The sequence below is a fragment of the Macaca nemestrina genome, chromosome 20, assembly GCF_043159975.1.
Source record: "Macaca nemestrina isolate mMacNem1 chromosome 20, mMacNem.hap1, whole genome shotgun sequence".
Classification (NCBI taxonomy): domain Eukaryota; kingdom Metazoa; phylum Chordata; class Mammalia; order Primates; family Cercopithecidae; genus Macaca; species Macaca nemestrina.
Genome location: NC_092144.1, coordinates 7,342,444 through 7,813,266, shown reverse-complemented (window position 1 = coordinate 7,813,266; position 470,823 = coordinate 7,342,444). Strand labels below are relative to the sequence as shown.

Sequence of the window (470,823 nt, the reverse complement as noted above, 5' to 3'; positions counted from 1 at the left end):
TATTTTTAGTAGAGACGTGATTTCACTGCATTATCCAGGATGGTCTTGATCTCCTGACTGCGTGATCCACCTGCCTTGGCCTCCAGAAGTGCTAGGATTACAGGCGTGAGCCAGCACGCCTGGCCTATAAGGAGTGGGTTTAAGGGTGACTTCTTAAAAATATATTTTTTTTCAGATGGAGTTTTGCTCTTATTGCCCAGGCTAGAGTGCAATGGTGGGATCTCAGCTCATTACAACCTCCGCCTCCTGAGTTCAAGCAATTCTCCTGCCTCAGTCTGCTGAGTAGCTGGGATTACAGGCACCCACCACCATGCCCAGCTAATTTTTTGTATTTTTAGCAGAGATGGGGTTTCGCCATGCTGGCCAGGCTGGTCTCGAACTACTGGCCTCAGGTGATCCACCCGCCTAGGCCTCCCAAAGTGCTGGGATTACTGGTGTGATCCACCGTGACTGGCTGACTTATTAAAATTTTTTAAAAATTGTGGTAAAATACTCATAACGTTTACCATTAATTGTGCTTAATTATACAGTTCAGTGGCATTAAATATTTCACATGGTTGTGTAACCATAACCACCATCCATCTCCAGAATTCTTTCAGGTTGCAAAACTGAAACTGGCCGGGCACGGCGGCTCACACCTGTAATCCCAGCACTTTGGGAGGCCAAGGTGGATGGATCATGAGGTCAAGAGATCAAGACCATCCTGGCCAACATGGTGAAACCCCGTCTCTACTAAAAATACAAAAATTGGCTGGGCGTGGTGGCACGCACCTGTAATCCCAGCTACTCTGGAGGCTGAGGCAGGAGAATCGCTTGAACCCGGGAGGCAGAGATTACAGTAAGCTGAGATCATGACACTACACTCCAGCCCAGTAACAGTGAGACTCCATCTCAAAACAACAACAACAAAAAACCCTGAAACTCCATGCCCAATAATCAATAATTCGCTGTTCTCTCTCCTCTGGCATCCACCATTCTACTTTCTCTCTCTCTATGAATCTGGTGACGCTAGGGGCCTCATATAAGTGGAATCACACAGTATTTGCCCTTTTGTGACTGGCTTATTTCACTTACCATAATGTCCTCAAGGGTCATCCATATGATATGTTTCACTCTTCCCTTTTAAGGCTGAATCAGGCTGGGTGCAGTGGCTTGCGCCTGTAATCCCAGCACTTTGGGAGGCTGAGGCTGGTGGATCATTTGAAGTCAGGAGTTCGAGACCAGCCTGGGCAACATGGTGAAACCCAGTCTCCACTAAAAATGCAAAACTTAGCTGGGTGGGGTGGCTCACGCCTGTAAGTCCCAGATGCTTGGAAGGCTGAGGCATGAGAATTGCTTGAGCCAAGATCAAGGCGGAGGTTGCAGTGAGCTGAGATCGTGCCACTGCACTCCAGCCTGAATGACAGAGTGAGACTCTGTCTCAAGAAAAAAGAAAAAAAGGCCGAATCATATTCCAGTGTATGTATATATTAAGAGTGACTTTTTAAATAGAAAATTATAGTACAAGGAAATGAAAACGTTTCCATTGAAGGTATGGTTGATACAGGAGACGGGCTCAGAGGGGCATTTTTTAGTAGGGAATGAGCCGCTTACCCCCACCTCACTACTTAAGAAACCAATTCTCTCTCTTTTTTTTTTGTTTTGAGACAGAGTTTCGCTCTTGTTGCCCAGGTTGGAGTGCAATGGCGCAATCTTGGCTCACTGCAACCTCAGCCTCGAGGGTTTAAGTGATTCTCCTGCCTCAGCCTCCTGAGTCGCTGGGATTACAGGCGCCTGCCACCACGCCCAGTTAATTTTGTATTTTTAGTAGAGACGGGGTTTCACCATGTTGGCCAGGCTGGTCTCAAACTCTTGATCTCAGGCAATCCGCCTGCCTCGGCCTCCCAAAGTGCTAGGATTACAGGCTCGAGCCACTGCACCCGGTCTGGTTTTGAACTCTGTAGCTCAAACAATCTGCCCACCTCGGCCTTCCAAAGTGCTGGGATTACAGGCATGAGCCACCACACCGGGCCAAGAAACCAATTCTCCATCAAGATCAGCCCCTTTGGTGATGTCCCTGCCCATCTTCCAGGGTGGAGATAATTGTGAAATCTGGGTTGATGGCATCCTTCCTTCCCTCAACCTGCTTTAACATCTGCCCCTCCTTCTCCCACCAGCTGTTGCCCCTGGGCCCCTGTGCTGCTCCCTGGTGACAGCATACATGGAGGCAGATTCACATAGGGCCAAGCAGGTGCAAAGCCAGACTGTTCTGTGGGAGAGCAGGCTTTTGCCCACACCCACACCTGGATTATCCTAAGGCACCAGCGGCCAATAGCGCTGGTACCATCCCAGGCATTATCCATCAGATGCTTACCCAGGAACAAGCCCTTACCTCCCTGCATTGGAAATATCAGCCACACCCTGAGGAAGATACTGTTACCTTTTTTTTTTTTTTTTTTTTTAAGACAGTCTTGCTCTGTCACCCAGGCTGGAGTGGAGTGCAGTGGTGTGATTTCGGCGCACTGCAACCTCCACCTCCCGGGTTCAAGCGATTCTCCCGCCTTGGCCTCCCAAGTTGCTGGGATTATAAGCATGTGCCACCACACCTGGCTAATTTTTGCATTTTTTCATAGAGACGGGGTTTCACCATGTTGGCCAGGCTGGTCTGGAACTCCTGAACTTAAGTGATCCACCCACCTCGGCCTCCCAAAGTGCTGGGATTATGGGCGTGAGTCACCGTGCCCGGTCACCATTCTCATTTCACAGATAAACAAACTGAGTCTTGGAGAGATGCCGGATCACCTACACAGGGTCACATAGCTGACAAATGGCCAGGTAATACTTTGACCCCAGTTCTGTGGCACCGGGCATTCCAGACGGACATGGGCCCAGAGACACTCAGCTCATCAGCTGTAGCCTCAGAATTATTTAAACACGGCTGGGTGCGGTGACTCATGCCTGTAATCCCAGCACTTTGGGAGGCCGAGGTGGGCGGATCACCTGAGGTTAGGAGTTCGAGACCAGCCTGGTCAACATGGTGAAACCCTGTCTTTACTAAAAATACAAGAATTAGCTGGGCATGGTGGCGGGTGCCTGTAATCCCAGCTACTTGAGAAGCCGAGGCAGGAGAATCGCTTGAACCCAGGAGGCGGAGGTTGCAGTCAGCCGAGATCGCTCCATTGCACTCCAGACTGGGGACAAGAGTGAGACTTGTCTCAAAAAAAAAAAAAAAAAAAAAAAAAAGATTACTGGAAAACAGGACTTGCCTTCATGCTTCTATTCATTGTCCACTGCCACCTCTCTGTCCCCACCCAACTACTCCAGTCTTTGGCTTTTGGCCATCAGTCACAGCCTCCCATGGCCAATCCCAAGTGGTCAATTCCTCTAAGCATGAAACTGGGACCCTTGTAGCATCTCCTCCCCTTGTCCGTCCCTCCTTTGCAGAATCATGACCTCCTGCTTCCCCTTCTCTCGGCCATTTTCTCTAATTTGTGCCGGTTTTTCTCCCTGAACTATGCCAGTCCTGGATCCCCTCACACCATCCACTCCCCCCGGGAAATTCACCTGCCTGGAAGCTGCGGTCAGCACGTCCATGCTGTCAGTTTCCAGATTTCTGCTGCTCCCAGGTCGCCATCCCGCCAAAGTCAAACCCGCTTCCCCCAACACCTCCCATCTGCGTGCTGCCCAGACACGTCAGGACTGAAGTCATCTCCCACAGAGCCTGCTTTCCTCCTCCCCTGGCTTCTTGGCCAAGATGTCACCCTCCACCCAGTCTTCAGGGACAAAATTCTGAGAGTCATCTCTGACTCCATCTCACACCCTCTTGGCACTCAACTCCTCACTAAGCCCTGGGATTGCATCCGTCTTTCCCATGATGGTCCCTCCTCTGACCAATTTCCACGGCCCCCATTTCTTGATTGAATCATGGTAGCCGCCTCCCCACTCAGCACCCAGAGGTCTTTCTTCTTGCCTGCAAATCAGACCTGCCGTTTCAAATCCTGTAAGCGCTCCCACTGGCCTGGCACTGTGCTCCCCAGCAAATGGACCTTGGCAAATGCCATTTCCCTACCAGTAATGCCCCCCCTTCAGCCTGTCAAATTCTTCCCAGCTCTTCACGACCCTGTTCAACAGACAGTTCCTCTAGGAGGGCCTACCAATCGCCCCTGAGCTGGATCAGGGGACACTCCCCTCCTGGGTTCTCCTACCTCATCTTTCTCAGGGGCAACAGTGTGGAGTCTCGCTGTGTCGCCCAGGCTGGAGTGCAGTGACACAATCTCTGCTCACTGCAATCTCCACCTCCCAGGTCAAGCGATTCTCCTGAGTAACTGGGATTACAGGCGCGTGCCACCACGCCCGGCTAATTAGGCTGGTCTCGAACCCTTGACCTTGTGATCTGCCCGCCTCGGCCTCCCAAAGTGCTGGGATTACAGGAGTGAGCCATCATGCCTGGCCTTTTTTTTTGTTTGTTTTGTTTTTTTTAAAGACAGAGTCTTGCTCTGTCGCCTAGGCTGGAGGTGCAGTGGTGTGATGTTAGCTCACTGCACCCTCCACCTCCCAGGTTCAAGCGATTCTCCTGCCTCAGCCTCCCAAGTATCTGGGACTACAGGCATGCACCATGATGCCTAATTTTTTTTGTATTTTTAGTAGAGACAGGGCTTCACCATCTTGGTCAGGCTGATCTCGAATTCCTGATTTCAAATGATCCACCTGCCTCAACCTTCCAAAATGCTGGGATTACAGGAATAAGCCACTGTGCCCAGCCATGGACAACTGTTTTTTGTGTTTTTGTTTTTGAGACAGGGTCTTGCTTTGTTGCCCAGGCTGAAGTGCAGTGGCATGATCAAAGTTCACTGCAGTTTTGACTTCCCAGGCTCAAGTGATCCTCCCACCTCAACTTTCTGAGTAGCTGGGATTACCACGCCCAGCTAATTTTTTTTTTTTTTTTTTTTTTTTTTTTTTTTAAGACAGCCTGTTGCCCAGGCTGGAGCACAATGGTGAGATCTTGGTTCACTGCAACCTCCGCCTCCCAGGTTCAAGTGATTCTCCTGCCTCAGCCTCCCGAGTAGATTGGATTACAGGCGTGTGCCACCATGCCCGGCTAATTGTGTATATTTTTAGTAGAGACAGGGTTTCACCATGTTGGTCAGGTTGGTCTCGAACTCCTGAGCTCAAGAGATCCACCCACCTCAGCCTCCCAAAGTGCCAGGATTACAGGCATGAGCCACTGTGCCTGGCCCGGCCAATTTAAAATAATAATTAAAAAAAAAAAATTATAGAGACGAGGTCTCACTATGTTTCCCAGGCTGGTCTCAAACTCCTGGGTTCAAGTGATCCTGCTGCCTCAGCCTCCCAAAGTGCTAGGATTCCAGGTACATGCCGCCATGCCCAGCTAATTTTTTTTTTTTTTTGGTACAGACAGGGTTTCCCTATGTTTCCCAGGCTGGTCTCAAACACCTGGCCTCAAGTGATCCTCCCACTCCCGGCCTCCCAAAGTGCTAGGACTATAGATGTGAGCCACTGCACCCAGCCAGGGACAACTATCTTTCCCCACATCCTGGTGATGAGGACCTCTCCATTTTCCCAGCACCTGACACACGACGGGTGGCAGGGAACTGTCTACTGACTGCACAAATGAATAAAAGGCTCAACTGAGACCGGGGCACCCAGGATCCCAGAGAACAACCGAGCTCCAGTTTCAGGTTTTTCCACCACCCTCTTGGCCACTTTTCCCCCATCCCTCTTCCACCTGTGCTATGAGGCACTCACTGCTCTCCTTCCAAAGACTCATGCTGGCCAGCCACAGTGGCTCACGCGTGTAATCTCAGCACTTTGGGAGGCTGAGGCAGGTGGATCACCTAAGGTCAGGAGTTTGAGACCTGCCTGGCCAACATGGCGAAACCCCGTCTCTACTAAAAATACAAAATTAGCTGGGTGTGGTGGTGCATGCCTGTAATCCCAGCTACTCAGGAGGCTGAAGCAGGAGAATCGTTGAAACTGGGAGGCAGAAGTTGCGGTGAGCCGAGATCGCACCAATGCACTCCAGCATGGGCAATGAGAGCGAAACTCCATCTCCAAAAAAAAAAAAAAAAAAAAGTTCATGCTGGCTAGGCACAGTGAGTCACACCTGTAATCCCAGTACTTCTTGGAGGGTGAGGCAAGAGGATCACTTGAGCCCAGCAGTTCCAGACCAGCCTGGGCAAGATAGTGAGACCCCGTCCCTAAAAAACAAACAAACAAGTTAAAAATTAGCTGGGCATGGTACTACACGCCTGCAGTCCCAGCTCCTCAGGAGGACCTCTTTCAGCCCAGGAGGTCAAGGCTGCAGTGAGCTACGATTGCACCGCTGCACTCCAGCCTGAGTGACAGAACAAGACCCTATGTATAAAAATAAAATTTTAGGCCAGGCACAGTGGCTCATGCCTGTAATCCCAGCACTTTGGGAAGCCGAGGCAGGCTGATTACCTGAGGTCAGGAGTTCAAGACCAGCCTGGCCAACATGGTGAAACCCCACCTCTACAAAAAAATACAAAAACTAGCTGGGCATGATGGCAGGTGCCTGTAATCCCAGCTACTCAGGAGGATGAGGCAGGAGAATCGCTTGAACCCGGGAGGCCGAGGTTGCAGTGAGCTGAGATTACACCACTGCACTCCAGCCTGGGGGACAGAGCGAGACTCCATCTCAAAAAAAAAAAAAAAAAAAAAAAGAAAAAGAAAAAATGTAAATATAAAATAAAATGTTAGGCTGGGTGTGGTGGCTTATACCTGTAATCCCAGCACTTTGGTAGGTTGAGGAGGGCGGATCACTTGAGGTCATGAGTTTGACCTCAACGTGGTGAAGCCCTGTCTCTACTAATACAAAAAAATTAGTTAGGCATGGTAATCCCAGCTACTCGGGAGGCCAAGGCAGGAGAATCGCTTGAACCTGGGAAGTGGAGGCTGCAGTGAGCCAAGATCGTGCCGCTGCACTCCAGCGTGGGTGACAGAGCAAGATTCCGTCTCAAAAAAATAAATAAGAAAAAAAATGTGAAAAGGCTCACATTGTTTGTTTACCGAAATACATTTATTTTCAGAAGACGCTTTCTCTCCCTCCGTCTCCCCCGAAAGAGCAAGCCAGCATTGGCATCATGTACAGAGGCTAGCCATGAAAACAAATACAACAAAACAAAGCAAAGTGCAGTGTTGGCCAGTTCCTGATGCTGGCAAGGCTGCCAGCCCCGGCCTTGGGCACTCCAGATTCTAGGGGATGTTAGCAAGTATCTGTTACCATGCCTTGAAGGACACAGCAGCAGAACCAGGTGCAGTGGCTCACACCTGTAATTGCAATACTTTGGGAGGCTGGGACGGGAGGATTGCTTGAGCCTAGCAGTTCAAGACCAACCTGAGCAACACGGCGAGACCCTGTCTGTTTAAAAAAAAACAAACAAACACAGGCCAAGTGCGGTGGTTCATGCCTGTAATCCCAGCACTTTGGGAGGCTGAGGCGGGCGGATCACGAGGTCAGGAGATCGAGACCATCCTAACAGGGTGAAACTCCATCTCTACTAAAAAAAAAAAAAATACACAAAAATTAGCCGGGAGTGGTGGCGGGCGCCTGTAGTCCCAGCTACTCGGGAGGCTGAGGCAGGAGAATGGCGTGAACCTGGGAGGCGGAGCTTGCAGTGAGCTGAGGTTGCACCACTGCTCTCCAGCCCAGGCGACAGAGTGAGACTCTGTCTCAAAAAAAAACAAAAACAAAAACAGCAGCAGCAGTAACGGAAGCCCTCAGCCTTGATGCCATGGGAAGGTGGCAGAGATTTCAGGAGGGAGCGATTCTAGGAGCTCTCCTGGCAATGTGGGTTGCCCTTGGAGGCTGTCCCGTCCCTGGAGGTCACTCAGAGGCTGGTTGGCCTCTTGCAGGTGACAGTGGCCAGAGTGGGGAACCTGGGTCAGAATAGGTAGAGAGGCTCAGCCGGATGTGGCGGCTCATGCCTATAATCCCAGCACTTTGGGAGGCTGAGGCAGGCAGATCACCTGAGGCCAGGAGTTCCAGATCAGCCTGGCCAACATGGTGAAACCCCAGATCTACTAAAAATACAAAAATTAGCGGGGCATGGTGGTGCATGCCTGTAATCCCAGCTGCTCAGGAGGCTGAGGCAAGAGAATCACTTGAACCCGGGAGGCGGAGGTTGTAGTGAGCCGAGATCACACCACTGCATTCCAGCCTGGGTAACGGAGCACGACTCTGTCTCCAAAAAAGGAGAGAGAGAGAGATACGGAGGCTGATGGTGGAGGAGGTGGCAGAGAGAGGAGCCTGGGGGAGGGGTGCTGAGGTCTGGGGAGGGTGTCTTCAAGGGGTGGGGGTGGCAGGTTGGGATGAGCATCTGGGGTAGATCTGGAAACTGCCTGCTTGGGCAGGAATACGGGGACACACAGCCTAGGGGTGGGAGCGGGTGAGGAGATCCAGGTGGGCAAATTCCAGGCGTGGAATTCTAAGACAGTACCATCTGAGAGGGGGTAAAACAACAGAGTGAGGGCAGGAGCTGTGGAGCTCCAGGGTCCCCAGGCATCCACTGAACAAACGTTTTTTTTTCCCCCCCCCCAGAGACAGGATTCCACTCTGCTGCCCAGGCTGGAGTGCAGTGGCGGGATCATCACTCACTGCAGCCTCGAACCCTTGGGTTCAAATGATCCCCCTGCCTCAGCCTCCCAAGTAGCTGAGAATACAGGCACCCAGGCCACTACACCCAGCTAATTTTTTTTTTTGAGACGGAATTTTGCTCTTGTTGCCCAGGCTGGAGCGCAATGGCAGATCTCGGTTCATTGCAACCTCCGCCTCCCGGGTTCAAGCGATTTTTCTGCCTTAGCCTCCTGAGTAGCTGCAGTTACAGGCATGTGCCACCATATCTGGCTAATTTTTTTGTATTTTTAGTACAGATGGGATTTCGCCATGTTGGTCAGGCTGGTCTCAAACTCCTGACCTCAGGTGATCCACCCACCTTGGCCTCCCAAAGTGCTGGGATTGCAGGCATAAGCCACTGTGCCCAGCCGTCACCCAGCTAATTAAAAAAAAAAATTTTTTTTTATAGAGATAGGGTCTCACTATGTTGCCCAGCTTGGTCTCGAACTCCTGGACTCAAGCCTTCCTTGAGCCTCAGCCTCTCAAAGTGTTGGGATGACAGGTGCAAGCCACTGTGTCTGGCCTCCAGGCATCCATCTGAACCTACATGGGCCTGCAGTCCTGCCCGGGTCTCAGAGGAGCTGGGGGCAGTGGGTTGAGACATTAGCAATCTGTGGACCTCAGAGCCTGCTCCTATCCTGCAAGGGTGGCTCAGGCAGCTGGAGTCCTCTGTGAAATCAATTCGCCACCTTTTTTTGCGGGAGATGAAGTCTTGCTCTGTCACCCAGGCTAGAGTGTAATGGCACGATCTAGGCTCACTGCAACCTCCACCTCCTGGATTCAAGTGATTCTCCTGCCTCAGCCTCCCAAGTCGCTGGGACCACAGGCACCTGCCACCACGCCCAGCTAATTTTTGTATTTTTAGTAGAGATGAGGTTTTACCATGTTGGCCAGGCTGGTCTCGAACTCCTGGCCTTGAGTGATCCTCCTGCCTCAGTCTCCCAAAGTTCTGGGATTACAGGCATGAGCCATCACGCCTGGCCTCAAGTCACCATCTTGATACCCGTCCATCTAGTGAAGAAAGAAGCCACAGAGAGCCCCCACAGAGCACACGTCTTCCGTCAGCCCTCTGGGTTGGATGCGTTAGCACAGAGAAAGGCCTCCAGTGGTGAGGCAGAGGCTACCTACGGTCATTTTAAGGGCCAGAGGTGTTTGTGTAACTGGAGGCAAAGAGCTTCCTCTTCAGATGACGGTCCAAGACCGCCCCTCCACTGGGATACACACAGATGGAGTCCATCCCTCTCTCAGCAGTGGCTCTGAGTACAAGCCTATCCCTTCTCCATCTCAAGATCTCCTGGGAGGCTCCCTGTGGCTCCTGACCTGGCATTTGAGGCCTTTGTGACCTGGTCAAGCCCACCGCCCTGTCCTGGCCTCGCTGTTTGCCCTCCCACAGCCACCTTGACTCTGCGGTTCTCAGCCTAGGGTCTCCACGGGCGGATTCCCAGAGTCTGCTTCAGTTTTAGGAATGTCGCTCCGATGCCATTCCCAGATGCCAGGTCTTTGCCTGGGCCGCTCCCTCTAAGTCACTGTTCAGCATTCCGTTATCTGATGCCTGGCATGGTTAAACCTTCAAGGGGGCAGCTTACCTGTGGCTGCCTCCAGGAAGTCTCGAAGACTCCCAGCCTGGGTCAAGAGCCTCTCCTTGGTCATGCGCAGTGGCTCATGCCTGTAATCCCAGTGCTTTGGGAGGCCAAAGCGGGTAGATCACCTGAGGTCAGGAGTTTAAGACCAGCGTGGCCAACATGGCGAAACCTCATCTTTAGTAATAATACAAGAATTAGGTGGGTGTGGTGGCACGTGCCTGTAATCCAGTTACTTGGAAGGCTGAGGGAGTAGAATCACTTGAACCTGGAAGGCAAAGGTTGCGATGAGCCAAGATAGTACAACTGCACACTCCAACCTGGGTGACAGAGTGAGATTCTGTCTCAAAATAAAAATAAAAACAAAAAAGAAAGGCCAAATGCAGATCCCAGCACTTTGGGAGGATGAGGCGGGCAGATGACTTGAGACCAAGAGTTCAAGACCAGTCTGGCCAGCATGGCAAAACCCCATCTCTACAAAAGAATACAAAAATTAGCCAGTCGCGGTGGCTCACACCTGTAATCCCAGCACTTTGGGAGGCCGAGACGGGCGGATCACAAGGTCAGGAGATCGAGACCATCCTGGCTAACACGGTGAAACGCAGTCTCTGCTAAAAATAGAAAAAAACTAGCCAGGCATGGTGGCGGGCCCCTGTAGTCCCAGCTACTCGGGAGGCTGAGGCAGGAGAATGGCATGAACCTGGGAGGCAGAGCTTGCAGTGAGCTGAGATCATGCCACTGCACTCCAGCCTAGGCGACAGAGCAAGAGTCTGTCTCAAAAAAGAAAAAAAAAAAAAAAAAAAAAAAAAAAAAGAATACAAAAATTAGCCAGGCGTGGTAGCGGACACCTGTAATCCCAGCTGCTCATGAAGCTGACACAGGAGAATCGCTTGAACCTGGGAGGCACAGGTTGCAGTGAACTGAGATTGCGCCACTGCACTCCAGCCTGAGCAACAGAGCGAGACTCTGTCTTGGGGGGGAAAAAAAAAAAAAGGCCAGGCCGAGGCGGGCAGATCACCATGTCAAGAGATCAAGACCATCCTGGTTAACATGCTGAAACCCCATTTCTATTAAAAATACATTAAAAAAAAAAAAAAAAAAAAGGCCAAGCGTGGTGGCTCACGCCTGTAATCCCAGCACTCTGGGAAACCGAGGCAGGTGGATCACGAGGTTAGGAGATCAAGACCATCCTGGCTAACACAGTGAAACCCCGTCTCTACTAAAAAATACAAAAAATTAGCCGGCATGGTGGTGGGCACCTGTAGTTCCAGCTAATCAGGAGGCTGAGGCAGGAGAATGGCGTGAACCCGGGAGGCGGAGCTTGCAGTGAGCCGAGATTGCACCACTGCACTCCAGCCTGGGCGACAGACAGAGCGAGACTCTGTCTCAAAAAAAAAAAAAAAAGCCTCTCCTTGCCTTCAGTGTCTCTGATTGCTTTCCTTGCACCCTGGTTAATCTGCCTCGTAACTGACAGGGACACGTCTGTCTTCCCGCTGAATGAGGGGTTTCCAGGAGGGCAGTAAACAAGTCCAATTGCTGTCTCAGCCCATCACTCACTCCCACTCAGGCCCCAGCCCTAATGTCACCTTTTCAGAGGGGCCCTGACTACCCAAAATAAAGTAACGTCTCCTTGCTCTTCATCACGTTTCTGTTGCATAGGCTGGATTGTAGTGGTGTGATCTTGGCTCACTCACTACAACCTCTGCCTCCCTGGTTCAAGCAATTCTCCTACCTCAGCCTCCTGAGTAGCTGGGACTACAGGTGTGCACTGCTGCACCTGGCTAATTTTTGTATTTTTAGCAGACAGGGTTTCGCCATGTTGGCCACGCTGGTCTCGAACTCTTGACCTCAGGCGATCCACCCACCTCGGCCTCCCAAAGTGCTGGGATTACAGGTGTGAGCCACTGCGCCTGGCCCTGTTGCTTGGCTTTTGCTGTTTGTCTTCTAGGCCCCTGATGAGGCTGCCATCCCTGCATCCCTAGGGCTCCCGTCACCTATCTGAGAACGTCCTGGCTCCTCCATCCAGCTCTGGCTGCTTGCCCACTGGCTGCTGCCACTGCTGCCGTTTCCGCTTCCTCCTCCTCCCTCTTCTCTCTCTCCTCCCCACTGCCCTTCATCGCCTCTGCTTCCATACGCTCATCAGTATACTTCCCTGGCTACTTCTCTCTCCCCGTTCAGCTGAGCCCCATTGCGTGGAGGCGAAAGGGAGAAGCATTGGCCACTGAGTGGGCCTCCTCTCCTTCCTCCTGCCAGCTTCCTCAGCCTTCAAGGTTCGAGCACCCTAGCACAGGTGACCACTGCACACACAGGATGACAAAGTAACCATGCAAAAGCAGTAGGGTCCCATAACCTTTCACCCCTTGAGCAAGGACTCTCCAGGGTCTGCTGTGGTTAGACTGGGGATCCCCAAGGACCTTCAGCCTCTTCATCTGCTCCTCTCTCTACTCTGTGACTCCTTGCTCAGTTTGCTCCAGCCACCCCGGCCTCATTGCCGTTCCTCCAACACACCAGGCATGTTCCAGCCTCAGGGCCTTTGCACCTGCTGGGCCTTCCGCCTGGAGCACTCTTCCTCCAGATGTCGAGCTGCTCCTTCAAGCCTCATCCTTGTCCCCGTCACCTTCTCCCTGCAGGGACATCAGCTCTGTAAGGCTTCCTGTGACTGACTGTCCCCCGTGCCTCCCATTGCAGACACTTCCTAAGTCTGTGCTGAATGAACAAATGAGAGACAGACAGACGGACAGACGGACGGACAGGGGTGGGAGGAAGGCGGGGCCAGGCACAGGGCAGAAGTGGTCCCCCGGGCATGGCTGGTAGGAAATGATCACTCTTCAGACACAGTGTTGTGGGACCCTGGACTAAAATCCGCCTCTAGGAGTCCAGGAGGAGGTAGGAAAGGAAAGCTGAACTGAGTTCCAGGCAGTTCAGTGTGTGTATGTGTGTGCGACAGCATCCTATTAACAAAGGTATAGAGTCCAGACTTAGGGAGGGGAAAGTCTCTTTTATACTACTCTGTTTTTTGTTTGTTTGTTTGTTTTTGAAACAGTGTCTTGCTCTGTCACCCAGGCCGGAGTGCAGTAGTGCGATCTTGGCTCACTGTAACCTCAGGCTCCTGGGTTCAAGCAATTCTCCTGTCTCAACCTCCCAAGTAGCTGGGATTACAGGAACATGCCACCACACAGGGCTAATTTTTATATTTTTAGTAGAGATGGGATTTCACTATGTTGACCAGGCTGGTCTCGAACTCCTAACCTCAGGTGATCTGCCCGCCTTGGCCTCTCAAAGTCCTGGGATTACAGGCGTGAGCCACTGCGCCGGGCCTCTCTATGCTACTCTGGTCAGAGCCATGATGGGTCTGAGGGGCCTACTCAAGGATGGCAAAGAAAAGCCTGTGCCTGGCCAGGTGCGGTGGCTCATGCCTATGATCCTAGTGCTGTGGGAGGTTGAGGCTGGAGGCTTGCTTGAGGCCAGGAGTTCAAGACCAGCCCAGGCAACATAGTGAGACCCCCGTTCGTCTGTACAAAAAAATTTTTAACGATTAGCTAGGCATGGTGGTGCATGCCTGTGGTCCCAGCTCTCAGGAGGCTGAGGTAGGAGGATGACTTGAGCTCAGGAGGTCGAGGCTGCAGTGAGTTATGATCATACCACTGCACTCCAGCCTGAGGGACAGAGCAAGACTCTGCCTTTGAAAGAAAGAGGCCAAGTGCAGTGGCTCATGCCTGTAATCCCAGCACTTTGGGAGGCTGAGGCATTTGAGCTCAATAGTGTGAGACCAGCCTGGGGAACTGGCGAAACTCTACAAAATCACTACAAAAATTGCAAAAATTAACCAGGTGTGGTGGCTCATGCCTGTGGTCCTAGGCTGATTGCTTAAACTTGAGAGGTGGAGGTTGCAGTGGGCCAAGATCACACTCCAGCCTGGGCGATAGAGCCAGAACCTGTCTCAAAAACAAAACAAAACAAAAAACAACAAAGAAAAGAAAAGAGCTCGTACTGAAAGGCGTGGGGAAGAAAACAGGGTTGGTAAAGAGCAGTCACAAAAGAGAGTGAGACGGGCTGGGTGCGGTGGCTCACGGCTATAATCCCAGCACTTTGGGAGCCCAAGACAGGTGGATCACCTGAGGTCAGGAGTTCGAGACCAGCCTGGCCAACATGGTGAAACTCTGTCTCTACTAATAATACAAACATTAGCCGGGTATGGTGGCATGCGCCTGTAATCCCAGCGACTCAGGAGGCTGAGGCAGGAGAATTGCTTGAACCTGGGAGGTAGAGGTTGAAGTGGGCCAAGATCACACCACTGCACTCCAGCCTGAGTGACAAGAACGAAACTCCATTCCAAAAAAAAAAAGTAAGATGTCTGCTACTGAATTATCAAACAGGGGTTTCAAGATCCTTTCCTCCTATGAAAGCTCCAGCTTCCTTGGCTCCCAGCTTGCCACCCACTCCTGGTTTTCCTTCTGCCCTCTTTCTGCTGTCTCCCAAGCTCCCAGCTTGCTTCAAAGCCCATCCTACGCCGTACCACCTGGGTGTCTAGTGGCATTGCAATTTCCAGATGCTGAGAACAAATTGCTGATTTGTACCTAAAGCTGCTCTGCCATGAGCAGCTGCTCCCTTCCCCGGGCCTCTCCATACCTCTCCAAGATCTAGCCAAGTCTCACCCGTCCATGCCTTTACTTGGTCTGACCCCATCATTTCTCCCCTATCCTGGTGCAGTCCCTTCCATCCTGGTCTCCAGGCTCCTGACTTCGACCCCTGCAGTCTGTTCCCTGAGCTCTAAATAATGCCAAATACTTGTTCAAGGTTGGCAAGCTAGCTCTGCCCTTCCTCCTCTCCCCTCTTCTGGATCTTACAGCCCTGGCTTTGTGGTTCTTTCATCCAAGCACTCTGGCAATTTCTCTCCTCTGCAGTTTGCTCACTGGACTCTTGGCCTGGTTAACTCCTCCTCACCCTTAGTGACCCAGCCAACTATCACCTCCTCCAGGAGGCCTTCCCTGACTCCTCCTTAGGCTGAGTCAGGTGACTTCTCTGGACTCCCCCTGGCCCCAGGCATGACTTTTTTTTTTTTTTGGGAGATAGTCTCACTTTGTCACTCAGGCTGGAGTGCAATGGCGCGATCTCAGCTCACTGCAAACTCCGCCTCCCAGGTTCAACAGATTCTCCTGCCTTGGCCTCCCATGTAGCTGAGATTACAGGTCTATGCCACCATGCCCGGCTAATTTTTGTATTTTAGTAGAGATGGAGTTTCACTATGTTTTTCAGGCTTGTCTGGAACTCCTGACCTTGTGATCCACCCAAGTCGAACTCCTGACCTTAGGTGATCTGCCCGCCTCGGCTTCCCAAATTGCTGGGATTACAGGCGTGAGCCACTGCACCTGGCCTCTCTGTGATATTTTAATAGCCTCCAGCTCTGTGATATTCTCGTGATATTTTAATAGCCTGTTTAGCAAGTATTCACCACCAGCCAGGCACTGTGTTCAGCTCTTTACCTATAGGTCATGACCGCTATTATCCCATTTTACAGGTGGAGAAACTGAAGCACGAGGTGGTGAACTCAGTAGCCCAGAGGCCCTCAACTCAAAGTGGCAGGATAGGGCTTGTGGGGGGGTGGGGGTGGGGGTGGGGGTGGGGTGGGGGTGGGGGGGGGGGGTGGGGGTGGGGGTCAGGCTTAAGCCCAGCGGATGGGAAAGGGAGAAGCTTGTGGTGCTCAGAGAAAGGGGCAGGGCAGCGAGCTCCCAAGGCACCTGCCTTTCTATGCCATCCTATGGGTGGGAGGGGGGGACCTGGGCCCACTTCTCCTGCCAACTACAGGCATCCCAGTGGCTCCTGAGCCAAGACATTCTGTGCCAGGCACTGGTCCAACCGCTTTATTCAACCTGCAGACAGCCCTGGGTCGGTAGGTGGACACTGTTGTGAATTTCTCAGAGAAGAAAATGGAAGTCCACCCATCCCGAAACTCTCACCGGGCATTAGAGCCCTCCACGGTTCCTGAGGGGTGTGGCTGCCACCAAGATCTGCCTAACCTCGGCTTTCATTGATCCATGAACACTCCCAGGCTCACATACTACTGACCCATTTTACAGATGGGTAAACTGAAGCTCAGCAACCTTTCCCTGGGGGCCCTACAGCCAGTTCAATGACCAAGGCCGCCCCCCACGCCCCACCCACCGCCCAGGCTCAAAGTACCTCTGCTGGCAGTGGGTCAGCTGGAAAAGCAGGTAAGGGAGGTCCTTCACTGCCTCTTCCTCCACGCCTGGCTGGGCCTGCTGGGGCCCAGGTGCACTGAATGAGGCTTCTAGTCAGCCCTGCAGCTCCACTTCTGTGTTTATTCACAGCAGCTGCTCCTGGAAGGCAGCCCCCCCCCCCCCCCCCATTTGAGGCTGGGGAGGCCGAGGGCTTCAAAGGCAGTTCCACAGTCCAGGAACCCTATCCCCATGGAACAGACCCAGGTCGCCCCAGTGGGGTCACTCTGGCCTCTGCGCTCAGATGCCCAAGATCTTGTCTGAGCTCAGACTGGAGTCGACGGGTGATTCCCCCATCTCATAGGTTTTACAAACCACAACAGCCTCTCCCTGCCCGCCTCCCTGTGTCCCCCAGAGCGGCTTCTCCCCAAGTCTCCCATCCCAGCAATGAAAGCCTCTTCTATATACTCCTAAGTACCCAGGAGAAACATCGGTTCCCCACGCCTCACTTGCAAACAGACAGAATTAGACGATGCTCCTCTGCCAAAGCGAATTTTCATTTCACCCACTTCCTATCACACCTTCCAGCCGGGTCAGGCCAGCAGCCCCCTTCCAATTATCCCCATCACAGCGGCCACGGGATATTCTTAACACACAATCCGATCACGCCATGCACCTGCTGTTTCAAGCCTCCCTGGTCCCCACCGCCCTGAGAACGGGTTCCACACTCTCCTCGCCGCGTCCCAGACCCGGGCAAACCTCTCTCCACCTCCGACCCTCCCTTCTCCGCGTTTCAGCCACGCTGGCCTCTTTTCTGCTCGGCACACACTCCCGGCTGGGCCCTGCCCCACAATCTTGCTGTTTCCTGGGCCTAAAAAGCCCTCGCTGGCTGGTCCAACCAGGCCAAATGACATTATCCCCACCTGGGCACCTCCACCTCACCCCGGCCGCCTGATGCGTTAGCTCGGGATTGGAATGACGTGTTTAAGCCGTTCTCAGAAGCCGTCTACGCGGCCGGGCTGCGGGTTCCAAGGCCAGGGTCCCAGCCGCGTCCCCAGCCCTGGCACGTCGGGGGCACGGGGCGCTCCCCCGGCTCACACATCCGAATTCCCCCGCGTCACGAGGCCAGGATCGCCCCTACTCGCTCCCGCCCGTTTCGCAGCCGCGTCCTCGGACACCCGCGGCGCCCTGGCCCTCGTGGGGGAACGCGGACCGCTCGGGGAGACGGCCCAGATGGGGAGCCCCGAGGGGGACAGTCCCCGGCGGGGTGATGGGGGCTGGAGCCCAGTTGCGAGTGGGGGCCGCCTGTGACCGCCATGGCTGCGGAGGCGGGGCCGGGGCCAGCCGTGAAGGTGGCGTTCGGGGCGGTGTTCGCAGCGCGGGGCGCTCGCTTACCTGGGGGCGCAGGCAGCAGGACGCACCGAGAGCCTGCGGCGGGGCTGGGGACGGCGCGCCTGGCGGGGTACCCGGAGCAACTGCAGGCACGCGAAGCCCGCTCCAGGCAACCGGACTCTGCTCCCGGCCGGGCCTCGGCCCCCAGCAGGGGAAAAAAGGCTTGAGTGGGGGGAGGCCGGGGCGGGGCCGCGGGGGCGGGGCCTGGGCGGGGCGCGCGCCCCAGAACGGTGGGGCCTGGCGCTGGGCTGGGGCCCTGGAGAGGCGGGGCCTGGCGCGGGGCGGGGAACTTGGAGGGGCAGGGCCTTGAGCGGGCGCTGGGTCCCCCAGGCGCTTGTCCCCTTCGGCGCAACTAGGCCCCTCCCTAGCCCCCGCCCCCGTTCCCGCTCCGCCCATCTCTGCCCCGCGGCGCGCCTGGCCCGGGTCCAGCCTCGCGTCTCAAGCCTGCGCCTTATCTCTCCCCTTTGAACCCAGCATTGTCCGCTGCGCGCTCCGTCCGCCCTGGCTTCACCCTTGTTCGCTGTCTCCCCGGTCCCCTCCCGGGTCCCCTCTTCTGCCGGAGATGCTCTGGCTCCGCTCATCTGTCCACACCCCCACACTGCCGGGGCGCCCTGAGCCTCTGGGGCGCGCAGTTGGGTGGTGCACGGGGGCGGCCCAGACTTCTCCAGGCCTCATCGGCTACCCTGGGTACCCCGACTCTGGGGCCCTGTTGGAGGGCCAGTCCAGGGGTTCGCCCGAGGCGCGCGCGGGGGCCAACCGAGGCAGTGAGGGCATCTGGGCAAAGGCTGCGGTTTGGTGGGTGCAGGGGTCAGGCGGCAGAGCTGGGGAGATAAGATGGGAGACAGGCCGGGTGGGTGGTGGCACAGCCCTGGTTTTGGCTGAGGGCAGCAGCAGTGGGGGCTGGGTCCCCCGCTTGCCTGATAGAACCGAAAATGACCGGATCTCAGCAGCGCGGGGATCCTGGGCGATCCCTGAATAGAGGACAGTCCCAGGGGGTTTCAGAGTCGCTGGCCCACCGCGTGTCCTCTGGGCAAGTGGCTTCGCCTTACAGAGACAATAAGCCTCTGTAAAATGGGGATAATAAATCTTTCTCTGACTCAGCTCAGCAGACCCGAGACCCATCGGGGTGAAGTTGAGGCCTCCCTGGCCATAGGGCCCCAGGCAAGCTGAGATTTTATTTCCTCACAGAAAAGGGGCGCGGGGAGCGGGCGCGGCGGGGGCGGTCAGGGAGGCAAGAGACCTCTGTTGCAAGTGTGGAAGAACCTGTCCCTCCAAGTTCAGACTCCTGGCCTTTGCACTTAGCCTTCCCTCTGCTACACTGTTTCTCTTTTCTTTTCTTTCTTTTTTCTATCTTTTTTTTTTTTTTTTGGCAGGGGGACGAAGTCTCGCATTGTGGCCCAGGCTGGAGTGCAATGGCGCGATCTCGGCTCACTGCAACCTCCGCCTCCCAGGTTCACTTGATTCTCCTGCCTCAACCTCCCGAGTAGCTGGGATTACAGGCGCATACCACCATACAGGGCTAATTTTTTGGGTTTTTTTTGTTGTTTTTTTTTTGTTTTTTGTTTTTTTAGTAGAGACGGGGTTTCACTATGTTGGCCAGACTGGTCTCAAACTCCTGACCTCGTGATCTGCCGGCCTTGCCTCCCAAAGTGCTGGGATTACAGGCGTAAGCCAGCACGCCCGGCCTTCTCTTTTCTTTATTTTTTATTTTTATTTTTTTTTAAAAATCTGTTAGAGGCTGGGCGCGGTGGCTCACATCTGTAATCCCAGCACTTTGGGAGGTTGAGGCGGGTGGATCACCTGAGGTCAGGAGTTCGAGACCAGCCTGGCCAACATGGCGAAATCCCGTCTCTACTAAAAACACAAAAATCAGCTGGAAGTAGAATTGCGTGAACCCGGGAGACACAGTGAAACCCCGTCTCTACTAAAAATACAAAAAATTAGCCGGGCGTGGTGGTGCACACCTGTAGTCCCAGCTACTTGAGAGTCTGAGGCAGGAGAATCGCTTGAACCCAGGAGGCAGAGGTTGCAGTGAGCCAAAATTACACTGCTGCACTCCAACCTGGGTAACAGAGGGAGACTGTTTCAATAAAAAAAAAAAAATTATTTGGTAGAGGTGGGGTCTACGTTGCTCAGTGTGGTCTGGAACTCTTAGGCTCAAGTGATCCTCCTGCCTCCGCTTTCCAAGGTGCTGGGATTACAAGCGAGAGCTGCCATGCCCCAGCCTCTTTCCCTTTTCAAAAGCGTAACATCCTTCTCCCTCAGCCCTCGGTCCCCTTCTTCCTCCATTGCCTGCTCTACCCCACCCCCACCGTATTCACCTGTTTTTCTCCTCTCCTTCTCTCCAAGAGCTTGTTTGCACGCCTGGAAAAGAAAGATAATAAAGCAACTATTCTCAGTTGTTGTGATTAGGGAGCTATTGAATATCATGCGTTGCACCCTCCAGGGTGCTCAGAGCATGACTTTTGTTTGTATTAATAATAATATATGACCGGGCTTGGTGGCTCACACCTGTAATCCCAGCACTTTGGGAGGCTGAAGTGAGTGGATTGCTTGAGCTCAGGAGTTTGAGACGAGCCTCAGTAACATGGCAAGAGCCCCATCTCTACCAAAACTACAAAAATTAGCCAAGTGTGGTGGTGTGCTCTGGTAGTCCCAGCTACTCAGGAGGCTGAAGTGGGAGGATCACTTGAGCCCAGAAGTCAAGCCTGAAGTGAGCTATGATCATGCTACTGAACTCCAGCCTGGGCAACAGAGTGAGATCCTGTCTCAATTAAAAAAATAAATAAAGGAGGCCGGGCATGCTGGCTCACACCTGTAACCCCAGCACTTTGGGAGGCTGAGGCGGGCAGATCATGAGTCAGGAGTTCGAGACCAGCCTGGCCAACATGGTGAAACCCCGTGTCTACTAAAAATACAAAAAATTAGCCTGGCATGGTGGTGGTGCCTGTAATCCCAGCTACTCGGGAGGCTGAGGCAGGAGAATGGCTTGAACCCGGGAGGCAGAGGTTGCAGTGAGCCGAGATCACGCCATTATACTCCAGCCTGGGCGACAGAGTTGAGACTCTGTCTCAAAAAAAAAAAAAAAAAAAAAAAAAAAAAAAAAAAAAAAAAAGACCAGTCTGGGCAACATAGTGAGACTCCCGTATCTATAAATAATAATGATAATATAATACAGGATGCATGGTGGAATGGTGGAGTCCAAGCCCCAGGGGAGAAGCCCCAGGACTCTGGAGAAGCGGAATAGGGGAGCTCAAAAGAGGACCCAGGCAGGCCAGGGCTGGGAAGAGTTCAGTTGGAAGGTAAAAGGTTGGGAAGCTGGAGGAAAACACCTGGAGTCAGCCAAGCAGGAAGGGACTCAGGCTGCACCTTCTGCAGCTGAGCAGCTTCTTGCCTGTGCCCACCTTCCACCCAATCCCTGAGCATGGCGCTCAGGCCGGACCTCAAGCTTGAGAGTGAGTGGGTGTTCAGGGCAGGCTTCCTGGAAGAGGTGACATCTGAGCCCTGAGAAATGAGCGGGTGGGGGAACTATACTGAGAGGGAGTTTCCTGGGAGGACAGCAGGGCTGGCCTAGCCACAATAAGCCCTCCTGGGTTCTCTCCAGGGAGAGGCACCAATGGACTTATTTATTTTGAGATGGAGTCTCACTCTGTCATCCAGGCTGGAGTGCAGTGGTTCGATCTCAGCTCATTGCAACCTCTGCCTCCCAGGTTCAAGTGATTCTCCTCCCTCGGCCTCTCGAGTAGCTGGGATTACAGGCACGCACCACCACGCCTGGCTAATTTTTGTATTTTTAGTGGAGACGGGGTTTCACCATGTTGGCCAGGCTGCTCTTGAACTCGACCTCAAGTGATCTCTCAAGGGATTATGGGCATGAGCCAACGCACCTGGCCAACAATTGGACTTAAAATTAGGAAAGAACATTGTGGGAGGCTGGGGAAGGTGTCACTCCACCATGGGCAGCTGGATGGGAGGACCTGGGGCCTGGTTCGGGGGTGATGGACAGGACAAGAGGGAGGGATTCCAGGGAGATTTAGAGGTAACATTATCAGAGCTCAGGGGATGAGGGAAGGCTAGAGCCTGGCTGGTGGCAGTGAGGGTCACCTCCTCTGCTCACCTTTCTCCAAGGCTCCCCCCTGCTCCATGCCTAAATATCCTCATCTGCCCAGAGTAGGTACTTGGCACCTGATCTCCCCCACCTGCCACCTGGCTCCCTGCCCAGCTCCCCAGGGCACTTGGCAACCCAGCATAAGTCCAGCAGGCTAACCGGTTCTCATTGACGATGGCTCCTGCCAAGCCAGGCCCTGCACCCACCTGAGGTCCCCAGTGGCTGAGCTGAAGGCCCTAGAACCCTGGGTGAGGAAAGGGCAGTGACAAATCTTATCCTGGAGCAGTGACAAGCTGGTCATTGCTGGGGTTGTGCAAAGTGATGTAAAGAGATGGATACAGCCGGCCTTCTCTGTGAAGCAGGTGCACTTCAACTTCCCATTTTAGGCCAGCTGTGACGGCTCAAGCCTGTAAACCCAGCACTTTGGGAGGCGGAGGTGGGAAGATCACTTGAGCCCAGGAGGTTTTTTGTTTTTTGTTTTTTGTTTTTTTTTTGAGAGCGAGTCTTGCTCTATAGCCCAGGCTGGAGTGCAGTGGCACGATCTCGGCTCACTGCAAGCTCTGCCTCCTGGGTTCACGCCATTCTCCTGCCTCAGCCTCCCCAGTAGGTGGGATCACAGGCGCCTGCCACCATGCCTGGCTAATTTTGTGGTTTTAGTAGAGACAGGGTTTTCCCATGTTGGTCAGGCTGGTCTCGAACTCCTGACCTCAGGTGATCCACCCGCCTTGGCCTCCCAAAGTGCTGGGATTACAGGCGTGAGCCACCGCACCCAGTCTAGGCGGTTGTTTTTGATCCAAGCAACGATGAAACGAATAACCTGCTGCAGAGGTCATATGTCAACCCAGCATGAACAGATCTCATCAGTAAATTCCTAGAAGTAGAATTACTTGTCAAAGGGTGTGAGCAGGTGTATCTTGGATAACTATTGCCAAAGGTTTCCCCACAAAAGACTCAGCCTCCACGTGTTATCAAACATTCTAATCTTTGCTAACTCAGAGGTTTAAAAGTATGTAGTTCTCATTTGCATTTGCATTTTTTATTTTATTTATTTATTATTTTTTTGAGACGAAGTCTCGCTCTTGTCCCCCAGGCTGGGGTGCAACGGCGTGATCTCAGCTCACTGCAACCTCCGCCTCCCAGGTTCAAGCAATTCTCCTGCCTCAGCCTCTGAAGTAGCTGGGACTACAGGTGCCTGCCACCACGCCCGGCTAAGTCTTGTATTTTTAGTAGAGCCGGGGTTTCATCATGCTGGCCAGGATGGTCTTGAACTCCTGACCTCAGGAGATCCACCTGCCTTGGCCTTCCAAAGTGCTGGGATTACAAGCGTGAGCCACTGTGCCCAGCCTGCATTTTTATTATTTCGAGTGAGGTTGAACATCTCTGTACTTAAAAACTGGATCTCAGGGCCAGGCAGGGTGGCTCATGCTTGTAATCCCAGCACTTTGGGAGGTCAAGGCCAGAGGATGGCTTGAGATCAGGAGTTTGAGATGAGCCTGGGAAATAGTGAGATTCTGTCTTTCTTTTTTTTTTTTTTTTTTTGAGACGGAGTCTCACTCTGTCACCCAGGCTGGAGTGCAGTGGCCGGATCTCAGTTCACTGCAAGCTCCGCCTCCTGGGTTTACGCCATTCTCCTGCCTCAGCCTCCCAAGTAGCTGGGACTACAGGTGTCCGCCACCTCGCCTGGCTAGTTTTTTGTATTTTTAGTACAGATGGGGTTTCACCATGTTAGCCAGGATGGTCTCGATCTCCTGACCTCATGATCCGCCCGTCTCGGCCTCCCAAAGTGCTGGGATTACAGGCTTGAGCCACCACACCCGGCGAGATTCTGTCTTTCTATATATATATTTTAAGTGGATCTTGTCCACTTGTGGTGGCTCATGCCTGTAGTCTCAGCTACTCAGGAGGCTCAGGGAGGAGGATCACTTGAGTCAGAAGTTTGCAGCTGCAGTGAGTTATGATTGCACCAGTGCCCTCTAGACTGGGCAACAGAGCAAGACCCTGTCTCTAAAATAAAACTTTTTTTTTTTTTTTTGAGATGGAGTCTTGCTCTGTCGCCCAGGCTGGAGTGCAGTGGCGTGATCTTGGTTCACTGCAACCTCCATCTCCCAGGTTCAAGCAATTCTCCTGCCTCAGCCTCCCAAGTAGCTGGGATTATGGGCGCCCACCACCACACTTGCCTAATTTTTTGTATTTTTAGTAGAGATGGGGTTTCACCATGTTGACCAGGCTAGTCTCTAACTCCTGACCTCAGGTGATCCACTCGCCTCAGCCTCCCAGAGTGCTGGGATTACAGGCATGAGCCACCACGCCGGGCCTTTAAAATAAAACATTTTTAAACGTGGACCTCTAGTCTTTCCCTGGAAACGTTTTCTTTGTTTTGTTTTTTTGTAGGTGACAGCCTTTTTGTTATTGGTTTATAGAGCCTCTTTACTTTTATTGTGGTAAAATATGTATAGAAGTTCTTTTTAGTATTAAGGAAATTACTTCTTATTCTATGAGCTGCAATCTTCTTCCTCCATTTTTTTTTTTTTGAGATGGAGCCTCGCTCTGTCACCCAGGCTGGAGTGCAGTGGCGTGATCTTGGCTCATTGCGGCCTCTGCCTCCCAGATTCAAGAGATTCTCCTGCTTCAGCCTCCCGCTGGGATTACAGGTGCGCACCACCACGCCCAGCTAATTTTTGCATTTTTAGTAGAGACAGAGTTCACCATGTTGGTCAGGCTGGTTTCGAACTCCTGACCTCAGGTGATCCACCTGCCTCAGTCTCCCAAAGTGCTGGGATGACAGGACTGGGCCACCACGCCCAGTCCTTTGGTAACTTTTATGTTTATTTTATTCTTAGAAAGGCCTTTCCTGTGCATTCAGTTGTACACCAGCCCTGACCTACTCCCCAAAAAAACCTTTCTTGGCTAAGCCCCATGGCTCATACCTGTAATCTCAGCACTTTGGGAGGCTGAGGTGGGAGTATTAGTTGAGACCAGGAGTTCAATGCTGGAGTGAGCTGTGAGCTGTGATTGCACCACTGCACTCCAGCCTGGACAACAGAGTGAGACTCTTGTCTCAAGAAAAATAAATATTAAAAATAAGAGTGTAGGAAAGACCTTTTTTTTTTTTTGACGGAGTCTTGCTCTGTCACCCAGGCTGGAGTGCAATGGCACGATCTCGGCTCACTGCAAGCTACACCTGCTGGGTTCAAGGGATTCTCCTGCCTCAGCCTTCCGAGTAGCTAAGATTACAGGCATGTGCCACCATACCCGGCTAATTTTTTTTTTTTTTTTTTTTGTATTTTTAGTAGAGACAGGGTTTCACCATGTTGGCCAGGCTGTTCTCCAACTCCTGATCTTGTGATCCACCCACCTTGGCCTCCCAAAGTGCTGGGATTACAGGTGTGAGCCACTGTGCCTGGCTGGCTTTTTCTTTTCTTTTCTTTCTGTTGTTTTGTTTTTCAGAGATAGTGTCTTGCTCTGTGGCCCAGGCTGGCGTGCAGTCGTGAGATCATAGCTCACTGCAGCCAGGACCTCCTGGGCTCAAATGATCCTCCCACTTCAGCCTCCTGAGTAGATGGGATGCAGGTATGAGCCACCAGGCCATGCATGACCTTCTTAGAAGGGCAGCAATCATTGGATCATATCACACTTTAATCCAGGATAACCTCATCTTAACTTGGTCACAACTGCAAAGACCCTGTTTCTAAATAAGGTTAAATTCACAAGGGCCCGGCTTTAACAAATCTCTCTGGAGGACGCAATTCAAACCATACTACCCTACAAGCATTTTTTTAAATGTGTTCATTTTTCCCAAAATTGACTCTCTAGAATCATACTGGAAAGTTCAACGTAAACTATTGCACACCAATTTGTAGAGGAAAAAAAATGCCTTCCCCTCAAAAAAACAAAACAAAACAAAAAACTTTCAATGAATTAATTTCTTTTTTGGTTTTGAGAGTTAGCTTGTCATTTCCATTATAGCCCGCATCTTGTTAACTACAGCATCGAATGGATTCATTGTCATCATTTGTACTTTCCAGAAGATACAGTTCTTTCCCATCAACGCTTTTCGCCTCTGTTCTGGGGTTTTCGTGCGTGTTTAATTAGAGGGGGTTTCTTTTCTGGGATCACTGAGCTGAAGCTAATGAGTAGGCTTCTTGGTCAATCCAGGTCAGCGTTGGGGGCGTTTGATGGGGAGATGTGGGTGAGAACAGGATGTTCAAGGCATGAGTAAGATCCCAAAGAGGAAGTGTCCCTCAGCTGAGGGGGTGGGTGGGTGCAAAGAGGAGCTGTGGAGGAGAGAAGGGGCTCTATTGAAACAAACGTTGGGCCGGTGTAGTGGTATAGTGGCTCACGCCTGTAATTCCCATGCTTTGGGAAGCCGAAGTGGGAGGACTACTTAAGGGCAGGAGTTTGAGACCAGCCTGGGCCACATAGAGAGACCCCATCACTACAAAAAACAAACAAACAAACAACAACAAAACAAAACAACAACAACAACATAAAAAACCTGACCTGGTGGCACGTGCTTTCGGTCCCAGCTACTTGGGAGGTGCACATAGATGAAGCTCAGAGTGTGCGTCTGGGCTGGAGATGGGATGTCCTCGGAGTCTGCTCAGATGGGAGGTGCACGATAGTTGAAGGCCCCCTGGGTAAAGACAGGACGAAGTGTGGGGAGAAGCTAGTCCCAGCTGCAAGGCAGACACCTGGCTGGGGTGTGTTTCATCTCTTATGCCATGGCACTCCAGCCTGGGTGACAGAGCAAGACTCCGTCACACACACACACACACACACACACACACAAGACAGGGTCTTGCTCTGTCGTCCAGGCTGGAGTACAGTGGCATGATCATAGCTTACTGCAGCCTCCAGCTCTCGGGCTCAAGCCATCTTCAGCCTCCCAAGTAGCTGGGACTACAGGTGCATGCCACATTTTAAATTGTGTTAGAGTTGGGGTGCCACTAGGTTGCTCAGGCTGCAGACACTTTTAAATGAACTCATCTGATCCTGCAACAGCCTTGTGAAGTGGGTCCTGTTAATTCCTCTTTGACAGGTGAGGAAACTGAAGCCCAGAGAGGTTAGGACACTGGCCCAAAGTCACACAACCTGCGAGCCACTGGAACCAGAACCTAGGAGCTGTGTTTCTGTTTTCGTGCAGACAGATGCATTTTCCTTTAATACTACACTTTTCAGATGCAGAAGGGCAGGATCAGGGAGGTGGAGCGACTTGTCCAAGGTCTGGCAGTGAGTTAGTGGCCCTCCAAGCCTATGTGTCTGTGCGAGGCTACAGGCTTTAGTTGAGAAGGGGCAAAAACAGCGGCCTTGAAGGAAGCCTGCCTGGTGTCTGTGTCAGTGAAGATGTGGGCTGGTGGGCTGCGTGGTGGAGGCCTGTGGCTAGAGATAGACTGGGGTGAGTCAAGTATGAACATTTAGAGTATGAACTAGAAATAAGACAGCGCTGGCCAGGCACGGTGGCTCACGCCTGTAATCTTAGCACTTTGGGAGGCCGAGGTGGGCAGATTGCCTGAGTTCAGGAGTTCGATACCAGCCTGGGCAGCATGGTGAAACCCCGTCTCTACTAAAATACAAAAAATTAGCCGGGCGTGGCAGCATGCGCCTGTAATCCCAGCTACTCCGGAGGCTGAGGCAGAAGAATCGCTTGAACCCGGGAGGCAGAGGTTGCAGTGAGCTGAGATTGTGCCACTGCACTCCAGCCTGGACAACCGAGCGAGACTCCATCTCAGAAAAAATCAAAATAAATAATAAAAGAAATAGCTGTAACCCTGCCCCCTTGTGGCATCCCCAGCCAGGTTGGACTTCCCCCATGTCTGCAACAGGCTGGGGCATCCTCCGGAAGTGAGTGGCGGGAGGGAGGGCAGGGCTGGACCAGCAGAGTTGGGGGAGGGGATGGGGGTGCAGGGCTGGGGACACAGGAAGTGGCTGCAGGAAAAGAGGGGCAGTCTCCAGACTCAGGGTCTCAGGACCTTTGGGTTTCCTGCCTTGTCCCCCTGCAACTCTGGAGGAGCAAGAGGCCTGGCTGGGGTTTCTCAGTTCTTGCCAGCCCACGAGTCCCCTGGGGTGGCTCAGGGACTGGGGACTTCCCTGGAGGAAAGGACCATGGGGTGAGCATCTCAACTTTTGCATTTGACTCAGATCTTTGTCTCTTATTTTGTAAAACCGCAGTGTATGTGTGATATGTGTGCACTGACTACAAAAAAAAAAAAAAAAAGAAAAAAGAAAAATAAGAAACCTAGGCCAGGCACGGTGGCTCACGCCTGTAATCCCAGCACTTTGGGAGGCCGAGGCAGGCGGATCACCTGAGGTCAGGAGTTCGAGACTAGCCTGGCCAACATGACAAAACCCCATCTCTACTAAAAATACAAAAATTAGCTGGGCATGGTGGCGGGTGCCTGGAATTCCAGCTACTCAGGAGGCCGAGGCAGGAGAATTGCTTGAACCCGGGAGGCGGAGCTTGCAGTGAGCTGAGATCGCACCACTGCACTCCAGCCCGGGCAACAGAGCGAGATTCAGTATTAAAAAAAAAAAAGAAAGAAACCCAAAAACCTACCATCCCCATATATAACTAATTTGTGCTGTGCACCAAGAACCTGCTTTAAAAAAAACTGAGGCTGGGCATGGTGGCTCACGCCTGTAATCCCAGCACTTTGGGAGGCCGAGATGGGTGAATCACAAGGTGAGGAGTTTGAGACCAGCCTGGCCAACAGAGTGAAACCCCGTCTCTACTAAAAATACAAAAATTAGCCAGGCGTAGTGGCATGCACCTGTAGTCCCAGCTACTCCAGAGGCTGAGGCAGGAGAATCGCTTGAACCCTGGAGGTGGAGGTTGCAGCGAGCCCAGATCGCGCCACTGCACACCAGCCTGGGCAACAGCGCGAGACCCAGTCTCAAAAAAAAAAAAAGAAAAGAAAAAAGGCCGGGTGCAGTGGCTCACGCCTGTAATCCCAGCACTTTGGGAGGATGAGGCGGGCAGATCACGAGGTCAGGAGATTGAGACCATCCTGGCTAATATGGTGAAACCCCATCTCTACTAAAAATACAAAAAATTAGTATTTTCCATTGCAATTTACAACCACCATATTATACCAGGCAAGGTTAGTGGCTGTTGAAAATACCACCAGGAGGCTGGGCGCAGTGGCTCATGCCTGTAATCCCAGCACTTTGGGAGGCCAAGGCAGGTGGATCACCTGAGGTCAGGAGTTCGAAACCAGCCTGGCCCATATGGTGAAATCCCATCTCTACTAAAATACAAAACAGCCGGGTGTGGTGGCATGCGCTTGTAATCCCAGCAACTTGGGAGGCTAAGGCAGGAGAACTGCTTGAACCTGGGAGGTGGAGGTTGCAGTGAGCCGAGATCACACCACCGCACTCCATCCAGACTGACACAGCAATACTCTGTCTCAAAAAAAAAAAAAAAAAAAGAAAATACCATCAGAACAGGGCTATCTAAAGACACATTCAGTAATATGTTAACTATACAAAAAAAAGAAAAGACACTGTGTAGTTTAAAAACAAATCTTACACAGCCTTACATTTCAATTCTTTCCTTTTCTTTTTTTCTTTTTTTTTGGGGGGGGGATGGAGTCTCGCTCTGTCACCCAGGCTGGAGTGCAGTAGCGCGATCTCGGTTCACTGCAACCACCACCTTCCAGGTTCAAGTGATTCTCTCACCTCAGCCTCCCAAGTAGCTGGGATTATAGGTGCTTGCCACCACGCCCGGCTGATTTTTGTATTTTTAGTAGAGACGGGGTTTTGCCATGTTGGCCAGGCTGGTCTCAAACTCTTGACCTCAGGTGATCCGCCTGCCTCGGCCTCCCAAAGTACTAGGATTACAGGCGTGAGCCACCGCGCCCGGCATCTTTTTTTTTTTTTTTGAGATGGAGTCTCGCTCTGTTGCCCAGGTTGGAGTGCAGTGGCAAGATCTTGGCTCACTGCAAGCTCTGCCTCCCGGGTTCATGCCATTCTCCTGCCTCAGCCTCCCGAGTAGCTGGGGCTACAGGCGCCTGCCACCACACCCGGCTAATTTTTTGTATTTTTAGTAGAGACGGGGTTTCACTCTGTTGGCCAGGCTGGTCTTGAACTCCTCACCTTGTGATTCACCCACCTTGGCCTCCCAAAGTGCTGGGATTACAGGCGTGAGCCACCATGCCCAGCCTCAGTTTTTTTCTTTAAAAAGAGTGAATTGTGTACAAGGGGGTTAAATCCTTAATGGAAAGAAAGAAAAGAAAGAAAAGAAAAGAAAGAGAAAGAGAGAAGGAAGGAAGGAAAGAAGGAAGGAAAGAAGGAAGGAAGGAAGGGAGAAAGAAAGAATAAAAGAAAGAAAGAAAAGAAAGAGAGAGAGAAGGAAAGAAGGAAGGAAGAAAGAAAGAAAAGAAAAAGAGAGAAGGAAGGAAGGAAAGAAGGAAGGAAGGAAGGAAGGAAGGAAGGAAGGAAGGAAGGAACTGCTAGAACCAACTTATTCATCATCTTCTTCTTAATCTTCCCAGCCCAAAGCCTCCTGGGCCCCTAGATCTGGGTAGGGGTGGGAGGGAGGGTCTGAAGGAGAGGGATACTTCCCAGAGCAGGGACATTCGAGCTGAACCTCAAAGAACAAGAATATGCCAGGGGCAGTAAGGGCAATTATGCAAAGCTGACTGCAGGTGCAAAGGCCCAGAAGTTGGAAGCTGCACGTTCTGGGCCCAAGGTTAATGGTGCGAGCAGAGAGAGCAGGGAGAGATCAGGCTGCAAGAGAACCAGAGGTGAAGTCAAGAAAGTCTGGGAATCTCAATAAAGACTTTGATCTAATCTTGGGGGTAATAGGGAGCCATGGGAGAGTTTAGAGCAGGAAGGAATGTAGTCTTAGTTATGTGCCCCAGGAATTCCCCTGGTTGCTTTCTTTTCTTTTCTCTTTTTTTCTTTTTTTTTTTTTTAATTTGAGACTGAGTCTCGCCCTGTTGCCCAGGCTGGAGTGCTGTGGCACAATCGTGGCTCAGGGCAAACTCCACCTCCTGGGTTCAAGCAATTCTCTTGCCTCAGCCTCCCCAGTAGCTGGGACTGAAGGCGTGCACAACCATGCCAGGCTAATTTTTGTATTGTTAGTAGAGAGGGGGTTTCACCATGTTGATCAGGCTGGTCTCAAACTCCTGACCTCAGGTGATCCTCCCACCTTGGCCTCCCAAACTGCTGGGATTACTGGGATGAACTACTGCGTGTGTCCTTCCTTCCTTCCTTCCTCCCTCCCTCCCTTTCTTCCTTCCTTCCTTCCTTCCTTCGTTCTTTTCTTCCTTCCCTCCCTCCCCTCCTCCTCCTCCTCCTTCTTCTCTATGTCTCTCTCTCTCTCTCTCTCTTTCCTTCTTTTTCTTGAGACAGGGTGTCTTTGTGTTTGTCCAGTCTGGAGTGCAGTGTTACCACTGTAGCTCACTGCAGCCTCCAGCTCCTGGGCTCAAGTGATCCTTCTGCCTCAGCCTCCCGAGTAGCTGGGATTACAGGTGCATGCCACCTCATCTAATTTTTAAGTTATCCTCCCACCTGGGCCTCCCAAAGTGCTGAGATTATAGGCAAGAGCCACCACGCCTGGCCATCCCTGGTTGTCTTCTATCGGAGGGGCTGCAGGAGAGGGGGCAGGTAGGAGAAGTGAAGTCACCCAGTGCAGAGTGGGTAAGGTCTAAACAGGACAAAGGGGTGGAAGGAAGATAGGATATATATATATATTTTTTTTTTATTTTATTTTTTTTAATTTTTAGAACTTTTGTTTAAGTAAAGGACACTTAAGGCCCAGCATGCTGGTTCACGCCTGTAATCCCAGCACTTTGGGAGGCTGAGGTGGGCATATCACTTAAGTCCAGGAGTTTGAGACCAGCCTGGGTAACATGGCAAAACCCCATCTCTATCATAATACAAAAATTAGCCAGGCATGGTGGCGCACACCTGTAACCCCAGCTACTCCAGTGGGGGCTGAAGGGGGAGGATCACTTGTGCCTGGGATTTGCAGTCAGTGGAGATTGTGCCACTGCATTCCAGCCTGAGTGATAGAGTGAGACCCTGTCTCAAAAAAAAAAAAAAAAAAAGAAGAAAGAAGAAAGAAAGAAAAGTATAGCACACTTTTAGTAAAGAAAACAATGCATAAATTCATAAATGTGGCCAGGTGCAGTGGCTTACGCTTGTAATCCTAGCATTTTGGGAGGCCGAGGCAGGCAGATCACCTGAGGTCAGCAGTTCAAGACCAGCCTGATCAACATGGTGAAACCCTGTCTCTACTAAAAATAACAAAAATTATCTGGGTATCCTGTAATCCCAGCTACTTGGGAGGCTGAGGCAGGAGAATCACTGGAACCCAGGAGGTGGAGGCTGCAGTGAGCCGAGATCACACCCCTGCACTGCAACCTGGGCGACAGAGCAAGACTCCATCTCAAAACAAAACAAAAACAAAACAAAAACAAACAACAACAAATAATCATAAATATATGCCTTAAGGAGTTTTTATTATGTGAATGTATGTGTATAGCCAGGACCTAGATTCGATCAAGAACAGAACATCAGCCGGGCGCGGTGGCTCACACCTGTGGCAGGTGGATCACAAGGTCAAGAGGTTGAGACTATCCTGGCCAACATGGTGAAACCCCATCTCTACTAAAAACACAAAAAAATTAGCCAGGCATGGTGGCAAGTGCCTGTAGTCTCAGTGACTCGGGAGGCTGAGGCAGGAGAATCACTTGAACCTGGGAGGCAGAGGTCGCAGTGAGCGGAGATCAAGCCACTGCACTCCAGCCTGGGCGACAGAGCAAGACTCCATCTCAAAAAAAAAAAAAAAAAGAACATCACCAGCCCCTAGAAGTCCCCCATTGTACCCTGCCCTGCTCTGCTACTCTCCACAAAGGGTAACCTCATTTTTTTTTTTTTTTTTTTTTTAGAGATAGGGTCTTGCTCTGTCACCCAGGCTGGAGTGCAGTGGTGCAATCATGGCTCACTTCAGCCTCAACCTCCCGGGCTCAAGCGATCCTCCCACCTCAGCCCCCTAAGTAGCTGGGACTACAGGCACAAACGCCATCATGCCCAGCAAATTTTTGCATTTTTTTGTAGGGACGGGTTTCACTATGTTGCCCAGGCTGGGTTGGAACTCCTGGCCTCAAGTAATCCTCATGCCTTAGCCTCCTAAAATGCTGGGATTATAAGTGCGAACCACTATGCCCAGCCCTTATCTTGATTTTAAACAGTCTAGAATCACTTTGTCTGCTATTTGAACATTATATAAATGAAAGCAAGCAGGATGTTTCCTTTATGTCTGGCTTCTTTCGTGTAACACCAGGTTTGTGTGGTGCATCCACATTTTTGTAGGTTACACTTACTGTTCCTTGCCAATTTTTTGTTTGTTTTCAGACAGAGTCTCGCTCTGTCACCCAAGCTGGAGTACCATCTCAGCTCACTGCAACCTCCACCTCCCACGTTCAAGTGATTCTCCTACATCAGCCTCCCAAATAGCTGGGACCACAGGACCGCGCCACCATGCCTGGCTAATTTTTGTGTTTTTTGTAGAAACGGGGTTTCACTACGTTGGCCAGGCTGGTCTCGAACTCCTGACCTCAAGTGATCCTCCTGCCTTGGCCTCCCAAAGTGCTGGGATTACAGGCATGAGCCACAGCGTCCAGCCTGTTGCCATTTGGTGTAGCAAGGTTTCTCAACTGCTGTTGACATTTGGAGCTGAGTAATTTTTGTTCCTACACATTGTAGGTATTTAGCGGCATCCCAAGCCTATACTCACAGCATGACAGTAATACTCCGCCCTCGGGTTCTGACAACTCAAAACATCGTTAGACGTTGCCAAATGTCCCCTAAGAAGCGATTAAGATCACCACCCGGTGGAGAATCAGTTGTCTTCCCTTTTGTGACTTACCAGTTTATTTACCTAAACATTTTTTAGGCATCTGCGTTGTTTCCAATTTCTGACTGTGGTAAGCAGAGGTGCTGCGAACATTCTGGCCGGTTTCTGGATGAATATGACAATATATATTCTTTAAGTTTATACCTAGGAGTAGAAATGCTGATTCATATTGTGTGGGTGTTTGTTCAGCTTCCTGGATATTGCCACAGTTTTCCAAAGCGGTTGTACCATTTCACACTCTCTCCAGGAGCGTGGGAGTATAACTCGGTATTAACTTCTCACATGAGCTATTTGGATAGACGAAGAGTGCTATGGCATTTTGGGTTTCCTTTTTTTTTTTTTTTGAGATGGAGTCTCGCTCTGTTGCCCAGGCTGGAGTGCAGTGGTACGATCTTGGCTCACTGCAACCTCCGCCTCCTGGGTTCAAGCAACTCTCTGCCTCAGCCTCCCCAGTAGCTGGGATCACAAGCGCCCATCACCACGCCCAGCTAATTTTTGTATTTTTAGTGGAGATAGGGTTTCACCATCTTGGCCAGGCTGGTCTTGAACTCCTGACCTCGTGATCCATCCACCTCGGCCTCCCAAAGTGCTGGGATTACAGGTGTGAGCCACCACGCCTGGCCAGCATTTTCGGTTTCATATGCATTTCTCTGATGACTCATGAGGTCAGCCCTCTTTCATTTATCAGCCATTTGGAGATCATCTTTTGTGAAAGGCTCATTTGTCCTTTGGAGTTTTTGTCCTTTTCATTTGCTTTCTTTCCTTCCTTCCCTCCCTACCCTCCCTTTCTTTCTCTTTTCCCCTCCCTTCCTCCCTTCCTCCCTTCCTCCCTTCCTCCCTTCCTCCCCTCCCTCCCTCCCTCCCTCCTTCCCTCCTTCCCTCCTTCCTTCCTTCCTTCCTTCCCTCCCTCCCTCCTTCCTTCCTTCCTTCCTTCCCTCCCTTTCTCTTTTTTCTTTTTGTTTGTTTTCTGACAGAGTTTTGCTCTTGTTGCCCAGGCTGGAGTGCAGTGGCACAATCTCAGCTCACTGCAACCTCTGACTCCTGGGTTCAATTGATGCTCCTGCCTCAGCCTCCCAAGTAGCTGGGATTACAGGCACCTGCCACCAAGAGCAGCTAGTTTTTGTATTTTTAGTAGAGACAGGGTTTCACCATGTTGGCCAGGCTGGTTGTGAACTCCTGACCTCAGGGGATCCACCCGCCTTGGCTTGAGCCAAGGATTACAGGCATGAGCCACTGTGCCCGGCCTCCTTTTCATTTATCTTTTTTTTTCCTTCCTTCCCTTCCTCCCCTTCCTCCCCTCCCTCCCCTCCCCTCCCCTCCCCTCCCCTCCCTCCCCTCCTCCTCTTCTCCTTCTCCTTCTCCCTCTCCTTCTCCTTCTCCCTCTCCCTCTCCCTCTCCCTGTCTCTGTCTCTGTCTCTGTCTCTGTCTCTCTGTCACCCAGGCTGGAGTGCAGTGGTGCAGTCATATCTCACTGCAGCCTTGACCTCCTGGACTCAAGTGATCTTCTTGCCTCAGTCTCTTGAGTTGATGGGACTACAGGCACCTGCCACCATGTCCAGCTAATTTTTTTTGTAGAGACAGGGGTCTTGGTATGTTTTCCAGGCTGGTCTTGAACTGCTGGACTCAAGTGATTCTCCCACCTTGGCCTCCCACAGTGCTGGGATGACAGTCATGAGTCACCCCACCTGGACCCACATATGACCTTTTTTCTTTTTCTTTTTTTTTTTTTGAGACAGAGTCTCACTCTGTCATCCAGGCTAGAGTGCAATGGCACAATCCTGGCTCACTGCAATCTCTGCCTCCTGAGTTCAAGGGATTCTCATGCCTCAGCCTCCAGAATAGCTGGACCACAGATGCGTGCCACCACACCTGGCTAATTTTTGTATTTTTAGTAGAGACAGTCATGTTGGCCAGGCTGTTTTCTAACTCCTGACCTCAAGTGATCTGCCTGCCTCAGCCTCCCAAAGTGCTGGGATGACAGGCATGAGCCACCATGCCCAGTCCCCCACGTATAACTTTTGACTCCCTCAAAACTTAACTACTAGACTGGGCTCGGTGGTTCACTCCTGTCATCCCAGCACTTTGGGAGGCTGAGACAGGAGGATTGCTTGAGTCCAGGAGTTCAATACCAGCCTGGACAACATAGCAAGACCCCATCTCTGAAAAAACTAAAAATTAGCTGGCCGTGGTAGTGCATACCTGTGGTTCCAGTTACTCAAAGGCCTGAGGTGGGAAGATCACCTGAGCACAGGAAGTTGAGGCTGCAGTCAGCCATGTTTACACCACTGCACTCCAGCCTAGGTGACAGGATAAGACCCCATCTCTAACGGAAAAAAAAAAAAAAAAAAAAGAGGCTGGGCGCAGTGGCTCACACCTGTAATCCCCAGCACTTTGGGAAGCCAAGACGGGCAGATCACCTGAAGCCAGGAGTTTGAGACCAGCCTGACCAACATGGAGAAACCCCATCTCTACTAAAAATACAAAATTAGCCGGGCGTGGTGGTGCATGCGTGTAATACCAGCTACTTGGTAGACTGAGGCAAGAGAACTGCTTGAGGCCGGGCGCAGTGGCTCAAGCCTGTAATCCCAGCACTTTGGGAGGCCAAGACGGGCAGATCACAAGGTCAGGAGATCGAGACCATCCTGGCTAACACAGTGAAACCCCATTTCTACTTAAAAATACAAAAAACTAGCCGGGTGAGGTGGTGGGCGCCTGTAGTCCCAGTTACTCGGGAGGCTGAAGCAGGAGAATGGCATAAACCCAGGAGGCGGAGCTTGCAGTGAGCCGAGATCCGGCCACTGCACTCCAGCCTGGGCGACAGAGCGAGACTCCGTCTCAAAAAAAAAAAAAAAAAAAAAAGAATCGCTTGAACCCAGGAGGTAGAGGTTGCAGTGAGCCAAGATTGTACCATTGCACTCCAACCTGGGCAGCAAGAGCGAAACTCCTCCTCAAAAAAAAAAAAAAAAAAAAAAAAGAGAAAAGAAAAAAAAAGAAAAAGAAAGAAAAGAAAAGAAAGAAACTATCAGAATGTCCATCAATGAGGGAGTAGAGAAATGAAAGGAGAATGAAATGTAATGGTAAGGTAATGGAATATTATACAGGAGTGAAAAGTAATAAGTAACTCTCTCTGTCTCTGTGTCTCTCTAACTTTCTCTTTCTTGCCCTTGCTCTCACTCTCACTCTCTCCAGCTCTACTCTATGTCAACATAAATGTATCTTAACGTGGTTTTTTTTTTTTTTTTTTTTTGAGACGGAGTCTCGCTCTGTCGCCGGGGCTGGAGCGCAGTGGCCGGATCTCAGCTCACTGCAAGCTCCGCCTCCCGGGTTTACGCCATTCTCCTGCCTCAGCCTCCTGTGTAGCTGGGACTACAGGCGCCCGCCACCTCGCCCGGCTAGTTTTTTGTATTTTTTTAGTAGAGACGGGGTTTCACTGTGTTCGCCAGGATGGTCTCGATCTCCTGACCTCGTGATCCGCCCGTCTCGGCCTCCCAAAGTGCTGGGATTACAGGCTTGAGCCACCGCGCCCGGCCCTGTTTGTTTTTTGTTTTTTGTTTTTTTTTTTTTTGAGACGGAGTCTTGCTCTGTCACCCAGGCTGGAGTGCAGTGGTGCAATCTCGGCTCACTGCAAGCTCCACCTCCCAGTTCACGCCATTCTCCTGCCTCAGTCTCCCAAGTAGCTGAGACTACAGGCACCCCCCACCATGCCCAGCTAATTTTTAAAATATTTTTAGTAGAGATGGGGTTTCACTGTGTTAGCCAGGATGGTCTCGATCTCCTGACCTCGTGATCCGTCCGCCCTGGCTTCCCAAAGTGCTGGGATTACAGGCATGAGCCACTGCGCCCATCCCAACGTGGTGCTGTTTCAAAAAGAAATTAAAGTTGTGCAATGTTAGTTTAGTGTGATACTGTTCATATAAATTTGAAACATAATAGCACTCTGGGCTGCTTATGGATACAATTCTGCTTATAAACAGATACAGATTAAAGAACTAATGGCCTTTCTTTTTTTTTTTTTTCCTGGGTACTTGTAGGTTTCAAATGTGTCTCCCTGCAGTGGCCAAAGAGAGCAGGTCACTATAGGTCAGTGGCCAGGGAAGTCCAGGGGCCAGAGTGGGATGTGACTGAATGATCAGTATAGCCAAGGGATCAGTGTGACTGAGGTAGCCAGAAAGACCATATAAAAGATAGACTTTTTATTTTTCTTTTGAGACAGGGTCCAACTCTGTTGCCCAGGCTGGAGTGTAGTGGCATGATCATAGCTCACTGCAGCCTCAACTTCCCAGGTTCAAGCCAACCTCCCACCTCAGCCTTCTGAGTAGCTGGGACTATAGATGTGCACCACCATACCTGGCTAATTTTTCTTTTCTTCCTTTTTAGAGACAGGTTCCTGCTATGTTGCCCAGGCTGCAGGCTGGTCTTGAACTTCTGGGCTCCCAAAGTGTTGAGATTATAGTTGTGAGCCCTCCCAAAGTGTTGGGATTACAGGCATGAGCCATTGTGGCTGGTGGAAGGTAGCTTTTACTTTTCTTATTTTTTTCTTTCTTTTCTTTCTTTCTTTTTTCTTTTTTTTTCTTTTTTTTTTTTTTTTTTTTTTTTTTTGCCAGAGTCTCACTTTGTAGCCAAGGCTAGAGTACCATGGCGTGAGCTCAGCTCACTGCAACCTCCGCCTCCCAGGTTCAAGTGATTCTTTTGGCTCAGCCTCCTAAGTAGCTGGAATTATAGGCAGGGGCCACCACACCTAGCTAATTTTTGAATTTTTAGTAGAGATGGGGTTTCACCATGTTGGCCAGGCTGGTCTCGAACTCCTGACCTCAGGTGATCCTCTTGCCTCATCCTCCCGAAGGGCTGGGATTACAGGCTGAGCCACTGCCCAGGGCTGGAAGGTAGCCGCCATTTGTCCTTGGGCCTCATGAACAAGGTGCAGTCTACAAGAAAGAGTGCAGGTGGGATGCGGATTCTGGGAATCATATGTAGGATCTGCGACCTCGAGCGTGGTTCTGAGTATCTGTAGCTTGCAGCAGGTCTAGACATGCCAACCCTTGATTCAGAGCACAAAGGTCGTCAGGGTCTTATGGGCCAGCTGAGGACAGCCAGGGGTCAGGTAACGGGATTTTCTTTTTCTGCATTAAATCATTTTTTTTTTTGGCTGGATGCAGCAGCTCATACCTGTAATCCCAGCACTTTGGGAGGCCAAGGCAGGATTGCTTGAACCCAGGAGTTGGAGTCCAGCCTGGGCAATGTAGCAAGACCCTATCTCTACAAAACATTTAAAAATCGGACTGGGTGCTGTGGCTCACGGCTGTAATGCCAGCACTTTGAGAAGCCAAGTCTGGCGGATCATGTAAGGTCAGGAGTTCAAGAGCAGCCCGGCCAACGTGGTGAAACTCCATCTCTACCAAAAATACAAAAATTACCTAGGTGTGGTGGCGCATGCCTGTAATACCAGCTACTTGGGAGGCTGAGGCAGGAGAATCACAGGAACCTGGGAGGCAGAGGTTGCAGTGAGCTGAGATCACACTACTGCACTCCAACCTGGGTGACAGAGCAAGACTCTGTCTAAAAAAAAAAAGAAAGAGGAAGGAAGGGAGGGAGGGAGGGAGGGAGGGAGGGAGGGAGGGAGGGAGGAAGGAAGGAAGGAAGGAAGGAAGGAAGGAAGGAAGGAAGGAAGGAAGGAGGCTGGATGGGGTGGCCCATGCCTGTAATCCCAGGACTTTGTGAGGCTGATGCAGGTGGATCACCTGAGGTCAGGGGTTTGAGATCAGCCTGGCCAATGTGGTGAAACCCCGTCTCTATTAAAAATACAAAAATTAGGCCGGGCGCAGTGACTCACGCCTGTAATCCCAGCACTTTGGGAGGCCAAGTCAGGCGGATCACGAGGTCAGGAGATTGAGACCATCCTGGCTAACACAGTGAAACCCCGTCTCTACCAGAAATACAAAAAATTAGCCAGGCGTGGTGGCGGGTGCCTGCAGTCCCAGCTACACGGGAGGCTGAGGCAGGAGAATCACTTGAAACCGGAAGGTGGAGGTTGCAGTGAACCAAGATCGCGCCACTGCACTCCAGCCTGGGCAACAGAGCAAGACTCCATCTCAAAAATTTAAAAAAAAAAAAAAAATACAAAAATTAGCCGGGCATGGTGGCACACACCTGTGGTTCCAGCTCTTTGGGGGGCTGAGGCAGGAGGATTGCTTGAACCCAGGGGGTGGAGGTTGCAGTGAGCCGAGATCCACTGCACTCCAGCCTGGGCGACAGAGAGAGATTCTGTCTCAAATAAAAAAAAAAAAAAAAAAAAAAAGAAAGAAAGAAAAAGAACAGCTTCATCACCCCCTAAAATTCCCGTATGCTGCCCGTTAGGAGTCACGTCCTTCCTTCCTTCTCCTTGGCAACCACTGATCTGCTCTCTGTCACCACAGTTTAGCCTTTCTGGGACTGTCATATAAATGGAATCAGTCACATACTGGGTAGCCTTGTGAGACTGGATTCTTTCACTCAAGCATAGGAAAACAGTATTTGTTTTTCTATGGGCTTTTTTTTTTGACAAGGTCTGGCTCTGTCCCTGAGGCTGGAGAGCAGTGATGCAATCACAGCTCAGTGCCAACTCACCTCCCAGGCTCAAGCCATCCCAGGCTCAAGCCATCCTTCTGCTTCAGCCTCCCGAGTAGCTGGGACTACAGATGCACACCACCACACCTGGCTAATTTTTGTATTTTTGTATTTTTTTTTTTTTTTTTTTTTGTAGAGATGGGGCCTTGCTATGTTGCTCAGGGTGGACCTGGGAGGCAGAGGCTGCAGTGAGCTAAGATGGCACCACTGTACTCCAGCCTGGGTGACAAGAGCGAGATGCTCTGTCAAAAGAAAAGAGAAGAAAAAATATAGTGTAATTTAAATTAATTTATTTATAGACACGATCTTTCTCTGTCCCCCAGTCTGGCCTGGAACTCCTGGGCTCAAGCAATCCTTCCACTTCAGTCTCCTGAGTATCTGGGACCACAGGCTTGTGCCACCATGCCCATCAAGAGCTCATTTATTTTAATTAATGAGTTCCCATCGTCTGAAAGTACCACTGTTTATTTATTAATTAATCTCCCAAAGGACATCTTGGTTGCTTCCAAGTTTTATGCAATTATGAATAACACTGCTGTAAATATCCATGTGCAGGTTTTGTTTTGTTTTTGTTTTTTTGAGTCGGAGTCTCGCTGTGTCGCCCAGGCAGGACTGCAGTGGTGTGATCTCGGCTCGCTGCAACCTCCGCCTCAGGAGTTCAAGCAATTCTCCTGCCTCAGCATCCCGTATAGCTGGAACTACAGGCACCTGCCACCACGCCCGGCTAATTTTTGTATTTATAGTAGAGACAGGATTTCACCATGTTGGCCAGGCTGCTCCCAAACTCCTGATTTCAAGTGATCCACCTGCCTCAGCCTCCTAAAGTTCTGGGATTCCAGGCGTGAGCCACCGCGCCCGGCCTGTTTCTTTTCTTTTCTTATCCTTTCTTTTTTTTTTTTAACTGAGACAGGGTCTCACTCTGTCACCCAGGCTGGAGTATGGTGGTGCCATCTCAGCTCACTGTGGCCTCAACCCGGGCTCAAGCAATTCTCCCATCAGGCTCCTGAGTAGCTGGGACTATAGGTGTGCACTGCTATGCCTGGCTTTGCTGCTTTTGATCTGATAACAGAAAATGGCCTGTATCAGCAACATAATCGGAAATAGATAACAAAACTGGCTGGTTAAAAGGAAATTGCAAAATAATAATACACCTCTTTGGTCGGGTGTGGTGGCTCATGCCTGCAATCCCACCACTTTGGGAGGCCAAGGTGGGTGGATCACTTGAGGTCAGGAGTTTGAGACCAGCCTGGCCAACATGGTGAAATCCCGTCTCTACTATAAATACAAAAATTAGCCGGGCGTGGTGGCAGGTGCCTGTAGTTCCAGCTATACGGGATGCTGAGGCAGCAGAATTGCTTGAAGCCAGGAGGCGGAGGTTTCAGCGAGCCAAGATCACGCCATTGCACTCCAGCCTGGGTGACAGAGAGAAACTCCATCTCTAAATCAATCAATCAATCAATCAATCAATCACCTCTTTCACATGCCCCTAACACAGACCATGAAGGGGGTCAACTCACTGAACTAGAAGAAATTGATTAGGGTTACAGAAAATGTCATAGGTTGTATGTTCATAGAGTCATATCTTCACACACACATATTCACTTTTCCATGCTTGTTATTCAGATAGCAGCTGTATTAAATTTATATCGTCCCAGCTACTGGCTTAGTAGCCAAGAATCTATATACAGTTGTAGTGCAACTACGTGAGCAGAGATCACACCACTGCACTCCAGCCTGGGCGACAGAGCGAGACTCCATCTCAAAAATAATAATAATAAAAAATAAGATAAATAAATGTATCAGAATTTTTCTGTGTTCCAAAACTGTCAGAACGATTCTAAAGAGCTAGCCAATTTTCATACGTTTCCTTTCAACACTTCCTTTTTGTTTAAAAACAGGACATTTTCTTTGTTCTAAAGTAACGTGATTTAACAAATAGGATTTACAAGATGTAAGTTATACCAAAATTCAAGATTAATTTTTTTCTTTCAGATCCCATATTTTTCAGAATTTGAGACCACATGCTAATCTACCGTATTTACATTTCAACTATATCAGATTAGCTTTTCCATGTCGGTAATTTTGTGTTTGTTCATTGAAATAAATACCTTGCCTATGTACCTACTGTTGAGAACATTACTTAGGCAAACATTTTGTGTATATTTTTTTGTTCGTTTGTTTTTTTTTTTTTTTTTGAGACGGAGTCTTGCTCTGTCACCCAGGCTGGAGTGCAGTGGCCGGATCTCAGCTCACTGCAAGCTCCGCCTCCTGGGTTTACGCCGTTCTCCTGCCTCAGCCTCCCGAGTAGCTGGGACTACAGGCGCCCGCCACCTCGCCTGGCTAGTTTTTTTGTATTTTTTAGTAGAGACGGGGTTTCACCGTGTTAGCCGGGATCGTCTCTCGATCTCCTGGCCTCGTGATCCGCCCGTCTCGGCCTCCCAAAGTGCTGGGATTACAGGCTTGAGCCACCGCGCCCGGCCTGTTTTTCTTGAAGCGCAGTTTCGCTCTTGTTGCCCAGGCTGAAAGGCAATGGTGTTTGGTCGGCTAACTGCAACCTCTGCATCCCAGGTACAAGCAATTCTCCTGCCTCAGCCTCCCAAGTAGCTCGAATTACAGGCACGCACCACCACGTCTGGCTATTTTTTTGTGTGTTTAGTAGAGACAGGGTTTCACCATGTTGGTCAGGCTGGTCGCAAACTCCTGACTTCAGGTGATCCACCTGCCTCAGCCTCCCAAAGTGTTGGGATTACATGCATGTGCCACTGCACCTGGCCTTTTTTTTTTTTTTTTTTTTTTTTTTTTTTTTTTTTTGAGACAGAGTCTTGCTCTGTCACCCAGGCTGGAGTGCAGTGGCATGATTTCAGCTCACTGCAACCTCCACCTCCAAGGTTCAAGCGATTCTCCTGCCTCAGCCACCTGAGTAGCTGAGATTACAGGTGCCCATCACCGCGCCTAATTTTTGTATTTTTAGTAGAGACGGGGTTTCACCATGTTGGTCAGGCTGGTCTTGAACTCCTGATCTCAAGTGATCCGCCCGCCTCGGCCTCCCAAAGCGCTGGGATGACAGGAGTGAGCCACTACACCCCGCCTGACTATTTTTTTCTTGATAGCAGCAGATTCCCCAAAGGATGATGACCAAACATACATTAAGTTCCACACACAATTAGCTCACAAAAGAACGATGAATTAAATTACCTCAACAACCCAAAGACCAGTCCCCTCCCATGGGGTCCCGTCTTCCAAAGACCCCCAAACTAGGAAGCACTTCATTGTTTCTCTCTTGTATGAGCTCCTCCACACGCTGTCATTTCTTTTTCTTTCTTTCTTTTTTTTTTTGAGACGGAGTCTCGCTCTGTCAGGCTGAAGTGCAGTGGCGCGATCTCGGCTCACTGTAAGCTCCACCTCCAGGGTTCACACCATTCTCCTGCCTCAGCTCCCCAAGTAGCTGGGACTACAGGTGCCCACCATCATGCCTGGCTAATTTTTTGCATTTTTAGTAGAGACGGGGTTTCACCGTGTTAACCAGGATGGTCTCGATCTCCTGACCTCGTGATCCACCCACCTCGGCCTCCCAAAGTGCTGGGATTACAGGCGTGAGCCACCTCACCTGGCCTTCTTTTTTTTTTCTGTATTTTTATTATGAAGACTCTGTTGCCCAGGCTGCAGTGCAGTGGCCCAATCATGGCTCATACATTCAAATACAGCTTTGAATTTCTGAGCTCAAGCCATCCTCCCACCTCAGCCTCCCGAGTAACTGGGACTATAGGTGCATGCCTCCACACCTGGCTAATTTTTAAAGATTAGTTTTAGAGAGGCCAGGTGCAGTGGCTTACACCTGTAATCCCAGCACTTTGGGAGGCCAAGGCAGGTGGATCACAAGGTCAGGAGATCGAGACCATCCTGGCTAACACGGTGAAACCCCATCTCTACTAAAAATACAAAAAATTAGCCAGGCGTGGTGGCAGGCACCTGTAGTCCCAGCTACTCGGGAGGCTGAGGCAGGAGAATGGCGTGAACCCTGGAGGCGGAGGTTGCAGTGAGCCGAGATTACGCCACTTCACTCCAGTCTGGGCAACAGAGCGAGACTCCATCTCAAACAAACAAACAAACAAAAAAGATTATTTTTAGAGACGGGGTCTCACTATGTTGCCCGGGCTGGTCTCAAACTCCTGGCCTCAAGTGATCCTCCCATCTCAGCCTCCCAAATTGCTGGGATTATACGAGTGAACCATTGCACCCAGCTTCTCTTCTTATTTTCTAGGCTGTTTATAGGGTCCACAATGGATCGTGCCAGCCCCTCTGCTAAGGGTTATCCATCAATATCTCATTTAACCTACACCATCCTCTCCAGAAGTAAATATTGCATTGGTGCAAAAGTTATTGTGGTTTTTGCAATTAAAAGTAATAGCAAAGCTGGGCACGGTGGCTTACGCCTGTAATCCCAGCATTTTGGGAGGCTGAGGTGGGTGGATCACAAGGTCAGGAGTTCCAGACCAGCCTGACCAACATGGTGAAACCCTGTCTCTACTAAAAATACAAAATTAGCCGGGTGTGGTGGTGGGCGCCTGTAATCCCAGCTACTCGGGAGGCTGAGGCAGGAGAATTCTTTGAACCCGGGAAGCGGAAGTTTCAGTGAGCCAAGATTGTGCCACTCCAGCCTGGCAACAGAGCGAAACTCTGTCTTAAAAAAAAAAAAAGGCTGGGCGCGGCGGCTCATGCCTGTAATTCCAGCACTTTGGAAGGCTGAGGAGGGCGGATCACGAGGTCAGGAGATTGAGACCATCCTGGCTAACACGGTGAAACCCCGTTTCTACTAAAAATACAAAAAATTAGCCGGGCGTGGTGGCAGGCGCCTGTAGTCCCAGCTACTGGGGAGGCTGAGGCAGGAGAATGGCGTGAACCTGGGAGGTGGAGCTTGCAGTGAGCCCAGATCACACCACTGCACTCCAGCCTGGGAGACAGAGCCAGACAAAAAACAAAAAAAAAAAATGGTAATGGCAAAAAATGCAATTATTTTTGCACCAACCTAATATTATTTCTCTCATGTCACAGATGAGAAAACTGAGGCTTAGGGGGAATCTAAACTGTCTAGTGCCATGTGGTCAGAGACATAATTCATACCTGGACATCTCACTCCGGACGGTGTTCGCGGCCCTGCTCCTCTTTGGTGGGTTAATACTCCAGGAAAGGGACGATTTTCTCCCAGCGTGAACTCAGGGCAGGCAAAATAGCCTCATCCAGTCACAAGAGGCCCATGACCTGCCTGAGAAAGGTGCCCCAAACCCCGTGCTCTGTGGCTTCCCCCACCCTTGTGTTTTTGGTCTTCCAGGGGGAAACTGAGGCAGCCTGGGCAGTGGCCAATGCTCCCAGACAGCAGCAGAAAGAAATCCAGAATTTTCCTGCGTAGAGGGAAGCCTCAGGACCCACAAAGCAGGAACCTGTGACTTGAGGGCAATTCCTGGAGCTTCCAACCTCCCGAGACCTCCGTGTAATATGGCGTAGCCCACGCCCAGAATCCCCCTCCCTGTGACCTGTAACTACTCTCATTTCCTTTTTCTTTTCTTTTTTTTTGAAACAGAATCTCGCTCTGTCACGCAGGCTGGAGTGCAACGGCCTGATCTCGGCTCACTGCAACCTCTACCTCCCAGGTTCAAGCAATTCTCGTGTCTCAGACTCCCGAGTAGCTGGGATTACAGGCACCTGCCACCACACCTGGCTAATTTTTGTATTTTTGTAGAGATGGAGTTTCTCCATGTTGGTCAGGCTAGTTTTGAACTCCTGGCCTCAAGTGATCCGACTGCTTCAGCCTCCCAAAGGGCTGGGATTACAGGCTTGAACCACCGTGTCTGGCACTCCTCTCACTTCTATAGCCCCTTCATCTCTCTGATCCTTTTATCCTCATGACAGCTTTACCCAAGCCCCTGAACAGAAGCAGAAAATCCATTCATTTAGGCCGGGCGCAGTGGCTCACGCCTATAATCCCAGCACTTTGGGAGGCTGAAGCGGGCAGATCACCTGGGGTCAGGAGTTTAAGACCAGCCTGGCCAACAGGATGAAAACCTGTCTCTACTAAAAATACAAACAGCTGGGCGTGGTGGTGCACACCTGTAATCCCAGCTACTCAGGAGGCTGAGGCAGGAGAATTGCTTGAACCTGGGAGGCAGAGGTTGCAGTGAGCTGAGATCGCACCATTGCACTCCAGCCTGGGCAACAGAGCGAGACTCCATCTCAAAAAAAAAAAAAAAAAGGAAAAAGAAAAGAAAAAGAAAATCCATTCATTTAATGCATCAACAGATATGAATTGAGCTGTGTAAACTCAGAGTATCTGAATCAGGTCTCAACCGATTTAGGAAGTTTATTTTGCCAGCCGGGTGCAGTGGCTCATGCCTGTAGTCCCGGCACTTTGGGAGGGCAAGGCAGGAGGATGTCTTGAGCTCAGGAGTTTGAGACCAGTCTGGGCAAAATGGCAAAACCTGGTGTCTACAAAAAATACAAAAGTTAGCCGGGTATGGTGGTGCATGCCTTTGGTCCCACCTACTCAGGAGGCTGAGGTGGGAGGATTGATTGAGCCCAGGAGGTCGAGGTTGTAGTGAGCTGAAATCATGCCACTGCACTTCAGCCTGGGTGACACAGCCTGGGTGACACTCTAGCCTAGGTGACACTGTCTCTTAGAAAAAAGTCTTTTTTTTTTTTTTTTTTTTTGAGATAGAGTCTCGCTCTTGCTGCCCAGGCTGGAGTGCAATGGTGCAACCTCCGCTCACTGCAACCTCCACCTCCTGGGTTCAAGCAATTCTCCTGCCTCAGCCTCCTGAGTAGCTAGAATTACAGGCACCTGCCACCACGCCCGGCTAAGTTTTTGTATTTTTAGTAGAGATGGGGTTTCACCATGTTGGCCAGGCTGGTCTTGAATTCCTGACGTCAGGTGATCCACCCACCTCAGCCTCCCAAAGTGCTGGGATTACAGAAATGAGCCACCACAACTGGTTGAAAAAAATCTTATGTTTAGAGATGGGGTCTTGCTATGCCACCCAGGCTGGTCTCAAACTCCTGGCCTCAAGCGATCCTCCCTCCTCAGCTTCTCAAAGTGACGTGATTACAGACATGAGCCACCTCGGCCAGCAGCATTTTTTTTTTTTTTTTTTTTTTTTTTTACAGAATCTCAGCTGGAGTGCAGTGGCACAATCTTAGCTCACTACAACCTCCGCCTCCTGGGTTCAAGCAATTCTCCTGCCTCAGCCTCCCGAGTAGCTGGGGTTACAGGCAGCTGCCACCATGCCCGGCTAATTTTTGTATTTTTAGTACAAATGGGGTTTCACTATGTTGGCCAGGCTAGTCTCGAACTCCTGACCTCAGGTGATCTGCCCGCCTCAGCCTCCCAAAGTGCTGGGATTACAGGCGTGAACCACCGCCCCTCGGTCCCTCTCTCTCTCTCTCTCTTTTTTTTTTTTTTTTGAGAACAGGGTCTTGCTCTGTTGCCCAAGCTGGTGTGCAGTGGTACAATGAGGTGGAGGAGGCGGAGGTGGCAGTGAGCCGACATAGCACCACTGCCTTCCAGCCTGGGCAACAGAAAGAGATTCTGTCTCAAAAAAAAAAAAAAAAAAAAAAAAAGAGGAGGCAGAGAGAGCAGGAGAAAATGTGGGTAAAGGCTAGGCGTGGTGCCTCAAGCCTGTAATGCCAGCACTTTGGGAGGCTGAGACGGGCGGATCACGAGGTCAGGAGATCAAGACCATCCTGGCTAACATGGTGAAACCCCGTCTCTACTAAAAAATACAAAAAACTAGCCGGGCGAGGTGGCGGGCGCCTGTAGTCTCAGCTACTTGGGAGGCTGAGGCAGGAGAATGGTGTAAACCCAGGAGGTGGAGCTTGCAGTGAGCTGAGATGCAGTGAGCTGAGATCTGACCACTGCACTCCAGCCTGGGCGACAGAGCGAGACTCCGTCTCAAAAAAAAAAAAAAAATGTGGGTAAGATCCTTTATTATAGTTTCCATGAGAAAGGCACAGTGAGGCCGATGAAAGTTGCCACAGACTAATTTGAATAATTTCTCCAGGCTCTGGTGCATACATGCTGTCCCTAATTGCCTGGCACCTGGCCCTAAAGCAATCAGGTCAGGGCAACAGGCTTGAGTTGTCACAGCTCTGCAAAAAAGGTGGTTGTGGGGTGTGAGGAACTGTGTGTGCTCTCGGACAAGCCAGTTGTTTGCAAACTCTCGAACAAATTAGCTAACCCTGAAGAAATCGGCAAACCCTGGGAGAAGCTGTCTGTCCGGCATTAGCAAGGCCCAAGATGCCAAAACATCAGAAAATAGAGAAACTTCTGGCCTCAAGTGAACCTCACAGAAAGACCAGTCCCCTACTGTGGGGCCCCATCTCCCAAAGACCCCCCAAACTAGGAAGCACTTCATTGTTTCTCTTCTCTGTAGGCTCCTCCACATGCTGTCATTTCTTTCTCTTTCTGTATTTTTATGTATTATTATTTGGATCAGGGCCTCACTCTGTGCCCAGGCTGGAGTGCAGTGGTGCAGCTCAAGCGATCGTCCCACCTCAGCCTTCCGAGTGGCTGGGACTTACAGGTGTGTGCCACTAGTCCAGCCTTTTCCCTTGTTTTCCTAGGGTCTGTTCCCCTGCCCTACCTGGCTCCCGTGTCCCCAGACAGCTGGTCAAGCAGCAAGGGAAGGGGGTTTCCTCCGCACGTGTCACTAGGGCTAAGGGATAGAACCCAAGTTAGCCACCCACCTGCGCATTTGACCTCGCCACAGGGTCTGACAGCTGCACCCTCCACAGACGCTTGGATCAGATCTCAGTTCTGTCACTCTGTGACCTCCTGTTGCAATTTGCTGGAAAGCAAGTGAATCCTGTGCCCAGACGCATTGGCACACATCTGTGGTTGTGTACCAGGTACCCAGGAGGCTGAGGTGGGAGGATTGCTTGAGCCTAGGAGTTCGAGACCAGCCTAGGCAACATAGTGAGGCCTTATCTCTACAAAAGATAAACTAAATAAGCCAGGTGTGGTGGCATGCACCTTTGGTGTTAGCTACTCAGGAGGCTGAGGTGGGAGGATGGCTTGAGCCCTAGATGTCTAGACTTCAGTGAGTTGTGATCATGCCATTGTACTCCAGCCTGGGCAAAAGAGCAAGACCCGGCTGGACGCAGTGGCTCACACCTGTAATCCCAGCACTTTGGGAGGCTGAGACAGGAGGATCACGAGGTCAGGAGATCGAGACCATCCTGGCTAACATGGTGAAACTCTGTTTCTACTAAAAAATACAAAAAAAATTAGCCGGGAGTGGTGGTGGGCGCCTGTAGTCCCAGCTACTAGGGAGGCTGAGGCAGGAGAATGGCGTGAACCCTGGAGGCGGAGCTTGCAGTGAGTCGAGATCACGCCACTGCACTCCAGCCTGGGCGACACAGCGAGACTCCATCTCAAAAAAAAAAAAAAAATAATAATAATAATCACCATAAAAATGGGCAACCAGCAGCCCTCAGGGCTGCTCTGTGTATGGAATAGCCATTCTTTTATTCCTTTACTTTCCTAATAAACTTGCTTTCGCTTTATGGACTTGCCCTGAATTCTTTCTTGTGTGAGATGTAAGAACCCTCTCTTGGAGTCTGAACTGGGAGCCCTTTCCTGTAACATCTTCACCATCCATCTCCAGAACTTTTTCCATCAGGAAATCTGTACCTATTAAATAATAGCACTGGCTGGGCGCGGTGGTTCATACCTGTAATTCCAACACTTTGGGAGGCCGAGGCGGGTGGATCACGAGGTCAGGAGATCGAGACCATCCTGGCCAACATGATGAAACCCTGTCTCTACTAAAAATACAAAAAAATTAGCTGGGCATGGTGGCGCATGCCTGTAGTCCCAGATGCTCAGGAGGCTGAGGCAGGAGAATCTCTTGAACCTGGGAGGCAGAGGTTGTAGTGAGCTGAGATTGTACCACTGCACTCCAGCCTGGTGACAGAGTGAGACACTGTCTCAAAATAATAATAATAATGATGATGATAATAACACCTCATCCCTCTTCTCCCAGCCCCTGGTAACCTCCATTCTACTTTCTGTCTCTGTGAATTTTCCAATTCTAGGTACCTCACTATGCTCCCTTTTGTGTTCATTTTTCAGTTTGTTTTTTGTTTTTTTTTTTCTGACTCTCACTCTGTTGCCCAGGCTGGGGTGCAGTGGCGTGATCTCGGCTCACTGCAACCTCGGTCTCCCAGGTTCAAGTGATTCTTCTGCCTTAGCCTCCCAAGTAGCTGAGATTATAGGTGCCCACCACCACTCCCGGCTAATTTTTGTATTTTTAGTAGAGACAGGGTTTCACCATCTTGGCCAGGCTGGTCTCGAACCCCTGACCTCAGGTGATCTACCCGTCTTGGTCTTCCAAAGTGCTGGGATTACAGATGTGAGCCACCGTACCTGTCCTGTGTTCATTTTTGTTTTGTTTTGTTTTTAGATTCAAAAAAAGTTTTAAAATTTTTTGTAGAGATGGGTTCTCACTATGTTTGAGGCCGGTCTCGAACTCTTGGGCTCAAGCAGTTCTCCTGTTTCAGCCTCCGAAAGTGCTGGGATTACAGGTGTGAGCCACTGCACCTGGCTGCATTCATTTTTTATGAAAGGTGTAAAGTCTGTGCCTATTTTTTGCATATGGACATCTGATTGTTCTAGCACCATCTGTGGAAAATGTAACCACACCAGACCAATGTAGTTCACCTTTTTTTTTTTTTTTTTAATGGAGACAGAGTCTCACTCTGTCACCGATGCTGGAGTCCAATGACATAATCTCGGCTCACAGTAGCCTCTGCTTCCTGAGTTCAAGCGATCCTCCTGTCTTAGCCTTCCAAGTAGCTGGGATTACAGGTGAACACCACCACACCCGGCTAATTTTTGTATTTTTAGAAGAGACGAGGTTTCACTATGTTGGCCAGGCTGGTCTCGAACTCTTGACCTCAGCCGATCCACCCGCCTCGGCTTTCCAATGGTTTAACTTTTTTTTTAATTTTTATTTTTTGGAGTCTCGCTCTGTCGCTCAGGCTGGAGTGCAGTGGCGCTGGCGCGATCTTGGCTCACTGAAAGCTCCACCTCCCGGGTTCACGCCATTCTCCTGCCTCGGCCTCCTGAGTAGCTGGGACTACAGGCGCCTGCCACCGTGCCCGGCTAATTTTGTTTTTGCATTTTTAGCAGAGACGGGGTTTCACCGTGTTAGCCAGGATGGTCTCGGCTAGTCTCGATCTCCTGACCTCGTGATCCGCCCGCCTCAGCCTCCCAAGGTGCTGGGATTAGAGGCGTGAGCCACCGCGCCTGGCCCCGGTGGTTCAGCTTTTATGTAGCAAAGTCGTGAGTGGTTTTTCAGTTGCCACTGACCCCCAGGTAGAAGGTCACATAACCTGAGCATGTCCAGGTGAACCAAGCGTGTAACCACAGTCAGAACCTAAGTGCTCCCACTGAGGAGGGAGGAGTGGAGACTGAATTAAGAAGCAGACACTGCATGACAGGACCTAGGATCCAATCAGAGAGAGCCCTGGCATCACCCCATGGCCAGATCCAATCAGATCATGCCTCCCAGCATCACTTCAGTGCAAGATCCAATCAGAACACGCCTCATTACCCTACGCTTATAAAAGCTGCCCCAGCCTGCAGCTCCCGGAGACAGATTTGAGTGTTTCCTCCTGTCTGCTTGCAGTCGACTGGAAATAAAGCTTTTATTTTCTCAAAAGCTGGTGCCATGTATTGGCCTCTATGTGCATCGGGCAGGGAGCACATTCATTGTATAGATAGCAAAAAGATTGTCCTTTCTCACTGAATTGCCTGTGCACTTTTGTCAAAGATCAATTGATTATATTTGTGTGGATATTTCTGGACTCTGTATTTTTTTTTTGGGGGGGGGAGGGGGGACGGAGTCTCGCTCTGTCGCCCAGGCTGGAGTGCAGTGGCGTAATCTCGGCTCACTGCAAGCTCCGCCTCCTGGGTTCACGCCATTCTCCTGCCTCAGCCTCTCGAGTAGCTGGGACTACAGGCGCCCGCCACCACACCCGGCTAATTTTTTGTATTTTTAGTAGAGACGGGGTTTCACCGTGTTAGCCAGGGTGGTCTCGATCTCCTGACCTCGTGATCCTCCTGCCTCAGCCTCCCAAAGTGCTGGGATTACAGGCGTGAGCCACTGCGCCCGGCCTGGACTCTGTATTCTGTTCTGTTGATCTGTGTGTCTTCTTTTTGCCAATACTGTCTTGGTTATTGCAGATTTCCGGAACGTCTTGATATTGGATAGTAACAGTCCTCTGACTTGGTTCTTCTTTGATATTTTGTAGGTTATTCTCTGTCTTTGCCTTTCTGTATCAATTTTAGGATCAGTTTGTCAATATCTACAACCTGGCAACATCTATTAAAATTAAAAATATAGGCCGGGCGCGGTGGCTCACACCTGTAATCCCAGCACTTTGGGAGGCCGAGGCAGGCAGATCACCAGGTCAAGAAATCAAGACCATCCTGGCCAACATGGTAAAACCCCGTCTCCACTAAAAATACAACAAATTAGCCAGGCGTGGTGGCGGGCGCCTATAGTCCCAGCTATGCGGGAGGCTGAGGCAGGAGAATGTCGTGAACCTGGGAGGAGGAGCTCGCAGTGAGCTAAGATCGTGCCACTGCACTCCAGCCTGGGTGACAGAGTGAGACTTGGCCTCAAAAAAAAAAAAGAAAAAAGAAAAAAGAAAAAGAGTGAATTCAGATTTTAGTAAGTGGTCTAATAAGTTTCCAGAAAGTCCTGTGAATAAAAAAGTATGTTCGGCCCGGTGCGGTGGCTCACGCCTGTAATCCCAGCACTTTGGGAGGCCGAGGTGGGCAGATCATGAGGTCAGGAGATCGAGACCATCCTGGCAAACACGGTGAAACCCCGTCTCTACTAAAAATACCAAAAAAAAAAAAAAAAAAAAAAAAAAAAGAAAAGAAATATAAATGCAAGGTCAGGCTCATGTCTGTAATCCCAGCACTTTGGGAGGGGGAGGCAGGAGGATCGCTTGAGCCCAGGAGTTCAAGATCAGCTTGGACAACATGATGAAACCTTGTCTCTACAAAACATACAAAAGTTAGCCAGGTGTGGTGGTGTGCATTTGTAATTGACCTACTTGGGAGGCTGATGTGGGAGGATTGCTTGAGCCTGGGAGGTTGAGGCTGTAGTGAGCCGTGATCACACCACTACATTCCAGCCTGGGCAACAGAACAGGATCTTGCCTGATAAAAAATAAATAAAATAAAAACTAATGCAACCAACATGGACAATCTTAACTCTTTTAGAACCCACATTTTATTTTGTATTTATTTACTTATTTATATATATATATTTTTGAGATGGAGTCTCATTCTGTTGCCCAGGCTGGAGTGCAGTGGTGCGATCTTGGCTCACTATAACCTCTGCCCCCCAGTTTCAAGTGATTTTCCTGCCTCAGCCCCCTGAGTACCTGGGATTTCAGGTGCCTGCCACCATGCCCAGCTAATTTTTTTTGTATTTTTAGTAGAGACGGGGCTTCACCATGTTGGCCAGGCTGGTCTCGAAGTCCTAACCTCATGATCCACCCGCCTGGGCCTCCCAAAGTGCTGGGATTACAGGCGTGAGCCACCGAGTGGCCTAGAACCCACATTTTAAAAAGTAAAAAGAAACAGATGAAATTGTAATAATGTAATTTATTTAGTCCAGTGTACCCAAAATATCAACATTTCACCCCTGTCATTGCTATTTTAGGCATCTTACATTCCTTTTCTTTTATGAAGTGCTTGCGATTTCATGTGGATTTCACACTTATATCTCCATAGAACTGGTTCAAATGCTCAAAAGCTCCCTGTGACCAGTGGCCACCTAACCATCTATGGGAAGACTTGAGTGCCCCCTAGTGACAGATTTGATTAACTCCCTCTTGGCAATTAGGTCCTCAAACAAATCAGATGGTGTGGCTCCCTGCCTAGAACCCACTATGGCTCCCTGCTGCCGCCAGGTCACGTCCACCCTCCTAGCTTTCAAGACTCCTTTCAATCTGAGTCCTATTCATCTCTCCACAAGCAACTTCCACACCTTCCTTCCGGTCATATCAGATTTGCTCACCATTCATTCATTTACTGATCCATTCATTCAGCATTTATTGAGTGCCAATGAATGCCCTGGCACATGTGCGTTTTCTGAAGATCAGTGATATTCAGGTTTCTGGATCTGACCATTTGCACTTAACCAACTTCATTTTTGAGTGTCAGTCTTCTTGTCTGACTTAACTAATCGCACCCTTAAGGTTTCAGGGGGCAGGGCAGAAAGCTGCAAGAGCATGCTTTGCCCGCAGGTATGGGACCAGAGCGAGAGAGGCTGGGCAGGCATTGGGGCCCCAGATAAATGGGTGCAGATGGCAGAGCTGGCAGTGGGTGCCAGAGTCCTCCCTTCTCCCAGCAGGACTAATCCTAATCCAGTCGAAGTCTGACCTCAAAGCCCACCATGGTGTCTCAAAATGCTGGGATTATAGGTATGAGCCACTGCACCCCGGTCTGTCTGTCTTCTTTCTTTCTTTCTTTCTTTCTTTCTTTCTTTCTTTCTTTCTTTCTTTCTTTCTTTCTTTCTTTCTTTCTTTTCTTTCTTTCTTTCTTTCTTTCTTTCTTTCTTTCTTTCTTTCTTTCTTTCTTTCTCTCTCTCTCTCTCTCTTTCTTTCTTTCTTTCTCTCTCTCTCTTCCTCCCTTTCTCTTTCTTTCTTCCCTCCCTTCCTCCCTTCCTTCCTCCCTTCCTTCCTTCCTTCCTTCCTTCCTTCCTTCCTTCCTTCCTTCCTTCCTTCCTTCCTTCCTTCCTTCCTTCCTTCCTTTCTTCCTCTCTTTCTCCTCTCTCTCTTTCTCCTTTCTCATGACGGCGTCTCACTCTTTTGATGGGCATCTCGTCTGGAGACGCCAAGGCTGGAGTGCAGTGGCATGATCTCTGCTCACTGCAACCTCTGCCTCCCGGGTTCAAGTAATTCTCTGCCTCAGCCTCCCAAGTAACTGGGATTACAGGTGCCCACTACTATGCCCGTCTAATTTTTTTTCTTTTTTTTTTTTTTGCATTTTTAGTAGAGATGGGGTTTCACCATGTTGGCCAGGTTGGTCTTGAACTCCTGACCTCGTGATCCACCTGCCTTGGCTTCCCAAAGTGCTGGGATTACAGGCATGAGCCACTGCACCCCGCCTCTTTCTTCTCTTTCTTTTTCTTTCTTTTTTCTTTTATGTCTTGTCTTGTCTTTTCTTTCTTTCTCTCTCTCTCTCTCTCTCTCTCTCTCTCTCTCTCTCTTTCTTTTTTCTGAAAGGGTCTTGCTCTGAGTGACATGATCTCGGCTCACTGCAGCCGTTACAGTGACATCTGGGGCTCCCAGACATCTGGGGCTCAAGTGTCCTTCTCACCTCAGCCTCCTGAGTGGGGACTACAGACTCCTGCCACCATGCCTGGTTAATCTTTGTATTGTTTGTAGAGACAGAGTTTGCCATGTTGCCCCAGCTGGTCTCTAACTCTTGGGCGCAAGGGATCTGCCTGCCTTGGCCACCCAAAGTGCTAGGATTACATGTGTGAGCCCCTGCTCCCAGCTCGACATGGAAATATTGCCAAGATGTATTAAGAAGTAAAAAGAGGCTGGGCGTGGTGGCTCACTGGCTCATGCCTGTAATCCCAGCACTTTGGGAGGCCGAGGCAGGCGGATCATGAGGTCAGGAGACAGAGACCATCCTGGCCAACATGGTGAAACCTCATCTCTATTAAAATACAAAAAAAAAAAAAAAATTGGCCTGGCGTGGTGGCGTGTGCCTGTAGTCCCAGCTAGTTGGGAGGCTGAGGCAGGGGAATCGCTTGAACTCGGGGACAGAGGTTGCAGTGAGCCAAGATTGCACCACTGCATTCCAACCTGAGTGACAGAGCGAGACTCTGCCTCAAAAAAAAAAAAAAAAAAAAAAAAAAAAGAAGTAAAAAGAGGGCCAGCATGGTGGCTCACGCCTGTAATCCCAGCACTGTGGGAGACCGAGGCAGGCAGATTGTTAGAGGCTAGGAATTTGAGACCAGCCTGGGCAACATAGCAAGATCCAATCTGTACAAAAAATTTTAAACACTGGCCAGGTGTAGTGGCGTGCACCTGTATTCCCAGCTACTCCAGAGGCTGAGGCAGGTGGATTGCCTGAGCTCAGGAGGTTGAGGCTGCAGTGAGCTGTGATCATGCCACTGCACTCCAGCCGGGGTGACAGAGCAAGACCCTGTCTGAAAAAACAAACAAACAAAAAATAAAAGGAAAGAAACACTGACACATAGTATGCGGATAAGCCTCAGAAATAATGCTAAGTGAAAGAAATCAGATTAAGAGGCTATGTAGGCTGGGCGCGGTGGATCACACCTGTAATCCCAGCTACTCGGGAGGCTGAGGGAGGAGAATCGCTTGAACCTGGGAGGGGTAGGTTGCAGGGAGGCGGAAGGTTTCAGTGAGCCGAGATCACATCACTGCACTCCAGTGTGGGTAACAGAGGGAAACTCTGTCACCAAAAAGTAAAAAAAAGGGCCACCTAGTGTGTGATTCCATTTACATGAAATGTCTAGGCCAGGCTCTGTGGCTCACGCCTGTAATCTCAGCACTTTGGGAGGCTGAGGAGGACAGATCACCTGAGGTCAGGAGTTTGAGACCAGCCTGGCCAACATGGTGAAACCTCGTCTCTACTAAAAATACAAAAAATTAGCCAGGCGTGGTGGTGGCAGGTGCCTGTAATCCCAGCTACTCAGAAGGCTGAGGCAGGAGAATTGCTTACACTTGGGAGGTGGAGGTTGCAATGAGCCAAGACTACCACTGCACTCCAGCCTGGGCGACAGAGCGAGACTCCATCTGAAGGAAGAAAAAAAAAAAAAAAAGAAAGAAGGAAAGAGAAAGAGGCCAGGTGCGCTGTCTCATGCCTGTAATCTCGGCACTTTGGGAGGATGAGTTGGGAGAGTCACTTGATCCCAGAGTTTGAGACCAGACTGGGCAACATAGTGAGACCCTATCTCAGCAAAAAAAAAAAAAAAAAATTACAAATTAGACAGGTGGAGACCCTGTTTTTTTTTGTTTGTTTTTTGTTTTGGTTTTTTTTTTTGAGACGGAGTCTTGCTCTGTTGCCCAGGCTGGAGTGCAGTGGCCGGATCTCAGCTCACTGCAAGCTCCGCCTCCCAGGTTTACAACATTTTCTTGCCTCAGCCTCCCGAGTAGCTGGGACTACAGGCGCCGCCACCTTGCCCAGGTAGTTTTTTGTATTTTTTAGTAGGGACAGGGTTTCACCGTGTTAATCAGGATGGTCTCGATCTCCTGACCTCGTGATCCGCCCGTCTCGGCCTCCCAAAAGTGCTGGGATTACAGGCTTGAGCCACCGCGCCTGGCCTTTTTTTTTTTTTTTTAAATTATTTTTACAAAGAGGAAAAAGGGCAAATACAGAAATACAGAATGTATAAAGGTGCAAACATGTGTGTTTATTGGAAAGAGAAATAATATATTGTATATGGACCCTAGACAGGTCCCCTGACTAGAACATCAAGGCAATGAGGCAGGGGCCCAAGGCCATGGGGAAGGCTTCCAGCTTAGTGGCCTGGGTTCAGATTTGCCTGTATGTATTCTTTCCTGGTGGTGGGGTCCCAGTGGCGATCTGGTGGCTCTGTGCCTCAGTTTCCTCATCTGTGTAATGGGATGATAGCTGAGCCTGTCTTGGGGGTCTCTTATGAGGATCCAGCCTGATCTCGGAGCTTTCCTGGGTCCTCCACGGCCTCCCTCCTCGCTCCAAGCCTCATTCCTGGGCATGTGGCCAAACTCCTGGCGTTGTACGCAATGCTCCAACTCCCAGCTGCTTCCTGTGCTTATACAAAGAGGGCTCTGTCCCCAAGCCACCCTAGCCTAGGCTGGCCCAGTGCACTCCACACACTGCAGGCATCTCCCCATCCCTCCTCCCATCTCCTTGTCCCCAGCCCTGACCCTGTGCTCCTAGGCACACCCTGCACACTCCTGTCTCCATGCTAACGAACATGTGGGGTCTGCTGGCCCTGCACACAGTCAAGTCCCACCTATGAGGGGGGGCTCCATGGCTGCTCAGAAAGTCAGATGGAGGGTGGGGCTGCAGTGACTCACAGTGACCTTAACGGGATGACAGTGGCAGCAACGGAGGGGGGGACAGCTCTGGGGGACATTAATAGTGTGACAATGTGACAGCAACAGGTGACAATGTCACAGGAACTGGGAATGATGGGGAGGCAACAGGTGACAGTGACAGGTGACACTGTAATTTTAAAACCCACTAGGAGCCAGGTGCAGCGGCTCATGCCTGTAATCCTAGTACTTTGGGAGGCCGAGACGGGCAGATCACAAGGTCAGGAATTCGAGACCAGCCTGACCAACATGGTGAAACCCTGTCTCTACTAAAAATACAAAAAGAAAAAAAAAAAAAAAGAATTAGCTGGGTGTGGTGGTGCACGCCTGTAATCCCAGCTACTTAGGAGGCTGAGGCAGGAGAATTGCTTGAACCCAGGAGGAGGAGGTTGCAGTGAGCTAAGATCCTGCCACTGCACTCCAGCCTGGGTGACAGAGCAAGACTCCATCTCCGGGCAGCAGCGGTGGGTGGCTGGGGACAAAAAACAAACAAACAAAAGAACACCAACTAGGGGCTGGGCGTGGTGGCTCACACCTGTAATCCCCACAGTTTGGGACCGAGGCAGGTGGATCACCTGTGGTCAGGAGTTCGAGACCAGCCTGGCCAACATGGTAAAACCCTGTCTCTACTAAAAATACGAAATTAGCCAGGCGTGGGTGGCGGGCGTCTTTAATCTCAGCTACTCAGGAGGCTGAAGCAGGAGAATCACTTGAACTGGGAGGCGGAGGTTGCAGTGAGCCGAGATGGCACTGGGTGACATCCAGCCTGGGTGACAGAGCAAGACTCCATCTCGAAAAATACAAAATAAAATTTAAAAAAATTAGATGGTGATGCGTGCCTGTAGTCCCAGCTACTTGGGAGGCTGAGGCAGGAGAATGGTTTGAACCCAGGAGGCGGAGGTTGCAGTGAGCCGAGATTGCGCCACTGCACTCCGGCCTGGGCTACAGAGCAAGACTCCGTTTTAAAAAACAAAGAAAAAACCAAAAAAACCCACAACAACTTTAAAACACCAGATCCCCATCTGAGCCCCTGTCACTCAAAGTGTCTCCTGTCACCTTCACACCTTCACCTTTCTGCTGGGACATAGTCCCTGGCTCATGGTCATACCATCACCCAGGGTGTCAGGTGGTGAACCTTGGGAGGCGTCCATTGGAGCCCCCATGGACCTCATTTTGCTGAGGGACCTCATTTTGCCAGCATCTCGGATCACTGAGCAACATCAGGGCTTGAGGTGCCAGTTGGTAATGAATGGCGTCTTCCTGGGGCTTGATCCACATGTGATATGGGTGAACGTGGCTGGCTATGGCATCGCCAAGCTTGGTCACTCTTTCTGCTGAGCCTGGTTGGTGCTGATGCCAGTAGATTGTGATGTTAAGAACCTGGCACTCTGGATGATGGTATGACCATGAGCCGGGGACTATCTCACAGCAGAAAAGTGCAGCTGTGAAGGTGACAGGAGACAGGCATGTCCCAGGTAGCGAAGCAACCAGAAAAGAGCAGGGTGTCACATGGACAGGTGACAATGAGACAGGGTTATAGGGACAAGTGACTGTAGAATAGGAACGTGGTGATGATGATGATATACATATATATTTAGAGACAGGTTCACGATCTGTCATCCAGAGTGGAGTCCAGAGGCAACACCATAGCTCATTGCAACCTCAAACTCCTGGGTTCAAGCCCTCATCCCACCTCAGGCTCCCAAGTAGCTGGGACTACAGGTACACGCCACCATGCCCAGCTAATTTTTCTATTTTTCTGTAGAGATGGGGTCTTGCTATGTTGCCTAGGCTTGCCTTGAACTCCTGGCCTCAAAGGATCCTCCGCCTTGGCCTCCCAAAGTGTTGACATTACAGGCGTGAGCCACAGTGCCTGGCTGATGATGCAATTTTGATGGAAAGACCATGTGTGTGCTTTGTACAGTCCTCGGTGGGTGGACTGTGATACGGCGTAGGATTTAAAGCCTAAACGTCCCTTCTTCTTTTTTGAGATGGAGTCTCGCTCTGTCGCCCAGGCATGATCTTGGCTCATTGCAGCCTTTGCCTCCCAGGTTCAAGCGATTCTCCTGCTTCAGCCTCCCAAGTAGCTGGGACTACAGGTGCATGCCACCACGCCTGGCTATTTTTAAAATATTTTTAGTAAAGACAGGATTTCACATGTTAGCCACTTGAGACCTCGTGATCCGCCCAACTTGGCCTCCCAAAGTGTTGGGATTACAGGTGTGAGCCACCGTGCCCAGCCTAAATGTCCCTTCTTAACAGCGTGATATAATGAGGGCACAGTGGGGGGTGACACTGTGATACCACATCAATAACTGGCAATAACAGACCAGGGTGGCATCATGAGAAGTCTGAAACCACAGCACGTGGTGTGGACAGTAGCTTGGGTGGGGGGCTGTGAACAACCAACCACTGCCCACGCTCTGCTGTCATTGAGAACTTCGGGTGCAGGGACTTCCAACAGCTCCACATGTTGGCCTTACCACACCCTCTGGCTTCCTTCTCCCCTGGCTTCTAGAGAGCAGGTAGGGAGACTTCTAGGGCTGAGTCACTGCCTTCCCACAATTCTTCCAGGAAAACCCTGCTCCAGACTTAGCCATGGCAACAGTGGCCGTGCAATGTCCCTGGGATGGGACAATCTCTCCCCACCTTTTGCACCTATACTGGGCTGCTTCTAGGGCACCCGGTGCTTGTCCCCATGCCCATGTAAGAGACATTTGTTGCAGAACAATTCTGAGTGGACCTTGGCAGAGGAGCCTGGAAAGAGGTGTCCAAAGTGTCCGGGGAAACTAGTTTGTCCACAATAGCCCCTGGGCACACCCCTTAACAGGAACCCCACCCCTCTGTCTCTGCTGGGCCACCTCGATCCTGGGGTTCCCTCCCCAGTCCACCCTCCCCATGCCCCAGCACCCCACCTGACCCTTCTCACAGGGTCCCAGGACCCCTCCCTTGGCCAGGATGACTGGATCTTGTCCCTGAAGTTGGCGTCTGTCCCATGCTCCCCGAGCCTAGCCCTGGGGCCTTCAATGCTCCCCGGACACAGTCTAAGACCTGGAAGTGGAGCCTTGGGAGAACCTCCCCTTTCTGTGAGTCCCCCCACTGTGTCTCCCCTCAGAGGCGGTGGGGAGCCTGCTGAGGGCTCCTGGGTGCTTCTACACTCTTCTTATGTTTCCTGCTTTCCTCTTGCTCCCTCCTTCTCCTCTCCCCTAAAGTTCCAACCTCACTCCATCCAGGCATGTTTGTTCTAAGTTCTCTCCATCTCCAGGCTTTTGCCTGTTCTGTTTCCTACGGCAAACTCCTATGCAACTGTCAAAACCTAGTTCAAAAATCCCCTCCCAGGCCGGAGACGGCAGCTCACACCTGTAATCCCAGCACTTTGGGAGGCCGAGGCGGGCAGATCACGAGGTCAGGAGTTCGAGACCAGCCTGGCCAACATGGTGAATCCCCATCTCTACTAAACATACAAAAAATTAGCCAGGCCTGGTGGCACAAGCCTGTAATCCCAGCTACTTGGAAGGCTGAAGCAGGAGAATTGCTTAAACCTGGGAGGTAGAGGTTGCGGTGAGCCAAGATCGCGCCATTGCACTCCAGCCTGGGTGACAGGGTGAGACTTTGTCTCAAAAAACAAAACAAAACAGGCTGGGCGCAGTGGCTCACACCTGTAATCCCAGCACTTTGGGAGGCCAAGGCGGGCGGATTAAGAGGTCAGGACATCAAGACCATCCCAGCTAACACGGTGAAACCCAGTCTCTACTAAAAATACAGAAACAAAATTAGCCGGGCGTGGTGGCGGGCGCCTGTAGTCCCAGCTACTCAGGAGGCTGAGGCAGGAGAATGGCCTGAATCCGGGAGGCGGAGCTTGCAGTGAGCTGAGACTGCGCCACTGCACTCCAGCCTGGGCGACAGAGTGAGACTCTGTCTCAAAACAAAATAAAACAAAAACAAAATCCTTTCCCTCCCTGCAAATTGTTGAGTTTACCCTATTGAACTCCCACAGCTGACTGTGCCGAATATGCTCCCACCAGAGCACTTCTGGAATGGAGACAGGGTCTCCAGTTTTTGGAGATAGAGTCTTGCTCTGTTGCCCAGGCTGGAGTACAGTGGCATGATCATAGCTCACCGCAGCCCCAACCTCCTGGGCTGAAGCAATTCTCTTGCCTCAGCCTCCTGAGTAGCTGGGACTACAGATGCATGCCACCAGTCCTGGCTAATTCTTTTTTATTTTTTAATTATTATTTTTTTTTTAGAGATGGGATCTCACTATGTTACCTGGTTTCAAGTCCATTGGGCTTACTTATTTATTACATTCCAGAAGTACTGTGGTGGGGGAATAGTCAGCACAATCAGCTTTGGGAATTCAATAGAATAAACTCACAATTTGCGGATAGGAAGGGAATTTTTGAACGGGTCTTTGACAGATGCATAGGAGTTTGCTGGATGGAGTAACAGCTTCAGGCCCAACGCACAGCTTCTGAGAGATCCCCATGTTAAAAGTCTATTCCCAAAGGTAGGAAGGTGGTGGAAAAGCCTAGAAATTTTTGTCTGGAGTACTGACAACAGATAGGGAGCCGAAATTCTTGTCTGGTCCCTTTGGTAGGTGGAGAAACAGGTTCAAAGAGATTTGAAAGTTTACACCGTTTGTATTGTTAACTTCTTCATTTTGAGAACCAGATGAAAAACCTGGGCCCTTCTCCCTGGGATTTACATCTTTACCCAATGTTTTGTCAACATATTTAGGGGCCTCTGATCTCAGCCTAGTTAACAATCCAGGCTCCAAGAGCCAGGTGAGTTTCCAACGATTCTCCTTGCTCAAGGGAGGGGGCGGCAGCTTGGGAGGCCGTGGGAGGGCCGCCCAGGTGAGTCCTGGGACCTGTCTGCCCAGGTTGTCGTCCAGGCCCCCCACAAATCAGAGCCCCACCTCATCTCAATCTTGATCCGAAAACGCGGCCCCCTCAGCCCCAACTAGGCGCCCCCAGCCCAGAGCCCCCCGTCCGCCCTCCCACCCCTCCAGCCCATCGGAGTTTTTCTCTCGGAGCCCCAAGCCCTTCCCCGAGCCGCAGCCTCTCTCCCCGCCCCGGATCGCAGCCCCCCGTCCCCGCCCCGGGAGCTACGAGGTGCAAACGCGCCCTCCTCCAACTCCTCCCGCCCCCAACTCCCCTCGAGTGGCAGCTCTGGGCTGAGAACGCGGCGGGGTCGGCCTCTCGGCTTCGCGTTCCCGCCCCGGGTCCCCGGCGCCGCAGGAGCCCGCCCTGCAGCGCTGAGTCCCGCGCGTCCGTCTGCCGTGCCCGCCTCCACGCGCGCCGCCTCGCAGGTAGGTGAAGGCGCGGGGCCCCCGGCAGGGCGAGATCGTTGGCCCCGAAGGGTGGGGAAGGCGGGGGCGGGGGGGCCGGCAGGGGGAGGCGGAGAGGATTCCTTTGTTCGCAGCCGGGCAGCCCCGGGCCCAGCCCCCTCCCCTCTCCGCCTTCTAGTGGCGCCCGCCGCAGTGGGGAGTGGGGACGCGGGGACCCAGCGGGAGGGGCTCGGCCGGGGCGCGGGGCCCCTGACCCCACAGGTGAGGGCGGAGCCAAGTGTGGTCGCGGCCGGGGGCTCTGCCAGGTAGAGCTCACGCCCCGCGGGCTCCCGGGGCGCCCTCTCCCCGTCGGCGGAGCTTGGGATCCCTCGCTCCTTGGCCCTCAGCCTCCACACCCCGTGCTGGGCGCGCCTTCTCTGCTCATTCATTCCACAAACTCCAGGGTGTGGCTCGCAGAGGCAGCGGCGTGTAGGGGGGACCGAGGCAAATGAAGCCAGAGACTCCCCACCCCACCTAACTCCCCCACCCCACCCGAGGCAGGGGGCTGGGGCGGAGGGAGTGGGGGGAGGAGGGTTTGCAGGCCCCGAGGCTGCTTCGAGTCCACAGATTCTCAAAGTGCCGACTTACCCGGACAACAGAGAAGCAAAAAGAGGGCGCCCCTCCCCAGCCAGCCAACTCTCCAACGTTGACAGGAGTCTCTCCCTTCTCCTGGGCCTTTGGACAACCCGGTTGGCCCGGAGAGGGGCGTGGCCAAGGCCACACAGCAGACCTCCTCGCCCATTCTCCACCTAGGCCCAGTTTCTTTCCTCGCTAGAACCTGAATGGAACAGGAAGGCCGCTTGGTCTGGCTTCTTTCCCTCAAGTATTTTGTCTCCACCCTCCAAACGGTCATCTCCTGTCCTGGTCTTCTTCCTCCCGTCCTTCATGACCCAGGAAAGACCCAGCCACGGGGGGCAGGAGCGAGTTCCGTTACTGATCTTCTCACCCTCCTCCTCCTCTTCCTGGGCTTAAGCTCAGGCTTAACCCCTCACACATGGTGTGATGGCCTTAGTTTGCTTATCTGTGAAATGGGCACAGCAGCGGTTCCTTCCCTGCTGGGCACAGGGGTACTCTCTGCATTGGGAAGTTCCAGCCCCTGCCTGGGCCCCCTGCCCGGAATGAGGGACAGTGGTGTGGTTGCCCGAGGCAGCCCTGAGGCCCATGGGGAACCCAGGGAGGCATCCAGCCCTGACAGTCAGAGGAGGCTTCCTGGAGGAGGTGTGGTGTTAAAGAAGGGTCTTGGGGCTGAGGGTGCACAGCTGAGGCAAGACGGGCGTGGGACATGGAGGGGAGGGGACACAGGGCCAGGTGGGGCCAGGCGTTGCAGGAGTGGGGGTATCTGTGTCACTGAGTGACAGTGGGGTGGTTGCCTCCCACGACTTACCACCTTCCTCACACCTTGGACGCTCTCCTGGCTCCACCTTCCCAGCCAGAACTTTAGGAATCTCCTCAACGCCCCCCACCTCCCATGACATCAGCCTCCCATTCCTCTCCTCTCTCTGCCATCTGGACAGCTCCCAGCCTCCTGACACCCTGTTTCTGCTGGGGACCCTGCTGCCCTTCCCCACTCCACCTAACATGCATTTTGACTTTGCTCCTCCTGTTCATAGCTTTTCAAGGGCTCTTCATTGTCCTTGACAAATGAGCAAAAGCTCCATGACACCGCTACGCCCACTCCTGCAACGCCTGGTCCCACCTGGCCCCACCTGGCCCTCTCTCCCCTCCCTTCCATGTCTTGCCTTGGCTGTGCACCCTCAGCCCCAAGACCCTTCTTTAATATCACACCTCCTCCAGGAAGCCTCCTCTGACTGTTCACTGCTTCCCGGTTGGGGCTGGATGCCTCCTTGGGCTCCCAGAGGCCCCAGGGCTGCCCCATTTGGCAACCACCCTGCCCTCCTTGTTGTGTTGGGTCTCCCATGGCCAGGGTGAGGGGCTCTTCTAGGGCTGACTCTGCTTCCTCTCCGCAGCCTCCAGGGGACACGCCATGACTCTGGAGGGTCTGTGTTTGGCAAGGGGCCCCCTGGCCCGGCTCCTGCTGGCCTGGTCGGCCCTGTTGTGCATGGCAGGTGGCCAAGGCGGCTGGGATGGGGCCTTGGAGGTTGCAGGTCCTGGACGTGTGCGGAGGCGGGGCAGCCCAGGCATCTTGCAGGGGTGCGTGGTACCTGGGTTGCTGGGAGACCCCTTCGGTGTGGATTGGGCTGTCCTGGGGGCAGCGGAATGCCCGGGGGATGTCTACCCGGGCAGGGGCTCACCAGACCCATCTCGCTGTCCCCAAAGGCCGAATGTGTGCGGCTCCCGGTTCCACGCTTACTGCTGTCCGGGCTGGAGAACATTCCCTGGCAGGAGCCAGTGTGTCGTACGTGAGTGCTGCTGCCTTCTGGAGGTGGGAGGCACAGGCCGGGGACACTCTTACCTGCCTGCAGGTCCAGCTCTGTTTACACGGGGACTTAGCCAGGGGCCTCTGGCTGAACCGCAGGAATGGCCCTTGCATCTGTCCTCAGGGTTCCAGGCCAACCTGCCATGTTCATTTCCTTTGCCCTACAACCTCTTTGTGTCTGTCTGTCTATCTCTCTGGTTCCCTTTCTTTGTCTCTGCGTCTCTCTGTTCATCTCTGCTCGTGTCTTTCTCTGTTGGTTTCTTTTCTTTATTATTATTTTTTTTAGAGATGGGGGTCTCTGTGTTGCTCAGGCTGATCTCAAACTCTGGCCTCAAGCGATCCTCCCATCTCAGCCTCCCAAAGTACTAGGATTCCAGGTGTGAGCCACCGCACCTGGTCTCTCTCTGTTGGTTACTGTCTATCTATCTGATTCTCTCTGTCTCTCTCTCTCTCTCTCTCTCTGAGTCTCTTTCTCTCTGCTTCTCTCTGGCCTCACCCACTCTTTCTGTCTCTGTCTCTGTCTCCGGAATCTGACTCCACTTCCCAGGAGACACCCAACCACAGTATCCAGAACCTCAGCACCTCCAGCTCTGTCCTCACAGCTCGGCAGCTCTGGCCCAAAGAGCGTTCTCTCCCAATGGCTGTGGCAGAATCACCAACCCACAGCCTGGGTCGTACCACCTGCCCAGCCCAGCCTGAGAGTGGGGGGGATGTCCCATGAAAAGAGGGGTGGTGTGCTATGAGCAGAGCCGGGGATGCAGATGACCAGCAGTGTCCACCAAGGTGTTCTAGCCAGCCCGGACACTGATGGAGCAGGCATGGCCCAGGCTCGGTCCTGGTCTTGACTGCCACCTGCTGCACCCATCCAGCCATCTGTAGGCGGGCCTGTGGTGAGGGCTTCTGCTCACAGCCCAACCTGTGCACCTGTGCGGATGGGACGCTGGCTCCCAGCTGCGGGGTGAGCCGAGGTGAGCGGGAAGTGGCCTCTTGGGGGAGGGAGAAGGTCACAGTGTTCCGGTTACCACGAGGAGCCCGGGCTGCTTTTGTTGAAGGACAGGAGCGGGGCTGAGCATGCCTAGTCCTGCAACCTTCCTGGGAGGGCATCTCGGGGCCTGTCTCCACCTTACTATGCATCCCACCTTCCTGTCCCCAGGGTCAGGGTGCAGTGTGAGCTGTATGAATGGGGGCACCTGCCGGGGGGCATCCTGTCTGTGTCAGAAGGGCTACACAGGCACCGTGTGTGGGCAGCGTGAGTATCCCCGTGGGACTCCCCTCCTCGCACACTTGGAACTGCGATCCCAGAGCACTGGTCTCTGCTGCCAGCTGCCCACTGCCCAGGGGGTCCTTATTCCTGGACTGGAGATTGCAGGGGACATTTATTGTCACAGTCGTTTTTCTTCTTCTTTTTTTTTTTTTTGATACAGAGTCTCGCTCTGTCGCCCAGGCTGGAGTGCAATGGCATGATCTTGGCTCACTGCAAGCTCCGCCTCCTGCGTTCACGCCATTCTCCTGCCTCAGTCTCCCAAGTAGCTGGGACCACAGGCGCCGCCACCACGCCTGGCTAATTTTGTTTTTGTATTTTTAGTAGAGACGGGGTTTCACCATGTCAGCCAGGATGGTCTCGATCTCCTGACCTCGTGATCTGCCTGCCTTGGCCTCCCAAAGTGCTGGGATTACAGGCGTGAGCCACCGCGCCCGGCCTTTTTTGTTTGTTTGTTTGTTTTTTGAGATGGAGTCTTGCTCTGTTGCCCAGGCTGGTGTGCAGTGGCACCACCTCAGCTCACTTCAACCTTTGCCTCCCAGGTTCAAGCAATTCTCCTGTGTCAGCCTCCCGAGTAGCTGGGATTACAAGCACTCACCACCACGTCGGGCTAATTTTTGTATTTTTAGTAGAGACAGGGTTTGACTATATTGGACAGGCTGGTCTTGAACCCCTGACCTCAGGTGATCCACCTGCCTTGGCCCCCCAAAGTGCTCAGATTACAGGCGTGAGCCATGAGCCCAGCCTCAGTCTTATCATTCAACCTGGGCAAGATCCTGGGGATTCCTGGGTGAAAAGGGGTTTACTGTGAACCCCAGCTCTCTCTGCTGCCGGGGAACCTCCAGCCACCACCCTTTCTCCCTCCACAGCCATCTGTGACCGCGGCTGCCACAATGGGGGTCGCTGCATTGGGCCCAACCGCTGCGCCTGTGTGTACGGCTTCATGGGACCTCAGTGTGAGAGAGGTACCAAGCACGCAGGGGTGGGAGGCAGACAGGGGACTTGATGGAGGAAAGGGGGTTTCCTGGAAGCCCCTGAGACATGGCCAGGCCTTGAGAGGCCCCAACTGGCCTCCTTCCCGCGGTTGGGGCAGTCTGAGGACATTTCTTTCATTTGCTCATCTATTCTTCAAAACATCTGCTATTCACTGGCTCTGAGCGACGGCCTGTGTTGGAGTCTGGTAGGAAAAAGAGAGGATGTGCCGGTCTGAGGTGTAGGGAGAAGAAACTGCAAGCAGAAGATTCTTTTTTTTTTTGAGACAGAGTCTCACTCTGTCACCCAGGCTGGAGTGCAGTGGCCGGACCTTGGCTCACTGCAAGCTCCGCCTCCCGGGTTTACACCATTCTCCTGCCTCAGCCTCCCGAGTAGCTGGGACTACAGGTGCCCGCCACCTTGCCCGGCTAGTTTTTTGTATTTTTGAGGAGAGACAGGGTTTCACCGTGTTCGCCAGGATGGTCTCGATCTCCTGACCTCGTGATCCGCCCGTCTCGGCCTCCCAAAGTGCTGGGATTACAGGCTTGAGCCACCGCACCCAGCCAGAAGATTCTTATCTGGGGGTTTCAAGGCTAAGACAAAGGTTGGGGCAGCCTTGGAGCACATGAAGGACAGAGAAACCATCTGCTCCACGGAAGGGAGTCAAGGAGGGCTTCCTGGAGGAGGGGACCCCTCAGCTGGATCTGGTAGGGTGGATTGGACCTCATGAGATGGGCAAACCCCCTCTTTATTGCACTCTAATTACTATTTTTTTCTTTTCTTCTTTTTTTTTTGAGACAAAGTTTTGCTGTGTCACGCAGGCTGGAGTACAGTGGCACGATCTCGGCTCACTGCAATCTCCGCCTCCCAGGTTCAAGTGATTCTCCTGCCTCAGCCTCCCAAGTAGCTGGGATAACAGGCATGCATCCCCACGCTCAGCTAATTTTTGTAATTTTAGTAGAGACGAGGTTTTGCCATGTTGGCCAGGCTGGCCTTGAACTCCTGGCCTCAAGTGATCTGCCTGTCTTGGCCTCCCAAAATGCTGGGATTACAGGAATGAGCCACCACACCCAGTCACCCTAACTCCTAAAAATGATCCCATTTTTAAGAAGGCTAAAATGGATGGGGTCCCCTGCTGGGAGGTTGTTACCAAAATTAAGAGGGTGGACGTACCAGGAGTTTGAGACCAGCCTGGGCATGTAGTGAGACCCCCCCTCTCTACAAAAAGTAAAAAATTAGCCTAGCGTGGTAGTGCATATCTGTAGTCTCAGGCTGAAGTGGGAGGATTGCATGAGCTCAGGAATTCGAGGCTGCAGTGAGCCGTGGTGGTGCCACTGCATTCCAGCCTGGGTGACAGAACCAGACCCTATCTCTCTTAAAAAAAAAAAAAAAAAAAAAAAAAAAAGAAAAGAAAAGAAAAAAAGAAAAAGAAAGAAAGAAAAGAGGCCAGGCACTGTGGCTCACACCTGCAATTCCAGCATTTTGGGAGGCCGAGGTGGCAGATCACTCGAGGCCAGGAGTTTGAGACTAGCCATGGCCAACATGGCAAAAGCCATCTCTACTAAAACTAAAAATAAAAAATTTAGCAGGGTGTGGTAGCGCGTGCCTGTAGTCCCAGCTACTTGGAAGGCTGAGGCGTGATAATTTTTTGAACCTGGGAGGCAGTGAGCCAAGATCGCACCACTGCACTCCAGCCTGGAAGACAGAGCGAGACCTGTCTCAAAAAAAAAAAAAAAAAAAAAAAAAAAGAAAGAAAAAAAAAAAAAGAAAAGAAAAGAAAAAAGGAGAATGGACACAGTGATGACTTTCTTGTGAGCAGTGAGGTGTGGCAGCGATGGGGAGAGAAGAGAGAAGGAGTCAAGATGAACCCCAGGCCTGGTCTGAAAATTGGGGGGAAGCTAGTGGTGCACCCCGGCAGGGAGGAGGAAGACTGAGCTCTGTGTTGGCTGGGGGACTTGCAAGCTGTCCGGGAAGCAGCTGGACACTTAGGCCTGGGGCTGAGACGGCGGCTGGAGCTGCTCCGTCCATGGGGACTGAAGCCCAGGGTTCAGCTGAGGATCCCCGCTAGAGAAGTAGCACCAGCAGAGACGGCTACCTGGACATTTAAGCACAGACAGGAAAAACAGAGCCCACAGTGGGCTGAGAAAGAGAAAGAGAACAGGAGTGGGTGGTGTCAGGGACGTCCAGGCTTGTGAGATTTTCAGATGCAGGAGGCATCTGAGTGCCTGGCGTGGCGTTTCAACCCAGGAAGGCGAGGATAGGCAGGACCTGGGTACTAGAAGCTGGAGGGGCTGGGGAAGTGACCTGGGTTTGAGGATGGGCTTCTGGAAACTGCAGAATTGGAACATGGGCTGTTGGAGGCGGGCCAAGCTCTGGGTGGCAGGAGAGTGAGGGGGAGGGGGAAGTGGGGGAGCTACCAGGAATTGCATTTTGGCATCAGGACAGCCTGGGGGTGGGGGGTCTCTGTGAAGCCCCTCCTCCTTATGGGGCCTGAGTTGGGGGTGACTTTGGCTTCTTCTCTTGGGAGGGGCTGCCCTTGTTTGAGAGCTAACTCCTTTATTGGAAACATCTGGAGAAGAGAGCCAAGAAGTCGCATCTGGGCTCATGTACTGGGGTTGGGGGAACCAATGCGGTCACCTTGGGCTGGGCCTGATGGGGACTGAGGATGTGATGTTGGGGATCCAGAGAATTTAGGCAGATAACAGATTCTTCCCCAAATCTGGGAGATATGGCAGGGCCAGGCATATGCTCAAGTACTAGACATGCTTTTTAGCTGGGCGTCCGTGGGTCCCTGCCCAGGCCTGAAGGGAGGACAGGCCTGGGAAAGGAGTCCCATCAGTTCAGACAGGGTGTTCACACAGGCCCTGAGCTTTACGGGCTTGGAGATCCTAGTCTCTCTCTTGGAAGTTGGTCAGGAAATGTTTTGAAGAAAAAGGGTTTTGAAGGGTGAATAGGAGTTCATTAGGTAGGAAAAGGGGAAGAAAGATATTCTATTTAGGAAGGAAGCAGCATAAGTAAAGCCTGGTCTATGGGTGCAGGGGGCACTGAGAAGGTGTTAGAGACGCAGAGCTCTCTAGACAGGGGCAGTCCTCAGCCAGGTACCCACAGCTGTCTGCCCTGCAGATTACCGGACGGGACCCTGCTTTGGCCAAGTGGGCCCCGAGGGGTGCCAGCATCAGCTGACAGGCCTCGCGTGCACCAAGGCGCTTTGCTGTGCCACTGTGGGCCGTGCCTGGGGCCTTCCATGTGAACTTTGCCCTGCACAGCCACACCCCTGCCGCCGAGGCTTCATCCCCAATATCCACACGGGGGCCTGCCAAGGTGAATAGTGGGGTCAGGGCTGAGTGGGAGGCCTTGGCCAGCTTGGTTCTTCCTTCTGATGGGCCTCTCACTCCCTTGCCGGGCTTTGTCCTTGCAGATGTGGATGAGTGCCAGGCCGTGCCAGGCCTGTGCCAGGGAGGCAGCTGTGTCAACACGGTGGGCTCCTTCCATTGCCACTGTCCATTTGGACACCGGCTCGGTGACAGCAGTGTTGCATGTGAAGGTGGGTGACTAGAGGGGGACAACCTGGGAGCTCCTCTGTGACTCGTGTCTGGGGGGGCTCAGGCTCCCCTGCAGGAAGGCAGAGGGGTCAGGCTAGTGAGGTGCCCAGTTCTGACCTTGTCTCTGTCTATGTAGATGTGAATGAGCGTCTCCGCGTGCCCGGCCTCTGCTCCAGCTGTTGGTGACTGCACCAACGCTGTCGGGAGCTATGTGCGCCCCTGTCCCCGAGGTTTTGCCAGCAGCCTGGATGGCACCCACTGCCTGAGTGAACCGAGGGGCTGGAGGAGGAGAGAGCGGGCAGGAGAGAGACCACCTTGTTCAGCTCTCTATCTCTCTCTCTCTCTTTTTTTTTTTTTTTTTTTTTGAGACAGAGTCTTGCTCTGTTACCCAGGCTGGAGTGCAGTGGCACAATCTCAGCTCACTGCAACCTCTGCCTCCCCGGTTCAAGAGATCCTCCTGCCTCAGCCTCCCAAGTAGCTGGGATTACAGATGCCCGCCACCACGCCTGGCTAATTTTTGTATTTTTAGTAGAGATGGGGTTTCTCCATGTTGGCCAGGCTGGTCTTGAACTCCTGACCTCAGGTGATCCACCTTCCTCGGTCTTCCATAGTGCTGGGATTACAGGCATGAGCCACCGTGCCTGAGCATTTTTGTTAAAATTCTTATATTCCGTCTCTCTTGCTTAAGGGGCTGTTGCCTGTTGGGCCCCCTGAGATTGGGAAATCGAGTTTCCCGTCCTCCACCCACTTTTGCAGCTGTGTGACTTTGGAGGAGTCTGTTGACCTTTCCTCGTCTGGGCAGGCCCAGCCCCCTTTGAGGGGCTATGATGAGACTGAGAAGGAAAAACCCTGACTCCCACACACATACCTGGGGGGTCCCCAGGTGCACGGGGCGGGGACCAGAGAGGTGGAAACATTTGCGTGTTTTCCCAGCTTGGGGCAGGTCAGGGGCGGCTCTCAGTGGCCCTCCCAGCGCCTGGGAGGAGTTTTTTAACTGTGGGCTACCGGCCAAGCTCTGTGCATTTTTAAGCCTAAAAATATGCTCTTTAAGCCAGAGCCTGAGAAATCCGATCGCTGCATAAAGCCATTGACCTTGAGGGCGCAGTGGGAAGTGGAAGAGTGTTGGTGGTTCTCATACCTGGGGAGCCTGTCTGCCTCAGTCTCCCCAGGGGCTGTGGTCATCAATCCATCCCCTCGACTCCTTTGGGACCCCTTTCTGAAATTCACATTAGGCTGCTGCGTAATGCCTGAAGCCAGCAAGCAAAGACACACAGCTGCAGATCTCAGTGTCCCTGCCTGGTATCCCACTGGGGCAGTCCTTCCGCGCCAATGGGTCTTCCTTAGTGTGGTTGGATGCCTGCAGCGACGGGGAGCTCACTACCTCTGTGTGATAACTTGGAAATCTTGGTGATAAGAGATGGCACTGAACGGGCGTTGGCCATATGTCAAACTTTTCTTTTTTTATTTTTATTTATTTATTTATTTATTTATTTTTGAGACCGAATCTTGCTCTGTCGCCCAGTCCGGAGTGCAGTGGCACGATCTCGGCTCACTACAGCCTCTGCCTCCCAGGTTGAAGTGATTCTCCTGCCTCAGCCTCCCAAGTACAGGTGCGTGCCACCACACCTGGCTAATTTTTGTATTTTTAGTAGACACGGGGTTTCGTCATGTCGGCCAGCCTGTTCTTGAACTCCTGACCTCATGATCCACCCGCCTCAGCCTCCCAAAGTGCTGAGATTACAGGCGTGAGCCACTGTGCCCAGCCCTTTATATTTTTTGAAACAGAGTCTTGCTCTGTTGCCCAGGCCAGAGTGCAGTGGCAGGATCTTAGCTCACTGCAACCTCTGTCTCCTGGGTTCAATCAATTCATGATTCTCCTGCCTCAGCCTCCCAAGTACCTGGGATTACAAGTGCCTGCCACCATGCTTGGCTAATTTTTGTATTTTTAGTAGACACGAGGTTTCGTCATGTTGGTTAGGCTGGTCTTGCACTCCTGACCTCAAGTGATCCGCCCACCCCGGCCTCCCAAAGTTCTGGGATTCCAGGCATGAGCTACTGCATCTGGATTATGTCAGACTTTTCACCCAGGTAATACTTTCCCCAGGTGAGGTGGATGCTCCAAGTGTCCCCATTTTATGGAGGGGTAACTGAGGCACAGAGTAGCAAACAGACCCGTCCTACAGGCAGTGCAGCTACAGCTGGAATTTGGATCCAGGTCTGGTCACTGATGTCCCGTGCTCATGGGCTCACCCTCTGATCTTTTACAGACCACCGGGCCGGCACCTGCTTCTCAGTGCTTTTCGGGGGCCGCTGTGCCGGAGACCTCACCGGCTACCACACTCGCAGGCAGTGCTGCTGCGAGAAGGGCAGGTGCTGGGCGGCTGGCCCGACCCCTGAGCTGTGTCCTCCTCGGGGTTCCAGTGAGTAAGAACTGCAGCCTGCAGGGCTGCGGGGGAGGAGGGGACGGGGGAGGACCAAGGGCCTGGCCTCAACCCAGCTTCCTTGCAGATGAGTTCCAGCAACTGTGCACCCAAGGGCTGCCGCTGCTACCGGGCCACCCTGGCCTCTTCCCTGGCCTCCTGGGTTTTGGATCCAATGGCATGGGCCCCCGTCTTGGGCCGGCACGATTCAACCCTCATGGCTCCGATGGGCGTGGGGTCCCCAGCCTGGGCCCTGGCAACTCTAATAATGGTGAGACTTGGGGCTTGGGAGGAACGTTCCAAGACTTTTTTTTTTTTTTTTTTTTTTTTTTTTGAGACGGAGTCTCGCTCTGTCGCCCAGGCTGGAGTGCAGTGGCCGGATCTCAGCTCACTGCAAGCTCCGCCTCCCGGGTTCACGCCATTCTCCTGCCTCAGCCTCCCGAGTAGCTGGGACTACAGGCACCCGCCAACTCGCCCGGCTAGTTTTTTGTATTTTTTAGTAGAGACGGGGTTTCACTGTGTTAGCCAGGATGGTCTCGATCTCCTGACCTCGTGATCTGCCCGTCTCGGCCTCCCAAAGTGCTGGGATTACAGGCTTGAGCCACGCGCCCGGCCACGTTCCAAGACTTGAAGGATGGTCCTGGATCTGGGGAGAGAGCTCTGAACAGGGGAGGGTGTCCAGGCCTCAGAGAGAGGGTTAGGGCTCTGGAGGGGGAACTCCTGGCCTGGTTAGTAGGGATGACAGTGCTGGTAGGTAGTGAATGGGGATGGAGGTAACTGGAAAATCTGGTCTTCAGAGTTAGAGTTTGGGCTGGACACAGCGGCTCATGCCTGTAATCCCAGTACTTTGGGAGGCCAAGGTAGAAGGATTGCTTGAGGCCAGGAGTTTGAGACCAGCCTGGGCAACATAGAAAGACCCTGTCTCTACAGCAAATTTAAAATTAGCTAGGTGTGGTGATGCGCACCAGTAGTCCCTGCCACTTAGGAGGATGAGGCAGGAGGATCGCTGGAGCCCAGGAATTGGAGGCTACAGTGAGCTGTGATTGCACTACTGCACTCCAACCTGGGTGACAGAGTGAGACCCTTTCTCTAAAAAAATAAATAAGTCAGGGTTTGGGCTTTGGGTGGGAAGTTTTGGTCTTGTGTGGGTGTCTGAGATGAAGGATTTAGGCCTGGGTTGGGGTCTTGCCCCATAGTGAGGATTTGGGCCCAGAGTGGGAGTCCGGGCATCTCTGGGCCCAGGTTAGAGGGATCTAGGCTCCAGATTAAAGGAATCTAAGGCCCCAGGTTGGAGAGGTCTAGGCCCCAGGTTGGAGGGATCTAGGCTCCAGGTTGGAGGGATCTAGGCTCCAGATTGGAGAGATCTAGGCTCCAGGTTGGAGGGATCTAGGTCCCAGGTTGGAGGGATCTAGACCCCAGGTTGGAGGGATCTAGACCCCAGGTTGGAGGGATCTAGGCACCAGGTTGGAGGGATCTAGGTCCCAGGTTGGAGTTCTGAATCTAAGGCAGGACTGTCCGGGTGAGAGAGGGCAGAATCTGAGCTGGGGCAGGGTGCCAACCTTAGAGGGGGTATCTGGGCCCAGAGAGGTGAAGCCCAGGCTCCAGACTGGGGCAGGGGCCAGCCACTGCTCAGATGCCTTTGCTGGCCCCACCTGTAGGCACTGCTACCCTGAACCAGACCATTGACATCTGCCGACACTTCACCAACCTGTGTCTGAATGGTCGCTGCCTGCCCACGCCTTCCAGCTACCGCTGCGAGTGTAACGTGGGCTACACCCAGGATGTGCGTGGCGAGTGCATTGGTGAGCCACGGCCAGGTGGGGAGGGTGGGTTCTCACTGCCCTGCTGGTGCGGGGGCTCAGGGTCCTCTCCTCTCAGATGTAGATGAATGCACCAGTAGCCCCTGCCACCACGGTGACTGCGTCAACATCCCTGGCACCTACCACTGCCGGTGCTACCCGGGCTTCCAGGCCACGCCCACCAAGCAGGCATGCGTGGGTACGGCTGTCCATCCGAGAGTGGGGGTGATGGTGGGGGTTCTGGCCCAGGCTTGGAGGGTGGGGGGCGCCTCTTGACTGCCCACCTGCCTTCCCCACAGATGTGGACGAGTGCATTGTCAGTGGCGGCCTTTGTCACCTGGGCCGCTGTGTCAACACAGAGGGCAGCTTCCAGTGTGTCTGCAATGCAGGCTTCGAGCTGAGTCCCGACGGCAAGAACTGTGTGGGTGAGTTGGGGGTGGGCGGGTGGGCAAGGGCTTCTGGGCCCCACTAGCTGCCTTTTACAGCCACCTCAAATCTTCACTCTGCCACCAAACCCACCCCCTCCCTACGACGTCTCTTCTGCTCACCTCTGAACCCAGCAGCCCACCTTAGACCCTTCTTATCCCCCGACCACCCTGGCTCTCCCCTTCGTTTCCTCCTTCCTGAATTTATTCCATGAATCACAAAAAAGGACCTTTCGGCCGGGCGCGGTGGCTCACGCCTGTAATCCCAGCACTTTGGGAGGCCGAGGCGGGCGGATCACAAGGTCAGGAGATCGAGACCATCCTGGCTAACACGGTGAAACCCCGTCTCTACTAAAAATACAAAAAAACTAGCCGGGCGCGATGGTGGGCGCCTGTAGTCCCAGCTACTCGGGAGGCTGAGGCAGGAGAATGGCGGGATCCCGGGAGGCGGAGCTTGCAGTGAGCGGAGATCGTGCCATTGCACTCCAGCCTGGGGGACAGAGCGAGACTCCGTCTCAAAAAAAAAAAAAAAAAAAAAAAAAAAAGGACCTTTTGGAGCCAGCCTTGGTGGCTCATGCCTGTAATCCCAGCACTTTGCAAGGCTGAGGCAGGGGAATCTCTTGAGCTGAAAAGATTGAGGCTGCAGTGAGCTGTGCTCGTGCCCCTCCACTCCAGCCTGGCTGATAGAGCGAGACTCCATCTCCTAAAAAGAAAAAAAAAAAAAAAAAGAAGTCCGGGTGTAGTGGATCACACCTGTAATCCCAGCACTTTGGAAGGCCGAGGTGGGTGGATCACCTGAAGTCAAGTTCGAGACCAGCCTGACCAACGTAGTGAAACCCTGTCTCTACTAAATACAAAAAATTAGCCAGGCATGGTGGCAGACACCTGTAACCCCAGCTGCTCGGGAGGCCGAGGCAGCAGAATCACCTGAACGTGGGAGGCAGGGGTTGCAGTGAGCTGAGATCGCACCACTGCACTCCAGCCTGGGCAACAAGAGTGAAACTCTGTCAAAAAAAAAAAAAAAAAAGAAAAAGAAAAAGGGTCTTTTAGGCAAGACCACACTGGCAACCGCCTGACCCTGGCCTGAAGCAGGGTCCCTCCCCATCCTAGGATGGCTTGGAAGAGCCTGGCCAGTGAGGGGGACCGGGGGGTGGGGGTGGGGGTGGGGGTGGGGGTGGGGGTGGGGGTTGAGATCAGGACCTTGGAGAGCGCCCCCCCCATCAGCTTTCTCTGGAATATGGTGGGTTATGGCTTGTGGGAGCCAATGGGGACTTGGCTGCCACAAGCCATAACCCAAGGGAACCCCTTGACTCTGTCACCTTATCTCAGGAGGTCTGCCTTCAAGTCTTCCCTCGGGTGGAAGGATCTTGTGCGTTCTGCATTCCTTCATTTAAAAAGACATTTTTGGCATTTATTGATATATAATTCATATACCATAAAATTAGCCATTTGAAGTGTACTAGTCAACAGTTTTTAGTATATGCACAGAGGTGGACAAGCATCACTACAACCCAACTGGAAAATACCTTTATTGCCTCAAAAACAAACCTGGTATTCATTAATAGTCACTCTATAATTCTCTGTCTTCACCTGCAGCCCTGGGTGCTAGGTGAATTGGTTTTTCTGACTCAATGAAGTTGCCAGTTCCGGACAAAAGGGAATCATGGTTTTCTGTGACTGGCTTCTTTTGCTGAATGTGATGTTTTCAAGATTCATCCATATTGCAGCGTGTATTGGTGCTTCTTTTTTTCTTTCCTTTTTTTTTTTTTTTTTTTTTTGAGACAGAGTCTTGCCCTGTTGCCCAGGCTGGAGTGCGGTGGCACGATCTTGGCTCACTGCAAGCTCTGCCTCCTGGGCTCATGCCATTCTCCTGCGTCAGCCTCCTGAGTAGCTGGGACTACAGGCGCCCGCCACCACGCCCGGCTAATTTTTTTGTATTTTTAGTAAAGTAGAGATGGTGTTTCACCGTATTAGCCAAGATGGTCTCGATCTCCTGACCTCATGATCTGCCCACCTCGGCCTCCCAAAGTGCTGGAATTACAGACATGAGCCACCGGGCCCGGCCTTTTTTTTTTTTTTTTTTTTTTTGAGATGGCATCTCGCTGTGTCACCAGGCTGGAGTGCAGTGGTGCAATCTCAGCTCACTGCAACCTCTGCCTCCCGGGTTCAAGTGATTGCGATTCCCCTGCCTCAGCCTCCTGAGTGACTGGGACTACAGGCCCCCACCACTACACCCGGCTAATTTTTTTATTTTAATAGAGATAGGATTTCACCACGTTGGCCAGGATGGTCTTGATCTGCTGACCTCGTGATCTGCTTGCCTCGGCCTCCCAAGGTGCTGGGATTACAGGCGTGAACCATCATGCCAGGCCTCAATTTTTTTTTTTTTAATTAAATAAATTTTGAGCCAGGCACAGTGGCTCATGCTTCTAATCCCAACACTTTGGGAGGCTGAGGTGGGAGGATCACTTGAGGTCAGGTGTTTGAGACCAGCCTGGCCAACATGGTGAAACCCTGTCACTACTAATAATATAAAAATTAGCTGAGTGTGATGGCGTGATGGGTTCAAGCGATTCTCCTGCCTCAGCCTCCTGAGTAGGTGGGATTACAGCTGTGTGCCACTGTGCCCAGCTAACATTTATATTTTTAGTAGAGACAGGGTTTCACAATGTTGACCAGGCTGGTCTCGAATGCCTGACCTCCGGTGATCCGACCGCCTCAGCCTCCCAAAGTGCTGGGATTACAGGTGTGAGCTGCCGCGCCTGGCTATCTATTTATTTTTTTATGGTTGAGTCTCACTATGTTGCCTAGGCTGGACTTTAACTCACATCCTAACAGACACACTAATATGCAAGCAAACACAGCCACAGACAACCACAGCTTTTTGCCTCCCACACCCCAGGGAGGGGTTCTGGGGGGCTCAAGCAATCCCCCTGCCTCAGCCACTTGAGTAGCTGGGACTACAGGCATGAGCCAGCATTCCTGGCTTCATTCTTTTTCATGGCTGAATAATGTTCCCTTACATGAATAGACCACAGTGTGTTGATCCGTTCATCAGTAGGACACTGGTTTGTTTTCATTTTTTGCTGTTAGGAATAATACTTCTGTGAATGCTCATGTGTAAATTTCTGTGGTGGCATTTCATGCTTTTTTTTTTTTAATGTATGTTCAGTTGTTTATTATTTAAAGCTGACATTTTGGAAAACAAGTCATTTCTGCGCCTGCCACCTTCTGTTAAATTAGACTATGTTCTTACTAACCTTATTTCCCTTTCCTTTTTGTAAAATTGAAGTAAGATTCACACAACCTAAATTTAATCATTTAAAAGTGAACAAGAGGTTGGGCGCGGTGGCTCAAGCCTGTAATCCCAGCCCTTTGGGAGGCTGAGGTGGGCGTATCATGAGGTGAGGAGTTCAAGACCAGCATGGCCAACATGGTGAAACCCCGTCTCTACTAAAAATACAAAAACAATTAGCCGGGCATGGTGGTGCATGCCTGTAATCCCAGCTACTCGGGAGGCTAAAGCAGAAGAATTGCTTGAACCCGCGAGGCAGAGGTTACAGTGAGCCGAGATCACACCACTGTGCTCCAGCCTGCGTGATAGAGCGAGACTGTCTCAAAAATAATAATAATAATGATAATAATAAGTCTTTTAAAAATATTTAAACATTTTAAAATGAACAATTCACTGAAATTTAATAAATTCCCAATGTTATGCAACCCCCACCACCTTTATTCAGCTTTGAGCAAATATTTATGCAGCACCTACTGTATGCAGCCTGAGCAAGACAGGGGTCGTGCCCCAGGGAACTTACATCCCAGGGGACAGACTAATATACAAGCACACACAGTCACAGACAACCACAGCTTGTTTGCCTCCCACATCCCAGGGAGGGATCCTGGGGGGCTCAGCCCTGGAGTTTGGAGGAGGGAGAGAGAGGGTCCCAGTGTGGGCCGGACACCCGGCCCCCCGCCTGGACTCAGCCTCTCCTGCTGTCCCCAGACCACAACGAGTGTGCCACCAGGACCATGTGCGTCAACGGCGTGTGTCTCAATGAGGATGGCAGCTTCTCCTGCCTCTGCAAACCTGGCTTCCTGCTGGCGCCTGGCGGCCGCTACTGCATGGGTAAGCCTAGAGCAAGACTGGCCAGCGGAGGGGAGAAGGGAGATGGGGAAGCAGAGGGAGGGGGAGGAAGAGGAGAGGGACCAGACAGGGACAGGATGAGCATGAGAGAAGGAGAAGAGAAGGAGTAGGGAGAGAAAGAGGAGGAGGGAAAAGGGAAGAAGCGAAGAACAAGAAAAGGAAGAAAGGAAGAGGCATGTGCCGTTGCTCACGCCTGTAATTCCAGCACTTTGGGAGGCCGAGGCAGATGGATCTCTTGAGGTCAGGAGTTTGAGACCAGCCTGCCCAACATGGTGAAAACCCGTCTCTACTAAAAATACAAGAAATTAGCCGGGCATGGTCGTGGGCACCTGTAATCCCAGCTACTTGGGAGGCTGAGGCAGGAGAATTGCTTGATCCTGGGAGGTAGAGGTTGCAGTGAGCTGAGATTGTGCCATTGCTCTCCAACCTGGGTGACAAGAGTGAGACTCTGTCTCAAAAGACAAAAAAAAAAAAAAAAAAAAAAAGAGAGAGAGAGATGGGTTATAAGGTGGGGAGGGGCCAGGTTCATCTGTGATTCCAGCACTTTAGGAAGCTGAGATTAGAGGATCTCTTGAGGCCAGGAGTTCGAGACCAGCCTGGGCAACATAGTCAAACCCCATCTCTACCTAAAAAAAAAAAAAAAAAAAAAATTAGCTGGGCATGGTAGCATGCACCTTTAATCCCAGTACTTTGGAAGGCTGAGGCAGAAGGGTCACTTGAGCTCAGGAGTTTGATTGAGACCAGCCTGGGCAACATGATAAGACTCCATCTCTATAGAAAAATTTTAAAAATTAGCCGAACATGGAGATGCACCCCTGTAGTCCGGGCTACTCAGGACGCTGAGGCAGCAGGATCGCTTGAGCCCAGGAGATGGAGGCTGCAGTGAGCTACGATCATGCCACTGCACTCCAGTCTGGGAGTCAGACCCTGCCTTTAAAAAATTTGTTTAGGCCAGGCATGGTGGCTCACACATGTAATCCCAGTCCTTTGGGAGGCTGAGGTGGGCAGATCACAAGGTCAGGAGATCGAGACCATCCTGGATAACACGGTGAAACCCCATCTTTACTAAAAAAAAAAAACAAAAATTAGCCGGGCGTGGTGGTGGGTGCCTGTAGTCCCAGCTACTTGGGAGGCTGAGGCAGGAGAATGACGTGAACCCGGGAGGCGGAGCTTGCAGTGAGCTGAGATTGCGCCACTGCGCTCCAGCCCTGGCAACAGAGTGAGACTCCGTCTCAAAAAAAAAAAAAAAAAGGAAAATGTGTTTAAAGGTACAGAGAAAGAAAGAAAGATGGGGAGAAATGGGGGAGGAGAAGAGGAAGGAGACGAGAGGAGGAGAGGACAGAGACACAGACAACTGGAAACTGGAAAGACAAGAAACTGGAAAAGAAGTAAACGGAAGGGCTGGGAAGATGGAAAGGGTAGGAGATGGGGAGGGGAGAGAGAAAGGGAGCAAGAAGCAAAGAAGAGCTGGGCACGGTCACTCATGCCTGTAATCCCAGCACTTTGGGAGGCCGAGGTGGGTGGATCACGAGGTCAGATTGAGACCATCCCGGCTAACACGGTGAAACCCCGTCTCTACTAAATATACAAAAAATTAGCTGGACAATGTGGTGGGTGTCTGTGGTCCCAGCTACTCGGGAGGCTGAGGCAGGAGAATGGTGTGAACCTGGGAGGTGGAGCTTGCAGTGAGCTGAGATTGTGCCACTGCACTCCAACCTGGGCGACAGAGCGAGACTCCATCCAAAAACAAAGAAGCAGAGAAGAAGTGCTGGGAAAATGGAAATGGTGGGAGATGGGGAGGGGAGAGAGGAAGGGAGGAGGCTGGAACCCATCCCCGTGCCCCCACGGCTTCTGCAGACATTGACGAGTGCCAGACGCCTGGCATCTGTGTGAACGGCCACTGCACCAACACCGAGGGCTCCTTCCGCTGCCATTGCCTGGGGGGGCTGGCAGTGGGCACGGATGGCCGCATGTGCATGGACACCCATGTGCGAAGCACCTGCTACGGGGCCATCGAGAAGGGCTCCTGTGCCCGCCCCTTCCCTGGCACCGTCACCAAGTCCGAGTGTTGCTGTGCCAACCCAGACCACGGCTTTGGGGAGCCCTGCCAGCTTTGTCCTGCCAAGAACTCTGGTGAGCATCTGGCTGCCGATCCCCATGGCCTCCTTGGTCTGAGTGCCTCCATTGGTCCTCGCTTGTGGTGGGGGGTTGTAGCTCCCATGGAGTGGAGGCTCTTCTGACAAAGAGCCTGAAGGGAGTTGCTTTCTCTCTGGGGTGTGGAGTTGCGTCTTAGTCCCAAACTCTTGCCCAAGACCAAGAGTCTTGCCTGTGGAAAAGACCTCGTCCTTTGCCTGTGGCTGAATCCAAGCCATGGCTAAGCTCCCTGACCCATCTCACTCTGTCCCTTCGTCCCCAGCCGAGTTCCAGGCACTGTGCAGCAGTGGACTTGGCATTACCACGGATGGTCGAGGTAAGTGGAGCCCAGCCCCTCCAAACAGCAGCCAGCCTGCCCCTACCAGATGTGGGGAGAGCTGTGGTCAGGGGCCGTACGGTTTGCCTGGGGTTCCCATAACAAAGTGCCCCAGACTGGATGGCTTCGACAACATAAGTTGATTCTCACACTTCTGGAGGCCAGAGGTCAGAGATCAAGGTGCGGGCAGGGCTGGTTCCCTCGGAGGCTTTGAGGGAGAATCTGTCCCAGCTTCTGGTGGTGGCCAGCAATCTTTGACGTTTCTTGGCTCGTAGAGGCGCTGCCCCATTTCTGCCTCCACCTTCACATGGTGTTCTCCCTGTATGTGTGTCTGTGTCCAAGATTACCCCCACCCTTTTTCAGAGATGGGATCTCACTCTATTGCCCAGGCTCAAGTAATGTAGTGCAATCACGGCTCACTGCAACCTCGACCTCTTGGGCTCAAGCGATACCACCTGAGTAGCTGGGACTGCAGGCACTCACCGCCATGACCTGCTAATTTGTTTTTCCTTCCTTCCTTCCTTCCTTCCTTCCTTCCTTCCTTCCTTCCTTCCTTCCTTCCTTCTTTCCTCCCTCCCTCCCTCCTTTCCTCCTTCCTTCCTCTCTTTCTTTCTCTCTCTCTTTCTTTCTTTCTCTTTCTTTCTTTCTCTCTCCTTCTTTCTTTCTCTCTCTTTCTTTCTTTCTTTCTTTCTCTCTCTCTCTTTCTTTTCTTTTCTTTTCTTTTCTTTTCTTTTCTTTTCTTTTCTTTTCTTTTCTTTTCTTTTCTTTTCTTTTCTTTTCTTTTCTTTTCTTTTCATTTTGCTCTGTTACCCAGGCTACAGTGCAGTGGTGTGATCTTGGCTCACTGCAACCTCTGCCTCCTGGGTTCAAGCGATTCTCCTACCTCAGCCTTCCAAATAGCTGCGATTACAGGCATGCGTCACCACACCTGGCTAATTTTTTTGTTTTGTTTTGTTTTGTTTTTAGTAGAGACGAGGTTTTGCCATGTTGCCCAGGCTGGTCTCAAACTTCCGGCCTCAAGTGATCCACCCACCTCAGCCTCCCAAAGTGCTGTGATTACAAACATGAGCCGCCATGCCCAGCCAATTTTTAAAAAATTTACTTTTTGGCCAGGTGTGGTGGCTCACGTCTGTAAAGCCAGCACTTTGGGAGGCTGAGGCAAGTGGATCACTTGAAGTCAGGAGTTCTAGACCAGCCTGGCCAACATGGTGAAACCCCATCTCTACTAAAAATAGAAAAATTAGCCAGGCGCGGTGGCTGTAATCCCAGCTACTTGGGGGGCTGAGTCATGAGAATTACTTGAACCCGGGAGGCAGAGGTTGCAGTGAGACGACATCGCACCACTGCACTCCAGCCTGTGCGACAGAATGAGACCCTGTCTCAAAAAAAATTTACTTTTTATAGAGATGGGGTCTTGCTATGTTGCCCAGGCTGGTCTCAAACTCCTGGGCTCAAGCAATCCTCCCACCTCAGCCTCCCAAAGTGGTGGGATTACAGGTGACAGCCACCATATCTGGCCTATAATTGCTTTTATTTTTATGACAGTGCCACTGTATGGATGTCTGCTCCACTATCTCCAAACTGGAGATAATTTGGCCCCTGCCCTGCCGAGGTCATTTCACAATGTCTGGAGTAATACTGGGGCGGGGTGGGTGCTACTGACATCTCATGGGTGGAGGCCATGGAAGCTGCTCGACATCCTAAAATGCATGGGATGGCCCCTCGCAGCAAAAAATGATCTGGCCCCAAATGTTAGCAGTGCTCAGGCTGAGAAACTCTGGTTTAGAGAAAAATGAGGCCGGGTCTGGGCTGGAGCTGTTGCCTTGGGGAATCTGACTTCTAGAGACCCCTGGGGGCACCGGGACACACTCTCCTTCTGCTGCTGACACACCCTCCTCCTGCCGCAGACATCAACGAGTGTGCTCTGGACCCTGAGGTTTGTGCCAATGGCGTGTGTGAGAACCTTCGGGGCAGCTACCGCTGCATCTGCAACCTGGGTTATGAGGCAGGTGCCTCAGGCAAGGAGTGCACAGGTAAGCATGCCACCTGGCGGGTGGATGCATGGGCAACCTCCTCCACTGCAGACCCCTCACCCCTCTCTCCCAACCCCACCCCACAGATGTGGATGAGTGTGCCCTCAACAGCCTCCTGTGTGACAACGGGTGGTGTCAGAATAACCCCGGCAGCTACAGCTGCTCCTGCCCCCCCGGCTTCCACTTCTGGCAGGACACGGAGATCTGCAAAGGTACAGGGTCCTGGGCTCACGTGGGTTTGCGCACACACACACACATACACGCCCCGACATACTCTGTGTGTAGCGTGTGCACACAGAGGCATGCACACACTCAAAGATGCTTACATGTTACCTCTATTCACACACACATGCATGCTATATGTAGTGTGCACACACACATATATATGCACACGCTCAGATACTCACACATGTTGCCTGAGGTGTATACACAAGACACATATACACACACTCAGAAACATCCTGCACACAGCCACACTCAGACATGCACGTTGCATGTGTCATGCATACATAAACCCAGACACACTGCACATGCTGTGTACATGCAGACACATACATTCAGACATGCTGTGTGCGTGTGTACACAGACATGCATACTCAAATACACTTGCATATGTACCTACATTCACACACACGCACTCAAAGACACGCATATACTCACATTTACATACACACTTATTCTTTTTTTTTTTTTTTTTTGAGACAGAGTCTTGCTCTATCACCCAGGCTGGAGTGCAGTGGCGCGATCTCGGCTCACTGCAACCTCCGCCTCCCAGTAAAAGCGATTCTCCCGCCTCAGCCTCCTGAGTAGCTGGGATTACAGGTGCATCCACCACACCCAGATAATTTTTGTATTTTTAGTAGAGACAGGGTTTCACCATGTTCACCAGGCTGGTCTCAAACTCCTGACCTCAAGTGATCCACCTGCCTCAGCCTCCCAAAGTGCTGGGATTATAGGCGCGAGCCACCATGCCTGGCCCATACACTCATTCTCACACTTCCCACACTTGTGGTCCCAGTCACACTCAATTGTACACACTCAGGGGCACACATTTAGACACACATCCCAGAAGTCCTACTCGAACTATGGAGTTTGGAGAGCTTCCAGGTGGATGCACACATCTGTGTGCTGGCAAGGTGGCATGTCCAGAGCAGGCACGGAAATTTCACGTCTCTTCCCAGATACCCCGCACCATGCATCTCTTCCATCTGGCTGTTCGTCATTTGTAATATCCTTAATATCCTTTATTTTTTTATTTTGTCTTTTTGAGACAGAGTCTCGCTCTGTCGCCCAGGCTGGAGTGCAATGGCGCGACCTCGGCTCACTGCAACCTCTACCTCCTGGGTTCAAGCAATTCTCCCGTGGTTCAAGAGATGATTGTGCCTCAGCCTCCCAAGTAGCTGGGACTGCAGGCGTGCACCACCACACCCGGCTAATTTGTTTTTTTTGTTTTTTTTTTTGAGATGGAGTCTTGCTCTGTCGCCCAGACGAGTGCAGTGGCTGGCTCTCAGCTCACTGTAAGCCCTGCCTCCCGGGTTTACACCATTCTCCTGCCTCAGCCTCCCGAGTAGCTGGGACTACAGGCACCCGCCACCTCGCCCAGCTAGTTTTTTATATTTTTTAGTAGAGACAGGGTTTCACTGTGTTAGCCAGGATGGTCTCGATCTCCTGACCTCGTGATCCGCCCGTCTCGGCCTCCCAAAGTGCTGGGATTACAGGCTTGAGCCACCACGCCTGGCTGTTAATTTGTATTTTTAATAGAGATGGGGTTTCATCGTGTTGGCCAGGCTGGTCTTGAACTCCTGACCTCAGTGATCCACCCGCCTCAGCCTCCCAAAATGCTAGGATGACAGGCATGAGCCACTGCACCCAGCCTGTAATATCCTTCATAATAAACTAGTAAACATAAGTTAAGTATTTCCCTGAGTCCCGTGAGTCACTCTAGCGGATGATCAAGCCCGAGGAGAAGGCAGAAATTCTGGAGGCCCCGATTTTCAATTGGCGTCTGCGTGGATGGCAGTCTTGTGGGACTGAGCCCTCAACCTGTGGAGTCAGACTTCAACTCCAGGCAGATAGCGTCAGAATTGAACTATAGGGCACCCTGCTGGTGTCGGAGAATTGGGCAGTTTGGCAAAAACAAACAAACAAAAAAATCCACGTCTGATCACTGATGTATTCTGTGTTGTGTTGTGTTGTGTTGTGTTGTGTGTGTTGAAGGTGAGAGTAAGAATACAGTTTTGGCTGGGTGCAGTGGCTCATGCCTAGAATCCCAGCACTTTGGGGGGCCGAGGCGGGTGGACTACCTGAGGTTGGGAGTTTGAGACCAGTCTGGTCAACATCATGAAACCCCGTCTACTAAAAATGCAAAAAAAAAATTAGCCGGGCAAGGTAGCACATGCCTGTAGTCCCAGTTACCTTGGAGGCTGAGGCATGAGAATCGCTTGAACCTGGGAGACAGAGGTTGCAGTGAGCTGGGATGGTGCCACGGCACTCCAGCCTGGGTGACAGAGCGAGACTCTGTCTCAAAAAAAAGAAAACAGTTTGGCATTTCCTGTCTCTTACAGCGTGTACACACACAGCTCAGCACACATGTGTGCTTGCACACGCATTTGATTCCAGTGCCTTCTGCACACTTGTGCATTTGGGTGCACCCTGTGCCACTGGGTGCAGCGGTCCCTTGGGGGAGGAGGGGTCCTGGCCAGGTAAGGCTCCTCCTCCTGCAGTTCACGGCCTGGTGGGGGGCTGTCCCTGCAGACGTCGATGAATGCCTGTCCAGCCCGTGTGTGAACGGCGTCTGTCAGAACCTGGCTGGCTCCTACACCTGCAAATGTGCCCCTGGCAGCCGGCTGGACCCCTCTGGCACCATCTGTCTAGGTGAGCGGCCCTGGAGCCCGATGGCGTTCCAGAGGCTGGGCATCTGTGGGTCAGGGTGCAGGTGTGGGCTCGGCAGGTGAGACAGGTGACCCGCCTTTTCTCCCCAGATAGCACCAAGGGCACCTGCTGGCTGAAGATCCAGGAGAACCGCTGTGAGGTGAACCTTCAGGGAGCCAGCCTGCGGTCCGAGTGCTGCGCCACCCTCGGGGCAGCCTGGGGGAGCCCCTGCGAACGCTGCGAGATCGGTAACATCCTCCTCAGGGCCTCCCAGGTGCCCATGGGAAAAGCCCTCAACAGGGCGGGTCCCCCCTGGGGCTGGCATGAGAGAATGACTCCACTCTTCATTCTCGTTCTTCCAATTGCAGACCCTGCCTGTGCCCGGGGCTTTGCCCGGATGACGGGTGTCACCTGCGATGGTAACTCCCTGCCCATGTCCAGCTCACCCCCTACTCCAGAGCCCGTACACAACCAGTTGCATCACCCCCATGGGTGCCACCTCCAGCCCCGCCCTGGAGTCTATTACGATGGGGACAGCCATTCTCCCTCCCTGGTCCCCAGGCCTTCTTGACAGTCCCCAATCCCTGTCCCCATCCCCTTCCTTCCTCCCCAAGGACAACTTGAGACCCCAGGGGAATGGCCAGCCAGCGCCCTTCCCCTCCCTGGACCCTCCGGCTTTCCCTCCTCCCTTACTTCCCGCCACCCAGATGTGAACGAGTGTGAGACCTTCCCGGGAGCCTGTCCCAACGGGCGTTGTGTCAACACCGCTGGGTCTTTCCGCTGCGAGTGTCCAGAGGGCCTGATGCTGGAAGCCTCGGGCCGGCTGTGCGTGGGTGAGTCCAGGCGAGGTCCGCACATGGGGCCACGCGTCCTTCCTTCGTTCCCTCCACCCGCAGCGACTCTAGGAACAGGAGAGATTTTTTTTTTTTGAGACGGAGTCTCGCTTATGTCGCCCAGGCTGGAGTGCGGTGGCGCGATCTCAGCTCACTGCAACATCCGCCTCCTGGGTTCAAGCCATTCTCCTGCCTCAGCCTCCTGAGTAGCTAGGATTACAGGCACGCGCCACCACGCCTGGCTAATTTTTGTATTTTTAGTAGAGACAAGGTTTCACCATGTTGGCCAGGCTGGTCTCGAACTCCTGACCTCAGGCAATCTGCCCGCCTCGGCCTCCCAAAGTGTTGGGATTACAGGCGTGAGCCGCCACACCCAGCCCGAATAGGAGAGATTTCAGGCATTCTTTGGGATCCTCCGCCTTCGGCTAACACATCATGAAAGACATTTGGGTGGGTTTTTTTTCTTTCTTCTTTTTTCTTGAGACAGGATGTCACTCTGTCACCCAGGCAGGAGTGCAGTGGCACAATCTCATCTCACTACAACTTGCACTTCCTGGGTTCAGCTGAGTTTTGTACCTTGATCTCCTGAGCAGCTGGGACTACAGGTGTGCACCACCAAACCCAGCTAATTTATTTCTTTATTGGTACTTTTTTTTTTTTTTTTTTTTCAAGTAGGGACAGGGTCTCACTATCTTGCCTAGGCTGGTCTCAAACTCCTGGCCTCAAGGGATCCCCCCACGTCAGCATCCCAGAGTGCTGGAATTCCAGCCAGGATTTATCTTTGAGGACGGTTTTAGGTTCACAGCAAATATGAACACATAGCCCCCACCTCCACGCATGTACAGCCTCCTCCACTATCAACATCTTGCCCCAGGGTTAGAGGGTGCATTTGTTACGATGGATGAAACTACGCAGGTACATCATTGTCATCTCCAAGTCCGTAGAGCACCTTAGGGTTTACCCTTGGTGTGTTGGACGTTCTGTGGGTTTGGACGAATGTATAATGACATACGTTCACCATTGTGGTGTCACATAGGGTAGTTTCACTGCCCTAAAAATCCTTAGTGGCCAGGCATAGTGGCTCACGCCTATAATCCCAGCACTTTGGGAGGTCGAGGTGAGCAGATCACTTGAGTTTGAGATCAGCTTGGCCAACGTGTAGAAACCGAGTCTCTGTTAAAAAATACAAAAGTTAGGCCGGGCGTGGTGGCTCACGCCTATAATGCCAGCACTTTTGGGAGGCCAAGGCGGGTGGATTGCTTGAGGTCAAGAGTTCAAGACCTGCCTGGTTAACATGGTGAAACCCATCTCTACTGAAATACAAAAATTAGCCGGGCGTGGTGGCAGGTGCCTGTAATCCCAGCTACTCAGCAGGCTGAGGCAGGAGAATCGCTTGAACCTGGGAGGTGGAGGTTGCAGTGAGCTGAGATTGTGCCATTGCACTACAACCTAGGGGACAGAGCGAGACTCTGTCTTAAAAAAAAAAAAAAAATTGGTCAGGCACGGTGGCTCATGCCTGTAATCACAGCACTGTGGGAGGCCAAGGTGGGCAGATCACTTGAGTTCGAGATCAGCCTGGTCAACGTGGTGAAATCGAGTCTCTACTAAAAAAAAACAAAAGTTAGCTGGGTGTGGTGGCACACGCCTGTAATCCCAGCTTCTCGGGAGGCTGAGGCGGGAGAATTGCTTGAACCTGGGAGGTGGAGGTTGCGGTGAGCTGAGATTGTGCCACTACACTCTAGCCTGGGCGACAGAGCAAGACTATGTCTCAAAACAAATCAATCAACCAATGAATCAATCATTAAGAAAAATAAACGGATAGAACAGCGCTACAGAATAGCACACATAGTACCCTCCCAGGCAGTGCCTGGAGGAAGTCACCCCTTTTCACTCTGGCCCTCGACCTGACTGCGTCCGGGAGAAAGTTTCCGATGAGAGTGACTGAGCGGCACGCCTGTCTCGCAGCGGGCACAGTGTGGCAGGGGTGGGGACGCAGTGACCGTTCCCTTGTGCAGATGTGAGATTGGAACCATGTTTCCTGCGATGGGACGAGGATGAGTGTGGGGTCACCCTGCCTGGCAAGTACCGGATGGACGTCTGCTGCTGCTCCATTGGGGCTGCCTGGGGAGCCGAGTGTGAGGCCTGCCCGGATCCCGAGTCCTTGGAGTTCGCCAGCCTGTGCCCGCGGGGGCTGGGCTTTGCCAGCCGGGACTTCCTGTCTGGCCGGCCGTTCTATAAAGGTGCGGTTGGGGAAGGAGTCAGGCCCCCGGAAGGATGGGGAGGGGCACGGCACAGGCAAAAGCCTGGAGATGGGAGGTGTGTTTGGGGAAAAGGGGATGTGGGCAAGGCCAGGCATGAAGAACCCAGGGAGGGCTTGGTGTATGGATCCCAAACTTGGGGACATCAGGGTGATTTGATGCTCCTGTACTTCAGATGTGAATGAATGCAAGGCGTTCCCTGGCCTCTGCACGCACGGTACCTGCAGAAACACGGTGGGCAGCTTCCACTGTGCCTGTGCGGGGGGCTTCGCCCTGGATGCCCAAGAACGGAACTGCACAGGTAGGTGCCACCTCTGCCTCTTGGAGAGAGCGTGATCCTTGCCAGGGATGGGGCCTCGAATAAGACGTAGAGACATGCCCGTTTTTCTTTTTCTTCTTCTTTCTTCTTTCTTCCTCTTCCTCTTCCCTCTTCCCTCTTCCCCTTCTCCTTCTCCTTCTCTTTCTCCTTCTTCTTCTTCTTCTTTTTTGAGACGGAGTTTCACTCTTGTTGCCCAGGCTAGAGTGCAATGGCACGATCTCAGCTCACTCCAACCTCCACCTCCCAGGTTCAAGAGATTCTCCTGCCTCAGCTTCCTGAGTAGCTAGGATTACAGGCATGCACCACCATGCCTGGCTAATATTGTATTTTTCAATAGAGATGGGGTTTCTCCATGTTGGTCAGGCTGATCTTGAACTCCCAACCTCAGGTGATCCACCCACTTCAGCCTCCCAAAGTGCTGGGATTACAGGCGTGTGCCACCGTGCCCAGCAAGCACCTGTTCTTTAGGCACTTCTTGTGTCTGCTTCTGTGCAGTGTGACCTAGGGCAGGTGATTGCTCTCCTTGGGCTGCAGGAACCCTGACTATAAAAGAAGGGACTGGGCCAGGCGCGATGGATCACACCTGTAATCCCAGCACTTTGGGAGGCCAAAGTGAGTGGATCACTTGAGGTCAGGAGTTCGAGACCAGCCTGGCCAACATGGCAATACCCTGTCTCTACTAAAAGTACAAAAAGTAGCTGGGTGTGGTGGCGGGCACCCGTAATCCCAGTTACTTGTGAGACTGAGGCAGGAGAATCACTTGAACCCAGGAGGCGGAGGTTACAGTAAGCCAAGATCGTGCCATTGCACTCTAGCCTGGGTGGCAGAACGAGACTGCATCTCAAAAATAAATAAATAAGTAAATAAAACATAAAAGAAGGGGCTGGCAAAGGTGACCTTTAGAGGCCTCCAGGGCTGGCCTGGTGGCTCACGCCTGTAATCCCAGCACTTTTGGAGGCCAAGGTGGGAGGATTGCTTGAGCCCAAGAGTTTGAGACTAGCCTGGGTAACACAGCAAGACCTCCATCTCTGCAAAAAATAAAAAATTATTATTGCATTAATTGTAGTCCCAGCTACTCGAGAGGCTGAGGCAGAGGGATCCCTTGAGCCCCCGGGAGGTTGAGGCTGCAGTGAGCTGTGATCACGCCGCTGCACTCCAGCCTGGGTGACAGAGCAAGACCCTGTCTCTGAAAAAGCAAACAGGCTGTGTGCGGTGGCTCACGCCTGTCATCCTAGCACTTTGGGAGGCCGAGGTGGGTGGATTGCTTTAGGTCAGGAGTTCGAGAACAGGCTGGCCCACATGGTGAAACCCCATCTTCCTAAAAGTACAAAATTAGTCGGGCACAGTGGCGCATGCCTGTAATCCCAGCTACTCGGGAGACTGAGGCAGGAGAATCGCTTGATCCTGGGAGGCAGAGGTTACAGTGAGCCGAGTCTGCATCACTGCACTCCAGCCTGGGTGACAGAGCGAGACTGTCTCTAAAAAAATAAATAAATAAATAAATAAGTAATAAAAATAAAATAAAATAAAACAAACAAATCTACCACCAATATAAAGAAAATGGAGAGCTCCGGACTGTGAGAAAATTCCCTGCCCTTGTCATGTTTAGTTCGGGGTCTCTCCATTTCCTCAGTTCCTTTTGGGAGCTTCTCTTCCGCCTGTCGTATCTACAGATTTGATGACCCCCTCCGGCACCCCATTGTGTCTGCATCCAGGGACCCCTCCCCTCTTGGCCTGTGCCTCCTTATGTCTGCAGACAGGCTTCCTCTAGCCCACACCCCCATCAAAGGACAGAGACCCCTCTGCCTTGTGCCCCGTGATGTGGCACACACGGCCCCTCCAGCCTCTGCCTCCTCTCCTTACAGATATCGACGAGTGTCGCATCTCCCCTGGCCTCTGTGGCCAGGGCGCCTGTGTCAACACACCAGGCAGCTTTGAGTGCGAGTGTTTTCCCGGCTACGAGAGCGGCTTCATGCTGATGAAGGACTGCATGGGTTGGTGACTGCCGGGCAGGGGTGTGGTGGGCGCCCTGGGCAGGGTGGGCATTGAGGAGACGGAGGGTGGGGACGGGTGGGGACGGCTGTTGCTGTGTGGACGTGGATGGAGGGAGCAGGAGGAGGGAGGAGCTGCAAATTAGCTGGGTTGTGGTGAGTCTGGGGTCCACGAGGCATCGTCCTTAGGAAAGAGACCTGGGGGCTGAGACCTGGGGGTGGCCGGCACACTGGGGTGGGTGAGGTCTCCCAGGGAGGGTGTGTAGCTTGGGTAGAGGACAGGGCCCCTCAGAGAAGCCTGGGAAATACTGCCAGTTACAAGGCCTCTCGTCCCCATCATTGTCTTTGTTATTCATTTGATGAGCATTTCACGTGCATCCTCTGAGCTAGAGGCACTGCAGGGAGCTCCAGCTCCAGGGAGCCCTCTTTCCCTGGAGCTCACAGCCTAACAGGAAGACAGACATGAATAACATGAATCGCTGAGGAAATGCAAAATTGGGCCAGGTGCGGTGGCCCTTGCCTGTAATCCCAGCACTTTGAGAGGCCGAGGCAGTAGGATCGCTTGAGTCCAGGAGTTCGAGCCCAGCCTGGGCAACATAGCAAGACCCTCTCACTACAAAATTTTTAAAAAATTAGCTGGGCATGGTGGCACATGCCACTCGGGAGGCTGAGAAGGGAGGATCCCTTGAGCCCAGGAGGTTGAGGCTACAGTGAACCATGATTGCACTTCTGTGCTCCAGCCTGGGCGATAGAGTGAGACCCTGTCATAAGAAAGAAGAAAGAAAGAGAGAGAGAGAGAGAGAGAAAGAAAGAAAGAGAGAAGGAAGGAAGGAAGAGAAAGAAAGAAACAAAGAAAGAAGGAAGGAAGGAAAGAAAAAGAAAAATCCAGGCAAAGTGGTTCATGCCTGTAATCCCAGCACTTTGGGAGGCTGAGGTGGGCACATTTCCTGAGTTCAGGAGTTCAAAACCAGCCTGGGCAACACGGTGAAACCCCATCTCTACTAAAATACAAAAAATTAACTCGGTGTGGTGGCGGGTGCCTGTAGTCCCAGCTACTTGGGAGACTGAGGAGAATTGCTTGAACCCAGGAGGTGGAGGTTGCAGTGAGCTGAGATCGTGCCACTGCACTCCAGCCTGGGCGACAGAGCGAGACTCTGTCTCCAAATTAAAAAAAAAAAAAAAAGAAAGAAAGAAAGAAAAGAAAAAAATGCAAAATTGCCACTGTCAGAAGCACTTAAAAAGGCCACATGGTCTGATGAGAGATGGCTGAGACAGGATTGCTTGAGGCCAGGAGTTCAAGACCAGCTTGGTCAACATAGAGAGGCCCCATCTCTACACAAAATTGAAAAATTAGCAGAGCATGGTGGCGCCTGCCTGTAGTCCCAGCTGCTCAGGAGGCTGAGGTTGGAGGATAGTTTGAACCTGGGAGGTGGAGGCTGTAGTGAGCTGTGATCGTGTCACTGCACTCCAGCCTGGGTGACAGTGTGAAAATCTGTCTCAAAAAAAACCAAAAACATAAAAGGCTGGACTCAGTGGCTCACACCTGTAATCCCAGCAATTTGGGAGGCCAAGGCGGTTGAATCACTTGAGGTCAGGATTTCGAGACCAGTCTGACCAACATAGTGAAACGCTGTCTCTACTAAAAATACAAAAATTAGCTGGGCTTGGTGATGCACGCCTGTAATCCCAGCTACTTGGGAGGCTGAGGCAGGAGAATTGCGTGAACCCAGGAGGCGGAGGTTGCAGGGAGCCAAGATGGTGCCACTGCACTCCAGCGTGGGCAACAGAGTGAGACTCTGTCTCAAAAATAACAACAACAAAAAAAAAAAGGAAAAAAAGAAAGAAAGAATGCAGTAGCAGTGAACAGGGTGAAGACACTGGAGAACAGCATGTGCAAAGGCCCTGGGGCGGGCCTGAGGAATGGAAGGATGCCCCTGTGGCTTAAGAGTGATGAGGCCGTGGTGAGGCTGCCTGCTCCCTGCCCTGAGTCCTGGCGGGACTGAGCCTCAGCTTTCTGGCGTGTCCTGCAGGGAATGGAGGAGGAAAGAGGGCTCCCTGGAGCTGGAGCTCCCTGCAGTGCCTCTAGGTCAGAGGATGCACGTGAAATGCTCATCAAATGAATAACAAAGTCAATGATGGCACTTCTTAGTGCCTTTTCTAGCGGCACCAAGAGTGTCAACTTCATGGCCTTTGTTCTTCTGAGAATCTCAGCCTCCCTCCCTATCTGGCTGGTCTCTGCTCCTGGTGCAGACCCCACTCCCCTGGGTCATCCCAGCCCGGAGCCCCCAGGCTTTCCTGGCTCCCACTGGGGTGAAGGGGGCTGGGGAGGTGGGGGGAGAAGCCAGCATGAACCTCATCGCTCCCTCCCTGTGTCAGCACCTTCACACCTGCTCTCTCTTTCCACACAAACCTTCAGACGTGGACGAGTGTGCAAGGGACCCACTGCTCTGCCGGGGAGGCACTTGCACCAACACGGATGGGAGCTACAAGTGCCAGTGTCCCCCTGGGCACGAGCTGACAGCCAAGGGCACTGCCTGTGAGGGTGAGTGTGCATCCGGTGTGCGAGTGTGAGCGTGAGCCCGTGTGTGTGAAAGTGCGTGGGTGTCAGGTGAATGTGGGCTGGATGAGTGAGAGGGTGGGCATGTGTATCTGTCTCTCTGAGGCCAGTGTGTGAGCGTGCAAGTGTGTGTCAGTGTGTACCTGTGTGTGTAAGTGGGTTTATATGCAAGATGGCGGGAGTGTGTGTGTCTAGATGAACACGCACATGTGTGAGTGTACAACGGCAGGCGTTTGTGCATTTGTGTGACTGTGTGTGTGTCTGTACAATGGGGAGTGTTTGCATGTGAGTAGGTGTGAGTGTGTGTGTGCATCTGTGTGAACACACAAGACGGTTTGAGTGTGTATTTGGCTATGAATGTATCTACCAAGGGCAAGTGTGTTTGCGTGTGTGTGTGTGTTTCATTTTGTTTTGTTTAACACAGGGTCCCAGTCTGTTGTCCAGTCTGGGTTGCAGTGGCACGATCACAGCTCACTGCAGCCTCCACCTCCCAGGCTCAGGTGATCCTCCCACCTCGGCCTCCCAAGTAGGTGGGCCTCAGACATGCGCCACCATGCCTGGCTTATTTATTTATTTTGAGACAGAGTCTTACTCTGTCGCCCAGGCTGGAGTGCAGTGGCTACCATCTCGGCTGACTGCAAGCTCCACCTCCCGGGCTCACGCCGTTCTCCTGCCTCAGCCTCCCAAGGAACCCTGACTACAGGCGCCCACCACCACACTTGGCTAATTTTTTTTTGTATATTTAGTTAGAGACGGGGTTTCACCGTGTTATCCAGGATGGTCTCAATCTCCTGATCTCATGATCCGCCCGCCTCGGCCTCCCAAAATGCTGGGATTACAGGCGTGAGCCACCGCGCCCGGTCATGCCTGGCTAATTTCTGAGCGGTTGTGTTTGTATGTAAGTCTGTGTGCGCGTGTGCAAGAGAATGTGATGTGTAGTTGGATGCAAATGCATGTTTATAAAGGGAGGTATGTCTGTGTGTGAGTGGGTGTGAGTATGTGTTTGTGAGTGGGTCTGTGTGGGTGTACCTCTGGGTGTGGCTGTCTGGGTGTGGACGTGTGTTTGTCCAAGGACAGGTATGTTTGAGGGTGGGTGTGTTTATGTGTGTGTCTGAGTGTGCACATGGGTGTGTTTGTGTGTGTGTGTGTTTGTGCATGTGGGTGTTTGTGTGTCTGTGTGTGCACATGGGTGTGAGTGTGCCCTGGGTGTGGATGTGTCTTTACACACGGGTGAGTGTCTTTGTATGCAAGTGGATATAAGGTGTGTTGTGAATTTAGGAGTGTGCCCCTGAGTGTGAGTGTGTATCTGAGTGTGCCTGTGTGTGTCTGTCAAGGGCGAGTGTGTTCACATGTGAGTGGGTGCCGGGGTGTGTTTGTGAGCCTGTGTGAGCAGGCACGTGTGGTGTGTATCTGGGTGTCTGTGTTTATAGGAGAGTGTGGGTATTTGCATGTGAGTGAATGCGAGTGTATGGACAGGCACATGCGGGGCTGTGCCAGTGTCGGCAGCGTGAGTTGCTTAGCGTGCGTGTGTGCCCCAGTGTGTCTCACGGTCACACAGACGGCAGATGGGGCACAAGCCTGTCTTTCATCTGCACTCCCCCGCAGACATCGATGAGTGCTCCCTGAGGGATGGCCTATGTCCCTACGGCCACTGTGTCAATGTCATCGGTGCCTTCCAGTGCTCCTGCCACGCCGGCTTCCAGGGCACACCTGACCACCAAGGCTGCGTGGGTGAGACTGTGCCCACCTGCTGGGTCCTGGGCACCAACCGCATCCCCAGCCATAGTGGCAGCCCCTCCTGTCCTCAACTCCACTCTGCTCCCACCCCCAAACCAGCCCCCTCCCCCCAGCCCCAGCCCCTGTCTGCCCTGCATCCTGCAGACATCAACGAATGCCGGGTCCAGAATGGTGGGTGTGACGTGTACTGTATTAACACTGAGGGCAGCTACCGGTGCAGCTGTGGGCACGGCTACTCGCTGATGCCCGACGGAAGGGCATGTGCAGGTAGGTGGGCACAACCTCTTCCCACTGCCTGGCGTGGGGGATGAGGAGGAGGTGCTGGCCGGGTCCTACACTGGCCCGGAGCCCAGCACAGCGTAGTGAAGCCAACCAGACCCGAGGCACCCCCTGCCTGGCTTGTCCTGGCCCCAGGCAGGCTGCTTACCCTGTGGGAGAGCCCCTGGGGTTTTTGCAGAGGAGGGTGAATAAGGTGGAAAACAAACTCAGAACTGCCTGGGCGCCCCCAGACTGCTTGAGTGACCATCGCTGTCCTCACCTGGCTACAGGTCGTCCTGGGGGCTGGGGAGCAGATGTGTACTGGGTGGTCTATCAGGGCAAAGCTAAGCACAGTCCCCAACCCTGTTCCCCCAGACGTGGATGAGTGTGAAGAGAACCCCAGTGTTTGTGACCAAGGCCACTGCACCAACGTGCCGGGGGGTCACCGCTGCCTGTGCTATGATGGCTTCGTGGCCACGCCGGACATGAGGACATGTGTTGGTGAGGAGCCGGGATGGCGGGGTGGAGGAGGCGGTGTCAGAATTCACACACCAGGTCTTCCACAAGGTGATACATAGGCATGACAATGACAAATGCTGGACCCCACCCCTGCCATTTGCGGGTAGAGAGATGAGGTTTTGTAACAGCACTTGGTTTTCCACTTAAGCATCCCCCGTATCCCAAGTCTGCTTCCCAAAGCCCATGAGATCCCATTTATGGAACAGAAGCAGAATTCCCCAAACCTTGCTCTTTTAAATGGCGTTTGTTTAATATGACATATGCTACACCTATTGGAGGATCGTGTCCTGTTCAAGGTCTGTGCATTACGATCACCAAAGACAAAGGGGTTTCTGGCAGAGGACAGTGGACAAGGCAGGAAACAGACTCAGAGCTGTGTTCTGTAAGGTGGCGATTGCTATCCTCACCCAGCTACAGGTTGTCCTGTTGTGTGCTGGGTGCCCCATCAGGACAAAGCTGAGGCCGGCCTGTGGAAGTTCCAGGAAGTAACAATGTAACTCCCCGCCAAGAAACCGAGTGAAGCTTAAAGAGCTTAGAGTGTTCCAGTTTATAAGAGTCTCAGAGAGCAAACAAGTCTCAGCGATGGGCCTTGTGAACAAATGCATTTAGGGAATGCGTTCTGCTCCATGCCCCTGTTGCAGATCCACTGTGCATATTGGCATAAAGGCTCTGAAAAGTCCTGCAGGAGGAAACCCTGGTTAGCTTTGTGGATCTCAGCCTTCTCTAAATGTATTTGACCATAAAATACTTTTGGAAGCACATTCCTGGTGTGTTCTTTGGAATGTGCACTGCGAAAGGCTCACAGAACATTCCCGATTACCCAGTAGTGGATGCAGAGGGAGCTCCCCGCCCCTGGAGAAAAGAAAGCGAGTCCTAGCAGAGAGGACCCGTGTGGCGGGACAGTCAGGAATGCTGGGGCTCTCCCTCCCACCCTCACCCACTTCCTCTCCCGTCACCCCTGCACCCAGTCCTCAGACCTCATGCTTTCTTCCCCAACAGATGTGGATGAGTGCGACCTGAACCCTCACATCTGCCTCCACGGGGACTGCGAGAACACGAAGGGTTCCTTTGTCTGCCACTGTCAGCTGGGCTACATGGTCAGGAAGGGGGCCACGGGCTGCTCTGGTGAGCCGGCGGTCAGCGGTGCAGGCAGAGAAGACTCCCTGGGCCCTTTCGGGAATCATGCGATTCATGCCGAGCACAGCCAGAGTTCATGCTCATAGATTTCCACGGATGGCTTCTTGTGTTAAAGCAAGAGCAGAGGCCAGGCGCGGTGGCTCAAGCCTGTAATCCCAGCACTTTGGGAGGCCGAGACGGGCGGATCACGAGGTCAGGAGATCGAGACCATCCTGGCTAACACGGTGAAACCCCGTCTCTACTAAAAATACAAAAAAATTAGCCGGGCGTAGTGGCGGGCACCTGTAGTCCCGGCTACTTGGGAGGCTGAGGCAGGAGAATGGCGTGAACCCGGGAGGCAGAGCTTGCAATGAGCTGAGATCCGCCCACTGTACTCCAGCCTGGGCGACAGAGCAAGACTCCGTCTCGAAAAAAAATAGAAAAATAGGCCGGGCGCGGTGGCTCAAGCCTGTAATCCCAGCACTTTGGGAGGCCGAGACGGGCGGATCACGAGGTCAGGAGATCGAGACCATCCTGGCTAACATGGTGAAACCCCGTCTCTACTAAAATATACAAAAAAAAAAAACTAGCCGGGCGAGGTGGCGGGCGCCTGTAGTCCCAGCTACTCGGGAGGCTGAGGCAGGAGAATGGCGTGAACCTGGGAGGCGGAGCTTGCAGTGAGCCAAGATCCGGCCACTGCACTCCAGCCTGGGCGGCAGAGCGAGACTCCGTCTCAAAAAAAAAAAAAAAAAAAAAAAGAACAGAGTCCCATACAGTGCCCTGGGGGTCCCCTGAACAGCTCAGGAAGGGAAGCCCCACCTGTCTGCAGCAGCATTTCTGAAAAGGCAGATCCCTGATAATTGGATGCAATACAGGGATGAACACTTAAACATTTGAGTAGTGACTATGTTAGTTCCCTGTGGTTGCCGTAACAAAGGATCACACAATTGGTGGCTTAGAAATTGATTCTCTGGGTCGGGCGCGGTGGCTCAAGCCTGTAATCCCAGCACTTTGGGAGGCCGAGACGGGCGGATCACGAGGTCAGGAGATCGAGACCATCCTGGCTAACACGGTGAAACCCCGTCTCTACTAAAAATACAAAAAACTAGCCGGGCGCGGTGGCGGGCGCCTGTAGTCCCAGCTACTCGGGAGGCTGAGGCCGGAGAATGGCGTAAACCCGGGAGGCGGAGCTTGCAGTGAGCTGAGATCCGGCCACTGCACTCCAGCCTGGGTGGCAGAGCGAGACTCCGTCTCAAAAAAAAAAAAAAAAAAAAAGAAAGAAATTGATTCTCTGGGTCGGGCGCGGTGGCTCACGCCTGTAATCCTAGCACTTTGGGAGGCTGCGGTGGGCAGATCACCTGAGGTCAGGAGTTCAAGACCAGCCTGGTCAACATGGTGAAACCCCATCTTTACTAAAAATACAAAAATTAGCCAGGCATGGTAATCCCAGCTGCTTGGGAGGCTGAGGCAGGAGAATCGTTTGAACCCGGGAGGCAGAGGTGGCAGTGAGCCGAGATAGCACCACTGCACTCCAGCCTGGGCAACAGAGTGAGACCCCATCTCAAAAGAAAAAAAGTAAATTGATTCTCCACCTGGCACGGTGGCTCACACTTGTAATCCCAGCACTTTGGGAGGCTAAGGCGGGAGGATTGCTTGAGCCTGTGGGTTCGAGACCAGCCTGGGTGACATGGATACATCACAACATGGCCATATGGCAACATTAATAGAGACAACAACCCCATCTCTATTAAAAATTTTAAAAATTAGTCTGGGCAGGGTAGCTCACACCTGTAATCCCAGCACTTTGGGAGGTTGAGGTGGGTGGATTACCTGAGGTCAGGAGTTTGAGACCAGCCTGGCCAACATGGTGAAACCCCGTCTCTACTAAAAACACAAAATTAGCTGGGCGTGGTGGCGCATGCCTGTAATCCCAGCTACTTGGGAGGCTGAGGCAGGAGAATCACTTGAATCTGGGAGGCAGAGGTTGTAGTGAGCCGAGATCATACCACTGCACTCCAGCTTGGGCCACAGAGCAAAACTCCATCTCAAAAAGAAAAACCAAAACTTGTTTTTTAATTAAAAAGAAATGTATTCTCCTTCTAGAATCATAGTTCTGGAAACCAGAAGTCTGAAATCAAGGTGTCTGCAGGGTTAGTACCTTCTTGGGGGCTCAGAGGGAGAACCTGTTCCATGCCTCCTTGGTGTTCCTCAGCTTGTAGACGTGTCATTCAAGTTTCTGTCTCCATCTTCACAAGGCCTTCTTCTCTCTGTGTATCTGTTTTTTAAATTTTTTCATTTTTTACATTATTTATTTATTTATTTTGAGATAGTGTCCCACTCTATCTCCCAGGCTGGAGTGCAGTGATGCAATCATAGCTCACTGCAGCCTCCACCTCTCCGGGCTCAGGTGATCTTCCCATCTCAGTCTCCCACACGTGCCATCACACTCAGCTAATTTTTTTTTTTTTTTTTTTTTGTAGAGATAGTGTTTTACTATGTCACTCGGGTTGGTCTTGAACTCCTGGACTCAAGTAATCCTCTTGCCTCGACCTCCCAATTTGTTGGGATTACGAGTCACTGCACCCAATAGTATCTAATTTGTAAAGATAAGGTCTGGCTGTGTCGCCCAGGCTATAGTGCAGTGGTGTGATCATAGCTCATGAACTGGTTCATAGCCTTAAATTCCTGGGTTCAAGCAATCCTCCCAGCCTCAGCCTCCCGAGTATCTGGGACTACAGGTGCATGCCACCATGCCGGGCTAATTTTTTAAAAAGTTTTTGTTGATCAGGCATGGTGACTCATTTCTGTAATGCCAGCACTTTGGGAGGTGGAGGTGGAAGGATTCTTGAGCTCAGGAGTTTGAGACAAAAATTTAAAAAATTAGCCAGGCATGCTGGCGCTCACCTGTAGTCTTAGCTACTCAGAAGGCTGAGGCTGGAGGATTGCTTTAAGACCAGGAGATCCAGGCAGCAGTGAGCTAGATTGCACCACTGCACGGTACTCCAGCTGGGGTGACAGAGTGAAACCATGCCTCGAGGGGGGGAATAAAAGGTGTTTTTGTAGAAACAGGTTCTCACTACGTTGCCCAACCTGGTCTCAAACTCTTTGCCTCAAGTGATCCTCCCACCTTGGCCTCCCGAGTAGCTGGGATTACAGATGTAAGTCATTGCATCTGGCTACACAGCCAGTCACTGGTCTTAGAAGAACACCAGTCACTGGACCGGAGCCTACCTTAATCCGGATGACCTCATCTTAACTTAGTTACATCTACGAAGACCCTGTTTCCAAATAAGGTCACATTCACGGGTTTCAGGGTTTAGGACTTGAACATACCTTTTAAGGGGACACAATTCTATCGACTCCAGTTAGATGGTTATTTTAATGTGTATTAGAAACAAATGTTACACAACATAGCATGAAGCTCATGACTTCTTAGAGGTTGTTGATGTGGATCCAAAATTGTCTTTTAAAACATGATTTATGTCAGCGAGAACAGGAGTGTGGTAAAGAAATGTTTAGTAACAGTAGCTCACCCAGATTTAACGTGGCAGAGGTCATAAGGGTGAGGCAGAATTGCCTCTGGATTGGAAATGCTGGTGGACAGGGAAATCCTGGCTTGGAAAGGGGGCGTGTTCATCCGGACAGTCACTTGTTTTTTTGTTTGTTTGTTTTTGTTTCATTTGTTTGTTTTGAGACGGAGTCTCCCTCTGTTGCCCAGGCTGGAGTGCAGTGGTGCGATCTCTGCCCACTGCAAGCTCTGCCTTCTGGGTTCACACCATTCTTATGCCTCAGCCTCCTGAGTAGCTGGGACTACAGGCACCCACCACCACGCACAGCTAATTTTTGTATTTTTAGTAGAGACAGGGTTTCACCGTGTTAGCCAAGATGGTCTTGATCTCCTGACCTCATGATCTGCCTGCCTCAGCCTCCCAAAGTGCTGGGATTACAGGCGTGAGCCACCGTGCCTGGCTGGACAGTCACTCTTAATATCTACCCCAAGTCTTTCATGCTGCTATTTCAGACCATTTCTGAGGGCTGCTGAGAGTCATGTCTGTTAGGTTTGGGGGTTTTCCTCTCGGGCTCTGGGTAAAGATGGAAGCTCCCCCAGTGGAGGGGAGGAGGCTTTCTGGACCAGCTCTCCCCTAGAGAGGAAGAGTCCCCACCCGTTCAGCTGCTATTGCATCAAGTCTTTCCTTCTGTGACTGGGTCTCGGCGTTGTGCCTCCTCTCCCTTTAGATGTGGATGAATGCGAGGTTGGAGGACACAACTGTGACAGTCATGCCTCCTGTCTCAACATCCCAGGGAGTTTCAGCTGTAGGTGCCTGCCAGGCTGGGAGGGGCATGGCTTCGAATGTCATGGTGAGTACCTGGGGGCAGGAAATCGGGGCAAAGCAGAAGAGGTAGGTGAGGGGCAAGGCAGTGGGAGGGTGGGGTGTGGGGGTGTCTGCAGGGGGGCAGTCAGGGTTGGAGGATTGAAGAGTCTTTCTCCCTTCTGCCCCCCACAATGCACACGCCATGGGGTGGGGGGCCTGGGCTCCGTCTCCTGCAGACCTGGATGAATGCGTCTCCCAGGAGCACCGGTGCAGCCCAAAAGGTGACTGTCTCAATGTCCCTGGCTCCTACCGCTGCACCTGCCGCCAGGGCTTTACCGGGGATGGCTTCTCCTGCGAAGGTGAGATTAGGGGGTGGGAGGGCAGGGGCCCTAGAGGGACAGCCACGGGGGCTGAATTCACGGTGGCCGCCATGGTCACTCAACCTCCTGACTCCTTCTGACTCACTCATCGCTCCATGGGTGCTGGAGAGGCTGTGTCCTCGGCCCAGGGGGTGCTACTGCCTGCCCACGGCTCCCTTGGACCCCTAAGTGCATGAGACACTTCCTTCCTGGCTGCTCTCCTCCCTGGATCCGGAGTGACTGGGTACCCTCTCTGGGGTCCAAGAGTCCAGACCACCTCTCCCCTCCCTGACCCTTCTTTGGTCACTTGCCTCCCACCCTGAGTCAGAGACGGAGTCCCCAGGGCTACTTGCCTGGGACTCTGGCTGACAGTGAAGTGTTCCAGTGACTGGGGCCTCCCTCCCACCCACCCTGCATGGGTCCGGGTCCACCAGTCTCCAGTCCTCCGAATCTTGGGACCCCTCAGACAGAGACGAATGTGCCGAGAACGTGGACCTCTGTGATAACGGGCAGTGCCTCAATGCGCCCGGCGGGTACCGCTGCGAATGTGAGATGGGCTTTGACCCCACTGAGGACCACCGGGCCTGCCAGGGTGAGGCCGGGCCCGGCAGGGCAGAGGACAGAGTGGGTGGGTCCCTGCCGCAGACTCTGGGTGGGGCAGGCTGACCCAGGGTCCCCGCAGATGTGGACGAGTGTGCGCAAGGGAACCTCTGTGCATTTGGGAGCTGTGAGAACCTGCCTGGAATGTTCCGCTGCATCTGCGATGGTGGCTACGAACTGGACCGAGGGGGTGGCAACTGCACAGGTGTGAGGTCATCTGGGCTGGAAGGAGGGAGGAGAGAGCAGGAGCTGGGGCAGGGGACATGGCTCGCTCCCTCACTGCCCTCAGATCTCTTCTCAAGCATCCTCCCTTGGAGTCTTGTGGGGGGGTAGGGAGCACCTTGCCTGATGTCCCCATCATTTCCCGTGCCTGTTCCCCAGCTGAATAAGTTCAGTGATTGAAGTGGCCTCTCCACCTAGCTGCCAAAAGGGTCTCCCACCTCTGTGTGTTTTAGAAATGGGCAGATAGTAAATATTTTTGGCTTTGCAGGCCACACAGTCAGTCTCTGTCATAATGATTCAACTCTGCCATTGTAGCTCAAAAGCAGCCACAGGCAATATGTAAATGAATGAATGTGGCCCCTGTACCAATAAAACTTTATTGACACACATAGGTGGTAGACCGGATTTGGCCTACAGATTGGAATGTGCTAACCCATGGTTTGAAAGTATTTTCTATAGATGGGTTTTGGCTAGGTGTGGTGGCTCATGCCCATAATCTCAGCACTTTGGAAGGCTGAGGTGGGAGGATCACTCAAGGCCAGGAGTTGGAAACCAGCCTGAGCAACATAGCAAGACCCCATCTCTAAAAAGTAAAAATAAAAAATTAGCTGGGCATTGTGGTGCACACCTGTAGTCCCAGCTACTCCAAAGGCTGAGGCAGAAGGATTGCTTGAACCCAGGAGTCTGAGGCCGCAGTAAGCCGTGATTGCGCAACTGCACTCCAGCCTGGTCAACACAGCAAGACCCTGTCTCTAAACATCAATAAATTAAGAAAAATAAAATAGATATGGTTTTCATATGTTGACTGCATGGAACCCAGGGCAGGTAGAGTTCAACGAGCAAAACTCTGCCAAGCAGAACAGAGCAGGAGAAGGAATGGGATTGGAGGGGACAGGGCAGACTGGAGGTTCCTGTCCCGTTAGGTTTCTTCCCAGGGACGGACATGACATTGTCCCCTGGTGCCCAGAAGTTGACCTTGAGTGAGGGCTGCAGCTTCCCAGGATGAAGCCAGGAGGGAGGGGGGCCAAGGCAGGGCTCCCTGCTGAGGACCACGCCTCCTCCCCACAGACATTAACGAGTGTGCAGACCCAGTAAACTGTATCAACGGCGTGTGCGTTAACACCCCCGGCAGCTACCTCTGCCGCTGCCCCCAGGATTTTGAGCTGAACCCCAGCGGAGTGGGCTGCGTGGGTGAGTCCATGCTCAGCTCCAGATCAGGGTTCTGGGGCCAGCAGAGGTGGGTGGGATTGCCCCCGGGTTAACTCAGATGTCCACGTGTTCAAATCTACCTGCTCCTGACAAACGGGACATCTGCTGGTCTCCCGCAAGAGCGGTTGTCCTTGTCACCTGTTGAAATAGACACATGCATGCACACGAACACGTGCGGCTTTCCCCCTGACACCTGCTAACCATCCCCTTCTGCCTGTTCAGACACTCGGGCTGGGAACTGTTTCCTGGAGACGCATGACCGAGGGGACGGTGGCATTTCCTGCAGTGCTGAGATCGGAGTTGGTGTCACCCGGGCTTCCTGCTGTTGTTCCCTGGGCCGGGCTTGGGGCAATCCCTGCGAGCTGTGCCCAGTGGCCAACACCAGTGAGTCCCTGTGGGGACCATTGAGCACCGTGGCCTGAGCCACCGAGACCCGGGAGCTTAGGGGGTCATCTCTGCTAAGGGGAGGTGGGGCTTAGGCGACAGGAAAACCAAGAACTGGGGAAGGAGAGGGGCTCATCCTGGGTCATACAGTGTACTCTTGGCTGGGCCTCTCTCCAAGGCTGCTTTCTGTAAATTCTCTGTGTTTGTAGTCACTTGATCACTCAGTCAGTCAGCAAACACTGAGAGTTCCTCTGTGTCATGTGCTGGGGGCTGGGGACTCGGAGAAGGATGAACCACAGCCTCTGCACACTGCTTCTCCCTCACTCTTAAACCAAGTTTCAGGACTATGAGAGTAGAGCTGTCCTAAGGGTTTTCTTTGAGGCATAGCCATAGCTCAGGAGAAAGCTGTGGAGAAGAGAAAGCTGTGGGGAAGGCTTTCCAGGGGAGGAGGCGTGAGTGAGGTTTTGAAGGATGTGTAGGAGTTTTCCTAGCAGAGTAGGGGGAATGATGTGCAATGCAGTGAGAACAGTATGTGCAAAGTCCTCAGGTGTGAAACAGGGAGGTACCTGTCCACCTATTCAGGTGTGTGCGTGTGTGGATGTCCAGGGTCTTCCTTGCATGGGGAAAACTTGCAGTTACACTAGGATATGGTTTTGGATCAGAAGGAATCATCTTCTCTCCTTCCTGCCCCCAGCCACTACCATGTAACTCTGCTCACATGTTGAATGGGAATCCACATTTACACACACACACGTATGCACACGCACATGCACACACACACACACACACACGCAGTCCCAGGACTGGCCGAAGTCCCTTGGCCCTAAGAGGCTAAAGAGATATGGGGATGTAGTTAGTACAGTAGAAGGATGGGAGCCCGCTCTTGCGCCCTTTTCAGGCTTCCTGCTGTTGCTCCCCTGTTTCCCCTAAGTTTTGCCCCAATACTCCACCTCACAGGAGTCTGTTTCCCTTACAGCTGAGTACAGAACCCTGTGCCCAGGTGGTGAGGGCTTCCGGCCTAACCCCATCACTGTCATTCTGGAAGGTGAGTTCCTGGCAGACCATCCATCCATCTGTCTGCCTAAAGACTGACTTTTCTCTCATCCCCATCTCACCAAAGTGCAGAGTTGAGCAGTTTTGTCCTGGGATGGGGCAAATCTTTACACCTGGAGGCTGGGCAGCAGGACCACACTATGCTTTTAGTTTGTGTTGAATTTTTTTAATCTGTTCTTTCAGCCGTTTCTTCCACTTGTTGGTATATTGATCTTTTCATTTGTCCCCCATCTTTCCATTCATCCTCCATCCTTCCATCCATTTATCCTTCCATCCACCCATCCTTCCACCCATCCTTCCATCCATCCATTGATCCATCCATCCATCCATCCATCCATCCATCCATCCATCCATCCTTCCTTCCTTCCTTCCATCCTTCCTTCCGTCCATCCATCCATCCATCCATCCATCCATCCATCCATCCATCCATCCTTCCACCCATCCTTCCATCCATCCATCGATCCATCCATCCATCCATCCATCCATCCATCCATCCATCCTTCCATCCTTCCTTCCGTCCATCCATCCATCCATCCATCCTTCCATCCATCCATCCATCCATCCATCCATCCATCCATCCATCCATCCTTCCATCCATCCTTCCATCCATCCATTCATCCATCTATCCATCCATCCATCCTTCTGCCCATTTTTTCCATCCATCCATACATACATACATCCTTCCATCCAGTCATCTTCCATGTACCCATTCACCCATTCTTCCTTCCATACTTCCATTCAACCATGCTCCATCTACCCATTCATCCATCCCTCACTCATCCCTCTCCTATCCTTTTATCCATCCATCTGGTTTCCCATTCATCCCCTCTCCTTCATCTGTACCCCATTCTTTCATCCATCCCCAATCTTTCTGTCCATTCATCCTTCCATCCACCCATCCTTCCATCCATCCATCCATCCATCCGTCCTTCCACCCGACCATCCATCCATTCATCCATCCTCCACTCATCCTTCCATCCATTCATCCTTCTACCCATCTAACCTCCTCCATCTACCCATTCATCTATCCTTCCTTCCATCCTTCCATCCAACTATCCTTTATCTACCCATTCATCCATCCTTCCGTTCATCCATCCTTCCATCCATCCCTCCATCCTTCCATCCAACCGTGCTCCATCCACCCATTCATCCATTCATCACTCATCCCTCTGCTATCCTTGTATGCATCCATTCACCCATCCATCCATCCCCATCCTTCAGCTAGCCCCCATTCATCCATCCATTAACCTATTTCCCACTCTTCCATCCATCCATCTCCCACCCACCTATCTCTCATTCTTCTATCCATCTACTCACCCATCCATCTATCCCCCATTCACCCATCCATCCTCAATACATCCATCCATCCACTCATCCATCCACCCATTCTATCCCTCCATTCATCCACCCTTCCATCCATCTTCTATCTCCCATCTGTTCATCCATTCATCCCCCATCCTCCATCCATCATCCATCCATCCATCCATCCATCCATCCATCCATCCATCCATCCATCCATCCATCTATCCACCCACCCATTCACTCTTTTATCTATCTACTCACCTATCCATCCACCTTCCTATCCATCCACCTTCCTATCCATTCACCTTCCTACCCATCCATCTTCCTACCCATCTACCTTCCTACCCATCTACCTTCCTATCCATCCAACTTCCTACCCATCCACCTTCCTATCCATCCACCTTCCTATCCATCCACCTTCCTATCCACCCACCTTCCTACCCATCCACCTTCCTACCCATCCACCTTCCTATCCATCCACCTTCCTATCCATCCACCTTCCTATCCATCCACCTTCCTATCCATCCACCTTCCTACCCATCCACTTTCCTACCCATCCACCTTCCTACCCATCCACTTTCCTACCCATCCACCTTCCTACCCATCCACCTTCCTATCCATCCACCTTCCTATCCATCCACATTCCTATCCATCCACCTTCCTACCCATCCACTTTCCTACCCATCCACCTTCCTATCCATCCACCTTCCTATCCATCCACCTTCCTACCCATCCACTTTCCTACCCATCCACCTTCCTACCCATCCACTTTCCTACCCATCCACCTTCCTACCCATCCACCTTCCTATCCATCCACCTTCCTATCCATCCACATTCCTATCCATCCACCTTCCTACCCATCCACTTTCCTACCCATCCACCTTCCTATCCATCCACCTTCCTACCCATCCATCTTTATCTATCCACTCACTCATCATCGCATTCATTGACCCACTTGCTTATTTACCCATTCACTGTTTTCATATCCATGCATCTATCCGCTCATCCATCCATTCATCCATCCTCCCATCCATCCTTTTGTTAGGGAATGACGAGGTTGGAGAAGACTATCTATTCTCCATCTAGAGGAAGAAAACTATCTAGTTCTCTATCTAGAGGAAACTATGTGGTGGATGGGAGAATGGATTAGCAGATGAAGGGAATGGAGTTGAATTTAGGGTAACATTAACTCAAGAGAGTCTGTGTCCAGCCGTCAAGATAGACCCTTCGAATGTCTATCAGTCATGGACAGCTCTTGGGGATCCTCGAGAGGGCCCTGGAAAACCCAGAGCTTAGCGTGGGTGCCCCTTAAGTCCTCTGCATGAGTTTAGCTCCCAAACATGGCTTCCTTACTTCCTGACAGACATCGACGAGTGCCAAGAGCTGCCAGGGCTGTGTCAAGGGGGTGACTGCATCAACACCTTTGGCAGTTTCCAGTGTGAGTGCCCACCTGGCTACCACCTCAGTGAGCACACCCGCATCTGTGAGGGTGAGCATGGACTCTCTTTGGGGTGGGTCAGGCTCTTCCGCTCTCTCCCTGCCTTCGTGCCCTGCCAAGCCTCACAAGGGTCGAGGAGGGAAGGCCTCATAGAAAGGCTTCTGCCCCCTGCCTCCTCTTTTGTCATGATCTGTCAGTTCCCTCTTGCTGCTTTTAAGATGTTCATGGCTGCTGTGGATCTGTGGCGTGGGGGATGGTAGGCAGGCCCTTAAAAACGCCACGACACTCCCTTACAAAGTACAGCAGCTTCTTTCTTCACCATTTCTTTGTCTGGGTGTTGGAAGCTTTTGACTGGATTCCAGAGTTCTGCAAAAGTTGATTTTTGTCTGTTTTGCCAGCTCAATAGTTACTTTTGTGGAGGAATGGAGCCCTGGAGTTCCCTACTCTGCTATTTTTGGTGACATCACTCTTAGCATGCTAATATTCCACAACCTATTTTTGCCTGCTAGCTAAGAATACTTTATTACACTTTTTTCGGTGGTTGAAAAAAACAAAAGAAGAATAACATTTTTTGACACATGAAAATTATATGAAATTCAAGGCTGGGTGCGTGGCAGCTCACACTGGTAATCCCAGTAGTTTGGGAGGCTGAAGTGGGAGGATTGCTTGAGGCCAGGAGTTCAAGACAAACCTGGGCAACCTGGCAAGCCCTTGTCTCTACAAAAAATTAAAAAGTTAGCCACGCATGGTGACTCATGCCTGTAATCCCAGCTACTTGGGAAGCTGAGGCAGGAGGATCACGTGAGCCTCGGAAGTTGAGGCTGCAGTGAGCTGTGATTATGCCACTGCACTCTAGCCTGGGTGACAGAACAAGACCCTGTCTTAAAAAAAAAAAAAAAGAAAAAGGCTGGGCACGGTGGCTCACGCTTGTAATCTCAGCACTTTGGGAGGCCGAGGTGGGCAGATCACAAGGTCAGGAGTTTGAGACCAGCCTAGCCGACATAGTGAAACCCCATCTCTACCAAAAATACAAAAATTAGCTGCGCATGCTGGCACACGCCTATAGTCCCAGCTACTCGGGAGGCTGAGGCAGGAGAATCACTTGAACCTTGGAGGTGGAGGTTGCGGTGAGCCGAGATGAGGCCATCGCACTCCAGCCTGGGCAACAGGGTGAGACTCTGACTCAAAAAAAAAAAAAAAAAGGAGAGAGAGAAAGAGGAAGGAAGGAAGGAAGGAAGGAAGGAAGGAAGGAAGGAAGGAAGGAAGGAAGGAAGGAAGGAAGGAAGGAAGGAGAGAAGGAGAAAGTTGTATAAAATTCAAATTTCAGGGGTCCATAAATAAAATTTCCTTGGAGCACAACCAGTGCCACAGTGTGTTTGCATATTGTTTGTGTCTGCTTTTCTTACTACATTGGCAGATTGAATAATCATGACACACTGTAGTTTGGTCTGCAAAACCAAAACAATCTGGCTCTTTACAGAAAAAGCTTACTGCCCCATGGACTAGAGTAATGATCAGATTGAGAATCAATTTTTTCCCCCCAAGAATACTTTATCCATAAGGTTCTTGATTCCTATCATATCATATTGGGAAGACGTGGATGATCCATTCTTGGTGATTATAAAACTGACTCGTGAACTCAGGTCATTTTGTTCCTAATAGAAGCAGTATCATCATCAACTTTATTTTTATGAATTTTTTTTTTTTTTTTTTTTTAGAGCCAGTGTCTCACTCTGTTGTCCAGGCTGGAGTGCAGTGGTGTAATCACAGCTCACTGTAGTCTTGACCTCCTGGACTCAGGTGATCCTCCCACCTCTGCCTCTCAAGTAGCTGGGATCACAGGTGTATGCCACCATGCCCAGCTAAATTTTCATTTTTTGAAGAGATGGGACCTCACTATGTTGCCCAGGCTGGTCTCAAACTCTTGGCCTCAAATGATCCTCCTGCCTTGGCCTCCCAAAGCAGGGATGATAGGCATGAGCAACTGCATCCAGCTTGTAAACTTTTTTTTTTCCCCTTAACATCATGTTGTTTTTGTTTGTTTGTGGGTTTTTGTTTATTTGTGTTTTAGAGCCAGGATCTCATTCTGCACCCAGGCTGGAGTGCAGAGGTGTGATCACAGCTCACTGCAACCTTAACTTCCTGGACTCAAGTGATCCTCCCAAGTGGCTGGGACTGCAGACATGCACCACCATGCCCAGCTAATTTTTTAAAATTTTTAGTAGAGATGGGGTCTTGCTATGTTGCCCAGACTGGTCTCGAACTCTGGGCTGAAATGATCCTCCCATCTCGGCGTCACAAAGTGCTCAGATTACAGACATGAGCCACTATGCCTGGCCCATATTACAGTTTTCTTCATCACTAAGATGTGTGTGCGTTTTAGGCTGATTTTGAAACCAAACTTAGGTCCCTAGTGAAGTGGCCTTGCTGGGTCTCTGGAGGGGAGTTATTCAGACAATTCCTGGATGCTGCCCACTGTTCCCCTCCACTCCTCCTTTCCCTGCAGATATTGATGAATGCTCCACACACTCGGGCATCTGTGGCCCTGGCACCTGCTACAATACCCTGGGAAACTACACCTGTGTCTGCCCTGCAGAATACCTCCAAGTCAATGGTGGCAACAACTGCATGGGTAAGAAGCATGATGACCTAGGGAAATGGCAGTCACAGAAGCAGCACCTGGGCATGGGAGGAACTGCTGGGAGCCTTCAAGCCTATGGACAGGGAGGATAAGCATATATGATGTGCTGATATGTGGCAGCAAACAAAACCACAGGATTCAGGAGCCCAGAGCTTCCATGAACAGTTGCTCAGGTTGTGCACTACTCAAAAAAGGCTGAAAAAAATGAATAGATCCCCCAAGTGTGTTGGGGGAGAGACATCAAGCCAATCAAGCCAGGCAGTAATCCCTCTCTTTTCTTTTTTTGAGATAGAGTCTCGCTGTGTTGCGCCGGCTGGAGAACAGTGGCACAATCTCGGCTCACTACAACCTCCACCTCTGAGGTTCAAGCAATTCTCCTGCCTCAGCCTCCCAAGTAACTGGGATTACAGGCGTGTGCCACTACACCCAGCTAGTTTTTGTATTTTTAGCAGAGACAGGGTTTCGCCATGTTGGCCAGGCTGGTCTCGAACTCCTGACCTCAAGTGATCTGCCCACCTCAGCCTCCCAAAGTTCTGGGATTACAGGCGTGAGCCACTGTGGCTGGCCAAGCCAGTAATCTTCAAATGAATGAGTTAACGAGTTCCCATCTCTTTGGCTCCCTCTTCCACTGATTTAGGTGACCCTTACCCACATTCTTCTCCTTTATGCCAACTACAGATATGAGGAAGAGTGTCTGCTTCCGGCACTATAACGGCACATGTCAAAATGAGCTGGCCTTCAACGTGACCCGAAAAATGTGTTGCTGCTCCTACAACATTGGCCAGGCCTGGAATAGACCCTGTGAGGCCTGCCCCACTCCCACCAGCCGTGAGTAACCCTCCTCAACCTTCTTCCCAGCCTGGCCCCTCGTAGCATAATGGTTAAGGAAACACAGTGCCCTTAGGGCTCTTAGATTAATTCTTGTTCTGATGAGAGCCAGAGAGTTGAAGTTCTGTCCCCCTATTAGTCCATTCTCATACTGCTGCGAAGAAATCCTGGATACTGGGTAATTTATAAAGAAAAAGAGGTTTGGCTGGGCGTGGTGGCTCACGCCTGTAATCCCAACAGTTTGGGAGGCCAAGGCGGGTGGATCGCTCGAGGTCAGGCATTCGAGACCAGCCTGGCCAACATGGTGAAAACCTGTCTCTACTAAAAATACAAAAAAAAAATTATCTGGGCGTAGTGATGCAGGCCCATAATCCCCGCTACTTGGGAGGCTGAGGCAAGAGAATTGCTTGAACCTGGGAGGTGGGGATTGCAGTGAGCCGCTATCACACCAGTGCACTCCAGCCTGGGTGACAGAGCAAGACCCTATCTCAGAACAGAAAAAAAAAAAAAAAGGAGGTTTAAAGGACTCACAGTTCCACATGGCTGGGAAGGCCTCACAATCATGGCAGAAGGTGAAGGAGGAGCAAAAGCCCGTCTCACATGGTGGCAGGCAAGAGAGCATGCACACGGGAACTGCCCTTTATAAAACCATCAGATCTCACGAGACTCATTCACTATCACGAGAATAACACGGGAAAGACCCGCCCCCACGACTCAATTACCTCCCACCGGGTCCCTCCCATGACATGTGGGGATATGGGAGCTACAGTTCAAGTTGAGATTTAGGTAGGGACGCAGCCAAACTGTGTCAGTTCCCATGTATAGAAGGCAATACTTTAAAGTGAGCAAGGCAGCTTTTCTTCCATTTTGCAGATTTTGAGAATTCAGGATGGATCAATGGAGTTTTCATGGGTAGGGAAGGCCCTTGATGATTCACAGGAGTAGCTGGGGGTGGGATAGGGTGGGAGGGGGTCGGTAAATGTCCCAGGCTGGGGAGGAAAGCACAGCTGGTTAGAGAGACCATAGACCTCCTGGGCTGGGGAAGGGGCAGACCTGGAGAAACTCAGAGCCAGGATTGGGACCCTGATGGGAACATCGGTCAGGATGAGGGAAGGTGTTCTAGGCAGGGGCACAACAGGAGCCAAGGCCTGGAGGCAGGACTGAACAGAGTGTATTGACAGCAGGAATGAGTCCTGTCGGAATGATCTAGCAGCCAGCCCAGGCACCAGGAAGAGCTGCAGGAATGGGGCAGTGATGGGAAGGGGGCTTCTAGGGGTTTATTCATTTCCGTATTCATTTCCCAGAGCTGCTGCAAAACATTACTGCAAACTAGGTGGCTTTAAAAACCAGACATTGTGGCTCATGCCTGTAATTCCAGCTACTTGGGAGGCTAAGGTGGGAGGGTCACCTGAGCCTGGGAGGTTGAGGCTGCAGTGAGCCGTGATTGCACCGGTGCACTCCAGGCTGGGTGACAGGGTGAGACTTTGTCTCAAAAAAATTAAATTAAATTAAATTAAATTAAATAAGTGGAAGGAGGCAAAGGATGGGGAGAGCAAAAAAAGTTCAAGGTGGCCAGTTGAGGGCTGGGCTCCAGGGATGAGGTGTCCCCTCTAGATGGGGAGCAGGCTGGGGTCAGGCCTGCAGCCCCAGACTCAACTTTGTTCCCCTTTGCGCAGCTGACTACCAGATTCTATGCGGAAACCAGGCCCCGGGATTCCTCATTGACATCCACACTCGGAAGCCCCTTGGTGAGTGAGCGGTTCCTGCTCTATCCCGGGGCACCCATCCACCTGGGTCTGCTTCTTCCCACCCCTCCCCTCCCCTACAGCTCTTTTCCTTACATCCATTCCTCCATCCTCCCCTCTTCCTCCTCCCACAGACCTCCAACTCCCCAGGAATCCTGCCCTCAAAAACACTTTTTTTTTTTTTTTTTAAAGAATGACACTTTAAAATTTTTATTAAACCGTTATCCATTTTTTAAAATGATGGTTAAATATATGCAACATAAAATTTACCTTTCTAGCCATGCGCGGTGGCTCATGCCTGTAATCCCAGCACTTTGGGAGGCCGAGGTGGGTGGATCAGGAGTTCGAGACCAGCCTAGCCAACATGGTGAAACTGTCTCTACTAAAAATACAGAAAGTAGCTGGGCGTGGTGGTGCATGCCTGTAATCCCAGCTACTCGGGAGGCTGAGGCATGAGACTGGCTTGAACCCGGGAGGCAAAGGCTGCAGTGAGCCGAGATCCGCTGCACTCCAGCCTGAGGGATAGAGTGAGACTTTTTTTATTTTGGTCTCCAGAAAAATACCATTTGAACCATTTTTAAGTGCGCAGTTCAGTGGCATTAAGTACATTTGCATTGTTTTGCAACTATCACCATCGCCATCTCCAGAACTTTCTCATTTTCTCCCACTGAAACTCTGTCCCCATGAAACTCTCACTCCCCATTCCCCTCAGTCCCTGGAACCCACCATTCTACTTTCTGACTCTGAATCTAACAGTTCTAGGGACTTCCTGTGAGTGGAACCACAGGATCTGTCCTTTTGTGTCAGGCTTATTTCACTGAGCATGATGTCCTCAAGGTGCATCTGTGTTGCAGTTTGTGTCAAACTGCTCCCCGCCCCTTTTTTTTTTTTTTTTTTTTTTTTTTTTTTTTTTTTGAGATGGAGTTTTGCTCTTGTTGCCCAGGCTGGAGTGCAATGGCACGATCTCAACTCACTGCAACCTCCACCTCCTGGGTTCAGGGGATTCTCCTGCCTCAGCCTACTGAGTAGCTGAGATTGCAGGCACCTGCTACCACGCCCGGCTAATTTTTGTATTTTAATAGAGGCAGGGTTTCACCCTATTGGTCAGGCTGTTCTCAAACTCCTGACCTCAGGTGATCCACCCACTTCAGCCTCCCAAAGTGCTGGGATTACAGGTGTGAGCCACTGCGCCTGGCCAGAATGCTCCCTTTTTAAGTTAGCAAGGTATTGCATAATTTAACACCTGCATGCCAAATTTCAACCATGCAGTGTTTAACTGATAAGCCCATTTTCATTTGTTTTAATCCTCTGAATATATTCTTCTTAAAAAATCAAACCATGGCAAATAAAACTCACTTCTCCTCCAGTTATCACCTCAACTCTGTCTCTTTTCTCCTTCTCTGGACATTCTTATGCTTTATAGCTGGAATATTTCTTTCTAGTTTTTTCTTCCTTCATTACATAATAGGTCTCCCACTGAAAATATATGACGTTGGTTTCTGGGGCATTTTACATAAATTATGTAATGCTTGACATGTTGATTACAACTTGCTTTTTTCATCCAAATTGTGTCTTGAGGAACTGGCCAGGTTACTATCTGCCATGCAGCCTCTTTCTTTGCCCTGCCTAGAAGTGGTTCATGGTGCAGATACATCCCAGGTCCCCCACTGATGGGAACTTAGGTTGTTTCCAGTCCCCTACTGATGGACACTTAGATTGTGTCAGATCCCCTTTTGATGGATACTCGGGTTGTTTCCAGTCCCCTATTGATAGATAGGTGGATTGTTTCCAGTCCCCTACAGATGGATACTTATATTGTTTATAACAATTTTATTGAGATATAATTCACATACCACACACTTCACCCATTTAAAGTGTCCTATTTAGTGGTTTTGAATATATTCACAGAGTTATGCACCCATCACCTCAATCTAAGTTTAGAACTCATTTTCATCGCACAAAAATAACATTTTCATCATAGTCCCCCATTGATGGACGTTTAGTTTGTTTCCAGTCCCCCCTTGATGAATATTTAGGTTATTTCCAGTCTTCTATTGGTGGGCACTTAGGTTGTTCCCAGTCCCCCATTGATGGACACTTAGGTTGTTTCCTGTCCCCCATTGAGGGACACTTAGTTTGTTTCCAGTCCCCCACTGATGTACACTTAGATTGTTTTCAGTCCCCCATTGATGGACACTTAGGTTCTTTCAAGTCCCCTTTTGATGGACACTTAGGTTGTTTCAGATCCCCTTTTGATGGACACTTGGGTTGTTTCCAGTCCCCTATTGATAGATAGGTGGATTGTTTCCAGTCCCCTATGGATGGATGCTTATATTGTTTATAACAATTTTATTGAGATATAATTCACATACCACACATTTCACCCATTTAAAGTGTCCTATTTGGTGGTTTTGAATACATTCACAGAGTTATGCAACCATCACCTCAATCTAAGTTTAGAACTCATTTTCATCACACAAAAATAACATTTTCATCACAGTCCCCCACTGATGAACACTTAGTTTGCTTCCAGTCCCCACATTGATGGATATTTAGGTTGTTTCCAGTCCCCTATTAATGGACACTTAGGTTGTTTCCAGTCCCCCACTGATGGACACTTAGATTGTTTTCAGTTCCCCATTGATGGACACTTAGGTTCTTTTTTTTTTTTTTTTTTTTTTTTTTTTTTTTTTTTTTTTGAGACAGAGTCTCGCTCTGTCACCCAGGCTGGAGTGCAGTGGCCGGATCTCAGCTCACTGCAAGCTCCGCCTCCCGGGTTCACGCCATTCTCCTACCTCAGCCTCCCGAGTAGCTGGGACTACAGGCGCCCGCCACCTCGCCTGGCTAGTTTTTTGTATTTTTTAGTAGAGACGGGGTTTCACCGTGTTATCCAGGATGGTCTCGATCTCCTGACCTCATGATCCGCCCGTCTCGGCCTCCCAAAGTGCTGGGATTACAGGCTTGAGCCACCGCGCCCGGCCAACACTTAGGTTCTTTCAAGTCCCCTTTTGATGGACACTTAGGTTGTTTCCAGTCCCCTACTGATAGACATTTACATTGTTTATATATAACAGCTTTATTGAGAAATAATTCACATACCACACACTTCACCCATTTAAAGTGTCCTATTCAGTGGTTTTGAGTACATTCACAGTGTTACACAGCCATCACCTCAATCTAAGTTTAAAACATTTTCATCACACAAAAGTAAACCCTATGCCTATTAGCAGTCACTCCCTTTACCCCCTCCCTTCTGCCCCTGGCAACCATAAATCGACTTTCTGTCTCTATTGATTTGCTATTTCTGGACATTTCCTTTAAATGGAGTCATGCAATATTGTTCCTGTGTGTCTGGCTTCTCTTAGAAGAATTATTTTAGGTTTCAACCACGTTGTCACATGTTACAGGGCTTTATTCCTTAATAAGGCTGAAGAATATTCCATGGTACAGACATCCCATATTTTGCTCTGCATTCATCAATTGATGTTTCCAGTTTCTTGCTAAATAGCATCTCATACCGCTATCCTGCTTATGCTTAAGGCCATTTCTTTCCAGCAAGGTTGCTGGGTCACAGGAAGTGTGCATTTTTAGTTTAGAAAAACACACACTCGCTCTCTGCTCTTGTCTTTCCTCTCACATCCTGATCTGTTTCTGGTGTGAGTGGATGTATTTTGGCCACAGCAAGATTTTTCTGAGTGTGTGCTGATTTGTGGCCACAACATCCTCAACCAGATTGCAGGGCTAGTGGGTCCCTTCACTGAGGGTCACTGGAAGTCCCAGGGGGCTGGGCTGCCCCTAATGGCAGATGCCCTCTGCAGACATTGATGAGTGTGGGGAGATCCCCGCCATCTGTGCCAGTGGTGTCTGCATCAACCAGATGGGGAGCTTCCGCTGCGAGTGCCCCACAGGCTTCAACTACAACAGCATCCTGCTGGCTTGTGAAGGTGCCACCTCTCCCTGTTCCCAGCCCTGGGGTCTGGGTGGGATGCATGTCTGCCACTGTGCAATCTGGGCAAGTAACTAAAACTCCGTAAGCTTCCATTTCTGCATCTGTATAATGGGCTAACACCTTTCCAAGGGCCTCCATCTCATATAACCACCCTCACTCCAGCTCTGGCTGCTTCCAGAGAGACCACCTGTTCCGAAGCATTGGACTGGGTTTCAGGTTTGATTCTGTCAGGATGGGCTTCTCTGTCACCCCCACCTCATTTGCTGTATTTGCCCAGATGTCGATGAGTGTGGCAGCAGGGAGAGTCCCTGCCAGCAGAATGCCGACTGCATCAACGTCCCCGGCAGCTACCGCTGCGAGTGCACCCGAGGGTACAAACTGTCGCCAGGCGGGGCTTGTGTGGGTGAGCAGGGTCTCTGGGAGGAGGGAGCTGGGCTCTGTTGCCCATGGGGACTTAGATGGGGTATGGCTCTGTCCAGGTCTTTCTCTTTATCTATACTATTAGAGGGATCGGGGATGTATTGAGAGTGTCTGTTAATAGGATGTGATGGAAGTGAGAGCTCAGGTCAATGCTGAGAGCCTGACACCCCTGGTGGAAGTTTGAGTGGGGAACTTCAAGGCAGGCTCTGGCTTCTCCATTGCAGTAGGGAGAGCTCAGGCAAACACTGTGTGGTAGGGGCCCTGGGGACACCATGCTGTCTGCACCCCTAGGACGGAATGAGTGTCGGGAGATCCTGAATGTCTGTAGCCATGGCGACTGCATGGACACAGAAGGCAGCTACATGTGTCTGTGTCACCGTGGATACCAGGCCTCTGCAGACCACACCCTGTGCATGGGTGAGACCTTCATCTTCCCCCTCCTTTCAAGTCAGGCTGCCTGGGGTCTACACCTCCCCTGGGATGGAAGTGGTGTTTCTGTCCATCCTAGTTCACAGACAGATCCAAGTCTGGGTCCTGACATTAAGATCTTGGGTAAATGGCTGATCTGCCTCCCTGTGCCTCAATTTTCCCATTTGTAAAATGGGGGTGATAGATCACACCAGGAGTACTTCCCAGCCATCACCCCCAGGGGTCACTGTCCAGTCATCTAGGCAGGGCTGGGTGCAGGGGAGGACCACTAGGTCCAGCTGGCCTCTCACTCCCTAAGTCCCCCAATGCCCTGGGTGAGCTGGGCTGGGCTCTTGGGCTTTGCTTCTGCAGACATTGATGAGTGTGACCAGCAGCCTTGTGGAAATGGGAGCTGCAAGAACATCATCGGCTCCTACAACTGCCTCTGCTTCCCTGGCTTTGTGGTGACACACAATGGGGATTGTGTGGGTGAGTCCGCTCAGTTGGCAGGCTGGCCACAAAGTAGGTTCTCAGAATCTAAGGAAGTGAATCTAGAAATTGACCACAGAAAGATGCCCAGAAAGTCTCCAAATATTTAGAAATTAAATAACGTACTCCTAAATAATCCACAAGTCAAATAAATCATAAGGAAAATTAGAAAATATTTTGAAGTAAAAGAAAATGAAAATGAAAGCATAACATATGAAAATACATAGGATGCAGCTAAGGGAGCACTTAGAGGCAAATTCATAGCATTACATAGTTATATTAGAAAATATCAGCAACTACCTTATAAGATAGGTGGAAGGTTAATACACAGTCTATACATGAGTGCTCAAGTTGAAGCCAATGCTATCAACTCAACTCAGTTGCAGACAGAAGTACAAGGAAGCCTTGATCCCTTCAAGTTTTGTGGGTGACCCTCTCCCTCTACAGATTTTGCCTATCTCCCCTCTACAGATTTTGACGAGTGTACTACCCTGGTGGGGCAGGTGTGCCGATTTGGCCATTGCCTCAACACAGCTGGTTCCTTCCACTGCCTCTGCCAGGATGGCTTTGAGCTCACAACTGATGGGAAGAATTGTGTGGGTGAGTCTGCCTATGGTGCTTGGAGGCATCTTAACCAGCCCCTGCTCCATGTACACCACAGTTTGGTACTTCTGGGTGAGCATAGATCCTTTTACTACCAAGCATTTATTTTAAGGTTTAAAAAAATAATACCCAGCACTTTGGGAGGCTGAGGTGGAAGGATTGCTTGAGGCCAGGAGTTTGAGACTAGCCTGGGCAACATAGTGAGCTATCGTCTCTACAAAGAAATTAAAATTAGCCAGGAGTGGTGGCTATTGCCTGTAGTCCTAGCTACTCGGGAGGCTGGGGCAGGAGAACCACTTGAGCCCAGGAGTTTGAGGCTGCAGTGAGCTGGAGTCACACCACTGCACTCCAGCCTGGGCAACAGGGAAAGATCCTATCTCAAAATAAATAAATTAATTAAATAATTATAAAACCAGTACATCAAACCTATGTTTTTATGTATGGGATTTGAGGTGTAGGGTGAGGCTGTCTTGAAAATGTAAGTTTCCAGAAGCAAAGAATAGTAGAAGCACTAAATAGTTACCATGGAAGGAATCTGCTGGTGGTGCCAGATTAGGAATCTTGCTACCTCTTCCCACTGGACACCATCTGGCCCCACCTATAACCCCACGAGAGTCAGATAATCCTTCCCCAGCTGTCCCTGTGGTCCTGAGTCTCAGCCCTTGCCCTGGAGCCAGAATTGCCACTGCGAGGGCTTGTCCTTGGGCCCTCGGTGATCACACAGTAATTGCAGGTGTTGGTCCCAGTCCCAGGTGAGCCCCCTGCATCCTGGCTGGCACAAGGACCCTTCTTTCTTCTTTTCGCAGACACCAATGAGTGCCTCAGCCTCGCAGGAACCTGCCTACCAGGCACCTGCCAGAACCTCGAGGGCTCCTTCCGTTGCATCTGTCCCCCTGGCTTCCAGGTGCAGAGTGACCACTGCATTGGTGAGTGTCCAGCCCCAACTCCCATTTTTGGGACCAGGGAGTGCCTCTCTTTCTCTATCCATAAAATGGGAATACCAGCTAGGGTTGTGACGAAGGTGGAGATGTACTTAACGCAGAGTGAAACACAGCTTCATAAACTATTATTGTCATTCTGATTGTTTCTGGACTTTGCGCTCAGGATTTTGTCTCTGGTGCCCACAGGCTTCCTCGTGAATCCTATAAATTGACATGGGTGTGGGGGTCTCACCGTTTCTCAGTGTACCCAAATGTAGAGCTCCTCACTTGCTAACTGGTGATCAAGGACCAGTCTGGCCCAAGCTTCACTGTTGTAATCACCTATAGAGATGATTTCATGCAGTCTGGACTAACCAGTCTGGCCTGATCTCCTTTGGTCCATTTATCCACTTGGGCTAGCCTCAGAGAGTGTGGGCTAACCTGGACCAACCTGGGCTGAGCAGATGAGCTACCTTGTTCACTGTAGTCTAACCTGGACCAGTCTGGCCTGAGCAAATGGGCTAGCCTGGGCTAACCTGAACCAGTCTGGCCTGAACTCCTCTGATCTGGGCTTCCATCTGGGCTAGCCTTGTATAATCTGAACCAGTCTGGCCTGATCTCTTCTGATCTATTCTTTTTTTTTTTTTTTTTTTTTGAGACAGAGTCTCACTCTCAGCTCACTGCAACCTCCACCTCCTGGGTTCAAGCGATTCTCCTGCCTCAGCCTCCTGAGTAGCTGGGATTACAGGTGCTCATCACCACACCTGGCTAATTTTTGTATTTTTAGTAGAAACGGGGTTTCATCATGATGGCCAGGCTGGTCTCAGACTCCTGACCTCAAGCGATCTTCCCACCTTAGCCTCCCAAAGTGCTGGGAATACAGGCATGAGTCACCACGCCCAGCCTATTCTGATTTATTCTATTTGGGCTAGCTTAATACAACATGAGCTAACCCCATCCAGTGTAGGGTAAATATATCCAGTCTCAGTTAGCTTTGTGCAATTTTATTTTTTTTTTAAGGTTTTAAAATTTTTTTCTATTTTTTCTTATTTTAATCTCAACAGTTAAGGGGGGACAGGTGGCTTTTGCTTACATAGATAAATTCTTCAGTGGTGATTTCTGAGATTTTGGTGCACCTGTCATCTGAGTAGTATACAATGTACCCAGTATGTAGTCTTTTGTCCCTCACCCCCCTCCCATCTTTCCCTGGAAGTCCCCAAAGTCCTTTATGTCATTATTATGCCTTTGCATCCTCATAGATTAGCTCCCACTTGTAAGTGAGAACATACGATATTTGATTTTCCATTCCTGAGTTACTTCACTTAGAATAATGGCCTCTAGCCCCATCCAAGTTGCTGCAAAGGACATTATTTTGTCTTTTTTTTGATGGAGTCTCGCTCTGTCACCCAGGCTGGAGTGCAGTGGCACGATCTCTGCTCACTGCAATATCCACCTCCCGGGTTCAAGTGATTCTTCTGCCTCACCCTCCTGGTAGCTGGGATTACAGGTGCGCACCACCACAACGCCTGGCTAAATTTGGCATTTTCAGTTGAAACGGGGGTTTCACCATGTTGGCCAGGCTGGTCTCCAGCTCCTGAACTCAAGTGATCCACCGACCTTGGCCTCCCAAAGTGCTGGGATTACAGGTGTGAGCCACTGCACCTATTTTGTTCCATTTTGTGGCTGAGTAGTATTCCACGGTGTATTGCATACCACATTTTCTTTATCTACTCATTGGTTGATGGGCATTTATAAACATGATGGTTCCATATTTCTGCGATTGTGAATTGTGTTGCTATAAACAGGCATGTGAATGTGTCCTTTTCATATAATGACTTACTTTCCTTTGGGTAGGTACCCAGTAGTAGGATTGCTGGATTGAATGGTAGTTCCACTTTTAGTTCTTTAAGGAATCTCCACACTGTTTTCCATAGAGGCTGTACTATGTGCAGTTTCAGTCTCTAATCATGAACTCTTCCTGACCATGACCTTTACTCTGGAGACACCTTCCGGGAAGGACCTACGTGCATACACAATGCTCACCTCGCGCTACAGCTCATACTGAGCTCTCAGCACCCCAGCCCCGCTGCAGCCCCTGGCTGGACCTGCACTCCATCTGCCCCTCCTCACAGCGGAGTCCTCTCCCCACTGGTGGAGGTCCTGCTTGCCCCCCACCCAGCTCATATCCCCGCCCTTCCAGATATCGACGAGTGCTCAGATGAGCCCAACCTCTGCCTCTTTGGCACCTGTAGCAACAGCCCTGGGAGCTTCCAGTGCCTCTGCCCACCTGGCTTTGTCCTCTCTGACAATGAGCACCGTTGCTTTGGTGAGTCTGCACAGGGCTCAGGGAAGAGGGTGGGAAGTGGGGCGGGGAAGGGTCAGATTGCCCAGAAAAGAGGGCTGTAGTTTCTTGTATGACCCTACGGGAGCTTTGACCAGGCAGAGGTGTCTCTCTGCATTAGCAGGGTTATCCTAGTGCCAGCAACCTCTTGGCTATAGAGGTCATGTCAACAGAGGGCTAACCTGGTCCATTTTGAGCTAGCCTGTGTGTGCTTCATTTAGGTTTTCCTTGTATTGGTCACATGACTATAGGCTGTCAGTGGGCTGGTTTTGTCCAGTTTGAGCTAGCCTAGACTACTCTGGGCTGGCTCCGTTTCAGCTGGGCTAGCCTCATCTACTGTGGGCTAACCTCACCCAGCTTGAGCCAGCCTGTTCTCTCACAGGTCAGGGGCAATAAGGGTGAGAGCAGAGCCTGCAGTGCACCTCAACGAATAATTGCTGTTCTGGGAGGCTGGGACCCCAGCCTGCTGGTGAGGACTTGATAGGCGTCCAGAGCCGAGGATTTGGGTTTTGGAGTCTGAATTCCAGGTTCCTCGGGCTTTCTGGAATCAGTCATTTTGCCTCTCCAGGAAGGGGTTTTTGATCCAAGAGTAACCACCGAGTTTGATCTTTCTTCCTGGCATGAGAACACCCCAAAGCAATAAAGTGGGGTGCGATTCCAGCTGTCCCCTCAAAACCCCAGGGCAGGTTGGGGTCGGTGGCTCTTGCCTGTAATACCAGCACTTTGGGAGGCTGAGATAGGCTGATCACCTGAGGTCAGGAGTTTCAGACCAGCCTGGCCAATGTGGTGAAACACTGTCTCTACTAAAAATACAAAAATTAGATGGGTGTGGTGGCACATGCCTGTCATCCCAGCTACTTGGGAGGCTGAGGCAGGAGAATCAATTGAACCTGGGAGGTAGAGGTTGCAGTGAGCCAAGATCATACAACTGCACTGCAGCCTGGGCAACACAGCAAGACTCCATCTGAAAAAAACAAAAAACCACCACCACCACCAACAATGAAAAACCCAGGGCAGATCCTCATTGGCCCAGAGTAGGTCACACGTCCATCCTCAAACCAATCACCATGACCAGGGGCGTGGCATGTTCTGATTGGCCACTGGCAGGATCAGCACAACCTATTCACCAGGACTGGGGTGCGAGAGGTCAGAGAGGCAGGTGGGCACTGCCAGTGGCCCTCAATCAGGGTAATGGAGCCCCCATCCCACAGACACACGGAAGAGTTTCTGCTTCACCCGTTTTGAGGCTGGGAAGTGCTCGGTGCCCAAAGCTTTCAACACCACCAAGACCCGCTGCTGCTGCAGTAAGAGGCCTGGGGAGGGTTGGGGAGACCCCTGTGAGCTGTGTCCCCAGGAAGGCAGCGGTGAGTGCCCACCCCTGTCCAGCCTCCCCTGTCATGATGCGCCCTCACCTTCCTCTCTCATTCTTCCCTCATCCTTCCCTGCACACACCTGGGGGCTGCACCTGGGCCCTGACTCTGACTCCCCTCCCCCTCTCTGTCCAGCTGCCTTTCAGGAGCTCTGCCCCTTTGGCCACGGGGCAGTCCCAGGCCCGGATGACTCCCGAGAAGGTGAGCCCCTCACCCACGTGCTCAGAGCCCCTTCTGGGCCACCCAGATCCATCTCCGCACTGCCTGGGTCTCTGAGTCTCAGGCTCCCGCTGAGAGCCCGAGTGGCCCTGGACCCTCCCAGCCTGGGGCTTGGGCTCTCATCCCCTTGGGGCCTTGAGTGTGGCCAGGGCTCTGGGGATTGCATGGTGACAGGAGCCATGTCTGCAACACCTGCCATCCACAGACGTGAACGAGTGTGCAGAGAACCCTGGCGTCTGCACTAACGGCATCTGTGTCAACACCGATGGATCCTTCCGCTGTGAGTGTCCCCTTGGCTACAGCCTGGACTTCACCAGCATCAACTGTGTGGGTGAGTGGCCAGCCCTGCTCCAGCCCTGTCCCAGGCCCCTCCCAGGACAGGAAGGAACAGAGCAGGGCAGGGAAGACACTCCCAGGCAGTGGGCGAGATCCTGTCCTTACCCACTGCCTCTCTCCCCCATTCGCTTTTCCTCCCTCTGTACTTCACTCACTCATTCATTCACTTACTCACTCATTTTCTTGCTCATTCATTCACTCACTCACTTATTCATTTACTCACTCACTTATTCATTTACTGACTCATTCTTTCACTGACTCATTTATTCATTCACTTGCTCACTCATTCACTTCTCCATTTTCTCATTCACTTCTTCATTTTCTCATTCATGCACTCATTTATTCACTCACTCTATCTACTCATTCATGTACCAGTTCACTCACTCATTCACTCCTTTGCTCACTCATTCCTTCACTTGTTCATTCATTCACTTGTTAATTCACTAACTCCCTCATTCATTCACACCTCACTCATTCATTCACTTGCTCATTCATTTATTCATTTACTCACTTATTCACTCATTTGCTCCCTCACTTATTCACTTGCTAATTCACTCACTCATTCACTCCTTTGCTCACTCATTCCTTCACTTGTTTATTCATTCACTTGTTCATTCAATCACTCCCTCATTCATTCACACCTCATTTAGTCACTGGCTCATTCATTCATTCACTCATTCATTCACTCATTCACTCGTTTGCTCCCTCGTTTATTCATTTGCTTATTTGTTCACTCATTCATTCATTCCTTCATTTGTCTCCTTGCTCATTCACCCATCCAATCACTCATTTATTCACTTACTCACTTGTTCCTTTGTTCATTCATTCATGCTTTCACTCACCTATTCACTCATTCGTTTCCTCATTTGCCCCCTTGTTCATTCATTCACTTCCTTGCTGATTCCTCCATTCACTCACTCACTAATTCACCCACTCATTGACCCCTTTACTCACTCATTCCCTTATTCATTTAACCGTTCATTCACTTATTCATTTATATGTTTTATAGAGATGAAGTTTTGCTGTGTTACCCAGGCTCTGTTCGAACTCCTGGACTCAAGAGACCCTCTTGCCTCAGTTTCAGTTACTGGTTTAATCACTCCTTCATTCACTGGTTCATTCGTTCACTTATTGCTTATTCACTCACTCCCTTACTCACTCATGCATTCCCTTACCTGCCCACTTGCTCACACATTCACTCATTCATTCACTAAACACATACCACTTGCCTGCCCCATAGCCAGACTAGAGGTGCATTCGATCTGGCCCCATCCGAACTGTGGTGGTCAACAGGCAGGCAGATGGGATGCTATTGAGGATGGGGGACCCTCTGCAGGCATTGACCACCCCCTTACCCCCACCCAGACACAGACGAGTGCTCTGTCGGCCACCCCTGTGGGCAGGGCACATGCACCAACGTCATCGGAGGCTTCGAATGTGCCTGTGCTGACGGCTTTGAGCCTGGCCCCATGATGACCTGTGAGGGTACGACTCTGCTTGCCCAGGACCTGGGCCGTGTGACGGAGATGCCTGGGGGAGGGAGTGGAGGTCCTACCCACAGCCCCCCCACAGCTGGCACCTCCACTGGCCTCCCCAGACATCGACGAATGCTCCCTGAACCCGCTGCTCTGTGCCTTCCGCTGCCACAATACCGAGGGCTCCTACCTGTGCACCTGCCCAGCCGGCTACACCCTGCGGGAGGATGGGGCCATGTGTCGAGGTAGGCCTGACCAACATGGTGAAACCCTGTCTCTACTGAAAATACAAAATCAGCTGGGTGTGGTGGCGCATGCTTGTAATCCCAGCTACTTGGGAGGCTGAGAGACAGGAGAATCACTTGAACCTGGGAGGCGGAGGTTGCAGTGAGCCGAGATCCTGCCACTGCACTCCAGCCTGGGCGACAAGAGCAAAACTCCATCTCAAAAAAAAAAAAAAAAAAAGAATCCTGCAATGCGCACAGAACAGCCACCCACCACAGAGAGCTTTCCTATCCCAAATTTCACAGTGTCAAGGGTGGGAGACCCTGGTCTGGGACTCAATGTCTGTGGGGCTGTTTCAGAGTCAGTGTTCCAGGGGCCAGGAGCAGACTCACAGACTCTGACGTGGGCAGGGGATGCAAGCTTTGTGGGACAATTCCTGATTCCCTTAGCTTCTTGGAAGCTGGGGCTGGGCAGGAGCCTCCTAGGCTCCCTTCCTAGGAGGGATGGACACCTGACAGGGCCTGCAGGGAATTTACTCAGGTCCCACCAGGGCTGACGTAGGGTGGAATCCAGGTCCCCACAGCCGTGGGGTGCCTGGCCTTGGCTGACCATCTGTCCCTGGTCATCCGAAGATGTGGACGAGTGTGCAGATGGTCAGCAGGACTGCCACGCCCGGGGCATGGAGTGCAAGAACCTCATCGGTACCTTCGTGTGCGTCTGTCCCCCAGGCATGCGGCCCCTGCCTGGCTCCGGGGAGGGCTGCACAGGTATGGGGGTACTGGAGCTTCAGGGGTGTAGGGAACCCCTTGTGGAAGCAAGAGGGTCGGACCAGGCACAGTGGCTCATAACTGTCATCCCAGCACTTTGGGAGGCTGAGGCGGGAGGATCGCTTGAGCCCAGGAATTTGAGGTTGCAATAAGTTAGGACAGTGCCACTGCACTCCAGCCTGGGCAACAGAGCGAGACCCCATCTCCAAAAACAATAAAAGTAAAAATAAGGCCTGGCACGGTGGCTCACGCCTGTAATCCTAGCACTTTGGGAAACCAAGGCGGGTAGATCACCTGAGGTCAGGAGTTTAAGACCAGGCTGGCCAACATGACAAAACCCCGTCTCTACCAACAATTTAAAAAAAATAATAAATTAAAAAAAAATTAATTGAGCAAGGCGGCGGGCATCTGTAATCCCAGCTACTTGGGAAACTGAGGCAGGAGAATTGCTTGAACCCAGGAGGCAAAGGTTGCAGTGACCTGAGATGGTGCCATTGCACTCCAGCCTGGGTGACGGAGTGAGACTCTGTCTCAAAATAGAAAATAATAAAAATAAAAATAAATTAATAAAATTAAATTAAAATAAAAATAAGCAAGAGGGCCTGGGCAGACCCAAAGGGGCCCTTTGGGGCTGTGGAAGAGACAGGTTGCCTGTGGCCTACCCCACACCCCGGTCTGCCTCATCCCTCCCATCTCAGATGACGATGAATGCCGCGCTCAGCCTGACCTCTGTGTCAATGGCCGCTGCGTCAACACCGAGGGCAGCTTCCGGTGCGACTGTGATGAGGGCTTCCAGCCCAGCCCCACCCGTACTGAGTGCCACGGTGAGTGTGGCTGGCCACGCACAGTGGATGCCCCCACCTACCATGTGGCCCCCACTGCCTGTCCCCCCACTGCCTGTCCCCCCACTGCCTGTCCCTCCCACTGCCTGTCCCCCCACTGCCTGTCCCTCCCACTGCCTGTCCCCCCCACAACCTGTTCCCCCCACCGCCTGTCTCCCCCACCGCCTGTCCCCCCCACCGCCTGTCCCTCTCACCGCCTGTCCCTCTCACCGCCTGTCCCTCCCACCGCCTGTCCCTCTCACTGCCTGTCTCCCCCACTGCCTGTCCCTCCCACTGCCTGTTCCCCCCACTGCCTGTCCCCCCACTGCCTGTTTCCCCACTACCTGTCCCTCCCACTGCCTGGGAGCTCCCCAAGGGGCCTGGGGCACTGAGGGGCGACCCAGGGGGTTGCTGAGCTAATCTGGACACACACGTCCAGTGCTCCCCCGCTGTCCCTCTTCCCTCTGTCCCTTCTGTTAAATCCTGGAAGAGTGGGAGGCCTTCTCCACACCTCCTCCAACCTTACTGGTGCCACACCCTGGAACCAGCCTTCCCCAGATCTCCCACTTCCTGGGAACTAACCCCAGCCATCTGTCCTGTGTATCTAGCTCCCTCCTGGACACCCCTATTCCCAACATCCCCAAAGAACAGCTTGCCCCAAACTAAGATCAGTCTTTGCCCCCAAACCGGCCTCCTGGAGTGACCCTTGGCTTTCCTGTTGTTCTCCGCAGACATCCGGCAGGGGCCCTGCTTTGCCGAGGTGCTGCAGGCTATGTGCCAGGCTCTGTCCAGCAGCAGCGAGGCTGTCACCAGGGCCGAGTGCTGCTGTGGGGGTGGTCGGGGCTGGGGGCCCCGCTGCGAGCTCTGTCCCCTGCCTGGCACCTCCGCCTACAGGAAGCTGTGCCCCCACGGCTCAGGCTACACTGCTGAGGGCCGAGGTGGGTGCCCATGCCCTCAGGACCCTCAGGGGGGCAAGAAGCGGGGGAATTTGCTCAGGGTCATGCGTCTGTACTACAGCAGGTGCTAGAATGTGTGAGCCACTCTGTGTGTGTGCGTGTGTGTGTGTGTGTGTGTGTCTTTGTGCTAGCAGATATGAGAACCAGTACATGTGCTCCATATGTGTGGAAGAACTCGGGGGGTTGAGGGAGCAGGTGTGTGAGTCAATGTGTGTGTGTGTGTGTGTGTGTGTGTGTCTTTGTGCTAGCAGATATGAGAACCAGTACATGTGCTCCATATGTGTGGAAGAACTCGAGGGGCTGAGGGAGCAGGTGTGTGAGTCAATGTGTGTGTGTGTGTGTGTGTTCTGAGACAGAGTCTTGCTTTGTTACCAGGCTGGAGTATGGTGGTGCAATCTCAGCTCACTGCAACCTCTGCCTCCCAGTGGCATACCTGTCATCCCAGCACTTTGGGAGGCTGAAGCTGGAGGATTGCTTAAGCTTAAGCCCAGGAATTTGGGGCTGCAATGAGCTAAGATAGTGCTACGGCACTCCACCCTGGGCGACAGAGCGAGACTTTGTCTCCAAAAACAAAAACAAAATAGGCCGGGCACAGTGGCTCACGCTTGTAATCCCAGCACTTTGGGAGGTGGCCTGTGTGTTGTGGGCTTGGGTGAGGGTACAAGGGCAAGTGTGTGAGTGCGTGTGAGCCAGTGTGGGGACATCAGCATGTCTCACTGAGTGTGTCACTGAGAGTGAGATGGGTTATCTGTGTGACCAGCAGTGACATCAATAGGACTGGGGAGGAAATGGCTTTCTGGGGGTGTGTCTGGGGGGAGATGCGGGAGTCCCTGAGTGTGGGTGTATGTTCCCATGTTTCTGCAGGAGCGTCAGGTGTGTGGTTGTTGTGTCATGTTGCATGCACTGTGTGTCTCTGTTGTGCATGTTGGTGCACTGAGGAGGTGTCGCTGTTGAGGCCGGGGGAGGTGGATGTGTGTCCCCCTCCCTGGGAAGCTTCATGGGCTTGTCCTGCGGGCTCAGGTGTCATCCGCAGCCTGAGGATGGGGTCCACGTGGGCTGGGGTGCAGTGGCGGGTGTGGAAGGCAGGCTGGACTTTGCTCCGAGGAGATGGCTGCGGCCAGAGAGAAGGAGACATGCCTCGATGGCCCAAGGCGGCCAGCCAGCCCCATTTGCGCCCTGCTTTTCCCCAGATGTAGATGAATGCCGTATGCTTGCTCACCTGTGTGTCCATGGAGAGTGCATCAACAGCCTCGGCTCCTTCCGCTGCCACTGTCAGGCCGGGTACACACCAGATGCTACTGCTACCACCTGCCTGGGTGAGCCCAGCCCTCTGCACCTGCACCCTTGGCCCAGCCCGGCCACCTCCTACACAGCCCCTGACCACAACTTCCCTGAGACTTTGCGGTTTGCAATGTTAGGGTTTCATTTACAAAGTGGTGCCCGAACCATACAGACAACTGAGGTCCAGGTGCGATGGCCCGCCACTGTAATCCCAGTATTTTGGGAGATCGAGGTGGGAGGATCACTTGAGGCCAGGAGTTTCAGACCAGCCCGGGCAACATAGCAAGATCCCATCACTAAAAAAAATTAGCCAGGAATGGTGGCCTGTAGTCCAACATGCGCCTGTAGCCCCAGCTACTTGGGGAGGCTGCTTGAGCTCAGGAGTCTGAGGCTTCCGTGAGCTGTGATTGCGCCACTGCAGTCCAACCTGGGTGACAGAGTGAGACCCTGTCTCTTAAAAAATGAAAAAGAAGGCCGGGCGTGTTGGCTTGTGATCCCAGCACTTTGGGAGGCCGAGGCGGGTGGATCACAAGGTCAGGAGTTCAAGACCAGCCTGGCCAAGATGGTGAAACTCCGTCTGTACTGAAAATGCAAAAAAATTGGCCAGGCGTGGTGGCACGCGCCGGTAAACCCATAATCCCAACTACTTCGGAGGCTGAGGCAGAGAATTGCTTAAACCTGGAGGGGTGGAGGTTGCAGTGAGCTGAGATCATGCCAGTGCTCTCCAGCCTGGGCGACACAGCAAGACTCTGTCTAAAAAAAAAAAAAAAAAAAAACCTGGCCACACATGGTAGCTCATGCTTATAATCCCAGCACTTTGGGAGGTCAAGGTGGGCACATCATTTGAAGCCAGTATTTCAAGACCAGCCTGGCCAAGATGGTGAAACCCCATCTGTACTAAAAATACAAAAATCAGCTGCACGTACTTCTGCACGCCTATAATCCCAGCTACTTGGGAGGCTGAGGCAGGGGAATCGTTTGAACCCGGGAAGTAGAGGTTGTAGTGAGCTGAGATCATGCCACTGCACTGTAGCCTGGGCAACAGAGTGAGACTCTGTCAAGAAAGAAAGAGAGAAAAGAAAGAGAAAGGAAGAAAAGAAGAAAGAAAGGAAGGAAGGAAGGAAGGAAGGAAGGAAGGAAGGAAGGAAGGAAGGAAGAAAGAAAGAAAGAAAGGAAGAAAGAAAGAAAAAGGAGAAAGAAAAAAGAAAGAAAGAAAAGAAAAAAGAAAGAAAGAAAAGAGAGGAAGGAAGGGAAAGAACGCCAGGTGAGGTGGCTCATGCCTGTAATCCCAGCACATTTTGGGAGGCTGAGGCAGGAGGATCACTTGAGGCTAGGAATTTGAGACCAGCCTGACCAACATTGTGAAACCATCTCTACTAAAAAAAAAGAAAGAAAAAGAAAAAAATTAGCCAGGTGTGGTAGTATGTGCCGGTAATGCCAGCTGCTTGGGAGGCTGAGGCAGGAGAATTGTTTGAACATGGGACGCGGAGGTTGCAGTGAGCCGAGATTGCACCGCTGCATTCCAGCCTGGGTGATGCAGCAAGAGTCCGTCTCAAGAAAGAAAGAGAGGAAGGAAGGAAGGAAGGGAGGGAGGGAGCATCCTTTCCTTCTCCTACCCCCATCCCATTTGGGCCACTTTCCTGCTGTTGTTTCTTTTATTTTGCACATCCTGAGATTTTTCAGTTACGTTTTGTAGCAAGTGTACATCTAAGTCAGCAGGAGGCAAACCCCAGCCTGAGGGTCAAATCTGGCCCTCCAATTGTTCTTGTCAATAAAGTTTTATTAGCACACAGCCATACACATTTGTCTGCTTACCCTCAGTGGCTGCTTTGCTGGTACAAAGGCCACATGGAGTAGTTGTGTCCGAGACGATGTGGCCTGCAAAACCAAATGTGTTTACCATCTGGCTTTTTGCAGAAAAAGTGTTAATTCCTATGTAAGTCCACAGATTCCGGATGGTCCAGGTCTGGGTGGAGACCCCAGTCCCTGAACACCCCCAGGGAATGTCTGTCTAACCCCGCCCCACCACACCCCACTGTCCTTCCCTAGATGTGGACGAGTGCAGCCAGGTCCCCAAGTGGTGTACGTTCCTCTGCAAAAACACGAAGGGCAGCTTCCTATGCAGCTGTCCCCGAGGCTACCTGCTGGAGGAGGATGGCAGGACCTGCAAAGGTGATGTCCTTTCAACTCTCCCCCACTCCCGCCACTGCATGCACTCTAGGGTCCTGCTCCTGTCCCCTGCAATCTCACCCCCTCCCATCTGCATGGAGTCAAGCACCATCTCCGGGATCTTTCTCTTGTCATCCCTCTGCCTGGAGGTGGCAAGGGAAGCCCCTAACCCCCGACTGGGCCCTGCCCTGAGCCTGCTGGACTATCTGTGCTGCAGACCTGGACGAATGCACCTCCCGGCAGCACAACTGTCAGTTCCTCTGTGTCAACACTGTGGGCGCCTTCTCCTGCCGCTGTCCACCCGGCTTCACCCAGCGCCACCAGGCCTGCTTCGGTGAGTGACCCTTGCCCCTCACCGGGAGGTGATGCACAACCCCAGCCTTAGTTATTTTGCTCACCAAGAAAATATCAAGTTGGCCGGGCACAGTGGCTCTTGCCTGTAATCCCAGCACTTTGGAAAGCCAAGGCGGGCGGATCACCTGAGGTCAGGAGTTCAAGACCAGCGTGGCCAATATGGTGAAACCCCGTCTCTACTAAAAATACAAAAAAAAATAGCCTGAAATGGTGGCAGGTGCCTGTAATCCCACCTACTCGAGAGGCTGAGGCAGGAGAATCGCTTGAACCCAGGAGGCAGAGGTTGTGGTGAGCCAAGATCACGCCACTGCACTCCAGCCTGGGCAACAAGAGCAAAACTCTGTCTCAGAAAAAAAAAAAAAAAAGCACCCAACATCTACTGGACATTGGGAACGTGGGGGTGATCAGAACAAAGTCCTTACTTCCTCAGTGCTTGCTTCCTGGAGGCATCTAGAACCTCCTTCCTCTCCTTTGGGAGGAGAGAGGCCCTCTGGCCTTGGTTCATGGCACCTTGCCTTCCCCCTGACAAGTGCCTGCTGGGTCTCCCTCCCAGAGCCTCCCCAGAGTGCTCCTGAAATCCCAGGTCTCACATAGTCCCAAGAGGAAATCAGTTCCACAGCTAAAGTCACAAGAGCATCTGTTACCATCATTGTTTCTTAGTGTCTTGTGGCTCCCAGGGAACCCAATCTTCCCCAAAGGCAGAGCCTAGTCAAGGGTGGCGCCATTCATGCTCCAACTAATCTGCCCAGACATCACCTACTGTGTACCAGGCAGTGCTCCAGACCAAAGGGTGGCAAACTCCAGCCTGCCAGCCAAGCGCGGCCCCCTGCTTGCTTTTGTTAATAAAGTTTTATTGACACACAGCCAAGCCCACTTGCTTACAATCACCTGTGGCTGCTTTGCACTATATTGGCAGAGAAGAGTCTTGGGACAGAGCCTGTTACAGAAACAGAAATGGTTTGTCGGGCCCTGTTATAGACCCTGGGGGTACAGCAACAAACATAAGAGGCAAGACTCTTTCGTCATGGAACTTTCCTTCTGGCACAGAATCAGACTAGAAGCAGACATAACAAGAAACTAACAGAATGGTGTGGCTGGGGGTGGTAGCTCATGCCTGTAACCCCATCACTTTGGGAGGCTGAGGCTGGCAGATCACTTGAGGACAGAAATTCGAGACCAGCCTGGCCAACATGACAAAACCCTGTCTCTACTAAAAATACAAAAATTAGCTGGGCGTGGTGGTGGCGCCTGTAATCCCAACTACTCAGGAGGCTGAGGCAAGAGAATCACTTGAACCTGGGAGGTGAAGGTTGCCGTGAGTCAAGATTGTGCCACTGCACTCCAGCCTGGGGGACACAGCAAGACTCTGTCTCAAAAACAAACAAACAAAAAATTAACAGAATAGTGTGCTCAAAGGTGATGCGTGTCATGAAAGAAAGAAAAAATAAAAGCAGGAGTTCAGGAAAGGAGAGGACCGCAGGGTTGTTTTGGGATGCAGGGAGAGATTTGTTGTTGGGTTTTGGTTGTGTTGTGTTGTTCGTTTGTTTGTTATAGAAATGGAGTCTTGCTCTGTCACCCAAGCTGGAATATGTGATATGATCACAGTGCACTGAAACCTCAAATTCCTGGGCTCAAGCAATCCTCCCACTGCAGCTTCCCTAGTACTTGGGACTACAGGCTCACCACACCTGGATTTTGTTTTTGTTTTTGTTTTTTGTTTCTTAGAGATGGATTCTCTTCACGACTCTGTTGCCCGGGCTTGAGTACAGTGGCTATTCACAAATGTGATCATAGCACACTGAAGCCTCAAACTCCTGGTGTCAAGTGATCCTCCCACCTCAGCCTCCAGAGAGGGCTTCGGTTGTGATTTGTTTTTTGTTTTTTGTTTTTGGAACAGAGTCTCGCTCTGTCGCCCAGGCTGGAGTGCAGTGGCCGGATCTCAGCTCACTGCAAGCTCCACCTCCCGGGTTTACGCCATTCTCCTGCCTCAGCCTCCCAAGTAGCTGGGACTACAGGCGCCCGCCACCTCGCCCGGCTAGTTTTTTGTATTTTTTAGTAGAGACGGGGTTTCACCGTGTTAGCCAGGATGGTCTCAATCTTCTGACCTTGTGATCCACCTGTCTCGGCCTCCCAAAGTGCTGGTATTACAGGCTTGAGCCACCACGCCCGGCCAGGGCTTCAGTTTTAAGAGAGGGATCAGGTGAAGTGTCACCAAAAGAGAACATTTGGCTGGGCATTGTGGCTCATACCTGTAATCCCAGCACTTTGGGAGAATGGCTTAGGGCCAGGAGTTCGAGACCAGCCCAGGCAACACGGCAAGACTCCATCTCTACAAAAAATACAAAATTAGCTAGAGGTGGTGACACCTGACTGTAGTCTTAGCTACTCAGGAGGTTGAGGTGGGAGGATCTCTTGAACCCAGGAAGTTGAGGCTGCAGTGAGCAATGTTCATGCCACTGCAGTCCAACCCAGGAGACAGAGCAAGACTCTTTCTCGGAAAAAAAAAAAAAAAAGAGAGAGCGAGAGAAAGAGAGAGAGAGAACATTTGAACAAAGACTCTTGAAACAAGATGCATTTCACTTTTTCTGCAACAGTAAAGTTTTCAGCTCACACCTGTGATCCCAGCATTTTGGGAGGCTGAGGCAGGAGGATTGCTTCAGCTCAGGAGTTTGAGACCAGCCTGGGCAACATAGTGAGATCCCATCTCTATTAAAAACAAACAAACAAAAAAAACCAGTAAAGTTTTCACTGGATGTGTGAGCAGCTGCATGGACTAGGGCCATGCATCCCATGGGTACCATCTATGGAGCAAGCTCACACATGACTCTCACTAGAAAAGAGTTTAAGTTCTCAGCCAGGCAGGTAGTGGTGTGAGGCTCAACTTGATCAAAAGTCAACAAACCTGGCCGGGTGCGGTGGCTCAAGCCTGTAATCCCAGCACTTTGGGAGGCCGAGACGTGCGGATCACAAGGTCAGGAGATCGAAACCATCCTGGCTAACACGGTGAAACCCCATCTCTACTAAAAAATACAAAAAATTAGCCGGGAGTGGTGGCGGGCGCCTGTAGTCCCAGCTACTTGGGAAGCTGAGGCAGGAGAATGGCGTGAACCTGGGAGGCGGAGCTTGCAGTGAGCTGAGATCCGGCTACTGCACTCCAGCCTGGGCAACAGAGCGAGACTCCACCTCAAAAAAAAAAAAAAAAAAAGTCAACAAACCTTTTCTGTAAAGGGCTCAAGAGAAGTAAATATTTTCAGCTTTATAATTGAGATGGTCTCTGTCACTATGATTGGACTCTGCCGTGGTAGCATCAAAGCAACCGGAGAGATACATAAATGAAAGACCGTGTCTGTGTGCCAATAAAACTTTATTGATACAACAGACAATGGCTTGGATTTTGTCCCAGGGTGTTCCCATTTGCTGATGACTAAACTATTAATAGAAGAGCAAACTACATGACCACAGTAGGCCAGCCTGACTCTTGGTTTGCTTTGCTAGATGTAAGGGAAAGAAATTGTGGGTGGTGGCGGACATTTCTGTTTTTAATTTTTGAGATGGAGTCTTGCTCTGTTGCCCAGGCTGGAGATTGCAATGGTGCAATCTCAGCTCACTGCAATCTCACCTCCCAGGTTCAAGCGATCCTCCTGCCTCAGCCTCCCAAGTAGCTAGGACTATAGGTGTGCACCACCATGCCCGGCGAATTTTTGTATTTTTTGTAGAGACAGGGTTTTGCCATGTTGCCCGGGCTGCTCTTAAACTCCTGGGCTCAAGCAATCTGGTCACCTCAGCCTTCCAAAGTGCTGGGATTGCAGGCATGAGCCACAGTGTCTGGCTGTGCCAGACATTTCTTTCTGGCCAGAGTGTAGACCTATTCTCTGTGGCCCCTCAAGTGACAGCTCAGGCAGCTGCAGGAGCCACTCCTACTTAGAAGCTTCATGTTCCCATGTCTGTTGTTCCCAAGAGATATTCAATTTTTGTTTGTTTCTGTTTTTTTGAGACAGAGTCTTACTCTGTCACCCGGGCTGGAGTGCAGTGGTGTGATCGTGGCTCACTGCAACCTCCGCCTCCTGTGTTCAAACAATTCTCCCACCTCAGCCTCCTGAGTAGCTGGGATTACAGGCATGCAGCACTACATCCAGCTAATTTTTGTATTTTTAGTAGAGACGGGGTTTCACTATGTTGGCCAGGCTGGTCTCGAACTCCCAGCCTGAGGTGATCCGCCCACCTTGGCCTCCCAAAATGTTGGGATTACATGCATGAGCCACTGTGCGTGGCCCCGAGAGAGACTCTACATCTCCACAGATATATGCTTGGAGTCAAGAATCTCTGTACTCAAGGAAGCCAAAAGCAAGGTTTTCTACCAGGAATTTGTTGTTCATTCCCCAAAATCCCAGTTCAAATGCAATATACCAGTCATGGGCTCCTACCTTTGTAGCAATGCTCTCTGGCCATTGTACCAATGCTCTCCTACCATCGTAGCAACCTGACCATTTTAGTCAGCTGAGGTTGCCATAACAAAATACCATAGACTGGCCGGGCGCGGTGGCTCACGCCTGTAATCCCAGCACTTTGGGGGGCCGAGGCGGGCGGATCACAAGGTCAGGAGATCGAGACCACGGTGAAACCCCGTCTCTACTAAAAATACAAAAAATTAGCCGGGCGCGGTTGTGGGCGCCTGTAGTCCCAGCTACTCGGGAGGCTGAGGCAGGAGAATGGCGTGAACCCGGGAGGCGGAGCTTGCAGTGAGCCGAGATCGCGCCACTGCACTCCAGCCTGGGCGACAGAGCGAGACTCCGTCTCAAAAAAAAAAAAAAAAAAAAAAACAAACCATAGACTGCAAGTGTAGGATTTAGCAAATTCAAATCCAAAAACTGGGCTGGGTGCAGTGGTTTGCACCTGTAATCCCAGCACTTTGGGAGGCTGAGGCGGGAGGATCTCTTGAGCCCAGGAGTTTGAGACCAGCCTGGGGCACATAGTGGACAATGTAGTCCCCACGAGAAATACAAAAATTAGCCAGGCATAGTCTTGTGCACCTGTAGTCCTAGCTACCCAGGAGGCTGAGGTGGGAGGATCACCAGAGCCCAGGAGGTGGAGGTTTCAGTGAGCTGAGATTGTGCCCCTTCACTCCAGCCCAGGAGACAGAATGAGATCCTATCTAAAAAAAAAAGAAAATTAACAGTTGGTTAAATGAAGCAGAGCAAATGCACACCAAGTGAAGCTGTGGTGGCCATTTAAAATTATGCAAATAAGAATAGTAAGAAAAAAAATATGTGTGTGTGTATATATATATTCGAGATGAAATCTCTCTCTGTCAATCACCCAGACTGGAGTTCAGTGGCACAATCTCAGCTCATCGCAACCTCCACCTCCCGGGTTCAAGCGATTCTCCTGCCTCAGCCTCCCTAGTAGCTAGGACTACAGGTGTGTACCACCACACCTGGCTAAATTTTTTTTTGTATTTTTAGTAGAGATGGGGTTTCACCATGTTGGCCAGGCTGGTCTCGAACTCTTGACTTCAGGTGATCCACTCCCTAGGCCTCCCAAAGCACTGGGATTACAGGCATGAGCCACTGTAACCAGCCCCCAAGAATAGTAAGACTATTTAAAGACATAGAAAGATGTTCACAGACTATTCAGTGTAAAACAATAGCTTACACACACACACACACACACACACACACACACACACACACACACACACACACACAGAGACACGGACAACCCATACGCTGGGTGGCTTAAACTACAGAGATTTTTTTTTTTTTAAATTCTGGAGGCCGGGCAGTTCAAGATCAAGGTGGCAGCATGATTGGTTCTGTGAGGGCTCTCTTCTTGGTTTGCAGACAGCCGCCTTCTTGCTGTGTCCTCACTTGAGGGAGACAGAGCAAGCTTTCTGGTGTCTCTTCTTATAAGGGCACTATTCTCATCATAAAAGCCCTACCCTCATGACCTTCTCTAACCCTGATCACCTCCCAAACACCTAATCTCCAAATACCATCCCACTGGGGGTTGGGGCTTCAACATAGGATTTTGGAGACACATTCAGTCCATAGCACCGGCTGACCTCATACTATTGTCAGGTTTCTATGAGAACAAAACTCAACAGGCAACCCAATGTCATTTTTCCATGGGAGAAGGAAAAGAAGCTTTGTTTATCTTTTACTCTTTTACCAGGCACTGCCCTAAGTCTTTTACAAGATTAAGTTGGCCGGGCGCGGTGGCTCAAGCCTGTAATCCCAGCACTTTGGGAGGCCGACACGGGCGGATCACGAGGTCAGGAGATCGAGACCATCCTGGCTAACACGGTGAAACCCCGTCTCTACTAAAAAATACAAAAAACTAGCCGGGCGAGGTGGCGGGCGCCTGTAGTCCCAGCTGCTCGGGAGGCTGAGGCAGGAGAATGGCGTAAACCCGGGAGGCGGAGCTTGCAGTGAGCTGAGATCCGGCCACTGCAGTCCAGCCTGGGCAACAGAGCAAGACTCCGTCTCAAAAAAAAAAAAAAAAAAAAAAAAAAAAAAAAAAGATTAAGTTAATTTAATTCTCTCTCGCACACACACAAAAATGCAGTGAGGTAGACATTATCATCTCCATGTTACAGCTGAGGACATCGAGGCACAGAGAAGGTAGGTAAGTTGCCCAAGGACACACAGCTTCAAGGCAGTGGAGATGAGATTCTTTATGTGCAGGATCTCAAAGATTGGCGTCTATTCTGTGAGTCGGGAACTGTTACAGATCTCATTTCACAGCGTGGGAAATAGGCACAGAGAGGGTGAGCAACTTGCCTGAAGCCACACAGTGGTGGGACTGGCATTGTGTCACCTGACACGAGTTCCTTAACCAGCAAGCAACCCTGCCCAATCTCTCTCCTCTGCAGACAATGATGAGTGCTCAGCCCAGCCTGGCCCATGTGGTGCCCGCGGGCACTGCCACAACACCCCGGGCAGCTTCCGCTGTGAATGCCACCAAGGCTTCACCCTGGACAGCTCAGGCCATGGCTGTGAAGGTATAGCCCAGCTTTGGCTGGGGTCTAGTGTTTGGGGGTGTTGGTCCTGAGAGCCGTCTGGTAAACCCTCTCTCCCTCTCTCTGTCTCAGATGTGAATGAATGTGATGGACCCCACCGCTGCCAGCACGGCTGTCAGAACCAGCTAGGGGGCTACCGCTGCGGCTGCCCCCAGGGTTTCACCCAGCACTCCCAGTGGGCCCAGTGTGTGGGTGAGTGGAAGGGGCTGGGAAGAAGCCGGGGGCCCCCACCAGAATCTGCTCAGAGCAGGCGACTAACAGACACTACCCTGCAAGATGTTGTGACAAGCTCAATTATATAAAGATTGAACAGGCTAGCCCAGAAGGTAGTGAGTTCCCCACTGCTGGGGAGTCAAGGTGCAGCAGAATAAGCATGGAAAAGTGTCTGAGTTCATTCCTTAGGGCATGGTGGCCTGGAGGACTCAGTTGAGAAAGATTCTGAGACCTGAAGTCTGCAATTCTGTTATCACAGGGAAAGAGTGCTGTGATTGATTAGTGATGTCTGCCATGAGTGTGATTACTGATGTCTGCTATGGATGCTGCAAGGGGAGATGGAGGTGTGAATGCTATATCATTGTCATAGCTGTTGCAGAGGCCCTTTATTTGGGGAGCTAGCCTTCTGCCCCGCAACCTTCCCCCTTCTTCTGGCTGCTCCAGGACCTCCTGGCAGCCCGTTTCACTGCTCTTTTCATTCCTCCGCTACAGTGCAGCTTTCACCCTCTACCATTTTCAGGCCCACTTGCTCTCTCTTGAGACCTCTCCTTGGCCTCCATCTTCTACCTCCACTACTCTGGGCACCACAGTCTGCCCCTCCTGGACACTCTCTCCTGTGGCCTTGGTGATGTGGCTGTCCCTGCTCTCCCACTGCCTCACAGGCACTGCCTTCTCTGCCCTCTCCTTTTGTCTCTCATGGTGGGTCTTTAGCTAAGTTCTCGGGCTTCCCACACCACGTGACCCTGCCCCCCGAGGCAAGGTGCTTGTCCGCTGGGGATCTTGGGGATCCCACAGACCATCGGCCTTTGCTGGCAACTCTTCCTCAACTTGTCTCCTCCGCTCTGTACTGACTCATTCATTCTTTCCCCAACTGTTTGCCAAGGACCTGCCTTTCACTAGGCCCTGAGCTCAGATGCAGAAGTGAGCTGAAAAACCATTTCTGCCTTGAGTTGTTCAGTCTAGCAAAGGAAACAGGAATAAATTAGACCCCTAACTAGGTTCTCAACAGAGGACCATTTCATCCCCTATAGTACATTTTGAAGTGTCTGGGAGACATTTTTGATCATCACAACTGGGATCCAGCGTGGTAGTTCATTCTTGTGGGATATTGAGGTAGGAGGATCATTTGAGGCCAGGAGTTCGAGACCAGCCTAGGCAACATAGAAAGACCCCCATCTCTACAAAAAGTTAAAAGATTAGTCAGGCATATTGGTGCACACCTGTAGTCCCAGCTACTTGGGAGGCTGAGGCAGGAGGATCCCTTGAGCCCAGGAGGTCAAGGCTACAGTGCACTATGGTTGCACCACTGCACTCCAGCCTGAGCAACAGAGTGAAACTCCCAGCTCTAAACAGACAATTGGAGGCAAATGGATTTTCCTGGCATCAAGTGGGTGGAGGCCAGGGGTACTGCTCATCGTCCCACAGTGCAAGGACGGCTCCTCCCTAGAGAAAGATCCGGCCCCAAATGTCCGTAGCACTGAGGGTGAGAAAGCTTGTTCTAGATCATCCCACACTTTGGGGTTTAGGGGAAGTGTTGAGAGATGCAGTGAAGGAGAACCACAGGGTTTGGGGCAGCGGGGCTATGGGGCCGATCTAGTCTCAGGGCTCACTGCCAGGTTGCTGGAGGCTTTGACATTGGACTTGGGCTCTGAACAGAGAGCATTTCAGGTGGAGGGCTCTGGGGGTGAGAAGGCTGCCCTGCCCCATCTCTGTGTCCTCCCTCTCCTCCTCCTTTCCTCCCACAGATGAGAATGAGTGTGCCCTGTCGCCCCCGACCTGCGGGAGCGCCTTCTGTCGCAACACTCTTGGTGGCTTCCGCTGCGTCTGCCCCTCTGGCTTTGACTTTGATCAGACCCTTGGGGGCTGCCAGGATGTGGATGAGTGCGCCGGACGGCGTGGCCCCTGTAGCTACAGCTGTGCCAACACTCCTGGTGGCTTCCTGTGTGGCTGTCCTCAAGGCTTCTTCCGGGCTGGGCAAGGGTGAGAGGCTGGAGTGGGGTGAACAGACTCCATGCCCTGCAAGCATCCATGCATACACACGCACACACACGGGGCTTTGTGCATGCCAAGAATTTACCAGAAGAGCTCCTTCTGCCCATGCATGCAGGCATTTACCCACATATGCACAGAGTCCTGGACACACACAGTTACAGTGGCACCTGTATCTGTGCACACACAGGCTCACACCACTAACATGCAGTTGTCCACATGGCACACACCCGTACCAGTATGCGTGGGCACCCTCGTGCATTTACAGATCCCAGCATGCACACGTGTGTGTGTGTGTGCTCGCGTGCGCGCATGTCCAAGTGTGCACTCAGGCTCATGCATGCCCGCATCCCTGGGGGCACTGTGCCATTGCTACATCCTGGTTTGCACAGGTGAGGAGGCACGCATCAGCTGTCTATGAGTGCTCACATTATACACACCCCCCGCCCCAGGCACACTCAGGGAGATTCACACATTCCTACAAGCACACATGTGCCCACATGAGATATTCCCCATGTGAACACACAGGTTGGCACACGCACACGCCCCGGGTATGCTAATGTCCATTTGTCCATCCCAGCCTGTGCCTGTCCTCTCACTCCTGTGTTCACACCTATGCCCAGGTGAACCAAGGGACTCACATGCACACCCTTATGTGGTGCACACACACTCATGCACACGGAGTCACACCAGCACATGCTTAGAGGCACATGTGTGCGTGGGCATCTGCAGCATGACTCAGAAAAGAGTATGCGGGTGGAGCGAGGTGGCTGGGGAGGTCCCATGAGCCTACCTCTGAAATCCCCCACCCGGCTCATCCTGTTGCAGGCACTGTGTCTTCGGCCTGGGCTTCAGCCCCGGACCCCAGGACGCCCCGGACAAAGAGGAGCTGCTCTCGACTGAAGCCTGCTACGAATGCAAGATCAACGGCCTCTCTGCCCGGGACCGGCCACGACGCAGTGCCCACAGGGACCACCAGGTGACATGGGTGCTGCACTGGGCGGGGGTGGCCAGGGAACGGGTGAGTGTAGGAAAGAGGCTGTGGACCCGACTTAGTCATGTCAGCCTCCCAAGAAGGAGCACCAGGCTCCACATCCTAGCAGGTTCCCCATGTCATGTGCTGGCTTGGGATCTTCTCGTGCTTTCTCAGCCCTGGGATTTTTCTTGGGGGGTCTCTGGGGGACACATCTCCTGAGCACTCTACCTCACTCCTGGTGACAAGTCAGGCATCTTCCAAACAGAACCTGGCCGGGCTGTGACGCTCTCTCTGGGTCCCGTTTATAAAGGCACTTGGATGTGGGGACATACCCGGGCCCCTCCAACCCTGCCTGCACCCTGGAATCTGTCACCTCCTCACCTCCTAGTTGGTGAAGCCCTCCCTTGGGACCCTTTTGGGATTTAGTTCCAATGGGGCCCTAAGTGGCCTCTGTGCCACAGCTCTGCCCATCTCAGCTCTTCTGTGCATTCCTCTGGGCTGTTCTCACAAACCTTTAGCCCAAGTTAAGCCCAAGCCCCTTCCCTGTCTGAGCCTTGGGGAGGCGAGTCTTTTCTCTGGGGACTCCAGCAAAGGCTCCCCTTAGGAGCCTCAGGACCCCAACCTATACCCACTCAGCATCTGCCCTGTACCGCTCTTGTGCCTGAGGTGCTCCTGGAGTTCCTGAACCTGCCTTGTCTCTAGGAATCTCAGGGATCTTCAACACACCACTCGGTAGCCGTAGGGCAGGCCTATGCCTCCGTCCCTCCTGCCCCCTCGGGCCACCCCATCAAGGTGTGCAGAGAGGGCAGTTTTGCCACAGCTGCCAGCTGCTTGCCCCTCAACTGAAGAGTCCCTGACTACGGGTCAGTCCTGCAGCCATCACCCAAGGGATCTGAAAGCCAAAAATGTATTCAACACCTGCTGTATGCAGGTATCACTCCAAGTGCTCTGTGTTCACAGCCTCTCAATGTTTATGACAACGCTGGGAGGTGTAGATGCCACTATTTTTTTATTTATTTTTTATTTTTTGAGACGAAGTCTTGCTCTTGTTGCCTAGGTTGAAGTGCAATGGCGCAATCTCAGCTGACCGCAATCTCTGCCTCTCGGGTTCAGGCGATTCTCCTGCTTCAGCCTCCCGAGTAGCTGGGATTACAGGTGTGCACCACCACGCCCAGCTAATTTTGTATTTTTAGTAGAAACGGGGTTTCTCCATGTTGGTCAGGCTGGTCTTGAACTCCTGATCTCAGGTGATCTGCCCACCTCAGCCTCCCAAAGTGCTGGGATTACAGACATGAGCCACTGCACCCGGTCTAGATGCCACTATTATCCCAAATTTACAGATGGAGGAACTGAGGCTCAGAGAGGTTAGGGCACATGCCCAAGTTACAGAACTTGAACATGGAGGTTCAGAGATTCCATGGCTATGGCACATGGACTTCTCTTTACAAGCAGCCTTGGCATCCATGGCCAGCCATCCTGGGCCCCTCTGCCTTCTGAAGCCACCACTTTACATTGTTTCCCAAACAATTATCATTGAGCATGGAAACCATTACCCCAAGCTCACCCCCACTGCAGACATTTAGGACGAAGCTTCTTCACTCCATGGATTTTACTGAATACCGCTGCTGGGCACTGTAATGGAGCAACAGCGAACAAAAACAACAACAAAAACACCTGCCCTTGTGAGACTGATATTCTAAAAGGGAGACACACAAGAAATCAACATGTAAAACATATCATATTTTATAACACATGACAAATATGATACATGATAAGTGCTACGGGGAAAAACAAAGTGAGAAATGGGATACAGTTATTGGGCTTGAGAGGCTTTCTATATTAGATAAAATGTGAGTGTATTACTTTGTATTACTGAAAGGCCCTTTTCCCCTCTAGTTATTTTTTCCCCCTTGCTGGGAAAAACTGTGGATGTATATATTATCCCATAGTTACTGGTATTTTCTGTAGACTTCATAAGGGCAGAACTGTGTCTGTAGGATTTACTACTGTATTGACACCCCTTGGTACTCAATAAGAGTGAGTGGAGTGGTTGTCAGGGTCCCAGGGCACAAGCAGATCAAGACAGAGAAGGGCTAATTTTTATATTTTTAGTAGAGATGGGGTTTCACCATGTTGGCCAGGCTGGTCTCAAACTCCTGGCCTCAAGTGATCAGCTCACGTCAGCCTTCCAAACTGCTAGGATTACAGGTGTGAGCCACTGTGCCCAACCAAGGCCAGGATTTTGAGACCAGCCTGGGTAACATGGTGAGACCCCCTCTACCTACAAAAAGTAAAAATATTAGCCAGCTATGGTGGCATGTGCCTGTAGTCCCAGCTACTTGGGAGGCTGAGGCGGGAAGATTACTTGAACCCAGGAGTTCAAAGCGGCAGTAAGCTGTGATCACACCTCCGCACTCCAACCTGGGTGACAGACTGAGACCCTGTCTCAAAAATACGGCTATGTTGTGCCTTTGCCTGCAATACCCACTAACTGCCAGCAGGTGTCGGTAAGAGCATAAGTCTTAACATTCCGTGGGAAGAAGGCCTGAGATCTCCGGAATTGAGGGGCTGGGGAACAGGAATAACTTTCACTTGAATGCAACAGCAAAACACTCCATCGGCATGTAAATGAGGCCAAACCAACACAGTGCTCCCCAAAACAAAGGCAAAGAAAACACAGATGACTTTCTGTGGGATTGGATACGTCACCCAGCCCTGGGGTAGCCTGCCATTGAGGCTCGCTGTCTTATTCAGGGCCCTGTCCAGCTGCCAAGACCAGGAAGGCACTTCAGAGGAGCTTAAATAAAGAAGGGTTTGTCATTGGCACACAGGGGGCTCTCAAAGAGAGCCAGATGCAGGAAGCACAGCGGAAGCTATCAGGCGGCTCTTCTGTCTGGTCCTTTACGCTGTCCTCTCTGCCCCTGCTTGGCATCCCGTTTCTCTGTCAGCTCTGGCATTCTTTTAGGGGCTGGCTTCTGCGGAAAGGCCCTTGTTCCTAACACCAACCATCCCAAGATGCTTCTGAGTGACCTTAGGGCTCTGGGTCCCAATGTCATCTGAATAATCCCCTGGCTGCTGGGTCTCTGAGAGCAAATCTTTGATTCCCTTGGCCCAGGCTGGCAGGGGTCTGAGCAAGGTCCCTTACCTGAGACTAGGGATCTGTAGTGTGTAACAGTGGCTGTCCCCCTGCCTCTCTCAGAAGCAGCCTCAGCCTTATGCCACTGAGTCTACAGATCCAGCTGACCACTGGCCTTGCGGATGAAGAACCAGACTTGAGATGCCAAGGGAAGCAGTATTTTTCTTCACTTTATTTTTTATTCCTTTTTTTTTTTTTCTTTTTTTTTTGAGACAAGGTCTCACTCTGTCATCCCGGCTGGAATGCAGTGGCGCAATCTTAGCTCACTGCAGCCTTGAACTCCTGGGCTCAAGCAATCCTCCCACCTCAATCCCCCAAGTAGCTGAGACCACAGGCACGTGTACCACCACGCCTGCCCAGCTAATTTTTGTACTTTTTGTAGAGACAGGGTTCACTGTGTTGCCCAGGCTGGTCTCAAATTCCTGGGCTCAAGTGATCCACCTACCTCAGCTTCCCAAAGTGCTGGAAGTACAGGCATGAGTCACCGTGCCCACCCTATTTATTGATTTTTTTTTTTTTTTTTTTTGAGACGGAGTCTTGCTCTCTCGCCCAGGCTGGAGTGCAGTGGTGTGATCTCCTCTCACTGCAAGCTCCGCCTCCCAGGTTCATGCCATTCTCCTGCCTCATCCTCCTGAGTAGCTGGGACTACAGGCACCCACCACTTTGCCTGGCTAATTTTTTTGTGTGTATTTTTAGTAGAGACGGGGTTTCACCATGTTAGCCAGGATGGTCTCAATCTCGTGACCTCGTGATCCGCCCACCTCAGCCTCCCAAAGTGCTGGGATTACAGGCATAAGCCGCCGCGCCCAGCCTATTTATTGATTTTTAAAATCAATTTCTTTTTTTTCGGGGAGCCTGGTCTCACTGTGTCACCCAGGCTAGAATGCAGCAGTGCAATCATAGCTCACTGCAGCTTGAACTCCTGAGCTCAAGGGATCCTCCCATGTCAGCCTCCCCAGTAGCTGGCACTACAGGCATGCAACACCACACCTGGCTAATTTTTTGTATTTTTAATAGAGACGGGGTTTCACCATGTTACTCAGGCTGGTCTCAAACTCCTGGGCTCAAGCGATCTCTCCACCTTGGCCTTCAGCCAACTTCATGTTTTTTCATAGCACATCTTGTCACTTTTACGTTTTCCATGTATTTGTTTACTATCTGCTTTGCTTTACTAGAAGGTAAACTCCCTGAGGGGAAGGAGTTTTATCTGCTCATTGCTGAACCTCCAGTGCCTCAAAGATTGCCAGGAATTCAGTGGGTGCCTAATAAACACATGTATATATTTTTGAGACAGGGTCTCAGTCTGTTACCCAGGCTGGAGTGCAGAGGTGTGATCACAGCTCACTGCCGCTTCGAACTCCTGGGACCTCCCGCCTCAGCCTCCCAAGTAGCTGGGACTACAGACGCACACCAGCACTATTTTCACTTTTTGTGGGTGGATGAGGTCTCACTATGTTGCCTTCTGTCCTTGAAATCCTGGCCTTGGCCGGGCATGGTGGCTCATGCCTGTAATTCCAACACTTTGGGAGGCCGAGGTGAGGGGATCACTTGAGGCCAGGAGTTTGAGACCAGCCTGGCCAACATGGCGAAACCCCGTCTCTACTAAAAATACAAAAATTAGCCAGTCGCGATGGCAGGCACCTGTGATCCCAGCTACTTGGGAGGCTGAGGCAGGAGAATCACTTGAACCTGGGAGGCAGAGGTTGTAGTGAGCTGAGATTATGTCACTGCACTCCAGCCTGGGCAACAGAACGGGATTCCATTTCAAAAAAAAAAAAAGAAAAGAAAAGAAAGAAACAAAGAAATCCTGGCCTCAGCTCCTGCCACAGCCTCCCAAAGTGCTGGAATTATAGGCGTGAGCCCCTGTGTCCAGCCTGTTTTTCGTTTTAGATTCAGAGGGTACAGGTTTGTTATTAATAGATGGGTATATTGGATGATGAGGAGGTTTGGGCTTCTGCTGATCCCTCATCCAAGCAGTGAACATAGTTCCCAATAGGTAGTTTTCCATTTATTTATTTATTTATTTATTTATTTATTTATTTATTTATTTATTATTTTGAGACAGTCTTGCTCTGTCCCCCAGGCTGGAGTGCAGTAGCGTGATCTCAGCTCATTGCAACCTCCACCTCCCGGGTTCAAACGATTCTCCTGCCTCAGCCTCCCAAGTAGCTGGGACTATAGGCGCCCACCACTATGCCCAGCTAATTTTTGTATTTTTAGCAGAGACAGGACTTCATCGTATTGGTCAGGCTGGTCTTGAACTCCTCACCTTGTGGTCCACCTGCCTCGGCCTCCCAAAATGCTGGGATTACAGGCGTGAGCCACCGCGCCTGGCCTCCCAATAGGTCATTTTTCAACCCTTGTCTCCCTCCCTCTCTCCCTGCTCTAGTAGTCCTATTGTCTGTTCTTCCCATCTTTGTGTCTACGGGTAAGTAATTTTTAGCTCCCACTTATAACTGAGAACACGCCATATTTGGTCTTCTGTTTCTCCATTAATTAGCTTAGGATAATGACCTCCAGCTGCATCCACATTGCTGCAAATGACATGATTTCATTCCTTTTTATGGCTCTTTCCTTCACTTTAGAGACTGGCCAAAATCTCCTCTTTGGCCACAATCCCAGGACCCCCTACCCACTCCACATCTGGATTATTGTGGGCTCTGACCACACACCTGGCCTTTCTTCCCAGGTGAGCCTGGCCACCCTTGACTCCGAGGCCCTGCTGACCTTGGGTCTGAACCTCTCACACCTGGGCCGGGCCAAGCGCATCGTGGAGCTCCGGCCGGCCCTGGAGGGTCTGGAGGGCCGGGTCCGCTACGTCATTGCCCGCGGAAATGAGCAAGGTTTCTTCCGCATGCGTCACCTCCGTGGCTTCAGCTCCCTGCAGCTGGGGCGGAGGCGGCCGAGGCCTGGAACCTACCAGCTGGAGGTGGTGAGCAACGTGGCAGGACCCTGGGGTGTCCAGCCAGAGGGGCAGCCAGGGCCACGGGGCCAGGCCTTGCGGCTGAAGGTGCAGCTGCAGTTGCTTTAGTTGGAGGAGCCTCAATGGGCCTCAGCTGTCCAGAGAAGGGAGCTTCTGGAACTGGGAAGGACTGATCCCCAGCAGTGACAGCTGATCAGGTGGAACCCCGAAACTCAGGAAGAGTGAAATGCTACACGTCAACCTCAGGCGAGCCCGGCCTCTGCCCAGACCTCTGTGCCAGCCCCGGGGGACCCCCAGTTACTCAGTCTTTCCTGGAGACAAGAAGAAGCTGCAATGTGCACCCCCCGCCCCACAGCCAAGGTCAGGAAGAGGCCCTGTGGTGACCGTGTCTGGTCAATCTCAGGCTTTCACTTCTGTACTGCACTTTGGCTTGCCCTGGTTTGGTGGGGGGGTTGGCAGGACATGGCAGTGGGCAACTGGGGTGGGCACAGGGCTTATCCCTCGGAGCAGAAGGGTGTGCAGGGGGCCCAGACCCCACGTGACTTGCCGCATTTGCCCTCCATTTGGAGAATGCTTTTATATCAAAGTGGAGACGATAATAAAGTTATTTTGGGTTAAGTCTGCCTGCCCGTTGGCAAGTTCTTGAAGTAAGCAGATCCTGCCCTCGGGCTGGGCGAGGCAGATCTCATGCCTGGGGAAGTAGAAGGCCTTGTGGGCTCCCCAGACTGGTAATAACGACTCATGCTTCCTGATCAGGTACTGCATACCAAACACCATTCCAATTTTTTTTTTTATTTTTTCTGAGACAGGGTCTTGCTCTGTTGCCTAGGTTGGAGTGCAGTGGCGCGATCATGGCTCACTGTGGTCACCGCTTCCTAGGCTCAAGCAATCCTCCCACCTCAGCCTCTCCCAAGTAGCTGGGAGCAAAGGTGCACGCCACTACACCCAGCTAATTTTTTAAAATTTCTTTTTCTTTCTCTTTCTTTTTGAGACAGAGTCTCACCCTGTCACCCAGGCCGGACTACAGTGGCACAGTCCTGGCTCACTGCAACCTCCACCTCCCGAGTTCAAATGATTCTTGTGCCTCAGCCTCCCAAGTAGCTGGGACTACTGGTGTGTGCCACGATACCTGGCTAATTTGTGTATTTTTAGTAGAGACGGGGTTTCACCATGTTGTCCAGGCTTGTCTCAAACTCCTGAGCTCACATGATCCTCCTGCTTCAGCCTCCCAAAGTGCTGGGATTACAGGTGTGAGCCACCACACCTGGCCTAAAATTTACTTTTCTTAGAGATGGGGGTGTCCCAGCCAGGCGCGGTGGTTCACGCCTGTAATCCCAGCACTTTGGGAGGCCGAGGCAGGCAGATCACGAGGTCAGGAGATCGAGACCATCCTGGCTAACATGGTGAAACCCTGTCTCTACTAAAAATACAAAAAATTAATTGGGCGTGGTGGCGGGCACCTGTAGTCCCAGCTACTCGGGAGCCTGAGGCAGGAGAATGGTGTGAACCAGGAGGCGGAGCTTGCAGTGAGCCGAGATCGTGCCTGTGCTCCAGCCTGGGCGACAGAGCAAGACTCCGTCTCAAAAAGAAAAACAAAAAAAACAGAGATAGGGGTGTCCCTATATTGCCCAGGCTTGTCTTGAGCTCCTGGGCTCAAGTGATCTTACTGCCTTGGCCTCCCAAAGTGCTGGAATTGCAGGCGTGAGTGTCTAAGTATTTTAGGATGATTGACTACTTTGGTTGCCACTACAACCTCACGGGATAGATGCTATTACCATCCCCGTTCTACAGGGAAAACTGAGGCTTGGAGAAGTTAAACACCTTGGCCAAGGTCAGGCCAGGTTGAAAGTTGGGTGACCTGATGGGGTGCGGTAGCTCACACCTGTAATCCCAGCACTTTGGGAGGCCGAGGTGGGCAGATCACCTGAGGTCAGGAGTTTGAGACCAGCCTGGCCAACATGGTGAAACCCTGCCTCTACTGGAAAAAAAAAAAAAAAAAAAAGGCCACACGTGGTGGTGGGCGCCTGTAATCCCAGCTACTTGGGAGACTGAAGCAGGTGAATCACTTGAACCCGGGAGGTGGAGGTTGCAGTGAGCCAAGATCATGCCACTGCACTCCAGCCTACACAACAGAGCAAGACTCCACTAAAGAAAAGAAAAAAGACGAGGGAAGGGGAGGAAGTTGGGCAGCCAGGTGCAGTGGCTCATGCCTAAAACCCCAGTGCTTTGAGAGGCCGAGGCGGGTGGATCACTTGAGGTCAGGAGTTCAAGACCAGCCTGGCCAACTTGGTGAAACTCCATCTCTACTAAAAATACAAAAATTAGCCAGGGTTGGTGGTGCATGCCTGTCATACCAGTTACTCAGGAGACTGAGGCAGGAGAATCGCTTGAACCTGGGAAGTGGAGGTTGCAGTGAGCGGAGATTGTGCTATTGCACTCCAGCCTGGGTGACACAGGGAGACTCTGTCTCAAAAAAAAAGGTGGGCATGTTCCCGGGCCATCAGCCCCCACACTACCCTTCCTGGTTCCGGGGGAACTCCAATGGCCAGGATATTCATTGTGTTAATAAATACACAGCATATACTGTGTGCTGTACATGTTACACATCACAGTGTATTTGGTCCCCAATAAAGCGCTATGAGGCAGGCAGTATTATCACCCCCATTTCCCAGGGGGGCAAAATTGAGGCTGAGAGAGCTTGTGGAACCTGTCTGGATCACCCACATAGTGTGCGGTGGAGCCTGAACACTGAACGTGACTGCATTTCTTCTGCAACTTCATCCCAGTCCCTGACCCCAAACCACCAGGGTGTCCCCTAAGAGATGATGTGCTTGGTTTTCCTTTTTTTTTTTGAAACAGACTCTCGCTCTGTCACCCTGGAGGGCAGTGGTGTGATCTCGGCTCACTGCAAGCTCTGCCTCCCGGATTCAAACATTTCTCCTGCCTCAGCCTCCCGAGTAGCTGGGATTACAGGCGCCCGCCACCACGCCTGGTTAATTTTTGCATTTTTAGTAGAGATGGGGTTTCACCATATTGGCCAGGCTGGCCTTGAACTCCTGACCTCAGGTGATCCACTCACCTCAGCCTCCCAAAGTCCTGGGATGACAGATGTGAGCCACTGTGCCCAGCCAATGTGTGTTGGTTTTCATCCAGATCATTCTCTGTTGTGATGGAAACTCAGGTTGCCAAGGACCGAAGACAGCATCATCGGGTGGTGACTCAGGCCTCCACCTGCAGAATTGTCACTAGCGCCTGGCACCAGAGCTCTGTCCTTGGTCCACTCCTGGCCCACCTGACTTACCAGTGGCCTCCAGGCAGCCCATAAGAGCTTGCAGAGGGCTTCTGTGTCCATCAGCTGGACTCACCACAGCCCTGGAATCTAAGCAGAGCGAGCGCAGTGACCCTTATTCTACAGACAAGCTGAGAGGTACCAGAGAGTGACCAATTGTTTCAAGGTCACCAGCTGGGAAGTGCAATTTGCAGCCAGCAGCTACTTCTTGGCCCCTCGAGAGCTGTCTGTTAGGAGAGCTTGGGGTGGCAAAGATCGCATTGGCTTCACCCCAGGGGGGGGCAGCAGCAACTTGCACCTCATCATGAAACATAACAGGCAGGAATGACTCCATCACTCCCCGAGGTTTATTTAAAAGTTATAGAAAAGCATAACCTGGGAGGGGCATCCTTGAACTGACTAGAGTTTTGCAGGGACCCAGAGGGACACACTGGGATGGCTCAGGGTGGGTGGCAAGAAACAGCAAGTGAGAGAGGTATCCTAAGTCTTCTCTACAAGAGACACTGGCTGCCCAGGGTTGACGCCGGTCTCTGGAGTGGCAAAAGGCTTAAAATCAGGTCAATTCTCTCTTTCCAGTTGCCAGAGGGACAGGAGGTGGTGGGGGTGGAGAGGGAGGACCAACCTAGGTGCAGGGATTAAGACTTGACCCGAAAAACAGAGGCGTGGGGACAGCTGGGTCTGTAGGGCAATGGTTTTAGCGGAGAAAGATCTGGCCCCTCCTGTGCCGATGGATCCCAGAAATGAGTCGGCTCACAGTCCTGCAGAAGCAATTAGGCCGAAGTGAAATTGATGGCTGTGAAATAATAGCAACGATATGCATTGGTCTCTACCTCCAGTCCCTAGCACACAGCTCCTAAAACCCTTATGAGTTTCTGAGTAATAGGAGTGCTAGAATCTTTTGTGCTGATTTTTTTTTTTAGACAGAGTCTCGCTCTGTTGCCAGGCTGGAGTACAGTGGTGCAATCTCGGCTCACTGCAACCTCCGCCTCCCAGGTTCAAGTGATTCTTCTGCCTCAGCCTCCCAGGTAGCTGCAACTACAGGTGCCCGCCACCATGCCCAGTCAATTTTTGTATTTTTAGTAGAGACGGGGTTTCACCATGTTAGCCAGGATGGTCTTGATCTCTTGACCTCGTGATCTGCCTGCCTCAGCTTCCCAAAGTGCTGGGATTACAGGCGTGAGCCACCGCGCCTGGCCTTTTGTGCTAATGTTTGGTCTTTGAATTCTGTTTCTGACACAGAGCTCTGGATCCCTTGGAGTTTCCTGGGTAATGGGGACATCTTTTATTCTAATGAGGTGACTCTTGGTGGGCTTCTGGGTGGGGGCTGGTCACCAGCAAGACCAAGCTGTTGATTAGAAACTAGGAGCTTTCAGTCCCATTCTCCAGGAAGGGGAAGAAGGTTGGAAATGGAGTTAATCATCCTTCACTCCTATGTGATGAAACCTCTAAAGAAACCTCTGGTTGGCCGGGCACAGTGGCTCACGCCTGTCATCCCAGAACTTTGGGAGGCCGAGGCAGGCGGATCACAAGGTCAGGAGTTTGAGACCAGCCTGGCCAACATAGTGAAATGCCGTCTCTACTAAAAATACAAAAAAAAAAAATCCCTGGTGAAGGCCAGGCGCAGTGGCTCACGCCTATAATCCCAGCACTTTGGGCAGCTGAGGTGGGTGGATCACCTGAGGTCAGGAGATTGAGACCATTGTGGCTAACATGGTAAAACCTGGTCTCTACTAAAAATACAAAAAATTAGCCAGGTGTGGTGGCACGCACCTGTAGTCCCAGCTACTTGGGAGGCTGAGGTAGAAGAATCGCTTGAACCCAGTAGGCGGAGGTTGTGGTGAGCCAAGATCATGCCACTGCACTCCAGCCTGGGCAACAGAGTGAGATTCCATCTCAAAAAAAAAAAAAAAAAAAAAAGATCTCTGGTAAGCTGAGGGTACTGGCCTGTAGTCCCAGCTACTCGGGAGGCTGAGACAGTGAGCTATGTGGTCCAAGCTACTCAATGAGGCAGTGAGCTATGACTGTGCCACTGCACTTCAGCCTGGCAGAGAGAATGAGACCTCATCTCTAAAAAAAAAAAAAAAAGCCTGAACTATGGGGTTCAGGGTCTTGTGACCACATCCACGTGTGTGGGATGGGTGGTGTACCCCAACTCCATGGGGACAGAAGCCCCTGCACTTGAGTTCTTCCAGTCTTTGCCTACCTAAGCATCTCTTCCATCTGGCTTATTCATCCCTATCTTTTGTAATATCTATCTTTTTTTTTTTTTTTTTGAGACGGAGTCTTGCTCTGTCGCCCAGGCTGGAGTGCAGTGGCCGGATCTCCGCTCGCTGCAAGCTCCGCCTCCCGGGTTTACGCCATTCTCCTGCCTCGGCCTCCCGAGTAGCTGGGACTACAGGCGCCCGCCACCTCGCCTGGCTAGTTTTTAGTATTTTTAGTAGAGACGGGGTTTCACTGTGTTAGCCAGGATGGTCTCAATCTCCTGACCTCGTGATCCGCCTGTCTCAGCCTCCCAAAGTGCTGGGATTACAGGCTTGAGCCACTGCACCCAGCTCTTTTTTTTTTTTTTTTTGAGATGGGCTCTCATTTTGTCTCCCAGGCTGAAGTTCCAGTGGTATGATCATAGCTCACTGCAACCTCTACCTCCTAGGCTCAAGTAATCCTCTCACCTCAGCCTCCTAAGCAGCTGGAGCTACAGGTGCATACCATCACAACTAGCTAATTAAAAAAAATTTTTTTTTTTATTGAGACAGGGTCCTGCTATGTTTCCCAGGCTGGTCTCGAACTCCTCAGCTCAATTGATCCTTCTGCCTCAGCCTTTCAGAGTGCTAGGATTACAGGCGTGAACCACCATGCTCAGCCCCTTTGTAATCTTTTACAATAAAATGGTAAACGTAAGTAGAGCGTTTCCCTGAGCCTGTGAGCTATTCTAGCAAATGATCCAACCAGAGGTGCAAGCCCTGACTTACAGCCAATCAGTCAGAAATACAGGTGACAACTTGCTACTTGCAATCAGCATCTGAAATGGGGGCAGTCTTGGGGGACTGAGTCCTTAACCTGTGGGTTGTGTCACTACCTCCAGATAGACAATGTCAGCTGGACGCAGTGGCTCATGCCTGCAGTCCCAGCACTTTGGGAGGCCGAGGTGGGAGAATTGCTTGAAGCCAGAAATTCGAGACCAGCCTAAGCAACATGACGAAACCCCATCTCTACTAAATATATGAAAATTAGCCAGGCATGGTGATGCACGGCCGGTAATCCCAGCTACTTGGGTGGGTGAGGCACGAGAATCGCCTGAACCCTGGAGGCGGAGGTTGCAGTGAGCCGAGATGGCACCACTGCACTCCAGCCTCAGCAACAGAGTGAGACCCTGTCATAAAATATATGTTTTTGTATATATATTTTTATATATTATATATTTATATATTATATATTGTTATACATTATATATTTACATATATAATACATATTTATTATATTATGTATCATATTTTATATATGATTTATGTAATATAATTATATTTTATATATAATATTAATTATAATTAAATATATTAATTGTATATTTATATAATATGTAAATATGTATTATGTTATATATTAATTATATATCATATATATCTCATATATCATGTCCATAATATATATAATATATAATATATAATATGTAATTTATTCTATATTTATAGTTTATATATAAATTTATATATATATTATATATAGAGAGACAATGTCAGAATTCAATAGAATTACAGCACACCCACCTGGTTCCTGCTGAAGAATTGTTGGGTGTGGGGGGCCCTGGAGCTCTTGGGCCACTCCCCTGGGGCTTCACTTTCGCACTTTAGTGTCTTTGGGTTGGGTCACGGCAGTGGACAGCCACCGAGGACCCTCCCCTGTGAACGTGCAGCGCTGACCACACAACCACCCCTCCTTGGTCCTGGAGGTGAATCTCCTGTCCCAGCGTGAGCCAATCATGAGCCCTCAGCCCTCAGCAAAGGTGATGGATAGGAGACGGTCACATGACCAAGAGTCCTTACCTGAATTAGCTGATGTCAGGAGGGAGGCATTCCTCTTGCTGCTGCTGGTGGGATTGCTAAACTTAGACGATGGTAGTTTGGAGTTTGCAGAACTCAACTTCTTTGCAGCATGAGAGCCTGCTGGAGAAATGGAGAGAGAAATAAGCAAGAGCTCTGCCATCATCCTTTGAGCTCCTGGATCCAGCTAAGCCTGAAGCTGTTGACTGGTTATTTAAGCCAGTGAGTCTCCCATGTGCTTGAGCTTTCCATCTGCACCAATGGGAAGTGTCCTGATTAAAAGAGCTGGACTGGCTGGGTGCAGTGGCTCATGCCTATAGTCCCAGCACTTTGGGAGGCCAAGGCAGGTGGATTGCTTGAGTCCAGGGGTTCCAGTCCAGCTTGGGCAACATGGCACAACCTGTCTCTGCAAAATGAAAACAAAAAATTACCCAGGCATGGTGGTGTATGCCTGTCATCCCAGTTACTTGGGAGGCTGAGGTGGGAGGATTGCTTGAGCCCAGGAACACAAGGCTGCAGTGAGCTGTGATTGTGCCACTGCACTCCAGCCTGGGTGACAAGAGTAAAACCCTGTCTCAAAATAATAATAACAACAACAACAACAACAATAACAATGAGCTGCAGCCGGGCATGATGGTTCATGCCTATAATCCTAGTACTCTGGGAGGCCAAGGCGGGCAGATCATCTGAGGTCAGCAGTTCAAGACCAGCCTGGCCAACATGGTGAAATCCCGTCTCTACTAAAAATACAAAAATTAGCCAGGCGTGGTGGCATGAGCCTGCGCTCCTGCTACTCAGGAGGCTAAGGCAGGAGAATTACTTGAATTCGGGAGGCAGAGGTTGTAGTGAGCCGAGATTGTGCCACTGCACTCCAGCTTGGATGACAGAGCAAGACTCCATCTCAAAAAATAAAAATAAAAACTAAAATAATAATAATGAGCTGGATTAGTGGAGCATGCCTGTACTCCTGGCTACTCAGGAGGCTGAGGTAGGAGGATTGCTTGAGCCTGGGAGGTCAAGGCTGCAGTGAGCTGTGATGGCACCACTGCACTCCAACCTGGGTGACACAGTAAGACTCTGTCTCAAAATAATAATAATAAAAGAGCTGGACTGGTGGCACACACCTGTAATCCCACCTACTTTGGGAGGCTGAAGTGAGAGGATTGCTTGAGCCCATGAGTTCGAGGCTGCAGTGAGCTATGGTCATGCTACTGCACTCCAGCCTGGGCAACAGAGCAAGACCCCATCTCCAAAAACAAAAACTGAACAATGACTCAATAAGTTGGTCATTCACTTGGTGCCCCACTCACCAGCAACTGGCTTTGTGTGGGGTTCAGGCAGGTGTCAGTATTCTGGTCTCCAATTCCCTCCCTCGGGGTCTGAGCCACACATGGGCTTGCAGGCAGGGAGGGCGGGCTCCCTAGATGCCCAGTGGGGGTCTCGCTCACCTGGGAAGGTCTGCGTGTTGTGGCGGAACTTTGCAAAAATCTTATTGCGAGCATCCAGGAGCTTCATGGCTCTCTGCACCTCCTTGTTCTTGGGGTTCCCACACACTTTCCTGTGTCTCTTGGGGAGGTAGAATCTGTGGTGAGCAGAGCGGGGTGCCCAGATTAGGGTATAGGCTGAGAGCAAGGCTGTGTGTGCACCTCACCCTGCCAGCCCCCATGGCCCCACTCACATTGCAGCAGGCAGATTGCAGCTCCCGCTCACCTCCTGGATCCGATAAGTCCAGGCGTGCCGGAGCACAGCCCACCCAATGGGGTAGTGGTAGGCCAGGCAGCAGTCCTCAAAGACACCTGCAACCACACAGCCACCCAGACACTCGCAGCCTTGCCTGTGAGCTTGGCGGGGCCAGCCACAGACAAGGGCACCTGTCTGCATACCTGTCTGCTCATACCACAACCCTTCCAGGCCCGCCAGAGGCTGAGGAACAGCCTTAGGAAAAGAAAGCCACCTGGCTCACCCCTTACCCCTGGATATTGGGACAGCCAGAAGTTGGAGAGGACCCTTGGGTCCCGGCTGGGAAGGGTGTGGAACCAGCAAATGAACGGACCAAGGCCACCTCTACTCCTGCCCTGGGGAAAAGGGTGACTCAGAGTGCAGGTGCACCCTGAGGAGGGGCCAACACCACCCCTCCCCAGCCAAATTCTACCCTCCTAAAAATGAGCTGATTGGAGCCTCAGCATGGTGGCTTATGCCTGTAAACCCAGCACACTGGGAGGCCGAGGTGGGCAGATTGCTTGAGGTCAGAAGTTCGAGACCAACCTGGAAAACATGGTGAAACCCCGTCTCTACTAAAAATACAAAAATTGGCCAGGCACAGTGGCTCACGCCTGTAATCTTAGCACTTTGGGAGGCCAAGGCGGGTGGATCACCTGAGGTCAGTGGTTCGAGACGAGCCCAGCCAACATGGTGAAACCCCGTCTCTACTAAAAAATACAAAAATTAGCTGGGCATGGTGGCGGGCGCCTTTTTTTTTTTTTTTTTTTTTCCGGAGTCTCACTCTGTCGCCCAGGCTGGAGTGCAGTGGCACAATCTCAGCTCACTGCAACCTCCATCTCCTGAGTTCAAGCGATTCTCCTGCCTCAGCCTCCTGAGTAGCTGGGATTACGGGTGCCCGCCACTACGACCAGCTAATTTTTGTATTTTTAGTAGAGATGGAGTTTCACCATGTTGACCAGGATGGTCTTGATCTCTTGACCTGGTGATCCACTCGCCTTGGCCTCTCAAAGTGCTGGGATTACAGGCATGAGCCACTGTGCCCTGCTGATGGTGGGGGCTTTTAATCCCAGCTACTCCAGAGGCTGAGGCAGGAGAATCGCTTGGACCCAGGAGGTGGAGATTGCAGTGAGCCGACTTCGTGCCATTGCACTTCAGCCTGGGTGACAATAGCAAAACTCCGTCTCAATAAAACAAAACAAAACACCAACCAACCAAACAAACAAACAAAAAGTGTTAATACAAAGTATGGAGCTCTCAGTAAATGCCAGTTGTCTAGACAAGCAGAAATGAAACCCACAGATGAATTAGACCTAGTGTTGTCTTCGTGGAGCTCCAGGGAGATTGATCTCTACAGAGAGGAGGAAGCACAGGCACTGTGGGGGGTGCCCAGAGGAGGAGGTGATGCTGCCAGAAAGTTCTGGGGGGATGAGCAGGTGGAATGAATGAGCCGAGGATGAGCTGATGAGATGGTGGTGGAAGCTGGGGCACAATTCTCTGTCCAAATGGCCTTTGGAGTTCTCTGCAATCCCACCCCTGCCAGAACTAACCTCCAGAGGTCAAGTCTGAGTCCCTACAGAGCCCAGCCCAGCAGGAGCAGGGAGAGGGAGGACTCAAGCCCTCCAGGTATCTCCCAACCTCGGCCTCTGAGGGCAAGGGGCAGCGCGTTCCGTTGGAACCTCGGGCTGCAGTGCCAGGCAGGTAGTTCCCAAGGCTGGGGGCCAGGATCAAAGGGCCAGGCTGGGCCCGGCTCTGATAGCAAAACAATCAGACCACAGCCCAACCCCCTTCCTGGGCAAAGGCTAAGGACTTGGACCCATCAGACCCAGCCGAGGGCCAGGTGGGGCAGGTGGGGGCAGACAGGACAGGAGGGTGGAGCCCTGGGTCTGCCACGCAGCCAGGGGCCCTGCTTTGGCCAGCTGCTGAAACTCAGAGGATGTAGGATCCAATGTCCGGGCTCCCGTGGGGACACCCCAGGCTCAGGAACTGTCCTTTGGCAACTGAAATCCCCAAGTGCCTGCTCTGTGGTAGGGAGTGGGGGAAGAAGGAGCGTTCCCTATTAATAACAGGAACAGTTATTATTGCTGCCGCCAGACACGAGGCCTAGTCTTGTGCAGGCATGAGCTCACTGGACCCTCAAGTCAGAGCCATGCAGTGTGAAGTTTAGATTCCCACTTTGCAGCTGAGGAAAGGGAGACAAAGTTTAGGAAGCCGGGCGCAGTGGCTCATGCCTGTAATTCTAGCACTTTGGGAGGCTCAGGCGGGTGGATCACCTGAGATCAGGAGATCGAGACTACTCTGGCCAACATAGTGAAACCCCATCTCTACTAAAAATACAAAAATTAGCCGGGCATGGTAGCATGTGCCTGTAGTCCCAGCTACTTGGGAGACTGAGGCAGAAGAATTGCTTGAACCCAGGAGACAGAAGTTGCAGTGAGCCAAGATCGCACCACTGCTCTCCAGCCAGGGCGACAGAGTGAGACTCTGTCTCAAAAAAAAAAACCAAAACAAACAAACAAACAAAAAAAAACGGTTTAGGAGCAACTAACTCTCAGCTGGACTGCATGGAGGGACCAGGATGGGAATCCACTCCTGTCAGTCTCCAGGGCGCTGATTTCCAGCCCCACCCCTGGCTTGGCAGGATTAGGGTTCTACAATATATCGCTGGCAGTAACTGGCTTCGCCCACAGCTGGAAGCCACCATGTGCTCCCTCATGTCTTTAGGAGTCTTGCGAAGGACTCCATGGGGCTCTCGAAGAAGGAACTGGGAACACTCCATCTCCCCAACCCCATCCCAGGAGCTACCCAAACGCCAGGAGTTCCTGCATGTCAGGAGCAGGAGAATTCGGTGGAGATGGGGTTGGGGAGACCTCTGGAAGAGATAAGGGACAAAAGGGCTGGGGTGGGGGCACGGGGAGATGAGCACTTGGGGGTAGGCATTGCCAAACACAGTACCTTGGGTGTGGAGAGTGGGGGCCCAGGCTCCCAGGAAGCCGGCCACCAGGCAAGCCAGGAGCCACAGGTTCATGCTGCAGGCGGGTCCTCCTCCCTGGGCACCTGGACAAATAACCGGGCCACCTGGGGTCCTGGAGAGAAGTGGAGAGGACTGAGGAAGAGGAAGGGAGTGGGTACTGGGAACACCCCCGTCTTAAGCGCCAGGCATATGGCAAGGGAAGGAGGTTGCATAAAATGGGAACAAGTTGTGCTGGAGGGACAAGCTGGTCATCTGAGTCATGTTCAAGGAAAAGACTCACCGATATCCACTGGGTCAAGGGAGCTGATGCCCGCCAGGCTGTATGCCAAGCTCTTCCATCTGCAGGACCAAGACGCTGAGCTTCACTCTTTATAGACAGAGCCCCACCCAGCCAGCCCCTGCCTGCCCTCCTCCCTTCCTCCTCCTCCACACCTGCACTCTCAGCCTCTGGAATTCTCCCTCCTCTACAGTAAGCTCCGACCTCGACTCACAGGCCCCCTTGCCTCCCCACTCCCCATCCCAGGCTTGCCAGCCAGCACCCCTACTGTCTCCAGAAAGGGCCCTTTTTCCCCTGTTTCCCTCACCTGCACACACCTGGTGGACGCTGGCTGCCTGCAAACAAGGCTCAGACTGCCTTGAGCCCCCAAAGCAAGCCCTTACCTTCATGCTTCCCCCACCCTCAAGCTACCTGTTCCCTGGTGGGTCCCTGACTTTCCCTCTCCTTCCACACCAGAGTTAGGTAACTTAGCACGTCACAGAAATCCTCTGGTTGTGACCACAGGGAAATCCATAGAAACAGAAAGTAAATTATCGGTGGCCATAGGATGGGGGAAGGGGAGAATGAAGGAGTGACTTCGAGAGGGTATGAGTTTCAGAACAAAAGTTCTGAAATTAGATGCGAGTGATGGTTACATAACTCTATGAATATAGTCAGCACGGCACAAGGGTGCACTTCCCACCGATGAACAAACCCAACAAGAAATGAACTCTCTAGGCCAGGCATGGTGGCTCAGGTCTGTAATCCCAACACTTTGGGAGGCCAAGGCCAGAGGATCGCTTGAGCCCAGGAGCTCAAGACCAGCCCCGGCAACAGAGAGAGACCTGCGTCATTATAAAAAATTTTTTAAAAATTAACCCGACGTGGTAGTGCATACCTGTAGTCCCAGCTACTGGGTAGGCTGAGGTGGGGGGATTGCTTCAGCCCAGGAGGTTGAGGCTGCAGTGAGCCGTGATCATGCCACTCCACTCCAGCCTGGGCAACAGAGCAAGACCCTGTCTCAAAAAATGAAAAAAACGGTGACCGGGCACAGTGGCTCACACCTGTAATCTCAGCAGTTTGGGAGGCCAAAGCAGGCGGATCCCCTGAGGTGAGGAGTTTGAGACCAGCCTGGCCAACATGGCAAAATCCCATCTCTTCTAAAATTACAAAAATTACCCAAGCGTGGTGGCAGGCACCTGTAATTCCAGCTACTCAGGAGGCTGAGGCAGGAGAATCGCTTGAACCCGGGAGGCGGAGGTTGCAGTGAGCAGAGATTGCACCACTGCATTCCAGCCTGGGCAACAAGAGTGAAACTCTGTCTCAAAAAAAAAAAAAAACAAAAAAAAAATAAAAAATAAAAAATAAAAATGGAAGAAATGTTTTGTTTTTGGAAGAAAAACCAGGAGCCCCGGGTAGCCATGCCCTCAGGAAGCAAAGCAAAATTCACTGAGAAGGCATGTCCTCTTTCCCTGGGTCAGCAAGACCCACCCAGGACACAGGGACTAGGGGAGACACGAGGTGAAGATTAGGGAGGGCGAAAGGAGCGCTGCAGAGGCCGCAGAGCTGATTGCTTCAAACTTTTTATCGCCTGCATCCATAGCTACATCTGACCTCTGTGGGTATTTATCACACCCTGAACTGCTGTCTCATTTCTCCCCTTCCACTGGGAGCCCAGAGGCGGCGGCCCCTAGCCTACTTCCCTGTCCCAAACCACATGGCCGGGTGGGTGGGGCTTAGAGCTGGGGCCGGGTCTGGTGGTGTGGCTTCTAGCCGGGGACGTGACTAGATAGATAAATGACACCTAGAGCCCAGGGGCAGGGCTGGGTGGGCGTGGTTTATGGCTATGGGCGGGGCTTACTATATAGCTCAGAATGAGGGGCAGGGCAGAGTGAGTGGGATTTAAAACAGTGGGCGGAGCCTGACATATAGCGCTTATGGCAAGGAGCCGGGCTTTGTAGGAGGGGCTTAGACTGGGGCGGGGCCTGCACGGTCAGCCCCGCCCCACCAGAGGAGCTACGACGCGCCGGGGGAAGGTGCTCTCACCCGTCCTGTTGCTGCGGCCGGAGGCAGCCCCCGGGCCCGGGCGCTGCTCCAGTTCCTCCGCCTCTTTTGCTCTGGGTGGGTGAGGCTGGACCAGGACGCGGCTCCGCGTGGCTGCGAGCGTGGGGAAGCGGCGTGGCGGGCCCGGCCCAGGCTCTCCGCTACGGCCCACTGCCCCCTACCTGACCAGCCCGCGGGCAGCGGCCAAGACGGTGTTACCCAGGCTTGGGGGAGGGCCCCTACGTGTGAGTCTCCCTCCCTGCCTCACCCCTCACCGTTTGTCCCGCCGGCAGCCTTCACGGGGAGAAGGGGTTCCCAGCAAGGGGGCCCTCCATGGGCCAGCATGCAAGGTGCACTGGGGTGGGCGCTCTGGGGACCCGGGACCCAGGGGTTGGAGCAAGAGACGGGATGATCCGGGAGTCGAGGCCCCGAGTTAAAACCCGGAGTTCTGAGGACCACAATTGCTGTGAATGAAGGCCAGACCTTCACATTCGGGGCAGGACTAGCCTCTTCCATTCCTGCAGCTGCTGGAGGGCATTAAGAGTAATCCGCTATCGGCTGGGGGCAGTGGCTCACACCTGTAATCCCAGCACTTTGGGAGGCCGAGGCAGCAGAATCACTTGAACCCGGGAGGTGGAAGTTGCTGTGAGCCGAGATCTTGCCATTGTACTCCAGCCTGGGCGACAAGAGCTAAACTCCATCTCATAAAAAAAATAAAAATAAAATTCATTATCAGCAGGGGTCCTCTTCTCCACCAGTGTGAAATCAGCACAGCTGGGGGAACAAGTGCCCCCCAACACCGACTTCTGTTCTGCATCTCTGATGATGGGAGCAGTTGAGGGTGGTCTCCATCCTGTAGCTCAGATAAATTCAGAGACTAATATCCCAGAGCCTGCAGGGTTGGGCGGGAAGGCAGGTGTCTTTCTAGACAAGCCCAGTCGGTTGCAGTGGCCAGGTGGTGGGCAGGGGCGATGAGATGTTCTGGGAAGCCTGCACCAGCCACCACCATCTCTGCCCCACCCAGTGGCAGGCACCTCTAGTGGGATGTAGGATGTTCCTGGGTGCTCACCATTGGCCCAACTGTACAGAGGAGGAGACTGAGAGTCAGAGAAGCCAAGTTATTTACTTTTTTTGTTGGCCAGGAAAATCTAATTTTTATTTCTTAAATACTGTGAAGAAAAGAACAGTCCCCCAGTGGGGAAGCGCCATAGAGCAGATGCCTGGGAGGTCATTGACAAAGGCACAGGGGCAATGGGAGAACTGGCAGAAGTGGCGGTCCTCCTGTAGTCACTTTTGCATATCAGACCCCAGCTGCCTGCAGCTCTCCTGAACTCTGGTGCCTCCAGGTCCCTGATGAGACTCTTGGCTTCTGATGAGCCCCCACTGCCCTGCATGGTCACGAGTCTTGTAAGAGCCCCATCTGCCAGGCCTGGACTCCTGTTGTGCCCAGCTGCCTCCCTTTTTTTTTTTTTTTTTTTTAAAGACAGAGTCTTCCTCTGTTGCCCAGGCTGGAGTGCAGTGGCATGATCTTGGCTCACTGCAACCTCCACCTTCTGAGTTCAAGCGATTCTCCTGCCTCAGCCTCCCAAGTAGCTGGGACTACAGGGGCCCACCACCATGCCTGGCTAATTTTTGTATTTTTAGTAGAGACCATGTTTCACTGTGTTGCCCAGGCTGGTCTCAAACTCCTGACCTCAAGTGACCTGCCTGCCTTGGCCTCCCAAAGTGTTGGGATTGCAGGCTTGAGCCACCATGCCCAGCCTCCAGTTACCTCTTTTTTTAAGAGAATTTGGTTATTTGAAAGATCTTTCTTCTTTTTTATGTAGGCATTTATTTATTGCTATAAACTTCCCTCTTAGAACCACTTTTGCTGCATTCATTGGTTTAGGTATATTGTATGTCCATTTCAGTTTGTCTCATGTTTTTTGTTGTTGTTTCTGTTTTATTTTGTTTCGTTTTTAGAGACAGATCTCCCTCTATCACCCAGGCTGAGTGCAGTAGCATAATCATAGCTCACTGCAGCTTCCAACTCAAGTGTTCCTCCCACCTTAGCCTCCCAAATAACTGGGACTACAGGTGAGCATCACCATGCCTGGCTAATTATTTTTATTATTTGTACAGATGGCGGGGGTCTCACTATGTTGCCCAGGCTGGTCTTGAACTCCTGGCCTCTGGTGATCCTCTTGCCTCAGCCACCAAAGTGCTGGGATTACAGGCATGAGCCACTGCACCTGGCCTCGAGATATTTTTAAATTTCCCTTTTAATTTCTTCTTTGACCCATTGGTTGTGTAGGAGAGTATTGTTTAATTTTCTCACGTGTGAATTTTCCAGAATTCCTCCTATTAGTGATTTCTAGTTTCGTATCACTGTGGTCAGAAAAGAAAGATTGATATAATTGCAATTTTACTTTTTTTTTTTTTTTTTTTTGAGACGGAGTCTCACTCTGTCACCCAGGCTGGAGTGAAGTGGCACGAACTGGGCTCACTGCAAGCTCCGCCTCCTGGGTTCACACCATTCTCCTGCCTCAGCCTCCCGAGTAGCTGGGACTACAGGCGCCCACCACCACGCCCGGCTAATCTTTTGTATTTTTAGTAGAGATGGGGTTTCACCGTGTTAGCCAGGATGGTCTTGATCTCCTGACCTCGTGATCTGCCTGCCTCGGCCTCCCAAAGTGCTGAGATTACAGGCGTGAGCCACCGCACCTGGCAATCTTAACATTTGTTTAGGCTTGCTTTGTGGTCTAACATGGTCTATCCTGGAGTATGTCCCCTGTGCACTTGAGGAGAATGTGTTCCACTGCTGTCAAATGGAATGTTCTACATAAGTCATTAGTTCCATTTGATCTACAATGTATTTCAAATCCAATGTTTCCTTACTGATTTTCTGCCTGGATCTGTTCATTGCTTTTTTTTTTTTTTTTTTTTTGACAGAGTCTCAGTCTGTCACCCAGGCTGGAGTACAGTGATGTTGTTATGGCTCACTGTAGCCTTGAACTCCTGGGCTCCAGCAATCCTCCTGCCTCAGCCTTTCAAGTAGCTGAGACTACAGATATGCACCACCACACCCCACAAATATTTTTTTTTTAATTTTGTGGAGATGGGGTCTTGCTATGTTGCCCAGGCTGGTGTTTTTTTGTTGTTGTTGTTGAAAGTGCAGTACTATTCCTGTATTGCAGTTCAGATCTATTCATATTTCCTTCATATATATTTCCTTTATATATTTAGGTCCTCTGATGTTGGGTGCATATATATATAATTGTTTTATCTCTTGATGAACTGACCCCTTTTTCATTTTATAATGACCTTCTTCCTCTCGTGTTAGTTTTGACTTAAAAACTATTTTATCTGATACAAGTATAGCTACCCCTGATCTCTTTCGGTTTTCATTTTCAAAGAATATCTTTTTGCCTCCCTTCACTTTCAGTCTGTGTGTGTCTTTAAACCAGCTGCCTCTTGCTTTGGTCCAGATGCATAGTGGTTGCCCAGCAACCGGAGGAGGAGGAGGAGGTGGGGGGGAAGGAGAGGAGGAGGAGGAAAGAAGGGTTTTTCCAGGATGTCTTGTAAGCTCTTGGCCTGATGTTCGACAATTTGGTTAATTCTAACCCGAACCCTAAGTCCCTGATGTAGCTGACTCTGCTGGCCTCTGGAAAGTCAGTTCTGAGGGGATCCCCACCCCGAGCTAACCAGAGGCCTCTGTCTTCCAGGGGACAGCTGTAGCAGTGGCCTGGGCAGGGGCTGTGGTTCTCCAGAGGGATTCAGACTACTGGTATTACCAAGCACATGACCTTGGCTTTTGTCCTTGTGCTTGTCCTGCCCATGCAGAATGTGCGGGGGCCGGACAGCTGGGAAGAGTCCCTGATCCTGGCCCTGCTGCCTGGGGCTGGAGGAGGGGTTGCATGGGAAAGAGAGGGTGGCAGGCCTTGGGGAGAGGGTCCCATAGGGTCCTGAGTCCCTCTTTGAATGTGCTGAGCTCCACTCACCCTTTCCACATCTGTTTTCTAAGTATCCCTTGTGTTCCAGGCACACGCTGGGCCCCAGGGTGATGGCAGTGAGCAAGCCGACATGTTGCAGCTATCAAAGATGATGGTGACTGGCTGGGTGTGGTGGCTCATGCCTATAATCCCAACACTTTGGGAGGCCAAGGAAAAAGGATCACTTGAGCCCAGGAGTTTGAAATCAGCCTGGACAACACAGTAAGACCCCCATCTCTACAAAAAAAAAATGTTTTTTTTAAATAGCCAGGCAAGGTGGCCTGCATCTGGAATCCCAGTTACTCAGGAGACTGGGGTGGGAGGATTGCTCGATCTCAGGAGTTCAAGGGTGCAGTGAGCTATGATTGCACCACTGCACTCTAGGCTGGGCAACAGAGTAAGAACTCATCTCCAAAAAAAAAAAAAAAAAAAAAAAAAAGATGATGTTGATGTCACTGACGCCTCATGGAACATCTATGTGGGACCATTTGTTATTCATTCAACAAACACTTATTGAGCACTGTCTACGCGCCCAGCACCAGGCTGGGTGCTGGGGACAAGCAGTAAAGGAGTCAGTCCCACGTGCTCAGTGCCTAGTAGCATTGCAGACAAGAGAAGCAGCAAGTAATGAAGCAAGACATTCAGATGTGACTTTCTGCTGACAAGGAAAAAAAATTTAATTTGAAAAAAATTTGAAAAACAATTTTCAGATGAGGATCACTGTCACCAATGCTGGTATGATTGGAAGAGATTAGGGATGAGTTGGATGCCTTTTTTTTTTTTTTTTTTTTGGAGACAGGGTCTTACTCTGTCACCCAGGCTGGAGTGCAGTGGTATGATCTCAGCTCACTGCAACCTCCACCTCCTGGGTGCAAGTGATTCTCCCACTTCAGCCTCCTAAGTATTACAGGCACGTACCACCATGCCCAGCTGGTGGATGCCTTTAAAGAGAGTGGCTTGAGGTAATAAGACCCTTATTAGGTTAAAATTGATTCCCACTTTATAGAGAAAGAACAATCACCTGAGGCCGAGAGAGGTTACATTGCTTGACCAAGTAACTTGACTAAAATGCTTGTCTCTAAATAAAGTAAGTAAGTAAATAAAAACAGGTGCCCAGTGATGCGTGGGGAGCTGGAGACAGAAGACAGATAATACCACTCTCCAGGTGGCCCTCACAGTTAATGGGGAAATTTTTTTTTTTTTTCAAGATAATGTCTCTGTTTTGTTTTTGGTTTGGGTTTCAGTTTTTTTGTTTTTTGTTTTGTTTTGTTTTTTGGTTTTTTTTTTTTTTAATTGTTGTTTTTTGAGACTGAGTCTCGCTCTGTTGCCAAGGCTGGAGTGTGGTGGTGCGATCTTGGCTCACTGTAGCCTTCGCCTCCCAGGCTCAAGCAATTCTCCTGCCTCAGCCTCACCAGTAGCTGGGATTACAGGCATGCACCACCACGCCCGGCTAATTTTTGTGTTTTTAGTAGAGATGGGGTTTCACCATGTTGGCCAGGCTGGTCTCATACTCCTGACCTCAAGCGATCCGCCCACCTCGGCCTCCCAAAGTGCTGGGATTACAGGCATGAACCACTGTGCCTGGCAGAGATAATGTTTCTCTTGCTCAGGCTGGAGTGCTGTGGTATGACCATGGCTCTCTGCAATCTTGACCTCTGGATTCAAGTGATCCCCCCGCCTCAGCCCCACAAGTATCTGGGATTACAGGCACACACCATCATGCCCGGCTAATTTTGTAACTTTTTGTAGAAACAGGGTCTCCCTGTGTTGCCCAGGCTGGTCTTGAACTCCTGGGCTCAAGGGATCCTCCCGCCTTGGCCTCCCAAAGTGCTGGGATTACAGGCCTGAGCCACGTCACTCAGCCTTAGGCTGCCATGCCTCCTGATCAGTGTCCTGGAGGAACATCTGCATCAGGCTGTGGGGATGTGAAGGGCATCCCACCTGTTTCCAGGGGGACCTACAGCTGAATGGTGACCTGAAGGACAACCTGGTGTTAGTCAGAGACCAGCAGGGCAGGACGCTAGAGGGAACAGCCAAGTGCAGAATATCTGGGGCAGGAGGTGCGGGGGTGGATAGCGGAAGATGAAGTAGGCGGGGAGAAGCTATTCAGGGCCTCACATGCCAAGCCCAGAAGGGTGACCTTCATCCAGAGGCCATGAGGGAGCTGCTGAAAAGATTTATTTATTTTTATTTATTTATTTTTGAGACAGAGTCCTGCTCTGTGGCCCAGGCTGGAGTACAGTGGCATGATCTTGGCTCACTGCAACCTCCACCTCCTGGGTTCAAGTAATTCTCCTGCCTCAGCCTCCCGAGTAGCTGAGATTACAGATGCATGCCACCACACAGGGCTAATTTTTGTATTTTTAGTAGAGATGGGGTTTCACCATGTTGGCCAGGCCGGTCTCGAACTCCTGACCTCAGATGATACACCTGCCTCGGCCTCCCAGAGTACTGGGATTACAGGTGTGAGCCACTACGCCCACCCTGAATAGATGTATTTAGCCATGGGAGGGTTATGGTCAAGTCTGCGTCTGAGCTCTGCCAAGGTCATCTGGAAGATGCCACAGAGGGTGAGGTGAGGGCAGGGAGATTCAACAGCCCAGGCATGGTAGGGCATGGTAGTGTGAACCTGTAGTCCCAGCTATTTGGGAGGCTGAGGCAAGAGGACTGCTTGAGCCTAGGAGTTCAAGGTTACAGTGGGCTATGATTGCACCATGACACTCCAGCCTGGGAGACAGACTCTCCCTCTGAAAAAAATTTAAAAAGGGTTGGGCGCAGTGGCTCACACCTGTAATCCCAGCACTTTGGGAGGCCGAGGCGAGTGGATCATCTGAGGTCAGGAGTTCGAGACCAGCCTGGCCAACATGGTGAAACCCCGTCTCTACCAAAAATACAAAAATTAGCCAGGCATGGTGACAGGCGCCTGCAATCCCAGCTACTCGGGAGGCTGAGGCAGGAGAGTCACTTGAATCCGGGAGGCGGAGGTTGCAGCAAGCCAAGATTGTGCCGCTGTACTGCAGCCTGGGTGACAGAGCGAGACCCAGTCTCTAAAAAATAAATAATTAATTAATTAAAAATAAAAAAAAGACGTGGGGCGCGGTGGCTCACACCTGTAATCCCAGCACTTTGGGAGGCTGAGGCAGGTGGATTACAAGGTCAGGAGATCGAGACCATCCTGGTTAACACGGTGAAACCCCGTCTCTACTAAAAATAAAAAAAAAAAAAATTAGCTGGGCGTGGTGGCGGGCGCCTGTAGTCCAGCTTCTCGGGAGTCTGAGACAGGAGAATGGCGTGAACCCGGGAGGCGGAGCTTGCAGTGAGCGGAGATGGCACCACTGCACTCCAGCCTGGGCGACAGAGTGAGACTCCATCTCAAAAAAAAAAAAAAAAAGGCCTATGTAGTGGCTGGACGTGGTGGGTCACGCCTGTAATTCCAGCACTTTGAGAGGCCAAGGTGGGCAGATCATGAGGTCAGTAGTTTAAGGCCAGCCTGGCCAACATGGTGAAACCCTGTCTCTACTAAAAATACAAAAAATTAGCTGATGTGATGGTGCGCGCCTGTAATCCCAGCTACTCAGGAGGCTGAGGCAGGAGAATCGCTTGAACCCATGAGGCAGAGGTTGCAGTGAGCTGAGATTACACCATTGCACTCCAGCCTGGGCAACAGAGCAAGACTCTGTCTCAAGGAAAAAAAAAAAAAAAGGCCTATGTAGCAAATAATTATTCTTGCTGCACTGTATACAAATAATTAAGCCAAATATAATAAAGCAAACCAGTCCTACCATTATTTGTCTTTTAATAAAGATGGGAAACTGAAGAGTGAAAATTATGTTTAAAAAACTATAGCACACTGGCTGGGCGCGGTGGCTCACGCCTGTAATCCCAGCACTTTGGGAGGCCAGGGCAGGTGGATCACGAGGTCAGGAGATTGAGACCATCCTGGCCGACATGGTGAAACCCCATCTCTACTAAAAATACAAAAAATTAGCTGGGCGCGGTGGCGGGTGCCTGTAGTCCCAGCTACTCGGGAGGCTGAGGCAGGAGAATGGCGTGAACCTGGGAGGCGGAGCTTCCAGTGAGCCGAGATCGCACCACTGCACTCCAGCCTGGGCTAAAGTATGAGACTCCATCTCAAAAAAAACAAAAACAAAAACAAAAAACCATAGCGCACCTGGGGGGAGGGGGAAGGGATAGCATTAGGAGACATACCTAATGTAAATGACTAGTTAATGGGTGCAGCACACCAACATGGCATATGTATACATATGTAACAAACCTGCACGTTGTGCACATGTACCCTAGAACTTATAGTAAAAACAAAAACAAAAACAAAAACTATAGCACACCTGTTGTTACATTCTAGTCTTGCCTAATTTTTTCAATTTATTATTTTCTACAGTTTAAATTATATCTGTTACAGAAATCAACTCCTGGATACATTACACTCAAGTCAAAGCCTGAAAAGTGGAGAAAGCAACCCCTAACAGCCCAGAAAAATGTCCTATCAATGTAAAAAAAAAAAAGAAATCTTAATCTGAAAATCATAAAAGATAAGTGGCGGGCAAGGTGGCTCATGCCTGTAATCCAGGCACTTTGGGAGGCCGAGGTGGGTGGATCACCTGAGGTCAGGAGTTTGAGACCAGCCTGAGACAACCCCAACAAGGAGAGGAACCCCGTTGCTACTGAAAATGCAAAAATTAGCCAGGTGTGGTGGCAGGCACCTGTAATCCCAACTACTAGGGAGGCTGAGACAGGAGGTTGCAGTGAGCTGAGATCAAGCCACTGCACTCTAGCTTGAGCCATGGAGCAAGACTCCGTCTCAAAAAAAAAAAAAAAGATAAGTAACTAAGTGAAAATTACTCACCTTAGTCTCACCCCTACCTCACCAAATACCTTTTGTCACTTCTACGTCTCCTTTTAAACCAAATATTAAAACTTTTTTTAATGAAAATTATTTACTACACCACCCTCTGGGAATTGCTTTATCTACTATTTGCAGTAGAACTATATACTATAACGTCCCCAGGGTGGAATATCAGACAGAGAATCTCAATTACTGTAGCATTTGGCTTAGTTATTTTCCTCATATCAGGAATAACAGTTGCTAACAAAAAAATAACACACGGGTCTTCCCAAACACGTGCCTCTGCCTGTCACTGGGAAAAAAATGTTGCTTCTGTCTCAACCAATCGGACCTAATAAGAAACGCTGCTGCCGGGAGCGGTGGCTCACGCCTGTAATCCCAGCACTTTGGGAGGCCGAGGCGGGCGGATCACGAGGTCAGGAAATCGAGACCATCCTGGCTAACACGGTGAAACCCCGTCTCTACTAAAAATACAAAAAAAAAATTAGCCGGGCGTGGTGGTGCGTGCCTGTAGTCCCAGCTACTCGGAGGCTGAGGCAGGAGAACGGCGTGAACCCAGGAGGCAGAGCTTGCGGTGAGCCGAGATGGTGCCACTGCACTCCAGCCTGGGCAACAAAGCGAGACTCTGTCTCAAAAAACAAAAACAAACAAACAAAAAAAGAAACGCTGCTGAAGGCTGGGCGCGGTGGCTCCTACCCGTAATCCCAACACTTTGGGAGGCTGAGGCGGTCAGGAGATCGAGACCATCCTGGCTAACAGGGTGAAACACCATCTCTGCTAAAAATACAAAAAAATTAGCCAGGCGTGGTGGTGGGCGCCTGTAGTCCCAGCTACTCGGGAGGCTGAGGCAGGGGAATCGCTTGAGCCTGGGAGGCGGAGGTTGCAGTGAGCCGAGATTGCACCACTGCACTGCAGCCTGGGCGACAGAGCAAGACTCCCTATCAAAAAGAAAGAAAGTAAAGAAAAAGAGACGCTGCTGAAAAGTCTAGGACTAATGTTTTTACCCTGCCTAATTAACCTTTTTAAAAAATTTTTAACCGACAGAATCACGGCCATTTCGCAGACAACTACCCAAAAACATCTACACACAATGTTGCTCCTGCAGTCAATCCAAGACCAGAAAACTCTCCGTGCCTCCCCTGACCCCCAACATCAGCAGGAAGTAGCCAGAAAGAACACGTCGCGCCTTGTCCTTTTACAACTATAGGGTCTGGAATGACAGAGCAGGAGCACCGTCATCTGGGACAAACCCCGCCAGTGTCAGTTCCAGCTCCCTCTCTAGCCTCTTGCATTTCAAGGAAATCACTTATCTTCCAACCCACAAGCAGCCAGAAAGAGCAGATAGTAAAACACAGATAAGACAGCTCGGGCACAGAGGGAAATAGGGGGAAAGTCTCTTGGGTAACTGCCAAACTTCACCCTCATACAATGGGCCCCAGTAAAACAGTGAGGCCTTACTTAATAAGCACATTCCTTTCCCTTCAGGTGCGCTGAAATAGGGAAGCTAAAGGCTGACTTTAGCGGAGGAGAGGAGGGGGGTATGCCTGCAGCTGCAGGAAGATGTATGGGGACAGACACACAACTCTCCCTCCCAGACAAGTACAACAGAGACACAGAAGCAGTCCAAGCCTCTGATAAACTCTCCCACCCTGAATCAAAAACTCAGTCTGGGCTGGGCAAGGTGGCTCATGCCTGTAATCCCTGCACTTTGGGAGACTGAGGTGGACAGATCATGAGGTAAAGAGTTCGAGACCAGCCTGGTCAACATGGTGAAACCCTGTCTCTACTAAAAATACAAAAATTAGCCGGGCGTGGTGGCACACGCCTGTAATTCCAGCTACTAGGGAGGCTGAGGCAGGAGAATCGCTTGAATTCAGGAGGCAGAGGTTGCAGTGAGTCAAAATCCTGTCACTGAACTCTAGCTTGGGAAACAAGAGCGAAACTCTGTCTCAAAAAAAGAAAAATCAAAACCAAAAAAGCAATAAACAGGGCCGGGCACGGTGGCTCACGCCTGTAATCCCTGCACTTTGGGAGGCCAGGGCGGGTGGATCACGAGTTCAGGGGATCGAGACCATCCTGGCTAACATGGTGAAACCCCGTCTCTACTAAAAATACAAAAAATTAGCCATGTGTCATGGCGGGCGCCTGTAGTCCCAGCTACTTGGGAAGCTGAGGAGGCAGGAGAATTGCTTGAACCCAGGAGGCAGAGGTTGCAGTGAGTCAAGATCATGCCATTGCACTCCAGCCTGGGTGACAGAGCAACACTCCGTCTAAAAAAAAAACAAAAAAACCCACCAAAAACCAGAAACAAACAAAAAACCCAAACACAAAAAAATCTGGGCCAGGCACGGTGGCTCACGCCTGTAATCCCAGCACTCTAGGAGGCCGAGGCCAGTGGATCACAAGGTCAGGAGATTGAGAACATCCTGGCTAACATGGTGAAACCAGGTTTCTACTAAAAAATACAAAAAAACTAGCCGGGCGAGGTGGCAGGTGCCTGTAGTCCCAGCTACTCGGGAGGCTGAGGCAGGAGAATGGCGTAAACCCAGGAGGCAGAGCTTGCAGCGAGCGGAGATCCAGCCACTGCACTCCAGCCTGGGCGACAGAGCGAGACTCCGTCTCAAAAAAAAAAAAAAAAAGTAATAAGAAATAAAGAACAAAGCTACCATGACCCAAGATTGGACCCTTGGGTCTTTATAGGAATCACTTTTTTCGCGGGCAGGGATGGCGGTAGGGTCTCCCTCTGTCATCCAGGCTGGAGTGCAGTGGCATGATCACAACTCACTACAGCCTGGAACTCCTGGGCTCCTGGGCTCAAGTGATCTTCCTACCACAGCCTCCCAAAGTGCTGGGATTCCAGATATGAGCCACCAGCCTGGCCTTTTAAAAAAATTATTTGGGCTGGGCATGGTGGCTCATGCCTGTAATCCCAGCACTTTGGGGGGCCAAGGAAGGTGGATTATTTGAGGTCAGGAGTTGGAGACCAGCGTGGCCAACATGGTGAAACTCCATCTCCACTAAAAATACCAAAAAACTAGCTGGGTGTGGTGGTGCATGTCTGTAATTCCAGCTACTTGGGAGGCTGAGGCAGGAGAATCACTTGAACCCAGGCGGAACCCAGGCGGAAGTTGCAGTGAGCCAAGATCAAGCCACTGTACTCCAGCCTGGATGACAGAGACAGAGTCCGTCTGAAAATAAATTAAATAAATAAATTGGAGAGAATACGAGTCACTTTGTCTGCTTCTCCACCTCCCTAGCGAAGCTCTCTATGGCATAAAGCTTGAAGGAATGTGGTCCACCTAAGCCCTGACTCCGAAACCTTTTTCCATTGAGTTCCCCCATCTCCTAGGAGATGCTTGTCACGGCCAGTAGCTCTGCCAGGTTACAAAGCTCGTGCCAGGAAGGGCAAATGCCAGCCTGACTGCCCAGTGGCTCTCCAGGGCTGACTCGGGGCTGCAGAGCAGAGGCTGGTATGAGTCTCTTGTGGCTGCTGAAACAAATGACCAGAAACAGAGCAGCTTAAAGCAACACAGACTTATGATTTTACAGCACTGGAAGTCAGATGTCCTAAAATTAAGGCGTTGATGAGGCTGGTTCCTCCTGGAAGCTCCATTTACAGCCTTTCCCAGCTTCTAGAGGTACCCACAGCTCTCATCTTGGGGCCCCTTCCTCCACCTTCACAGCTAGCAGCACGGCCTCTTCCAGCCTCTTTCTGATGGTGACCCTCCTGCCTCCTCCCTTTTTTTTTTTTTCCTCTGAGACAGAGTCTTGCTCTATAGCCAAGGCTGGAGTGCAGTGGCTCCATCTAGCAGCAACCTCTGCCCTCCGAGTTCAAGCGATTCTCCTGCCTCAGCCTCCCAAGTAGCTGGGATTGCAGGCATGCGCCACCACGTCCAGCTAATTTTGTATTTTTAGTAGAGACAGGGTTTCTCCATGTTGGACAGGCTGGTCTTGAACTCCCAACCTCGTGATCTGCTTGCCTCAGCCTCCCAAAGTGCTGGGATTACAGGCATGAGCCAGAGAGACCAGCTTTTTTTTTTTTTTTTTTTTTTTGAGACAGAGTCTTGCTCTGTAGCCAAGGCTGAAGTGCAGTGGCTCAATCTCAGCGCACTGCAACCTCTGCCCCCACCCCCCCACCCGAGTTCAAGCAATTCTCCTGCCTCAGCCTCTCAAGTACAACTGGGACTACAGGCATGTGCCACCACGCCTGGCTAATTTTTGTATTTTTACTAGAGTTGGGGTTTCACCTTGTTGGCCAGACTGGCATCAAGGGATCTACCTGCCTTGGCCTCCCAAAGTGCTGGGATTATAGGCATGAGCCACTGCAACCAGCCCCTGCTAATTTTTTTTTTTTTTTTTTGATATGAGTCTCGCTCTGTCACCAGGCTGGAGTGCAGCGGTGCAATCTCGGCTCACTGCAACTTCCACTTCCCGGGTTCAAGCTATTCTCCTCCCTCAGCCTCCTGAGTAGCTGGGACTACAGGCACGTGCCAACACACCCAGCTAATTTTTGTATTTTTACTAGACACGGGGTTTAACCATGTTGGCCAGGATGGTCTTGATCTCTTGACCTCATGATCCGCCCACCTCAGCCTCCCAGAATGTTGGGATTACAGGCGTGAGCCACCGCGCCAGGCCCCAGCTAATTTTTAAAAATATTTTGTAGAGGCCGGGCGTGGTGGCTCAAGCCTGTAATCCCAGCACTTTGGGAGGCCGAGACAGGCAGATCACGAGGTCAGGTGATAGAGACCATCCTGGCTAACATGGTGAAACCCCGTCTCTACTAAAAAAAATACAAAAAAATAGCCGGGCGAGGTGGCAGGCGCCTGTAGTCCCAGCTACTTGGGAGGCTGAGGCAGAAGAATGGCGTGAACCCGGGAGGCGGAGCTTGCAGTGAGCTGAGATCCGGCCACTGCACTCCAGCCTGGGCGACAGAGCGAGACTCCGTTTCAAAAAAAAATACATATTTTGTAGAGACTGTGTCCTGCTGTGTTGTCCAGGCTGGTCTCAAACTCCTAGGCTCAAGCGATCCTCCCTCCTCAGCATCCCAAAGTGATGGGATTACAGGTGTGAGCCACCGTATCTGGCCAAGGGGGCATTATTTTACCTACCACAGCATCCGTGGGGGCCAAACTCATAAGATGGGGGGGTCCACGGGAAACTTCCTGAGCGAGGTGATGTGTGGGTTTAGTTCTGGAAGACTGCAGGGCTGGTGGGGGTTTGTGCTATGTGGGAAGAGGATTCCAGGCCGAGAGAACAGAGTCCATAGAACAGCAGGCTCCTAAATACCTACCCCAAATACCTACCCTGGCCGTGCCTGGAGAGAGAGTTGGCTGTCACCGCTTAGGTGGGGGTGGTGAGGCGGGGCCAGCGGTGGGCTGCCAGAGAGCTGCTAAATAATCTAAAATGCACAGGACCACCCCCTACCAGGAAGAATCAGCCAGCGGGTAGCCTAGAGGGTGAGAATGCTTCTGTCCTCATCCATCTGGACTCAGAGGGGGTTTCCCAGCAGGGACAGCTGGAAGGTGTTTACTGGGTGACCTTTGGCCTTTCTACCCCTGCCCCCACCCCCCACCCCGTCTCCTGCTTTTCTTGGGAAAAGCTGATTTTAGTTCCTGGTGACCCTTGGCCTCCTCAGGGAACAGAAGCATTTGTGTGGGCTGATGGCTTCTACCTCTGGAATGTGACTGCTCGGCCTGACCCGAGCCCTGGAGGACAAGGGATCTAAGAATAGTGATGTTTTTCTCCCCACCCCTAGGCCTGGCCCGCTCTGGCCTCCGGATCCCATGCCCCTCGCTGTGCTGGAAGAGGTGGTCAGGCAGACAATGTCTGAGGGAAACGTCTCGAGCCTGTGCTGGTCACTGGGCTGGAAAGGAGCTGGTTCGTTCATGGGGCACAGGGCAGAGATGACGGGATTTGCGGAGGAGGGGTTGGGTTGGGGTGGTGGGTCTGCACCTTGCCAGCACCTCGCACCCCAGGCCTGCCCTATTCTCCCTACAGCTTCTTGTCCCTGCTGCCTCTGAAGGACTTATGTCACGGATCCCCTCATTGGCCACCCCTTGGAGTTGGCAGGTTCTCCTTGGGCTGGAGCAGGAGTGGAGTGCCTCTCTTGCCGACTGGAAAAGGGACCCCAAGCTTGGGAGGCCTGATCCAGTGGGGCAAGGGCCCTGGTGCCAGTGCCGGAGAGGGACTGGTCCCTGGGGGCCTCGTGTCTGCTGGGATGTCATAAACCCACCTGGTGTCCTCAAGACAGGCCCTTGAAGGTAGGGCTCACTGCTTGTTCATCCGGTCCGCAAGCTTCGACTGCCTCATGGGTGCCAGGCCCCCCATGCGGGGCACTGGGGATGCCAAGGGGGACAGATCCCCGCTTCCTTCCTGAAGGAGCCTGCAGTGACCCAGGAGAGCAGGGCTCACATTTGCTGATGTCTCAGTCAAGAGCCGGGCCCTGCACTGGATGCGGGAGCTATGGTTGAGGGCAAAGCAGCTGCATTTCTGGGGGACAAGGTAGGGAGACATCAGCCACAGGAAGGGAAGGCAGCAGGGATCTGGGTAAAGAAAACCCCAGGGGCCGGGTGCCAGTGGCTCATGTCTGTAATCCCAGCACTTTGGGAGGCCAAGGCCGGTGGATCACTTGAGATCAGGAGTTCAAGACCAGCCTGGCCAACATAATGAATCCCTGTCTCCACTTAAAAAAAAAAAAAAAAAAAAAAAATTAAAAATTAGCTGGATGTGGTGGCACATGCCTATAATCCCAGCTACTCAGGAGACTGAGGCAGGAGAATCGCTTGAATCTGGGAGGCGGAGGTTGCAGTGGACTGCACTCCATCCTGGGCGACAGAGCAAGCCTCTGTCACTAAAAACAGACAAACAAACCCGGGTGCAATGGTATAAAGAGGGGGACAAGGAAGGAAAGTTTGTGTCCAGGGAAGCCCCTGCACCCTGGAGGGTGGAGGCTAGTTTCAGGGTTTGGTCGTCCCTCCCACGGGGGCCCACCCAATCCCACTGCTGGCTCCTGCCCTCTACCTGATGTGGCTGCAACTGCTCTGGCCAGCCGGGTGATTTCCATGTGACCCCTCCCCAAGCCTGAGCCCCGTGAGTCAGCAGTGTGGGTAACAAGGGCCACCCGAGGTCCTCTGCTCACCCTGCTGAAACCCCGTGGGCTGTAGCACAGTCATGCGTCCCCCGGGGTGCACCCCAGTAAGACAGAAGCACATCAGGTACTGAATGGGAATGAGGATGGAACACAGATGAAAGACCACTGAGACTGGGCGGTGGCTCATGCCTGTAATCTCAGCCCTTTGGGAGGCCGAGGTGGGCAGATCTCTGTCGCCCAAGAGTTTGAGACCAGCCTGACCAACAAGGTGAAAACCCTGTCCTTATTGAAAATAAAAAAATTAGCCGGGTTTGGTGGCACATGCCTGTAATCCCAGCTACTCGGGAGGCTGAGGCATGAGAATCGCTTGAACCTGGCAGGCGGAGGTTGCAGTGAGCCGAAATTGTGCCATTACACTCCAGCCCAGCCTAGGTGACAGAGCAAGAATGTCTCCAAAAAAAAAAAAAAGACTAATATGGCCGGGCGCGGTGGCTCACGCCTATAATCCCAGCACTTTGGGAGGCCGAGGCGGGCGGATCATGAGGTCAGAAGATCGAGACCATCCTGACTAACACGGTGAAACCCCATCTCTACTAAAAATACAAAAAATTAGCTGGGCATGGTAGGTGGCGGGCACCTGTAGTCCCAGCTACTAGGGAGGCTGAGGCAGGAGAATGGCGTGAACCCGGGAGGCGGAGCTTGCAGTGAGCCAAGATTGCACCACTGCACTCCAGCCTGGGCAACACAGCGAGACTCTGTCTCAAAAAAAAAAAAAAAAGATGAATACATCCCTTTTCCCTAGCTGTTTCTTCCTCTCCTACCTGGACCTGAAGCCACCGCTTTAACTGCACCATTTAGAGTGTCCCTGTCTCCCCAAATTCAAGCCTCTTAAGCCTCAGGCCCTTGATTGGATGGAGTACCCACAGATGTCACCATAAACCCACGATCTCCCACCCAGCTGGGCTCCTCCCCTCCCCCAGAGCAGCCCTTTGCTGTAAAATGGGGCTAACAGAACTGAATAGGCTGTTACTGTGAGGATTTGAGGGTATCAGTACAGTGCTTGGCCCAGGGCTCGGGAGCCACTACTACTCTACAGGGTCACAGGCCTCCTGACCGTAACTCCTATGGGTGCATGATTTACCGGGCCAACCTGAGTGCTGGGCATTTAGGTAGTTTCCAACCAGAAGGTAACTTATTAAAGATCCTAAGACACGTCCTCCTGCAGGCAGCCCTTCCACAGGTGGCTTAGGGGTAATTTTCAGTGGTATAATCACAAGCTCAGACTATGAACCCTCTTTTTTTTTTTTTTTTTTTTTGAGATGGAGTCTCGTTCTGTTGCCCAGGCTGGAGTGCAATGGCACGATAGGCTCACTGCAACCTCCACCTCCCAGGATGAAGCGATTCTCATGCCTCAGCCTCTCCAGTAACCAGGATTACAGGTGTGCTAATTACTGCCATGCCCAGCTAATTATTATATTTTTAAAGAGCTACTGAGCGCGACCTCCTGATCTCAGGTGATCTGCATTTTTACAGAGCTACTGAGCTCAAACTCCTGACCTCAGGTGATCCGCCTGCCTCAGCCTCCCAAAGTGCTGGGATTACAGGCAGGAGCCACTGGGCCCGACTTTTTTTTTTTTTTTCCATAGAGACAGGTTCTTGCTATGTTGCCCTGGCTGGTCTTGAACTCCCGGACTCAAGCAATTCTCCTCCTGCCTCAGCCTTCCAAAGTGCTGGGATTACAGGCGTGAGCCACCACGCCTGGTCTATGAACCCTCTTATATGCTGGGTATGCATTATCCAAAGGGTCTCTCCAATTGAAATGGCAGCCACCCCTTTGGAAAGCAAGTGTTGAGGTCCTGGCAGCATTGGAATGATCCTTGCTGTGACCAACCCTGGGCCAATAGGCCCTCCCCTGATGCCCAATACATCCACTCTTAGGCTCCTAGACTCCCCTTCTCTTCCTGGGAATTGTCTGTTTCTGATCTTTGCACCTTTGGTGCTTATCAATTTGCATGAGCTTTTAATAGACTGATAACACCTGGTGCTACAGTTTCAATGTTCGTTCCCTCCAAAACTCACGGTGAAACTTAATCCTCGATGTAGCAGTCAGTGTCGACAGAGGTGGGGCCTTTAAGGGGTGACTGAGTCATGAGAATTCTGGCCTCATGAACAGATCAATCCATTCATGCGTTAATAGATCCACAGGTTAATAGATAATGGGTTATCATAGGAGGGCAACTGGTGGCTTTGAAAGAATAGGAAGAAGGGGCTGGGTGCACACGCCTGGAATCCCAGCACTTTGGGAGGCTGAGGTGGGTGGATCACAAGGTTGGAAGATCGAGACCATCCTAACACGGTGAAACCCTGTCTCTACTTTAAAAATACAAAAAATTAGCCGGGTGTGGTGGTGGCAGTGAACCAAGATCACACCACTACACTTGCCGCAACCTCCGCCTCCTGGGTTCAAGCAATTCTCAGGTGATCAGCCCCCCTCAGCCTCCCAACAGGCTAAGATTACAGGGGTGAGACACTGCACCCTGCCAACCCCCAGCTAATTTTTATTTTATTTTTATTTTTTGATATGGAATTTTGTGTCGCCCAGGCCGGAGTGAAAGTGGCGCGATCTTGGCTCACTGCAACCTCTGCCTCCCAGGTTCAAGCAATTCTCCTGCCTCAGCCTCCTGAGTAGCTGGGACTACAGGCTCTCGCCACCATGCCCCGCTAATTTTTGCATTTTTAGTAGAGACAGGCTTTCATCGTGTTGGCCAGGCTGGTCTCAAGCTCCTGACCTCAGGTGATCAGCCTGCCTTGGACCATCAATGTGCTGGGATGACAGGCATGAACCACCCCGCCCAGGCTTGATTTTTCAAAGATGTTTTAAAGTTAGAGTCTTGCTATGTGGCCTAAGGGAACTCCCCGCCTCAAGTAACCCTCCTGACTTAGCCTCCGGCATAGGATGAAATTATATTCAACCCTAAAAAGGAATGAAGTACTAACTCCTTCTACAATAGCACATGAACCTTAAAAACATGCTCAGTGAAAGAAACCAGACACAAAATAATTCACTGGATAAGATTCCATTTGTATGAAGTATCCAGAGTAGAAAAATCCGTGGAGTCAGGAAGTAGACTAGTGGGTTCCAGAAATGGGGAATGACAAGCTAATGGTTACAGGGTTTCTTTATGGGGTAATGAAAATATTCTGGAGACCAGGCATGGTGGGTCACACCTGTAATCCCAGCACTTTCGGAGGCCGAGATGAGTAGATCACTTGAGGTCAGGGGTTTGAGACCAGCATGGCCAACACGGCGATACTGTCTCTACTAAAATACAAAAATTAGCTGGCCGTGGTGACACACACATGTAGTCCCAGCTACTTGGGAGGCTGAGGCGGGAGCATCACTTGAACCCAGGAGGTGGAGGTTGCAGTGAGCCAAGATTGTGCCATTGCACTCTAGCCTGGGTGACAGAATGAGACTCCATCAAAGAAAGAAAGAGAAAGAGAGAGAGAGGGAAAGAGGGAAGGAAGGAAGGAAGGAAGGAAGGAAGGAAGGAAGGAAGGAAGGAAGGAAGGAAGGAGAAAGCAAGAGAAAGAAGAGAGAGAGAAAGAAAGAAAGAGAAAGAAAGAAAGAGAGAGAAAGAAAGAAAAAGAGAGAAAAAGAGAAAGAGAAAAAGAGAGAGAGAAAGAAAAAAAAGAGAGAGAAAGAAGGAAAGAAAAAGAAAGAGAAAGAGAGAAAGGAAAGAAAAAGAAAAAGAGAAAGAAAAAGAAAGACGAAAGAAAAAAGAGAAAGAAAAAGAGAAAGAAAGAAAAAGAAAGAGAAAGGAAAGAGAGAAAGAAAGAAAAAGAGAGAAAGAAAAAGAAGAGAACGAAAGAAAAAGAAAGAAAGAAAGAAAGAAAAAGGAATGGAAGGGTTATAGTTAGGATCCAGAAAGTGAACTCTGGAAAACGTCCCAAGCTGGCTCAGGCCAGTGACCTGTGTTATCTTGCGTGTGGTGTTAGAGAGGCTGCAATTCTGTGACAAGCAGTGGAGAGGTCTGTGCTGCCCTCTGGGTCATTGACCCCCATGCTGTTTACTGGACGGCCACCAAGAAGGTGAGTTAAGTGCCCTGCTGGGTTCCTGCTTTAAACAGGCTTTTGAGGTGGTGGCACCAGTACTGCCTGCCTTGTACAAATAAACAAACTGCGGCTGGGGAAAGTGAAGTAATTCCTAAAGTCAAGCATGGTGGCCAGGCGCGGTGGCTCACACCTGTAATCCCAGCACTTTAGGAGGCTGAGGCAGGTGGATCATTTGAGATCAGGAGTTCTCGACCAGACTGCCCAACATGATGAAACCCCATCTCTGCTAAAAATACAAAAAAATTAGCCGGGTATGGTGGTGGGTGCCTGTAATCTCAACCATTCAGAAGGCTGAAGCAAGAAAATTGCTTGAATCTGGGACACGAGGTTGCAGTGAGCTGAGATCGTGCCACTGCACTGTAGCCTGGGCGACAGAGCAAGACTCTGTCTTAAATAAATAGGCCAGGCGCAGTGGCTCACACCTATAATCCCAGCACTTTGGGAGGCCGAGGCAGGTGGATTACGAGGTCAGGAGATCAAGAGCATCCTGGCCAACATGGTGAAACCCCCATCTCTACTAAAAATATAAAAATTAGCTGGGTGTGGTGGCACGTAACTGTAATCCCAGCCACTTGGGAGGGTGAGGCAGGAGAATCGCTTGAACCCAGGAGGCGGAGGTTGCAGTGAGCCGAGATCATGCCACTGCACTCCAGCCTGGCGACAGAGTGAGACTCCATCTCAAAAATAAATAAATAAATAAAGTAAGTAAGCCTGGTATTCCTGTGTCTGCTCCGGGGCCAGCCTCTTCAGGTCAGAACTGTGCACAAGGTAGAACTGCCAATGAGCCGTGGCTGCAAGGACTCTTCACACAGTAACACCGTGGCCACCTGCCCCTCCAACTCTGATCTCATCCAGGAAGTGAACTCCAAACTGCTGCTAACCTGAAAATAAACTCAACTGCCTGAGAAAAAACATAAAGCCTCTAATCTTCTCCTATGACCGATTTCACTGGTGCTTGAGGTGGCATTGGATTGAAGTTGGGCCTCAGAAGAACACAGGGCTTCTAGAAGGTTCTTCCAGCTTTTTGGAGCTTGCCCGGCTTCTGTTTTCAGAATGGACAGTGAACTGGGGTGGGCTGTGATGCCTTGGCTCTGTGTGGGGGCTGACCAGTGAACTGCTCGCCTGACAGGCACACCCATTTCTGATGATGTCCCCAGAGTAACTCCATCCGGTATATGGAACTCTCCAGAATTTTGAGACAGAATGGCTTTCCCCCACATCTGTCTCTAATTGACCTGGCTGCCACCTTCTTCACATTTCACTGGTCACTCAGGGTCCTGCTGACCCCACATCTTAGACATCTGGAATCAGCCTCCTTCTCGCCAGAACCCTCCAGCACTCCTCCGGCCACCAGTCCACTCTGCCATCTCTCCTTCAGTTGTCTAGATGGCCTCCCTGGAGGCCTCCCCACTTCTCATGTTGTATCTTCTACTTGCCCCAGGTTTCTGTGGAAAGAAGGAAAAAAGGAAAGAAGAAAGGAAGGAAGGAAGGGAGGGAGGGAGGGACGGAGGGGAGAGAAAGAGAAAGAAAGGAGGGAAGGAGGGAAAAGAAAAGAAAGGAAGGAAGGGAAAGAGAAAGAAAGAAAGAGATAGAGAGGGCCAGGTGCCATGGCTCATGCCTGTAATCCCAGCACTTTGGAAAGCCGAGGTAGTTAGACCACCTGAGGTTGGGAGTTCGAGACCAGCCTGATCAACACGGAGAAACCCCATCTCTACTAAAAATACAAAATTAGCCCCGCGTGGTGGCACATGCCTGTAATCCCAGCTACTCGGGAGGCTGAGGCAGGAGAATTGCTTGAACCCAGGAGGCAGAGGTTGCGGTGAGCCAAGATCACGCCATTGCACTCCAGCCTGGGCAACAAGGGAGAAACTCTGTCTCAGAAAAAAAAAAAGGAGAGAATCATATAAGTCTCTCAGGTTTTTTTTGTTTTTTTTTTTTGAGACAGAGTCTCGCTCTGTCGCCCAGGCTGGAGTGCAGTGGCGCAATCTCGGCTCACTGCAAGCTCTGCCTCCCGGATGCACACCATTCTCCTGCCTCAGCCTCCCGAGTAGCTGGGACTACAGGCGCCCGCCACCATGCCCAGCTAATTTTTTGTATTTTTAGTAGAGACGGGGTTTCACCGTGTTAGCCAGGGTGGTCTCAATCTCCTGACGTCGTGATCCGCCTGCCTCGGCCTCCCAAAGTGCTGGGATTACAGGCCTGAGCCACCGCGCCCGGCAGTCTCTCAGTTTTAAACTCTTTCAGCTAAAAGATAAATTCTTTGTTTGTTTGTTTGTTTAAGACAGATCTCACTGCCGTCCAGGCTGGATTGCAGGGGCACAATCTCAGCTCACAGCAAACTCCAATTCCTGGGTTCAAGCGATTCTCCTGCTTTTCTCCTGCCTCAGCCTCCTGAGTTGCTGGGATTACAGGCATGTTCTGCCATGCCTGGCTAATTTTTGTATTTGTATTTTTATATATATTGTTTGAGATGGAGTTTCACTCTTGTCGCCCAGGTTGGAATGCAGTGGCATAGTCTCGGCTCACTGCAACCTCCACCTCCTGGGTTCAAGCAATTCTCCTGCCTCAGCCTCCCAAGTAGCTGGAATTACAGGCACCCGCCACCAAGCCCGGCTAATTTTTGTATTTTTAGTAGAGATGGGGTTTCACCATGTTGGCCAGGCTGGCCTTGAACTCCTGACTTCAAGTGATCACCAGCCTCAGCCTTCCAAAGTGCTGGGATTACAGGCGTGAGCCACCACACCCAGCCAATAAATTTTCAATGCCCACCCCCTTTATTTCTCTGCGGCTACTGTAACAAACAACCACAACCCTGGTGACTTAAAACAACTATTTTATGTTATTTATTTTATTTATTTTAATTTTAGACAGGGCCTCACTCTATTGCCCAGGTTGGAATGCCATGGTGCGATCATGGCTCACTGCAGCCTCAGTCTCATGGGCTCAGTCCATCTTCCCACCTTGGTCTCCCAAGTAGCTAGGACTACAGGCATGTGCCACCACGCCGAGCTAATTTTATTTTTTGTACAGATGGGGTTTCACCATATTGCCCAGGCTAGTCTCAAACTCCTGAGCTCAAGCAATCTGTCCATCTCAGCCTCCCAAAAGTGCTGGAATTACAGATGTAAGCCACCGCATCCAGCCCAAAGCAGTACATTTTATTATCTTACAATCCTGTGGTCAGAAGTCTGAAATTAGTTCTTACTAGGTTCTAAAATCAAGGTGTGCGCAGGGCTGGTTCCTTCTAGAGGCTCCAAGGGAGGATCCATTTCCCTGCATTTCCCAACATCTAGAGGCCGTCTGAATTCCTTGGCTTGTGGCCCCTTCCACCACCTTCAAGCCGGCAGTGCAGCCTCTTCCAATCTCTGATTCTGATCCTCCTGCCTCCTTCTTATAAGGACCCTGTGATGACATTGGGTCACCCAGATCATCCAGAATGATCTCCCATCTCAAGATCTTTTTTTTTTTTTTTTTTGAGATGGAGTCTTGCTCTGTTGCCCAGGCTGAAGTGCAGTGGTGCAACCTCGGCTCACAGCAACCCCAGCCTCCAAAGTAGCCTGGGACTACAGGCGTGTGCCACCATAGCTGGCCAATTTTTGTATTTTTAGTAGAGACAGGGTTTCAGCATGTTGGCCAGGCTGGTCTCAAACTCCTGGCCTCAGGTGATCCACTCACCTCAGCCTCCCAAAGTGCTGGAATTACAGGCATGAGTCACCATGCCTGGCCCATCTCAAAATCTTTAACCAGGTTGGGCACAGTGGCTTACACCTATAATCCCAACACTGGGAGGCTGAGTTGGGAGTATCGTTTGAAGCCAGGAGTTCAATAAAACCAGCTTGGGCAACATAGTGAGACCCCATTTCTAAAAAAATTTTTTTAAATTAGCTGGGGATTATGTCTGTAGCCCCAGCTACTCAGGAGGCTAAGCCAGGAGGATCGCTTGAGCCCAAAAGTTTTGAGGCTGTAGTGAACTGTGATCATGCCACTCCATTCCAGCCTGGGTGACAGAGCAAGACCCTATCTCTCTTTTTTTTTTTTTTTGAGATGGAGTCTCGCTCTGTTGCCCAGGCCAGAGTGCAGTGGCACGATCTCGGCTCACTGTAAGCTCCGCCTCCCGGGTTCACGCCATTCTCCTGCCTCAGCCTCCCGAGTAGCTGGGACTACAGGCGCCCGCCACCACGCCTGGCTAATTTTTTATATATTTAGTAGAGACGGGGTTTCACCATGTTAGCCAGGATGGTCTCGATCTCCTGACCTCGTGATCCACCTGCCCTGGCCTCCCAAAGTGCTGGGATTACAGGAGTGAGCCAGCGTGCCCGGCCAGACCCTATCTCTTAAAAAAAAAAAAAAAAAAAGACCCGTAAGCCTGCCATGTGATGTACCATATTAATTGGTTCCAGGGTATCAGGACATAGAAACCTCTGGGGTGGGGGGGAGACGGGATCCACCAATGTTTCCTGAAAAGGGTCTGATAGCAAATATTTGGGGCTTTGTAGGGTACGTGTCCTCTGTTGCTAGGGCCGGCTATATAATTTCCATGGCCTGACGCAAAATAAAAACACAGGGCCCTTCAGTCATAAACTATAAAGAACTTCAGAACGGGGACAGTGGAAGGGCAGGGCCCTGCGTGATGCAGTTTGCACATCCATAAAGCGGGTCCTGTCTGCACAACTTCCACCTCTGTGGCAGCTCAAGAGCGTCCCCTGGCCACACACAAAGGAGAGGCGTGGCTGTGTTACTGGCAAGCTTTATGGACACTGAAACTTGCATTTCATGTATTTTTCACATGTCACAAAATACTACTGTTAGTTTTCCAACCGTGGAAAAATCATTCTTGGCTCACGGGCCATTGGAAAACAGGCATGGGCCGCATCGGGCTGTAGTGGGTTGACTACATGGGCTATGGGATCACATCAGAGCTTCTCTGCCCGACTTTCCAGGGCTCCTCAAGGTCAGTGACACCTCACTGTGATCTCCCCTCCGAACCAGCGCCCCTGCTCCCCAAATGATCCTCCCTGACAAAAGTTTTGAGGCTGTAGTGAACTGTGATCATGCCACTGCACTCCAGCCTGGGTGACAGAACAAGACCCTATCTCTTAAAAAAAAAAAAAGAGCCCAGGAGGCTGAGGCTGCAGTGAGCCATGATCACACCATGGCATTCCAGCTTGGGCAACAGAGTGAGGCCCTGTCTAAAATTAAAATAAAATAAAATAAATAAAATGAAACGGCTCTATGCCATTGCTCCTGCCAGTCCCTCTGTCTGGAACTCCCCACTTCTCTTCTCTGCCCGGCCGACCCTTCCTCATGGATTAATGTGGCCCCGACACTGCCCTCCATGGGAGGCCGATCTGTGCCCATCCCTCGTCACGCTGGGTGGATTTATGTGTCCACGTGTCCGTCTTTGCCTCGGGGCAGTGATATCTTCTAGAGCAGGGACTTGGGCTCAGTCAGCTTCTGTGTCTCCTAACCTCCTGGACTCACAACAGCTTATGCTGAAGGAATGGACAGGGACTGAGAGGGACGGCAAGAAAACCCCGAACTACCATTGCCGATTGATTCCTACTTCCTAGGATCAAAACTATGCTTCTGATTAAAAAAAAAAAAAAGGAAAACAGAGCCAGACGCGGTGACTCATGCCTGTAACACTTTGGGTGGCCAAGGCGGGTAGACCACTTGAGGTCAGGAGTTCGAGACTAGCCTGGCCAACATGGCAAAACCATGTCTCTACTAAAAATACAAAAAAATTAGCCAAGCGTGGGGGTGCGTGCCTGTAATCCCAGCTACTTGAGAGGCTGAGGCAGAAGAATCGCTTGAACCCGGGAGGCGGAGGTTGCAGTGAGCTGAGATCTTGCCATTGCACTCTAGCCTGTGCAACAAGACCAAAACTCCATCTCATAAAAAACTAAAAATAAAAGTGTAATCCACTATCAGTGGAGGTTACAGTGAGCCGAAATTGTGCCACTGCACTCCAGCCTGGATGACAGAGACAGACTCCATCACAAAAAGAAAAGCAAAACCAGACAGGAACTTCCTATCTCACAATCAGAGCAGGCAAATAAGGATCTTTGAGACCAAGCAGACCTGGGTTTTGTTTTTTTAGAAAATTTTTTTTAGAGACAGGGTCTTGCTGTCACCCAGGTTGGAGTGCAGTGGCATGATCACGGCTCACGGCAACCTCAAACTTCTGAGCTCAAGGGATCCTCCCACCTCAGTCACCTGACTAGCTGGGACTACAGGCACACGCCAGCACGTCTGGTTAAGTTTTTTTGTTTTTGTTTTTTGAGACAGAGTCTTGCTTTGTCGCCCAGGCTGGAGTGCAGTGGCACGATCCCGGCTCACTACAAGCTCTGCCTCCCGGGTTCACACCATTCTCCTGCCTCAGCCTCCCCAGCAGCTCGGACTACAGGCGCACGCCACCATGCCCGACTAATTTTTTGTATTTTTGGTAGAGATGGGGTTTCACCGTGTTAGCCAGGATGGTCTCGATCTCCTGACCTTGTGATCTGCCTGCCTCGGCCTCCCAAAGTGCTGGGATTACAGGTGTGAGCCACTGTGCCCGGCCGCCTGGTTAAGTTTTAAAAATTTTTGTAGAGACGGAGTCTTCCTTTATTGTCCAGGCTGGTCTCAAACTCTTGGCCTCAAGGATCTTCCTGCCTCAGCCTCCCTAAGTGCTGGAATTACAGGTGTGAGCCCCAGCACCTGCCCTTGGTTCCAAAGATTGTAAAAGTGGGTCAATTTAGTTCTCACAGTGCCCTCAGGAAGTGTGCCTGACCCTTATACACACTGCCCCAAAATTTAACCACCAATAGCCCACTGTTGACCAGAAACCTTACTCTTAACATATACAGTCCATTAACACATATTCTGTATTTTATTTGTATCGTATATTTTTATGATAAAGGAAGACAGAGAAAACAAGATGTACTTTAAAAAATCATTAGGAAAAGGCCAGGCAAGGTGGTTCATGCCTGTAATCCCAGCACTTTGGGAGGCCAAGTCAGGCGGATCACATGAGGTCAGGAGTTTGAGACCAGTCTGGCCAACATAGTGAAACCCAGGCTCTATTAAAAATACCAAAATTAGCCGGGCATGGTGGCAGACGCCTGTAATCCCAGCTACTCAGGAGACTGAGGCAGGAGAATCGCTTGAACCCAGGAGGTGGAGGTTGCAGTGAGCCAAGATCATACCACTGTACTCCAGCCTGGGGAATACAGCGAGACTGTCTCAAAAAAAAAAAAAAAAAAAAAATCATTAGGAAGAGAAAATACATTCATCATTCATTAAGTGGTAGTGGATCATAATGGTCTTCGTGTCGTCTTCACTTGGAGTAGGCTGAGGAGGAGGAGGAGGAGGAGGAGGAGGAGGAGGAGGAGGAGGAGGAGGAGGAGGAGGAGGAGGGGTTGGTCTTGCTGTCTCACAGGTGGCAGAGGTGGAAGAAAATCCACTTGTAAGTGGACCTGTACAGTTCAGATGTAGGACCCGGGTTGTTCAAGGATCACCTGGACTATGATAACCCCTGTTTTATTTATGTCATTTTTATTTTTAGAGACCGAGTTTCACTCTTGTCTCCCAGGCTGGAGTGCAATGGCGCGCTCTTGGCTTACCGCAACCTCCGCCTCCCAGGTTTAAGCGATTCTCCAGCCTCAGCCTTCCGAGTAGCTGGGATTACAGGCACCCACCACCACACCCGGCTAATTTTGTATTTTTAGTAGAGACAGAGTTTCTCCATGTTGGTCAGGCTGATCTCGAACTCTCAACCTCAGGTGATCCGCCTGCCTTGGCCTCCAATGTGCTGTGATTACAGGCGTGTGCCACCACACCAGCCTTATTTTATTTTTATTTATTGGAGACAAGAGTCTCGCTGTTGCCCAGACTGGAGTGCAGTGGCACCATCTTGGCTCACTGCAACCTCCCCTTCTCGGGTTCAAGTGATTCTCTTATCTCAGCCTCCAGAGTAGCTGGCATTACAGGCGTGTACCACCATGCCTGGCTAATTTTTTTACTTTTAGTAGAGATGGGGTTTTACCATATTGGCCAGGCTGGTCTGAACTCTTAGCCTCAAATGATCTGCCCACCTCAGCCTCCCAAAGTGCTGGGACTACAGGTGTGAGCCACCACATCTGGTCCACCCCCATTTTAGACATTTTAGAGATGAGGAAGCTGAAACTCAGAGAGATTAAATGACTCGCCAAGGTCACACAGCTGGTGAGTGCAGACCCTTTCACAAAAAACCAAAAAAACAAAAAAACAAAAAAAAAAAGGAAAGAAAAAAGAAAAAAGAAAAAAAAAAAGAAAAAAGCTATTGATACTGGGTTTGGTGGTTCACGCCTGTAATCGCAGCACTTCGAGAGACCAAGGTGGGTGGATCACTTGAGCTCAGGAGTTCGAGACCAGGCTGAGCAACATGGTAAAACCCTGTCTCTACAAAAAATGCAAAAATTTAGGTGGGCATGGTGGCACACGCCTATAGTCCCAGCTACTTGGGACACTGAGGTGGGAGGATGGCTTGAGTCCAGGAGGTTTAGGCTGCAGTGAGCCAAGATGGCACCACTGCACTCCAGCCTGGGCAATATAGTGAGACCCTGTCTTAAAAAAAAAAAAAAAGAAAAAGCTACTGGTAATCTAAAGATCTAAAGAAACAACATTCCAGTAGCAACAAGCACTCCTGGTGCCCCAGATCCTGGCTTTCAATACCATTCTCTACTAAAAGGAACCAGGGCCCCCTTGGAGACATGGCTGCTTCTAGGACAAAGGGCAGAAATATACAAGATAGGCCTGCAGCATTTTGTGTTGCCACAAAGTAAGCAACTGCTTCGAATAAAACAAATAAACAAAAAAACCACTGAAAAACACATCGATGGGAATATGTCAGAGGGCCACAGAAGCCAAATTAAAGAGTGGTAGATGGCCAAAGCCGGAACAATTTGACTGACAAAATACAGTAGTATTGGGTTATAACACAAAGCATAAAATAAACATCCAGGCCAGGCGTGGTGGCTTATGCCGATAATTCCAGCACTTTTGGAGGCCAAGGAAGGCGGATCACCTAAGGTCGGGAGTTCAAGACCAGCCTGACCAACGTGGAGAAACCCCGTCTCTACTAAAAATACAAAATTAGCCGGGCAAGGTGGCACATGCCTGTAATCCCATCTACTTGGAAGGCTGAGGCAGGAGAATCGCTTGAACCTGGGAGGCAGAGGTTGTGGTGAGCTGAGATCATGCCATTGTATTCCAGCCTGGGCAACAAGGGCAAAACTCCATCTCAAAAGCAAAATAAAATAAATAGGCCGGGCGCGGTGGCTCAAGCCTGTAATCCCAGCACTTTGGGAGGACGAGATGGGCGGATCACGAGGTCAGGAGATCGAGACCATCCTGACTAACACGGTGAAACCCCGTCTCTACCAAAAAATACAAAAAACTAGCCGGGCGAGGTGGCGGGCACCTGTAGTCCCAGCTACTTGGCAGGCTGAGGCAGGAGAATGGTGTAAACCCGGGAGGCGGAGCTTGCAGTGAGCCGAGATCTAGTTACTGCACCCCAGCCTGGGCGACAGAGGGAGCCGGGAGGCGGAGCTTGCAGTGAGCCGAGATCCAGTCACTGCACTCCAGCCTGGGCGACAGAGGGAGATTCTGTCTCAAAAAAAATTTAAAAATAAAAAATAAAATAAATAAATAAATAAATATATAGCATTCCATCCTGATATAATTCAATGACCTAATACATGGGGGAGAGTGACATAAATCTCCCATGTGGAAGGATTCTAGAAAACTTATGTTTCAGCTGTGGACAAGCTTAAAAAATAATAATTTATGTAGGCCAGATGCAGTGATGTAAATCGTAACCCCAGAACTTTGGGAGGCCAAGGTGGGAGGAGTGCTTGAGGCCAGGAGTTCCAGACTAGCCTGAGCAACATAGTGAGATCCCACCTCTACAAAAATATACAAAAAGTAGCCAGATGTGATGACACACACCTGTAGTCCCAGCTACTAGAGGCTGAGGCAGAAGGATCCCTTGAGCCCAGGAAGTTGAGGCTGCAGTGAGCCATGATCACACCACTGCACTCCAGCCTGGGCAACACAGCCAGACTCTGTCTCTAAAATTTATTAAAAAAAAAAAAATTATGTAGACAGTCTACCCTTAAAGAAATAGAGTATAACTTCCCACAACTTAGGTGTGGGTTACATATAGTGACTTCCTTCCACCGTATTCCAAAAAAAAAGAGGAGGGCTGGGCACAGTGGCTCATGCCTGTAATGCCAGCACTTTGGGAGAACAAGACGGGAGGATCACCTGAGGTCTGGAGTTCAACACCAGCCTGGCCAACACGGTGAAAACCCATCTCTACTAAAAAATACAAAATTAGCTGGGCATGGTGGTGCACACCTGTAATCCCCAGGCTGGAGTGTAGCAGCACAATCTTGGCTCACTACAACCTCCACCACCCAGGTTCAAGCAATTTTCATGCCTCAGCCTCCAGAGTAGCTGGGACTATAGGTGCACACCACCACATCCAGCTAATTTTTGTACTTTTTTAGTAGAGATGGGGTTTCACCATGTTGGCCAGGCTGGTCTCGAATTCCTGACCTCAAGTGATCCACCTGCCTCTATCTCCCAAAGGGCTAGGATTAGAGGTGTGAGCCACAGTGCCCGGCCGGGACCCTGTGTCTTTAAATAAAAAAACAATAAATTTGATAGGCTGTACCCTTGATATGGTGTGATGAAAATGGCACTTTACTTCCTTGATCTTGCTGCCAAAAACATGTCATCCCACTCTTATGAGAAAAATGCCACATAAATTCCAAAAGAGGGACATTCTTACCAAAATACCTGACTGGCACTCCTCAAAACTGTCAAGGTCATCACAAATTAGGGAAGTTTGAGAATCTGTCACAGCTAAGAAGAGCCTAATGAGGTAAGAGAACTGAAAGTGAGATGAACTGGTCGGGCGCGGTGGCTTACGCCTGAAATCCCAGCACGTTGGGAGGCCGAGGCAGGTGGATCACTTGAGGTCAGGAGTTCAAGACCAGCCTGGCCAACATGGCAAAACCCCGTCTCTACTAAAAATACAAAAATTAGCCGGGCATGATGGTGGGTCCCTGTAGACTGAGCTACTTGGGAGGCTGAGTCAGAAGGATCACTTGAACCCAGGAGGTGAAGGCTGCAGTGAGCCGAGATCACACCACTGCACTCCAGCCCAGGTGACAGAGCGAGACTCCATCTCAAAAAGAAAAAAAAAAAGTGAGATGGTCTCCTGGGTAGGACCCTGGAAGAGAAAAAAGATACTAGGGCAACACAAAGGAAGACTAAATAAACTCTGACCTTCAGTTAATAGCAAAGTATCAGTATTGGTCCATTAATTGCAACAAATTATCATTATTAATTTGTTACCAATATGTTACTCATTTGTAACTAAAATATTTAACTAATAGGGAATAATGGTAATTCTGGTTTTTTGTTTGTTTTTAACACAGGGTCAGGTCTCACGCCTGTAATCCCAGCACTTTGGGAAGCCAAAGCAGGTGGATCACCTGAGGTCAGGAGTTGGAGACCAGCCTGGCCAACATGGTGAAAACTCGTCTCTACTAAAAATATAAAAATTATCTGGGTGTGGTGGTGGGTGCATATAATCCCAGCTACTCGGGAGGCTGAGGCAGGAGAATCACTTGAACCCAGGAGACGCAGATTGCAGTGAGCTGAGATCACACCACTGCACTCCATGGGCGATAGAGTGAGACTTGGTCTCAAAAAAAAAAAAAAAAAAGAAAAAAAAGGACAGGGTCTGGCTATGTTGCCCAGGCTGTTCTGCAACTCCTGGGCTCAGAGATCCTCCCACCTTAGCCTCCCAAGTAGCTGGGATTATAAGCACCTGCCGCTGCACCAGGCCTGGTAACTCTCTACTACTACTTTGGCAGTATTTCTGTAAATCTAAAATTTTTATTTTATTTATTTATTTATTTTGAGATAAGGTCACACTCTGTCACCCAGAATGGAGGGCAGTGGTGCAATCACAGTTCACTGTAGCCTTGACCTCCCAGACTTAACCAGCCCTCCCACCTCAGCCTCCTCAGTACCTGGGAGCACAGGTGCGTCCTACCACACCCAGCAAATTTTTTAAATTTTTGCTAGAGATGGGGGTCTTGTTATATTACCTGCGCTGGTCTCAAACTCCAGGCCTCAACAGATCCTCCCACCTCAGCCTCCCAAACTGCTGGGATTATAGGTGTGAGCCACTGTGCCAGGTTTAAATTTTTCTAAAAGATAAAGTCTTTTTTTTTTTTTTTTTTTTTTTGAGACAGTCTCACTCTGTTGCCCATCACTCCAATCTCAGTTTAGAACATTTTATTTTCCTTTTTTTTTTTTTTTTTTTGAAATGGAGTTTGGCTTTTGTTGCCCAGGTTGGAGTGCAATGGCGCGATCTTGGCTCACTGCAACCTCTGCTTCCCCGGTTCAAGTGATTCTCCTCCCTCAGCTCCCAAGTAGTTGGGATTACAGGCGCCACCAAGCCCGACTAATTTTTGTAGTTTTAGAAGAGACGGGGTTTCACCATGTTGGCCAGGCTGGTTTATTTTTTATTTTTTGAAATGGAGTCTCGCTCTGTTGCCCCAGCTGGAGTGCAGTGGCACGGTCTTGGCTCACTGCAAGCTCTGCTTCCCGGGTTCACGCCATTCTTCTGCCTCCACCTCCCAAGTAGCTGGACTACAGGCGTCCACCACCACGCCCGGCTAATTTTTTGTATTTTTAGTAGAGACAGGGTTTCACCGTGTTAGCCAGGATGATCCCGATCTCTTGACCTCGTGATCCACCCACCTTGGCCTCCCAAAGTGCTGGGATTACAGGAGTGAGCCAACGTGCCTGGCGGCCAGGCTGGTCTTGAACTCCTGACCTCAAGTGATCTGCCTGCCTCAGCCTCCCAAAGTGTTGGGATTATATATGTGAGCCACCACACCTGGGTTAAAAAATAAAATCTATCAACAATACTAAAGTATAGATGAATGAATGAAGTTTATTTTTCATTGTGGGAACAATGATTATAGCTCCCATATCACAGAGCTATTTCTAGGATTTCGTGTTTTTGTTTTGTTTTGTTCTGTTTTTGAGACAGTCTCGCTTTGTTGCACAGGCTGGAGTGCAGCGGCGCAATCTCAGCTCACTGCAACCTCCAACTCCTGGGTTCAAGCGATTCTCCTGCCTCAGCCTCCTGAGTAGCTGGGATTACAGGCGCCTGCTACCATGCCTGGCTAATTTTTGTATTTTTAGTAGAGATGGGGTTTCACTATGTTGGCTAGACTTGTCTTGAACTGCTGACCTCGTGATCCGCCTGCCTCGGCCTCCCAAAGTGCTGGGATTATAGGCATCAGCCACCCTGCCCGGCCTATTTCTAGGATTTCACAGGAGGATGTCCATAAAGCATTTGCCATGAAGGACCCACTTAATTCAGAGAACTTGTCACCACTGTACTAACCCTATGCCGTCCACTACAGGAGCCACTAACTCTATGTGGTTATTTACATTTGAATTAATTAAAAACTTATGCTCAGTTTTTTTTTGTTTGTTTTTGTTTTTTGACATGGGGTTTTGCTTTGTTGCCCAGGCTGAAGTGTTGTGGCATGATCACAACTCACTGCAGTGTCGAACTACTGAGCTCGAGAAATCCTCTCACCTCAGCCTTTCAAGTAGCCGAGACTAAAGGCCCACACCATATCACCTGGCTATTTTTTTTTTTTCTTTGGTAGAGATAGGGGCTTGCTATGTTGCCCAGGCTGGTCTGGAACTCCTGGCCCCAAGTGATCCTCCCACTTCGGCTTCCCAAAGTGCTTGAGATTACAGGCATAAGCTGCTGTTGTCTGGCCAGAAAGTCAGTTCTTTAATGGTACCAGCCATATGCCAAGTGCAAAAAAAAAACACCCCACAAAACACATATGCAGGTCAGATGCAGTGGCTCATGCCTGTAATCCCAGCACTTTGGGAGGCCGAGGTTGGTGGATCACCTGAAGTTGGGAGTTCAAGACTGGCCTGGCCAACATGGTGAAATCCTGTTTCCACTAAAAATACAAAAAAAGTTAGTCAGGTGTGGTGGCAGGCGGTCCCAGCTACTTGGGAGGCTGAGGCACGAGAATCACTTGAACCCGGGAGGCAGAGGTTGCAGTGAGCCGAGATCACACCACTGCACTCCAGCCTGGGTGATAGTGCAAGATTCCGTCTCAAAAAAATAATAATAATGATGATAATAATAATAAATAAAAATATAAATATAGGCCAGACACTGTGGCTCACGCCTGTAATCCCAGCACTTTGGGAGGCCAAGGCCGTCAGATCACGAGGTCAGGAGATACAGACCATCCTGGTTAACATGGTGAAACCCCATCTCTACTAAAAATACAAGAAAAAATTAGCTGGGCGTGGTAGCGGGCGCCTGTAGTCCCAGCTACGTGGGAGGCTGAGGCAGGAGAATGGAGTGAACCTGGGAGGCGGAGCTTGCAGTGAGCCGAGATCGTGCCACTGCACTCCAGCCTGGGCGACAGGACGAGACTCTGCCTCAGACAAAACAAAAACAAAACAAAACAAAAAAAATATATAAACATTAGCCAGGCGTGGTGGTGCACGCCTGTAGTTCCAGCTACTTGGGAGGCTGAGGCAAGAGAATCGCTTAAACCCAGGAGGCGGAGTTTGCAGTGAGCTAAGATCACACCACTGCACTCCAGCCAGGGTAAGACAGTGAGACTCCATATTAAAAAAAAAAAAAAAAAAAAAAAGAAAGAGAAAAAGGAAAGAAAGAAAGAAAGAAAAGAAGAACAGAAAGAAAGAAAGAAAACCCCACGGAGCCAGGGGCTACTGAATTGGACGGTGCTGATACGGAACATGCCCATTATTGTGGGAAGTTCTTCTGGACAGCACTGTGGCAGACAACGAAGAATGTAACTATTCGTTCAGCGCTCTCACCTCCTTTGGGTCCCTCTGCAAATGACATCTCTTCAACCTTCTCAACCATCCTCTTTCAAACAGCAACTTCCACATTCCCTGTGCTCTTTCCCTAATTTGCTTTTCTTAGCCTGTTCACTTGACATGGAAATCACCTGGTTTCTCTTCTGACTCCCCATCCAGCACTGCAGAGTCTGATGCAGTAGCGACTGGTAATGTGTGATGGCTGAGCTCTTGAAATGCAGCCAGTCCGACTTGAGATGTGCGGTGCTGTGCTGTGCTGTGGAGTATAAAATACATACTAGATTTCCAAAGCAGGCAGCAGCCGAGCGCGGTGGCTCATACCTGTAATACCAGCACTATGGGAGGCCAGGGCGGGTGGATCACTTGAAGTAAGGAGTTCGAGGCCAGCCTGGGCAACATGGTGAAACCCCATCTCTACTAAAAATACAAAAAATTAGCCGGGCATGGTGGCAAATGTCTGTAATCTCAGCTACTCGGAAGGCTGAGGCAGGAGAATCATTTGAACCCAGGAGGCAGAGGTTGCAGTGAGCAAAGATCGTGCCACTGCACTCCAGCCTGGGCAACAGAGTGAGACTCTGTCTCCAAACAAACAAACAAACAAAACCAAGCAGGGCAACATGGTGAAACCTCATCTCTACTAAAAATACAAAAATTAGGCTGTAATTCCGGCACTTTGGGAGGGCGAGACAGGCAGATCACCTAACATCAGGAGTTCGAGACCGGCCTGACCAACAAGGTAAAACCCCATCTCTACCAAAAATACAAAAATTAGCTGGGCGTGGTGGCACATGCCTGTAATCCCAGCTACTCGGGGAGGCTGAAGCAGAAGAATCACTTTGAACCTGGGAAGCAGAAGTTGCAGTGAGCTGAGATGCTGCCACTACACTCCAGCTTGGGTGAGACAGACAGAGATTCGTCTCAAAAAAAAAAAAAAAAAAAAAAAAAATAGCGGGGTGTGGTCACGGGTGCCTGTGATCCCAGTTACTTGGGAGGGAGGCTGAGGCAGGAGAATTGCTTGAACCCGGGAGGGGAAGGTTGAAGTGAGCCGAGATCCCACCACTGCATTCCAGGCTGGGCAACAGAGTGAGACTCTGTTTCCAAAAAAAAAAAAAAAGCATGCAGGAAAGAAAAAGGACACACAAAGTATCTTGTATTTTGGAAAGATAATAGATACAAAATATCCTGTATTTTAAAATATTGACTACATGTTTAAATAATAACATATTCAACATACTGAGTTAAATAAAACACATTACAATTAACATCACCTGTTTCTTTTTACTTATTTTTAAATATGGCTAACAATTTAATTAATTTAAATTACATACCTCGCTGACAAATCTGTGGCTTGCTTATACTTCTTTTTTTTTTTGAGATGGAATTTCCCTCTTTCACCTAGGCTGGAGTGCAGAGGCAGGACCTTGGCTCACTGCAACCTCTGCCTTCCAGTTTCAAGCGATTCTCCTGCCTCAGCCTCCCGATTAGCTGGGATTACGGATACCCGCCACCACACCCAGCTAATTTTTGTATTTTTAGTAGAGATGGGGGTTTACCATGTTGGCCAGGCTGGTCTTGAACTCCTGACCTCGTGATCTGCCTGCCTTGGCCTCCCAAAGTGCTGGGATTACAGGCATGAGCCACTGTGCCTGGCCTGCTTTGCTTATATTTCTATTGCACCGTGATGATCCAGAATGCTAGCTACCATAAAATATAACAATTAAATGTTAAATTTAACATTTAATTGAGCTAGGTGTGGTGGCACATGCCTATAATCCCAGCTACTTGGGAGCCTGAGGCAGGAGGACTGCTTGAGGTCAGGAGTTAAACCTGTGGGATGATTGCACCTGTGAACAGCCACTGTACTCCAGCCTGGGCAACACAGTGAGACCCAATCTGTAAAAAGCTTTTCTAGGCCAGATGGTGGCTCACGCCTGTAATCCCAGCACTTTGGGAGGCCGAGGTGGGCGGATCAGGACGTCAAGAGAGAGAGACCATCCTGGCCAACACCGTGAAACCCCGTCACTCCTAAAAATACAAAAATTAGCTGGTTGTGGTGGCACGCGCCTGTAGTCCCTGCTACTCAGGAGGCTGAGGCAGGAGAATCGCTTGAACCCGGGAAGCGGAGGTTGCAGTGAGCCGAGATCACGCCACTGCACTCCAGCCTGGTGACACAGCAAGACTCCTTCTCAAATAAATAAATAAAAATAAAAAGATTATTATTTTCAGATCACACACACACAAAAAAAAGAAAAACAAAATTAGGCAGAGTGCAAGCATGCCTGTAATCCCAGCTCTTTGTGAGGGGGACGCAGGAGAATCACTTGAGTCCAGGAGTTCCAGACCAGCCTGGGCAACAGAGCCAGAGCCCATCTTTATTTAAAAAATTAAAGCATAAAAAAATTAAACATGTAGGTTGTATGTATTTCTACTAGGGCATTCTAGGTCAGCGCTGGCTTAGAATGTTAGCCCAATAAGACCAGGTATTTTTTTTCTGCTCACTGCCCATACAGTGACTGACACACAGTAGGCGCTCAATGACATTTTAATGAATGAATGAGAGGCTGAGCCTTCGGGAACTGGCTTGCTCTGACCACGTTCCATGCCCCACCTCCTCAGCGCACCAGAAAAGGAAACTGAGGCCCGGCAAGGTGACGTCAGCTCCTGCCCAACCGCACTACGTGAGGAAACGTCGGGGCCGGGATTCGAACCTAGGTTTTGTACGCGTAACCCCGGCGCGCTGACCGTTCCTACCTTACTGGGCGGCGGCAGCAGGTCACACAGGTGCGGGACATACGGCGAGCGCTCAACCAGAGGCGCCGCTCCTCAGCTACCGCCTTCCGTCAGCCTCCGAGGGCCGGAACCCAGTCCGCCCCCTCCGCGGCCATCGCTGGCTGCCCGCGTCTCCGCCGGCCGCGGAGCCCTTCGCAGGCGGCGCCGACCGGAAGTCCCGCCTCTCCCGCGCGCCCCGGGGTGCCGCGACAGCCACGACGGCCAATGAGCAGCGCGACGTGGCGGACGCCGACCAATGGGCGCGCGCGCCGGGGGGGCGTGTCCGGTCCGCGGGCCGGAGCGGGTCGTGCGCGCTGAGGAGGAGCCGCTGCCGCCGTCGCCGTCGCCGCCACCGCCGCCACCGCTACCGAGGCCGAGCGGAGCCGTTAGCGCCGCGCCGCCGCCGCCTCCCGCCCGCCCCGGAGCAGCCCCGGGCCCGCCCGCCCGCGTCCAGGTGAGGCGGTGGGGGGCCTTCGGCGGCGCCCGACGGGGTAGGCCGCGGCAGGCCTGAGCTCGCCTGGCCTGGCCGCGGGGCGCCCGCGGGCCTGCACCGGCCGAGGCCCAGGCCGCGCCGGACCGCGGGAGGGGACGCGCGCTGGGGCCGCGGCGGGCGGGTCGGGGCGGGCCGGTGTAGGCGCCGGCAACAGGCCCTGGGGCCGGATTCCTCTGGCGCCTCGAGGGACGGGCGAGGGGGATACGGCGTGGGCATGCGCCGGGGGGCCGGGCTGCACGGCCGGGGGCTCAGGTCGCCTTGGAAGCCCGGGCTCCGGGGGCGGGAGAGTGGGGCCAGCGGCGGGGGGAGCGCGGGGAACGCTTTGAGCGCGCAGAGGTCACGGCCCACGGGCTCGCTCCCCCGGGAAATCCCACAGATTCTTTTGTGGTCGTTGTCAGAGCACCGCGGCCGGTGCGAGGTCCTTTGAGAAGTGTGCAAACCCTTCAGTAGATACACGGGAGTCCTGGGGGGGAAAAAAAAATCTAAACTGCATCTTTTTTTGAGCGCCATCTCTAACAAAGCTGTTTGTGGGGCGTGGGACGTTAGGATTTGTAAAATATGTGTGTGTGTCTGTTGGAAACACAAACTGCACACAGTTGAACAATGGGGGATGGATGCCCTTCCTTCCTTTTCCGGTGCTCTGGGCTGCCGGGCTTGTTAAAATGGGTTTTGGTCCCTACTGTGTGCAGGGCAGGTGGGGAAGAACTTCTGCACAACTTCTGCACGGGCTTCCCGTGGTGGGACTGAGCCCCCTTGCTGGAAAGTGTTCATCTAAGATCCGGATGGCCAGAAGTGGGAAGATCAGGAGAGTGACCTGGCTAGAGAAGGGTTTCTCAACGTTAGCACTACTGATGTTCGGGGTCAGATAGTTTTTGGTTGTGGGTGGGGGCCTTCCCTGTGCAATGTAGGAAGTTGAGCCGTATTCCTGGCCTCTACCCACTAGATGCCAGCAGTATCCCCATCCCCCAAGTCGTGAGGATCAACAAGATCTCCAAACATTGCCAGATGTCCCGGGTTGCGGGGGAGGGGTCTCTTCCACTCTCTCATACACGCAGGTGAGAACCATTACTGAACTAAATCCCTTCCTCCAAAAGTTCTAATGCCCTGGGAGATGCTCCCAAGACCTCGAACAAGCTTGACTCTGTTGAGCCTTAGTTTTCTTATCTGTCAAATGGGAAGGACAAAAGTGTGGTGCAGATTGAAGGGGTTGAGAAGCCTGTTGCGTTGTGCGTGGTCTGTACCTGGTAGGCACTGAATAAATGATGTTATACATAACCACCAGTATTTATTGAGGATTTACTATGAGCTCGACACTTTGTGGACGTTTGTCTCCAGTCCTTGAGGCGGATGATGTTATAATTTCCATTAATTTCCATTTTAGAGATGAAGAAACTGAGGCTTAGATGGGTCACTTCATATGACCAGTCTCATGCACTAAAGTGGCTGCGCCAGGGTTTGAACTCTGATTCAAAACCCTTACTCTTAACCACCCGGTTGTATTGCTCCCATAATCGCAAGGCTCCAGGACACTCCACTCAGTTGTCATCAAGTATTTTCTGTGTGCAAAGTTTTGTGCTGGGATCTGTTATCAAATTCTGCAACTTCAAGGCCCACAAAGAGGTTGAGATACGTGAACGTCTCCAAATGTGGAAGGAAATAATACTGTTTATGTTGACGCATTGGTTTTGAGCAGACAGAGTTTCAGTTTGGATGTGTTGAGTCTGAGATCATGGTGCTTTTTTTTTTTTTTTTTTCTTTTTGGAGACACAGTTTCACCCTTGTAGCCCAGGCTGGAGTGCAGTTGTGCCATCTCGACTCACTGCAACCTTTGCCTCCCGAGTTCAAGCGATTCTCCTGCCTCAGCCTCCCGAGTAGCTGGGATTACAGGCGGCCGCCACAACGCACGGCTAATTTTTTGTATTTTTAATAGAGACAGGATTTCGCCTTATTGAGCAGGCTGGTCTCGAACTCCTGACCTCAGGAGATCCATCTGCCTTGGCCTCCTAAAATCCTGGGATTACAGGCGTGAGACACCGCACCCAGCCCATGATGCTATTTCAAGTAAAAGAAATGAGAATTATGAAAAAACTGTTTATGAAAACAACAAGAAATTATGAAAATGTATTGCCTCTCTCACTCGCGGCTTCCAATCTCTTCCCCTTTCCACACTCCAGCAGGAGTTCTGTTCTGTAAATGCACATCTAATTGTGTCCCTTCTGATTTAAAATCTTTGGGCAGAAAAAAGACGTTTTCTTGACCTCTTTCATGGCTTAAAAGATAAAGTTAGAAGCCCTTAGTTTGGAGTACCAGTTCCTTCACACCCAAACGCTCCCTGCCCCTGCATGTAGACGCCAAACTCTAACCCTCCCTGCCTGTTGCAGCCTCCACCTGGAGATAGATCTCTTCCACCTGGAGATCCGTTGCTCAGGCTCCATGGCTCAGCCCAGAGCTCACTGGCCGTTTGAAGCCTCGTCTGACTGCCACTCTTCCTCCCCCCAACCGGAATCAACTGTTCCCTCTTTAGTGTCCCCATCCCGTTCAGTTTATTGAATCGAATTCAAGGCTGAATGGCAAGAGAAGCGCAGCGCCCGACTGGCGCCCCTAGGTGGCAGTAGCGAGGCGGTGCGGCCAACCCGAGCTGTGGGTCAGGGGAAGACCGACGGAAGCCAGCCTGTGGGAGGGAAGTGAGGTTCGCTCCCGCCTCTGAACGACTCTCCCTGCTTCGCTGCTGTGTCCTGGCCCACGCTAGGCTCTGGAGAGTGTGCATGATGTGTGTAGGTCATCTCAGCCCACTCTGATGAGTGTGGTGAGAGTGATGCCCTGGCTGATGTGGAAGCCCAGAAGAGGGACCTGGATGGGCACAGGAGAGCCCAGAATGCTTCCTGGAGGAGAGGAGGCAGTAGCGGTGGGGAGGAGTTACCCAGGCAAAGACAATGGGGTGGGGCTTTGTAGGATACAGCGAAGACCGGAGGTGGAACATCGCAGTGTTCAGAGAACATCGTGTGTTCAAAGAACCACGTGGATTCTTTAGGGGCAAGAAGGATGAAGTGGGTAGTCGTGGCAGGAGTGCTCAGGTGGCCGGTGGGCAGAGGGCTTGGCTGTTACTCTGCGGCTAGGCCAGAGGGTGGCTACTGAGCAGTTTTAGTTCACTGCTCACCCTGGTGGAGAGGCTGGGGGGAGACAAGGAGAAACTAGTCATGGGCTATTGCAGTACTGAGGTGTCCCCGTAATGGCTGAACCGCTTGAGGGTCAGGACTGGGACTGCTTCTTTGTTTTGTATGCCTGATGCTATGCTCTGTGCCTGGCACGTGGTTGCTATTTTGTCTGTGCCAGGGAAAGGAAAGATTGGCAGACCACTCAGAAGTGACTGGATCCAGGTACCTGTCAGACAGACATCTGTGGCTGGGTGTAGTGGCTCACACCTGTAACCCCGACAACTTGGGAGGCCAAGGTGGAGGATTGCTCAAGGCCAGGAGTTCAAGACCATCCTGGGCAACAGAGTGAGATCCCATCTCTAAAAAAAAAAAAAAAATTTTTTTTTTTTTTTCACAGCAAGACATTTATGTCAGGGGAAGGAATCACAGGAGAGGGAACAATCCTGAACAACTCGATGGCCAGACTCATGTCATCATGAACAGAAACAGGCAGACTCAAGGAAGGGGAGTGACTAGGCGGGAGAAGACGAAGCTGGGTTTAGAGACACTGAGTTTGAAATCCCACTTAGGAGTCTGTCTAGGAGGAGGTGACGGGAATCTGTATGGGGATGGTGGCAGAGAGGTGGCAGGACAGTGAGAGATCTCACGTGTTAAACTGGCAGGACATGGTGCTTGATTAGGTCCAAGGGAGAGAGAGAGGTGGCTTGGGGGACAGGTGGGGCTGTGCCACCAAACGAAGTAATTCAGGGGGCGGAGGCAGTTTGAAGAGAGGGCAAGGGCAGGAGGAGAGGAGATGAAGGTGTTTGTAGCTGCAGACAGGGAGGTTGGGGAGACATACGTTCACCTTGATTTTGTTCATGAAGTGGGACTAGAGACAGGTACTCACTGTACCAGGCGCTGTGGAGCAGGGGGTGACATCCCCAGTGGAGGAAGCTGAAGCTCTGGGAAGGGGGAGCGACTTCTGCATAGTAGTTCAGCCGGTGAGCAGGAGACTTAGTGCCCAGCTCGGGCCTGCCAGACTCCAGAGTCCAGGGTTTTTTCCTGCCATTCCCTGTCGCTTTGCACTTCCGTGCGAGATCCCTGCAGTGGCCTTTGGCCTTGACCAGCCAGAAAGAAGCCAGAGCTCTTAGCAGGGCTGTGGGGTGCCTGGACTGGGCCATAGGCCAGCCACACCTGACCTGCTCCTGCCCCGGACTTCTCAGCCTGGCTGATAGGGAATTGTCACTTAGCTGGAGCTGCTCCAGCCAGGCATCCTGCCCTTCTGTGGGCCATGGGCAGGGGCCTGGAAGAAGCCGGTGCTGTGTCCACCTGAGACCTCGCGTTGCGTGGCAGTTATAACTGGGTCAGGTGGTGCTTTAGGTTTTCTCTGGCAGCAGAGCATTTCCTGAATGACCTAAGCCTTTTTTACCTTGAAGACTCAGAATGTTGCATCTGGAAAGGACCTTAACAATTACTGGGTCCAAGCCCTATCAGATGATGTGTGAAGTGTCAAGATTGAGCCTGAAGATAGATTTGACTGTTCTAGTTTTGCTCTGGCTCAAGCGGTGTAGAATACCTGCTCCATCATGATGCAATGAAAGCGATTCTCATACATGCCTGGTGGAAACAGCCTCTTTTTCTGTTACACATAAAGACGCACACATCTCTCTCCCCTGGATATGTGCTAGATGATCTACGGATGTGAACAACATCAGTGGTGTCACGTAGACAACCAGGATTGTTTAAAATAGTGCATTGGAGTCAAAAACCTTCAGAGATCATCCAGCCAATACTTCTCCCTGAGGTCAGGCACGCCTCTAAGCCCAGTGCTTGGGAGGCTGAGGTGGGAGGATCACTTGAGGTCAGGAGTTAAAGACCAGCCTGGGCAACATAGTAAGACCACCCCCACCCCCACCCCCCCGCTCTACAAAACATAAAAAAGCAGCCGGGTGTGATGGCTCATGCCTGTAATTCCAGCACTTTGGGAGACCAAGGCGGGCAGATTGCCTCAGGTCAGGAGTGCGAGAGCAGCCTGGCCAACATGGTGAAACCCCGTCTCTACTAAAAATACAAAAATTAGCCGGGCATGGTGGCAGGTGCCTGTAATCCCAGCTACTCGGGAGGCTGAAGCCGGAGAATTGCTTGAACCCAGGAGGTGGAGGTTACAGTGAGCCAAGACCACACCATTGCATTCCAGCCTGGGTGACAAAGCAAGACCCCCCTCTCTACAAAACATAAAAAAGCTTAATCAGAACTACATAGAGGACTTAGTAGGACTGCATAGTGATGCAAGTGCGCATCACTATGCAGTCCTAGGTACTTGGGAGGCTTAGGTGGGAGGATCACCTGAGCCCAGGAGGCCAGGGCTGCAGTGAGCCGTGATCATGCCTCCGCACTCCAGCCTGTCTGAGAGCCAGCAGCCGCCTGTCCTGCTGTGTGACACGCCCTGGGTTTGCCTGGGGACTCTTAAATGGCAATGATATAACCTGGGCCCTCAAGGTTCTCACCATTGACACTGGTCGTTGAGTGTAAAGCAAATAATGATAGGAGTGGTTTGGACAGTAATGAAGGTTTACAGCAATGGCATGGAGGCGCTGAGAACTAGAGTAACCCGTTGTCCTGGGGGAGGTGGTTTTTTGTTTGTTTGTTTGTTTGTTTTGAGACAGTCTCACTTTCTTGCCTGGGCTGGAGTACAGTGGTATGATCTTGACTCACTGCGACCTCTGCCTCCCGGGTTCAAGTGAGTCTCCTGTCTCAGCCTCCTGAGTAGCTAGGACTACAGGTATGTACTATCACACCCAGCTAATTTTTGTATTTTTAGTATAGATGGGGTTTCGCTATGTTGGCCATGCTGGTCTCAAGCTCCTGACCTCAGGTGATCCGCCTGCCTCAGCCTCCCAAAATGCTGCGATTACAGGCGTGAGTCACCACACCGGGCCAGGAAGGTAGCTTTTTAAAGATGAGCCAGCCTGGTATAGTGACTCTCACCTATAATCCCAGCACTTTGGGAGGCCCAGGTGGGAGGATGACTTGAAGCCAGCATGGGCAACAAAATGAGACCCTTGTCTCTATAAAAAATTTAAAAATCAGCCGGGTATGGTGGCACACACCGGTAGTCCCAGCTACTTGGGAAACTGAGGCAGTTCGAGGCTGCAGTGAGCCGTGATTGTGCCACTGCACTCCAGTTTGGCAGCAGAGAAAGACCCTGTCTCAAAAGAAAAATAAATAAGTAAAAATAAAAGTGAGCTGGGAGGCCAGGCGTGATGGCTCACACCTGCAATCCCACCACTTTGGGAGGCCAAGGTAGGAGGATCACTTGAGCTTGGGAGTTCAAGACCAGCCTGGGCAACATAGTGAGACCCCCACTCTTTAAAAATATGTATATTAATTTTGAAAAATGAGCTGGGAAGTGAAGGAGAGGACACTTGTGCCCTGCAGAGGGAACAGCCAAAACAGAGGCCTGTAGCATATTGGCAAGAAGCTGGAGTGAGCGGGAAGGGAGGGTGGCGACTGAGGCTGGAGAACCACCTAGGTCCGATCGTGAAGGGCCTTGCCAATATGACAGTTGCACTGTCATGACAACTTGAGGCCTGGCCCTGACACTTATTAACAGCACGCCTGACTGTGAGCATCATCGCGTGACGTCTGAGCCTCAGTGCGTGGTGACCACTGACAGGGAAGATCAGAGAGGCGAGCATCTTGATTGCGGGACAGTGCAGGCCTTGCACCTTGAGAGCCAGAGGCAGCTACAACTTGGGAGTCATTGATAATTGAGTGGTGACAGGCCCGGTCGCGGTTGGAGTTTGTGGGACAGAAGCTGATTTGGCCCGGGATTGATGATGCAGACTTGGAGAAGGTCAAGCAAAGGGCCTCCAGAGAGTGGGGTGGGGGCCCGGAAACACCATGAAACTGCTTGGGGGTGCAGGCTGTTGGTTTCTCCCTTGTTGCTCGTTGACCAAGAACTTGACCTGCCGGGGCTGCTCAGCCTTGACTCAGAATGTCAGGAGGAACAGGGCCACAAAGCAGAAGTTCTCTTTTTAAACCTTTTAAAATTTATTTTTATTGTGGTTTTGTTGTTGTTTTTGAGGCAGGATCTCAGTCTGTCACCCAGGGTGGACTGCAGTGGCGCAATCATAGCTAACTGCAGCATTGACCTCCCAGGCTGTAGTGATCCTCCTGACCAAGCCCCCGATTAGCTGGGATTGCATACAGGCATGCATCACCATTCCTGGGTAATTTTAATTTTTTTTTTTTTTTTTTTGTAATGATGGCATCTTTCTGTGCTGCCCAGGCCAGTCTCGAACTCCAGGTTCAAGCAGTCCTCCCATGTTGGCCTCCGAAAGCCCTGGGATTAAAGGCATGAGTCGCCACACTCAGACAATTTATTTTTAAATTTGCATGTAGGAAAATTCATTCTTTGGAGTAGAGTTCTCTGCGTTTTGACAAATGGATAAAGTTGTTTGATTACCACCATAATAAAGATTGGAAAGTTCACTCTCCCCCATACAGAAATACTCCCTCCTCCTATCCCTGTGTAATCAACTTTTCCCCTCACTCCCTAACCCCATCGACCGCAGATCCATCCCTATGGTTTTGCCTTTTCCAGGTAGGCACAGAAATGATGTGGCAAGATGTATTTGAGATTCACACAAGTAGCATGAATTGGTGGTACCTTTTATTGCCTAGTAGTAGTCTGTTGTATGGTATATCCCAGTTTATCCATGAATGGCTTAAAGAATATTTGGGTTGTTGTAGTTTTGGATGATTATGAATAATGCCACTCTACACATTTATATACAGATTTTTGTGTGAACATAGATTTTCCTTTCTATTGCCTTAATACTAGGAGTAGGATTGCTGGATCCCATGCTAAGTGTATATTTCACCATAAGAAACTGCCAATCTGTTTTCCAAAGTGGCTGTCACATTTCACATTTTTGCATTCCCACCAGCAGTGCATGAATATTCTGGCTTCTCCACATCCCTGCCAGCACTTGATATTGTTTTGCTGTTGTTGGTTGTTTTTGTTTTATTTTGTTTTAGCCATTCTAATAGGTTGGTAGTGGTGTCTCGATGTGGTTTTAAGTTGACTAATGATGTTGAGCATCTTTTCATGTGCCTGTCTGCCATCCATATATATTCTTTGGTGTAGTGTCTGTTCAAGTCTTTTGCCATTTTTGAAACCAGGTTTGCTCATTATGTTGTTTTTGGGTTTTGTTTTGTTTTGTTTTGTTTTTCTTTGGAGACAGAGTCTGGCCCTATTGCCCAGGTTGGAATGCAGTGGCGCGATCTCGGCTCATTGCAACCTCTGCATCCTGAGTTCAAGCGATTCTCCTGCCTCAGCCTCCCCAGTAACTGAGATTACAGATGCCCACCACCACGCCTTGCTAATTTTTTTTGTTGTTTTATTTTTGTAGAGATGGGGTTTCACTATGTTGGCCGGACTTGTCTCAAACTCCTGACCTCAGGTGATCCACCCACCCTGGCCTCCCAAAGTACTGGAATTCCAGGCGTGAGCCACCACACTGGCCTGCTTATGTTTTGAGAGCTTAAAAGAAAGTGTTCTGGGCCAGGTGCGGTGGCTCACACCTGTAATCCCAGGACTTTGGGAGGCCGAGGCGGGCAGATCACGAGGTCAGGAGATCTAGACCATCCTGGCTAACACGGTGAAACCCTGTCTCCATTAAAAATACAAAAAATTAGCTGGGCCTCATGGTGGGTGCTTGTACTCCCAGCTACTCAGGAGGCTAAGGCAGGAGAATGGCGTGAACCTGGGAGGTGGAGCTTGCGGTGAGCGGAGATCACACCATTACACTCCAAGCTGGGCGACAGAGCGAGACTCCATCTCAAAAAAAAAAAAAAAAAACAAAAAGTGTTCTCGGTTGGGTGAAGTGGCTCACCCCTATAATTCTAACACTGTGAGAGGCTGAGATGGGAGGATCACTTGATACCAGGAATTCGAGACCAGTGTGGGCAACATAGCAACATAGTGAGACCCCATCTCCACAAAAAATAAAATATTAGCCAGAAGGCTGAGGCAGGAGGATTGCTTGAACCCAAGAGTTTGTAGCTGCAGTGAGCTATGCTTATGGCAGTGCACTTCAGCCTGGGCAGTGGAGTGAGACTTTGACTCAAAAAAAAAAAAGGTGTTCTAACTACAAGTCCTTTTTGCAAATGTTTACTCCAGTTGGTGGATTTTACTTCTCTTAGCAGTATCTTTCACAGAGCAAAAGTTTTAAATTTTGATAATATCCAGTTTATCCTTTTTTTTTTTTTTTTTTTAAATGAAGTGGGCTTTTGGTATTGTGTCTGAGAAATCTTTGCCCAGCCCAATGCCACAAAGATTTTTCTCCTAGAAATTTTATATTTTTACATTTTAAAACAGAGGTCGGCAGTTTTTTTGTGTGTGAAGAGCCAGATGGTAAATATTCTCAGCTTTTTCGGCCATACGGTTGCTACTACTTAACTCTGTTATTGTGGTACAAAACTATCTATAGACAGACAATACATAAACAAATGAGACAGGCCATGTTCCAATAAAACTTTATTTATAACAACAGGCAATGGGCCAGATTTGTCCCACAGGCCATGATGTGTGTTTCAGAAAGTCCAATTTTCCCAGGCCTAGAGGATACCACACTGTGGACAGTAAGCCTGGGGCAGCCATTGTCCATCTCACCGTCCATGAAAACAGAATGAGGGAAAAAGCAGAGTATATGTGTAACTCTCAGAGAAAGGGCGAGGAGAAGGAAGGGTAAAAGAAGAAAGAAGGGGAAATGCTTGAATCGCATTTTGAACATGCTTCAGTGTGCATTTTAATTCTTCAGAGTTAACCCTTGTGGTCTGTTTGGATCAGCTTCCAGCAAATGTTTTTGTCTGTTTGTTTGTTTTTGAGCCAGTGATCTATTTTAAAATCTCATGGCCACAGATGGTGTAACAGACACGTGTAGTTTCTCATGATTAAACTCTGTAGGTCCCGAGCTGCTACTGAAAGTTGATATTTACCCATTCCCTATTAACGAATATTTGGAATTCTATCCAGTTTTACACTCTTATGAACCATGAGTTAGTGCCTGCCTTGCACTTTTGTTTCATTTTGTTTTCAGACAGGGTCTTGCTCTGTTGCCCAGGCTGGAGTGCAGTGGCGCCATCATGGCTCAGGCAGCCTTGATCTCCTGGACTCAAGCAATCCTCCCTGCCTTTGTCTCCCGAGTAGCTGAAACTATGGGCACGGGTCACCATGCCCACTAAATTATTTTATTTTTTGTTAGAGTCAGGGTCTCACGTTGTTGTCCAGACTGGTCTTGAACTCCTGCACTTGAGTGATTATTTCTGTAGAAAGATCCTGCAGTTGTGAGTCAGGTTATACCATCTCATACTCAGATCAGTAGCAGGTGATCTTATGCTGGATTTTATTCCATGTGACTGGCAGAAAGTAGCATCTGGTTTTCTTTTGCATTTTCCTCATTGTTCATGAAGACGAAGTTCAGTGTCTTTTTCTGGACTTATGAGCCATTTGAATTTCAGGCCTTTATTATAAATTGCTGCTCACATCCTTTGCCTACTTCGCTCTTGGTTACATCTCTTCTTTTTTTTTTTTTTGAGACGGAGTCTCGCTCTGTCGCCCAGGCTGGAGTGCAGTGGCCGTACATCTCTTCTTTTATCCCTTACCAATTTGTAGATGTTCCGAATCAAGTTTTCCCAACATTGGCAGCACTAACATTTGGGGTCAGATAATTCTTGGTTGTGGGGCTGTCCTGTGCCCTGAAGGATGCTTTACAGCTCTCTGACCTCTACCCACCAGATGTCAGTAGCACCCCCCACCGCCGACCCCTGGCCCTGACCAAGTCACAGTAACCAAAAATGTCTCCAGACATTGCCCAGTGTCCCCTGGGGGGCAGAATGGCCCGGGGTGAAAACCATGGGTCTAAATAATAGAATATGCAGTGAATCTTTTCTCCAGGCTACTCCTCCTCGTCTAGGTCTATGATGCCTTTTGCTGTACAGAAGTTTTTAATTTCATGGAGTCTCACTTTTCAGTCTCTTTTTCTATGGCTTTTGATGCTAACCTACTTTTTAAAGAGCGGGGAGCATAGGACATCCTCAAATAAAAGAAATGCTAGGAAATTGTACTGATTTTGCTCATTGTCTGAGAGTAGTAGGAGGGTAGGGAAGACCTGGATGTTTCCACCAGGAAGAAAGAAACCAGACCTAATTCTTCCCTCAGCGTTGATTCAGGGAGTAGGTAGGAAATCTCCACATGAGAAGTGTGTTCAGATTTTTATGTAACTGCTGGCAAGGCTATTTTTAAAGAAGGCCAAAGGCGCGTGACCGTGGGCACTGGGTGTTCAAACATAGAATAGAATTGAGCAACAGGGATCTGGGGAAAGTGGTGGGCTCTCACCGAGACCTCCAGGCGGGTGGCCATCCTCAGGGTTGACTACCTGCGTGTTTAGAGGCAGGGATTGAGGGGCCTCTGAGAAGCGAGCCCAGCATGTGGCACACTTTCAGCAGGGCGGGCTCGGCATGCTTGGCCACATTGATCTGGACTCTTCTCCAAAGTCACCACTGGCTCTGATGTTTATCACTGAAAGGAAAGACTTCAGCAACTGAGAAAGACTTTTCAAAGCCTGCAAACTGTGAAGACCAAGTTCTCTGACTGGTAGAGAAACCCTCACCTCCTTCCAGCTCAGTCACTGCATCTTTGGGAATAAACAGATGCAGAGGACCATTGCCTGCCCGCCCCTCAGCAGCAGAGTTTCCAGGGATGGGATTCAGGGACACCCCACAGGCTCTGGACATGGGGAGAAAGCAACTGGAAATCTGGAATGCTCTTGAGAGACAACCCAAAGGCTTTCTTACAGGATCTTAAATTGTGCTGGAATTGTTCGTAGGTCTCTTCAAAGCCCTCTTAGTGAACTTGGAGTTGTTCTGTTTTGTGTCCATAGACTATTTTTTAGAGCAGTTTTAGGTTTGCAGGAAAATTGTGAAGTGGAGAACACTCGTTCCGTAGCGTTACAATGAAGTATTGACTGAATAAAATTTTTTTAAAATAGAAGCCGGACACAGTGGCTCATGCCCGTAATTGTAGCACTTTGGGAGGGTGAGACGGAAGGATTACTTGAGGCCAGGAGTTCAAAATTAACCTGGGCAAGATACCATCTCTACAAAAAGTGTTAAAAATTAGCTGGGCATGGTGGCGCATACCTGTATTCCCAACTACTCAGGAGGCTGAGGTGAGAGGATTGCTTAAGGATCTCCCAGGAGTTCAAGGCTGCGGTGAGCTGTGATGGCACCACCACACCCATTATTAGCATCTCACATTCACATGATACCTCTGTTATTCTTAGTGAATCAATATTGACACATTATTAGTAACTAAAGCCCGTAATTCAGATTAGAGTTCACTGTGTATATTGTTCATTCTATGGGTTTTGACAAACATGTATTGTCACATCCACCATTATGTATCATGCAAAATAGTTTCACTGCCCTAAAACCCTGACAATCCTGTGTTCCACTATTTGTTGTCCCCCCCACCCCTGACCTGCATCCCTGGCAACCACTGATCTTTTTCTCTGTAGTGTGCCTTTTCCAGAAGGTCACAGAGTTGGAATCATACAGTATACTGTGTTCCTTCACTTAACAATATACATTTAAAGTTCCTTTAAATGTCTTACCTGGCTTAATAGCTCATTTCTTTTTATCATCAAAGAGTGTGCCTGTGTACGGCTGAACCACACGAATGAAGTCTGTTTGTTCATTCACCCATTGGAGGAGATCCTGGTTGCTTCCAGGTTTTGGCAATTATGAGTGAAGCCTCTGTAAACCTCCACGTGCAGATTTTTATGTGGCTGTAAGTTAACGTGCAGTGTAGAAAAGAATCTCTAAGTGCAGGGCCAGAACCAGGGGCTCACGCCTCTAATCCCAGCACTTTGGGAGGCTGAGGTGGATGGATAATCTGAGGTCAGGGGTTCGAGACCAGCCTGGCCAACACGACGAAACCCCATCTCTACTAAAAATACAAAAATTAGCTGGGCATTGTGGCAGACGCCTGTAATCCCAGCTACTCAGGAGGCTGAGGTAGGAGAATCACTTGAACCTGGGATGCAGAGGTTGCAGTAAGCCGAGATTGTGCCACTGCACTCCAGCCTGGGTGACGGAGTGAGACTCTGTCTCAAAAATAAACAAAAAGAAAGAAAGAAAAATGTTTAAGTGCAAATGCAGTTTCTAGTTTTGCCTTCATATACTGCAGTATGAACATTTTGAGTTTACTTGCTCTTTTTTCCTTTGTAGATTTTTGAAAAATACAATGTCTAATGGTTATGAAGACCACATGGCCGAAGACTGCAGGGGTGACATCGGGAGAACGAATTTGATCGTCAACTACCTCCCTCAGAACATGACCCAGGATGAGTTGCGCAGCCTGTTCAGCAGCATTGGCGAAGTGGAATCTGCAAAACTCATTCGGGATAAAGTAGCAGGTAAACATATGGAGGCGTTTTAGTAATTTAGTATTGGTGGCCATCCGGTGGGCATTGTCTCTTCTGCCTGTGACTCTGGCATTCCTCAGTGCAGGATGACTACAGCCTTGAAACGATGGCTGTGGAGTTTCATTTTTATTTCAAACTCCATTTGTCCATTGCTCTTGTATAAGATCAGACATAAGTTCCCAAAAGAGGAAAAATTCATTGTAAGACAGAGAGCGTGTACAAAATAAGACATTGCGAGGAGAGGAAGGAACCAGAGACAGGGCATTCTGAGAACTGGAAGGGGCCGGAGAACCACAGCCTGACCTAGCTTGGCCTGGGCAGGTCAATTGTGTCCGATGTGTGGAAGGGACCCCGGCGAGTGTACTGTCCAGGGCAGGCGCAGGCAGGCCCGCCCCTGTCTGTCCAGGCCCCCACGTTTGGTCAGGCCCAGTTCAGCAGAACACCGACGACCTCGTGGACAGCCCTTCATTATGTTTGGGCTGCTCTGTTTGCTGTCAACGCCATCAACTTGAACTTCTGCACCATGCTGAGCTTGAACTCTCAGAGGGGCAGGTTCCTGGCAGCTGAAAGCCCTGATGTTCCACTCCCTCACAGTGGGACTTCTAAGCCTCTGTGTCCCCATCCGGAATGTGGAGATTGTGGCTCCTACATCCTGGTGGTCCCTACCTCATAGGTGTTTGCAGAGGGCCTGGCACCTGTGAAGGCCCTCCTTACAGAGTGGCCTCCATTCTGAGAGTGTGGCTTCAAGGACTCTGGAGAGAATTACGGACAGACCATGTGTGGAGCTGTCCTCCTCCTCCTCTCCCAGTTCCCCCTCTTCCTCCTCTTCCCTCTACCCGCCACCACCCCCCTGCCTTCCTTTCTGTCTCCACCCTGCTTTTAGGAAGCCAAGGAGCGGCCATTCCTCTCCGGGCTGTGGCTGCTACCCTGGATTTGGGGACTGTGATTCCCTATACTGAAAACTCATTTCAGGCCGGGCATGGTGACTCACACCTGTAATCCCAGCACTTTGGGAGGTCGAGGTGGGAGGATCACTTGCTCAGGAGTTCAAGACCAGCCTGGGCAACATGGTGAAACCCCATTTCTACAAAAAATACAAAAACTTAGCTAGGCGTGGTGGCCCGCATTTGTGGTCCTGGCTACTTGGGGGGCTGAGGCAGGAGGATTGCTTGAGTCTGGGGGGTTGAGGTTGCAGTGAGCCGAGATTGCACCTTACTAAGTACCACTTGGTACTAAAGTGTCTTCTACACTTGAGCGTGGGCAACATAGTGATACTTCGTCTCAAAAAAAAAAAAAAAAAAAGAGAGAGAACTAATTTAAAAGTTAAACGCTGGGCACAGTGGCTCATGCCTGTAATCTCAGCACTTTGGGAGGCCAAGGCAGGCAGATCACCTGAGGTCAGGAGTTTGAGACCAGCCTGGTCAACATGGAAAAACCTCATCTTTACTAAAATACAAAAGTTAGCCAAGCATGGTGGCGCATGCCTGTGATCCCAGCTACTCGGGAGGCTGAAGCAGGAGAATCACTTGAACCTGGGAGGCGGAGGTTGTGGTGAGCTGAGATTGCGCCACTGCACTTCAGTCTGGGCAACAGAGTGAGACTCTGTCTTAAAAATTAAATGAAAGTTAAAAAAAGTTTCTATTATGAAACGTTTCAAGCATACATGAACATAGAGCGATGTGTTGGACCTAATGTGCCCATCGATGCACTTTATCTTCAACAGTTCCCCAGTAACCATAAGACACCTGACCCCCCAGTGACTCCCAAAGAGCCTGTCTGGCGGCTGTACCGGGAATTCAGATGCGGGCACTGAATACAAAAGCCTTGTCTCCTTCCAACTCCAAGAGTCTGATTTAATAAACGCCTTCTCAATAGGGATTTTACGCAGTATACAAACTTAAGCAGTGTTAGAATGTTCTAGAAGCCAGCATCTCTCTCCTGCTCCAGGAGACCATCCTGAATAAGAGAAGGGTTTAAAAATTCTCCTGTGCCACTAACAAGTCTCACCTTTTTCCTCTGACTTTCTGGTGGAAGGGAATTTTCCTTGATATTCCTGAGCACTGGAGATTTTGCAAGCATTCCCATGGAATTTGCAGTCGTTCTCCTGGAACCTGACTTCTTTGTCTATTCCCTTGTGGTTTTCACAGGAATGTGAGCTATGCTAATAGGAACACCTAGATTTGGCTCAGTCTGGAGAAAACTGGTTTTGAGAATCAGTGAAGTCTGCAAAAGTGTAATTTGGAAATTATTTCAGTTCAGAGGTGAGCTCTGTCTTATCTTTGGACAGTAGTTAGTAACTGGCACACCAGGAGTTGTGGAGTGGCTGGGCCTGGGCTTTCATCTTGGCCCAGCCTCTTGCTAGCAGCTCTTCAAGTGACTGGAGCTTTATGGAGAACATGCTGCAACCTGGCTTTGCTCAGCCTGCCGCCAATGTGGGCAAACCTCTTTGCTGGCGGGGCCCAGGGCGTGGCCCTAGGTCTCACCACCCCTCTTCCCAGCCAACTGCTTTCTCCAGCCCCCCAGGATAGCCTCTCACCCGGCCAGGCAAGCACCCCGGCAAATCTGATGCCTGGTCTAGCTTATCTTACAACACGGGTGTCCCGGAGCCCCACAGGAGCCATTTCCCTGTGTTTACCCTCCTCAGGCCTCCAGCCACCCACTTCACCCTCAGTGGATGACACCTCCCGCTTCGCAGTGGAACTGACAGCATTTCCAGCTCTCCAACTTCAATCCTTCCTACCCTTCCCTTCCCTTCCCGGCTTCCCAAGAGCCTCAGGCTCTCCAAGGGCCCACTTTTCCTGGGCTTCGAGTGTCTTGAAAGGAATTCCTTCCAGATTCCCAGCTTCCTCTAGCTTGGAGTTCCTCCACGTCCATGCTCCTGACGTCGGGACTGGACACCATGCTGGACGCTGCAGGTGTTGAGCAGCATCCTGGCCTCCACCCATGTGGTCCCAGCAGTGACTTCCCAGTGGTGAAACCCAATAATGTCTTTACATTGCCGCATGTCCCCTGGGAGGCAGTCTCCCCGAGTGAGAGCCACTGCTGTGTGTGTTGGCCTCCCACCCACATACTGTCCTGTTCCCTGTCTCTTCCTTCCAGAAGCATCTTCTCCCATTGGCTTTCAGGAGCACCACCTCCTCCCACCTGTCTGACTGCCCCTGAGGCTGTCTGTCTTTAGCACCTTTCCCCAGCCTTTGACTCAGCCGGTTATGCCAGAGGTTTATGCTCAGAGGATTATGCCAGAGGGTTATGCCATTGTCCTCTTCTTCCAAAGCTGACATTCAGCATGGGCAGAGTCACTCCATGGCTCCCAGCTGCCCTTTGTCTACCACCTCCTTTTTGACCAGAAAGCTGTCCTGAGCTCCAGATGCCCTTGGCCCCTCAAACGCAGTATATTCCAAACTGACCTGAGTCTCCCTAAAGCCAGCTGCTCGTTTCCAGTTGTCCCCACCTTAGCCAATGGCACCACCATCCACTTGGTAGCTCTGCTCAGAAATCTGGGAGTGTCCTTGGCTCTTGTCCTCCTGGGTGTTTCTTCAGTCCATCCCTTTCCCCTCTCTCCTCAGCCACCATTCTAGCCCAGGACACCACTGCCTGTGGCCCGTGCGTCGTTTTGGCCTCTTAACTGGCCCCCTGTGCTCCCTGAAGACCGCTCTCCTCACTGCAGCAGAGGGGCCTGTTTGACAGCCCGCATGTGTCCCTGCCGCTCCCCTCCTCAAACCATTCACGTCCTGGCCCTGTTTGCTTAAGGAGGCCTCCCCTGGCCCAAGTGTCGGATGCTCCGCTGTGGGTTCCCATGGCACCTGGGCCGACCTGCACTGTGGGGTTTCCACCCGGCACTGAGCTGGAGCTTTCTGGTCCAGCACATCGGTATTGCTCCTGGAGGCAGGAGCTTTGTTAGTCTCTGTAGCCCTAGACATAGCCAGTCGGTGTTTGCGGAGTGAAGGAAGGAATGAATGAATGAGTGGTACTGGGCAGGAGGAGAGTGCAGATCATCATTCAGCAAATCCTGGTTGAGTGCCATCCATGGGCTGAGCACTGGTGGCAGGAGGAAGGAGGGGCGTGGTGATGGCTGGGAGGAAGGGACTGCCCCATGTGCCGCCCTCAAGACTCGGATTGTTTCTGGCTGGCCTGGCCCTGGTCCCTATGTTGGGGATATGGTGTTGGTTGGTTGTTGGCTGTTCCACCTACAAACACCAGCTAAGGAGGCCACTGCAGCACCCAGTGGTCCTGCCCGCTGCCTTCCTGGGCAGCCCTGTCCTGGTGTCTGGTCTCTCCACGGTGGTCCCATATGTCCCTCGGGAGATCAGAAGGAATGAGCCCGCCACCCTCATGGACGGCCTGTCATGCTGGAGCCACCAGGCTGCAGCCCCGTTCACGGCTTCTGTCTTGCTGTGTACCTCTGGTCGGGTTAAAGTCCTCATCCCTGCCTGGGGCTCCCAAGAGCCCTCGGCGCTTGCTCCCTCTTCCCGCTTGCTGCACCCCCCGCACTCCTCCAGTCAGGCCCTATTCTTAGGCACTCTGATTCTCTGAACACTGTTCCCTCTGCAGGAATGCCCTTCCGGGCTTTCCCAGCCTTACGGCTTTTTTCTTAATATGAGTCATGTTTGCTTCTCACAGAAAAAAACTTAAACATGAGCCAAGCAAAAAAAAAATCACCTACAATGACACTGCTGTTAGCTTTTGGGCACATGTCCCTCCAGATGATTTTCTTTACGTATTTGTGGCCATAAGCAGTCATGTACTTCTTTAGAATGGGCTCTCCCCTCAGGCTGCAGATAAACTTTCCTTCCTATATCTGGACATTTTTCCACTTCGCTGAACATCTTGCGATCCCATCATTATGCAGTCACATAGTATTCTGCTTTCCATTTGTTGATATTTGAAAGACCCGCTGAGATAAATGTCCTGGCACAAATCTTTGCTCATTGTTTATTTCCATAGAAAGTCTTCCTGCCTTCGAAGCAGCAGATGGGAGAGCACACCTTTTAAAGGCTCTTAGTCCCTGTCGCTAACTCACTCTCTAGGGGACTCCTAGTTCGCCCTTCCTTCTGTCCGGCCCTGCCATCCTCTAGCCTTGGCAGGATTTCTTACCTTTGCCACCCTGTGAGGGACGAGCGACATCCAATCAGGGTGATTCCTATTTCTCGTGAAGTTCATCACTGTTTCTATTTAGTGGTTGGTTGTACTTCTTTTGTAAAATACCCTTCTTGTCCTTCGCCCATTTCTTTTCTTTTGCGGACCTTTGCTGTTTCTTATTTATTGCTGAATTAATTCACTCCCCACCTCCAGTCTCTGTCTCTCAGTGAAGTCTTCCCTTGAGCCTTTAAAGAGAGAACTCACAGGACCTGCCCTCTCAGTGCAGAGGAGGGCTTCACCCACAGGGCACTTGCCCCCTCAGCCCTGCATCCCACGTCAGGTCAGGGCGCTGCCCGCAGCAAGAAGCACTGAGGGATGGAAGCATTGTGTCTGGCAGCGTAAGACAAGGAAGCAGCTCTCCAGTCTTAACCCTCATCCAAAGAGAGGGAAAAATGTGTTTGGAAGTTTGAGAGCACTAGCTGGGGTGGGCGGGGTATGGGTGCCCCGTAAGGTGTCCGTGGTGCTCCCTGCAGAGGCAGCTTTGTCTTCTCCAGGCAGCAGCTCTCAGGGTGCAGTCCCTGGGCCAGCAGCAGCATCGGGATACCTGGGGAAATGCGAGTCTCAGACCCCATCCAGACCCCTGAGTCAGCCACTCGGGGTGTTTGACCATCTGTGCTTTAACCTTCATGGAGGGGGATGCTGATGGCAGGCAGGCAGAGAACCAGAGCCCAGAACCCCTGCCCTGTGGCCAGAAAGGGTGCGGAGGCTCTTCCTCCAGTTGAGGGAAGTGAGAGCCGGGCATGCACTGGCCTCTGGGACAGCCCTGCATCTTACTCCTGGGTTCTGTGTCCTGCATTCCTCCCTGCCGGTCTCCTCCTTCCTGCTTCCCCGTATCTCCCACCTGCACGCTCTCCATCCCATCCCCCATCCCAGGGGCCCCGTTTGCCCCCCAAGCACCTACATCAGGCAGACCCACTGCGGCCTGTGCAGGAGCCAGGCCCCTGTGAGCTTGCCTCCCTGTCCTCCTGCTCCTTCACAAGCCCTCAGGCCTCCTGTCTTGGGGCTGATCTCCTATCTCCAGGCAGGGACTCTGGCAGGCTCTGCCATTGGCGGGCAGGAAGAGCATCTGTAAGGAGTTTGGAGATGCGGATTCCCACGCCTGCCTGACATCCTAGGTCCCATCCTAGGCTGGGGTGTAGGGGCATCTAGGGAGCCAAGTTGTTGCCTTGAAGTCCAGATGCCCCTGGTGCAGGTGGCTTGTGGACCCTGCCTGGAGAAACAGTAACTTGGGGGCCCATTTCCACTTCTTCTCTAGAGGCCTCCTCTCCTCTGCATAACCATGGGAAGCCCCCTGTCCCTCATGCACTGGAATCACTAGGGAGCTTTAAAAACTACTGAGGAGGCCGGGTGCGGTGGCTCACGCCTGTAATCCCAGCACTTTGGGAGCCCGAGGTGGGAGGATCACTTGAGCTCAGGAGTTCGAAACCAACTTGGGCAATGTGGCAAAACCCCATCTGTACAAAAATTAAAAAATTAGCCAGGCATGGTGGTGCGCCCCTCTAGTCCCAGCTCCTTGGGAGGCTGAGGTGGGAGCATCACCTGAGCCTAGGAGGCAGAGGTTGCAGTGAGCTGAGATCCTGTCACTGCACTCCAGTCTTGGCAACAGACTGAGACCTTGTCTTGAAACCACTGAAGCCAGCTGGCAACCCCCCCACCTCCTCCTTTTCTGACTTCATTGGTTGGGGGTGTGGCCTGGGCAGTCAGTGGTGGCTTAGAAAGCTGCCCAGGTTGGTTTGTATTGGAGGCAAAGGTGGAGGTGGGCGGTCAGGTGCTGGATGAAGCCCTTCTGATCGACGGCCTCACCCAGCGGGTGGAAACCAGGACACCTTCATCCCTCACCTTCCTCCCTTCCCACTGCCTCCAGGCACCCACTGCAGAGAGGAGAGCAGACTCTGGGGATGAAACCAGGCCTTGACTCACAAGGCCCAGCCCATAGCGAGGACAGGGCCCTTACCCCACTACCCCACGTGTAGTCCTCTGGGTGGGGTATTCATCTACCGCCCTGGCCTGTGCACATAGCCTGCATCTCCCATCTGGATTAGATCAGCAGCCCACTGGCTCCACACTGGCTCTGCCCTGCTGCCAGTGGCCACTTCCCAGGCCCTTGCCACACGGGCCACCTCTACTTTCTGGGAATACACAGGCATTGTCTCTGCCTCAGAGACTTGGCACCTGCTCTTCTGTCTGGAATGCTCACGCCAGCCACGCAGAGGTTTTGTTTAAAATATCTCCTCCGCCACGGGCCCTCCTGACCCCTGTCTTAATGCTTGTCAGTTTCTCGCCACCGTGTTGTCTGACTTGCCTCCAGGGATGTGACAGCTTTCATGATGGTAGCGACCGTCCTCTGTCGTGCATCACCAACCCCCAGCCAAGCACAGGGCCTGACACATAGTAGGTGCTCAGTTAATGCATCAGCTCCTTGAGGACAGAGAAGGAGCTTGACCATGGGAGGCGACAGGGGCCGCCCAAGGGTGTGCGACTCCCTCGGTGTTGGCAGGCGTGGGCACATGTGGTGAGGAAGAGCATATGGCAGAGACAAGGGCCAAATGTGGGTGGGTACTCAAGGCCCGTGAGTCTTCTTGGAATGGACAGGGGATGAGGAGCCTGAGGAGGGACAGTCAGGGAGATGGAAACCTGGTGTGGTTTCCACATCCCAGAGGAGGGGTGTCCCAAAGGGGTAGGCCCTACCCTAAGCTGCCGAAAGCTCAGGGGACACATCCTGAAACGGTCCCTGGAGCAGTGACCATCCTCGGGGACCAGCCAGGACCACCCAGCACCTGGGAGATGAAGCAGGGACTTGGGCCAGGCAGGGACTATGTTTATGTGTTGAGAGGAGCTGGCTGTGGCTGAGGACACAGGAACGGGGATTGGTGCTCGAGTCCTTACCGGTGTGTGACTTTCTCAAGCAGTGCTTAGGCTGCCTGAGGCGCTGCAGCCAAGGAGGCAAGTGGTCCAGGTTTGTGGATGGAGCAGAAGGATGGGGCCCGAATGTAGATGGCGCTGAGCAATTGGAGAGCAGGTGTTCAGGAGTGAAAAAAACCCAGCCAGGCTGACGTTGTGGTCAAGAATCCATATCACAGGAATCCCTGACCCCAGAGGCTGTCCCCTCTGGTCTTGCCCTTGCCATCCCGAGTCCCTCCCGTGGTGTCCAGTGAGTGGGTGTTCGCTTGTACCTGTGCTGAGTGTGTCACAGAGTGGGTGCAGGGACACCTGCCAGTTTCACACTGCTGTCTGGAGCGCTTGCAGAGGCCCTGGCAGTCCCGACCTGGCCGCGCTGCTGCGCTGCTTGTTCTCTGAGCTACGATCCCAGTTCGCTCCACGTGGGCCTGGTCCTGCAGTCTTGGTGCTCTGGGTTCTCCCTTTGTCCAGGGCCCCAGAGCTGAGTCTCTTAGCCCCATGGAGTTTTATTAGAAATACGGGTCTAGAGGATCTGATTTTGGTTTTGTTCGTCAGGAAAGAGAGTGCCCCATGCAGAACTAACTGCATGTCATTTCTGTAGCTGCTACGTCAGGGCCATTCCTTAAGTGTGGGCTGGGCGTCCTGACTTCCTTCCGCGGAGGGCAGTGTGGAAAGGGGTGGGAGTCACTTTACAGCGAAGAAACCTGGCAAACTGACTGCCTCGGCCGAGTGATCAGGGTCAGCACCAGCAGCCATAAGTCACGTTGACGGCCTGTGCCCTTGACATAGTGTGATGAGAAGGGCACTCCAGCTGTTCTCTTCTGCACCAACACCCGCAGCCCCACTCCAGGCATGACAGAGACTCCATCAAACCCGATGGAGAGTCTATGGAATATCCGACCAGTCCTCAAAACCGTCAAGGTCACGAGAAACAAGAAACTGTCGTAGTCGAGAGGAGCCTGAGGGAATGTGACTACTAAGTGTCACATGGGATCCTGGATGAGGTCCTGGGGCAGGAAAAAACATGAGGGAAAGACTAAGGAAGCGGATGGGGCATGGACCAGAGTTAATGGGAACGTTCATCATCACCAGCATTCCATACTCACACGCGGTGGTACCGATAGGGAAACTGGGAGGGAGCCGTATGGGAACTTGGTATTATCCTTGTAATTTTTCTGTAAACCTAAAACTGTTCTGAAAAATAAAATTCATTTTAAAAAGAAAGTGGCAAATCTGGGTTAGGCTCTCTGCTGGATTTGTAATCTTGCTGTGGGTGAGATGGGTCTGGATGCCCCTGGCGCAGCTGCAAAGAGGATCTCTGCCGCAGTGGGGCTCCAGGCCTCCTCTTCGGTGGCCTGCTCATTGTGGTGCTCTGCTGGCTGGGGGAGTGGAGCAGTGCCGGGTGAGGCTCCGGCCAAAGCAGGTGCTCAGCAGCGTTGCAAGTGCATGGATATGCTGGGGGGAGGCGGGGATTGCGCTCTTCCCTGGGCCTCCTCACTTCCCCTTTAGTGAGAGCGTTTAGCCAAATGTCCTATGAAGCTCCTTCTGAACCCTGACCTCAGAGGCTGTTTCCTCTGGTCCTGCCCTTGCCATCCCGAGTCCCTCTCGTGGTGTCCAGTGAGTGGGTGTTCACTTGTACCTGGCTGAGTGTTTCACAAAGGGGGTGCAGGGACATCTGCCCGTGACCTTGGTTCTCCCCCACTGTCCGGCGGGGCTGGGGATTCTCAGCCCCTGGCCTCTCCTTGGGCTCTCCGTCCTCTTCTGCCCCACAGCAGGGTCGGGCTGGTCTCAGGCTTGGGAAGGTAAATGGAACTGGTGCTGGGTGGTGCCAGCAGACCCTCCTGCTCTGGACAAGGAAGTGGTAGAGAAACAGCAGTGACACAAACTGGGGTCCACCAGCCTGTCCACTGCCATGGTCTTCCTTTTCCTCACCACCCAGGTCCACAGAGTGGCTGGCACCCACGGGACTGGTCATTCAGAAAGATGCTATCCGTAGCACAGTATTTTTTAAAAATATTCCATTTTAAATAACTTTTGGGGTTATTTTAATTACAAAAATAAAACCTCTTGGCCAGGCGTAGTGACCCACATCTGTAATCCCAACACTTTGGGAGGCCGAGGTGGGAGGATTGCTTGAGCCCAAAAGTTTTAGAACAGTCTGGGCAACATAGTGAGACCCCATCTCTACAAATAATTTTAACAATTAGCTTGGGCCTGCCGGAGTGGGCCTGTAGTCCCAGATACTCTGGAGGCTGAGGTGGGAGGCTCTAGCCCGAGAATCTGAGGTGGCAGTGAGCTGTGATCACAGCGCTGGACTCTACCCTGGGTGACAGAGCAAGATCCTATCTCCAAAAAAAAAAAAAAAAAGTAACCTGTGTCTATTGCAGAAAATGTACGTGTTTGCCAAAGTAAGAAAGTTTGCTCGCACCTGTAATCGCATTTCCCAAAGGCCTGGCAGATAAAGTACTTCCCGACCTCCCTGTCCCTCACTCGCAGACGGTCAGCTTACCAATGTCCTTGTGTTCTCCCGCACAGGACACAGCTTGGGCTATGGCTTTGTGAACTACGTGACCGCAAAGGATGCAGAGAGAGCAATCAACACGCTGAACGGCTTGAGGCTCCAGTCAAAAACCATTAAGGTAAAACCATTAAGGATCTGATCATCACCGCATCCATTCCTGCCCTAGACACAGGTCTGTGCTGAGCCCCGCCCAGCCTCACAGTCACTCTCCAAGGGACTATGAGCACAGCCACTCCTCCTTGGGGGCTCCCATCAGATACCCTGGTCAGGTGGTGACCCTCCCAGGCCTTACATGGGTGGTTCAGGGCCAACTCCCCACCCAGGGTGCCCCCAGGTTGCATCAGCTCCCAGGCCTCCCCTGTCGTCTCTCCTGCCTGACTTGCTGTGTTCCCATCCCTGGACAGCTCCATCCACTCCCAACTTGCCCAGCGCTCCCTCTGCGCTCCCTGGGGCCAGTTGTAACCCTTCTCTCACCCAGCACCTCACTCAGCACCTACCGTGTGCCCCACAGTGACCAAAACAGACAAACTCAGTGCCCCCATGGGTCGGGGGTAGACAGTAAACAAGACAGAGGATAGCCATGTGTGACAGGCGGTTGCCGTGTGTGGAAGCTTCACCGTGGCAGGTGACTAGAGGAAGCCAACTGTGCAGCAACCCAGGGGTGGCACCTCCAGCAGGGCCATGGCGGCTTCCTGGGATGAGTCACAGGTCCTCCAGGTCACACAGATGGATTTCCTCTGTCTTCATCATCTGACCCGTGCCCTCGTGCCCTGGGGCTGTCAACCCCGAACCCCACTTAACCCCCGTCTGCACATGTCTGCCTTCTGGCTCCTGGGTTCGTGGGCAGCTCCTGCCATCTGGATCAAGCCTCGTGTCTTTCTGACCTTTGCTCCCTGGTCTCCTGTCAGTCCTGGGTGCTGCTGAGCCTTCCCTAAGCCTCCCGTGTCCCAGGCAGGCCCCTGCAACCGAGCTTCCTGCAGCAGCCACTGCATCCACCCGCCCTCAGTGCCGGCCTTCACAGGGTACCCACAGACGTGAGAGCTTGCCGGCCAGTATCCTCTCTCTTGCTCCGAGGCCATTTGGAATGAGGTGGTCCTATGTGAGCCTTTAGATCTGCTAGATGCTCCTGACCCAGAGAAAGGTGCTCCCTGAGTCACATCGGTCGCCCAGAAGGGTCCCTCTTGGACCCGCACCAATGATCAGGGCCCCTGGGGAGCTGTGAAATATAGATTCCCAGGCTGCGGGGGGCCTCCTGAGTCGCTGCAGGGTCGGCCTGGGAGCCTGGGTTTTTGCCTGCCCACCAAGAGGGGTCCTGTGACCTGGCAGTGGCAGCACCTTCAGCCAAGAGGTGGCCTTTGTCCCTGCCTTCAGACTGCCCCATGATCTTGGTTACTCAGGGGCCAAACCCTCGCTCAACAGCAGCTCTTCCAGACCTGCCCCGTGCTGCATGGGCGTTGTGTGCAGTGGGCTCCCCGAGGGCAGGTGTGCCACTCCTGCATCCTCATATCCAGCGCAGGTCCTCAGAGGTGCCTTCCCTGGTGGGGGCTGCTGAGGGCAGCCAAGCGCCATGGGTTTCCACCTGAGCAGGGGCGGCCCTTCCGGAATCACCTCCAGCCCTGGGTGGCTTATCCTTGGCCCTGGACTCCCCATCTAGGAATTCTTTTCTCCATTTAGAAAATGTTTGAAGGTTCTTGTTTCTGAGGCAGCCCAGCCAGGCGGAGGTGTGGAGCAGAACAGTTGATTATTCCTGCGCAGCTGTTCTGTTTACTCAAATGCAAGAGCCGGGTGCCCAGTGCGTAAACAGGACTCTCTTGCCTCTCTAGGATTGATGTTGGCGGGAAAGGCTGGTGTGGCTGCCTGAGTTTGGAGCCAGAGCCTCACAGAACACCAGGGGCTCAGGCCTGGGCAGGTGTCCCTCCCCGTCATCCCGGCCATGCGTGCAGAAGCCTACCTCACCTTCGGTGGCCCTGCCCTCTGCCGGCAGAGTCTGGTTCTCAGTGGCTTCTCACCACTGTCCTAGTTCTGCAGAAACAGGCCAGCCTCATGGGGATGTGACAGCCCTCAGTAATTTCTCCCCAGGTCTCCCCGAGGCTGCCTGGGCCTGGCTTCTCTAGCAGTTCCCCTGGCGCAGCCCTGGGGTCCTCTGTGCTCCAAGCGTGTTCATTCTGCAAACCTTTATTGAGCCCCTGGCCAGTGTCTGGTGCTGGTCCAGGTACCTCGATACTGAGGGACTTCGGATCCCCTGCCCTCCCCAGTTTAAGGGTGGTTCATCTGTGCAGCGTCATAAGGGCCTGGATGGAGTTGTGCGTTCAACTCATCCTGGATTTTTTTTTTCCATGTTGGTCTGATGCCACCTGGTATCCTGCAGTTCTGTTCTGACACCAGTCACCCAGAGTTAGCACAGCCCCCGCACATTTAAGGCCATAGTCTCCAATGAGACCGCCCTCACCTCAGATGCCAGTCACCCTTTGGGGGTCCCCAGGCCCCTGCACTTCTGACCAACTGGCTACAAATTCAGAGGTTCCCGCCACCCCTTCAGGGTGCATGACTCACTAGAATGACTCCTGGAACCCACGCTTCTGATGACAGTTTGTTTATAAAGGTTGCAACTCAGGGCATGCCAAATGAAGAGCCACACAGGAAGGGTCCCAAGCACAGAGCTCACATGTCTGCACCTGGTGGGATCAGGTGCCTTGTCCTCCCTGCATGTGACCTGCGCACCTGCCGGGAGGCTCCATATAGCTTTGGTGTCTGGCATTTTTACTGGGCTCATTACGAATGCATGACCGATTGACTCTTCGGCCATGTGATGGAACTCCATCCCCAGCACCCTTTTCCCCTCCCCCACCCTGGAGGTCAGGCCGGTATGGCCCAGCTCAGAGCCCCAGCCCTCTAGTCACATGCTTGGTCTTTCTGGTGCTGGGGCCTATCCTGAGCCATCACTTAGCACAAACTCAAGTGGGATCGAAGGCCTCACGGTAACAAAGACAGAAATTCCAGAAGTTTTACAAACTCTCTCCTAAGAATCTGGGACAGAGACTAGACAAATCCTTTATGACGGACAATATGGGCTGGGGCCAAGCCTTCTGCCAGGGGCTGGGGGTCCCTGCCCCATGGTCCGCCCTCGGGGAGCCCAGCGGTGCCCACTATTCACTGTAAGGTGGACCCAGGGTGGGCTCAGGAGCCTATAATAGTGGCCAGTGCCAGGGGAGGCTCCTTCAAGAAAGCCAGAGTTGAGATCTGGAGGAGGAGAGGGAGTTAGCCGGGCCAGGGTGGGGATGAGGGTATTCTGAGCAGCAGGACCTACAGGGGCACAAGGCAAGGGCCACATCCTAGAGGAAACCCAGTGGTCAGGCACATCCTGGGAACTGCAGGCTGGCCCCAAGCCTCTGCCCCACTCCTGCCCTGCAGGCAGGGCCTCCTGGAGCCTTGTGCTCACCCTGGGCTCTGAGGCCCCAGCCCTGCACAGACAGCCGAGACATGCCCTTACTTTCACCCTGTCCGCTCTGTCCTCTTTGGTCCTGATGTCATTCCCTTGATGGCAGAGTGGAGAGGGAGGAGTCCTGTCTCCTCATCCCTATCTATCTTTTCCCCGTAGTAGCAGCCCAAGCAGCCACAGTGGGAGTGGTCCTGCATGGAGGCAACCGGCTGAGCATGTCCCAGATGCAGCTCGGTGTCCCTGCCGGGACGCCGCACAGCCTCTGCGTGCAGCTCTGCATCACTGCCGGCTCCCGTATGCCACACACAGCCGGTGTTTACCAAAGGCTGACGGGAGGCCAGACCTTCCATCCCGTGTCTCACGTGCCCTCTCCACAGCCCCATAGAAAATGGTCCCCAGATTTGGGTTGAAGAAGCTGATGTTTCCAGTTGTGAAACAGCTCTGCCAAGGTCACGGAGGGATGGGGGGGCAAAGCCAGGGTGTGAAACCAGGTGCTCTGTGTGGCTACAGGCACTTAACGTCACCTGGAGGCTTCCCTAGCACATTGTGAGAACCAAGCCTCAGGAACCAGAACAGCAAAACTCCTGTCACCCACAGAAGCCAGCGCTGGGGACTGCAGTGCAGATAGGCAGACATTCTTCACAGCAGCGGCAGCTGCGCACTCCATTCACACAGCAGCAGTCCCCAGGTGCTTACCGTTCACCAGAGGCTGCTCTGAGTGCTTTGAATGTGGCAGGAAACACACAAGTCTGGCCCTCACAGAGTCTGTTTGCAAAGTTAAAAGTTAAATAAATAAAGTAGATGCCAGGCAGGGTGGCACATGCCTGTAATCCAAGCCATTTGGGAGGCTGGGGCAGGAGGATCACTTGAGCCCAGGAGTTCAAGTCTAACCTGAGCAACATAGCGAGACCCTGTCTCTACAAAAAAAGCTAAAAAAGTAAATAAAATATGTAGCGTGTCAGGTCATGATCAATGCAGTCAAGAAGTAAATAGGGAGAGGAGGAACTGGGCATTGATGCCAGTGGAGGGATCTGTGGCAAGGTGAGTGGTCAGGAGTTTGCTCAGCTGCCATGACAAAGCCCCACAGGCCAGGTTGCTTCAACAGAAGAAGAGTATTGACTCAGGGTTCTGGAGACTGGAAGCCCAAGACCACGGTGTCAGCAGGGTTGGTTTCTCTCGAAGGCACTGGGTAGGGATCTGTCCAAGAGGCCTCTCTCACAGCTTCTGGTGGAAGCTGGCGGTCTCTGGCATTCCTTGGCTTAGAGAAGCATCACCCCAGTCTCTGCGTCTGTCTTCACACAGCCTTCTCCCTGTGTGAGTGCCTGTATCCACATTTCCTGCCTTTCTAAATTGAATTTATTTTTTCAAAAAAAAAAAAGCTTTTTTTTTTTTTTTTTTTTTTTAAGGGCCTCACTCAGTCACCCAGGCTGGACTGCAGTGGTGTGATCACGGCTCACTGCAGCCTCAAACTCCTGCACTAAGGCGATCCTCCCACCTTAGCCTCCTGCGTAGCTGGGACTAGAGGTGTGTGCCACCATGACCAGCTAATTTTATTTTTTGTAGAGATGGCTTCTTGCCATGTTGCCTGGGTTCGTCTTGAACTTCTGTGTTCAAGCGATCCTCCCACCTCAGCCTCCCAAAACAGTGGGATTACTGGCCTGTGCCACCACGCCTGGCCTAAATTTCCCTTTTTTATAAGGACATCAGTCACATTTGATTAGAGATCACCCTATACCAGTGTGACCTCATCTTAACTGATTACACCCCCAATGACTATATCCAAATCAGGTCACGTTCTGAGGTCCCAAGGGGTTAGGACTTCGGCTATGAATTTGGATTGTGGGGTGGGGGGAACACGATTGAACCCCTCACTGGATGAATTATTGAGCATTGGCAGCAAGAAAAAGACCCGATTGAGGCCAAAGAGCAAGCGATGTTGGGAGCTTAGGAAAGAGGATTCTGGCCGAGGGGCCGGGGATCCCCAGGTCAGTGCACACCTGCTCTGCACCAGCTGCTCTGATTCTAGCCTGACTGAATGTGACCATGTCCAGAGAGAAGAGGAAAGCGGAGTTCCCATGGTCCTTGGAGACACCTGTCCTTGGGAGGCATCAGAGCTTTCCCCAGCACTTGGCTCTAGGGCGCTTCTCCTCTGGGGCTTCATCCAGGGACGGCAGTAGGTCCAGTCAGTGACAGCCTCAGCTCTGCTCCACCGGCACCAGGGTCACGGTTTGGCAGGTCCCCAAATACTGCCCCAGTCCAGACGGGTCTGCAGCAAGCCAGGGCAGGCCCGGACACTGTAGGGGAGGCTGGGGGCCCAGGCAGCCTCTTTTTCTCTGGGGACAGCACTGGCAGCCCCTGACCCACATTGTGGGGTGGCCAAGTGTCCGCAGAGCTCCTGCCCACAGGCTGATGGAGGTGCCCCGGGCCTGGGAGCAGCACGGCTTCCCCAGAGACCTCTTGGGCCCCGTAGTGACATGCTCCCTCGATTCCCACCGCTACCGGGTGGAGCTGGCCTCCAGCCCCACACTCCTCTCCTCATGGGGCTCTCCTGTTCCCCTGCTGGGCTGCCCGCTGCCCTGTGAGCAGGGGCAATGTCTGTCGTTCCTTCTCTGGGACATGATAGGAGCTTCTCAGAGGATGCTGTGTGTGTGTTCTCGGCACACAGATTCTGCCCAGTGACTCCTGAGTGGCGGTTTCTCCCTGCGTTCTGGTCTCAGTTACCTTGGCTCATCAGTTCTGTGCCCCTCCCTCAAAGGGAACGAACTTCCTTTTGCACAGGTTCAAGTCCCCACCCTTCCCAGGCACACAGCTCCTGCTCCCTCTGTTCCTGCTCCCTCTTCTCCTGCTCCCTCTGCTCCTGCTCCCTCCTCTCCTGCTCACTCCTCCATATCCCAGCCTGCTGATGAGGCTGTGAGTCCTGCCAGGCTGCCCCTTCACAGGCAGAGGGGTTCTGCCGTGGTCCTTTTTTTTTTTTTTTTTGAGACGGAGTCTCACTCTGTCCCGCTGGCTGGAGTGCAGTGGTGCAATCTCGACTCACTGCAAGCTCCGCCTCCCAGGTTCACACCACTCTCCTGCCTCAGCCTCCCCAAGTAGCTGGGACTACAGGCGCCCACCACCGCGCCCGGCTAAATTTTTTTTTGTATTTTTAGTAGAGGTGGGGTTTCACCGTGGTCTCGGTCTCCTGACCTTGTAATCCGCCCGCCTCGGCCTCCCAAAGTGCTGGGATTACAGCGTGAGCCACCGCGCCCGGCCCTGCCATGGTCCTTTTTCTCCTTCTGGGCCCGTGGGGTCTGCACGGCTGTCAGCGCCAACCTGAGAAAGCACTGAAGGCCTTGTCTTGCATCGGCCTGCGGGCTCCCCTCACTGCCCTCTCCACACGAATGATGAATGTACCATTTTGACAAAGTATCCAGAAGGTTCTCTTCAGTTTTCTTTGATTTTGCAAAATAAAAATCCAAAAGGTGTTGAGTCATTTAATATTGAATGCTTGAGTGGATTTGAGTACAAACTCGGGGTCCTCCATCAGGGCTTCCGTGGCAAGCTTGCTCTTTGGCAGGGGCGTCTCATGGAGTCTCGTGCGCTCCCAGTAGCTCCCAGCTTGCTTGCCCGCTGCAGCACGGACTTCTTTCGGGCACCAGGACCTATCTCTGGCACTGGCTCATTGTCCAGCACATCAGAGAGGTAGCCACCCACAAGTGTCAGGCCCTCAGTTGCTGGGCTTTGTGACATAGGAGTCACACTTGCCTCCTTGAGGATGGTGAGCACCCAGTGAGGAAGCGCTGCCAGGCACCCCGGCTCACGGCCCATCGCGCAGTGAGCTTGCCACCATGCGGCTGCAGGTGGTGAGCGTCAGTGATGATAATCGTTCCTTGCATGAATTCTTACCACACAGTGTTGGCTTTTCCTAACCTAAAATTTAGCACCTTCCTCAGTGCTTTGGCCACGTACCTGTCCTAATCTCAGAAAGTGGTTGTGTTCTCAAGGTGTCGTATGCTCGCCCGAGCTCAGAGGTCATCAAAGATGCCAACTTGTACATCAGCGGGCTCCCTCGGACCATGACCCAGAAGGACGTAGAGGACATGTTCTCTCGGTTTGGGCGGATCATCAACTCACGAGTCCTCGTGGATCAGACCACAGGTACCAGAGGGGCCCGAGATGTGTGGGGAGGGTGTTCTCTAGGTGGGGGCTGGGTTTTCTAGGGAAGGCAGATCACTGTTTGATTTTAAATGTCATTAGTTATTCTGCAAAAGAGGACAACACCAAAATGAGAAGACGTTGACTTTGGTTTGAGAAGGCTGAGGAGGTAAGATGGCATTAAAAGAAGCTGGAGATGGCTGGGCGTGGTGGCTCACGCCTGTAATCCCAACACTTTGGGAGGCCGAGGCGGGTGGATCATGAGGTCAGGAGATCGAGACCAGCCTGACCAACATGGTGAAACCCCGTCTCTACTAAAAATACAAAAAATTAGGTGGGCATGGTGGTGGGCGCCTATAGTCCCAGCTACTCGGGAGGCCGAGGCAGGAGAATAGCATGAACCCAGGAAGCGGAGGTTGCAGTGAGCTGAGATCATGCCACTGCACTCCAGCCTGAGTGACACAGCAAGACTCCGTCTCAAAAAAAAAAAAAAAAAGGCCGGGGATTAGGCCAGCGTTTCATGTATGGTGAAGACACCAAGAGATTCTAGCACCTTCCCTCAAGCACCCAAATGTCCTGGCCTTGCCCATGAACGGGGTGAAAAGGACACTGCAGGCTGGGTGTGGTGGCTCATGCCTATAATCCCAGCACTTTGGGAGGCCGAGGCAGATGGATCACCTGAGATCAGGAGTTCGAGACCAGCCTGGCCAACATGATGAAGTCCCGTCTCTACTAAAAATACAAAAATTAGCCGGGTATAGTGGCAGGTGCCTGTAATCTCAGCTACTCGGGAGGCTGAGGCAAGAGAATCGCCTGAACCCACGAGGCGGAGATTGCGGCCAGCCGAGATTGCACCACTGAGCTCCAGCCTGGGCAACAGAGCAGGATTCCATCTCAAAAAAAATAAAGGATACTGTAGCCAGGTGCGGTGGTGTGGGCTTGTCATCACAGCTGCTCAGGAGACTGAGGCGGGAGGACTGCTTGAACCCAGGAGTATACAGCTGTGGTGAGCCGTGATCATGCCACTACACTTCAGCCTGGGCAACAGAGCAAGATGCTGTTTCTTTTTAAAAAAAAAAAAAAAAAAAAGGCTGCTACACATTTGTCCACTGTGAATTTCATTGCAGGCATTTGGGGTGCAGTAGTCTGATGGCCCAAATCCCCAGAATTCGGATGCCCTTCTCTGGGGAGCACATCTAAAATGCACAGAGCACATGGCAGTGAATTCCTCTAATGGGCAGGCAATCCTGGCCACTTTGCTGGCCCTTCCATGCTGTCTTGCCATTGGACATGGGCATGGGGCTTTGTGTGACGCCATCAGGCAGAGATGAGCAGGGGACATGTGCACATCCACGGCTGTGCTCCGGCCCCACTTCCCGGCCCGCCTGCCGCACTAGGCTGGGAACCAGTGCACCACCACATCCTTTGCCAAGCCCTGCACGTGGCCCCGCCTGGGGGATGGGGAGCTCGGGCCACCCTGAGGGGATTTAGAATCGCTTAGCTCTGTTTGGGGCAGGAGCAGGAGTGTGCTGACCAACCAGGAGGGAAGAGTCCGCTCCCCAAGCCCAGTGAGGCCTGTGCGTTCGTTATATGGGTGGTTTTCATATTCCTCCCACACAGACTGTGCCCCACCTTGGCTGTGATGTTGAAATAACACCGAGTAGTCGGGCCACAGGAAGTCGTGCTCTGAGGTGACCTCTTTTCAAGAGAACAGCAGCACTCCCCCAACAGCCCAGAGCCTTGCCTTTCATGTGCACACAGGTGGGGCCTTCCTGGCCTGCCGGCTGGAGGGGCATGCACATCGTCCTGTGCCCCCTGAGCTGCGTGCTTTGGGGTGGGCGGCCTTATCAGTCTCTCTCCCTCCTGGCCGGCTGTGGGAACCCCACCTGGCACGCACCGGCCCTGCTGCTGCCGGCCTTCCGTCCCGCTGGGGTCCGAGGAGGGGAAGGGCCCCTGTGCACTTCACAGGGGCTCTGGGGGCTGCCTGTAGCCTAGCACAGACTCGTGCCCTGGCACCCAGCAGTGCCGAAGGACGGGGCTCACTCGCACGGCCGCCTCTATTCTGTCTTCGCTCTGGGGAGAGGGTCGGGGGATGCCAGTTACTTGGTGTAAACTACCCTGATTTGTACCAGAAGAATCTCCTGTGGCTCCTGAAGTCCCCTCACTTACTTTCAAGTGCTAGCTGAAAGAACGATCCTGTCGGTGGGCCAGTGTGTGGGTTCCTTGCCCCCCACTTTGCATTATGGCATCTGAACTGGCTGCGCAGGGCCCGGGGCTGGGGAAGCTGACCTCGCCGGCCCACAGTCCACTCTCCTCCTCCTCTAGACCCCACATGCACGGCTTTGCCTCGGCCTCTCTCTGTCCAGTACGGTCCTGATGATGGAAGCCTACACTCCACTTGGAGCCCCCAGTGCCTGAGAGCATGCCTCCAGCCACCCAACTCTCCCAGGGCCTTCCCTAGTCTCAGGCACACACAGGCCACAGGCAGGGGGAACTCACCTCTGCACACAGCTGCTGGGGGCATTGCTTCCTTTCCCTCTGCAAGGTAGTGTCTCCCAGGGTGTTGGGGGCACCTCAGTATCGCCCGCCAGGTCAGCTGTGAACCTCAAGGTGGCATAAGCAACCTTTGGCATCTTTGTAGAGGGGTGAAGGAGGCAGAGAAGGGAGCCAGGAGGGTCTCCCTGGCTCTGCTTCCCACCCCAGAGTGCAGAATTGGTGGGAAGGTGAGGCTCCCATCCCAGGGCTATGGCTCCCTCTGCTGGGGACAGAGGGTGCCTGTTCCTGGGACCTCATGAGGCGCAAGGCGGACAGCAGGGAAGAGAAGTGTGTGGCAAACCAGCCTGTGTGGAGTTTGCCTTCCTGCGATGGGCTTTTCAGTGTTAAATAGACGAGGATGGCTGGGCGCGGTGGCTCACACCTGTAATCCTAATACTTTGGGAGGCCGAGGTGGGAGGATTGCTTGAGCCCAGAAGTTCAGAACAGCCTGGCCAACATAGCAAGACCCCAACTCTTTTTTAAAAAAAGAGAAAAAAATCCCATCTTGAGCTGAAACAGCTTAATTTTTTTTTACTCCTTTGCTTCTGTATCCATCTTAATTGTGAACTTTATAGTGTGTTCATCTGGAGATTATGCTGTTTCTTGGACTCTGCTGTTAAATTCTAAAAAACACAAGGGGGCTGGGCGCGGTGGCTCACGCCTGTAATCCCAGCACTTTGGGAGGCCGAGGCGGGTGGATCTCCTGAGGTCAGCAGTTCGAGACCAGCCTGGCCAACATGGCAAAACTCCATTTCTACTAAAAATAGGCCAGGCGCAGTGGCTCACGCCTGTAATCCCAGCACTTTGGGAGGCCGAGGCATGTGGATCACGAGGTCGAGAGGTCAAGACCATCCTGGCCAACATGGTGAAACCCTGTCTCTACTAAAAATACAAAAAATTAGCCAGGCTTGGTGGCAGGCACCTGTAATCCCAGCTACTGGGGAGGCTGAGGCAGGAGAATCACTTGAATCTGGGAGGCGGAGGTTGCAGTGAGCCGAGATTGCACTATTGCACTCCACCCTGGGCAAAAAGAGTGAAACTCCATCTCAAATAAATAAATAAAGTAAAATAAAATAAAGATTAGCCAGGCATGATGGCAGGCGCCTGGAGTCCCACCTACTTGGGAGGCTGAGGCAGGAGAATCACTTGAACCAGGGAGGTGGGGGTTGCAGTGAACTGAGATCGTGCCATTGTACTCCAGCCTGGGTGACAGAGTGAGACTCCATCTTAAAGACAAAAATAAAAAACACTAGGGGAAGACAAAAAAAAAAATGCAGAGCCATCTTCAGAAAGTATACATCCATTACATAATTGAGTGAATTGATATCCCCCTGTGTTAAACAGCATCGCTCCTGCCCTGCTTACTTGAGTTTTCTTCGTTTCACTCAGGCAGTTTGCATTTGAAAGCCACTTGACAACACCAGAGGAGCCCACACTTGCACGCATGCCTTCTCTCCGCTGTGCCGCAAGGTCTTTAGAAACAGAATGAAGCCATCTGCTTGGAGCCAGCTTCCCTACGAGCCGGCCAGCGTCAGCTCTCAGTCGTATTTGCCTAAAGTTAGATTTTCATTTAGGTTTCCAGGACTGACTAAGCTGTCATTCGTGTCGTGAGAGAGTCAAAGAAAACAGCGTCTGTCAGGGTTATGTTTTCAGGTGTTCCTTCTGAGCAGCAGCTCAGAAATGAGCTTGAGCCCCAGAATATTCCTGGCACATGTGTGTAGCGCTAGGTCTGACCTTACTAAGGCTGCTGTCTGTGTGCTCACGTGTGACCTACAGTGTCGCGATTGTGGGGCAGCTGGTAGGACCCTCTGGAAAGTGGTGGAGTAAGGTGCTGGAAGAGACGTGGAGACAGGACATGGGGACAGTTGGGTGCCTGCTGGACAGGTCACCCACGGCTCCAGGCTGCCTGACTTTGGTCATTGTTCATTACCATGTGCCAGAGGCCTTTGCCTGGAGAAGAAACCTGACTTAAGACACCCTTTGACTGGAAGTCTTTCTTTTTCCTTAAGAGATGAGATCTTACTATGTTGTCCAGGCTGGTCTTGAACTCCTGGCCTCAGACGATTCTCTTGCCTTAGCCTCTGGAGTAGCTGAGACCACAGGCACGAGCCTTGGCCTGGCTTGACTAAAAGTCTTGAGAAGTAGGGTGTTTGGGTTGGGTTGTCTGCGGCCGCCTCTCCCACTGGGACACACCCACGACTCCCACCTAGCGACATCACAGACTGGCCCTCAGCTGTCACGTCTCCGATCCCCAGGCCTTCCCCTGACCCCATCGTGTCCTCGCTCCAAGAGAAGGAGCTAGTCCGCTGCTCAGTGTGCCCTCACCCCCATCCCCTCATCCAGTTCCCAGCCCACTCCCCAGGTTCCTCAAGGGACGGGCTACTCATGTTTCCCTCCCGGGCCTAGCGTATGGACAGGCAGGGGTGGAGGACAGCCACGCTCTCCTTCCACCCACCTTGCTCAGCGTCTCACACCAATGCTACCCACAGTAGGATGGGCCTCAGGTCTCACGCTGCCCCGTCCAGGGATTGGGTTCAGCCTAGAACCCGGGACTGGCCCTTGGGTGGCTCAGTTGAGGTAGCAAGAGAAGGTGCCCTCTGGGCTTGGCTGCTGGGGCCCTGGCCTTTCCCACACAGGGACCCCAGGCCTGCCTGGCGAGCCTGTGGATAGGTTCAGCTCTGCTGTGTGAGCCTGGGCAGTGTTCTGGCCTCATTTGATTCTGACGGCAATTTGGGGCCCACAGGAGGGTGCAGGACCTTAGAGTGGAGTATCCCAAGACAGGAGTGAGGTGACGGCAGCAGCACAGAGCTGGCAGGGGGCAGCCACAGGATCCCACTCCCTCCTGGCATGAAGGAGAGGGCATGCAGGCTGAGCTGGGCACCTTGACAGGAGGCTCGGCCACGAGGCCTGCTGTCACAGTGGGCCCCAGAGCCCAGGGAGGAACTCTCAGACGCAGTCCCCACCCCGACCCTGTTACCCACCAACCCCACACACCCACTCTGTAGTGGGTATCTGGCAGCTAAATAGTGACAGTGGACATGCTGTTTCCTAATGTTGCTTTCTTCCAAATAAGAGGCTTGGGTGTCTATTGGGGATGTCTGTCACCAAAATATCTTTGGGCGCTGACACCGTGGAGTCGTGGCTTCAGCCGGGAAGAAAGTCTGAAGTTTTAATCTTCTGTTAGTCATTGGTTTTCTTTACTCCATCCATTTGTTTTCACTTTTAGGTTAATTTTTGTTTATTTCCTTAACCAGACTTCCAGCCTGGCCCACAGTAGACTGACCTGACTTTTGCTTTTCAGTTTTGAAAGTCCTAGCTATTTTTCCCCCTAACTCCGTTTTTGTTGGTTTGTTAAAAAGGTTTGTCCAGAGGGGTTGCGTTTATCCGGTTTGACAAACGGTCGGAGGCAGAAGAGGCAATTACCAGTTTCAATGGTCATAAACCCCCAGGTTCCTCTGAGCCCATCACAGTGAAGTTTGCAGCCAACCCCAACCAGAACAAAAACGTGGCACTCCTCTCGCAGCTGTACCACTCGCCAGCGCGACGGTTTGGAGGCCCCGTTCACCACCAGGCGCAGAGATTCAGGTGGGTCGGGAGGGTGCGCACTCCTGAAAGCCATACGTAGCCCCGCTGGTGGGCGACGGCACAGCCACAGAATAGAAACCACGGGGACGCTCGACTGATCCTGCCAGAGAGCACGTTTCAGAATCATTCTGCAGCTCCGCACCACAATTTCATCAGAAAGGTGTCTGTAGGAAAGCCGTTTACTTCCGATGGGGCGTTGTCTTTCATGGGAATCAAAACAGTGACTCCAGGCTAGACACAGTGGCTCATCCCTGTAATCCTAGCACCTTGGGTGGCCAAGAGAGGAAGATCGATTGAGCCCAGGAGTTCAAGACCAACCTGGGCAATATTGTGAGACCCCATCTCTACAAAAAATACAAAACTGGCCAGGCATGGTGGTGCGCTCCTGTAGTTGCAGCAACTCAGGAAGCTGAGGTGGGAGGATTGCTTTAGCCCAGGAGGTTGAGGCTGCAGTGAGTTGTGATCATACCATTGCACTCCTGGGCCACAGAGCCAGAACCTTTTTTTTTTTTTTTTTTTTTAAAAAAAATAAAGACGGCACCAGTCCCCACCAGTTGCTATGTGAGCGTGAGCACCAGTCCCCACCAGTTGAGTGTGAGCGCTTAGAGCTTCAACACGCAGTTCCTAGTAACAGGAGAACGGAGCAGCGAGCTTTAAAGATGGTTTCATGCCCAGTGTCGGGGAGCACACACCAGTAATCTCAGCTATCAGGAGGCCAAGGTAGGAGGATTACTTGAAGCCCTGAGTTTGAGCAGCCTGGGCAGCAAAGTGAGACCCCCGTTCCTACAAAAAGTAATGAAAAAACGGCGTGGTGGTGCTGGCCTTTAGTCCCAACTACTCAGGAAGCCACGGCGGGAGGATCGCTTGAACCCAGGAAGTGGAGGCTGCAGTGAACTATGATTGCACCACTGTACTGCAGCCTGGGTGACAGAGTGAGACCCTGTCTCTAAAAAGTAAATGAATAATGAACGTCTCATATCTGTGGGAGGAAAGATGCTGTCTTAGGTATAGTCGGGTGAGAGCAGATCTTCCAGAGTTCCTAGACATGATCAGCAGCCCTAAGGCAAACTTTCTTCATACACCTGCCTTGTGCAGTCATTTGTATTGGTGAATGTTATCAGTATGCATTCTGTTTATGAGCCCTGTCCTAGATGGGAGCAGTTTTCCCGGATTCCTTAGTCTTTCCATCCTGAAAATGGGTCTGGCTGCCAGGATGAAGTGGGATAGAGGTGATGAGAGTCAGGGCCTTGGACTCCAGGATCTGGTGTGCTGTTGCCTCAGAAACAGCAGAGGTCTCAGTGTCAGGGCTGTTTTGTTTCGTTCCTCAAGGAATGACATCGAGGGCTTATCTCAGGTATGACAAGGATAGATATCCCATTTTTAATGTTTTTTTTGTTGAGATGGAGTCTCACTATGTTGCCCAGGCTGGTCTTAAACTCCTAGCCTCAAGTGATCCTCCTACCTCAGCCTCCCAACGTACTGGGATTATAGGCGTGAGCCCGGCCCCATCGTTGTTTTAACAGTGAGGCTGGGTGGGCGCTGCCCACTGCCACACATGCTGCTGTGAGAGGTGTTATTCTCATGGCTGTGTTACCCAGCATTCTCCGCCTGGCTCAAATTCCAAAGCTGGCCTGCCTGCCTTGAGGTTTCTGGGTTGAAGACAAGGCTGGAGAAGCTTCTCTGGACAGAATGGAGCTGAATTTTAAAATCCAGCTGTAGGAATTCCACCATACAGTTGGCACTTCTCTTGATGGGGCGGGCTATATGGGCAGTGGCGTTGGGTGAACTGCTCCTTAGCCTGGAAGGAAGACAGGGAAGGTTGGAGGAGGAGACATGGGACTCTGGTCCCGGTAATGAGGACGGGAAAAGAAAGGGGAAACCAGAGGAGTGGACATTTCTGGTCGAGCAGGAAAGTGAGTGGCAGGGCAACCACCAAGACAAAGTTATGGAAGGAAGTGGGGAGGGCGGGAGAGTCTAGAGGGAAAGATCTGCTCAGGAGGCTGAGAGAAGAGGAGGAAGAAAGACCCAGACTGCAGGGAGTTTGCCGTCAGTCCCTATCACATCCAGAAAACCCCGGAGAATTGGGTTGGAGGAAAAGAGAGATTTATGACTGTCAAGACCAGAGAAATCAGCAAGAGAAAAACTGCCAACAAGAGTAATTCTTAAGAAGGCCGGGCGCATTGACTCACGCCTGTAATCCCAACACTTTGGGAGGCCAAAGCAGGAGGATCACTGGAGCCCAGGAATTTGGGACCAGTCTGGACAACATAGACCCTGTCTCTACAAAAAATGTAAAAATTAGCCCAGTGTGGTGGCACACACCTGTGGTCCCAGCTACTCAGGAGGCAGGAGGATCACTTGAGCCTAAGAGTTTGAGACCATACTGGACAACATAGTGAGACCCTGTCTCAAAAAAAAGAAAAAATCACCCTTGGGCTAGTGAGCTGCCCCGTGGGAGCTGGTGTCCTCTTGTGTCTGTTGAGAGGGTGAATCGGTTTAATGGCACTTGAAGGCACTCACTTACCTTAGCTGATAGGGCCATAGCCTGAAGCCCAGTTTTATTTTGGAGCAGGAAATCCTTCTCTGCATGCATCGTGCGGCTTCACAGATGCTGTCTTCGCAGATATACGGTACTCAGATATTCCCAAACTGACCCTCAGACTTTTACTTTTTTAATTTGAGAAAGTTCCAGAGGGAAGCATGGCTTTAGGAACTGTTTTGTCATCTACCTTAATCCTTATTACGGCATCTGTACGTTTTCAGAAGGCTTTATTTTCGTTTAGTTTGGTTTTAGTTTGATGAGGTTTTTGTTTGTTTTTTTCCTAGAGATGGGGTCTCTCTGTGTTGCCCAGGCTGGTCTCAAACTCCTGGCCTCCAGTGATCCTCCCACCTTGGCCTCTGAAAGTCCTGGGATTCCGGGCTTGAGCTACCACGCCTGGCCCAGAAAGGCTTTTTTTTTTTAAATGTAAATAAAAGTATCACTGTGGAAAGAGCCCCACGTGTGTGGTCAAGTTTGGTGAGTCTGCAGTTGCTGGTGTCCCAGGCCCCTTCCCTGTCCCTTGAGTTCTCAGCCCTCAGTGGTTTGGCCCCTGGCCCTCATGGGATGTTGAACTGCAGCCACAGAAGGTTGGTTGCCTGGTGTGTGGGAAGGAATTCTTGGGCCCTACAGTGGCCCTGGCAAAGGCATGCTCTAACCAAAGACCACTGGGCTATGAACCCTTGGGGGTGGGTCATGATGAGGGGAAGGTGCAAAATCTGGAAAAAGGAGTTCAGCCCCTGCACGTACCCCACAGTACGAGGAGAGTTTCCTCCAGGGAGAGCTGAGGCTGTCCGCGCCTGCAGAGCGTTTCTACCCTCAATGGAGGACCCGGAGAAGCGCTCATCCTCTAAAATGTGGGGAACCGCAGGAACCCCTAAACAGAAACCCCCACATACACAGTGGGAGGAGTGGAGGTCACCAACCAGCCCCTCAGAGTCAGCTCCCTATAGAACAGGGTCCTGCCCCTCCATTACTGTATTTAATTCCTCCCAGTTTAAAACAATGTCATGGTTTTGACCCATGCAGGTGTCTCAACTGTGAGCACCTCGTGGCTGCGCAGAGCGGGATAGGGCCCAGCGGCCATGGTCAGCATGTGTCCAGGCCTTGCCCCATCACCAGGCCGCCTGCACTGACTGTGGCCTGACGCTTGCTCTCTGTCCGCCAGGTTCTCCCCCATGGGCGTCGATCACATGAGCGGGCTCTCTGGTGTCAACGTGCCCGGAAATGCCTCCTCCGGCTGGTGCATTTTCATCTACAACCTGGGGCAGGACGCCGACGAGGGGATCCTCTGGCAGATGTTTGGGCCCTTTGGCGCCGTCACCAATGTGAAAGTGATCCGCGACTTCAACACCAACAAGTGCAAAGGGTTTGGCTTTGTGACCATGACAAACTATGAAGAAGCCGCGATGGCCATAGCCAGCCTGAACGGCTACCGCCTGGGGGACAAGATCTTACAGGTTTCCTTCAAAACCAACAAGTCCCACAAATAACTCGCTCATGCTTTTTTTTTGTACGGAATAGATAATTAAGAGTGAAGGAGTTGAAACTTTTCTTGTTAGTGTACAACTCATTTTGCGCCAATTTTCACAAGTGTTTGTCTTTGTCTGAATGAGAAGTGAGAAGGTTTTTATACTCTGGGATGCAACCGACATGTTCAAATGTTTGAAATCCCACAATGTTAGACCAATCTTAAGTTTCGTAAGTTATTTCCTTTAAGATATATATTAAACAGAAATCTAAGTAGAACTGCATTGACTAACCAGTCCCTCTGGATGGTGGTGAACCTGAAGCATGCTTTAACCTCTAAGACTGTCTAACACGCGTTTCATTCAATGTCTCCACAGACTGGGTAGCAAAAAAAAATCACCTTTTAGTTTTAGTTTTTAATCTAAAGATGTTAGACAGATGCTGAGTGTGCGTTTTCTCAACCGCTTCAACATTGTAAGCGATGTATGCTTTGGTTGACAGGAAGTTCCTTTTCCAGGCAGGTCCCATTGCCACCTCCTGCTCACTCAGTCCCGGGCTCTGCCAAGTGGTCCTGGGAATGGCGGTGGGCCCGTCCAGCGTGGGCCACCACTGGGGCTGGGGGCCGCATGCCGGGCGGGCCCTCCAGAGAAGGACACAAACGTGTTTCGTAAGCCCAGGCACCAATGGGAATGGACCAAAGAGTTTCAGGGAAACTCCAGTATATTCCAGAGTTAGATCTAAGCTCCAGGCACGCCTGAAGATGTGTTGCTACTCTGACGCCCCGAGTTTCTGTCCACACATTGCATGCACAGCGCCCCACACATTGGATACTGTTGTTCCACGATAATTTCTCCCGTTTTCCAGAGCATTTAACATAGCTTGGAGGCGTAAGATGGCTCTGTTTTTTAATAACACAGAAACATTTGAGCATTGTATTTCTCGCATCCCTTCTCGTGAGCGCTTAGACCTTTTTCTATTTTAGTCGCATTTTGTTTTGGAATTTTGCTTTTGTATGAACACTCAGCAGAAAAGTACTTACTTCTTGCCAGTTATCTATTAACCAAAACCTTTGATTTGTAGTTTTAAAGATTAACCCTCAAAGTTCTCTTCATAACTGCCTTGACATTTTGGGTTGTTCTGTTCTGTTAATTTTCTTTTGCTTTTTTGTGTTTTTTGTTTGTTTTTACTTTTGCATTTAAGACCATTAAATTTGATTTTGTTTTGCTCGAATTTTGTTTTGTTTTTTATTTTACCTTTTCTTTCTTTTTGGCTAGGGAAGGTGCAGGCGGCCCAGCATTCAGGGAGGAGTCGTAAGATCTTAAGAAACCAATACTTGCCTCAAGCAAAAGCATTTCTGAATATGTGACGCAGGAATGTGCAGTTACAGGCTGGTGGCTTTTAAACCGGGAGCCCAAAGGAAGGGTGAAAGAGAAAGCCTGTGAAATAGGCAGGGCCAGATCGCCCAAAACTCCTCAGGACTGGGATCTGGCATTTATAAATAGTATACAGAGAGAATCACAAACAGGATAACTTAGTACCAGCAGTTTTTAACCTTGACGTGAGACTAAAACGTGACCGTAGGCTGTTTTTTAGTTATTGCTCTCATGAGATGACGGCTGTATTTATCTGTTTATTTATACCGATCTATTTATTTATTTATTTATTGAAGTGGGAAATGGAGCAATAGGCAGGCACCACCGTCCCCAGAGCAGGTCAGCGTCTCTAGAGGCCCCTGGACAACTGAGGATGCCCATCCCCTCCCCTTTCCCTGATCTTTTACCGAGGGGCTGTGTGCGCGATCCTTGCAAATTGATGATGTTGCCATCTGTACCCAGGCCACATCTCATAAAAGTCGGCCTGGTGCCAGAGAGGACCTCCTTTCTCCCACAGAATCCCAGATCCTCAGGAACCTAAGCCAAAACCGAGGCCCGTTTGCCCAGATTCGACACAAAAGAGGGTCCCTGCTCTGTTGCCGGAGAGCAGTCTCCACCCTGGGACCAGAATGTTTTCCTGGAAAAAGAAGCCTTTCAGGTTTCCCCAGGCCAGCATCTTCAGATGGAAGGTGGGAGCCAACACCTTCTGATGGAAGGTGGGAGCCAGCATCTTCTGATGGAAGGTGGGAGCCAACACCTTCTGATGGAAGATGGGAGCCAACATCTTCTGATGGAAGGCTGGATTCCCGCTTCTGAAACTCCCCTTGGAGTCTCACTGCCATACATGCCCGTAGCTAGCATTCAACAGAGAACTCTGTCTTAAGCTTCAACTGCGAAAAGGATGACGGGCTTGTAGCCAGCACCTCAGCTTCTTTCCTCGCCCCTTTTTATCTGAATCCTATCAGTTGTTCTGATGCTGGGACAGGTGAGAAGAAACTGTGAAGTGTATGAGCCTTTGAGAGTTCCCTGAAGTTTCTCAGTTCAGGAACATTCTCATTGTACGTGGTCTCCACTGTTTGAACAGCCTTCTAGCTAAAAAATTCCAACGCCTTTATTTGGGAGTCTTAACTTGCAAGCTTGTGGAAGGATTTAGCTTTTGAACTGTCACTCCTGAAAAGCAATCTCCGTTCCCATCAAGGTTCTAGTTGCCGGCCCTGTGCCCTCCAAGTTCATTACATCTTGCCAAGGCCTGTTTGCAAAGGGGAGATCCCTTTTCTTTAAAAAGGCACAACTCAAAAGAAACCATTTCTTTAAAAATTTTACGTAGATGAGTCGTATTTATAGTTAACAAAAATGAGTGCTCTCCTTTTATTTGGGAATTTCAATGAAAAAGCGTTCAGAGTAGATAATGTTCATTTATCAAAAATCTGGTTTGGGAAATACCAAAGAGGCTTTGATTGAATTCCCTTTTGACCTGTGTGTAACTTCCTCTGGTAGTTAGACCCCAGGCAACTCCGAATTTGTGAACCTGCTTCCTGATGAATTCTCCCTTGTTCCCCCTTGGCTTTGCCATTATTTCGTTTTCAGTGTGATTTGCCAAGCCACAGTTTTCTGTGCTGGCTGTGCCTCTAGTCACAGCTCTGTGACTGATTCCCTCCCGGGTGCTGAGTCCTCTCCTTGGCCACTATCCTGCGTGAATATCCTGAAATTCATGGACTTCCTCAGGGGCCTGCCCGCAGGTGGTGCTGGGTGGGTTCCACCACCTTCTCCTGGAAGGTGAACCTTTTCCTGGCCAAGGGCAGCTGCCTTAACCTCTGAGAGTCTGCGCTTGGCCTTAGTCCTAGAGACCCAGTCTCCAGGGACTGAATCGTGCTGCTGTCGGGAGCCAAGGCCGGCCCTTTGGAGCTGGCAGCCCAGGGGTCCCTGCTGGATCAGAGAAATAGAAGCACCCGAAGACGGTTAGTGGCAATTCCTTGACCAGTTTGCTTCCAAACGAAGGCCATTTGTCCACCAGGCATTGAAAAGACATGACTTAACCAGTCCGGTATCGGACTTGAAAATCAAAATTGACATCACTCAGCTGTTACATTTCACATCCCATTCAGCCCGGTTTTATTTCCATGTGCTTTTCGCAGCCTTCCTGTGTTGGATGAAAGAGAATAAGAATTCAGCTGACAGGAGGCCTCTATTGTCTGTCCCTCCACCCCTCCCTCCACCTCAATCCCCTCCCATCTTCCCCAGACCTACCTCACCTACTAGGACCTGAGGCAGCTCCTTAGCAGAGACCCCTGGGGTTCAGCAGACTCTGGGGGTCAGGGAGTCCTGTCCCCAGACTTCCCAAGACAGCCCTGAAGTCACAAGTGCTTTTTTTTTTGAGTGGCATTGGCAATTGGCATGTAACGATGGCAGTAGAATCTGAATCTCGGATCCCAGGCAGGGTTCACGTTTCCAAACCTTTTGATTTCCCCTGACTTCTAATGGCCGGATCCTATTTTTCTACCTTTCAGTGACATCATTCAGGTTTTTTTCTTGGCCATTTAAAAAAAAGCTTTTTTTTTTTTTTTTTTTTCTCGCTTGTAAGTCACCGCCAGTACGTAAGTTTGGCTAACGGAGACTTTGATAGGACTGGATTTTTCTTCCACTAGAAGAGAAGGCTTTTCCGTTGGTTTGGGGCCACCTCTTTGACCATGACCATGTGATGTTCCGTTTACAGTGACTTGCTTTGGGGGAGGGGAGGCTCTCTTAACCGATTCCCATGTTGTACAGTAGATGGTTAGACCTTTTGTATATTAGTGTGTTTTAAGTTATTGATTTGTTTTATATAAAATAATTTATTTTTCAGGTGCCATTTTTCATTTTAACTTTGTTTTTACATGGGTTTGTTTTCAATAAAGTCTGACACTGGTGTCCAAAAGTCAACAACAAAATGAATCCCATTGTGTTCTTTTGAAGATGCTTATGTAACTTTTAAGTTTTTAAAATTATTTTCAGAAAAAAAAAAAAAAAGAAAGAAAAGCCCTCACCGGTTTTCCATCAGCCCATTGCCTTTTTATTTTTATTTTTAATCCTTGTGAATAAATGTTCTTTAGTGTTTTAGGAGGAAAAAGCAAACCTAGATTTTGATAACCCAGAAGACTTCAGATTAATAAAGAAACTTTGAAAGAAGACCATTTTTCAAAATTTTAGTGAAGTGTGAATATTTTTTGTCAATGGCTTTCTCAAAGAGAATGAAACTTTTGCACCATTTTCAGAGTTTTTATAGAGATGCCAAATTGATATATTTACATGTAATGGAAACATGAAAAAGTTTTATTAAACAATTGTTCATAGCTGTGTAGACATTTTAATTCAGTTTCCAAAGCTCTCAAAAAAGCGTATTTTTGAAGTACGGAGTGATGCGGTTTGGGGCGTGGCTTACAGTTCCAAACGACTCAATTGTCCGGATACTCAGTTCTTTCTGCAGGTATCAGGTTCGTGTTAAACGCTGTATGTTAACTATGACTGGAATTCTGTGATATTTTGGTAATAAATGAAGTGGGATCATTGAGATGTGCTGGTGTAGGGGTGATGGTGTGTCACTTATGAGCAGCCCACAGCCCAGTAATAGAGTGCTAGGGGATGGGGACCTCCTCCCTCCAAGGTAAGCCTGGGCCAGGCCCCGGGAGCCCACGAGGGGACACCCAGTTCGGGTGTGCCCTGTGCTGGCTCACCCATGGCCCTTCAGCTCACACCCAGATGCCCCTCTTCTCCAGGTTCACAGGTCAGTGGGCCCACTGAGTGGCCCCTGGATATGGCCCCCCTCCATCTGCTTCCCACACCAGTGCTCCCTGAACAGTGACCCGGGGATCCAGCCTCTTCCCCTGTCTGTGTGTGGAACCATAGTCACTCCCGAGCCCTGGGACCGTCCTGAGTGTCCCCTCCGTGAGACTGATCTCCTTTGGGATGGGAATGGTTAGGGGTCTCGAGGTCAGAGAGTCCAGGTTCAAATCCTGGCTCTGACACCACTCCCCAGCGTGCGACCCGGGGGAAAGTCTCTGGCTCTCTGAGTCTCCGCTCTACCCTCTGTGAAATGGGTCCACGCTGCCCATCCCCTCCAGATCCTCAGGAAAATGAGATCAAGTAGGGATGGTGACAGTTGCTACCAAGACTCCGCCAAGGACTGGATGGTCGCGCTTAGCACTCGGAGAGTTGAGCTAACATAGTCCCACGGGCGGGCTTCTCGGAAAGCATTTACGGAGCCCATTTTCAAGTCGCTAGTTTCTCTATTGCTTGTGCGTCTTGTGGGTCTGCGTTCACCATCTTCTCTTCCAGACGTGACTGATCCCTCGGCTTCCGGGAAAACTTCGTGTTATCCGACACCACCTGGGGCCAAAGGGCCAGGGCTGTGCTTCAGCCAGAGTCCTGACAGTGCTCAGGGCTGTCCCTCAGGTGTTCAGAGCCCAGGGGCTGACAGCTGGGGCTCCAGAGGCCTCTGGGCAGCTCCCACTGGCTCAGGCTAGTGGATCTCCTGACCGCCCAACCTGTGAACCCAGGAGAAGGGGTCTGGGTGTCTGCGCCTCCCAAACTTAAGAATGCATCTGCCTCCCACAGGGGAGCATCGTTTCAAAGCAGATTCAGCTTCTGCAGGTCTGGTGCGGGCCTGGGAATCTGCATTTCTTTCTTTTCTTTCTCTTCTTTCTTTCTCTTTTCTCTCTTTTCTTTTTTTTTTTTTTTTTCTTAAGACAGAGTCTCACTCTGTTGCCCAGGCTGCACTGCGGCAATCTCGGCTCACTACAACCTCCACCTTCTGGGTTCAAGCAAGTATCCTGCTTCAGCCACCCGAACAACTGAGATTACAGGCCCACGCCACCATGCCCGGCTAATTTTTGTATTTTTAGTAGAGATGGGGTTTCACCATGTTGGCCAGGCTGGTCTCAAACTCCTGACCTCGGGTGATCCACCCGCCTCAACCTCCCAAAGTGCTGGGAGTACAGGCATGAGCCACGGCGCCTGGCCTGAGAACCTGTATTTCTCCTGGGCGACGCCAGTGTCAGAGACTCACCTCGAGAAGCAAGAAGTTTAGAGGAGTCCCCTATGTGGGACGAACCTTAATGAAACCTGACAGCCCCCATCTCCACCTCTGCTCCAGGGATGGCTTCCATCCCCACCTCACCCCAGAATTCAGAGCCAGAGAGGCCCAGCCCCAAGCTGCATGGCAGGCGACACTCAGGTTCCACCAGACCTCTCCAGACCTCCCCTCTCCAGACCTCCGCCTTTCATGGGGGCTATTTCCATTGCTCCCTTCAAGGGCAAGGGTCTGAGGCCTGCATCCTTTTTCCCTTGGGCTTCGTGTGTGTGTGTTTCAACCTCAGTAATTTCTTAGCACAATTTAAAAGGATTTCTGGAAGACAAGGAGAAACTGACACCTGTGTTGTCCGGAGAACCACAGTTTGTGTTTAGTAATACGAGTCCTGACATGAGAGTGTTTTCACCGGGGGACGAGGGGCAGGGAGAGCGTGGGTTCCCTCCCACCTCAGTGTCCTTAGAGCCTGAGGAGTTCTCAACAACCTGTCCTGAGAACTGGTATGAGGAGGGAGGATCGCCTGAGATCAGGAGTTCAAAACCAGCCTGGGCAACATCATGAGAGTCTATCTCGGGCCGGGCGCGGTGGCTCAAGCCTGTAATCCCAGCACTTTGGGAGGCCGAGGCGGGTGGATCACGAGGTCAGGAGATCGAGACTATCCTGGCTAATATGGTGAAACCCCGTCTCTACTAAAAATACAAAAAACTAGCCGGGCGTGGTGGCGGCGCCTGTAGTCCCAGCTACTTGGGAGGCTGAGGCGGGAGAATGGCGTGAACCCGGGAGGCGGAGCTTGCAGTGAGCCGAGATCACGCCACTGCACTCCAGCCTGGGAGACACAGCGAGACTCCGTCTCAAAAAAAAAAAAAGAGAGTCTATCTCTACAAAACATGTAAAAATGAGACCGGGCATGATGGTTCACGCCTGTAATCCCAGCACTTTGGGAGGCTGAGGTGGGTGGATCACTTGAGGTCAGGAGTTCCAGACCAGCCTGCCCAACATGGCAAAACCCCGTCTCTACTAAAAATACAAAAATGAGCTGGGCATGGTGGTGTGTGCCTGTAATCCCAGCTACTTGGGAGACTGAGGCAGAAGAATCACTTAAACCTGGGAGGTGGAGGGTGCAGAGAGCCCAGATCATGTCACTGCACTTCAGCCTAGGTGACAAAGCAAGATGCTATTTAAAAAAAAAAAAAAAGGCCGAGCACAGTAGCTCACGCCTGTAATCCCAGCACTTTGGGAGGCTGAGGTGGGCAGATCACCTGAGGTCAGGAGTTCAAGACCAGCCTGGCCAACATAGTGAAACCCCGTCTCTACTAAAAATACAAAAATTAGCCGAGCGTGGTGGCGGGCGCCTTTAATCCCAGCTACTCGGGAGACTGAGGCAGGAGAATCACTTGAACTCGGGAGGCAGAGGTTGCAGTGAGTCAAGTTCACACCATTGCACTCTAGCCTGGGCAACAAGAACGAGACTCCATTTCAAAAGAAAAAAAAAAGGCCGGGAGTGGTGACATGTACCTGTGTTCTCAGCTACTTGGGAGGCTAAGGTAACAGGATCACTTGAGCCCAGGAGTTCGAGGCTGCAGTGAGCTATAAAAGAAAAAAAAGAAAGGAAAGGAAAAATGTGCAGGGCCTGTTGGTCAAAGATGACTAAATTTCAAAATGGTTGCTGGGCATGGTGGCTCACACCTGTAATCCCAGCACTTTGGGAGGCCAACGCGGGTGGATCACGAGGTCAGGAGTTCAAGACCAGCCTGACCAACATGGTGAAACTCCATCTCTACTAAAAATACAAAAATTAGCCACGCGTGGTGGTGGGTACCTGTAATCCCAGCTACTCGGGAGGCTGAGGCAGGAGAATCACTTGAACCCAAGAGGCAGAGGTTGCAGTGAGCCGAGATTGCGCCACTGCACTCCGGCCCAGGCAAAACTCTGTCTCAAAAAAAAAAAAAAAAAGGAATTTCAAAATGGCAACAGAAAGCATTAACCCACACGGGGGGTGGGGGGTGGCCCTTGAGCACCTGCCAACCTCCCCTCACTCCCTCCGCCTCCTGGGCAGCCTCCTCCCTCCCCTCCCTCCGCCCCCGCCCAGGGTCCCTCCCGGCAGCTGCTGAAGGCCCTGGCTGGGAAATTCTCTCCCAGATACCTGAGGCAATCGAGTCTCCGCTCAGAACTTTTCCGTTCATCTTAGGACTTCTTGTAGACCGTGGCCTTTCACAACTTCATTGCAAGGATGGCATTTTGTCTGTTTGGTTTTCTCACGGTGAGGGATGTTAATGCTGGGGGATGGTGGGGGAAGAGGAAGAGGAGGAAAGGGAGGAGGGGGAGGAGAGGAAGGAGAGAGGAGGGGAAGGAGAGAAGGGGAGGAGAAGCAGGAAGGAGGAGAGGGAGGAAGGGCATGAAAGGAAGGAGGAGAGGAGGGTGAGGAGAGGGAAGAAGGGGAGGAGGAGAGAGAGGAGAGGGAGGAGGAGAGGGAAGAAGGAGAAGAGGAGGGAGGGAGGAGGAGGAGGAGAGAGAGGAGGAGGTGGAGGAGGACAGGTAGGAGGAATGGAATGGCAGCCAGCCCAGGACCTGTGGAATGAGTGGGGCCTGGGTAAGGAGAGGAAATTGCAGCTGAGAGAGCCAGTGCGTGGAGGGAGGAGAGGGAGCAGGCCTGGATAAGGCCACTGAATCAGGCTCCTTTCCAGTTGATGGAACCCAGGATAAGAGATTGGAGGAAGGGTGCACCTAGGAAGGGGCAGTTGACAAGGGGATTTGTGACAGGACAGGCCCCAGTGCCAGTTTCTATCAAGTCAAGCCTCATGGAGACAGGCCTGTGGGTCCTCAGCGAAAGCCACGCATCCCCCAACCCACAGCATGTAGCCGGCCACTGGCCAGCGTCAAAGAGCTGGGGAAGTCGAGACCGTGGAAATAGCCTGTGATGGACCTGGGACCTCTCAGGAGAGATGCCCGAACCCCCCCGCCGCCCATTAGGGCCGAGGGCCTCCGGAAAGTCTGGAATCCAGGCAGGAGGAAATGATGCCTTGGCCACAGCCAGTTTTGAATTTTTTTTTTTTTTTTGAGACGGAGTTCCACGCTGTTGCCCAGGCTGGAGTGCAGTGGCGCGATCTCGGCTCACTGCAAGCTCCGCCTCCTGGGTTCACGCCATTCTCCTGCCTCAGCCTCCTGAGTAGCTAGGACTACAGGCGCCCGCCACCGCGCCCGGCTAATTTTTTGCATTTTTAGTAGAGACAGGGTTTCACTGTGGTCTCGATCTCCTGACCTTGTGATCCGCCCGCCTCGGCCTCCCAAAGTGCTGGGATTACAGGCTTGAGCCACCGTGCCCGGCCTTTTTTTTTTTTTTTTGAGACGGAGTCTCGCTCTATCACCCAGGCTGGAGTGCAGTGGCCGGATCTCAGCTCACTGCAAGCTCCGCCTCCCAGGTTTATGCCATTCTCCTGCCTCAGCCTCCCGAGTAGCTGGGACTACAGGCGCCCGCCACCTTGCCCAGCTAGTTTTTTGTATTTTTTAGTAGAGACGGGGTTTCACCGTGTTAGCCAGGATGGTCTCGATCTCCTGACCTCGTGATCCGCCCGTCTCGGCCTCACAAAGTGCTGGGATTACAGGCTTGAGCCACGGTGCCTGGCCAGTTTTGAATTTTTTTAGAGACAGTGTCTAACACTGTGTCACCCAGGCTAGAGTGGACATCATCATAGCTCACTGCAGCCTTGCCATCCCAGGCTCAAGCGATCCTCCTACCTCAGCCTCCTGAGTACATGGGATTACAGGTACATGCCACTACACCCTGCTATTTATTTTATTAATTGTATTTTAATTCTTTTTTTCTTTTTCTTTCTTTTTTTTCTTTGCACAGAGTCTCACTCTATCACCCAGGCTGGAGTACAGTGTCGCAAACTTGGCTCACTGCAACCTCCGCCTCCCGGGTTCAAGCAGTTCTCTGCCTCAGCCTCCTGAGTAGCTGGGACTACAGGCACCCGCCACCATGCCCAGCTAATTTTTGCATTTTTAGTAGAGACGGGATTTCACCATCTTGGCCAGGCTGGTCTTGAACTCCTGACCTCAGGTGATCCACCTGCCTCGGCCTCCCAAAGTGCTGGGATTACAAGTGTGAGCCACCGTGCCCGGCTTCTATTTTAATTTTTGAGACAGGGTCTCCCTTTGTCGCCCAGGCTGGAGTGTGGTGGTACAATCACAGCTCACTGCAGCCTCGAACGCCTGGGCTCAATCACTCCTCCCACTTCAGCTTCCCGAGTAGCTGGGACCACAGACATGTGCCACCATGCGCAGCTGACAGATTCTCTTTTACATGCTAGCTGCGTGGCCCTGGGCAACCCCCTTCAGCTCTGGAAGGCTTGGGCATGCACCGCTTTGGTATAAGAGAGCTAATGATAGCCCCTGCTTCCCAGGGTCGCTGGGTTGGTGTTAAATAAGATACGGCCTCCGATGGCCAGGCAGACACTTTGGCACAGAGCAGACAGGCACTAGTGCCAGCAGCTATAATTATACCTCGAGAAGGAGAACCGGAGATGGAGGAGTCCGCTGGGTAGAAGGTACAGAAGTGAAAAGGAAGCCAGACAGAAGGCAGACAGATGGCAGAGGCCTGCAGGCAGCAGCCAATGCGAGTGGGTGGGGGCCGGGAGCCAGAGGGAAGAGGCTGAGGGGCACCTGCATTGGTTTGCTCGGCCTGCAGGTAACAGAGCACTCAGATCCCGTGGCTTCAGCAGTAGAAATGCATTGTCTCACAGTCCTGGAGGCTAGAAGTTTGAGATCAAGGTGACAGGAGGGTCCCTTTCTTCTGAGGCCTGTCTCCTTGGCTGGCAGATGGCCATCTTCTTGTGTCTTCCCACAGTCATTCCTCTGTGCGTATCTGTGTCCTAATCTCCGCTTCGTTTTTTGCGGGGTTGGGGGGGACGAAGTCTCACTCTATCACCCAAGCTAGAGTGTGGTGGTGCAATCTTGGCTCACTGCAACCTCCACCTCTCAGGTTCAAGTGATTCTCCTACCTCAGCCTCCAGAATAGCTGGGACCACAGGCACACGCCACCACGCCCGGCTAATTTTTGTATTTTTAGCAGAGATGGGGTTTCACTATGTTGGCCAGGCTGGTCTTGAACTCCTGACCTTGTGATCCACCCACTCGGCCTCTGAAAGTGCTGGGATTAAAAGCTTGAGCCACTGCACCCGGCCTATTTCTGCTTCTTTTGTTTGTTTGTTTGTTTGTTTTTGAGACAGAGTTTTCCTCTTGTTGCCCAGGCTGGAGTGCAATGGCGCGATCTCAGCTCACTGCAACCTGCGCCTCCGGGTCCAAGCAATTCTCCTGCCTCAGCCTCCCGAGTAGATGGGATTACAGGTGTGAGCCAGCACGCCCAGCTAATTGTGTATTTTTAGTAGAGAGAGGGTGTCTCCATGTTGGTCAGGCTGGTCTCGAACTCCCGACCTCAGGTAATCCTCCTGCCTCAGCCTCCCAAAGTGCTGAGATTACAGATGTGAGCCACCGTGCCCAGCCCAATCTCTGCTTCTTATAAGGACACCAGTTGTGCTGGATTAGGGCCCATACCCTAATAACCTAATTGTAATTTATTTATTTATACTTTTGTATTTTTTATTTTATTTTTTTTTTTTGAGACGGAGTCTCGCTCTGTTGCCCAGGCTGGAGTGCAGTGGCGCAATCTCCGCTCACTGCAAGCTCCGCCTCCTGGGTTCTCGCCATTCTCCTGCCTCAGCCTCCCGAGTAGCTGGGACTAGAGGCACCCGCGACCATACCCGGCTAATTTTTTGTATTTTTAGTAGAGACAGGGTTTCACCATGTTAGCCACGATGGTCTCAATCTCCTGACCTCAGCTTCCTAAAGTGCTGGGATTACAGGCATGAGCCACCGCGCCCGGCCTATTTTTGTTTTTTGAGACGGAGTCTTTCGTTGCTGAGGCTGGAGTGCAGCGGTGCGATCTTGGCTCACTGCAACCTCCGCTTCCCAGGTTCAAGTGATTCTACTGCCTCAGCCTCCGGAGTAGCTGGGACTACAGACACCCGTCACCACACCTGGCTAATTTCTGTATTTTTAGTAGAGAAACGTTTTCACCACGTTGGCCAGGCTGGCCTTTAACTCCTGACATCAAGCGATCCGTCCACCTCAGCCTCCCAAAGTGCTGGGATTACAGGCGAGAGCGACCACACCCGGCCCCGTTGTACTTTAGTTACTTGGAGTGCAGTGGCGCAATCACTGCAGCCTCTCACTTCTGGTCTCAAGCAATCCTCCCACCTCAGCCTCCGCGGTAGCTGGGACCACAGCCACTCTCTACCTACACCTGGCTAATTTTTTTTTTTTTTTTTTTTTTGTAGAGATGAGGTTTCACCATGTTGCCCAGGCTGTTTTCGAACTCCTGAGCTAAGCCTCCCAAAGTCCTGGGATTACAAGTGTGAGCCACCGTACATACCCTGCCTATTTTTAATTTTTGTGGGTGCACAGTAGGTGTATATACTTATGATCTACAGGACATATGTTGATACAGGCATGCAATGCAGAATAATCACATCACAGTAGCTGGGTGCGGTGACTCACACCTATAGTCTCAGCACTTTGGGAGGCCAAGGTGGGTGGATCACCCGAGGTCAGCAGTTCAAGACCAGCCTGACCAACATGGTGAAACCTCATCTCTACTAAAAATTCGAAAATTAGCTGGGCCCACCGTGGTGGTGGGTGCCTGTAATCCCAGTTACTCAGGAGGCTGAGGCAGGAGAATCGCTGCAACCCGAGGGGAAGGAGGTTGCAGTGAGCCGAGGTCATGCCACTGCACTCCAGCCTGGGCAACAGAATGAGGCTCGGTGTCAACGACAAAACAAAAACAAAAATTTTGCTAAGAGAGTAGATCTCACATTAAGTGTGCTTTGGTTTTTTTGTTTTTGTTTAAGACGGGGGTCCCCAGCCCCTTGGCCATGAACTGGTACGGGTCTGTGGCCTGTGAGGAACTGGGCCATAGAGCAGGAGATGAGCAAGCAGGCAGCAAAGCTTCATCTGTATTTACAGCCGCTCCCCATCGCTTGAGCCTCCTGTAAGATCAGCAGCAGCATTAGATTCTCATAGGAGTGCAAACTGTTAGGAATAACACTTAAAATTTTAAGGAAATTGAACACTTGAACAAAGGATTTTTAACAAAGTAATTTTATTTTTGTGCGGAGGGGTTTTTGGCCGGTTGTTATGAGTATACTTGAACAAAGGGGCACGAGAGCCTTTATTTTTGACCCAAGTTTTGTTTTTGTACCCTTTTTTTATTGGCCAGGGTCGGGTTGTATAATTTAAACTAATTTTGGTTGGCTAAACATTTGATCTTTTTTAGATAAGGTGGGCACGGAAAACAAAGTGGAGAGGAAAGGGGAAGGGGTGTCTTCAATAAGATAGAAATTTAGTTTTTTTTTAAATAAGGAAACGCATGTGAGCTGGTACTGATAACGCCTGGTACTGTGGCGTGCCTGGGCATCTAACAAAGGCAAAAAGGAGAAAAAGGAAAAAGGGGGGTGGGGTACTATGAATTACAGAATAAAAGATCAATCAGATCATTTGAAGAGAAACCTTATCAAATCCCACAAAACCCTATTGTGACCTGCACACGCAGTGATCTAGGTTGTGAGCTCCCTGGTCTGTCACTGTCTCCCATCACCCCCAGATGGGACCATCTAGTTGCAGGAAAACTGAAAGATTCTTGTAACTGGTTCTACCGTAAAAGCGCGCCAACAGTCAACACGAGGCAGTGTGAAGATTTTTTTTTTTTGAGGCGGAGTCTCGCTGTGTCGCCCAGGCTGTTGCAGTGGCGCTATCTCAACAATATGCTGTATCAATGAGCACCTGACTGCAGGCGGGCTGAGGCCTAAAATGGCATCAGCACCAGACGAGGACGGGGCAGGGGTTTCATGGTCTCCCGTAAACAAGAAGTCCCCCAGTCTGATGTAACTGCTGTGTGGTACCCAGATGGCCTCTGTCTCCATCTTCAGGGATAGGTGTCTTCCAGCCAAGTTCCCTTCCTATTGCTGCAGTCTTGCTGGCGCCCACGGCTGGTGCAGCTGGCCTTGCACCTTGTCACTGAGCCCGAGAGTTGTTGTTCCTCCTCCCTTCAAACTTTCAGGCCCTGGGGATAATCTTTCACACACAAGCCCCAGGGCTCTCCCTAGATTCTACATGATGGTGAGTTGTATAATTATCACATACTACAATGTGATGATCAAGTACATCTGTGGGAAAATTGTCTTCCACAAAACCGTTCCCTGATGCCAAAATAGTTAGCAACTTGGTTTAAAAGATGGGGTTTCAGTGTCCTATTTACCATGATACATGGGTGGGGTTCTTGGTCAATACTGACTTCAAGAAGTAAATTGCAGACCCTCACCCTATTACAGTTCTTAAACATGGCGTGTCCAAAGTTTGTTTCTTCAGATGCATCCGCAGTTCACTCCTTCTGGTAAGTTCGTGGTCTCGCTGACTTCAGGACTGAAGTCGCAGACCCTCACGGTGAGTGTTACAGCTCTATAAAACCAGCACCGTCTGGAGCTGTTTGTTCTTCCTAGTGTGTTTGTGGTCTCGTGACCTTCAAGGGTGAAGCTACAGACCTTGACGGTGAGTATTGTAGCTCATAAAAGCAGCGCAAACCCAAAACACAAACACCAACAAGCTCTGTTAAGGAGAAAAATAAAAACTAAGCCTCCACAAACAAAAACAAACCGCAAACAAGTTACCACTGGTGGCTTGGCAGCCTGCTTTTATTCCCTTATCAGACCCCACCACATCCTGCTGATTGGTCCATTTTACAGAGTGCTGATTGGTCTATTTTACAGAGAGCTGATTGGTCCATTTTACAGAGCACTGATTGGTCCACTTTGACAGAGCGCTGATTGGTGCATTTACAATCCCTGAGCTAGACACAGTGCTGATTGGTGCATTTACAATCCTTTAGCTAGACACAAAAGTTCTCCAAGTCCCCACTAGATTAGTTAGACACAGAGCACTGATTGGTGCATTTACAAACCTTGAGCTAGACACAGGGTGCTGTTTGGTGTGTTCACAATCCCTGAGCTATACACAAAGTGCTGATTGGTGCATTTACAATCCTCCAGCTAGACATAAAAGTTCTCCAAGTCCCCACCAGATTAGCTAGATACAGAGTGCTGATTGGTGCATCTGCAAACCTCGAGCTAGACACAGAGTGCTGATTGGTGCATATGCAATCCTTCAGCTAGACATAAAAGTTCTCCAAGTCACCACCCAACTCAGGAGCCCAGCTGGCTTGGGCTAGTGGATACCTGGGTGGGACCGCGGGGCGGAGATGCCCGTCAGTCCAGCGCTGTCTGCCGGTGCTCCTCAGCCATTGGGCGGTCCATGGGACCAGGAGCCAGGGCGCAGGGGGCAGCGCCCGTCGACGCGCCTCAGGCCGCGCGCGGCAGCCCACGCGGGACGGGGGACTCGGGCATGGCGGGCTGCAGGTCCTGAGCCCTGCCCCGCGGGGAGGTGGCTGAGGCCCTGCGAGAATTCGAGCACGGCGGGGGTGGGCTGGCAGTGCTGGGGAACCCGGCACACCCTGCGCAGCTGCTGGCCCGGGTGCTAAGCCCCTCACTGCCTGGGACCGGTGGCGCCGGCTGGCCGCTCCGAGTGCGGGGCCTGCAGAGCCCGCGACCACCGTGCGCAGCCCGGGTTCCTGCCCGCGCTTCTCCCTCTACACCCCCGGGCAAGCAGAGGGAGCCGGCCAGCCCAGAAAGGGGCTCCCACAGTGCAGCGGCAGGCTGAAGGGTTCCTCAAGCATGGCCAGAGCGGACGCCGAGGCCGAGGAGGCGCTGAGAGCGGGCGAGGGCCGCCAGCACGTTGTCACCTCTCAATATGATTTTTTTTTTTTTTTTTTGCGACAGTCTCACTCTGTCACCCAGACAGAGTGCTGGGATTACAGGTGTGAGCCACTGCGCCTGGCCCTTTTAGCAAAATTTTTAAGTGTCCGGGATAATATTGGTAACTGCAGGCAAGTTTTTTGTTTCTTTTGTTTTTTTTTTTTTTTTTGAGACAGAGTCTCGCTCTGTCGCTCAGGCTGGAGCGTACTGGCGCGATCTCGGCTCACTGCAAGCTCCGCCTCCTGGGTTCATGCCACCATAGCTGGGAATACAGGCACCCGCCACCGTGCCCGGCTAATTTTTTTTTTTTTTTTTTTTTTTTTTTTTAGTAGAGACGGGGTTTCAACGTGTTAACCACGATGGTCTCCATCTCCTGACCTCGTGATCCGCCTGCCTTGGCCTCTCAAAGTGCTGGGATTACAGGCTTGAGCCACCGCGCCCGACCAGGCAAGATGTTAATATAGCCAATCTGTAGAATGTTTCATCTTGCATATCTGAAACTTTTTTTTAGACAGTCTCACTCTGTTGTCAGGCTGGAGTGCAGTGGCACGATCTTGGCTCACTGCAACCTCTGCCTCCCGGGTTCAAGCGATTCTCCTGCCTCCTCCCAAGTAGCTGGGACTACAGGCGTGCGCCACCACGCCGGGCTAATTTTTGTATTTTTAGTAGAGTCGGAGTTTCACCATGTTGGCCAGGATGGTCTCGATTTCTTGACCTTGTGATCCCCCTGCCTCGGCCTCCCAAAGTGCTGGGATTACAGGCGTGAGCCACCGCGCCTGCACATCTGAAACTTTATACCCATTAAACAGACTCAAAAAAAAAAAAAAAACAACCAAAAAAAAAAAACACAAAAAACCAGAAACAGTGAACTCCTGGCCAGACACGGTGGCTCACGCCTGTAATCCTGTACTTTGGGAGACTGAGGTGGGCGGATCACTTGAGGCCAGCAGTTTCAGACCAGCCTGGGCAACATGGCGAAACCTCATCTCTACAAAAAATATGAAAATTAGGCCAGTCACAGTGCTCATACCTGTAATCCCAGCGCTTTGGGAGGCCAAGGCAGGAGGATCCCTTGAGTCCAGGAGTTCGAGACCGGCCTGGGAAACATGGTGAGACCCAGTTTCTACAAAAAAAATACAAAAATTAGCCAGGCCAAAGTGGCGTGTGCCCGTGGTCCCAGCTACTTGGGAGGCTGAGGCGGGAGGATTGCTTGAGCCCTGGAGGCAGAGGTTGCAGTGAGCCGAGATCAAGCCACTGCACTCCAGCCTTGTTGACAGAGTGATACCCAGTCTCCAAAATTAATTAAATTAAAGATTAATTGGGCTTTGGGGTACATACCTGTGGTCCCAGCTACTTGGGAGGCTGAGGCGGGAGGATCGCTTGAGCCCAGGAAGTTAAGGCTGCAGTGAGCTATGATCACACCACTGCACCTCCGCCTTGGTGACAGAGGAAGACTCAGTCTCTAAATGTATATATACACACACACACATATATGTATATATGGAAGAGATTTCTGCAGATTAAAGGTGACTAAGATATATGACAACCAAATGCACTAAGTGAAAGTACATTATATCCTAGATTTTTTATTTTTGTTATTTTTAAACTATTTTATTTTATTTATTTTTTTTTTTGAGACGAAGTCTTGCTCTGTCGCCCAGGCTGGGGTACAGTGGCGCGATTTCGGCTCACTGCAAGCTCTGCCTGCCTGCAAGCTCCGCCTCCCAGGTTCACACCATTCTGCCTCAGCCTCCTGAGTAGCTGGGACTACAGGCTCCCACCACCACACCCAGCTAATTTTTGTATTTTTAGTAGAGATGGGGTTTCACCATGTTAGCCAAGATGGTCTCGATCTCCTGACCTCGTGATCTGACCGCCTTGGCCTCCCAAAGTGCTGAGATTACAGGCGTGAGCCACCGTGCCTGGCCAATATTTTTTTAAAAAATGTGAGATGGAGTCTCACTGTGTCGCCCAGGCTGGAGAGCAGTGGCACGATCCTGGGTCACTGCAACCTTCACCTTCTGGGCTCAAGTGATTCTTCTGCCTCAGCCTCCCCAGTGGCTGGGTTACAGATGTGCACCACCATGCCCAGCTAATTTTTGTATTATTTTTTCTTTTTTTTTAGTAGAGACGGGGTTTCACCATGTTGGCCAGGCTGGTCTCGAACTCCTGACCACAGGCGATCCACCCACCTCGGCTTCCCCGAGTGCAGGGATTACAGGTGTGAGCCACCACGTCCAGCCCCGTATACTATTGCAATTTTTTTGTAGCTTTGAAATTTTGCAAAATAAAAAGTTGGGGAAACAAAGCACCCTCCCTCCTTCCCATATGTTCTTCCAGCTGCCATCATTTCACCTTCTGTGTACAGTGAATATTCCTGGGAAGAGTCTGTGTCCTGTGTCCCTGCATTCTCATTCCTGGTGAAATGTTTAATAACTGGCTCACCAGAGAAACAAACCAACCAAAGAGCTCCTGACTTGGAGTATTTGCCAATTCCTGTGGTGTAAATTCTCCCACCACTTGTGGTTGATTTGCTTGTAGCTGATTGCAAGCTACAAACATGGCATCATCAAACAGAATTGGTACACAATGCAGTGACTCACATAATATAGCATTTCCAGCACACAGACATCATATATGTGAATAACTCCAAGATCAGCCAGGTGCAGTGGCTCGTGCCTGTAACCCCAGCACTTTGGGAGGCCGAGGTGGGAGGATCGAGTGAGCCCAGGAGTTTGAGACCAGACTAGGCAACATAGCAAGACTCCATCTCTACAAAAAAGGTTATTTATTTATTTATTTATTTATTTATTTATTTATTTACTTATCTGAGACGGAGTCTCGCTCTGTCCCTCAGGCTAGAATGCAGTGGTGCAATCTTGGCTCACTGCAACCTCCACCTCCCAGGTTCAAGCGATTCTCCTGCCTCAGCCTCCGGAGTAGCTGGGATTACAGGCATGCACCACCACATCCGGCTAATTTTTGTATTTTTAATAGAGATGGGGTTTCACCACATTGGCTGGGCTGGTCTCAAACTCCTGGCCTGAAGTGATCCACCCACCTCGGCCTCCCAAAGTGCTGGGATTATAGGTGTGAGCCACCGCGCCCAGCCTGTCTCTACAAAAAATTTATAAAGTAGCCAGGCTCTGTGGCTTGTGCTGGTCATCCCAGCACTTTGGGAGGTCAAGGTGGGAGGATCACTTGAGCCCAGGAGTTCGAGACCAGCCTGTGCAACATAGAGAGACCCTGTCTCTACAAAAAACCACAAAAATCTGTCGGGCATGATGGTGCATGTCTGTAGTCCCAGCTACTGGGGAGGCTGAGGTGGGAGGATGACTTGAGCCTGGAAGGTCGAGGCTACAGTGAGCTGTGCTGGTGCCACTGCACTCCTGCCTGGGCAATAGAGTGAGACTCTGTCTCCAAACAAAAACAAAAACCCTCAAAAGCATAGATAATAGTAACATGTAGCAGCGTAATTAGGAAGTGATAAATTTTGTGTATTTATTATGTTTGTTTTAATATAATCTATTTGATCATAAGTTTATACAATTAATTGTTTACACATTGGCCGTGTTTAGCAAGAGGTTTTGAATTCTTGAAGATGTGCCAGCTGGCTTTTGTGAGTCAGTGCAAGCTGGCTCCAGCACGCATCTGTAAAACCATCTCCACTCATTGAAATCTGCCTCCCGGGCCCACCACTCAACCAAAACCCCCCTTGCTCATCTCACCAATGACCTTCATATTGCAAAATGCAAATGGCGGTGGCTACATTTCTGTTCTTGCCTTGCCTGAACTGTGTAGCACTCGCCTCTGCTGCTTCCATCTGCCTTCTCCAAGTTCCTCCAGATCGTCTTCCTTTTTTTTTTTTCTTTGAGATGGAGTCTTGCTTTGTCGCCCAGGCTGGAGTGCAGTGGTGCGATCTCAGCTCACTGCAACCTCCGCCTCCAGGGTCCAAGCAATTCTCCTGCTTCAGCTTCCCAAGTAGTTGGGACTACAGGTGCCCGCCAGCACAGCCGGCTAATTTTTTGCATTGTTAGTAGAGACGGGGGTTCACCATGTTAGCCAGGATGGTCTTGATCCCCTGACCTCATGATTTGCCCACCTCAGCCTCCCACAGTGCTGGGATTACAGGCATGAGCCACCGTGCCCCGCCTTGAGAAAGAGTTTCACGCTTGTTGCCCAGGCTGGAGTGCAATGGTGTGATCTCGGCTCACTGCAACCTCCATGTCCCAGGTTCAAGCGATTCTCTTGCCTCAGCTTCCTGGGTAGTTGGGATTATAGGCGTGCACCACCATGCCCGGCTAATTTTTTATTTTTAGCAGAGACGGGGTTTCACCATGTTGGTCAGGCTGGTCTTGAACTCCTGACCTCAAGTGATCCACTGACCTCGGCCTCCCAAAGTGCTGGGATTACAGGAGTGAGTCACTGTGGCCAGCCTCCCACTTCTTTTTGTTTTTGAGACGGAGTCTCGCTCTGTCACCCAAGCTGGAGTGTAGTGGCAGGATCTCAGCTCACTGCACGCTATGCCTCCCAGGTTCATGCCATTCTCCTGCCTCAGCCTCCCAAGTAGCTGGGACTACAGCCACCATGCCTGGCTAATTTTTTTGTATTTTTAGTAGGGACAGGGTTTCACCATGTTAGCCAGGATGGTCTCGATCTCTTGACCTCATGATCCGCCCACCTTGGCCTCCCAAAGTGCCCCCTCCTTTTTTTGAGACAGAGTCTTGCTCTGTTGCCCAGGCTGGAGTGCAGTGGAGCAATCTTGGCTCACTGCAACCTCTGCCTCCCAAGTTCAAGTGATTCTCATGCCTCAGCCTCCTGAGTAGCTAGGATTACAGGCGTGTGCCACCACGCCCAGCTAGTTTTTGTACTTTTTGTAGAGACACGGTTTCTCAGTGTTGCCCAGGCTGGTCTCGAACTCCTGACCTCCAGTGATCCCCCTGCCTTGACCTTCCAAAGTGCTGAGTTCACAGGCATGAGCCACTGCATCTAGCCCACACCTGGCTAATTTTTGGATTTTTGGTAAAGACAGGGTTTTGCATTGTTCCCCAGGCTGGTCTGGAATTCCTGGGCTCAAGCAATTCACCTACCTCAGCCTCCCAAAGTGCTGAGAATACAGGCATGAGCCACTGCGCCCAGCCCCCTCCAGGTCCTCTTTCTGTTGGACAGTCTTGCCCAGGCTCCTGGAAGGGCTCTTAATAAAGAAATTGTTTTTTAGAGATGGAGGTCTCGAGTGGGCATGGTGGCTCACACCTGTAATGCCAGCACTTTGGGAGACCGAGGCGGGAGGATCACCTGAGGTTGGGAGTTCGAGACCAGCCTGACCAACATGGAGAAAGCCAGTATCTACTAAAACACAAAATTAGCTGGGTGTGGTGGCGCATGCCCGTAATCCCAGCTGGGATTCTGAGGCAAGAGAATCACTTGAACTTGGGAAGCAGAGGTTGCGGTGAGCCAAGATCACACCATTGCACTCTAGTCTGCGCAACAAGAGCAAAACTCCATCTCAAAAAAAAAAAAAAAAAAAAAAAGAGATGGAGGTCTCATGCTGTCTCCCAGGGTGGAGTGCAGTCGCGTGATCATAGCTCACTGCAGCCTCCAACTGATGGGCTCAAGTGATCCTCCCACCTCAGCCTCCTGAGTAGCTGGGATTCCAGGTGAGAGACACCATGCTTGGCTTACTTTTTATTTTTGTAGAGACGGGGTCTTGTTATGTTGCCCAGACTGGTCTGGAACTCCTGGGCTCAAATGATGCTCCTGCCTCAGGCTCCTGAGTTGCTGGGATAATAGGACTGAGACGCGGATCCTGGATTAAAGGACTCTTCTATCTCCACTTTATCTCTGGGTCTTTGACACGCTCATATGACACCCTGCCTCTGGCTGTTCAATGCTGTAGCTCCCCTCCCCTCTTTCCTTCCTCCCTCCCTGCCTGCCTTCCTCTCTCTCTGTCTCCCTCCCTCCCTTCCTTCCTTCTTTTTTTTTTTTTTTTTTTTTTTTTTTGACACAGGGTCTCTCTCTGTTGCCTAGGCTGGAGTGTAGTGGCACAATCACGGCTCACTACAGCCTTAATTTCCCGGGCCTCAGCGATCCTTCCATCTCAGCCTCCTGAGTATCTGCGACTACAAGCACGTGCTACCACACCAAGCTAATGTTTTGTATTTGTTGTAAAGATGAGGTCTCACTATGTTGCCCAGGCTGGTCTCAAACTCTTGGGCTCAAGAGATCCTCCCGCCTCAGCGTCCCAAAGTGCTGGGATTATAGGCATGAGCCACTGGGCCCGGCCGAACTCCGTACTTTCAACCACAACTAAGAATCCATATTTCTAGCCCAGACCTTATTCTCAGCAACACACCTGTGTACACCAACTGCTTAGTTTGCTCCTCTTGGCATCACGACATCTCCAACAAAGCCAGAGTGGAAACCCTCATCTCTTACTCCCACCTTGAGGGGGAGCTCCTGAGATGGAGAACACAGGTCTGTCCAGCCCAGAAGCCCTCCGGGGCCAAGCTGCCTCCCTTTGAAAGAATGAAGTCCCGGCCGGGCGCGGTGGCTCAAGCCTGTAATCCCAGCACTTTGGGAGGCCGAGGCGGGCGGATCACGAGGTCAGGAGATCGAGACCATCCTGGCTAACACGGTGAAACCCCGTCTCTACTAAAAATACAAAAAGAAATTAGCCGGGCGTGGTGGCGGGCGCCTGTAGTCCCAGCTACTCCGGAGGCTGAGGCAGGAGAATGGCGTGAACCCGGGAGGCGGAGCTTGCAGTGAGCCGAGATCGCGCCACTGCACTCCAGTCTGGGCGACAGAGCGAGACTCCGTCTCAAAAAAAAAAAAAAAAAAAGAAAGAAAGAATGAAGTCCCATAAACCCATATCACAGGTTAATAATGCAAAAGGACTGGGCGGGGTAGCTCACGCCTGTGATCCCAGTGACTCAGAGGCTGAGGCAGGAGGATCGCTTGAGCTTGGGAATTGGAGGCTGCCATGAGTTAGATTACGACACTGCACTCTAGCCTGGGTGACAGAGCAAGGCTCTGGTTCTTTAAAAAACAAAACAAAAAAAACAAAAACAAAAAAAAACAAACAAAAAAAACGGCTCCAATAAGGTAAACAGCAGCAGCAACATACATTAACTCTCCCAGGGGACCAACCCTCCTCATCACCGGATTGCATGGCCATGTTAAAATACCGCCACTTGGTGGCGGCATTCTTCGAATGGAAAATAGCATCTGAGATGCTGAAATGACAAAGGCCTGGGCTGCTTCGGGTCAGAGAGTGTCAATTCACACTGAATCGAAGTAGGACTGGACCACAGTCAGCCTACTCTCAGCTCTCCCTTCTTATTCGGGGTCAAAACCAACAGGCGTCTTCCCAAAGCGCCGCACAAGAGTGGGCTCCTTCGTTTTCCTGGAGCAACTCACTTGCTGGTATCTCAGTCATTGTCAATCAGTCAGTCATTGCAGGGACAGCCATAGACCATTACTCTCGAGCTGGTCCGCCGGTCAATCAGAATCCAATCGAATCCGTTCTCGTGGTCGGTGGATCCACGAGCCTGTACCACCTGCCAACAACGCCCGGCGCGTTCTGTAGCGGAATCACCGCAGGTGACGGAATCCACGCCCCTGGGCTCCGCCCCTTCGTAGTCGCGCCCAATCACAGATCTGACCCTCCCAGGAGGGCCCGGCCCCCGGCCCACAGCCAGTCACAGGCCCCGTCCTTCCAAAACACTGCCCTATCAGAGGCCAAGCTCTCTAGGAATTACCTACCCTTTTAATGTCCCGCCCCTATGACGGACCCAATCGCAGGGCTGTCCCTCCCCGAAACCCCGCTCCCAGACCGGCGTGTCTCAGGTTTGCGCCACTCTAGGCTGAAGCGGCGGATGACGCAACCGGGCCGCGCCGCGAGAAGGTCACACGGTTCTCCAACATGGCGGCGGCGGCGGCGCTGCGGAGTGGCTGGTGCCGCTGTCCACGGGTGAGCGGCGGTGCAGTGCTAGCAGGGCGGGCTTAGAGGTCTTCTGGGCCTTCGGCCACCAAGGCTTTCTTCTCAGGCCCTTGGCCCTCGCGACCCTTGCTTGGGCTCCGTAGAAAGCTTGGGGTTGGATCGTTGGGTCAGCAGAGGCCAGGACAGGGGGCACAGAGCGTGGCCTGAGGGCGGGGACAGAGCTTACCGGGCGGGGGGCGGCGATGCGCGGAGCCTGGGAGGGAGCTGATCACCCTTCGCCCTCTGATCAGACTCCACGTGTACAGGAGAGTGAATGGTCGCCAGGGCGGCGGCGTCCCGTGGAAAAAAGTAGAGGGGAAGGCAAAAAAACGTGAACTTCACAGCTCTCGGTTAAATGCCAGGTCCGCTACCGAGAGCATTTCTTGTCTCGTTTCTTCTAACGTTCATTGTGGACGTGCGAGAGGTGGTTCACGCCCTGGCAGGCTCTTAGGTCCACAGGGCAGTGGGAGTCAAGACATGTAAGGCGCACTCAGAAAGTAGTACTTCAAATTGCTCGTGCTCTTCGTTTTTTCTTCTTCTTTTTATTTGTTTATTTTTTTTGAGACGGAGTTTCGCTCTTGTCGCCCAGTCTGGAGTGCAATGGCGCGATCTCGGCTCACTGCAACTTCTGCCTCCCGGATTCAAGCGATTCTCCTGCCTCAGCCTCAGGTGGATCACCTGAGGTCAGGAGTTCGAGATCAACTGGCCAGCATGGTGAAATCCCGTCTCTACTAAAACCCCATCTCTACTGAAAATACAAAATTAGCCGGGCGTGGTGGTGCATGCCTGTAATCCCAGCTACTCGGGAGACTGAGGCAGGAGAATCGCTTGAACCCGGGAGGTGGAGGTTTCAGTGAGCCAAGATCATCCCACTTTACTCCAGCCTGGGTGACAGAGGGAGACTCCGTCTCAAAAAAAAAAAAAAAAAAAAAAAAAAAAAAAAAAAAAAAGTTATCCTCAAGTAAATGCAGGAGATGGTAGGCACCTGTGTAAGTTTGGGATGTTCCATGGGGTTCTCAGAGGTAGGAGGCAGAGAACAGAGAGAAAAACGGCCCAGGAAATGTGGAAATGGTGGAGAAGTTGTATGTGGTCTTTTGACATCAACACGCCAGGTTCAGGTGCGGAGTTGAACAGGACCTTCACAGAGCTTTTTTTTAACCCCCAGTTTTTTGTGGAGGCAGGGTCTTGCTATGTTGCCCAGGCTGGCCTCAAACTCCTGAGCTCAAATGATCCTCCCGCCTCAGCCTCCCAAAGTATCGGGATTACAGGCATGAGCCACCAGCTCAGTGCCTGCACAGAACTTAAAGTTCATCATTTGGTAGGAGAATAAAGTGCCTTTTACTTTTATTTGATTTTTTTTTTCTGAGACAGAGTCTAGATCTGTCGCCCAGGCTGGAGTGCAGTGGCATGATCTCGGCTCACTGCACCCTCTGCCTCCCGGGTTTAAGCAATACTCCTGCCTCAGCCTTCCAAGTAGCTGAGACTACAGGTGTGTGCCACCACGCCCGGCAAATTTTTGTATTTTTGGTAGAGACGGGATTTCACCATGTTGGCCAGGCTGATCTCGAACTCCTGGCTGGGTGATCCACCCGCCTCAGCCTCCCAACGTGTTGGGGTCACAGGCGTGAGCCATCACACTCGGCCAGCAAGTGCCTTTTACATGAGGTCAGCCAAGTCTTTGCCCAGAGTGACTCCCCTAAATTACTCTGTTTATAGCCCAACCCTTGAGGGGGACATTGTAGGTTTATTCCAGAGTTGTCCCTGGGGACATTATCGATGTTTGTGTCTGAAAATCCAGTTCTCTCATCTTTGGAGGCTGGCAGAGATGGGGTGGGCTCACAAGAGAAGACTGCTTGCCACTAGCATAGGAGCTTAGAGTGTCTACTTTCAGACTAAGAAATTAAATTGTACTGGTACATTTAGCCTTCTTCCCCCCCATGGGTTGGCATTTCCTGGGACCTGTCTATTTTCCCCCAGTTTCAGGGGCACGAGGATAGATATAGGCCCTGGAGGTACACACCAGCATTTTCTCTTTCCACCAGCTTCTACTTGCTTCTCAGACTTTGGGAAGATTACAGAGTGCCTGGCACGCATCAGGCATAAGATAAAAATTGGCCAATGAGGCCAGGTGCGGTGGCTCATGCCTGTAATCCCAGCACTTTGGAAGACTGGGGGAGGGGTGGATCACTTGAGGTCAGGAGTTCGAGACCAGCCTGGCCAACATGGCAAAAACCCTTCTCTCCTAAAAATACAAATATTAGCCATGTGTGATGGTGCATACGTGTAATTCCAGCTACTCAGGAGACTGAGGCAGGAGAATCGCTCAAACCCGGGAGATAGAGGTTGCAGTGAGCCGAGATCGTATCACTGCACTCCAGCTTGGGCAACAGACTGAGACTCTGTCTCAAAAAAAAAAAAAAAAAAAAAATTGGCCAGTGAGTCGCAGGCGACCCCTGCTGTTTTGTGTGTGGTCTGCTTACTTCTTGGTCAGCCTCTTGTTAGAATGGATCTTTCTCCTCTCTTCCCCCCATTAGAGATGCCTCGGCAGTGGAATCCAATTCCTTTCCAGCCACAACCTACTCCATGGGTCGACCTATCAGATGCGCCGGCCGGGCGGAGAGCTGCCACTGGTAAGTGACTCAGGATGCTCAGGCCAGCAGACACAGGGGAGGCCTGAAAATTCCGATCCCATTGGCAGGAGGGACGTTGTGGGGCGGTGGAGGTGGCTCACACCATCTCAGTGGCGGGCCTTGTGTGTCTGGGGCCTTCTGAATGACAGATCCCAGCGTGCCTGGCCTTCTCGGTCGCAGAAACACTTGACCTGCCTCTTGCTTGATGTCAGGGGATAAGGTGCTGTCAGAATAGCCCGTTGTGTTGGCTGTAATGCTTGGAGGAGACCCTTGTATTGAACTGAATTCTGCTTCCCTGTGACCTCTGCCAGTGGGTGCCTCACCAAGCATGGCTATTTCCTTTCCTGGAAGATAGCCCTTTGATCATTGGTACAGTCACCTCGTCACACCCAGAACTCAGTTTATCCTGGTCACTCCTCTTCAGCTGTGCTTCTGTTGGTGTCTCAGCATCATGAGGACAGAAGCCCAAAACCTGACTCCCTTCCCCAGATCGGTACATTTGGGCAGCGCACACATTCTCTCTCTCTCTCTCTCTCTCTCTCTCTCTCTCTCTGTCTCTCTGTCTCTGTCTCTGTCTCTCTCTGCGCGCCCAGAGCCTCAGCTCAGCTGCCTCTTCGCAGGCAGCTACCTACCTCTCCAGTCCCGTCCTGGGGCCATCGTGGGTGTGGGACAGGACCTGTGACTCTTCCCTTACTTGTCCAGTCCCCCGCCACACACACACACTCCCATGGTTTGTAGCCCAAGAGTCTCTGGTAGGGCTGCCATAAGGTTGTGTGATCCTGGATGGTCTTACTTAGAACTTGGGCTTCCCCTGGAAAAAGGCTAGCCAGGGTGGCATCTGAATGGGACTGCAGCCTGCTGACAGGAGGCCTGGCCACCTGTCCTGGGGAGCAGCACTGGGCTTTTTTTTTTTTTTTTTTAAAGACAGGGTCTCACTCTGTGGCCCAGGCTGGAGTGCAGTGGCACATCACGGCTCACTGCAGCCTTGAACTCCTGGGCCTAAGTGATCCTCCCACCTCAGCCTCCTGAGTAGCTGGAACCACAGCTGTGTGACTCCACACCTGAGCACCAGGCTGGATGCGGCTTTCTCTTGTAGCTTGACAGGAGCCAGGGAGGGGATCCCACTTGGAGCTGGTATACCCAACACAGCTGTGGAAACGTTGACCACAGGTGGCCACTTCCCCGATTTGATTATCGTATGATCATTCATTAAACTGTTTCTCTGTTTTGTTTTGTTTTGTTTTGTTTTTTGAAACAGAGCCTCACTCTGTCATCCAGGCTGGAGTACAGTGGCAAGATCTCGGCTCACTGCAACCTCCACCCCCAGGTTCAAGCAATTCTCCTGCCTCCGCCTCCTCAGTAGCTGGGACTACAGGCACTCACCACCACACCTGGCTAATTTTTGTATTTTTAGTAGAGACAAGGTTTCACCATGTTGGCCAGGCTTGTCTTGGACTCTTAGCCTCAAGTGATCCGCCCACCTGGGCCTCCCAAAGTGCTGGGATTACAGGCGTGAAACACTGTGCCCAGCCTGCCCTTTTTTTTTTTTTTTTTTTTTGAGATGGAGTCTCATTCCATCGCCCAGGCTGGAGTACAGTGGCGTGATCTCGGCTCACTGCAGCCTCCGCCTCCCATGTTCAAGCAGTTCTCCTGCCTCAGCCTCCCGAGTAGCTGGGATTACAGGCACCCACTACCACACCAAGCTAATTTTTGTATTTTTAGTAGAGACAGGGTTTCCCTGTGTTGGTTAGGCTGGTCTGGAACTCCTGACCTTAAGTGATTCGCCCACCTTGGCCTCCCAAAGTGCTGAGATAACAGGCGTGAGTCACCGCACCCAGCCTTGATTTGCTTTTACAAGGCTTTATCTTTTTGAGCAGTTTTAGGTTTACAGAAAAATCGAACAGAATGTCCAGAGTTGCCATGCCCCTCCTCTCCCATCCAGCACACAGTTTTCTATTCTTCACCTCCTGCATTAGTGTGGCGCATCTGTTACAATTGACTGGATGTTGATACATTATTATTAACAAACGCATAGTTTACCTTCTGGTTCCCTCTTGATGGTGTAGGTTCTCTGTGTGGCCATGATTACAGTATCATAATAGTCGTTTCACTGCCCTAAAATTTTTCTGTGTTCCCCCCACTCATCTCAGCCTCTCCCTGCCAACCCCTGGCAACCACTGATCTTTTACTGTCTCCAGAGTTTTGCCTTTTCCAGAATGTTCTATAGTTGGAATCAGACAGTATGTAGCCTTTTCAGATTAGCTTCTTTCACTTACTGTGATATGCATTTAAGGTTCTTCTATGTCTTTTCACAGCTTGAGAGCATATTTCTTGTTTTTATTATTATTATTATTATTATTATTATTATTATTTATTTTTGAGATGGAGTCTCGCTCTGTCCCCCAGGCTGGAGTGCAGTGGCACCATCTTGGCTCACTGCAGGCTCCACCTCCTGGGTTCACGCCATTCTCCTGCCTCAGCCTCCCAAGTAGCTGGGACTACAGGTGCCCGCCACCACACCCGGCTAATTTTTTGTATTTTTAGTAGAGATGGGGTTTCACCATCTTAGCCAGGATGGTCTCAATCTTCTGATCTCGTGATCCCCCCACCTCGGCCTCCCAAAGTGCTGGGATTACAGGCATGAGCCACCAGGCCCAGTCTTTTTTAAAAATTATTTTATTTTATTTTATTTTATTTGAGATGGAGTCTCGCTCTGTCACCCAGACTGGAGTGTAGTGGCATAATCTTGGCTCACTACAGCCTCTTCCTCCCGGGTTCAAGCAATTCTCGTGCCTCAGCCTTCTGAGTAGCTGGGACTAAAGGCACACACCACCATGCCCGGCTAACTTTTGCATTTTTAGTAGAGATGAGGTTTTACCATTTTGGCCAGGCTGGTCTCAAACTCCTTACCTCAGGTAATCTGCCCACTTCAGCCTCCTAAAGTACTGGGATTACAGGCGTGAACCATCGCGCCCGGCCTGTTTTTTAAATAGGGTGTTCTGTTGCCTAGGTTAGTCTCAAACTCATGGCCTCAAGCAATCCTCCCTCTTCAGCCTCCTAAAGTGCTGGTATCACAGGTGTGAGTCACTGCACCTGGCTGAGAGCTCATTTTTTTTTCAGCACTGAATAATATTCTATTGTCTGGATACACCACTCTTTTATCACCTGCTGTTTCTTTGTCTTTTATTATTATTATAAAAGAGATAGCTAATCATCATTAAATGTATATCAACAGAAAAGAGAACATCTAGAAAAATCCCTCAGAGTCCCTCTGTGGGGCAGTTCATTGTATGTTCTTCTAGTATGTTCTTTAAATTTTTTTTCTTGTACATTCTTTCTAGTCCAAATCATATTCTTCTGGAAACAGAAAAGGCTTTCTGTCCGGCTTGCTAGATAATGTCAAACAAGAATTAGCCAAAAACAAAGAAATGAAAGAAAGTATAAAAAAATTCCGTGATGAGGCCAGAAGGCTAGAAGAATCAGACGTGCTCCAGGAGGCCAGAAGGAAATACGTGAGTTTCTTTGCTGCTTTTTTTTTCCCCCAACCTAGGCTGGAGTGTAGTGGGGCGATCTTGGCTCACTGCAGCCTACGCCTCCCAGGTTCAAGTGATTTCCCTGCTTCAGCTTCCTAAATAGCTGGGCTTACAGGTATGCACCACCACGCCCGGCTAATTTTTGTATTTTTAGTAGAGACGGGGTTTCACCATGTTGGCCAGGCTGGTCTCGAACTCCTGACCTCAAGTGATCCGCCCTCCTAAGCCTTTCAAAGTGCTAGGATGACAGGTGTGAGCCACCGCATTAGGCCCCTTTGCTTCTTACCTTTCTTGGTTGACATGTTTGTTTCCAGGGCCAGGGTTTCTCCAGGCCAGGGACAGCCAGAGGAGCTCAGAGCTGGACGGCTGGGGACAGGGTGGCTTGTGAGGAAGTGAGGTCACTGCTCTGATGCACTAGTAAGAGGGAGCCAGGGGACAGGAGCGGGTCTCCAGGCCTCTGGGTTCTGCCATGCGACCATGCAGCGTTCTGTACAGCTTGAAGCATGGTCCCCAGACCAGCAGCAGTGGCTGCTCCTGGGAGGGGATGAGCAGTGCAGAGGCTCACACCCTCCTAAACTGCCAGGCCAGCACCTGCATCTTCACAGGCCCCCAGGCACTTCATGCACACCAGCTTTGGGCTGCAGCACTCCTGAGAGCTCCCAGCTGTAGCCCTCTGAGTGGAGCCGGGTGGAAACTGGGTGATGGCGCTGGTATTTTATTTTATTTTATTTTATTTTGTTTTATTTTATTTTATTTCGTTTTGTTTTGTTTTATGAGATGGAGTCTTGCTGTGTCACCCAGGCTGGAGTGCAGTGGCGCCATCTTGGCTCACTTCAACCTCTGGCTCCTGGGTTCAGATGATTCTCCTGCCTCAGCCTCCCAGGTAGCTGGGATTACAGGCGCCCGCCACCACACCGAGCTGATTTTTTGTTGTTGTTGTTTTTTGAGACAGTCTTACTCTGTTGCCCAGGCTGGAGTGCAGTGGTACGATTTGGCTCACCACAACCTCTGCCTCCTAGGCTCAAACAATTCTCCTGCCTCAGCCTCCTGCGTAGCTAGGATTACAGGCACGTACCACTACCACCCAGCTAATTTTTGTATTTTTAGTAAAGATAGGGTTTCACCATGTTGGCCAGGCTGGCCTTGAACTCCTGACCTCAAATGATCCACCTGCCTTGGCCTCCCAGAGTGTTGAGATTACAGGCGTGAGCCACCGCGCCCAGCCCTGTATTTCTTTTTGTAGAGATGGGATTTCTTCACCATGTTGGCCAGGCTGGTCTCAAACTCCTGGCCTCAAGTGATCTGCCCGTCTCAGGTTCCCAAAGTGCTGGGATTACGGGTGTGAGCCACTGCTCCCAGCCTGTGATTATTAATTGTGACTTCTCTTCTTGAGCAGCTGCCAAGCCCTGGCTTCTGGGAATGGCTCTGCGTTCCTTTATTTGTAAGGGCCCTGCAAGGCGGGTACCGTGTCCCATCTTAGCAGTGAGCGCTGAGCCTCGGAGATGCACCTGCCACGGGACCCGTGGAATTTGGTTTGGTTTGGTTTAGTTTGTGGTTTTTTTTGTTTGTTTTTTGTTTTTCTCTTTTGAGATGGAGTTCCGCTCTGTCACCCAGGCTGGAGTGCAGTGGTTCGGTCTCAGTTCACTGCAACCTCTGCCTCCCTGGGTTCAAGCGATTCTCCTGCCTCAGCCTCTCGAGTAGCTGGGATTAGAGGCGTGTGCCACCACGCCCGGCTAATTTTTGTGTTTTTAGTAGACATGGGGTTTCATCACGTTGGCCAGGCTGGTGTTGAACTCCTGACCTCAGGTGATTCATCCACCTTGGCCTCCCAGAGTGCTGGGATTACAGGCATGAGCCACCGTGCCCAGCCTAGTTTGGTTTTTTGAGACAGGGTCTTGCTCTGTCACCCTGGCTGGAGTGCAGTGGTGTGATCACAGCTTACTGCAGTCCTGACCTTCCCATGTTCAGGTGATTCTCCCACCTCAGCCTCCTGAGTAGCTGTGACTAAAGGCATGGGATACCACATCTGGCTAATTTTTTTATGTTTCTAGAGACAGGGTCTCTCCATGTTGCCTGTGCTGGTCTCGAACTCCTGGGCTCAAGTGATCCTCCCATCTCAGCTTCCCAAAGAGCTGGGACTACAGCTCACATGCCCAGCCCTTCTTTATCATGAATGCAGGGGTCATCTGAAGACAGAGCAGGCTGAGTTTGGAGTGGGATGGATGGGGCGGGAGACGTAAGACCAAGCTGTGGTGGCTGGAGGCTGGATGAGGGGCACGGTGATGACAAGCAAGGCCACCTCCTACCACTGAGTGAAAGGCGAAGGCTGGGCCTCCTGTTCTCAGGTGGTAGCTGCCAAGCAGGGGCCCGAGTCTGCCGGCCTCTGGGCACGGAGCTTACCATTGCAGAGACCCTCAATCCAAGCCATATGGGCAGCCGGGGGCCCTGGAGGCAGCGCATGCTGGCAGGTGCGGGGACGGAGGGGCTGCTGAGAAAATGCCTCTTGGACCTTTGGCTATAAGAGAAATGTCACTGCCGTGTCAGAACACACAGACTTAAAGACACAATGCTTGGCCAGGCACAGTGGCTCACGGCTGTAATCCCAGCACTTTGGGAGGCCGAGGCAGGTGGATCACTTGAGGTTAGAAATTTGAGAACAGCCTGGCCAACGTAGTAAAACCCTGTCTACTGAAAATACAAAAATTAGCCAGGCATGGTGGCGGGAAGGTAATCCCAGCTACTTGGGAAGGTAGGGCAGGAAAATCACTTGAACCTGGGTGGAGGAGGTTGCAGTGAGCTGAGGTCATGCCACTGCACTCCAGTCTGGGCAACGGAGTGATACGTCGTCTCAAAAAAAAAAAAAAAAAAGGACACAATGCTCTTTACCTAGAAAACCATCGAGTCAGAAACCATGCGGACGAGCGAGGTGCTACGGAAGAAGCTTGGGGAGCTGACGGGCACCGTGAAGGAGGTAACAGTGCCATGCCTGCCTGGAGCTGCTGGGGCCATCAAAGTCCCCCGGCTGCTGGAGGCTGGAGGAAGAGTGGGATCCTGGGTGGGGGCGGCTTGGCAGCAGTGGGTGGCATGGGGCGTGCTGCCACCCTCGTGAAGGTTTCAGGAGTTCTGGGCACACGCAGGGTGGGGTCAGACTGGGAACCTTGCATGACAGTTGACCCAGTAAGTCGGCAGCAGTAAGTGCTACTAGCCAGGACTCGAGGAGAACATGAAAATGTTTTTCCTGCCTAAAAATAGGAGGGGAGGGGCCGCTTCCACCGCCTCCCGAGGGTAGAGGCAGGAGCGAGGATTCCTGGGGTGCTGCGGGCTCTCCTCTGTTGCCTGTTCTGTCCAACTTTGTCCAGCATGGGGCGCCCTGCCCGCCCTTCTTTCCCTGGGATCCCCTCCTTGGGAATCCTTGCTGCCACGCAGTTCCCGGGTCTCCAGAGGACTCCTCCCCATTTTGGAGAGGGGCCAGTTGACCCAGCGTCTCAGTCAGAGCCCAGGGGCCAGCACCCCGGAAGCCATGGCGGTGTTCTCACGGCTCTGGGGGTTCCGCGCACCACAGGAGCACAGAAGGCCTCTGCCGGCCTCAGGGAGCCAGATCTGCCCTTCTCTCTGGCAGGAATTAATTCCTTCTGCCCACCCCCTGCCCCCGGGGCCGGTGCCAATGCCCCCTCTCTGTGTCTGTCTCAGTAGAGCCTTCATGAAGTCAGTAAAAGTGATCTGGGCCGGAAAATCAAGGAGGGTGTGGAAGAAGCAGCCAAGACAGCCAAGCAGTCAGCCGAGTCGGTATCCAAAGGTGGGGAGAAGCTGGGCAGGACGGCGGCCTTCAGAGCCCTCTCCCAGGTGAGCCCAGGCCTGGGCCAGGGCGTGCAGCCTGGGGCGGCTGAACCCCAGACACCCACCCCAGCCCCGCTGTGCCTCCCTCGCAGGGGGTGGAGTCGGTGAAGAAGGAAATTGACGACAGCGTCCTGGGGCAGACCGGGCCCTACCGGAGGCCCCAGCGACTCCGGAAGAGAACGGAGTTTTCGGGAGAGAAGTTCAAGGAGGAGAAAGTGTTTGAGCCAAATGAGTAGGTGCCAGCCTGTGGCCCTCGCTGCCCCCATTTTGGGCAGCTTTCACTGCTGTCTATTTCGGGCGCCCACCAATGGTTCCCTCCTGGGTCCGTTTCTTGAGTTTGCCTTTTGCCCAAGGTTCCCGGTTCCCTCGAATTTGAGGGTGAGAGGTAAGGGCGGGGTCCTCAGAGCCCCTAGGTTTGAGGTCTCAGCTGCCTGCTGTCCTCTGCTGCCCCTCCCTGCAGCCACAGGAGGGCACAGGGTGGCCCCGGCGCCGCCGCTCACCCCAGCGCCCACTCTCTTCCCCAGGGAGGCCCTGGGGGTCGTGCTGCACAAGGACTCCAAGTGGTACCAGCAGTGGAAGGACTTCAAGGAGAACAACGTGGTGTTTAACCGTGAGTGCGGGTGTCTCGGAGGGCAGGTGACCGTGTCCCGGGCAGTCGGCGGACCGCAGGGTGATCCTGCATTGGGCACAAGACAGAGCCCCGTTTTGCAGAGGAGGAGGCCAGGGTCAGAGTGGGCCGGTCACTTCTTTGCGGTCACCTGATGGTGCGGTGTACATTCTGCCGCCAGAAGCCAGGCGCTCCCTCATAAGCACAGTCAGGGCCCCGAAATGAGCCGCAGGCCCCTGTCCCTTGTCCTGTGCGGACTGCTAGAGGCCTGTGTTTCCTTTGTAGTGAAAGCAACAGCCAGCAGGGTGGCGGCCCATAACTTACACAGCCCCGCTAGGGCCGCAGCTGAGGTGCCTCTGCGCCTGGCCAGGTAGGTGGGCAGGCAGCGGTCCCCAAGCACAGATGAGGATGCAGGCCCACAGCCGTCCCCTCCCTGACCCCACCCGTCAGGGTGGATCCCGCAGGGGCCACAGAGAGCCCCTGGAAGCTGTGAGGGAGGGCCGTGTTTCTGGAAGGGGCCCCTTCTCCAGCACCTGCCCTGTCATCCACAGGGTTCTTCGAGATGAAGATGAAGTATGATGAAAGCGACAACGCGTTCATCCGGGCATCCCGGGCCCTTACGGACAAGGTCACCGACTTGCTGGGTGAGTGAGTCATCCCCGGACCCCGAAGGCTGGTGGTGGGGTGGGGTCCCTGGCCCTCCCTAAACTCCCGGCTCCGCTCCCTGCAGGGGGCCTGTTCTCCAAGACAGAGATGTCGGAGGTGCTCACAGAGATCCTCCGGGTGGACCCAGCCTTTGACAAGGACCGGTTTCTGAAGCAGTGCGAGAACGACATCATCCCCAATGTCCTGGAGGTGGGTGCCGCGCCCCCAGGAACCCTCCCAGGTGGCAGGTCCTGGCTCCACCACCTCCCCCGCCCCAGCCGGCACCCTGGGTGCTGCCAGGGAACTCCGCTGCCGAGGCTGTTTTCTGAGGAGGCTGGTTGCACACGGGCTCCTGCCTGGCTGCAGCTGCCCCAGAGCTATGCCCGAAGCCCTTCCTGGGCCTTCCTGGCACCTCCAGTGCCTCCAGGTGCCGTTTCCCTCACTCCTCCTGCCTGAGGCTGTTGTTCCCTTGAGGTTGCTGGGAGCAGCTGCTGGAGTCTAGGGTTTATTTCAGGTGCCTGGAGCCCCTCGCCCCTTGGGAGAAGTGGGCGTCCGTCCTCAGATATCAGAGCTGGCCCCAGGCCACCTCTGACCCAGACCTGCAGCCAAGGGGGTTCCTTCACGGTGCCGTCCCTGGCAACCAGACCCTCGTTGGGCTTATAGATGAGGGTATCTTGCTCAGGGTCATGCTGCAGCCCGCCCCCTACAAGCCTCTCCCTGAGGTCGGCGGCCTCTTGTCTTCCCTGCTGCCTCTGCTCTCTGCAGCCCCCAGGATGCAGGAGGAGCCTGGACACCTTCGGCCCAGTCGGGCCAGGCCTCTGGAAGGCCGTTCATGGGACTCTCCATCCTCGGCCCCGCTGGCCGCTGCCCAACGTCCCCTTCCTCCTCCAGTTTCCCGTATCCTTCCCGCCACTTCAGGCAGGGCTGGGAGGCGGTGCAGATGGGCGCCATGCCCCAGAACAGCAGCCTGAGCACCGCGGCACCTTCTGGGCTGGGTGGTGGGAGCCGAGTGTTCTGGCCACCCGCCCCCTGCCGCTCACAGTTTTCACCACCAGCATCCGGCGCCTTCCCGCTCTTCTCCCCGCTTCAGGCGCCTCCCTCCCCCGCATCGGATCCGGCCCAGGCTCTGGGATGCTGTGGAAGCCGCTCCCAGCCCAGTCCCGCCCCCTGCAGCCCACCCTTCCTCTCGCTGCCCCCAGCCGTTAGGAGGCAGCCGGTCCCATGGTGGGCCTTGCAGTCCGAAACGTGGTCCCGCGGGGGACAGAGGACATGGGCTCACTGCGGGAACCGGAGTGTGGGTCCTCATCTCCCTGGCTCGGATTCCTGACCAGGCTGAAAGCTGGGTCCCCAGCCAGACCCCCGGTTCCACGGGGTCCCCCCCGGGTGCCTCCTGGGTGGTCATCCGCAGGCTGCCCTCCGCCTGTGCCCAGGCCAGAGCCAGGCACTCACACCAGCAGGGACAGGCCTGGGGAGGGACACCCAGTGCCATAGCTTCACCTGTGCCCCACAGGTGGCAGCTGGGGGTGTCCAAGGAAACCCCCCGCACCACTGGAGAATGTTCCTAGGACCTCGCCTGCCGCCTGAAAAGCCCACTCTTGTTCTGGTGCTTATTTTCCCCTTCCTTTTTAGGCCATGATTTCTGGAGAGCTTGACATTCTCAAAGACTGGTGCTATGAAGCTGTGAGTACTTCCTTTTTTTTTTTTTTTAAGGCCTAAAAAATCACCATGGAGAAGTTCCATTTCGGTGGCTCCGTTAGGGTAGCTCCCGACAGGCAGGACCTGGGCTCCTGGTGGGGGGATCCTCACGTCTCACCCTCCGAGAGCCTGACACCGCCCGCCCCGACCTTCCATTCCTCAGCGTGTTACACATCTGGGCTCTCAGGCTGGACACCGGGTCACCCGCCAGTCCTTTGCTCCCAGACTGTAAACTCGGTTAGGGAGAATCCTTCTCTGGGCTGGTGTCTAAGAGATGGCTGGCTGGGGGTGTCCCCTGGGCCTGTGAAAGATCACAAAGCTGCCAATTTTACTGGGCCTTTTTTTTTTCCTCCAATCTTAAAATAATTTTGGTTAGGTCTGGGCCACCCCATGCCTTCAATCCCAGCAGCCCAAGGCGTTTGAGCCCAGGCATTCAAGACTAGCCTGGGAAACAGCAAGATGTCGTCTCTACAAAAAAAATTTTAAATGAGCCAAGTGGCCAGGCACAGCAACTCACGCCTGTAATCCCAGCACTTTGGGAGGCTGAGGCAGGCGGATCACTTGAGGTCAGGAGTTCGAGACCAGCCTGGGCAACATGGTGAAACCCCATCTCTACTAAAATAAAAAATTAGCCAGGCATGCTGGTGCACGTCTGTAATCCCAGCTACTGGGGAGGCTGAGACAGTAGAATTGCTTAAATCCAGGAGGCGGAGGTTGCAGTGAGCCAAGGTCGTGCCACTGTACTTTAGCCTGGGCAACAGAGCAAGATTCTGTCTCCAAAAAAGAAAAAAATGAGCCAAGCGTGGTGGCAGGCACCTGTTGTCCCATCTATTAGAGAGGCTGAGGTGGGAGGATCACTTGAGCCCAGGAGGTCAAGGCTGCAGTGAGTCATCGCACCACAGCACTCCAGCCTGGGCAACAGAGCAAGATACTGTCACTAAGGAAATGATAGGCCGGGCGTGTTGGCTCACGCCTGTAGTCCCAGCACTTTGGGAGGCTGAGGTGGGCATATCGCCTGAGGTCAGGAGTTCCAGACCAGTCTGGCCCACATGGTGAAACCCCATCTCTACTAAAAATACAAAAATTAGCCAGGCCTGGTGTTGGACACCTGTAGTCCCAGCTACTCAGGAGGCTGAGGCAGGAGAACTGCTTGAACCCAGGAGGCAGAGGTTGCAGTGAGCCGAGATTGCGCCACTGCACTCCAGCCTGGGTGACAGAGCGAGACTGTCTGGAAAAAAAATACAAAGGAAATAATAATTTTAGTGAAAGAGAGTCCCAGGAGAGGCGATTGCAGCCGTGAAGCAAAACGAGGTCTTCAGGGGCCTGACTGCCCTGTTTCTGATGGCTGCAGTGGCCTGGGGTGCATGCTGGGGCAGGGGGTCAGGGAGAGTGTGGGTCTCCCACATGGCTGTGGGGGCTGGGAGCCAAGTGGGGTTTGAAGGCGTCACCCACCCCACTTCCCAGGCCAGAGCAGAGTACTGTGCTCACCTCCCAGGAGTCGTGAGAATGAAGTGTGATCACAGAAACCAGGGCAGTGCTGGCCTCGGGCCAGAGGGAACCCGCAGAGGTAACCCTGGTAACCAAACAGCCCCTGGAAGGGTGGGGGGAGCTTTCATCGGTGACCCGGGGCCGCCACCTATGGGGGCGCAGGTGAGGTTATGGCACTGGGTGCCCCGCCCCAGGCCCTGGGGAGCCTCCAGGGCATGCCGAGTTTCCCGGACCCATTAGCTGCCCTCACGACGCGATCCTGAAACATAGATCCAAACAAAACGTCGATGGTCTTCCCACACAGGAAGGAGCTGTGTGTCCTGATGAGGCCCCAATTGCTTCTCGGAGTCAAAGCTTGGGGTTCGGGGGCCACCAGCAGCACCGCGTACCTGGGGTCCGGTCCAGCTGTCTGCCCCATCCCTGGCAGCCTCCCTATCCCTGCCCCAGTCCATCCCCGTGGGGCTCCCAGCTTCCGTCTCCTCAGGCCACCTCATCTCACCCTATTCACTCCCCGACCTATGTGTTTCTTTCCCCGGCTGCTTCGTATTCAGCGATCCAGAATCTTTCTTGGCTGATTCTATTCTGCACCCAGCTCATAAACAACTTGGGAAAAGCAGAGGAGAAGATGTCAGGTTTTCTTTTTCAATACTCCCCTGCATGGTGACTAATCCAGCAGGCATTTATGAGTTGCGATGTAGATTTTTTTTTTTTTTTTTTTGGTGTTTTTTTTTGTTTTGGTGTTTTTTGTTTTTTTTTTTGGTTTTTTGTTTTGTTTTTACCTTGGGACCATTGCGCCACAGCTGGCTCGCTTTGCCGGGGAGCTGCTGGTGCCCTGGAAACAGCTGAAGCTCCAGCCACATCCACAGAAGTGTTTTTAAAATGTCACCTTTAAGAAACCGAACAAGTAGGATTGGCTCTGGGTTTTTTTTTTTCCTCCCCTCCGCGGATCAGTCATTTCCATAAAAAGTAGATGCTATCGGAACATCTCATGGTTTCATGCCAAGCCCAGAGAAACCTCCAGTGAAAACGTGTCTTGGGGGCTGCTTCCTGTGCCTGGCACAGGCGCAAGGGGGTTGAGGGTGACACTGGGGGCTGGTCAGTGACAGAGGCAGCCTCGGGCTGAGGACAGATCCTAGAAGAGGCGTTTGATCTCAGGCCAAGATTCAGAGTGTGGTGAATATGGAAGTATTAAAGATCAGCCAAGGGGCCGCCAGCTTAGCTCTGGGAGTGGATTTGGGATTTTGTTCCAAGAGAATCACCCACTTTGCTGATTAATCCTGTTTTCATTGGGTCATCTGGATAGAGTGTGGTTCCCAGGAGAGGGAAATGTGTGATCTGGGCCAGTAAGTGGGTGGCACCTGCCTTCCCACTTGGACTTGGGTTCTTGGCCTCTGCCATTGCTGGCTGGCGGCAGGGCGCCAGGGCATGTGGGCAGCGGCTCTGTGTGGCGTGGCGCCTGTCCTGGCGGCATCACGCAGACGTGTCGGCCTCTCATTGCAGACTTACAGCCAGCTGGCCTACCCCATCCAGCAGGCCAAGGCGCTGGGTCTCCAGTTCCATTCTCGCATCCTAGACATTGACAACATTGACGTAAGCACCTCTCTCAGTAGGGGCCCGGGCCACCATCGGGGGTGGGAACTATGGCCCAGACAGGGCCCAGGAGGTGGCCTTGCCAGGGGCTGGGGGCCATGTGCTGATCCGAGAGGTCTTGGGCTTGTCCCAGGGGAGGGTCTCAAGGGAGGCCTGGGCCTGGTCTGAGAGGCAGGGCCCACGGGGAGGGCCTGGTGCTGGAGCCTTCTCCCAGCAGGGCCGTCCTCTGAGGCCCACCCCTCTCGGCCCCTCTGCAGCTGGCCATGGGCAAGATGATGGAGCCGGGGCCGGTGCTCATCATCACTTTCCAGGCGCAGCTGGTGATGGTGGTCCGGAACCCTAAAGGCGAGGTGGTGGAGGGCGACCCGGTGAGTGCAGAGCGGGACGGGGCGGGCAGACGGCACCGCCTGTCCCCAAGATCTGTGTGTGGCCATCCGGCAGGGACCCCAGCTCAGAGCCCCGAAGCCCTGGGACTGGGTGGGGATGCGGAGAGACTCCTGGGCCAGAGTTTGGGGTTGAGGGAGGTTGGAGACCAGCAGACCTGTCTTTTTTTTTTTTTTTTTTTTTTTTTTTTACTGAGGCCTGAGTGGTTCCTGAGTCTAGGCAATTGTGCTGGCCTCTGCTCCCAGCCCCCCGGGGAGGTTGCCGGTGGCTCCTGCCCCACAGAGCCTGGCCCCTCCCAGAGCCGCCTGGGTTGTCTCACCCCTCTCAACGGCACCCTTCCCACCCCACCCTGCAGGACAAGGTGCTGCGGATGCTGTACGTGTGGGCGCTCTGCCGAGACCAGGACGAGCTCAACCCCTACGCCGCCTGGCGGCTCCTGGACATCTCAGCCTCCAGCACCGAGCAGATCCTCTGAGTGCGGTGCCACAGCCAGGGAGCCCCGGGCTGGGTCATCAGGCACAGAGGCACCACGACACCCCCTGCAGCAACTCCAGACCTCTGGGAACAAGACTGCGGGCTCTGCCCCCAGCTCTGCCAGAAGAGCTGCAAGACCAGCTGGCCGGGGAGGGGACAACGGGCTGCTGCGGGTGCCTGGCAGCTGGAGACACTCCCCCCAGGGCCGGCCCCTGCCCTGTTGCTCTGCCCTGCAGGGGTCCCGGTGCCTGGTCACCTGGGGTGCACACAGGCCACCCAGTGCCAAGAGGCCCCAGGGCCCAGGGACTCCCTCCACAGCAGGGTGGGACCCGGGACCTACTGCTCAGTGGCCCGCTGGCCACGTCAGCTAGGCCACTTTAGGTCCATTTTTTATTTTAACAGTGCTCTTCCATTCTGTGCGTAAGCCCGAGATTTGGAAAGAATAAAACCGAATTGCAGAAGAGCAGCTCCGGAGTCTGAAGTGTCTTCTCTGGCGCGGGAGTGGCCGGGGCGAGGGTGGGGGTGGGAGCGGGCGGCTGCTCTGGGAGGCGGTCAAGGTCGAGCGAGGAACTGCAGCCGCAGTGGGTGGACGCCTTGCCCAGGGCTGGACCCTGGGTTGGAAGACAAGGCCCGTGACAGACAAAACTAGGGGGACTTACTCATCCCAGTGACCTGCCTGGGCTCTCTGAGGATTGAGGTCCCCAGGGCCAGGGGAGCTTGAGTGCCCATATGAGTGTTTTAGGGACACTGAGGTCCCCCCACAAACGGAGTCTGGAGTGGGGTCTATCACAGAGGAGAATGCAGGCACAGGGCAGGCTGAGGGGGCCGAGGTGCCAGTGGAGGTGGGAGTGGCAGCTGCCCACGCCCTGGCGAGGTCTTGGGTGCTCGCGGGTCCCCGGGGCTGGAGCTCCGTCCTCCCGCAGGCCCGGGCGGGGTCGCGGGCTCGCGCGCCGCTCCCTGCGCAGCCTCCGCCCCCCGCAGCCCCGCCCCCCGCGGCGGCCCCGCCCCCGTCGCCATGGGAACAGCCGCGGCGGCCCGGCTCGCGCGCTGCTCGCCTGCCTCGGTCTCCGCCGCTCCAGGGGCGGGTGGGGTGGGCTGAGTCGGAGCCCGGGCCGCCGCCGCCGCTGCCGAGGAGAGGCCGAACGCGGAGCCGGCGCCGGGGTCCCGGAGAGAGCGCGGCCGCCGGGCGGTCGGTCCCCGTCCGGGTCGAAGCTAGGGTGAGGGGCGCGCCGGGGCGGGGGCGGTGGGGGAGGGGGTCCCGGGACGCCGAGAACAAAGGGAGCGGGGGGCAGGGGCCGCGGGAACCGTCCCCACGCCGCGCACCCGGGCCGCGGCCGGTCGTTCGCACCTGTTGTGTGCGGCCCGGGCCGGGCCGGCTCCCTTTCTCGGCTCTCCGCGCCCCCACCTGCGCGCACGGCCAGAGTTGGGTCCCCGCGTGCTGGTGGCGGCGATCCGGCGGGCCAGGCATGGGCGTAGCCCGGGGACCGAGGCGCGGGCGGGGGATGGGGTCGGGCACGGTAAGGGGGGCGGCGGCGGCGGCGGGAGGGGGCGAAGCGGAGGAGGCGCGGGAGGGAGGGCGCAGCCTCATCCCAGGCGCCCCGGGCGGGTCCCCTCCTCCGCAGGGCGCGCGGCGATGTGAGCCATGAGCGCGACGTGGACGCTGTCGCCGGAGCCCCTGCCGCCGTCGACGGGGCCCCCGGTGGGCGCGGGCCTGGATGCGGAGCAGCGCACAGTGTTCGCCTTCGTGCTCTGCCTGCTCGTGGTGCTGGTGCTGTTGATGGTGCGCTGCGTGCGCATCCTGCTCGACCCCTACAGCCGCATGCCCGCCTCGTCCTGGACCGACCACAAGGAGGCGCTCGAGCGCGGGCAGTTCGACTACGCGTTGGTGTGAGGGGCGCGGCGCCCCCCAGCCGGCCCTGCACTGGGTCTCCGAGGGTCGGCCCTGCGGGGGGCGCCGCGGGGCCAGGACTGCGTTCAGGATCCCGCCTCGGAGCTCCCTGCCCCGGGTAGAGGGGGAGGGAGTTGGGAGAAGCCCAGCCGTTCCCCCTCGAGACCCCTCCCATGTCCCCTCCTGGCCTGGCCGGAACCCCACCTCGTGCCTTTATCCGCCCTGTCCCTTCCTCTCTGCGCATCTCACCCGCCCGGCTGGCCCCCGCCCCCCGCCCCCCACCTCTGAATCCCAGGAGGGAGGAGGACCCCCGCACCGCCCCCTCCCCAGCGTGTTAGTGGCTCTGCTATTGTGCTTTCCTGGAAGTGGGGACCCCCTTGTCCCTCCTCCCTCCCCTGTTGTCTGGCCGTCGTCAACCCCACCTTGACTGAGTGTTGAGCCCGTCCTTGGGCTCTGGCCCTGCGGGGCAGGCTCTCTCGGGCCCACGGGGCAGACGCTGCATACCAATTTGCCCTGCACCGCCTGTCCCGGAGACGGAGCCCGAAGGCCTGCCATGGCGGCTGTGTCGAGGATGCGTGGCTCCTGCCGTGGCGGGAGAGTGTGGGCAGGATCATTACTGCCCCCAACCCGGGCCCCTGGACAGGTCAGCGCGCCCTGCCCCGGTGCCCACCGCTGCCCCCCATCCGCCCTCCTGCCACTTCCCGCCGACTCCCCTGCCGTGCCTCCCGCAGCCCTCCCATGCCGTTCTACTCCCTGCCTCTGAGCCGAACATGATAATAAAAGCTATTATTGAGCGCTTACTGCATGCCAAGCAGCGTGCTGAGTTGGCACCTCCTGTTTATAGCCTATCTCCTCTTTGGGATGGTGAGAATCAGCCAGGCCCCGTTAGCATCCCAATTCTACAGGCCAGGAGACCGAGGGCCGGCAGCTCCAGTGACTTCCTTGCCCCATAGTCACATGGCTAGAGTCTGGTAGGGCTGGAAGTGGAACCTAGGTCTGGCTTCTGCATGTTTTTAAAGCTTCCCAGGACTGCAAAGACACCAAGATCACAGGCCCTTTCACTGGCTTTGCGGGGCTGATGTGTAACCATCTCCATATCCCCAGCTCCCTCCCTCCCCTCCACACACAATTCTGTTGACCTGGGGAGGCGCTGGGGGTGGTGAGAGAGAGTCAGCCCTGCGGGGAGCTGGGAGGAACACCCTCCACCAGCCCTGTAGGGAGGCTCCGACGACTGTACCTGCAGCCTAAGCCTCCTCCCCCTGCTCACCACCGTTGGCAGCGTTTGTGAGTCTGGCGTGGTGGAACGGTGACCACGGACGGAGTGGGCTGGCTGCGCTCCAAGGCCCTCCCAGGAGATGTGCAACCCCCGGGGAGCCGTGTGCAGTATGTGTGGGGAGGAATGAGCGTTTCTATAAAAGGAAGGCTGGGTGAACGCAGACTCCGCGAACAGAATTTTACCCACTTGGATTACTAGCTGGGCGTAGGGCGCGGTGCCGTGGGAGGACATCTGCTTCCCTCCCTCGGACCCGACCCCCAGTCCACACCCACAGGGCAGGTGAGGCTGATGGAGGGAGCCCCAAGCGGGGACCCAGCACCCCCAGGGATTTGAGGTCAGCCCTGACTCCAGCGCCCCTCCCTCCCCGCCTTCTAGGAATCCTTGAGGTCCCAAGGATACCCCAGGGGACACATTCCACTCCCACCAGCCTCCTGCCACTTGGGACAGCCCACCCCTTTCTTCCTCTCTCCTCTAGCCCCCTAGCCTGGGGCCTGACTCCTTCCGCCGGGCCACCCCCACTCTGCTGCCTTCTCCCCTCCACCAGTGCCATGTGACTTTGCCCTACTCTGAAACCCATCCCTGACACCTGTCCCCAAGGTACCCTGCCGGCTCTCCCCTTCCCATCCACACTTGTCAGCTCTACAGTAACCCAGGGGCTCCTCACCCCAGGCCTCATCAGACCAGACAGCTGGCAGCTCTCCTCCCTGGCACACACCCCAGCCCTGTGACCCCAAGCTCTGACACTTCAGGGGCCCCACTTCTATCTTTAAGTCACAGGCGAAAGAGAAAGAGAATAATGAGGACTTTATTCATGGTCACAGAATACCCCCGGGAAGGGGAAGGAGCTGGCAGCAGGTAGTAGTATCCACCACTGGTCAGTTGAAGAAAGTGAAGATGAGGTACAGGAAGGGGAAACGTGTGAGAGCGTTTACGGTGTGCAGTGCCAGCTGTGGCCCCCAGCAGACAACAAGGCACAGTGGGGCTTGGGGACTGGGGGAGGCCAGCCCTGTCCGCCTGTCCTGGAGGTCGGGAGGCTTGTGAGTGGAGTCCCGTAACCCCCACCGAACCCCCGTACAACGGGGGTTCCATTTCTGAAACCCCCAAAGTGTGGGGCGTCTCAGAGGCCCCACAGCTGAGCGTCATCTCAGGGACATTCCCACACGACGGGATCCTCAGAAAGAGCCAGTGCCAGCCGAGCAGAACCGAGGGCCAGGGCAGGGGGCCTGGTGTGCCTCCTGCCCGCCATGCCCCTCACCTGGCAGGGGTGGCTGCCCGACCCAGAAGCTCCAGGGGCACCAGGAATGGGTTCAGGGGACAGATCCCAGCTGCTTGCCAGGACGATTTCAATTCGCTGGGCTCGGCCTTCTTGGTGGCTGGGGGGGTCTCCTCTGGTGCCTTGGAGCCAGCCCCGTCCCCCTCGGCAGCAGGCCCCAGGCTCCCTCCAGCGGGGCTGGGCTGGGGGGCTGTCAGACGTAAGTACGTCTCCGTCATATGCTCAACCAAGGCTGTGCAGGGCAGGAGGGGCAGCTCCTCTGGAAGTGACATGAGCAGGTCGAGGACCACAGCCGACTCTAGTGACGGATGGAGGGGAGGGGTAAGGAGACACCCTTACCTGCCGCCAGGGACCCCGATCCCTCTGCCTCTGCGCCCCCCCTCATCCTTCTCACCAGCTGCTGAGAGCTCAGGGCTGCGGCCACTTCGGGAGAGAGAGGACAAGTACTTGTAGATCTTCTCAAAGTCCACAGCGAAGTCGTCTTCAGTGGAGGGACGAGCCGAGGACGCAGGTTTCTCAGGGGCAGGGTCAGAAGTCTCGGGGGTGGAGCTAGGTGCCTTGGGGGCGGAGCTACGTATCTCAGGGGCAGAGTCGTCCTGCCCTCCAGGGGCGCTCAGGAGCAGCGGCTTTCCACGGGCCTGCGTGGGCTTGGGGGGCTTGGAGTGCAGGAGGGTAACCGGTTCCGTGGCCGCGATGGTGAGCACCTGGCAGGCAGAACGATCAGGGAGTAAGGGAAGCTAGAAAGTCCTCTCACCGTCTACACATTCCCCCATCCTCTCGGCCACCCTAAGATGCTGCTCAGACAGGAGATGGCCTCAGAGCCAGGGACACTGAGGCTCGAGGTGTCCAGTGACTGATGGAGGCCACAGAGCTGGCAACAGGAAGGGCCTAGGGCCCAGGTTCACATGATTTGGCCCAGTGACCCTGTCCTCTGGGACGCCCCGACCTGCCTTGGGGGATGGCCGTACCTGCGAGAAAGCCACTGCCAGGGCTTCCTCCAGTGGCCCTGTTATCTTCTCAGCCAGATCCGTCCAGACCTGAGTGAAGCCAGAGGTACAAGGTCAGCCCAGGGATCAGCCTGCAAGGGCCCCCCAAGCCCTGCCCCTCCTGGGGATCCCCTAATCAGGTTATCCTCCACAACTCCCACCTACGCACCAGGGACCTGCCCTGGACAGCCTCGCCCTGTTCATCTGCCTCACCTCTATGGGGGCTGGGGGCTGTGCCTCCCGGCGCCTTGGTCCCTGAAGGCCACCCGGATGCACCTTTTGAATGGCCTCCCGGGCTACGCGGCCCTTGAGCTGCTGGAGGAAGACCCGGATCTAGAAAGGAAAGAGGAGGAGGCCGAATGAGGCTTCTATGAGCTCAGGGCTGCAGCAGAGAAGCCAAAGCCCGCTCCCTTGCCTGCTCTGGGCCCCGCTACTGCGCCTTAGTCTCCTGCTAGCCTGGTGTTAGGAGTCCCAGTGACCGCCAAGGCCCCTACCCCATCCAGAGTCTGACCAGCTACCTAAGGAAGGTGTAAGGCCCAGACCAGTTCCGGCTCCTTCACGCAGCCCAGGGCCCAACCCTATGCTGGCTACTACCCCGTTCAACTCCCTTCTTCGTCCCCTCTTCCCCATTCCCTGACTCTCACTTCAAGCTCGTATCCTGTCCAACAGCATGCGTTGCTTTTCAAGACTGGCCTCGGCTGCATCTTACTCCCAGTTCATTCCGCCCGTTTCGCCCTCGCCCCACCCACGCATTACTCCGAAGCTCGTCCCGCCTTTAAAGCTTGCACTCATCCCACCCACGCCCCGCCCACGCCTTACTCCCAAAATGGCCCCGCCCTTAAGTCTTGCTCTTATCCCGCCCAAGCCCCGCCCCCAGACTCGCCCTGCCCCTCAAACCACTCACCCACTCTCCAACCCTCAGCGGCACGCACGCCCCGCCCCCAGAATCGCCCCGCCCCTCCGCTTCACTTATGCCCCGCCCACGTCTTGCTCCCAAGCTCGCCCCGCCCCTAGGCCTTGTTCTCTTCCCGCCCACGCCCCGCCCCTCACCCAGCCCAGGCTCACCCACTAACGCCCCGCCCCTCAGCCCCACGCCACAGCTCCGCTCGCTTACATTCCTGGCCCCGCCCCGCCGGCTCCTGCCGCAGCCCCGCCCACTCTACGCCCTACCCTAGCCCCGTCTCCAGCCTGGTTTTGGTCCGGAGAACCGCATCTCACCTCAGCCTCGCTCCGGCCCTGCAGCTCCCGGGCCAGCTCGGCGGCGTCCGGCTCCGGCTGGCCCTGCCGCGCCTGCAGGAGTCTCACTAGCTGCCGCTTCTCGCGAGCGCTCCAGGTCGTGGGACCGGTCACCTCGCCCAGATAGCGCGCCGGGGCCGCTCGCCGCCTGGGAGGTGGCTTCATGCCGGTCAGAAAGACGCAGGCGCTGTAAGGCAGGTCTCCGGCGGGCGGAGCTACGGGGGCCGCCGAGGCCAGAAAGCACCACGCGGAGGCGGACGCACGTGGGGGTGTGGCTCCGCCTTTGCAGGCCTGGGGACCCGCCCCAATGGAAGTGAAGGGGGGGGATCAGCACTGGAACTGGGGCGGGGCCAAGGAGACCCTCAGCCTGCACTTTATCTCATTTATGAAGTGGGGACGACACCTTGGATCTCGTGCCCTCCTTCTATTGCTGGACTAACTCATGAAGCTACTACTGTGTACTTTGCTTCTCGCAGAGGGGTGGGTTCTGGCTGAAAGGTCAAGTCCGAAGATCCAGTCGTGGTCAAGAAGCTGGGCTCTGGGGTCAGACAGGCCTGGGGACTTTGGGCAAGTGATTTAGCCTTGCCTAGCCTCAGTTTCCTCCTCTGTAGCCTGGGGCTGATAGTCCCACTCTTGCCTGTATAAGGCAAGAGAGATTTAAGGAGCTCTAGACTAGACTGACAATCTAAGAGGAGACTGGAGCAGGAGTAGACCGGAGCAGAGGCAGAAGATCGAGGCCGAGCAAGGGCAGGGTCCGGGCGGGGGTAGTGGAGAACAGAGAAGGCCTGGCTTGAGGAAGATCGCAGGAGGCAGATGGGCAGTTGTCCGGGTAAGGAGAAGAGGGAGGGGGAGGGTTTATTTTAAACTTACTCTTGTGGGGTTGGGTGTCGCTTTTTTTTTTTTTTTAGGTGGATTTTTGCTCTTGTTGCCCAGGCTGCAGTGCAATGGCGCGATCTCGGCTCAGTGCCACCTCCGCCTCCTGGGTTCAAGCGATTCTCCTGCCTCAGCCTCCCAAGCAGCTGGGATTATAAGCACGCGCCACTACGCCCTAGCTAATTCTTTTTTTGTATTTTTTTAGTAGGGACGGGGTTTCACCATGTCGGCCAGGCTGGTCTGGAACTCCTGACCTCAAGTGATCCACCCACCTCGGCCTCCCAATGTGCTGAGATTACAGGCGGGAGCCACCGCGCTCGGCCAGGTGTCGCTTTCTGTTTGAGACAAAACGCCCTAGAGTCTCCCATGACCCGGGAGTGCACACGGGTATGCGGGGGTATGGGCCCCGCCCCCAGGCTCCACCCCTCTAATTCAGGATTTCTCAGGAATCCTCCCCAAGTCCTACTCCCAGCTTTCTCCCCAAGCCTCCCCACCCATCTCCCACCCCGCACCTTGCGCGCTCACTGACTGCACCAGAACTTAGCCGGTCAATCCAGAGGTTTATTTTGAGCACAGGTGGGTGGGAGGGACGGGGAGGAGAGAAGCACCGGGGTCGTGGCCCCATCAGGTCCGAGGTCCAGGGAGGCGGGTCCGGTCCTGTTGGTCCTGGTCCCGAAGCGGTAGCTGGGTGTATCTCCGGACCACGTTGGGGGCGCACCATCTCTGGGAGGGGTGGCTGAGGCTCAGCAAGAGAGGGGACGCTACGCGGGCCACCTCCCTTCCCAGCAGACCACTGACCTCTTCCATCGGTCTGTATGCTGGGGTGAGAGTGGGAGCCGGGTCTGAATGCTGAGTTCTCCTCGTGTAATGCCTCTCCCCACCTAATGCTCCTGGCTGGACCCACTGCCTGAGTTCGAATCCAAGCTCCACCCAGTATTGACTTTTGACAAGCTACTTAATTCAGAGAATGCCTCATTATTCTCGTCTCTAAAATGGGGATTATAATAGTGTCCGCCTGGAGGTTAAGGGGATTAAGTTAGTTCATAGGCATAAAACATTGACAACAGCGGGGGGCAGTGGCTCAGGCCTGTAATCTCAGCACTTTGGGAGGCCTAAGCGGTAGGATCACCTGAGGTCGGGTGTGCCGGACCAGCCTGACCAACATGGAGAAACCCCATCTCTATTAAAAATACAAAATTAGCCGGGTGTGGTGGCGCATGCCTGTAATCCCAGCTACTCAGGAGGCTGAGGCAGGAGAATCGCTTGAACCCGGGAGGCAGAGGTTGCGGTGAGCCGAGATCGCGCCATTGCACTCCAGCCTGGGCAACAGGAGCGAAACTCCCTCTCAAAAACAAACAAACAAACAAACAAAAACCCCAAAAACCTCAGTGCCTGGCACGAACTAAGCGCTAGGAAGCGTCACTGTCATCTCCTCCCTCCCCCAACTCCATGTCCATACCTACCTTCCTCACTGGGGCCTTCTGGGCTGGGGACCGCTGGGCGAGGCTCTCGCGGGCGGGCCGGGAGCCGGGGGCGCTGGAAGTAGAGGCGAGCTGCAGAAGGGCTGCTGCGCACCACGCCAGGCTAAGGGCGGCCTCTGGGGGCTGCTGCGGGCATCGCGGAGGCAGGCCTAGCTAGGGCTGATCAGGCCCCACAGGCGGGATCGCGTCGCCCCGGGTCCCGACGCGCGGGATTAGACTGGGGGCCCGGCTTGGCGGAGGTGGGTACCTGAGTGCGCGCAGACGAGGCCCAGCCCGGCAGCCAGTGCGGCGCCCAGCACGAAGGCTGCCAACACCAGCGCCACCACTGGCGCGGGTTCCAGGGCCGCAGGGGCCGGCGCGGGAGGCTCAGGGCGCACGGCGCGGCCGGGGACACTCTTGGGCGGCCCTGTGGGAAGAGCCACGCTGACTGGTTCCAGGTCCCAGGTGTCCTTCCCACCCCCTTTGCCGCCCCACGGCTCCCTGCGGAGGAGGACTGCGTGCTCACGAGGGGGCGGCCGCGGCACGGTGACCACGATAGGCTGCGTCAGCGTGTGCAGGTGGGGGCCGTCGGCAGCCAGACCCTCGGCGCTGCCACTGCCAGTGCCGGCGCACGCCTCGTCCTGAGGCAGACACTGGGGGAGAGGAAGGTGGGGAAGACACAGGGACATCAGGGCACCGGGATCGTGGCTCTGGTCCCCAGGGCCCCCAAGAGAGACCTGAGTCCCGCTCTCCACCACAGCCAAGATGGGACCCCTGGAAATCCGGCCCCTTAGGGATCCCTGAGCCCAGCCCCTACTCATACAAGTGGCTAGCCGCCCAGCCCCTAAGGACCCCAAATCCCAGCCCCACAAGATTGCATGGGCCGGGTCTCCCAGCACCTAGCGTGTGAGGCCCAGCACCAAGTTCCCAGAAATGTGTCCCCTGAGTGGTCTTCTACATCCAACCCCCAGCCCTGAAGGATTCTAGAGCTGTCCATGGGGGAACCCAGTGTCCACACTGTCCCCGGAGAAACTGTCGGCAGAGATGGCCCCTCCTCCCCACCTCTCCCCACCTCCAGATCCTCAGACCCCAAGAGTATCCCCTTTCCACTGCCAGAGTCGCTCGTGCCCCGTCCCCGAAGGACCCCGGCGCCCGGATTCCAAGCTCTGCGCCCGCGCACCCGCGATGGCGGCGGCGGCGTCAGAGGCGCAGGCGCCCGGCGGACTCCCCGGAGGCGGCGGCAGCGGCTCAGCTGGCAGTGCAGGAACTGCACCGAGGCGTTGAAGACCGGGCGCAGGCGGAAGCTGAAACGCGCGGGGCGGGTGGCACCCGGGCTCGGCGGCGGCGGTGGCGGGAAGGCGACAGAGGTGTCGGCGGGGCAGCCCTCGCGCAGCAGAGCCAGGGCGGGCCCCGGGGCCGGGCGTGAGGACGGCGTCACTGAGCAGCGGTGCAGGGCCAGGCCCCAGCGCGGGGAGGGACGGGCCAAGGCCGCCTGGGGGACGGAGGCGCCATCACGGATTGCCCGTCCCCACCGGCCCCCATCCGCCCCTGGTGTCCGCGGGGCCCCCACCTGCACGAACACGCGGCTGTCGGCCGGGACCTCGAGCGGCCCCGCGCGGCGCGGAAAGACGTCCTCTGTGTCAGACAGCTTCAGACTGAAGAGGGGTCTGCGCAGCCAGGGGCCGGGCGCCGCGGGGAACGGGGGTGCTGGCGGGAGGTGGGGGGGGGAGGGCGGCCCAGAGAGAAAACGCGCGCTGCCCTTTAGGCCTCTGGGAAAAGTGACCGTACCACCTCGCCCCCGCCGCCGCCTTTGGAAAAGGGATGCAGTTGCGGCGGCGGATTCACCCATGACGGGCTCCCCGCCACGTTCCCCCTGACGGTGATGTGCCCCCGGCGACCCCTGGGACCCGCACAGCCCAGCAGCTGAGCCGGTTGCAGAGCCATGAGCCCCTAGAGAAGCCTCCGAAGCTGGCGAAGGCCTCCCTGGGGCGGAAGAGACGCGGTGAGGAGCACCCGATGGTGGGGTCCGGCTGGGTGAAGTCAGAGCTCCCCCACCTTCCCCAGGGCTGCTCCTGGGGACGCAGCAGGACCGACGGTTCCCCTTTCTAAGGGGACATAGGTGCTGTCACCAACGAGGAAGGGAAGTGAAGAGGATACTTTCCCTAGAGGTTCTCCTGGGCACAGCCAAAGCCCAGCCAGGCCACCAAGATCTGAGACGCTTCCACCTGTCCAGGCTAAGGCAGCCATGGGGTCCCCTCCCCTCTCCGTGCCCCTACACACACACTGATGTCTGCCTTCAGGAGGTGCTCAGCGGGGTCCTGGTAAAACGGATAATCTCCAAATACGAAAGATGCCTGCACATCCATTTTCCTTGTTTTCTGAGACAAGGTCTCCCTCTATCGCCCAGGCTGGAGTGCAGTAGTGCGAATACAGCTCACTGCAGCCTCCACCTCCTGGGCTCCAGTCATCCTCCTGCTTCAGCCTCTCCAGTAGCTGTCACCACAGACACTCGCCAACATGGCCATAAGGGTTCTATGTTGCCCAGGCTGGTCTGGAACTCCCGGCCTCAAGCGATCGTCTACCCTCAGCCTCCCTAAGTGCTGGGATTACAGGCATGAGCCCCCTCATCCGTCCCCACATACCCACTTCTGAAGAGTGCCTGGGTAGACTGGCCCTCTCCGTGGCTGCAGGGAGCTTTGGCGAAGTGGGGCTGTGAGCCACCCTTGGGATGGAGGACAGAGACCCCATCCCACTCCCCTGCCCCGTCCCCACCCCGAGAGGAGGACCAGAGGTCTAGATGAAATAGAGTGACACCGGCCAGGCACGGTGGCTCACACCTGTAATCCCAGCACTTCGGGAGGTCGAGGCGGGTGGATCGCCCGAGGTCAGGAGTTCAAGACCAGCCTGCCCAACATAGGCAAACCCTGTCTCTACTAAAAAACACAACAATTAGCCAGGCGTGGTGTTACTCGCCTGTAGTCCCAGCTACTCAGGAGACTAAGGCAGGAGAATCGCTTGAACAGAGGAGGTGGAGGTTGCAGTGAGCCGAGATTGCACGACTGCACTCCAGCCTGGGTGGCAGAGCGACTCCATCTCAAAAAAAAAAAGTAAAGAGGGTGACATAGTGATAGAAGCATGACAGACCAGTCACCTCCCTGCTCATACATACCAGGTGGCCCGCTGGGCAAGGTGGCGATCCCTGGGAGCAGGGCCAGCAGTAGCATGGTGCCCAGCATGCTGGACCAGCTGAAGTCGGAGTGTTCGGGGCCAGAGCAGACACCAGCTGGGCTGCACCCAGGTCCCGCACGTGGGCAGGCGGCCCTGTCCTTGGCCAGGAGGGAGGCAGGGAGCGGGGGTGGCAGACTGAGGGGCTGACACCAGAGCCAATGTCCAAGGCCTGGAGGGATTAAGGGATCCTCTGCTGCCCAACCTGTGGCTAATAGGGGTAGGGGGTCCCTCACACCAGCTGCTTGATATCCATTGGCAAGTCACTACAAACACCTCCCGTTCAGCTCCCAAACCTGCCTCAGTCTCCCCTCAATGCAGAGGCCTCCCCCGACACCCACCCCCTTGCCCCCTCGCCCTGCCAGGCCCATGACACACCACAGACTCGGTGGAAGAAAAGGGAGGGATTTATTCTCAAGCGTCTAAGGGTTTACAAATGTGGGCATTTTGTTTTAAAAAGGGGCAGGGCGCCACTGGCGGCCTGAGGAGGGGTCCACTGGCTGGTGGGCTGGCCCGAGCCACCCTCAGGCCCCTGCCCGCCCAGTCCGCCCTCTGCCTGGTCCAGAGGGATGGCTGGTGACGAGGGGGGAGGTCTTGGGAGAGGCTGGGAGGCAGGAGAGACTCCCCCAGGGCTCCCCACTTAACACTGAAGGGGGTGGGGGTGGGCGGACACACACTCATAAAACAGAAAATAAAGTTAAATAAAAATAAAACCAGGCAGCCCGGCCTCAGGCCTGTGCTGGTCCTGGGACCAGCCATGCAACCTTCCGGGAATCCGCAGAGGCCCCCATGGCTGGACACAGGGGAGGAGAAAAGGGCCAGGCCTGTTGGCACCCCCACCCAGCAGACCCCTGGCCCCTGACAAACGGACCAAGGGGCAAGAGAAGGTGGCGTTCCCCGCTGGGGGCAGAGAGAAGATGACGTCTATGACTTTTTAAACATGCGGCGTTTTGTGAATATCATAACAAGAGTCAACAGGCTAGGTGAGAGGAGAGGGATGCTACCTACGCTGCCCCCGCCACAGCCAGCCGGCTTCTGCGCCTTTGGTGTTGGTTTTTCTTTGTGGTTTTACGGGATTTTGTTTTTTTTTTCTTGTTTTTTGTTTTATTTTTTCTTGTCCACTTGATTTGCATGCAACACCCACAAAAAGGAAACACACCCCCTCCTGCTCTGGCCACCCCAGCGGGCTCTGGGGGGCACCTGGCCTGGGCCCCCGGTGCACACACTTGGGCCTTCCCAGTCCTGCACCTCAACGTGGGCTGGGCCAGGTGGGTGAGTGGAGGAACGGCCAAGGGCACGATAGGGGTGACCACCTCACACCCCCACCCTCAGCCCGGCCCCCACCCCTGCTGGAGCTTGTCATACGTCCTCAAACCCCCATATCCACTCCCTCTGCCCTCGATCCCGGACTCCCTCCGGACCCCTCCCTTGGCCCCGCTCTGTCACCGACTCCCTCCGGTCACCTGCTCTGCGCCATGCCCCGTGCCCACCTTCCCTGAAGGCCATCCTGTGCAGTGAGGGCCCCGCAGACCCTTCCGCACCCCCTGAGGTCTTCAACTCACCCCCAAGCTGTGGCTCCCAGAGACCCCAGAGCAGCGGCCCCAGCCCAGCCCCCCAGTGCCCGAGGGCAGTTGGGGCCACACAACAAGCAGCTAAACGTGACTTTGGTAAAAGTTTCTGAAGGTACCGACAAACCCCATGAGAACAAGCTCTCCTCCCACCACCCCAAACACCCCACCAAGTACAATAAAATACAATAAACTCCAAAAAGGACCCCCTGAGATCAAAGAGAGAGAGAGAGAGAGCGCGCGCACGCAGCCCCATCTGGCAGCAGTGGCAATGCCCACACCGCCTTGCTGGGGGCCGCTGACTCATTGCGCCACGGGAGACCTATGCAGACCCAGGGGACCTGTCAGGAGGTGGCTGGGCACAGGCTCAGGCCAGGAGACAGAGGCAGGGAGGGTGACAGGAGAGCCAGACAAGGACAGAGAGGTAGAGCGGAGGACAGAGGGTGACGGAGGAGAAACAGGTGCGTGGGAGTGGCGAAGGGCACAGCACGCTGGGAGCGTGGTGGCTGCGGGACTCGGGGGCTCTCTCCTGGCCCCGGGGGCCGCCCCGGCCCAGAGGCTGCGGCTGAATGAACAGCGACTCTGTTCGCCGCCTGCTGTCTTCCGTTCACAGTGTCTGTCGGGGGACGCACACGGCCGGCTTACCCCGGGGTGGGAAGGGCGGGGGCCTGGTAGGCCCGGGGCGGGGGGGTGGGTGGGCACCCCCCACTCTGTCCTCAGCCCTCGGTGGCCGTCCAGGTCCCAGGTCTCCCCTGACAGGCAGCTGGGTGGCCAAGTGGGGAGGGGGGCCTGTGGCCATGCCCCTGGCCCCCTGTGGGGCTGGCCGCCGCCAAGCAGCTACCTGAAGAAGGGCAGGTGGGGCTGGCTCAGGACGCCGCTAGTCCGCGGTGACTCAGTCTTCGCCATGACATCCTTGAACCAGGACGCCACGTCCACCTCCAGCGTCTCGTAGCGCTTGATGAAGCTGTGTTCCTGTGGGCCCGAGGGGGTGGGGCTTAGGAGGAGAGGGTCTTCCCTCCGGGCCTCGCGCCGCTGCAGGGACAGGACGGGGACTGGGAGGGCCCCAGGTACTCACAAGTAGCTTATTATACTTTGGTCTCTTCCTGTGATCTTTAGTAAGGCTAGAGGAAGAGAACGGAAGACAGATGTGAGAGCAGGGCAGGAGGGGATGCTGGTCCCACCCCCGTGGTCAGGCCCTCCCCAAGGAGCCAGCGGTCCCCAAGATGTGTGTGGCGGAAGGAGCTGTGGATGTCCTCAGGACCCCGGCTGACGGCTGCGAGCAACTGTGAGTCCTGGAGCCTCCTGGCTAGGTGGCAAGGGCCTGACTTCGGGGGTCAGAGCTGGCTGAGGTCCCCCAGAAACTTGGGTGGGGCTTCCGAGAGAATCGGACATGGCCCTCCTGCACTTGTAGCTGTGTGGGTTGCAGAAGCGTGCTCACAATCTCCCACAGCCACCCTGCCAAATGCTGCAGGGCTGCCTGTCCCCTCGGACAGGTCCAAACCCAGGTCGTGGCTGCCCAGGCACCGGCTCCAGCTCCTGTCTGCAGCCAGCAGCCACGAGCCCGCCCACAGCCGCATCCGCCCATCCCAGCGTGCCGCCTCCGTTCCGCTCCCGCCTTGCCTCCCCGGCTGCCCAGAGCGGCGGGCTGCCCCTGACCTCCCAAGCGGAGGGAGGGTCTCACCAGTCTTTGACGAAGGACTGGAAGTCCCCCGAGAAGTCCATGTGTCCGGGCAGAAGCGGGGGCTCTTCCTGTAGGACTTTGGTGAGGACCTCAAAGTCCGTCTTGCAGTTCTTGTAGGGAAACTGTCCTGTTGCCAGCTCCACCTGGGAGGGAGATGGGCAGGGCTGGACCGGCCAGGACAGGTTTGTGCTCTCCTCCCTCCGAGTCCCCCAGAAGCCCTCACTCCTGGCTAGAGAAAAGGGGCAGGGCCCCAACTCACCAACGAGATGCCCAGGCTCCATACATCGGCCCGGATGTCATAGTCTGGCTTGGTGGGGTCTGGGGGGTCAATGCGCTCGGGCTACAGGAGGAGGAGGAGGAGGAGAAGATGTATCCCCAAGTCTGGGCCGGGCTCCCAGGCCCCACCCCTCCCCCGCTGGAGGGCCCCACTCACCGCCATGTAGGCTGCGCAGCCGGCGCTCCGCGTTTTGGCTTTGGAGTCCACCAGGCGGCCGCTGATGCCGAAGTCGCAGAGCTTGATCTGGCCCCGCTCGTCCAGCAGGATGTTGGAGGGCTTGACGTCGCGGTGGATGACACCGTGCTTCTCCTTCAGGTAGTACAGCGCCTTCACAATCTGCAGGTAGGCAGAGGAGGGTGCATGTGACCGGGGGCACAGGCCCAAGGCCACCTGCCCGGTGCACGCCCCCCCTGGCCACTCACCGCCACTGTCATCTTGCCCAGGATGCGCTCGGGGATGGGGCCCTGCATCCGCTTCTTGAGCTTCTCGGCACAGGTGCCCATGAGCTCCATGGCGATGAAGACGTCCGTCTGCAGTAAGAGGGGGTTCCCAGGGGAGCTGTGTCTTCTGGCCCAGCCCCCAGAGGCTCTGCTCCCTGGGAAGGGGCAGGGGGTGAGGGAGGAGGAGACCCTGCAGGGTGCGGGGGGGGGGCACCTGGCACGGCTGGGGACTCACGTTGGTGATAAACGTCCCAAAGCACTGCACAATGTAAGGGCAGTCATGGCTCTTGAGCACCACATCCAGGTCCATGAGGATACGCTTGTTCTCCTCCTTGTTCCCCGAGCGCCGCATTTGCTGCACAGGCAGGGACAGGAGGGAGCCTTAGCACCGGCCCGGGGTGTGGGGCGCAGCTGGGGTAGCCGCCAAGGCTCACCTTAACGGCAATGACGTGGCCGGTCTTCCGGAAGCGCATCTTCCACACCTGGCCGCAGGTGCCGCTGCCCATCTCACCCAAGTTCTCCAGGTCATTGATTTCTGCCTGGTAGCGCTGGGAGGAGAGGGAGGGTTGGAGGGTCCCCGGGGCCTCTGTCACCGCCCCCCGCCCCCCACTGGCACCCCCAGGATGGGTCCAGCCTGGCTGGGCCTCCTCCCTCTCCCGCCACAGTGAAGGTGGTACCTGGCCCCCGATGGTCAGGTAGCCCGTCTGCTTCATGATCTCCTGCAGCTTCTGGTCAATCTCAATGCTGGGGACACGGAGCAGGTGCCGGTGGAGGTGGGTCCTGACCTTAGGTTGGCCACCCCAGCCCCCCATACCGGGGTTCTCACCGGTTTAACCGCCCTCCCCCTGAGGCTGGCACGGCGGCCCCTCAATGCTGCTTCCCACCCAACCCTGCCGGGCCCCTGGCTCACCTCTCCATACTTCGGGGCGTGAACAGGGTTGACGGGAGCCCCAGCATGTGGCGGGGCCGGGCGGGGGGCGTGGGGTGCTGCGGGGAGCTCTCCGAGGATGGCGAGCGGCTGCCCCCATCGTTGGCCAGCGGGAGCTGCAGGGCTGGGGGGGTGAGAACCAGTGGCAGGGGAGGGGTCAGCACCCAGCTGGTCTCAGCTCCACATCTGGCACTCCAGGGAGAGGTCGGGACCCTCACCTTCCCCTCCTGGGCTTCCCTAGCTAGGTCGGCACAGCCCCTGCCCTGCTGGGCTGGAGGAGCTGGGGTCTCCCTCCCACCCCAGACTGTCCTCAGGGTCCCTTGTCTCATCCCCTGACGTGGAAAGAAATGGAAGAGGCTGGTAGGGGAGAGGGAGCCCCAAGTCTACGCTGACGGAGAAATGAGACGGGGACCTGAGGTGTCCCTCGGCCGGGCAGCCTCCCTGACAGGTGTGGGCGCTTCCTCCCACTTCTGCCCAGGAAGCAGGCCCAGGACCACAGCGCCCACAGGCTGGATAGGCGGGGGTGGAGTGCCTGCCAGGGCTGGCCCGGGCTGTGGCCCTGCTGGTAGCACTAAACTTGGCTCCCAGACGAGAGCGAGCGGGGCCACCCTGGGGAGGCAGTGGGCACGAGACCCAGGTTTCAGGCTGCCTTGCCCCATGTTCTGTTCCGGGGTCGGGAGGGCCCCCTCGGGCCAGTGGGCTGACACGGGGGCCTCCCGGCCTGGCCTGCAGAGCTGGGGCCCGTGGGGGCAGGACAGGACCTCAGGGGGCCTGCATCATCTGGGAGGAGAGTTGGGGGGCACAGCTCCTGCAGGGGCTGGCGGGACCAGGTGGGGCCAATGCTGGGCCAGGCAGGGGTTGGCTCATCCAGCAGCCTGCATGCGGGCAGCTCGGGCATGCTACAGCGGGCGGGCAGGTGGCGGGCAGGCAGCGGGCACCCTGGGGCAGGCAGGCAGCATTAGGGGTGGGAGGGCAGGAGACAGACAGACAGACAGGAACCAAGACTTGGGCCCAGGTGCCCAGAGGAGGCACTGCACAGACAGGCCAGAGAGGGGCCTGGGACAGGAGGGCAGCTTCCTGGAGGAGCTAGGGTCTCCCTGGCTGGGCTGGCGATGGGGTGCAGGAACAGAGGCCGGGATGCCAACGTGGCCTCCAGAGGAGCCAATCCTGACACCTCACATCCCAGAGGCCCTGACAACAGCTACACACACCTCCCAAGGTGCCCCTCCCACAGGGGCTGGGGCCTGCCGCTCTCCCAAAGCCCTCAACGGACAACCCCCCCTCTTCCTCCTGCCTCGTCCACCTTTTCTTCCCACAGTTCTGCAGGCTCCTGGTGACTGGTGCCCAGGGACTAACACGAACAGACAGACCCGCTCCATGCTGGCAGCTAAACCCCGTCCCTCCCCTGGGTGCCTGGGACCCTGATCTCAGCCAGTAGGAGAGGCAGGAGGACGCTGACCTCAGTCTCAATCAGGAGGCCCAGCACTGCCCCTACCTGGTCCCACCAGCCCCTGCAGGAGCTGTGTCCCCTTGCTCCCCTCCTGGAGGACCAGGAAGGAGCTGGGGAAGGGCTCCGGGGACCTGGGGACACAGTCAGGCCCAGCTTTCCTAACTGGCCTAGAGGCCTCACCTCCCGTGCCCCTCCCGCTGTCCTGGCCACTGCAGCCTCCACAGCACCATGTCACCTCCCACTGGTGCTTTTTTTTTCTTTTTTTTTTTTGAGATAGGTTCTCACTCTGTCGCCCAGGCTGGAGTGCAATGGCGTGATCTCAACTCACTGCAACCTCCACCTCCCAGGTTCAAGTGATTCTCCTGCCTCAGCCTCCTGAGTAGCTGGGATTATAGGCACACGCCACCATGCCCAACTAATCTTTGTCTTTTTAGTAGAGACGGGATCTCGCTGCGTTGGCCAGGTTCCCCCCTCTGCTTCTTCAGGTCCCTGTGCCTCTGCTCTGTCCATGGCCCGAGCCACAGCCCCGATCCTCTTCTGGCTCCCGAGGGCCTGTGCTCCCCTCACACCCAGCCCCCAACCCCTGTGCACCTGGTGTCTCTTGAGATACTGCGTGGTTCCCACCCTCAGAGAGTATCTGAGTCCCACTCCCGCCCTGCACTCAGGGGGTGAGGACCACAGCCCTCGAGGAGTCCTGTGGGCCCCCTCCCCGGCACAGCCCACCAGGCCTTCTGAGGGCAGCCCCAGAGCCTGGGGAGGAGGCTGCTGGCCTACAGACTGGAGCACGGGGGAATGGAAGGGAGGGCTCAGGTAGGCACTGGGGGAAGGAGGTACACAAAGGCCCTGAGAACAGAGGCCACAGAGGTGGTGATGGCCACATGGCAGCTCAGGAGGGTGGAGTGACAGCAAGAGGGTGAGGATGAGAGAGAAAGAATGGATGAGAGACAGCGAGAGGCTGGAGGGCACGTGTCTGCTGACAGGAGCCACAGGTGTGCAGGCTGCCATGTCAACATGCACACACACGCCGTGCAAGTGCACACAAGCACAACACACACGCGGGGCATGCCGCTGTGGACCCAACACCCATGCAGCTGGGACAGAGTCCCCATTGCCCATCGGACACACACACACTCACAGTCACTCACAGGGCCAGGCACCTCATCTACTCCCTCTCCCAACACAGGCATGGGGCACAGCCTGCATGCCCACCACAGGCTGGCACTACGCTCAGAGCCCGGGCAGGGCTGTCTTCTCTCCCCCCACCTCCTTCAAGACGCTTTTTACATTTTTTTTGTTTTGTTTTGAGACGGAGTCTTGCTCTGTTGCCCAGGCTGGAGTGCAGTGGCACGATGTGAGTTCACTGCAACTTCCACCTAATCTCTTTTATGTTTTTTTTTTTTAGATGGAGTTTCACTCTTGTTGCCCAGGCTGGAGTGCAATGGAGTGATCTCGGCTCACTGCAACCTCCGCCTCCCGGGTTCAAGCTATTCTCCTGCCTCGGTCTCTCGAGTAGCTGGGATTACAGGCATGCGCCACCATGCCCGCCTGATTTGTATTTTCAGTGGAGACGGGGTTTCTCTATGTTGGGGTCTCGAACTCCCGACCACAGGTGATCCACCCGCCTTGGCCTCCCAAAGTGCTGGGATTACAGGTGTGAGCCACCGCGCCTGGCTTAATGTCTTGCATTCTTAATAGCGACAGGGTTTCACCATGTTGGTCAGGCTGGTCTCGAACTCCTGACCTCAAGAGATCCACCCTCCTTGGCTTCCCAAAATACTGAAATTACAGGCATCAGCCACTGCGCCTGGCCCGTTTTTTAAATTTTTGAGACAGGATCTTACTCTGTCACCCAGGCTGGGGTGCAGTGGTGTGATCATGGCTCACTGTAGCCTCGACCTCCTGGGCTCAGATGATCCTCCTGTCTCAGCCTCCCTGAGGGTTGGGATTACAGGTATGAGCCACTGTGCCAGGCCTCCCCAGCGGCTTTGTTCAATGCTCACCTTCTCCAGAGGTTCCCCCAGGCTGGCCCCCTGCAGGGCCACTCACCCGGCTAGAATGTTCTCTCTGGTGGGAATGTGCTCCCTGTCCAATGGGCCCCCCTACTACAGCCCCCGCTACAGAGGAGAGGGGCTCCGTCTGTTCTATTCACTGCTGTGTCCCTGGCGCCCAGGGATGCTATGGCACCCGGGGAGGGGGAGTGCTATGTGTTCATCTAGTTATTGAGAGGGATCCATAGGCACAGGCCACCCACCAGGCCCGACTTTCTCTTTCAGTTACACACACACAGGCGTGCACGCCCTTGAAGGCCACAGACTCCCATTCAGTGGGGAGCCCACCTCCTCCTCCAGGGAGTCCAAAATGGAGGCGAGAGGAAGGGAGGGGGAGGAGGAGGGAGGACAGAAGAGGCCGGGCTGGGCTGACCGCTGCTTGAGTGGAGTGAGAGAGAAAGTGAGAGGGGAAGGGACATGGGGACACACACAGAGCATGGGGGCCGGGGGACGCCATTCTGCGGCCGGGGCAGCGGTTAGGTCAATGGTGCAGATGTCCAAGCAGCGATGATAAAAAGGCTGGTACCTGCTCGTTGGGACGGGGCAGGAGCAGGGCTTAGAGTGATCACAATAACTGGATGGGGAGAAGGAAGAAAAAAAACAACACCACGATAAATCACAACAGAAACGACCGATTCGTCCAAAAGAAAAGAAATCAAATCATAAACGAGGAGGAGGGGGGGAGGCACCGAACTGCAGAGATGGCCAGGAACCGACAGAGATGGGGAGGGCGGGGAGGATGGGATGGAGCTGACACAGACACAGACGCCTGGAGGGGACTCCTCGGGGGCCTGCCTGCCACCGGCCTCCTAGCTCTGCATGGGAACGGCCACCCATGAAGGCACCCCGCCACCCCTGAAGGCACCGGGGACCCTGGACCCAACCCTGTCTCATCCACTCAGGGGCCAGGGAGGGCAGCCCCAGGGGCTAGCAGGGACCCGTGTCTTAGCTGGGCTTCTTGTCCCAGGCAGTGTCCTGTGCCACAATCTCCACCTCCATGATTTCTCTGGACCCCCAAGAAATTCCCCAAGGAGGAACCCATGCTGACTCAGGTCAGGAGAGAGAGACAGGAGAGTGTCAGGTTGTGAAGGTCAGGCTGGGTGACCAGGGAATGGGGTGGGGTGCCCACATACAGGGGGTACCTTTCTCGTCTGTCCTAATGACTCCATAGAGAGCTAAATAAACTACAAAGGTCACATCAGAGGACACATGAGAGCATTTTACTGGATCAAGAAAGACACAAAAAGGATCACGGGTCAGGGGTGGTGTTCGCAGGGTTTGAAAATCTGATTCCCTCCAGCCCAGAGGATTTACAGACCAGGCTCTTGGGGAAAAAGCCAAGAGACTAGATATGGTCAGTGTTCCCAAGCCAGGAGTGTGCAGAGTGAGAGGTACTGATCTAGGATGACAAGGTTTCAGGGAAGTAGGTACGGAGACGGTGGGATTGATCAGAAAGCAGGAGGATGTGTGCTGGGGGGTCGGGGGCAGGCCTAGAGTCACACTGGCCTCAGGTGTCCCCAGATCAGGTGGGTGTGGGTGTGAAGGGAAGGGGAGCCATCACTTGAACACAGGTGACAAAGTCACCGGGCTGGCTGGGGGTCGATGTGCATTTCTGGAGAGATCAGACACCACACGCTCACCAAGATGGTGACAGTGAAACTGGTCACAGGGGTTTGAGGGGGCCTGATGTATGTGGGAGGGGGGTCTGCTGAGCCCAATGCCAAAGTCACTGTCACGGGGCGCAGAGGAGAAGGGAGCCCCCCCATCCCCTCACCCCAGACACGGTCACAGGGAGAGCGAGAGGGAGAATCCTCGGGTCAGAAGAGTTGGGGAGGGGCTCTCTGTGGTAAAGTAACCTCAGGTGTCCCCGGGCCAGGCGTGCGCGTGTGCGTAGATCGTCCGCTGCACGGGGCTGACAAGCCCCCAGGTCGGGGGAGGGGGGCGCCAGACAGTCCCTGAGATGACGAGAGTGGTAACATCAGGTCAAAGGGGACATGTCTGTGTTTTCGGGGCGACCTGGATGTGGTCACGGTCGCGTGGAGTCGGGGAAGCCCGACCCAGAGGATCACGGCGATGGGGGCGGGTCATCAGCTGGGGGCCTCTCCTGGGTCCAGGGACTGGGCTCCCAGGCCCCGAGGGTGCAAACCCCCAGAGCTCGCCGGCCCCACGCCCCCCGGGTCACCGTGACCCTCGCCCCGCGAGCCCACAGCGGGGGGGCTGAGAGGAGCGCGAAGCGCCCCGGAAGCGGGGGCGGGGCCTTGTGGCGGGGGCGGGGCCTCCCGCGGCGCGCGCCCCGCCCCGCCCGCCCCCTCCCCCACGCCGCCGTGCTTACTGGGCCTGGGCCGCTGGGGGCTGATATCCAGGTTGAGGTCGATCCTCCGCCGGGCCTCCCGGTTCTCCTGCTTCAGCTTTGCTTCCAGGCGGGACAGCTTCTGCTCCAGGGAGGACGCCGCCATCTTCCCCGCCGCCACCGCCGCCGCGCACCGCCCGGCCGCCCGTCAGTCCGGCAGACAAACACCGCACTGCGCCTGCGCCGGGATGACCCCGCCGAGCCGCCGTCTCGCCCCGCATGGCGCATGCCCGCGGCGCGCACCCGCCCTTCCCCGCGTGCGAACCTCCGCGCGTGCGTGCTTCGGCTCAGCCCGAAGGATGACGCCCACCTAGAGCTCGAGGCAGGCAACGTGCAACCCCCGCCTTACTCGCCACTGCCACCGTACTGCGCACGCGCCAATTCCGGATCGCTCCAGAGAGAGGCGCTGCGAGGAAACACCATTCTTCTGATGGCAGTGGGCGGTGAGAGCGGTACGCATGCTTAGGCAGGGGAAACCGTGTTCGCGCGCGTGGCTTTTGCGCATGCGCATTTCTGGAACCTCTTTCCCAAGCGGCAGTCGATTCTTGGTCTCCACGGCGGTGCAACCTCAACCTCCTCGCTTTTCACGGTCGGCTTGGGCGTCCTTTCGGAATGCCTTCCTCACTGATGGTGCATTATTAGGATTCCTCTTGTGCTTAATTGCCTCCTAGCCTCCTGCTGGCAGCGGGGTGCCCCCTCCTCACCGTAATTAGGCTCCGTCGAGAGCCCTTTTCCTTCTTGCCAGTACGAGCAGGCTCAGAGTTGGCCGAAACCAGGCGGGAGGGGACGGCCATGGGAACCCGACGGTGTGACCCTTGACCTCGGGGACGGGGCCAAGGCCAGAGTTGTTGGCCAGACCCACACGGAACCTCAAGACGCCTCCCGTCATCTCTCTCGCACTGGGAACGTGAGCCCAGCGCCTACACGTGCACAATTCCTGGGGAGGGGCCCTGGGGTTAGGTGCTTGTGCCTGGGTCCCCGGCAGCCTAAACCACTCCTTTAAGTGGTCCGAGGGGTGCTGGGGAAATGTCTCATCTGGAACCCAGGGATCCCCCAAGAGCAGCTTCCCTCTGCTCTTAGATGCGAGAAGGAGGTTCTGATTTTGCAGAGACACCTGGGAGGCGGCCAGGGCCAGGCAGGCTCTGCCAAGTACCCTTCCAGCTTCTGGCCCAACGAGGGAACACTTTGGGATGAGTGTTACAGGCTTGTCGGAACTCCTCTGGTGACGACTTGTGGATGGAACGCACACAAGTGTAGTGCTGAGGTCTGTACCTTCCCCTCTTCCAGGCGGCCTTCTGTGCCTCTGCTCTGAGAACAAGAGACTCAGCCTTGATGCTGGCACACGGGTGCGCCTTGGTCACGTGAAATAAAAGGTTAATATTGGCCGAGCATGGTGGCTTACACGTGTAATCCCAGCGCTTTGGGAAGCCGAGGTGGGCGGTCAGGAGTTTGAGACCAACCTGGCCAATTTGGCAAAACCCGCATGTGTACTAAAATTACATAAAAGCCAGGCATGGTGTGTCAGCGCCTGTAATCCCAGCTACTCAGGAAGCTGAGGCAGGAGAATCGCTTGAACCGGGGGAGGGGGAGATTGCCCAGATGGCGCCACTGCACTCCAGGCTGAGCAACAGGGCGAGACTCCATCTTGAAAGCAAACTAAATAAAAGGTTAATATTTATTTACTTATTTTTAGAAACAGGGTCAGGCCGGGCGCAGTGGCTCACGCCTGTAATCCCAGCACTTTGGGAGGCTGAGGCAGGTGGATCACGAGGTCAGGAGTTCAGGACCAGCCTGGCCAAGATGGTGAAACTACGAAAATTAGCCGGGCATGGTGGCAGGCGCCTGTGATGCCAGCTACTTGGGAGGCTGAGGCAGAGAACTGCTTGAACCCAGGAGGTGGAGGTTGCAGTGAACCAAGATTGTGCCATTGCACTCCAGCCTGGGCGACAGAGCCAGACTCCATCTCAAAAAAACACAACAAAACAAAAGAAACCAGGGTCTTGTTCTGTTGCTCAGGCTGGAGTGGAGTGGTGCAATCACAGCTCACTGCAGCCTCAACCTCCTGGGTCCTGGGCTCAAGCAGTCCTCCTGACTCTGCCTCCCTAGTAGCTGGGACCTCAGGCACGCATCAGCACACCTGGCCAACTGTTTTTGGTATGTTTTTGTAGAGATGAGATCTCACTATGTTGCCCAGGTTGGTCTCAAACTCTTAGGCTGAAGTGATCCTCGCACCTCAGCCTCCCAAAGCGCTGGGTTTACAAGCATGAGCCACTATGTCTGGCCCTAATAAACAGTTTTAGACAATGACAGGAGTGCACATAAAAGATCAAAACTAGAATTTGCATAATTAGTATTATTTATTAAGCACTCAAGGAACAGTCAAGACCAAAGTCCCTACCTGTCCTTGGAAAAATGTCACCTCTATAGCAGGTGTTCTAACCCTGGAGTCAGCCCACCTTAGGAAGTCCTTGAATATCTCTCTGGGGGAAATCTATCAGCTGCCTGAAGAGCTTTCTGTGTATTTGTACATTTTCCTGAGGAAGGAGGTGCCTGGCTTCATCAGTTTCTTAAAGGGTCTAGGACCTCAAAAGAAATCAGAATCTAGATATTTGGATACCCTTTTTTTTTTTTGGCAGAGGTGGGGTCTCACTATGTTGCCCAGGCTAATCTCAAACTCCTGAGCTCAACCATCCTCCTGCCTCAGCCTCTTAAAGTTCTGGGATTACGGTCATGAGCCACAGAGCCCAGCCATGATACCTTTACATCAAAATTGCTTTTTTTTTTTTTTGAGATGGAGTCTTGCTCTGTCACCCAGGCTGGAGTGCAGTGGCGCAATCTCGGCTCACTGCAAGCTCCGCCTCCCGGGTTCACACCATTCTCCTGCCTCAGCCTCCCAAGTAGCTGGGACTACAGGCACCCACCACCACGCCCGGCTAATGTTTTTTGTATTTTTAATAGAGACAGGGTTCCACCGTGTTCTGCAGGGTGGTCTCAATCTTCTGACCTCATGATCCACCCTCCTCGGCCTCCCAAACTGCTGGGATTACAGGCATGAGCCACCGCGCCCGGCCTACATCAGCATTTCCCAACATGCCATGTCAGGACCACTTACTTGCACCAGAACTACCTGGGATACTTATTTAGGAACAGACTCCTGGCCCCCAACCAAACCTCCTGAGTCAGTCTTTCAGGGGTGGGGACTGGGATATTTTGTTTTGCACCGACTCCCTAGGTGATTTTGCTGCTTAGCCAAATGAGAACCATTGTTCTGAGCTCACATATAACACGGCGAACAACTGTGTCTGTGTCCTCTCCCTGGGAGAGAACCCCAGATGTAAGTTGCTTTGTCTGTTGCATGGGGAGGGGAAGTCTTGGAAATCCCACTGGGATGTGTCCTTTCCCCCATATGTGGCACTAATTGAGCTGGAATATACAAGGAGAGGCAGCAGTTCTGGTCTAGGGATGGGAGCAAGGCTGCCAGAAACACCGGTGTGGTTTTGGAGAATCCCATGACTGAGTTAATCCCTCCATACCAGGTTCCACCCCAACTCCACAACATCCTCTCTCTCTCCTCAGACAAACCAGCCCCAGATCCTCCTGGGTCCCTGAAAGCTGACACAGCTGTCTTGGAAGACAATGGTTGAGATTCCAGGGCGGAAGCATTTTTAAGGCCCTACCTAAAACGGCCCCACCCCGGCTTCATTCCTCCTCCATCTTGTCCCGCACCTCTGCCGGCAGACCCTGGTAAAGGGTGTCTTCCACCAGGAGCCCCGCCTTCTTTAGCCCCCCACAGTTGCCAAGTTCTTCCGGCAGCGCCTCAAGGCGGTTTCCTTTGAGCTCCAGGCGGCTGAGGGCCCTGAGGGCACCCACGTGGGGCGAGAGCTGGCTCAGCTGGTTGTCACCCAGAAGCAATGTCCGAAGCTTGCGGCAGAAGAAGAGCTCGTCGGGCAGGGCCTCCAGGGCATTGTAGGAGAGGGCCAGGTGCTGTAGGTTCTGCAGGAGGCCCACCTCGGGTGGCAGGGAGTGTAGCCCGTTGTGGGACACGTCCAGCAGACGGAGGCCCGAGCACAGGCCGAGCTGGGAGGGCAGGGTCTCCAGCTTGTTGTAGCTCAGGTAGAGCTGCTCCAGGCTCCTGAGCTTCCGCACGTGCTCGGGGACATAGGCGATCTGGTTGTGCCATAGCCTGAGCGTGACCAGCTTCCGGCAGTGCTGGAAGCTGAGGATTTCCTCGATGGAGCGCAGGTGGTTGTCCTTGAGGTCGAGTTCCTGCAGGGCGCCCAGGCTGAACACCGCGTGGGGGATGCGCTCCAGCCCGCAGGCCACCAGCTCCAGCTCCCGCAATGCCGCCAGTTTCTTAAGGCTGTTCAGGGCAACCAGACGGGCCCCATCATTGTGCAGGCTGAGCCTCTGCAGGTGGCCGGCGACGTCGGTCACACTGGCTGGCACCTTCCCGGCGTTGCTCCGGAGGGACAATACCTTGAGCTGCTTCAGCTCCCGGAGGCTCTCCAGGGTGGCCGCCCGAGCCAGCTCCTGGGGGAAAAGCCCCTCCAGGTGCAGCTCCTCCAAGCCCCGCAGCCCGAACACCCAAAGCGGCACCTCGCGGAGCTCCTCGCATTTGACGCGCATCACCTTCAGGTGGTCCCGCAGGAAGACCTGCAAGGAGAAGGGTAGCCTGGTGGGCGAGTGGAGCAAGCTGAGCTCCTGTAAGTGCACCAGCTGCGACAGCCCCGGGGGGAAGGTGATATCGCAGATGGCCTCCAGCCGGAGTGACTCCACCTCACTGAGCTCAAAGATGGTGTCGGGCAGTCCCGGAAGCATGCAGAGGGCCAGCTCCAGCCGACCTGCGGCGTTGCGCTGCAGCTTCTGTCGAAGCTTCTCGGGCGTCCACTCGTGGTTGAGATTGAGCTGCTTTAGACGGCTTTCGCTGACCTCGGACAGGAAGACGGCGAAGCGCTTGGAGTAGAGGGAGTCATACTGATCGATGAGGTGCAGCATGAAGGCAAAGTCGTTCTTGACATCAGGAATGTCCCCCATGCCAGTCTCCTCCCGCACGGAACGGAAGGAGTACTCCTTGAGGGGCCGGTGGAAGAGCCAATAGAGCGTGTAGATGCAGGTGAGTCCGTAGATGCACACGAAGGAGATGTAACAGAAGGCCAGCTTGGAGAAGAGGTGGGCCTTGGTGTGGTTGCAGCAGAAGCTGGCGTAGCCCGTGACCTCTGACGTCTCCACCCTACAGGCTACCAGGAAACTGATCTTCTCCACATAGACCAGGTTGTAGACCAGGATGGCCAGGAACTTACACACTTTCAGCACCGTCTGTCGGATGTACATGGTGTACAGGATGTCACCCTCTTCCACGTGCACACGGAACTTCTTCACCTTCTCAAACAGGGCTTTGGCTTGCTCACCCTCCTTCTTGTCCAGCAGGGTGACAACTGGAGGCTCGGTCACCACCTTCTCTGGTTCCGCCAGCACTTTCTCCTTCTCACCCTCCCCTGCCTTCCCCGGTGCGGCCCCTGCCGTGGCCACTATGGTGGCTGAGGCCCGTCCGGCGGCTGCTGGGCCCTTCTGGTTCTCCCCAGAGACCTCGGACAGGGCCCTTGTGGTCCATGGAGAGTCAAAACACTTGCCCAGGATGGAGATGAAGTGTTCGATCTTGGAGCTGGTGCCAGGGAACTTGAACCAGAAACTGGTGCAGACCATGAAGATGAGTGTGTGAATGACCACGAGGTAGGGGAAGTATTTGGCATACCAGTGCAGGGCCGTCTCGTAGCACAGCTGGTTAATGAAGCTGTATTGCTGCAGGTCCAAATTGTTCTTAAGGCCTTTAACCTCCTGCAGGGCCCCCATCTGCTCAGGGCTCCTCCGAGGCAGCAATTGCTGGCACGGGGCATCTGATAAGTTCTCCTGGGGCTCGTGATTGGGTAGACAGATGATCTTGTCCTGTGTCACCTGAGGAGCAAAAGAGACTGAGGGCTGTAATCCTAGCACTTTGGGAGGCTGAGGCGGGCGGATCACTTGAGGTCAGGAGTTCGAGACCAGCCTGGCCAACATGGTGAAACCCCGTTTCTACTAAAAATACAAAATTAGCCGGGCATGGTGGTGGGCACCTGTAATCCCAGCTACTCGGGAGGCTGAGACAGGAGAAATCGCTTGAACCTGGAAGACGGAGGTTACAGTGAGCCGAGATCGTACCATTGTACTCCAGCCTGGACGACAGAGTAGGACTCCGTCTCAAAAATAATTAATTAAGAAAAAAAAAGAAAATGAGGGAGATGGGGGAAAAACAGGCTGAAGGTGGGAGACCCCCGCATCCCCCATCTCTGACTGTTGCCAGCCAGCTGTGACTTTGGAAGAGTTTTGCTAAACCTCTAAGCACTGGTCTTTTTTTTTTTTCTTTTTTGAGACTGAGTGTCGCTCTGTCACCGAGGCTGCGTGCAGTGGTGCAATCTTGGCTCATTGCAACGTCCCCCTCCCAGTTCAAGCAATTCTCCTGCCTCAGCCTCCTGAGTAGCTGGGGCTACAAGCACGCAGTACCACGCCCAGCCAATTTTTGTATTTCTAGTAGAGATGGGGTTTCACTATGTCGGCCAGGCTGGTCTCGAACTCTTGGCCTCAAGTGGTCCCCTGCCTCAGTCTCCCAAAGTGCTGGGATTACAGGCATGAGCCACCGCAACCAGCAAAGCACTGGTCTTTGAGAAAAGGAACTGGGTTGAATCGTGTCCCCCGAAAAGATGTTGAAGTCCCAACTCCGAATTCTTATGAATGTGGTATTATTTGAGCTGCGTCAGGCGGCTCCTGTTTGGTAATAGGGTCTTTGCAGAGGTAGTCAAGTTAAGACAAAGCCAGCAGGGTGGGCCCAGGATGACTGCGCCTTAGAGAAAGGGGAAACATAGACACAGAGACAGACACAGAGAGAGAAGATGACGCGAGGATACAGGGAGAGGCTGGGTGTGGTGGTTCAGGCTTGTAATCCCAGTGATTTGGGAGGCAGTGGGACAGGGGCCAAGTCGGGGTGGTAGAGGAGGATTGCTTGAGGCCAGGAGTACAAGGTTACAGTGAGCTATGATTGCGCCACTGCACTCCAGCCTAGGTGCCAGAGCTTGCTAAAAAAAAAAAAAAAAAAAAAAAAACACTGTCTCGGCTGGGCGTGGTGGCTCATGCTTGTAATCCCAGCACTTTGGGAGACGGAGGCAGGGGGATCACAAGGTCAGGAATTCAAGACCAGCCTGGCCAACATACTGAAATCGCGGCTCTACTAAAAATACAAAAACAAAAAAATTAGCCGGGCATGGTGGCACACGCCTGTAATCCTGGCTACTTGGGAGGCTAAGCCAGGAGAATTGTTTGAACCTGGGAGGCAGAGGTTGCAGTGAGCCGAGATTGCACCACTGCACGCCAGCCTGGGCGACAGAGGGAGGCTCCAGTCTAAAAAAAAAAAAAAAAAAAAGAAAGAAAGAAAAGTACTGGGAGAATGTCATCTACAAGCCAAGGAACCCTTGGAGCTACAATAATCTAGCAGGGAGGCTTGGAAGATTCTCCCTCACTGTCAACTGACGCCTTGATCTCGGACTTCTGGCCTCCAGAACCAGACCCAGAAGAGGAAACATTTCTGGTATTTAAGCCCCTCAATCCGGCCGGGCGCAGTGGCTCAAGCCTGTAATCCCAGCACTTTGGGAGGCCGAGACGGGCGGATCACGAGGTCAGGAGATCGGGACCATCCTGGCTAACACGGTGAAACCCCGTCTCTACTAAAAATACAAAAAACTAGCCGGGCGAGGTGGCGGGCGCCTGTAGTCCCAGCTACTCGGGAGGCTGAGGCAGGAGAATGGCGTGAACCCGGGAGGCGGAGCTTGCAGTGAGCTGAGATCCGGCCACTGCACTCCAGCCTGGGCGACAGAGGGAGACTCCAAGTCTCAAAAAAAAAAAAAAAAAAAAAGGCCCCTCAATCCTTGCTACTTTGTTACAGAAAAAGTAACAAACTCATATAGCAATTGCAGCCCTTTCCAGAGTCCAGGGAGAAAATTGAGCATTATGAAAATATGGGGCTGGGCACGGTGGCTCACACCTGTAATCCCAGCACTTTGGGAGGCCGTGGTGGGAGGATGGCTTGAGGCCAGGAGTTCGAGACCAGCCTGGGCAACATAGCAAGACCCCCGTGTCAACGTGAAATTTAAAAATCAGCTGGGCGTGGTGGCGTGTGCCTGTAATCCCAGCTACTCTGGAGGCTGAGGCGGGAGAATTGCTTGAGCCCAGGAGTTCAAGGCTGCATTGAGCTGTGATCATGCCACTGCACTCCAGCCTGGATGACAGAATGAGACCCTCTTTATTTTAATTTTCTTTTTTTTTTTTTTTTTTTTTGAGACGGAGTCATGCTCTCTCGCCCAGGCTGGAGTGCAGTGGCCGGATCTCAGCTCACTGCAAGCTCCGCCTCCCGGGTTCACGCCATTCTCCTGCCTCAGCCTCCCCAGTAGCTGGGACTACAGGCGCCCGCCACTTCGCCCGGCTAGTTTTTTGTATTTTTTAGTAGAGACGGGGTTTCACCGTGTTAGCCAGGAGGGTCTCGATCTCCTGACCTCGTGATCCGCCCATCTCGGCCTCCCAAAGTGCTGGGATTACAGGCTTGAGCCACCACGCCCGGTCTATTTTAATTTTCAATTATTTTATTATTTTTTTTTAAGATGGAGTCTTGCTCTGTCGCCCAGGCTGGAGTGCAATGGTATGATCTCGGCTCACTGCAACCTCTACTTCCCAGGTTCAAGCAATTTTCCTGCCTCAGCCTTCCGAGTAGCTGGGATTACAGGTGTCCACCACCATGCCCAGCTAATATTTATATCTTTAGTAAGGACAGGTTTTCTTTTTTTTTTTTTTTTGAGACGGAGTCTCACGCTGTTGCCCAGGCTGGAGTGCAGTGGCGCGATATCGGCTCACTGCAAGCTCCGCCTCCCGGGTTCCCGCCATTCTCCTGCCTCAGCCTCCTGAGTAGCTGGGACTACAGGCGCCCGCCACCGCGCCCGGCTAATTTTTTGTATTTTTAGTAGAGACGGGGTTTCACTGTGGTCTCGATCTCCTGACCTTGTGATCCGCCCGCCTCGGCCTCCCAAAGTGCTGGGATTACAGGCTTGAGCCACCGCGCCCGGCCAGGACAGGTTTTCACCATGTTGGCCAGGCTGGTCTCGAACTTCTGGCCTTAAGTGATACTCCCACTTTGACCTCCCAAAATGCTGGGATTACTGGTGTGAGCCACCATGCCCGGCCCCTGTCTCTTTTTAGCCAAAAAAAAAAAGAAAAAGAAAAAGAAGGGTCGGGTGTGGTGCCTCATGCCTGTAATCCCAGCATTTTGGGAGGCTGAGGCGGGGAGATCATGAGGTCAGGAGTTCAAGACCAATCTGGCCAACGTAGTGAAACCCTGTCTCTACTGAAAATTAGTGGGGTGTGGTGGCATGTGTCTATAGTGCCACCTACTCAGGAGGCTGAGGCAGGAGAATTGCTTGAACCTGGGAGGCAGAGGTTGCAGTGAGCTGAGACCGTGCCATTGCACTCCAGCTTGGGCAACAGAGGGAGACTCCATCTCAAAAAAAAAAAAAAAAAAAAAAGGCTGGGCGCAGTGGCTCACGCCTGTAATCCCAACACTTTGGGAGGCCCAGGCAGGGAGATCACTTGAGGTCAGGAGTTCGAGACCAGCCTGGATAACATGGTGAAACCCCGTCTCTACTAAAAAACTACAGAAATTAGCCAAGCATGGTGGCGGGCGGGCGCCTATAATCCCAGCTGTTCAGGAGGCTGAGGCAGGAGAACCGCTTGTACCCAGGAGGCAGAAGTTGCAGGGAGCTGAGATCACACCACTGTACTCTAGTAGCCTGGGCGACATAGCGAGACTCTATCTCAAAAAAAAAAAAAAAAAGATATGGAATGGCATAGCAATGTGGGACTCTGGTGCTCCTGGCTATGGAGGTAAGGAAGATAAGGGGTCTGGATGGGCCTTTGAGGGGCTCTGTCTTCAGTTTCCTCTCACTTTCTTGGGTGATGGGAAGGCTTCCTGACTTCCCCAGACACCTACCCCACCCCTTTGGTCATGCCCCCTTCACAGGGGAGCACCTCACCTGGAGGGTGCAGCCAAAGACCCCGATCATGAGCATGGCCACGGTGAGGTACTCGGCCAGCACGTCCCACCAGGGTTTGAGCACCTTGAATGCAGGCTGCTGTTCCGTAAACTGCTTGAACTCGGCCACGGGGATCATGCTGCCTGTGGGAGGGGACGAGACGGGGGGTGTAGAGAGAGACCCTCAGGATGGAAGGCTCTGCAGGGGGTACCCCGAGGAGCCACACACAGGCAGGGCCGTGCTCCTCATCTGCCCGAGACCCTCCCTGTTCAAACTTGTCCAAACATCCGAGGTGTGTGCCCCCCACTTCCCTCTTAGCCTGGCCTTAGTCACCCTCCATGCAGACATCACCACCTGCCCAGAACCAAGCGGCCACCGTTCCCCTCTGGGCACCCCTGCACCTGATCTGACTTGTCTGACCTCAAAGAGCACAGTAGGGCTAGTCCACAGGGCCGCCGCCCTCCAGCTTCCTTGCTTGGCTGCCTCCCCGAAACCAGGTATTCCTCTCCCACCCCTGACACCAAGGCCTGAAAACCTGCCTCGATGCTCCCTGACCGCAGACACTCAGCGTCTGGGCCAGCCTCGGCTCTCACCCCTACCAGACCTGAAAGTGTCACAAGGCTCAGGACTTCCGGGGGTGGGCCCCTCCACCCCCTCCAGGGGCACTCTGGGCACCACCTCCAACCTCCAACCGGAAAAGCCGGCTGGAGCCTGGCTCTGGTTACCAGGGCCCCAGGGGCAGGGAGTGGCCAAGCTGAAGGCTAGTCAGCCCTGGGGGTAGAGGTGACCACGACACCTGAGCTTCTAAAGGGGCTACAGCCCAGAATCACAGGCAGAAACCAGAGACCTGGCTCTGAGAGGGGGCAATGGGGTGTCCGGATGTCCGAGGAGGAGGGAGGACTTGCAAATGGAAAGCTGTCAGGTGACACCTACGACCAGGCCAGGGCTGTGCTGCCAGGTTCCTAGCCGGCCCACTCTGTCTGCTCCCAGGGTCTCCTTTTAGACCAAGGTATCATTATTGCAGATACAGACAGGCCAGCCACAAGTCACACTGGGGCGTGGGGCATGAGCTGAGATGTCACTCTCCCAGGCAGTCGCCCACTTCCCCAGAGGCTGAAGTGGAACAAGGAAGGTGGAGACCCTTAGACCAGCCCACTTCTGCCAACATCCAAGTTCCCCCAGTCCTGGGAGCCTCCTGTCCTTGTCCAGATAGATAATCTGTAACTGGGGCTGGGCGCCGTGGCTCACGCCTGTCATTCCAGCAGTATGGGAAGCTGAGGCGGGCGGATCACTTGAGGTTAGGAGTTCGAGACCAGCATGGCCAACACGGTGAAACCCCAGGTCTACTAAAAATACATAAAAAATTAACCAGGCATGGTGAAGCACACCTGTAATCCTAGCTACTCTGGAGGCTGAGGTGGGAGGGTCTTGATCTGGGGAGGCGGAGGTTGCAGTGAACCGAGATCGTGCCACTGCACTTCAGCCTGGGTGACAGAGTGAGACTCCATCTCAAAAAACACACAAAGATAATCTGTAACTGGGCACAGGGGTTTGGCCAGGAAGGAGGGCATCTGCCCATCAGGGAGTTCTCTCTGGCTCCCCATCCATCTCCCCAGGAAGAATCTAGGGAAACCCCGGTCCCCTGACACACAGCTCAGCCAATGATTCTGACGCGCCTGAGCCTCGCTTTTCAGTTTCTGTGTCCCCCCAATATTTTGGGGTGACTCCTGGGTAAAAACAAGGTAGGCTGCAGGCTCCACCCACCAAGCTAAAGGCCAGGCGGTCCCCAAAGACCACATCCTTTTACCCCCTCAGGGGCCCCCACTTCAGTCTGGGGAACCAGGCAGGCACGGGGATGGGTACCGCCTGCCCACATGGGGACTCACCATGCAAGCGTAAAATGTCATGAGTCGGGCCAGGTGCAGTGGCTCACGTCTGTAATCCTAGCACTTTGGGAGGCCGAGGCAGGCGGATCACGAGGTCAGGAGTTCGAAACCAGCCTGGCCAGCATGGTGAAACCCCGTCTCTACTAAAAATACAAAAATTAGTTGGGCATGGTGGCATGAACCTGTAGTCCCAGCTAGGCAGGAGAATCCTTGAACCCGGGAGGCAGAGGTTGTGGTGAGCTGAGATCGTGCCACCACACTCTAGCCTGGGAGATGGAGCGAGACTCCGTCTCAAAAAAAAACAAAACAAAAAACAAAAAGTCATGGGTTCCCTGACTCAGGTGGTGACTCATCCAGACTCAAATACATGCAAGGGGGTGCCCAGAGCACAGGGTCCCAAACACCATCGCCCGGCCCTCATGCTCATTCATACTCCCTGCCCTAAGCACAAAGCCAAGTATAGTTTGGGAGGCTGAGGTGGGCGGATCACTTGAGGTTAGGAGTTCGAGACCAGCCTTGGCCAACATGGTGAAACCCCGTCTCTATTAAAAATACAAAAATTAGCCGGTCATGGTGGAGGGTGCCTGTAGTTCCAGTTACTCGGGAGGCTGAGGCACGAGAACCCCTTGAACACGGGAGGCGGAGGTTGCAGTGAGCCGAGATTGCACCACTGCACTCCAGCCACAAATATCCCAGTCTGCCTGGGTCACCAGTATCTAGAAACATACCAGGACAGCTCAACTATCCCCAGGGGATGAATATGTACATTGCACCCACCAAAATGGATGCTTGGGGTCATTCTAGGTCATGCATATTTGTGCATGAGGGTATAAAGTCCAAGTGCATACACTGAGCTTCGGACAGACCCAGCACCAGGGAGCCTCACATCCTGTTTCAGTTCTGGCCATCCATTAAGTCCTCGAAGGATCCTGCAGGGACAGTACTCCGTTGCTTTACCTAAGAACGTTCACCCCAGGCTGGGCACGGTGGCTCACGCCTGTAATTCCAGCACTTTGGGAAGCTGAAGCAGGAGGATTGCTTGAGCCCAGGAGTTTAAGCCGCCGGGGCAACATAGTGAGACCCCATTTCTACAAAAAAATCTAAAAATTTGCCAGGTGTGGTGGTGCATGCCTGTAGTCCCAGCTACTTGGAAGGCTGAGGTGGGAGGAGTGCTTGAACCCAGGAGTTAGAGGCTGCAGTGAGTCATGAACCAGTCTGGGCAAGACTCTATCTCAAAAACAGAAAACAAAACAGTACTGACTCGGGCTGGGTGCAGTGGCTCTCGCCTGTAATCCCAGCACTTTGGGAAGCCAAAGTAGGCGGATAATTTGAGGTCAGAAGTTCGAGACCAGCCTGGCCAACATGATGAAACCCTGTCTCTCCTAAAAATACCGAAACAATTAGCCAGGCATGGTGGTGGATGCCTGTAATCCCAGATAGGTTACAGGTGAGAGGGTGAGGCAGGAGAATCGCTTAAACTCAGGAGACAGAAGCTGCAGTGAGCCAAGATCTCGCCACTGTACTCCAGCCTGGGTGACAAATTGAGACTCTGTCTCAAAAAAACAAAACAAAACAAAACAAAACTACTGACTCTGGGGACTGCAGAAGAAATCACACAAAACGCACACAAACACGAGCCGGGACCAACTTCCTGTCCTTGCCACCCTGGTGTGAGCTCCACCAATAGCCATCCCAGGTGCACAATCACAGACAAGAAGGCAGAAACTCTCAGGGGACCGGGGGGCAGCCACAGGGGCTATCATTATCTGTCTCCATGACTCAAACTTGATCCTCACAAACCTGCCATTAAATTTCCACAGACACAAGACAGGCCCCCACTTTGTCTGAGCAGGGGTGGGGGGAAGGGGTGGTGGGAACAGGGGCTCGAAGAATTGGGGCAGAGCCAGGGAAAACACAACGATGGGACGTATATACGCTCAGCTTCCTCCACCAGACACTGAACGCCTCCTTTTCTCCCAAGTCAGGCAGTGTCGATGTCGGGGACTTTGTTTTCCAGACTCAAGGGAGAGAAATAACTTGTTCAAGCTTCTACAGTTCAAGTGGCATTCGAAGCCTGACCCATCCAGCCTCCAGGTCCTGCCTGTAGGATTGCAACCGCTCTGTTCCCTCTTGGGAGACAGCCTCTTAATTAAAATGCAGCATCTTGCTGGGCATGGTGGCTCATGCCTGTAATCCCAATGCTTCGGGAGGCCAAGGCGGGCAGATCATTTGAGGTCAGGAGTTAGAGACCAGGCTAGCCAGCATGATAAAACCCCGTGTCTACTAAAAATAATAAATTAGCCGGGCATGGCAGTGGGCGCCTATACTCCCAGTTAATGGGGAATCTCTTTTTTTTTTTTTTTTCTGAGATGGAATCTCTCTCTGTTGCCCAGGCTGGAGTGCAGTGGCACGATCTCTGCTCACTGCAAGCTCCGCCTCCCGGGTTCACGCCATTCTCCTGCCTCAGCCTCCAGAGTAGCTGGGACTACAGGTGCCCGCCACTTCACCCAGCTAATTTTTTGTATTTTTAGTAGAGGTGGGGTTTCATCGTGTTAGCCAGGATGGTCTCGATCTCCTGACCTCGTGATCCACCCACCTCTGCCTCCCAAAGAGCTAGGATTACAGGCTTGAGCCACCGCGCCCGGCTGAAGCGGGAGAATCTCTTGAACCCAGGAGGTGGAAGTTGCAGTGAGCCATGATTGCGACACTGCACTCCAGCCTGGGCAACAGAACAAAACTATCTCAAAAATCAAACAACAACAACAAAACAGCATCTTTGCCAAAAGCACCTAAGAGCGGTGTTGCATTGCAGCAGGCCAGGCTGGAAGGCCTTCCAGCCTAAGACCATGTGGCTCCCACCAGCCCTGGTTCCTTCCACCCATGCCTCACCCCTCCTCCCTCCCAGGTCCTCCTCAAGCCACTTGCCTCCAAAATATGTGTTGGTGAGTTCCTGCTGGGGGAAGGGTGGAAGAGTGAGACCCTCCACACGCACAGCCCATGCTAAGAGGCAGGGAACAAGGAAGAAACATCCAGCAGTTTTCAGCCCTAAGAGGGGTTTTGTAGAACACAAGGCCCAACTTTTTTTTTTTTTTTAAGACATAGGGTCCTGACAGATGCAGTGGATCACACCTGTAATCCCAGCACTTTGAGAGACTGAGGCAGGTAGATCACGAGGTCAAGAGATCAAGACCATCCCGGCCAACATGATGAAACCCTATCTCTAAAAATACAAAGATTAGCTGGGCATGGTGCCGCGTGCTTGTAGTCCCAGCTACTCAGGAGGCTAAGGCAGGAGAATCGCTTGAACCTTGGAGGCGGAGATTGCCATGAGCCAAGATCGCACCACTGCACTCCAGCCTGGTGACAGAGCAAGACTCTATCTCAAAAAAAAAAAAAAAAACAAAATAGAGAGAGATATGGTCTTGCTCTGTTACCCAGGCTGGAGTTCAATGGCGCGATCATAGCTCATTGCAGCCTCGAACTCCTGGGCTTAAGTGATCCTCCTGCCTCAGCCTCCCCAGTAGCTGGGACTACAGGTGCATGCTACCATGCCCAGCCAACTTTTGTAATTTTTGTAGAGATAGGGGTCTCGCTATGTTGCCCAAGCTGGTCTTGAACTCCTGAGTCCAAGCATCCTCCCACCTCAGCCTCCTAAAGTGCTGGGATTATAGGCGTGAGCCACTGTGCCTGGCCTCAACCTTTTTTTTTTTGAGATGGAGTCTCGCTCTGTCGCCCAGGCTGGAGTGCAGTGGCCCAATCTCAACGCACTGCAACCTCCACCTCTTGGGTCCGAGCAATACTAATGCCTCAGCCTCCCGAATAGCTGGGACTACAGGTATGCACCACCATGCCCAGCTCATTTTTGTATTTTTAGTAGAGATGGGGTTTCACGGTGTTAGCCAGGCTGGTCTTGAATACCTGACCTCAGGTGACCTGGCTGCCTCGGCCTCCCAAAGTGCTGGGATTATAGACGTAAGCCACGGTGTCCGGCCGAGCTTCAACCTTTTATACGAGGGAGAAACTGAGGGTCTAGGGTGGGGGAGGGTGGCATCTTTGTAGCCCGTCCTGGGTCAGGCTCCAGGCCCGTGGATTCCCAGGGGGGTAGTTTTGCAAGCTGCCTCTGCTAACGGACTTGAAAATCTGGGACATCTGTAAGTTCAAGAGCACCAGAGGTCAGGCTTGGTTGAACCCACCCCAAGTGGTAGGTTCTGGGGCTCTGAGGGTCTCCCCGGGATGAGTTGTCAGTGTCTTCCCAGATGCCAAACGGAGGGGGAAGTGGTTGAGATCCCCAAAATCAAGTTTATCTTCAGCCTGTTTATCTTCACGCTGAGACTTGGCCGGGTCTGCCTGGCTCCCAGGACAGGGACCTCGTGGGCCAGGTTTCCCTTTGCCCCAGCCCGCACCCCCACCCCAACTCCTGGTGTGTCGGGACGGCCTGCCCTGGCCACAGGGCCAGCGCACCTGGAGCGACTCTGCCCCTTGTCCAGACCCGGGGACTCCCGGTCCGACTCCCACCCCGCCACCTCGTGGGGTACCCAGAGGCGAAGAGCCACCTACTCACCGTTCCGGGAGGGACGCTGGGCCCAACTCCTGGGTCTCTGGGAGCGGAGCTGCCGCGACTCCCGCAGAGTTCCCGGGCGGGCCGCGAGGGTGAGTCAGGGCAGGCGGGGACAGGAGACCCGGAGCCGCCCCGCCCCGCCCCCGGACGACTCGGCCCCGCCTCGTCGCAGGCGCGCCCAGGTCGACCCTACTCCTGGCGCCTCGCAATTAGCGGGGTTGCGAGGAAGAGAGTGGTCCTATGGTGCTTTGTACTGCTGGACTTGGGGCTGGCGGGAGATGTAGGGGTCTTAGAACTTTGCAGCTTTGCAGTCTGGCTGGACCCCGGTAGCTGGGGAAACTGAGAGAGCTGGAGACCCTGAACTCCCAAAGGGCCACCCTTCTGGGAACCAGGTCTTAAAGACCCTGTCGAGAAAATGTGGAGGCTGAAGCCAGGCACAGTGGCTCACGCCTGTCATCCCAGCACTTTGGGAGGCCGAGGCAGGCGGATCACGAGGTCAGGAGATCGAGACCATCCTGGCTAACATGGTGAAATCCCGTCTCTACTAAAAATACAAAAAATTAGCCGGGCATGGTGGTGGGTGCCTGTAGTCACAGCTACTGGGGAGGCTGAGGCAGGAGAATGGCGTGAACCCGCGAGGCAGAGCTTGCAGTGAGCCGAGATCACACCACTGTACTCCAGCCTGGGCAACAGAGTGAGACTCCATCTCAAAAAAAAAAAAAAAAACTTGGGAGGCCGAGGCGGGTGGATCACGAGGTCAGGAGATCGAGACTATCCTGGCTAACATGGTGAAACCCCGTCTCTACTAAAAATACAAAAAAACTAGCTGGGCGTGGTGGCGGGCGCCTGTAGTCTCAGCTACTTGGGAGGCTGAGGCGGGAGAATGGCGTGAACCCGGGAGGCGGAGCTTGCAGTGAGCCGAGATCACGCCACTGCACTCCAGCCTGGGAGACACAGCGAGACTCCGTCTCAAAAAAAAAACAAAAGAAAAGAAAAGAAAATGTGGAGGCTGGGCTCTGTGACTCACACCTGTAATCCCAACACGTTGGGAGGCCAAGGCAGGAGGATACCTTGGGCCCAGGAGTTTGAAACCAGCCTGAGTAATATAGTGGTACCACATCTCTACAAAAAGTTTTAAAACCTACAAAAACAAAAATTTAAAAATCAGCCAGGTGTGGTGAAGTGTGCCTGTAGTCCCAGCTACTCTGGAGGCTGAGGTGGGAGGATCACCTGAACCTGGGAAGTTGAGAGGCTGCAGTGAGCTATGATCATGCCACTGCACTCCAGCCTGGGCCACCAAGCAGGACCCTGTCTCCAAAAACCCAAAAACACAAAAAAGTGTGGAAGGGCTTCCTCTAACCCCTCAAGGCCCAGTCACCTGGCCTTAAAGCCCAGCCAAGGCACAGGTGACTGGAGTTTTCAGGTGCTGGGAGTGGAGTTGGGGGAGGAGAGGACAGGGGAGGGGACGCTCTGGCCATGAGGCAGGAACTGGGCTGAATCAACAGAAGTTGAGTAGAGTGGGGATGTCCACCTGTCTGTCCCTGCCCAACACTGTGGTCTGCCCTCCAGGTAGGGGGTGGGGGACAAGAAGCTCTGAAGTCCTGGGGGACTCAGCTTCTCTACCTCCCCACCCCCACCCTGGCCGCCCCACCTAGGGAGGTCTGAGCTGGGTCTTAGATGAGCAAACCTGTGGAATTGGACCTTGATCTGCTCTCAGTCTGAAAAACCTTGGCTATATCTACGGCCATACCACCCTGAAAGCACCCGATCCTCGTCTCATCTCGGAAGCTAAGCAGGGTCCGGCCTGGTTAGTACGTGGATGGGAGACCACCTAAGAATACCGGCTACTATAGGCTTGGGCTGGGCACGGTGGCTTACACCTGTAATCCCAGCACTTTGGGAGGCCAAGGGGGGTGGATCACCTGGGGTCAGGAGTTTGAGAACAGCGTGGCCGACATGGTGAAACCCCGTCTCTACTAAAAATACAAAAATTATGTGGGTGTGGTGGCTCACGCCTGTAATCCCAGCTACTTGGGAGGCTGAGACAAGAGAATCGCTTGAGCCTGGGAGGCGGAGGTTACAGTGAACTGAGATTGCACCACCGCACTCTAGCCTGGGCGACACAACGGGACTCCCTCTCAAAACAAAACAAAACAAAACCATCCATGGAAATATTCCTACCTGTACTTAGGGTGGGAGAGGGAGGGTTCTCCCTGATAGGGTAAAAGAAGCCCTGGCTTGGCCGGGCGCAGTGGCTCACGTCTGTAATCCCAGCACTTTGGGAGGCCGACTTGGGTGGATCACCTGAGGTCAGGAGTTCGAGACCAGCCTGGTCAACATGCTAAAACCCCATCTCTACTAAAAATACAAAACATTAGCTGGGTGTGGTGGCTCGAGCCTGTAATCCCAGCTACTTGGGAGGCTGAGGCAGGAGAATCGCTTGAACCTGGGAGGCAGAGGTTGCAGTGAGCCAAGATGGTACCACTGCACTCCAGCCTGGGCAACAAGAGCAAAACTCCGTCTCAAAAGGAAAAAAAAAAAAAAAAAAAAAAAAAAAAAATCCCTGACGTTCGCCAGGTCTGAGCCTGAGACCGGAAACCTCTAGGGTTGGAAACTTGTAAGTCAGGGACCCTCTGGGCACTGCCATAGGGAGTCTAAAGACAAAACTTCCTTTTGGATTTAGTAGAGCTTTAAGAGCACCTGTTGTTGGCCAGCACCTGTAGCTTCCTTGAAGGACAAGACGAGCAAGGCTCCCTACTCTCCAAGAGCTTCTATCCCAGTTGGTGAGAGAGATACACTAAGTAAACTAATAAAGGAGACCAGGTGGGGTGGCTCACACCTTTAATCCCAGCAATTTGGGAGACCGACCAAGGTGGGTGGCTCACTTGAGCCCAGGAGTTTGAGATCAGCCTGAGCAACATAGTGAGATTCCCATCTCTACAAGAAATAATTTAAAATGATAGAAGAATTAGTTAGGTGTAATTAGGCACCTGTAATCCCAGCTACTCAGGAGGCTGAGGGAGGAGAATCGATTGAACCCGGGAAGCGGAGGTTGTGGTGAGCCGAGATTGCACCACTGCACTCCAGCCTGGGTGACAGAGTGAGACTCCATCTCAAAAGTAAGTAAATAAGTAAATAAAAATGAGCTGGGTGTGATACTGTGCACCTGTGGTCCCAGTTACTTGAGAGGCTGAGACAGGAGGATTGCTTGAGCCTGGGAGTTGGAGGCTACAGTGAGCCATGATTGCACCACTGTACTCCAGCCTGAGTGGCAGCTCAGAACCTGGCTTTTAAAAACGAAAAAAAAGACAAATGAAAGAACAAGGTAATGCCAGTTTGTGACAAGTATTGTGTGCATAACAAAGCAAGGTGAAGCGGTAGCAAGGGACGAGGGGTTCCTTGAAGACCTCTTTGAGGGAGGGACCTTTCCTTTTTTTTTTTTTTTTTTTGAGACAGAGTCTCACTCTGCCGCCCAGGCTGGAGTGCAGTGGCCGGATCTCAGCTCACTGCAAGCTCCGCCTCCCGGGTTTACGCCATTCTCGTGCCTCAGCCTCCCGAGTAGCTGGGACTACAGGCGCCCGCCACCTCGCCCGGCTAGCTTTTTGTATTTTTTAGTAGAGACGGGGTTTCACCGGGTTAGCCAGGATGGTCTTGATCTCCTGACTTCGTGATCCGCCCGCCTCGGCCTCCCAAAGTGCTGGGATTACAGGCTTGAGCCACCGTGCCTGGCCGAGGAAGGGACCTTTGAGAAAGGTTGTGTCGGCCGGGTCTCCTTTAGAGAGGTTGTCTCCTTTAGAGTGACTCTTCCTTTCCTTTCCTTTCCTTTCCTTTTCCTTCCTTCCTTCCTTCCTTCCTTCCTTCCTTCCTTCCTTCCTTCCTTCCTTCCTTCCTTCCTTCCTTCCTTCCTTCCTTCCTCTCTCTCCCTCTCTCTCCCTCTCTCTCCCTCTCTCTCCCTCTCTCTCCCTCTCTCTCCCTCTCTCTCCCTCTCTCTCTCTCTCTCTCTCTCTCTCTCTTTCTTTCTTTTCTTCTTTCTTTCTTGATGGAGTTTTCGCTCTTGTTGCCCAGGCTGGAGTGCAGTGGCATGATCTCGGCTCACTGCAACCTCCGCCTCCCGGGTTCAAGCGATTCCCAGCATTAGCCTCCCAAGTAACTGGGATTATAGGCATGCACCACCACTCGGCTAATTTTGTATTTTTGGTAGAGACGGGGATTACTCCACGTTGGTCAGGCTGGTCTCGAACTCCTGACCTCAGGTGATCTGCCCGTTTCAGCCTCCCGGAGTGCTGGGATTACAGATGTGAGCCACCGCGTCCGGCCTTCTTTTTCTTTCTTTCTTTTATTTTTCTGAGATGGCTGGAGTGCAGTGGCATGATCTGGGCTCACTGCAACCTCCACCTCCTGGGTTCAAGCGGTTTTCCTGCCTCAGCCTCCAGAGTGGCTGGGATTACAGGCGCCCACCACTGTGCCTGGCTAATTTTTGTATTTCTAGTAGAGACGGGGTTTTGCCATGCTGGCCAGGCTGGTATTGAACTCCTTCCTCAGGCTCCCAAAGTGTTGTGATTACAGGTGTGAGCCACCACACCAATCCTTCCCCTCCCCCTCTCCTCCCCCTCCTCTCTCCTTCCTTCCCTCCCTTCCTCCCTCCCTTCCTCCCTCCCTCCCTTCCTTCCTTCCTTCCTCCTTCTCTCTCTCTCTCTTTTTTCTTTCCTTTCCTTTCTCTTTGCCCCTCCTCCTCCTCCCCTTTTCCCCTCTTTCTCCTTCTCCTCCTCTTCCTGTTCTCCTCCTCCTCCATTCTTTTTTTTCTCCCTCTATTGACCAGGCTGGCATGCAGTGGCATGATCCTAGATCAGTGCAGCCTTGAACTCCTGGGCTCAGGTGATCCTCCGGCTTCACCCTCCCTCCCAAGTAGCTGGGTCCACAGGCATGCACCACCACATCTGCTGAATTATTTATTTATTTTATTTTTTTGGAGAGACAGGGTCTTGCTATGTTGCCCAGGCTGGTCTCAAACTCCTGGGCTCAAGAGATCCTACCGTGTTGGCCTCCCAAAGTGCTGGGATTACCGGCATGAGGCAGCCCGCCTGGCCTACTTCCTGTCTTCTGAGAGGCTTCTTGGGATCTGTGCCCTGGGGATGTTTGCAACCACATGCTGAAATAAGCTTTTTTTTTTTTTTTTTTTTTTTTTGAGAGATGGAGTCTGTCTCCCAGGCTGGAGTGCAGTGGTGTGATCTCAGCTCACTGCAACCTCCACTGGTTTCAAGCGGGTCTCCCAGCCTCCTGAGTAGCTGGGATTACAGGCACATGCCACCACACCCGGCTAATTTTTGTATTTTTAGTAGAGACAGGGTTTTACCATGTTGGCCAGGCTGGTCTCAAACTCCTGACCTCAGGTGATCCGCCTGCCTTGGCCTCCCAAAGTGCTGGGATTACAGGTGTGAGCCACCGCGCCTGGACTAGCATCTTTTTTATTTTATTTTTTGAGACAGAGTCTTGCTCTGTTGCCCAGGATGGAGTGCGGTGGTGTTAGCTCACTGCAACCTCCATCTCCCGGGTTCAAGCCATTCTCCTGCCTCAGCCTCCTGAGTAGCTGGGATTACAGGGTTGAGGAATTGAAGTATTTATCCACCAGCTCCTGTCTGTCCCTGTCTAACGGCTGCTCCAGAGAAGGGAGGTGGACAGGTGTTAACTCTCTGGCACTTCTGACTTCCCTGCCCACAGGGACTGTGAGTGCTCAGGGATATGGACAGGGTGGTATGGTACGTGCTGTGGATATAGATTTACCCGCTGCAAGTATAGATGCACCTGCCACAGGTATAGATGCTGAGTGGGATGGCTGAGTCATAGCACACTAATACTCAATCCTTTCCAATTATTTATCAGAAAGGCTGCCCACTTTACATTCCCATTGCTACTGTGTGAGCCTTACCACGTGATAATATCTAGCTTAAAAAAAAATATGGGCCAGGCACGGTGGCTCATGCGTGTAATCCCAGCACTTTGGGAGGCTGAGGCAGGAGGATCGTTTGAGCCCAAGAGTTTGAGACCAGCCTGGACAACAGTGAGACCTGAGACCCCGTCTCTACAAAAATTAAAAAGAGAAAAATAGCCAGGTGCAGTGGCGCATGCCTGTGGTTCCAGCTATTTGGGAGGCTGAGGTGGGAGAAGTGCTTAAGCCCAGGAAGTTGAGGCTACAGTGAGCTACTATTGCACCACTATACTCCAGCCTGGGCAACAGAGTGAGGCATTGTCTCTAAGAAAGAAGATATATTTTTTCTTTTTCTTTTCTTTTCTTTTTTTTTTTTTGAGACGTAGTCTCGCTTTGCCACCCAGGCTGGAGTGCAGTGGCGTTATCTCAGCTCACTGCAAGCTCCGCCTCCCGGGTTCCCACCATTCTCCTGCCTCAGCCTCCCGAGTTGCTGGGACTACAGGCGTCCACCACCGTGCCCGGCTAACTTTTTTGTATTTTTAGTAGAGACGGGGTTTTGCCATGGTCTTGATCTCCTGACCTCATGATCCACCTGCCTCAGCCTCCCAAAGTGCTGGGATTACAGGCGTGAGCCACCACACCTGGCCAAGATATATTTTTTCAATTGGCTTTAAGGTTTCTCCTGAAATTAAAAGGAAAAAAGAAAAAAATTTAAATTTTGGTCCAATATAATAAAAATTGACCAGTTTAACTTTTTTTAAAATTTTGGAGATGAGGTCTTGCTCTGTCACCCAGACTGGAGTGCAGTGGTTTTTTGTTGTTGTTGTTTTGTTTTGTTTGTTTTTTTTTTTTGTTTTTTTTGTTTTTTTTTTGAGACGGAGTCTCACACTGTTGCCCAGGCTGGAGTGCAGTGGCCGGATCTCATCTCACTGCAAGCTCCGCCTCCCGGGTCTACACCATTCTCGTGCCTCAGCCTCCCGAGTAGCTGGGACTACAGACGCCCGCCACCTCACCCGGCTAGTTTTTTTTATTTTTATTTTTGGTAGAGACAGGGTTTCACCGTGTTAGCCAGGATGGTCTCGATCTCCTGACCTCGTGATCCGCCCGTCTCGGCCTCCCAAAGTGCTGGGATTACAGGCTTGAGCCACCGCGCCCGGCCCTGCAGTGGTTTCATCATAGCTCACTGTAACCTCGAACCCTTGGGCTCGGATGATCCTCCCCACTTCAGCCTCCCAAGTAGCTGGGACTACAGATGTGTGCCACTGCACTCAGCTATTTTTTAGATTTTTTCATAGAGACGGGGTCTCGATATATTGCCCAGGCTGGTCTTGAACTTCTGGTCTCAGGCGATCCTCTGGCCTCAGCCTCCCAAAGTGCTGGGATTATAGGTGTGAGCCACTGTGCCCAGCCATTGTAATCATTTTTAAGTGTACAGCTCAGTGGCATTGAGCATATTCACATGGTTGTACAACCATCACCAACATCCATCTCCCGAACTTTCTTTCTTTCTTTCTTTTTTTTTTTTGAGACGGAGTTTCGCTCTGTCACCCAGGCTGGAGTGCAGTGGCGTGATCTCGGCTCACTGCAAGCTCCACCTCCCGGGTTCACGCCATTTTCCTGCCTCAGCCTCCTGAGTAGCTGGGACTACAGGCGCCCGCCACTGCGCCCAGCTAATTTTTTGTATTTTTAGTAGAGATGGGGTTTCACCATTTTAGCCAGGATAGTCTCGATCTCCTGACCTTGTGATCCGCCTGCCTCGCCGAACTTTCTTATCTTCCCAAATTGAAACTCTGTCCCCGTGAAACACTAACTCCCCACCTCCCTCCCGTAGCCCCTGGCACCCACCATTCTACTTTCTGTCTCCCATGAATCTGACTCCTCTAGGGACCTCCTACAAGTGGAATCACACAGGATTTGTCCTTTTATGTCTGGCTTATTTCCCTGAGCATGATGTCCTCACAGTTCATCTATGTCACAACATGCATCAGAATCTTCTGCCTTTTCAAGGCTGCGTACTATTCCATTGTGTGGACGAACCACATTTTATCTATTTACTCCTCTGCTGGTGGACACTTGGGGTTTGCTTCCATCTTTTGGTTCTTGTGAATAATGCTGCTATCAACACGAGTGTACAAATATTTCTTTTCTTTTTCTTTTTTTGAGATGGAATCCCACTCTGTCATCCCAGCTGGAGTGCAGTGGTGTGATCTCGGCTCACTGCAACCTCCACCTCCCAGGTTCAAGTGATTCTTCTGCCTCAGCCTCCCGAGTAGCTGGAATTACAGGCACGTGCCACCACGCCCGGCTAATTTTTGTGTATTTAGTAGAAACCGGGTTTTGTCATGTTGGCCAGGCTGGTCTCGAACTCCTGAGCTCAAGTGATCTGCCTGCCTCAGCCTCTACCTGAGTGCTGGGATTACAGGCATGAGCTACTGCACTGGGTTTAGCTGAACCAGTTTACATTCCCATCAGCAGGACATCAGTATTCCAATTTCTCCACATCGCCCCTCAGTGCTTGTTATTTACTATCCAGCCTCTAAGATTTTGGAATGTGAGTTAGCTATTACTTTGTAACAAATTACCCCACAATTTACTAGCTTTAAAAAAGTATGTATTGGTTGGGCTGCAGTGGCTCACGCCTGTAATCCCAGCACTTTGGGAGGTCAAGGTGGTGGATCGCTTGTGGCCAGGAGTTTGAGACCAGCCTGGCCAACATGGCAAAACCCCGTCTCTACTAAAAATACAAAATTAGGGGCTGGGCATGGTGGCTCACACCTGTAATCCCAGCACTTTGGGAGGCCGAGGAGAGTGGATCACCTGAGGTCAGGAATTCAAGACCAGCCTGGTCAATATGGTGAAAACTTGTCTCTATTAAAAATATAAAAAAGTAGCTGGGTGTGTTGGTGGGCACCTGTAATCCTAGCTACTCAGGAGGCTGAGGCAGGAGAATCACTTGAACCCAGGAAGCGGAGGTTGCAGTGAGCCAAGATCAAACCATTGCACTCCAGCCTGTGCAACAGAGCAGATTCCATCTCAAAAACAAAAACAAACAAACAAACAACAAAACAAAAAAGCCCCTCACAGTTTAAAATATATATATATACACACACACACATATACACACACACATATATATATATTATATAGGTGCAGTGGCTCACGCCTGTAATCCCAGCACTTTGGGAGGCTGAGGTGGGTGGATCACCTGAGGTCAGGAGTTCGAGACCAGTCTGACCAACATGGAGAAACCCCATCTCTACTGAAAATACAAAATTAGCTGGGCGTGGTGGTGCATACCTGTAATCCCAGCTATTCGGGAGGCTGAGGCAGAAGAATTGCTTGAACTCGGGAGGTGGAGGTTGCAGTGAGCCAAGATCACACCATTGCACTCCAGCCTGGGTGACAGATTGAGACTCTGTCTTAAAAAAAAAAAAGAAAAAAAAAATACGTGTACACACACACACACACACACACATATTTGTGAGTTATTTATTTTTCTTCTAGAGATGCGGTCTCCTTATATTTCCCTGGCTGGCCTCAAACTCCTGGGCTCCAGGGGATCCTCCTGTCTTAGCCTCCCCAGTAGCAGGGACTACAGTTGCCTGGCCCTCACCTGAGAGTCACAAGCCTAAGAGTGGCTACACTGGGTAGTTCATTCAATGTCCCTCCCCCACCGGTTCCAAGCAACCACTGATGTGCTGTCTGTCACTACAGATGAGCTCGCATTTTCTAGAATGTTCTATAAATGGAATCATACAGTGAGTGCTTTTTGTGGCTTCTTTTGTTTGGCGTGCTTTTGAGATTAGTCCCTGTTTTGAGAGTAGCAGTAGTCTGTTCCTTTCTATTGCCAAGTTCCATTCCATTGTAGGGGACACTTTGATTCATGTTACTCATCCCTCTGTTGATGGAGGTTTTGGGAGTGTTTTTATAAGAGGGCAGAGTCCAGATCCCAATTAATTACAGGGTGGGTTTCATGTACCCTGGAGGAACCCTTGCATCATAGTCAGAAGGCAGGAGAGGCTGGGTGAGGTGGCTCCTGCCTGTAATCCCAGCTCTTCGGGAGGCTGAGGTGGGAGCGTCACTTGAGCCCAGGAGGTCGAGACCAGCCTGGGTAACATAGCGAGACCCTGTTTCTACAAAAAATTTTAAAATTAGCCTGATATGGTGGGGTAGCCTTTAGTCCCAGCTACTTGTTTTATTTGTTATTGTTGTTGTTGTTTGAGACAGAGTCTTGCTCTGTCACCCAGGCTGGAGTGCAATGGCACGCTCTCGGCTCATTGCAACCTCCGCCTCCCAGGTTCAAGTGATTCTCCTGCCTCAGCCTCCTGAATAGTTGGGATCACAGGTGCATGCCACCATGCCTGGCTAATTTGTGTATTTTTAGTAGAGACGGGTTTTTTCCATGTTGGCCAGGCTGGTCTCGAACTCCTGACCTCAGGTGATGCGGGGTTTTTTTTTTGCATTTTATTTTATTTTATTTTTAGACGGAGTCTCTCTCTGTCACCCAGGCTGGAGTGCAGTGGCATGATCTCAGCTCACTGAAACCTCAGCCTCCATAGTGGCTGGGACTACAGGTGCGTGCCACCACGCCCGGCTAATTTTTGTATTTTTAGTAGAGATGGGGGTTTCACCATATTGGCCAGGCTGGTCTTGAACTCCTGACCTCATGATCTGCCCACCTCGGCCTCCCAAAGAGCTGGGATTACAGGCGTGAGCCACTGTGCCCAGACTGTTTTGTTTTGGTTTTGAGAAGGAGTCTTACTCTGTTGTGCGGGCTGGAGTGCAGTGGCATGATCTCGGCTCACTGCAGCTTCCGCCTCCTGGGTTCAAGTGATTCTTGTGCCTCAGTCTCCTGAGTAGCTGGGACTATAGGCATGTGCCACTACACCCAGCTAATTTTTTGTATTTTTAGTTGAGACAAAGTTTCACCGTGTTGGCTAGGCTGGTCTCTAACTCTTGTCTTCAAATGATCCACCCACCTCGGCTGCTAGTCCCAGCTACTTGGGAGGCTGAGGTGGGAGGATCACTGGAACCTGGAAAGTGGAGGCTGCAGTGAGCTGTGAAGCTGTGATGATCATGCCACTGCACTCCAGCCTGGGTGACAGAGTGAGATCCTGTCTCAAAAATAAATAAATAGGAGGGCAGGGATCTGCGTAGGTGGATGTGATTTAGAAGGGGGCACTGGGTGTGGGTGGGTAGACAGGTAACCAGGCTGGTGTCATGCCACAAGGGGTTCACACGGGTGATCACTGGTAGACTGAGGGAGAAGATAAGGCCTAGAATGATCCAATCTGGAGGCCAAAGCATGGCATTCAGCTCTGCCATTTTTCTCTGCCTTCCATTTCTGCAACCTCAAATGGGCCCAACGTCCCCACTCCCCCACCCCAGTTCACCCGATGCCAAGTTGCATTATCGGTTTCCTGTGCATGGAGGCCCCCTGATTTCCAGAAGCGAGTGAACTGTGCATATGGAGTTTGCAATGGAGTTGGTGATGGGGCAGAGGATGCTGGTTTCTTGGAATGGGGTAAAAAGTGGCTGTGAGTCTGGAGGGATGAGACATCCAGGCAGAAAGCTCATGGAGGCCGTATGAGGAGGGGACTTGGCCGACAGAGGTGACAAGGCCAGACTCTTCTTATAAGGAGAGGGAGCTGAGGAATGGCTGTTTTCACCCTCAGGGTCCCACCCTCTTCATGCTACAGTCCTGGAGCTCAGCTCTCCACCGAGGCCCCTGCCCTGGCTTAAGTCACCAACAGGACACCTCCCACTTGCTCCGGCTGGGCTGGGGCCCTTGCACAGGATCCTCTGTGTCCCTTCATGAACTTGTGTTTTTGGTTTTTTTGTTTGTTTTCGTTTTTTTTTTTGTTTTTTTTTTTTTTTTTTTGAGACAGAGTCTTGCTGTGTCGCCCAGGCTGGAGTGCAGTGGCGTGATCTCGGCTCACTGCAAGCTCCGCCTCCCGGGTTCACGCCATTCTCCCGCCTCAGCCTCCCAAGTAGCTGAGACTACAGGCGCCCGCCACCACGCCCGGCTAGTTTTTTGTATTTTTAGTAGAGACGGGGTTTCACCATGTTAGCCAGGATAGTCTCGATCTCCTGACCTCGTGATCCACCCGCCTCGGCCTCCCAAAGTGCTGGGATTACAGGCTTGAGCCACCGCGCCCGGCCTGTTTTCGTTTTTGAGACAGAGTCTCACTCTGTCGCCCAGGCTGGAGTGTAGTGGCGAAATCTTCGCTCACCGTAACCTCTGCCTCCCAGGTTCAGAGGTTAGCTGGGATTATAGGTGCTCGCCAGCACGCCCGGCTAATTTTTGTATTTGTTGGTAGAGACAGGGTTTCACCATGTTGGCCAGACTGGTCTCGAACTCCTGAGCTCAAGTAATCCGCCCGCCTCGGCCTCCCAAAGCGGTGGGATTACAGGCCTGAGCCACCGCGCCAGGCCTTATGCACTTGTTTTGACACCTCCCAGGTCGACATAACCTAGTATCCTGGAAGCCCAGCTTTGCCAGGAAGCCTTGCTGACTTGACGTCCTGTTAGCTGGAAGGGTGTGGAGGGTGGGTGTGCTCTACCCTGCAGATGGCTGGGTCACCTCTCACAGAATACCCTGCAGATATTCTGTCTCCTGTCTCCCTCCTACTCCTCCTTCCTTTCTTTCTCTCTCCCCCCAAATCTGGGGTCTACCTTGCATCCCTGAAATTCACCGGGCGGCATTCTCTTAGCAGTTCTCCGACCCCAGGAAACCAGATAAGGGGTTTCCTGGCGTCTGGGGAACACCTTCGGGTATGAGGGGGTGGGCGGCTGCCCCCCAGAGACCCTGGGCGGCCTAGCTTTCGCAGACGCGAAGGACTGGAAAGTGCCAGGGCTACCGAGCGGCCGGATTGGTGTGTGGGCCAGAGGCGCGGTGGTCCCGCCTCCTGGTTGCCAGGGCCCAGCCTATCCGCGTCCAGGCGGTCCTTGGTCTCCAGGTGGTTGTGGTGGGGGTCGGGGCAGGTGTATGTGTTGGGGAGGACAGTGGAGGACCCCAGGGATTTGCTCCCCCAGTCCCAACCGTTGACTCTCTGGGTTCCTCAGGCGCAACTGGGGAAACAGGCTTCCCTCGGACCGTGGAGAAGCCACCCCTCTCTCCAACGCGCCCTTCTCCCCCATCCCCCTCGGCGCGCTTCCGCCGGCCGCGCTCCCGGGTCCGGATCGAGCGCGCGCCCCTGGCTCTCCCGCCCGCGGCCGAGGGGCGGGACAGGCTCGGCTCCCACGGCGCCGCAGCCTGCAGCCCCCTCCCCTCGCCTCCTCGCCGCTGGCGGCCACCGCGTCGCTCCGGCCCGGGCCCCACCCCAGGCGACCCTGCGAGGAGCGGCCGGAGGCCGGAGGCCAGAGGCGGAGGTGAGTGCGACGCGAGCAGGTGGAGAGGCTGGGCGCGGGCCAGGCCTGGCTGGGGGAGGGGTCGGGCCCGGGACGCGGCTCTTTGTCTCCCGGAGCCCGTTCGCGGGCAGCGGGGCCGCTCTGCCTCCCGGCAGGTGCAGGCATCCCTGGAGGAGGCTGGGGGAGGCCGCTGGGGGCTGGCGGGGAGACCCGGGCGTGCGTTCCGGTCCCCCACATCCGGAGCCCGTGGCAGCTCCCTGCTCTCGAGGCTGGCGGTCTGAGTCCCTGAGGGGGCGAGGGGTAGGGGCGTGGAGATCGGTCCTGAATTGGAGCTGAGGCGGGGGAGGCGGCGGGCTGGGGCAGGCAGAGCCTCTTCGCTTTGGGGAAAAGCGGTGGGGGGTGGGACATGGGGACAGCAAGGAGCAGTGGGGCTGGCGAGTGGGTGTAGGTGCGTGGGAGCCGAGCGGATGGAAGCCGAGGCCGAGGTTTGAGTGTACATGGGTGGCGATGCTGCGAAAGGGCAGTGAGGTACCCGGGTCCAGGTCTCTGGAGACGACATAGGTGTCCAGAACCTGGGATGCGGACCAGTTTGTCTCTTCAGGTGCAAGATGGACAAGAGAGACAAGGCGAAGGCAGGGGCCACCGCGCGGACGCCGGCTGCTCGCCCTCCTGGACTTCTGACCCCCAGGCCCCCAGGCTCTCCTCGACCCCCTCCCCCAGTAACTCCCGCAGCCCTCCGAGTTCTGGGAGCTGCGGGAGCTGTGGGGCGAAAACCTCTGGCAGAGCGAGCCGGGGGCATCGGCGGGGCCGCTCTTCCCGAGTCTGCGCCCCGAGCGGGACCAACGCGGAGTGCTGGGACAAGTTCCCGAAACCCAGGTACCCCAGCCTCCTTCCTCAGCTCCGACCCGATCTTCCCTCCCACTTCCAATACCTGTCCCGTCTCCCCTCCACCACCACCTCTCCGGGGCACCTGTGACTCGGCTTTCTCCCGGCAGCTTCCAGGGCCCCAGCCTCCGGGAGAGGGGAGAGAGCTCCTCCTGCCAAGAACACCAGCCCAGGCCCTGTTTCTAGCCCAGGGCGTGCCAGCGGAACCACTAGGTAACCTGCTCCCTCTCCCCCAGTCCCCTCAGCCAGGGTTGGCGTCAGAGTCTGGAACCTTTTATTTTACACGGGGCGCGGGAGCACTTGCAGGTCACTGGACACAAATTGGGTGAAAGCCATTATTGGTCGTCAGAGAGGGCGCATGCCCATTTCACAGATGGGAAAATAGAGGCTTGGGAGGCCAAACAAGGACCTAGGCCTGAGTGTGGCCCCCTCTGTCTCCAGGCCAGGCCCTCTTGGCCAAAAGGGACTCCGGATCCCAGCGGAGGAAACTGTAGCCAGAGGAAAAGCTACAGAGGCTCCCAAAAGGAGTGCCCTCGGCGCCGGGGCACGGAGAGGTATGTGACCTGGAGAAGAGTGGGGTTCCTGGGCAGCGAGGGGGGCCGCCTCAGAGGTATCGGTGACCCTTGGCCTTCTACTTTTTCTCCAGACACTTCCGGGCCTACCCCAGGAACCCCCTCCCCGGCCATGGCCCGTCGGTCCCGGGCTGCGGGCACCGAGGTGGGGCTCCCCCGGCCAGCTCCGAGTGCCCGGCCACGGCCCGCGACAGAGGGCCCCCGGAAATCAGTGAGCAGCGCCTCGGAGCACAGTACCACCGAGCCAAGCCCGGCTGCCAGGAGGCGGCCCAGCGCCGGTGGGAGTCTCCAGAGGCCGGCCTCGCGCCCCCTGAGCTCCAGCGCCACCCCTCTCTCCTCCCCAGCCCGTTCTGGGCCCTCAGCCCGCGGAACACCCAGGGCTCCTGTGCATCCCTCGCAGCCCAAACCGAAAGGGCTGCAGGCTCTGCGCCCTCCGCAGGTCACACCCCTAAGGAAGGACGCAGCCCCAGCACTAGTCCCGCTTTCTTCTTCTCCTTTGGCCACACCCTCTCCACCGGGTACCAAGGCAAGACCCGTACCGCCTCCCTACAACGCAGCCACTCCCCTGCCAGCCACGCTCCCTCCTTCTCCACCGGTCACGCCCCCTCTTCCAGCCGCGCTCCAAAGTCAGGCCCCGCCCACCCTGCCGGCCACGCCCCACTCACCGAGCCTTACCTGTCAGTTGGCCACGCCCCTTCCTCTAGCCCCTCCTTCTCCCTCTGCTTCTCCCTCTCTGCAGACCCTCCCCTCTCCACCAGCCACACCCCCCTCGCAAACTCCACCCACACAGGTGATTACATCCTTTCCAGAAGCAGGCGCCTCTTCCCTAGCCATAGCCGCTTTTGTGGCTTCAGTCTCTCCATCAGTTTCATCCCCTCTGCAGAGTATGCCCCCCACCCAAGCTAATCCAGCGTTGCCCTCTCTTCCGACTCTCCTCTCTCCCTTGGCGACACCTCCTCTGTCAGCCATGTCTCCTCTACAAGGCCCTGTTTCTCCGGCAACATCTCTCGGGAATCCGGCTTCTCCCCTCGCCACACTCCTTCAGCCAGGCCTTTCTGCTCTGACCACGCCCCCTCCGCAGGCCAGTCCTTCCCCGTCTCCCCAGGCCACGCCCCACACTCTGGCCACTCTTCCTCCTCAGGACCCTCCTCTTCTGGCCACATTGCCTCTGCAGGCCTCTCCCTCTCCTTTGACCACAGTCTCTCTGCAGGATCGTCCTCTAGTTTCTCCCTCTCTTTTGGCCTCGCCTCTGCAGGCCCCGCCCCACTCACAGGCCCCACCTTCTATGACTACGCCCCCTATGCAGGCCCCTCCCTCTCTCCAGACCATTCCCCCAGTACAGGTCCCACATTCTCTGACCTCACCGTCTCCGCAGGCACCTCCCTCTCCTCTGGCTTCGTCCTCTCTGCAGGCCACAACTTCTTTGGGCTCACCCCCTCTGCAGGCCACACATTCTTTTCTGACAGTGTCCCCTAGGCAAACCCAACCTTCTTTGACCTCGCCTTCTCAGCCTTCCTCTACTCCCCCTGATTCACCCCCTCTGCAGGCCCCTCTTTCCCTTCCTGCCTCACCCCCTCTGCAGACTTCTCTCTCTCCTGCTGTCTCACCCCTAAACTCACCCCTGATCACATCCCCTCTGCAGGCTCTATCTTCTCTGGCCTCCTACTCTCCCCAGGCACCTCCCTCTTCCCTGACCATGCCCCCTCTGGAGACCCAGTCTTCTCTAGTCCCGCCCTCTCTGCAGACACCTCCTGCTTCCCTGACCACACTCCCTCTGGAGAGCCCACCTTCTCTAGCCCCACCCCCTCTGCAGACAGCTTCTGGTTCCCTGACCACATCCCATCTGGAGACTCCACCTTGTCCAGACCCACGCCCTCTGCAAGCACCACCTTCGCCATTGATCGCGCCCCTTCCGGAGACCCCCTCTTCCATAGCCACGCCTCCTCCACAGGCCCCACCTGCTCTGGCCTCACCCCCTTTGCAGGGCCTGCCCTCTCCCCCGCTGTCTCCTTTGGCCACGCCCCCTCCACAGGCCCCACCTGCCCTGGCCTTGCCTCCACTGCAGGCCCCTCCCTCTCCACCTGCCTCACCCCCTCTGTCTCCCTTGGCCACATCCTCTCCACAGGCCTCAACTGCTACGGCAGTGTACCTTCTGCAGGCCCCTTCCTCTCCCCCTCCCTCACCCCCAGGGCAGGCCCCTTTCTCTCCCCCTGCCTCACGCACAGTGTCTTCTTCGGCCACGCCCACTCCACAGGCCCCACCCTCTCTAGCCGCGCCTCCTCTGCAGGTCCCACCCTCTCCCCCTGCCTCTCCCCCAATGTCTCCTTCAGCCTCGCCCCCTCCACAGGCCCCACCCCCGCTATCCGCGCCTCCTCTGCAGGTCCCACCCTCTCCCCCTGCCTCTCCCCCAATGTCTTCTTCGGCCACGCCCCCTCCACAGGCCCCACCCCCTCTGGCCGCTCCTCCTCTGCAGGTCCTGCCCTCTCCCCCTGCCTCACCCCCAATGTCTCCTTTGGCCAAGCCCCCTCCACAGGCCCCGCCTGCTCTGGCCACACCTCCTCTGCAGGCCCCTCCCTCTCCGCCTGCCTCACTCCCTGAGCAGGCCCCTTTCTCACCCTCTGCCTCACCCCCAATGTCTCCTTTAGCCACACCTCCTCCACAGGCCCCACCTGTTCTGGCAGCGCCCCTTCTGCAGGTTCCTCCCTCTCCCCCTGCCTCACCCACCCTGCAGTCCCCACGCCGCCCCCCGACCCCGGGTCCGGATACCTCTGTCTCGGGCCCACGGCTGACCCTGGCGTTGGCCCCCGGCCCGCCGCCGCCGCCCTCGCGCAGCCCGTCCAGCACGCTGAGCGGCCCGGACCTGGCCGGCCACAGCAGCAGCGCCACGAGCACGCCAGAGGAGCTGCGTGGCTACGACAGTGGGCCCGAGGGCGGCGCCGCAGCCTCCCCGCCCCCCGACGCAGAGCTCGCCGCTTGCCACCCGGCTGCCTGGAGTCGAGGCCCCGCTCCGCCGCTCGCCTTCCGCGGAGCTCCAGGTAAGGGGCACCCCAGACCCGGCCTGGCTGTGGGCGGGGTCGGAGGCGAGGCTTCCCAGCTCGGGGGCGGGACAGCTGGGTCCGGGGCGGAACTTTCACAAGGGGGCGGGACCTTGAGGCAGGGGCAGGTCTATTATCACCCCCACCGCCCACCTGGCGTCTCTCCCCGCAGGTGCGCAGCTGCCGTGGCCGCCCGCTGGCGGACCCGGCTCTGCTGACGGTCTGTGCACCATCTACGAGACTGAAGGGCCCGAGTCGGCGACCCCAGCCCCAGGCGCACTGGATCCGGGGTCCACTTCCGGCGCGAGCGGTGGGAAGGCGGTGGCTGGGGCTGGGGCCGGGGCTGGGGCGTCCTCGCGGAGCCCGAAGCAGGCGCGCCTGGGCGAGCTGCCACTGGGGGCGCTGCAGGCTAGCGTCGTGCAGCACCTGCTGAGCCGGACGCTGCTGCTGGCAGCTGCCGAGGGTGCCGCGGGCGGCAGCGGGGGGGGCCCAGGAGGCGCCGAGGGTGGTGGCGTCACGGGGGGCGCCCGGACTGCACTCAGCGACGCCGAACTCGGCCGCTGGGCCGAACTACTGTCTCCCCTGGACGAGTCCCGTGCCAGCATCACCTCGGTCACCAGCTTCTCTCCGGACGACGTGGCCTCCCCGCAGGGTGACTGGACCGTGGTGGAGGTGGAGACCTTCCACTGAGCCAGACCACAGCCCCGCCTGCTACGCCCCACCCCTGCCTTAGGATCCGCCCCTCTGGGTATGCCTGTTTGTTTTAGACCCCGCCTCCACTGCCCTGGAGCACCGCTGGGTGGATTGGTCTTAGCTCCCTGGAGCCTGAGCCTTTCGGCCCAGGCTCCACCCCTGCCTTTGGCCTCGGAGGCTCGGGACCTACCCACAGCTTTGACTAGGCCCGCCCCTCGAGCTCCGCCCCTTTGGCCTAGGACACGTCCCATTTCCCCGAGCCCCGCCCCGTGTCCAGTGTATTGCCCACCCCGCACAGCCTGAGTTTGCAATAAAACTGGGACACTGGGGCCTGCACACCTTCGCTGTCACCGAGAGGGCCGGGGCTGGGGGCTTCCAGCGGGCTGAGCGGCGCGGGGGGCCAGGCCAGGTAAGGTCTTGCTGGCGGCTGTGCGCGAACCGGTTGGAGCTCTGGATTAAGTACGGTTTTCCTCTTCTGTGAGAAAAGGGGCAGGCCAGGTGGGGCTAGGGCGGGGCCCTGCCGAGTCCTGGCCATCTGGTGCCGCGCACCCATCCAAGTGTGTGAACTTGGGCCTCTTGGTGTCCGATTTCTGGTCGAAACGTTCCGCGCAGGAGGGGCCTGGCTGGGGCTGTGCGCCCTAGTGGATGAGCCAGTGCATGGCCGAGGTGAAGGAGCGACTGGAACACTCCTCTCCTCTCCTCTCCTCTCCCCTCCCCTCCCCTCCCCTCCCCTCCCCTCCCCTCCCCTCCCCTCCCCTCCCCTCCCCTCCCCTCCCCTCCCCTCCCCTCCCCTCCCCTCCCCTCCCCTCCCCTCCCCTCCCCTCCCCTCCCCTCCCCTCCCCTCCCCTCCCCTCCCCTCCCCTCCCCTCCCCTCCCCTCCCCTCCCCTCCTCTCTTCTTTTTCTTCTTCTGCTTGACCTCAGGTGATCTGCCCTCCTCAGCCTCCCAAAGTGCTGGGATTACAGGCGTGAGCCACCGTGCCTGGTCTGGCACACTTTTCAAACTCGATGTGGGGAACTAGTACTCCTGGGGAACAGGTGGGAAGATTGGAGGGCACCGAGGCAAGGATGGGGGACCCCTTCCCATGGCCCTTCGGCTGGTATAGGGTCTCGGGCCAACTGCCCCAGTAGGGGATTGCAGGAAGAAGTGGCCTCCCCCAGGGCTGGGTGGGAGATGGAGTCCTCACACTGCACCCTGTCTCCAAGTGTCCTCGAAGTGCCACTTGGTGCATCCCACCCCCACGGCATCCTTGCCCTGTCTCCTTTGTCAGGCGTCCTTATCAGATCCCAAACATCTTCACAGGCCCCCTCCAATCAGAGTTTCCTGCCCTTCCTCCCCCAACTAACCCTAACCCTAACCCCCAGCTCAGTCATCTTGACCCTGGAGCCTCTCAGCCCTAGCCAGTTTCTCCCTGTTCCCAGGTGCCCCTGCAGAGAGGTCCCCCACTAGGCCTTTCCTCCCCCCGGTCTCCTGCATGGCACCAAGAATGATGGCAACATCCCTGGCTGGTTAAGAAGACAGAGTAGGATCTGGCCTTGGGCCCTCAGCCCTGCCTCTGCCCCTGGACCCAGTACCCTTACGCCATCCTGTGATCAGGTTCCTGTCAGTCACAGACCAGCAAGTCCTGCCCGTCCCCATCCCAGACAAGGCACTTCCCAGCCTGGGGTCTGAGGAGAAATGGGCTCTGGCCTGGAGGGGTGCCACCTGCACCTCTGGGAGCTAAAGGAGGAGGACACCAGCACAGTCCTTCGGTCAAATTCAGAGTTTTGTGGCAAACCATAGAGGTGTTCTCTCAAGCCGGGCCCTGGTGGGGTTGGGGACCTGGGTGTCTTTGTTTCCAGACTCTAGGACAAGCCCAAGGCTGACTCCTGACATGCTGGGTAGCCAGAGGCTCAACGCCAACTGCCAGGAAGGACAGGGCACAACCTCAGACAGTTCCTCTGGGGTCCTGCCCCGTCCTGGGGCGCCATCGGGGGTGGAATTACCATGGAAGCAGGAGGCATGGACAGTGACTGTCAGGGTCCCCAGGGTTACATCTGCACTGTGTGTGGCCAGGAGAGCTGTGGCTTGTGATAGGACAGTACATGGGACTTGGCTGTCTCAGTGCACAAGCAGTATCATGTCCTTTGCTTGGCTGTCAGGCATGGGGGCAAGGGGCACTTTGTGGACCCACACTGGGTGCAGAGGGCAGGCCCTGGCTGGCATCTGCCTGAACCCAATTATGTTTCTGCCCCTAGGGGCCAGGCACCGTGTCTCATGCCTGTAATCCCAGCACTTTGGGAGGTCGAGGAGGGCGGATCACCTGAGGTCAGGAGTTTGAGACCAGCCTGGCCAACATGGCAAAACCCTGTCTGTACTAAAAATACAAAAACAAAAAATGGCCAGGTACGGTGGCTCACCCCTAGAATCTCAGCACTTTGGGAGGCTGAGGCGGGTGGATCACAAGGTCAGGAGTTTGAGACCAGCCTGGCCAATATGGTGAAACCCAGTCTCTACTTTAAAAAAAAAAAAAAAAAAAAAAAAAAAAAAAAAGTTGGGCCAGGTGCAGTGGCTCATGCCTGTTATCCTAGCACTTTGGGAGGCAGGTGGATCACCTGAGGTCAAGGGTTTGAAACCATCCTGGCCAACATGGCGAAACCCCATCTTTACTGAAAATAATACAAAATTAGCCAGGCGTGGTGGCACGTGCCTGTAATCCCAGCTACTTGGGAGGCTGAGGCAGGAAAATTGCTTGAACCTGGGAGGCAGAGGTTGCAGTGAGCCGAAATTGTACCATTGCACTCCAGCCTGGGCAACAAGAGCGAAACTCTGTCTAAAAAAAAAAATTAGCCAGGCGTGGTGGCGGACGCCTGTAGTCCCAGCTACTCAGGAGGCTGAGGCAGGACAGTCACTTGAACCCAGGAGGCGGCGGTTGCAGTGAGCCAAGATTGCGCCACTGCACTCCAGCCTGGGTGACAGAGTGAGACTCTGTCTCAAAAAACAAAACAAAACAAATTAGCCAGGCATGGTCGTAGGTGCCTGTAGTTTCAGCTACTTGGGAGGCTGAGGCAGGAGAATCGCTGGAACCCAGGAGACGGATGTTGCAGTGAGTTGAGGTCACACCACTGCACTCCAGCCTGGGCGACAGAGTGAAGCTCCGTTTCAAAAAAACAACAAACAAACAAACGTTTCTGCCTCTAGGAAGCTTTGCCTTGCCACTCCTGGCTCTGTCCTCCACCCCGCCCCATACCGCCACCCAGCAGCTGGGATTCTGCCTTAGTTCTGTGGGGAACCCCACAAAGGACTCTTTCTGCCCCCTACTCACTATCCTCCCTGCACTAGCCCCTCACAGACTCTGCGGTCCATCTGGTGGGGCCCTCTTACCTAAGCCCTCCATGGGCTCCCAATGGCCCCCAGTTCAAAGCCCAAACTCCCTCTCCTGACGTAAGCAGTCCCTTCTTGATCTGACCACGCCCAGGCTTTCCTATTCCTCCTTCCTAGGCATGGTGTGCCTCCTGTTGGTCTGATCTTTATGCTTTTACCCCTGGAAGAGGCCCTGACACCACCTCCTCCAGGAAGCCTTCCCTGATCTCCCTGCACATTTGTCTATTGAGCACTTACCACATTAGTGCAGGCTCCCCCCTGCCTAGTACCTGTCTCCTCTGCTCCACTGGAGACCCCCCTCAGAGCCAGGCACAGGGCAGAGTACCCCACAATATCCCTGGAGGTGTGAGCAGAATGAACGCAACTGGGTCCTGTGCTTCCTGAAGCCCAGCGATTTGGCATGCCTCTCTCTCCTTCGGGGGGGCTCAGGTTGATTCACCTGGGTGGGAAATCATGCCCTGCCCCCAAACTGAATGCCCTTCTGTCCTCTCCCACCCCCATTCTATGAGACTGTGGGGAGCTCCTGAGGGCGAGGACAGCGTCGCCTTCCCTGAGCATGGTTTTTGGTCCTGGGGCTGGGCACCCACCACTGCTTGCGATTCTCCTCCCAGCCCGCAGGCCAGTCCGTGACTGTGTAAATACACTTTATTTTCCATCTTTCCCGCCTGGGCAACATGTGGAGTGAACAGGCAGTGTGCAAAATGGTGGTGGGCAGTGTAGGGGGCGTGTGGGAGAGCCCCGCGGGTGCCTGCCCCGTCCCCAGGCTTCATAACACTGAAAAGTGGGCAGCTAGGAAGTGGGGACGGAGCAGAGGTCCCCACCCCAGGAAGCGCCAGGGAGATTGCTTGTGACGCTACTCTACTGGAGGCTCCAGGAGCACCGAGGGGGGCAGCCCCAAGGTCATGAGGCCTGGGGGGCTTGGGGGAGGGAGGAAGGGGACTGGGGGGCATCGTTGAATTTTGGCACCGTTCTCAGCTCTGATTCAGCAGAGGCCACGGGACCACCAGGAGGAAGTGAGGGGAGGCCGCTCGCTAGGAAGCTCCTACATGGGGGCCTGGCCCTGGCTGAGGGTGGGGCTGGGAACACAGGAAGAAAGGGAAGTAGATGGAAGCTGAGCACCCCCCCAGAGATACCCCTCCATCACTGGCCAGGATAGGGGGTGTGAGTGTCTCCCAGAGGAAGATGTGGGGTGCTGGGGAGAGGGGTCTCTTCACTTCCTCGAAGCTGCTCTGGCCCCAGAGAAGCAGGGAGACTCCCCGCTCGCCACTCACTCCCCAGGTGGCCCTGCACACAGTATGGGGGACTTTGGTTTCTGCTGCAGGGGCCATGGTGCCTGCACCAGGCAGGAGAGGCCGGCCTGGCCATCTGTCCCCAGCGGCCCAACTCCCCTAGAGATGGCCAGGGGTTGGTCAAGGGTCACTTCGTCCCGAGGAGTGTCATGGGGTGCTGATGTCCAGCCCAGAGCTGGTGCTCTCCTTCCTCAGGCCTCAGTTAGCTCCTGGGCGCTTCCCAGCAATGCCGCCCCTGTCCCAGAAGGAACCCTGCTGGGAGGTGGGAGCTGCCTGCTCATTCAGTGCTGGGACCTCTGGGTCATCTGTCTCTTGCCCTCTGCCCTCCTGTTAAGAGAGCAGTCAGCCCCTCCAGGCACCCCAGAACGCCAGAGGGCCCGGAGGAGTACAGACCAAGATGGGTAAACACTGCTGGGGAGGGAGAGCCTGCCCCGGGGTCCTGAGGAGCCCCAGGCCGGACCCCACCCTCTGCGCTGCCTCGCCGGGCCTCGCTTTGTGGGTGGCCGAGCCACAGAGGGCGCGGAGTTCGTCAAGTGCGGCAGGTGGAGCGCAGAACGCGGACTGCCCGGGCGCCCCCCGCGACTGCGGTCTCCTGACTCCGGGCACGCGGGGCACGGCCTCAGTTGTCCAGGCCCTGGCTGTAGGGCGCGGCAAGCTCATCGGCGTCGCTGTCTGAGCTGCCCTCGCTGTCCTTGGCCGGCCGCTCTAGACGGCGGAAGAAGCGCGCATCACGCGGGGACAGAGGATACAACGCGTCCTGCAGGGCAGCGCCCACGCCTACACCGAGTAGCTCCTCGTCCGACGACGGCAGCGAGTCCTCGTCCAAGTGCCGCGCCAGGCTCAGCCCGTCGAAAGCCAGCGGGTCCTCGAAGGGCGGCGGGCCCTTCAGCAGCCGCACCTGGGGCGGGGGACCGGCGCTGCAGGCGTGGACCGGCCTTCTGCCCCGCCCTCCCAGCCGCATCCTCCGCAAGGCACCGGCGCTCGGCTCGTCCCAGGCCGACGACACCCAGGCCTGTCCCCGGCATCCCCGCGTCGGCTCACCTCGGCCTTCAGCTCCTCGATCTGGTCCTTGAGCTCGCGGATGTACTGCGATGAGTCCGAGTGGTTCAGCTGACCCTGGATTCGGCCCTCCTCCCTCTGCGGGGTGCGCCAGGTCACGCGGGGCCAGTGCCATGCTGGGCCTGGGGTGCGGCCCCGCTCCTGCCCCAGGCCCTGCCCCCGCCCCCGCCGCTCACCTGGATCTCCAGCTCAGCGATGCGCTGCCGCATCTCGGCCACCGCAGCCATGCTGTCCGCCTCCCGCAGTCGCACGGCCATCACCTCCTCCTTGCTCTGGGGTCGGGGGATTGGGGGCAAAAGGAGGGAGGGTCAGGGGGCGGGACGCATCAGGGGGCGGGACCGCGGGCAGGGGCGAATCAGGAGGCGGGGCGCGGACGGAGGCGGGTCAGGAGGCGAGACCGCGGGCAGGGGCGGATCAGGAGGCGGGGCGCCGAGGGTGGGGGCGGATCAGGAGGCGGGACCGCGGGCGGGGGGGGATTAGGGGCGGGGCCTCATGTAGGGTTGCGTCCGGGGCAGGTGCCGCGGGCCGGGAGGGGCCGCGGGGATCTGCACCTTGCACTCGGCCTCGGCCTGCTTGCGGCGACTTTCGCTGAGCTGCGTCTGCAGCCCCTTGTTCTGTGCCGCCAGGTACTGCAGCTTCTCCTGCAGCGCCGCGCGCTCCGCCTCCACGCGGTTCAGAAGGTTGCGATGGATGTGGTCCTGGGGTAGGGAGGAAGGGAGGACGGAGAACCGTGGCGGTCAGGGCCTAACCCAGGGGCTGGCCACGGGCACCACGCCCCTCCCCCAACGGGCAGGCACCCCGAGTTCACCTGCGTCTCAAGTTCCACCACGCGCTGCCGCAGCTCGCGGCCCTCGGCCAGGGCCTGGGCCTCGCGCAGACGCACGCTCATCAGCTCGTCCTGCAGCTCGCCCACGACCAGCTTCCGTGGGGACTCCTTCCAGCGGCCGCCGCGGGCCAGATGGGCCTGGGGGGTGAAGCCGAGAGGCGGGCGGTCAGCCTCCGCTCAAGAGCCCCGAGGGGACGGCCCTAGGGGCCGCTCTGCCCGCCGGCGCCCACCCGGCCCTCACCTGCCAGGTGTCCGAGAGCTCCTGCAGCTGCAGTTTCAGCTCTCGCGTCGAGGCCACCGCCTGGCCCTCCCGCACCTTGAGCGCCTTCAGCTCCTCCTGCAGCTGCGCCACGTTGTTCTCGTCGGGCAGCGAGCTGTTCCTCTGCGGGGAGAGAGGGATCAGGGCCTGGGGGAGCAGCGCAGCTGCATGGCAGGACAAACGCCCCCAGCCACGTTTCCTCCTGAGCTCTGCCTTGGGCGGCTCAGATGGGGGAGGGCGACCCCCTGGACAAGGCCCACGGGGAGCAGACTCGCCTGTGGAACCGGCTGGAGCTCCTCAGCTGTAAAATGGGTGTGATAACAGCACCTACTCTCACAGGGTGTCCTAGGGCAACCCCCATAAACGCCGTCCTGCACATACTCAGACTCCCCGAGGTCTGAGATCCACCCGCTCAGGGGAATGATCAGGTAGAGAACCAGCCCCAGCAGAAACACCCTGTCTGCCCTCTGGCCCCCAGGCCAGGCCACACCAGGCCAGGCAGTCGCTCTCACTGGGAACAGGCTGAGTGCCAGCCTAGGCCCTGGCCTGGCACCCCAGGGCTCCGTGATGGAGGATTGATGCTCCAGGACCCAAATCCAGCTTTCTAGATGAGGTCCGCACTGACCCGTGTTTGGGTCTAGGGCTGGGACGGATCCAGCAGCGTGTCCTGGAGGCACACTTCCCTGTGAAGTGGAGGGAGGCGGGAGCGGAGCCCAGCTCTTGGCTGGTGATGAGGGCCTGGAAGCAGATGGCCTCTCAGTCCTCCATTTGGGAGGACTCCCAAAATAGTGCAGGCTGGAGGGGTGGGGAGGCTCCTGCTGCATGTGTGAATGGGTCTCTGGGTGCTTTCCTTCCTCTGGGAGCTCCGTGGGAGAGTGGAGTTGACGCCAAGTCAGAGCAGTTGGGGAGGGACCCAGAAGGCCTGGGATGGTGTCTCCATGGGAATGTGTAGGGAGGGAGCCCCAGTGGGCCTGGGCCTTCCTTTCTCTCCTTCCTGTCCCCCTCCCCCATCCCCCTCTCTCCCTCCCTCCCTCCTTCCTGGAACCCGGTACCTGGGGAAACACACACAAGTGGGATGGGGGTATCCAGGAAGCTCATAGAAGCTGCCACGCTGCTGGAGTTTGCCTCATACAGGAGGGTGGGCATGGCCACGTGGGGTTGTGCTGTGTGTGTGCATATGTATGGTTATGTGTGCATGGGGGTGGGGGATTCTGACCTGGGGTCACCCCCAAAGCTTACCCAGGACCCCTCCTATGCCCCAGGGTCCCCCCGACACCTGCCCGCCTGCTTCCTGTCACACCTTTTCCATGTCAAGAACCTTGTCCTGCATCTCCCGAAGGGCCCCCAGTGTCTCCGTCTCCCGCAGCCTCGACTGTTCCAGCTCAGTCTCCAGGTGGGACACGAAGTCTTCTGTGAGGCGGGGGTTCTCCTGGGGGAGGCAGAGTGCTGTGTGGGGCCCCAGGCCATGGCTGGGGGATGGGCAGCCTCCATGCCTGCTGGCTTCTGCCCCCCTCCCCAGAGCCCTTCAGCAGGGAGAGGGGCCCAGGTTTGGGGCATCATGGGCTGGACCCCCTGATGCTCAGAGCAGAGGGCCTAGAGGTCCTGGCACCCATGCAGCTGGCCCGGTCCAGCTTCCTTCCTGGAAAGGCTGCACAGAGGGGACATTCTGAAAGGGGACTTGCCTTGGCCTTCGGATGCCCCGAGGGACCCCAGTGACTGTGGTTTTCCAGGGTCACTGGTGAGGGTGGGAGATGGGTTCTTGCTGGGTGGTCACCATTCCAGCCACATGGTAGGTAAGGCCAGGGGTGGGGGCGAGGCCTGGGGCTGTGCACCTGTCTCTCCACCTTTCTCCTCTGCATCCCACCCTCCATTTCAAAACAGGGGAGGATGGGGAAAGAGTGTTGGTATCAACCTCTTGCTCCCTGCCCTGGCTTCTCAGAAGTTCCCCAGTGGGGGGGCCCCCGGAGTGATGGACACTGCCACCTGGACCTGAAAAAGGACATCTGGCCCCTGGGGTGGGAGCCGGGCTCCCTCTCACTGACCCTGTGGCCTGGTAGCGCAGTTCTCTGGGGGACTGCCTCAGCCCTCCCAGCCACCACCCTCTTCCTGTGGGTCTCTGAGATCCATGTGTGACGGTGGTTCTGCCTCAGCCCAGATGGCCTCCAGGCCCCATGTGGGGGCCCTGCCAGGCTGTGGCTCCTCTGGGCCACCTCATCTTGCCTGTAGTGGCCTCCCTTTGGGCCTGAGGAGGTGGCCTTGGGCCTCCCCCATCACTGCATCCCCCCCAAGGCCAGAGCTCAGGAGTCTCTCTGACGAGCCTGAAAGGAAGCATCATGCGGTGGGTGGGATGAGCCCAGCCTCAGTTTCCCTAACGTCCATGCTGCCTCACAGCAAGGTGGGACGAGATTGCTTGCAGACTCTGAGGGCCACAACACCAGCATCATACCGACGGGGTTCACGGGGACAAGTGAGAAACAGTGAAACTGCCCTTCCCCTCCCCAGGAGCAGGAGATCAACTAGAATCCCCCGGCCAAGGCTTGAGCTGTAGTCTCTGGGCCTGGGGGTGGAGGGGGCACCTCTGTATTGGATGGCTCTTCTTTCTTAAGCACTCCATGGTTTCTCCAACCCACACCCCACCGCCAGGCCCTGCTGGGTCAGGCCAGGATGGCAGTGGGGCCTACAGCATCGCTCCCTGCCCTCTGGGGCATATGTCCCGGTGGCCTGCGGGGCTTAGGGCTGCAGCCACTGGTGGTCTCTGCAATCAGGAAGCCCGACTGCTAGGTGCAGCTGCAATTAAGTTTTTTTTTTTTTTTTTCTTTTTTTTGAGGTGGAGTCTTGCTCTGTCACCCAGGCTGGAGTGCAGTGGCGCCGTCTTGGCTCACTGCAACCTCCGCCTCCTGGCTTCAAGTGATTCTCCCGCCTCAGCCTCCTGAGTAGCTAGGACTACAGGCGCATGCCACCACACCCGGCTAATTTTTGTATTTTTAGTAGAGACGAGGTTTCATCATGTTGGCCAGGCTGGTCTCCAACTCCTGACCTCAGGTGATCTGCCCACCTCAGCCTCCCAAAGTGCTGAGATTACAGCTGTGAGCCACTGCGCCAGGTCGCAGTTAGGTTCTAAAAGCTTTCAGAAGAAGCAGATTTTTTTTGGGGGGGGCCCAGCTCATGGGCCTGCCCATGATGGGATCCAAAGTTCATGGCCCACAAGACACTCAGGGTGCCTGCCCCCTCAGCCCCACCCTGCCGGCTCAGAGCTCCCCAAACAGTCCTGGACTGCCCTGCTCCCATTCTTCATGGCTGGCCCCCTGGGGACACCCAACAATTCTTCAGACTCTGGGGAGAGGCAAGGGCCTCGGTAAGCAGTCATAGCCCTGTCTGCTGCCTGTGACATGGAGGGAACCTTGCAGGGATAGCCCGATCTTCAGAGGTCTCCCTGCTGAGGCTGGGGGGTTGGGAAGTCAGACACTGCAGACACCCTACGAGGTGGCAAGAAATGGGAATCAGGATGTCCCAGAATGTGGAGTTGCTGGGGGAGAATCTGCGCTTGTCTCTGGGTTCCCCTTACCCCAGAAAGGAACAGGAGGGCCAGGCGCTGAGGCTGGCAGATCTGAGCCCTGAAAGAAAACTGTGGGGCGGGGGCGTGGGGCGTGGCCCCGCTCAGCAGCCCCGCACACCCCGCCTGTACCTGCTGCTCCTGCAGCTGCCGGATGGTGCTCTGTGCCTTCTGCAGGTCCTCGGCCGCCGAGCTACACTGCTGCCGCACCACCGCCAGCTCCCGCTTGATGACGTAGTTCTCTTCTGCCTCCTGCGCCCGTGTCACTTGCCCCTGGGCACAGCAAGGATGGGGGCGGGGAGGGGGAGGCCGTGACCCTCGGCTCCCACCCAGGGCCCTGCCTCCCGCCACAGGGGGAGGCCCAGAGAGTGGAGGTGGGTGGAAGTGAGGTGGGGGGCCTCCCGTACTCAGAGCCTGGGATGGGCGTCCCACTGGGCCTGGGGACGTGGGTGGGTGACAGGCAGGAATAGGACACCTGGAGGAGCCTGGGAGGAACAGAGCTAGCCCTGGGCTTGGAAAGCTCAATCTCCTTCCCCACTCTGGCTCTCGGTCTCTGCCCCAGTTGGGGTCCTTATCCAGGGGCACAGCAAGGCCACCTGTGCCTATTCGTGCCAGACTCTGCCAGTGAGGGTGAGGATCTGGGGACAGCCAAGGCCCCAGCAGGACAGGACTGGACTCCCAGGGGGCATCTTCTCCAGTCCTGGGCTCTGGGGCCTCCACCTGCCTGGGGCTAAGACCCCCTTCTTTTCCCCCACCTCATCTTCGTCCACTACCCAACTTGGGCCCCCCATTCCAGGCTCAAAGCCACCAGGTGGCGGGTGGCAGCTTCCAGATAAAGCCATTCAAGATGAGGTGGCAGCAGGAGCAGGTGAGCTAGAGAAGATGGTAGCAGGCATTGCAGGTAGGAGCAGAGAGGAGCAGCGTGAGGGCCGGGGCGCATGTGTGCATGTGTGTGTGTGCATGTGTTGTGCGTGTGTGCATGTGTGTGCGTGTGTTGTGCGCGTGTGTGCATGTGTGTGTGCGTGTGTGTGCGTGTGTGTGTACGCGTGTTGTGCGTGTGTTGTGCGTGTGTGTGCGCGTGTGTGCGCGTGTTGTGCATGTGTGTGCGCGTGTGTTGTGTGTTGTGCGTGTGTGTGCGCGTTGTGCGTGTGTGTGCGTGTTGTGTGTGCGTGTTGTGCGTGTGTGCGTGCGTGTGCGTGCGTGTGTGTGCATGCGTGTGTGTGTTGTGCATGTGTGTGTGCACGTGTGTTGTGCGTGTGTGTGCGTGCGTGTGTGCATATGTGTGTGTATGCGTTGTGCGTGTGTGTGTGACCGCAGCACTGCACACACCAGGGCCTTATGTAAATATGCTTTTAGGTTCCCCAGCCCTCCTGGGTCCCCACCCTGTGTCGCCTGGAGGAAGCTTTCTGTACATGCGTGTAGACATTCACACCCAAACGCACTCACAGACAGCCCCTGAACACACACACTTCTCCCCACTTCACATGCCCCGCCCACCGGGAAGCCTCTGTGCCCCCCAGAAGCGGTCCCCAGCTGCCCCATGCATGGCGCCAGGCCTGCCCGCAGAATGGCAGGGAAGAGGCGGTTACTGGCTGTCGTGTGCAGGGTGCAGGGAAGGGGCCAGGAAGGAATCCGGAGAGGGGATAAAAAGCTACAGTACCTGGATTAACCTATCAGCCAGAGCAGCGCTCTCCTACCCGGCGAAGGGGATTCCCAGCGACAGGGGGAGGAGGCAGAGCGGAAGGCGCGGGGACAGGAGAGGGGAGACAGACAAGAACCACTTGTCACTAACGCAGTGGACTATCTCTAGAAGCGGGGGAGAGAGGAGGGAAGACCAGAGAACCAGCAGGAGAGGACCCGGAGGAAGAACAAAGCTAGAGCCAGTTCCGTCCTGGAGAGGGATTCGGTGTGCGTGGGGAGGTCGGGGGTGCCTGCGGCTGCGGGGGAGGCTGCAGGGCTGGGAAACCCACTGTCTCACTCTCCACGGCCAGCCAGGCTGCGGCTGGTTGCAAAACTGTGGGCTGGGAGGGGCGGAGAGAATTTCGGCTTTGTGCAGACCTCCCGGATAGTGGGAGAGGAGTGGGGTGCGTTTTAATTTTAAGGCAGAACAAGGCTTTGGGGTGAGGGCAGTCAAATACGGTTGCCGACCCACTTCCTGTGGCCAGTAGAGGGTCAAGTAAGGACGAATGAGGAGCAGGAAGTGGGGGCTTCCGGGGCTGGGGCTCAGTGAGCCCCCGATTCCACCCCCATAACATGTTGGGGAGCAGAATCCGGGCTGTGGCTCCCCACCATGGCGCCACGCTTCTCCTCCACTGCGTTTCCTTTCCTTTCTTTTGAGGGCGAGACTTCCAAATTACAGGGTGCGGTGCCTTGTGGCCCAATTACTGGGCTCATCCACCAAAGCGGCAGTTCTCCCTCCTCCTCACCCCTCCCCGTCCGCGCAGCCGGGGAGGGTGCGGAACACAAATGTATTCCCGTGGCTGCAGGCCACTGGGTTGTAACTCGCCCCTACTCCAGGATTAATCACAATACGAGTCGCCCCCAGTTCTACGGCACTCCAAATCGGGTTGAGGTCGGGTCCTGGGGCAGGAGGGTAGGGCTGCTTAGTCCTCCAGAGAGGAAAAGACTTGGAGGAGTCGGTCCCAGGTTGGCGGCCACGCCCCGCATGGTGGACAACGCCCCATGGCGACCAGGTCCCCACGGTGGCCATGCCCCTCACCTTCTCCAGGGTTTCAATCCGCTGTTTCAGGAGCCGGTTCTCCGTCCGAAGCCTCTATGGGGGTGGGGGGAGATCACGTCATAGGCCGCCCCCCACGCCTGTCTACACACACCCCTCATTCAACCCACCGCGGGGTCAGTCCCCTTAGGGCCAGGCCACTTTTCCAGGCAGGGTGTAGCCAGCATCTTACGTTCAGCGATTTCAGAAAACAGGGCCAATTCCTGTCCAGACTGGTTTTATTACAAAATAAATAAATAAATAAAGTTTTAAAAGAAACCTGGGTTCGGTAAAAATAACGTGAGTCTCTTCGTGGCCATGTGTGTGTTTGGGGGCCAGTCAGTACCCACAACCGCTCAGAAGACTCCATCCCACACGTGGGTCAGTCTGCCCAGGGTTGTGGGGGAATCAGTGGGGGAAGCAGCTGTGGAGTAGCCCCCACCCACCCCTCGCTGCTTTGCCTCAAGCACCCGGGTTCAATTCCGGGGGCAGGCTCCTCTTTGAGTCTGGGTCCAGCCTGCTGATCACGCATCCTTCCTCGACAACTACATTCCCGTGACTTGCCGAGAGCAACCTGTTCCCAGTGGTTTTTGCCTGTTCCCTGGCTGGGGTTTAGAAGATGTTTCCCTTGCTCTTGCCTTCCATTCTGTGCTGATGGATTTTGGCTAGATAGTTGCAGTTTTAGGCCAGGTGCAGTGGCTCACGCCTGTAATCTCAGCACTTTGGGAGGCTGAGGCAGGCAGATCACCTGAGGTCAGGAGTTCGAGATCAGCCTCTACTAAAAACCCAAAAATTAGCCAGGAGTGGTGGCGCGTGCCTGTAATCCCAGCTATTGGGGAGGCTGAGGCAAGAGAATCACTTGAACTTGGGAGGTGGGGGTTGCAGTAAGCTGAGATCACATCACTGCACTGCAGCCTGGGTGACAGAGCAAGACTCCATCACCGCCCCCCCCCAAAAAAAGAAAAAGATATTTGCACTTTAGGTTCCCCAGGACCCTTTGGGGAGCAGGTGAAATTTGCAAACGAGTTGAATCTCAACTGTACCTGCGCCCCCTTGCTTGATATGAAGGTGGTACAGAAATTGTTTGGATTGGCAGGTGAGTGAGGGTCCTGCCACACTGCAGGTCACACAGAATATTTCCTGGGTTTCTTCTGGGGAGAAAAGGTGATGGAAACACCTAGAACATTCCCAGGAAGCAAATGCAGTCAGACAGAACCGCAGACTTGACAGCCATGGATGCATGTCATGTGGGGAAACTGAGTCAGAGGGGGGCAGGGCATTGCTCTAGTTCCTCAGTTCGGCTGGGTCAGAGTTATTTCAGGCACAGGTCTCTGGTCCTCATAGCAATCTGGAGCCCTGATCCCTGGCCCCTGGGTTTCCCTGTCATCTCTCTGGCTTCAACCCATTATAGCACCAAGCACAGCCATCCTTGCAGGAGCTGGGCGTGCCTTTTGTATTTATTTCTATATTTTTGTAGAGACGGGGTATTGCTATGTTGCCCAGACTGGTCTCCAACTCCTGGCCTCAAGCCACCCTCCCACCTTGGCCTCCCAAAATGTTGGGATTACAGGTGTGAGCCACTGTGCCTGCTGGAGCTGGATTTCGGTCCTTGTCTGTTGGACTCCAGTGTTAGCCACTGTGTGGCTCTGCCCCTGAACAGCATGGAGCCAGGCTGTGTTGGGTTTGTGTGTGTCCATTCCTATCACTGGGGCGTCCTCAGTCTCAGCTGTGACTTTGGCACACAGCAGGTGCTCAATAAATGGTTTTTTTTCTTTCTTTTTTTTTTGAGATGGAGTCTTGCTCTGTCACCTAGGCTGGAGTGCAGTGGCGCAATCTAGGCTCACTGCAACCTCCACCTCCCAGGTTCACACCATTCTCCTGCCTCAGCCTCCCGAGTAGCCGGGATTACAGGTGTGCGCCACCACGCCCGGCTAATTTTTGTATTTTTAATAGAGATGGGTTTCACCGTATTAGTCAGGCTGGTCTTGAACTCCTGACCCCCAGAGATCCACCTGCCTCCCCCTCCCAAAGTGCTGGGATTACATGCATGAGCCATCGCACCCGGCAATAAATGCTTGTTGAGTAAATAACTAAAATCACGTGAAAAGGGAATAACGCGCAAGGAAGGAGAGAGCAGCTTTGCACACTCAGGGAACCCCCTGACCTGGTAGGGCTGGCGGGCCAGGTGCCCCAGGAACCAGGGGCCCCAGGTGAGTGCCCACGCCCTGCCCTACACACCCTGGTGTCTGGGCCCTGCGTGCTCTATCTTTCCCCATAAGGCGGTCCCCTGGGGGGGTCCTCCACTGCAACCTTCTTGAAATTCCTCCAGCCCCCAAGGCACGCTGCTGCCCTGGGCCTGTAGCCCTGCACACCCTGGGCCCGGAGCCGCTGCCCAGGTCAGCCTTGCCCACCGCGCACATCCTTGTCCAGAGCATTTAGAGTCCACACTCTAGTTCAGTGGTTTATTGATTGCTTCCCCATGACTCTGGACGGCCCAGCAGGGCAGGGACCTTGACAGTCTTGGTTACCGCGGCGTCAGGCGGGGGAGGCGCTCACAGCTGGCCTAACAGGTGAAGGACGGCGCAGGTAGGCCGAGGCCTGTCCGCCAAGGACGGCCGAGTCCGCCTGTGCGCTGGGAAGGCCCGCCCCCTAGCGGCCGATCTTAAAGTACGGAGGGCAGCCCCCAAGGGCCTCCCATCCCTGTCCCCGCCCCCCGGGCCCCTGGACTCACTTTGATCTCGATCTGCTCCTCCATCTCCTTGCTCTTCATGGCTGCGTACTCCTTCTCCAGCCTGCAGAGCGGGAGGGCCCCATGGTTACTGTCATGCCCTCGGGGGTCCCCCCTTCCCACCAGCACCCTGGTTGCCCAGCAGGCACCGACCTCTTCATCTTCTTGGGGTTGTACTTGACCTGGTAGGCTTTGAGGACCAGCTTGTCCGGGCAGCTGTCGAACTGGTGGGGGATCACTCTCTGGAAGTACTGTGGGGACACAGCCGGTCACCAGGTCACCAAGATGCAGGCCCTGACCACTGGGGACCGCCCGAGCCCTACTGCCCTGGAAGGGGGCAGGAACCAGTCTGCCCAGGATGTCGCCATGTCCTCAACGCCGTGTCCTCAGTGTTTGAGGAGCACCGGGAAGACTGAGTGTGAGGGGAGGGAATGGGGGGCTGCCTGCAGCCAAAGCCTTAGTTTCCAGAAGAAAAGCAGGCAGATGCTGGATGTGGTGGCTCACGCCTATAATCCCAAAGGTTTGAGAGGCTGAGGTGGGGGAAATCCCCTGAGCCCAGGAGTTTGAGACCAGTGTGGGCAACATGGTGAGACTCCATCTCTTAAAAAAAAAAAAAGAAAAGAAAAAATTCGCTGGGCATGGTGGTGTGCACCTGTGGTTCCAGCTACTCAGCAGGCTGAGGCAGGAGGATTGCTTGAGCCCAGGAGGTGGAGGCTGCAGGGAGCTAGGATTGCACCACTGCACTCCTAGAGCAACTCCTAGGCCACAGAGCAACTCCAACTTTAAAAAAAAAAGAAAGAAAGAAAGAAGAAAAAGGAAAAGAGAAAAGCAGGCCAAGGAGGCTCTCCTGGGAGTGAAGGCTGAGGGTCGGGGGGTCTGACACAGGGGACCTTCGTGGGGGAAGGAGGACGGGCATGCTGGGGGCCTTGGGCCTGTGCAAAGGGTTAAGGTAAGCGGGTGGGGGACACGGCTCCCACACCCGGCCCAGCTGGCCCCCTCTGGCAGCTGTGGACAATGCCTGCCCGTGTTCACAGACACAACCGTGGCCTTTGTGCATTCTTCCCTGAAGCACCAGCTGGAGGACGCTGGGAGGAGGCAGGGGCCTGCAGAGCAGAGAAGTGGCGGTGGGAGGCAGGCTGGCCAGCAGCAGGGCCTCCAGGCAGGCCAGGCCGAGGCGGGGCGAGGCGTGAGGCTGCCTAGACCCCTGCACTCCCTCTTGTGCCCTCACCAGGCTGGGGGGCAGCGTGGGGATGCCCTCATGGTCAGCCAGACTCATGATCTGCCATCAGGCTTCGGGGAACCTGCAGGGTTGGGGCAGGAGGTGGGCAGTGGGGCTCCCAGGGCTCAGCCTCCTCAGGGAGACCTCAGGGGAACAGAGTGGATGGAAACAGATCAGGGAGGTCAGGCATGCCACCTTCCACCCTCGAAGCCAGGCCCTCTCTGTCACTTGCGAGGGCATCCTGTGACTCGGAGCCCCTGGATGGGGGCAGCCCCGCCGGCCCTGGCCCTCCTGGCCCACCTGGGACATCCCCTCCATGTCCAGCTGCATCAGCTCCGCCTGGTTCACCTGCAGCAGGGCGAGGCCCACTCGGAACACGATCTCCAGCCCCTGCAAAGGCGGCAAAGGCAGTGGGAAGAGGAAGGCAGGGAGGCTCCTGTTCCAGCCACCCCCAAGGGGCTCTTTCCCTCCCCAGGCACCGTCGGTCCTTACCTCATACATGAAGATGTCGAAGACCCGGGTGGCGACGGGGAGTGGGAAGGTGGTCAGGAACAGTGTGAGGAACCAGGAGGAGGCGTACATGGATGTGTGGAAGCTTTGGGAGCGGAAGTGGGTGTTGAGGTCTGGGAGCTGCTCCTGCAGGGGTGGGAGGCCAGGTGGGCACAGTGAGGGGGACACCCTCCCACCGGGGGGTGCTGGGCCTCAGTGTCCCTGCCTCCAGGGAGCCTTCTTGGACCTGTGCTGGGCAGCCCGAGGCTCCCTTCCTGGTGTGCCCTCAGCAATCTGTCTGGGGGAGGCCGAAGCACCCCAGAGCTTTGAGCAGCATGGGGTGGGGACAAGCAGGGATGGCAAGAGCTGCAGCCGCCTGTGTGTGTTGGGGGCCCACCCTGGGTAGGCAATGAGCTTGTGGCAGCTCATGGGGTCCTCACGACAGCCTGAGAGGGTGTGTCTGAGGCTGGGGGAGTTGGATCGCTCCTCACAGACACCCTGAGAGCCAGAGGTGGAGCATGGGCAGGTGAAAGCCCCTGGCCCTGGGGGGAGCTCCCCCTCACCTTGTTACATGACCTGCCAGTCGCTGTACTTCCCTCGGCCCCCAGCATAAAGCTTTGTGCAAGCTGTGTTGGATTGGCCTGAACTCTAGACAGCCGGAAAGTGGCAGATGGCTGGGGAAACTGAGGCTGGAGAAGGCATTAGGATCCCGGGCTTCCTCCCAGTGCTGGGGGCTCTCTGCACCCTGAGTTTGCAAGCTTGGCTGTGGTTGGGCTCTGCTACCCAGCCTGGGGTGGGGTGGCACCTTCTCTGCAGCCCAGGCCTCCTGCATGTGGCACTACCAGGTCCCCTTAGGCTACAGCACTGCCCATGCTCCAGGCCCAGGGAGTGGGGCTGTCACATCCAGGGATGACTGCACAGCCCCACCTGCCATGGCAGCGGAGGCAGGCCGGTGTGTGTGTGTGCACGCGGATGTGTATATGTCCGCGCACAGCCTTGGCGGCTCTGTCTGCCAGCCAGGAGCAGGCCCTGCGGGGGCTGCTATTTATAAACAGACGTCTGTGGCTCTCTGGTAATCAGGCAGGCAGACAACACTCTCCCTCCTTCCACCACACTCTGGAGCAGACAGGGAGGTGGCCGCGGCTCTGCCCGATGTGAGCCTGCCCCACCCCTCTGCCTCAGCAGCCCTGGGAGCCCCCCTTCAGTGGCGGCTCTCCTGTCCCTCCAAGCATCCTTCAGGGCAGTGAGGCATGGGGAGAGGAGTGCCTTTTGGAGTTGGAACATCCAGGTGTGATTTCACAGCTTAGAATTTTCAGTCCAAGAGATGCCCGGGTACGGCCCAGGGTGCCAGCCCTGCCCTCCTGTAGTTCTGCTCCCCCGTGACCCTGCCCACCTGTGGCCCTGCCCACCTGTGGCCCTGCTCATCTGTGGCCCTACTCATCTGTGGCCCTGCCCACTTATGGCCTTGCCCTCCTGCAGCCCTGCTCATCTGTGGCCCTGCTCCCCTGCGGCCCTGCCCACCTCTGACCCTGCTCACCTGCGGCCCTGCCCACCTATGGCCCTGCTCACCTGTGGCCCTGCCCTCCTGCAGCCCTGCCTACCGGTGGCCCTGCTCACCTGTGGCCCTGCTCACCTGCAGCATGTACTCGAACTGATAGATGCAGAGCCCGAGCTCAGCCATGCTGGGCTTGAAGAGCTCCCGCAGCCGGTACTCCTGCATCAGCCGCACGAACACACAGAAGGCCTCCTCTTCGGGCATCTGGGGGGATGGGCAGGTGGGAGGGCTCAGGGCAGTGGGGAGGAGCGTCTCGCTGCTCATCAGTGCCCTGGGGTAAGGGGCCTGTGTCCACGTTGGTATCTGGCTCCCTAGATCCTCACAACACACTGCTGGTCCCTGTGTCCCCACTGGCTGTTTTACTGATGGAAAACCTGAGGCTGAGGTCACCTGTCAAGGGCCACTTGGCGGGAAACAGGGGAGCTGGACTTGAACCCAGGGCTGGCCACTGCCAGCACCCACCTGGTTAGGACACCTCCTGTCCACTCCCAGCTGCGTCCTCTCTCCCTGTCCTAAGCCCCCCAGTTTCTCTGGAGGAGAGCCCCAAGGCCCATAAACACCACGCTGGATGGCCTAAGTCCCCAGTCTGAGGTTCCTGTCCAACCCTGAGAGGCGGCAGAGAGAGACAGCCTGTCCCTCCAAACCCTGTCTCTGTCCTGGATGGCACGGCAGACAGGACCCAACCAGACAGGTGCCACTCACTGGGCCTTGGCCTGGGGATTGGCAGAGATCACGGGTGTGGATCGAGAGGGAGGATCTGCCCCAGCAGGACGCTGGGGGGAGGACACGCCACTTCTGTTCATCTCTTAGAGGCTGAGCCCAGCGTGGGCTGTTGTCTGGCAGGATCTCAGCCACCCCCCAGCAACCTACCTGCATGAGGAGCAGGCCCACGATGAAGGCGCTTCCCTGGCAGTAGCCCACCTCCCGGTCCACCAGCGAGTATGCCTGGAAGAGAGCGAGTCCTCAGGGCAGGGTCCCGCCGTCCAGCACAGCCGGTGAACTGGGGAACTGCTCCTTCCTTTGGGACTGAGGGAGTGGGGAGCCCTGGGCCTCACCTTCATGACATTGAAGAGGACCTCCTGGCCCAGGCTGTCCTGGCCCTTGAAGAACTCGTGTTCTGGGTAGGTGCGGGCAATGTCCCTGCGGATCAGCTTCTCGCACGGCGAGGACATCTTGAGCAGCTCAGAGTACTGGTTCTTGACTGGCATGTCCGTGGCGCTGCACAGGAGCTGCCACACGATGGCCCGGAAGTGGTGTGGGATGCCCTTGCGGATCAGCTCCTGGCCACGGGAGTGGGAAGCCGGGGCTGGACTCGGTCTCAGTGCAGCCTCCCCGTGGCCACCCAGCCCGGCTCCTCAGGCGTGGCTCGTTCAGGCCTCGAGTATGGCACAGAACTCATGGTCCCCAATCCTTTTTTTTTACCCCCTTTTTTTAGAGACAGGGTCTTACTCTGTCACCCAGGCTGGAGTGCACTGGTGTGAACATAGCTCACTGCAGCCTTGAACTCCTGGGCTCAAGCGATCCTCCTGCCTCAGCTTCCTGAGTAGCTGGGACTACAGGTGTGCACCACCATGCCTGGCTAGTTTTTAAACTTTTTTTTTTTTTTTTTTTTTTTGAGATGGAGTCTCACTCTGTTGCCCAGGCTGGAGTGCAGTGGCGTGATCTTGGCTCACTGTTACCTCTTTCCTCCCAGGTTCAAGTGATTCTCCTGCCTTAGCCTCCCAAGTAGCTGGGATTACAGGTGCCCACCACCACGCCTGGCTAATTTTTTGTATTTTTAGTAGAGACGGGGTTTCGCCACATTGGCCAGGCTGGTCTTCAACTCCTGACCTCAGGTGATCCACCTGCCTCAACCTCCCAACGTACTGGGATTACAGTCGTGAGCCACTGTGCCCCCATTCTTCGTGGGCACTACAGGGCAGCAAGCACATGGGCACCTGAGGTGCAGGGCCTGGCCAGCACTACCCTCACTCACTCTCTCCTGTCCCTGTGCCCTGGCAGGACACTCTGAAAGTGCCTGCACATCTCCACTGCTGCCACTGTGCCCAGGCTGAGGCCCCACAGACCCTGGCGCTGCCCGGTGGCTGAGTGACCACACCACCCGCTCACGCCGTCGGCCCTGCCCCGCTTGCCTGGCCGTCCCCCACCTTGAGCAGCTTCTCCTTCCTGCGCCGCCACTCCTCCCACTCATTGGCGATCCGGCCCCACAGGATCCACGTGTCCTCCTCCAGGTGGCTCAGGTTGGAGGAGGCCGAGGAGCTGGACACCAGTGAGGAGCCACTGTTCCGCCGCGAGCCATTCATGGAGCGCATGGACTTAGAGTCGGCCTCCAGGAGCCTGGACAGGAAGGGCCAGCGGAGGGACACCAGTGACTCCCTAGGGACAGGGATCCTTGGGGAACCCAACCCATCCTCCTGGGGGTCTCAGAGGATACCAGGGATTGGGTCCCTCCTGTGTTTTTTTTCTTTTTTTTGAGATAGAATCTCACTCTGTTGTCCAGGCTGGAGTGCAGTTGTGCGATCTCAGCTCACTGCAACCTCTGCCTCCTGGTTCAAGCAATTCTCCTGCCTCAGCCTCCCGAGTAGCTGGGATTCCAGGTGCATGCCACCACACCCGGCTAACTTTGTGTTTTTAGTAGATATAGGGTTTCACCATGTTGGTCAGGCTGGTCTCAAACTCCTGACCTCAGGTGATCCGCCTGCCTCGGCCTCCTAAACTGCTGGGATTACAGGTGTGAGCCACTGCCCTCAGCACCCCCTTTTTTTTGAGACAGAGTTTCGCTTTTGCCCAGACTGGAGTGCAGTGGCACAATCTCGGCTCACTGTAGCCTCTGCCTCCCGGGTTCAAGTGATTCTCCTGCCTCAGCCTCACAAGTAGCTGGGATTACAGGCACACACCACCACGCCTGGCTAATTTTTGTGTTTTCAGTGGAGACAGGATTTCACCATGTTGGCCAGGCTGGTCTCAAACTCCTGACCTCAGGTGATCCGCCTGCCTCGGCCTCCCAAAGTGTTGGGTGGTGTGAGCCACCACGTCCAGCCTAAAACCTGCATTTTAAACGGGGGTGGGGCCAGAGGAGGAAAGCAGGAAGGCCAAGCTCAACTTTCCCTCCAGTCCTGGCTCCATCAACCACGGGGGATCCACAGATTCACTTGACCTCCTAAACCCTCGGTCTCATCTGAACGGGGTGGGGACACGTATGTTCAGCCAGGGTTGGGGGAATGAAAGGAGGTGTCCCTTGTCCAGCATCTGGAGGTGGCTGTCACCTTGCACACACTGGGACTGGCTCTGAATGTGAGGGCACCTGGGAACTCCTGTGGGGGCCCAGGCTGCACCCCAAGATTCCACCCCATCCCCAAGTCCCCAACTCACCGGTTCTGCTCTTCGAGCTTGGCCAGCAGCTCCAGCTCATCGGGGCTAAGGTTCTCGGAGTCAGAGGTCGGGGAGCAGGTGGGGGCCGACAGGGCCTCCTGGGATGAGGAGTCGGGGCTCAGAGTGGGGCTCGCCATGGTGGGTGGGCTTGTTAGCCGTGAGCGGGGTTGGTTCACAGCTCTGTCTGGGGGCCAGAGACACGCGTGGTCGGCATTGGGTGGGTGCCCATTCCATCCTGCCTGCCCACTCTCGGGACATTTCCTCACCCTGGGCTTCCTACCTCTGGTCCACCCCAGTCCGTGCACCCCTCATCCCCATGTGCTCCAGCCCAGCTGACAGCCATGCTGCCCCTTCTGTTTCAGACCCTGGTGATTGGGATCCCTGTCTGTCTCATCAGGCCGGACGTCTGGATGGAGACGGGAGGACTGTTGCCAGGACGTGAGCTGTCCTGCTGTCCCTGGGAATGCAGGCCAAGGCTCAACTCGACACCCCTAAGGCTGGAGCAGGGCCCAGAGCAGAGGCTCCCTGTCACTCGGGGCTCCACGGACCCTGCTGGGACCTCGGGGTGCAGGAGCCCCTGTTTTGCCAGCCCTTCCTAACAGCTTGGTCCCCGTCCCCTTCGCGGCCTGCCCTGGGAGTCCCACATCAGTGTCTGACTCTCCCCATCTCATCAACCAAAGTGGGCTGCTGGCACGGCCAAGAGCAATTACTCTCAACTGTTAATTGTCTGGTGCTGCCAACGGCCGGAAGAGTCGACTCCCCTTGGGCTGGGAAGCCAGGGACGTGGCAGAGTGCTGGGAATCTGTGCCCTGGCAGACACGGAGCCAGAGCCGTGGGCTCCGATCGGTATCCAGATCTTTGCCTGCCACGTGCCAGGCGAGTCCCATGCACATCTCTCCTATCCTTTTGCTGTGTCATCTGGCCCGACCCTTCTAGGGGCTTGAAGGACACTGACCTCTTGCCTTCTGCCAGCCTGGAGGAGGCAGATCAATGCCGTGTCAAAAACAAAGGCCCTGGGCTCAAATGGATCTGTGTCTGAAGCATGGCTCCCCTCCACCAGCTGTGTGACCTTGGGCCAGTCACTTGGTGTCTCTGAGCCTCCGTACACTGAGATCATACGGGACCTAGCCTCAAGGGTGGCTGTGGAAACTGAGCATGTGACTGCATATACCATGGTCAGAACAGAGCCTGACACTCAGCGACAGTCCCATGGACATTGGCTGTCACTGTCCATCCTGAGGCCAGGGCTCCTGGGTTCTGCTGTGGCCTGTGTGGGGACTGATGGCCAGGGGACCCCTAGCAGGGGGCCCTAGGGGAAAGGGACGGCTATGGGAGTGGAGGCAGCGGCTGGGGATGGTGTTCCTTCATGCTTCTTCCTGGCGAGCCCAGGCTAGCCTCCAGCATCTGGGATGATGGGGATACCTAGGGTCCTGGCGGCAGGAAGGAAACCCTGTTCCCACCTCTTTATTTGCATGGCCCCTCATGCCCGCCCACTGCCCGGCACGCTCTGTAGCAGGAGTCCGCCGTGTGCCACTTAGCCCCATCTGACCTGGCTGACAGCTCCACCTACAGAAGGGGCCTCATTGGGTCCTTGGAGTGGGGATATCTGGACCCCCAGGCGGCAGGGGGACAGTGGCGGGACCACAGCAGACCCCTCTATACCTGCCTGGCTACCACTGGGTCGCTGGGTACCTTCCACAGCCCAAACTCAGCCCCCAACCAAGCCCTGAGGGCCCACGGGTTGGGTGGACTTGACCCCGGCCACCGCAGTCCTCCTGGGATGGGGTTGGGGGAGGCGCGCCATTCTTTTTTCACTGCATGAGGACCAAGAACCCGCCTTCTCCAGGCCTCTGCGGCTCCCCAGGGCCGCTGGCTCTACCTTGGGCCCTCAAGTGTTCCCCTAGTCTGCCGGGTGCTGAGGGTTTTGGATTTTGGGGAGCAGAAGGAACTGTCTCATTGCCAAGTGGGCCGGAGCCACCTGCCCTAAAGACCAAGCTGCTGGGCACCACCTAACCAGGAGTTAATCATTCCTCAGACAGGACAGTGGGGGCCGCTTTGGGGCCTCCCACAGAGTCAAAGTCTGCCAGGACAGAGACGGGGGCTGTGGACAAGAAGTGCTGATGAGAAGAACCTCTCGGGTCGGGGGCGGGGCTGGGAGGGCAGCTTCAGAGCAGTGAGAATGGGGAGGAGGTGGTGGAGGCGAGGCTGGAGCTTCAGAACCACAGATGGAGTTGGGGAGCAGTGAGAGCTTCAGAACCGAGGAAACCCAAGCTCAGGGCATCAATCCCACCCAATCTCTGCCAGAGCCTCGGTTTCTTTTCTTTCTTTTTTTGAGACGGAGTCTTGCTCTGTCGCCTAGGCTGGAGTGCAATGGCACAATCTCGGTTTACTGCAACCTCTGCCTCCTGGGTTCACGCGATTCTCCTGCTTGATTACAGGCACGTGCCACCACGCCCAGCTAATTTTTCTATTTTTAGTAGAGACAGGGTTTCACCATGTTGGTCAGGCTGGTCTCGAACTCCTGACCTCGTAATCTGTCCACCTCCGCCTCCCAAAGTGCTGGGATTACAGACGTGAACCACCGCGCCTGGCTGAGCCTCGGTTTCTGATTTAAAAAATCCCCAAATCCCAGAGCCGTCCACTAGCAGAGGTTGTTCAGCTATTTATCAGGAATGTGTGTGTATTTCATACAGGAAGTGAAATGTATTAAATACGCAGGGCTGAAACTTGCAGTCTGAGAGGCAGGAACCTTCTGATCCCACCGGAACTTTCTCTCCACTCATCCCCAGACTCTCTCAGTGGAAACCATCCTTCTGAAGCGTGTGTGCATACACAACACACATGCACTCTTCACAGCCACCCTCACTCCCTCACGCATGTACATACATTCACACCCACCCCCACTCACATACAAACTCTCACACATACACATGCACACACTCGGATACACACATCCATGCCTATTCTCACACACGCTCCCACATCTATACACACACACATGCACACATTCAACACACACACCCATGCCTATTCTCTCACACTCACACACCTATACACACACACGGACACACTCGACACACACCCATGCCTATTCTCACACACCCTCACACACCTATACACACACACGGACACACTCGACACACACACCCATGCCTATTCTCACACACACACTCACACACCTATACACACACATGCACACACTCGACACACACCCATGCCTATTCTCACACACTCACACACCTATACACACACATGCACACACTCGACACACACCCATGACTATTCTCACACACACACTCACACACCTACACACATGCACATGACACACACACCCATGCCTATTCTCACACACTCACACACCTATACACACACATGCACACACTCGACACACACCCATGCCTATCTCTCACACACACCTATACACACACACATGCACACACGACACACAAACCCATGCCTATTCTCTCACACACATGCTCACACACCTATACACACACACGCACACATTTGACACACATGCTCATCCATAGTCACACATTTACACATATGCACACATGCAGATACACACACATCCAGTACCTTCACACACATATATGCACACATACCTGTGTGCAATACACACATACCTGTGCACATTCAAACACACATACTCAGATACACATACACCTATACACCTTCACACACACGCACACACTTGATACACACATGCTCATGCATATTTGTGTGCACACACACTCGGGTACACACACACGGTGCCTTCACACACGCGCACACACTCAATACACACATATCCATGCACATCCACACACACACGCTCACACACGAACACACTTGGATACACACACAACTATATACATTCACACACACATGCACACACTTGATACACATGATCATGCATATTTGCACATACATGGATACACACACATCCATGTACCTTCACACAAACATGCACACATTCAGTACACACATACCCATGCATATCCACACACACACGATACATGATTCACACACACATCCATGCACACACTTGATACACACCACACACATCCACACATTTTCACACACATGCACACACTTGATACACACCCATTCACATTGACACACACATACCTACACTTGATACACACACCCACATAATTCACACACATGATACACCCCACGCAATTCACACACACACGCACACACTTGATACACACATTCACACATTTTCACACACATGCACACATCTGATACATACACACAGATTCACACATTCTCATACACGCACACACTTGTTACATACCCATGCACATTCACACACACATGTACACATGCACACACCTGGATACACACACATCTATGCACATTCACACACTCGGACGTATACATGCACACACTCAACACACACACCCATGCACATTCACACACACAGTACACACCTCATACACATGCACATGACATACACTCACACACTCAGGCATACACACATACTCTTTCACACTTCTCAACACAAAACATACTCATTGACACACACTCTCACACGAACCCACACTCAGGCACACACACATTCCCACCCATCTACACACATGCGCTCACACACACTTCCTGCGCGGAGCAGCCCTCGGCCCCTGGGAACAGAGTGGGTTTGGGGTGGAGGCGGGCTGCTGTCCTAACTCTGTGGGCGGCCCTGCACCTCTCCCACGGTGCCATGACCCTCGCTGGCTCAATCACTCCTTCCTGGTGCTGACTGAGGGCCACCTGAGGGCCGGCCACTGTCTAGGCAGGAGACGTGGCGGGGAGTGAGGCAGGGGAGGTCCCATCTCCATCTCCCCATGCTGAATGGGCACAGACCTTGGCAACCCACCCACTGGCCTCTGGGTCTGGGGTCGCAGCCTCTCCATGTCCTTAATTTCAATGCTTCACCTCAACTGCTCCTCAGCCATCTGAAGGGGGGTCCTGGACCCTGTCCCTGCCAGCACCCACTCCAGCCACACCTCCACAGGGCCACCCACAGCTGAGGAAGCTGAGCCAGGCCAGAGCACTGGAAAGGGGCTGTGCTCGGGGATTGTGGGGGGCGTGGGGATGGAAAGTGCTGGAATGCTGGGCATCTTCGACTTCCCTTTCACTTTCCCTCTCGGGGGGCACTTCTGGGCACGCTTCCTCCTTCCCTAAGCCCCCTCCCACCTGGCTGATGAGGACTGGGCTCCTGGCTTCCCTCCTGCCTCTCTGGCCAGGACTTCTCAGTCTCCCATGTGGCATCTCTTCCTCCCCGAGTCCCTCCTTGGCCTTGGTCTTGATGCCCTTGGGGACCTCATTCTTGGGGCTTAAATGACCAAAGGTATGTCACCAGCTTTTCCTTTCTCTCAAGAACTGGCCAAAGTTGCCAAAGTTGCCAGAACAGCTCCATCAGCCCCTGGCCCACCCCCCATTCCATGTTCTGTGTTTGCCCCACTGGGGCAGGAATCACACCTGCCCTCTTGGAGTGTCCGGGGCAGAGAGCAAGAAACAATCACCCAGACCCTCCTTCACAGATTTAGATAAACGCTTGCAGTAAACAACACGGTAGGATGGAGAACAGTCAGGTGGTTCCTCAAAGACTTAAACACGGCCGGGCATGGTGGCTCAAGCCTGTAATCCCAGCACTTTGGGAGGCCAAGACGGGCGGATCACGAGGTCAGGAGATTGAGACCATCCTGGCTAACACGGTGAAACCCCGTCTCTACTAAAAAAAAATACAAAAAACTAGCCGGGCAAGGTGGCAGGCGCCTGCAGTCCCAGCTACTTGGGAGGCTGAGGCGGGAGAATGGCGTAAACCCGGGAGGCAGAGCTTGCAGTGAGCTGAGATCCGGCCACTGCACTCCAGCCTGGGCGACAGAGCAAGACTCTGTCTCAAAAAAAAAAAAAAAAAAGACTTAAACACACTGTCACCATGCCACTCGGCAAATCCACTCCTAGGGCTCAATGTAAGAGAATGGCAAACATCTGTTCACAGCAGCATTATTCACAACAGCCAAAAAGCAGAAACAATCCAAATGTCCATCAACAGGTGAATGGATCAAAAAAACATGGTCCACCCAGACAGTGGAATATTACTCAGCCATGAAAAGGAGTGAAGCACCGAGACAGGCCACAGCGTGGATGAACCTTGAAAACAAGGTGCTCAGTGAGAGACGCCAGACACAAAAGGCCACACACTGTGTGGCTCCCTTTATACGGAATGTCCAGAATAGGCCAATCCATGGAGACAGAAAGTGGATTTGTGGTCAGCAGGGGCCAGGGGGAGGGAGGAACGGGAAGAAACTGCTTGTAGGTACAGGTTTCTTTTTGGGGTGATAGAAATGCTCCGGGATTCGATAGTGGTGATGGTTGCACAACACAATTGGAATAAATGCCACCAAACTGTAAGCTGTAATGGGGTGAATTTTTTTTTTTTTTTTGAGACGGAGTCTTGCTCTGTCTCCCAGGCTGGAGTGCAGTGGGGCAATCTCGGCTTACTGCGAGCTCCATCTCCCAGGTTCACGCCATTCTCCTGCCTCAGCCTCCTGAGTAGCTGGGACTACAGGCACCCGCCACCGCGCCCGGCTAATTTTTTGTATTTTTAGTAGAGACGGGGTTTCACCGTGGTCTCAATCTCCTGACCTTGTGATCCGCCCGCCTTGGCCTCCCAAAGTGCTGGGGTTACAGGCGTGAGCCACCGCGCCCGGCCGAATTTTTTTTTTTTTTTGAGATGGAGTTTTGCTTGTTGCCCAGGCTGGAGTACAATGGCAAGATCTCAGTTCACCGCAACCTCTACCTCCCAGGTTCAAGCGATTCTCCTGCCTCAGCCTCCCGAGTAGCTGGGATTACAGGCATGCGCCACCATGCCTGGCTAATTTTATATTTTTAGTACAGACAGGATTTCACCATGTTGGCCAGGCTAGTCTTGAACTCCTGACCTCAGGGGATTCACTCGCCTGGGCCTCTCAAAGTGCTGGGATTACAGGCATGAGCCACTGCGCGTGGCCTAGGTTTGCATTTTAGAAAGACCCTCCGGCCCCCTATGCGGAGATGCTCTTCAAATTCAACCCTTTCGTGACAGAAGCAGCCCCTTGTCCTACTGCGGGTACATCTATCTGGGTCCCTGGTGCCACCTGCCACCTCCACCCACCCACTCTGGCCAGGCCTGGGTGTTCTCCTGCTGCCTTCTCATGTTCTAGAGTTCAGCCAAGCCTACCACCCACACCCCACACCTCACTCCCAACTGGCCTCTGCTCTCCAGGCTGGAAGCTGCTATCTTTTTTTTTTTTTTTTTTTTGAGACAGAGTCTTGCTCTGTTTCCAAGGCTGGAGTGCAGCGGTATGATCATAGCTCACTGTTCACTACAGCCTTGACCTCCTAGGCTCAAGTAATCTTCCCGCCTCGGCTCCTCAAAGTGCTGGGACTGTGCCCAGCTGGTTTGGCCATTCTTTCTGTGAAACCTTCTCTGTCAACCTCCGTTCTTCCAGCATCCTGGCTCACTTCTCCCCTCTCCCTCCCTGAAGACATCCACCCCCCACCTACACCCAAGCCCAATGCACAGTCTATGGCAATTATTTCTATACCTGCCTGCCCTATGGTCATGCACAATTCGAGGGCAAAAGCCTCTCTTCTTAATTCTCTATTCCAAGTCCCTAATGCACAATCTGGCATTCCATACATGCTCAACAAACGTTTGTTGAATGAATGAAGATGAAACTTTCCATATCCCTCAGGCATTTTATTTTATTTTTGAGACAGGGGTCTCGCTCTGTTGCCCAGGCTGGTCTTGAACTCCTGGCCACAGGGGATCCTCCTGCCTCAGCCCAAGTCTATTTTAAAAATAATAATAAAGGCTGGGCATGGTGGCTCACGCCTGTAATCCCAGCACTTTGGGAGGCTGAGGGGGACAGATCACTTGAGGTCAGGAGTTTGAGACCAGCCTGGCCAACATGGTGAAATCCCATCTCTAAAAAAGATTAGATGGGCATAGTGGCGCATGGCTATAATCCCAGCTACTCTGGAGGCTGAGGCAGGAGGATCGCTTGAACCCAGGAGGCAGAGGTTGCGGTGAGCTGAAATTGCGCCACTGCACTCCAGCCTGGATGACAGAGTGAGAGACTCTGTCTAAAAAAAATGAAAAAAAAAATAAAAATAGAAATTTCTGTACAGTGTAAGCAGAAAAGCCAACGACAGCTTTAACATACAAGTACCATATGGCACAGAGAGTCCCCTGAGTAGGCTGTAGAGGAAGAAGGATTTGAACTTGGATTTCTGACTGTACAGCCTTTGCCCTAAATCCGCCTGAGTGCTGCAGCTCTCTCTGTATTCTTTTGCTTTGGGAATGATACATGTATGTAGCACCCCAAGTGCAGGGGTTACTTGGTGAAAACAGTCGTTATTTTTCAACAGGGAGAGAGGGCGAGTGCATATGATGCATCTTTCAGTCTGTGGCATTTTCAGAGACAGCAATGAAGACCCTGAGTTTCCTTTCAATGTTGTTTCCCTTTCTCCCCTACCCCCATTTCCTTCTTTTTTTCTTTTCTGAGACAGAGTCTTGCTCTGTTGCCCAGGCCGGAGTGCAGTGGTACAATCTCGGCTCACTGCAACCTCCGTCTCCTGGGTTCAAGCACTTCTCCTGCCTCAGCCACCTGAGTAGCTGGGATTACAGGTATATGCCACCACCCTGGTTAATTTTTGTATTTTTAGTAGAGACAAGGTTTCGTTATGTTGGGCAGGCTGGTCTCGAACTCCTGACCTCAGGTTATCCGCCCGCCTCCCAAAGTGCTGAGATTACAGGTGTGAGCCACCGTGCCCAGCCCTGCCCCCCATTTCTGATTCCTCCTCATCTAATAATTACCAGGGACACAGACTCATTTCTGAATCTAAAGCCCAAGATGCCACGTGATCCCGATTTGTCCAGCCTGACAGACTGCTGCTGTCCTGGCTGGCTTTGACCTCTGGGGAGATGGCCCAACCTAGCACCTTAGGTCCTCTCTTCCTTGGCAAGGGGTGGGTGGACAACTGACAGGCGAGCTGCCCCTTGGATAACAAGAACAGCGGCTGGAATTCAGAGGTCCCTGCCTGATCTCTTCTTGCGCCCAGTCTAGCTGCTCCTCCACATGGTTCTGGAAGTTTCCATATCCCTGGTCTTGGAGTGTAGGTTGTTATCCCAGATCTCTTGGCTCCAGGTGAGAACTTCAGAGCTTGCAGCCTGGGTTCAAATCCCTCCTCTACCCCTTTCTTTTCTTTTTCTTCTTTTGTTTTGTTTTTGAAACCAAGTCTCCCTCTGTCACCCAGGCTGGAGTGCGGTAGCACGATCTTAGCTCACTGCAGCCTCTGCCTCCTGGGTTCAAACAATTCTCCTGCCTCAGCCTCCTGAGTAGCTGGGATTACAGACGTCTGCCACCATACATGGCTAAGTTTTGTATTTTTAGTAGAGACGGGGTTTCACCGTGTTGACCAAGCTGGTCTCGAACTTCTGACCTCAGGTGATCCACCCGCCTCAGCCTCCCAAAGTGCTGGGATTACAGGCGTGAGCCACCGCTCCTGGCCTCCTCCACCTCTTTCTATCTTTGTGACCTTGGGTATGATGTATTTTGCCTCAATTTTTTAATTTTTATTTTTATTTTATTTTTAGAGACAGGGTCTTGTTCTGTCACCCAGGCTTCAGTATACTGGTACAATCATAGCCAACTGCAGCCTCCAACTCCTGAGCGCAAGTGATCCTCCTGCCTCAGCCTCCCAAGTAGCTGGGACTGCAGACGTCTGCCACTATGTCCAGCTAATTTTGTTATTATTATTATTATTTCTGCAGAGAGAGAGTCTCACTATGTTGCCCAGGTTGGTCTCAAACTCCTGGCCTCAAGTTATCTCCCTGACTCGGCCTCTCAAAGTGCTAGGATTATAGGCGTGAGTCACTGTACCTGGCATGCCTCAGTTTCTTTATCTGAAAACAGGGCTAATGACAGTAGCTACCCCAAAGTTTTTGTTGGAAGGAATCAATGAGCTTAAACGTGTCATGTGCTTAGGACAAGCCTGACATGTGACATTTATTCCTTCCTGGATGAAAACTTCCACTAGGGCAGGGGCTGGGGCTGTCTAGCCCACTATTGGATCTTAAGAGTCTAGCAGGCGTCCCATATTTGTGGGATAAATAAACCTCCTCTCTTCAACAGGCCCTCCCTTTCTGTGGTGATCCTGTTTAAAGACTAAACACAGTAAAACTAGAATCATCGTTATTAATAACAATAGCAGCAACAGCAGCACACACCTTTGGGCTAAAATCTGAGGGGTGAACCATTCTGACCCGCGGAATCCTTTCTGACCTAAAAAAATATTTTCTGTCTTGTAATCTGACCAGATTACTTTCGGCTATTATAATAGGGTCCCTTCTGGCAAACACTTCATTTTTCTTTTCTTTTTTTTTTTTTTATTTTTTAAATTTTTATTTATGTCTTTGAGATGGAGTATCACTCTGCTGCCCAGGCTGGAGTGCAGTGGCATGTTCTTGGCTCACTGCAAGCTCTGCCTCCCAGGTTCAAGCGATCTGGGGCTACAGGCATGCATCACCACACCCGGCTAATTTTTTTTTTTTTTTTTGTATTTTTAGTAAAGACGGGGTTTCACCATGTTGGCCAGGCTGGTCTCAAACTTCTGACCTCAGGCGATCTGCCCGCCTCGGCCTCCCAAAGTGCTGGGATTACAGGTGCGCGCCACCACGCCTGGCCTCAGATTTCAATGAAACACTCTCACAAGCACATCGTGGCATGCTGAGAAATGAATGAAGGTGCAGATGAGTCACACCAATGAGGCCTTCCAAATCTCCTTCAAAAGGGTACGTCTCTTCCCTGACCCTGATGAATTGAGTTAGTTCTCTTTGACCCTGATGAGCTGAGTTAGTTCTCCTAAATTAACCTCCTTCCTTCTATTGCCCGAGCTGCTAGCATGTGTGTGCTGCAGTCTTCTCTGGGAAGGGCGGCCTTGCTGCCTTTCCAAGTTCTCCCAACTAGGGATCCCCTTTGCTGGGGAGCCCCCCACCGTGTGTGCCAAGTGTACAGATGGCATTGGGGACACAAGGGCCTGTAGTAAGACGCCCATCAAAGGAAGTGCAGGGACACACCTCCCTGAACACAGCACACTTGCTCCTGCCTCCTGGGCCTGTGTCCAAGTACTTCTGCTGCCTTGAACACCCTTCCCTGCCACGCCTGCCTGTGACCTGGCCCATACGTCATCCCTGCTGTGCCTTCCCCAACACCCCAGGGATGCATCAGGCTTTTTTTTCCAGGCTCCCATTGCAGCCTGCTGTACATAATTCTGTCTTATGCTCCCCGCAGCAGGCCTCAGGCCAGGATGGCAACGGCGCGTGCTGGAATCCTGGTTCCTGCGAGTTTTAGGGAGGATTAAATGAGAGAATATGTCAATGGTGCTTGGCATGGTGCTGAGCACGTGGCGGAGGCCGTCGCATGCCAGCAAGAGGGGTTTTAGATGCAGAGCAGGGACCACATTGTACATATCTCACATTCCTTCATACCCCAACATCTGACTGCAGGCCCAGGGCTTCCCTGTAACAACTGGCATCTCTTTTCTGCAAGAGGAAATTGAAATATACATTCCTCCTCATCCCCCTGCACCTCTCAAAGCACACAAACAAAGATGCAGCTCCACGAACCCAGTCTCGGGTAAAACTGTGTTCGTATCACTGACAAGCCCTCCTCGTGGTTTCCTACAGAGTTCACAGTCATTCCCCGGGAGCCTTCCTACCCCACTGTCTCTGCACAAAATTCCCCCCTGGGGAGGCTGTATAGAGTTTAGTTTCCTGTGCGTGAGAGATACCACGTGACCTTCAAGAGTCTTTTCCTCCACGCCTTCCTTCAGCAAGCGGACAGAACAAACCTCTTCCTACCCGGCGTCAGAGGTCTATGTGGGGCCTCAGCATGGCTATCCGACAGCCCCTCACGCCCACCCCGTTCCCCGTGGTCCTCCTGGGAAGACCCTGTGCATAACCACACATCCTGCAACAGACCGTCTCTCATCTTCATTCTACCAGCTCTGATTCGAGCTGGCTCCCTGCAATACAGTTCAGCCTTAGGAAGATGGCCACTATCCAGCGAGGTGTCAACGAAGACCCCAGCAGGGACCTGGGTGGCCAGTGATTCACAGGAGCCCACAGGACTCCCCTCTGAGACCTTATTGTCCCCTTCCACATAGCACTCGGGGAACACACAGGGCCACACCCTAGCCTCCCTGCAGTTCCAAGTTCTGTTCTAAAAATTGAGCCGCTCTCCTGGCACCCCAGTTTCCGGATGGGGAAGTTGAGGCACTGAGCCGCATGAGCTCTTTCCCGGGGTGGTCCATAATCCGCTAGTGAATATCCACAAGGAAGCTTGGGCTTTTTATCTCAGGGTTTCCAAACACGGTTATATTGTCAGAAGGACCCCAGACGCACGGTGCCCAGGCTGCGCGGGGCTGGACTGGCCCGGCTCCTCCTCGCCCCCTGCAGTCCTGGCCACAGTGTCGCGCCAGCGTCTCCTCTCCTGTCTCGTCTCATCCCTGTGCCGGGGCCAAGCCACCTGTGATCCCTTCCAAACCACCTGCCGCTGACCACAGAAACCCAGGGGAACCTACAGGTTGGACCCTGAGGCCAGAGATGGGAGTGGGGAGGGCAGTGGGACGGAGAGGAAGAGCCACATAAGACAGAAAGACACAGGGACACGGGTCCTCTAGCTCAATCACAGCCCGGCTGAGGGGGAATAAAACGAAGCAGACAACTCATTCGTGTTCCACCCCAGCCTCTTCAGCACACTTTTCCCTTCTGAAAAGCTTCCTTAACAAAGAGCTGCCTGCTTCTGGCAGGCCCCAACCCGGGTCTCAAATACTGGGATAGAAAGAAGCCGTTCTGTTTTGGCCAAACACAGTGGTTGTGGGTGAGAGAACTCACTCGGGCTGTCAGGGGCCAGCTCTGAGGAGCAACCTGGACTGCACTGCTGGCTCTGCCATTGGAGGCCAGGAGGCGTGATGGGGTCAGGAGACTGGGGGCAGACTTCAGGACCAAAGCCAGGAGCTGTTGGAATCCCCTTCCTTCCCGCCAGGGGGTGGCATAAATCAGGGGGCGGGCAGTGGTTCCTGTGGGACACTAGTGTAGGAGAGAAAGTGAGCGCCCTTCCTTTTGAAAGGGCACAGCAGGGAAGGATGGATAACTTGGCAGAGGCCTGGGACAGGTTCCCACAGGGGCAGGTGCTGGGGGATTCTGGGGCCGTCACCCTCCAGGGCCCCAGTATGGGCCCTGGCTTGGTTGGTGGGGGGGCAGATTGGCTTCCCAGGGTGCGGCAGGCACCTCTTGGTCTCTGGAGTCTCTGCTTGAGCTGGGGGAGCTGTCGGGGGCTCTGGGAGGGCCTGGACAGGTGGGATCTGAGGGGGAGTGCAGAAGTGTTGAGTGGGTGGGGACAGGGGCAGACAGGCCGGGGGTCTGTCTTGGAGCTCTTAAGTTTTTCTGTGTGTGCTGGGGGATCTAAGTGACCCACTGTGTGCGTGTGTGTGTGAGTGCGCGCGTGTGTGTGTTTGGGGTTTTCAGAAAGATGGGTGGCTCTGGATGGGGAGTGGGGTGGTTCAGAATATCCATCGGGAGGTCTTGAGCACGGGCGGATTTTTCAGGAAGCCAGGATCCAGATGGGGCAGGATCAGTGGAGCTACCAGAGTGTGCTGGGTGGACGCCCGGGAGTGATGTTTAGGGGTGCCCTTGGGCATGGGGCAGCTGGGGTGGGAGATGGGCTTGCAGGCTGAGCTGAGGGCTGTGGGCAGGGGTAGGAAATCCGATTTACAGAAGCCAGAGAGGGGTCCTGTGGGGTCAGTATGGGAGGCGGGTAGGGCCCTGAGGCTGGTCTCCCTGGGAAGAGGTGGGGGCAGTTCTGGGCCCAAGATAGGAGGACGTGAAGTGAGGGGGTGCGGGGAGGGGGTGGCAAGTGTTGTCCAGAAGGGAGGGGTCCTGAGAGATCAGGGCAGAAGGTGGACTGGGGTTCTTGGGCTTGGGGGGGCTTGTGCGGGGCTGATCGGCGGAGTGGGGGGATGGGGAGCCCTGAGGGGGTTCCCGGAAAGGAGTCCTGAGGGTCACTGCAAAGGGTGGACGGGGGTCCTGGGCCTGCGGGGTCCTCACGGGGAGGGGACGGAGTGGGGGAGGGGGATCTCGCAGGAGCTCCCGGGGAGGGGTCCGGAGGGATCGGCAACGAGGGTGGGCAGGGTCCAGGGTCCCCCAAGGGTCCCGGGCTGGGGATGCCGAGGCTCCCAGCGCGGGTTTCGGGGCACGACGGCCCAAGTCGCGGTCCTGCCGGTTCCCCGCGGGCCGCATCGCGGAGCCGCCGGTCTGAGCAGGCGCCGGGGAGGCCCGGCCCGCGCCGCCCTACCTGCGCCGAGCGCGCCGCCATCGCCGTGCCGAGCCTCGCCGCCCCGGGCTGCGCCGCCGGATCCCAGCCGCGCCGTTCGCCCCGCAGCCCCGGCCCGGCCCCCTCAGCCGCCCCCCGGGACCGCGGCCGCCGCCGGCTCCGCCGCTGCCATTTCACCCGCTGACAGGAGCCGCTGCCCCGCCCCCGAGTCCCCATCCGCCAATTCGCCGCCCCTAGGCGCTCTGGCTCCGCCCACCAGCCAGGAGTGACGGGGCGTCTGACCAATCTGTGACCACTCCGTGAGGCGGGCCCTGGCTACGTTCAGAAGGTTGCCGCCTCTGAGGAGAGAGCGAATTGAAATGAGGGAAGCGATGAAGGACAGGGAGCTTTACGTATCGGAATGAGAAATCCTGTTGATCAACACCTGATGAGACCAATAGCAAGGAAAGAGGGGTGTGTCTCTGAGGAAAGGCTGCGGCCCTCAGGAACATCAGGCAGACGCGGCCAAGCGTTTGGCGCTAAGCCCCGCCCAGAGCCGGGCTTTCTGCCCAATAACGAGACGTCCCAAGACGTCCATTATTATCTGGCCCCCAAACCTGGGCCCTGGCAACTGTTGGGGGCGCTATAAAGATTGACACCTAGGGAACCAATATTACTGAAGGAGGGCGGGAAAGTGACACTCTCTGACCAATGGGTATGTGAGATTGGTGGGCGTCCTGGGCGGTGGGACTTGAGGCCTGGGTTGAATGAAATGGGGGTGGGGCTAAGAGAAGGGCGTGGCCTAGGCCAGAGATGGGGCGGGGTCACGCAAGGGAGGGGCTCGGGGGTTGGGTCTGAGAAGGGGCGTGGCCAGAAATCCTGACGACTAAGAGGGACGTGATGGCACCGTATCCTCAAGGAGCCCAGTTCTGTGCTGGGGAGGGGGTGGTTGGGATTGGGGGGTCCCATAAAAGATTCAGGCCCGCCCCCTGTCTTACTCTAGGCTAGGTTAAGTGTCTTCTCTGAAGCTCACAGCGCCACGTGTTCCTCCATCAAAGCTCGGATAGCGCAGTGATCATGGGGAGGGATAGGCCCTCCCATCCCCCATCCTCCCAGACTGATAGATCCTCGGGCAGTCGGGATGCGGGGCCTAGGTCGGGTATCTTCCGGGTCCCCAGCGTAGGAACTCCTTATAAACGTTTGATGAATGAATAAATGAATGGGCTCGTGATTCTTTTAACAGAGAAGGGAGGGGTGGAGAATCCCTCAAGCTAGAGAGGAATACGTAGGGACAGTTACTGACAGCGGGAAAGACTGAGCAAAATGGACTTATTTCCTCCCCAAAATGCAGGGATGGGCCCTGGAGGGGGTGGGGCAGGGAAGGACCTTGTCACAGCAGAGAGGGTGACGTCATAAGTGTTTTTATGTATTTATTTTTCAGAGACAGGATCTCAGTCTGTGTCCCAGTTTGTAGTACAGTGATGCGAACATAGCTCACTGCAGCCTCGAACTCCTGGACTCCAATGATCCTCCCGCCTCAACATCCCCAGTAGCTGGGACTACAGACGCGGGCACACCATGCCCGGCTAATTTTTTCGGTAGAGTCTGGGGTCTTGCTATATGTTGCTCAGGCTGGTCGGGAACTCCTGGTGCCAGGTTCTCCCACTTCAGCCTCCCAAAGTTCTGGGATTACAGGCATGAGCCACCTCACCCAGCTAGACGTCCTAAATTCAGAATGGGGAAGGGAAGGCTGGACCCAGGGAGGGGCATGTCAGGACTTCCTAAGGTCTGAGAGCTCAACCTTCTCTGTAGTAGGGGACTCTGTGTGGTCTTGCAAGCAGTGACTGACATCCACTCATGGTCCCGGCCTCTGTCCAGCTCCCTCTGCCTCTCCCTCCCTGTTCCTATTTTGCATGTGCCAACGTTCTGGACCTGTTAATAATCCCCCCGAGGGTCCGGGTGCGGTGGCTCACGCCTGTAATCCCAGCACTTTGGGAAGCTGAGGTGGGCAGATCATGAGGTCAAGATATCCAGAGCATCCTGGCCAACATGGTGAAACCCTGTCTCTACCAAAAATACAAAAATTAGCTGGGCATGGTGGCGGTTGCCTCTAGTCCCAGCTACTTGGGAGTCTGAGGCAGCAGAATCGCTTGAAACCGGAGGCGGAGGTTGCAATGATCTGAGATCGCGCCACTGCACTCTAGCCTGGCGATAGAGCGAGACTTCGTCTCAAACAAAACAAAACGAAACAAAACAAAAAACAACCCTAGGCTGGGCGTGGTGGCTCACGCTGGTGGCCCTGTAATCCCAGCACTTTGGGAGGCTGAGGGGGGTGGATCATCTGAGGTCAGGAGTTTGAGACCAGCCTGGCCAACATGGTGAAACCCCGTCTCTACTGAAAATACAAAAATTAGCCGGGCATGGTGTTGGACACCTGTAATCCCAGCTACTTGGGAGGCTGAGGCAGGAGAATTGCTAGATCCCGGGAGGCGGAGGCTGCAGTGAGCCAAGACTGTGCCATTTGCACTTTCCATCCTGGGCGACAGAATGAGACTCCATCAAAAACAAAAAACAAAAACAAAACCCAAACATATTTCTATTTCTAAAAATATTTTAAATATATTTATTTGCTTACTTTTTATTTTTATTTTTTATTTTTTTTGAGACGGAGTCTCGCTCTGTCGCCCAGGCTGGAGTGCAGTGGCGCGATCTCGGCTCACTGCAAGCTCCGCCTCTCGGGTTCACGCCATTCTCCTCCCTCAGCCTCCCGAGTAGCTGGGACTACAGGCGCCCACAACCGCGCCCGGCTAATTTTTTGTATTTTTAGTAGAGACGGGGTTTCACCGTGGTCTCGATCTCCTGACCTTGTGATCCGCCCGCCTCGGCCTCCCAAAGTGCTGGGATTACAGGCGTGAGCCACCGCGCCTGGCTGCTTACTTATTTTATTTTATTTTTTGAGATGAAGTCATATTCTGTCACCCAGGCTGGAGTGCAGTGGCGTGATCTCGGCTTACTGCAACCTCTGCCTCCTGGGTTCAAGCGATTCTACTGCCTCAGCCTCCTGAGTAGCTGGGATTACAGGCATGTGCCACCATGCCTGGCTAATTTTATATATATATATATGTATTTTCTTTAGTAGAGACGGGGCTTCACTATGTTGGTCAGGCTGGTCTTGAACTCCTCGCCTCAAGTGATCCACCCACCCTGGCCTCCCAAAGTTCTGGGATTACAGGCGTGAACCACTGCGCCCGGCCCCCCCCCCATTTCTAAAAACACTGGTGGTAAAAATAGAATTGATGTCTCCCCTCCACCCTTCCGCACTCCTATACTCTCTCCCCCATTTAAAAAATCACAGGACTTTATTTTCCTCCCTTTTTTTTTTTTTTTTTTGAGATGGAGTCTCACCCTGTTGCCCAGGCTGAAGTGAATGGCGCGATCTCGGCTCACTGCAACCTCGGCCTCCCAGGTTCAAGTGATTCTCCTGCCTCAGTCTCCCTAGTAGGTGGGAGTACAGGCCTGCACCACCACACCCGGCTAATTTTTTTTTTTTTTTTTTTTTTTGAGACGGAGCCTCACTCTTTCGCCCAGGCTGGAGTGCAGTGGCGCGGTCTCGGCTCACTGCAAACTCCGCCTCCCAGGTTCACACCATTCTCCTGCCTCAGCCTCTCAAGTAGCTGGGATTACAGGCGCCCGCCACCGCGCCCGGCTAATTTTTTGTATTTTTAGTAGAGATGGGGTTTTACCATGTTAGCCAGGATGGTCTCCATCTCCTGACCTCGTGATCCCCCAACCTCGGCCTCCCAAAGTGCTAGGATTACAGGCGTGAGCCACCGAGCTCAGCCAAATTTTTGTATTTTTAGTAGAGACAGGGTTTCACAATGTTGGCCAGGCTGGTCTCAAACTCCTGACCTCAAGTGATCCACCTGCTTTGGCCTCCCAAAGTGCTGGGATTACAGGAGGGAGCCACCGTGCCCAGCCTTTTTCTTTTTCTTTCTTTTTTTTGTCTTTTTTTTTGAGACAGGTTCTCACTTTGTTGCCTAGGCTGGAGTGCAGTGGCACAATCATGCTCACTGCAGCGTTGACCTCTAGACTCATGTGATCCTCTGTCTTCAGCCTCCCGTATACCTGGAACTGTAGGCAAATATCACCATGCCTGGCTAATTTTAAAATTTCATGTAGAGGCTGGTCACAGTGGCTCATGCTTGTAATCCCAGCACTTTGGGAGGCAGAGGTGGGTGGATCATCTTTGGTCAGGAATTCAAGACCAGCCTGGCCAAGATGATAAAACCCTGTCTCTACTGAAAATACAAAAATTAGCTGGGCATGGTGGCGGTGCCTGTAATCCCAGCTACTTCGGAGGAGAACCGACTGAACCCAGGAAGCAGAGGTTGCAGTGAGCAGTGATCGCGCCACTGCACTCCAGCCTGGGTGACAGAGTGAGACTCCATCTCAAAAAAAAAAAAAAAAAAAACTTCTGAGGTACAGAAAAATCCTGGGAAAGGGCTGAGGACAGGTAGTGGCTTGCACCTGTAATCCTGGCACTTTGGGAGGCCAAGGCAGGCAGGAGCACTTGAGGCCAGGAGTTTGAGACCAGCCTGGTCAATATGGCGAAACTCTGTCTCTACTAAAAATACAAAAATTGCTGGGCGCGGTGGCTCACACCTGTAATCCCAGCACTTCGGGAGGCCAAGGTGGGTGGATCACGAGGCCAGGAAATTGAGACCATCCTGGCTAACACAGTGAAACCCCATCTCTACTAAAAATACAAAAAACTAGCTGGGCGTGGTAGCAGGTGCCTGTAGTCCCAGCTACTCGGGAGGTTGAAGGAAGGAAGGAAGGAAGGAAGGAGGGAGGGAGGAAGGGAGGGAGGGATTACAGGTGGATTACACCATGCCTGGCCTGACTTCGTTTTTATTAAAGATTGTTTTGCCTTTTTTCTTTTTTTCTTTTTTGAGACGGAGTTTCACTCTTGTTGCCCAGGTTGGAGTGCAATGGCGCCATCTTGGCTCACCACAACCTCCACCTCCTGGCTTCATGCCATTCTCCTGCCTCGGCCTCCTGAGTAGGTGGGATTACAGGTGCCTGCCACCACGCCCGACTAATTTTGTATTTTTAGTAGGACGGGGTTTCTCCATGTTGGTCAGACTGGTCTCGAACTCCTGACCTCAGGTGATCTGCCTGCCTTGGCCTCCCAAAGTGCTGGGATTACAGGCGTGAACCTCTGCGCCCAGCCTCCATATACAGTCCTTACTATGTTGAAGTAGTCTTCTGAGTGTGCACCTGTAGTCTCAGCTAGTCAGGAGGCTGAGGTGGGAGGACTGCGTGAGCCCAGGAGTTTGAGGCTCTGGCAAGCCATGATCATGCTATTGCACTCCAGCCTGGGTGAGAGTGAGACTCTGTCAAAAAAAAAAAAAAAAAAAAAAAAAAAAGGCCAGGCGCAGTGGCTCATGCCTGTAATCCCAGCGCTTTGGGAGGCTGAGGTGGGTGGATCATGAGGTCAGGAGATTGAGACCATCCTGACTAACACGGTGAAACCCTGTCTGTACTAAAAACACAAAAAATTAGCTGGACATGGTGGCAAGCGCCTGTAGTCCAAAAAAAAAAAAAGTCTCCTTCTATTCTTTGTTTATTGTTTTTGTTTTTGTTTTTGTTTTTGTTTCTAATTTTATTATTTATTTATTTATTTTTTGAGACAGAGTCACTCTGTTTCCCAGGCTTGAGTGTAGTGGGGCAATCTTGGCTCACTGCAACCTCCACCTCCCAGGTTCAAGCAATTCTCCTGCCTCAGCCTCCCGAGTAGCTTGGATTACAGGCATGTGCCACCACGCCTGGCTAAGTGTTGTATTTTTAGTAGAGATGGGATTTCACCATGTTGGTCAGGCTGGTCTCGAACCCCTGACCTCAAGTGATCCGCCTGCCTCAGCCTCCCAAAGTCTTGGGATTACTGGTGGGAGCTACCGCTCCTGTCCTTTATTTTATTTTTAGTGATGAGGATCTTGCCGTTGTGGCCAGCCTGGTCTTGAACTCCTGGGTTCAGGCAATCATCCTGCAGGTGGCACCCAAAGTGCTGGTATTACAGACGTGAGCCACTGCACTCAGCCAGTGGGATTTATTGGGTGGGCTTTATTTTATCTAATTTTATTTTATTTTTTAAAGATGCAAAGGTATTGAATTTTTATTATTTATTTATTTAGTTCCTGCTTCAACCCGAAGAAAAGTTGTTGAATTTAGTCAAAGGCTTTTTCTGTAGCAATTTTTTTTTTTTTTTTTTTGAGACAGAGTCTCGCTCTGTCACCCAGGGTGGAGTGCAGTGGCCGGATCTCAGCTCACTGCAAGCTCCGCCTCCTGGGTTCACGCCATTCTCCTGCCTCAGCCTCCCAAGGAGCTGGGACTACAGGCGCCCGCCACCTCGCCCGGCTAATCTTTTGCATTTTTTTAGGAGAGACGGGGTTTCACCGTGTTAGGCAGCATGGTCTCGATCTCCTGACCTCGTGATCCGCCCGTCTCGGCCTCCCAAAGTGCTGGGATTACAGGCTTGAGCCACCGCGCCCGGCCTTCTGTAGCAATTAAGATGATTATGTGCTTGGGATTTTTCTTCCTTCATTCTGTTACTATGATGTATTACATTGATTGATTTTCATATGTTGAACCATGTTTGTTTAATATTTCAGGAACAGATCCCACTTAGTCATGGTGTATAATCCTTTCCGTGTACTGTTGAATTCTGTTTGCTAGTGGGTTTTTTTTTTTTTTTTTTTTTTGTCTTTTGTTTGTTTGTTTGTAGACAGGGTATTGCTCTGTTGTTCAGGCTGGAGTGCAGTGGCACAATCATAGCTCGCTGCAGTCTCAAACTCCTGGGCTCAAGTGATCCTCCTGAGTAGCTGGCACTACAGGCGTATACCACCACACTTGGCTAGTATATTTGTGTGTGTGTGTGTGTGTGTGTGTTTTGTAGAGGTGGGGTTTTGCTATGTTACCCAGGCTGGTTTTGAACTCCTGGCCTTACGTGATCCTCCAGTATTGGCCTCCTAAAGTGCTGGGATTATAGGAGTGAGTCATCACGCCTGGACTTGCTAGTGTTTTTTTTTTTTTTTTTTTTGAGACTGAGTCTTGCTCTGTTGCCCAGACTGGAGTGCAGTGGCACAATCTCGGGTTTAAGTAATTCTCGTGCCTCAGCCTCCCGAGTAGCTGGGACTGCAGGCACACAACACCACACCTGGCTAATTTTTGTATTTTTAGTAGAGATGGGGTTTCTCCATGTTGACCAGGCTGGTCTTGAACTCCTGACCTCAAGCAATCTGCCTGCCTCGGCCTCCCAAAGTGCTGGGATTACAGGTTTGAGTCACTGCTCCCAGCGCTTGCTACTGTTTTCTTGAGGAGTTTTGCATCAATATGCATTAGGGATATTGATTTGTAGTTTTTTTTTTTTTTTTTTTTTCCTTATAGTGTCTGTGTCTGGCTTTGGTAACAGGATAATGCTGGTCTCAAAGGATGAGTTTGGAAGTGTTCCTTCGCTTCAATTTTTTGGAAGAGTTTGAGAAGGATTAGTGTTAATTCTTTAAATGTTTGGTAGAATTCACCATCTGGTCGTGGGCTTTTCTTTGTTGGAAGGCTTTTTTTTTTTTTTTTTTAAAGGGCGTTTTACTCTTGTTGCCCAGGCTGGAGTGCAGTAGTGCGATCTTGGCTCTTTGCAACCTCTGCCTCCAGGGTTCAAGTGATTCTCCTGCCTCAGCCTCAGTGCTGTTTTTGCTGCAGCTCATAAACTTCGGTGTGTTGTCTTTTCTCCCTTTTCCTCCCCTCCCCTCCATTCCCCTCCCCTCCCTTCCCCTCCCCTCCTCTCCCCTCCCTTCCCTATACTTTCCCTTTTCTCTGTCTCTTTCTCTTTTTCTCTCTTTCTCTGTCTCTTTCTCTTTTTCTCTCTCTTTCTCTGCCTCCCTCTTTCTCTCTTTCCCTCTCTCTTTCCCTCCCTCCCTCCCTCCCTTCCTTCCTTCCTTCCTTCTTTTTTGAGACAGAGTCTTGCTCTGTCACCTAGCCTGGAGTGCAGTGGTGCAGTCATGGCTCACTGCAGCTTTGTCCTCCTGGGCTCGAGCAATCCTCTCACTTCAGCCTCCGGAGTAGCTAGGACCATAGGTGTGCACCATCATGCCTGGCTAATTTAAAAATATATATATGGGGCCAGGCGCGGAGGCTCAAGCCTGTAATCCCAGTACTTTGGGAGGCCGAGACAGGCGGATCACGAGGTCAGGAGATTGAGACCATCCTGGCTAACACGGTGAAACCCTGTCTCTACTAAAAAATACAAAAAACTAGCTGGGCAAGGTGGCGGGCGCCTGTAGTCCCAGTTGCTCAGGAGGCTGAGGCAGGAGAATGGCGTAAACCCGGGAGGTGGAGCTTGCAGTGAGCTGAGATCCGGCCACTGCACTCCAGCCTGGGTGACAGAGTGAGACTCGTCTCAAAAAATAAAAATAAAAAAATATATATATGTATTTTGTAGAGACGAATTCTCTGTATGTTGTCCAGGCAGGTCTCAAACTTCTGGGCTCAAGCGATGCTCCCGCCTCAGCCTCCCAAAATGCTGGGATTACAGGCATGAGCCACCGCACCTGACCTCGAATCCTCTATTTTCTTATTAATCTTCTGTTTAGATAGTCTCTCCATTATTGAAAGTGGTATACTTAAGTCTCCAACTTTCATTGGAGTGCTGCCTATTTCTCCATTCAGCTCTGTCAATGTGTGCTTCATATATTTTAGCCCCCTTTGGTTTGGTGCATGTATGTTTATAACTGTTATGTCTACTTGATGAACCAATCCTTTTATCAATATATAATGTCTTTCTTTTTCTCTTGTGATAACTTTTGACTTAAAGTCTGTTTGATCTGATGTTAGTACAGGCACACTAATTCTTTTGATTACTATTTGCATGGAATAACTTTTTAAAAATTTATTAGTATTATTTTTTGAGACAGTCTCGCTCTGTTGCTCAGGCTGGAGTGCAGTGGCACGATCTTGGCTCACTGCAGCCTCTGCCTCCTGGGTTCAAGTGATTCTCCTGCCTCAGCCTCCCAAGTAGCTGGGACTACAGGCATGTGCCTCGATGCCCAAACCTGTATTTTTAGTAGAGATGGGGTTTCGCCATGTTGCCCAGGCTGATTTTGAACTCCTGAGCTCAGGCAATCTGCCTGTCTCGGCCTCCTAAAGTGTTGGGATTACAGGTGTGAGCCACCTCGTCCGGCCGCATGGAATATCTTTTTCATCATTTCACTTTCAATCTATTTGTATCTTTGCATCTAAAATGAGTCTCTTGTAGACAAGACATAGATCATGTTTAGGCTGGGCGTCAGGAGTTCAGGACCACCCTGGCTAACATGATGACACCCCGTCTCTACTAAAAATACAAAAAATCAGCTGGATGTGGTGGTGGGTGCCTGTAATCCCTGGTACTCGGGAGTCTGAGGCGAGAGAATCGCTTGAACCCAGGAGGCAGAGGTTGCAGTGAGCTGAGATTGCGCCATTGCACTCCAGCCCAGGCAATAAGAGTGAAATTCCGTCTCAAAAAAAAGACATAGATCACGTTTTAAAAAATTATTCTGCCAATCTAGGCCAGGCGCGGTGGCTCACGCCTGTAATCCCTGCACTTTGGGAGGCTGAGGTGGGCGGATCACGAGGTCAAGAGATCGAGACCATCCTGGCCAACATGGTGAAACCCTGTCTCTACTAAAAATACAAAAAATTAGCCAGGCGTGGTGGCAGGCGCCTGTAATCCCAGCTACTTGTGAGGCTGAAACAGGAGAATCGCTTGAACCTGGGAGGCGGAGGTTACAGTGAGCCAAGATCGCACCATTGTACTCCAGCCTGGGCAAAAAGAGGGAAACTCTGTCTCAAAAATAAAATAAAATATTCTGCCAGTCTCTGCTTTTTTTTCTTTCTTTCTTTCTTTTTTTTTTTTTTTTTTTTTTTTTTTGTGACAGAATCTTACTCTGTTGCCCAGGCTAGAGTTTAGTGGCGCAATCTTGGCTCACTGCAACCTTTGCCTTCTGGGTTCAAGCGATTCTCCTGCCTCAACCTCTCGAGTAGCTGGGATTATAGGCATGTGCCACCATGCCCAGCTAGTTTTTGTATTTTTAGTACAGATGGGGGTTTCTCCATGTTGGTCAGGTTGGTCTCGAACTCCTGACCTCAGGTCATCCACCCGCCTCGGCCTCCCAAAGTGCTGGGATTACAGGCATGAGCCAACGCGCCTGGCCTGAAAGACAGTTTTGAAGGATGTTGAGTTCTTTGTTGATTTTTTTTCTTTCAGCATTTTAAATATGTCATCACACTGTCTTCTGACCTCCATACTTTTTTTTTTCTTTTTCTTTTTTTTGAGACAGGGTCTCACTCTGTCACTCAGGCTGGAGTGCAGTAGCGCAACCTCAGCTCACTGCAGCCTCCAACTCTTGTGTTCAAGCGATTCTCCCCTCTCAGCTTCCTGAGTAGCTGAGATTACAGGTGCCTGCCACAACGACCGGCTAATTTTTATATTTTTAGTAGAGATGGGGTTTCATCACGTTGGCCAGGCTGGTCTCGAACTCCTGATCCACCCAACTCAGCCTCCTAAAGTGCTGGGATTACAGGCGTGAGCCACTGCACCCAGCCATTTCTTTATTGATAGTCTCATTTTATTCATACATTGTTTTCCTGGTTTCCTTTAGATTTTTGTCCATGTTTTCCCTTAGCTCTTTGAGCATATTTAAGACAACTGTTTTAAAGTCTTCGTCTAGTAAGTCTCAGATCTAGACTTTCTCTGGAATAATTCCTGTCAATTTGCCATTTTCTTCCCCTTTGAATGGGCCATAATTTCCTATTTCTCTCTATACCTTGTGATTTTTCTTGTTAAAAACTGGACATTTGAATATTCGTAATGTGATACATTTGGATGTCAGATTCTCCCACTGTCTCAGGGTTTGCTGGTTTGTTGTTTGTTTTATTGTTAAAAACTGTAGTAGTTTTGGTTTAATGACTTTCCAAAACAATTCTGGCAAAGACTATATAACTTGTTGCATGTGGTCACTGATGTCTGTTCCTTAGCTTGTGTTCAGCTAGTGTTTTGACAGATTTTTCTTGAACACCAAGAGTTAAAAAAGCAAGCAAACCACCCAAACAAAAAATCTTTCCCTCGCTCAGTCTTTGCAGATTGGCCCTGTGCTGGAGCACTCTTTTACCATTTCCTCCGGCTTGCACTGAGCCTAGGGATCAGCTAAGCATATCTTAGGGTCTTCTCAGGTTTTTTCTGAGCGTGCATCTTGCCGTGGTCATAACCCTGTGTTTGTAAATCCCCCTATGCATGCAGGTGCTTCTAATTTCCCCAGGAAACGCGCCCCAGCTTTTGCTCCTGAACTTAGGCCGTCTGTTGTGTGTTTTGACTGTAATCTTTGGAATAGATATCTATGGTTTGTTAGTTAGGCTTGCAGTGCTTTTGAGCAGTGCCACCACTTTTCCAGCCTGAGTGCCAAGGCAGGAAAAACGGAGATGAGCGCCTTGTCCTTCAGGTGGCTCCCAGACAGCTTAGAGCGGATATACGCTATCATTTGTAAATAAAGTGTGCTCTGCTCCCTCTGGAAGGAGGAACGAGAGTCTCACGCTGGGAGTGTGGGGCTTCCCTGTCCCCTCTACTGCTGTCACACAAGGGAGGGCAGTGGCAAGGGGGGCAAAGGCAAGTCGAAATGTCAAAAGCTTTCTATCGTTTTGAAGTTGTCTTTCTTCTGAATTCAGCATTCACTGGACTACCGTAAACCTTTGACTGTTTCCCAGAGTTCTGACAAAGTTGCATCTGACAGTTTCTGCTTGTTTTTTGATGTTTCTATGGGGAACGTGGGCTTGGAACTGCCTACTTTGTCATTTCGCACTGATCTTGCCACTCTTAACCATCATGTGAATAAGCCAGAGGTAGCCTGAAAGATGAGAGGCCCACGGCTCAGTCACCCTCATGGCCTAAACTGTCAGCCGACCACCCTCCAGCTGTGAGTGAGGTTATCTGTTCCGGTTTCCTTTCTTCTTTTCTTTTTCCTCTTTTTTTTTTTCTGAGATGGAGTTTCTCTCTCATTGCCCGGGCTGGAGTGCAATGTTGTGATCTTGGCTCAATGCTACCTCTGCCTCCCCGGTTGAAGCAATTCTCCTGCCTCAGCCTTCCGAGTACCTGGGATTACAGGCTCACACCACCATGCCTGGCTAACTTTTTGTATTTTTTTTTAGTAGAGATGGGGTTTCACCATGTTGGCCAGACTGGTCTTGAGCTCCTGACCTCAGGTGATCCACCTGTCTCAGCCTCCCAAAGTGTTGGGATTACAGTCATGAGCCATTGCATCCAGCCCTGTTCCAGTTTTCTGTTGCTGTGTAAGAAACCATCCGAGAACTTAGTGGCATAAAACAGCAATCTTTTTTTTTTTTTTTTTTTGAGACGGAGTCTCTCGCTCTGTTGCCCAGGCTGGAGTGCAGTGGTGGGATCTCGGCTCACTGCAAGCTCCACCTCCTGGGTTCACGCCATTCTCCTGCCTCAGCCTCCCGAGTAGCTGGGACTAGAGGTGCCCGCCACCACACCTGGCTAATTTTCGTGTTTTTAGTAGAGATGGGGTTTCATCTTGTTAGCAAGGATGGTCTCGATCTCCTGACCTCATGATCCACCCTCCTCAGCCTCCCAAAGTGCTGGGATTATAGGCGTGAGCCACCATGCCCGGCCTTTTAAAAATATGCTCATGGTTTTTGTGGATCTGAAGTTTGGACAGGGCATAGTGGGAATGGTTTGTCTCTGACATCTAGGGCTTACGGTGGGGAGACTTGAAGAGTGGGGGAGTGCCTACAGTAGCTGGGAGCTGGTATCTGGTGGCTGGGATTATCTGGAAGCTTCTTCATTCACATGTCTGGTTCCTGGACTGGGATGACTCAAATGATTGAAGTCTCTTGGGGGATCGATCTCTTTCTGTCTCTGTCTCCCTCTTCCCCTGTAGCTTTAGGAACTCTCCATGTGGTCCCTCCACATGACATCTCCATCACTGCAGTCTCAGGGTAGTTGAACTTTTTACATAGTGTCTCAAGGCTCTGGAAGTGAATCTTCCTGCAAACAAGACAGACGCTTGCATGATGTTTTATGATCTAGCCTTGGAGGTTATATAATATCGCTTCTGCTGTACTCTATTGGTTGAAGCAATCCAAGCCTGCTCAGATTCTAGGAGAAGGGATAGTGAGTTTGCCTCTCAAGAAGAGCCTTGTCAAAGTATTTTCAGCTATATTTTGAAGTTGCCAAAGCATTCAAGAGTAGCCAGATTTAGCCAACCCATCAGCTGACCACAGATGCATAAATGAGCCCAGCTATACCCAGCAGAACTTTCCAGCTGAATCTGACCCAAGTTGGTGAACCACATAATTGTGTACCAAATAAATTATTAGCCTAAGCCATTAATTTTGGGAGCATTTTGTTATGCAGCAATAGCTAACTGATACATCCTTGTAGGTGTATGGTATTCACTAAGCCTAATACTGGCTGACCACATCCAGGACCCCTACACAGTGATGCAAGGCAGCAGATTTATCCAGTGACTCTTCTATGTCTGTGTTCACCCCACAATTTATCACCCCTGGTTTTACCTGTCATGACAATTACACCCATCCACTGCTCCTTGACGATTCTGTGAATAGAATTCCTGAATGTAATAAAAAATTGTTGAATTGAAGCAATCTCTAGCTATTCCACTCTAAAACCACATAGCTTACCCCATTGAATCTTTCATTTTACCAACATTAATTTATCACCTACTATAGCCATTCACTCTTTTTTTGGTTTGTTTTTTGAGATGGAGTCTCACTCTGTCACCCAGGCTGGAGTGTAATGGTGTGATCTCAGCTCACTGCAACCTCTACTTCCTAGGTTCAAGTGATTCTTGTGCCTTGGCTTCCTGAGTAGCTGGGATTACAGATGCACACTACCATGTCTGACTAATTTTTGTATTTTTAATAAAGACAGGGTTTCACCATGTTGCCTAGGCTGGTCTTGAACTCCTGACCTCAGGTGATCCACCTGCCTCAGCCTCCCAAAGTGCTGGGATTACAGGTGTGAGCCACATGCCCAGCCTCCATTCACTCATTAAAACACTAGAGAAGTGATGGTTAACATGAACCAAAGTGTTTCCTGCTGTAATAGAATTTATATATTTATGTTCTGGTGGGGTGTAGTAAGTAGCTTCTAAAATGGTCCCCACCTCCTAGTATTCATGGCCTTTTGTGATCCTCTGCTGGTGATTATCTTCCTTCTAACCAATAGAATACTTCATCATTGAGAAACTGTCACTTCTGAGATTATATTACAAAATATTCTGACTTCTATCTTGCTAGCAGACTTTTCCCCTTGATGGCTTTGATGAAGCAAGTTGCTATGTTGGAGAAACCCATGTGGCAAAACGCTGAGGGTGTCCTCTGGCCAACAGCCAGTTAGGAACTGAGATAATCTGCCCAACAGCACAAAAGGAACTGATTCTGCCAACAGTCACATGAATGAGCTTGGAAGTGAATCCTTCCCCAGTTGAGTCTTCATGTGAAACCTTAGTCCTGGCCATCTCCTTGATTGCGGTCTTGTGAGAGACCCTAGGCAAAGGATCCAGCTAAGTCATGCCCAGATTCCTGACCCATAAAAACTATAAATAATAAAGGTATGTTGTTTAAGCTGGGCCATTTGTGGCAATTTGTTTGTGGCAATCAATAACTATTGGGTGCCCAGGCATGGTGGCTCACGCCTGTAATCCCAACACTTTAGGAGGCCGAGGCAAGCAGATCACAAGGTCAGGAGATCAAGACCATCCTGGCTAACACGGTGAAACCCCATCCCTACTAAAAATACAAAAATTTAGCTGGGCGTGGTGGTGGGCTAAACCACATCATCAAGTGATCCACCCACCTCGGCCTCCCAAAGTGCTGGGATTACAGGTGTGGGCCACCTCCTCCAGCCCAAAGACAAGCATTTCTGGTTTTGTGCCCAAATGTTGCATTTGCCAACACCCTGGCCTGCCATGCCCCCATTCTGTGTCTATAAAAACCCCGAGACCCTGGCGGCCAGAGACACAAGTGGCTGGAAGTCCAGAGGAACACACCAGCAGGAGAGAACACCGACAGACACCAGCAGACGCCGGCAGGCCTTCAATCCGTCGAACAATGTGGAGTTTGCCTGTGGCGGTAGGAGGATAGCCTGACTGCTGGGCTGCCCAACTCCAGGGGAAGACCACCACCTTCCCACTCCATTCCCCTTCTGACGTCCCCATGCACCTCGCTGAGAGCTACCACCACTCAGTAAAAAAAACTTGCACCCACCCTCCATTCGGATCACCCAATTGGATCACATGTGATCCAATTTTTCCAGTACACTAAGGCCAAAACCCTGGGAGAGAGAAAGCCGTCTGTCCTTGCAATAAGGCAGAGTCTAACCGAGCTCATGAACATCCGCCACCTGCGGACGGCAAAACTGAAAGAGCACGCTGTAACACATGCCCACGGGGCCCTCAAGAGCTGTAATGGGGGTGCCGTGGGGGTGGAGCCCCACAACCTGCCCGTCTGCACGCTCCCCCTGGAGGTTTGAGCAGCGGGGTACCGAAGATGTGAGCCACACCCCCTGTCACACGCCCTGCAAGAGGGACAAGGGAACCTTTTCTGTTTCACTACCAACATCCCACGGAAGGGGTGGGAGCAACCTCACCAGGGTTGCCTGGCTCCTTGGGCTCACACACTTCCTCCATCTTCTCCTTCTCTCTACTCCCTTCGCCCTCCATCCCCTCTCTGGACTGTGGGTTTTTATAACCCCATGCATTGCAGTCCGTCCTCAGAACCACATCTCCCCAAGCCAGGAAGAAGAGAAAGGAACAGGATGGGGACACACACCTTCCTGAAAAGTGGGGTGAGCGATGAAGCACCTGACACAGAGGAGAGTCATTTAGAGGCCAGGCAGAAACTAGCCAGTCAACTCCAATGTCAAAAGACTCTGTCTGAACCCATATACAACGCTGATACCTTGAGCCTCACTTTTTGGGAGTCTCCGTTTCCTCAGCTGTGAAATGAGACAACTACAGTGACTCACACTGTTATTGTGAGTTTTATTTATTTTTTTATTATTTACTTTTTTTTTTTTTTGAGATGGAGTCTCGCTCTGTCGCCCAGGCTGGAGTGCAGTGGCCGGATCTCAGCTCACTGCAAGCTCCGCCTCCCGGGTTCACGCCATTCTCCTGCCTCAGCCTCCCGAGTAGCTGGGACTACAGGAGCCCGCCACCTCGCCTGGCTAGTTTTTTGTATTTTTTAGTAGAGACAGGGTTTCACCGTGTTAGCCAGGATGGTCTCGATCTCCTGACCTCGCGATCCGCCCGTCTCGGCCTCCCAAAGTGCTGGGATTACAGGCTTGAGCCACCGCGCCCGGCCTATTTACGTATTTTTTTGAGACGGAGTTTCACTCTGTCGCCCAGGCTGGAGTGCAGTGGCATGATCTCAGCTCATGGCAACATCTGCTCCCAGGTTCAAGTGATTCTCCCGCCTCAGCCTCCAGAGTAGCTGGGATTACAGGTGAGCACCACCCTGCCTGGCTAATTTTTGTATTTTTAGTAGAGACAGGGTCTCACCATGTTGGCCAGGATGGCCTTGAACTCTTGACCTCAGGTGGGTCCACCTGTTTTGGCCTCCCAAAGTGCTGGGATTACAGGTAGGAGCCACCATGCCTGGACATGTTACTATGAGTTTTAATATAGTGCACTAGTAATAGGTGTAAATTGTCTGTTTGAATGATGGATACTCAGTAATTACAGCACTTAAGATTTATCAGGCTGGGCCTGGTGGCTCACGCTTGTAATCCCAGCACTTTAGGAGGCTGAGGTAGGCAGATCACTTGAAGTCAGGAGTTCGAGACCAGACTGGCCAAAATGGTGAAACCCTGTCTCTGCTAAAAAATACAAGAGCTAGGACCAGGAAAGCTGAGACACTGCCGGGCTGGGAGTGCTGCAGCCCCGGGAACAGAGTATGTTCGAGTGAAAGGAGACCATGTGATTGGCATAGTAACAGCTAAATCTGGAGATATATTTAGAGTTGATGTTGGAGGGAGTGAGCCAGCTTCTTTGTTTTACTTGGCATTTGAAGGTGCAACTAGAAGAAAACAGACCATATGTGCAGGTTGGAGATCTCATCTGTGGCCACTTTGTGGTTGCTAATAAAGACATGGAACCAGAGATGGTGTGTATTGACAGCTGAGGGCGAGCCAATGGAATGGGTATCATTGGACAGGATGGTCTGCTTTTTTTTTTTTTTTTTTTTTGAGACGAAGTTTCGCTCTTGTTGCCCAGGCTGGAGTGCAATGGTGCGATCTTGGCTCATTGCAACCTCCGCCTCCCAGATTCAAGCAATTATCTTGCCTCAGCCTCCTGAGTAACTGGGATTACAGGCATGCGCCACCATTAGCGCCACCCAGCTAATTTTGTATTTTTAGTAGAGACAGGGTTTCTCCATGTTGGTCAGGCTGGTCTCAAACTCCCGACCTCAGGTGATCTGCCTGCCTCTGCTTCCCAAAGTGTTGGGATTACAGGTGTGAGCCACCGCACCTGGCCCTAGGTGGACTTTTTTTTTTTTTTTTTTTTTTTGAGACAGAGTCTTGCTCTGTCGCCCAGGCTGGAGTGCAGTGGCCGGATCTCAGCTCACTGCAAGCTCCGCCTCCCGGGTTTAGACCATTCTCCTGCCTCAGCCTCCCGAGTAGCTGGGACTACAGGCGCCCGCCACCTCGCCCGGCTAGTTTTTTGTATTTTTTAGTAGAGACGGGGTTTCACCGTGTTAGCCAGGATGGTCTCGATCTCCTGACCTCATGATCCGCCCGTCTCGGCCTACCAAAGTGCTGGGATTACAGGCTTGAGCCACCGTGCCCAGCCTAGGTGGACTTTTTTAATGGATCAGTTGAGCCAAGAAACTATGGGTTTCCTGGGGAAAACTTTTTTCAGGTGAACGTCTCCCCCATTTAAATACTCAGGGGACAAGGTATAAATGTACATATTATCTTAGAGTCCTAAATAAAATATTTTTATAGGTAAGTTACTGGTTTTCACCCATGCTTTTGTGGGAGAGAAAATCATGCACAATCATGATGTATTTTTTTTGTTCTATATAACAAAGTTTGCTAAAACATTAAAAAAATACAAAATACAGAAACTAGCTGGGCATGGTGATGCACACCTGTAATCCTAGCTACTGGGGAGGCTGAGGCAGGAGAATTGCTTGAACCCAGGAGTCAGAGGTTGCAGTGAGCAACCAGCCTGGGTGATACAGTGAGTGAGACTCTGTCTCGAAAAAAGATTTATCAGACATTGTTCTACATGCTCTACATGACATAGCTAGTTTAATCCTGAGAGGAGAACAGTGGTCAAGAGCAGGCTTGAAGCTCGCAGGCCTGGTGTTGCCAGGAGCTGCCATGGCCTTGCTAGGTGACCATGGTGTTCTAGGAGCTCATTTGGTCCTCCAGCTGATCATGGCATTGCTAGAACTTTGCACAGCACTTCCAGCTATCAAGGTGCTGGTACATTTGGTAGCTGGCGAGAGCCTGCTTCCTGATTCATAGATGGTGCCTTCTTGCTGTGTTCTCACATGGTGGAAAGGGTGAAGGAAGCTTTCTAGGGTTTCTTTTATAAGGGCACTAATGAAAGCTCTGACCTCATGACCTAATTACTAACCCAAATTCCCACCTCCTAATCGCATCATCTTATGGGTTAGGATTTCAACATATGAATTTTAGAGGTAATTAAACACTCAGCTCATAGCACTCTCTTTTTTCAATCATGGCGTTAGCCTCAGTCTAGTCTTTACTCCTTGCATATTAAGATTTATTAGTTCTTTGGTGGCTCACGCCTGTAATCCCAGCACTTTAGAAGGCCGAGGCAGGTGGATCACTTAAGGTCAGGAGTTCGAGACCAACCTGGCCAACATGGTGAAACCCTGTCTCTACAAAAACACAAAAAATTACCTAACCGTGGTGACAGGTGCCTGTAATCCCAGCTTCTTGGGAGGTGGAGGTTGCAGTGAGCTGAGATTGCTTCATTGAACTCCATCTTGGGCAACAGAGCAAGATTCGGTCTCAAAAAAAAAAAAAAAAAAAAAGACTTATTAGAATGCCTAGTCATAAGATTACCCCCTCTTCCTGATAGCATCCAACTTAGAATCCTCCCCTAAAGAACTTGACACAAACCCCACTCTCCTACTGAGATACCCCATGGTTATGAAACTATCCCCATTGTCCCATATAACTTATATTAATGATTTCTTTCAATAAACATAGAATTGACTTGAGAAAGTTACATTTGTCTTATCTGAGTTCCTTTCCAAGGAAACCAACCATCAGGCCTCCCAGATAGTATCAAGGAGCTGAAACTTAGCAGATCACATCTGGACAATGAGATGTCAGACCCCTTACCCATCATGATTGCCTAATTGACCATCTGCTTCCTGTTGACCAGTTTCTCTTCTTTACCCCTACCTACCTGTCATTTTCTCACACATTGTTACATTTCTTCCCTGCTATATAAACCCCTAATTTTTAATTAATTAATTTATTTATTTTTGAGACGGAGTTTTGCTCTTGTTGTCCAGGCTGGAGTGCAATGGCGCGATATCAGCTCACCTCAACCTCTGCCTCCGGGGTTCTAGCAATTCTCCTGCCTCAGCCTCCTGAGTAGCTGGGATTACAGGCATGTGCCACCACGCCCGGCTAATTTTGTATTTTTAGTAGAGACGGGGTTTCTCCATGTTGGTCAGGCTGGTCTTGAACTCCCGACCTCAGGTGATCCACCTGCCTCGGCCTCCCAAAGTGCTAGGATTACACACATGAGTCACCACGCCCAGCTTAAACGCCTAATTTTGATCAATCAGGAAGATGGATCTGAGACTGATCTCCCATCTCCTCGGTTGCAGCACCTAATCAAAACCTTCTTCATGGGCAGTACTAGTGTCTCAGTGATTGGCTTTCTGTGTGGCAAGCAGCTGACTGAACTGGTGTTTCAGTAACAGCTACCTGTGGTGTCTATTGTCTTTTGCTGTGACAAGTAATACATTGAAATTTGTTCAACTGGCTGGGCATGGTGGCTCATGCCTGTAATTCCAGCACTTTGGGAGGCTGAGGCAGGCAGATCGCTTGAGGTCAGGAGTTCAAGACCAGCCTGGCCAACATGGCGAAACCCCGTTTTTACTAAAAATGCAAAAACTAGCCAGGCATGGTGGCACGCATCTGTAGTCCCAGCTACTCAGGAGGCTGAGGCAGAATTGCTTGAACCTGGAGGACGGAGGTTGCAGTGAGCCGGGATTGCACCACTGCACTCCAGCCTGGGCAGCAGAGTGAGACTCTGCCTCAAAGAAAGAGGAAAAGAGAGGGGAGGGGAGGAGAGGAAAAGACATTTGTTCAACCACATGTATGATTCTGGTGTTCTCTGACTGGGTGGGTGAGGGGGACACTAACAGTCTTCACAATAACACTACGAGAAAAGCACAGTTATTATCCTGCTTTACAGAGGCAAAAATTGAGACACAGAGAGGTCAACAATTGACTGTGGTCACACAGCTTGTAAGCGGTAGGGCTGGGATTCGAACCTAGGCAAGTTGCCCCGAGTCCATGCTTCATCACTACACTAAGCAGACCCAAATTTGAGGACAAAAGGAATTTATATGGGAGGCAGTTGCAGAAAATGCCAGTGGTGGGAAGGGGTTCTGTATTTCTTCATGCGGACTTCTTCTTTTTTTTTTTTTTTTTTTTTGAGACAGGGTCTCACTTTGTCGCCCAGACTAGAGGGCAGTGGTGCGATCTCAGCTCACGTCAACCTTGGCCACCCGCGTTCAAGTGATTCTCCTACTTCAGCCTCCCAAGTAGCTGGGACTACAGGCACATGACACCACACCCAGCTAATTTTTGTATATTTTGGTAGAGACGGGGTTTCATCATGTTGGCCAGGCTGGTCTCAAACTCCCGAACTCAGGTGATCTGCCCGCCTCAGCCTCTCACAGTGCTGGGATTACAGGCAAGAGTCATCATGCCTGGCCTTTCATGTGGGTTTGAGTTACTGTCTAGTGTTCTTTCATCCTAAAGTATTCCCTTCATTTCATAAATGTTACCATGTAAAGCATATAATTTAAAGTATGCAATTCAGTGACATTTAGTACATTTACAGTATTGTGCAACTGTCACTACTATCTAGTTCCAGGACATTCTCCTCACCCCAAAAGGACATCCCATCCTTATTTATTTGTTTTTGTTTTTGTTGAGAGAGGGTCTTCTTCTGTCACCCAGGGTGACTGCAGTGGCACAATCACGACTGAGTGCAGCCTCAGCCTCCTGGGCTCAAGCAATCTTCCCACCTCAGCCTCCTGAGCAGCTGGGACCACGGGCATGTGCCACCATGCTCAGCTAATTTTTAAATGTTTCGTAGAGATGAGGCCTCACTCTGTTGCCTAGGCTGGTCTCAAACTCCTGGCCTCAAGTAATCCTCCTCCCTTGGCTTCCCAGGGCACTGGGATTACAGGCGTGAGCCACCATGCCGAGCCTCCCATACTTACTGAGCACTCCCGCCTCCCTGCAGCCTTGGAAAACCCTAATCTGCTTTGGCCTCCCAAAGTGCTGGGATTACAGGCGTGAGCCACTGTGCCCGGCCAACAAATTGTCTTATGCCCATGCATTTATGTATTGTCTGTGATGCATTTGTACTATGACAGCAGAGTTGTAGCAGAGAGTCCTCGAGGCCCAAAAATATGTACTATTTGGCCCTTTTCAGATGTTTGCCAACCTTTGGTCTAGAAGGTTACATTCTGGAGCAAACAGATCATAGACAGATAAAGAAAGGCCGATCCTAAAATTAGCCGGGCATGGTGGCGGGCGCCTGTAGTCCCAGCTACTCGGGAGGCTGAGGCAGGAGAATGGCGTGAACCTGGGAGGTGGAGGTTGCAGTGAGCTGAGATCGTGCCACTGCACTCCAGCCTGGGCGACAGAGCAAGACTCCGTCTCAAAAAAAAAAAAAAAAAAGGCAGATCCTGAATCTGGCCCCCTCCACTCACCCGCACTTCCCAGTTATGAAAGGTAACACAATCTCCACATCTTCTTTCTTGGGTTGGTTTGAGTTGGAGCCACGAAGGGGAGTGAAAATGATGTGGTCTTCATTGCTTTCAGAGTTTCAAACCCAACTCCAGTGTTTATCAGCTGATGGGCTGTGGGCAGGTGACTCATCTCTGAGCCACTATGCTCGTAGTTAAAATGAGAATGAGGGCAGCTGTGTTACAGGATTCTTTGAGGTCATATCCAAAAAGCACATAGCACAAAATAAGTGCTCATGAAATGCAGAGGCCGGGTGTGGTGGCTCATGCCTCTGATCCCAGTACTTCGTTTTTCTGTTTATTTTTGTTTTTGTTTCGAGACAGAGTCTTGCTCTGTCACCCAGGCTGGGTGCAGTGGCACGATCTCGGCTCACTGTAAACTCCACCTCCCAGGTTCAAGTGATTCTCCTGCCTCAGACTCCCAAGTAGCTGGGATTACAGGCTCCTGCTACCACGCCCGGCTAATTTTTATTTTTAGTAGAGACGGGATTTCACCACATTGGCCAGGCTGGTCTCGAACTCCTGGACTCAAGTGATCCACCTGCCTTGGCCTCCCAACATGCTGGGATTACAGGCGTGAGCCTCTGCACCCGGCCACTGCAATCCTGGCACGTTGGGAGGCCAAGGTGGGAGGATCTCTTGAGTCCAGGAGTTCCAGACCAACCTGGGAAACATAGTGAGACCCTGTCTCTACAAGTAAAAAATTAGCCGGGCATGGTGGCGCGGGCCTGTGGTCCCACCTGCTTAGGAGCCTGAGGCAGGAGAATTGCTCAAGCCCAGCAGGTCGAGGCTGCAGTGAACTGAGACTGTGCCAAAGGTTGCGCCACTGCACTCCAGCCTGAGTGACAAAGCGAGACTCTGTCTCAAGGAAAATAAAAAAGAAACAAAAAAATCAAGAATAATCCCTATTGAATTGGAGGTACTGTTGTGAATTCATGGTTTTCAAAATCTATAGATAAATATAGAAGTAAGTTTGTGTGTGTGTTCCCATTTATCTGCTAAGAGGATCTGGGAACCACATACCCCAATAACAATGGGCACACTTAACACCCAGATCATTTCTGACTGCCAATCTCCACCTAGCCCAGGGCTTTTTGGAAAAATTAGACCAGCCTTGGCAACATAGCAAGACCCCATTTCTTTTTTTTCTGAGATGGAGTTTTGCTCTGTCAACCAGGCTGGAGTGCAGTGGGGCGATCTCGGCTCACTGCAAGCTCCGCCTCCCGGGTTCAAGCCATTCTCCTGCCTCAGCCTCCCGAGTAGCTGGGACTACAGTCACCACACCTGGCTAATTTTTTGTATTTTTAGTAGAGACGGGGTTTCACTTTGTTAGCCAGAATGGTCTTGATCTCCTGACCTCGTGATCTGCCTGCTTTGGCCTCCCAAAGTGCTGGGATTACAGGCGTCAGTCACCACGCCCGGCCCAGCAAGACCCCATTTCTACAAAAAATTTAAAAATTAGCCAGGCATGGTGGCGTGCTCCTGTAGTCCTAACTACTTGGTAGGCTGAGGCAGGTTTGGGGGAGAGGGAAGCCTAGAACATCTAGTTAGTCCGGAAAGGAAGAAAAAACGGTCAGCAAAAAACCAATAGGAGTATGTCAAAAGGACCTTGAAGCCAGAGAGAAAAGCTTTCACTGGCCAAATTAAAGATAATTTAAGCATCAAAGGGGAAAAAAAGAACGTCAGCAAAATGACAGAGTAAAAATTTGCCTTTCTACAAAAGTGATGAAAAAAATCAGTAACATTTGACAGAATCAACATTTTCACAACTCTGGAAATTAACCAAAAGCTTACAGTAATTTGCAGAGCATTTAATTAAAAAAAAAAAAAAAAGCACATTTAAAAAAACCCAGCAAGCTCTGTAGAATTTTAACTCACTCTAGTTTTATTCCCGGCTTTCCAGCTCGGAGGGTAGCCTTGAAAAATAACAACAGCTCACAATCTTGATACCACAGGGAAAGGAACAGAGGTGCAGCTCCTTCAAAGCCTCATTCAAGATATGATCTTTTGTGTGTGTGTGTGTGTGTGTGTGTGTGTTGCAGTGGCGTGATCTTAGCTCACTGCAACCTCCTCCTCCTGGGTTCAAGCGATTCTCCTGCCTCAGCCTCCTGAGTAGCTGGGACTACAGGCACCTGCCACCATGTCTGACTAATTTTTGTGTTTTCAGTAGAGACAGAGTTTCACCATGTTGACCATGCTAGTCTCAAACTCCTCACCTCAAGCGATCCACCCACCTCAGCCTCCCAAAGTGCTGGGATTACAAGTGTGAGATGCCGCGCCCGGCCAAAAAGAGTCATTTACTGACCTGTTTAGTGGTACTCTGGAAGACCCTGCTCTGAAAGGCCTGACCTCACTTGAACCTACCCAATGCTAAACATTTCTCCCCAGGGGCTAATTGTTAAATGTTTTCACATCACAGCTGCCTGTGGCAATACTTAACATTTGGGGAAATAATAGCCTAACTAAAAATCTTAGAAGGAAAAGGGCCAGGCACGGTGGCTCATGCCTGTAATCCCAGCACTTTGGGAGGCCGACGCGGGCGCATCATGATGTCAGGAGATGGAGACAATCCTGGCTAACACGGTGAAACCGTGTCTCTACTAAAAGCACAAAAAAATTAGCCGGGTGCGGTGGCGGGCGCCTGTAGTCCCAGCTACTTGGGAGGCTGAGGCAGGAGAATGCCGAGAAACGGGAGGCGGAGCTGGCAGTGAGCCGAGATCGCATCACTGCACTCCAGCCTGGGTGACAGAGCGAGATTCTGTCTCCAAAAAAAAAAAAAAAAAAAAAAAAAAAAAAAATCTTAGAAGGAAAAATGAAGGCATTACATGTTCAGAGGAACTTTTTTTTTTTTTTTTTTTGAGGCGGAGTCTTCACTCTGTCGCCCAGGCTGGAGTGTGCAGTGGCACCATCTCGGCTCACTGCAAGCTCCACCTCCTGGGTTCGCGCCATTCTCCTGCCTCAGCCTCCCGAGTAGCTGGGACTACAGGTGCCCACCACCGCGCCCGGCTAATTTTTTGTATTTTAGTAGAGACGGGGTTTCACCGTGTTAGCCAGGATGGTCTCGATCTCCTGACCTCGTGATCCGCCCGCCTCGGCCTCCCAAAGTGCAGGGATTACAGGCGTGAGCCACCGCGCCCGGCCTATCAGAGGAACTTTTGAAAACTTCTGACATATTTCTGGGGATATGTGCATGTTTAGGAAGGACCTGAGACAGCCCTAAGCTCACACCTCTGGCTGACCTTGAGGCTCTCTGTGCAAGCAGGAAGTGAGGGCTAAAGCAGAGTTGTGAATTTCCTGGGTGAGTGTTGAAGGTGTGTACCTAAGAAGTACACAGAGCTCCTTGGCAAAGACTGGCAGACTTCTTCTGATTCCAGACATTCAAGGCAATCTCTGTCCAATCATTAGCTAACCATGAAGCCAACTGAGCAGAGACTTCAGTGGCCATGACAGAGAATATAGACTTTACAGCTGTAGTTCAGAAAAGCTATTAAACAGGCCAGGCACAGTGGCTCACGCCTGTAATCCTAGCACTTTGGGAGGCTGAGGCGGGTGGATCACCTGAGAGGTCAAGAGTTTGAGACCAGCCTGACCAATGTGGTGAAACCCTGTCTCTACTAAAAATACAAAAATTAGCCAGGCGTGGTGGGGCGTGCCTGTAATCCCAGCTACTCAGGAGGCTGAGGCAGGAGAATCACTTGAACCCGGGAGGCGGAGGTTGCAGTGAGCCGAGATCGTGCCATTGCACTCCAGCCAGGGTGACAGAGCGAGACTCCATCTCAAAAAAACCAAACTAAACCAAAAAACTATTTGTTTTTGTAAATACATTATTATTATTATTATTTTTAGAGACAAGGTCTTGCTCTGTCACCCAAGCTGGAGTGGTGCAATCATGGCTCACTGCAACCTCAAACTCCTGGGCTCCAGCAATCCTTCTGCCTCAGCCTCCCAAGTAGCTAGGAGTAAAGGTGCATGCCACCACACCTGGCTAATTTTTTTTTGAGACAGAGCCTCACTCTGTTGCCCAGGCTAGAGCACAGTGGTGCAGTCTCAGCTCACTGCAGCCTCCACCTCCCAGACTCAAACGATTTTCATGCTTCAGCCTCCCAAGTAGCTGGGATTACAGGCACCTGTCACTATGCCCGGCTAATTTTTGTATTTTTAGTAGAGACTGGGTTTCACCATGTTGTCCAGGCTGGTTTTGAACTACTGACCTCAAGTGATCCACCTGCCTTGGCCTCCCAAAGTGCTGGAATTACAGATGTGAGCCACCGCACCTGGCCAATTTTTACATTTTTTTTCTAGAGATAGGATCTTGCTATGTTGCCCAGGCTGGTCTCAAATTCCTGGCCCCAAGCGATCCTCTCCCCTTGGCTTCTCAAAGTGCTGATATTAGAGGCATAAACTAATACATGATTATTTGTAAATAAAGTTGTTTATGAAACAACTAGGGGCAGGCTGATCAAAGGGAGGAGATGGAATATGTTTTCTTCACGGCTGTATCCTCAGTGTCAAGAACAGCACCTGGCTCGTGGTAGGTTTTTGTTCTCCATCAATGTATGTTAAAGGAATAAATTGATAAATTAGTATTGCTTGTATGTTTGTGGTGGAGAAGTGGTTGACGTGACCAGAGTGACCCACGCTGGTGGAATGGTTGAGAAGAGTGTGGGAGATCCACTTGGGAACAGGTGGCAGACCTATTAGAGGAGATTTTATTTCTTAAACAGGGTGGGGGCTGGGCATGGCGGCTCATGCACTTTGGGAGACCAAGGCGGGTGGATCACCTGAGGTCAGGAGTTCGAGACCAGCCTGACCAACATGGTGAAACCCCGTCTCTACTAAAAATACAAAAATTAGCCAGGCATGGTGGTGTGCACCTGTAGTCCCAGCTACTGGGGAGGCTGAGACAGGAGAATTGCTTGAACCTGGGAGAAAGAGGTTGCAGTGAGCCAAGATTGTGCCACTGCCCTCCAACCTGGGCCACAGAGCGAGATTCCGTCTCAAAAAAAAAAAAGGGATGGGGTGGGGAGGGAAATGACTTTTTTTTGTTTTTTTTTGTTTTTGTTTTTGTTTTTTTTGAGACGGAGTCTTGCTCTGTGGCCCAGGTTGGAGGGCAGAGGTTGCAATGAGCCGAGATCGCGCAATTGCACTCCAGCCTGGGCGACAGAGTGAGACTCCATCTGATAGATAAATAAATAAATAAATAAATAAATAAAACAAAACCAAAAAAGAAGAGCTCACCAGAGCCAGGAGCCTGAAACAAAAGTGCTGGTGGAAAGGTTTATGGGGTGCCAGTTTAGGCAGTCATGCCTGCGTAGGACGCTTCTGGAAAACCGTAGGGAGCCCTGAGGAGAATCATGTGCCCAAACCATTAAGTTCCCAGGTCAGAGAGCATGACCTGCTCTGCGCCTTTACACAGAACGCCCTGGGCTGAAACACTCCCTTGAAGCACTGGAATGTGACCAGACATCCTGGCTCCTTGTAAAACCAGCCCCCACCAGCTGCAGCCCGGTAAGTTAAAGATTATCTTCATAGTTAGACATATGCTTTTGGCTTAAAGGAAAGTCATATAACCGCCACTGCTATAGAGCTTTCCAATGACGTACGCTCCCCCTCCTTCACCGTTTCACCCTGTACCAGCTGCTTCTTAGATCAAAAGACTGTACTTAATACATTGTCAGGCAACCAGAGCTCTGGACCTTTTGCAGCCTTCACTCCAGCAACTGGTCCCCTGGACCTGCTTTAAAATCTTAACTTGTCTTTGCTCATTCCTTTGTCGCCACTGGACTTTGGGTATCCATGGGTAGTGTTGACGCTGGACCCCAACATCTGGCGCCCAACGTGGCATCCCCCAAATAACCTGGTGAGGGAATGCTCTAGCGTGGAAAACGAAGGACCGACAGATGGAAGACTCTCGTAGACGAAAAGTTTTTTGTTTTTGTTTTTGTTTTTTTTTGAGACGGAGTCTCGCTCTATCGCCCAGGCTGGAGTGCAGTAGCGTGATCTTGGCTCACTGCAAACTCTAACCTCCCAGGTTCACGCCATTCTCCTGCCTCAGCCTCCTAAGTAGCTGGGACTACAGGTGACGGCCACCACGCCCGGCTAATTTTTTGTATTTTTAGTAGAGACGGGGTTTCCCCGTGTTAGCCAGGATGGTCTCGATCTCCTGACCTCGTGATCCGCCCTCCTGGGCCTCCCAAAGTGCTGGGATTACAGGCGCCTGGCCAATGAAAAGGTTTTTAAGCTCTGCAGGTAAGCGGGGCGCTCGGAGAATTCCAGGGTAACAACAGGAAACTATGGGTCGGCCTGAGAGTAGACACAAGAATTATTTGAGGCTGCGCGCGGTAAAATTCAGGCTCGCCCTGCCGTTCATTACGGTGAAGGAGCAATTTCCCCTAAAATGGATGACCCAGCGCTCTGTCTGGGTCGAACAGTAGCCGCTCCCTAAGGAAAAACTGGGGGCGCTTCATGAAATAGTTAAAGAATTACTAGAAAAAGGACATGTTTCACCCACTTTTTCTCCTTGGAATTCTCCAGTATTTGTAATTAAGAAAAAGTCCGGCAGATGGCGCATGCTGACCGGCTTCCGAGCAGTCAACGCTGTCATTCAACTGCCGGGAGCTTTACAACCAGGGCTCCCATCCCATCCCCCATTATAATCCCTAAAGATTGGCCGCTTGTTATTACAGATTTAAAAGACTTGTGTTTTTTTTTTTTTTTTTTTTTTTTTTTTTTTTTTTTTTTTTTAGAATTCCTTTAGCAGAGGCAGATTTCGAAAAATTTGCCTTCACCATTCCTGCCGTTAATAATAAAGAACCTGCAGCCAGATATCATTGGAAGGTTTTACCCCAGGGTATGTTAAACAGTCCCACAATTTGTCAAACTTTGGTAGGCAGAACTATCCAGCCTGTTAGAGATCAATTTCCAGATCCGTGCAGCAAAAAATAGAGACCAGCGTATTCAATGTTATTCATCTTTGCAAAAGGCAATTACAAACACTGGATTGCTTATAGCACCTAACAAAATTCAATCAACCACTCCTTTTCAGTATTTGGGAATGCAAGTACAGGAGAGAGCCATTAAGCCTCAAAAGGTTCAAATTAGAAAAGATTCTTTACAAACCTTAAATGATTTTCAAAAATTGTTAGGAGATATTAATTGGATTTGGCCCACTTTAGGAATTCCTACTAATGCTATGTCTAATCTCTTCTCAATAATGAGGGGAGAGGCCGGGCACGGTGACTTACGCCTGTAATCCCAGCACTTTGGGAGGCCAAGGCGGGCAGATGACGAGGTCAGGAGATCGAGACCATCCTGGCTAACGTGGTGAAACCCCGTCTCTACTAAAAATACAAAAAATTAGCCGGGCGTGGTGGCGGGTGCCTGTAGTCCCAGCTACTCGGGAGGCTGAGGCAGGAGAATGGCGTGAACTGGGGAGGCGGAGCTTGCAGTGAGCCAAGACCGGGCCACTGCATTCCAGTCTGGGTGACAGAGCAAGACTCCATCTCGAAAAAAAAAAAAAAAAAGAAAAGAAAGTTAAGGCACATTGAAGATTGTCTGTGAAAGTCGTGAAAAATGTTATAAAAAGGAATTTATGCAAGAAAGGTTTTATAATGTTTGTTTTGAAGGTCTAAGCAAGTTTTAAAATGATAATTGTAAAAAATTCTGTGTGTAAACGTATTTGCTAAAGTTAAAAAGGTATCATCCAGTTTTCCTATACACTAAACATTAAAATAAAGCACAAGTTTTTCTTAAAACACTAACCTGCTCTTTAAAGATTGAAAAAGTCTTTTGGTACAGGTACCACCCCCTAGAATTTCCAGCACCAGCCTGAAGACTGTGACCTCATCAAAGCATGGAAAGAAGAAAAAATTCAAGCCAGCCTAAGAAAGACCCTACAGGAACTGCAGCCTCAACAATGCAGCTTCCGCAAACAACACAGGCCCCAGACATCATGCTGAAGAAGCAGAAGACTAAGCCAACTAATTCATTCATTTTTAATTCTCTCACTTTTCCTACTACCTATACCTACTACACTCTATTAAGCTCATATCTTAAATCCGTCTTTCTTCGGCCCTGTTACTTTGACAAACAGCGCCTTCTCAGCTTCTAACAACATAACTGCTTGGCTAAAATAATTAACATACCCCCAGTGGGGTTCCTCATTAATAACATATAGTAAACTAAGATGCCAAGTAACACTACAGGTCACTCTTTGACTGGGAAAAAAAAAATGTTGCTAACTATACTCATGTTTGTCTTCTGTTATTTACTAATCCTAGGAAGCAAAGCTGGAATAAGAGCAGTGACCTCCTTGCCTGACAAACCTGTGGCTGCACATACCTACGCTCTGCAATCAAAAAACCCTAACACAGAAAACAAAAAACGGGGAGGTATTGGGATTCACCCAGGATCGTGGCTATAATTACGGTAATCGCTATGGCGGTAAGCCTTCCTGGGGCTACAGCAACCCAAAATTATATCTATTGGATATATGTCCCATTCCCGCCTTTAATTAGGCCTGTCACTTGGTTGGAACCCCCCCCGGTTGAGGTTTATGTTAATGACAGTATTTGGATGCCTGGACCAACTGATAACCGAGGCCGTATTCATCCAGAGGAGGAAGGAATGTTAATAAATGTGTCCATTGGTTATTGCTTTCCTCCTATACGTCTGGGGCCTGCAGCAGGATGTTTAGATTACGACAAACAAAGCTGGATGGTTTATGTCCCTACACATCATGGATCAGAGGCCTCTATTCATATAGTTAGTGGAAGGAGCTTTCAATCTAAAACTAAAGTCATATCCTCAGGAAATTCCTACCATATAGCTAAGATTCTTACTAATCAATTTAGACCAAGAAAGAAAAAATGCCCAGAACAATTGACAGTACGGTCTAAGAAAGCGGAGGTGCTGACCTGGGAAGATTGCATTGCAAATAGTGCTGCAAAATAACTCCTATGGAATTGTCATTGACTGGACCCCTAAGGGGCAACTTGCGGTAAATTGTACTGGACAGCACAAGGGATATCAAGAGCGGGGCTTCCCAGTTGACTATTCCAATGAGGCACCTACCCAAAAGTATAGAATAAAAGCCAACTTTTCTGTCTTCTGGGAAGGCAGAGGTATGGCTCCTGCACGCCCTAAAATGATTGATCCAATAGTAGGCCCAGAACACCCAGAACTGTGGAAATTAATGACGGTCCAAACCCCAGTACAGATTTGGACAGGAGAATATAAAACATAAACCCGGCTGGGCGTGGTGGCTCACGCCTGTAATCCCAGCACTGTGGGAGGCCGAGGCGGGCGGATCATGAGGTCAGGAGATCGAGACCATCCTGGCTAACATGGTGAAACCCCATCTCTACTAAATATACAAAGAAAAAAAATTAGCCGGGCATAGTGGCGGGCATCTGTAGTCCCAGCTACTCGGGAGGCTGAGGCAGGAGAATGGTGTGAACCCGGGAGGCGGAGCTTGCAGTGAGCCGAGATCGCACCACTGCACTCCAGCCTGGGTGACAGAGTGATACTCTGTCCCAAAACAAACAAACAAACAAACAAACAAAAAAACATAAACACATAGTAAAAAACTTCAATTTATTGTAGCTTTGACCTCCAAATGGACAACCCCATTACAGAGTTGTGTTAAACCTCCTTTTATGTTGGTAGTAGGACAAATCAATATTCTACCTGATTCTCAAACTACATCATGTCTTGACTGTCGTCTTTTCACTTGCATTGATTCTACAATTGATAAGAATAATAGTATCTTGCTTGTCAGAGCCCGAGAGGGAGTTCATATACCTGTTTCCCTTAATAGACCTTGGGAAGCCTCCCCTTCTATACACATAGTAACTGAAATTCTAAAGGGAATGTTAAATAGAACCAAGATATTTATTTTTACTCTTACAGCGATAATCACGGGCATTATTGCTGTTACCACCACGGCCGCAACCACAGGTGTTGCTTTACATTCTTCTGTTCAAACTGCTGATTATGTTAACTAGTAGTAAAAGAATTCTTCCAAGCTTTGGAATATGCAGACACAAATTGATCAAAAATTAGCTAATCAAATGAACGATCTCTGTCAAACAGTACTGTGGATGGGGGATCGAATTATGAACTTGGAACATAGAATATAAATGCAGGGTGATTGGAATACTTCTGATTTTTGCATTACTCCTCAATCTTATAATGCCTCTGTGCATCATTGGGATAAGGTCAAACGCCGTTTAGAGAGAAAAGAGGAAAATGTAACACTGGATATAGCAAAATTAAAGGAACAAGTTTTTGAGGCATCTCAAGCTCACTTAACTCTCTTACCTGATGCTGATGCCCTTAATGGAGCCGTTGATGGGCTCTCTGACCTGAATCCTCTGAAATGGATTTAAACTGTTGGAGGATCAACTGCTACAAACTTTGCTTGCATTTATGTTTGTCTATGCTGTTTATTTTTAGTCTACAGGTAAGGAAGACACCTCGGGAGAGAAGCCAGACACTGCAAGCAAGCCACGATAGCAATGGTGGTTATTAATAAAAAAAAGGAGGGGGGCAAGTGCTGGTGGAAATGTTTATGGGGTGCCAGTTTAGTCAGTCGCCCTGAGTAGGACACCTCTGGAAAACCGTAGAGGTCCCTAAGGATAATCATTTTCCTAAGCCATTAAGTTCCCAGGTCAGACAGCATGACCCGCTCTGGGCTGAAACACTCCCTTGAAGCACTGGAATGTGACCAGACATCCTGGCCCCTATAAAACCAGCCCCCACCAGCTGCAGCCCGATAAGTTAATCTTCGTAGTTAGACATACGCTTTTAGCTTAAAGGAAATTCATATAACCGCCACTGCTATAGATATTTCCAATGACGTACGCTCCCCCTCCTTCACCGTTTCACCCCCTACCAGCTGCTTCTTAGATCAAAAGATTGTACTCAATAAATTGTCAGGCAACCAGAGCTCTGGGCCCTTTGCAGCCTTCACTCTAGCAACTGGTCCCCTGGATCTGCTTTAAAAAATCTTTTTTTTTTTTTTGAGACGGAATCTCCCTCTGTTGCCCAGGCTGGAGTGCAGTGGTGCCATCTCGGCTCACCGCAACCTCCGCCTCCCGGGTTCATGCCATTCTCCTGCCTCAGCCTCCCAAGTAGCTGGGACTACAGGCGCCCGCCACCCTGCCCAGCTAATTTTTTGTATTTTTAGTAGAGACAGGGTTTCACTGTGTTAGCCAGGATGGTCTCGATCTCCTGACCTCGTGATCCACCCACCTCGGCCTCCCAAAGAGCTGGGATTACAGGTGTGAGCCACCACGCCCAGCCTAAAATCTTAATTTGCCTTTTCTCATTCCTTCATCACCACCAGACTTTGGGTATCCATGGGTAGTGTTGAGGCTGGACCCCAACAAAAAGTGGCTCCCCCATGCCCATCAGCTACCCGTTCCATGCATTCCTCTGTTAAATCACGAATCACATTGTTCCTGTGCCCAGCCAGACCAGAATGTGGAGGTCCCGGGGGTAAGGATTGGGTTTGACCCATTCCTGTGTCCCCAGCAGCCTCTGAACCAAACTCTGTGTCAGGGGGCTGAGAATTTTAACAGTGCTGAAGGGGCAACTGCCCCTACTTTCAAGCCCTCCTGGCCTAGTGCAGGTAACTCACTGGGTTTGGAAGCATCAAAGGACTATGAGGTCAGTTAGAGAGATCGGGGTCACTCACAGGGTTCATATCAGGGCCTCTGGGATAAAGCTTAGAAGAGCTCACCAGAGGGCCGGGCGTAGGTGGTTCACACCTGTAATCCCAGCACTTTGGGAGGCTGAGGTGGGTGGATTGATTGAGCCCAGGAGTTTGAGACCAGCATGGGCAACATGGTGAAACCCCATCTCTACAGAAAATACAAAAATGAGCCAGGTGTGGTTGTGCACGCCTCTAATCCCAGCCACTTGGGAGGCTGAGGCAGATGGATCACTTGAGGTCAGGAGTTTGAAACCAGCCTGGGCAACATGAAGAAACCCTGTCTCTACTAAAAAATAAAATGTTAGCCAGGCATGGTGACACATGCCTGTAATCTCAGCTACTTGGGAGGCTGAGGCACGAGAATCCCTTGAACCTGTGAGGCGGAGGTTGCAGTGAGCTGAGATTGTGCCACTGCACTCCAACCTGGGTGACAGAGTGAGACTCCATCTCAAAAGAAGGAAGGAAGGAAGGAAAGAAGGAGGGAAGAAAAGGAAGGGAGGGGAGGGGAGGGAAGGAAAGGGAAGGGAAGGGAAGGAAAGGGAAGGGAAGGGAAGGGAAGGGAAGGGAAGGGAAGAGAAGGGAAAGGAAGGGAAGAAAGAAGGAAGGAAGAGCTCACCAGAGCCAGGAGCCTAGATCTACTTCTCAAACCTTTATTGATGCTCCCCCAGGCTGCAAAGAGAGTTTTGTAGGAAGTACCATTCTCCCCTTTGCAGGAAAGTGCAGGAAAACCAAATAGCTCCATTCCTCAGTTGTCTGTCTTGGCTAGGAGGAGAGGTGGGGTCACACCACTGGGATCCAGAAATGGAGATTTTGGAGCCAGTGAAGGTTAGGTTAGGTCTCCATGAGGTCAGAGCAGAGGTCCCAGAGTGCAGGCACCGGACAGGGCTGGGCCTGGCCGATTGGTTCTTTTTTTTTTTTTTTTTTTTTTTTGAGACGGAGTCTCACGCTGTTGCCCAGGCTGGAGTGCAGTGGCGCGATCTCGGCTCACTGCAAGCTCCGCCTCCCGGGTTCCCGCCATTCTCCTGCCTCAGCCTCCTGAGTAGCTGGGACTACAGGCGCCCGCCACCGCGCCCGGCTAATTTTTTGTATTTTTAGTAGAGACGGGGTTTCACTGTGGTCTCGATCTCCTGACCCTGTGATCCGCCCGCCTCGGCCTCCCAAAGTGCTGGGATTACAGGCTTGAGCCACCGCGCCCGGCCGGCCGATTGGTTCTTGTAGTGGTGGATGGGGAAAAGAAAATCATTGCCAGTGGGTTCCAGGAGCCGCGATGGTGCATGGCATCCCATTGGGCACTGGGCATGGCTCTGGAGCACTGGGCGGGTTCAGCACCATGCCTCTTCTCACAGATCCGGCCAGCCTTCTCATCACATGGTGGGTCCATCCACAGCCCCAGGCCCAGAATCATGACACAGGCCTCGCACCCCCAAGATTCACTGGGTTCCCCCTGTAACCAGTGGCTGCAGCAGTTGAATGGTGGAGGGTGTTGCTGGGAATCTAGGCTGAGGATGGACTCGGGACTTCCCTCTTCCATCCCAGCCTCTAGCCTGTTTATTGCTTGGGTCTACCCTAGACACCGTAAGTGTCTAACCTGAGTGTACACTTGGGATATAACTTACTAATGCCCAGAATTTAACCCAAGGACACTTCCTGGGGTCTAGCCTGCCCATCCCTAAGAATGGAGTCCCAGCCAAGCGGGTCCCTGAGATCTGGCCAAAGCATGTCTTTTTTTTTTTTTTTTTTTTTTTTGAGATGGAGTCTCTGTCTGCCAGTCTGGAGTGCAGTGGTGCGATTTTGGCTCACTGCAATCTCTGCCTCTCAGGTTCAAGTGATTCTCGAGCCTCAGCCTCCTGGGTTAGCTGCTGCGCCACCACACCTGGCTAATTTTTTATATTTTTTTGTTGAGACGGGGTTTCGTCACGTTTCACATGCTGGTCTTGAACTCCTGACCTCAGGTGATCCGCCCGCCTCGGCCTCAAAGCATGTCCTCTAGAGTCTATCCTGTGGCCCCCAGGTTTCACCAGGAGCCCTTCCCCTACCTGAAGCTGAGTGGGACTCTGTCCACCCACGAGGAGCCCTGAACCTTGCACAAGTGTTGCACCGCCTTGCGGCCGATCCAGTATTCAAGGGCGCTAGTGTGATGACTCAGGAAGTCCTAGAAAGGAGGAGACACCTGAGCCTGCAGAGTCCTGCCCCCTCCCGCGCCGCCCCACCGCCCGGCCACGCCCCCTCGGGTGAACGCCCCCTCCTCCTGCACACCTGCTCCTCCAGGCCCCCTACAGACGTGCGCTGGCATGGGCGCAGTGGCCTTGCGCCTCTGCCCACGTGGTCTTCGGCACAGAGAAATAGTAGCAGGAGCTCCCGAAGGGCAGCCACGACGTGGTACACGGCTCTCAGGAACCTGCGGGGTGGCGAGGGTCAGAGAGGTCGAGCAAACCGAGAGGATGCAGGGGGTAGGGGTTTGGCCCCAAGGGCCCAGGGGTGGAACCACAGGACCAGGTCAAGGTCAAAGAGGGGGGCCGGCGAGGCACACGGGCAGGGTCCACTTACACCCTCCCACCCCCTTCCTCCCGCTACCCCCTTTCCCCGTCACCCTCACTGTTCTGCAGCCTCACTGCCTCCAGCGCCAGGAACAATCCAGGGCTGACGTCCTCGCGGTCCCTGCCGGCTTCAGCCAAGACCTGGGTCACTGCGGGGTCAAGGGAATGGGGATTTTGGCTGGGCTCAAGGTCAGGAGCAGGATCATGACTAGCTAATGGTCAGGACCCCTGTCCGTAGTCATTGTACCCTCGGTGCCGGCGACCAGGATGGCACAGGGTCAAGGACGGTTACAACTGGGCAGGGTCCAGGTGTGGCCGGCTCTAGGAGTGGCAGTCAAGGTCAGAGTGCAGCGTCAGGGTCAGGACGGGGTGCATGATCGGGGTCAGCGGTCAGCACTCAGGACGGGGTCGGGGTCGGGGCACACGGCCAGGACTCAGGGCTGGCGTCGCGGCGGGCTCTCACCGCGCTCACGCAGTTCCCGCAGGGCGCTCTCTTGCTCCATCAGCTTTGCCTGCGCCTCCCAAGCTCCGAGCGCGTGGTCTGCAGCTGCGTCTGCGTCCGCGAGCCTGAGAGCTGCTGGACCAGGGGGGCGAGGACCGCGAGGATGGGGCGGGACTTCGGAGACCAGCCCGTCCCGCCCAGCTCGCCGCAGGCCTCGCCCCCGTCCCCCCTCCCATCCCGGCCACAAGACCCCGCCCCTGCGCGCCCACCGCCTCGGCCGCGCCCCCTCACAGCAGCTGCGGCAGACTCGGATCTCCTCCTTCAGGGCACCCAGTGCGGCCGTCTGCTTGGAGGCTGGAACGACCCCCGCCCCAAAACGCATGCCCGCCGGGTCACTTGGGAGGACTCAGGGTCCCCCTTCCCCACCCCGGGGCCAGCCTCAGGGACCATAGGGCCCCCACGCACCCGAGACTCCATCTCCGGGGTCTCAGACGCTCCTGCCCCGCAAGGCCCGGGGACCCAGGCGTCCGGCTCTGCACGCACCGTTTGTCCTCAGCAGGTCCTGGCAGCCGAGCAACGCCGCGCGCTCCGTGAAGGCTGCGGAGAGAGGCTCCTGCAGGCAAGGCCAGGGACTGGGGAATCCTCCCCTCGCCCGTGGGGTGCGGGGTCCCCCGACTCGGAACCACGGGGCGAGCCGGCAGTCGTACAGCGCACACGATGTGCAAACAAGTCGATGGCGGACAAACGGGCGGGGACTCGCACACATACGAGCACGCCATGTGCACACGCGTGAGTGCACACGGCCCGAAGATGTACACACACTCTGCTCACACTCAGACAGCAAGCAGGACGCCAGGGCGCAGTTGGTGCGCCACGAAACGGGGGTTTTGTGTCCCCAGGGGGGTCGGACGCAACGCTTCCCCATTGAGGGTCGCTCACCCTTGGACAATAGGATACTCAGGATCACAGCCCATAGGACTGTGGCGACCAGGACAGCCACGGCCAAGAAGAGGGGTCTCCCGCTCCAGTGCACCCGGCGTCCCCAGTGCCCTGGCAGAACAAGGACGGCATGCTGGGTCCCCCAGGACTGAGCCCTGGAGGCCTGGGTTCCTCCCAGGAAACTGAGATTCAGAGAAGTTAAGTAACTTGCCTGTGGTCACACAGCTTCTAAGTGGCAGAGTGGGAACTGGACCCTGGTCCAACTGGCTCTGTGGCCTGTGGTGTGTCTCCTGCACCCACGACCTGGCCCGTCTTGGCTCTTCCCTCCCCTCCCCCATCAAACCCCAGACACTGGGGTTGAGGAATGAGGCAGTCTCATTGCTCATACCTCCAGGGACCTCCTCCGAGCTGCCGCCCCACTTGCTGTACCTGGTGGTGTCCATGGCGGTGCAGGCCCCTAGTCCCTGGCAGAGATATAAATTTCACCTCCGTCCTCACTGGACCTACTCACTCCCTTCCTTCCTTCCCATTTTCTTGGCCTCAATTCCTGGCAACAGGTACCCAAGGACCAATCACAGGGTTGGGCCTTTTCTGGGCTGGGCTGGGCTGAGCCGCGCTGGGAGTGAGGCGGGGTAGTTCCAGCCTCCCGGTTCTCATCGCTGCAGCTCCATCCCCAGGCTAGTGCCCAGGGCTTCTCTGCTGGCTCCTGAGAAAGCCCCCAAGGTGTAGCTCCCCAGGCCAGTTCAGGCCCCTCCTCAGAGGCTGGGTCTGAACCTGACCTTGATTCAGTCCCTCGGTACCAGAAGAGAGCAAACACAGGTTTTGGTGAGGAGGTGGTCTGCTGAGCTGCAGGACTTTACCACTCGGTGGGTGGTGGATAGGGGTGTGGGGTGTGTAGTGTGTAGCTTCAGGAAGCCTCAACTTTCTTTTTCTTTTTTTCTTTTGAGACAGAGTCTCCCTCTGTTTGCCAGGCTGGAGTGCAGTGGTGCAATCTCGGCTCACTGCAACATCCGCCTCCCAGGTTCAAGCAATTCTCTTGCCTCAGCCTCCCGAGTAGCTGGAATTACAGGTGTGTGCCACCATTCTTGGCTAATTTTTGTATTTTTAGTTGGTTGCAGCGAGCCAAGACTGCGCCACTGCACTCCAGCCTGGGTGACAGAGCGAGACTCCATCTCAAAGTAAACAAGCAAACAAAAACAAAAAAAACCATAAAGGTACCAATTCTTCCCAATTGAACCTACAAATTAACTACAAACTAAATATAAATTCCAGCTCAATTTCTTTGAAGACCTTAACAAACTTATCCTAAAATGTATGTGGAGGAATAATTTTTCATGAATTGTAAGTCACATTAGGGAAAAAAGTTAATATAGGAAGACTCGCCCTACCAGACTGTAAACCATATTTTGATAAAACATTAATTTTAAAAAAAAGTGTGGTGTTGGTGTAGAAAGAGGCAACTAGATTAAATGGAAAGAATATAACACAATTGGATTATGTAGAACAAGATTTTGGGAAAACTGGTTCAGTATATGGAGAAAAAACTCCTCCATTACAACATATACAAATCTGGAATTCAGCAGCATCTCAGAGCTAATGATAAAAGACAAAACTGTTAGGCTAATTGAAGAAAAGGTAGGCACTTGTCTTTGTGGCCTAGAGTTGAGAAAAACTTGAAGTTGATCCCATAGCAAAGGAGAAGAAAAGATACATTGGACTATATCAAAATTAAGAATCTCTGTTAAACCAAGGACATAGTAGATAGAATTAACAGTTGAGTAGCAGATGGGGGGAGATAATTGCTGCTTATAAAATAAAAAAGCAGTTTATTCCAGGAATATGCAAAAATACTTCTGCAAATTAAAAAAAAAATAAAAATAAAAGACAGTCGAGCATGGTGGCTCATGCCTGTAATCCCAGCACTTTGGGAGGCTGGTGCGGGTGGATCACTTGAGGTCAGGAGTTCAGGATCAGCCTGGCCAACATGGTGAAACCTCATCTCTACTAAAAATACAAAAATTAGCCAGGTGTGTGGTGGGACATACTTATAATCCTAGCTACTCAGGAGACTGAGGCTGGAGAATCGCTTGAACTCTGGAGGAGGAGGTTGCAGTGAGCCAAGATTGTGCCACTGTACTCCAACCCGGGTGACAGAGCAAGACTGTCTCAAAAAGAAAAAAAAAAAAGAAAAGAAAAAAACCCACACACAAAAATCAATAGAAAAATGGGCCAGGGGAATGAAAAGGCAATTCATAAAAGAAGCCAAAGATTGAGCACATATTTCAGGAAAGCTTAATGTCTACTTAATTGTAGAAAAAATAATGAGGTACCACCTTATACCAATTAAAATAGCAACCATTAAAAAGGTGCATAGTATTAAGTGTTGGTGAAGATATGAGGAAGTGGGAACTGTTACTCACTGCTGGTGGAAGTATGAATTAGTTCAGTAATTTGGAAGACAGTCTGGAAGTATGTAGTGAAATACAGGTGGCATATACTCTCTGATATTTTAAAAAGAGATACTTTTTAGAGGTTTCCCAAGGGCATTTACAAGGATGTTCAGCACAGTGTTGTTTACAGTAGCAGAGTTGGGGGAAACCTACAAGCCCCTGAGCAGGCAAAGAGTAAGTAAAGTGTGGTGAGTACACACATGAAAAAAATCACTAATAAACTCATTGTCCAGGCAGCAGCAGTCCAGATTCTCAGTAGCCTAGAGCTGGGAGAAGCAGAAAGAATTTGATTCAGTTACACACACACACACACACACACACACGCACGCACACTCCAAGTATGTATAAACATTAAGGATATGACTTCACTATTATGAAATTATGCATGCAACAAAATTACACCTGTACCCCGTAAATTTATAGCAACAAGAAAGGCAAACGTAAGCGTATTTTCTTTAAAAAACTAATGTAAGGGCATGTATCAAACACATCAGAATGCATGTCTATGGTACAGAGGGAGGAGGAAGGGTTAAACATTAAAAGTTAGCAATGCTTAGGAGACACTGAAGGGTTAACAAAACTTAGCTTCCTAGACTCTTCCTTCTAGAAGTTCCCTTGTTCCCAAACCATTTGACTCATCTTGCTTTCATCATCAGAAACAGAGCCATGTCAACAGGCGCTGAAAGCTGACTTAGCAGCAGGCTTAACTGTAGGGCAGAACTTTTTGGAGGGCACACCCTCTTCATTACGAGGCTTTCAGGGACAGGTGCTCAATGGGAGGAAATCGGAAAAAACCACAAGGATTGCACAATCTCCGTCCAAGGCCACCATTGGAATGTGTTCTGGGGAAAGGATTTAGATGGCAGTGTTTCATCAGGCCTTATGGAGGAGATAGATTAGTTCATTTGGGAAATCGGAGGAGGTTTTCTGGAAGAGATAGCATGAGACGTGTGGCTTCGACAACATGTGTACTGTGGACCGAGAAAGGAAGGACACACCAGGCACAGGGCACAGCCAGGGCAAAGGCAAGGGGGCAGGAAAGTGGGGCTCTGCTGGATACACCTGTGGCTGAAGCTGCCTTGGCGAGCTGGGGCAGAGCTGTCCAGCTTAGCAAGGAAGCCAGAAGGTTGCCCATCAATGTCCTGTGCCCAGACCCCGCTGCAGGGTAACTGAGAGGGGAAGAGAGGTCCTAGAAGGAGGCAGCAGACCTCTACCCTCTATCCCTGGCCCAGGACAAGGAAGGGAGGCCTGTTTCTCAGGTGGGCGAGGAACATGTAACGAGGGAATTTGAAGACAATATGATGAGTCTGGGAAGTACAAGAGACTGTGAGGACCACTGGAGACACTGGCTGAGCCTGGAGGATCCGAGAGGGCTTCCTGGAGGAGGTGATGCTTGAGGAAGGATTCAGAATTATTCCAGAGGAGATCAATACATTAAAGAATGTTCTCAATATGGTATCAGCACATGCAAGAATAGAGGATAAGGGAACAGGACTTGTTGGAGAAGCTGAGACTAATTCAGGGGCAATCATCTGGGGCTAGGGGGTCAGCTGGGGTCACATCATACAAGGACCTGAAGAGCAGGGACAAGAGGTTTGGATGAATGTGGGAAGGTGAAAGTCACAAGATTCAGCTGCAAGGCCATGACCACTCTGGTTTCCATTCTCTGCAGAGATGAGAGGATTGCTGTAACCAGGGGAGCCAGCCCACTGCAAGGGCATGTGGCACATTCATTGTCGCTGTGAATTTTGGCTTTGCTTTTTTATTACGAAGCATGCAAAGAGGTATGTAGAAACAAATATAAACACTTATGCCTTCCACTCAGCTTTTTCAAGTTTTGACATCTTCATGTATTTCAGATCACCTTAAAAGTAAAACATCATCACACAACAAATCATAACAAATACAGTAGAGATCCCTTGTACCCCACCCTGCTCCTATTCCCCTCCCTAAGTTAACCGCCCTCCCAAACTTGGTGTTTATCCTATTGAAAATAGTTATGCACGTACCCAAGGACAATATTTTGGATTTTTTTGGGGGGGTGGGGAAGGAGTCTCACTCTGTCACCCAGGCTGGAGTGCAGTGGTACGATCTCGGCTCATTGCAACCTCCGCCTCCCAGGTTCAAGCAATTCTTCTGTCTCAGCCTCTTGTATAGCTGGGACCACAGGCATACGCCACCACGCCCAGCTAATTTTTATATTTTTAGTAGAGACGGGGTTTCACCATATTGATCAGGCTGGTCTTGAACTTCTGACCTCAGGTGATCCACCCGCCTCAGCCTCCCAAAGTGTTGGGATTACAAGCGTGAGCCAGTGCGCCTGACCTATGTTGGTTTGTTTTGCACATCTGGAAACTTTACAGGAATGTTACCACATAGTCTATATCCTTCCGCAACTTGTTTTGGTCCTCTCTACATTACACTTACGAGATATATCTGTTCAACACTCATTATTCATTTAAAAATGAAGACAAGCACAAAAAATAAATGCTTAGTAAACAGAGAACAGAATAAAGCTTTCTTAATTTGAGAAGTGGCAATTTCCGGGATCCTGCAGAAATATCTTACATAATACTAAATTATGAGAAACATTTTAGGTAAAATGAAGAGCAAATAAAGATATCCACGGTTTAGTGGGTTGATTTACATCTCCCTAAAAGACTTGCTGAATGCCTAACCTCTGGTATCTGTGAATGTGACCTTTAAAATTGGGAAATAGGGTCTTTTTTTTTTTTTTTTTTTTTTGAGATAGAGTCTCACTCTGTTGCCCAGGCTGGAGTGCAGTGGTGACATCTCAGCTCACTGCAAAACTCTGCTTCCCAGGTTCAAGTGATTCTGCTGCCTCAGCCTCTTGAGTAGATGGGATTAAAGGTGTGTGCCACCATGCCCTGTATTTTTAGTAGAGACAGGGTTTCTCCATGTTGGTCAGGCTGGTCTCAAACTCCTGACCTCAAGTGATTCACCTGCCTCAGCCTCCCGAAGTGCTGGGATTACAGACGTGAGACACTGTGCCTGGCCGAGAAATAGGGTCTTTGCTGATATAACTACATTATGGTAAGGTCATGAGAGTGGTCCCTAATCCAATATCACTGTGTCCTTATATGAAGAGGAGAAAGATACAGAGGGAAGATTGTGTAAAGGGGCAAGAGGGAAGAAAACCACATGACGAAAGAGGCAGAGAGTCAAGCCAAGGGTCTACAAGCCAAGGAATGCCAAAGGTTGTCGGCAACGGTGACCGACCTGGATCCCTATTGTACTGAACAAAGGATGACGAATGCGGGAATAGAGATAACGGCAAAAGAGTGTATTTGGAAGAAGGCGTCAGGGGTCTCCTTGCTTCTAGTGAACAAGGGCCCTGAGCTTTAGAGCCCTTTGCATTTTTTTTTTTTTTTTTTTTTGAGACGAAGTCTTGCTCTGTCGCCCAGGCTGGAGTGCAGTGGCTGATCTCGGCTCACTGCAAGCTCCGCCTCCCGGGTTTTACGCCATTCTCCTGCCTCAGCCTCCCAAGTAGCTGGGACTACAGGCGCCCACCACCTCGTGCGGCTAGTTTTTTTTTTTTTTTGTAGTAGAGATGGGGTTTCACCGTGTTAGCCAGGATGGTCTCGATCTCCTGACCTTGTGATCCGCCCGTCCTGGCCTCCCAAAGTGCTGGGATTACAGGCTTGAGCCACCGCGCCCGGCCAGCCCTTTGCATTTTATTGGGTAGATAAAAGTAAATAAAAGTCCTGGAGTTTGTCTCCACTGAAGGGGATACTGCATTGTAAGGTCCTTTCTGTCCTGAGAACTGGTGGCTTTCCTTTTTAAAATGTCCAGTTTTCCCACAGTTATAACATTTTCCCGCTTTAGGGCTTAATCCTCGGCTCCTTTGAGATTTGTCAACTACTAAATCAGCCATTGCTTCCGCTAACATTGCAGAGCGATGAAGGTCAGGTCCTACATCCTGACAAACTCTGAGAAAATTTCCCAAGTTTTTAGCCGGTGCAAGTTTACAATCTGCGTTTGCATTCTCAAAAGCTAAAGTTAAGGTTAGCATTTCTGCGGCAGTGGCATGAGGAGTTTGACGCTTCACTGCCTCTTGTAATCTTGTAAGAAATTGCGCATAGAGCTCCTGTGACCCTTGCACGATATGTAAAAAGGATTGTACTGTGACTCCCTCTTCAAGAATTGTGGCGCGCTTAGCGTCTCGGAGTTCCATTTGATGTTACAGGTCTGAATAAGGGCCATTACCCAATAGCAAATCCTCTGCAATGTCTCCGTGTCCGGCAGCACGATTCTGTCTAGCCTAGTCTGTACACATTTCTTGCCCATTTAAATTCCATGTCAGATATGCACTAGCACACAAGTAAGTTTGAGCCAAGTGTTTTACATCAAAGGGTCGAAGGCGCATAGCACCAAATGCAGATTCTGGCAATCCAAAAGTAAATGGGCTCTGTACCCCATTATTAACTACACTGGTTTTTAATTCCTTCAACAACTTAAACTCTAGTGGGGTGTGTTCATGAATAAACTGCTGTGGATTATTTGAATCAGGACTTAAGGAAATAGGAAAAGCGCAAGGTCATAAGGGCTCTCCAGCTACGGCGGCAGAGCGTAAAATTCTTTGTATTGGGGTTTCTATTCCTGCTACTGAAGCAGGTGCTACAGATGTTTCTGCAACTGGAGGTGGTGGTATAGGCCAATATTTATCCTCCCTCTCCTGTTGTTTATTTTCAGTTGAAGCCGTGGGTGGGACAACAGATTCTTTCAGATTTTTAGACTCAGCCTGCTGTCCAGCAAAATAACAAGGCGATAACGGGCAGAAGTACAGTAGGAACTAGACTCCAAGTGGAGAATACAGAAGAATCAACTTTAAGACCTTTTTCATGAACCTGTTTTAATCCTTCTCCTGCTCTGTCCCGGTTTTCCACATCAAGGGTGCCTGCCTGTGGAAACCACGGGTGATGCGTAATAACATTTTGTGGCTTCTGGAGGAGGTTAGTGTCTGCAAATTAACCTGAGCTCCCGACTGTCTCAACAGAACTTTAAGCAACTGCACATAATGTTTTTCTTCAACAGACAAATTCTGCCCCATGTTACCCTGATTCAGAAAACTTCCCGTTCCCAGTACTTCTTTAGAGCACTGACCTTATATCGCTCCCAGTAGCCCTTTAGGGCACTGACCCTATACCCGCTGCTGGCAGGCTCGTCCCGGAGTCCCTGTTCATCTTGTCATTTTCAGTTCCTCTGCTCCAGCCGACTTTCTTCGTTCGTGTCCTCGGGTCCCTGTGTTCAGATGCCACTTTGCAAGGTCCTCAAGTCCCTGTTCTGGGTCGCCATTTTACCACGGATTCTATCCCTGTTGTACTGAACAAAGGATGACGAATGCAGAAATAAATATAAAGACAAAAAAGTATATTTGGAAGAAGGGGTCGGGGGCTCCTTGCTTCTAGTGAACAAGGGCCTTGAGCTTTAGAGCCCTTCGCATTTTATTGGGTAAAGGAGATGGGGGCGGGAGTGGTTGTCAGTCAGCAGCTTGATTTACAGCAGGTTTGCGAGACTGCATTCTTCGAGCAATAGGCTCTAGATGTCCCAGTAGATAACCTTAATGAGCATGGTGCCAGGGAGTGATTGCCCTCAGCAAACCTTCTGGTGGTAGGCGCAGTCGTGAGTTTGCCCACATCCTGCGTTCATGCTAAACAGTTTGCTGTTTGATCATATATCCTCCAGTGAAATGCTGAGTTGGTCACGATCCCTTTGGCCTTTTCAGCTCCCAACAGGCAATCACCAGAATCTAGGGAGAGGCAGGGAAGGATTCTCCCCTACATGGTTCAGATGGAACATGGCCCTGCTGACACCTTGATTTCAGACTTCTGGCCTCCAGGACTGTGAGATAATAAATTAGCATTGTTTGGAGCCTCCCAGTTCATGGTAATTGGTTACAACAGCCCCTAGCTGCCTGATACTGGTGGGATAAGGGGCAATTTCCACAATCCTACAGAAACTCCATAATAATTAAATATGAAAACCATATTTGGTAAAATCAAGAACAAAATAAAGATGGCCCTCTTGCTATTTTGCCGATGCAATAAGAAAATAAAAAGAAGCCCAGTGCAGTGGCTCATGTCTGTGTATCCCAGCACTTTGGAAGGTCAAGGTGGGAGGACTGCTTGAGCCCAGGAGTTCAAGACCAGCTTCCACAACATTGGGAGACCCCATTTCTGCAAAAAAAAAAAAAAAAAAAAAAAAAAAAAAAAAAAAAAAAATACAAAAATTAGCCGGCTGTGGTGGTGCACATCTGTAGTTCCAGCTACTCAGGAGGCTGAAGTGGGAGGATTTGAGACTGGGGGTTTGGGGCTGCAGTGAGCCATGACTGTGCCACTGCACTCCAGCCTGGGAAACAGAGTGAGACCTTGTCTCAAAAAAATAAAATAAAATAAAAGAGAGAGAGAGAGAAATAAATAAATAAATAAATAAGACCTATAAATATTGAAAGCAAGAGTCAAAGTTGACTGTAGTTTGAAGCCATAATCACGTATCTAGGAAGTTCTAGAGGCTTAACTTCTGGAGTGATTAGAACTCACAGCAAGATTTCTCTATAAAAGGAGCCGCTGCTTTCTTCGGTTGAAGTAACGAGTATTTGCAAACACAGGAGAAAACAAACCGTCTTCACAGGGCAAGAAAAGCTTTTAAACATTAAAGAACAGTCATAAGAAGAATATGGGTAAAGCTCTTATGCCTAACTAAGATCTGAACAAAGAAAGGCACAAGATGAGTTTCTCCCAAAACACTCAGTATTTCAGAAAGGTTATTGCTTCCAAAATGAATGTATAAATCGAATGCCGTAGTGAATTCCTCTCATTTGTGTTGCATCAGCCCCTTTCTGAATATGTTTGACTCTCCTTCCAGAAACAGGGTTCAGTCAGCCTTGACACAGTTTCCAGTTCCCCACCTACTCCTAGTTCCTCAATGTGGTCAATCCAGATCTGCTTTATCCAACTTCCCCCCGATGACCACCTGCCTATGGGGCAGCTGGACACAGCCTATTGATTGGCTCTGCAGATCCCCACACCACCCATCCACATCTTACACGGACTGGAGATACGGTGCAGTGACCGCCTCTCAGTCACAGCATGACCTCCTGAGACTCACACCTGCTTCCATGAAAGTCACCAATTAAAACTCCCTGAGGGAAACCTGTGTGGGTAACACCCTGGACCCAATCACGGCATTGTCACACTGGGTGCTCCCCCCTGTCTCCCTGCAAAAGCTCTTCCTGACGTGTGTGTGTGTATGAGTGTGTGTGTGTGCATGAGTGTGTGTATATGAGTGTGTGTATGAGTGTGTGTATGAGTGTGTATGAGTGTATATGTGTGTGTGCATGAGTGTATGTGTATATGAGTGTGTGTGAGTGTATATGTGTGTGTGTTTATGAGTGTGTGTGTGCATAAGTGTATGTGTGTGTATATGTGTGTGTATGAGTGTGTGTGTGCATGAGTGTGTGTATATGAGTGTGTGTGTATGAGTGTGTATGTGTGTATGAGTGTGTGAGTGTGTGTATGAGTGTGTGTGCATGAGTGTGTGTGTATGAGTGTATGTGTGTGTGCATGAGTGTGTGTATGAGTGTATGTGTGTGTGCATGAGTGTGTGTATATGAGTGTGTGTGTATGAGTGTGTATGTGTGTATGAGTGTGAGTGTGTATGTGTGTATGAGTGTGTATGTGTGTATGAGTGTGTGAGTGTGTATGAGTGTGTGTGTGCATGAGTGTGTGTGAGTGTGTGTGAGTGTGTATGTGTGTGTATGAGTGTGTGTGAGTGTGTGTGTATGAGTGTGTGAGTGTGTATGTGTGTGTATGAGCATGTGTGTGTGAGTGTGTGTGTGTCTATGAGTGTATATGTGTGTGTGTGGCCTCTGGAAGCGCCATGCCCTCCCTCCCCAGGACCCCCAAGTAATGCAACCTTTATTTCCACCTCTTGTCTCTCCTAATCATTGAAGGGGTTTCCTCCATCCTAAAAATTCTAGAGTAGGCTAGGCACAGTGGCTCATGCCGGTAATCCCAGCACTTTGGGAGGCCGAGGCAGGCAGGGATCACCTAAGGTCGGGAGTTTGAGACCAGCCTGACCAACATGGAGAAACCCCATCTCTACTAAAAATACAAGGGAGGCAGAGGTTGTGGTGAGCCTAGATCATGCCATTGCACTCCAGCCTGGGCAACAAGAGTGAAACTCTGTCTGCCCCCCACAAAAAAAATCCTACAGTAAAACAAATGATCATCCCAATAAAATTCCTAAATAGACTTTCTTATGGAGCTTTTTAAAAATTGTGGTGAACGATATGGAACATAACATTGACTATTTGTAAGTGTACAGTTCAGTGGGATTAAGCTCATTCCCATTGTTGTATAACCATCACCACCATCCATCTCTGGGATTTTTCAACTTTCCAGACTACAACACTGTCCCTGTGAAACACAAAGTCCCTATTCCTTTTACTCCCCAGCCCCTGGTAACCACCATTCTGCTTTCTCTCTCTCTCTTTCTTTCTTTCTTTCTCTCTCTCTCTCTCTCTCTCTCTCTCTTTCTTTCTTCCTTCCTTCCTTCCTTTTTTTTTTTTTTTTTTTTTTTTTTTTTTTTTTTTGAGACGGAGTCTCGCTCTGTCGCCCAGGCTGGAGTGCAGCGGCCGGATCTCAGCTCACTGCAAGCTCCGCCTCCCGGGTTCACGCCATTCTCCTGCCTCAGCCTCCCGAGTAGCTGGGACTACAGGCGCCCGCCACCTCGCCCGGCTAGTTTTTTGTATTTTTTAGTAGAGACGGGGTTTCACCGTATTAGCCAGGATGGTCTCGATCTCCTGACCTCGTGATCCACCCGTCTCGGCCTCCCAAAGTGCTGGGATTACAGGCTTGAGCCACCGCGCCCGGCTGGCTGGCTTTCTTTCTTTCTTTCTTTCTTTCTTTCTTTCTTTCTTTCTTTCTTTCTTTCTTTCTTTCTTTCTTTCTTTCTTTCCTTCTTTCTTTCTTTCTTTCTTTTTCTTTTTCTTTCTTTCCTTCTTTTCCTTCCCTTTCCTTCCTTCCCTTTCCTTCCTTCCCTTTCCTTCCTTCCTCCCTCCCTCCCTTCCTTCCTTTTCTTTCCTTCCTTCCTTCTTTCCTTCCCCCCTCCTCCTTTCCTTCCTCCCTCCCTCCCTCCCTCCCTCTCTCTCTCTCTCTCTCTCTCTCTCTCTCTCTCTCTCTCTTTCTTTCTTTCTTTCTTTCTTTCTTTCTTTCTTTCTTTCTTTCTTTCTTTCTTTCTTTCTTTCTTTCTTTCTTTCTTTTCTTTCTTGTCTCATCCTGTTGCCCAGGCTGGAGTACAATGGCATTATCTGGGCTCCACCTCCTGGGTTCAAACTATTCTCCTGCCTCAGTCTCCTGAGTTGCTGGGATTACAGGTGCCTGCCACCATGCCCGGCTAAGTTTTGTAGTTTTAGTAGAGATAGGATTTCACCATGTTGGCCAAGCTGGTCTCGAACTCCTGACCTCGTGGTCCACCCACTTCGGCTTCCCAAAGTGCTGGGATTACAGGTGTGAGCCACCACGCCCGGCCTCTACTTTCTTTCATTATAAATTTCTCTGGGTAGCTCATATAAGTGGAATCCTGAAGAGTGGAATGCTAAATAGGTTTTTTGAGTCTTTTTTCAAACTTTTTACTTTGCGATCATTTTAGATTACAGATAAGTTGCAATGATAGTACAGAGCCTTCTCTATATCTTTTGCCCAGCTTTCTTTAATGTGAACATCTTTTTTTTTTTGAAGCGGAGTCTTGCTCTGTCACCCAGGCTGGAGTGCAGTGGTGTGATCTCGGCTCACTGCAACATCCACCTCCTGGGTTCAAGCGATTCTCCTGCCTCAGCCCCCTGAGTAGCTGGGATTACAGGCAGGTGCCACCATGCCCGGCTAATGTTTGTATTTTTATTAGAGACAGGGCTTCACCATATTGACCAGGCTGGTCTCGAACCTCTGACGTCAGGTGATCCACCTCCCTGGCCTCCCAAAGTGCTGGGATTATGGGCGTTAGCCACCGCAACCGGCCGATGTTAACATCTTGCATTACCATTGTACATATGTCAAAATGAAGAAATTAATATTGGTGCAATACTCTGAACTGAAAACTACAGACCTCATTCGGATTTCACTAGTTTTTCCACGGATGTCCTTTTTCTGTGGCAAGATCCCATCCAGGATCCCACCCTGCATTCAGGCAGTGACGGAGTTTGCCCTGGCTGCAGTAACTGAGCACCGCTGGCTGGGCAGAGGGGGCTTAAATAACAGAAATCCATTCTTTCCCATTTCTAGAGGCTGGAAGTCCAGGATCAATGTGTCGGCAGGGTTGCTTCCTTCTGGGCTGTGGGGGAGGGATCTACTGCAGGCATCTCTTCTTGGTTTATGTCTGGCCCCTCCTCCCTGTGTCTTCAGCTGTCTTCCCTCTGTACGTGTCTGTGTCCATATTTCCCCGTTTTAGAAGGACACTTGTCATAGGCCAGGCACAGTCTCATGCCTGTAATCCCAGTACTTTGGGAGGCCGAGGCGGCAGGATCAATTGAGGTCAGGAGATTGAGATCAACATGTACTAAAAAAGTGCAAAAATTAGCTGGGCATGGTGGTGCACGCCTGTAATCCCAGTTACTCAGGAGGCTGAGGCAGGAAGATCGCTTGAACTCTGGAGGTGGAGGTTGCAGCGAGCTGAGATCGTGCCACTGCACTCTAGTCTGGGTGCCAGAGCAAGACCCTGTCTCAAAAAAAAAAAAAAAAAAGAAAAAAAAAAAGGACACCAGTCATACAGGGTTGGAACCCACTCTCATGACCTCATTTTAACTTAGTCATCTCTACAAAGACCCTATTTCCGAATACAAGTACATTTTGAGGTACTGGGGGTTGGGACTTCAACGTATGAATTTGCTAGGAGACACAATCCAGCTCGTATGAGTCATCACTTCTCCTTCATCGCCTACAAAGGCTGACAGGTTTCTTGTCTTTCATGATATTGACAGATTTGAAGAATATTCATCAGGTGTGTGTTGACTGGTCCCTGATTTGGATTTTTCTAGTGTTGTCCAGTGGTTAGAGGGAGGTTGTTAGTTTGGAATTAAGAGTATCACAGGCTGGGTGCAGTGGCTCACGCCTGTAATCCCAACACTTTGGGAGGTCAAGGCAGGCAGATCTCCTGAGGTCAGGAGTTTGAGACCAGCCCGGCCAACATGGTGAAAACCCGTCTTTACTAAAAATACAAAAAATTACCCAAGCGTGGTGGCGCACGCCTGTAATCCCAGCTGCTTGGGAGGCTGAGGCTGGAGAATCACTTGAACCTGGGTGGTGGAGGTTGCAGTGAGAGCTGAGATCGAGCCACTGTACTCCAGCCTGTGTGACAGAGCAAGACTCCATCTAAAAGAAAAAAGAATATCACAAAGGCTAGGTGCCCTTCTAGATACATCCTATGGGGTGTGTGTATGATATCCACGTGAACACGCCTTTTATAGACAATGCTAGCCTTGGTTAAGGTGGTATCTGCCAGGTTTCTTTACTACAGAATCACTCTTTTTGCCTTTCCATACTCTCTTCCTTGCCTTAACAGGGTTGACATTGCTCCTGAGGGGAAGAAAACTATTTCTTTGAGGGCCACAAAGAATCTCAGCTATCACCATGTCTTGGCGCTCTCCAAAGCTCAGCCCTTCCCAACAATATCTTTTTTTTTTTTTTTTTTTTTTGAGACGGAGTCTCACACTGTTGCCCGGGCTGGAGTGTTGCATGATCTCTTCTCGCTGCAACCTCTGCCTCTTGGGTTCAAAGGATTCTCCTGCCTCAGCTTCCTAAGTAGCTAGAATTACAGGCGCCCATGACCACGCCTGTAATTTGTATTTTTAGTAGAGACGAGGTTTCACTATGTTGGCCAGGCTGGTCTCGAACTCCTGGCCTCAAGTGATCCGCCCACCTCGGCCTCCCAAAGTGCTGGGATTACAGGCATGAGTCACCGCCCCTGCCCCCTGCCCAACAAAATCTTATGCGTTGGTATCTAATTTTGGGGCCGATTGGGGGAAATGTCTATCAAGGTGAATAATACTGCTGTAATCCTTTGCAGTGAGTCACTAAGTCCAGCACCACTCAAAGGAGTATAAAAATATGTGAACCTGGCCGGGTGCGGTGGCTCACGCCTGTGATCCCAGCACTTTGGGAGGCCGAGGCGGGTGGATCACGAGGTCAGGAGTTCAAGACCAGCCTGGCCAAGATGGTGAAACCCCATCTCTACTAAAAATACAAAAAAATTAGCCGGGCGTGGTGGCAGGCGCCTGTAATCCCAGCTACTCCAGAGGCTGAGGCAGAGAATTGCTTAAACCTGGAGGGGTGGAGGGTTGCAGTGAGCCGAGATTGTGCCACTGCACTCCAGCCTGGGTGATAGAGCGAGACTCCGTCTCGGAAAAAAAAAAAAAGAAAAGTGTGAATACATGTTAAAACCACCATGCTAATTAGCAAGTATTTGAGGGGGAGGTGATACTTTAAGGTTAGGCTGATATCCTGTTTCTCTTTCCAGTCTCTTCCATTTATGAGAGCATTCGGCTTTGGATCTTGCATGCAGCAATTAACGGCGATTTCCTAGTTCCTTCATTCCTTCTACGTTTATTAGTTGGAATTATTATCCAAGGAAGACCCATACATTTTACAAATTGACTTCATTTGTTAGAGAAGTTTTAGGTTCGTGCAGATTGGGTGGAGGGTGCGGAGAGTTGCTAAATATTCCGTTGTCCTCTCCTGACCGGTCTCCCCATTTAGAGTAGGGAGTAGGTAGTTAGGCAGACATGAGCAGGACAGGAGAACCCCCTGCTACAAGGTGATAATCAGGTGATTGTTAAAGCGTTTCGCTAAAATAATAATTGGTTGCAGCTGGTCCTAGGGAAAGGCGGGCTCCCAATAGACAGAAAACACCTGGAGCTGGTGATTGGCAGCTTCCCCATAAGATCTCAGGAGTTGGGCAAGTCAGCTCAAGCATGCGCACCAAGAGGCAATTGGTAGAGGTTTTGTTTGTTTTTAGACAGAGTCTCGCTCTGTTTCCCAGGCTGGAGTGCAGTGGTGCAATCTCAGCTCACTGCAACCTCTGCCTCCTGGGTTCAAGCGATTCTCGCGCCTCAGCCTCCCATGTAGCCGGGACTACAGGTGCGTGTCACCTTGCCCTGCTAATTTTTGTATTTTTGGTAGAGACGGGGTTTCGCCATGCTGGCCAGGCTGGTCTCCAACTCCTGACCTCAGTGATCCACACACCTTGGCCTCCCAAAGTGCTGGGATTACAGGCGTGAGCCACCGCACCTGGTGGGTGTTTACCTGGTATATGACCTTCCTCTAGGACCACTTGATTGGTAGGGGAAAAACGCCTCAAATAAGTACGTGCACAACTTCAGTAAATACACGGCTCATGTGGACCCCCGCAAGTGCTGGCAGGCCACTGCAAATGCAGACAGCCCACCCCAGTGAAAGAATCAGGGGAGGCCAGATGTAGTGGCTCACGCCTGTAATCCCAACACTTTGGGAGGCCGAGGTGGGTGGATCACCTGAGGTCAGGAGTTTGAGACCAGCCTGGCCAACACGATGAAACCCCGTCTCTACTAAAAATACAAAAAAATTAGCCAGGCGTGGTGGCAGGTGCCTGGAATCCCAGCTACTTGGGAGGCTGAGGCAGGAGAATCACTTGAACCCGGGAGGCAGAGGCTGCAGTGAGCCGAGACTGTGCCATTGCACTCCAGCCTGGGCGACAAGAACAAAACTCCACCTCAACAACAAAGAATCAGGGGAGAAGAGACATGAAACTCCAGAGCATGCCAACATATTAAACCCCAAGTCAAAGGTTGCACTGAGCACCTCAATCTCTCAAGTTGCCCGGGTGGCCCTCTTCCAAGCGTACTTTACTTCCTGTTGTTCCTGCTCTATAACTTTTTGATACACTTTCACTCCTTCACTAAAACTTGCCTCAGTCTGGCTTTCTGCCTTATTCCTCTTAGATGAATTCTTTCCTCTGATGAGGCAAGAGCCGAGATGCTGCAGATCCATAACCTCCAAGTTTCACCTCCCCCTCAAATACTTACTAATTAGCATGGTGGTTTTAACATATGTTCACACATTTTTATACTCCTGTGAGTGGAGCTGGACTGAGTGACTCACTGCAAAGGATTACAGCAGTATCATTCGCCTGACAGTTTGTTTCTTTCAGCACTCTGAATACATCATCCCATTCTCTCCCGGCCTTTAAGTTTTCCGAAAGTACTGATACTTTCCCTCCTGAGAGCTGGCTGTTAAAACACTTGCAGCACGCCACGGTGGTTTGCTTACATTTGACGTTTTCCCCAAAACATTCACATTCGCCTTGATGGACATTTCTGCCAATTGCCCCCCAAAATTAGATACTGACGCATAAGATTTTCTGAGCTTTGGAGAGCACCAACATGAGGTAATAGCTGAGCAACTTGCTTGTATCACTATTAACATCCTTTATGCAACATCCTTCACCAGAGTGGGTGGTGCACTGTTACAATGGATGAGCCTGTACTGACAAATCATTGTGACCCAGAGTCTGCGGTTTACATCAGAGTTTACTCTTGGCGTTGTACATTCTATGCTTTGAACAAATGTGTAATGATGTTGCAGTATCATACAGGGTAGTTCCCCTGCCTGCCCTAAAAATCCTCTGTGCTCCACCTACTCACAAATAGATTTTCAAAATTCTATTGAAGGATTGCCAAACAGATTTTAAAACAAATTTGATAAGTGGATTATCAGGAATATGATATAGAGGTTGCAACTAGGGAGAGTAACTTCTTCAGATCAGAGAATGGGGAGGAAGCCAGCTTTCTTTCTTTTCTCTCTTTTTTTTTTTTTTTTTTTGAGACCAAGTTTCCCTCTTGTCGCCCAGGCTAGAGTGCAATGGTGTGATCTCAGCTCACTGCAACCTCCTCCTCCCGGGCTCAAGCGATTCTCCTGCCTCAGCCGCCTGAGTAGCTGGGATTACAGGCACGTGATACCATGCCCAGCAAATTTTTGTATTTTTAGTAGAGACGGGATTTCACCACGTTGGCCAGGCTGGGCTCCAACTCCTGACCTCAGGTGATTTACCCGCCTCGGTCTCCCTAAGTGCTGGGATTACAGGCGTGAGCCACTGCGCCCGGCTGGGAGCCAGCTTTCATTATCACTGTAGAGACTGATGGGTTTTGGTTCTAGGTGCACACATGACTTATTCAAAAAGTAAAGTAAAACCTTTAAAGCAAGAGTCATGTAAAAATCATCTAAAAAAAGAAATTGCACAAGAATAGCTGAGAACATTTTGATGGAGAAGAACCATGACTGACAGGTATCAAAACATTCTATAAGTTTGGCTTGAGTTTCGCCAGGGACAAATCCTGTGACGAGAATTTTGATACAAGTTGTTTATCTGGGAGGGACTTCCAAGAAGTACCAGAAGACAAGGAGGAAAGTGAAGAGGGGCAGGTAGGAAAAGGAAGGAAGCCAATTTACAGGCATGGACGAGCTTATGACCCATGTAGGCAACTGGGACTCAGTTTCTCTGGGAGCCTCTGGGAGATGATGTAGAATGGGGGTCCCTGTCCCCTGGGCCACAAACCAGTACTGCTCCATGGCATCTTAGGAACGAGGCTGCACAGCACGAGGTGAATGGAGGGCGAGCGAGTGAAGCTTCATCTGTATTTACAGCCGCTCCCCATTGCTTGCATTACTGCCTGAGCGCTGCCTCCTGTTGGATCGGCAGTGGCATTAGATTCTCATAGGAGTGGGAACCCTATTGTGCACTGTGCATATGAGGGATCTAGGTTGCACACTGCTTATGAAAATCTAATGCCTGATGATCTGTCACTGTCTCTCATCACCCCCAGATGGGACCGTCTATTTGCAAGAAAACAAGCTCCGGGCTCCCACCGATTCTACATGATGGTGATCTGTATATTATTTCATTATATAATAGAAATAAAGTGTACAATAGGCTGGGCGTGGTGGCTCATGCCTGTAATCCCAGCACTTTGGGAGGCTGAGGTGGGCAGATCACGAGGTCAGGAGATCAAGACCATCCTGGCTAACAAGGTGAAACCCCGTCTCTACTAAAAAATACAAAAAAATTAGCTGAGCATGGCAGTGGGTGCCTGTAGTCCCAGCTACTTGGGAGGCTGAGGCGGGAGAATGGCATAAACTCAGGAGATGGAGCTTGCAGTGAGCTGAGATCGCACCACTGCACCCCAGCCTGGACAGAGTGAGACTCTGTTGCAAAAAAAAAAAAAAAAAAAAAAAAAAAAAAGGATATTTCCTTTTACTCTTAGTTGACTAAGACTTTTAAAAATGTAAATCATGAGTCACTGTTGAGGTTTTTTAATTTGATCTATTGCGATACTTATGTAGGTTTTTTACTTTAAATTATTTATTTGGTTTATTATTATTATTATTATTATTATTATTATTTGAGATGGAGTCTCACTCTGTAGCCCAAATTGGAGTGCAATGGCACAACCTTGGCTCACCACAACCTCTGCCTCCTAGGTTCAAGCGATTCTACTGCCTCAGCCTCCCAAGTGGCTGGGATTACAGGTATTAGCCACCATGCCTGGCTAATTCTGTATTTTTAGTAGAGATGGGGTTTCTCCATGTTGGTCAGGCTGGTCTCGAACTCCTGACCTCAGGTGCCCGCCTTGGCCTCCCAAAGTGCTGGGATTACAGGTGTGAGCCACCGTTTTCTTGTTTGTTTGTTTGTTTGTTTGTTTTTGAGATAGAATCTCACTCTGTCGCCCAGGCTGGAGTGCAGTGTTGCAGTCTCAGCTCACTGCAACCTCAGCCTCCCAGGTTCAAGCAATTCTTCCGCCTCAGCCCCCCGAGTACCTGGGACTACAGACATGTGCCACATCTGGCTAATTTTTTGTATTTTTAATAGAGATGGAGTTTCACCATGTAGCCAGGAGGGTCTCGAACTCCTGACCTTGTGATCCGCCCACCTCAGCCTCCCAAAGTGCTAGGATTACAGGCATGAGTCACCGCACCTGGCCTTAGACAGAGATTTTTTATGTAATGGTACTGCTCCCTGTGAAGCAGGGCTAACTCATAGGCAGTGCACCCAGAGTCAACAACATACAAGCTCTTGGCAACTGTAGTTATACTCATGTCAACTCACTTTCAGTTATATGTCAGTTAAGGGGTGGGTCAATGCAAATTGAGGGGCAGTTTCTTTAGAAGTTTCTAGGAAAAGGGTGGCAACATCCAGGTTGTTTCCGTGGAAAGAGGTGGTAACTTCTGGGTCGTTGCCATGGCATTGGTAAATAGTCAGGGCACTGGTGGCAGCATCTTATACCCACGAGCAATGAGGCAGCCAGGGATTGCTTTTGTTGCCATCTGCTGGTTCCTGCTGGTTTCTTCACATCCTCTCATCTGGACCAGATCCTGTGTGGGTCTGCAGGGTTGTGGCCAAAAAACAAGTTCTACCAGTTTCCTACCTCATTACCATGTGAAATGTTACCATTAGGAGAAACTGGGTTCACACTGGGGATCCCGAGGTTAGAAATTTACATATGGGAAATCTCTTTCCTACATTTGCAACTTCGCTATAAACCCAAAATTATTCTAAAATTAAAACATTTTAAGAATACAAAGTAAAGATCAGGTCAAAACCACTATTTGATTATGATACATATAGGTATTTTCCATCTTTACATTGAGGTTTAACACATATGTGGTAGATGCACATCTCTATGATCAAAATATAGAACATTTCCAGCATACAGAAACTCCATTGTCAATCTCCACTGGTTCCTTCCTGATAATTCCCATTCTGAGTCTCCTTCAAAGGTTAGTTCTGCCTGTTCTCGAAATTCACATAAAATCAAATCTTTCAGTGTGTACTCACTCTGTCTTGGTCCTTTTCCTGTTTTGTGAGATTTATCTATGTTATTAAATGTATCAGTACTTAGCTTTTTCATTGCTGTATAGTATTCCAATCTCTAAATATGCCATTATATTTTTTATCATTCACCTGCTGGTGGGCAGAGGGTTTATTCCAATTTCAGATCTTTCTAAATAAAGCTGCTATGGATCTTTTCTTTCCTCTTTGATACTGTTTCACTCTTTGGTTACAGCATGCACTGTGGAGTGAGACTGTCTGGGTTCAAGTCTCAACCCCACCATTTACCAGCTATGTGACCTTGGGCCGGTCAGCTAACCTTGCAGTGCCTCCTCAGTTTCCCCATCTGTATAATGGAGGTCATATGATCTACTGAAGGGTAGGAACATTAAATGAATGAGTTTATAAAGCTGTTGGAAAAGTACCTGACTATCCTAGGCATTAAATAAACAAGCAATTATGATTCTGCCCCAACTCCCAAAGTCAGCAAGAATTCCCAAAAATGAGGACAGCAGCAGCTCAAGGCAGGAAAGCCAGGAGGTCACAAGGGACAGTGCTTCCAGGAACTGGGGGTGCTACCTGCCCACCCTTGCTCTAGGTGGAGGGGGTGTAACACAGTAGCTTTCTCTTACAATTTATCAGATTTCATTAAAAGCATCTCACTGCTCAGCCATCCATGAGTGGACCAGTCCTTCTCCCTGTCAACCCCAAACCATCACCCACCCCCTCCCTGAAATTCTTGAAAGATCCGGCCCATCTCATGCTCTGATCCCTTCCACTAGCCTTTTGGGTGACAGATACCTACCCAACTTCCTGTTTCTCTTCCTGTGGGAGTCTAGATTTAGGAAGTAAAGATCACAGGATGGGAAACAAAAGCTCCAGCCCCCAGGAGTTCTGGACACTGCGGGAGAGTGGGGTGACATGAGTGACTCCAAGGAACCAAGACTGCAGCAGCTGGACCTCCTGGGTGAGGCTGGGTTGGGACGCTGGGATTCTGGGAAGGGAGAAGGGATGGCCAGCCCTGGCCTCAGCCTGCCCAGGCTCTGAGTTCACGTCTATCCATTCAGAGGAGGAACAGCTGGGAGGCGTTGGATTCCGACAGACTCGAGGCTACAAGAGCTTAGCAGGTAGAGAGGAGTTAGCAGCTTGGGAGGAGAGAAGAGAGACTCCTGGACTCCTGGGTCCTAAGGAGCTGGACGCTGGGGCCTGGACTCTTGGGTCCTGGGGATGTGGGGCTGGGGGCCCGGACTCCTGGGAACTGGGGAGGTTGAGTTTGGGGCCTGAATTCCTGGTTCCTGGGAAGGTGGAGGCTGGGGCCAAGACTCCGGGGTTCTGGGGAGATAGAAGTTGAAGCCTGGGTTCCTGGGTCCTGGGGAGGTAGGGTCACGGGCCTAGACTCCTGGGTTCTGGAGAGGTGGGGGCCTGGGCCTGGACTCCTGGATCATGGGGAGGTGGGGACTTGGGCCTGGGTTCCTGGGACCTGGGGATGTATGGGCTGGGACCCAGATTCTTGGGTCTTGGGGAGGCAGGAGCAGGTACCTGGGTTACTGGGACCTGGGGAGGGGAAGGCTGGGTCCTGGGTTCCTGGGTCCTCGGGAGGTGGGGGCTAAGAGCCTGGGTTCCAGGGACCTGGGGATATAGAGGCTGGGGCCTGGATTCCTGGGTCCTGGGGAGGTAGAACCAGGTACCTGGTTCCTGGGACCTGGGGAGGAGTAGGCTGGGAATATGGGGTTTCTGGGTCCTGGGGAGGTGCGAGCTAGGGCCTGGATTCCCAGGTGTTGGAGTGGAGGGGGCTGGGGCTGGGGTTCCTGAGTCCTGGGGTGCTGAGAGATTCAGGCCAGGTTCCCCCTGGGCCAGGCTCAGGTGGGGACACTGGCAGGCTGACGCATGGATCCTCTCTCAGGGTGTCTTGGCCATGGCCCCCTGGTCCTGCAACTCCTCTCCTTCACGCTCTTGGCTGGGCTCCTTGTCCAAGGTCAGACGCAGGTTCTGAGGGTCTGGGGTCCCCAGGCCTAGCTTTTGGCTGTGGACACAGCCTGGGGCAGCCAGGTCTGGGAGGGAGGTGGGGTTGAGAGTCAAGGTGTTGTCCCTGGGGGTTTGTAGGGGCCTCTCCCACAGCTCCTCCCCACTCTAGGGCAGGAGAGGAGGGGGAGGAGGAGGAGGAGGAGGGGAAAAACCTGGCTCTCCTTGGCCTTCTGTGCTGCCTTCTCCGGGTGTCAGTTTTCCTCATCTTCAAAGGCGATTAACGGAAACCTTGGCTCTCACAAATGATGTCCCCGTGGGGCTCAGTTCAGGGCTTGGCACACAGTAGGTGTTTAATAATTGCAGTTCCTTTTCTTTCTTGACCCAGTGTCCAAAGTCCCTAGCTCCCTAAGTCAGGGACAATCCAAACAAGATGCGATCTACCAGAATCTGACCCAGCTTAAAGTTGCAGTCAGTGAGCTCTCAGAGAAATCCAAGCAGCAGGAGATCTACCAGGAGCTGACCCAGCTCAAGGCTGCAGTGGGTGAGCTTCCAGAGAAATCCAAGCAGCAGGAGATCTACCAGGAGCTGACCCGGCTCAAGGCTGCAGTGGGTGAGCTTCCAGAGAAATCCAAGCTGCAGGAGATCTACCAGGAGCTGACCCGGCTGAAGGCTGCAGTGGGTGAGCTTCCAGAGAAATCTAAGCAGCAGGAGATCTACCAGGAGCTATCCCGGCTGAAGGCTGCAGTGGGTGATCTCCCAGAGAAATCCAAGCAGCAGGAGATCTACCAAGAGCTGACCCAGCTGAAGGCTGCAGTCGATGGGTTGCCAGACAGGTCCAAGCAACAGGAGATCTACCAGGAGCTGATCCAGCTGAAGGCTGCAGTGGGTGAGTTCCTGGAACCAGGGCTCCTTGGGCCTGAGATGGTCATTGTGTGGTGTGAGTTTGCTTGTCACTGACCCTGCCTGAGCCACAGTTTCTTCATCTGTGAAATGAGAACACAGGGTAACTGTGATAATGGCACTCGGTGTTTACAGTGGGCCGGGTACACAGTAGGCACTGAATTAAGCCAGTCTCCTGCCTTCTGTTCTAAGTTCTAAAGCCCCGACTTCTCCTAGTCTGGAGGAGATGGGGCCAGGACTCCTAGGTTCTCATGGGAATTGGGGAGGGTCTCGGGAAGTGGGGAGGGGAATGGTCTACCCAGCGTGGACAGTGAAGGAAGGGCTCCGACTCTCAAGACCTTGAAGGCTGGACAGATACAGGAATATGGACAACCTCATCTGAGCCCAGCCCTGACCGGCCTCCCCCAACAGAACGCCTGTGCCACCCCTGTCCCTGGGAGTGGACATTCTTCCAAGGAAACTGTTATTTCATGTCTAACTCCCAGCGGAACTGGCACGACTCCATCACCGCCTGCCAGGAGGTGGGGGCCCAGCTCGTCGTAATCAAAAGTGCTGAGGAGCAGGTACACCTGGTGGGGGTCCCCATCCTGGCCTGGGGCATGGCTTCTGGCCAACAGGGGAGGAGATGCTGAAAGATGATTTTGCAGAAGAGGGGTTTTGTTCCACTTGGAAAGATGGGAAGAGAAGGATATGAATGAGGGAGTCCCAAGTACCCTTAGAGCAGATACAAACCAAGTCTGAACATGTGTGAAAGCTCTGGGGAAAATGTAAACTATAAGTAACCCCCAGTGGCATGCCACAAGTGGTTAACAACCAGCTCTCTGGGGGAGGAAGTCCTGATGCGTTCTGTTTGCCAATTTCCCTGGTGTAAATATTCCCATGGCGGCTGATTTCAAGCTGTCGATGTGATGTCACTCAGTGCAGAGCTGAAAGGAGATGTGCATGACCAGCAATTAGGAAATGGATGTGGCTCCAATACATTAAGCCCAGTTATGAGTAAATGTGTGCAGACGTGCACAGAATATATAAAATGGATAAACACGCAGTGTTAGCAAGAGTGTGTGAGGAGAGTGTGAGGAGAGGCCAGCTGTGCATGGATGTGTGCACATCAGGGCACATGTGCTGTGGGATACACATGTAAGAGGGACTCAGACACGAGGGGACTTAGGACCCAGTGTACTGGAAGGCTGAAGGTTAGCCTACAAGCAGAACTTCTTGCCAAGAGATGGGGAGACAGAGCCTGGAAAATGGGAAGCAGAGCTCCCTCCTGACTCCTCCTCTACCCTCCAGAACTTCCTACAGCTGCAGTCTTCCAGAAGTAACCGCTTCACCTGGATGGGACTTTCAGACCTAAATCACGAAGGCACATGGCAATGGGTGGATGGCTCACCTCTGTTGCCCAGGTAGACCTCAGAAGGGGCATTCCATCCGCTAGGGCTGGGGCTCTGCAACTCTGACTTGAACTTTCCCTGGGGATCCCTCCCCAACTCCCTGACACTCTAGACCCAAGAATCTGGGGGTTTTACTGACTTGAGGAAGGCGGTCTTCTTACCCACCTCCAGACAGCATGGCAGGTGCCTAAAATTCCGCCAGCAGAGCTGCAGGAGGAGCTTACCCCGTGGGTGGGTGTGTTCAAATATAGTGTAGTAATAGGAAATCTGAGGTCTAGTAAGGCCACCAGCTCAGGAGACACCTACCATTGTGAGTAGCTTCTCATATACATAGATCCCTAGAGAGAGGACACAACACAGCTGGGGGCCACCTGGGGAAGCACCAGGGTCTGCTATGAGGCAGAGTGGTGGGGAGGGGTGACTGTGGGCCAGAGTGTTTATTATGGTTTGTATGGAAAGGAAAGGTCAAGGCCAGGTGAACAGGCTTAGGATTGGGAAGTATGAAGCATTTGTGGGCTCTGGGGCACAGGGGCTGCCCCTAGCTGTCTACCATCTGGCCTTGGGTTGATTAGCACAGGATAGCGGCTTGGAGTACAAGAGCCCAGTAAGGCAGGTGGCTGGGGGTGTGGACTCCAGATTGGTTGGTTTGTATTTGAAAATCACACCCTCAATAGGTGGAGTCCACCCAAGGACAGGTTTTGAGAAGAGAGGCAGGAGCCCAAGGCACCGTGAGTCAGGCATATTATCAGGTATGCAGAGGGATTCATGTCCAGCACAAACACGCAGGGCAGATGTTAAAGCACCAAGACGACAGAAGGTAGAAACACAGCTCATGTAGCCGGGGCGGGGGGAGTGGGGGACAGAGGCTCACATTCTGCATGCGCTTTGCAGCTTCAAGCAGTATTGGAACAAAGGAGAGCCCAACAATGTTGGGGAGGAAGACTGTGCGGAATTTAGTGGCAATGGCTGGAACGATGACAAATGCAATCTTGCCAAATTCTGGATCTGCAAAAAGTCAGCGGCCTCCTGCTCCGGGGATGAAGAACGGTTGCTCTCCCCAGCCCCTACCACCCCAAACCCCCCTCCCGAGTAGCAGAACTTCACCCACTTTTAAGCTACAATTCCTTCTCTCCATCCTGCGACCTTCACAAAATCTCTGGGACTGTTCTCTGTCAGATTCTTTCTCCTTTAGAAGGCTGGGTCCACATTCTGTCCTTCTTGTCATGCCTCCAAGTTCCCCTGGTATAGAGCTTGTTTTTCTGGCCCATCTTTGGAGCTTTATGAGTGAGCTGGTGTGGGATGCTTTTGGGGGGGTGGACTTGTGTTCCAAGAATCCACTCTCTCTTCCTTTCCGAGATCAGAATATTTGGGTTGCCATGTGTAGCTTCTATGTCCCCTGCGGCGTTATCTCATATATGCAAACCTACAATCTGTTCAACTTCCACCTACCACTTCCTGCACCCCTTTGACTGGGGACTTACTGGTTGCAAGAGCTCATTTTGCAGGCTGGAAGTACCAGGGAATTAATTCCCCCAGTCTACCAATGGCACCCAGAGAGGCATGGAGGCTCCACACAACCGCTTCCACCTCCCACATCTTCCTTTGTCTTATACATGACTTCCAGTTGGCTGTTTCGAAGTTGTATTCTTTATGTTATTATTATTATTATTATTTTTCGAGATAGAGTTTCGCTCTTGTTGCTCAGGCTGGAGTGCCATGGCGCGATCTTGGCTCACCGCAACCTCCGCCTCCCGGGTTCAAGTGATTCTCCTGCCTCAGCCTCCTGAGTAGCTGGGATTACAGTCATGTGCCACCAGGCCCGGCTAATTTTTTGTATTTTTAGTAGAGATGGCGTTTCTCCATGTTGGTCAGGCTGGTCTCCAACTCCCGACCTCAGGAGATCTGCCCGCCTCGGCCTCCCAAAGTGCTGGGATTACAGGTGTGCACTACCGCGCCTGGCCTATTATTTTTTGTAAGAATAAAACAGGTTTATTTGGATTTGGGAATCTGAATAGTTCTGTCTCTGCTACCTGATCTCCTCCTGCCATGAATTCAGGACCTAGAGAACTTTGGCTCCAGCTGTGAGGGCTCCTGCAGTTCTGGCTCTGGCTGCACCGGCCCCTGCTGCGGTCACTATTTCTTCCTCTACTTGGTGAACTGTGCCTCTCCCGGGTGCGGTGTGCACGCCCAGCTAATTTTTGTATTTTTGGTAGAGACGGGTTTTCAACATGTTGGCCAGGATGGTCTCTATCTCTTGACCTCGTGATCCACCCGCCTCAGTCTCCCAAAGTGTTGGGATTACAGGCCTGAACCACCGTGCCCGGCCTCTCCCCACGTTCTTGAACTCGGGCAGCACATTCTCCTAGAAATCTAGGAACTGTTGGTAGGTTTCTTCCTTGCTGTACTCCAGGCTTGCGTCGGGGTCATAGTCATCCCTCCTGCATTGCTCCATTCCAAACGCTGCAAACATGTTCTTAATAAGAAGGGTAGGACTGGATGTTGGGAAATTATGTTTACGTGAACATCTATCTCCAAATCTGCAAGCTCCTGTTTTACTGTAGAAGAAACAATTAGCTGGATCCTTCTCCATGACTCTGAAATCCAAGGCGGGGTTCCGGGTTTTGCCCTGTGGCGCCATTTTCCAACTCATTTTCAGCCTGATCCAGCATCTTCTGGACAGCTTCCTGTTTTTCTTTCTTCTCCTCTCGTTTCTGTTCCTCCTCTTCTCTCTCTTTCCTCTGCTGTTCTTCCCATTGTTCCTTTAACTTTCGCTCTTGTTCTTGCCGTTTTCGAGCCGCCTCTTCCTTTTCCTTCTTTATTCTGAATTCTTCCTGTGCCTTCTGCTCGGCAATCACTCCTCATGTAATCTTTGCCTCTCTCTTCCCCATAGCTTTTCTAGTTGTTGTTTTTCAATAGAAGTGTCCTCCTCCTTCTGTGAGAGTCCTGAGTCCCTCAGTGGAGCAAGTTCCTGCCGGCGTTTCTTTCGTTTCTCCTTCTTCAGGGCAGCCCTGTACTTTCTGTGGCTTGGTTTCTCTGGAAATGTCATCTTCTCGGGCGCAGCCATCTTGCCGGCACTGCCCCGCCCCTCTAGTTGTATCCTTTATAATAAACTGGTAAACATTGTAACCGCAGATCCAGCCCAATCTGGTTCAACTTTGTGTAATAAAATGGCGAGTTGTTTTTCAGTTGCCTTGGACCCCCAGGTTGCAAGTTACGTACCCTGGGCATGCCCAGATGAACCAAGTGTGCAGATCCAGGCGGAACCTAAGTGCTCAGATGGAGGAACAGGGACTGAGTTAAGAAGTGAACACCACGTGGCATGATCTGTGATCCAATCAGATTGAGCCCTGGCATCACTCCAGGGCATGATCCAATCAGATCAAGCCTCCTGAATCCCCTCATTACAAGATCCAATCACATCATGCCTCACTACCCTCTGTGTATAAAATCTGCCCCAGCCCCCAGCTTGGAGAGACAGATTTGGGCCAGATTCATGTCCGCTTGCTTGGCTGCCTTGGAATAAATTTTTCTCTCTACAAAACCCCAGTGCTTCAGTATTTGATTTTCCACTGTGAGCCAGGGAACTGACCCAATTTAGTTCAGCAACAGCATAAGCAAAATGTTTTCCTAAGTTCTCTAAATAATTCTAGGAAATTACTGAACTTAAGATAGGCTTATCGGAAGCCCCAGTTTTTTGCCAGCCTGGCATAAGTGTGGGTAGACAGTGCAAAGGCACTGTCTTTGCACCTGGCATCTGAAGCGGGGTCAGTCTTTTGGGATCTAGTCCTTTAACTTGTGGAATGTGGTACTAATTCCAGGAAGCTAGTGTTAGAATTAGAGAATTTTTTTCATCACTTCCCTTCTACTGATGTTGATCCCAAAGACGCTCCTTCATAAACAGCTTGTAAGTTAAATTCCATCTTGCTTAGAGTTGACCTTCAACAGGCAGAGGAACTGTGAGGCTTGTTCTGTGTCGTCTCCCAGAGGCTCCCAGGGGAATTGGGCCCAGTTGCCCTTTTCAGCTCATTGGTGCCTTTGTATTGGGTTCTTTCCTTTCCCTACCTGCTTCTCTTTATTCTCCCCGTTCCCTGCTGGTGCTTCTTGGAATCTCCTCCCAGATAAGCTACTTATATCCAAATCCTTGTCTCAAGCTCTGCACTGGGGGAAACCCAAGCCAAGCTTATAATATATTTTGATAACTACCAGGCATGGCTCTTTTTGTGTGTGAGACAAGGTCTTGCTCTGTCACCCAGGCTGAAGTGCTGAGGTGCAATCATGACCTACTGCAGCCTTGACCTCATGGGCTCCAGTGATCCTCCCACCTCAGCCTCCTGAGTAGCTGGGACCACACTTGTACATCACCACATCTAGCTACTTTAAAAAAACTTTTTGTAGAGATAGGGTCTCACTGTGTTGCCCATGCTGTTCTTGAGCTCCCAGGCTCAACTCATCCTCCTGCCTCAGCCTCCCAAAGTGCTGAGTTTACAGGCATGAGCCACTAGGGCCTGCCTGGTCGTGGCTCTTCTCTATCAAAATGTTCTCAGGTATTCTTGTGCAATTTTTGGATGATTTTTGAAACTACTCTGGCTTTAAAGGTTTTCATTTACTTGTGGAATAAGTCACGTGTGCACACAGAACCAAAACGTATCAATCTCTACAGTGAAAACTAAAGCTCATTCCGTCCCCATCTTCCCATTCTCAAGAGGTTACTGTCCCCACTTGTAGCTTTGCTATTTATTCCCAAGTAAAGAATATAACCTCTTTATTATATTCCAAATAATGAGCTTGTCAGGTTTGTTTTAAAACCTGTTTGGAAATCCTTCAATAGAATTTTGAAAATCTATCTGTCGAGTAGGTGGAGCCCAAAGGTTTTTTATTTATTTTTTTTATTTTTTGAGACAGAGTCTCACTCTGTTGCCCAGGCTGGAGGGCAGTGGTGCAATCTCAGCTCCCTGCAGCCTCTGCCTCCCGGGTTCAAGCAGTTCTCCTGCCTCAGCCTCTTGAGTAGCTGGGATTACAGGCACCCACCACCATGCTCGGCAATTTTTTTGTATTTTTTGTAGAGACGGGGTTTCACCACGTTTGCCAGGCTGGCCTCGAACTCCTGACTTCAGGTGATCCACCCGCCTTGGCCTCCCAAAGTGCTGGGATTACAGGCGTGAGCCACCGTACCCAGCCTATGAAATTTTATTTTCTTTTACAAAGTAGATTCACCTTGTTGTGCAACCATCACCACCATTCATCTCACAAACTTTTTCATCTTCCCAAGTGAAACTCTGTTCCCAGGAAACACTGACTCCCTGTTCCCCATTCCCCAGCCCCTGGCACCCACCATTCTACTTTCTGTCTCTATAAATCTGACGACTCTAGGGAACCCTTATGAATGGATTCATACAGCCTTTGTCTTATTATGACTGGCTTATTTCACTTAGCATGTTGTCCTCAAGGTTCATCATGTTGTAGCATGTGTCAGAATGTCCTTTCTTTTTTTTCTTTCTTTTTTTTTTTTTTTTTTTGAGACAAAGTCTCACTCTGTCGCTCAGGCTGGAGTGCAGTGGTGCGATCTCGGCTCACTGCAGCGTCTGCCTCCCGGGTTCAAGCGACTCTCCTGCCTCAGCCTCCCGAGTAGCTGGGACTACAGGCATGCACCACCACGCCTGACTAATTTTTGTGGTTTTTTTTTTTTAGTAGAGATGGGGTTTCACCATATGGACCAGGCTGGTCTTGAACTCTTGACCTCGTGATCTGCCTGCCTTGGCCTCCCAAAGTGCTGGGATTACAGACATGAGCCATTGCATCTGGCCAGTGTCCTTCCTTTTTAAAGGATATATATCCTTTAAAGGATATATATATATCATATATATCAGATATATATGTCATATATATATGTCATATATCTGATATATATATATATATATATATGCTGGTGACCACACAGGTTGTTCCAATTTGGAAAGAACCAAATTTAGGAATTTGGAAACAATTCAAAGCCATTATGAATATTTTATTTCCTCCTTGATGCCATTTGACTGTCTTTTGGTGAACTGTCTTTGACTGTCATTGAGGCAGACTGTCTGGCTTCAAATCCCAGATGTCCCATTTACTAGCTGTGTGACCTTGGGCCAGTTACATAACCTCACTGTGCTTTAGTATCCCCCATCTGCAAAACGGAAATCATATGATCTACCATAGGGTAGGAAGATTCAAGTGAATGAGTTTATAAACTTACTAGAAAAGTGCTTGACTATCATAGGCATTAAATAAACAAGGAATTCTGATTCAGCCTCAACTCCCAAAGTCAGCAAAAATTCTCGTAAATGAGGACATCAGCAGATCACAGCAACAAAGCCCGTGGTCAGGGAGGATGATGGTTCCAGGAACTAGGGGTACTGCCTGCCCATCCCTGCCCTAGGTGGAGGGGTATAACGAAGTCACTTTTCATTAGAACTTACTGGATTTCATTAAAAGCAACACGCAGCTCAACTATGGAAGGAGTGGACGAATCCTTCTCCCTGTCAACCTCAGACCATTCCCCACCAGCTCCTTGAAATTCCGGCAAGGTCAGGGCCATCTCATGCTCTGACCCCTCCCACCGGCCTTTTGGGTATTATATCCCTACCCAGTTTCCTGTTTTTCTTCCTCAGTAAGAAGAGATTTAGGGAGTGAGAATCGCGGGGTGGGAAATCAGCACTGTGGTCCCCAGAAGTTCTGGAAATTGAGGGACGGTGGGGGAAACATGAGTGACTCCAAGGAACCAAGGGCGCAGCCGCTGGGCCTCCTGGGTGAGGCTGAGCTGGGGCTCTGGGATCCTGGGGTGCTCTAGGATCCTGGGGATGCTTTGGGATCCTGGGGTGGGAAGGGGATGGCTAGCCCTGGCCTCAGCCTGCCCAGGCTCTGAGTTCGTATTTATCCATTTAGAAGAGGAAGAGCTGATAACTAGCAGTATGAATTTTTATCCAAGAGACTTTGGATTCCGACAGACTCGAGGCTACAAGAGCTTAGCAGGTAGAGAACGGTTAGTTGGAAGGGAGGAGAGAACAGAACCTCCCAGACTCCTGGGTCCTGGTGAGCAGGTGGCTGGAGCCTGGACTCCTGGAACCTGGGGAGGTGGAGGCTGGGTCCTGGGTTCCTGGGTCCCGGGGAGCTGGTGGCTGAGGCCTGGACTCTTAGGACATGAGGAGGTAGAGGCTGGGTCTTGGGGAGGTGGGGGCTGAGACCTGGATTCCTGGGACCTGGGGTGGTGGGGGCTGGGAGCCTGGATTCCTGGGTCCTATGGAGGCAGGGGCTGGGGCCTGGACTACTGAGACTTGAGGAGGTGGAGGCTGGGGCCTGGGTTTTGGGGTCCTGGGGAGGTGGAGGTTATGGGCCTGGGTCTTGGGGAGGTGGGGCCTGGGGACTTGGACTCCTGAGTCCTAGGGAAGTAGAGGCTGGGGTCTGGACTCCTGGGATGTGAGGAGGTAGGGGCTGGGGTCTGGGTTCCTGGGTCCTGGGGAGGTAAGGGCTGGGGGCTTCACTCCTGGAACCTGGGAGGTGAGAGCTTGGTTCCTGGACTCCTGGGTCCTAGGGAGGTGGAGGCTGGGGTCTGGACTCCTGGGTCCTAGGGAGGTGGAGGCTGGGGTCTGGACTCCTGGGTCCTAGGGAGGTGGAGGCTGGAGTCTGGACTCCTGGATCCTGGAGAGGTGGGAGCAGGGTCCTGGACTCCTGCATCCTAAGGAGGTAGGGGCTGGGACCTGGACTACTGATACCTTAGGAGGTGGAGGCTGGGGCCTGGGTTCCTGGGGGCTGGGGAGGTGGGGGCTGGGGCCTTCGCTCCTGGGACCTGGGAAGTAAGGGCTGGGTTCCTGCACTCCTGGGTGCTGGGTAGGTGGAGGCTGGGGACTTGACTCCTGCCACGTGGAGAGTTGGGGCTGGGGCTTTCACTCCTGCCATTTGGGGAGGTGGGGCTGTGGCCAGGCTTTCCCTGGGCCAGGCTGAGGCTTGGGCACTGGCATGCTGGAACCAAGCAATCTTTTCTCCTGCAGGGTGTCTGGGCCACGCACCCCTGGTGCTGCCGCTCCTCTTCTTCACACTCTTCACTGGGCTGCTGGTGGCCATCCTTGTCCAAGGTCAGCAGCGGGCTCTGAGAGTCCTGGCCTCCCAGGCCTGGTTCTTCTGCTGTAGACGCAGCTGGGGGTGGCCAGTTCCAAGACGAACGAAGAGCTAAAAGCTGGCCTTCTGTCCCTTTGGGTTTCCAGAGGCTTTTCCCCATGACCACTCTCATCTCCAGGGCAGGGGAGGGGAGGAGGACAGGCTCTTCTGCCCCTTCCCTGCTGCCTTCTCTGGGTGTCAGTTTTCCTTATCCAAAAAAGGATTTAAACAAGATTTTTGTGCTCAGAAATGACGTCCTTAGGGGGACAATGTAGGGCGTGGCACACAGCAGGTGTTTAATCATTGCAATTTCTTTCCTTGTCCCAGTCTCCAAGAACCCCAGCTCCCAGAGGCTGGATCAGTCCAAGCAGGACGAGATCTCCCAGGACCTGTCCCAGCTGAAGGCTGCTGTGGGTGAGTGGCCAGATGCCAGGGGTCGTTGGGCCTGGGAGGGTTTCCACAGTGTGTGACTTTGCTTGAGTCACTAACCCTCTCTGAGCCTCAGTTTCTTCCTCTGTGAAATAAGAACACAGATTAACAGCGATGCTTGCACTTGGTGTTCAGTGGGCCAGGTACACGGTAGGCACTCAATCAAGCTAGTCTCTTGCCTTCTGTTCTGTGCTCTAAAGCTCCGACTTCTCCTAGTCTGGAGGAGATGGGGCCAGGACTCCCAGGTTCTCATGGGGATGGGGGAGGGTCTCGGGAAGTGGGGAGGGGAATGGTCCACCCAGTGTGGACAGTGAAGGAAGGGCTCCGACTCTCAAGACCTTGAAGGCTGGGCAGATACAGGAATATGGACAACCTCATCTGAGCCCAGCCCTGACCGGCCTCCCCCAACAGAACGCCTGTGCCGCCCCTGTCCCTGGGAGTGGACATTCTTCCAAGGAAACTGTTACTTCATATCGAACTCCCAGCGGAACTGGCATGACTCCATCACCGCCTGCCAGGAGGTGGGGGCCCAGCTCGTCGTAATCAAAAGTGCTGAGGAGCAGGTACACCTGGTGGGGGTCCCCGTCCTGGCCTGGGGCATGGCTTCTGGCCAACCAGGGAGGAGGTGCTCAGAGAGGATTTTGCAGAAGAGAGGCTTTGCTCCACTTAAAAAGATGGGAGGAGAAGGATATGAATGAGGGAGTCCCAGGTACCCTTAGAGCAGATACAAACCAAATCTGAACATGTGTGAAAGCTCTGGGGAAAATACAAACTATAGTAACCACCAGTGGCATGCCACAAGTGGTTAACAACCGGCTCTCTGGGGGAAGAAGTCCTGATGTGTCATGTCTGCCAATTTCCCTGGTGTAAATATTCCCATGGTGGCTGATTTCTTTCTTTTTTTTTTTTTTTTTGAGACGGAGTCTCGCTCTGTCGCCCAGGCTGGAGTGCAGTGGTGCGATCTCGGCTCACTGCAAGCTCCGCCTCCCGGGTTCACGCCATTCTCCTGGCTCAGCCTCCAAGTAGCTGGGACTACAGGCGCCCGCCACCACGCCCGGCTAATTTTTTGTATATTTAGTAGAGACGGGGTTTCACTGTGTTAGCCAGGATGGTCTCCATCTCCTGACCTCGTGATCCGCCCGCCTCGGCCTCTCAAAGTGCTGGGATTACAGGCGTGAGCCACCGCGCCCGGCCAGGTGGCTGATTTCAAGCTGTCAATGTGATGTCACTCAGTGCAGAGCTGAAAGGAGATGCACATGACCAGCAATTAGGAAATGGTTGGATCTGACTCTAATACATTAAGCCCAGTTACGAGTAAATGTGTGCAGACATGCACAGAATGTATAAAATGGATAAACACGCAGTGTTAGCAAGAGTGTGTGAGGAGAGGCCAGCTGTGCATGGATGTGTGTACGTCAGGACACATGTGCTGTGGGATACACATGTGAGAGAGACTCAGACACGAGGGGGCTCAGGACCCAGTGTACCAGAAGGCTGAAGGTTAGCCTACAAGCAGAACTTCCTGCCAAGAGATGGGGAGACAGAGCCTGGAAAATGGGAAGCAGAGCTCCCTCCTGACTCCTCCTCTACCCTCCAGAACTTCCTACAGCTGCAGTCTTCCAGAAGTAACCGCTTCGCCTGGATGGGACTTTCAGACCTAAATCAGGAAGACACGTGGCAATGGGTGGACGACTCACCTCTGTCAACCAGGTAGATCTCAGAAGGGGCACCCTATCTACTGGGGCTGGAATCGTCAAGCTCTGACTTGAACTTTCCCTGGGGATCCTCCCCAACTCCCTGACACCCTAGATCCAAGAATCTGGGGGTTTTTACTGAGTTAAGTGGTCTTCATACTCACCTGCAGACAGCATGGCAGGTGCCTAGAATTCCACCAGCAGAGCTGCAGGAGGAGCTTACCCCATGGGTGGGTGTGTTAAAATATAGTGTAGTAATAGGAAGTCTGAGGTCTAGTAAGGCCACCAGCTCAGGAGACACCTGCCATTGTGAGTAGCTTGTCATATTGACGGATCCCTAGAGAGAGGACACATCACAGCTCATGAAGCACCAGGTGGGTCATGAGACAGAGAGGGGGCAACTGTCAGCCAGAGCCTTTATTATAGATTCTGTGGGAAGGAACAGACAGGGCCAGGCAAGGAGGCTTAGGATTGTCAGGTAGGAATCCTATATCGCAGGCTCTGGGGGGTAGGTTCTGTCCCTAGCTGTCTGACACTTGGCTCGGACGGGTCACCTGAGGCCAGGAGTTCGAAACCAGCCTGGCCAACATGGTGAAACCCCATTTCTACTAAAAATACAAAAAGTAGCCGGGTGTGGTGGCATGCGCCTGTGGTCCCAGCTACTTGGGAGGCTGAGGCAAGAGAATCACTTGAACATAGGAGGCGGAGGTTGCAATGAACTGAGATCATGCCACTGCACTACTCCAGCCTGGGTGACAGAGTGAGACTCTGTCTCAAAAAAAAAAAAAAAAAAAAAAAAAAAAAAGAAGAGAGTGGGTATGAATGCAAGAGCCCAGAAAGGCAGGTGGTTGGGGGTGTGGACTCCAGACTGGTTGGTTTGTATTTGAAAATCACACCCTCAATAGGTGAAGTTCTTTCAAGGATAAGGTGCAGCAAGAGAGGCAGGAACTCAAGGCAGTGTCACTCAAACACCATGGGGTGTGCAGAGTAATGTGTGTCCAGCATACACACGCAGGGAAGATATTAAAGCATCAAGAGGCCAGGCATGGTGGCTTACACCTGTAATCCCAGCACTTTGGGAGGCCAAGGCAGGTGGATCACCTGAGGTCAGGAGTTTGAGACCAGCCTGGCCAACATGGTGAAACCCTGTCTCTACCAAAAGTACAAAAATGGCTGGGCGCGGTGGCTCATGCCTGTAATCTCAGCACTTTGGGAGGCCGAGACAGGCAGATCACGAGGTCAGGGGATCAAGACCATCCTGGCTAACACGTTGAAACCCTGTCTCTACTGAAAATACAAAAAAAATTAGCCGGGTAGTCCCAGCTACTTGGGAGGCTGAGGCAGGAGAATGGTGTGAACCCAGGTGGTGGAGCTTGCAGTGAGCCGAGATCGTGCCACTGCACTCCAGCCTGGGCGACTGAGTGAGACTCCGTGTCAAAAACAAAACAAACAACAAAAAAAACCCAAAAGTACAAAAATTAGCCAGGCCTGGTGGTACACGCTTGTAATCCCAGCTACTCAGGAGGCTGAGGCAGGAGAATCGCTTGAACCCGGGAGGCGGAGGTTGCAGTGACACGAGATTGCACCACTGCACTCCAGCCTGGGAGACAGAGCGAGACTCTGTCTCAAAAGAAAAAGCATCAAGATTTCGAAAGGTAGAAACATAGCTCATGTAGCAGGTGGGGGCAGAGGCTCACATTCTGTATGGGTTTTACAGCTTCAAGCAATATTGGAACAGAGGAGAGCCCAACAATATCGGGGAGGAAGACTGTGTGGAATTTAATGGCAATGGCTGGAATGACGACAAATGCAGTGCTGCCAAATTCTGGATCTGCAAAAAGTCTGCAGCCTCCTGCTCCAGAGATGAAGGGCAGCTTCTCTCCTCAGCCTCTGCATCCCCGATTGCCCATGCGGCATAGTGGCACTTCGCCACTTTTAAGCCAGGGTTCCTTCTCTCCATCCTTGGACCTTCACAAAATCTCTGGGACTGTTCTCTATCAGATTCTTTATTTTTGTTTTGTTTTGTGAGACAGGGTCTCTGTCACCCAGGCTGGAATGCAGTGGCATGATCACAGCTCACTGCAGCCAACCCACCTCAGCCTCCTGAGTAGTTGGGACCACAGGCACGCGTCAAGCCCTGCTAATTTTCACACTTTTTGTAGAAACAAGGTTTTGCCATGTTGCCCAGGCTGGTTTTGAACTCCTGAGCTCAGGCGATCTGATGGCCTTGGCCTCCCAAAGTGCTGGGATTACAGGCGTGAGCCGCTCTGCCTGGCCTCTGTCAAATTCTTCATCCCCATGGGCCTGGATCCAGTCTGTCCTTCTTCGGATGCCTCCAAGGTCCCCTGGTGTAGAGCTTGTGTTTCTGGTTCATCCTGGGAGCTTTGTAAGTGACCTGGTGTGGAATGCCTTTGGAGGGTGAGCTTCGTGTGTTCCATTAACCTACTCTCTCTTTCTTTTGGAGATTAGAGTTTTTGGATTGCCATGTGTAGCTGCTATGTCCCCTGAGGCTTTATCTCATCTGTGCAAACTACCATCTGCTCAATTTCTGTCTACCAGCCCCTGCACCCCTTTGACTGGGGACTTACTGGTTGCCAGAGTTCATCTTGCAGGCTGGAGGCACCAGGGAATTCATTCCCCCAGTCAACCAATGGCACCCAGAGAAGGCATGGAGGCTCGATGCAACCCCTTCCACCCCGAAATCCTCCTTTCTTTTACGCATCTCTTCCATTTTGCTGTTTCTGAGTTGTATCTTTTATCAGAAACTGGTAAACATTGCAGCCACAGAAGTAGCCCAATCTGGTTCAACTTTGTGTAGTAAAATGGCAAGTTATTTTTCAGTTACCTGGACCCCCAGGTTGCAAGGTACATACCTTGATCATGCCCAGATGAACCAAGCAAGTAGCCACAGGCAGAACCTAAGTGTTCAGTCCAACAAATGGGGACTGAATTAAGAAGCGGACACTACATGGCATGATCTATGATCCAATCAGATTGCACTCTGACATCATCCCATGGTATGATACAATCAGATCAAGCCTCCCACATCACCTCGTTACATGATCCAATTAGGTTACACCTCACTACCCTCTGTATATAAAATCTGCAGCAGCCCCCAGCTCAGAGAGACAGATTTGAGCCAGACTCCTCTCTCCTTACTTGGCTGCCTTGAAGTAAACTTTTATCTCTACAAAATCTGTGTTTAGTTGTTTGGTTTTCCATTGCATGTGGTAAACAGACCCGATTCAGTTCGGTAAGAACATAAGCAAAATGTTTTCCTGAATTCTGTGTCATTCTAGCAAATTACTGGATCTGAAAGGAGTTGTGAAGACCCCCAATTTTTGTTGGGCAGGCCGAAGTGTGGGTGGCCTGGGCATCCCCTTTGCACGTGGGATCTGAAATAGGGTTATTCCTGTGGGACCTGGCTTTTTAACTTGTGGAATGTGGTGCTAACTCCAGGTGGCTAGTGTTAGAATTAGAGAATATTTCGGTGTAAAAATGATGCTACAAATGCCACCTCCCTTCTACTATTGTTGACCCCAAGGACATTCCTTCATAAACAGCTTGCAGGCTAAATTCCATCTCATTTAGAGTCAACCTTCAACAGACAGGGGAACTGTAAAACTTGTCTGTACCATCTCCCTGGAGTGCAGAGGCTCCCAGAGGAGCTGAGTCCAGTCACCCACGTGGGTCAGAAGCTCACTGATGCCTCTGAATCGGCTTTTTTCCTTTCCCTACTTGATTGTCTTCACTTTCCCCGTCCTCTGTTGGTGCTTCTTGGAATCCCCTCCCAGATCACCTACTTGTATCCAAACCCTTGTCTCAAGCTCTGTATCTAAGGAAACCCAAGCCAGCTTATAATATTTTGATAACAACTAGGCACGGCACTTTGTGTGTGTGTGTGACGCTCTCACTTTTTCACCCAGGCTGGAGTGCAGTAGTGTGATCACAGTGGCTCACTGCAGCCTCGATTTCCTGAGCTCCAGCGATCCTCCCACCTCAGCCTCCTGTGTAGCTGGGACTAGAGGCATGCACCACCACACAATTTTTTATTTTATTTTATTTTAGAGACAAGGTCTCAGTATGTTGCCCAGGCTGGTCTCGAACGCCTGGGCTCAAGAGATCCTCCTGCCTCAGCCTCCCAAAAAGCTGAGATTATAGGGAGAAGCCACCAAGCCCTGCCCTGTTACGGTTCTTCTTTATTCAAAATGTTCTCAGCCACTCTTGTGAAATATTTTAGATGATATTTAAATTACTCTATCTTTAAACCTTTTGTTTTGCTTTTTGAATGTCACCTGTGCACATGGAACTGAAACATCAAGCTCCACAGCGAAAACAAAAGCTGGCTCCCTCCTCATTCTCTGACCTCAAGAGGTTCTTCTCCCTAGTTGCAACCTCTCTATCATATTCCAGATAATCCGCGCGTCAGGTTTGGTTTTTTTTGTTTTTTTTTTTATCCAAAATGTGTTTATTGAGATGATTTCCCACTCATCTTGATTCAGAGTGCCTTTAGTGCTGCTTCCTCTTAAAGGAACATCCTTCTGTAAGCCTTGCTTTTCCTCCTGTAGCCTGGCAGAGGACAGTGGAGCAGCCAACACACAAAACTACCTTTTGTGCATGGCTAAAGACCATGGTGATTTTATAGCATCCTGGGCATTTCACATCCATGAAGTAGGAATTGGGGCTCTGCACCAGGCGTTTCTTCTTGTGTTTCCTCTTCTCCTCTTCTGGGGAGGGATGAAGGAGATCCTTTGCGAGAGGCATGTTCTCGTGTGGGTAGGTCGTCACCGCCGGAAAAGCCGGGTTTGTTTTTAAATCTGTTTGGCAATCCTTCAATGGAATTTTGAAAAATATATTTGTGAGCAGACAGAGCCTGAGGATTTTTAGGAACCTACTCCGTATGTCTGATACCGTAATGGTGAATACATGTCATTATACATTTGTCCAAAACCGTAGAACATAGGACACCAAGAGTGAACCCTCATCTAAACTAGAGACCGTAGGTAGTAATGACAGGTCAATGTCAGTCCATCAGTTGTAATAAACACACCACTTGGTTGGGTGCGGTGGCTCACACCTGTAATCCCAGCACTTTGGGAGGCCTAAGCAGGTGGATCACTTGAGGTCAGGAGTTCGAGACCAGCCTGGCCGACATGGTGAAACCCCGTCTCTACTAAAAATACAAAATTTAGCCAGGCATGGTGGTGGGCATTTGTAATTCTGTCGCCCAGGTTGGAGTGCAACGGTGAGATCTCGGCTCACTGCAACCTCCGCCTCCCGGATTCAAGCAATTCTCCTCCCTCAGCCTCCCTAGTAGCTGGGATTACAGGCGCCTGCTACCACACCCAGCTAATTTTTGTATTTTTAGTAAAGACAGGGTTTCACCATGTTGCCCAGGCTGGTCTCGAACTCCTGACCTCAAGTAATCCACCCACCTCGGCCTCCCAAAGTGCTGGGATCACAGGTGTGAGCTGCTGTGTCCAGCTTTGTGTCTTTAGTTATTCAGATCTTAGCTACATGTAAGGGCTTAATCTATACTCTTCCTATAATTATTCTTTAATGTTCAAGAATTTTTCTTGTAGTAGCTCATGTCTATAATCCCAATGCTGTGGGAGGCAGAAGGATCGCTTGAGCTCAGGAGTTCGAGACCAGCCTGGGCAACATAGCAAGACCAAGGTTTCTGAAATAAATAAGTAAATCAAACCTTCCTTGTATTGTGAAGAGGGTTTTCTTTCCTTCTATATTTGCAAATACTCACTGCTGCAACCTAAGAAAGCTGCTCCTTTTAAAGAATCACCTTGCTGAGATCTTTAATTAGTTCAGAAGTCCCTCGAACTGCCTAGATATAAGATCGCGGCTTCCAAATATTGTCAGCTTTGACTCATCCTTTCCAGTGTTTACAGGTCTTAATTCTTTATATATATATATATATTTTTTTTTTTTTTTTTTTTTGAGACGGAGTCTCGCTCTGTCACCCAGGCTGGAGTGCAGTGGCCGGATCTCAGCTCACTGCAAGCTCCGCCTCCCGGGTTCACGCCATTCTCCTGCCTCAGCCTCCCGAGTAGCTGGGACTACAGGCACCTGCCACCTCGCCCGGCTAAGTTTTTGTATTTTTAGTAGAGACGGGGTTTCACTGTGTTCGCCAGGATGGTCTCGATCTCCTGACCTTGTGATCCGCCCGTCTCGGCCTCCCAAAGTGCTGGGATTACAGGCTTGAGCCACCGCGCCCGGCCTTTTTTTTTTTTTTTTGAGACGGAGTCTTGCTTTGTCACCCATGCTGGAGTTCTGTGGCCGGATCTCAGCTCACGGCAAGCTCCGCCTCCAGGGTTTACGCCATTCTCCTGCCTCAGCCTCCCAAGTAGCTGGGACTACAGGCGCCCGCCATCTCACCCGGCTAGTTTTTTTCTTGTATTTTTTAGTAGAGACAGGGTTTCACCGTGTTAGCCAGGATGGTCTCGATCTCCTGACCTCGTGATCCGCCCGTCTCGGCCTCCCAAAGTGCTGGGATTACAGGCTTGCGCCACTGCGCCCAGCCATAATTCTTTATGTTTTCTCATTGCATTGACAAAATAGCAAGAGGGACCTCTTTATCGTGTTCTTGATTTTACTAAATATGCTTCTCACAATATGCTGCCCAGACTGGTCTCGAACTCCTGGCCTCAAAGAGATTCTCCCACCTCTGCTTCCCAATGTGCTGGAATTATAGGCATGAGCTGCCTCACACAGCCCCTGTCTCTTAAAAACAAAACAAAGCAAAATGAGAGGAGAGAGACACAGAGGGAAGATGATGTGAAGAGGGAGGAAGGGAGAAAATCATGACAACAGAAACAGAGATTCCAGTGATGGGTCTACAAGCCAAGGAACGCCAAAGGTTGTCGGCAACCACCAGAATCTAGAGGCGCAGGGAAGGATTCTCCCCTACACCATTCAGAGTGAACACGGCCCTGCTGACATCTTGAGTTCAGACTTCTGGCCTCCAGGACTGTGAGAGAATATCTTTGTGTTGTTCAAAGTCCCCGCTTTGTGCCACTTTGTTATGGCAGCCCTAGCTCACCGATTCTGGCTGGATAAGGGGTAATTTCTTTTTTTTTTTTTTTTTTTTTGAGACGGAGTCTCGCTTTGTCGCCCAGGCTGGAGTGCAGTGGCCAGATCTCAGCTCACTGCAAGCTCCGCCTCCCGGGTTTACGCCATTCTCCTGCCTCAGCCTCCCGAGTAGCTGGGACTACAGGCGCCCGCCACCTCGCCCGGCTAGTTTTTTGTATTTTTTAGTAGAGACGGGGTTTCACCATATTAGCCAGGATGGTCTCGATCTCCTGACCTCGTGATCCGCCCGTCTCGGCCTCCCAAAGTGCTGGGATTTCTGCGAGCCTGCCGAAACGCCTTACTCAATAGGGGTCTTCCTGTGTTGTCCAGGTTGGTCTCCAACTCCTGGCCTCAAGTGCTTCTCCAGCCTAGTGCTGGGATTACAGGTGTAAGCCACCACAGTTGGCCCCAGCATTTCTTTTGGGGGGACACTGTTCAACCCACTACACCGTGGACATTTTTAATTTGTTCTGGGTCTTACCAAAAATGGTTCTCATGTTTCACTATTAAGCAAGACATTTCTGTAGGATCCTGGAAATTGCTGCTTCTCAAATTAAGGAAGCTTTATCCTGTTCTCTGTTAACTAAGCATTTATTTTTTTGTGCTTATCTTCATTTTAAATGAAGAATGAGTGTTGAATAGACATAGCTCATAATTGCAATGTGGAGAGGACAAAAACAAGTTCCGGAAGGATATAGACCATGTGATGACATTTTAATAAAGCTCCCAGATGTGAAAAACAGCCCAATATATTCACCATGGAAAGATGTGTAATTAAAGCATTTTAAAATAGGATAAACACCAAGTTTGGGAGGGCAGTGGCCTTGGGGAGGGGAATAAGAGGAGGCTGGGGTACAAGAGACCTCCACTCTGTTTGCTATGATTTGTTATGTGATGATGTTATTTGTTATATGATGTTATTTGTTACGTTATGTTATTTGTTATGTGATGATTTTTAAGAAGATCTGAAATATGTGAAGATGTCAAAACTTGATAAAGGCGAGTGGAAGGCATAAACGTTTTCATTTTTTCCTGCATACTCATACCTCTTTGCACACTTTATAATAAAAAATAAAAGCAAAGCCAAACTTCAGAGCGACAACCAATACACCACATGCCCTTTGCAGTGGGCTGGCTTCCCTGGTTACAGCAATCCTCTCATCTCTGCAGAGAATGGAAACCGGAGTGGTCATGGCCTTGGAGCTGAATCCTGTGACTTTTACCTTCTTCCCACATTCACCCAAACCTCTTGTCCCTGCTATTCAGGTCCTTGTATGATGTGACCACAGCTGACACCCTAGCCCCAGATGATTGCCCCTGAATTAGTCTTAGCTTCTCCAACAAGTCCTGTTCCCTATTCTCCCAATCTTTGCATGTGCTGATACCATGTTGGGACCGTTCTTTAATGTATCCATCTCCTCTGGAATAATTCTGACCCCTTCCCCAGGCATCACCTCCTTCAGGAAGTCCTCCAGGCTCAGCCAGTGTCTCCAGTGGTTCTCGCAGTCTCTTGTACTTCCCAGACTCATCATATTGTCTTCAAATTCCCTTGTTACATGTTCCCCACCCACCTGAGAAACAGGCCTCCCTTCCTTGTCCTGGGCCAGGGATAGAGGGTAGAGGTCTGCTGCCTCCTTCTAGGACCTCTCTTCCCCTCTCAGTTACCCTGCAGTGAGGTCTGGGCACAGGACATTGATGGGCAGCCTTCTGGCTTCCTCGCTAAGCTGGACAGCTCTGCCCCAGCTCGCCAAGGCAGCTTCAGCCACAGGTGTATCCAACAGAGCCCCACTTTCCTGCCCCCTTGCCTTTGCCTTGGCTGTGCCCTGTGCCTGGTGTGTCCTTCCTTTCTCGGTCCACAGTACACATATCCTCAAAGCCACACGTCTCATGCTATCTCTTCCAGAAAACCTCCTCCGATTTCCCAAATGAACTAATTCTATCTCCTCCGTAAGGGCTGATGAATCACTTCCATGTAAATCCTTTCCCCAGAACACATTCGGGTGGTTACCCATGGATAAGGGTTTTTGAGAGGCTCAAGAACATGGAGTGTGTTTACATATCTACAAGAGGGGCTGGAATATTCCATTAAGTGCTCAACGTTTCACCTTGTCAGTGAGGCTGGCCCTGGCCACCCTAGCCACTGCCCACTGCTTAGTGCCCATCCCAGTCCTGCCAAGCACTTATCTTGCTGGACTTTTTCTTCCCTTCATTTTTTTTTCATAGCATTTATGACTTTTGAATATAGTATACTAGAGTTCCCACCTTTTGCACTATGGATATTAGGAGTCAGATCATTCTTTGCTATGAGGGATGTCCTGTGCATTGTAGGACTTTGGGCACCATCCCTGGCCTCTAGCCACTAGATGCCTGGAGCACGCTTGCGCGCGCACGCGCGCACACACACACACACACATTCTGTGACAACCAAAAGTGCCTCCAGCCATAGCCAAATGTCCCCTGGTGGGCATAATTGCCCCAGCTGAGAACTACTATGTTATACAACTTATGTTTTCAATTATGTTTATTATGTTGAGTATGGAGTCTGTCTCCCCACACTTCTCCTAGAATATTAGCTCCAAGAAGAGAGGAATTTGCTTATTTTATTCTCTGATGTGGCCCTAGTTCCAAGATCAATGCCTAGCATATGGCAGGTGTTCAATGTTTGTTGAAAGAATGCATGAATTTCACGAACATTGAGCGTTTTTGATGTGCCTGAGATGGTCCTAGGTAGACAGGTAAAACCTCATTTTCTTTCTTTTTTCTATGTTTTCAATTTTATTATTTATATATATATTTTATATATATATATATATATATATTTTTTTTTTTTGTAGAAATGAGGGTCTTCCTATGTTGCCCAGGCTGGTCTGGTCTGGAACTCCTGGGCTCAGCGATCCTTCCACATTGGCCTCCCAAAGTGCTGGGGTTACAGGTGTGAGCCAGTGAGACCGTCCCGTTTCTTTATCATAGTATCTTTGTGAGAGAGGTCCATATCCATCTCCTTTACACAGAGGGGAAAACTAAGGCTTCTAGAAGCTACCTAGAACCCACACAGTGGTAGAGTCCTGCAGCTCAGCCAGCTACCTCCGTAACAAACCTCTTTGTTCCCTTCTGGTCCAGAGGGACTGGATCAAGGTCAGGTTCAAACCCAGCCTCTGCAGGCACCGGCAGGGGAGTTGAGGCGGGACCTGAACTGGCCTGGGGGGCTACGCCTGAGGGGGCTTTCTCAGGAGCCAGAAGGGGTTACAATTTGGTCGGGTTCAGTGTGTCCCTCTCGAGATAAAACCCAGCCCCAGGCCCATAAGAAAATGGGGACCTAGCTCCAAAGAGAAGCCTCCAGCACCAGCCTGGGGATGGCGCTGCAGTGGCCAGGACAGGGAGGCTGGAACCGTCCTTCCTCATTCCAGCCCAGCCCAGCCCAGCCTAGAAAGGGGCCAATCCTGTGATTGGTCTATGGATTCCGATTGCCAGGAATTAAGGCCAAGAAAATGGGAAGGAAGGAAGGGAGTGCATAGGTCCAGTAAGGACAGGGGTGAAGTTTATATCTCTGCCAGGGACTAGGGGCCTGCACCGCCATGGACACCACCAGGTACAGCAAGTGGGGCGGCAGCTCGGAGGAGGTCCCCGGAGGTATGAGCAACCAGACTGCCTCATCCCTGTCCCAGTGTCTGGGGTTTGATGGGGGAGGGGAGGGAAGAGCCAAGACAGGTCAGGGTCGTGGGTGCAGGAGACACCACAGGCCACAGAGCCAGTTGGACCAGGGTCCAGTTCCCACTCTGCCACTTAGAAGCTGTGTGACCACAGGCAAATTACTTAACTTCTCTGAATCTCAGCTTCCTGGGAGGAACCCAGGCCTCCAGGGCTCAGTCCTGGGGGACCCAGCATGCCGTCCTTGTTCTGCCAGGGCACTGGGGACGCCGGGTGCACTGGAGCGGGAGACCCCTCTTCTTGGCCCTGGCTGTCCTGGTCGTCACAGTCCTGTGGGCTGTGATCCTGAGTATCCTATCGTCCAAGGGTGAGTGACCCTCGATGGGGAGGGGTTGCGTCCGGCCCCCCTGGGGACACAAAACCCCCATTGCAATGCGCACCAGCTGCACCCTGGCGTCCTGCTCGCGTCTGAGTGTGAGCAGAGTGTGTGTACATCTTTGGGCCGTCTGTGTGTGCGAATCCCCGCGCGTTTGTCCCCCATCGGCGTGTGTGCGCATCGTGTGCGCTGTATGCCTGCCCGCCCGCTCTGTGGTCCCGAATCGGGGGACCCCGCACCCCCGGGCGAGGGGAGGATTTCCAAGTCCCTGGCCTCGCCTGCAGGAGCCTCTCTCCGCAGCCTCCACGGAGCGCGCGGCGCTACTCGACGGCCAGGACCTGCTGAGGACAAACGGTGCGTGCCGAGCCAGGCACCTGGGTCCCCGGGGCATGCGGGGCGGGAGCGTCTGAGACCCCGGAGATGGAGTCTCGGGTGCGTGGGGACTCTCTGGTCCCTGAGGCTGGCCCCGGGGTGGGGAAGGGAGTCCCCTGAGTCCTCCCAAGTGACCCCGGGGGGCATGCGTTTTGGGGCGGGGGTCGTTCCAGCCTCGAAGCAGACGGCGGCGCTGGGTGCCCTGAAGGAGGAGGTCGGAGTCTGCCGCAGCTGCTGTGAGGGGGCGCGGCCGAGGCTGTGGGCGCAGGGGCGGGGTCTTGTGGCCGGGATGGGAGGGGGGCCGGGGTCGAGGCCTGCGGCGGGTGGGGCGGAGCAGGCTGGTCTCCGAAGCCCCGCCCCATCCTCGCCACCCTCGGGCCTCTCACCCGGCGACTCCCAGGCTCCGGGACGCAGGCGCAGCTGCAGACCACGCGCTCGGAGCTTGGGGAGGCGCAGGCGAAGCTGACGGAGCAGGAGAGCGCCCTGCGGGAACTGCGTGAGCACGGTGCGTGCCTGAGGCGACGCCAGCCCTAAGTCCTGGCCGTGTCCCCGGACCCCGACCCCGTCCTGAGGGCTGACCCCTGACCCCGATCATGCACCCCGTCCTGACCCTGACGCTGCACTCTGACCTGACTGCGACTCCCAGCATCGGCCACAGCCAGACCCTGCCCAGTTGTAACCGCCCTTGACCCTGTACCATCCTGGATGCTGGCACCGAAGGCACAATGACCACGGACAGGGGTCCTGACCTTTAGCTAGTCATGACCCTGGTCCTGGCCCTGACCCCAGCCATAATCCCCGCTCCATTGACTCCGCAGTGACCCAGGGCTTGGCTGAAGCCAGCAGGAACCGTGAGGACGTCCGCACTGAGCTGTTCCGGGCGCTGGAGGCCGTGAGGCTCCACAATAGTGAGCAACACGAGGGGCGGGGGGCGGGCTGTGAGGGTGTAAGTGGACCCTGCCTCTCTTGGACCTTGGCCTGGTTCTGTGTCTCCACCCCTACCCGCTGCATCCTCTCGGTGCGTTCCCCCTGGAAACACTCGACCTCTCCGACCCTCGCCACCCCGCAGACTCCTGCGAGCCGTGCCCCACGTCGTGGCTGTCCTTCGAGGGCTCCTGCTACTTTTTCTCTGTGCCAAAGACCACGTGGGCGGCGGCGCAGGGTCACTGCGCGGATGCCAGCGCTCACCTGGTGATCGTTGGGGGCCTGGAAGAGCAGGTGCGCAGAGGGAGGAGGCGTGGTCAGGCGGTGGGGCGGGGCGGGGCAGACTCTGCAGGCTCAGATGTCCCCTCCTTTCTAGGGCTTCCTGACTCGGAACACAGGTGGCCGTGGTTACTGGCTGGGCCTGAGGGCTGTGCGCCATCTGGGCAAGGTTCAGGGCTACCAGTGGGTGGACGGAGTCTCTCTCACCTTCAGGTGAGAGAAGGGCTCCTTGTGAGACCTGGGGAGGGAGACAGGTTAGACTCTAGAGGGCATGCTTTGGCCAGATTTCAGGGACCCCTTGGCTGGGGCTCCATGCTTAGGCATGGCCAGGCTGGACCCCAGGAACTGTCCTCAGGTTAAATTCTGGGCGTTAAAAAGTTATATACCAGGTGTACGCTCAGGTTAGACAGCTGGGGTGTCTAGAGCAGACCCAAGCAATAAATAGACTACAGCGTGGAGAGGAAGGCGGGACCCCGCGTTCATCCTCCGTCAAGATTCCCACTCAACCACTGCAGCCACTGGAACCAGGGAGAGCCCAATGATGCTCGGGGGCGCGAGGACTGTGTCATGATGCTGCGCACGGGGCTATGGAACGACGCACCGTGTGACAGCGAGAAGGATGGCTGGATCTGTGAGAAAAGGCACAACTGCTGACCCCGCCCAGTGCCCCGGAGCCACGCCCATTGCAGCACGTGGTATCCTGGGGGCTGCTCACCCCCCTGGCTCCTGGAGCTGATCGCCAAAGAGTTTTTTCTTCCTCATCCAGCACTACTGAGTCTCAGAAACACTAGGCCCAACACAGCCCTGTCCAGTCCAGTGCCTGTGCTCTGGGACCTCCATGCCAACCTCATCCCAATTCCACTCACGCAGACCCAACCTAACCTCCACTTGCTCCAAAATCCCTGCTCCTGTGTCCCCGTGATATAACTCTACTTCTCTCTCTAACCAAGGTTAGGTGACTGACGACTGGAACTGTTTGGTTTTCTCGCATTTTCAACCAAACTAGGAGCTGTCTTTGCAGCCTGAGGAAGCGTCAATAAATATCTGAGAAATGAATCCAGGATCCTGGCTCTAGTGAGATCTTCTATGCTTTATCCCAGACGTCCTAGTTTAATCCCCACGAGTGACCCCTGGACTCTCTCAGTGACCTCTTGACCTTTGGTGGGTAACTTGCACTGGGCCGGGAGGTCTTGAAGGTCGGGGCAGTTTCCCAGTCTACACCATTACTTCCTCAGTCCCTGGCATGGGGCTTGGCTCAGAGGGTACTGGGGACACAGAAATGGGTCAGATGCAGTTCTTTCCCCTGGGACCTTTGCATTCTGGTCTAGCTGGGCACAGGAACAAAGTGACCAGTAATTTAATGGAGGAATGCGTGGAGAGGACACCTGTGCATTCAGAGGGGCCACCTTTGTCTTTGGGGAGAGGGACCATCCTGAGATACTGCAGTGGTGGCACCCATCTTTGAGAAGACTGTCACCTCGTTGTGGAGATTATGGGCATCCTGAGGCAAGCCCTTGAGGCAGGTGGGGGACAGGGTACCCTGATGGGACGAGCAGGTCCCTTCTGCTCCATGCATCTAGGGTCTGTGACTATTGGATGGGCCGGTCAGGAAATACATTCCAGAGAAGATGGATTTTCCAAGGGACAATGGCATTTGAGTAGATGAGGCTGGGAAGGTAGGACTTTGGAGGCAGAAGTCCCAGGAAGAAAAAGGCTTGGCGAGTGGGCGTGGTGGTGCATGCTTGTAGTCCCAGTTACTCAGGAGGCTGAGGTGGGAGAATTGCTTAAGCCTAGGAGTTCGAGACTGCAGTGAGCTATGATCACGCCGGTTGATAATGTCACTGTACTCCATTCTGGGCAATGCAGTGAGACCATGTCTCAAAAAAAAAAAAAAAAAAAAAAAAAAAAAAAGGAAGCCTAGGAGGTTGGAAGGTATACAGATAGCTGAATTCACGCAGGGGTGTATGTTACATAGAACCTGGCTTTCTCAACCAGGGACTTTTGATCTGAATTCACCCTACACTCCCAGTTTCTTGCTTCCATCTCGGAGAGTTAGGGGCTCTCCAAGAATTTCCCATGGAGACAGGTTCAACAGGGGAGTGACAGGTTGGCAGCTTTTAGTTCTGTGCAGAACTGAGTCTAGAACTCCAGGCTGCTGGGAGCCCCCAGGCTACTGGAGTGTATAACAGCATCAGCTGAACAGGAAATAGAAGGAACACCACATTCCCTGGCCAGGAGGAAATCTTCCACTGTAACCTGTCAACCCCCCCTATCCTCTGATCCCTCTATACCTGCAGTCTGGAGCAGGCACTGGGCAAGTCCAGGAGCCTATTGACTTGCCTACTGGACTGAGGGCCAGGCTGCTGGACTTCCAGACACAGTTGGTTTGGAGGAGTGTTTGAGTTTCCCACCACTACTGTAACGGATTTTGCTGGGCAAAAACCAAGGTCTAAGGATGTATTAATCCATTCTCATGCTGCTAATAAAGACATACGTGACACTGGGTAAGTTATAAAGGAAAGAGGCTTAATGGACTCGCAGTTCCACATGGCTGAGGAGGCCTCACAATCATGGTGGAAAAGAAACGACGAGCAGAGGCATGTCTTACATGGCGGCGGGCAAGAGAACTTGTGCAGGGGAACTCTCATTTATGAAATCAGATCTCGAGGCCAGGCGTGGTGGCTCACACTTGTAATCCCGGCACTTTGGGAGGCCAAGGCAGGCGGATCACGAGGTCAGGAGTTTGAGACCAGCCTGGCCAAGAGACCAGCCTGGCCAATATGGTGAAACCCCATTTCTACTAAAAATACAGAAATTAGCTGGGCGTGGTGGCAGGCACCTGTAATCCCAGCTACTCGGGAGGCTGAGACAGGAGAATTGCTTGAACCCAGGAGGCAGAGGTTGCAGTGAGCGAAAGATCATGCCATTGCACTCTAGCCTAGGCTAAAGAACAAGACTCCATCTCAAAAAAATTAAAAATAAAACCATCAGGTCTCAAGAGACTTATACACCACCACAAAAACAGTATGGGGAAAATTGCCCCCATGATTCAATTATCTCCCTGGCCCCACCCTTGATCCATGGGGATTATTACAATTTAAGTGAGATTTGGGGAGGGGGACACAGCCAAACCATATCAAAGGGAAAATGTTTCTTTACCTCTTCCAGCTTCTAGAGCTGTTGTCCTCATCTTTCTTGATTCCTGGACCCTTCTTCCGTCTTCAAAGGCAGTAGGGTAGCACCTACCTTCAGCCATGACAATGACTTCTTCTGTATCAAATCTCTCGATGCATCCCCCTCACAACCACCTTTTTTTGGAGACAGGGTCTCGCTCTGTCACCCAGGCTGGAGTGCAATGGCACGATCATAGCTCACTGCAGCCTTGACCTCCTGGGCTCAAGATATCCTCCCACCTCAGCCTCCCAAGTAGCTGGGACTACAGGCATGCACCACCACACCCAACTAATTTATTAGTTTTTTTGTAGAGACGGGGTCTTACTATGCAGCCCAGGCTGGTCTTGCTGCCTGCTTATATGAACACTTAGGATTGCATTTAGGGACTGACCTGATAATCCAGGATGATCTCCTGTGGGTTTTTTTTTTTTTTTTCCTTTATGAGGGAGGATCTCACTTTGTCACCTGGACTGGAGTGCAGTAGCATGAACACAGCTCACAGCAGTCTTGAATTCCCAGCCTTGACTTCCCAGCAGTCCTCCAGGCTCAAGCAATCCTCCTGCCTCAGCCTCCCGAGTAGCTGGGACTACAGGCGTGTGCCACCGTGCCTGGCTAATTTTTTAAAAAAATTTTTTTTGTAGAGAAGCAGTCTCACTATGCTGCCCAGGCTGGTCACAAACTCCTGAGCTCAAGTGATTCGCCTACTTTGGCCTCCCGAAGCACTGGGATTACAGACATGAGCCACCGCTCCTGACCTCCTGTAATTCTAAATGCAGTTCTGCCACTATTCACCCAGATAGTGCAGACTCCATCCACAGGTTAAGGACACAGTCCCCATCAAGACTGCTCTCATTTCAGACACCAGCTATAAGTTCGGGGATCCCCAGCCACCCACATTTCTG

The 470,823-nt window shown here is 52.6% G+C and overlaps 16 protein-coding genes and 3 pseudogenes across 46 annotated transcripts in view; 9 read left to right on the top strand and 10 right to left on the bottom strand.

Annotated features, from left to right (window-relative positions):
- Positions 1–17,920, bottom strand: part of LOC105483244 (ceramide synthase 4) — a 63,617-nt gene extending 45,697 nt beyond the window's left edge. For 2 of the 7 annotated variants that reach the window (XM_011744111.2, XM_011744519.2), the window contains exon 1: positions 17,787–17,920. The gene's annotated coding sequence lies outside the window, so the exon portion shown is untranslated. Of the gene's footprint in view, positions 1–12,723; positions 12,840–16,395; positions 16,554–17,786 lie in introns of those variants that run through there. The other 5 variants (XM_071087373.1, XM_071087371.1, XM_071087372.1 and 2 more) reach the window with 5 other exon arrangements.
- A 47,139-nt stretch (positions 17,921–65,059) lies between these two features.
- On the top strand, positions 65,060–151,784 carry LOC105486985 (fibrillin 3). The gene is made up of 63 exons (XM_071088161.1): positions 65,060–65,963; positions 66,090–66,172; positions 67,059–67,157; positions 67,343–67,438; positions 68,320–68,415; positions 71,546–71,743; positions 71,841–71,966; positions 74,232–74,384; positions 74,473–74,655; positions 76,043–76,186; positions 76,263–76,382; positions 76,483–76,608; positions 80,612–80,734; positions 82,610–82,885; positions 83,169–83,222; positions 85,130–85,255; positions 85,342–85,467; positions 88,010–88,129; positions 88,237–88,374; positions 88,495–88,545; positions 88,834–88,959; positions 90,975–91,199; positions 91,393–91,518; positions 93,402–93,530; positions 95,944–96,069; positions 97,690–97,815; positions 97,966–98,088; positions 98,455–98,580; positions 99,598–99,723; positions 103,951–104,073; positions 104,264–104,386; positions 104,853–104,978; positions 105,069–105,191; positions 106,277–106,399; positions 106,640–106,801; positions 107,778–107,846; positions 110,520–110,645; positions 113,101–113,226; positions 113,914–114,063; positions 115,740–115,811; positions 119,627–119,752; positions 120,035–120,160; positions 120,469–120,594; positions 120,958–121,074; positions 121,546–121,674; positions 122,484–122,603; positions 124,798–124,923; positions 126,150–126,302; positions 126,444–126,509; positions 126,733–126,858; positions 128,229–128,348; positions 128,461–128,583; positions 129,196–129,330; positions 130,029–130,154; positions 130,883–131,089; positions 132,298–132,423; positions 134,438–134,560; positions 134,775–134,891; positions 141,783–141,911; positions 142,002–142,121; positions 143,888–144,122; positions 144,960–145,110; positions 150,933–151,784. Exons 1-63 carry the CDS (start codon positions 65,797–65,799, stop codon positions 151,272–151,274), a joined length of 8,430 nt encoding a protein of 2,809 aa, XP_070944262.1. The 5' UTR covers positions 65,060–65,796; the 3' UTR covers positions 151,275–151,784.
- Positions 151,785–154,780: 2,996 nt separating this feature from the next.
- LOC105483630 (C-C motif chemokine ligand 25) lies at positions 154,781–203,375 on the bottom strand. Of its 7 annotated transcripts, none has more exons than XM_071085966.1 (9): positions 180,555–180,804; positions 179,626–179,771; positions 165,488–166,185; positions 163,466–163,524; positions 163,167–163,297; positions 160,171–160,288; positions 159,941–160,074; positions 158,496–158,615; positions 154,781–155,213 (listed from the first exon to the last, which is right to left on the bottom strand). In XM_071085966.1, exons 5-9 carry the CDS (start codon positions 163,237–163,239, stop codon positions 155,206–155,208), a joined length of 453 nt encoding a protein of 150 aa, XP_070942067.1. In that variant the 5' UTR covers positions 163,240–163,297; positions 163,466–163,524; positions 165,488–166,185; positions 179,626–179,771; positions 180,555–180,804; the 3' UTR covers positions 154,781–155,205. The 7 variants fall into 7 exon arrangements, with proteins under 7 accessions (XP_070942067.1, XP_070942069.1, XP_070942070.1 ...); XM_071085968.1 differs by lacking the exon at positions 180,555–180,804 and having other exon boundaries at positions 165,488–165,598; positions 166,063–166,185; positions 179,626–179,868; XM_071085969.1 differs by lacking the exons at positions 179,626–179,771; positions 180,555–180,804 and adding an exon at positions 203,220–203,375.
- A 161-nt stretch (positions 203,376–203,536) lies between these two features.
- On the top strand, positions 203,537–250,534 carry LOC105483871 (ELAV like RNA binding protein 1). Its single transcript, XM_011744967.3, has 6 exons — positions 203,537–203,691; positions 217,161–217,348; positions 227,930–228,033; positions 235,338–235,491; positions 241,383–241,608; positions 245,313–250,534. Exons 2-6 carry the CDS (start codon positions 217,177–217,179, stop codon positions 245,635–245,637), a joined length of 981 nt encoding a protein of 326 aa, XP_011743269.1. The 5' UTR covers positions 203,537–203,691; positions 217,161–217,176; the 3' UTR covers positions 245,638–250,534.
- A 19,194-nt stretch (positions 250,535–269,728) lies between these two features.
- LOC105483991 (translocase of inner mitochondrial membrane 44) lies at positions 269,729–287,236 on the top strand. Its single transcript, XM_071086853.1, has 13 exons — positions 269,729–269,878; positions 272,422–272,517; positions 275,859–276,029; positions 278,941–279,021; positions 279,744–279,893; positions 279,980–280,119; positions 280,412–280,497; positions 281,046–281,138; positions 281,225–281,349; positions 282,769–282,819; positions 285,823–285,912; positions 286,170–286,280; positions 286,652–287,236. Exons 1-13 carry the CDS (start codon positions 269,831–269,833, stop codon positions 286,769–286,771), a joined length of 1,362 nt encoding a protein of 453 aa, XP_070942954.1. The 5' UTR covers positions 269,729–269,830; the 3' UTR covers positions 286,772–287,236.
- A 612-nt stretch (positions 287,237–287,848) lies between these two features.
- On the top strand, positions 287,849–289,458 carry LOC105484069 (cortexin 1). 2 transcript variants are annotated; one of them, XM_011745313.3, is made up of 2 exons: positions 287,849–287,987; positions 288,393–289,458. In XM_011745313.3, the coding sequence occupies exon 2, from the start codon at positions 288,413–288,415 to the stop codon at positions 288,659–288,661; it is 249 nt and encodes an 82-aa protein (XP_011743615.1). In that variant the 5' UTR covers positions 287,849–287,987; positions 288,393–288,412; the 3' UTR covers positions 288,662–289,458. The 2 variants fall into 2 exon arrangements, with proteins under 2 accessions (XP_011743615.1, XP_070942963.1); XM_071086862.1 differs by lacking the exon at positions 287,849–287,987 and adding an exon at positions 288,109–288,234.
- A 1,260-nt stretch (positions 289,459–290,718) lies between these two features.
- Positions 290,719–293,725, bottom strand: LOC105484111 (small nuclear RNA activating complex polypeptide 2). Of its 2 annotated transcripts, none has more exons than XM_011745443.3 (5): positions 293,412–293,725; positions 292,407–292,526; positions 292,176–292,244; positions 291,602–291,911; positions 290,719–291,505 (listed from the first exon to the last, which is right to left on the bottom strand). In XM_011745443.3, the coding sequence occupies exons 1-5, from the start codon at positions 293,592–293,594 to the stop codon at positions 291,186–291,188; spliced, it is 1,002 nt and encodes a 333-aa protein (XP_011743745.2). In that variant the 5' UTR covers positions 293,595–293,725; the 3' UTR covers positions 290,719–291,185. The 2 variants fall into 2 exon arrangements, with proteins under 2 accessions (XP_011743745.2, XP_011743826.2); XM_011745524.2 differs by lacking the exon at positions 293,412–293,725 and adding an exon at positions 292,838–292,956.
- A 1,117-nt stretch (positions 293,726–294,842) lies between these two features.
- On the bottom strand, positions 294,843–299,299 carry LOC105481343 (transforming growth factor beta receptor 3 like). 6 transcript variants are annotated; one of them, XM_071086860.1, is made up of 7 exons: positions 298,932–299,299; positions 297,333–297,469; positions 296,943–297,254; positions 296,289–296,415; positions 296,031–296,189; positions 295,766–295,838; positions 294,843–295,113 (listed from the first exon to the last, which is right to left on the bottom strand). In XM_071086860.1, exons 1-6 carry the CDS (start codon positions 298,996–298,998, stop codon positions 295,771–295,773), a joined length of 870 nt encoding a protein of 289 aa, XP_070942961.1. In that variant the 5' UTR covers positions 298,999–299,299; the 3' UTR covers positions 294,843–295,113; positions 295,766–295,770. The 6 variants fall into 6 exon arrangements, with proteins under 6 accessions (XP_070942961.1, XP_070942962.1, XP_070942959.1 ...); XM_071086861.1 differs by having other exon boundaries at positions 294,843–295,025; XM_071086858.1 differs by having other exon boundaries at positions 297,333–299,299.
- Positions 299,300–299,376: 77 nt separating this feature from the next.
- Positions 299,377–309,910, bottom strand: LOC105481345 (mitogen-activated protein kinase kinase 7). 2 transcript variants are annotated; one of them, XM_071086854.1, is made up of 12 exons: positions 309,712–309,910; positions 307,906–307,953; positions 303,864–304,005; positions 303,631–303,697; positions 303,388–303,501; positions 303,189–303,308; positions 302,936–303,043; positions 302,670–302,849; positions 302,496–302,576; positions 302,237–302,379; positions 301,631–301,676; positions 299,377–301,527 (listed from the first exon to the last, which is right to left on the bottom strand). In XM_071086854.1, exons 1-12 carry the CDS (start codon positions 309,833–309,835, stop codon positions 301,393–301,395), a joined length of 1,308 nt encoding a protein of 435 aa, XP_070942955.1. In that variant the 5' UTR covers positions 309,836–309,910; the 3' UTR covers positions 299,377–301,392. The 2 variants fall into 2 exon arrangements, with proteins under 2 accessions (XP_070942955.1, XP_070942956.1); XM_071086855.1 differs by lacking the exon at positions 307,906–307,953 and having other exon boundaries at positions 309,712–309,909.
- Positions 309,911–311,749: 1,839 nt separating this feature from the next.
- Positions 311,750–326,350, bottom strand: LOC105484197 (leucine rich repeat containing 8 VRAC subunit E). Of its 4 annotated transcripts, none has more exons than XM_011745648.2 (3): positions 326,280–326,350; positions 319,833–319,975; positions 311,750–315,681 (listed from the first exon to the last, which is right to left on the bottom strand). In XM_011745648.2, the coding sequence occupies exons 2-3, from the start codon at positions 319,968–319,970 to the stop codon at positions 313,429–313,431; spliced, it is 2,391 nt and encodes a 796-aa protein (XP_011743950.2). In that variant the 5' UTR covers positions 319,971–319,975; positions 326,280–326,350; the 3' UTR covers positions 311,750–313,428. The 4 variants fall into 4 exon arrangements, with proteins under 4 accessions (XP_011743950.2, XP_070942953.1, XP_011744022.2 ...); XM_071086852.1 differs by lacking the exon at positions 326,280–326,350 and adding an exon at positions 322,567–322,785; XM_011745720.2 differs by lacking the exon at positions 326,280–326,350 and adding an exon at positions 321,719–321,804.
- A 1,662-nt stretch (positions 326,351–328,012) lies between these two features.
- LOC112427604 (5S ribosomal RNA) lies at positions 328,013–328,132 on the top strand (annotated as a pseudogene).
- An 11,060-nt stretch (positions 328,133–339,192) lies between these two features.
- Positions 339,193–345,073, top strand: LOC105484264 (proline rich 36). The gene is made up of 6 exons (XM_011745740.3): positions 339,193–339,573; positions 340,154–340,428; positions 340,548–340,650; positions 340,879–340,991; positions 341,084–344,044; positions 344,217–345,073. Exons 2-6 carry the CDS (start codon positions 340,161–340,163, stop codon positions 344,732–344,734), a joined length of 3,963 nt encoding a protein of 1,320 aa, XP_011744042.2. The 5' UTR covers positions 339,193–339,573; positions 340,154–340,160; the 3' UTR covers positions 344,735–345,073.
- Positions 345,074–348,726: 3,653 nt separating this feature from the next.
- On the bottom strand, positions 348,727–381,714 carry LOC105484270 (ecotropic viral integration site 5 like). Of its 3 annotated transcripts, none has more exons than XM_011745755.2 (20): positions 381,537–381,714; positions 367,165–367,348; positions 365,940–366,129; positions 364,848–365,072; positions 364,663–364,737; positions 363,871–363,996; positions 362,241–362,384; positions 362,049–362,138; positions 360,683–360,780; positions 360,533–360,593; positions 357,805–357,858; positions 356,746–356,778; positions 355,218–355,358; positions 352,833–352,961; positions 351,515–351,655; positions 351,256–351,411; positions 350,999–351,145; positions 350,624–350,719; positions 350,430–350,525; positions 348,727–350,286 (listed from the first exon to the last, which is right to left on the bottom strand). In XM_011745755.2, the coding sequence occupies exons 2-20, from the start codon at positions 367,299–367,301 to the stop codon at positions 350,008–350,010; spliced, it is 2,418 nt and encodes an 805-aa protein (XP_011744057.1). In that variant the 5' UTR covers positions 367,302–367,348; positions 381,537–381,714; the 3' UTR covers positions 348,727–350,007. The 3 variants fall into 3 exon arrangements, with proteins under 3 accessions (XP_011744057.1, XP_011744067.1, XP_011744083.1); XM_011745765.2 differs by having other exon boundaries at positions 367,165–367,344; XM_011745781.2 differs by lacking the exon at positions 356,746–356,778.
- A 31,464-nt stretch (positions 381,715–413,178) lies between these two features.
- LOC105484314 (C-type lectin domain family 4 member G-like) lies at positions 413,179–420,036 on the bottom strand (annotated as a pseudogene).
- Positions 420,037–421,995: 1,959 nt separating this feature from the next.
- On the top strand, positions 421,996–458,863 carry LOC105484282 (CD209 antigen). 5 transcript variants are annotated; one of them, XM_071085887.1, is made up of 9 exons: positions 421,996–423,469; positions 440,399–440,526; positions 440,627–440,686; positions 441,463–441,534; positions 441,910–442,414; positions 452,295–452,356; positions 452,783–452,934; positions 453,969–454,081; positions 455,783–458,863. In XM_071085887.1, the coding sequence occupies exons 2-9, from the start codon at positions 440,481–440,483 to the stop codon at positions 455,982–455,984; spliced, it is 1,212 nt and encodes a 403-aa protein (XP_070941988.1). In that variant the 5' UTR covers positions 421,996–423,469; positions 440,399–440,480; the 3' UTR covers positions 455,985–458,863.
- Positions 445,310–446,879, bottom strand: LOC139360489 (U2 small nuclear ribonucleoprotein auxiliary factor 35 kDa subunit-related protein 2 pseudogene; annotated as a pseudogene).
- Positions 449,772–458,863, top strand: LOC139360429 (CD209 antigen-like protein 2). Of its 2 annotated transcripts, XM_071087585.1 has the most exons (8): positions 449,772–450,375; positions 450,460–450,597; positions 450,734–450,820; positions 451,837–451,920; positions 452,270–452,356; positions 452,783–452,934; positions 453,969–454,081; positions 455,783–458,863. In XM_071087585.1, the coding sequence occupies exons 2-8, from the start codon at positions 450,552–450,554 to the stop codon at positions 455,982–455,984; spliced, it is 771 nt and encodes a 256-aa protein (XP_070943686.1). In that variant the 5' UTR covers positions 449,772–450,375; positions 450,460–450,551; the 3' UTR covers positions 455,985–458,863. The 2 variants fall into 2 exon arrangements, with proteins under 2 accessions (XP_070943686.1, XP_070943685.1); XM_071087584.1 differs by lacking the exon at positions 449,772–450,375 and having other exon boundaries at positions 450,437–450,597.
- LOC112426702 (small ribosomal subunit protein eS27-like) lies at positions 458,496–458,858 on the bottom strand. The gene has a single exon (XM_071087586.1). It carries the CDS (start codon positions 458,827–458,829, stop codon positions 458,575–458,577), a length of 255 nt encoding a protein of 84 aa, XP_070943687.1. The 5' UTR covers positions 458,830–458,858; the 3' UTR covers positions 458,496–458,574.
- Positions 458,864–464,637: 5,774 nt separating the features above from the next.
- On the top strand, positions 464,638–467,810 carry LOC105484350 (C-type lectin domain family 4 member G). The gene is made up of 9 exons (XM_011745882.2): positions 464,638–464,778; positions 465,053–465,163; positions 465,473–465,526; positions 465,718–465,780; positions 465,945–466,049; positions 466,363–466,452; positions 466,614–466,762; positions 466,845–466,960; positions 467,263–467,810. Exons 1-9 carry the CDS (start codon positions 464,724–464,726, stop codon positions 467,399–467,401), a joined length of 882 nt encoding a protein of 293 aa, XP_011744184.2. The 5' UTR covers positions 464,638–464,723; the 3' UTR covers positions 467,402–467,810.
- Positions 467,811–470,823: the final 3,013 nt, after the last annotated feature.

Coding starts and splice junctions, on each gene's coding strand:
- LOC105486985 (XM_071088161.1), top strand. CDS start 65,797: ATGACTCTGGAGGGTCTGTGTTTGGCAAGGGGCCCCCTGGCCCGGCTC. Junction 71,744..71,840: donor CCACACGGGGGCCTGCCAAG/GTGAATAGTGGG, acceptor TTGTCCTTGCAG/ATGTGGATGAGTGCCAGGCC. Junction 82,886..83,168: donor TTGTCCTGCCAAGAACTCTG/GTGAGCATCTGG, acceptor CTTCGTCCCCAG/CCGAGTTCCAGGCACTGTGC.
- LOC105483630 (XM_071085969.1), bottom strand. CDS start 163,239: ATGAACCTGTGGCTCCTGGCTTGCCTGGTGGCCGGCTTCCTGGGAGCC. Junction 160,289..163,166: donor CCCCACTCTCCACACCCAAG/GTACTGTGTTTG, acceptor GTGTGGTTGCAG/GTGTCTTTGAGGACTGCTGC. Junction 158,616..159,940: donor CAACACGCAGACCTTCCCAG/GTGAGCGAGACC, acceptor CCATTTCTCCAG/CAGGCTCTCATGCTGCAAAG.
- LOC105483871 (XM_011744967.3), top strand. CDS start 217,177: ATGTCTAATGGTTATGAAGACCACATGGCCGAAGACTGCAGGGGTGAC. Junction 217,349..227,929: donor CATTCGGGATAAAGTAGCAG/GTAAACATATGG, acceptor TCTCCCGCACAG/GACACAGCTTGGGCTATGGC. Junction 228,034..235,337: donor TCCAGTCAAAAACCATTAAG/GTAAAACCATTA, acceptor TGTGTTCTCAAG/GTGTCGTATGCTCGCCCGAG.
- LOC105483991 (XM_071086853.1), top strand. CDS start 269,831: ATGGCGGCGGCGGCGGCGCTGCGGAGTGGCTGGTGCCGCTGTCCACGG. Junction 279,022..279,743: donor TGACGGGCACCGTGAAGGAG/GTAACAGTGCCA, acceptor CTGTCTCAGTAG/AGCCTTCATGAAGTCAGTAA. Junction 286,281..286,651: donor AGGTGGTGGAGGGCGACCCG/GTGAGTGCAGAG, acceptor CCCACCCTGCAG/GACAAGGTGCTGCGGATGCT.
- LOC105484069 (XM_011745313.3), top strand. CDS start 288,413: ATGAGCGCGACGTGGACGCTGTCGCCGGAGCCCCTGCCGCCGTCGACG.
- LOC105484111 (XM_011745443.3), bottom strand. CDS start 293,594: ATGAAGCCACCTCCCAGGCGGCGAGCGGCCCCGGCGCGCTATCTGGGC. Junction 292,527..293,411: donor AGGGCCGGAGCGAGGCTGAG/GTGAGATGCGGT, acceptor TTTCCTTTCTAG/ATCCGGGTCTTCCTCCAGCA. Junction 292,245..292,406: donor AGCCCCCAGCCCCCATAGAG/GTGAGGCAGATG, acceptor GGCTTCACTCAG/GTCTGGACGGATCTGGCTGA.
- LOC105481343 (XM_071086856.1), bottom strand. CDS start 298,998: ATGCTGGGCACCATGCTACTGCTGGCCCTGCTCCCAGGGATCGCCACC. Junction 296,416..296,942: donor CGCCGCCGCCGCCATCGCGG/GTGCGCGGGCGC, acceptor CCTCTCCCCCAG/TGTCTGCCTCAGGACGAGGC. Junction 295,839..296,030: donor CCTCGTCTGCGCGCACTCAG/GTACCCACCTCC, acceptor CTCTACTTCCAG/CGCCCCCGGCTCCCGGCCCG.
- LOC105481345 (XM_071086854.1), bottom strand. CDS start 309,835: ATGGCGGCGTCCTCCCTGGAGCAGAAGCTGTCCCGCCTGGAAGCAAAG. Junction 303,698..303,863: donor ACGCCCCGAAGTATGGAGAG/GTGAGCCAGGGG, acceptor CCGTGTCCCCAG/CATTGAGATTGACCAGAAGC. Junction 303,309..303,387: donor GCCACGTCATTGCCGTTAAG/GTGAGCCTTGGC, acceptor CTGCCTGTGCAG/CAAATGCGGCGCTCGGGGAA.
- LOC105484197 (XM_011745648.2), bottom strand. CDS start 319,970: ATGATCCCCGTGGCCGAGTTCAAGCAGTTTACGGAACAGCAGCCTGCA. Junction 315,682..319,832: donor TCTTTGGCTGCACCCTCCAG/GTGAGGTGCTCC, acceptor TTTGCTCCTCAG/GTGACACAGGACAAGATCAT.
- LOC105484264 (XM_011745740.3), top strand. CDS start 340,161: ATGGACAAGAGAGACAAGGCGAAGGCAGGGGCCACCGCGCGGACGCCG. Junction 340,429..340,547: donor GACAAGTTCCCGAAACCCAG/GTACCCCAGCCT, acceptor TTCTCCCGGCAG/CTTCCAGGGCCCCAGCCTCC. Junction 340,992..341,083: donor CGGCGCCGGGGCACGGAGAG/GTATGTGACCTG, acceptor CTTTTTCTCCAG/ACACTTCCGGGCCTACCCCA.
- LOC105484270 (XM_011745755.2), bottom strand. CDS start 367,301: ATGGCGAGCCCCACTCTGAGCCCCGACTCCTCATCCCAGGAGGCCCTG. Junction 360,594..360,682: donor AACCCCAAGAAGATGAAGAG/GTCGGTGCCTGC, acceptor CCCGCTCTGCAG/GCTGGAGAAGGAGTACGCAG. Junction 351,656..352,832: donor AGGTTCTTGACATGGAAAAG/GTGTGACAGGAA, acceptor CTCTCCCCGCAG/AGGAACAGCTCGCTGCCCGA.
- LOC105484282 (XM_011745791.3), top strand. CDS start 440,481: ATGAGTGACTCCAAGGAACCAAGACTGCAGCAGCTGGACCTCCTGG. Junction 441,535..441,909: donor GGCTGGGCTCCTTGTCCAAG/GTCAGACGCAGG, acceptor TTCTTGACCCAG/TGTCCAAAGTCCCTAGCTCC. Junction 442,988..443,714: donor TCAAAAGTGCTGAGGAGCAG/GTACACCTGGTG, acceptor TCTACCCTCCAG/AACTTCCTACAGCTGCAGTC.
- LOC139360429 (XM_071087585.1), top strand. CDS start 450,552: ATGAGTGACTCCAAGGAACCAAGGGCGCAGCCGCTGGGCCTCCTGG. Junction 452,357..452,782: donor CCAGCTGAAGGCTGCTGTGG/GTGAGTGGCCAG, acceptor CTCCCCCAACAG/AACGCCTGTGCCGCCCCTGT. Junction 454,082..455,782: donor GACTCACCTCTGTCAACCAG/GTAGATCTCAGA, acceptor TGGGTTTTACAG/CTTCAAGCAATATTGGAACA.
- LOC112426702 (XM_071087586.1), bottom strand. CDS start 458,829: ATGCCTCTCGCAAAGGATCTCCTTCATCCCTCCCCAGAAGAGGAGAAG.
- LOC105484350 (XM_011745882.2), top strand. CDS start 464,724: ATGGACACCACCAGGTACAGCAAGTGGGGCGGCAGCTCGGAGGAGGTC. Junction 465,781..465,944: donor CGGAGTCTGCCGCAGCTGCT/GTGAGGGGGCGC, acceptor GGCGACTCCCAG/GCTCCGGGACGCAGGCGCAG. Junction 466,453..466,613: donor GGCCGTGAGGCTCCACAATA/GTGAGCAACACG, acceptor GCCACCCCGCAG/ACTCCTGCGAGCCGTGCCCC.